Genomic DNA, 502,878 nt, shown 5'->3' on the forward strand with positions numbered 1-502,878 from the left:
CAGATTCTTTACCATCTGGGTCACCAGGGAAGCCCCTGGAGTAGGGTAGGGCACCGAAAGAGGGATCTGGGGGTTTCCTCCTCCAACAGCCTCCACCACCACAGGTTGCACACATCTCATCTCACCACCTCCCTCTCTCCAAGTCTGTCCTGTCTCCTCACCACCTTGACGACCGAGGCCCACCACTGAGCCCAGCGATCGATCGAAGCCCTTTACCATCTAGCCCGAGCTCCCCTTGCTGATTTCATCTTTTATCCCCACCTCCACCCTCTCCTGCTCTAGCCAGGGAAGTAGGGGACTTAACAGTTGGCCACACCTCTGCTCCTTCAGAGCCGCCTGCCTGGGTTGCCAGCCCTTCCCTTGTCTCCCTGACAGACTCCTCCTTAGATGCTAAACCCTGCTCAAGGGCCACCACCTCTGGGTGGTCTTTCACTCTCCTCCCTGCCCACCCCTCCCACCACCCTCGAGTTCCTTGCCTTCAGAGCACTCTAGCTCCCCACCCTAGAGAGGATGACATTGCGGTCTAGAGCATATCTTTGGAATCTCGGCCCGTAGACAATAGTGATTTACAGAGTACAGTTGCCTAGGTGACAGTGTCCTTATGCTTGTCCCATTTAATAGCCCTGTGGATAGGGACAGAGTAAGGGGCAAAGTAGGTGACTAAATAGTTACTCCACTAGGGGATTGTAAGTAAAGAAAAAAGTATGGGAGGCCCCTGGAAATTAACAATCACTCAAGAATGCAGGCTTGCTTAGCCACAAAACCCAACAGTTTGTTTAGCAACAGAACCATGAGTCATGGCCCCAAACAATAAAACAATGGTGGCCTGAGCCCCATATCCTGCCAGGTGAGCTCAGAAAGTTAATGACCCCTAGGACATGCTCTCTGCACACCTAAAACAAACAGTAATTTATGGAAAGGTGACATTTCAAAGTGAAAGGCCATCATTGTATTGAGACCTAAAATAATTTTTCCATAGTGCGGTAAGAGTCCTCCAGGTAGGGCGAGAAAACTCTCCTGCCCAACCTGGAGGAGGAGCTGATGATGGAAACATGACGTCTGCTCAAGAATGAAGAAGGTGGTGGTCTTTTCCCCCCTTCCCACTTTTGATTATAAAACTGTAGCCCTAAGTTCTTGGGGGTGCAGCACCCTCTCAGCTGCCTGAAAAAATCACCTCTTACCTATCACTTTGCCTCTCGCTGAATTCTTTCTATGCTGAGACATAAAGGAGCCCCCTGGAAATTCCACCTAGTGGTTTTACTGTGGGGTGAGGGCTACAGAGATCCCCATCTCGCAGATGAGGGAAATCGAGGTTCAAGGAGATGAAGCAACCCGTCCCCAAGGCACCCAACAGGAAGTGGCCAAGCTTTGCACCTAGATCTGAGTGACCCCAGGTGAGTCCCCTTCACCACTACAAACTAAATGTCCTGTATCACTCTGCAGTAAGGCTAGATCTATCTGACATTCAGCAGCTGTATTCAGAAGGCCCAGGGCCTGTGTGGTGTCAACTGAAAAAAAACACAACCTTGGCATCTCGGTTTTATTGGGACCTTACTGAGGACGATAGCCAGACAGATAGCCCCTCACATAGTTCTGAGGAACTGCTCCAAAGAGGTGGTAGTCAAGCATACATCTTGGTGAAAGTTTATTGTTAATGACAGAAATATAGACATCTCAAGTTAATGATTTTAGTGCTTTTCTATGGATGCGAAGATGCAAAAATCTGGGGTCATTGAAATCTTCCCTTAGTTATGCATCTTAGCTTTCTGGGGGCCATATATCCAAACCCCAGAATGCTCTTTCAACCCTAAATGCTCCGTAGGGTACACTGCAGTGGGTCGTGATTGAACCCTTTGCAGAACTGGAAGATGAGCCAGAGTCTGTTCTTTTTATCGACAGTGGCAGTGTCAGGAACAAAGCAAATGTTTGGGGAAAGTGTGAGCAGAATAGGCTCAAAGGGGAACTTAAAAGAGGAAAGAGAGAGAGAATTAGAGCTTCCAGTCTTTACTGAAGAGGCCCAAAGACTTAGAAGGTGCCTTAAGCATACCGGAGTCTCATCTGCAACCAAGACAAGTTCCCTCTTGATCCTAGCAGCCCTGGGCAGAGTTGTACGACACCTACTTGAACTCCCCCAGGGACAGGGTGCTCATTACCTCCCATGGCAGCCCAGTAATCGGCAAACAGTACCAACTTCGAGGAAGTGTTTTCATTGCCATTGCCAGGAGTTGGCATGGGCATAACCCTTCTAGAAGCGGACTTGCCCATTGATAAATTTAATCTTGAGAGCCTTGAAAACATATGTGCTTTTGTGCCTCCGTTGCTCCTGGAGCTTTTCTGAAGAGGAGACCAGCGCTCTAAGCCTGGGCGTGTTTGCTGTGTCATCTTCATGTTTGTGCAAACATTGAAAATACCCTAAATCTCCATCCGTGGTGGACTAAGGAAACAGTTGATGTATCTCCTGTGAAATACTGTTGTGCGGCCATTTATTTTTATTCATTTATTTAGGTCTCTCTGAGTCTTCACGCTGCACCAGGGCTTTCTCTAGTTGCAGTGCACAGACTTCTCGCTGGGGTGGCTTCTCGTTTCGGAGCGCGGGCTTTAGGCACGTGGGCTTCAGCAGTTGCAGCACAGGGGCTCGTCAGCTGTGGCTTGTGGGCCCTGCAACCCACTGGCTCAGTAGTTGTGGTGCACAGGCTTACCTGCTCCGAGGCGTGTGGAATCTTCCCGGCCAAGGGATGGAACCCATGTTCTCTGCATTGGCAAGTGGATTCTTATCCACTGTACCCCCCAGGGTAGTCCCTGAGGTGGTTTTTCTCCTTTTCCTCCTCTGCTTCCTTCAGAGAGATGAAATCTGCTTTTCTAGATCATGCATATCTTAGAAGTTTTTCTTCTAAGGAGAGTGTCTTTTAAACTCGTGGAAGCAGTTTAGATCGCTATGTGGTATCTGGAAGTCAGGAGAACTCTGAACTAATTGAGGGGAGAAGGGATGAGGCCAGAGATCAAGCCACCCCTAGCTCCTTGATTTCTCCTTGGCTCCTCCCCAGCATCGTACTACAGAACTCCCTCCTGTTCCTGGAGAACATCCAGTTAATCGCCACCAAGATATTCCAGATATATTCTGCTTCATCTCTCTATGGAGGCTTATAACATTTTTGCTTGCTTGCTCAGTTTTTTTTTTAATTTATTTATTTTAATTGGAGGCTAATTACTTTACAATATTGTATTGGTTTTGCCATACATCAACATGAATCCGCCACGGGTGTACACGTGTTCCCAATCCTGAACCCCCCTCCCACCTCCCTCCCCATACCATGCCTCTGGGTCATCCCAGTGCACCAGCCCCAAGCATCCTGTATGCTTGCTTAGTTTTTAAAAATGTTTTATTGTGGACCGTGTTATACTTGCAAAATGAGGCAAAACTTGTTTACAGTTTGTTGTCTGAAATAAAAATGCACAACATAAATGCTGTGTTAGGTTTTATAGGGTTAAGTCCTCACTGAGGACTGTAGCCAGAGAGAGAGCCTCTCAGATAGCTCTGAGGAACTGCTCCAAAGAATTGGGAGGACTCAGAATATATATAAACTCTGTTGTTGTTCAGTGGCTAAGTCGTGTCTGACTCTTTGCGACCTCATGGACTGCAGCAGGCCAGGGTTCCCTATCCTTTACTATCTCCCGGGGTTTGCTCAAACTCATGTCCAAGTCAGTGATGCCATCCAACCATCTTATCCTCTACCACCCCCTTCTCTTCCTGCCCTTAATCTTTCCTAGCATCAGGGTCTTTTCCAATGAGTCGGCTCTTCATATCAGGTGGCCAAAGTACTAGAGCTTCAGCATCAGTCCTTCCAAAGAATATTCAGGGTTAATTTCCTTTAGGATTGACTGGTTTGATCTCTTTGCTGTCCAAGGGACTCTCAAGAGTCTTCTCCAATACCATAGTTTGAAAGAATTAATTCTTCAGCACTCAGCTTTCTTTATGGTCCAATTCTCACATCCACACATGACTACTGGAGAAACCATAGCTTCGACCAAATGCATCTTTGTTGACCAAGTGATATCTCTGCTTTTTAATATGCTGCTTAGGTTTGTCATAGTTTTCTTCTAAGGAGCAAGTGTCTTTTAATTTCATGACAAACAATCACCATCCTCAGAGATGATGATTTTTGGAGCCCAAGAAAGTAAAAATCTGTCACTGTTTCTACTTTTTTCCCATCTATTCACCACGAAGCGATGGGACCAGATGCCATGATCTTAGTTTTTTGAATGTTGGGTTTTAAGCCAGTTTTTTTTTTTTTTTTTTTTCACTCTCACCCCCATCAACAAGCTCTTTAGTCCCTCTTCACTTTCTGCCATTAGAGTGGTATCATCTGCCTATTTGAGGTTGTTGATATTTCTCCCGGTAGTCTTGATTCCAACTTGTGATTCATCCAGCGTGGCATTTCACATGATGCATTCTTTGTATCAGCTAAATAAGCAGGGTGACAATATAAGCCTTGACATACTCTTTTCCTAATTTTGAACCAGTCTATTGTTCCTTGTTGGGTTCTAAATGTTGCTTCTTGACCTGCACACAGGTTTCTCAGGAGACAAGTAAGGTGGGGGCTGAGAAATACAAGTAGTCAAGCATTCATCTTGATAAAAGATTACTGAGAATCACTAAAAGCAGACATCTCAAGTTAATGATTTTAGTGCTTTTCTATGGGTGAGAAGACACAAGAATCTGAGGTCATCGAAATTCTTCCCTAGATATGCATCCATCTCGACCTTGTAGGGGCCATCTATCCAAAAGCACAGAGCGCTCCCTCCTGTCTGTCTGCATCCTGAATTTCCCTCAGGGTGCACTGAAGGTGGCCACTGCAGAGGCTGAGGACGGGATCCTTGTAGAACCGGAATGGCGGCACCATTCTTTCTTAACAAGTTTAAAAATAATGAAATGAACAATGCCCTCCATTCAAGTTAAAAAAACAGACTATCGGTAACCTTGAAAGTGACGTGGAAGTGTTAGTAGTTCGGTTGTGTCCAACTCTTTGTGACCCATGAACTGTAGCTTGCCAGGCTTCTCTGTCCATGGGCTTTCCCAGGCAAGAATACTGGAATGGATTGTCATTTCCTTTTCCGGGGTCCATCTCCTTTTCCAGGGGATCTTCCCGAAGCAGGATTGAACGTAGGTCTCCTGCATTTGCAGGCAGATTCTTTACCATCAGGGAAGCCTCTTCCCTGAAAAGCCGCCAGGGAAGCCCTAGGAGTCCCTGAAATCATCATCAAACTGCTGATTGTAAATCATTCCATCACTATATGTGTAAAACTTTCTTTTGTTCTATAAACATATATATTCACATATATTATGTATATATGTATCCTCTATAAGATAGTATCTATATATAATACATATAATATATACATTATATTATATAATATATAAAATGTTATAATGTATGGTATATATTATATATACTATATAGCTATATAGAATTGATGTATAAAATTATTTTATATACTTTATATATCATATCTATTAATAGATTTATATACCTATTGTATTATATATCTATTTATCTATTTTATATACCTATACATATAGCTTTACCACTGTGTAAGTATTCCTAAGTAGGCTTCCCTTGTAGCTCAGCTGGTAAAGAATCTGCCTGCAATGTGGGAGACCCAGGTTCGATCGTGGATTGGGACAATCCCCTGGAGAAGGGAAAGGCTACCAACTCCAGTATTCTGGCCTGGAGAATTCCATGGACTGTATAGTCCATGGGGTCTCAAAGAGTCAGACATGGCTGAGTGACTTTCACAGGTAAGTATTCCTAAGCAATGACTTGGGCTTCCCTGGTGGCTCAGATGGCAAAGAATCTGCCTGCAATGCAGGAGACCCAGGTTGAATCCCTGGGTCTGAAAGATCCCCTAGATAAGGGAACACAACCCACTCCAGTATTCTTGCCCGGAGAATCCCACAGACAGAGGAGCCTGGTGGGCTATAGTCCATGGTGTTGCAGTCGGACATGACTGAGCGCGGAGCGGCAGAAGCAATGACTTGTTTAGTTTTGCCTGTTTCTGAATTTTATGTAAATCAAAGAGTACTTTATGTGTTCCTCTGTGACTTGCTTCTTTCTTTCATCATCCTGTTTGTGAGCTTCATCCCTGTTGTCTCTGTGCTGGCGGTGGTTTGTGCCTTTTCTGTGCTGTGTAATAATTAGTTCATGGCATGACTGCACGGACGTTGATCTCTCCACTTTTTTCTGTTGATGAATATATGTGTTGTTGCCAGGTTTTTGCTACCAATGGCATCTTTATTACATTTCTTCTGGTGCATTTATAAAATAGTTTTTCTAGGGTATTGTTTTGGTCAGTGTTCAATCAGAGAAACAACCAGTAGGAGATACAAGTTTAAGAGATTTATCACATAAATGTAAGAGTTGATCATCACTAGTTTAAAATATATTTTTTTGTATCAAGAAATGAATTTCCACGACTGGGGGTGGCTAGGCAAGCTCGAAATTCACAGGGTGCCTGGCTGGAAATTCTGGGGCACCAGCCAACCACAGCGGCAACTGCTTCTTCCCGGAAGCCTCAGCTCTGCATTTAAGGCCTTCCAACCAATTGGGCTGGGCTTCCCAGGTGGCACTAGTGGTAAAGAATCCACCTGCCAATGCAGGCAGCACCGGTTTGATCCCTGGGTCAGGAAGATTCCCTGGAGAAGGGAATGATCACCCACTCCAGTATTCTTGCCTGGAGAATCCCATGGACAGAGGAGCCTGGCAGGCTGCAGTCCATGGGGTCACACGAGTCGGACACAACTTAGCGACGAAACCACCAACCAAACAGTTGGATCAGACCCACCCAGAAAATCCAGAATAGCCTCCCTTACATATAGTCAACTGATTACAACTTTAATCACATCTATAAAGTCCTTTCACAGCAACACCCAGCTTAGTGCTTATTCAATAACAGGGGACTGTAGCCCAGCCAGGTTGACACCTAACACTGACCTTCACATTTATAAGGAAGAGTAGTAAGTGTGCATCTTTATACACAATATCCTGTCATTTGTTACAAGTGTCTTCCCTTTCTTATTGGAAGGACAGAAAAGCTTGTTAAAGTCTGAAAATCAATAAAATAATGAACACTGTTCTCTATCTCCTTCTAAGGACCCACTGCAGACTCTATGCAAATACACTCATAGAGGAATTCTAACTTGGATTTCATTCCACTTTTGTAAAAAGTAGCTCATATTATTGATGTTGTTTTGCAACTTGTGTTTTTTAAAAAACTACTACTAATTCGTGGGAACCCCTCATGCTGGTGCATTTAAGTCTCAAATCAGTCACTGTGGGGAATTCTCTGAAGGTCCAGTGGCTGGCTAGGACTCAGTGCTCTCAATGCCGGGGCCTGAGTTCAGTCCTTGGTTGGGGAGCTAGGATCCTGCAAGTCTTGCAGTGTGGCCAAAAAAATATAATCATTTGTTATAATAGATGCTTGATATTCTGTGGGATAAGGGAAGTTGCCATAACTTTGCAAACTTTCCCACACAGGTGGGTACTTGCTTTGCTTCTGGGTTTTGCTCCCGGCAAACAGTGCTCTGTCCACATCCTTGAAGACGTACCTTAAGGCGCAGGTGCTTTCGTTTCTGTGGGACAGAATCCCGAAGTGGAAGGCAGATTAGCAGGTGTGCAGATCTTAAATGTCAACAGCTACAGCGACTCCCTTCTATAAAGAGCGGTAGCAAGTCACACTCCCACAGCAAGGTCCCATCAGGGAGTACCCATTTTCCTGCTTTCTCACCAGTGCTGATTTTTAACAACTGGGTTAACTCTTGAGTAAAAAAAAAAAAAAAGAAAAACTTTCTCATCATTGGTGTGATTTGTACTTTTCCCTGTTGGCAAAGTTGACAAGTTATCATCGGCTTAGTAACTATCTGCATTTTCTTTTCCGTGAACTGTTTGCTCATATTCTTTGAGTATTTTTCTATGGTGCCTAGGCCACTATGGGCTTCCCTGATAGCTCAATTGGTAAAGAATCCACCTGCAATGCAGGAGACCCTGGTTCAATTCCTGGGTCAGGAAGATCCCCTGGAGAATGGATAGGCTACCCACTCCAGTATTCTTGGGCTTCCCTTGTGGTTCAGCTGGTAAAAAAAAAAATCCGCCTGCAATGCGGGAGACCTGGGTTCGATCCCTGGGTTGGGTCACCTGGAGAAGGGAATGACTACCCACTCCAGTATTCTGGCCTGGAGAATTCCATGGACCATATAGTCCATGGGGTCGCCACTGTGTCATTAACAAAATTGTTAGATCAGTGTTGGTTGTACTCTGAACACTAAAGCAGTTCCCATCTGGGGGCCCCTGTATGCAGTGGGTAAGAATAAGGTCTTTGTATCAGCGAGATCTGGGACTCTGCTCACTTGAGTTTGTTCCTGGGGGACGTTACCTCTCTTCTTGGACTCCGTTTTATTTATTTTTTGTCTTTAAAACGGGGTTCTAAGGGTTTCCTGGATCTCTTAGTGTTATTGTGAAGATTTAAGGAGAAAAGGTGTGTCATGTGCCTGGCAAGTGGATGTCAGGTGTTGTTACCAGGGGTTAAGTCTAGGGAACACGACTTGCTCGGTGGTCACATGCAGACACCTGCGGTGCCTGGTCAGCAGTGGCCACAGGCGGTCACATGGCCCATTGGGAGGATCAAAGGCCATGTCCTGGGACAATGCTGTCACAGCAGAAGGGCCTGCTTCATGTTCACTGGGTCATCCCTGGGTGCTCTCTGCCCAGGAGCTCTGTTCTCTTAAATGATGTGAACTTCAAAAACTGGCTGGAACAGGGTAGCCTTTAGATAGGGGCCCTGGTAGGGTGGGGGGAAGGGAAGCGCACAGGCCAAGATCCTGAGGACGTTAAGGTCTGCCCCTTTGCCTGGGGCCCCAAGTCAGCTGAGGGATGCAGGGAGTGGCCTTGGAGGGTGGGATGGGAGAGGCTTCCATGTCTTCTGGGCTTCTATAGTGCCTGGCACTGCACACAGCCCTCTCAACAAGCCCATATGGTGCAAAATGATTATGATACCCTCTTTACTGGAGCTCAGAGAGGTGAGGTCACTTCCCCAAGATCACACAGCCAGCAAATGATGGAGTTGGGATTTGAACCCAAGTCTGTCTGAACCCACAACGCCATGCTCCTTCCTACCCATTACCCCTCAGTGTCTGGCTAATGAGAGAGGGAACTGCCCTTGCTTTCAGAGGGTCAGTCCACAGAGAGCACACAGACCACGTGCCAATGGGAAGTGTCACCCAGAATTCTCCATGGACAAGCAGTGTGCTTAGAAGGCATTAATGCTGAGAGGTAACCTTTACTGAGTGACAGTCTCAGGTGCTGTGCAAGGGTCTTATTTAATCCCCTGCAGCGCTACGAAGTGGTAGGTCCTATTCTTGGCCCCTTTATAGAGATTAACAAACTGAGGCACGGAATGGAGCCATTGCTTTGGACAAGGATCCCCAGGGAATAAGGGTTGGCGTGGGGACACAGGTCGAAGTCTGCCTTTGTATCACTTTTCTGAGGACAGCAGGAAATGGTATTAATCGGAAAAAGTTGGGAATTGGTGGATTGCGCCTCCTGGTGGCAGCCTCGATAGGCAGCGTCTGTAGAGCCGTGGAAAGTGAAAGTGAAGTCGCTCAGTCGTGTCCGACTCTTTGCGACCCCATAGACTGTAGCCTACTAGGCTCCTCTGTCCATGGGATTTTCCAAGCAATAGTACTGGAGTGGATTGCCATTTCCTTCTCCAATAGAGCCGTGGAACTGAACTCAAATCCCTATTTGGACATTTCCTCACGTGACCTGGGGCGTCCCTGGTGGCTCACACAGAAAGTGAAGAAGTGAAGTGAAGTTGCTCTGTCGTGTCCAACTCTTTGCGACCCCATGGGCTGTAGCCTACCAGGCTCCTCGGTCCATGGGATTTTCCAGGGTACTGGAGTGGGTTGCCATATCCGCTTGCAATGTGGGAGACCTGGTTTTGATCCCTGGGTTGGAAAGATTCCCCAGGAGGAGGGCATGGCAACCCACTCCAGTATTTATCCCCGGCTTGGATACAAGGACCATCCCATTACCTCCAGTCACCCTCTCCCCTCCTTCACGGGCCACCTTTCTATTTTTCCAAGACCATAACAGCCAGGACGTGTCAGAGCAGCCTGACAAGTCAGCCTCCCCCATCTGGCTGTGACCACATACCACGTCTTGGTTAATCTCCCCCAAACCCTGCCTTTCTCATGCCCTTCAATTCCCAGCTCAAAACCCATACACGGCTCCCCATAACTCCCCAAATTCACTGCCCACCATCTACCGTCAACCTACCCTTTTGAACTACCTCTTGTTCTCACCCTCCACTCACAGCAAGTCCATAAGGCACACGGTCTCAGAAGTGCTGAGCTCTGAGCCAGGCTGGGGGCAGGGAGAAAGCTGAAGATAGGGCTTGTCGTCAGATCCAGCCAAGCTGCTTTACTCTCTGCCCCAGCCTTGTTCAGGCTGTACCCACCGCTGAGAAAGCCGTCTTTTCTCTTTGATTCTAATGTCACTATCTGAAGTTAGAAACAGCAGAAACCAGCTGCAGGAAACCAGAGTGTGATCAATATAACCTACCACTGCTTAAAGATGTGGATGCAGACTTTGAGATGTGCATAGACATTGGGTATAGACACATAGATATAGAAAGGCATAAGGATAGACAAATGGACACGGTTGTAGACATATAAATAGGCACACACCTATTATGATCCCACCAGCAGTCTGCAAGAATGTCTTCACATCCTTTCCAACGTGTTATTGTCTTTTTTCTTTTTAAAATTATAGCTACCCTCACTAACGTGAAGTGGTATTTCACTGTGATTTTGATTTGCATTTCTGTAATGACTAATGGGGCTTCCCTGACGGCTCAGACAGTGAAGAATCCACCTGCAATGCTCAAGACCTGGGATCGATCCCTGGGTGGGGGAGATCCCCTGGAGAAGGAAACAGCTACCCACTCCAGTATTCTTGCCTGGAGAATTCCATGGACGGAGGATGTTGAGCATCTTATCATGTACTTATTGGGCATTTGTATATCTTCTTTGGAGAAATGTCCATTCAAGTCCCCTGCCCACCTTTTAATTGGGTTTTTGTATTTTTGTGGTTGAATTGTAGAAGTTCTTTATGTGTTCTGGATTTTAAACCCTTATTAGATGTAGTATTTGCAAATATTTTCTCCCATCCTGTGGGTTGTCTTTTTACTCTCTTAATGGTATCCTTTGAGGCACAAAGGTTTTTAATCTTAATGAAGTCTAATTATCTATTTCTTCTGTTGTCTAAGCTTTTGGTGTCACATGTAAGAAACCATTGCCAAATCTAAGGACAGGCAGATTTCCCTCTAGGCTTCCTTCTAACAGCTTTATAGTTTTAGCTCTTAAAATTTATCCACTTTGAGTTAATTTTTGTATATGACATAAGGAAGAGGTGCTTATCAGCACCATTTGTTGAAGAGAACATTTTTTTCTTCATTGAATAATCTTGGCACCCTTGTTGAAAACCAACTGACCATAGAGGTAAGGCTTTATTCCTGGGATTTCAACTCTATTCTATTGGTCTACATGTCTGTTCTTCTGAAAATACCACCCTGTTTTAATTACTTTCACTTTGAACCAAGCTTTGAAATCTGGATTCCTTGAAACCCCATATGGATTTCAGGATGAGTTTTTCCATTTCTGTAAAAGAAATACTATTGGGATTTTGATAGGAATTGCATTGAATCTGTATATGCCATTGGGTAGAATTGTTATCTTAACAACATTAAGTCTCCAAATCTGTGAACATGACTCCATTTATTTTTTTAGAATCCTTTGATTACCATTTTAATGGGGGATTCTTAAAAGTGGTAATGCCTACAGAACTCAAAGACTTGAATCCCTAGTGGTTAAATTTGAGGCCGATGGGAAAGACTCGTTTCTCTGACACAATGTAGAATGCTTTCAGAAATACCACAGGTCAATTCAGTAGGATCTATTCAGTGTCCCTAGCTTGGGGGAAGCCGAATAGAAAGACAAAGGTTGTTTCAGAGCCTCTGGTCCACGATTCCTCCTGTATGTCAACCAGCAGTATGTGAGAATGCCAGCTTGCTGAGACACGCTTTACTGTCTGGATCGTAACTCAAAATGAACCTCCCCAGGTGGAGGTTCATGAACTTACCTGGTGGTCCAGTGGTTAAGACGCCACGCTGCCAATGCAGGGAGCTCAGGACTGATCACCAGTCAGGGAGCTAGACCCACATGCTGCAACTAAAAAAAAAAGAAAGAAAGATCCAAAAAAAAAAAAAAGAAAGATCCAGCATGCCTCAACTAAGACCTGGTGGAGCCAAACAACCACCACCACCACCCTCAACGAACCTTCCTGCCCTGACTGGAGCACTCCAAACCTTCCAGGACTGGCCTGCCTTCTGCACAGGCTAATGTAATTCTCTCGAAGACCACAAGATGGCAGCAAGAGTGGAGCTGCCAAGAGTTCGGGAGTAGAGGCAAAGATTAGGGAAAGAAAAGGGAGCGATGCCAGGGTGAAGGTGTGAGCAGCACGGGGGGAGTGCCACGGAGGGCGCCCCCTCCACCAGTCACACACATGGATACTGGCTGTGAGCGGGAAGCTGCCCGATGCCCATGGGTGGACATGCTCAAAGTCAAAATAGATACGAAATTGTTAGCACACCAGCATTTTCATATTATACATCGGTAATTGATATAAGATTGTACATCAACTATGCTTCCATTTATAGAAAGAAACAGAAGTTTATGTATGGAAAGATGTGTTGTGGCAAATTTTTCAAAAGCAAAGATCTTTTTCAAAAATGTTCAACAAAAATGAAAGACTAGGACATGAATTGCAGCAATATCTTTTTTGATCCACTTTCTAAAGAAATGAAAATGAAAATTTAAAAATGGGATCTAATTAAACTTAAAAGCTTTTGTACAGCAAAGGAAACCATAAACAAGGCAAATATCATATTGTATCACTTATATGTGGAATCTAAAAAAAAAAAAAGTGTACCAATGAACTTATTTACAAAACAGAAGTAGAGTCGCGGATGGAGAAAACAAACTTATGGTAACCAGGGGTTAAGTGGGTGGCTAGGGCTAAATTGGGAGATTTAGATTGACATAAACACACTGCCATATATACAATAGGTAACTAATAAGAACTTGCTATATAGCATAGAAAACTCTATTCAATACTCTGTAATGAGCTATATGGGGAAAGAATCTAAAAATGAAAAAAAGAAAAGAGTGAATATACGTATAACTTATTCACTTTGCTGTACACCTGAAATTAACACACGTTGTAAATTGACTACAGTTCAGTTCAGTTGCTCAGTCGTGTCCGACTCTTTGCGACCCCATGAATCGCAGCATGCCAGGCCTCCCTGTCCATCACCAACTCCCGGAGTTCACTCAGACTCACGTCCATCGAGTCAGTGATGCCATCCAGCCATCTCATCCTCTGTCGTCCCCTTCTCCTCCTGCCCCCAATCCCTCCCAGCATCAGGGTCTTTTCCAATGAGTCAACTCTTCACATGAGGTGGCCAAAGGACTGGAGTTTCAGCTTTAGCATCATTCTTTCCAAAGAAATCCCAGGGCTGGCCTCCTTCAGAATGGACTGGTTGGATCTCCTTGCAGTCCAAGGGACTCTCAAGAGTCTTCTCCAACACCACAGTTCAAAAGCATCAATTCTTCAGCTCTCAGCCTTCTTCACAGTCCAACTCTCACATCCATACATGACCACAGGAAAAACCATAGCCTTGACTAGATGAACCTTTGTTGGCAAAGTAATGTCTCTGCTTTTGAATATGCTATCTAGGTTGGTCATAACTTTCCTTCAAAGGAGTAAGCGTCTTTTAATTTCATGGCTGCAGTCACCATCTGCAGTGATTTTAGAGCCCCCAAAAATAAAGTCTGATACTGTTTCCCCATCTATTTCCCATGCAGTGATGGGACCGGATGCCATGATCTTCGTTTTCTGAGTGTTGAGCTTTAAGCCAACTTTTTCACTCTCCTCTTTCACTTTCATCAAGAGGCTTTTTAGTTCCTCTTCACTTTCTGCCATAAGGGTGGTGTCATCTGCATATCTGAGGTTATTGATATTTCTCCCGGCAATCTTGATTCCAGCTTGTGCTTCTTCCAGCCCACCGTTTCTCATGATGTACTCTGCATATAAGTTAAATAAGCAGGGTGACAATATACAGCCTTGACATATTCCTTTCCCTATTTGGAACCAGTCTGTTGTTCCATATCCAGTTCTAACTGTTGCTTCCTGACCTGCATACAAATTTCTCAAGAGGCAGATCAGGTGGTCTGGTATTCCCATCTTTTTCAGAATTTTCCACAGTTTATTGTGATCCACACAGTCAAAGGCTTTGGCATAGTCAATAAAGCAGAAATATATGTTTTTCTGGAACTCTCTTGCTTTTTCCATGATCCAGCGGATGCTGGCAATTTGATCTCTGGTTCCTCTGCCTTTTCTAAAACCAGCTTGAACATCAGGAAATTCATGGTTCATGTATTGCTGAAGCCTGGCTTGGAGAATTTTGAGCATTACTTTACTAGTGTGTGAGATGAGTGCAATTGTGCGACAGTTTGAGCATTCTTTGGTATTGCCTTTCTTTGGGATTGGAATGAAAACTGACCTTTTCCAGGCCTGTGGCCACTGCTGAGTTTTCAGTTCAAAGTTAAAATAGATACGAAATCGCTCAGTCGTGTCTGACTCTTTGAGACCCCTTGGACCGCAGCACTCCAGGCTTCCCTGTCCATCACCCACTCCCAGAGCTTACTCAAACTCATGTCCATCGAGTTGGTGATGCCATCCAACCATCTTAACCATCAAATCAACTATACACCAATAGAATATTTTTAAAAATCACAAAAGGAAAAAAAATATCCTTGCTCTGGCCATTATAAGTTGTTAGATATCCACACTTGATACTTCTAATAATATTCACTTATCTAAAATTACCCCTTAATTGATAGGGTAAACAAGCAAAAATAAATAAATAAACCCAAAAGAAAATGACTAACTTACATCCCTATGATGGCACACCCATATGATGGGACACAGTGACATCTGAGTGAGGGAATATTACGGTGTTTTCAAAGAACATTGGACGACATGAGAAAATATCCATGATTCCATACTAAGGGGCGAAAGCAAGGCACACTATAATATATGCAAGAGGACTCCATCTTTGTAAATATACATGCGTTTGTATGGATGCATAGCAGAACAGATGGAAGGTTAACTGAGATCATTCCTGGGTGGTAGGGGTTAGGGGTGACTTTTAGAAGCAGATTTCAGGGACTTCCCTGGTGGTCCAGTGGCTCAGACTCCTCCTCCCCAATGCAGGGGGCCCCGGTTTGATTCCTGGACTAGGACCTAGGTCCCAGATGCCAAGACTAGGAGTTTGAATGCAGCAACTAAAAGATTCTACACGCTGCAACTAAGACCTGGTGCAGCCAAATTTAAAAAAAAACAAAGTTTTTTTTAAATGGAAAAATATCAGTTCAAAACGTGGTTTCATTTTTTCAAAATTCTCTAATATGCCTGAATTAAATGCATAATCTGAAAAAAAATACATATACACACGCACATAGATACACGCATATTACACACACATCAGAAAACCAGCATTTTCCTTTAATACTGGGGATGGAGGAAGTGAGGGGAAACTTAGGGATAGTAAAGATCTCTCTTCCCCTCATGCGAAGACACATCAAGAAGGCAGCCACCCTCAAGCCAGGAAGAGGGCCTTCGTCAGCTGTTCGGAGTTGTAGGCTTTTATAATAAACTGGTAATCAGTAAATAAGCTGTTCTCCTGGTTCTGTGAGCCATTCTAGAAAATTACTGAGCCTGAGGAGGGAGTCCTGGGAACCCCCGGTTTATAACTGGTTGGTTAGAAGCACCGGAGCCCTGGGGGCTTCCCTGGTGGCTCAGAGGGTAAGGCATCTGCCTGCAATGCAGGAGACCCGGGTTTGACCCCGGGGTGGGGAAGATCCCTTGGAGAAAGAAATGGCAACCCACTCCAGTACCCTTGTCTGGAGAATCCCATGGACAGAGGAGCCTGGCGGGCTACAGTCCACGGGGTCACAAAGCGTCAGACGTGACTGAATGACTGACACTTTCACACTGGAGGTGGGGACTCTGAAGTGGAGGTGGGGGCAGCCTTGGGGGGACTGAGCCCTCAACCCAGGGGTTCTGATGTGGACTCCAGCAGAGAGGGTAGAACTGAATTGAACTGTGGGACACACAGCTGGTGTCGGGGAGTTGCTCAGTGAGAGCAAGTCCCCCTTGGCCCCAGTCTGGTGTGAAACTTACTGGGAGCTGCCTGGTGGTCCAGAGTTTGCAGCTCTATGCTCTCACTGCCAAGAGTCAGGGTTTCATCCCTGGTCTGGGAACTGGGATCCTACAAGACGCGAAGCACAGCCCCCAAACCCCAACCAACCAACCAACCAGAAAGCAAGGCGACTGGCATCAGGAATACTGAGGGCAGAGGAAGAAAACAGCTTTCCCTCTTGTGTGGGAGTTGTTTCCCCTGGACGCAGGCTGGGCAGGATGGACTAACAGGGCCTGGAGTCGGGAGGCCGATTTTCCTACAGGCCCAGGCCCCGAGCTGCTTACCAGCCCCTGCCCCGTTGAAGCAGCTGCTGCCCGAACAGATTAGCACACATTCAGCGGCTCAGAACCTTGCAAGTGTGTTATCTCACGTTTTGTGGTCAGAGGCCCAGCAGGCCTGGCTGGTTCCCCCATTCTAGGCCCCACAAGGCTGAAATCTAGGTGTTGGCCAGGCGGCATTCCTACCTGGAGGTGCTGGGGTCGCTCCGCCGGTGGGTGAACCTGGTTCCACGTGCTGTTAGGATGGAGGTGCCTGCCTCTTGGCAGGCGGTGAGCCCCCAGAGGCCTCACATTCCCCGAGAGCAGCTCAGACGCCTCGCCTGCCTCCTCTGTAGCTGACCCTCTCTGACCTCAGGTGGAACCACTTCTCTGCCTTTAAAGGCTCGAGTGGGATTCAATTGGACTCACCTGGATCCCATCCCTACCTCAAGATCTTCACCCACATCTTCAGTGTCTCTTTTGCCATGTCAGGCAACATAGTCACAGATTCCAGAGAGTCATCTAATGGTTTTATCCACTGACAGTCTCTGTTTAAACCATCTGTTTCATCAGAGGTTGCAAAAGGGCGGTATTTCTAACTTGTTGTACTTTCAACAAACAGGATTTTCCACTTAAAATTTTGTTTCTTTATCAGTCATGGCCGTTTGTTTATCCCAAAATAAAGTTTGTACGAGAAAGGCTGGGTTTATTTCTTATTCATTGTTCTCTGAGGAAAAAAAAAGGAGGGGGAGAAGGTACCCTGCTGCTGCTGCTGCTACTGAGTCACTTCAGTCGTGTCTGACTCTGTGCGACCCCAGAGACAGCAGCCCACCAGGCTCCCCTGTCCCTGGGATTCTCCAGGCAAGAACACTGGAGTGGGTTGCCATTTCCTTCTACAGTGCATAAAAGTGAAAAGTGAAAGTGAAGTCACTCAGTCGTGCCTGACTCTTAGCGACCCCATGGATTGCAGCCCACCAGACTCCTCCGTCCATGGGATTTTCCAGGCAAGAGTACTGGAGTGGGGTGCCATTGCCTTCTCCAGAAGGTACCCTAGGTACTTTCAATGATGATCTGTGACTACATGTTTCTTTTTTTTTTAATTAAAAAAAATTTTAATTGTAGGAAAATTGCTTTACAATGTTGTATTGGTTTCTGCTGGACAGTAAGCCAAGTCAGTGGTAATTTTATATATACATATATATATATATCCCCTCCCTCTTGAGCCTCCCTTCCCCCCTTCCATCCCCGCCTCTAGGTCATCACAGAGCACCAAGCTGAGCTCGCTATGTCATAAAGCAACGTCTTATTGTCTGTTTTACACATGGTAGATTATATATGTTAATGCTACATTCGTCCCGCTCTCTCCTTCCCCCGCTGAATCCACAAGCCTGTTCTCTACACCTGTGTCTCCATTCCTGTCCTGCAAATACGTTCGTCAATACCATTTTTCTAGATTCTGTATATATGCATTAATACACGGTATTTTTCTCTAACTTACTTCATTCTGCGTAAGAGGCTCTGGATTCATCCACCTCACTACAATTGATTCAGATTCATTCCTTTTTATGGCTGAGTAATATTCCATTATATATATATATATATAATGTACCACGTCTTTATCCATTCATCTGGCAATGGGCATCTAGGTTGCTTCCCTATCTTGGCTACTGCACATAGTACTACAATGAACACCGGAGTACATGCGATGACTGCATGTTTCTTGATCACTGAAACATTTCCTTTTCTTTGCTCTTAACAACCTTAAATGTCTACTGAGTGCTGAGAAGACTAAAATGGTCCCGTTGTGCCTCTCTGAAGGGCTCTGAGTTGCTCACTTCATCCTTGCTGGTCTTCGTCCACTGTACACATATCACTTAGCGCGTGGTGATAAACTGCCCTTCGTTCTTCTATAAGGAATCTGTTCTGGTCCCTTTAAGTACATCACAAACCCTGTAAGAATGTCTCACAGTTTCCTACCTATGGGTCTAGGGCAAGTTCAGGTGTCTAGAGGGGTCTGGTCACTGGTGGACTGAGCAGATGTGAACTTAGGCTGGTCCTTCTTCCATGTCTCAACCTCAGGCCACAGCACTTCCCTTAGTCCTTGTTCTGGGCCAGAATAGTGGTGCATTCCAACATCAGCTCGCTGATACTAACCACGTGTCCTACAACAATTCAATTCAGTTCTGACACTGCCTGGAGATGGTGCAGACCCTACAGGTTAAAGGGCAAAGTCCAAACAGGATTGTTCCCATTCCCTGGTGGCTCAGATGGTAAAGCGTCTGCCCGCAATGAGGGAGACCTGGGTTCAATCCCTGGGTTTGGAAGATCCCCTGAAGAAGGAAATGGCAACCCACTCCAGTATTCTTGCCTGGAAAATCCCATGGACAGAGGACCCTGGTAGGCTACAGTCCATGCAGTCTCAAAGAGTCGGACACGACTGAACAAATGAACTTCCACATCCCAGCTGCAAGTGGGGTCCTCAGACAACTCTGACTTGGCTGCAAATTCAAGGATTTCCATGATCCCCCTTTCAGGTTCAGTAATTCATAGAATGACTCATAGAACTCAGGAAAGGGCTACTTTTACAATCACTGTTCTATATAAAAGATACAAATGAACAGCCAGATGAAGAGATACATAGGGGAGGAGGGCTGGCAGGCTCATGAGCGCAGAAGCTGCCATCCCCCCATCTTTGTGATACATTCATATGCTCATCAGCCAACCAGGAAGCCTTGTTGTCCAGAGTTTTCTTTAGGGTTTCATTACAAAGGTACAGTTGATTAAATCACTGGCCGTGTGCTTGGCTTCGATCTCCAGCCCTCCTGTCCTCTTGGAAGGTTGGTAGTGGGTGGGACTGACCGTTTCAACACTCATCACATGCTTGGCATTTCAGGCATGGCCAATCCATCCTTTGAAACTAAGGACCCACACCTCATTAGCATAATACAGGGAGAGTTGGAAGGGGCTCCTCAGAATACAAAAGACAGCCCAAATCAGAGAGTTCCAAGGGTTTCTGAAGCTCTTTGCCAGGAACTGGCGACAAAGACCAGATCTATTCTTGTTTATCTGACAGTTGGTATATGTGGTAGTACTCAAACATTAAGTGGATATATGAAGTTAACACATTTAGACTTCCAAGTGTCTTGAAAGCCAAAGCCAGAGGAGAAAGCCTTTAGATTTGGCAAGAAGAAGCTCACGGATGTAGGGGAAATGGTAGGCTCAGAAGGAAATGTATGAGTGTTGACTCATACATACATAATACATGTACATGCCTATCTGCTTTAAACAACTGCTGATGTCCATCTAAATATCTGTCTATCTCAACAGTCACAATCCAAGCCTGTGGAGAGTGTGCAGTTGTAAGCAGAGCCCGGCTCACTACTGGCTTAGGAGACCTTGATTTGGCAGGGCCCCATGGGAAGAGACAAGAGGTGAGTGAGGTGGAGGAGTCTGAGAGCAAGATGACCGAATCACAGGAACCGAGGGCCAGGAAAAGGGTTTCATCCCGGGAAGAGACCCCTCCTCTAAGACTTAAAGGAGAAGGAAGGAGTTAATCGGAAAAATACAGAAGGGTTCACAAATATGGCGCACGTAAAGCTGGATGAGAGCAGATATGTTAATAACAGAGGTCACACATGGAACGCGATTTCAGCGAGGTGAGGCGAGACGTTTCAGAGGACGTGGAGGTGATGATTTCAAGTGGAGTTGAAGACGCTTGGGAAGAGGTAATGGGGCCCGTCAAGGGAGGCATGTGTTACTCTTTTATACCATGAACTGATTCTTTAAAAAGCTATTGCGTGATGGCCTCTAGAAGTTTCTCCCAGCATTACTAGTCCAGGAATCTATGACTTCTGAGTAAGTGCATCTCATTGACCATAGAATATATCCCTGCTCCACAACTTCCTGGTGTCTGCACTCTCTTGAAAGAAGGAAGGAAATATATGTGCAGGAATAAAACATATCCAAGCAGTCAGAACCACTGGTGAAAAGACACAGGAAAAAGAAAGAAGGAAGTGTATCTGAGGAGGTGATGATAACCAGGGACAATCTAGGGGTACTTGCTGACAGAGAAACTGATGGGAGAACCAAGTGTACCTGGGGCAGGTATCTTGGAAGCAGGTGGAGCTTTGGACAGGTGTGGCAGGCACTCTGGGTTGACTGACCCAACCCCACCCACGGCTGTCTTCACCGCCCGCCTTTATGGAGTCACTTTTAAGCTGCAAGCAATGCATGACAACGGTTCCAGGTAACGAAACATAAGACGTTGCTGGATGAGGCTTCGAATAAGACGCCCTGTGGGTAGGTGTCCTCCACTTTTCTGTCCCTCCAGCCTGATGATGAGCCCGCCATGCAGAGGTGCAACAGCTACTCTCAGTGGCAGGAAGACTCAGCTAGACAACTCAAGAGGGCGGAGCCAGAAGGAGCTAGGGATGAGCGTGCCCCGGGTGACACTCGGCCATCTCTGGAGACATCTTTTTAAAAGAACTGATTTACTTATTTGGCTGTGACGGGTCTTTCTCTTCATGGCACACGGGCTCTCCAGTTGTGTTGTATGGGCTCCAGAGGGTGTGAGCCTAGTTGTCTCTCAGCACGTGGGATCTTAGTTCCCTGACCAGGGATCGAACCCACATGCCCTGCACTGCAAGGTGGATTCTCAACAGGGAAATCCCTGGAGACGTTTTTGACTATTGCCCTCGGGCGTGGTGCGCACGCATCTCCTGGGTAGGGAACCAAGGGCTGCTGCTCAACGTCTTACACGGCTTACACCGTGAAGAACTATCCAGGCCCGAATACCAACTGTCACGGTGGAGACAATCTGCTCCCGGGGAAGCCTGATGGAGCTGTTGAGTGAGTCCTGTATTGCCCGCCTTAGGATTTCATCAAATGGGACCAAAAAAAACCCAATTGTTTAAGCACCTGACTTGGGCTATCTGTAATGTGTGGCTGAGTGAATCTCAAGTTCCTAGAGCAGAGGAAGCTCTTGGATGGAAGCCCATCCCAGGGTAATCTCCAGACGACACTTCCTTTAGATGACTTTTTTTGGCACGTTCCACGGTTGTATGGGACATCCCGACTTATCTTTGAAGCAGAGAGAAGACAGCCATTCAGTCGCTTCTTTCGCTAGAAGATGCCAGCACCAACGGTGCCCTCCACCCACGTCGCCAGTAGGATCGGCTGGGTCCAAGATCACAGGCCTAAACGAGAGGTTAGGAGTCATTAGAGGCATGCTTTTTCAGAACTGGTGGCCTCAGAATTAGGGGCCCATTCTCTTTTCCATGATAAAACAATGTGTCTTTCTAGCTTAGATGTCAGTCATTCCAATGTACCGAAACAGTTCGAAAGGATTTCCTAGAATTAAATCATATTTGTCAGAAAAGTTTTGAAAGCTATTCGTTATTATGCACGTGAAGGCATGATATAAACATCTCCCCATGCTGGTGCAACTGAAATATGATTTATTTAATCAACTCTATTTCCCAGATGGCTCAGTGATTAAAGAACTTGTCTGCCAACACAGGAGATGCAAGTTTGATCCTTGGGTTGGGAAGATCCCCTGGAGGAGGGAAATGGCAACCTACTCCAGTATTCTTGCCTGAGAAATCTCATGGACAGAGGAACCTGGTGGGCTACAGTCCATGGGGTTGTGAAGAGTCGGACATGACTGAGTGACCGAGCACAGACTGTCAAGTTGGTCACACCCATGGCTGGCAAGCCACGGTATCTTTTTCTCTTTTTTCACCCTCCTTCCTCCATTCTTTCTCAATGTTCCTTTCTTTCCTCTCGCTTCCCTTGTTTTGGTTCCCCGCTGCTGGCGCTGAGTGGATGCACTAAGATTCCTTCCTATTCTTGAGGATAACCGTTTTGTAGGATGGAGATGGGAACCTGATCTAATAAATAACCTGTAGGATCCTTCAGCAGTGAATAATAGCATTAGTTCTCAGGGACACTCTTCCAACTCCCACACCTTTTAGACCTGCTAACGAATCCCTGCTTTTCCTTCTGACCTAGAAAGATGAAAGCAACTCAGGACCTGGTACCCTGGTCCTTCCCTCTCTGTTCCTCCTGGATGACATTTCCCCTGCCTCCCTGGAGACCGTGGGAGGTTCTGACGGTCAGCACAGTTCCCTTCTTAGTTTCATATGAGGAATAATGAATCAGGGTCCCTGGGAGGTGAATTCCGGTCACCAAAATAGTGTTGGAGGGAATAAGGGTAAGAAACGGAGGGGTTTGGGGCACCTGGTTCTCCGGATCTGGCCCAGGAGGAAGTTCCGCAGAATCTCATCATCAAAACTGTAGTTGACCGTCCAGAAGACACAGAGATGCTGATATTGCATGACCAACTCCAGGACCGTCCGGAAACCTTCAGCCATGTCAAAATCCTGTGCCCCGCTCCCCTTCTCCCAGGCATAGATGGTGAGCAGCTCCAATGCGTACTTAGGGGGCAGAGACCCCTTTTGCTTCAGTTTTTTTTCACACTGAGGGGAGAGTGGAAACATCAGACGATACTGGTTAAAGCAGGGAGGTGACATGAGTGTAGCAAGAAGGTACACACGAAGGATGCTGCGGCCACAGCAGGACAACCGAGTCATGAGATACAGCCCTGGGGGGATCGGTCTGCTGGGGGCCTGAGAAGGGCCGCCCTGCAGCTCAAAGGCAGCCAGTCAGGCTTCTTTGTTGAACTTTGCCTTTATGTGCCCTCCCAGAGTTATAACACAATCTTGTCCTGGATTTCAGTGGCTGGGACGGTAGAGAATCTGCCTGCAATGAGGGAGACCTGAGTTCCATCTTTGGGTCGGGAAGATTCCCTGGAGAAGGGCATGGCAACCCACTCCAGTATTCTTGCCTGGGGAATCCCATGGACAAAGCAGCCTGGCGGGCTACAGTCCATGGGGCCGCAAAGAGTTGGACACAACTTAGCCACTAACACTTTCACCACTTCCTAAAGCCCCGCTCTGCTAATTATGTGGCCAGACATTCCACCTCCATCATTCATTCCTGATCCTCCAATGTCCCTACCCAGCAGGCAGAGGTCACCATGATGAAGTCATGGGGAAGCGAAGTGACTTGCCCAAAGTCACCTAGGAGCCCTGAGCACTCTGAGCTCCCCGGGGCTTGGCATAGAGCTGGAAACCACAGATTCAGTCTTTTCCAGCTTCAGGAATCTGGACACAGAAAGGGAACATCTCCCGAAAGAGCAGCTATTGTGTGGGGCTCAGAAAGTGCCCCATGAGCTGATGGAAGTGAAGGGAGGTAAACCAGTATAGAAAATGCAGCCCCTGGTGCCGCCTGTCATTCCAACCTGCCTTCCAAGAGTAGCATCTGTGTGTATCATGGGCACCCATCAGTAGGTAAGCCATGACTTGTAGGCTTGCACATCCCAACTTCATCCTCCCTTCGGCTCCAGAATTATTTGGGTGCCAGAGCAAAGGCAAAATAAGCCACATGTAGCAGCTTTAGGGGTATGAGGGGCTTATATCTGACCCAACTCAATGGGGTTAGTGGTGTAAACGCCACAAAGACACTCAGGTTAAGAGCGGGAAGATTCCTTCATGTGGTTCAGTCTCCACCCAGCTTGGGCAAGTGTGAGCACCAGGTAAGGACTGGTTTCGTGGTCACAGAGTACTGATAAAAATAAAGACCAGGACGGTCCGGTGGCTAAGAATCTGCCTGTCAATGCAAAGGACTCTCATTCAATCCCCGGTCTGGGAAGACCTCACATGCAGCGGGGCAACTGAGCCCCAAGTGCTACTGAGGCCTGCATGCCTAGACCTTGTGCTCCAGCACAAGAGAAGCCCGCACACCGCAACTCGAGAGTAGCACCTGCTCGCTGCAACTGGAGAAAGCCCACGTGCAGCAACAATGCAGCCCACATGCAGCCCACGCCCAGCGCAATCAGAAATCAACACAATAAGGGCTTCCCTGGTGGCTCAGTGGTAAAGAATCTGCCTGCCAATGTAGAAGACACAAGTTTGATCCCTGCTCTGGGAAGATCCCGCATGTGGCGGCGCAACTGAGCCCATACACCACAACTACCGAGCTTGCGCTCTAAAGCCTGGGAGCTGCAGCTGCTGAAGCCTGCGCACCGAGAGCCCGCGCTCCGCGACAAGAGAAGCCACCACAATGAGAAGCCCGTGCACCGCACTGGAGAGTAGCCCCCACTTGCAGCAACTAGAGAAAAGCCCAAGCAGCAACCAAGACCCGGTAAAGCCAAAAATAAGTAAAAGCATTTCAAAAAATACAATAAATAGATCATTAAAAATAACAATAATGAGGTGGCTCTAGGAAAAGAGCCGTCGTACCCCTTTGTACCAGTGCTTCAGCAGGCGGATTAAATCCTTCAGTTTCAGGGGCAGGGAGCGAACAAAATTGCGCTGTAGCTTCGTGAAACACACAGAAAATTCTCCCTCCAGGAAGACATCAGAAGGTTTGTACAAATGGATGAGTTCAGTATAGGTCCTGGGGCTGGGTGTGGAGCCAGACTTCAGTTCACCTAGCATGGGCGAGAAATTTACATTATGCTATAGTCTCTCTAGACAGTAACAGATCTCAAAACACTGTTAATGTAATTTAATCCTGGGAAATTACTTTGAACTCTATTGGTGTATGTAAACTACTGATGTCTAATATCTCCGGAGTAGTGAGTTATTAAAAATTATATGGTTTATATGACTATAGATGGCATTATTAAAGTGTTATCTAGATCTGCACTGTCCTATAGGGTAGTCATCAGCCAGGATGGCTATTTGCATTCAAACTCATTAAAGGAAAATTGAAAAATTTAGTTCCTCAGTAGCACTAGCCATATTTCAAGCTCTCCATAGATACAGAACATAATATAGGACATTTTTGTTATTGCAGAAAGGCTTTCTGGACAGCGCTAACCTGAACTTTGGAAACTATGGCCCCCAGATGACACCTGGCGCCTTTCTTATTTTTATAAATAAAGCTTTATTAGAACACAGTCATGCTCACTTATTAATGTATTGCCTATGACTGCTTTCAAGCTACAAAGGCAGAGTTGAGTAGTTGTGATGGATACATTATGGTCCTTAAAGCTGAAAATATTTGCTCTCTTATCTTTTACAGGGCTTCCCTGGTGGCTCAGATGGTAAGGAACCTGCTTGCAATGCAGGAGACCCAGGCTTGAAAAAGTTAGCTGACCCTCAATCTATATACTCTCATTTCTTCTCTAAAGACACTAAGAACCATTCAGAAGGAAAGTACCAGAGTCTTCTTGATTTTGATTTGGAAAATGCCTGACATAGCCTTGGTTTCTTTTAATACATCATTGTGTATCTGTCACTTACAAATTGAATTTCTAAAGGAAATTTTTGCCTATGATTGAAAGTGAACACCCAGATTTCCTGTTTTTGCCTCAGAATTTCTCCCAAAGTCTATTTTTAAAATTTCCTTCCCTAGTACTTGAGACATTTTATCTATAAATGTGTACTGAATTCCTGTGTACCTCATTCTTTGATCTGAGAAGACAATGGCACCCCACTCCAGTACTCTTGCCTGGAAAATCCCATGGATGGAGGACCCTGGTGCTGTAGTCCCTGGGGTTGCTGTGAGTCGGACACGACTGAGCGCCTTCACTTTCACTTTTCACTTTCATGCATTGGAGAAGGAAATGGCAACCCACTCCAGTGTTCTTGCCTAGAGAATCCCAGGAACGGGGGAGCCTGATGGGCTGCTGTCTATGGGGTCACACAGAGTCGGACATGACTGAAGTGACTTAGCAGCAGCAGCAGCGAGTGATACCCTGGGAATATACGATGCAGGTTCTGGCTGTTGCTGTTGTTGAGTCGCTAAGTCGTGTCTGACTCTGAGACCCCATGGACTGCAGCCTTCCAGGCTCCTCTGTCCATGGGGTTCTCCAGGCAAGAGTACTGGAGTGGGGATCGAACCTGCATCTCCTGCATTGGCAGGCGGATTCTTTACCACTGAACCACCAGGGAAGCTCTCTGGCCTTCATCAGGATACTTAAATGAGAATAAAAATGCACACAGGTGTAAGATGCTGGTGTCATCATATCACCTGTTGGGGCACTGGACCCAAGGCTGATTAGTAAGTCGCATGACTTTCCCTCTACACTGCCCCTGCCTCCATCACACCAGAATCCTTCCTTCTTCCATCACGCCAGAAGCCTCTTCCAGAGGCTCAAGTCTCGGGAGTCTTACCTAGGGCATTAAACGCAGGCAGCACATCAAAGTCAACACTTTCATTGAGGACTTTGGATTTCAGAGTGAAGCTTAGCACCCAGGGAGGCTTCCATTTTGAAATCTCAAACTTCACTTCAAAATCCTTCTCCTGCCGACAGGCTTCCAGCTGCTCATGGATTTCCTTGATGATGTTGTATCTCTCATTTTTTGGGGAGGTGTAGCTTTTCAGCGAGTTTGCGAACACTACGAGGCTGGCATCAGAGCCAGTCTTCAGAGCCGTGCCTTTCACAGTCGACCCCCCCTAGGGAAGAAAGGCAAATCGAGATACAGCGTTTTCTGGAGCTTGAGCCCCTCGCCCCTCGCCCCTCGCCCCTGTGGGCTGGCACCTGTTGGGCTAATTGATGAGGTTGCCAGGGGTAGTCCCAAGTTTGTGTCTCCAATTAGGGCTGAGTCCTAAGCGGAGTGTTTCATTTTCCCAATAGAATCCTCTGATTCCAAAGGTGGTTTGTCTCACACTTTTTGATGTGTGAATTTACCCACAAACAACAGATAGGTTAGTTTTAAATTACCTGCTTCTCAAGTCAACGTCCTAAATACTTCCGGTAAAGACTTCATAGCTTTACAGACTCAGGGACACAGAGAGCAGACTAGTGGTTACAGTGTGGGGAGGGGCGGGGGCAGGGCCCACAGAGGTGGGGTGTAAGAGGTGCAAACTATTAGGGATAAATAAGCTACAGCGACATACTGTATGCCATGGGGAATAAAGCCACTATTTTATAATAACTATAAGTGGAGGGTGCTCAGTTGCTCAGTCTTGTCTGCCTCTTTGCGACTCCATGGACTGTAGCCCTCCAGGCTCCTCCGTCTGTGGAATTCTCCAGGCAAGAATATTGGAGTGGGTTGTCGTCTTCTCCTCCAGGAGATCTTCCCAACCCAGGAATTGAACATATATCTCCTGGGTTGCAGGTGGATTCTTTACCGCTGAGCCACCATTTAAATTACATTGTCTTACAAAATCGTGAATCACTATATCATACACCTTGCGTGTGCATGCTCAGTCGCTCAGTTGTGTCTGACTCTTTGCGACCCCATGGACTATAGCCCACCAGGCTCCTCTTTCCATGGGATTCTCCAGGCAAGAATACTGGAGTGGGGTGCCATCTCCTACTCCAGGGGATCTTCCCGGACACAGGGATCAAACCCGAGCCTCTTGCATCTCTTGCATTGGCAGGTGGATTCTTCACCACTGTGCCACCAGGGAAGCCCAACCGTATGTATACCTTACTGTACCTTGTATGATACTGTACAGCAACTATACTTGAAGTCAATCATTTTAAAAAGAGACCATAGTGAGGAAAAAATATCCTCAACTAATAGTAAAAATCTAAAATTTTCCCACTACAAGAGATACACTACAAGCCAAGGATGGGCAAGGAGGGCCAAGCAGTGATCCTTCACCTCTGGGTCAACCTTGGAGGCTAACGCAGAATCGGAAGTCTGTTGGGAACGGGAACCCCCTGGTGGTCCAGCGGTTAGAACTCCGTGCTCTCAATGCCGTGGGTTCGATACCTGGTGTGGGAATAAAGACCCTGCGAGACACACAACGTGCCCCGCCCCAGAGCCTATCACGAATGACTTCAGCAGTGCCTCAGCACCCTCCGCTGAGAACTGGGGTCCCAGGCGCTGCTCTCCCCAGCTTCCCTCCCACATCCTTTGCCCTCACGTTTCTGGTGGTCACAACTCTTGCCAAGATCCAGGGACTACTTAGTTCCCCGCAAAGAACAAAGAAAAAAGCCAGGGCTCACCTGGATAACTTGAATCTTTGTAGTTGAATGTCGAAAGCAATTTTCTTCAAGGAATGAACAGATGATTTTAAGAGCTTTCTTGATCTGGTCTTGGAAAGTCTGGTTGGGCTGGAGAAAGTCCTTGACGAACTTATCTAGCAGATGGCCTGGGGTTATGTAGAGTGATGCAGGCTGTGGAAGGAGCCAGCTATGAGATGCCCCCTGGCAGCCACCACCCCCCATCCCGCTTCCTCCCCTGCCTTCTCTGTTCCACCAACCCCTCCCTCCTGCTCTCCAACCCTCCTGCTGGTACCTTTGTCATCATGAGTTCTCACATCAACATACCCTAAGAGCATGCCTGAGAGTTCCAGGTGGTGCCCAAGATCCGCCTGAAACAAAAGCTCCCCTCCTTGCTCCTCCTTACCCCCTAGGAGAGATCTGGCTCCTTCTCCCAAACAGGTTTGTGATGCCCTGGGCTCTGAACCACTCTCTCATTTCCACTTTCTGTTCTGGCTTCGTCTGCCAGTTGCCAGTACCTCCTATGAATAGCTTCTCATATTCCTTCCTTATTTTCCCATTGATTGTGGGTATTGTTGACTCCTGATGATCACACTCATTCCTTTTTTCGAGGTTCTGTCAGCCTCTGTCAGACACCCTGTGCCCAGGTGGACTGGGTTTCCAGGCGCTGCTGTAACAAACCACGGTTCTGGAGACTAAACTCCTGAAATCAGAGCATGGGCAGGGCCAGGCTCTCTCCCAAGACTCCGGGGAGAATCCTTCCTCGCATCTTTCAGCTTCTGGCAGTCCTGTAGTCTTCCTTGTCTCGTGGCGGCATCACGCCTGCCCCTGCCTCCGTTGTCACGTGACCTCGTCCACTCTATGTCTGTCCCTGAGTGTCTTCCTATATGACCCAGTCATAGGATCCAGAGCCCATGCTGATCCAGGGTGACCCCTTAACTGATGATACCTGCAAAGACACTGCTTCCAAAGAAGGTCACACGCTGAGGATCTGGGGGGATGTGAATTTCCCGGGACACTATTCGACCCTTCACGGCAGGGGATGTTGTTCCCTCTAAGTGTGTTGAAGAGAGGGATGTCCTGGGGTCGGAGGGGCTGTGTGCTCATTCTGAAGGGGGCAGTTCCCTGCTCTCGAATCAAATGGGGTCGTGGAGGGTGGGACCTGCTCACTCCCTCGCACCTCTGGTTGCTTCTGGAAGGAAACCACATTCTGATGAGTAAAGGGGATCTGACACCCGCCCAGAAGTGTGGTTCTCTCCTCTTCAGTAGAAAACGTCAGATGGCACATGCCCTGTAGACCACAGCTCAAGACACCTCACCCGAGCCTCTTCTCTTTGCTGTTTTGCTCAGGCCTCAGCCTGCAGAGGCAGTTTGCTTCTTGCTCTGGGCAGGGAAAACAGCGGTACCCCTCCTCAATGTCCGAGTCCTGCTCTCTGACTCTGCCTACCTTATGCAAAGATGGGACCTAGCAGATATGATCAGACTTGTGTGGATCGATGTGCTTCTCCTTTGGGGAGGGGAGGGGGAAGTCAATGCATCTGGCTGCGTCATTAGTTCCCATCTCCCGCCTCACTTCTCACTCTCATGCCCCACCCCCATAGTGTGTGAAAGGAGCTCAGGGCCTGATCCAGCATTTGCTGGGGGGCCACCACCCACATCTCCTGGGCTCTGCTCCATTTCACCTGTCACCACCTTCTCACCTGCTTCCTCTCTTGCAGAAACGAACTCTCTTGCAAACTCTCGTTTGCAGATGCCCCCATTCTTCTTTGTTCAACTTTACACTTTACCATCATTTTAATGGAAGGGAAGGCCCCTAAGGGTGTGTGTACAGATTGAACTGTGTCCTCCTAAAAACTGCATTGAAGTCCCGACCTCTAGGCCCTATTCATGTGAGCTTATTTGGAAACAGAGTCTTTGAAAAGAGGTAATCAAGTTAAGGGGCCACCCCTGGTCGTTCAGTGGTAAAGAATCCACCTGCTAATACAGGAGGTGCAGGCTTGATCCTTGGGTGAGGAAGATCCCTTGGAGCCGGAAATGGCAACCCACTCCAGTATTCTTGCCCAGGAAATCCTGTGGACAGAGGAGCCTGGGGGGCTAGTCCATGGGGTCACAAAAAGAGTCGGACAGTGAGCAAACAGTGAAAAGAATCGAGTTAATGAGGTTGTTACTGTGGGTCCCTTATTCTGTATGATTGGGGTCCTTATAAGAAGAGCAGAGAAAAAAAAAAAAAGAAGAGCAGAGAGACGCAGAGACAGACAAGCATGCAGGGAAGACGTTGTGATGACACAAGAGAGGCTCACGCGACAACAGAGGCAGGGACTGGGGTGACGCTGCCACACGCCAAGGATTTCTTGCAACCATCAGAAGCTGGAAGAGGCATGGAAGCACTCTCCCGTGGAGACTTCAGAGGGAGCACAGTCCTGCTGATGCCTTGATCTTGGACTTCTAGTCCCCAGAACTGAGACAGAATATATTTCTGTTGCTTTAAGCCACCAGTGAGTGGTACTCTGTCACAGCAGCTCTGGGCAACCAACTTAGGGTAATCTCAGATAGACTGTCGTCCAAGTGTCAGGCGGGCCCTGTCTGTAGCAGCACACCAGCTGTGCTGGAAAGCTCTCTCACCAGAACATTCCAAGATGGTCCAGGTGACTCGTTCTGCCTGAGAGAACGCAACCAGTTTTGAGCTTCGTGTTTTAGTTGCAGCCAGCAGGTGTTATCCATGCTCACATTATTGGTTGGGTCAGTTGGATCCAAGATCACTGGCCTATAAATTCCATTAGGTCAAAAAATAATAATCAGTTGGGTTGCTTGTGGGAGAAGAAATCAGTTTAAGGGAGAGGGCTGGACTGGGCACCCAGGAATCTGTATTTTACCTCCTGCAGTTCCTCCCAATTGCTGAAGTGCTTTGTCTAAGATGTCTAGCCTCTCTGGTCCTGTTTACTCTGCTTCACGGACATGTTCCATTCATAAGCTAATAAAACGGTCTCCTCTTTTTGCTGACCTGTCTCCTTAGCCCCTCTTTCTATGAGGGGAAGTGCTTGCTTTGTGGACAAAAGATGACAATGGTTTAGAATGTGAGAAATGTTGAAGCATTCCTCTTGCAGACAGACCTCTCTTTGCCTCCTTAACCACTGCAGCTCGTGTTCTTTTGACAGATCCCCTGGCTGCGGAAAGGGGGATGGACCCTCATTCTAAGGGGGCACAGCCTGGCATGCAGATAAAGAGGGAAGGAGAGATGGAATGGGAAGCTTGGTACCTTGGGGCTTGGAGCTGGCTCAGCAGGATGTTGCGGACGGTCTCATCTCCAAAGTTGTAGTTGACTGTCCAATAGACACAGAGCTGCTCCTGCTTCTCAATGAGCCTCAGAACAGTCCTGACACCTTCAGCCATATCAAAGTCCTCCGCTCCACACCCCTGTTCCCAGGCGTAGACTGTAAGCAGCTCCAGTGCATATGGAGGGAGCAGGGAGGGATTGATCAGCTTTTCCTGGCACTGTGAGAGGAGAGAAGCCTGGCAGATAACTTGGGACCCGTGCCAGGGGTCTGAAAGCAAGAAACTAGAAGTCTATAGGAAGTCACCATCCCCTGCTAGTGACAGAAATGATATCGTGGCTAAAATCCCATAGACTGACAATAGCAAGTGTTGGCAAGAATGTGGAGCACCTGAAACTATCATCCACAGCTGATGGGAGTGTGAACTGGTGCAACCATTTGGGAACGCTATTCAGCTGTATTTACTAAAGTTAAATTTATATCTATATAGTTCACAAATTCATTCATATGTGCCATGTGTATATGTATACACATATACATACATATTCAAATATGTAGCTAAGTCGCGTCAGTCATGTCTGACTCTTTGTGACCCCATGGACTGTAGCCTGCCAGGCTCCTCTGTCCATGGGGATTCTCCAGGCAAGCATACTGGAGTGGGTTGCCATGCCCTCCTCATTCATGTATATATATATAATATATGAATATATATTGCATATATAAGGTATATGGACTTCCCAGGTGGAGCAGCAGTAAAAGATTCCACCCCACCAGACAATGCAGGAGATGCAGGAGACATGGGTTTGATCCCTGAGTCAGGAAGATCCCCTGGAGGAAGAAATGGTACCCCACTCCAGTATTCTTGCCTGGGAAATCCCATGGACAGAGGAGCCAGGTGGGCTACAGCCCATGGGGTCGCAAAGACACAACTGAGCAACTGGGTATGCATGCGTGCGTGTGTCACACACACACACACACACACACACACACACACACAGTATACCTTATAGCACAGCAGTTTCACTCCTGCATTTTTACCCAAGAGGAATTGACTGCTTCAAGTCACCAAAAAAAAAAGACATGTAGGGGAATATCCATTGTAGCCTAACTCCTGATAGCCCCAATTTGGGAGTGACCCATTCTCTTCGCAGTGGAACGCATCCAGGTACAGTGTGGTAACGCAATGGAGTAGTATCAAACAATGAAGAGCCTCGACTCCCTGCCACAACATGGAAAAACCTCTCAGGCCTAACACTGAGCGAGAGGCGGCAAACTTAAAGTACATTTAGTAAGATTCCGTTGACATCGAGTTTAAAAACAAACAAAACTAATCTGCGGTGACAGATGTTAGGACAGAGGTTTGTTTGGGAGCAGTATGGACTGGGAGTGGGCAGCCTGCTGGGGTGCAGGCAGTGTGCCCTATTTGGATCTGAGGATTGCCTGCTGCTGCTGCTGCTGCTGCTAAGTTGCTTCAGCTGTGTCCGACCGTGCGACCCCATAGACGGCAGCCCACCAGGCTCCCCCGATAATGCACTGAGCCATATTCCTTTGTGTGTGTGTGTGTTTGTGGCATGTGGGATCTTACTTCCCCTACCAGGGTTCGAACCTGAACCCCTGTATTGGAACGGTGGTATCTTAACCTCTGGACGACCAGTAAAGTCCTGAGCTGTATTCTTGAATGCGAACATGTTCAGTTCAGTTCAGTTCAGTCACTCAGTCGTGTCCGACTCTTTGCGACCCTGTGGACTGTAGCCCACCAGGCTCCTCTGTCCATGGGATTCTCCAACCAAAAATACCAGACTGGGTTTCCTCCTCCAGGGGGTCTTCCTGACCCCAGGGTCTCTTGCATTGCAGGCAGCTTCTTTACTGCCTGTGCCATCATTCTTAACGTTGTTGTATGGACACTTAACCCAAGATGAATCACCTCAGTCAAAGGGAAACAGATGATAGATAGCAATAGACACACAATTTGAAATTTACCTTTTGAAACCAGTGCTTTACCAAGAGGATCAAATCCTTCAGTTTGCTGGGATAGTTGCTAAAAAACTTCTCCTGGAGTTCAGTGAAGCAGACTGAGAACTCACCAGGCCTGGCTTTCACCATATCCAAGGATCTTTTGAGTTCTCGATAGGTCCAGAGGCTAGACTTCTCACTTAAGCCTGGTGTGAAAGAGAAGCAGAACTTCTGATTTTCAGGGACCCTAGCCTCGGTGAGCCCACAAAGAGGCTGGATGCAGCTAGATAGCACACGCTCACTGCTTCATGTATAAGAGGATGGGGTTATTTACATAAAAGGTGAGGGGTGGTCTGTCCTGCTAGATAATAAAATGTAGTTAGGCTAATATTTAGTAAAGAATGTAATTTTAAAATTCCCCTGTAGTTTACTTTTCTCAGAAATGAAATGAAATGAAATGAAATGCCAGTCGCTCAGTCATGACCAACCATCTGAGCTACCCAGGGAAGCCCTGCTTTTCTCAGAAAGCAACCATTATTGTTTCGTCTAGGGGGAAAAAAAAAAAAAATTCAAGTTTGTAATGTGTCACTCTGCCGTCATCTCGTGGAAGCTTCTGGATACTTCATGTGAGGAAGACCTGGTCTTTCGTTCTCACATCATCCTTGCACGACTGGGAGAGCCAGCAGAGGGCGCTCTGGCCTTATCTCCAACCACCCTGCAGTGACCCAACAGACAGCGCTCTGGCCTTATCTCCAACCACTGTGCTCTGAACCAGAGGAGAGAACACAGGATTTCCTACGAATTCTGAGTCACAGTTATTGTTTGGTTTAGGGGGGGAAAAAAAAGAGAGAGAGATTCAAATTTGAAATGTGTAACTCTGCCGCCATCTCGTGGCAGCTCCTGGATACTACATGTGAGGAAGACCTGGTCTTTCCGTTCTTACATCATCCTTGCACGACTGGGAGAGCCAGCAGAGGGCGCTCTGGCCTTATCTCCAACCACCCTGCTGTGACCCAGAGAAGTTCAGTTCAGTTCAGTCGCTCAGTCGTGTCCGACTCTGCGACCCCATGAACCGCAGCACGCCAGGCCTCCCTGTCCATCACCAAACTCCCGGAGTCCACCCAAACCCATGTCCATTGTGTGGGTGATGGCATCCAACCATCTCATCCTCTGTCGTCCCCTTCTCCTGCCTTCAATCTTTCCCAGCATCAGGGTCTTTTTAAATGAGTCAGCTCTCAGAATCAGGTGGCCAAAGTATTGGAGTTTCAGCTTCAACATCAGTCCCTCCAATGAACACCCTGGACTGATCTCCTTTAGGATGGACTGGTTGGATCTCCTTGCAGTCCAAGGGACTCTCAAGAGTCTTCTCCAACACCACAGTTCAAAAGCATCAATTCTTCGTCGCTCAGCTTTCTTTATAGTCCAACTCTCACATCCGTACATGATACTGGAAAAACCAGAGCCTTGACTGGACGGACCTTTGTTGACAAAGTAATGTCTCTGCTTTTGAATATGCTGTCTAGGTTGGTCATAACTTTCCTTCCAAGGAGTAAGCATCTTTTATTTTCATGGCTTCAATCACCATCTGCAGTGATTCTGGAGCCTCCCAAAATAAAGTCAGCCACTGTTTCCACTGTTTCCCCATCTGTTTGCCATGAACCAGAGGAGAGAACATAGGACATCCTACGAATTCTGAGTCACACTGTCTCTTCACCTTGTCTCCAGCCCCTCCTGCTGAAATGGAGCTGGACTCTATGTCCTTGCCTCCTCCCACCCTTACCATGCTCTCTGTCTGCTTTTTGCCTGGGGAAAACTTCAGTCAAAGGATAAGTTTAACCAGAGAGATGAGAACATGCAGAAACAAAGGAAAAGAGTCAAAGGAGACCAAATAATAATAATATGTCTGCCTTTTGCCTGGGGAAAACTTCAGTCAAAGGATAAGTTTAACCAGAGAGAGGAGAACATGCAGAAACAAAGGAAAAGAGTCAAAGGAGACCAAATAATAATAATATAGTCATTAAACATAATTGAGCTACAGTCTATGGGGTTGCAAAGATACAGACTCCACTAAATGACTAACTCAACATTAAGCTTAGTCGAGGACCTCTGAGAGTTTCCTTCTCAAGGGTTATAGATAACATTCTGAGCCATATCCATGAGCTGTCATATAGATACTGAAACTCCAGGTGGAAGAAGTTAGCTACGCGATGACCAGACTGTACCCATGACATGAGCTGCCGCAGTTCTGAGACTGGACCCCAAAGAAAATGGGAACAAACCGACCCTGGAACTGAAGATAAACTGCAGAAGATAAACTGCATCTAAAACAATTGAGATGATGCTGGTCAGATCACTGATGACCAGTTTGAAGATGCCTGTCGGAGCTTACTGTACTTTTTCTTCATGTAGCCCCCTCCCTCGGTCTAAAAAAGCTCGTCTCCACTGACGATCAGCGGGACGAGTTGACCTTTACAGATGTCTGCCCTCCCCTAAAGTTACTGGCATCTGAAATAAAGCTAATTTTCCTTTCCATCAGGTTGGCCTATTTGTTGACTTTTGGACCGTGAGCAGCTGGACCCACACACCTTTCAGTAACACTTTGAGTCAGGCATGTATTCTCAATCCTTACTGTCCGAAAGGCCCTGGAAGTTAGCTTTTTCTAGCTTTGATCTTACAGTTAGACAAAGGTGGGTTAGTAGTAGGATCAGGGTGAGAATTCAGAGTTGCCTAACTCACAAACTGCTGCATTATTTCCTCTGAACTAGGTCACCTTTCTGTGAATGTGAGTCATCAGGTTTTGTGTGTGTGTGTGTGTGTGTGTGTGTCCACCTTGAAGGCACCATGCCTGACTCTTAAAAGACTCGGGCTTTTATTCTAGCTCTGTCAGTAACTGGGTGTGACCCTGGATACAGTCATTTCTTTCTGATTCCATTTGTTTAATGAGGGGTTGGATGTCAACTCTGATAATTAAGTTTGTGATAATATATGTACCTAATGCTTGAGACTAAGCTGTGACTATGGTAAGTCTTATCCACTCAATAAACCAACCATCCATCCACCCAGTCAACCATCCTTTCATCCATCCACCCAGTCAACCATCCATTCATCTATCCAGTCAACCATCCATCCATCCATCCATCCATCCAACCATCCATCCATCTATCCAGTCAACCATCCATCCATCCATCCAGTCAACCATCCATCCATCCATCCTCCAACCATCCATCCATCCATCCATCCAGTCAACCATCCATCCATCCATCCTGCAACCATCCATCCATCCATCCAGTCAACCATCCTTCCATCCAACCATTGATCCTTTTAAACAGTTGCCCATGGAAGATCCTTGCCTTGATGTTGACCTGATTAGAGGGCAACTCCAAACCTGCTCTAGCTGAACTTTTCTCAGATGTTTTCCCCGTCCTCTACCTCTAACCGTTTATTCTAGTTTACATCTTCACTATGGTCTGCAGAAGAGCAGCAACCACCATGAGGCTGGTTGAAAATACAGAATTCTGGACCCCAATCTCTTGAATCAGAGCCATCATTTTAACAGGTTTCTCAGGGGATTTGTGTGCATATCACAGTTTGAGGAATTCTACTCTAGGTTCTAGAATCTAGAACATTTCCTCCAAAGTCAATTAGGAGTTAAAGGAGAGGTTCTAAAGAACAGAGTAAGCTCAAGGTAGAAGAAGTCTTCTCTCTTGAAAGTCTTCCCTGGTGGCTCAAACAGTAAAGAATCTGCCTGCACTGCAGGAGAAGAGGGTTTGATCCCTGGCTGGGGAAGTTCCCTTGGAGAAGAGAATGGCAACCCACTCCAGTATTCTTGCCTGGAGAATTCCATGGACAGAGGAGCCTGGCAGGTTACAGTCCATGGGGCCACAAAGAGTAGGACACACCTGAGTGATTAACACTTTCACTTTCTTTTCACTTTTAGTGGTATTTATTCCATCCCCATGCTGCCCACCACCCCTTTCATTGGCTTTGTTCTCTTGACAAGCCCTTCCAGACCCATACCTCCAACCCTCCCCACCACCCTGCACGCCCAGGAGGGCTCACCCAGAGCATTGAAGGCAGGCAGCACGTTGAAAGTGATGCTCTGCTGTTTTGTGGAAAGCTGGATAGTGACCCTGGAGCTCCTATTGGTGTTCTGGAGCTCCATCTTGGCTGCCAGTTTCCACGTGGACTCACAGTGCTTCATCTGTGCCCAGATTTTGCTGAGGAGTTCATATTGTCTTTTTTCCTGGTCCTGGAATTGCTCAAGGTCCCCGAAGAAGACGACAAGGATACCATCGGAGTTGCCTCTCAAGACCGTTCTCCGGCCATAGGAGCCACCCTACCAGCAACAGAGAAGCAGATGTGAAAGTCTGAACCCTCTGGGGTCACTGGGCACCCCAACAGGCAGAAGTATTTCTCAACTTGAGCAGAAGTTCCACACGTCACCATAGTCTAAGAGTTGAGTGGCCGGTGTTCATCTGTCCACCCAAATAGCTGAATCAGGGCACCCACAGCAGCATTTCCCCTACAAGCCCCAAACAGAAGGCAGCTTGGATGGCCATCAGCAGCAGAGCAGACAAATGTGGTGCGCCCACACAGCGGGATGCATGGCAACAACAAAATGATAACAGCTGCACGCGGCAACGCACGCCTCGTCAACCGGTGGGTTGAGAACAGAGCCCACACGTTACAGCCACACAGCGCACGGTGTCTTTAGACAGGGAGACCAACCTGCTCAGTTTTAGCCCCGAGACGTCCATGTCCCAGAAAACCCTTCAGTCGCAGACAAACCCGGAAGCTTGGTCACTCTATGTGAAGTTTAAAAACAGGCAAAACTAATCTATGTTGTTAGAAGTCAGGAGAGTGGTGGGCTGGGGTTGAGGGTAATGAGTGGATAAGGGGCCCAGGGACTCTTGGGTGGAGGCTGGGACAATTTTATTTCTTGATCTGGGTATAGGTCACATTGGTATGTTGTCTGTGGCAATCCATCAAGCTGTACACAAATCTGTGCACTTGTACATATTTTTTTAATGAGAAAAAAGTTAACAATTTTGAGAGGTAGGACTGCACGGTGGTTAAGGGTGCATGCTCCCAAACAAACTGTTGCCATTGTTCAGTTGTTCAGTCGTGTCCAATTCTGTGACCCCACCCACTGGTGCCCACCAGGCTCCTCTGTCCCTGGGATTTCCCAGGCAAGAATACTGGAGTGGGCTGTCATTTCCTTCTCCAGGGGATCTTCCTGACCCAGGGATCGAACCCACGCTTCCTGTACCTTAGTGTGGATTCTTTACCACGGAGCCACCAGGGAAGCCCTCCCAAATAGATTACCTGAGCTTAAAATCCCAGGTCGAATGCCAACTAATAATAACTTCCCCAAGCTTCATTTTCCTTATCTGGGCCAAGACAGGAGCCATCATGTGTCCAGGTGTCTTTCCTCCTAGGGCCAGTGGGTGTGTGTAAGGGCAGAGGCCAGAAAGCACGTGACTGCAGAGGAGTGTGGTGCTGGAGAGCACAGGGGTGGGGCTGGGCACACGTAATCCCCTCCCCACCCTAGGGTCCTGGCAGCTTCCCAGTATCATTTCTTCCTCAAAATTCCAGAATCTTCAGCCTCCACCCTAGGGTTTGTGCCAGAGCACCCGATGAGGCTTCCCACCTCCTTGGAGTTAAGAAATCATAGAACATTCTTGAATAGTATTATTGAACTCTGGTAGGCTCAGTTACTCGTCTGTAAAATGGGGAGGATAAAAATGCCACAGGTAACCACAGCTGATTTACTGCTGTGGCTTTGTGCCAAGTCCTTGCCAGAACATTATGTGTTTAAGCCTCTTAACACTTGGCACTGAGTATTATTCCCCTCCCATTTTACACATTTGGACACCGAGGCACAGAGAGGTTAAGCAACCTACCCGGGGTCACACAGCAGTAAGGAGCAGAATCCACGCTCTCCCAACCTGTACCCCTAAACTCTACACCCTGGTCCATCATGTCACTCGAGTGTGGGTTTAGACAAGGTGATGTCTTGCATACCCAGGGCCCAGAACACAGCACGTGCTCAGCACCAAGTCCTTCTGCCCCTTGGGTCCCAGAAGCACTGACCCCAGCCATCTACTCACTTTGGCCACCCCTGTCACGGTGAGGGACGGGCAGGGTTCCTGCAGGACTTCACAGATGGTGTCCACTGACTGGTCGATGTCTTTCTGACAGTCTTCAGAAGGCCTCAGGTGGTTCTGGATAAACTCCTCCAATTTCTCAGAAGGCTTTTCATAGAGGTGGGACTCCCTGATGCCCATGGCTCTGACTGGCTGCTGAGATGACAGCTGGTGGCAGAACGGGAGGCTGAGGAGAATAAGGAACTTCTGTGTGCAGGGGGAGGAGAGGGGAGAAAACCGAAACTCACACCAGGGGAAAAGGAAACTCAGAGTCTTCTGGCCCAACCCAGGCCTCGCCCCCAGCCTCTCCGCTGCTCTCAAGGGAGGCTTGTAGTTTAAAACATGACCCCTTGAGACAGATTATGAGGGCTTGATATGGGTTATGTCTGTGTCTTTGAGCACACTGCCAGCCCTTTTTGTGCCTCGATTTCCATCTGTAAAATGGGGGTAACAGTGGTACCTATCTCACAGGCTTAATACAAAGATTAAAATACTTGCAAAGTGCTTTGAACAGGACCTGAAATATGGCTAGTGCTGTAAAGTGTTTGTAAAGCAAATAATTTCATAGGGGGCCAGAGGTTTTCTTTTTTTTTAATAATTGAAGTATAGCTGATTTAAAATATTGTGTTAGTTTTCAGGAGTTTAGCAAACTGATTCAGTTATATTTACATCTAAATATATATATATATATATATACTGTAAAAAATTATTTTCCCAGAGGTCATCTTTTGAGGCTCTTTCCCCTTTTCCCTGTTTCCAATGTTTTTGGGAATTCAGAGTTGATGAGAACAGTGAGGAGAAGAGACCAGAGAGGGCCCTGACTTGTTTCAGGGCACACAGCAAGGCAAGGGTTCAGCCACTTGGGTTTTAGTTCTGCCCCTGAGCAAACACAGGTCCCCAGAGGCCTGCTTCTGTGGGCCCAGTCCCTCAGCGCACATGAACACCTGCCAGGTTTCCTCGGGCATTTAACCACCCCCAGCAAGGAAGGAAAACACGCCCAGTAGCACATAGGCCAGAGAGGAGACAGACGTCAACCCCTGTGTCCAGAACCATGAGAACGAAACTCCTGGGCTCCCTCTGTAACACAGAAGGCAAACATCTCCAAGGTGGGACAGGAACAGACCCCTTTCTCTGCTGTGATGATTGATTTTGTTATTATTCTCTTTTAAATGGTGATTATTTGTTTGTAGCTTTTGGCTGCGTTGTGTCTTCATTGCTATCAGCAGGCATTTCCCAGTTGCAGCGAGTGGAGGCTACTCTCCAGCTGTGGTACACGGGCTGCTTATTACCGTGACTTCTCTTGTTGCAGAGTTTGGGCTCCAGGGTATGCAGGCTCAGTACTTGTGGCACCTAGGGCTTAGTTGCTCTGTGGCATGTGGGATCTTCACAGACCAGGGATTGAACTTCTGTCCTCTGCATTGGCAGGCAGATTCTTAACCACTGGACACCAGGAAAGTCCTGTGATGATTAGTTTTGTATGTCAACTTGACTATGACCATAGTACTCAGATATTTGGTCAAACATTCTTCTAGAATTTTTTTTTTTTGGAATATATTTTTAAGATGAGATCAACATTTGTAAACGTTGGGGAAAGCAGATTATTCACTATAATGTGGATGGGCCTCATCCAATCAGGCGAAGAGATGAAAAAGGTCTGATCTCTCCCTGAGGAGGAGGCAATTCCACAAGCAGATACTTCTTTGGGTTTCCAGCTACCCTGGCTACCCCACCCTGCAGAATTTGGACTCACTGGCCCCTGCAATGGCACAGCCAATTCCTTAAAACGAATTTTTCTCTAAATCTAGATTTATAAAATCAATTGGTTCTATTAACCTCAAAAGTAAAGCAACCATTGTTTTACCAGCAAAATGGGTTTATTTGGGAACAGCAAAGAATTTCAACTTAGGACAAGCAGGCAATAGCAAAAAGCCATAGGCAAGTCCAGCCAACAAAGAAGAGGAATATTACTTTATAGAGAAAAAGGAGGAAGTTAGGAGGGGTTGTTTGAACACGTGTCTGTTGGAGGAAAGCAAGAATTCAGGGTGATGATGGGTTCTCATTGGCTCAGTTGCCAGGGGAGTTGGCTTCCTCCAGGAGACGTGCAATGTACATCTTTACTGTCCTGGCCCGTCATTGACGATATTTCCCTGTTGATAATCTTCCTGTTGGGGGTGTGTTAACTGACTTGTCTTTCCTGGGATTGGCCTCCAGAGGCATTTGAGGTGTGAGAGCTCCCTCTTCTGGTCTTCTGACTCCATGAGGTTTCTGTTTGTGAGTTCATTTTCACAGTTTGGTTTTTCCGGAGAAACTTGATGATTGCTCCTGTCCATAAAGGGCCCTTCCCTGCCCTTTTCTGACTTTTAAAACACCTAGAGGTAGGCTGGGCTTAGGTCATAAGCCTTCTTTTCTATATTCTGAAAATATAGAGGCTCAGAGAGCTGAAAAATATTTGTCCGAGGTCATACAGCTTGTAACTTATCTGGCTAGCTTCTAACTACCTGCTTTCTAAAGTCTGTGCTTTTTTATTTTTTAAAATATTTTATTTTGAAATCATCTGAAACACAAAGAACTCTTTCATATTCTTGATCCTGAATATTTCACCATATTTGCTCCTCGTTCTCTGTGTACATTGTATTATCAGTATTATTATTACTGAGTCATGTGAGTTGTATGTTGCAGGTATTATGTCTCTTTACTCTTTAAAAAAAAAAAAAACATATATATATAAACTTAGTTTATCAGAGTAGTTTTAGGTTCCCAGAAAAACTATGCAGAAGCCAAGAGATTTCCTATATACCCCACTGCCACCACCCCACCACAACCACCATTACGCCAGCCTCCTCCCACTCCAACAACATTCTGCAGTGGTATTTGAGCTGAGCCCCGAAGAATTGATGCTTTTGAACTGTGGTGCTAGAGAAGACTCTTGAGAGTCCCTTGGATTCCCAAGGAGATCAAACCAGTCCATCCTAAAGGAAAACTGTCCTGAATATTCATTGGAAGGACTGATGCTAAAGCTGAAGCTCCAATACTCTGGCCACCTGATGTGAAGAACTGACTCACTGGAAAAGACCCTGATGCTGGGAAAGATTGAAGGCGGGAGGAGAAGGGGATGACAGAGGATGAGGTGGTTGGATGGCATCACCAACTCGATGGACATGAGTTTGAGCAAGCTCCAGGAGTTGATGAAGGACAGGGAAGCCTGGCTTGCTGCAGTCCATGGGGTCGCGAAGAATCGGACACGACTGAGCCACTGAACTGAACTGATTTGAGAAGTGAGAGCACCCCTTTCTGGTCTCCTGGCTTCACTTAAGATGGGGTTTCCCGTTTCCCAGTTCATTTTCAGTTTCACATCAGTATCCCCTAGCAGGGTGGGACACTTGTTACAACTGAGTAGCCCATACAGACACATCATAACCACCCAGGCTCCTTTACTCTTTTTTTTAAAAATAATTTTATCTGTTCATTTGTGTTTGGTCGTGCTGGGTCTTTGTTGCTGCGCAGGCTTCCCTCTGGTCGCGGCGAGCCGGGGCTGCTCTCTAGCTGCGGTGGTGCTGTGGAGTGCGGGCTTCTGGTTGAGATGGCTTCTCTTGTTGCAGAGCACAGGCTCTAGGGTGCGCGCGGACTTCAGCAGCTGCGGCCCGTGGGCGCTAGACAGCAGTCTCAATAGTTGTGGTGCACCGGGGCCTGGCTGACCCGAGGCATGTGAGATCTTCTGGGACCAGGGATCGAACCCGTGTCCCCTGCCTTGGAAGATGGATTCTGAACCACTGGACCACCAGGGAGGTCCCTCGCTAGCATATCCTTTATGGCCTCAGTAGAGCTGTATTCTCTGCTTTTCCACGGGAGATAATTTGGTGGGGTTTTTCTTTTTTCTTTCTGGATTTATACAGCACATCGGCCCCTAGCACATCCACTTCCCTGACCTTTTAATCCCATCTCCCACCATCTCTCGGAGAAGGCATTGGCACCCCACTCCAGTACTCTTGCCTGGAAAACCCCGTGGACAGAGGAGCCTGGTAGGCTGCAGTCCATGGGGTCGCTAAGAGTCAGACACAACTGAGCGACTTCACTTTCACTTTTTACTTTCATGTTTTGGAGAAGGAAATGGCAACCCACTCCAGTGGTCTTGCCTGGAGAATCCCAGGGACAGGGGAGCCTGGTGGGCTGCCGTCTATGGGATCGCACAGAGTCGGACACGACTGAAGCGACTTAGCAGCAGCAGCAGCAGCCCACCGTCTCTCGCGGGAATATCACCTGGCATATGCTCGTACTTTATCCGTTCTAAGAGCCTGGCTAAGAGTGAGTCTGCACCTTCTCCTGGGGTCCTTGCCAGGGTGTGAAGTCCTGAAGTCCAGGAGGGGACTTCCAAATCAATAAGCTCTAGGTCATCTGACCTGACTCCGCAGCCCCTTGATGAAGTGCCCTTGGGGTCCCTCCCCCACACCCACCTGACTTGTGCTGGTACACGCTGCCGGGTCTTCCGGCCGATATGGATACAAGTCTATTCCTCCCTCAGCAGGCCCAGAGTGTCCCCAGGTGGGCTGTGTTGGGACTTGACCATACTTACAGTCCTAGTGGGCAGGAGGGGAGGTGGATACTGGTCCTCGGAGCTGGGGGGTGTCTTATGGATGAGAAGCCTCTGCAAGAGTCTCCTTGCAAGGGGGCAGATGCTAGCTTTTAATAGCAGGGGTGGATGGGATAGTTCTGAACCAGAAACCTTGCTTTACTGTTTCTTGTGGTCATATAAGCAGTACAAATTACAGCCCCAAATTAGTAATAATCTGAAAACTCAGGAAAGTATAAAGATGAGCACCTCTCAGTTGGGTTCAGCTATAGCTTTACTGTTTCTTGTGGTCATATAAGCAGTACAAATTACAGCCCCAAATTAGTAATAATCTGAAAACTCAGGAAAGTATAAAGATGAGCACCTCTCAGTTGGGTTCAGCTACATCTCAAGTACTCAATAGCCATCCGTGACTAATGACTACTGAATTACACAGGGCAGTTCTAAAATTTTTCCTGGGTAAATAATCAGAGATGTGGACAAAGGATGAACCAAAGATGCTTGTCTCAGGATTATCTGTAGTTGAGAATTGAAAGGACCCTCATCTCTCCAATAGTAGAGTATTCCACAAAATATCAGCTCCATGAGGCAGGGATTTTTGTCTGCTTTACTCATTGCTATGCTCCAATACTTTGGCCACCTGATGAGAAGAGCCGAGTCATTGGAAAAGACCCTGATGCTGGGAAATATTAAAAGCAAAAGGAGGCAGAGGATGAGATGGTTGGATGGTATCACCAACTTAATGGACAAGAATCTGAGCAAATTTTGAGAGACAGTGAAGGACATGGAAGCCTGGTGTGCTGCAGTCCATGGGGTCCCAAAGAGTCAGACACAACTCAGCAACTGAGCAACAACAGTGAGCCAGTGACCAGAACAATGCTTGGCACAGAGCAGGTGCCCAATTAATATCTTTAGTTGAATCAATGAATATGCACACACACACATAATATGCAGGTATACTTCTTGGCGCTGTACCTTGAAGCTAATTAACACCCAACAAATGGCATTTGCTACTATTTTTGTTATTATTGACAATAAATTGGACCATCACCTTTCCCCTCAGGTTCACAGAAGAAAGTCAAGGCTGGGATTCCACTCTTTTGCCTGAGTCTCTCCTGGTGGCTCAGAGAGGCTATTGTCAGGCTCCAATGGGGAGCATTGTCTATGAAAGAAAAGACAGCACAGAATAGCAGGAAGGCTGGGGGTCAGGAGACCTGGATTCTGGTCCCAGGTCTGACATCAATTCACAGCTGTCTTTGGATCCAAGCCCCCTATTCCTAGAAGTGAAGAGGGCTGGCCCAGACGGCTCTGGAGACCTTGCCTCCAAGATACTCTGGCATTCAGAGGATGGTACATGTCCAGTTCTCTTCCACCTGGGGAGAGGCTCCTCCGTGGAACTGGATTCCTGGAGAGGGTCTACAGTGCTGTCTAAAATCATAGGCCTGGAACATCAGGTCGCTGTGTTCTTGGGGCTGAAAGGGAGAAGCACATTGTCACACTGGAGAGCTGGGCCTCCCTGCTTGGCACGGGTCTCAGTGAGCATTCACCGTGGACGCTGTGACCTGCCGCCTGGACGCCCTTCAAGGAAGGCCACACCCACTCCTGGGTTGTCCGCATTCAGCGGCTGACCCGTGTTGGGGCTATAAAGGCCTGGCCACCTCGGTCTTCTGTAGGACAACTCTGGAGGCTGTTGGGGCCCCCAGGGCTCCCCGGGGAGATGGACTGAGATGGCCAGCATCCCGGATGTCCCTCTCCTTGTGTTGGTACCCAACTCACTCCCCTCCTTTACACAGGTGTCGTTCCAATGGTCCTCCCCAGAAACATCCTGCACGTGAACTTCATCCCAGAGCCTGTTTCCTGGGAAACCCATCTCTGGCATCATCAGCCCTCTCCACTCCAGCTTGAGAAAGATCCCTAGTCTTGGAGTGGAAAGATGAGGCCCTCAGCCCCGACTTAGTTGTGTGACACACCCACGTCCTCACCTACTCTGAGTCACCCGTTTGTTGTGTGATATGGAGGGGGAAGGGGATACAAGGCAGGCTGTTTAGCTCAGCGGAGTAAGTCCTGGCATTGGAGTCTGCTGAGTGGGATTCCCAGCTCTGCGGCTCCCTAGCTGAGTGGGCTTGAGCAGGTGACTTCACCTCTCTGAGCCTCCTTTTCTCATCTGTAAGATGGGAGTAGAAATCAGGGCTCATGGGGTGTCATGAGGATTTAATGAAACAATGAAATTTAAGGGGCTAAGAACAGAGCCTAACCCCAAAGTAGGTATTCATAAGTGGTGGTGGTTATTCTTTTTCTTCTTAGTGGAATGAGCCAATTGGCGCTGTTAAAAAAGTTACTTCTGGCCAAGGAGGCATTAATTAAAGAATAAGCTCTGGATAGGGATGTGAGAAGTCTAGGAACCCTCTGATTGGGGTCAAGATGACTGTAAAACAGGGAGCACAGCCTGGCATGATATGAATGGGAGTGACCTCTGTGAAACTGAAAGTTGCTCAGTCGTGTCTAACTCTTTGCGACCCCGTGGACTGTAGCCCACCAAGGCTCATCTGTCCATGGGGATTCTCCAGGCAAGAATACTGGAGGGGGTTTCCATTTCCTTCTCCAGGGGATCTTCCTGACCCAGATATTGAACCCAGGTCTCCTGCATAGGCAGGCAGATTCTTTACTGTCTGAGCCACCAGGGAAGCCCTAGTGACCTCTAGCAAGAGGCAATTTCTTTGGAAGGAATGGTCTCTAGCTACACACCCCATATTGTGTGGAAGGGGTAGGGGCAGGGCAGCGGTAAAGAAGCAGAAGGTCTCACCGACACATCCCAGGAGCCCACGGGAGACCCATCCCATTTCTTAAAGCACGGGTAATCCAGCCAGACCAAAGCCGCTTGTGCAAGCTGCTCCCAGCTATTTGCGTCTTTACCAGCAACATTTCCTGTAGGGTCCGCCGGGTCCAGAATCACAGGCCTAAAGGGTAATATTTAGAGAGAGAGAGAGAGATGAGAAGCTGGGTTCTGTCTGGCGGGTGGCCTAGATGCTCCAGGAAGGGCAAAGCAACCAGCCTGGCCCAGGCTCAGACTCAGGCAGCATCAGGGCTCCAGCAGAGCATCACTCCCTGGGTGTGTCCTGGGTGCCCTGCTCCATGGAGGACAGTGAACGGAAGGGGGAGCCTTGCATTTGGGCTTTGATAGACCTGGGCTTGAATATCACCTCTGCTCTTCTGTAGGAGTGTGACCTTGGGTAGATGTCTTGGTCTCTCTAATTCTCAGTATGCTCATCTGTGAAATGGGCAGATTTGAACATCCCTACTTCAAAGGATGTTCTATGAGGATCTAGATAAGCAACATGGAATACTCAGCACAGTAATTGGGCCATCGTAAGGGGTTAGTGCATGACAGTTACAATAATCATAATTTTTACTATACTATTAGAGTGTGTTAGTCTTATAGCAAGCTCTTACTTTCTGGGAGCAATTATTATTGTTGCTGTAGCTGTTGTTATTTTAGTCGAAATTTCAGCTGTTTCGCTCATTTTCTTAGAGTTAGGGTTTGGACAAACTCTTTAGGGTTTGGGTTAGGGTTTGGACAAACTCTTTACTGCTCAGAATCTCGGTTTACTCATCTGTGAAGCAGTTAGCATAGTGCCTGACTCACATGGTTTTTTGCACACTGTTTTTAAAATTAGACGGTACTAGTAAAGTGCCAGCAGCATGGTATCAGAAGATGATCAGTTAATGTGGAACCCTCCCAATTCCTTCATTTCCAGGGTGCTACAGCTGTAAGCAGGGGTTCATTTATGTGGGGAGCTAAGCCTTGAGCGGATAGAGTACCTGGGTTTTGCAAGTTGCTTCGTCAGATATTCTTCAATAATAGGGTTTTCAGAGTTATAGTTCTTTTCCCAGTAGATGCAAAGCTTCTGATACTTTAGGACTAATTTCAAGACAGTCTGAAATCCCTGAGCTGTGATGAATCCTGTTTTATTGCATCCTTGCTCCCAGGCATAGACCGTCAGAAGCTCCAGAGCATATTGTGGGGGCAATGGCTTTCCAAGCTGCTCCTTACACTGAGTAGAGAGAAAACAATCAGAAAAATGGGCTTGTCTAGCATTTGTGTAAAGCTCATTTCTCATGGATCAAATTCAGCCTGTAACTTGTTTTAGGGTATAAAGTTTTCTGAGAGCAAATTCACACCTATCCATTTAGGTATGGTCTATGGTGGCATTCACAGAGCTATTAACTCACCTGTTCAAAGCCAGATGGCTAGGAAGTGAACAGAAGTGTGTGTGTGTGTGTGTGTGTGTGTGTGTGTGTGTGTGTGTGATGTTGGTGGGGGATATAGCACTCATTAATTCACCTAACAATCATTTTTTGAACTTCTTTCATGTGCCAGGCACTGTTCTAGGTTCCTGGGATACAGCAGGGAATCAAACACGTAAATCCTTCTGTTCTTGTACATTTATCGAGGGGAAAGTGAAAGTGAAGTCCCGTCTGACTCTCTGCAACCCCATGGACTGTAGCCCACCAGGCTCCTCAGTCCATGGAATTTTCCAGGCAAGAGTATTGGAATGGGTTGCCATTTCCTTCTCCAGGGGATCTTCCTGACCCAGGGATTGAACCTGGGTCTCCCGCATTGCAGGCAGATGCTTTACCATCTGAGCCACCAGGGAATAGTGGGGAGACAGACAATAAATATGACTACTGGAAAAACCTTAGCTTTGATTATGTGAACAGATGTGAGACTTGCACCATAAAGAGAGCCGAGCACCAAAGAACTGACGCTTTTGAACTGCGGTGCTGGACAAGACTCTTTGAGGGTCCCTTGGACTGAAAGGAGATCAAACCAGTCAATCCTCAAGGAAATCAACCCTGAATATTCATTGGAAGTTCTCATGCTGAAGCTCCAATACTTTGGCCACCTGACGGGAAGAGCCAACTCATTGGAAAAGACCCTGATTTGGGGAAAGATTGAGGGCAAGAGGAGAAGGGGGTGGCAGAGGGTGAGATGGTTAGAAAGCATCACCGACTCAATGGACAGGAATCTGAGCAAACTCTGGGAGAGAGTAGAGGACAGGGGAGCCTGGTGTGCTGCAGTCCCTGGGGTCACAAAAAGTCAGACATGACCTAGTAACTGAACAACAACAACACAATAAATAAACAAATAGGCACATGCAAAGGCCTGGAGGCTGGAGTGTAGAGTTTCTCTCCAGGAGGACTAACGAAGAGAAGAGCGTGGCCTGAGGGTGGTGGTGCGCGGACAGAGATGGGGATTCAGAGAGGTCAAGGGCAGATCCTTTGAGCCTCCCAAGATGATCTGGACTGAGGGGTAACGGAGGTGGTGACCATGGATGAATCATAAATATATTTTAACATAGGACCAACAACATTTGCTGACTAGTTGGATGTGGGTGTCTGTGAAGAAGCCAAGGATGACCCTTGGTTTGGCCGCAGTAACTGGAAGGATGGATTTGTGATTTCCCTTCCCTCCCCTCTGCTCTCCCCCCGCCTCTGTCACCTCTCCCTCTTCCCACTGCCTCATCCTGGCTCCTCCCCACACCTCTCCCTGCTCCTTCCCTCCCTCCACGCCTCTCTCCCTCCTCTCCCGTCCTCACTCTCTCCCTTCCCCTCCTCCTCCTCCTCGGCTCTCTGCCCAGATGGGACCGGCCATACCAGTTGGTACCAGTGCTTCACCAGGCGGATGAGGCTCTTCAGCTTGGTTGGACGATTCTTCAGGAAGTCTCGCTGCAGCTCCGTGAAGCAGGGGGAGAACTCGCCCTCTCTCCTCAGGTTCTCGCACTCTTGGATGAGCCGGACATAGACTCTAGAGTCAGGTCTGTAACCTTTGGTCAACTGACCTGTTGGGAATGAATCCATGTTTCGACGTCAGCTCTTCTCTGAGGTTCTTCCATTCCCTCTGAGACAACAAGCTCACTGGCCGTGGGGGCCAGTGGGGAGGTCAGCAGGCCCAGAGCCAGGGGGCCTGAGGTCCATCCCCGTCCTCCCTTCTCCCGCCTCTACCGCTGTCACCCATCGTCTCTCACCTGGACTCAGCAGAGGTGGCGGCACCCTCCCCCCTGGATCCTCCACAGTCCATATAGAGGCCTTTAAACCTGATCCTTCCACTTCTTGCTTCCCAGGACCTCTGGGTAAAATCCCAAGTCCTCACAGTGGTCCACGCGGATGGTGAGGCCTGTCTCCTCCCTCGTCTTACCTCCTGCCTCAATCCCTTTGCCACTGACTCCCCTGGTTACTTCACCTCTTCAAATATGTCATGTTCATTCCTGTCTTTGCACCTGCTGTTTCCTCTTCCTGGGAGGTCTTCCCATGCTTGACTCTTTCTCATTCTTTGGGCCTCAGGTCAGAGGTCACCTCTCTTGTTAACCTATCTACCCAAGTCCTCTGGTCCCCTTTGCTCTCTTTCGAGTCAACATATTTAGTTTTGGTCACAGCAAGTTATCATTTCTTTCCTGGTGTTCATATGGTCAGGCTCCAGGAGAGAGGTTCTCTGTCTGTATCATTTAGGGCCATGGAACACGCCTTGCACCTCCAGGTCTGTGTTCCTGCTCAGTTGCTCAGTCCTGTCTGACTCTTTGTGACCCCATGGACTCTAGTCTGCCAGGCTCCTCTGTCCATAGAATTTCCCAGGCAAGACTACTGGAGTGGGTTGCCATTTCCTTCTCCAGGGGATCTTCCTGACCCAGAGATCGAACCTGCATCTCCTGCTTGGAAGGTGCATTCTTAACCACTGAGCCACCAGGGAAGCCCCGCATCTAAGGTACACAGTGGAAACTGAGCCTCAAAGAATGAATTGCTTCCTGTCCCAATGTTCCTGCACATTAGCTCTGTATTCCAACCCTCAGTATAAGTTTGATATGGTTGCCTCACATTTTGCATAAAAAAATGAAATTAACATATTGAATTTACCCTAGACCTAGTTTTTAGAATGGAGAAGGCAATGGCACCCCACTCCAGTACTCTTGCCTGGAAACTCCCATAGACGGAGAAGCCTGGTAGGCTACAGTCCATGGGGTTGTGAAGAGTCAGACACGACTGAGTGACTTCACTTTCACTTTTCACTTTTATGCACTGGAGAAGGAAATGGCAACCCACTCCAGTGTTCTTGCCTGGAGAATCCCAGGGACGGGGGAGCCTGGTGGGCTGCCGTCTATGGGGTCGCACAGAGTCGGACACGACTGAAGCGACTTAGCAGAAGCAGCAGCAGCAGCAGTTTTTAGAAAGAAGATCACACAGTTTGCCAAAAGTCAAACTAGTAAGCCTGGCAGGTGTTCTATAAAAATATCTTGACCCCCCAACTGTACCAGTTTGTTGTTTAACGTCACTTCAGTGGCTGAGTGTGACCCTAGGCATTCTTGTCCCAGGAGAGATGCTGGTGTCTCCTCTCACTTGAAGGGATACCTTGGTTAATAAGACATTTTATTTCTGCTCAGAGACAAGAGAGCAGAAGAAGCCCTGACATAGGACAAAGACTGTAAGAACTTGTGGCTGGGAGCACTCACCTAGGGCATCAAAGGCGGGCAGGACATCGAACTCCACCGCCTGGTTGAGCTTGGGGGACCTCAGCACAAAGCTGAGAGCTCGGGGATTCTTCCATTGCCGTTTCTGGACCTCAAACTTCACTTCAAATGTTTCCTCTCTTTGACAGGCTTCCAGCTGTCTCCTGATTTCTTCAATGAATTCTCCTCGGCGCTCAAGCTGTTCCTGAAAACTTGTGAGATTGGTGAGGAAGACGACGAGGTCAGCATCTGATCGTCCCCTGAGGGTCGTGCCTTTGCCTGAGGAGCCGCCCTAAAAAGGTGATAAGAATGAGTATTGACACATTTCATTGAGAAGAGCCTCCCTAAATAAAATGCTGAGAACAATCACTAACATTTTGAATGCTAGCCACTGCTCTGAAGGCATCAGCGGCTGTAACTCCTAGAATGCTCACAAGAACTCTGGGATCTAGCTACTGTTACTATCTGTTGTCATCTTCTGGATGGGGAAACAGATGCTGAGAGATCATGTATCAGTTCAGTCATACAGCTAGTGGGTGGCAGAGATACAATTTACATCCTGGTTGTCTTTTTCCAGGGTCCATATTCTTTACTCCCTGTAATTTATGACCTTATGTGATTAATACTGTAAACTGGCCCATGCTGACTTTACTTGATCTGCAAGCCCTATAAGGTACTGAAATTTATAGATAAGGAAACTGAGGCACAGAGAGGTTAAGTGACTTGCCCAAGACTTCACAGCCAGCAGGTGCTATCTGCTTTTAAAACGTACACTCTTAACCAGCTCGTGACTTTGCAGAAATAGTGAGATCCCAGCCTGGTCAAGATTAGTGAACTGTAGATGCTGCCAGGATTCAGATTGCTTATCTCTATAGCAGTCGTGACCCAGGTGGTTTATACACTTCTCCAGGGAATTTGTTAAAAACTTACAGATGATGCCCTCACCCCAGAAGCTATTTTCACAAATGTGGTTATAGTTCTGGCATGGATAAATCAGAAAGCACCAGCCCCAGAGACCTCAGCCTTCTGCTCTCTGCCTGTCCCTGTGCAAACGCTTGCTCACCAGCCTCTCTTCTCCCCAGCCAGGCCATTCTGGACTCACCTTCACAACTTTGGACACCCGAACTCTGTGAGGGGCACATCGGAAACACCTCTCCTTCAGGAAAGTGCAGATGATGTCGATGGCTTCTTTGACCTGCGTGCTGAACTCCTCGTTTGGCAGGAGGTGGACTTCGATGAACTTGTCTAGAGACCCGGCCGGGGTATATCTGAGCTCCATCACGGTGCTGGGGACTGGAGAGCCAGAGGCGGCAGAGCTGCTGCCTGAATCTGTGAGCTTCTGTCTCTTCTGCTGCCTGGGTTTGGAGGCTGTTAAGTTTCATTTCACTGGCAGGGAGGAGCTACGTCCATAGTCTGGGCTGCTGCTGGTTTCGTTTCCTTGGAAGGGAGGAGCTTTGGCTGGAGTCTTTAATTTCTCCTTTGCTCTGAGTAAATCAAACTCTCCTTTCATCCTGTCAGGTCTCCCAGCACATTCCTCTAGATTCCCAGATTTACTCCTGCCTTGATGCAGGAGACCCATGTTCAATCTCTGGATCAGGAGATCCCCTGGGGAAGGGAATGGCTACCCACTCCAGTATTTTTGCTGGAAACCCATGGACAGAGGAGCCTGGCAGGCTGCTATACAGAGGGCTGCAAAGAGTCAGACAGGACTGAGCAACTAACACTCTCACAGCCTAGAACATCTGGTCTTTCTTCAGAATGTACTCTGAAAAGGTATTTTTAACCCAGGTTGGCATTGCACCCAAGAGTAATCACAAGTAGAAACAGATTTCTGGTTCTTTTTCCTCTCTCTTTTGTTGCAGACAACATTGTTCTATAGTCTCCTATGGTCCTTGCAGCAGTACATGAATATTGCAAACAGAAACAGTCAAAAAATCTGGAAGCATAAATTCCATCCTGATCCTAAGCCTAGAAGTGTAACTACTTTGGTGTAGTCTTGGGAGATATTTTTCTAGGTTAATGCACACATACATACACATATAATTTCTCTTTCTCTCTTTTAATGGCCTAACTCCATACATTTCACTTTTTGATTAATAGACGTTATTTCCTGTCAGGGGAGTATAATCTCCTTGGTTCTCTCTCGTCACAACAAAAATTTGAAGCGATGGACGTTAAAGCCCTTGGCGTGCCACAGCTCTCAGACAGACCGTGTTATAGCTCTCGGACGGATCAGTGTTACAGCTCTGAGTTACAGCTCAGTTTTATTTAGAAAATAAAAGGAAAATACATCCTCGAGGCATGAGGGCATGCCAACCCAAAAGACATGAAGAGAAGAGAGAGCCCAGACCTTTGGCTCCTCTTTGTATGTTTTCCTCCCCCTGGGCCTGCCCTATGTAAACTGGGCTAGCCAGGGGTGCTGTTTGTCCCACCTGAGGTCCTCACTCCAGTCCTCGCACCTTCCTTTGTTCTATTTTTGCGGGCTTTTCCCTTCCTTGTCTTTTAGCCACTGCCATTCTGGACTCCTGTTTCCTATTCTAACTACCTAACATTTCCTAAGGCACTTTTAGGATGGCAGAAAAATTGCAAACTGTCCCTAACTGCGCAGTGTGAACACGAATGTAACCTGGCATGCCTCAGTGCCCCAATCTGTAAAGAGGGCGGCCGATTAAAAAGTATTCATAACATAAAAGTTGAGGGTTATGTTTTATTTGGTGGGAATTTTTAGGACTTGAGGCCGGGGAGACAGCCTCTCAAGGGACCCCGAGAGAACTGCTTCAAGGGTGGCGAGGGGAGGAGCCAGGTTGTATGGAAGTTTCTCAACATAGGTCAGGTAGTCTGGACATTAAAAGCTTTTTTTATGTAAATGAAAGAAAACCAGATAGTCTAAGCTAAGGAATTCAGCACTTTCCGTGTATCTAAGAGTCTGGGCTCAGCGTAGTCGTTCCTTTCTAAAGCATCTCGGCTCTCTGGGGCCGGGGTTCTGTTTTCACGTTCCGATCTTTCCTTCCTCAGGGCCCACAGCAGCGAGTGGCTGCTAGATGGCAGCTAGTATTCCTTCCCGAGTTCCCTCAGGGCTCACCAGCTCACCATCCCTGTTGACTGTGCCATCCTTGTTTACTAATAGGGCAGGCAATATTCCATTTCTCAGAAAAACTTTTCTCTCTCACTCATGGAACTACTCAGAGGATAATCTGAAAGGAGAAACACAAAAGGAGAGATGAAAGATATCAAAGCTGAGCAAAATTAAAGGGCGATTCTGACTTTAAAATTCTTTGGCCTGCTTGCTTCGCTTCAGTTGTGCTGGAATCTTTGCAACCCTATGGACTGTAGCCCACCAGGCTCCTCTGTCCATGGGATTCTCCAGGCAAGAATACTGGCGTGGGTTGCCACGCCCTCCTCCAGGGGAGCTTTCTAACCCAGGGATCGCACCCATGTGTCCTGTGTCTGCTGTGCTGGCAGGCGAGTTCTTTACCACTAGCACCACCTTTAGGACTTCCCTGGTGGCTCAGACAGTGAAGAATCTGCCTGCAATGCACGACACTCAGGTTTGATCCCTGGGTTGGGAAGATACCCTGGAGAAGGGAATGGCAACCCACTCCAGTATTGTTTCCTGGAGAATCCAAATGGACAAAGGAGCCTGGTGGGCTACAGTCCCTGGGCTCACAAAGAGTCAGACACGACTGAGCGGCTACCTTTCACTTTCACTTTTCGGCACCACCTTTGATCTTAAATTGGCTAATTTAAGACCATTAGGTCTCCTGTTCCCCTTTTCCCAATGGTCACCAGGGCAGCTTTTTCACTGGTGGCCACTGTAATCCTCCTTTTTCTGGAGGGTTGAGTAGACAGGGTGCTGGGGGAGCTGGTGAAGAAAGCAATTTGCGTGTGGCTGGGATTTAAGGGAGTAAAGTAGAGGAGCCCAGGAGCTAATGTTCTCTGTGGCACTGTATGAGACATTACACCAAGTTGTGAAAGACCAGGGCTTCCCAGGTGGCACTAGTGATAAAGAATTTGCCTGCCGGTGCAGGAGACGCAAGAGACGCAGGTTTGATCCCTGGGTTGGGAAGATCCCCCGGAGGAGGGCATGGCAACCCACTCCAGTATTCTTGCCTGGAAAATCCCCATGGACAGAGGAGCCTGGCGGGCTACAGTCCACGGGGTCACACAGAGTTGGACACAACTGAAGAGACTTTGCACGTGAAAACCCAGACTCATCGCTGACATGCATATTCTTTTGTGAAGACTTTTTTACTTGAAGAAAGTCTGTAGCCACATCCACACTGGTCTGATTCTCAGCCAGGTTCCCAAGGGAAGCATTGCTGTCTATTATCAGAAACACTGTGGGCCAGGGCATGGGAGGGAGGGCCTACCAGGTTGGAGAGGTTGGTAATAAACACTCTTTCCTGTGAGTAGGACAGTGACGGTAATTAGAGCCTTAATGGCAGATACTATTGAGCACTTCCCATGTAGCAGATCACAGAAAAGTACACCTCTAAAAATAAATAAATAAATAAAGATGCACCACGTCTCAGATCTCTAACTGCAGAAGACAGATCTATGCTGCCCCATTGTTAGAAAAATTAAGTTCACACACTTTGCCATGATTCAAACAAATAAGCCTGGTGGGGTTTTGCCCCCAAATTGAGCCAATTTGCCGTTTCCTGTTGCCTGCTTGGTTTAGGCACGACTGCCCCAGGAGAGATATGATGATCTCTGCTCCACTTTTTAGAGACACCTCATTTTGGTAAGGCTCTCGAACTGTGGGAGACTTCTGCTCAGAAACATGACAGAGAGAGAAAGAAGCCCTGAGACAGGACAGCTCCCATGGAGCTGGGAGCCCGGAAGGCAGGTAGTACAGCAGACTGCACCCCTGGTAGGGCTGGGGCCCCCGACAAGATGCTGAGCCTCCAGGGAGGCTCAGAGAACTCCACCCTCATCTCTCCTGCTTTAATCTCAGTTCTTCCCAGTTTTGTTTCCTCGGCAGGAAGTGGCCCAGAATGAGGACTCAGCTCTGGGCAATGAGGCATTTATGACTTGGGTGTTTCAGATTTCATACGAGTATGTCCATCATCCCTTACACGCTCTCTTCTCTGTTGCTGAGTCTCATGAATTTGTGGTTGAACCAGCAGTTCTGAAGTGCACCACCCTTGAGCTTTGTGTCACCTGCGTCTACCAGCTTGGACCAAATCATCAGAGTTCAGCTGACAAACACTTATCCAAAAAACTTTTGAAAGAAAATGCTTTATTGTTTCTTGTGGTCATACAAGCAATATAGATTTACAGCAAAATACAATAAAACCACAAAATTAAGAAAAGTATAAAGCTCACTCATCATACTGTAATCCACATAGCCACTGAAAACATTGAGGTCTTCATGAAACCAACATTGCAAAGGAAATTAAAGAAAGTACAATAGTATAAAAATGGATATCTAGGAATAATATGACAAAATATATGTACTAACAATGCAGGGAAAAACTATAAAATGTAGTTACAGAGTAATTAAAGAAGAAAATTAATGGAAAGAAGTTCCAAGTTTGTGGACTGGAATTGTCAATATTACATGGATGTCATTTTCCCTCAACTAATTTATGGAATTCTAATCAAATGCCTCCCTGTATTTTGGGTGAAAATTCACAAACTGAGTATAATATTATCATAGAAAAAGCCAAGAGAAAACATTTGTTTGGATAGAACAGAGTTTTCTACAAGACACTGAGAATATCAGGATATCATAATTAGTCAAGGTAGTATTAACTCAAGGACACAAAACCTGACCAATGGAACAACACAGGCTCACACACAGAGGACTCGGGACATATGTCTGAGGTGCTTCTGCAGAACAGTGGGAAGGACGGTCCCTTCAGCAAGAGCTGCTGGAATATTTGGCACCCACATAGACTAACTAGTGCGGGACCCCCAACTCACACCCGTCTGTCTGTGTTTTGATAGGACGTTCATAAAGTCATTGCCAAATCTATGTCATGAAGTTTTCCCCCTGTGTTTTCTTCTAGGAGTTTTACAGTTTCAGCTCCTGTGTTCAGGTCTTTATATGTTCTGAGTTGATGTTTGTGCTGGAAGAAAAGGTGTGATTTTATCCTTTTGCATGTGGATATCCAATGTTCCCAGCTTGATTTATTGAAGAGACCATCCTTTCCTCATTGTATATTCTTGACAACCTTGCCCAAGAGTAGTTGACTGTGTAAGCAAAGCACTGACAATAAAGCAAAAATAGACAAAGGGGAACTAATCCAACTAAAAAGCTTCTGCCCAGCAAATTAAAAAAAAAAAACACAAAAACAAACCCAGTGAAGTCAGAAGGTAACTGATGGAAAAGAATAGATACATGTGTAGCTGAATCACTTTGCTGTGCGTTCAAAGCAACACGCAATGCGAATGAACTACACTCCAAAATTAAAAATGGAAACAGATGTATGAATGAAAGGGAGCAAAGGTAAGGGAAAGGGAGGAAATGATTGCAAAGCACAAATCTCACAAGGGGTTAATTAGCAAAATAATGAGGGCTTTGGACAACTCAATGGCTAAAGGACAAAAATCCTAACTGTATAATGGGCTACAGATTGAATTTTTATTTCTCTAAAGAAGCTTTACAAATGGCCAGCAGGTATATGAAAAGATGCTCATCGTTATTATTTTGGCCACACTGTGTAGCTTGCCTGATCTTGGTTGCCCAACCAGGGATTGAAGCCTGACCCTGACAGTGAGAGCGCCCAGTCCCCACCACTGGACCCTCAGGGAATTCCCATACTCAATATTATGAATCAACTGGGAAATGGAAATCAAAATCATAAGACATCGCTTTGACCTGTTAGCATAGCTGTTACATGTGCTAAAGGACACTCGTGTTGGTGAGCATGTGGAGGGCCTGGAACTCTTGACCACTCTTGCTAAGAATGCAATTTGGTGCCATCACTGTGGAAACAGTAGGAGAGTTCCTCAAGAATTAACAATAGCCCCACCAGAGGATCCATGTGGCTCTTCAACTGAGCAACTGTTTACCAGTTCAGTTCATCTACTAGTGACTGTATCTTTATGTACAATTCTGAAACACTCTCGGAAAACAATACAAGTGGACCACCCACATGGTAATTACATGTGATTCCAGTGTCCTGTCCGCATGAAGAGATACCTGTGCTAAAGATAACACCGTGGTACCAAAACCCCATCTGGGGTAAAATCCCATTTTCAGAAAGACTCGACATAGACATGGAAATTGAGACAGAAAAGAAAAGGTCCCAAATTTTGGAGATACTTTGGACTTCTTCCTCTTTTTTAAAAAACAAAAATATTTCTCACTCTCATGTTTAAATCAGTGACCAAGTATGGTCCTCCCAGGTCCCTAGAAACAGGAGACACAGCCTGTCATCCTGTGTCCAGGCCACACGGGAACCCCCAGGGTCTTCCGTGAGGCAGACCGAGTTAGAGGAAAACAAGGCCAAGACCTTGATGATCATTTCTCTGGGAAAGGCAGGCGAGGCAGGGAAAGCAGTCCTTGGATGGCAAGTATGAATAATGTAAGAGGGCTGTGGAGAGGAAGGGGTTTCCTGAGTCATCTGGTACCTGGTCCCAGCATGAGTGGGGCAGGGTGGGTTGTGGCTCAGACTGGCTCTGAGTCTGGGCAGTGGAGCAGAGAGGAAAGGCTCGACAGGTTTGCGTGGGAAAGGCCAACAGGTGAGCTGCTGGCTGTGTCTAGGAAACAGCCAACCCCAGGAGGGCAGTCTCTCCAGGATCAGCAGGGCCCAGATGTCAAAGCCTCTGAGAACACAAATATACAAAGGATAAACACAGAAGCCCCGGCCAAGGAGCAGGAATGAGCGTTGAGATGGGGTGGGGAGAGGGTGAGACGGTGGCTTCATCTAGGAGCCACCTCGTAGGCAGTGACAAGAGAAGAGGTGATGGCTGAGGATGACCAGGATGGTACCTCGGGTCATCATCACAGCTAGGATTTGCTGAAGAGCCCACACCTACCTTGAGGGTGGTGGCAGAGGTGCTTGTGTGGGTCTGGGTCACTCTAAGGAGCAGATGCCAATGTGACATTAAATGTGGGAGATTGTTCTTTGGGGAAACACCCAGGTGAGAGACAATGATCAGGGATCTTATGGAAGCTGCGAAAGCTGACAACCCTGATCTAATCTGACTCTGGGTGAAGGCAAGAAGGAAGGACAGTTGGCTCTGCAGTCAAGACAATGTCCAGCAAGGTCGTGGAGAGTCCTTTTGCCAGTGTCCCATGTCGGAGCTTCCCCTGCCTGTCAGGAATGGGGCTGCCTGAGTGTCTCTGGCACCCATGGTCATTGTCTGGGAGCTGCAGGTAGGCAGCGTGGCTTGGTGTCAACGTGGAGATGGATCACAGAGGGCAGTAGCTGGGACCCTCAGCCGAGTATGTTCCCTCCACTGAGGCTCTGCTATATCCCTTGTCATGGTCCCCAGATGGGAAACAGAAAAATTCAGTGTATGAAGACACACTGAGAGCAGCAACAAAGAGCAAGAGCTTCATAGCAAGAAGGACCAGGGTTCAACTTCACACTCTCGTCTCTCACTCATCAGGGGACTCTGAGTGAGTGGCCATGTCTCAATGTATTACAATGAGAATCAGAGTAAAACCCATCTCACGGGGATGCTGGAGGCCTCAAAGGAGGAACAGCAATATGGAGAAGCCAAAGACTGTCTTCCAACCACTTAGGTGACCAGTGACTCAGGTGGTAAGAACATCTTGATCTTTTGTGCATCCTTATGGGAGTTTTTCTGGAATGGACTTTTGTCAACGACACGTTGGTTTTGGTACCAAGGCAGGGTGACAGTGTAAGTTGGTAAGCCTGCTGTCTAACCCAGTGATTCATTCTGGGGCAGACACAGGTATAATTCGACATATTCTAGTAACCACAATGAAAGAATACAAAGACCGAGATGAAACTCCATTTGATTTAAGTAGCATTTCTAGAAGTTGTTATCTCAACATGCCATTAGTATCAGGTCACATGAAATCAGGAGTTCTCACCGGCACGTTCCAGGTGCTCACTGGCATCCCATTCAAGTTCCTACAGCATGAATAGCTCAGCCAGTATCTAACCTCGTGTGCCAGCCAGTGCCACCTCTGTGGCTCTCTACCAGCCACATTTCCAGTCGGGTCAGCCGGGTCCAGAATCACAGGCCTGGAAACAACAGTCAGAGAGGACAGGTGAGTACATGGGCTGTGTCTGGGGTGTTCAGAGCTCCCGGCAGGACAAAATACCAGCCTGGGTAGACTGTTTCTGGGGGCAGCTGGAGGGCCCATGGACACCTCTCCCTGGGTTGTGACCTGGGTGCCTTGCCCTACAGTGAGCATTGAACATGAGGTGAAGGAGGCTTGCATTTGGGCCTGGAGAGACCTGGTTTCAATCTCACCTCTGCTCTTTAGTAGTGGTATCTCTTTGGGCAGGTCACCTGAATCTCTAGTCTTCAGTATCCTCATCTGTGAAATGGGCAGATTTGAAAATCCCTGCCTCAAAGGATGTTGTATGAGGATCTAGAGAAGCACATGACATGCTCCCAACAGTAACTGATACATAATGAGGGGTCTATACATGACAGGTTTAATAACCACCATTCCCCTATTCTATCAGAGTGTTTTTGTCTTACAGCAAGCTCTTGCTTCCCGGAAGCAATTTTTATTACTGCTATAGCTATTGGTATTTGAGTCAAATTTTAGCTCTTTCACTCACTCTCTGTAAAGTTTGCACAAGCTCTTCTTTTTCCATACCTCAGCGATCTGTGGTTAGCACAGTGCCTGCCTCACAGGGTTGCAGGTTATTATTTCAATCAGATGGTAGGAGTAAAGTGCCCTGCACAGTGACTGAGAATAGATGATGATCAATAACTGGAAACCTCCCTCTTCCTACGTGTCCAAGGTGCCACAGCTGTAATCAGAGTTGCATTTATGTGGGGATCTAAGCCATGTGAGGATAGAGTACCTGGGTTTTGCAAGCTGTTTCTTCAGGTATTGTCTAATAATAGAGTTTTCAGTGTCATAATACTTTTTCCAGTAGATGCAGAGGTCCTGATACTTCAGGATTAACTCCAAAACAGTCCGAAATCCCTGAGCTGTGCTGAATTCTGGTTTTGCGCTTCCTTGTTCCCAGGCATAGACGGTCAGCAGCTCCAGGGCATACTGTGGGGGCAGGTTATTCTTATGCTTCATCTTACACTGAGAAGAGGGAACAAATTAGAAACATGAGTTTGTTCAGCTTTTGCGTGGAGAAGAGTTGATGCCTATCCTTCTCAAACTATTTCAAAAAAGTGAGGATAAGGAGATGATTCCAAACTCATTTTACACCAAAAGCAGAAAAATGCAGCACAAAAAAGAAAAGAGCAGGCCTGGTGATAGACGGGAAAATCCTCTACAAGATATTAGCAAAGCAAATTCGCCAACGTATTACTAGGTCACACAGCATGATCAAGTTGGATATAGTCCAGTGACGCGAGGATGTCAGAATCCACAAATCAATCAAAGAGATACATTTCTATTAACAAAATAAAGGATAAAAACATGATTATTTCCCACATACAGAAAAAAATTGAGAAAATTCAACAATCACTGTCATACAAACTCTTAACAAGGTGGGTATGGAGAGAACATAACTCAATAAAGGCCACATATGACCAACCCACAGCTGACATCACACTCAGTGGTGAAGGCTGAAAGCTTTTTCTTTAAAATCAAGAACAAGACACATATGCCCACTCTCCTCACACTTATTCAACATAGTATTGGAAGTCCATCCATGGCAATCAGGCGAGAAAAAGAAACAATATCCATGCAAATTAAAAAGGAAGTTTAAACCTATTGCTATTTGCAGATGACATGGCACTATACATAGAAAATGCGAGGCACCTCCAAAAAGCTATTAGAAATAAAAACTGAATTTAGGAAGAGTGCAGGATACAGTAATAATACATAGAAATATGCTGTATTTCTATATATGAGTAACAAACTATCACAATGAGAAATTCATTTATTCATTTTTTAATCTAATCTCAGTTTTATTTATTTATTTACTCTACAATATTGTATTGGTTTTGCCATGAATTGATATGCATCCGCCATGGGTGTACATGTCCTCCCCATCCTGAATCCCCCTCCCACCTCCCTCCCCATCATCCCTCTGGGTCATCCCAGTGCACCAGCCCCGGGCACCCTGTCTCATGCATCGAACCTGGACTGGCAATTCGTTTCACATGTGATAATTTACATGTTTCAATGCCATTCTCCCAAATCATCCCACCCTCGCCCTCTCCCACAGAGTCCAGAAGACTGTTCTAGACATCTGTGTCTCTTTTGCTGTCTCACATATAGGGTTATCATTACCATCTTTCTAAATTCCATATATATGTGTTAGTATAGTGTATTGGTGTTTTTCTTTCTGGCTTACTTCATTCTGTATAATAGGCTCCAGTTTCATCCACCTCATTAGAGAAATTTAAAAGCCATCCCACTTGCAATTACATTTAAAAGATTTTAAAAACTAGGAATAAATTCAACCACTTGAAAGACCTATAACTGACTTTGAGGAGAGCAACTGAAGATGACAAAAATAATGGAAAGAGGTACCATGCTCATGGATTTGAGGGGTTAATACTCTTCAAATATGCATACTACCTGAAGCAGTCTGTTTGCATGGCCTCACGGTATATGATTTAGTGTTGCTGCGCCATGCCACTCTTCAAGGGAGAAAATGGGAAGGACAAGAGGTTAATTCATTTGCCCAGATTCAGACAGCTAGGAAGTGAGCAAAGGGGAGTGGGGGGGAGCACTCATTAGTTCATTGAATACTTACTTACTGAGAAGCTATTATATTCCAGGCACTGTTCTAGGTTCTAGGGCAACAGCAGTGAATAAAACATGCAGTATCATATTATATATTTATACAATACACACAAATAAATTATACAAATGCCTTCTTTTATGTACATTCCCAGAGGGAAGACAGACAATAAACAAACAAATAAGCTCATGCAAAGGCCCTGAGGCTGAAGTAGAGCTTCCTTCTTGGTGGACCAATGAAGAGGAGAGAGCAGCCTGGGAGTAGGGGTGAGCGGGGAGTTGATGATGATATTTAATACAGGACCAAGCCGTTCGTAGATTGGTGGTGTGTGTGTGTGTGTGTGTGGGTATGAAAAAGATAAGAAAGACCCATGGTTTGGTCCGGAGCAACTGAAAGGATGGAGCATTCATTTGCTGATATGGGAGAACCAGGAAGGGTAAGACACCCAAGTCCACTGGCAATGTCCCAGACCCTACCCTTCTGCCCCCTGTTTTTTCCCCTTCTGACCAATGTCTACTCCTCCATGTTCTTCTTCTCATCGTCTCCCTCCAGGCTCCCTTTCCCTCCTCTCCATTCGTCTCCATCCGGCTCCCTCCTGCCTCCCGCATCCTTTCTGATTCCTCCCCTCCTCCCTCTCCTCTCTCTTCTCCTCCCCACACCTCTCCCTGCTCCTTCCCTCCCTCCACGCCTCCCTCCCTCCTCTCTCGTCCTCACTCTCTCCCTTCCCCTCCTCCTCCTCCTCCTCAGCTCTCTGCCCAGATGGGACCGGCCATACCAGTTGGTACCAGTGCTTCACCAGGCGGATGAGGCTCTTCAGCTTGGCCGGACGCTCCTTCAGGAAGTCTCGCTGCAGCTCCGTGAAGCAGGGGGAGAACTCGCCCTCTCTCCTCTGGTTCTCGCACTCTTGGATGAGCTTGACATAGATTTGAGGGTCAGGTCTGTAACCTTTGGTCAACTGACCTGTTGGGAATGAATTCAAGTTTAAATGTCAGCTCTTTTCTGAGTTTCTTTCTGTCACCCTGGGGACACAGACTCACTGGCCGTGGGGGGCAGTGGGGAGGTCAGCAGGCCCAGACCAGGGGGCCTGAGGTCCATCCCCGTCCTCCCTTCTCCCGCCTCTACCGCCATCACCCATCGTCTCTCACCTGGACTCAGCAGAGGTGGCGGCACCCTCCTCCCTGGATCCTCCACAGCCCACACAGAGCCCTTTAAACCTGATCCTTCCACTTCTTGCTTCCCAGGACCTCTGGATAAAATCCCAAGTCCTCACAGTGGCCCACGAGGATGGTGAGACCTGTCTCCTCCTTCATCTTACCTCCTGCCTCAATCCCTTTGCCACTGACTCCCCTGGTTGCTTCACTTCTTCAAATATGCCACGTTCATTCCTGTCTTTGCACCTGCTGTGTCCTCCGCTGGAACCCCCAAATCTTTGAGTGCTTGGCCTCTTCTCATCCCTCAGGTCTCAGGTCAGAGGTCACCTCCCTTGTCACCCTGTCTCCAAAGTCCTCTGATTCCCCATTGCTCTCTTTTGGGTCATCCTATTTAATTTGTGTCGCAGGAAGTTATCATCTCATTCCTGGTTTTCATATGGTCCGGCTCCAGGAGAGAGGTTCTCTGTCTGTCTCATTTAGGCCACAGAATATGCCGTGTGCCTCCAAGTCTGTGCTCCTGCTCAGTCGCTAAAGCCTGTCCGACCCACTGCGACCCTATGGGCTGTAGTCTGCCAGGCTCCTCTGTCCATGGGATTTCCCAGGCAGGAATACTGGAGTGGGTTGCCATTTCCTTCTCTAGGGAATCTTCCTGACCCAGGAATCGAACCTGCATCTCCTGCTTGGCAGGTGGATTCTTAACCACTGAGCCACCAAGGAAGCCCTGCATCTAAGGTACACAGTAGAAATTGAGCCTCAAAAAATATATTGCTTCCTATCCCAATGTTCCTGCACATTATCTCAAAATTCCAACCCTCAGTGTAAGTTTGAATGGTTGCCTCATTTTTGCATAGAAAATGAAATTAACATATTGAGTTTAGCCTAGACCTAGTTTTTAGAAAGAGATCACACAGTTTGCCAAAAGTCAAACTAGTAAGCCTGGCAGGTGTTTTTTTTTTTTTTTTTTTTTTTTTTTTTAGTGTTTCATTTGATATTTATTAGATAAAAATATCTCAGGACTTGGTCTTTTGAGTGTTGAATACAGAAGTCAATTTCTCTTCTCAAACTTTAAGTCAAACAGTAGAGAGGGAGGTTCAAAATACACAGTAATATTCTGGGAAAGCAGCTCTCTGGAAGTAATCCTGCCTTTTAGCAATTGCAGATTTCTCTGGTATAAATACTCCTGCTGCTGCTGCTAAGTTGCATCAGTCGTGTCCGACTCTGTGTGACCCCATAGACAGCAGCCCACCAGGCTCCCCCATCCCTGGGATTCTCCAGGCAAGAACACTGGAGTGGGTTGCCATTTCCTTCTCCATTGCGTGAAAGCGAAAAGTGAAAGTGAAGTCGCTCAGCCGCGTCCGACTCGTAGCGACCCCATGGACTGCAGCCTACCAGGCTCCTCCATCCATGGGATTTTCCAGGCAAGAGTACTGGAGTGGGGTGCCATTGCCTTCTCCATGGCAGGTGTTCTATACAAATATTTTGATCCCCCCAAATGCACCAATTTGTTGTTTAACGTCACTTCAGTGGCTGAGTGTGACCCTAGGCATTCTTGTCCCAGGAAAGATGCTGGGGTCTCCTCCCACTTGAAGGGATACCTTGGTTAATAAGAGTCTCAAAGTGAGAGACATTTCTGCTCAGAGACAAGAAAAGAGAGCGGAAGAAGCCCTGACATAGGACAAAGACTGTAAGAACCTGTGGCTGGGAGCACTCACCCAGGGCATCAAAGGCAGGCAGGACATCGAACTCCACCTCCTGGTCGAGCTTGGGGGACCTCAGCACAAAGCTGAGAGCGCGGGGATTCTTCCATTGCTGTTTCTGGACCTCAAACTTCACTTCAAATGTTTTCTCTCTTTGACAGGCTTCCAGCTGTCTCCTGATTTCTTCGATGAATTCTCCTCGGCGCTCAAGCTGTTCCCGAAAACTTGTGAGATTGGTGAGGAAGACGACAAGGTCAGCATCTGATCGTCCCCTGAGGGTCGTGCCTTTGCCTGAGGAGCCACCCTAAAAAGGTGATAAGAATGAGTATTGACACATTTCATTGAGAAGAGCCTCCCTAAATAAAATGCTGAGAACAATCACTAACATTTTGAGTGCTAGCCACTGCTCTGAAGGCATCAGCGGCTGTAACTCCTAGAATGCTCACAAGAACTCTGGGATCTAGCTACTGTTATTATCTGTTGTCATTTTCCGGATGGGGAAACAGATGCTGAGAGATCATGTATCAGTTCAGTCATACAGCTAGTGGGTGGCAGAGATACAGTTTACATCCTGGTTGTCTTTTTCCAGGGTCCATATTCTTTACTCCCTGTAATTTATGACCTTATGTGATTAATACTGTAAACTGGCCCGTGGCTGACTTTACTTGATCTGCAAGTCCTATAAGGTACTGAAATTTATAGATAAGGAAACTGAGGCACAGAGAGGTTAAGTGACTTGCCCAAGACTTCACCGCCAGCAGGTGCTATCTGCTTTTAAAACGTATACTCTTAACCAGCTTGTGACTTTGCAGAAATAGTGAGATCCCAGCCTGGTCAAGATTAGTGAACTGTAGATGCTGCCAGGATTCAGATTGCTTATCTCTATAGCAGTCGTGACCCAGGTGGTTTATACACTTCTCCAGGGAATTTGTTAAAAACTTACAGATGATGCCCTCACCCCAGAAGCTATTTTCACAAATGTGGTTATAGTTCTGGCATGGATAAATCAGAAAGCACCAGCCCCAGAGACCTCAGCCTTCTGCTCTCTGCCTGTCCCTGTGCAAACGCTTGCTCACCAGCCCCCCTTCTCCCCAGCCAGGCCGTTCTGGACTCACCTTCACAACTTTGGACACTCTGTGAGGGGCACATCGGAAACACCTCTCCTTCAGGAAAGTGCAGATGATGTCGATGGCTTGTTTGACTTGGGTGCGGAACTCCTCGTTTGACAGGAGGTGGTCTTCGATGAACTTGTCTAGAGACTCAGCCGGGGTATCACTGAGCTCCACCATGACGCTGGGGACTGGAGAGCCAGAGGCGGCAGAGCTGCTGCTTGAAACTGTGAGCTTCTGTCTCCTCTGCTGCCTGCATCTAGGGGGCTGTTAAGTTTCATTTCACTGGCAGGGAGGAGCTATGCTGCTGCTGGTTTCGGTTCCTTGAAAGGGAGGAGTTTTGTCCTGAATCTTTGTTTCTAGTTTGTCTCTCTGCAAATGAAACACTCCTGCCAAAGGCTCCTGTGATCCCACAAACCTGTCAGTTCTCTCAGCTTTTTCCTCCAGAACCCCAGAACTACTCCCTGCCTTTACCAGGCAGACTAGCATGTCTGGTCTGTCTTCAGACTGTACTCTGAAAAGCTGCTTTTAAACTGTTAATACTTCACCCAAGACTAATCACAATTACAGATAGATTTCTGGTTTCCTTTTCCTCTTTTCATTGTGGGCGAAATTGTTTTATAGTCTCCTATGATCCTTGCCGGAGAAGACAATGGCGCCCCACTCCAGTACTCTTGCCTGGAAAATCCCATGGGTGGAGGAGCCTGGTAGGCTGTAGTCCATGGGGTCACACAGAGTTGGACACGACTGAAGTGACTTAGCAGCAGTAGCAGCAGCATGATCCTTGCAGCAGTACATGTATATTGCAAACAGAAACAGTCAGAAAAATCCGGAAGCACTGTTTAGTCCACCCCTGATCCTAAACCTCAAAGACTACAACTATAACTACTTTGGTTAGTCTTGTGAGATATTTTTCTAGGTTTACGCACACATATGCACAAACATAATTTCTCTCTCTCTCTTTTTTTATGGCATGAATCTATATGTTTTACTTTTTCATAAACTTTAGTTCTTTAGGTTGACAGAAAAATTGTGAGCTGTCCCTAGCTGTGCAGCTTTGAACACGAATGTAACCGGGCATGCCTCTCTGTCCTAATTTGTAAAGAGGACTTTCGACCTGAAAAGTATTCACAACATAAAAGTTGAGAGTTATGTTTTATTCGATGGGAATTTTTAGCACTTTAAGCCAGGGAGACAGCCTCTCAAGTGACCCTGAGAAGACTGCTCCAAGGAGGCGAGGGGAGGACCCAGGTTGTCTAGAAGTTTTGCAACATAGGTCAGGTAGTCTGAACATCAAAAGTTTTTGGGTAAATTAAAGAAAACCAGATATCCCACTGAGGCAAAAAGGGGAAAAAAAAAAATAGAGGAATGAGCTTTTTTCTTTCCCTTTCCGGAGAACAAAGAAGATAAAGAGAAGAGTGAGCAGGCCTGAACATTCTTAGGTTTTTTACTTTATCAGTTCAGTGCGGCACGCCAGGCTTCCCTGTCTATCACCAACTTCCAGAGCTTGCTCAAACTCATGGCCATCGAGTCGATGATGCTGTCCAACCGTCTCAGCCTCTGTTGTCCCCTTCTCCTCCCGCCTTCAGTCTTTCCCAGCGTCAGGGTCTTTTTTTTTTTTAACTTTAACTGCTCCTAACTCTGTATGTCTGTAAATTTGCTTTTCTGCCTCCTAACTCTGCAGGAGCTACAGCTCACCCCTATTTTCCTTTCTCTGTGTGTGCTCGAGAGTGCTTAGTCAATGCCAGTTCTTTGAGGCCTGCTGGGCTAAATACATCCTGTATCTGGTGTTTACGCTTGCAACATTCTTCCCCTTAAAGTTCTTCTTTTTATATATCGGAAAGATAGCCGCAGAGCCGCCAAACTGCCAGATTCAATTACTGGGTTACTGATGCCAGCCTATGACTGTGTTTAAAACAGTGCAAGAAGAACAAGTCAAGATCCTAACACCTTTGTTCCTCATCACTGATTCCTGACTGGAAGCCCTTATCTTATAAAAGTCCCTGGGGGGCGGGGGGTGCAGTTCTTAAGGCATGAGTTTATGGAGCTCCCCTCTCTGCTGGCTGAGAATTAAAGCCACCTTTCTGTTTTTTCCAAACTCGATCTCTGTATTTTTTATTTGGCTTTGCGGGGCTGAGAAAGCCAAGATTTTGGCCAGCAACAATCTCAATTTAAGGAATAGAGTGCTTTTCTATGTATGGGAAGATGTCAGAGTCGGGGCTCACTGAAATCATTCCTTTGATATGCACCTCAGCTATCTGGGGGTAATGTTAGGAAGATCCCCTGGAGAAGGAAATGGCAACCCACTCCAGTGTTCTTGCCTGGAGGATCCCATGGGCAGAGTAGCCTGGCGGGCTGCAGTCTGTGCTGTGCTTAGTTGCTCAGTCATGTCCAATTCTGTGTGACCCCATGGACTATAGCCCACCAGGCTCCTCTGTCCATGGGGATTCTCCAGGTAAGAATACTGGAGTGGGTTGCCAAGCCCTCCTCCAGGGGAATCTTCCCAACTCAAGGATCGAACCCAGGTCTCCAAAATTTCAGGTGGATTCTTTACCGACTGAGCCACCAGGGAAGCCCAGGTCTGTGGGATCACAAAGAGTCAGACCCAGCTGAGTGACAAGCACACACTTCCTGCTTTCACATTCTGCGCTTCCTTTCCTCAGGGCTCACCTTTCTTCCTGAGTTTTCTTAGGGCTCATCAGCTCACATGAAGGGCTGCAATTGCTGATGACTGTGACAACCTTGTTTACTGACATCAGTTCAGTTGAGTTCAGTCAGTCAGTCGAGTCCGACTCTTTGCAACCCCATGGACTCAACACACCAGGCTTCCCTGTCCATCACCAATTCCCAGAGCTTACTCAAACTCAAGTCCATCAAGTTGATGATGCCATGCAATCATCTCATCCTCTGGTATCCCCTTCTCCTCCTGCCTTCAATCTTTCCCAGCATCAGGGTCTTTTCCAACAAGTCAGTTCTTCGCATCAGGTGGCCAAAATACTGGAGTTTCAGCTTCAACATCAGTCCTTCCAATGAATATTCAGGACTGATTTCCTTTAGGATGGACTGGTTGGATCTCCTTGCAGTTCAAGAGACTCTCAAGAGTCTTCTCCAACACCACAGTTCAAAAGCATCAATTCTGCCATGCTCAGCTTTCTTTATAGTCCAACTCCCACCTCCATACATAACTATTGGAAAAACCATAGCTTTGACTAGACGGACTTTTGTTGGCAAAGTAATGTCTCTGCTTTTTAATATGCTGTCTAGGTTGGTCATAACTTTTCTCCCAAGGAGCAAGTGTCTTTTAATTTCATGTCTGCAGTCACCATCTGCAGTCACCATCTGCAGTGATTTTGGAGCCCCCAAAAATGAAGTCTCTCACTGTTTCCATTGTTTCCCTACCTATTTGCCATGAAGTGATGAGACCAGATGCCATGATCTTAGTTTTCTGAATGTTGAATTTTAAGCCAACTTTTCCACTCTCCTCTTTCACTTTTATCAAGAGGCTCTTTAGTTCTTCCTCACTTTCTGCCATAAGGGTGGTGTCATCTGCATATCTGAGTTTATTGATATTTCTCCCAGCGATCTTGATTCCAGCTTGTGCTTCATCCAGCCCAGCATTTCTCATGATGTACTCTGCATATAAGTTAAATAAGCAGGCTGACAATATACAGCCTTGACATACTCCTGTCCCTATTTGGAACAAACCTGTTGTTCCATGTCCAGTTCTTACTGTTGCTTCTTGACCTGCATACAGATTTCTCAAGAGGCAGGTCAGGTGGTCTGATATTCCCATATCTTTAAGAATTTTCCAGAGTCTGTTGTGATCCACACAGTCAAAGGCTTTGGCATACTCAATAAAGCAGAAGAAGATGTTTTTCTGGAACTCTCTAGCTTTTTCTATGATCCAACAGATGTTGGCAATTTGACCTCTGGTTCCTCTGCCTTTTTTAAATCCAGCTTGAACATCTGGAAGTTCATGGTTCACGTACTGTTGAAGACTGGCTTGGAGAATTTTGAGCATTACTTTGCTAGCGTGTGAGACGAGTGCAATTGTGTGGTAGTTTGAACATTCTTTGGCATCGCCTTTGTTTGGGACTGGAATGAAAACAGACCTTTTCCAGTCCTGTGACCACTGCTGAGTTTTCCAAATTTGCTGGCATATTGAGCTGGCATATCATCTTTTAGGATTTGAAATAGCTCAACTGGAACTCCATCACCTCCACTAGCTTTGTTTGTAGTGATGCTTCTTAGGGTGCGCTTGACTTCTCATTTCAGGATGTCTGGATCTAGGTGAGTGATCACACCATGGTGGTTATCTGGGTCATGAAGATCTTTTTTGTATAGTTCTTCTGTGTATTCTTGTCACCTCTTCTTAGTATCTTCTGCTTCTGTTAGGTCCATACCATTTCTGTCCTTTATTGAGCCCATCTTTGTATGAAATGTTCCCTTGGTATCTCTCATTTTCTTGAAGAGATCTCTAGCCTTTCCCAGTCCATTGTTTTCCTCTATTTATTTGCACTGATCGCTGAAAAAGGCTTTCTTATCTCTCTTTGTTATTCTTTGGAACTCTGCATTCAAATGGGTATATCTTTCCTTTTCTCCTTTGCCTTTAGCTTCTCTTCTTTTCTCAGCTATTTGTAAGGCCTCCTCAGACAACCATTTTTCCTTTTTGTATTTATTTTTCTTAGGGATGGTCTTGATTCCTGCCTCCTGTACAGTGTCACAAACCTCCATCCATAGTTCTTCAGGCACTCTATCAGATCGAATCCCTTGAATCTATTTGTCACTTCCCCTGTATAATCATAAGGGATTTGATTTAGGTCATACCTGAATGGTCTAGTGGTTTTCCCTACTTTCTTCAATTTAAGTCTGAATTTGGCCATAAGGAGTTCATGATCTGAGCCACAGTCAGCTCCCAGCCTTGTTTTTGCTGACTGTACAGAGCTTCTCCACCTTTGGCTGCAAAGAAAATAATCAATCTGATTTTGGTATTGACCACCTGGTGATGTCCATGTGTAGAGTCTTCTCTTGTGGTGTTGGAAGAGGGTGTTTGCCATGACCAGTGAGTTCTCCTGGCAAAATTCTGTTAGCCTTTGACCTGCTTCATTTTGTACTCCAAGGCCAAATTTTCCTGTTTCTCCAGGTATCTCTTGACTTCCTACTTTTGCATTTCAGTCCCCTATAATGAAAAGGACATCTTTTTCGGGTGTTAGTTCTTGAAGGTCTCATAGGTCTCTACTGATACGGCAGGAAATATTCCATTTCTTGGGAGAAACTTTTTTTTATCACTCTGGGAACTATTTCACAGGATAAACTGAAAGAGGAGACACAAAAGGGTATTTGAAAGGTATCAAATACTGAACCAAAATAAAGGGCGATTCTGACTTTAAAAATCTTTTTGGTAGTTTAGTCACTAAGTCATGTCTGACTCTTTGTGACCCCATGGACTGCAGCCCACCAGGCTTCTCTGTCCATGGGATTCTCCAGGCAAGAATCCCACTGGAGTGGGTTGCCATTTCCTTCTCTAGGGGATCTCCTGACCCAGGGATTGGCAGGTAGATTCTTTACCTACCTGAGAAGCCCCTCAAAAAAGTTTTTATTGGATCTTAAATTGCCTAATGGTCTCAGTTCAGTCACTCAGTCATGTCCGACTCTTTGCAACCCCATGGCCTGCATCAAACCAGCCCTCCCTGTCCATTGCCAACTCCCAGAGTTCACTCAAACTCAAGTCCATTGAGTCGGAGATGCCATCCAGCCATTTCATCCTTTGTCGTCTCCTTCTCCTCCTGCCCTCAATCTTTCCCAGAATCAGGGTCTTTTCCAATGAGTCGACTCTTCCCATCAGGTGGCCAAAGTATGGGAGTTTCAGCTTCAGTATCAGTCCTTCCAGTGAATATTCAGAGTTGATTTCCTTAAGGATTGACTGGTTTGATCTCCATGCAGGCAGTCCAAGGGACTCTCAAGAGTCTTCTCCGGCACCACAATTTGAACCAGGCTGGAGAGATCATTACTAAACACTCTTTGCTGTGAGTAAGATAATGATGGTAATTATTTATAATCATAATGGCAGGTATTAATTAAAAACTTCCTATGTATCAAATCCCACAAAAGTACACCTCTAAAAAAAAAGAAAAAGTGTACCTCTCAGGTCCCCAACTGCAGAGGATCAATCTATGCTGCCCCATTGTTAGAAAAATTAAGTTCATACACTTTGCCATAATTCAAACAAGTAAGCCTGGTGGGGGTTCCATAAAGAATGTCTTGTCCCCAAATTGTGCCAATTTACTGTTTCCTGTTGCCTGCTTGGTTTAGGCATGACTGCCCCAGGAGAGATATGATGATCTCTGCTCCACTTTTTAGAGACACTTCATTTTGGTAAGGCTCTCGAACTGTGGGAGACTTCTGCTCAGAAACATGACAGAGAGAGAAAGAAGCCCTGAGACAGGACAGCTCCCATGGAGCTGGGAGCCCGGAAGGCAGGTAGCTCAGAGAACTCCACCCTCATCTCTTCTGCTTTAATCTCAATTCTCCCCAGTTTTGTTTCCTCAGCAGGAAGTGGCCCAGAATGAGGACTCAGCTCTGGGCAATGAGGCATTTATGACTCGGGTGTTTCAGATTTCTTACGAGCATGACCATCATCCCTTACATGCTCTCTTCTCTGTTCTGAGTCTCATGAATTTGAGGTTGAACCAGCAGTTCTGAAGTGCACCACCCTCGAGCTTTGTGTCACCTGCATCTACCAGCTTTGACCAAATCATCAGAGTTCAGCTGACAAACACTTATCCAAAAAACTTTTGAAAGAAAATGCTTTATTGTTTCTTGTGGTCATATAAGCTATATAGATTTACAGCAGAATACAACAAAACCACAAAATTAAGAAAAGTGTAAAGCTCACTCATCATACTATAATCCACATAGCCACTGAAAACATTGAGGTCTTCATGAAACCAACATTACAAAGGAAATTTAGGAACACTTGCTAAGTACACTAATATAAATATGGATATCTAGGAATAATATGAGAAAGCATATGTAATAGCAATGCAGGGAAAAACTATAAACTGTAGTTACAGAGTAATTAAAGAAGAAAATTAATGGAAAGAAGTTCCAAGTTTGTGGACTGGAATTCTCAATATTACATGGATGTCATTTTCCCTGAACTAATTTATGGAATTCTAATCAAATGCCTCCCTGTATTTTGGGTGAAAATTCACAAACTGAGTATAATATTAACATAGAAATAGACAGAGCCAAGAGAAGACATTAGTTTGGATAGAACAGAGTTTTCTACAAGACACTGAGAATTAATACCAGGCTATCATAATTAGTAAAGGTAACATTAAACCAAGGACACAAAAATTGATCAATGATATAACACAGGTTCACACACAGATGACTCTGGACATATGTCTGAAGTGGTTCTGCAGAACAGTGGGGATGGACGGTCCCTTCAGCAAATGCTGCCGGAATACCTGGCATCCACACAGCAGAACTAGTACAGACCACCAACTCACACCCATTTGTCTGTGTTTTGATATGATAGTCATAAAGTCTTGCCAACTTTACGTCTTGAAGCTTTCTCCCTGTGTTTTCTTCTAGGAGTTTTTCAGTTTCGGCTCTTATGTTTAGGCCTTTATCTATTCTGAGTTGATATTTGTGCAAGCTGGAAGAAAAGTTGTGATTTTATCCTTTTGCATGTGGATATCCAATTTTCCCAGCTTGATCTATTGAAGAGACTGTCCTTTCCTCATTGTATATTCTTGACAACTTTGCCAAAGAGTAATTGACTGTGTAAACAAAACACTGACAATAAAACAAAAATAGACAAAGGGGAACTAATCCAACTAAAAAGCTTCTGCCCCGCAAATGAAAAAAACACAATGAAGTGAAAAGGTAATTGATGAAAAAGAATAGATATATGTATAGCTGAATCACTTTGCTGTACATTCAAACTAACAATGTAAATCAACTATACTCCAATATAAAATAAAAATGAAAAACAGGCATAAAATAAAAGGGAGAAAAGGGAATGGAAATAGAGAAAATGATTACAATCCACTATCTGATAAGGGGTTAATGACAAAATAACGAGGGCCTTGGGCTTCCCTGGTGGCTCAGCTGGTAAAGAACCTGCTTGCAATGCGGGAGACCTGGGTTCAATCCCTGGGTTGGGAGACCCCCTGGAGAAGGAAATGGCAACCCACTCCAGTGTTCTTGCCTGGAGAGTCCCAGGGACGGTGGAGCCTGATGGGCTGCCGTCGATGGGGTTGCGCAGAGTTGGACACGACTGAAGCGACTTAGCAGCAGCAGTAGCAGCTACCATATGATCCATGTGGCTCTTCAATTGAGCAACTATTTACCAATTCAGTTAATCTACTAGTGACTGTAGCTTTATATGTAATTCTGAAACACTCTCAGAAAACAATACAAGCAGACCACCCACATGGTAATTACGTGTGATTCCAAAGTATCCTCTACGCATGAAGAGATACATGTGCTAAAGATAACACAGTGGTAACAAAACCCCATGGCGAGTAGAATCCCATTTTCAGAAAGACTCGACATGGACATGGAAATCGAGATACAAGAGACTAGAGAGTAAGGATCCAAGTTTTGAAGACACTTTGGGATTCTTCCTCTTGTTTAAAAACAACCATATTTCTCACTCTCATGTTTAAATCAGTGACCAAGTATGGTCCTCCCAGGTCCCTAGAAACAGGAGACACAGCCTGTCATCCTGTGTCCAGGCCACACGGGAACCCCCAGGGTCTTCCGTGAGGCAGACCGAGTTAGAGAAAAACAAGGCCAAGACCTTGATGGTCATTTCTCTGGGAAAGGCAGGCGAGGCAGGGAAAGCAGTCTTTGGATGGCAAGTATGAATAAAGTAAGAGGGCTGTGGAGAGGAAGGGGTTTCCTGAGTCATCTGGTACCTGGTCCCAGCATGAGTGGGGCAGGGTGGGTTGTGGCTCAGACTGGCTCTGAGTCTGGGCAGTGGAGCAGAGAGGAAAGGCTCGACAGGTTTGCATGGGAAAGGCCAACAGGTGAGCTGCTGGCTGTGTCTAGGAAACAGCCAACCCCAGGAGGGCAGTCTCTCCAGGATCAGCAGGGCCCAGATGTCAAAGCCTCTGAGAACACAAATATACAAAGGATAAACACAGAAGCCCCGGCCAAGGAGCAGGAATGAGGGTTGAGATGGGGTGGGGAGAGGGTGAGACGGTGGCTTCATCTAGGAGCCACCTCGTAGGCAGTGACAAGAGAAGAGGTGATGGCTGAGGATGACCAGGATGGCACCTCGGGTCATCACAGCTAGGATTTGCTGAAGAGCCCACACCTACCTTGAGGGTGGTGGCAGAGGTGCTTGTGTGGGTCTGGGTCACTCTAAGGAGCAGATGCCAATGTGACATTAAATGTGGGAGCTTGTTCTTTGGGGAAACACCCAGGTGAGAGACAGTGATCAGGGATCTTATGGAAGCTGCGAAAGCTGACAACCCTGATCTAATCTGACTCTGGGTGAAGGCAAGAAGGAAGGACAGTTGGCTCTGCCGTCAAGACAAAGTCCAGCAAGGTCGTGGAGAGTCCTTTCACCAGTGTCCCATGTCGGAGCTTCCCCTGCCTCTCAGGAATGGGGCTGCCTGAGTGTCTCTGGCACCCATGGTCATTGTCTGGGAGCTGCAGGTAGGCAGCGTGGCTTGGTGTCAACGTGGAGATGGATCACAGAGGGCAGTAGCTGGGACCCTCAGCCGAGTATGTTCCCTCCACTGAGGCTCTGCTATATCCCTTGTCATGGTCCCCAAATGAGAAACAGAAAAATTCAGTGTATGAAGACACATTGAGAGCGGCAACAAAGAGCAGGAGCTTCATAGCAAGAAGGACCCTAACCCTAACTTCACACTCTCGTCTCTCACTCATCAGGGGACTCTGAGTGAGTGGCCATGTCTCAATGTATTACAATGAGAATCAAAGTAAAACCCATCTCATGGGGATGCTGGAGGCCTCAAAGGAGGAACAGCAATATGGAGAAGCCAAAGACTGTCTTCCAACCACTTAGGTGACCAGTGACTCAGGCAATAAGAACATCTTGATCTTTTGTGTGTCCTTATGGGAGTTTTTCTGGAATGGACTTTTGTCAATGACACGTTGGTTTTGGTACCAAGGCAGGGTGACAGTGTAAGTTGGTAAGCCTGCTGTCTAAGCCAGTGATTCATTCTGGGGCACACACAGGTATAATTCTACATATTCTAGTAACCACAATGAAAGAATACAAAGACTGAGATGAAACTCCATTTGACTAAGTAGCATTTCTAGAAGTTGTTATCTCAACATGCCATCAATATCAGGTCAGATAAGTAATGAGGAGGTGTCACTGGCACGTTCCAGGGGCTCACTGGAGACCCATTCTGATTCTTACAGCACGAATACCTCAGCCAGACTGTAACCTCCTGTGCCAGCAGCTGCCACCTCTGTGGCTCTCTACCAGCCACATTTCCAGTCGGGTCAGCCGGGTCCAGAATCACAGGCCTGGAAACAACAGTCAGAGAGGACAGGTGAGTACATGGGCTGTGTCTGGGGTGTTCAGAGCTCCCGGCAGGGCAAAATACCAGCCTGGGTAGACTGTTTCTGGGGGCAGTTGGAGGGCCCATGGACACCTCTCCCTGGGTTGTGACCTGGGTGCCTTGCCCTACAGTGGGCATTGAACACGAGGTGAAGGAGGCTTGCATTTGGGCCTGGAGAGACCCGGTTTCAATCTCACCTCTGCTCTTTAGTAGTGGTGTCTCTCTGGGCAGGTCACCTGAATCTCTAGTCCTCAGTATCCTCATCTGTGAAATGGGCAGATTTGAAAATCCCTGCCTCAAAGGATGCTGTATGAGGATCTAGAGAAGCACTTGACATGCTCCCAACAGTAACTGAAACATAATGAGGGGTCTATACATGACAGGTTTAATAACCAAAATTCCACTATTCTATCAGAGTGTTTTTGTCTTACAGCAAGCTCTTACTTCCTGGAAGCAATTTTTATTATTGCTGTAGCTATTGTTATGTCAGTAAAATTTCAGTTATTTCACTCATTTTCTGTAAAGGTTTGAACAAGCCCTTCTTTCTCCAAACCTCAGTTAATCTGTGTAATGGTTAGCACAGTGCCAGCCTCACAGGGTTGCAGGTTATTATTTAAATTTATTATTTAAATTGCATGGTAAGAGTAAAGCACTCAGCATGATTGACAATAGCTGATGATCAATAAATGTGGAACCCTATTTTTTCCTGAATTTCCAGGGTTCCACAGCTGTAATCAGCGCTTCATTTTATGGGGATCTAAGCCATGTGAGGATAGAGTACCTGGGTTTTTCAAGTTGTCTTTTCAGGCATTGTGTAATAATAGGGTTTTCAAAGTCATAATACTTTTTCCAGTAGATGCAGAGGTCCTGATGCTTCAGGACTAACTCCAAAACAGTCCGAAATCCTTCAGCTGTCTTGAATTTTGTTTTTGAGCCTTCCTGCTCCCAGGCATAGATAGTCAGCAACTCCAGGGCATACTGTGAGGGCAGTTTTTTCCCATGTCTCTTCTTACACTGAGAAGAGGAAAAAAATTAGAAACATGAATTTTTCAGCTTTTGTATGAACAGTTAATGAGTTAATGCCAATACTTCTCAAACTATTCCAGAAAAGTGAGGATCAAGAGACGATTTCAAACTCCTTTTATACCAAAACCAGACAAATACAGCACAAAAAAGAAAACGATAGGCCTGATTTATCATAGATGTGAAAATCCTCCACAAAATACTAGCAAAGTAAATTCTCCAATATATTATAAGGTCATACAGTATGATCAAGTTAGATATATTCCAGGGATGCAAGGATGCTTCAGTATCACAGATCAATCAATTGATACAGTTGTATTAAGAAAATAAAGGATAAAAAGCGTGTGACCATTTCCCCAGATACAGAAAAAACATTTGAGAAAATTCAACAGTCGTATGTGATACAGACTGTTTCCAAGGTGGGTATGGAGAGAACATAACTCAATATAAGCCGTATATGACCAACACACAGCTAATATCACACTCAGTGGTGAAGGCTGGAAGCTTTTAAGATCGGGAACAAGACATACATGCCCTCTCTCCCCACATTTATCCAATATAGTATTAGAAGTCTGTCCATAGCAATCAGGCAGGAAAAAGAAACAAAATACATCCAGAGCAAAAAGGAGGACGTTATACTATTGCTATTTGCAGATGACATGATATTATACATAGAAAACCCAAAGACACCACCAAAAACTTAAGACAATCGAAGACTGAATGCAGGAATACTGCAGGATACAAAAATAACACATGGAAATCTGTTGTACCTCTATACATGAATAACAGACTACTGGAATGAGAAATTTAAAAACAATCCCATTTATAATTGCATCAAAAAGGATTTAAAAACTAGGAATAAATTTAACCATAGAGGTGAAAGACCTGTACCCTGTAGTGTATAAGACTTTGATGAGAGAAACTGAAGATGACAAAAATAAATGGAAAGATATAGTGATGATGGATTTGAGGAATTAATGTTAAAATGTGCAAATTACCCAAACAAACCATATGCGCATCGTCATGGCATATGATTTAGTGTTGCTGGGCCATGTTACTCTTCACAAGTGACAAAACAAGAGGTTACTTCATGTGCCCAAATTCAGACAGTCAGGAAGTGAATAAAAGAGTGTGGGTTGGGAGGCGGGGAGTAGGGGGTTAGCACTCATTAATTTATTGAATAATTACCCAGTGAGCACGTATTATGTGCCAGGCACTATTCTAGGTTCTGTGGCGACAGCAATGAATAAAATATACAATATTATAATGTATATTTATACAATATATATAAATAAAATATACAAAGCCCTTCTTTTGTGGACATTTTTAGTGGGGAGATAGACAATAAACAAACAAACAAGCTCATGCAAAGGCCCTGAGGCTGGAGTAGAGTTTCCTCCTTGGAGAACTAATGAAGAGGAGAGACCAGCCTGGGAGTGGGGGTGAGAGGGCAGAGAGAGGGGTTCGGAGAGCGTGAGGGCAGATCCTGTGAGCCTCCTGAGATTATGGTGGGGGGGAGGGTATGGGGGTCAGTGGAAGTGACTGAGACGGTAGCAATCGATGATAATGGGTTTATTTTAGATACAGGTCCAAGCCACTTGCAGACTGGTTGGATGGGTGTGTGAGTGGGTATGTGTGTGAAAAAGATAAGAAGGACCCATGGTTCTGCCCAGCGTAGCTGGAAGGATGGAGCTCTCGTTTCGTGATGTGGGAAGACTAGGAAGAATGAGATGTCCACTGGCACCCATCCCAGGCAGGCCCTACTTTTTTTTCTCCCTAACCTTTCCCCCTCCCTACACCCTCTACACCTCCACCTTCTTCCTTTCAGCCTTTCCTTCTTGTTTCCTGCCCTCTCCCCTCCTCCATGCCCTTCCCTCCTCTCCATCCGTCTCCATCCGGCTCCCTCCTGCCTCCCGCATCCTTTCTGATTCCTCCCCTCCTCCCTCTCTTCTTTCTTCTCCTCCCCACACCTCTCCCTGCTCCTTCCCTCCCTCCACGCCTCCCTCCCTCCTCTCCCGTCCTCACTCTCTCCCTTCCCCTCTTCCTCCTCCTCGGCTCTCTGCCCAGATGGGACCGGCCATACCTGTTGGTACCAGTGCTTCACCAGGCGGATGAGGCTCTTCAGCTTGGCCGGACGCTCCGTCAGGAAGGCTCTCTGCAGCTCCGTGAAGCAGGGGGAGAACTCGCCCTCTCTCCTCAGGTTCTCACACTCTTGGATGAGCTGGACGTAGATTTGAGGGTTAGGTTTGTAATCTTCAGTCACCTGAGCTATGGAGGAGGCATCCAGAACTTTAAGGCATCAGCTCTTCTCTTCTCTAGACAAGCTCACTGGCCGTAGGGGCCAGTGGGGAGGTCAGCAGGCCCAGAGCCAGGGGGCCTGAGGTCCATCCCCGGTCCTCCCTTCTCCCGCCTCTACTGCCGTCACCCATCGTCTCTCACCTGGACTCAGCAGAGGTGGCGGCACCCTCCTCCCTGGATCCTCCACAGCCCATACAGAGCCCTTTAAACCTGATCCTTCCACTTCTTGCTTCCTAGGACCTCTGGATAAAATTCCAAGTCCGCAAAGTGGCCCACACGGATGGTGAGACCTATCTCCTCCTTTGTCTTACCTCCTGCCTCAATCCCTTTGCCACTGACTCCCCTGGATGCTTCACTTCTTCAAATATGCCATGTTCATTCCTGTCTTTGCACCTGCTGTTTCCTCCTCTGGAACCCCCAGATCTTTGCGTGCTTGGCCTCTTCTCATCCCTTAGGCCTCAGGTCAGAGGTCACCTCCCTTGTTGCCCTGTCTGTGAAAGTCCTCTGATCCCCACCTCTCTCTTTTGGATCCCCATATTCGGTTTTTGTCAGAGCGAGTCATCATCTCATTCCTGGTGTTCATATGGTCAAGCTCCAGGAAAGAGGTTCTCTGTCTGTCTCATTTAGGCCATGGAATATGCCTTGTGCCTCCAAGGTACACAGCGGAAATTGAACCTCAGAGATGTATTGCTCCCTGTCCCAGTGATCTTGCAGATTGTCTATAGATGCTAATGCTCAGGATAAGTTTGCTGAGGTTCCTCATGCTTTGAAAAATAGATGAAATTAACATTCTGAGTTTACATCAGATCTATGCTGCCTAATTTTGGGGGATGGGATTTATCTATTCTTGGGCTTCCCTGGTGGCTCAGATGATAAAGAATCTGCCTGCAATGCAGGAGACCCAGGTTTGATCCCTGGGTGAGGAAGATCCCCTGGAGAAGGGAACGGCAATCCAGTCCAGTATCCTTGCCCAGAGAATCCCAAGGACAGAGGAGCCTGGCGGGCTACAGTCCATGGGGTCACAAAGAGTTGGACACAGCTGAACGACTTGAAGTTAATTTATTTACAATATTGTGTTGGTTTCAGGTGTCCAGCAATGTGATTCAGTTATAAATAGATAAGATATACTATAAGATACTGAACATAGTTCCCTATTGAAAGTGAAGTCACTCAGTTGTGTTCGACTCTCTGTGACCCCATAGACTAGCCTACCAGGCAACTCCATCCATGGGATTTTCTAGGCAAGAATACTGAAGTGGGTTGCCATGTCCTTTTCCAATAGTTCCCTATGCTATTCAGTATATCCTTGTTGGTGATCTGTTTTATGTGTAACTTCCTCATTTTTAGTAAGGTAAGGTTCACACACTTTGGCATAAGTAGAACTAGTAAGCCTGGCTATAATAAACAAACATACAAAATGTGAGGGAGCACAAAGGGTTAAGGGAAAAAAAATGAGCCAACTGGGAATAATGGAGGATGTCACTGTAGAAAATCTGGACCAGAAAGCCAGTAGTTAGAAAAGACAGATAAATCAAGACATGGTCCTCTCTCCCAAGGAAAGTATTCACATTTCTTAATATATGTGGGGCTAGTGTAGACTGAGTGACCACAAGTAGACCAGATTTCAACCTCTCTTAAAATACTTCTTGTTCCTGCAGAAGGCAGCCTAGCATCCATTGTGCCTTAGAGAAAACAGGGTGTTGTCAGTACCATCCCCCATGAGCTCAATTTTCAATATATTCTTTTGATCCTGAGATGCACAACAGATAAAGCTCTGTAAGAGATCAAGAGGAAGGTAAGTGAGAGGTACCAAGTGAGTCCAACAGGCTATAAACCTGTCACAAGGAGGTTACGGATGGTAAGAGTTTACACACTTATCCCCACTATTCAAAAGTAGAGTGTTCCTGTGAAAGTTTTGTTAAGTCAAAATGGTGTAAAACAAAGTAATTACCTTAGGACACATCTTATTAGGGATGCACAAAAGAAACTGCGATGAAGCACAGATGCTCACAGACACAGTTCAAAGTTTGGCGATACGTGTATGCTTATAGCTGATTCACGTTGTTGCACAGCAGACACTAACACACAGTGTAAAGCAACTACCCTCCAGTTAACAGAAATCCTATGATAAAACATAATGGGAAAGAATGTTTTAAAAAGAATTGTGTGTGTATGTATGTGTGTGTGTGTATATACATAAAACCAAATCACTTTGATGTACAACAGGAATCAACCTTGTCAATCAGCTATATTTCAATATAAATAAATAAATAAGATGAAAAAAAGAAACATCTTACCCCGAATTTGTACCAATTTGCTGTTTAATATTGTCATGGTGGCTGAGTATGACCCTAATTATCTTGCTCTGAGAGAGATACTAAGATCTCCTCCCCGTGTTGACGGGATGTTTTAAAAGGCTCTTGAACTGAGGGAGATTTCTGCTCAAAACCATGAAAAAAAAGAAAGAAAGAATCCCTGACATAGGACAAAGGCTGAAATACCTTGTGACTGGGAGTACTTAGCCAGGGCATCAAAGGCGGGCAGGACATCAAACTTTACCCCCTGGCAGAACCAGGGGGACCTGAGCACGAAGCTGAGAGCACGCCGCTTCCTCTTTCGCTGCTTCAGGACCTCAAACTCCACTTCAAATGTTTTCTGTCTTTGATAGGCTTCCAACCGTCTCCTAATTTCCTTGATGAATCTTACTCGGTGCTCAAAGTTTTCCTGAAAACTTGTGAGATTGGTGAGGAAGACGACAAGGTCAGCATCTGAGAGGTCCTTGAGGGTCGTGCCTTTGCCTGAGGAGCCACCCTAAAACAGGTGATGAGAATGAGAACTGACATTTATCATTTGAGAAGAGCCTCCCTAAATAAAATGCTGAGAACAATCACTAACATTTTGAGCGCTAGCCACTGCTCTGAAGGCATCAAAGGCTGTAACTCCTAGAATGCTCACAAGAACTCTGGGATCTAGCTACTGTTACTATCTGTTGTCATCTTCCGGATGGCGAAACGGATGCTGAGAGAGATCATGTATCAGTCAAGTCACACAGCTAGTAGGTGACAGAGATGCTGTTCACACCCTGGTTGTCTTTTTCTAAAGTCTGTGTTCTTTACGTCTTGTAATTTATGACCTTATGTGATTAATACTGTAAACTGGCCCATGGCTGACTTTACTTGATTTGCTGAAAATTCTGGATAAGGAAACCAAGGTACAGAGAGGTTAAGTGACTTGCCCAAGACCTCACAGCCAGCAGGCGCTATTTGCTTTCAAAACCTATACTCTTAACCAGCTCATGACTCTGCAGAAATGGTGAGACCCCAGCCTGGTCAAAGATTAGTGAACTGTAGATACTGCCAGGATTCAGATTGCCTAGATTCGTGACCTAGGTGGTTTATACACTTCCCCAGGACATTTGTATAAAACTTATAGTTGGATGCCCTCTCCCCAGAAGCTATTTTCACAAGTGTGGTTATAGTTTTGGCATGGATAAATCAGAAACCACCAGCCCTAGAGACCTCAACCTCTTGCTCTCTGTCTGTCTCTGTGGAAACGCTTGCTCACCAGCCCCGCTTCTCCCCAGCCAGGCAGTTCTAGACTCACCTTCACAACTTTGGACACCCGAAAAGGGTGGACGGCCTCTTGGAAGCACGTCTCCTTCAGGAAAGTGCAGATGATGTCAATGGCTTCATTAACCTGCCTTCGGAACTCCTTGTGTGGCAGGAGGTGGTCTTCGATGAACTCATCCAGTTTGTTGGCTTGGGTTTTTCTGAGTTTCTTCATGATGTTCAGGCAGGAAGGGGCAGAAGAACCATTGAAGGGAGGCAGAACTGGTAGCCTAAACCTATTAGCTTCTGTCTTTTCTGCTGCCTGGAACTAGGCTGCCGTGAGTTTCATTTCCTTGAAAAGGCAGAGCCTTGTCAGAATCTGGGCTATCATTTCGTCAGAAGGGAGGAGCCATACCCTTGTTCTTTGCATTGAAGAAATTAAGTGTCTCTTTGATCCTGACCTTTGTCTCCCACCTCTTTCTCTTGTTTTCTGAGACTTTTTGTTTTTAACCAGCCCCTTAGACAGCAGTCCCCAACCTTTTTGGCACCAGGGACTGGTTTCTTGGAAGAAGATATATGAATTCTTGCAGGGGGTTCAGGCAGCAATGTGAGCAATGGGGAGCCCCAATGAAGCTTTGCTTGCTCGCCAGCCAATTGCTTCCTGCTGTGTGGCCTGGTTGGGACCCCTGCCCTAGAGCATTAGGCCTTTCTTGACACTATTCTGAAAATGTTGCTTTTTTAACCCAGGTTAGTACCTCACCCAAGAGAAATTATAAGTAAAAACATTTTGGGAGATTTCTTTTGTCTTTTTTGGTTGCCTACCAAACTGTTTTATAGTCTCCTGTAATCTTTACAGCACTACCTGCATATTTCAAAAAGAAAAATGCCAGGAAAATAAGAGAGTGTAAAGACCATCTAGGATCCCAAACCTCAAGAACTACATCTATAAGCATTCTGGTGTAGATCTTTTCAGATATATATATATATATTCCCCCCCACCACAGGTTAACGGACAAAGTGTCTTTTTTTTTCTAAATGACGTTGTCCTGTACTTTCCCCCCTTTTTGATTAATAGACTTTATTTCCTAAAGAGGCTTCAGGTTTACAGAAAAATTGAGTATAAGTACAGAGTTCACTTGAAGCTGAAACTCCAATATTTTGGCCACCTGATGTGAAGAGCTGACTTATTTGAAAAGACCCTGATGCTGGGAAAGATTGAAGGCAGGAAGAGAAGGGACGACAGAGGATGAGATGGTTGGATGGCATCTCCAACTCAATGGACATAAGTTTGGGTAAACTCCAGGAGTTGGTGATGGACAGGGAGGCCTGGCGTGCTGTGGTTCATGGGGTTGCAAAGAGTCAGACACAACTGAGTGACTGAACTGAACTGGACAGAGTTCACTTATGTCCCCATCATTTCCCCTATTTTTGACTTTGGTGTGGTAAGATGAACTGATATTGACATGTTATTATTAAACAAAGCTCAACGTTTACTCTATGGTTCACTCTACATTGTACATTTTATGACTGCCAAAATCATGTCTTATCTCCACCAATTACGAAATCACCCCAGAATGTTTTCACCTCTTGCTCCACCAGCTCATCTCTGAGTTTAGATATTTCTCCTCTTCTAATATATACATTCAGTGCTAAAAGTTTTCCTCTAAGTGCTGCTTTCATCGCATCTCAAGATCTTAGTTGGTTATTTTTTTTCCTTTCCTTGAGTGCAAAATAATTTTTCCGTCTCTTAGAGTTTTGGACCCATGTGGTAATCTCCAAAGATGCTGGAATTCTCCAAGTATCTTTCTTTTCCTCATTTCTTGTTTAATTCTATACTTTATGCTGTCTGTTCTTTTGAATCTGAGCCCCATCCTGTGGGCTCAACAGTGGTCTTTCTTGGTGAATGTCCCACGTGAGCTGGAGAAACATGTGTATTTGGCTGTTGGGTGAAGTGGTCTGTAAGTGACAGTTAGCTACTTTCTGAATCACCCTTGTCTTAGCCAGCTCATCAATTAATTGACACTCCTCACCTCTTCTGTGTAAATATTGACATGCCTAAGGTATTTGGAACCATAAAAGGGACGGGTATCCAACTATGTGACACTCTATACATCCATTTGGAATAAGTGTTTATCAGAGATTCTGTTTGCTCCCAAATGACTTTGGGGCAATCATACGTATTAATGAAATATATACTTTTGAAAAAGTATATGTAAACAAATCCTTGTTGTTGTTCAGTCGCTAAGTCATGTCTGACTCTTTGCAACCCCAGGGACTGCAGCACGCCAGGCTTCCCTGTCCTTCACTATCTCCTGGAGTTTGCTCAAACTCATATCCATTGAGTCGGTGATGCCCCTAGTGCAAAAGAGATCTGTCCTTAGAAAACCAGCACTGAATTCTTTGGCAAGATGTAATAAAGCCAAGTTCCGTAAAACATCGCATAGAGTTAAGTATGAGTGAGACAACTGTGAAAGAACTGAGGGCATAATTGGAAAAATCCGGAATTAGGCCCTTAAGCCTTTGCAAGTGGCTTTATGTTCTTGTTTCCTTTAAAGAAACAGGCACAGGAAATCATAGATGGCTCATTCTCGTGTGTTTTATGTGAGACAGATTATACGGGATTTTAGTCAGGGGGTCTGCCTTCAATGGTATGGTCTAGGTCTTCTTTGAATGACTGGGAAATGAAGGCACATTGTGGGCCTGGGGAACCCAGTGAGAGAATCAGGACACTCTGATGTCCTGCCTACAGAATTGAAGACCCATAGGAGGAAGAGACTCGCTCAAGCTCAAGAAACAAATTTGGGCCAGAGCCAAGCAAAATATTACACCTGTTACGAGCATGGACAACCATTTCTGTTTCCATGGTGCTTGGATTATTATTATTAATTAACCTTATCAGGAAAGGCCCCTGGCAAGTCTGACTGAGCTGAAGTGGGGCCAGCCCAGGGGGTTTCAGACCCTGGGTGTTTAACCCACTTGGCTTGTGCCCAGCTTTCACCAGGGGCCACCAGCCCCTTGGCCTTCACCTTTGTCAACCCAGAGGGGAGACCAGACCTTGACAACTTGGTCTCACCCATTTGAGGTCTTTATTATTGCCCCCATTTTCCAGATGAGGAAACTGAGACTCAGAAAGTTTAGGTTCCACAGCTAGGAAGTGACAGTCAGGATCTGAATGTTACACTGAAAAGATTAAATAGCTGGTGTGCTTTCCTGGTCAGGTGATTTTCAGGACACAGCATCCCCTCTTTGATATATTTGGTTTCAGTGGGGAAAAAGAAAATTAGCCAAGTTAGGTGTACTGATATATATGAAAACTTTCCTCATATGTATTCATCTCAGCCCATTAAGGGTGTCCTCATGCCCAGGTAAGGAGATGAACCATTTTAGAGGCGGAAATTAGGCTTCTTCTTTTCAGCTGCTCAGGACTGACCGATAGTAGATGCTGGGTGTAGAGTGCTGTGTTGCAGGACATAGATGCTGCTCGTAGGTTCTGTGGGAAGTGAGTCAGTTCAGTCACTCAGTCATGTCTGACTCTTCGCGACCCCATGGACTGCAGCATGCCAGGCTTCCCTGTCCATCAGGAAAGTGGAGCTTGCTCAAACTCACGTCCATCAAGTCGGTGATGCCATCCAACCATCTCATCCTCTGTCGACCCTTCTCCTCCTGCCTTCAATCTTGCTCAGCAGTAGTGTCTAGTGGTGCACCATGAGCACAGGAAAGAGAGTGGTAACTCGGGTCTCCTGCCATTCCTGAGAGAGCTCTGTGGCCCTAAAGGGCACCTCTCTCCACCTGGTGGCAGCTGACGGGATTGGAGGCAAATTGACGGACTTTTAGGGCAGAGGTTTGCAAAGTCATGATGGAGGTGGGAAGACCAAGCCATCAACCAGGAAATGTTTTCAAATATACCTCCCGTCCCCAGGGTGTAGCAGAATGTGAAGGGAGCAGAGAAGGTGGCAGGGCAAACACAGTAGTTTGAAAAAAAAAAAAAAGAATCTCCCCAGGTGATTCTAATATGCCAGCTTCTGTCCCCAACCTCGAAAACCACCCTTTTGGGGATGAGAAAAGGAAACTGCCTCAAACTTGGCATGAAGAGAAGTTTCCCTTGGCTGGAACTGTCAGCTCCTTCTGAGAGGTAACCAACCTTCCTGATGAGTTGCTTAAGCACTCTTGGTGTGAGCTGAAAAATTGCACTTGCAGGGAGTTTCCAAATCCTTCTGAAAAGTTAGTTTACTTACTAGCTCACATTCAGGACCATTGAGAATCTCAACTGAGGGATCCTCTCTGAAAAGGCTCACCACAGGATGGAAAGTGCTAGAATACAAAGGAGGTATTTGGTGAGTTGCCTTTTTGGATTGGTGCGTTAAGAGCAGTGCACGCGGAGTCTACTGATCTAGCTCCTTTCCTGGCATTGCAGCCATGAGACCCTGGGTGTGCCATTCCCTTCTCTGGACTTTGGGTTATTCATCTGTCAGATAAGTGAGTTCACTGAACTAGACTCTGGCTCAACTCTATGGTCTCTTTCAGCCTTGACATTATCTGATTCTACAACCACTAGGGGTTTTTCCCCAAGGCTGGGCTAGGTAGGAGAAGAGGAGGATGTCCCCTTCTTATTGAGTGGACACCAGCAAAAAGCATTCTTCCAGGAGGGTGTGAGCTCAGCCAAGTTGGCTGGAGCCTACCTTTCCAAGATGAAATCCACCAGAAAGCACACTTCATGGGCTCGGGGACCACATCTGCCTTGTTCACTGTTGTAACCCCAGGGGCTGCAACACAGTAGATGCTCATTAAATACTGACTATCTGAGTAGGCATCATGCATGTCGGCAGGAAGAGAAAGCTTCCAGAAACCAGAGAGGACAAAAACCCAGGCCACCGGTTTTCCTGGATATTCCTACTTTATTTTTGGCTACATCATCACAAAGAAAGGCGATGGGTAGTTCTGCATGCACCAGAGGGCGTGTGTGTGTGTGTGTGTGTGTGTGTGTGTGTGTGTGTGTGTGTGTTCAAGGCAGGGAGGTGCTTACATCTGTCAGGGAAGGGGCGCGCCTGGACCGAGGCACTGTGAGCTAGCCGCATGCTGAGTCCAGCGCCAATACCAGCGTTAGGCCTGGGCGACACAGCCAGCATGCTTTCTCCTAAGGGCGAACCGTGAGAAGGAGGTGGGCTGAGAATGGGCACCAAGGGAGCCCCTGGGGAGAGAGAGGGTCAGCAGGGAAGATGGCAGCCAGGAAGCTGCTGGCCATTGTAGAGAAGGCGAGCTGCCTGGCATCTAGAAAATGGTTATTCAAGGCAAGAAATCAATGCCTTCCAATGACTTGTCAAGGGAGCTGGGGGTGGAAGGCCCTGAAAGGGAAGGTTAACAGGTGTGCGTTTGGAGACAGCGAGAGTGTAGTGTCCATCTGGCTACTTCTGTAGATAATGGTGGGGTTTGGGAGAGAATGGGGTGATTTTCATGGAGGAAGACTTACTGGAAATGGGGGGTAAAAATCCAGCCTTTCTCGCAGGGCACTGGAGATGACCTGGACTCAAATCTTATAAAGTTTGACCTCATTGCCTTTTCCTCCTTTAAAACAATTAAAAAAAAATTTTAGAAAGACTTGAACAATCCAGGATGGAACAAAAGCCTTTGGTGTCAGGATCTGTCACTTTCAAACGCTTTATGTGCACGATGGTGTTTTATTCTCCCAACACAATGAACAGGGTGCAAGAGATAAAGAGACAGAGAGAGACAGAGAGACCAGAGACGATTCTGAGTTAGAGACAGGATACAGTCAGAGAGAGAGAGAGAGTGAGGGGAACGGGTCATGTGTTCATTTAACTAAGAGCCAAGGAAGGAGACTGGTGGCTTCTATAGAGAGGCCCCCTGGAAACCAGGGCTCTGGTTTGAACACCTTCTGCACCCACTTGGGGAGGTCAGGGGCTGAGAAAGGCCATCTGAGCGGAGCATCTACACAGCTTGCTGGATGCTGCCATGCACCCGGGGCAGTGCTAGCGAGCGGCCCAAGGTCCAAGTACACCCGGCTCTGCCAAGGGGAGAAGTGGTTACAGAAGCAGGGACCTAAGTGGTAGTTCAGGATTTTGCCAGTTTCTCAGCATTTGCTCGTTAGGCTGGTGAGAGGAGGTGAGGAGGTGAGCCTGTGTTAAGATACACGTTTTTGCTTTTGCTATCCTATCCCCTCAGAGAAGGGGAAAGAAGAAGGGGCGAGAGGTGGGGGCGGAGAGAAGAGATAAGGGGGTGAGAAGATAAAGATGAATGTGGCATCGGGCGAAAGGAAGGAGGAGAAGTGGGAGAGGGGTGGTACAGAATGGGGGCTAGTGTCTGCTAGGAAGCAAATAGGGAACATCTTGAAAGAGGGGACTACCCAGTCCCTTGGAGTATTCTGCAAGGTCATTTCTAGATGCATCTAGAGCTGGGAAGTGTGTTCCTAGTCACCGGAGAGTTTAAACACGGGGGTCTGTTTTGTGGCAATTGAGTGCATGATGTGAAGAGGTGGTGGGGGGGAGCTGGGATGCTCCATTTCTGTCCCAGAGCTCATCCTCATGACCTTGTCTGGCTCTGCTGACAGCTGAAGGTATAGGCGGTTGGATGTTAGGTGTGTCCAAGGCCAGGAGGGTCTAAAAACAGTCCTAAATGATGAAGAGCCTCTGTAAGTCACCCGGGCTGAGAGGTTGTTAAACGAACAACCTCCTTGTGAAACTCTCCTCATCCCTACGGCTCCATCCTGGAGGGATCTGAGACAGGCTGGATTCAGAGCCCGCATCGCAGCATCGCGGAGAGTTGAAGTTATTGGTGGCAATGTCCGTGGTGCAGGGGAGACCTCAAAGGCAGGCTCCAGGAAGGATGGGTGGGGAAGGTGTCGAGAAGAGAGACAAGAATGTAACGGGCAGCTGGGGCAGGCTAGGGGTGGGGGTGAGGGGCACAAGATCGGGGCATGGACCTGGGGACCTGGGCACCACCCTAATCGCTCGACACGTGGTTCTCATTCTGTAGCTGGTGCCAGCGTTCGATCTTCTTGTCCTTGTTTTTCAGACACTCGTACCAGTGTTTTAAGCGCTCTCCCTTGGCCGAGATCCCCAGCTGGCAGCCTCCTGGAGGACAAGAGGGGAAGACAGGGGCAGGTGGTCAGAGTGGAGGAATGCACAGGAATCTCATTCTAGACCCAAGTGTCTAGTTGGGGGAAAACCTGCCACCAAGTAGTGACCACCCACCCAGCCAGCCACTTGGGATCCACCCTTTCTCCTGGAAGTTGTGGTTGTGATGTTATTATTACCACTGGTTTTCTTTGTCTACAGACTCCCTGCTTAAGAACCTGCAATGGCTCCCTACTGTGGCATCAAGTCATAACTACACTGTCTATTTTTCAAGACCTTCTTTATTTTTTTAAAGTCTTCATTGACTATGTTATAATATTGCTCCTGTTTAATGTTTTTAACATGTGGGATCCTAGCTCCCTGACCAGGGATCAAACCCACATTCTCTGCATTGGGAGGTGAATCCAGAGAATTCTTAATCTCTGGACCACCAGGAAAGTCCCTAAAGACCTTTTTAAAATCACCACTCTGCTCACTGAAATTCTCTCTCACTACTTCTGGGGACTCATCATGCATTTCCAAGGAGTCTGTTTCATCACCCTGCTCAATCCCACCTGCACTCCTTTGCTGGAGCTGTATGCATTGTCTGGAATTCCCTCCCTGCTCCACAGGTAATGATGGTGCTTCCTCATTATTTGGAGGGGGACTGGGAACAATAGAACCTTCATCCTGGACTTGCCAATAGCCTAAGGAGATGTCCTCTGCACCCTATATTCTGCGGAGGCCACATACTCCTCTCCTCTGCAATTGTTTATTCCACTGGAGGTGATTTGTTCAGCAAAAAAACAAATCATGATCCAATCTTCCCAGCTTTGTAACCCAAACTGGACCCAAATGAGGACCCTGGGTCCTGACTTTGCATTTGGACAAAGTAATTGCCAGAGTAAAGCAGGGTCCTCAAAACTCTGCATCCCTGGGTAAGGCTCTCTTCTCCTGGGAGGATAGAGGATAGCATTTTGCCTGGGAGCTGGGAGCACTCACCAATGTAATCATTGGACTTGCCGATGTCATAGTCCCAGACTGAGATGTCCAGTGACTTCTTCGCCAGGTCACTGTGTTTGATGTCATAGAAAAATTCCTAGACGCAGCAGAGGAAGGTATGTGAGTGACAGGGTTCTCTGAGTCTTCAGCATCAGGAGCTAAGAGGCTGAGTCCAAGGGTGCATGGACCAAGGGGAGGCCCTTGTATTGGTTATTTGGAATCAAGGGGGTCTTTACCCTAGGCCTGATAATCCCCTTTCAACAAACACTCTGTATAACAAAGCCCCCAGGCCCTATAATTCTCTTTTCAATGATTCTGCTTGAAGTTGGGAAGACTGGTGGGGTTTTTCTAAGAAGGCTGATTCTGGTCACATTTCCTTGAAGGTAGACAGACATGAACTCAGTCCTTACATTCTGATAGCTTCTGAAGTGGTTTTCCTTCTTCTTCATCATTCAGAGATTAAAGGTAGTTGAGGTTTAGGTGTTTATGTTTTCAGATAACCTGATTTTTTCAATAACTCTTCTGCCCAATCATAAAATTCACTCATGTTCACTTTTAAAACAAACACGGAAGCAACCCTGGCCCCCCTACAAAAACCCAAAACCAAACTTGTAATCTATCTACTCAAGAATGACCACAGTCAACATTCCCCATGTGTGACCATATTGGTATATGACTTAAAAAAACAATGTGAATATTAATTTGAATTTTGTATCATATGAAATATTCAAATATTAAATTATAGAAATACCATATGAATATACTGTACTGTGGTTTCCCTTTTCCATTTTATAAGGGATGGTAAAAACCAATTTTGCATGTTAGCAGTTTTTTCTACATCACTACTTTATTCTTTATTTATTAATAATTCTTTTTTTTTCTAAATCACCACTTTAATGGCTTCGTCTACCAGCTACGTGGCTGGCCTGTAACCTAGTGCCCACGAGTTGAGGATTTAGGTCCCTGACAAGTCGCGGTGCGAATACAGAGGAAGGAATGCCTTAAATGGGCATCTGGAGAGTGGCTTTAGCTGGGGCTGGATGCATTGGATGGGTCTGGGAGTTGAGGGAGAGGGCAGTGCCAACCGGGTGGCTGGTATGGGGGACAACTGCTCCTATTTATTTCCTCAAATATCAGTATTATACACAATTAGAGTTGGTAAAGACATTCTCTCTCCAAACACAGCATCTTCCCTTTGACATTCCAAATCTATAGGCTTTGTCTTAGGCTTGATTCCCTCCAGTGATGAAGAACTCATTCTTTCTTCTTTAGATAATTCAAGGTGATCTATGAAAGAAAGCTTTTTCTAAAAAAAATGTGCTTTACAACTTTCTAGCCGGGAATTTGTTCCACCTTCACATATACGAACTATTACAGCATATGACAAAAAATGGGACAACCATACCTCATTAAATTCAGGATTCAAGGTTTTCTTCTTAATTTGAGTCTTGTGTTTGGCTTTCTTTCCCATGTCTGGTTTCAGCCAGCTGAGAGGAGACATAAGAGGCTATTATGAATTAAGTTTAATGAATAGGAATAGCCTCCTGATGACCCTAAATGTCCAACTAGTATCAGGAGAATAATTAATTAACAGATCAGAAAGTGAATCAACATTAATAATGACCAGTGTGCATTAGAGCATTTACCTGGTGCCAGACATTACCTAAGCACCTTATGCACATTTAATCCTCAACAAACCCTAGATGGTACAACCGCCCGTTTACATATAAGGAAACTGAGGGACCAGAGAAGTTGAAACATGTGCCTCCAGTCACACAGCTGGGGGCTCAATCCAGCTGTTGCCTCTGGAGTCTGTGCTCTTAGCCAGGACTTTCTCCCAGTGGATCACTAAGAACCTGGATGACGGTGTCTGGGGCTTCACTACTCATTACCTCTTAAGCTGGGCATCTGTCTCACTGTGTGACCTTGGGCAGGTTCTTTGCCCTCTCGGGGCCTCAGTGTAAAATGATCTTGGGGAAGCTCTCTAGTTCTCCATTTGCAATGGACCCCCTCTCGGCCCCACTGACAGGCCCTGGCATTGACTCACAGCTTGACAAATGGATCTGAGTAGCCATTGGCATCCATGGCCGCCAGGTGCACGCAGCGTATGATGCCCACGATGAGGCCTCCCTGCTGTGTGCTGTACATGAGGGACACCAGGATCTTGCCGCGTTCCTCTATGTCACCAATACGTTCCACCTGCTGCAGTAGGAGAAGAGGGTGTGTGGGTCTAGGACGGACGGGTTCTGGGAACATGGATGGTGATCATTAAGAGACAGTCTGTGGAAAGTAGGAGGACTTGGGCCAGCACAAGTGCAGTTCAGCACCACAAACAGCAGACACTCCCCTCCAACCTCCAGGGAGGAGCAAATGATGAAAGCCAACAGGCCCAGTCCTTGGCACACGGGGGCTGGTGGCTTTATTCTGACTTAGTCACAGGCTAAGTCTGACACTGGTCATAGACTGAGCCTGACCCTGATGCCAGCCCGACTCTGAGCTCAGAACCCCCCATCCAACCAGTCTTCTCAAAAGCAGAGTGCCTGGGGCCAAGGGCATGGCTGTGAAGCCCAACTCGAGCCTCTGCCAGACGCACAGCTTAAAGAACCTGCCCTGCCTTCCCAAGGGGTGTGTGGCATTGCCCTAGTGCAGTGGAATTACTAGAAGAGCTTCTGCAAACAAGGCCAAGGAACACGAGGGTGTCTTCTGCGGGCAAGAGGATGGGCTTCCCCCACCTTGGGGGCTCCAGGTGTGAAGAGCATGCTCCTGGTCTCATGTTCTAATGCCCTGGGCAAAGGCACCTCTCATTATGAACCAACAGGCGGGTGGTTTGGGGAGAAAGAGTGGGAAACGGGCCAGTGAGGGAGAGAAAAGGGAGATGTCAAACCCTGTTTGTGGCTTCAACTATATTTTTCCATTTTACTCAGCACTCACCTCCTCCTCATAGAGGGCCATGCCTCGGGCTGACCCAGTGGTTCCGGCACGCTTCATCTTGAGGAGGGAGATAAAAAAGATAGAAAAGAAAAATAGCACTGTCAATGGGGCTCATCACCCTACTCAAGAAAGACCAGAGACCCCCTTCTCCCCTCCACTAGCATCCAGAGCCATGATGAGAGGTCCTCCAAGCTTCAGTAGCCCTCCAACACTCCCCCTTTCAGCTAATATATATATATATATATATATATATATATATAAAATGCTAACCATTTGAGAGACCATGTTAATGCACAACAGCCTATGATGTAGATTGTATTAATGTCCCCATTTCACAGATGATGACACTGAGGGTCAGAGTGGTCAAACCACTTGCCCCAGTCAGTAAGTGGCAGACTACCGGATCCACAAAACAGATAAGGTGTTGTCTGCTCTGGTTGAAGCAGCACAGGGGCCTTGAGATCTGGTCCACCAGATGCTTCTTCCCCCATGGCTCCTTTGGGGAACAGAATGTGAAAAGCACTGGTTAAATCCAACCTCTCGCCTTTAGAGATGAGGAAACTGAGGTCCAGAGGAAAGGGCACAGTGCTTAGAAGATCCCTGTCCTTGGTGGGACACATGAAGGGAGTCAATGGTGAGAGGGTTAAGAGCAAAGATCAGCAGGGTGCTGGGGCCAGCGCAGGCCTGGCCTGCCACCTCTGTGCCTCCGGGACTGGCTGTGTCCATCAGAGCAAGATGAGCAGACCCAGTAACTGAAGACCCAGATGGGGGCCTGGCCCTGTCCTGACCGACTGGACTCACTGAGGGGAAGGAGATGAAGCCTGAAGAGCCAGCTGTTACCAGGCAAAGACCCAGAGGAAAGGCTTCCTCCTAGCACATCTGGCGATTTATTGGAGCCTGGCATCCGGTGTAAAGTTTTCCTTGTTGCTTTGTCGGTGCTATAGAACATGGTGTGGCACACATGAGAGTCCCTCCTGAGGCTGGCCATCTGGTGGGAGGATGCTGCAGGCATCTCCATGGGGGCACTGGCTCACTGCCCAGTGAGGAGGCACACTGGTCATTGCAGGAAAGCTGGGCTATGGCCAGTGTCTGAGAGCAGAGTCATCAACTCATATCTTAGCAACTCCCTCCTCTTTCTGGGCCCCAGGTAGCTCAGAGTTTAAAAAAAAAAACAAAAACTGGGTGGGTTGGATTATCTGTAAAAATACAGATTGCTAGGTCTCACCCTTCCTCACTAAGTCAGAATATCCAGGGAGATGTCCCATGAAATCTATTTTGTAAAGCTCTGGTTTTAAAATCTCCAGTTGATTCTGAGGTGCAGCCCAATTGAACAGCCTCGGTGTGGTTCTCGTTCTTTCTTAAAAGGTGAGAAATAGCAGTTGTAATGCTTTATATGTACTCTCACCTCAATCCTTAAAAGACCCTATGAAGTTGGTACCATATTTTCTCATTTTGCAGATAAGAAAACTGAAGCAGAGAGGGGTTAAGTCAAGGGATTCAAGCTATACTGCAGGTGGCAGAAACTGGGACTCAAACCCAGTCTGGCTCCAGAGCCCATGCTCTTAAGCACCACGCTATCCTGCCTTCTGTGTATCTCTGCGATGCTTTATGAACTTCTTGACTGACAGGTGGGTAAGGCAGCATTATTTTCTATAAGAACAACAGTTAATTTATGCGTGCTCATTATGTGCAGGGTTGTTTTAGTTATGTCTTTCACACAACCCTCCTACGAGGCAGGTGCTATTGTAATGTCCATTTTATAGACAAGAAAAACTGAGGCCCAGAATAGTTCAGACCCTTGGCGAGGGCCAGGGAGCAGGGACATGGCAGGGCTTTGAACATGGCGGGGCTTTGAACTCAGGCAGACCGCTCTGCCACACCACACTGCCCTTCAGAAGTGATGCTAACCAGGGTTGGAAGAAGGCATAGCCAGCAGGCAACCCTGATGTTCTGAGCTGAAATCTTCACCCTCCTCCCCAAAGCTGCCGCAGCCCCTCTCTGTCTGGCACCTGACAGATCTATCCCATCCTCTCCCTCACTGAACCCTCAGGGCATAGGCACTCACCGGGATCACCCGCTCCAGACAGATATTGAAGTTCTTCCTCTGATTGGGCTTCAGTTTCTTGAGGGAGAATCTGGTCTCACCAATAAACTCATTATGGCCGAATTTGTCCTCATCACAGACAGAGATTCTGTGGTCAATATAAAGGATGGGGATGAAAAAAAAAAAAAGAGCATATACTGAGCACCTACTGTGTACCAAGAGCTGTGTGTGATTGATGATGGTAGGGAAGGTATAATGTGCACAGGAATAATACAACATCCTATTTATTGAACACTAGGCCAGGTATTTTAAATTTCTTCTTGATCACAGTATAACTTAATGAGCAGTAACATGCACAAAACTTAAATTTTTAGCTGCTGATTTTTGAATATGCATACACCCATGTAACCACCACTCAGATCAAGATGTAAAACATTTCAGCTGCCAGAAGACCCTCATGATTCCTCCTAGTCACTAACTTCTTCAAAGATAACCATTTTGTCCCCTTGGCAAGATTCCATGTCTTGTTTTTGACCTGCATATAAATAAAATCAGATGTATAGATTATTTTACATTTGGCTTCTTTTGTTCAGCATTATGTCTGTGAGATTCATCCATGTCTATAGTAATTTGTCCTTGTTTTGGGTGTATAGTATTCCATCATGTAAATATACTCTAATAATGTTGCTACATATGGGCATTTGGTTTCGAGCTATTTCTAGTTGTTATGAATGAAGCTGCGAGGGAATATTCACATTCATGTCTTTTTGTATGCACATGTATGTGTTTCTATTGGGTATTGCTGAGCCAAGCTTCTCCTGAGGTTAACACACAAATTTAACCTCAGTAGAAATGTCTAAACAGTTTTCCAAAGAGGTTCCTTCAATTATATTCCTCCCAGTAGTTTATGCAGGTCCTGGTTGTTCTTCATTCTAATTTCGATTTTGTCAGTTTTAACTGTTGCATTTCTGAGTAGGCCATAGTATCTATCTCCTTGTAGTATTAATTTACATTTCCCTGATGAGTAATGAAGCTCAGCCCCCTTTTCATCTGCTTAATGGCCATTTCGGCAGCATGTTTTGCAAAGTTAGGCTAGGACCTCTTCTCATTTAATTCTTTCCCTTCTCCCAAACCTCTGAGTTTCCCACTTTATAGAGGAAACTGGGGCCCAGAAAGGTTGAATAATTTTTCCCTAGTAAGGGGCAGAGAGGGCAACCCACTCCAGTATCCTTGCCTGGAGAGTCCCACGGATGGAGCAGTCTGGCAGGCTACAGTCCATGGGGTCGTAAAGAGTCAGACACAACTGAGCAACTAAACATCACACAAGGCGCAGCACCAGAATTTGAAGCTCCTGAATCCCAGAACACTGTATTGTCTTTTGCTACCCATTCTGTACAGCAGTAAGTACACTAGAGACACAAAATTGGTGGTCATGAGAAAGGTACCTCAGGAGGCCCAAAGGACAAGTTGAGGCATGATAATTCTTCCTGACATATACTAAGAGGAACGAAGGAATCTCCCCCTCACCAAGGCATGGGAGGCTGATAGGAACTAACAGCACCTTGCTCTCGGCCATCAACATTTGTTGAACGAGTACTCCAGTAAAACAAAAAATTGCTGAACAAGGTTCATAGCTCTAGAGGGTCAGAACACCCTCCTTCTGAGCCCCATGTGTACACACCATGCAGCCAGTAGGGGTGTGAACAACACCATCCTTTCTACAGGACAATATGTCTCCAAAGACTTAAAAATAGTCACCATATTTGACCTAGCAATGCCACTTCTAAGAATTTATCTTGAAGACATAAGTGCAAAAATACATAACTAAAGATCCTTCCTATAGTTTTGTTTGTAATTGTGAAAAAGCAGAAATAATGTAAGTATTCTATAATGGGGAGAGATCTTAAGAAAATTATGAAATAACCCTGGAAACGTTAACAGTACACATTGAAAATAATGTTGTCCTCACTCACCAGGGAAATGCAAAAGCCACAATGTGACACCCCTACACACTCACCAGAATGGCCAACATGGAAAAGTGTTGATGAGGACGCAACTGGAACCCCCAGACACTGCTTGTTGGAGTGTAAAAACCATAAAACTATGGAAAACTGGCAGTCTCTACTAGACCTAGACATGTACATATACTGCGGTTCAGTCATACACTCCCAGGTGTATATACGACAGAAATGCATGCAAGGAACAGCTACTACCATGTTCCAGCAGCACTATTTGTAATAGCCCCGAACAGAAAGTCCACCAAATGCTCATTAACAGTAGAATGAATAAGTGAAACTGTTACATCCACACAACGGAATACTAAATAGCAATGAGAACAACTTACAACTACACACAACTCGGGTGACTGTCACAAACGGATATTAAATGAGAGAAGACAGACATAAAAGAATGATGTGGTGTGGTTTCATTGTATAAAGTACAGAAATAGACTGAGCGAAGCTGTCCTGTTAGCAATGGGGGCGGTGAACGCCCTGCGGGGAAAGGTCCTCACTGAGGGGGGCGGGGCGGGGCGGGGCGGGGCGGGGCGGGGGGGGGTGCTTCCGTGGTCCAGCGCTGTTCTGTTTTCTTAACTCAGTGTGTTCACTCTGTGAAAATGTGTCTATCTGTACACTTTTTCATGTGCACTTTTCTAAATGGATGTTACACTGCTATACAAATGTGTGCTTAAGAAAATTTTGTAGCTGACAGGAATGTACTTGGAACAGCCCCTTTGAAGAGGAGTTTGTATGTCTTGTAAAATTAAAAAGACCCACACCCTATATCCTATGATCCAGCAAATATTCCTCCTTGATTTCTATCCTAAGGAAATACTCATATGAACCCAAGGAAGCATGAAGGATGCTCATTGAAAATTCGTTTATAATAGAGAAAAGCTGGAAGCTGTCTAAACGTCTGTCCACAGGGAACTGGATAAATAAAGTGGTAAACAGTCACATAAAACTTTAAGACATGCCAAACAATATCATATACTGTTTACAGACACATAATTATGCAGCTGAAGCATAGGATACGCTTGGGAATCATACCCATAGAATTCAGAATAGTGGTTAGCCCTGGGGAAGGAAGAAGAAAAGAGGCGGGGGATGGAGTATACAAGAGGAGCTTCAGTTTGCATCTGTAGTGCTTAATTCTTTACAAAAAAAAGAGCAGAAGCAAATACAAAAAATATTAAGGTTTTTGAAAGACTGTTTTTTTTTTATATTCTGTAAAAGTGTTACTTGCTCAGTCATGTCCGACTCTTTCCGACCCCATGGACTGTAGTCCGCCAGGCTCCTCTGTCCATGGAATTTTCCAGGTAAGATACTGGAGTGGGTGGCATTCCCTCCTCCAGAGGATCTTCCCAACTCAGGGATCAAACCCAGGTCTCCCGCGTTGCGGGTGGATTCTTTACCATCTGAGCCACCAGGGAAGCCTGTATATATATTCATGATATTTACTAATAAAGCATTTAAAAATATGTGATAAATCTATGCCGTGGAATACTCTGAAACAGTTAAAAATTAGGTAGATCTAATGTGTAAAATGTGTAAAATAAGTAGCTAATGGGAAGCTGCTGCCCAGCACAGGGAACTCAGCTTTGTGCTCTGTGATGACCTAGAGGGCTGGGATGGGAGAGTGGGAGGGAGACTCAAGAGAGAGGGGATATATGTATACATACAGCTGATTCACACTGTTGTATAGCAGAGACCAACACAACATTGCAAAGCAAATATACTCTAATTAAAAAGTAAAATAAATATCCTGAAAAAAATTAGGTGGCTCTAAATGTCTTCTCATGGCCACAAACCTAAGATATATTTTAAGGAAAAAGGCGAGTTCCAGATATATTCGAAAAGATATTTCTTGTACTGTAAATGATGGTGTTTGCATATATATGTACACTAAATGTATGTATACGGGGCTTCCCAGGTGGCGCCAGGTAAAGACCCTGTCTGCCAGTGCAGGAGACTAAGAGATGTGGGTTCGATCTCTGGGTCAGAAAGATCCCCTGGAGGAGGGCATGGCAACCCACTGCAGTACTCTGGCCTGGAGAATCCCATGGACAGAGGAGCCTGGCAGGCTACAGTCCATGGGGTTGCAAAGAGTTGGACACGACTGAAGCAACTAAACCACCACCACCATGTATGTATATAATGAATATATACACACTCACAGAAGGAGAAAAGAGACCCAGGCAAAGGAAGGGATGAACATTTAAAGGCAGCTTTGTTTTCTCAGTAATTCTTCACAAGAAGAATATACTCATTTATTGAGTGCTAAGTGGCTTCAGTCGTGTCCCACTCTTTGCATCCCCATGGACTGTAGCCTGCCAGGCTCCTCTGTCCATGGGATTTTCCAGGCAAGAATACTGGAATGGGTTGCCATGCCCTCCTCATTAACGCATTTTAATACATTATAGAAGAATATGAAGTGGCATCAGTAAGTGAAGCTGGCTGATTATTCGATAGGATGGTCCATTCTTATAAACATTTTAAAAAATACTTAAACTTTATTTAAAAAAATACTTTTGCGCGCACACACACACAAATACACACGCTAAACCCAGATGTCAAGACACCAAGATGTTAACAGTTTCACTTACCTGTACTTTCAAAAATGTCTACTTGAAATAGGTAACATCTTTTAGAAGTAAAACTACCCTGAGATGTTTTAAGGCATAGCTCCTGGGGATCACGCGTGCTTGTCTGCCCAGCCGTGGCCCGTCTCTGCCCTCCCACCCAGCAGGCACCTGAGGGTCTTCCTTTGCATGTCCTCGTCTGTGATGCCATGGTAGACCAGAGTTTCGTTCCAGATGGGGTTTCTGGTGTTCCGCAGGGTTTTTGTACGAAGCTTGTTGGACTAGAACCCAGAGAGATGGACAGACAGACACCTGCCTCAGTGGGGAGCCAGCCCTGCAGCCACATCCCCTGGGCCCGTATAGTGGCTGGGTGACTTAGGAGGCCACTCCCCTTAGGAGTGTCCAGGGCTCTGTTCTCCCAAGTGCGTGTTCTCAGGGGAGTCGGGGTCAGGCTCTAGGATGCATCGCCAACACTGGACGGTGGGCTACCCCTCCCTCCAGGCCCTCTCATTGACCTTTGCATAAAGGTTAGAAAGCTACAATGTCTTTGAGAAAAATGATTATTTCCAGGACAGGGAGGCAGAAATGAGAGTCACTCACTCCTAGGCAGTGAAGACATAATTTCTGGGGATATTGGGGCAATTCTCTCAACTTCCCCAAATAGAATCCTCCATGCTGGAAATTCCTTGGAGGGGACAAATTTTTTTATTTTACTCTAGGAGTGAAGGCTAGAAATACACCTGGTGACAAACCCAATTCATACTAACATGTATAACTGACTGGATTCTCTAGCAAAGCAGGTTTGGATTTAGGAGCGGGCAAAGGAGAGAGTGTCAAGGAGAAGCAAATGTCACTCGGAATAGAAGGAGTAGTGGCCAGCTAGTTTGGCCATGGCCAGATGGGACTGTCTTTTCTTCACTTGATCTTAGCCTAAAGGCTGAGAAGCAATGGGACTGTCTTTTCTTGATCTAAACACAAAAAAAAGTGAGAAAAAGTGTGTGTGGGGGTGTGTGTGTATGCCTGCACACATGTATGTGTATCCTTTTTTGTCTTATGGGGCATTTGATACTTACAAAAATTTTTGAAAAGGCGTTTTCCTAAGATCACGTGTATAGTATATACCAAGTATATAGTCAGCTTTGTTTTTAGGACATTCATGTCAAGTGAACACAAAGCAAAAAATAAAACTCAAGAAGGCACACTTTCATTTCCAGCCTTGTGTTCTGAGGGGGTCAATCCAAAGAAAGGAGAATTAATCCCACTTTTCCTCCCCAGAGCAAAATAATGATCAGCAGGTGAGGTGGAATGGGAGAGAAAGGTAGGAGGGACGGGGGCCCATTTTCTCTTAATGATAGAATATTTTCTCAAGTTATCTGGAGAGAGTTGTTCATCCCTGTTGAGAGATGTTTGGCTGAGGCACAAAATGGGAGGGGGAGGTGACCATGGTCAGCACTGGGGAGCCACTATAGCTGTTTGAGCAGGTCAGGGCATAATCATGGCATCTGCTTATCTACTGGATCCCTGGTTTCTGAGTTGGAAAAATGAGCAGAGCCCCTGCCTCTTGAAGGAGGATGGCTCTGGCCCATGCCTTACCCCGTGCAAGGACTTTGCCAATCAGGGAAGTGGGGGCTTGGGGGCAGATAGGGCTATTTTAGGCTCTGAGCTGGGAACCTTGGGTGCTTTCCAGAGCCCATGTGCCCGGCTTGCCGAGAGGCCCAGGCCATATGGTACCTTGCTGGCTCCCGGCAGGAGGTGCAGCTTAACGTAGGGATCGGCCAAGCCATTCGAATCCATGGGCTTCAGTCCCTGTAAGAAAGGAAGCAATGGTGTGAGGGCCTGGGGAGGGCTTGGGCACTCAGCTATCAAAGGCAATGTACAGTTATCGATCCACCCTGTGTGCTTCCTCCCCTGAAGAAAGAGAAAGGAAATACAGCACCTCAGAATGAGCACTGGAATCAGGCAGATGAGGTTTAAAGCCTGGTCATGTCACTTACTGGCTGTGTGACCTCAGGCAAGTGTCTTAACCTCTCTGAGTCTCATTTTCCTCACCTGTCAAACGGGATGTGTCATGGGCTGGTAAGATCTAAATGCATTCCCACTTGTAAAGTGTTTGGCAGTGGCTGGCACACTGGAAGTGCTCCATCAAGGTTGGATTGTTATTGCTGAGATGGAAGGACATGTCCCAGAATGGGTGGGAGAGGAGGAAAGGCTAGGGAGAGGAGGCTTGTGTTCGGGCCCTGGCCTCTTCACTCGCTTCTGAGACCTCAGTCTCTCCATCCATGTGATGGAGATCACAGTCTCTGTCTGGTCCCTCTTAGAGCTGACATGGGGCTCAAATCAACCATAGGGAAAGGAGTCTGTCTGGGATAGGAGTTAAGTTGGGCTTGTTAGTATGAGCAATTCCAAAATTCCTGGGGCTCAGATACATTTTGTCTACTCCCTAGGCCCTGGCTGGGGAGGTGTCTTATCTCTGGGCTCCCACGGTCTCCTTTTAGAGCACTAATCTCCAATCCCATGTGTTTCGTCCTGTGATCTCTGGGAACCTCAGTTTCCCCATCTGTTTAATGGGGCTGATCACAGCCAATGCTTCATGGGATTCTTGGAGGAGTAAAGGAGCTCTCACTTGTGAATGTTGAGCTCTGGTCCTGGCTTAAGTTAAGTATGATCAGTGTTTGTTAGTACTATATGGGGACAGGAGGCCACAAAGTAGGGTGCAAGGGGTAAATCTGGCCAGGGAGCCTAGAGGGTAAGAGCACAGGCTTTTGAGTTGGACAACATAGGTTCAAATCCCAGCTCCACTTCTTCCTGGCTCTGTGACCTGAGCAAGTCCCTTAATTTCCCTGTGTCTCAATTTCCCCATCTATAGAATGGGAATGATGATGAAACCTTCCTCATAGGTTTGTTGTGAAGATTAAATGGGACAAAATAATCTGTAGAAAGCCCCAGAGGGTGAATAATACTTGTGTGTGCAGGAGTGCTCAGCAACTCAGTTATGTCCAACTTTTTGCAACGTGGACTGTAGCCCACCAGACTCCTCTGTCTATGGGATTTCCCAGCAAAAATACTTGAGTGGGTTGTCATTTCCTTCTCCACGGGATCTTCCTGACCCAGGGATGGAACCTGGGTTTCCTGTGTCTCCTGCACTGCAGCTGGATTCTTTACTGCTGAGTCAACAAGGAAGCCCGAATAATACTCAGGTGATGGTTTCTTATCCATTTCTAGAACAAAGTTCATGAGAGCACAGCCTATTCTGGCTCATTCTAACATTCTCCAGCATTAGGGTAGTTCCTGGTACACAGTAGCTATTTAATAAACATTTCTGGAATGTCTGCTTGGATTGTGAGTTTGCAAATCAGCAGATGTTGTGGTTTTCAAATTGAAACGGGAACATGTTGGTTTGGTAAACATACCAGTTTACCACAGTTACTACCATTCCCTAACACTTTCCACATGCTTCTTGTCTCTATTACCAACCTAGCCCGTAAGTCATTAAGCCCCTGTCTCAAGGGGGCTGTGATGGTGTGGCTTTCTCCCATTTCTGAAGCTGGAGGCCATTAAATCTGGATTCAAATCCAGCTCTATCCCTTACCAGTTGAGTGGCCTTAGGCTTTAACTTTCTAAGCCTCAGTTTTCCCATCTGTACAATGGGGCTAATAATAATCTCTTCCTCAGAGGTTCCTGTGAAAATTAAAAAAGATAATGTAGGGCCTTACCTCACTGTGTTATTGGGGGTGGGGTGTAAATGCATCTAAACACCTGCTGAAAAGTGACCTGGGTGTGTTGATCTAGAAGTTGTGTTAAGCATCTCACACATCACTGATCATTCAAACTGGGACATTTTGTGAGTGGGAAGGAGAGTTCTTAATTATTTTAGCAAGGCAACAGGCATAATGGGGACCATCTGTGCAAACTGGGATACCCAGCTACCTTCTGTGTAATACTCACCATTGCCCTTATGGGAGAGGCTCTACTATTATCCCCGAGGCACAGAGAGGTTAAGTAACTTCCCCCAAGTCCCACAGCTAGGAGCAGGAGAGCTGGTGTTAGAACTCAGGAAGTCTGGTTCCTGAGCCTTGCTTGTTCTCTATAGACCAGACTTGGGGCAGGGGAGACCCTGGTTAGTTTTTAATACTTCCTTGGGTTGGCACTGGCATCATCCAGCTTTCCTCAGGGCCTAGAGTGGAGTCGGCTCAGTGCCCCTGAAACCTGCAGTGTAGAGATGCTCTTCCAACCTGGGTCTGCCCTTCCCGCCCCCTCAGAAGGCCAGATGACTGTCCTTGTATCTGCAACAACAGGGCTTCCCAGGTGGCTCAGTGGTAAAGTATCTACCTGCCAATGCAGGAGCCACAGGACATGTGGGTTCCATCTCTGGGTTGGGAAGATCCCCTGGAGTAGGAAATGGGAACCTACTCCAGTATTGTTGCCTGGGAAATCCCATGGACAGAGGAGCCTGGTGGGCTATAGTTCATAGGGCTGCAAAGAGTCAGACACTATTGAGGTAATTTAGCGCACCCAATCTGCAACAATAGGCCCCTGACTGTCTGCTACTCCAGCTTGACAGCCGCATCTGTAGAAGGAGCTGTTCAGTGACTTGTCAGCTGTCAAGATCGGCTGTCACTGCCTCCCGGGTGACACCTCTGCAGTGCCCTCCAGCGGCTGTGGATGGGGCAGGTCTCAGCTCTGCCATTGAAGCTTGGTTGCCTTCATTCCCAGGAGGCAGATACAGTTAAGTAAAACCCCTCCCGGGCCATCCCCACAGCAAGTCCTCCCCGAAAGGAATTAGCCGTGGCCAGTTCCTGCGCTTTTCTCATTCCTGTCACTGTCACAGACAGACAAGGCCATGACAGGAGACAGGCCTAATAACCCATGCCCTCCCCAAGTCCCCTGGAAATGCCAGAGCAGACTGAGCGGTCCCCAGCTTGGCCCCTCACCCACCTTGGCCTTTATGATGGTGCAGTGCAGGGAGCTGTTGTCCTGGTCATAGAGAAGGCTGAACTCCAGGGCACCCAGGGTGGCTGAAGAGGACAGAGGCAGGTACCAATAAGACACTCATTCCGTCATTCAACAAACATTTCCTGACCACTTACCATGTGCCCAGTCTGGGATAGGCATTGAGCCTACAGGGCAGAGGAAGACTTATTTGGACTTCTCATCCTCATAGACCCTCCTCTTCCTTGGAGCCCTCGGCACACCTATGATCAGTTAATCATTTGTGCAATTGCCTAGTTAATGACTTCTATCCGCTAGGCTGAGAACCCCATGAGGGTAAGGCTGTGACTGTCTTGTTCACTGCTATGTCCCCACTGGGCACAGTGCAGGGCACACAGTTGGCACTCACTTACTTGCTGAAGGAATAAATGAGTCTTAGCGTTTGCTGTTGCCTGTGTCTAGAATGCACTTCCTCTAGATCCTCCTGTGGCTGATGACTTCTCATTATCCACTTCTCAGTTTAAATTAAATGCTACCTCCTTAGAGAAGCCCTCTCTGATTGCTCCATCTAAAGCAGCTACCTTCTTGGTCATTTCACCCTATTTTACTTCCTTCACCATGCTCTGTTTCTGTTTGAAATCAACTCATTGGTACATTATGTGTCTTTCCACTAGAATGCTATTTCCATTAGATCAGCCATCTTGTCTGTCTTTTTTTTTTTTTTGGCCATGGTATCCTTAGCACTTATAATAGTTTAGGGGCACCTAGTCGGTGCTCAATAAATACTTGTCGATACAGAGATGAGTGAGGGAGGGAGCGAAATACAGAGACAGGCTTGTTATAAATCATCAAGGACATCTCCTATTAGGGACATACATAGGCTGAGAGGGATAGTCTAGGCTTGGCGGGTCAGGAAGAGACACTTCAGGTGGATAGAAGGAGCAGTGGTCACTGCTCTGGGCAGAGGGGCCAGGATTCCGAGAGCCAAAAGGTGGGATAGACATGGCGCCTTTCCAGAGCAGAAGCAGCCTGTGGCCGACAGCTGAGACTCCTTTCCCCCAAGCCTGCAGCCCCGCGGCCCCTGGGGGAGACAGGACAGCTGATATTTCCTCCAGGTCTGGCCTCCGATCTGCTGCAGCATTGAGACTGACCGTCGGCCCCTCCACTCACTGTCCATGTGAACTAGGACAAGCCCTTGAGCCTCTCCGAGACTCCATCTCCCTATCTGTGAAATCGGAAGAAGAAAAGCGACTATTCCTGGACTCACTGGGATGGTTAAAGTGAGCACTGCACGTAGCACACTTAGAAAAGTGCCTGACTATTACTATTATTACTTCTGATGCGCATGTTGCATAATAATACTTCCTCATGGGTGTTCTGTACTATATAAAATGATTTTTGGTTTTTGATGCCCTTTCTCAGGAGGTACCTCAGTTTACCCTGTACTTGTACTTTGTACTATATAAAACGTTTTTTGTGTGTTTTGTACTACATAAAATGATTTCTGGTTTTCGATGCCCTTTCTCAGGAGGTAACTAAGTTTACCCTCCCCTCAGCCCCGCATGGGAAGGCAGTATTTACTCCCCTTTTTACAATGAGGAGAGATAACCTGAAGGGCCAAAGCCATTCCACTGATTACAGCCATTGGTCCATTTCTTTGGAGCAGGTCCAGTCTCCCCATCTGACCAGCAGCTCTTGGAATGTCCCTCCAACCCCACAACGTGAATCAGGTCCAGACACGACCCATCTGTGCTTCCTTCCAGCTCACAAGGGCCACCCCAGCTCTCCCCTGCAGTGCTCAGCCACACCCAAGAGAAGTGCCACTAGGGTGTGTGTGTGTGTGTGTGTGTGTGTGTGTGTGTGTGTGTGTCCCCTTGGGACTCAAGGTCTGAGTGAGAGAAGCACAGAGTCGACACTTTATAAATCACCGTGTGGATGGATGCAAGAGGAAATACCAGAAAATTTTAAATCATGGTTAAAAAAATGACTTTTAGAAGACACACTAAAGAGTGGGAAACTATTAAAACACGTGCCTCTTTGTATACACCTAGGAGTGGAATTGCTGGGTCATATGATAATTCTATGAAATCACCCAGTAGAACACTGTGAATGTAGTTGAATTATACTCATAAAAAACCATGTAAAAGGTAACATTGATGTTATGTATGTTTTACAATGATGAAAAAACCATAAAGCACCTATACTTTAGAAAGCTGATGTCATTTTGTGAATTTAGTAACACAAATTTGTATTTTTATAACTTGGCTAATATGTTTATGGGGGGCTGGGGTATACAGGGCTGTCCCCAGACCCATTCTTGTTTCCCAGGGGGTGAGCACTGAAGCGACTTTTTCAGCCACCCCTCTGTTACGAGTCACCTACTTGCTTCATCCGAATCGTAGCTGTTGGCTTCCTCCTCGTCCTCCTCAGGGGGTGGGGGCTGACGGGCCGGGGCCACCACCGGCTGGGGAGCAGCCGCAGAGGCTTGGGTATAGGAGCCCGGGGGGTGGCCCGCTCGGTCCTCCCTGGTTCCAGCTGCCGAGTAGCCTCCGATTCCCCCGGTTCTCTCCTCCCGGGGTTGGGCGGCGGCCCCTGTATAGTCGGGGTCACTGGGAGCCACCTCTGCAGGGGAGATGGGGAGAGGGTGAGAAAGAGGCAGCTGAGTCCCTGTGTTGGAACTCTAGCAATGACAACTGCTGCAGTGCTGCTGCGAGTGATGAGCACCAACCAGGTGCTTGTCAAGCTTTGCATCAGAATCACCCACTGCTCTGCAATGGGGGGACTGTCACTTCCCTTGGATGGTGGGTGTGGCACACATTGCGCTGCTCCCCAGATCTCAGAATGTCGCCTTTGTCGGAGCCACCCAAGGAAGGTTTGCAAAAATGCAGGTTCCCGGGCCCCAGCTGGAATCTAAAGACCCTGTGATGGGGCCTTGGAATCTGTTTTATAACAAGACCCGTGGGCTGATTCAGATGGAGGCAAAACAGACCTCACTGAGAGCGCTCACTGGTGTGGGCTCTGAAGCCAGGCAGCCTGGGTTTGAATCTCAGCTGTGTGTCCTGGAGCAAGTGACTTGTCTCTGAGCCTTAGTTTCCTCATCCCCAAAATGTGGAATTTTAAGACGTGAACGTGCTCAAATAGTAGTTCAGTTCAGTCACTCATGAACCACAGCACGTCAGGCTTCCCTGTCCATCACCAACCCCTGGAGCTTGCTCAAACTCATGTCCAACAAGTCAGTGATGCCACCCAACGATCTCATTCTCTATCATCCCCTTCTCCTCCCGCCTTCAATCTTTCCCAACATCAGGGTCTTTTCCAATGAGTCAGTTCTTTGCATCAGGTGGCCAAAGTATTGGAGCTTCAGCTTCAGCATCAGTACTTCTGATGAATATTCAGGACTGATATCCTTTAGGATGGACTGGTTGGATCTCCTTGCAGTCCAAGGGACTCTCAAGAGTCTTCTCCAACACCACAGTTCAAAAGCATCAATTCTTCGGTGCTCAACTTTCTTTATAGTCCAACTCTCACATCCATACATGACCACTGGAAAAACCATAGCCTTGACTAGATGGACCTTTGTTGACAAAGTAATAGCTATCATTTAAACATTTTTTCTCTAATATATGCACAGGAGGCTCAGTGGTAAAGAATCCACCTGCCAATGCAGGAGATGCAGGAGACACGGGTTCGATCCCTGGATCAGGAAGATCCCCTGGAGGAGGAAATGGCAACCCATTCCAGGATTCTTGCCTGAGAAACCCAAGGACAGAGGGGCCTGGTGGGCTACAGTCCAGAGGGTCACAAAGAGTCGGATACGACTGAGGAACTGAGCCCATCGCACAGTACCTGGTGCATTAGCAAGCAGTGAACACGTTGTATTGATTGGGGCTGTTACATACATATCATGTAATAATCACTGTCACTTGGAGTGATCTTGGCAAAGAAAGAAAGAAGTCTGGAACAGAGAAGGAGACATCACTTGAGTGTTTGCCCCAAGCGCCGCCCTGCCTCCACTTCACAGGTGTAGACACAGGCCCAGGGGCAGCAGGTGATGGGCAGAGGCCACGTGCTAAGGTTTTCTATGTCTCAGTTTACTTAATCCTCACAACAACTCTATGAGGTAGGTCTTTGTGTTATTCTCATTTTAGAGATGAGGAAACTGAGGCTCAGGGAAGTTAAGTGACTTACCTAGGGTCACACAGTTGGGAAGTGAAGAACAGTGATTTGAATCCAGGCAGCCTGTGCTCTTAACCACTGAATGTATTGTCATTTTCTGTCCATCAAACGTTAGTACGGACTCTCTAGAGTTTTAGAATTCGGAGGATCCCTTAGAGATCATCAGCTAGGTCTCAGGATGCAGTATGGGCCAATGTCTGGTAGCCCCTGCTCTCTCTCTCTCCACCTCTGTCTCTGTCATTCTCTCTCTCTCTCAATTAGTGAAAGAGAGGTGGTCACCCACACAGGCACAAAAAGAAGTGAACACTTGCCTGGTCTCTGATCTGGAAAGCGTCCCGTCGGCCCCGGACTGGGTCTGCTGCCTCCTGGGGGTCCTGAGTGGGGCAAAGACAGAAAGAAGCTTGGAACAGAGAAGGCGGCATCATTTGAGGGTTTGCTCCAAGCCCTCCTCATTTCACGGTGCAGACACAGGCCCAGGGGTGGTGGATGATGTGCAGAGGTATCCAGGGGTGCAGGAACAGTCCCACTGTAGGGATCCTGGGGCTGGACAGGCCTAGCTTCAAGCCCCAGTCCTTCCCTCCTGAATCTCATCTTCCTCCCCGCTTCCTCCCATCACCAGTGGGGCTGGTGATACCTGCTCTTCACGTTTTGCTGGCTGTTATGAGGTCAACGAGCTAATGGAATAAGAATCACTTGCAAGGTAACAGGCGAGTCCATGCTTTGTGTCCACCATTATTACAGGGTCATTACCAGTCCAGAGGATTCTCTACATTTCCAAAGCTTGGGATGTGGGAGAGAGCCACAGGTTTGGGGCATGAAATAATAACATTCAATGACACAGTGAGAAAGCCATTCTGGGCTCCATTGGTTTGATACTGATCCCATCATGGGAAAAATCTTACTGTGGTGCTCTTTTCTTTAACACATCTCTAACCTTTATAAGTGTCCCTTTTGAAAAAGCAAAAGAGGATAGGCCTCAGGCTCCAAACCTTCAGTAGGCCAGTGTACTGAGAATATCACTGCACTCTTTTATCTTCAGTACATTAATCTTTTAAAGATTTGTTTAATTTATAAATTAAATTATAAGTTAATATAGGCTGTGCTAGGTCCTTGTTGCTGTGTGTGAGCTTTCTCTAGTTGTGGTGAGTGGGGTCTACTTCATTGCTGTACGCAGGCTTTTTACTGCTGGGTGTCTCTCGTTGCAGAGCACGGGCTCTAGGCACACAGGCTCAGTAGTTGTGGTACATCGATTTATTTGCCCCATGGCATGTGGGATCTTCCCAGAACAAGGATCAAATCCATGTCCCCCTGCATTGGCAGGCAGACTCCTAACCACTAGACCACCAGAGAAGACCCAGTATACTAATTTTTATAATAGCTTCCACAATAGGTTGAATTGCATTCCCCCAAAGATGTTCAAGTCCAAACTCCCAGTCCCTGTGAATGTGAATATTTAGGAAAAGGGTCTTTGCAGATGACCAAGTTAAGATGCAGTCATTAGGCTGGGCCCTAATCCAATATGACTATTCCCTTATAACGAGGGGAAATTTGGACACACAGGACCCAAGCGTGGAAGGAGGATGATGTGAAGATCCCTCTACAAGCCAAGGAATGCCTGAGGCTCCCAGAAGCGAGGGGAGAGGATGGGACACATTCTCTCTCACAGCTCATGAAAGGAACCAACCCTGGCAACACCTTGATTTTGGACTTTTGGCTTCTAGAACTGGGCCACAATACATTTCCTTTATTCTAAGCCACCCAGCTTGAGATACTTGCTATGACTGCCCTTTGTGCTGTTTAGTCACTAAGTTGTGTCCTATTCTTTGAGACTCCATGGACTGCAGCACTGCAGGCCTCCCTGTACTTCACTATCTCCCGGAGGTCACCCAAACCCACGTCCATTGAGTGGTGATGCCATCCAGCCATCTCATCCTCTGTCGTCCCCTTCTCCTCCTGCCTTCAATCTTTCCCAGCATCAAGGTCTTTTCCAATGAGTTGGCTCCTCACATCTGGTGGCCAAAGTATTGGAGCTCCAGCTGCAGCATCAGTCCTTCCAATGAATATTCATGACTGCCCTAGCAAACTATTAATAATACACTCTCTTTTTTTCTGGTATGGAATGCTGGTTTCCCATTATTGTAGGTTTCTTTTAAAATAACAAAATTTTAAAAATATTTTATTTATTTGGTTGCACCAGGTCTTGGTTGCAGTGTGTGGGATCTAGTTCCCTGACCAGGGATTGAACCCAGCTCCCCTGCATTGGGAGCATGGAGTCTTAGCCATTGGACCACCAGGGAAGTACCTAAAATAACAGCTTTTTAAATGCACCTATTAGGAATTATTTCCATTCTTTTATACAAGCCGTATGTGCTCAAATTTTCTCATGTTACTAATCTCTTGCCACTATTTCTTGCTGAATCTCACATACCTGTCTGAGAACATTTGCCTTTTTGTTAAAGTCCAAGGTCCTTAAATTTTCCTTGAGAGAGAGTTTATGATAACAACTTCTCTCAGTTATGTTTTTAAAGGAGGTCAATTTGAAGAAAATGTTAAGGAAATAAGAGGGCAGATGGTAGACGTATGTGGTGAGAATTGAGAGCAGAGTGACAGTACTGGAAGGTGGGACACCCTGGGGGATGAAATACTGTCACTTCTTGCGTTTAGGTGGATATGATGCTACCCACCCCCTCCCACCCATGCTGGGCTCCCAGCCTCATTCTATTCTAGTAGTACTCATTCTAAGGGTCTTGAAAGAGTTTAGAGTTTGGCAGTGGCTGCAGCTTTTCACAAAGCCCAGCGGATTCTGCAAGCAAAGGTGGGAGGTATTGTGGTCACAGCTGAGTGACGACCTGGGTGGGCAAGTGGGTGGCAGGTACCTGGTTGCCCCGGCTGGGGAGGTGCCGGGCTCTGCATTGAGGCTGGGGCAGGTCTAGAAGCCTGGACTGAGTTGGCCCGTCTCAAACCTGAAGGGGAAAGAAAAGAGCCTGTCATGTTACACACACACACAGACACGTGCACACACATGCAGTCAAAGCAGGAAGAAGCTTGGGATTGGTGAGCTGGCATAAGGTATAGTCCTCTGGGTATGAACTGGAGGCAGCTCCCTGATATTCTCAGCTCTTTCAGACCTTCTACTTCTCCCCTCAGTGTGTTCTATCTTTTCAGTACTTAGATCACCCTGAGCAACTCACAGCAGCAACATGGGTATTGAAAAGCCCAGGTTCTGTGATGTTGCTCCCAACATCTATGACTTTGCACAAATGACCTGTCCTCTCTGGGCCTCAGTCTCCTCATCTGTCAAATGGGATAACAGTACCTAGCTCACAAGGCTGTGGTGGAGACACATAATGATACAATACATGCAAAGTGCTCAGAACAGTGCCTGGCATGTAGTAAACATTCAAAATCTGGTAGATTTTAAAAATCAATTCGGAATTTATTTTGGTACTTATGTCAAGCAGATTTCTTTTTTTTTTTTTTTTCTTGTCGCACCTTGTGGCGTATGGGATCTTAGTTCCCAAACCAGGGATCAAACCCGTGCCCCTCCTACAGTGAAAGCGTTGAGTCTTAACCCCTGGATGGCTAAGTAAGTCCTGAAAGACTGTTCTTACCTTCATGAGGACTTAGTTTTGCATCCCAGATTTTTCTTTTATAAGCTATGTGTCTTTGGGCTGGTCACTCACCCTCACTGAACCTCAGATGCTTCATGCAGGCAATAACTCTACCCACTTGATAACAATGGGCTGATGGCTTATTTATAATAACTTATTTAATTTCACACCCTGTGAGGTAGGTGCTTTATGAGCTCCATTTTACAAATGGGTAAACTGAGGCACAGAAGGGTTAAGGAGCCCACCTAATGTCTCCTGATTAGTTAGCAGCAGAGCCAGGGTTTGAAGTCAGGTGTTTGATCTCTGGAATCTACCTGAGACTTTTAGGTGCTACTGCCTCTTGCTGAGCTGCTGGGGGATCAAATGTGGATGATACCCATAGCAGCTCCTGGTACCCAGAAGCTAAGACATTCCCGGAAGAATGCCTTGTCCTCGCTCACCTCACTGAGCTGGATCCTACCTTTCCTGAATTTACATCTTTAAAAAAAATGTATAACTTTTATTTCCAGAAGTAAAAATGTGTAGGCTTTATAGTAAATCCTCTTTTTTTTTTTTTTTGGCTGCAGCCTGTGGCATGTGGTGGAGAAGGAAATGGCAACCCACTCCAGTACTCTTGCCTGGAGAATCCCATGGATGGAGGAGCCTGGTGGGCTACAGTCCATGGGGTCGCAAAGAGTCAGACACGACTGAGCGACTTCCCTGTGGCATGTGGGATCCTTGTTCTCCAACCCAGGATGAAACCGTGTCTCCTGCATTGAAAGCATGGAGTCTTAAACGCTGGACCACCAGGGAAATCCTGATTATTATTATTATTATTTTTGCCCATGCTGAGTGGCTTGTGGGATCTTAGTTCCCTGACCAGGGATCAAACTCATGCTCCCTGCAATGGAAAGTGTTGAGTCCTAACCTCTGGACCACCAGGTAAGTCCTGAATTGAAACCTTTTTCACAGGAGAGATGCTTGAATGCTCAGAACAGAAAGTACTTGGCCACCTCTGGCTGGAACTAACTAATCCCCAGGTCTTATCTCAGGGTCCTGCATTATTGTTTGCTTGTTCATTTTGATCTTTGTTCATCCATCCATCGACTCACCCAATCATTCAACAAGTGTTCACTGAATGTCTACCAATGGCCAATGAATAAACGGATAAAACACTGTCCTCCCCATTCCTTTTGTTTCTCTTCCTCCAGGAAGCCTGTCCGGCTTTGCCCAACTCTCTCACCTGCTGGGCTCTGGCTGGGGTCCCCAGCAGCCATGCCGTGGCCCTGGTCCCAGCTGTCTGAGTCCCGGCCAGAGGAGCTCATTCGTGCCTCAGAGGCCCTGCGCACAGGAGGCCCGTAGCTTCCTCGCCCAGGAGCAGAAGTCATGTCAGGGCCTGGAAGGAAAGCATGAATTGAATGCAGAAAGGGCACCTGAGGAATGGGGGAAAGGACTCCTGTCCCCAGAATAGAAGACAGAGTCGGCAGAACCCACCTGTCTTCTGACCTGGGCCCCTCCTGTCTTCAGTGTCACCTGCAGAGAGAGAAAAAACTGACCAGGGGTATGTATTTGATGTTTTTGAAGAGGCATCATTTAGGAGCTCACAAAAGGGTCTGTCCACCATTCCTCAGAGCTAAAAAAAAAAAAATTAAAAATTTCCTCTCCCAACTTCCCCTCTAATGTAGAGACTGCCTACAATATCACATTATTTCCTTTGCAAATGAGTTGGGATCATCAGTTCTGTATTCTTTCTAGAATGTGCTTTGTTCACTTACTTTGATTTTCCCCAGGATTCATCAGGCATGCTCCAACCTCAAGCCCTTTGCAAGCGATATTCCCAAAGATTTTATGGGCACTTTTAACCACCTTGGTCAGTTTCCCCCAAGTATCATCTCTTCAGACAGCCCTTCTCTGACCATTCTGCCCAACATGAAGCTTCTATCCCCTCTACCTGTTTCACTTCTCTTCCAGGCACCTATAACTACCTGATATTTATTGTATTTGCATTAGCTGTTTGTTGAGCATCTGTTTGTCCCACTAAACTTTAATTGCATGAAAGCACGGGTTTTATCTGCTTCATTCACTGACTCCCTGGGGCTTAGAACAGAGCCTGGAACTCACTAGGTGTTCAGTAATTGCTTGTTAAAAGAATACTGAAAGCTCATATCATGGGCATAATTCTAAATCTATTATGTATGAAATATCATTATGTCTTAAAAAATGTACATGCCTTAATTTAAAAATATTTCATTGCTTAAAAAATGCCAAAACAATTGCCATGGTAACATCAAAGACCAAAAAATGATCACAAATCATTTTTGTGTGTGTGAAAAACTGCAATTACTGTGAAGTGCAATAAAGCAGGTGCAATAAAACAAGGTGTGCCTGTAGCATCTCATTTAATCTTCAAAATAACCCCTTGAATTATTAACCTCATTTTATAGATGAGGAAAGAGTTTCAGAGAAGTTAGATTACTCATCCAAGCTAACACAACTTGTAGGCTGCAAAGCTGGAATTCAAATTCAGGTATTCCTGGGCTCAGCTACTCAAGATGTTGACAGTTACGCTATGCAGTCTTCTCATCTTAGAGGGAGTAATGCTTAACCAGGGAGAAAGATGCTCTAGTGATGGAAACCCAGGGCTACAGAGTATGTTGACAGTTTGGTGAGTCTCTGCAAAGAGCAGAAATTGCTCATGCCTTGCCAGGATAAAAGTATTTGTTGAGTGCCTTCTGAGTGTCAGACATGTTACTGGGTGCCTTGAGAACCTATGATTGGGCACTTCAATTTTGGCGACCTTCAACTATAACATTCCTTTCAGAAGTACTGCCTGCACTCAACTCTGGAATTGTCGTTCAGACCAGTTTTTATCACTTCATCAAAAGTACTGCAAGAGCTTTATGTGGTCAGTCTTGGTGGTCTTATTAAATTAAAATGTGTTCTATTGAGGTTACATTTTTTTTTTTACTGTTTTGTCACTCTTTTTATTATCATTTTAATAATTAATAAAAATAGATAATAGTGATAATATCCATAGTAGCAGTAATTTTCTTTTTGCTAATTTCCTTTTTATTCATCTTTCACTTTTAATTAGTCCAGTTTTGGATTTGCTGGTGATTGATATAAGAAATATCAGGAGAAAATAAGGCCTTTTCAGCAAGCCTCCGATCCCCTGTCCTCCGGACTCCAGTGTGTGTTTTGGTGCTGGGAGCCTTTCTTAGTTCCTAATTTTGACTTCCATCTCTGCTGTACCTCTAAATACTCCATCAGGGATGACAACAAAGCCTTTTGGGAGCCTGGCATTGCTGGAGAGTTCCCTGTGCTACTCTCTTGATAAGGGTTCATAGTGAGTTGTGAAAGGGACATAGGAGTTCTAGACCGAAGCCCAGAGGCTGGCTGGCTATCCACCAGCTGGGCAGAAACACAGACATGATGTCAGGACACCCTTCAGGTAGACCAGTTAGCCAAGATCTCCCCTTGGTCCTGAAAGAAGCAGCTGTATTTTCCTACCTCGAGTTGGAGCCCGGGCAGGGTGCTTGGGCTCAGGAGTGGGCTGCTCAGGGGCAGCGGGCACAGGCTCACTGACTGGCTGCTGGGGCTTGTTCTTCTTTATGGGCATAGGCTGTGGGAGGACCTGTTTGGGGAAGCCCTTGAAGAACCATGCTCCAGAGCGCTTCCACACCTGGACGAGGAGAGGTAGAAGATGAAGGCATGGCAGCTGAGCACTATTGCTCCTGTCTTGATGAATGCTAATTTTCCACTCTGCTCCCTGTCCTCAGAGCACCGACACAGTAGGCTCCAGGAGCCAAATGGGACCCGTCCACTCACCTCTCTCTGCTCGATGCAGATTTTGCAGAGCCACACAGGGTGTGGGCGGTTGTTGGAGGTCTCCACCCCACACTTGGTGCAGACATTCTGGAGACAAAACACAGCCCAGTGCACACTTAAGATATGTCAGGCTCGGAACTGCTGGCAATCAGAAATGGCTGGGAAGGGTGGCAATGAAGCCCCATTCTCCCTTGTTCCTCACCTGCCTCCCATGACCAAGGCCAGTTAGAATAAAGTTCTAATTTGAGTCTTGATTTCTGATAACAAGAACTGGAGTCATTCCCAAGAGCTCAATGCAGGGATTCTCCAAGAGTCTCTGTGGGGCCTGAGTTTTCAGCATCCACACCAGGGAGATCATTGACATAATTCTTTAAAGAGCGACTATTTATCTGTTTCTTACTTTATTTCTTCTTTCTTTCCCAAATGAACTGGAGACAACCTAGACTATGACTACAGATTCAACTCCTTACAAAGAAGGAAGTTATCTGAGTACATGTTGTGACTATGTGATGGAACATTATACTTTTGGCTGAGTTTCCTGCCAATCAAAACAAACAGGTCACAAAATTCTCACTATCTAGTTGGCTACAGAAGGCAGGTTTTTTGGAGTAGATAACCTTCCCCCAATATTCCATTCTAAATGCTAATTGGGACCCCAAGTAGGAGAAGTCAGGTGATATTATGGATCTCTCCAGCTGGATTGTTCCCTTGAATTCCTTTCCTGGGAATCAGACGGACCCAAGGACAGTTGTGTTTCTGTCCTGGAATGGTCAAGTGCAGACAACCTGAGCAGAGGGTACAAGGTGGAGAGCATACAAGCCCCAAGAGTGAATGCTTGAGGCTTTCCTGCCAGTCCAGTGGCTAGGACCTCATCTTCCAATGCAGGAGGTGCGGGTTTGATCCCTGGTTGGGAAGCTAAGATCCCACATGTCTCATGGCCAAAAAACCAAAACATAAAACAGAAGCAATATTGTAACAAATTTAATAAAGACTTTAAAAATAGTACATGTCAAGAAATCTGAAAAAAAAAAAAAAAGAGTGAATGCTTAAGAAGACCAAAGTCTAACTTGGCCTAACTTGGCTAGAGAGGGGCTTTCTAAAATGGCTTGTACTGTAACCCAGGGTAGAGCTTGCTGTGTATGCTGTCCATGTACACATGTATAGGCATAAGCCCAGCAGTTTTTTGTTTTTTTTGGCCACATGGGATCTTAGTTCCCCAATCAGGGATTGAACCTGCACCCTCCCATGGCAGAATCACTGAGTCTTAACCACTAGACTACCAGGAAGTCCCCCAGTATGCTCTTTAGGATGACCAATATCTTGCTGAGCCAGAATACCTGTAGGTTCAACCATAGTTCATGTTCTGCCTCATTCTCCCAAGGTCATACTGTATGAAGCAGAGCTCCAAGGGTACAGACGGGTCAGCATGACATCTAGGGGAGGAACCATGAACAGGCACAAGAGCATGCTAGAAGGAATCAACCCAAGCTCCATCCCTAAGAGCAAAGGCCCCCAAAAGGCTGGACCCCAGGCTTAGGCCCTCTGCATGGGATGTGCAGGGAAGCAGGGAAGGGGAGGGAGACGGTACCTTCTTACAGTCCTCACACACCACACAGGCAGAGCCCAGCATCCCCAGCTGTTCTCCACACAGGATGCAGCGGTTCACCCCGTCCCCGGCCACGTTCTTCCTCATGTTCTCTAGGCGGTCCACCAGGCGCCTGGAAGCAGAGTCAGAGTTATATGGACCTTACAGGACCAGGGACCACCAGCATCTCCCTCAATACCTGGCTGATGGCTTTAACCTTCTCTGGGGCACATATTCTTGAGTATCTGATGATGACTAATTGGGCCACTCCCCAGAAAAAAGGTACATACATTCTGATATATTTCAGAACATCATGGAACCCCTTTCCTGTACCCAAAAGTCTATCTATTCTACTAACTTCAGATTAGGAACTTTAATCTTTTCTCCTGTCACCTCCTCCAGGGACATTGTCTTCTGAACTCCAGATTGTCTACACGATGTCTTCACTTGGGTCTCAAACTTGCACTTTCATCTCAACTCTTCATCTTGGCTGCTCTTCATTCCATCCCCAGGGAATCTGCTCCCATTCTCAGGAAGCAGTAGGACTATCCACTAACTTGCTCCAACCAGAAACCTAGAGGGTCTTCCTGAGCCCCTACTCTCCAGACCTTCAATGACCCTACCAAATCTTATTGTATCTAACTCCATAACGTTTCCAGAATCCACCCACTTCCCTGTCTTCACCGCAGCCAAGCCACAGACATGTCCCCTCCAGATGACTGCAGGAACCTCTCGGTCTCTGTGTCTTCATTCATCTCCTTCTATTGTCTGTTCTCCCCACCACAGCCATGGAGAAATTCCTAAAACATAAATCTGATCATGGCACTCCCTCTTCCCCCTAAAACCTTTAGCTGGTTCCCATTCCACAAGGTTTCCGTGATCCTATGTGGTCTGGCCCTGGATAAAACCTTAAACTTCTTCTCCCTCTTAGTTTTACTTCAGTGTTATAGTTCAGTGGTTCTTTAAGTCTGATGACCAGACCATTAGCACCAGTGTCTCCTGGAAATTTGTCAGAAATGAAAATTCTTGGGCCCCACTCCAGAATAATCTAGTCAGAGAGTCTGGAGGGCAGGGCCTGGCAATCTGCTTTAGCAACCCCTCCAGGGGATTCTGGCAAAAGTTTCAGAACCACTGCTCTGGTTACCCTGGTCTTCTTTGAGTTATAGTTTTCCTAACTGCCTCAGTGCTTCTGTACATTCTGTTCCTTGTGCCTGAAACATGCCTTTGCCCATTACACATCTTTGTGATCTTTCTCTCTCTCGCACACACACACAATTTTCCTGTCTAGATCCCCCTTATCCTTCATATTCCATATATATTTCATATTCCAATATCCCCTCCCCTTAGAAAACTTCTCTGACTACCCATTTTATTTACTCTAATTGCAACCCTTCTGCATAGCACTTGCCACATGTATAAGTAATTGTGGGATTGTCTACATTAAGTAATTAATTAACTGTGAGTCCATCTCTAGACTATGAACTCCCCTGGGTCAGGGATCTTGTCCTCAGGGCCAGAACAGTGCCTGGTCCACAGTGAGTGTTCACACATGATGGTCAAATGAATGAATGAATGAATGAATGCAGCCCGCCTCCTAAATATGTAATCAGCAAAAGCAAGCTGAATTGAATGTCAAGTGACATATAATAGCAGCTTATACTTACTGAATACATAGTGCTTATTATACGCTTGGCATGGTATGAAGTGCTTTGCCATCCAACCCTAGGAGGTACTATTAATAAGCCATTTTGCAGGTAAAGAAAGTGAGTCACTTTCTTTAAAATTAAATTACTTGCCCAAGGTCACACAGCTAGGAAGTAGCAAAGCTAAAACTGAAACCCATGTATCTTATGTGCTACACTGTGTGTGCGTGAGTGTGTGTCTGTTAGTCATTCCGTCATGTCTGACTCTTTGCAACCCCACGGACTGTAGCCCGCCAGGCTCCTCTGTCTATGAAATTCTCCAGGCAAGAATATTGGAGTGGGTTGCCGTTCCTTTCTCCAGGGGGATCTTCCTGTGCCAGGGACTGAACCCAGGTCTCCTGCATTGCAGGCAGATTCTTTACCTTTTGAATCACCAGGGAAGCCCATGTGTTATGCTAACCCTTCTCAAACTTAATGTGCATACAAGTCACACTGGTATCTTGTTAAAATGCAGATTCCAAGGCATCAGGTCTGGGGTGAGGCCTGAGGTGTGTGTTTCTAGAAAACTCCCAAGTGATTCCACACTATGCTACTGGTCCCAGAACACACTCTGAATAGCACAAGGCTGCACATAATGACTCTATCTGTGGGGGCATCCTGCTTCAATCTCAAGTGGGTTGTTTTTGACACTTCCCACCAGCCTGAGGGGCTTCCCAGGTGGCGTTAGTAGTAACCCACCTGCCATCCCTGCAGGAGATGTAAGAGACACAGATTTGATCCCTGGGTCGGGAAAATCCCCTGGAGAAGGAAATGGCAACCTCCAGTATTCTTGCCTGGAGAATCCCCATGGACAGAGGAGCCTGGAGGGCTATAGTCCATGGGGTGGCAAAGAGTTGAGCATAACTGAAGCAACTTAGTATGCACACATCAGCCTGAAGTCATCTCCTGCTTTTTCCCTCAAACAAAACCTTATTGTTTCGGTTCCAGCCACTGCCAGTGGACTCAGATGAAGTTGGACCCTGTGCACCCCTCCACGTGCTGGCTGTCAGCTGTGGACACCAGAGGCGTGAGAACCACTGGGATGGCACTTGGGCATCACAGGGTCCAGGAGGTCCCTGGCCAGCCCTGCTGGCAGCTACCTGATGCTGATTCTCCCCACAGACATCTCTCCTCGGTCCCGCCATCCGCTCAAAGCGCTCTAGTCGCTGTGTTATAAATAGCAGCTTCTCTGTGTTCCATTCAACAGGGGAGCCCACAGAGGAGCCAAAAGCAGCTTGTGGGCGCTAGAGCCTGCTGTGACCCTGATCAGACAGGGCTGTTTAGGGAGGCAGCATGTGAAAAAGCAAAGACAGCACGCTCTCTTCCTCTGCCTCTGCCCCAACCCTTCCCACATTTTCCCTAGAAATGGTTTTTATAGGATGATGCAATGATGCGAGGTAACCAAATCCAGGGGCTCCTGGTGCTGTCTCAGTACACCAGTAGCCAGTGTCTACTGAGCACTTACAATGTGCCAGGCACAGAGGTGAGCACTCCACGTGGATTTCCTCAACAAATCCTTCCAGCAGCACTGCAAGCTGAAGACTATTCTTTTCCTCATTTTCCAAATGAGAAAAGTGAAGCACAGAGAGGTGAATTGAGGTACTCAAGTCACACAGCAGGGAGGTGGGTAGGGAAAGCCTGAACTCAGATTCAGGCAGTCTGGCAGTGTGGTTTTTGAGTCCCTGTTCTTTTTTTTTTTTCTACATTTAAGTAAATAAAAAATCTTAGTTCCCTGACCAGGCATGGGCCTGTGCACACCTGCAGTGGAATCATAGCATCTTAACCACTGGACCACTAGGGAAGTCCTTCAAGTCCCTGTTCTTATTCAGACCTTGCTGCTGCTACTGCCGAGCAGAGCCATGGGGACCTTCTTGAACAGTCCAGTCTCCCCCTGCTCTGTTCCGTTGCCTTTCTCACATCAGTGGGGCCTCAATCACTGGTAGGTACCAAGTTGCACACATGATTCTGTCTCTTTTGCCTCTGACTTCTCAGAAGTTGGGATAAGACACCCAACAACTGAGCTGCCGTCTTGTTCCCCTAAAGAGTCCCCGATGTAGGATGGAGAAATCTGGATGTTAGCCTTGAATTTTGCCTCTCTGGGATGCAATTTCCTCATCTGTAAAGGAGAAGGTGTTGGGCTAAGTTGGTCATTGTCAAATTGTGTTTTATGGCACCCCAGGGGTTCCTCAGAGACCATCTTGGGGACTCACTGGAGCGGTATAGTGGGAGTAATGCTGAGAGACATTTCATTCAGAGTATATCTGTGCTTATCTCTTTCGTTTGTTTGAGCTTTTGGATTAGATTTCCTTCAGAAAGTTGGTTCCACTATTTAAGGAAACAGTTTGAAGTTCTCTGGAGCAGACAGATTTGAAGATGCTTTTCAATGCCATAGAATTACCAAATGTTACGCGACAATGGTAAGCTAATGGAGGCAGGGGATGGTAATTGCACAGTGTCATATATATATTTTTCTTTTTGGGGGACACATATTTGTTTTCACATTTTTTCCCCTTCATCCACAGCCAGATGAAGTGATTAATCTAGCCAGAAAGTAGTTACATTTTGTTCTTCTCACTCTATCAGTGGTGGTGATGGTGGTAAAGGGGGCAGTCCCAAGGCACAGAGAGCACTAAGCCTGGGCTAGAATCTAGTTCTCTGCGCCAGTAAACCATCTTTGCTTTCCATGAGTTCCCCTCGTGGCCTTCTGCCTCGAGTCAAGCTTTGCCAACCCAGCTCAGGAAGAGAGCATGGGCTAGATGACCCAATTCTAAACTGCAGCATACTTTACTCAGGAAACCTAGAAGGCTCAGCTGCCGCCACTTGCAAACCCACACTCTTGCATCCCTCTCAAGATGCTTGCTCCTTCCATCATTCAGTCCTCAACTCCAAAAGGCCCCATTAACACGCATTGTACTGGGAGTGTCTCATTAGCTTATATCAGTGGCAGCAAACGGCATGGAAAAACAGATTGAAGATCATTATCCAGATCTCTCAGCATAGCGACCCTTGTTATTTGTGAATTCAGTACAGACCAATAAAGAGAGAGGTAGTGGAGTAGGGTTGGGCAGACCTTCCTTCTCTGCTCAAAGACAGGGATGAACAGGGTGGCAGGTGTGGGGATGTTTCCTGTAGCCTGACCATTCGGACAATCTCTCTGCAGCCCCAGATGCTAGGGCCTCAACAGGGAGGGCCTGAATAGCCAAGGAGCATAAATTTGGAAATAAAACTTTGCAGGGAACTAAGTCCAAATTATGTCATGAAGACCATGAGTCATAGATGAGTCTATCCCGGTGATAAAATATTTCAGTTCCTTCACCCCATAAGGAATGTTTCTTGTTACCAGTCTTGGCAGGAAAGTCCTATATGCACTATGAAAGATGCCTGTAACCCTCAATGCATGTTAATGACCCAGAAGAATTAAAAAAAACAACAACAACCAACGCCTGGGGTCCCAGCTCTAAAACTTCTCAGTTATGGATTTGATTACACTCGGAAACCAGTATTTCAGCCTATGGTCCTGTTGACAGCCACCGCATGCGGGTATGTTCTGCAAATGGATGGTCCATCTAGATTACCCTAGAAGAGTGTTCAACATTCAGATTCTATGGGACTGGGATGGGTTCCAAGTGTCTGTAGTTTGGAGTAGCTCCCTATGGGATCCTGGTGCTGGTGAATTTTGGGCCACATTTTGAGAAATGCTTCGGTAGGGAAGGAAGCAGTGGGACAAATCACACAAGAAAATGCTCTCCTCGTTATGTTAAGTGGAGGAAAACCCCCCAAATCCATGCAGAACTGTGATCGTGATACAAGGCTGGGTTTGGAACATGCTCATCTGAATGCATGTGCCTAGTGTGCATCAGGCCAAAAAAAAAATTAGAAAAGAAACACACTGAAATATTCACAATGATCACTTCCAGGTGGTGGGATTATGAGTAACTTTTACTTCCGTCTTTAATACCTGTGCTACCCTCTTCCCTTAAGCACCCAGTTAGCTGGACTCCTCTATACTTTCTTAACTTTCTATGATAAACATGAGCTACTTTATGTTAGACAATAAAATTAGCATTTTTGGAGATAGAGAACATGTAAGCCAAGGGTTAAAACCATGGCCTTAAATCCTACCCCTCATCCAGGCAATGACCTAGAAAAAGCTTTGTGCTCTGCGTGCTTTCACCCAAACAAAATGTGAGCACTTAGATGAGATGCACCTCAAGCTTCCTCCCCTGGGCAACACTCAGGGATTCTCAGATGCTGAGGCTAAAGCATCAAGATTTCTTCTTGTGTTCTGAAACTGAAGGACCTTTACTGACAGAGAAGACCCATCCACATCGGCAGGCTAGCTTTGTTTGCCTGTCTAATGTCTCCACATTAAGCGCCCAATTAGCTGGACACTGTACGTGGCTGTCACTCTCTAGTTATGTCTTTACATGCCCGATTAACTTTATGATTCCTACTCGTGCCTCAGATCCAGGAAACCCATCCATCACCAGGCTGGGTGCTTAAGGGGAGCTGATGGTTATTCAGTGAAGTTGGGTGGGCATCTCCTGTTTCCCAGGATGTTTCTGGAGGCACCAGAAAGGTTAATGGTCTCCTCCTCTGGGCACCAACAGACAACCCCTGGAGGTGGTGGGAAGTGGATTCCCAGGGTGCTCTGACCTTGCTGTCCAAATAGACGCAGATGGGCTATTCATTCATGTGACGAAAATTTATGGAGAAACTATGTGACAGTAGACAGCGAGGACACAACGGGGAGCAGAACAGATGAGGGGCCTGGCGTCGTGGAGCTGGCATTCTAGAGACTCGGACATTTTTACATGATCACATCGATCATCATAATTAAGCTCAGAGAAAGTACTCTGCAGAACAAGCTGTGAGAACTCAGAGGGAGGGACATTAAGTAGGATGGGGCCTCAGAGAAAGTGACCGCTGAAATGAGACCTGAGGATAAAGAGGAGCTGGACCAGTAAAGAGGGTGAGGAAAAGCACTGGAAGAAGAAGGAACAGCAAGTGCAAGGGAGTTGAGAGTTGCTTAACAGGGCTTGGGCGGAACGGCAGAAGATGAGTCTGGAGGGGTGGCCAGGGGCCATTCCCTGCAAAGTCTTGAGTCTAACAGTGATGGGAAAGCATGAAAGGGCTTTCGGTAGAGGAAACCCAACTTCCCCCATTTTGAGACAATGTATGGACATATGAATGGAGCCCCTGGAGTCTTGAAACAGTGAGTTTCAAATGCCAAAGTGGTTCTAGGTAGAATGAGGCAGGCAGGTTACCAGACTTTGTCTACACATGGGAGGGACCAGGTCTCTTGAAACTATAAGATTGTCCCCAGTGGCTCTAATTCAGTGGTGACAGTGTATACTAGCAGGAAGCCTCTGAGATGCCATTGCATGCTAGCTGGCTTAAGGAGCCCCTCTGTGTTAGCTTCTTAGTGCTGCTGTCACAAATTACAGCCTAGTGGCTTATGACAGCACAAAAGTCCTAGAGATTATATACCTGACACAGGTTTCACTTAGTCAAGGCACTGGCAGGCAGGGCTGCGTTCTTTCTGCAAGCTCTAGAACATCTGTTCTTTGCCTTTTCTAATTTCTAGAAGCTGCCCACATTCCTTGGCTTGTGGCTTCTCCCTCCATCTTCAAAGCCAGCAGTGTAGCATTTGCCAATCTTGCTGTTACCCTCCCACCTCTCTCTTATAAGGACCCATGTGATTATATTGGCTATTCCAGGGTAATCTCTGTATCTCCAGATTCTTAATCATGCCTGCAAAGCCTCTTTGGCCATGGGAGGAACATAGCCGCAGGTCCCAGGGGTTAGGATGTGAACATCTTTGCAGGGCAGCATTATTCTACCCACTACACCTATATTCCTGCCCCATCTGACATGCAAGTTCTGTTTCTACCTGGTTCAGGTCAGAATCAGATTCAAGTCCTCTTCTCTGGAGCAAAGTTTGGGCAGTTCCTCCCTGCCTGGCTGTGGATGTCAGAAAAATCAAGTTTTTGGACCCTGTGAGTTTCTGATCACCTTCTCTGGGTACTCGACCCCAGGAAAACATAGTCTCTCCACACATGCACACGCACATGAACACTTGCACACACACACACACACACACTCTTTGAAAATTAAGAAATGTGAGGCACTTATGATGCAGGAGTTGGGGTGTCCATTCTGCAGTGACCTTGCTTGGGTGCACAGTGGACTTTGGGCTTTGGACTTTGGACTTTGCGATTTCCTGGCTCTGAGACTTTAAGAAAGTTACATAACCTTTCTGAGCTTCTGTTTTCCATCTGTAAATGTAATGAAAACAAAGTCCTTGCCACCTGGAATTGATGCAAAGATAAAACGAGAGTGTTTGTAAAATGCCCGGAACACGGTAACTACTCAGTTGTGGCTGCTGCTAATTATTTCTTCTGGAAATTTGTAGCTTTAATAGCTCCCTATGCTCACATTTTTTTTTCTGTGTAACCAGGGTGCTAAAATCTGCACATGAAATCCATCTTTCTAAAGCTTTTAAAGAGGCTGCCGTGACTAGAAACTGACAGAACTCATGTGCCTGTCTCTAACCACACACACAGATGGAACCTACAACCACACAGGAACATGGGTGTGATTGTCACCCGCATACAGAGCATGCTTTCACACACACACAGCTGTACACACTCTGCTTTTGCAAGGAGCCTAGCTCTAGTTGGCTGCCTTCTGCAGACAAGGATACCAGCCAACTGCAGATCTGATACTGCTTTTTGGTTGAGCTCAGGCTTCCTCCAAAAAATCCAAATTGGCCCCAGAAATGTTCAGGCAACTGCTTTAGCACTTTCAAACCAGCATTGCTGCAACATCTTGATGAATGTTGAAGAGAAGCCTAATAGATGTACAATTGCTCCAGAAAGTAGTTTAATGGGGTGAGCTGCAGAGCTGAGAAGAACACCCTGCCTGTGAAGGTGTGTTGGCTGTATGTGCTGGTCCCTGAACTGGTGAGGAAAATGGTGAAAAGCTGGGCCTCCATCACTGATGGTGTGGAGACAGAGAGCTGCCTTTAGAGCCATGATGGAGCGCGACTGCACGATGGTTCGGAAGACGCAGCGGAGTGAGAGTGCATCATGTTGTTTCTCTCTCTCTCTCCCTCACGTGCACACTCCATTAATTCCAGAGTCATGCTGCTTTCCCCATCACCCTAATTGCCAAGTGGGGAGATGCTACCACTAGGTTTATTAGACTTGGCATTTCCTGAAGTCTAGTCTGGGTCATCTAGACTGTGAACATGGCTGCTCTGAAGGGGGCTGGTCTAAGACTCCAACGCCAAGGTCTCTCGGGAACCTGTCCTTAAATGACTAAGTCCTTCCATCATGAAGCCATGCTGCTGGCATGCAGAGTGCATGCAGTTCAGACTCATTAATTTCTACTGCTGTTTATTACCGTCACTAGCTGGGGAGCTGTTGATCCTACTCTGTCTCCTTGATGGATTGGTCAGTGGGATTCCTGTCTGGACCCCAGCACTTTGGGGAAGGGGGTCACCCCAGGTCAGGGTTGGAGCCAAGAGAGAAAGCCCGAGGGCTCCGCTGGGCTAATGTAGTCAGCCAGGCAAGGAACTGGGTCATTTAAACCCAATAATAGCAACAGTTATCTGGTGCTGTGCTAAGCATTCCTTGTGCATTGTTTTCCTTAAGCCATACAACCTGTGAGGTCAGTTCCATTATTCACTCCTATTTTGGGGGGGGGGGGGAAGGAGGCACACAGACAGAAAGTCACTTACCAAGGGTACACAGCCAGCAGGTGGCCGAGACTGGAGGCTGGGTCTAGCTACTTGGATGCTGTTACCCGCTTTGGAAGAATGAAGCCTTTGTTTCTTTTCAGTGCTTACAGTTGGGGCTCCTCCTAACTCCTGCACCTGCCCTTTCTTGTCATGGAAAGTAGGGTTGAGAGAATACACTGCTGAGGCCCACAAGGGACAGTGAAGGGTGAACTGCCCCACTGTAGGAAGAAGTGTGCGACACTCAATCTTTTAACCCGAGTGAATATACAAGACACCCTGTAAATTATTCACTTCCCTGAAGCTCTGAAGTCATTTGTCAATTGCCTTCCCTACTTGCACCTCTGAAAGGCAGTAAGATAATGTGGAAAGACAGATTCAAGTTCAGAGTTTGGTTTGGCCATGAAAAGACTGTGTACCCCTGGGCAACTGCCTTAACCTCTCTGAACTTCAGTCATCTCATCTGTGAAGTAAAGACAGTAGTCTGTCACTCTGAGAGGACATAGTAGGGACTAAAGGTAATGCAATATACTTGAAAGTTCCTAATAGAATGCTTGGCTATAAATGATTATCTCTCTATCAGTCAGTACAGTTCAGTCACTTAGTTGTGTCCAGCTCTTTGCAGTGCTATGGACTGCAGCATGCCAGGCTTCCCTGTCCATCACCAACTCCCAGAGCTTGCTCAAACTCATGGCCATCGAGTCGGTGATGCCATTCAACCATCTCATCCTCTGTCGTCCCCTTCTCCTCCTGCCTTCAATCTTTCCCAGCATCAGGGTCTTTTCCAATGAGTCAGTTCTTCACATCATGCGGCCAAAGTACTGGAGCTTCAGCTTCAGCATCAGTCCTTCCAATGAATATTCAGGACTGATTTCCTTTAGGATTGACTGGTTTGATCTCCTTGCAGTCCAAGGGACTCTCAAGAGTCTTCTCCAACACCACAGTTCAAAAGCATCAATTCTTGGGCACTCAGTTTTCTTTATGGTCCAACTCTCACATCCATACATGACTACTGCAAAAATCATAGCTTAAATCTCTCTATAGAATAGCAGAATAGGCATCTAACTCTGAAGCCAGCCAGTCTGGGTTTGCAATCCCAGTTTGCTTATTAGCTGTGCAACCCTGGGAAGTTGCTTAACCTCTCTGTCCCTCAGTTGCCTCATCTGTAAAATGGGAATGATAATAATATGGCTTAATGCATAAAGCTGTTGTGAGGGTTACATAGATGAATCTGCTTAAAGCTTTGAGTACCCTGCCAACATATGGTGTTTGTAAGGGTGAACTATTATTATTTCCCTAGAAGTTGAGTTATGGTTGCAGAAAAATTCTCATTTGTTTCTTCTTCCTTTTTTGAGTCACTCAGCAAGAAGGCTAGAGCAGTGATTCTCAACAGGGCGTGATTGTGCCCATCAAGGGGGCATTTGGCGATGTTAGGAGACATTTTGGACTGTCACAGCTTGGTAACAGTCCCAGTTACTACAGGCATCCAGTTGGAGGGAGCCAGAGGGAGCTGCTAAAAAATTCAGGGCACAGAACCACACCCACCAGAAAGAATTATCTGTCTCCAGATGTAAATAGTGCCAAGGTTCAAGAACCTTGGGTTAGATGGAGATGGACATAGTCCAACTCCAACTCCCCACTTTATAGATGAGGTCTGGTAAACCTCAAAGTTAAAATTATTCAATGAGAGACTTAGTCAGTTGGGTTTAGAATTATCCAACATGCATTCATTTGCTCTCTCCTTTTTATGCCAGGCACTGGACTGCTTAACGAATTAGGAAGACATCTGTTTTCACTGGGGGCTTCCCATATAGCTCAGCTGGTAAAGAATATGCCTGCAATGCAGGAGACCCCGGTTCGACCCACTCTAGTATTCTTGGGCTTCCCTGGTGGCTCAGCTGGTAAAGAATCCACCTGCAATGCAGCAGACCTGGGTTTGATCCCTGGGTTGGGAAGATCCCCTGGAGAAGGGAACAGCTATCCACTTCAGTATTCTGGCCCAGAGAACTCCATGGACTGTACAGTCCATGGGGTCGCAAATAGTCAGACACGACTGAGCGACTTTCACTCATTCACTCACTGTTTTCATCTTGTGCAAACAGATTCCATATATTATTAAGGATACATGGACATAACAAAGTGTTGATCTGATCCCTTGAAAAACTGAGGTACTACTCAGTGTTTCTCAACATTTGGGGGTTCAGAATCCCCCCAAACCTGATGACATCTATGAATATTTCTTCTTAAAAATGAACACATACACACAGATAACTATGTTTATAATATCAGGATGCCTCAGAACCCCTGAGTTCTATCCACAGAATGTCTAGGACTCCAAGTTAAAAAAAAATGTAGCAGGGTGGCTTGCTGTCAGCTTGTCAAGCCATAGGAAAGATGCCTAGCTAATTAGATGCAGCAAATTCCAAGCAGTATTACTCACTTCTCCCTCTGTCCACACTTTGAGAAAAATTCTAGGCTAAGACTATAGGGGATGGTGGAACTGAGATGGGGAGGTGACAGAAATCCAACAGATTTTGTCAACAACAGTCTCCCAGTGTCTCTTTGACTTCCTCCTCCATCACAGTGTTTGGACACCAAGGTTAATGACAAATCCTAATTACTTCTTCGGATCCATCTGTTGAGGGACATCAACCTCGAATGGAAACCACCAGGCTGCCTGTCCCCTTGCAGACAGAATATATGAGCAAATGCCTTTGAGAGGCTCTGAAAGAAAGAAATATGATAAAGACATGGAGGAACCTACCAGGGAAACAAAACAAAAACAAAACCTGCACACACAAGTTTCCCCAGGCAAATGTTTAATTCCAGATTTAATATGCTTTAAAAGTCCTGTGGGCACCCTCTGGGTGTCTGTTCAATTCACAAAGGACCTTGGCACTCTCTTGAGAAGCACTCAGCATCCTTGTTTGTGTAGCCTGGCACCTCTGGTCATGGCTGATTGGATGAGAGGCAGGCACTTAGGGTGACCTGGACCAGAGTTCCTTTCTTGGGAATTTGGAATTAGGGCTAAGAAGAATTATAGCAATTGAAGAGGTATAGTTTGTGACTATATTTTCTAAGATGTGTATGAGAAGCAGAACTTTCGTGAGTCTAGGCTGTGTCCCTGTCCTTGCAACCCTTGAGATACCTCTGAAACCTTGTATTCAATTCCCCTTTTTGCCTAATGGAGTAGAATCTCCAAAGAAAACTCCCATTTACAGCTTCTTTCCCTGGATGTGTAAGTCATTCTTCCAGGAAGAGGTGGATCTCTTTCTCCTCTCCAGTAGAACCCAGTGGAGTAATGCTCTACCAGTCCCAGACCCAGCTGTTAAGAATCCCGATGACTTCCATCTTTGCTTTCTTTGCCAGGTAAAGGAACTCAGGTCAGACGATTGAGTAAGAAAAGATTTCTTGGAAAGAGAGGGGCCATGCAGAGCACACTGTGTGAAAGGATTGGAGCTTTCCTGGCCCTTCCAGTCCAACCCAGTCACTCACTGAATGCAGTTGAAAGAGTGACCCCTTGCCCATGCTACGCAGAGCAGAAAATCAATCTGTCAGAGTCCTGCCTAAATTCTTAACCCACAGAATCATGAAAAATAGTAAATTGTGGTTGTTGGCAGTCAGTAAGTGTCGGGTGGTATGTGATGCGGTCACAGATAACTCAAACAGTCTACCTGGAATTAATTTCCTTTCTTGCAAGCCAAATGTTCTAACTAGTATAGAAAGTTTACAGCAGTCAGGCCATGCAAAATAAATTCTGAGATCCCATTTAGCCTTGAATAAGGAATGTGGGGAAAAATGAGGCTCTTTAATGAGTTTCCCTTCTGGCTATCATCCTTCCCTCTAGGGATGCTGAAGAGAGCAGAGCTTGATTGTGGGCTGAGTAGTGAGTGAAGTTTTAGACACCCTCTTGGTCAAAAGCAAAGAGGCTCCAAGGCGAGAACCAGCTCTACTCAGCTGCATTGCCTGGGACTCCCTGGGGCATCTAACTCTAGCTAAACCGCCCCAGGGAGGCAGTGCTTCCTGGGACACCTGAGGCTGATTCTCACTTGGAATTCTCCACAGCCTTAGGACCATGGAGACAAGTTCTGACAGCTGTGGAGGTAGAAACAGGTTAGTAAGATCACTGGGAAGGAATCACTGGGCCAGTATAGAAGGGATTCTAGCTTCTAACTCCCCCAAAAGTGAGTGAAGTTGGTCAGTCATGTCCAACTCTTTTTGATCCCATGGACTATAACCTACCAGGCTCCTCTGTTGTGGAATTTTCCAGGCACAAGTACTGGAGTGGGTTGCTATTTCCTTCTCCAATGTCCTCTCCAAACCTAAGCTTTAAACGTTCCTATATTCTGCAGAGTCTAACAATTTTGAGGCCAGGCCTTCAGGAAAGACACCTAATAGGAGCATAATTCTGAGAGTCAGCCAGAGAGGGACATGTCTCTTAGCTCTGCGTGACTTTGGACAAGTGACCTAGATTTTCTAAGCCTCAGTTTCCTCAGCTGCAAAATGAGGATAATAATAGAACCTACTTGATCGGGCTGAGAGGAGCAGTTAATGAGTTAAGCCTATATGAAGTTTTTAGATTCAGTGTTTGGCACTCAGTAAATACTCAGCCTATAAACGGTACCCATTATAATGATTGCTTATTATGTAAACAATGACTTTGCATATCTCTCAGACGGGTGTTAGGTAACCGAAAAGGAAGTTCAGCATCACAGACCTGGTGTCTGGGCCCAGAAGGGGACACAGTTATATCCACAGGTTTAATAGAAAGAGCTCATTTGCTGAGAGGGGCAGCCAATAACATGGTACAGGGTCCTCCACCAGACCTTCCCAAATACTTTACAGTTGGATCAGGAAGGATTCTGAGACCCAGGCTGACCTGCCTTACTGGATGGGTGGGGAACTGAAGCCCCCAAGGCTCATTAACTGAGCCTCAGGTTCTGAAGGGGGAACCCCAATGGCACCCCGTTTTCAGCCTCACTCTGTGCCTGATGTGTTGCTCTCCTTTCATCTGACTCCACTTTGATCCTCTCCCAGGGAAGCGTGGGTTGAACAGGAATGAGGGCAGGTTCGAGCTCATAAGACACAAATAGCATGGCTTTGCCTCTGGCGATGCTACCAGCGAGGGCTGGCAGCTGGAAGGGTGCAGGGAAACAGCGGCAGCCAGAATCCTCCAGGACTGTCCTGCCTCCTGGCAGGATGAGAAAATGTAGTGTTTCAGCAAGGGGACACTCTGTCACCATGGGCTTGGTCCCGGCTTCACTGGAAGGCTCTCAGATCTCCTTCATGGGAAGCCAGGGGCTTGCCAAACCACAGTCTTGGGCATAATTCTAGAACGGAGGCCTTGGTCGGTGTAAAGAAACGCATTTCCTCAGCAAATGCGTTGGTAAATGATCATCACCATTAACTGAGCATGTGCCCTGTGTCAGGCACCATGATAATATTTTGCATGTGAATTAAACATTCCCAGAGAAGTGTGTGCTAAGTTATCCCTGTTCTTGCTGTCCTTCAGTCACTAAGTCGTGTCTGACTCTTTGCGACTGCCTGGAATGCAGCACACCAAACTTCCCTGTCCTTCACTATGTCCTGGAGTTTGCTCCAACTCATGTTCATTGGGTCGATGATGCCATCCAACCATCTCATCTTCTGTCACCCACTTCTCCTCCTGCCTCAATCTTTCCCGGCATCAGGGTCTGCAGAGGCTCAAATCAAAGGCACCTACTTCCTGTGTGTTCATAACATCATTTTCCATCCAGGAATAAAATGATCTGCAGAGCTTCCCCATTTTGCAGATGAGGAAATTGAGGAAGGAAGAGCTCAAGTGGCTTGCGTAAGGTCACACAGGGGATTAGAAATAGGGCTGGAATTTGAACCCAAGTCTCTCTGACTCTGGGGCCTCAGGGGTTAACTGCTGTGCTCTTCCACCACGTCACCAGATCAGGCAATGTAGCAGGACATGGGGGCAAAGCAGGGAGCCCATCTACCCTGTTCTTGAATGTTCAAGCTAGAATCCACTTAATTCACAGAGATCCCCTTAATTTACACCCAAAGGCAGCCCAGTTAACAGGGATAGATTCTGATATAAATCTAAATCAGCAAGTCGCAGTGTCTTCCCTGGAAATGTGGACCCTGGACTACAAAATTCCAAGCTCTCCAGCCTCATGGCCACAGAAGATGCAGAAAGAAACTGACTTGGGTGGGTGGGAGGAGCACTGTCTGCCATGTTCACTCACTCACTCAACAAATACTCTACTGCACACCTACTATGTACTAGGTCTGGGGATTCCATGGTGAACAAAACAGGTAACAATGTCTACACTCAGGAATCGTATCATCTGAAAGGGAGAGACACACAACAGTCAAACTCAGTGTAAAATACAAAGCGTGTTAGCTGGTGGGAAAGTGCTATGTAGGAAAAAGGTTGGAAGTTCTTGCCTCCAAGCAAGAATTTAACATCCATATCCTTCTGCAAGGATATCCTTTCTGCAAGGCTGAGGCCCCTTGTTGGTTGAAGTGAACACACACTCAAGCTCACACCCACACACTCACAAGACCTCCAGCCTGGACAACTCCTCACTCCTGATATATCTATTTAAAAGCAAAATAAAAACTCAGCCATGTAAGCAAGCCCCTCAAGACCTCTCCCCATTAGCAACCTACCCAGGAAGCTGATGGAGGGCGGAACACAAGCTGACTCCGCCTGTGCCAGGTTATCTGCCACTTGCCAACATCACCTCTGATCGCCCCAGCCCACCCTGAACAAAATGGTCTGCAGAGGCTCAAATCAAAGGCGCCCACTTCCTGTGTATTCAGAACATCATTTTCCTCCCAGGAATCTTGTTAACCCCCTGCTGAGTGGATGGGCGGGGAGATGAAAGGACACCCCAGTGCCCAACCAGTTGCAAGCAGTCAGCAAAGGCTGCTCCCCACTCTGCCCCAGGGAAGAAAGGTCTGGGAAGGAGGTGACATCTCGGTGACCCCTCCCACTTCCCATCTGAGGTTCAGTCTTGGAGGACCGATTGGTGGCCTCCCTGAGTCCTGGCAGTGGAAACTTCTACCCATGAACTGCACCCCCCAACCCCCAACACACACATACTCACTCTTCTCTTCTCCCAGGCACGACTCCCCTCTCACTTCCCCATCCATCCCTCCCAAGCCCACCCGCTAGCCCTCCCTCTCTCTCTAACACTGCCCTGGCTCACTGACGCTGTCACTCCCTGACACACACACGCCACACATCCTTCTTCCATCCCTTATGTGTTTTTGTTACCTCTGCCCTCCAAACTCCACTTTCCTCCCCCCCTACCATTCGTTAAATGCAAAGTATGCCCAGGCCACTTGATGCGAAGAACCCACTCATTGGAAAAGAACCTGATACTGGGAAAGACTGAAGGTGGGAAGAGAAGGGGATGACAGAGGATGAGATGGTTGGAATGGCATCACCAACGTGACGGACGTGAGTCTGAGTAAACTTCGGGGGTTGGTGATGGACAGGGAGGCCTGGCGTGCTGCAGTCCATGGTGTCGCAAAGAGTCGGACACGACTGAGCGACTGAACTGAACTGAATGCCCAGCCCTGGGCCAGGAATGACACAAGCATCACCTCACTCCTTACGACCGTCCTATGGGACAGTGATTTTTATTCTCCCCGTTCTAGAGAGAGCAAAGCAAGGCTCAGCGGGTGAAGCAACATGCATGGGAGCTGCAGCTGGGAAGCAGGGAGTGGGGATGCAACCCTGAGTGCTTGGCATCCAGACCCACCAGCTTAATCTCTGAAGCCTCACTCTCACGCTGGCTCCCCTTTAGGAAGGATTTCTCCCGTTCTCTCATATAGTTCATTTCAGGCGTGCGCTCTCTTTCCCGTACTGTGTCTTTGATGTAGACTTGCTCCCCCTTACCTCACCCTCAGCTGTATATTCTAGAACCTGCATGGCGTATGTCACTAGAACACATTTCTGTGCAGCCAAAATGGTGAGACAACTGGGCTCACACACACACACACACCTCCCCAGCCCAGATGCCCCCCTCCCCAGCCAGCCCCCAGCCCGCTCTCTCCTCTGTTCTTTTCTCCTCTCCTGGCTGTCTCATCTCCTGCACCAAGGATTCCGGCTCTGCCTGAGTGGGTGTCTCAGCGCGTCACAGATGACAAATCCCAAAGGCAGCCCTGCCCCGTGCCCTCCCCAAGCACCCCGCCCTGGGCAGCACGGCCCTCCCAGAATGGAGGGAAGCGCAGGGCCTCACCCGATTCGCTCCTGTTCCATCTCTTCCATCTTCTCAGCGCGAGCGATCACCCTGTTGATGATTTCCTTCTCCTCATCTGTCAGCTCTTCCTGTTTCCTCTGTCTGTCCGGCTGACCGCTGGGGTGGACAGACCATCCTGTCTGGAGCCTGAAAGGTAATATGGGAAGGCGTGAGGCTGGAGAGAAAGTAGGCTGTTGTGGTTAGGCTCTAGCCTCTGGAGTCTGGTAAACCTCAGTTCAAATCCCTTCAGGCAAAAGAATCCCAACCTCTCAGAGCCTCAGTTTGCTTATCTCTACAGTGGGACCCGTGGAGGCTTTGCAGGTGGCACAATGGTAAAGAATCCACCTGTCAATGCAGGAGACGCAGGAGATAGGGGTTCAAATCCTGGGTCAGGAATGTTCCTTTGGAGGAGGACATAGCAACCCACTCCAGTATTCTTGCCAGGAAAATCCCATGGACAGAGGAGACCAGTGGGCTGCAGTCCATGGGGTCGCAAAGAGTAGGACGTGACTGAGCAACTGAGCATACACACACACACACACACACAGTGGGGAACATATACATCCTTCATAGGGTTCTGCTGAGTTTATTTTTCTTAAGTGCTTAGCATGTGGCAGACACTCTTGACTTGACATTTGCAGGAAGTTCATGGAAACCTGGGCTTCCCCTGTGGCTCAGACAATAAAGAATCTGCCTGTAACGTGGGAGACCTGGCTTCTATCCCTGGGTTGGGAAGATCCCCTGGAGAAAGGAATGGCTACCCACTCCAGTATTTTGGCCTGAAGAATTCCATGGACAGAGAAGCCTGGCAGGCTACAGTCCATGGGGTTGCAAAGAGTCAGACACAACTGAGCAACTTTCACTTTTCATGGAAACCTGGAGGATAATGGTGTTCTCAGGAAAAGAGTCCAAACAGTAGACTTCTGCAACTGGAGTGGAAAAGATTCTTGGAGAGTGGTCTGAAGCCCTGGATCCCAGGTGGAATCCAACCCCTACCTGGCACAAATATGTTTAGTATGGGCCACAGAATTTTTTTTTTTTTTTCAAATTTAAACTAGTTGCCAACTAGTTTTATAAAAATCTCTCCATTTCACACAAACATCTAGATTTCCTGCCTCCAAAGCTCCTGTAGCATTTCAAGTTCCATCCTGTGCTCTTCTTGGCTTTTTTGTTTCAATAAAAAAGCAAATACTGACATGGACTTCCCAGGTGGTGCTAGTGGTAAAGAACCTGCCTCCCCACGAAGGAAATGTAAGAGATGAGGGTTTGTTTCCTGGGTTAGGAAGATCCCCTGGAGGAGGGCATGGCAACCCACTCAGTTATTCTTGCCTGGAGAATCCCATGGACAGAGGAGCCTGGCAGGCTACAGTCCATGGGGTGGCAAAGAGTTGGACACGACTGAAGCCACTTAGTAGCAGCAAATACTGACATAGTGCCTTCTGGAGGCCCACATTACTTCATTTAATCCTCACAACATTTCTACAAGGCAGGGATGGTTACTGTCTATTTTCTGGTGAGGAGACTCGGCTGTGGAGAAATTAGACAACTTGTCCGAGGTTGCACAGCTGGGAAGTGGCAGAGGTGGAATTCAGACCTGGGCAGCCTGCACACTTAACCTCCCCAATATGAGGTGAAATGAATGCCTATCTGTGTAGCCCCAGGGATGGTGCAGAGGATCAGAGCTGGGTAGAGAGCTAATGCTACAGTCTATGGCAAATTATCATTCTCTCCACTAATAATATCCTCCACCCCCCAGGCGCTGAGGGGCATTACCCAAGTGGAATGCAGGGCTCAACACCACTAGAAATTCTTGTCCCTGTTGGGGGGGAAAAATCAGTAATTACGAATCCCCTGGAGCCAGCACCCCATTAGCTGCCAGCCTCTATTACTTCCACTGCTCTAATCACGTCAGTAGGCATGAAATTGCCTTTTGACACTTAAAGTTGAAAATTAAAAGCCCTGTCTCCCCCTTCCTCCCTCCCCACCTCCTCTCACATCCTCCCACCTAAGATGGTTTGTTCAGAAGAGCAGAGAAGGAAGAGTTTGAAAGCAACTGGAAGCAGACGTCTTGCGAGAAAGAGGACGGAGCGGCTGGGGGAAACCCGGATGGAAACATACCTTGCTTTGGATCAGGGGCCTCTGGGGATGAACAAATGCTAAACATACTCAATGGAAGAAAGATCAATATGGCAGCCAGTCTACCATATGGTTCCCCGGGATATCTGCCTCCTGGTATTCACTCTCCCTGTGTTGTCTTCTTTCACACTGAATCCCAGCTGGTGTGGGTGTGACCGTGGGTGACTTCCTAGGCTAGGTCATGAAAGACATTTCAACTTCTGCCTTGGTCTCTTGGGTCATTCGGTCTAGGGGAAGTCAAATGCCATGTCATGAGGACACTCAAACATCCCTGTGGAAAGGAACTGAGCCCCCGCCCCCACATCCCCACCACCCAACAGCCAGCACCAACTTGCCAGTGACCCTCTAGCCCTTGTCAAATCTTCAGATGGCCTCAGCCTCAGCTGCCATATGACTGCAGCTCTGCCAGGACCACCTAGCCAAGCCACTCTCAAATATCTACCAACAAAATCTGCAAGAGGTAATAAGCAGTAACTGCTGTTTAAGCCACTGCGCTTGATGTGATTTGTTGTATAGCATTGTTGTTTAGCTGCTAAGTCGTGTTTCTTTGTGACCCCATGAACTTCAGTATGCCAGGCTTCCCTGTCCTTCTCTGTCTCCTTGAGTTTGCTCAAATCCATGTCCATTGAGTTGGTGATCCATCCAACCATCACGTCCTCTGTCGTCCCCTTCTCCTCTTGCCCTCAATCTTTCCCAGCATCAGGGTCTCTTCCAATGAGTCGACTCTTCACATCAGGTGGCCAAAATACTGGAGCTTCAGCTTCAGCACCATTAGATAATTGGAAAAATCAACCTAGCAGAGGATATAGACAGGGTGGAACAAAGCCCTACCTACAATGCCTATGTTCATTTTCGATTGTTGCATAACCAGTTATTACAAACTTAGGGGCTTTACACAACACACATTTATTATGTCACAGTTTTCATGTTGGGAGTCCAGGCACAGCTTTGGGTCCTCTGCGCAGCATCTTACAAGGCTGCAATCAGATGTCAGATGGGTCAGATTCCAGATGGCTCCAGATGGCTCACATTTCATCTGGAGGCTTTCTAGGGGAAGAATAAACTTCCAGGTAAATCTAGTTCATTTCCCAGCAACCATGTGACCTAGGACCCCAACTTCTTGTTGGCTGTTGGCAAGAGGTCACCTCCATGTCCTGGAGGCAGGCTGCAATTCCTAACCAAGCGGACTTCAATTTCATCCCATGGGCCACTTCCTTCATCAAGTATGCAAGGTGACTCTGCAGCTCCAGTCAAGTGAGACAGAGTCTTACATAACATGACGTAATCACAGAGCTGAGGTCCCATCCTGTTTGCAGTATTCCATAGGTTAGAAACACAACCCTGGTCCTGCCCACACTCAAGGTGAGGAGGTTACACAAAGACATGAACCCCAGGAGAGGAGGGCCATGGGGGATCACCCGAAAGCCTGTCTTACACCGCCTCCCTAGACGGGTCCTTCCAGCCTTGCTTGAATGCTCCCTGTGATGAAGACCTCACTCTCTCATAAGGAGCCTATGCAATTCTATTGGAAAGATCTTCCTCAAGGTATGCTAATATCCCTCAGCCTGATGTTTCTTCCCATCAGTTGCAAAGCATACATTGGACTCCTGCATGAGGAAGACCACCCATCCTTCCCAAAGAGCCTTAGTTACAACCTCATCCAGCCACCTCCCCAGGTCCCTCTGGTTTTCCATGGAAATGGATGTCTCAACTACCCCTCTTCTTCCTCCTTCATCCCCACTTCTCTTTCTTCATTCTCTTCTGATCCCCCTCCGCATATTAAAAGTGAAGCAAAATTGTTAGTTGCTCAGTCGTGTCTGACTCTTTGTGACCCCCATGGACTGTAGCTCACAAGTCTCCTCTGTCCACGGAATTCTCCAAGCAAGAATACTGGAATAGGTTGCCATTCCCTTCTCCGGGACATCTTCCTGACCCAGGGATCAAACCTGGGTCTTCTGCATTGCAGGCAGATTCTTTACTGTCCAAACCACCAGGGAAGTCTCCATGTATCTCCTGCCTTTAAAAAGCAGCTCAGGGACCAAGACAGAGCATACATGAGATGCTGGGCCATACACCCAGTAGAGACCCTTTCATGGACACATTCCTACAGCTCACAGTCTGGTCATGGGTATGGTCAGACCTGAAGTCAATGCCTCTAACCCCAACACATGACTCGCTGGGATTAGCACGCACAGGAAACACACGACTCCAGAAACACAAGCAGGAATAGGGGTCCCCAAGAGGCCCACCTAAGATAATTGCCTCCTTCTGCAGATGAGCAAAAGGCCTGCTGGAGCTCCCAGCATCCCTCCAGACCTTACCCACTCCCCGTCCTCTGCTCCAAAATACACAGTTGACAAACAACTCATCTAGTGTTTGAAAATGTCACCAATTGGTCCCAGTGGGGATTCGCAAGCCTCCTGTGGATTTTCATGTTTTAATTTCAAAAGCAAACAGAGGGAAACAAACTGGTTTTTCAAACCAAAGCCTTTGCTCTGAAGGGAGAGAATGGCCGTATCTGGGCCTCCTGTGGGCTGGCGAGCATTGTGAACATGGGGACCTTGAAAATACTCTAGTGACAAGAAGGTGGAACCCTCACTAAGGATTCGGGCTCCATGTCCTTAAGACCAAAGTCCAGTGTTGGGATCTCATTAAAGACCAAAAGTGAAAGTGAAAGTTGCTCAGTTGTGTCTGACTCTTTGCAACCCCATGGACTGCAGCTTGCCAGGCTCCTCTGTCCATGGAATTCTCCAGGCCAGAATACTGGAGTGGGTAGCCATTCCCTTTTCCAGGGGATTGTCCTGACCCAGGGATCGAACCCAGGTCTCCCACACTGCAGGCAGATTCTTTACCATCTGAGCCACAAGGGAAGCCAAAAGTGGAGACCAAAGTGTTGCCTCCTTGGACAAGTTCCTCAGAGCATTGTATTCAATCCAGTAAATGCCTAGAGGGCCTACTGCACACCAGCTTGAGTCCTCTTTGACCTAGTGGGGTTTAAGATCCAAATCCTGGGTCTGTTGCTTATTAGCAGTGTGCACTGGGGCCCCAGTCTGAATGTCTGTTTCAGATCTGTTAAGTGAGAAGGATTTCATGTCTGTTTACTGCCAGGACTCTCAGAGGCTACTCCTTTTTAAAAAAAAAAAATCATTTATTTCTTTGGCTGTGCCAGGTCTTAGCTGCATCCAGGACCCTTGATCCTCTATCTTCACTGCAGCATGTGGGATCTTTAGTTGCCAACTCTGTTGTGGCATGTGAGATCTAGTTCCCTGACCAGGGATCAGACCTGGGCCCCCTGCATTGGGAGTGAGAAGTCTTACCCACTTAGTCCCTCAGAGGCTACCCTTGACCCTCAGTGGCTGCATGTGGAAACACCCCTGGCTTAGTGGCTCAGGCAGGTCAGGGCGAAGAGGGCTGACCCATCTCCACTCTTATTCACATACTTAGGACAAGGCTTCCTGGAGAATTATGAAGGGCACCTGCCTCTTATTCCCCCATATAGTCTAAGCTGTTGTAGTTCCCTGAAGGGATCTCAAAGGGTTGCAGGTGAGTGGGCTGTGCAGGGACAGAGTAGACAGGGAACCAAGCCCTCCATCCTCACTTCAGCCCAGATGGCAATGCTGGGTTCCCACTAGCAAAGTAAGGATACCAGTTAAAAATAGAGTGAGCAAAAACAATTTTTAAGAATTTAATATTTAATAAAACCATGAGATCTAGTTTATTGCATTGGGGACCTCAATACTTCACCCTTCTAAGGATCCATGCCCTTTGCCATGTGGATTTCAAATTGCTTTCACCCAAAGGGCAGAGTCTATTTCTCAACCCTTGAATCCATATGGAATTGTGGCTTACTTTGGCCAATGAAACACAGGGGAGAGATGGGCCATCCTGGGGCTAAGCCTGAAAAACCCTTGTACGTTTCTATTTACTTTCATCACTGAAACAAAAAGCTCAGGACAGGATGAGAGGCATGCAGAGCTGAGTCATTCCAGCCACAGCATCTTAGATCAGCCTACAGTTTGATGCACAAGAGAGCCCAGCCAAGATCAGCAGAGCCACCAGCCAGGCCCAGATTCCAGAAAATAAGTCATCATTGTTCTATGCCACTGAGTTTTTTTTTATAATTGTTTATTTTTAATTGGAGGATAATTAATTTACAACATTGTGTTGGTTTCTGCCCTATATCAACATCAATCAGCCATAGGTCTATGTATGTCTCCTCGCTCTTGAATCTTCTTCCCACCTTCTACTCCATCCCACCCCTCTAGGTTGTCACAGAGCATCAGATTTGTTACACAGCAAAAGATAACTGATACACTATTCACTGTGGCGACAACAACAAAGTGAATCTTGCTAAACTCGCTACATTTACTTTATAGTTTGGTATTATTTTAACTTACAGTTGTACCATGATACATTTAATGCTTTTAGCCACTAAAGAACTTTATCCAGCTCCACTCTTTATCTATCTTATATATTTAGCTTCTGAATAAAATTGTATTCACAGAAAGAATTTTGCTGCTAATAAAAGTCTAAAGATCACTGCAGTTGACCTGCTCATTTTCCAGACGCCCAACCCTCAAAGGAGGGAAGGGAATTGCCAAGAGAGCTGTGTGGGGAGGATATGGTCAGAGGCTCAAGAAACCAGCATTCTGGGTGCGCTTCATCTGTGACCTGAATGTAGCTGCTCAGGTGCATCTAGAGACTGTTGGAAGGAACCCTCCCCAACAAACCAGCACCAGTGGCCTCTAATACAAAAGGAAACTAGTCCTGACTCCAGGTGGAAGCCCCTCACAGGTGTTCCCCACCCGCCGAAACACTGCAAAGCGCAGACTCCCAGCTTCTTCCTGCCTCCTACCTTGATTCTTCGTTTCATACACACAATAGTCACGTAATAAATACCCACCAGATGTCTCTATTAATATATTATAACTCCCCAAAGGAGTGGGATGATGGAAATGCTGTCAGGGCATGAAGGCTCTGAAGCATTAAACAGCGGTGGTGTGCAGAAAATTAATCCTTTTTCTTTTCTTTCTTCTTATCCCCTCCCTTCCCCCAGGATGCCGACAGAAGCAGGTGTCAGCAGGAAGTCTCTTTACAGCTCAGAGAATGAGATTTTAATGAATCCTGAAGGGGAGGGTGTGGAAGGAGGGACATCCACAACACAGAACATTTTATCCAAGTCCTGCTGGTATAAAGGCCCTTTTGGATGAGATTTACCCCTACCAGACTCAAGGGGGTGCCACAAGGATGCTGTGGTTCCCTAACTCCCTTCAGAAAGCTAAGGGGATCTCGGGATCCTGGTAATCTTTTAAACCAGCCTGAGTTCCATTCAGCTTTCCTAAAATCCCATGCTCTCTCTCCTATTTAGACTTTGTGTATGCTGTTCCCTTACCTGGAACTCCTCTGTCTCTTCTCTATCTTGTACCTCCTTTACACAATCTCAGCTTACACAATACTTCTTCCAGGAAACTTCCCCATCATTGTACTCCCACAGGACACTGATCTGCTATTATAGCTCCTTGCACAATAAAGTGTATTTGTTGGTGACTATTTGTTTGTAAACCCTTTTGGGGTGTGGACCTACCAGAAGCAGAAGATATTAAGAGGAGGAGGCAAGGATACACAGAAGAACTATACAAAAAAGACCTTAATAACCCAGATAACCATGATGGTGTGATCACTCACCTAGAGCCAGACATACTGGAATGTGAAGTCAAGTGGGGCTTAGGAAGCATCATTATGAACAAAGCTAGTGGAGGTGATGGAATTCCAGCTGAGCTATTTCAAATCCTAAAAGATGATGCTGTGAAAGTGCTGCACTCAATATGCCAGCAAATTTGGAAAATTCAGCAGTGGCCACAGGACTGGAAAAGGCCAGTTTTCATTCTAATCCCAAAGAAAGGCAATGCCAAAGTTTGTTCAAACTACCGCACAATTGCACTCATCTCACATGCTAGCAAAGGAATGCTCAAAATTCTCCAAGTTAGGCTTCAACAGTACGTAAATTGGGAACTTCCAGATGTTCAAGCTGGATTTAGAAAAGGCAGAGGAACCAGAGATCAAATTGCCAACCTCTGCTAGATCACAGAAAAAGCAAAAGAATTCCAGAAAAACATCTACTTCTGTTTCACTGACTGCACTAAAGCCTTTGACTGTGTGGATCACAACAAACTGTGGAAAATTCTGAAAGAGATGGGAATACCAGGCCACCTGACCTGCTCCTGAGAAATCTGTATGTAGATCAAGAAGCAGTTAGAAATGGACATGGAACAATGGACTGGTTCAAAATAGGGAAAGGAGTATGTCAAGGCTGTATATTGTCACCCTGCTTATTTTAACTTAATGCAGAGTACATCATGCGAAATGTAGGGCTGGATGAAGCACAGGCTGGAATCAAAATTGCAGGGAGAAATATCAATAACCTCAGATATGCAGATGACACCACTCTTACGGCAGAAAGCGAAGAGGAACTAAAGAGCCTCTTCATGAAGGCAAAAGAGGAGAGTGAAAAAGCTGACTTAAAACTCAACATTCAAAAGCTAAGATTATGGCCTCTGGTCCCATCATTTTGTGGCAAATAGATGGGGAAACAATGGAAACACTGACAGACCTTATTTTCTTGGGCTCCAAAATCACTGCAAATGGTGACTGTAGCCAAGAAACTAAAAGTCACTTGCTCCCTGGAAGAAAACCTATGACAAACCTAAACAGCATATTAAAAATCAGAGACATTACTTTGCCAACAAAGGTCCATATAGTCAAAGCTATGGTTTTTCCAGTAGTCATGTATGGATGTGAGAGTTGGACCATAAAGGAAGCTGAGTGCCGAAGAACTGATGCTTTTGAGTTGTGGTGTTGGAGAAGACTCTTGAGAGTCCCTTGGACTGCAAGGAGATCAAACCAGTCAATCCTAAAGGAAATCAGTCCTGAATATTCATTGGAAGGACTGATGCTGAAGCTGAAGCTCCAATACTTTGGCCACATGATGTGAAGAACAGACTCATTTGAAAAGACCCTGATGCTGGGAAAGATTGAAGGCAGGAGGAGATGGGGACGACAGGATGAGATGGTTGAATGGCATCACCAACTTGATGGACATGAGTTTCACAAGCTCTGAGAGTTGGTGATGGACAGGGAAGCCTGGGGTGCTGCAGTCCATGGGGGTCACAGAGAGTTGGACTCTACTGAGCAACTGAAATGAACTGAACTGAAACCCTTCTAGACATCCACTCAGACTTTGACTAACCTTGTATTCCTGATGCTTAGCAGAGTATGATACATACTAAGCACTGCTGCTGCTGCTAAGTCACTTCAGTCGTATCCAACTCTGTATGACCCCATAGACAGCAGCCCACCAGGCTCCCCTGTCCCTGGGATTCTCCAGGCAAGAACACTGGAGTGGGTTGCCATTTCCTTCTCCAATGCATGAAAGTGAAAAGTGAAAGTGAAGTCTCTCAGTCGTGTCCAACCCTCAGTGACCCCTTGGACTGCAGCCTTCCAGGCTCCACCGTCCATGGGATTTTCCAGGCAAGAGTACTGGAGTAGGGTGCCATTGCCTTCTCCGATACTAAGCACTGGGTATCTGTTAATGAAAGGAAAAAGGGAAGGGAGGGAGAGGGAGAAGGAGAGGATGGAGAGCATGAAGGAGGGAGGGAAGGAGCATGAATATATATCCTACCTTTCAACTTTCAGCATTCAGGAAGCCTAACGTGCTTAGGACCCTCTAAAGTCATGAACGTCTCTCTTGCAATCTTCGTATTTATAATCAGATATCTCAGCATCTCTACTAGCATGTCTGAATTATATCAGTCCAGTTCAGTTCAGTTCAGTACTCAGTCATGTCCGACTCTTTGCAACCCCATGAGCTGCAGCACTCCAGGCCTCCCTGTCCATCACCAACTCCCGGAGTCCACCAAAACCCATGTCCATTGAGTCAGTGATGCCATCCAACCATCTCATCCTCTGTTGTCCCCTTCTCCTCCAGTCCTCGATCTTTCCGAGCATCAGGGTCTTTTCAAATGAGTCAGCTCTTGTCATCAGGTGGCCAAAGTATTGGAGTTTCAGCTTCAACATCAGTCCTTCCAATGAACACCCAGGACTGGTCTCCTTTAAGATGGACTGGTTGGATGTCCTTGCAGTCCAAGGGACTCTCAAGGGTCTTCTCCAACACCACAGTTCAAAAGCATCAATTCTTCAGTGCTCGGCTTTCTTTACAGTCCAACTCTCACATCCATACATGACCACTGGAAAAACCATAGCCTTGACTAGACGGACCTTTGTTGACAAAGTAATGTCTCTGCTTTTTAATATGCTGTCTAGGTTGGTCATGATTTTCCTTCCAGGGAGTAAGCGTCTTTTAATTTCATGGCTGCAATCACCATCTGCAGTGATTTTGGAGCCCCAAAAAATAAAGTCAGCCATTGTTTCCACTGTTTCCCCATCTATCTGCCATGAAGTGATGGGACCAGAGGCCATGATCTTAGTTTTCTGAATCTTGAGCTTTAAACCAACTTTTTCATTCTCCACTTTCACTATCATCAAGAGACTTTTTAGTTCTTCTTCACTTTCTGCCATAAGGGTGGTGTCATCTGCATATCTGAGGTTATTGATATTTCTCCCAGCAATCTTGATTCCAGCTTGAGCTTCCTCCAACCCAGCGTTTCTCATGATGTACCCTGCACATAAGTTAAATAAGCAGGGTAACAATATACAGCCTTGACACACTCCTTTTCCTGTTGCTTCCTGACCTGCATACAGGTTTCTCAAGAGCCAGGTCAGGCGGTCTGGTATTCCCATCTCTTTCAGATATACTCACAATATTCATAAAAAGATACTGTCTGACCATAAGTTTACCAACCAACAACAGAAAATGTAGAACACAAACACTATATATACACACACACACACACACACACACACACACACACACACACACACACAAGGGTAAGGTTAGATTGTAATCCACCCCTTCCTCTGACTTTGTTTGGTGCTTTACAGAAGTTATGACCAACCTAGACAGCATATTAAAAAGCAGAGACATTACTTTGTCAACAAAGGTCCGTCTACTAGTCAAGGCTATGGTTTTTCCAGTGGTCATGTATGGATGTGAGAGTTGGACTGTAAAGAAAGCCGAGCACTGAAGAATTGATGCTTTTGAACTGTGGTGTTGGAGAAGACTCTTGAGAGTCCCTTGGACTGCAAGGACATCCAACCAATCCATCTTAAAGGAGACCAGTCCTGGGTGTTCATTGGATGGACTGATGTTGAAGCTGAAACTCCAATACTTTGGCCACCTGATGACAAGAGCTGACTCATTTGAAAAGACCCTGATGCTGGAAAAGATTGAGGGCAGGAGGAGAAGGTGATAACAGAGGATGAGATGGTTGGATGGCATCACTGTCTCAATGGACATGGGTTTTGGTGGACTCTGGGAGTTGGTGATGAACAGGGAGGCCTGGCGTGCTGCGGTTCATGGGATTGCAAAGAGTCAGACATGACTGAGTGACTGAACTGAACTGAACTGAACCTTTCCCATGCATCTCATTTGATCGCACCACCTCCCAGTGAAGGTGGAAGGGCAGGATTAACATAGCTAGGAGCTTTGTGCATGCTCAGTCACTAAGTCATGTCCGACTCTTTGCAACCCCATGGTCTGTAGCCCTCCAGACTCTGTCCATGGGATTTTTCAGGCAAGAATACTGGAGTGGTAGCCGTTTCTTCCTCCAGAGAGTCTTCCCAGCCCAGGGATTGAACCTGTGTCTCCTGCTGCATTGGCAGGTAGATTCTTTACCACTGAGCCACCTGGCTTAACATACCCATATTATAAAGGAGATGGCCAGGGTTCAAGGAAGTGACACTGAGTCCCAGAGCAGAACTTAGACCTGGGTGTTCTGAGGCCAGGCTCAGTGCTCTGCTTGTGGATCTGTGATAACTCCCCTACCATGGGGAGAGTAAAATGACCTTCCTTTAGTCTCCCGATGTGTACACACAACCAAAACCCCATCTGCTTTGCAGCCTAACTGTTCATTTATTGGACCCAGCATCCAATCCGTCATGCATATTTAGGAAATGAATCTAATTTAAAACAAAAGTTATGAGCAAAGATGAGACCTCGGAGTCAAAGGCATTTCATTGGGAAATCAGGCTGACCTCCCATGAGATGACAGAGACCATGTGTTTAGCATATAACTTCCCACAAGCTCTGTTCTGTTCTTCGTCATCTTTGATTAATGACAGCACTCATTTGAGTTAATATTTTCTTTACCTAAGAACAGTGTTCCCAGGAAAAATGCAAAAGAAACAGAAGGTGGTTAATAAACTTGCTGAATCCCACAAGCTGCTAACAAAAATTAAATTGAGGGCTCCCCTAAGGAATGTTTTCCATCCTTTTATCAAGAATTTTTTTCTTGAAATTTCATATTTTTTTCTCAAGAGGGGTGTGCTTTTTTTTTTAACAACTTGGATTTTTTTTTTAGATATATAAAACATGTTAGTTCCTTTTTGAACCAACTCTCCTTAGGGGCAAGCCACTTTCATCAGAAAAGAGGTAAAATTCAGTCTGTAGAAAAATAAAAGTATCATAAAATACTCACTGCTCTTTATCACTGAAGGTAGGCAAAGAAAGGAGAGAAAGAAAAAAAATGAATAAAGTTAGGGAGAAAAAACACCTTGTAACAGTATCAGCACCAGATGCAACAACCACACAGTTCAGCTTAAATGACAATGACCTACTTCCATTGTTATCATTATTATCTTATTTTAGCACATCTAAAACATGGTTGCTGTAGGGTTGTATATTCACAGCTTTGATGAACATGACCCATCAGTTCAGTTTATTAATTAACCCATCTGATCATTTATGCATTTGAATAATATTTTTTTGGCACTAAAGAGGAATCATTTAATGATAACAAGGCCACCACCATTCTTGTTTTCTGTTGTTTCAAACACCGAGGGTTAAGGAGCACACTGTTATTGTTTAGTAACTAAGTCGTGTCTGACTCTTTGTGACCCCATGGACTGTAGCCCGCCAGGCTTCCCTGTTCATGGGATTTCCCAGCAAGAATACTGGACTGGGTTGCCATTTCCTTCTCCAGGGGATCTTCCCAACTCAGGGATCGAACCTGCATCTCCTGCATTGGCAGGTGGATTCTTTACCACTGATCTACCAGGGAAGTTCTAAGGAGCATGTTAAGAAAGGGCAAAGAGCCCTGAACAGTGGTTGGATCATCCAAAAGCAGAACTCACAGTGCCCCATTTTGGGGAAGCAAGTCCTTCCATTCTAAAAAGAAGACCAGCCTCTCCATTTACTAGTCATGCTACCACAGACATGTCACATCTTCCCTTTGTGCCTCGGTTTCCACCTCTGGTCTCTGCCACTCTCAGGCTTGCAGACTTGAAAGCCACAGCGAATAATCAACTATCAGAGACAGCATTTCTCCCCATGTATCCCCAACATAGAGAACTGAATCCCTGCTCTACCCATGCAAGAAAGAAATACATTCTCTCCTTTCAAACACAATCACAATTGTCTTCCAAACACCATCGTTGGATTCAAGGAGACTGAGAGAGGAAGGCATTTGAAAATCACAAAGGCAGTAAGTGTATCTGGCTAGCCAGCAGTTAATTAAGACTAGATTTCTTAATTTACTGGAGAAAGACATTAGAGAATCATCTGCATTAGCACATCATCACTGCTGCAGACTAGATAGCATGTGTGATGACTATAATTCACTCATTAACATTTATTGGAAAATAATTTTAATATCTGAAGAAAATGCAGTAGCAATCAAGCCAGCCAGATGCATTAGGAATGCCAAGATGTTTCACAGAAGCCCGGGAGCACTTTAAGGAAATAGCATCCAGACTGCTTGAATAATTCTAATTTAATTGTAAGGCAAATTGTTTGGCTTCATATTGACTAAAGTAAACTGTGATGGATGGGGTTTTAATTAACTGACATTTCTTAAATAAAATAAATACTTTACCCCATCCACCTTCAGGCAACTGTTTATAGAGAGACAGTTTTTGGCTGATAAGATATTCTTTGCCAAATGAGTTTAGTATCAAGAGAACGTTCATGGGAAGGGCTTGGAAACCAGAAGTTTCCTTTCAAAACGGAAACCAACAGAGTTCAATAATGTCTTCAAAACTGTTAAACTCGTAGAACTAGAGGAGGTTTTAGGTGGAAACAGTAAACAGGGACTTTTGCTTCAGAGAATACAAGTGGACTACATATTCTGAAAGACCCTCATCAATATATAATTAGGACCTTGGTAATTAAGGGCAAATCTTATTAACACAGTTCTAGGATTGCTAGCGGAGAAGGCAATGGCACCCCACTCCAGTACTCTTGCCTGGAAAATCCCATGGACGGAGGAGCCCTGGTTGGCTACAGTCCATGGGGTCGCTAAGAGTCAGACATGACTGAGCGACTTCACTTTCACTTTTCACTTTCATGCACTGGAGAAGGAAATGGCAACCCACTCCAGTGTTCTTGCCTGGAGAATCCCAGGGACGACGGAGCCTGGTTGGCTGCTGTCTATGGGGTCGCACAGAGTCGGACACGACTGACACAACTTATCAGCAGTAGCAGCAGCAGGATTGCTAGAAAGTAAAGGAATTCCCCAAAACCCCTCTACCTTTGAAACAAACAGACAAAATAGACTTCATCAAAATAAAAAATGTTTCCTCTTCAAAAGACTATGTTATGAAAAAGAAAATGCGAGTCATAGACTGAGAAAAATATGTGCAAAATGTGTCTCCAACAAATGACTTTTATCTACAGCACATTAAAAAAAATGTTAAAACTTAATAACAAGAAGATAAATGACCTGATTTTTAAGTGGACAAAGTGTTTAAACAGACACTTTAACAAAGAGGTTATATGAATGTCAAACTTACATAGAAAGATGTTCAATATCATTATTCATTAAGGGGAGTGCAAGTTAAAATCACAAAACAAATACCACTATGCACACATAGAATGGTTAAAATGGAAAAGACAAATCGTATCAAGTGTTGGTGAGAAAGGAGACAGACAGAACTCTCATACACTTCTGGTGGAAATTTAAAGTGGTACAAACAATTTGGAAAACAGTTTGCAAGTTTTTTTAGAAGTTAAACATTTACCTACAAAGCCACTGAGACATTTTCCTCCTAGGTATTTCCTTAAGAGAAATACAAGTATATATCTATACAAATTTTACTTGTACTAGCCAAAAAAACTAGAAACAACCCAAATGTCCATCAACAGATGAATGGATAAACAAACTGTGGTACATCCACACAATGAAATATTACTTTTTTAGCAATAAAAGGAATAAAATATTGATATGAAAAACAATATGAATGGATCATGATTTAATTATGCCAAGTGAAAGAAGACATCTTCCCTCAAAGAGATGATTCCATTTACATAATTACTTAGGGATGGGTGGTGACAGGCAGGAGCAAAGGGGAATGAGTATGCATGTAAGTGTAAAAATGATCAAATTGTACTTTAGATGTGTACTGTTGGAGGTACATTAATTATACCTTTAAAAGGCAATTTTTAAAAAAAGAAAAAGAAAACCCAGCAAACTGAATCCAGAACTGGGAGCTCTGAGCAGGAAACCAATGTAAACACCAACATTGTGTCCCAGAGACTGACTCTGAGCTCCTAACTAGATGAAGAAGCTGAATCTGGGACCCCCTAAGGGAGCTCAGATCACATCCTTGGTGAGTAGCACACACTTCCTGGCAGAAGCAAATGCAAATCTCTCTGAAGAAAATATTCTCATGGTAGATCCCCAGGATTCTTACAGGTTGAGCTCACAATAAAACATTACCAAGCAATCATGATAAAGAAGCTGTGGTACATATACACAATGGAATACTATTTGGCCATAAAAAAGAACACATTTGAGTCAGTTCTAATGAGGTGGATGAACCTAGAGCCTATCATACAGAGTGAAGTAAGTCGGAAAGAGAAAAACAAATGTCATATATTAACACATATATGGAATCTGTAAAGATGGTACTGATGAACCTATTTGCAGAGCAGCAGTGGAGACACAGACACAGAGAAGAGACTAATGGGCAAGGGTGGTAGGGAGGGTAAGATAATGGAGAGAGCAGCACGGAAGCATATACACTAGCATATGTAAACTAGACAGCCAAGGGGAATTTGCTGTGTGACCCAGGGAACTCAAACTGGGGCTCTGTAACAATCTAGAGGGGTGGGAAAGGGTTGGAGGTGGGAGGGAAGTTCAAGACGGAGGGGACATATGTACACCTATGGCGAATCCATACTGATGTATGGCAGAAATCAAACCAGTATTGTAAAGCAATTATCCTTCATTAAAAATAAATAAATTTTAAAAATTACCAAGCTTTCAAAAAATAAGACCTTTGAGTGAAAAATCTTCAGTGATGATAAACAATAGACGTAGATTGTCAAGGTCTTTAGGCGGTGGTACGCTGGTGAATGTTTAACAGTTGCACTTCTAGAGCAAAACCCCACTGAGGCTGATTTCGAGTACCTATGTGATATCACTAAATGCAAAGCTGGGAGGAAACATGCAGTACCATACTAAGATACAGTGTTTCACTATACAAGTATCACAGACAACAAGTAACACAGGGAATAGCAAAATGTAGAAAAATAAGTAAGAAATGATTAATGTTGAGTATTCACCACCTTTGTCTAATATAATTATAAAACTATACAACTTAATTTCTAGTAACAGTCATATTTAACAACCAACTTGCAAAATTCCTGCCAATTTAACAACAGCTCTAAGGACCAGCATGATACAGAGCCAATACACCACCGATTCAGGTGTAATAATTACTTAATACAGAATGTGAAGTTATTTTTATGTGAATTTCCCAATTTTTAAATGATCAGGCCAAAACTAAAAAATACATTTCTGCAAGTCACAGTCAGCTGGTGGCCTGTCAGTTTGCAACCTCTGATTGAGTCCAACTTCCTTATTTAATTGATGATAAACTGAGGCCCAAAGAAGGAAAAGAGACTCACCCAGTAAATTAGTTCAGATTTAGGACCAGAATCAAGTCTGATTCTAACCAACAGGTTACTGCTCTTTCCATTTCACGAGACCACCTCTCATTTAGGGCATGGAGCTCAGAGTTTCATCTTGATACTCCAACTTTGCAAAGTAGTAAAATCAGTGGAGGAGTTTCCACATCAGAACTCCCACCAGCTTCTTTTTTCCCCCACCCCAGGGATGGAAGTTCTCTTTTTTCCCCTACTACTCTCCTCCTTCAAGTGTAGATCAGGACCTCATTGCCCCTAAGCAGATGACTTCCAGGAATACCCAGTGACTTACTTTGACTGCAGGGGTCGGTCACTGGGACACATCCAACGGCTTGAGCTGCTGCTGAACACGGTGTCAGTCATGGCTGAAGCCCAGCACTCCTGGAAAACATCAGCCCAGAAAGGTCATCATGCAAATGGTCATTCAATCACTCCTTATCTCTCAGGTCCCTTGTCTATGTCTGAGTGGTATGGGGAAGAAACAGAGCTTCATCCAGCTTCTCCACTTTCCAGATGGGACCTTCAGGACCAAGAGGGAAATTGTCACATCCCCCTTTTGGCAGAAATGGATCAGAATGAAGAACTCTTTCCCTTTAATCTGTATTCCTCCCATTCATTTTTGATGCAAGAGGAAGGGTGCGTATGTGCATGCTAAGTCACTTCGGTTGTGTCCAACTCTCTGCCCCCGCCATGGACTGTGGCCTGCCAGGCTCCTCTGTGGGGATTCTCCAGGCAAGGATACTGGAATATTGCCAAGAATACTGGAGGGTTGCCATGCCCTCCTCCAGGGGATCTTCCCCACCCAGGGATCAAATCTGCATCTCTTTTGCCTCCTGCAGGTGGGCTCTTTAACACTAGAGCCACCTGGGAAGAGCTCTTAACTCCAATCCAGGATATTTCTACTAGAGGATGTCATCTGGCTCATGTACTAGTCATCTTGGCCTTGGGTAGGTAAAAAAAAAAAAAGCAAAACCCATCTCTCAGAGTTTTGAGGTCTCAAATGCTAGAGTCATCCCTGGCTTGCTTTCTTTTTAATACTCTACACCCAAGCCATCAGAAAGTCATGGCTTGATTGTCATAAATAGAGCCAGAATCTTCCCAATATTCTCTGCCCAATTTGCTTCTGTGCTGATCCAAATCTCTGCTGCCCCAGCCCGCCTTACTACAGGAGCTGCTTCACTGTCTCCCTGATTCTGCTCTTGGCCTACCTCAGTCTATGCTCCACACAATGACCAGGGAGATGGTCACAGACATAAACCACAGCTTGTGAAAACCGCATCACCACAGATGGAATCTCCCGCTAAAATGTAAGCTTCTTGCAGAACTCTTCCTGTTTTGTTCTCTGTTTAATCTCCAACACCCAGCATAGCTCCTGGCATGGAGAAGGCATTTAGTAAGTAAGTACTGAATGCGTGAATGAGTCTTCATCAATGCTAAGCAAGTCCAGCTGAACTTAGGCGAACTTGTGTTCTTTCTGGACCTCCACTCCTCCCTGCTCCCCCAGGTATAGCCAAAGAGTAAGGGGAAAGAGACCATGGAGATCACAGTTAATTTATTGTTTTAAAAAGTTTTGGAAGGTAGGTCATGGGGTCCAGTGGGTCCTGATTTCGCTAAAGTTCTTGTTACATCACAGTCCTTTTCCCCAGGAAGCCGAATAGATGAGTAGATGGGAGGGGAACAGGGAGAGAACTATCTTTCCTATTCTGCAACCAGTGCAATTATTAAATATTCACGTGGGTGGGGTTGGGGTGGAGGGCTCTGATGTTTGGACACAGGAGAGGAAAGACCCCTTACAGAAAAGCCATTTCATCTGTTCCCAGGTGGTTAACATAATCTTCCTAGTATAATATGACCGTTTCATTGTTTCCACTCTGAAAATAGAAAAAGGAGCGATGACTCCTGTTGCGAAGGAAATATGTTGAAAAGAACCTTAACTTCTCATTACTGCCTGTGCCAAGAGCTGAATGAGGCTTCCCGGGCCCCCGGGGTCCCCTGGTCCCTGCTGGGGACCCCAGTCCTCAGTCCTCAGTAATGAGCTTCCTTGGCTGCCCTTGACTGGAACAGCCAAGCGCTCATTTGAATGCATCACCTCCTGAAGCAAGATGCAACAGTGCCCTTGGAGGATCCCAGGAGGCGGGGACGAGGGGATGGGACAGGTGATACACAGTCCCCGCCCAGGAACTCTGATCTCCAAATTCTGATGCTCGGAACAGACACCTGCCCACCCAGACCCCTGTCTGAAGATCACATGCTCTGTTAGAGCCAAAGCCAAATCTAGTGAGGCAGCGGCAAGTTCAGAAAGCATAAAATAATTACCTTCCCTGGAAGCCAGGGGCTCAGCTCTCTGCTGGGCACCACAGCAAAGGGTCCACCACAGCCCTGTTGTGAGTGCCAAGGAATGAAAGAAACAACAGCAACAATCACTAGTTCAAATATCAAGGGTTTCGTACCTGCTAACTGCCCTTCAGGTTTTATCTCATTTAATCCTCAAAAGGTCCACTTAGTCGGTTTTTCCAGTAGTCATGTATAGACATGAGAGATGGACCACAAAGAGGGCTGAGTGCCAAAAAATTGATGCTTTTGAATTGTGGTGCTGGAGAAGACTCTTGAGAGTCCCTTGGACAGCAAGATCAAACCAGTCAACCTTAAAGGAAATCAACCCTAAATATTCACTGGAAGGACTGATGCTGAAGCTCCAATACTTTGGCCACCTGGTGCAAAGAGCCGACTCATTGAAAAAGACCCTGATGCTGGGAAAGATTGAAGGTAGGAGGAGAAGGGAATGACAGAGAATGAGATGGATGGATGGTATCACTGACTCAATGGACATGAGTTCAGGCAAACTCTGGGAAATAGTGAAGGAAAGGGAAGCCTGCTGTGCTGCAGTTCATGGGGCCACAAAGAGTTGGACATGACATAGCGACTGAAAATCCTCAAAATAGATTTAGGAGGTAAATGTCCTTATCCCATTTCACAGATGAGTAACTGAGTCACAAAGAGTTCAAGTGGACTTCCCAAGGACCTTCTTGAAGCCCTTCAAGGAAGCAATCTAAATGCCTAATAACAAGCACGGGCTAGCAGGATGCTGGTGCATCTGTATGGTAGAGGGCTTCACAGCTGCAAAGAATAATGAGAATTTATGATGGATATGGATAGGTCAACAAGATTACTTGTCTAGTGGCAAGGCCAAGACATAGAACACTGTTCGAGAACAACACTATTGTGTAGAAAGGAAAGTGGGATAATTGCATGTTTAGGTTGTATATGCATACAGCATCTCTGAAAAGAACACACAAGAAATGGACAATACCGCTGGCCTCTGTAGAGGGAGCCTGGGAGGGTGGGCCTGAGATGGGAAGAACTGTCACGTGATACCCCTTTGTATTTGCAACCAGGAGGACACTTTAGCTATTCAAAAACAAATGTATTTTTTAAAAGATAATTTCAAAATAATAAATTACTTCAATTTATTGGCTGTCCAATGCATGTAAGATTAAGACTCTCTCCGTGACCTCAAAGAACTGTCGTGACCTTCTGCCTGCTACTGTTCCTAGATCTTGGACCATGCTCCAGTCATGCTGGCTTTTCCAGCTGCCAAGTGTTTGCCTTTGCTGTGTCTCTGCCTGGATAGCTTCTTCCTCTTACTTTTGCATAGCTGATTTTACTAATGCTCTGCTGGTCTCTGCTCAAATGTCACCTCCTCCAAGAAGCCTTCACAGACTCCACCCTCTAAGTCACTCCTCTCACTGCTTACTTCTCACTGCTTGTTTCCTCTATGATATTTATCAAGATATGTAATTATTATTATTTTTTAACTTATCCACTGTTTGTTTCCCCACCTATTCCATAAGATCCATGAGAACAGGGCCTGGGTTTGCATTTGTTCAGCAGTGACTTCAGTGCATGTGGAACCAACTTCAGGAAGCTTTGGTCTGTACAGTTGCACAGGGACCCATGTCTGGAAGCACCCTGAACTTAGAATGACCCTGTACTTAGATGAGCCCACACTTGGCTTAATGCTTTGCTGTCATCATCTCAAAGTGTCTTATAGAATTTGAATAAGGGGCCCTACGTTTTCACTTTGCGGAGTGTGGTATACAGTAGATGTTCAGTGAATCTCCACACAGGTCCTAGAGCTCAGTGAGTGCAGCAGGCACTCAGTAAATCTGCATATAAGTGACAGAACCAGGCCTTGTTCCAGATCTGCCCACCTCCACAGCTTGGTGCTAACCTTTAAATCACCTGCATTTTAAAACGACTCAAAGACCCAGTGCCAAGCCCAGAAAAGGTTCCAGAACCCTGCCTTTCTCCCTCTGCATTTTGTTCTACCTACTTCTCCCCTGGCTCCCATCAGCACTGTTTGTTAAGGAACGATGCCTCCATTCCCCAAAATCTCCAAGGTCTTCTGCTGGGTTTAGTTGAACTGAAAAACAACAACAACAACAACCCTGAACATCCATTAAGCTTCAGAGTCACACCAGGTGTCTAAGCATGACGCGGCGGGGCTGGGCTGGGCCGGTGGCGGCCCTGCACGTGGCACTTCAGGGCACTGCAGGGACCCAGCATGGGCTGCAGCTGTCTGTGTGGAGTTCAGTGCCACCGTCAGTCTCCCAGCCCCGAGTTGGAATTAAACCAGATGCTTCGCAGCAGAACCCGCAGCCACCAGCTTGGATGGTGTCAAATCGGTTCCATCTCTGTGTCTCTTTTCCTGCCCTGTTCCTCTCCCCACGAGTCCAGCCTATCTCTACTCAATTAGGAATCTAGGGGTGGGGCCGGGGGGCGGGGGTGGAGCAATCACTCAGACTGCCTGATGGGATGGGATATGCAACTTACACCAAGGGCTCCAAACAGGAGTGAAGTGGGGCTGGGGGGACTTCACAGACAGCATCCAGGCTGCAAGTACGTTTTGTTTGGCCCGTGCAATAGTTTTTAAAAGTAAGAGTAAGCCAGTATTTTAAAGGCACAGGATTTAATTAAAAATACAGATTGCCAGCTTCTCTTGAGAAACAGGAAGAATTAAAAAAAATTTATAGAACATCTATTACTCTGTGGCAGACACTGGTCTAGGTACTATGGATACGGCATTAAAACAAATAAAAAAGAAAAATCTGTCCTCATGGAGCTTCCCTTCTAGTGGGGAAACTGTAAGTCAAATGAAAGCGTGTCAGCTGGTGATTGGGCGCTTTAGAGAAAAACAAAGGAGGGCTGGTGAATGTGAGGGAAGTCTGATTTTAAATAAGTGGTCTAGAGAATTCCCTGGTGGTCCAGTGGTTAGCGCTCTCACTGCCAGGGGCCTGGGTTCGATCCCTAGCTGGGGAACTAAGATTCCACAAGCTGTGTGATGTGGTTAAAAGAAAAAAGTGGAGGCCCACTGAGAAATTATATTTGAGCAAAGACCTGAAGTGGGTAATGGACTGAGCCATGTGGCTGTCTCGTGGCAGAGCATTCTAAGTGGAGGGGGAAAGCAAGTACCAAGGCCCCGGGGTGGGTATGTACCTGGTTAGTTGGAGAAATGATAAGGAGGGCAGAGTGGCTGGAGTGGAATGAGCAAGGGGGAGATGAGTGGGAGCTGAAGTAGCAGTGGAGGTCATGAAGGTCGTGAAGCAGTGGAGGTCAGATCATCAGGACCACTTAAGCTTCTACTCTGAGTGACATACAAGCCACAGAAGGACTTTGAGAAGTGAACTGAATATATCCTATTCTGTCTCAACCATGCATCCAGCTTTGATTATTTGACAGGCACTCATGGTTCCTACGGGAGATGGCAATGGCAACCCACTCCAGTACTCTTGCTTGGAAAATCCCATGGACAGAGGAGCCTGGTGGGCTGCAGTCCATGGGGTCGTGAAGAGTCAGACAGGACTGAGCAACTTCACTTTCACTTTTCACTTTCATGCATTGGAGAAGGAAATGGCAACCCACTCCAGCTTGCCTGGAGAATCCCAGGGACGGAGGAGCCTGGTGGGCTGCTGTCTGTGGGGTCGCACAGAGTCGGACACGACTGAAGCGACTTAGCAGCAGCGGCAGCAGCATGGTTCCTACATACCTTTGCCATGGCAAGGACACTTGGTCCAGTGAGGGAAAGATGGTGGTCTCTTGCCCCACCTACTGTACTTGACAGAGCTGAGCCTGCCTCCACCTGCCTGCAAGCCTTGCCATTTCGTGCTCTCAGAGCCCCAGCATCCTTTACCCCAGTTTCATCCAGGGGGTGCAGGCTGCTGATGGCTTCTCTTTGCTTCCAGAACCAGTTGGGTCATCCCCAGCCTCCCCTGAACCTGGCCAAATCTGGAATGACAAGACTTTGACTCCTTCCATGCTGAGCTGGTTGGTGTCCAAGATGAAGACAGAAACAAGTCTGAGAAATGCTCCAGATGAAGGCATCTCTGTGCTGCCAGCCTTGAAACACAGCAGATTCACTGTCATCTCCCCCAGGGTTCTCCCATCACCATATCGCAATAATAGATGGTTCCATAAGCCCTCAAAAAAATCCCACAGGATTTTATGGGTTTTTAAGGCAGGCACAGAGCTCATCCCCCACTGCTGTACAACTCTGGCAATTTGCAGAGACCACGTTGTAAGGGGCCACAGTTGTCCTAGCCTATGCAGCTGCTCCATCATAAACTGGCCAGTCCCAGCTAACATACCAGCTGACCATAGAAGTGAACAAGCCCAGCCAAGATCATCCAAGTCTGGCCTAGACCAGAATAACCTCCCAGGTGGACTGAACCCAGTTCTGACTCTAAACAATCTTGAGATAAATAAATGGCTGTTGTTCTAATTCACTCATTTGTGGGTTGCTTTGTTATGCAGCAAGATCTGGCTGATGGAGCAGCCCATGTTGTGGAACAATTCCTGGCCTTGGATCCAAAGTCTGGGATCTGACCTTAGCTCTTCTATTCATTTCCTGGCATCTCATTTAGTCATTCTGGGCCTCAGTTTCAGCATCTGGTTAAAATGAGGATGTAAAAATTCCCATCTTTGTCATGCCAACTTCACAGAGTTTTGGGGAAAAGCCAAAGGGTTAATACATATGCAGAGGCCTGGTAATACAAAATACTTTTTAAGGATTAGGCAAAGAGGTCATTGTTAGTGTTATTTGAGGGTGCGGCTGGGGAGAAGAACACGTGTCTAATTTCTAGGTATTTTTTAGGCCTGAGTGAGACACTGCAGTGGATACCTGGGGTAGACATTTCTTGCTTTTTCCTGTCCAGCACCTATCCCTTCTTTTTTTTTTTTTTTTTAAAGTAACAGCACCCCCAATTTTCCTTTGGGAAACCATCCCTCTCTCCTATCAATCTGCGTGGCTCAGATGGAGATTACCCAAACCTGGTTCCTAAAGGTGGACCAAAGATCATCTCTAACCAATCAGTGTATTATATGCCTCATGGACTCAGGGATAGGCACATGTCCCAGTCTGCACCAGTGAAGGTATACCCTAAGACTTGCTGGAACTATGTGGAAAGAAGCATTCTTTTTCCATTGTAATTGCTAAACTGATAGAACAGAAGCCTGGAGCTGCTATTGGTCACTTTTTCGCACCAGATCGGAAAGGTCTGTCAAGGGATGAAAGTGGAGTTGAGAGATGGAGAGTGACTGGTTCCTGATGACGCTGTTGGAATGCTGGATCCAGCCACACCTGAATCCCTCATGGTCTGTTTTGGCTACCATATGTTGAACATATGAACATATATGTTCCCTTTTTTTTTTTTTCTCCTGAAGTCAAATTTGAATTGAATTTCTGTCATTACGACGCTCCTAACCTCTCTCTATGTGTCTTTATAAACCAGCTACCTTGGAGCAAATGGGGATCTCAAAGAAAACCAGAATTGGCTGAAGTCTGGGAGAAAAAAACCATCTTCATCCACCCACCCCAGCCAGAAATGCTCCCCGTTTACTTCAGAGACACTGCCACCCAAGCTGAGGTTATGCAAGAGAACAAGAAACATTTGTAATGCATCCTTACCAAGGCCTGCGGAGACCCTGCACTGACAATTAAAATTCAGTGACAATAAACAGCACTAATTAAAAGCAAAACTAAGTACTTAATAAGACAAATGAGGTGCCAGTATTAAAAGCTAGGATGAGAGAACTGGCATTAATTAAAAACAAAGACTAATTTCTTCCCTCCTCCAAATGGACTGCATTGTGTGTGTGTGTGTGTCTAGAAAATGTTTAGATTTATTAATGTACAAAATGCCATGGAAGCAGACAGGTTATGGGATTAGCTCTGTCTGGGGTTGGGGGTGGGGTGGGTCCTTTCCAAAAGGGGGAAGACTGGGACTGCTCCCTGAAGGATGAGCTGGAGTAAGCAAGACATGAAGATTGGAGGAAAAGATGAGGGAACAGAGTGAGCAAATGTTCAGAGGCTTCAATGGACATGGAATATTTAAGGAATGGAGAAATTCAGGGGGATGGAGCCTGGGGTGATGGTAGGGCTGGGAAAAAGGGAAAACAGAAAAGAGTGAATAGGTCCCAGTGATGAACCCCTGTTTCTGTGGGTCAACAAAGATAGTGCATAGCGTCTCCAGCACTCCCCACCCAGACAACCCCTGCTTCCAGTTAAAGATCCAGAGGCTAAGACCACATATTCTGAGCAGACAGTTCAGCAAGGTGACTTAGGGTACGAGTTGGGGGGGCCAAGTCCATTCTGCCATTTATGAGCCTGATAAGTGGATTCATCTTCCTGAACCTGTTTCCTCTTCTGTAGAGTGGAGACAATAATAGGACCCATCTCAAAATAGAATTGTGAAGATTAAATGAGATGAGGCCTGACACAAGTCATCCTCTTGTAAGTGGGAACTATCATTTATTTATGTTATTATTAATAAAAATATCAGTTATGTTTTCTTAAAGAAATGGGAACCCAACTTTGGCACGAGTAGGAAATGTCTCAGGATTCTTGAAGCCAGATTAGGTATGTGAAGCATGATAATAATGAATGATAGAAATAAAAACAACAACAAAATGCATTCTGTTATTATGATAAGAACAATATAATTGTACTAATGCAAGGATTATTTGAGAGTGCTATGGAGAAGGAAATGGCAACCCACTCCAGTATTCTTGCCTGGAGAACCCCATGGACAGAAGAGCCTGGCAGGCTACAGTCCATGGGGTCGCAAGAGTCGGATACAACTTAGTGACTAGATCATCATGGTTGTCATTAGTGCTGATAACTAAATATTTCTGACTTCTCACAATGCGATAGGATTGCTCTTCCCTCTCCCTGGAAAGCCGGAACACAAACTGTTTTGGCCAAAAAGAAAAAAAATTTCCAGGTGGAAACTCTAAAGCAAGTGCTCACATCACCACTTTCCCCTTTTCCTGTCCTGACAATCGTAGATGTATGAGGATGGAGCTCCCCCCTCAGTCTGGGTCCCTGTGTGAGGACAAATGCAGAGCAGACACCCACTGCTAACCCACCACATCCAGGTTCACGAGTGAGAAACAAATTTCTGTTGTCTCGGTCCTTGCAACATTGAGGATGGCTGTTACCACAGCACAACCTAACCCATCCTTTCTAGACTCACTGTGAGTGGGTAACTGTACTAAGTGTTTCATTTGCCATATCTAGTTGTATCTTCATAAAGATCCTAGAAAAAAGGAGCTTTTGTTACCCACTTTTACATATCAGAAAACTGAAGCCCAGAGAGGTAAGGTCATTTGTCCAAGGACACACAGTCAATAAGCCATAACAGTGCATGCACTCAAAATGAGTCCACAGCAGAAAACACAGGACACACACTGAAAGCAAGGCAGAGCATCCAGAATCGATCTTCCTGGGGGGAAGATGTCTCCTGCTAGAGGGAGGTGCCCCCATCATTTCCCTCTTTCCCTAGGTTATGAATCCCTCTGAACCCTGAGTCTACACACCCAAATACTGAACAATAAAATGCAAAGGCAGACACTATTAACAGAACACTCTTCAGGGCTCCCTGCACAGCCCAGCCAATTACCTGATTGCTTGATAGTGGAAGCTTGCCTTTGTTGTGTTGTTAATCGAGTTTATCTCTGCTCCAACTCCATTGTGGTGAGTAAGGAGAAGAGGAAAAGCTCAGGATTGATTTCTGCACTTGCACAGACACACACAGCCCCAAACAGGAAAATGTGATTAGACAGGTCTGCGTATTAAAACAAGTAATTTAGCTTAATGGCCTCTGGCTGCCACTCAGGCTCAAGTTGCAATACCATTCATTCTGATTAAAACTCAGTTGGAACTGACTTATTTGCAGCCCTAAACTAACTCTCCTCATGTCACAGAGACCACAAGTGTCACCCTAATCCCTCCTCTGCCTCAGGGATGAAATACTCAGAGCAGAGAGGGGCATTTATCCCTTTGAAAAAACCAGCATCCTCTCATCTGAGGGGCACTTTCACAAATCATAGATAGGAGACATAGCACTCCCATTTTACAGATAAGGAAACTGAGGCCCTGGTTTGCCAAGGTCACATGGTAGCAGGTAGAAAATCCAAAGATATTCCTGGATCTGGGTCTTGTATAAATGAGCCTTCTGACCACTCTGTTATCTTGACTATTGTTGCAAATAATACAATATTTGTTCTTTTAAGTGAAAGTCGCTCAGTCATGTCTGACACTTTGCGACCCCATGGACTATACAGTCCATGGAATTCTCCAAGCCAGAATACTGGAGTGTGTAGCCGTTTCCTTCTCCAGGGGATCTTCCCAACCAAGGGATCAAACCCAGGTCTCCTGCATTGCAGGCAATACAAGGGAAGCCCAAGCATACTGGAGTGAGTGGCCTATCCCTTCTCCAGCGATGGTGGAGCCAACCAGGGATAAATCCAGGTGTATCTTCCCTTGATATCAATACTCCTAACCATTACTCTGGACAACCACTCATATGACACAGCTGCCTAGCTAGATCTGGCACCAAGTGAAAGGTACAGTGAGGGAAAGTCTGGCATAAGGTAAAGGACAGCTCTTGGGTATTCCCTGGCAGGCCAGTGGTTAGGACTCAGTGCTTCTACTGCAGGAGATATGGGTTCGAACCCTGGTCAGGGAACTAAGATCCCACAAGCCACACAGTGTGGCCCCAAATCCCCCAAACCCAAACAAACAAAATCCAGCTCTTGTTAGAGCTGATACCATCAGAGGTATCAAAAGGAGGATGTGCTACTTTGAGAAGTAATGAGTTCCCATTCGCTGGAGCTGGTCAAGCACACACAGCAAAACTACTTGTTGGGACTGTTGTAAAGAGGGCTATGAGCTTTTCTGAAATGGCCTCTTTCTGCATTTGAAAAGGAATGGTTCAAGTTCACAGACTTTCCTCTTACGTGCGAGCAAAACTCCTCACATTTCACACGTCTGACTCTCATCAAGCAAGCAAGGCCAGTTTCTGTTTATACGACAGAAAGATTCAGTACTCTGGTCTCAGATGCGCCCTGCCATGGGAAAATGCGTATTTCATTTCATCCTTGGAAGAACAGGCAATCAGGGATCAGGAAGAGCTTTGCTTGCCTCTTCACCTCAACACACACAAACCCACACTCACATTCACTGTCACCCACACCCTCTACTTCAGTTCACCAATACCTACCTACACCCTGCTACAGCCCCTTCCTTCCCCCAGCACATACTTAGACTTGCCCATCCCCATTGACAACATTCTGATGCACTTATGCCCATTCATACTCAAACCATACATCCACACACCTCTACCACACACACTCCACACACTCCTAACCACCCCTCCTCCCACACCCTCAGCACCTTCTCCACCCACAACACACCCACATTTGTGACAGTCACGCCCATACCCAACTGCATCTACACACCAACCATCTTCAGTTCCAACAACCCCCCACCCACACACACACACAACAGTCATTTTCACACATGGTACAAATTCCATGACAGAATCTCCCACCAAGAGCTCAGGCTTTGCAGTCACATGGACCTGGATTCAACCCCCAGCTAAACTTGAGCTGGGTGAGCCTGGAAAAAATTACTGCACATTTCAGAGCCTCAATTTTCTTGAGGCTGTAAAATGGGGGCTGTAACAGCCGTTCCTTCATAGGATTGTTGAGACGCTGGAGTGGAAGACACAGCAGTAGAGAGCATAGGGGCTAGTTCTGGGCAGGGCAAACCCTCACTTGGGTCATCCAGGGGCTCTTGCAGAATTCCCACCCTCCAAACGAACACAGGTTACAGGTTCCCTGGCTGGGAAGGACAGTTTTTGCCTCAGATTGTCCAGCCATGCTATCTCCCTGGGATGTGGATTCTAAGAAATCTGAGACCAGGTCAGAAAGAACAAAAAGCTTCTCTTGGTTCCCATGAATAATAAATCTTGGAGACTTGGCTTCATCCACTCCTCTCTCCTGCTCTCCTGACACCAGATGGGGGAAGGCAACAGAAAAACGAATCTCAGTCAGTGTTGGCTGGAGAACCCAAATGAACCCCAAAGTTCCTGTTCCTCTCCCTATGTCCCCATGAAAACAGCCATCAGAGCAAGAATGGATGGAGCGGTCTGCAATATACAAAGTCCTTGGTCTTCACAATGACCTAGGCAGGTGGGTGTTATGACCTTCATCACTGGAGGCAGAGGAGTGCAGAGGTTGAAAGGTGCTGAGTTGCCACAGTTCAAATTACAACTCTGTCTCTTTCTAGCTGCATGATGTTAGGATAGTTACTAAACCTCTCAGTGCCTTAGTTTCCTCATATGAAAAACTTCATAATAATAGTGATAGTAGTATTATTTTGTAGGGATGTTGAAGGATTAAATGAGCTAATACTTGTAAAGTGTTTAGAATAGTGTCTGGCACATGGTTAGAATTAAATAAGGAGAAGTCTCCATTATATCCTGTCACATCTCCAGGATATAATGGCTGAGAATAACAGCTCTAATGGTATTTACCATTTACAGGGTGCCAGTGACCATGCTCGGAGAAGGCAATGGCACCCCACTCCAGTACTCTTGCCTGGAGAATCCCATGGACGGAGGAGCCTGGTAGGCTGCAGTCCATGAGGTCATTGGGAGTCGGACACAACTAAGCAACTTCTCTTTCACTTTTCACTTTCATGCATTGGAGAAGGAAATGGCAACCTACTCCAGTATTCTTGCCTGGAGAATCCCAGGGATGGGGGAGCCTGGTGGGCTGCCGTCTCTAGGGTAGCACAGAGTCGGACACGACTAAAGCGACTTAGCAGCAGCAGCAGCAGCAGCAGTGACCATGCTAAATGATTTACGTACATTGGCTCATACTGTGCTTGCAAAGAGACATCATTTTATCTATTTTACAGATGGAAAGTTGAGGTTTAATAAAGTTAATTGGCCTTCCCCAAAACTGAATCAGAACCAATAAGAAGTAGGACTTCTTAGAAAAGTTGGGGAGACATGAAGAGAGCTTTGGCCCAAGCTACAGTTCAGGACCCCAGACAGCAGCACACGTTTAATACTTTACTTCTATCATTCTGGAGCTTCCCTGGAGGCTCAGATGGTAAAAAGCGACTACTTGCAATGCAGGAGACCCGGGTTCGATCCCTGGGTTGGGAAGATCTCCTGGAGAAGGAAATGGCAACCCACTCCAGTACTCTTGCCTGGAAAATTCCATGGATGGAGAAGCTTCATAGGCTACAGTCCATGGATGAGGTCACAAAGAGTCAGACACGACTGAGCAACTTCACTTTCACTTTATCTCTCATTTTGGTGACTATATGAAAGTGTGTGTGTGTGTGTACATAGGGGTGAAACTAGTAATTGATGAACTGTCTAAAAGTTGGGATCCACCCTCATTTTATGATGTAATTCACACTTTTCTCCCCGAGGTTCATGCCACAGAAGATACCAGGATGGTAAGATGTTGAGAAGCCTTTTTCATCCTCTGAAATGTTCCTGCTCCTCCACTTAACACCTCAAGTCCCAGTTCAATTCTCACAGTCCCATGATGCTTTCTATAGCCCCTTGAACCCTTTCGTCTCTGAAAATTTAAAGTTCTTAGAATACAGAAACTTAGGGCTTAGCCTCCTATAGTTCACAGAAATCATCCTCCACAAGATGGAATGTTCCATGGGGGGATGGGAAGTGGACAACTGTCCCTCCTTCTCCTGGTATCAGCACTCCAATTTTATTTTAGTGAACCATCCTTTTCCTATCTTACCCATGGTTCTGATGGGAATGACCTCAACTACCAGCCATGGGGCAGTCACATGACTCTGGTCTGGGCAATCAACATATTCTCCTCTTTGATTCAAAGTTGTATTGGTTCCCCAATACAAGCCAATTAGACTCAGTCCTGAAACTTTTGTTGGAATATCTTAGGAAGGAGTTACTCTCTTTTCTTTACTGGACTGAAGATGGGATAAGACAAACTTAACTTGATGAGGTTTGATCAGGTAGAGAAAATCTGCCTGGGTGTGAGGGTAACCCAAAGGGAAGCAGAATGAAGAGACAGTCAGCTCTCACTCCTACAGCTGTTAAGCTATGGGATTCAGTCACTCCTCAGCTGTGTCATGGACTCTTTGATTATGTTGGCCAATAGATGTCATTTAGCATCACTTGAATTAGTTTGAGTTAGGTTTTCCATCAGTGTAGCTCAAACAGACTAAGATGTGTATTAAATAATGTGTCTTTAAACAGAAACACAGAAAGCAAGAATATATACAGATTGGTTGATGCAGTGTGACCAGAAGCATGCAGGAACTTAACCCTGATTTTCTTCTGGGAGCAATGATTTAGTCATGTGTTCATCAGTGACCATGATGATGAACTTTACAGAACATAACCTGATGACTTTACAGAACATAACTAACTGCAAAGAATGATAATCTGCTCCCTCCCTCTCTCTCTCTCCACATACACACACACACACACACACACACACACACACACACAAAGGGCTTACCAGGTGGCTTAGCAGTAAAGAATCTGCTGCAATGCAGGAGACTCAGAAGATGAGGGTTGGATCCTTGTATGTGGGAGGGTGATGATCCCCTGGAGAAGAGCATGGCAGCCCACTCCAGTATTCTTGCCTGAATTTTCCAGGCAGAGGAACCTGGTAGGCTACAGTCAGTCCATGGGGTCGCAGAGAGTCAGACACAACTGAGCGACTGAGCACACACACACACAAACACATACATATACATATATGTATATATAAGATAAATAATATATACATAATATGTAAAGATGTTATATATCATATATACATATGTATCATATGTAAATATATATAGAATACTAATCAGCAAGCACTCCTACCTTTCCACTTTTCCTCTTACAAAGAGGACTATTAAGTGGGACAAATGCTTAGTAGTTTGGTCTGTTTCCTATTTTATTTTTCAGAGTGCGATAGAGGCAAAGGGCTGATAATAAGATAATTGATGCTAAGAGGCAATTTGAGAGGCAAAGTGCCAAGGACCTAAAAGGACTGTCATTGTGGTTAGTTTCCTGGCCAATTTCTCCCATGCAAAACCAAAGGTGCACTTCAAGTCCCATTCCTACACCATCACCTTGCTGGGGGCAGAATGAGGTGAAGAAGAAGAATGGAAACCAGCCAAGAGCGAACATATTGACTTGGGGTTCAACTGGGGATGGAAAGCTTGCAGGAATCATCTAGTACCCAGCCTTTCTGGAGTCTAATCAGATAACAAACCACTGCTGGGAGCAAATGGGTTTTTAAGTATATTTTTAATCTCTAACACCCATGGGGCATGCTCAAAGGCAGAAGGTTTGCAGTAAGCCAGGGGTAGTTGCAAGTAGTTCCTCTCCAGCCAAGCTACCAGCTCAGTTTCTACAATAAAATGGGTTACTTATGAAGGCTGATTTGAGGGAGTAGGATAGTCCTCATCTTTCAAAGCCAAGAACGAGTGTGGATTGAGTCCCCTTGTCCCTGATTCCCAGCTTCTTATTCAGGAAAGAAAGGAAAACTTGAAGGTCATTCCTCTGTAAGACAGGAGTTGAAGTTTTGCAGTTATTCTGAGTTTTTAATCTGGTTTTTGCCTGACCAAGTTGCAAGGAAAATTAAGAAAGGAAACTAAAATGTCCCCAACAATGGGACCTGGCGACAGAGAAGGCCTGAATGAAAAACCAAGCACTTGTGATGTAGAACTGAAACCAGCAGGAGGCACTGGGTTAAGGGTCTGGATTTAGAAGCAAAAGGAAGAGGAAAGTGAAAAATGAAGTCACTTAGTCGTGTCTGACTCTTCACAACCCTATGAACTGTAGCCCACCAGGCTCCTCTGTCCATGGGATTTTCCAGGCAAGAATACTGGAGTGGGTTGCCATTTCCTTCTCCAAAATGAAGAGGAGGTGATGCTCAACTCCTCCCACACTCATTTCACCTGGTGCTTCTTGGGACATCTTCAGACCCTCTCCTCAAGAATTACCTCTCCCAGGAAGCCAAACTGTCTTTAGTTTAGGGACTCACTGCATTTGAAGTACCTAAATCCAGACATGTCACTGAGGCTAGTCCTGGCTCTATCCCCCGCTAGCCTGGAACCTTAAGCAAGTTCCTTGGCTCCTCCCCTTCCTTGTCCAGAAAATGGGGCTTATCACTGTGCCTTCTACTCAGGACTGATGGAAGAATTGGATGAAATCAGACATGCAGCACCCCAAGCACAGTGCTGGCCCACATTAAATACTCAAAAACTGGGAGTTCTCATTTCAAAATAATAGTAACTCTCATACAGAGTCCTCATTGCCAACCACAGACTGTACGACCTGAACTTACACGCAGGTCCTCTTGTTTTCCCTGCCTTCTGTACCTGGTGTTGAGCTTTCCTCTCCCAAGTGCAGTAATCAAACTGAGGAGCCTCGGAGATCTTTTAAAATCTTGGGGGTTGAGGTGAGCATTCTATGGCCCTAGATCCCCAAGAGGATGAGAGGGGTCAATGAGGCAACCAGAAGGAAATGTCAAGAACCATCAAAAGGTATCGACACATCCCAGGAGACCCTCTTCAACTCTCCTACATGCACAGCATTTTAACACCTACAAAGATATCGCAATAGCGTCCTTCTTAATCTTCATTTCCTTGCAAGTCACACAAGATTAGAGTTTCAGGGCTCACTTCAAAGATGCCCAAAATAAGGACACAAGAGGTAAGATGACTCACCAAAGGCACATCACTGGTAAACAGAAGGATTGTCTTAGAACAAAGTGTCACATCCCTGGCTGCACCCTAGAATTGTTGAGGGGGGATGGGAGGACTCAACAATGCTAATTCCAGGATCCCAACCAAACCAACTAAAGAAGATGCTCATGGTGGGTACCCACATCACACTTTTTGAAAGTCCTCCTGATGATGTTACTGTGCAGCTGGGGCTGAGAACCACCAGCTTAGAACCATGTGCCCTGAGCCACACTCTTTCCAGGCTCTCTCTCCTTCAGCCAGTGAACCTTCAACTTGAATGCGCACCAGAGTCAGGAGGGCTCAGGAAACTAGACCAATGCCCACTTCCCAGGCCTGCAGATTCTGATTCAGGAAGTCTGGGACAGAGCCCACCAATTTGCATTTCTAAGTTCCAGAGTGATGCTATGCTGCTGGTCTAGAGACCACACACACTCTAAGGACCACCTCTGCATGTAATGCTAGAAAAATGGAACCCAGGAGACCAAAGTTCCTGGTCCCTAGTTTCCCTTCTGCTGACAGCACTCTCTTCGCTCTGAGTCAGAGCAAATGTTACCAGAAACCAAGGAAGCCCAGGGGGAGGCTGAGGGCTTTAGGGCCTTTTCTTCTCTTGTTTCTCTCCTTTTAAAAATAATCCACCACTTAAGAGACTGTCACTGAGCATTTGCTGCTTGTTCTTCCACACACAGTCCAAATCCTTCTCCTGCAATGCAGGTCTTCTTAAATATTGAATAAGTCTGCTGCTCCACCAATTGCCACAGCCAGAGCTGAGGTAATGTTGATATTGACAAAGGATTAATATCATTAATCAGGTTACAAAGATCAGGCTACTGAGCTGGTTTTATAAAAGACCTTCACTTTCTTCCCATCACCAAAATCTCTGGTGCCTCAGCACCTTCCCTGACTGTCCCTGACCCCTTCTAAGGCATGAGGTTTGCTTTCTCTTTTACTGTTTTTGCCATTTAATGAACCGTAGGACGAGTCAGAGCAGCCTGGGGAGTGGGTCAGGTTTCAAACAAGAGCAAAGAGCATTAGACTGACACTGTCAGTGCCCATTGTTTAACAAATACTACTTACTGAGAACTTACTGTGTTGCCAGACGCTGTGGGATACAGTGTAGTGAGCTTATAGTCATAAATAAAATAGTCAGATATTCCTGCACCAGTGGAGCTGACATTCTAGTGGGGGGAGATAGACAACAAATGAAATAAACAAGTAAAATTGTGTGTCATATGGTGCTAAGTGCTAGGGGGATAATAATAAATAATAAATAAAGAAGGAAGAAGCAAAATTCTGGAGGGGGGTGATATTTTAAATAAGATGATTAGAAAAGAAAGGCCTCACTGAGAAGCTGATGTTTAAGTAAAGTCCAAAAGGAAGCGAGGCAGTGGGCAGAGTGGAAAGGATTAAGAGTACCCCCTCTCAGTTCAGTCAGTTCAGTTCAGTCGCTTAGCCGTGTCCAACTCTTTACGACCCCATGAATTGCAGCACGCCAGGCCTCCCTGTCCATCACCAACTCCCGGAGTTCACCCAAACCCACGTCCATGCAGTCGGTGATGCCATCCAGCCATCTCACCCTCTGTCATCCCCTTCTCCTCCTGCCCCCAATCCCTCCCAGCATCAGGGTCTTTTCCAACGAGTCAACTCTTCGCATGAGGTGGCCAAAGTACTGGAGTTTCAGCTTTAGCATCATTCCTTCCAAAGAACACCTAGGACTGATCTCCTTCAGAATGGACTGGTTGCATCTTTTTGCAGTCCATGGGACTCTCAAGAGTCTTCTCCAACACCACAGTTCAAAAGCATCAATTCTTCGGCGCTCAGCTTTCTTCACAGTCCAACTCTCACATCCATACATGACCACTGGAAAAATCATGGCCTTGACTAGACGGACCTTTGTTGGCAAAGTAATGTCTCTGCTTTTGAATATGCTATCTAGGTTGGTCATAACTTTCCTTCCAAGGAGTAAGCGTCTTTTAATTTCATGGCTGCAATCACCATCTGCAGTGATTTTGGAGCCCCAAAAAATAAAGTCAGCCACTGTTCTCACTGTTTCCCCATCTATTTCCCATGAAGTGATGGGACCAGAGGCCATGATCTTCGTTTTCTGAATGTTGAGCTTTAAGCCAACTTTTTCACTCTCCTCTTTCACTTTCATCAAGTACCCCCTCTAGAATGTCGAACTCTGTAATTTCACCACCATCATCAAAATAACAGTAACTAGTGTTTATCAAGCATCTCTCATGCCTGTTCCAGTGAAAGTCACTCGGTTGTGTCTGACTCTTTGTGATCCCATGGACTATACAGTCCATGGAATTCTCCAGGCCAGAATCCTAGAGTGGGTAGCCTTTCCCTTCTCCAGGGGATCTTCCCAACCCAGGGATTGAACCCAGGTCTCCCACACTACAGGCGGATTCTTTACCAGCTGAGCCACAAGGGAAGCCCCATGCCTGTTCCAAGCAAAGACTAATATATATATATTTGTTCTTATATATATATATATATAATATATATATAATATAATATATATATATATATTCTTCTTAAATTCCCAAGACAATCCCAAGAAGTAGATGTTATTGTCATCCCGACTTTCCAGATGAGGAAACTGAGGTATACGGAGGTTTAGTAACTTGCTCAAAGTCACACAGCAGCAGAAAAGTGAAAGTGTTAGTCACTCAGTCATGTCCGATTCTTTGCGACCCCATGCACTGTAGCCTCGGAGAAGGCAATGGCAACCCACTCCAGTGTTCTTGGCTGGAGAATCCCAGAGACGGGGGAGCCTCATGGGCTGCCATCTGTGGGGTCACACAGAGTCGGACACGACTGAAGCAACTTAGCAGTAGCAGCAGGACTGTAGCCCACTAGGCTCCTCTGTCGATGGAATTCTCCAGACAAGAATACTGGAATGGGTTGCCATGCCCTTCTCCAGGAGATCTTCCCAACCCAGGGATCGAATCCAGGTCTCCCGCATTGCAGGCAGATCGTTTACTGTTTGAACTACCCAGAAAGCCTGCACAGCAGCAGAGCTGGGATTCAAACCCAGGCAGACTGGCAACTATCCCTACCTCCTCCCTCCACTCTCAGCCCCCACATTTTCAGGAATTGGACCCTATACCATGATTAATTGCAGAACACTCCCTCGTTGGGGTCCCACTGTCTTCCTGATTTCTAGGCAGTCAGTGCTATAAAGAGAAGGGGTGTGGGCAGATTGGCCAATACAAGAAACTTTCTCAGTCAGTTTAGAGTATTTCCTCCCCTTATTGTGAATCCTGTGCTGCAACCAGGAAGTCATTTTCAAAACAGATTAGGCTAAGTCATCCTTTTGCTTATAAAATCGCACTGCTCTCAGAATAAAGACGAACTGCCTCATGATGGCCCTGCAGGTACTACCAACCTCAGCTCATACTGAGCTCCCCACCAACCCTATGTTTTGCGTGATGCTGCCTTATTTGACCCTTGGATATCACCACCTCAGGGCCTTGACACACTCTTTTTTCCCTGCCATGAATGTTTTCTCTTCTTACTTGGTTACCTTCTGTTCATCCCTCAGCTCCCAAGTCAAATGCCACTTCCTCCAGGAAGATGAGGTCAGATTTCTTTGTGACATGTGCTCATAAACTTGTGTTCCTCTCTTTAGAACCCTTGCCTCAGGTTCTAATTATACATTCATTTGTATCATCATTGATTTATGTCTACCTCCTCAAGGGAAGGTACCAACTCTAAATTGTTTTCTACTGTATCCGCACAGTGAGCACAGTGCCCGATAAATACTAAAAATGACCAAATAGAACATAAGGACCCCCACCCTCGACCAAATATCCCTAAGACAATGGAAATTTACCTTCTATCCAGGTCCTTAAAGTGTTTTACACTGTCATTATCTCTCTCGATTTACTTGTTTTGAATAACAAAATAGTTAGGAAATTCTTTCTAAACTTTTCAACCATTATGCTCCAAATGATATCTCTTCCTTTTCCCATTCTTTAACAAAAAGTATTTGTAGCAGATGACTTTTTTTAAAAATTATAAAATTGGCCTTACTTTTCTGGTTTGTTGACTGTTTTTAAAATATGTCAGTGGCAGAAAGCAGTTTTTATGGATTACTTGATTATTTTATATAATAAGTATTTTTGTATAATATAGTTGATGAATCAAACACTATAAAGGGACATTTGACCATTTCATCTATATCCCTTAATAGGTTTTGTTTTCTTTCTTTCAGCTCCTAATAGGTTATTTTTTAAAGTCTGGCTAACCATTTTGTGCAAGTCAGGAGGGATTGATTTCACAGGGAAAATGTGGGAATTGAAGGTCCACTTTGTTATCTGGGGACATCTGACCTACATGGTAGTGAAAGTGAAAGCGAAGTTGCGCAGTCGTGTCCGACTCTTCGAGACCCCATGGACTGCAGCCCACCAGGCTCCTCCGTCCATGGGATTTTCCAGGCAAGAGGACTGGAGTGGGGTGCCATTGCCTTCTCCGAGGCTACAGTCCATGGGGTCGCAAAGAATCAGACACGGTAGTAGGTAGTCAATAAATATCTATCAACTGAATAGTGGTAACTATATGTTGAATGAATAAATGATTGTATGTTGGTTGAGAGGACCTCTAAATTCAATGCAGAGCAGATCAGACATTCGTTTTTAATTACCCCCTGACAAAAATGAACTCAGATTTATAGCCTCATACAATTACCATGTTCTGTCTTAGGATTTTCATTTCTTCAGTTTGGCTCTGGAAGGTGAAATGATCAGGAGTGACAGGAATCAGATCTAAGTTAACATCAAGAAGGACAACCACGCTGATCAGACCTGTTCAGCAATGCACAGAATGACTTTGTAGGTGCTGAGCCAACCATCCTAGAGGCATTCAAGCCCACTGCCCTGGGAGTGATGAAGAGAATTCACCCATGGGAAAGAGCATTGTTCCTCCCAGAATGACCCATGGATCAGCTGCTACCGTATCAGTCAGGAAACCCTTTACCTTGCAGGTTCCAGGGTATAACCCAAACCTTCTGAGCCAGAATTTCCAGGGATGGGCCTTGAGAATTTAAAAATACCCCAGGAGATTCTTGCATACACTAAAATTAAATAACCCCTGAAGTTAATGACTGGGCAAAATAAGTTCCCAGACATTAACTGCCTGCTTTTCCCAGCATATTGTCACATTTTGTCGGCTTGATGCCTTGTCACTGGCCTGGTGGACCTGCTGTGCTTTAAAGTTCTGTGGCGTAGCCATTGTCATCCCTAAAGATTGAACTTTTTTCTGGTCCCCAACTTACCTTGCGATCTTAGGGAAAAGGTTTACCTCTATGGGGTTTAGTTCCTTCATCTGTAAATGGAAGGAGTAAATCCCAACTCTCCCCTTCAGAAGTTTATTGTGAAACACCATTGACTCTAAAAGCAATTTTTATTTATGTATTTATTTTTTTTAATTTTTAATTTTTTAAATTTTATTTTATTTTTAAACTTTACAATATTGTATTAGTTTTGCCAAATACCAAAATGAAAGTAATTTTTAAAATGTAAGTCCTATGCAATAATAAACAGCTAGCATTTCTATAGTTGACCATGTACTGGGCACTGTTCTGAGTGCTTCATATGTATATTAACTCATGTAATTTTCATAGCAACTCTACAAGGGAGATGATATTATTATTCCCATCTTATAGATGAGTAAACTGAGGCCAGAGAGGCCAAACAACTTGCCCAAGTTCACAGTCCAGCAAGTAGCACAGCTGAATTCCAAAGAAGTCTAGAGGCAGCAGCTGTGCTTTAACCACTGAGAATACAGCATCCTACTGGTCAGTGAGATCCAGTCCTTTACGAGAGTGATGTTCTTGCTTTGGCTACAAACCAGAAGGAGTTGAAGACTAGACAATCTGTTTCTGTAGAGCTTTACATTGTTAAAAAGTGTTTCTAAATTGCTCGATCTTTGCAACAATTCTGAATAGTAAGGGAAGTGGTAACTGACTATTATCCCATTTTACAGAGCAGAAGAATGAGGCCCTAGGAAGTTTATTTCTTTGCTATGGAAACTTGACTGTAATATCCAAAGATCTGGATTTGAGTTGTTGAATCCACCCTTTACTAAATGAACTGGGGGCAGGGCGGGGAGGGGACTGAGAAAGCTGCCTCTCCAGCTTTCTGTTGCCTCAGAATTCTGTATGCAAAATGGGCATAATACTACTGCCTCTTTCCCAAGGATTTCTGAGGGTTAAAGGCAATCACTCATGTGAATGAAAAGCACAGGGCTAGTCCTTGGGACTGCTCTGTCTATCCCCCAACTCATTTGCTTCCTGTACAAAACTGCAGCTCCAGCATATAATTACCATGTTGCATAGCTGGGACTTGAACCCAATTGGACAGACTTTATCTCAGAGACCTTTCTAGCAAGAGGATGAAGAGCAGGTGGGGAGCTCTCCAGGGCATCAAAGACCACCCTGTAGTAGAGCCCTGAGGCCACCGTTACAGTCTGTGTCAGTGAGAAATGCCCCTGTGCTGCTCCATCGGGATAAAGGTTCCCATTCCAGATCTGCTGCCATGACAACCAGAGGGAGGATTTTCCAGAGCTGAAAGCTGCTCAAGCCCAGGGCCTTGGGGAGGCTCTAGGGAGCCTCTACGGCCACTTGAGGAGGCCAACTACCAGCCTCTGAAGCATTTTACCCTCTGAGCATATTCAGGGGCAGTGCGATCCTTTCTGCTGCCACCAGTGTTTTTCCAGAGGCCACGTTAGAGGAGGAAACCAAGGCTCTGGGGGGTACACAGAGAAGCTTGTGTGGCTGAGTCTGGGACAGGATCCAGGTCTCTCTACGTAGTTGGGGAAATGACTACTCAACAGGTTGTTGAAGGAAATGACTGTCTCAACCTCAGCCATAAAACTGCTCCCCAACACACCGTATACACCCCTCCACACAGGGTAAATTCAGCAGAACATGGAGGGGCCATTAACACCCATTTATCCACATCCCACCCCCAAGTATCATTTAAGACAAAGTTTCCTTACACAAACCACATCATGCATAATATCATTTCACTCTCAAGCAATCTTATAAGAATATTAAGACTATCCCCATTTTATAGAAGACACTGAGACTCAGAGAGAGAAACTCATTTTGCCAAAGGTCACACAGTCAATGAATATCTGAGACAGAATTTAAACCCAGATGTCCCTGGCTCCAGACCCCATCAACTTGACCTCTGCTTTCCTCGACATACCTATGGGGTCTGATATTAGAAGCTATTCCTCAGTGTTTGCTGAGCAAACCATCCAAAGCAAAACAGTAAAGCATCAACCTGCACCTCTCAAATGACATTGCTACATGCTAAGTTGCTTCAGCCGTGTCCAACTCTTTGCGACGCTATGGACTACAGCCCACCAGGTGATTCTCCAGATAAGAATACTGGAGTGGGTAGTCATTCCCTTCTCCAGGGGATCTTCCTGACCTAGGGATTGAACCCAGGTCTCCTGTATTGCAGGTGGATTCTTTACCATCTGAGCCACCAAGGAAGCCCCAAATGACGTTAAAGTTCTATTAAAAATGAATCTCTATGTCTTGAAAGAATCCCAGCTGCCCAGTGCAGGGAAATTTCCAGAAATGATCTGGGTAACTGGAGAGAAACTAATATAAGAAAATGGGTAAAATATAAGGGATTTACACTTTGGAGCACAACAACAATTAAAAGCAAAGGATTAGATGCACATCTCACGATCTCTTAAAAAACAGTGCTGGGTAGGGGGGGAAAGGTGAGAAACAATGAGATCTACAGCACCATACCATTTATGTAAATTAAAAATACATGTTTTGTGAACTTATGGTTGATGGTGGAAAGGACAGTTAGGGAGTTTGGGAAGGTCATATATATAGCAGGTACACACTGCTATATTTAAAATGGATAGCCAACAAAGACCTACTGTACAGCACAGGGAGCTCTGCTAAATGTTATGCGGCAGCTTGGATGGGAGGGGAGTCTGGGGGAGAATGGATACATGTGTATGTATGGCTGACTCCCTTTGCTGTTCACCTGAAAATATCACAACATTGTTAATCGGCTATAGTCCAATACAGAATAAGAAGTTAGGAAAAAAAATACACGTTTTGCAGGTGCATAAACAACAAAAGAGATGATCACTGAACAGAATAGAAGGGTTGCCTATTAGGGGAGGGGTTTGGGGTAGGGGAATAAAAGAGAATAAATAATAAATTAAAAATAAATACATTAATTAAAATTAATTAAATAAATTTTAGAAATAAATAATAAAGAATGAATAACTGAGAAAGAAACCTGCAAGGATAGGTGATGGTCATGGTGGTGTACTAGGATATGAGAAAGAATAAATTCACCCTCGGCACCTTATATCAGAATGAAAATTTAATGCTAATCTGTACAGCAGATGAGTTCTGCGTGGAAAATTGAGAGGCTGTGAATGAGGACAGCTCTCCTTCCACTATAATCACAAGTAAAGCCCCCCACTTGGTAACCAGCATATAAGCACTATTTATTCTTCCCGGAGATTTCTCCCCAAAGTGGCTTATGCGCTGTTGATGCGCCCAGGCCCGTCTTTATTTTTTTTTTTTTAATTTCTTTTTAGCTTTAATATATTTATTTTATTGTATTTTTTAACTTTACAATATTGTATTGGTTTTACCATACATCAACATGAATCCGCCACAGGTATACACTTGTTCCCCATCCTGAACCCTCCTCCCTCCTCCCTCCCCATACCATCCCTCTGGGTCGTCTCAGTGCACCAGCCCCAAGCATCCAGTATCCTGCATAGAACCTGGACTGGCTGATGAACATAGATGCAAAAATCCTTAACAAAATTCTAGCAATCAGAATCCAACAACACATTAAAAAGATCATACACCATGTCGAAGTGGGCTTTATCCCAGAGATGCAAGGATTCTTCAATATCCGCAAATCAATCAATGTAATACACCAGGCTGTCTTTAAAAAACACACAGATAACACGGAGGTCGGCCCTGGCTAGATCAACCCTTCCAAAGTTTAAAAAAAGAGAGAGAGAGAAGGGAAAGCAAACCAAAAGAAACAGCAGCAGATGCCTTTCTGAAAGGCATTGGAGGCCCCTCATCGGTCTGCACGTGGCTTTTCACCCCGCCCAGGGCGGGGCAGGGGTGGGGAGGGGGGCGGAGGTGGGATGAAGGTGCTCCAGCGCTCTTCCTCAGGAGCATGCTCAGTGCCTACGATGCCCTCTGGCCTAGGTTCCCGGCTCAGGTGAGCCACAGGTAGGTCTCTAACGATCAGAGGGGAAGCTGCAGGCGCCAGAAGTGGTTCACCATCCTGTCCAACAACCTTTCCCGCAAGCCCCCACCCCGATCTCCAGAACTTTGGGAGAGAGGCTTGACCCCACGTCCCAGCCTGACACAGCGGCATCGGCCATTTCCAGTGGCTTCCTCGGCTTCGCCAAGTTCGCCGATGTCCTCCTTAATGCTGACAGGTTAATCCAGCCACTACTCATGAGAGAAAGAAAAACTCCAGCTGCTGCCTTTTCCTCTGGGGTGGTGGGGGGCGGAGGGGACGATACACGTTAGCCGGCCTGGCGTCTTAACCCACAGGCCCCACTTTCGGTGCCCGGAATCACAACCAATGAACCACTGCCAAGAATGGACCCCCACACCTAATCCATCAGTAAGAGGTGGCCGAGCTACTGCAGAAGCCACCCCGAATCTGACCACCTTCTTTGCACCCCCTAGTCCCCCAGGCTGTGTCACTGCTCCCCATCACTGGTCTCCTGGCTTCCACCCCTGCCTCCTGCAGTCTGCTCTCCGCTCAGAAAACAAAGTGATCATTACCAAAATTGTAAACTAGGTCATGTCACTTCTGATTCAAACCCTCCCCCCACCCCCTAGTGAAATGAAATCCAGACTCCACGCCTACCCTGGCAGGTCCTGCAGCCCGCAGGCTCCCTCACTTTCCCCTCATCCCACCGCACTGACCTTCTTGCTGTTCCATCAAGACAACATAGTTGTCTCTGCTTTTGCGATTGTCATTCCCCCAGCCTGGCTCCTTCTGGCTCCTTCTAGAGACTCAGCTCTCAATTCAACCATTACCATCTCCCCTGGCCATCCTTTTTGTAACTAATTTTAAAAACTTTTTATTTTGTATGGGAATATAGCTGATTAACTTTGTGATAATTTCAGGTGGACAGCATATAACTAAATTTTAATTACTAAGTTCTCTCTCTCCCTGCACACCATTTATCACTATCTGTCATGTCATGCTGTTTCCTTCATAGCACTTGACATAGTCTAAAACCATCTTGTTTGTGTTTTTCTTTTGTTTCTCACTAGACTGTAAGCTCTAGAAAGGCAGGGAACTCTGTCTCATTCACTGCTGAGTCCCCAGTGCCTGGCACATGGTAGGATACAATAAATATCTGAGAATGAATGAATGAAGGAATAAATGAGGGAATAAATAAATGAAAGGGAATGAGTTTGCAGAAAGCAGTGGATCTCAAAGCGGAATTCCTGGAGCAGCAGCATCCATGTCCCCTGGGAATGATGTGTTAGACATGAAAATTCTTGGGCCCCATCCTAGTCCCACTGAATCAGAAACTCTGTGTTAACAGCCCTCCGAGGAATTCTGACCCAGGTTGAAGTTTGGGAATCTCTGTCATAGGGACCACCTGCAGTCTCTTGCCAGATCCCTCTTGTGACTGAGGAGTGCAGAGCTAACTGGCTGGGTGGTCAGTCTTGTTGGAGGAAGGACGTCAGAAAGGAGGAAGGAGTCAGCCCCATGCCCTTGACTGACCACTGGCCTTTGCATGCCCGGGTAGTCTTCAGAGCCATGCAGAGCTGTGCTGAACACACTGAGGCTGGGGAGGGCTTCAGAAACCACTCTGCTCCTCTCCAGAGCAGAAGGACAGGCAACTTGCCCAAGAAGTTACATCTCTGGCCTTTTGAAAGCTCCACAAAATCCCAAGCACTTGACCTTAGCAGTAAGATGACCAACTGGTCCTGATTTGCTTGAGCTTCTCTCAGTTTTAACACACAAAGTCCTGCCTGCCAAGAATCCCCTCAGTCCCAGGCTAACTGGGAGAGTTGGTTCACGCTACTCAGAGACCCGACTTGGGGTCTCGGGACTTGTAAATGCATTCCCTTCCCAAGTCACTTTGGTATATCTACCTGGGTGAGACTAAAGATGGGATGGGGAAGGGCAGAATTTAGGAGAGGAAGATGGAAAGAGATTGGGAGAAAATGCCAGCCAGAGGGAGAGAGCAGAGATCAGATGAGGGAGAAAGAAGGGGAGGAAAGATGAACTATGAGAAGAAAGAAAGGGAATTTTTAAAGGGTGGAAAAGATGGAGAAGGGGATGCGGTGTGGGTGTGAGAAGGGGAGAGAGAAGAGACAGAGACTTAGAGACCCAGTGCTACTGTGACAGAAGAAACTCACAGGTAGAGGGGATGGGACAGGGGCAGGCTGGGCTTGGGGGAAGAGTGGACCACATAGATGCCTTCTGGCAGCATCTTGAATACAGGGCCTCCTGACAAACTTTGAGAAATCATCTCTTTTCTCAGGAGCCCTAGACACCACCTCGCCATCAATGGCTGGCACCAAACTTGCTTGCCTAATCTCTTCTCTACTGAAAGCTGCTTCCATTCACAAGCTGCTGCTTATCATGGTGTAGATGCATTCGAGAGGAAAGGAAGGAGAGAAAGAAAGAGAGAGAGGAAGAAAGAAGAAAAAGGCAGCTGAATGAACTTAAAAGATTATATTAAGAGATGCGGAGAGTTTTTTTTTCCTCCCGCTCTCCAAATAAATCTTTCACAAGCCAAACATCATTATGACACTGTCAGATTAATTTCCTCTTGTTGATTGATTGCAGAGGGATGGGCAAAGCCCCGAGCTTCCTGAGGCCAGTTATCTTGCTCACTAGCTGCATTCCTAAGCCAGAGTCTGACACAGCTCCATTACAATGAGATTTAAATGTGCATTATGTCTTTAAAAGTAATGACAGCAAGACAATTACTTAGAAGAAACCACAGTGACATTGCATACGCAGTCTGGTGCCTCAGCACTGCACCCCGGTCTCCCACTTTTCCCTGGCCCAAATGGAAAGCTATGTTGGACTAAAAGGAACCAATTCTGTTCCCTGGCCAGGCTGGAGGGGTGATTCTTACCACCTGGACAATGAACCATCCTATAACCTGAGTCCTTGCATCCTGACTGAGAAAGAAGTAGCCTCCTAGAGCACTCAGGTTAGCAGGGGATGCTAGGTCCAGCTTGTGCTCCCATGGGAAATAGAGGGAGCCAGTAGCAGAAAGTTAATGATGTGTCATGGGGAGGCAACGGCCCCAGTTCTCAGCCCCCTGGGGGATGTGGAGGGTGGGGGACCATGGCAAAAAGTCTGACGCTCACAACACACCTAGAACTGTTATAACTGACACCTGTAAAAGTGTTTAGCATTTCAAATAACTCTTTAATCTATAGCATTGGTGGTTTAGGAAAACACAGAGCCCAGGGCCCTGAACTCAGAGTTTCTCGTGGGACAGGTCCAGAATCTAACCCAAGAATTTGCCTTTTCTAACAAGTTCTCAGATGATGCTGATACCGCTGGGGGTGGGGATGGGAGGTGGCGAGGACCGTACTCTGAGAACCACCGAGTCAGATGAACCACCCAGTTCAGGTGAATCAGTCTCTTGAGCACTGAGAGCTTTTTACAGCAGAATGTGAACCCAGCAACGTCTGTCTTTCTCTGCCTTTTGCCCTCCCAGGTAAAGCCGCAAGCTTACTTTGTGCAAATGCCGCTTCTCACTCGCAAAAAGCTTTTCAAAAAGCTCCCCTCACTTTTCAGAAAGGATTTTACAACTCCGCCTCGCTAAAGTGTAAGTGACTAATAAGGAAGGATGCATTATTCCACCCCAAAAGCATCTGCTCTTCATCCAAGAGCAAAGCCTAAAGACAAAGAATGAAACTTTAATGATGGGTTTTCACATATCAGTGAGCTGAGTGTTTTAGGGTGATGAAGGAAGACCTCTTTGTACTAAAACCTGCCCTCTCCCTGAAAAGATCACATTTTGTAGGCAGTCGCTTACTTTATCTAAGTCCCAAAGGGACTGTGTCTTTGTCACTATTACCATTATTTTTTTGGCCAATGCCCACCATAGTGCCAGGCATACGGTAAGTACTCAATAAATGTATGACATATGGATAAATGTCAGCTAACTCTTTGACAGGCGAGAAAGGCCAGTTCTTTGCCTGTAGCAGATCTGAGATGAAAGCCAACCCTTTTTAAACTCTTCACCAATGACTCATCGTAATGAACCAATGCTAATTAAGGACCTACTGCATGCAGGTCACTGGCTGGACCATAAAGGCATCTCTCCAAATTGACCAGTTCACTAGTTAATCAAGGTTTCATTCATTCATTCACTCATGCAAGTCATTGCTGAGCACCTGCCATGCTAACTGTGACTCTAAAAAGGAAGAGGGTACAGCCTTGGCCCTAAGGATCTTGCCTTGTAGCATTTTGGAAGTTGTATATAGAGACACCCACTGTGGCAGGGAAAGCACCAAGGCAGGGAAGGGAGAGAAAGCTCAAGTCTCCTAGGAAAAATCCTTGAGCTCCAAGCTGGTGAGTAGAGATGATTCAGCAAAAGCCTCCTAAGGATTTGGAGGAACAAAAGACACAGAGGGCTTCTCCTCCCGAATGCCTTCCTCCAGGGCCTGCCCACCACACTCATGACCGCCCTTTTTCCTTGGGGCCTCAAAAGACTTAAAGAAAGGTGGTCATTATGCCCATTTCATGGGTGAATAAACTGAGGTCTGCCACCCACCCCCCGCCCCCGGCAACTACACAAAGACCACATACTAAGTAAGTGGAACTGGAAGTCCCCTATCTCCACACCGTGTCCTCTTTATCCTGGGTCCCAGAGATGTGTGCCTGACACAACAGAGGAGTCACCTTTCTCTATCCTAACTCAGTCTTATTTAGGTCAGGGGTGACTGCTGCTACCATCACCAACAGCATCCCCATCACTCACATTTATTGGACACTTACTCCTTGCCAGGCTCAGTGAGAAGCAGTTTGCAAACATTAACTCAAAATGCTCACAGTTCCTTTATTATCCTCATTTTAAAGATGGAGAAACTGAAGCCCAGAGAGGTGACATGACATAACTAGAAAGTGCTAGAACCAGGATTTAAGCTCAGGAGATCTATCTCCAGAGCCTATGCTCTTTACCATCACACTGTGCTCCCTTAGTGCACCTGAGGAAAATGAGGCTCAGAGAGGTTTAGGGTCTCTCCTGAAGTCACACAGCAACCAAGCACTGGAGCCAGGATTCAAACTCAGGTCTGTTTGCTCCCAGCATCTCATACTGCAGCCCCTAGAGGCTAAATAGGCTGGCTTAAAGAAACAGACAGGGGTGGGGAACAGGAAGGAGAGGTGGCTATTTTTGTGGTGCCTCCTTCACTCTTCTAGCACATCAAGGATCTCCATCCTGGGTGGCAGCTGAATAATTTAAGCTCATCACTCCAGCCCACCACTACTGGGTCCCGGATTTATTTTTATCCCAGGTTACAGCCACAGTGCTTAACAGAAATAAACCATGCTGTTTGCTTCTCATCGTCTTTACATCAACTCCTGATTTGTCTGCATTCATGACCAGCTCCCAACTTGAAGGCGATAAAGAGCAGAAGATAAGCCCATATGTCATGGCAGTTTTTATTAGAAAGTGTCAGATTCTCTATGACCCACAGAGAGACAGAGAGAGAGGGTTAAATAAAGAGTAAATATCTCAGCTTACAAATAGACCCCCAGAGCAGCCACTCTGACCAGACCCACAGCCTTAGATAGGCAGCCAGGATGTGTACAGGCAGCAAGAAAACAGAAGGCACAGCAAGCCGGGGAGACTGACTTCCCAGGCCACCATTTCAGACTGCAAGATCTCTGGCCACTGCCTCCCTCCCACCACTGAGAAAGGAGACGTCCGCACTTGTCCTCACAGCTATGCTTCCTGATCACCTCACAGGATAGAAAATTGGAAAGGAGCTGCTGAAGGTCCTCCCCCTGCACCCCGGTTGGGTCAGGGGAGTGGCAGCTGCTGGAGCCAGGAATGAAGGCAGGTATCTTATCTTTGTATGTTGCTGTGCATGACTCACTGTGTGGTCTTGGGCAAGCTGCTTGCCCTTCCTGGTACCCCTGATGACTAGATCAGAGGTTCTGAACTAGGTGCTCCACAGAGGTGCTCAAGTGGGCTATAGGGCATAGGCATCTTTCCAGAGTGGAGGTTCTCAAAGAGATCCTTGGTGTCTTTCTGGGATAAGTCTCTAGAGGGCTTTCAAGTGCTGCCAGATCTGGATGTCTATGCAACTGAAGCCACAAACCAATAAGACCCCTTTCCATCTGAGCACAGGATTCTAGGAACCTAGGAAAGTTCTTACAAGAGCCAGTCTCCATCCTGATTCACCCAAACAAAACCTGCTCAACACATCTGGTAAATTCCCAAACACAGGGCTGACCCTTCCTAGAAGCATGAATGCACACACGCACAAATATACATACTCAATACTCATCACACAGTTATAGAGCCTCAGAGATGGAAGCGGCCTTGGGGTCACCTAGACCAGCTATTTCATAGCACAGATGGGAAAACTGAGGCCCAGAAAGGGGAGGCAGAGCTGGGGCTGGGACCCAGGTCTCCTGATCCAACTCCAAAGCTCTTTCCAGAAGCTTCTGTTTCCCTTACGCTGGTGCACCACAATGCACCAATTCAAGTGTGATGAGGGGGTAGGGAGGGCAGCCTCTTGGATCTTAACCACCCCCAAGGAAATAAGGATGGGAGGTGGTGAGTAGATGTTCAAAAAGCACCCATGGGTGGACAGCCGAGTTCCAGCTACCTCAGGTGGGCTGGCCTGCCCTACATGGCTGAACCAGTGGTTATCACGTGTACGTGTAACTGAATCACTTTGCTGCACCCTTGAAACTAATGCAACATTGCAAGTCAACTCTGGTTTTATTTGTATATGTATATATATATACTCCTACACTGGATGGTTATATTGCATTGGCTGGTTATATTGCCCCAGCCCCCTAAACTTCCCTGTGATCCAGCAATTAAAGAGTTAACACTCAGCGCAGCAGGAGACCCTTGAGATCCCCTACTCCAGGGCCCCAGCCGTGGTCCAGTCTGACCAGTTAGTGCCAAAGTTCAAAATTTTAAATATCACCCATGGGCCGATCTGTGGCTCCTTATTTGACTGTGGCTCCAAATTTCCCCACATTCATCATTCACACTTAGGCTTCCCAAGGAGGAGACAAAGGCAACTTCCTCCCCAAGGTCACCCAGCAAGGAAAACCTGGGATTTTTGAGGACCAACTCTTTGGTACTAACCACCAAGCATCCCTTCCCACTGCCTCACATGTCATGTCCTGCCTGAGCAGTCATATGTCTTGGGATTTTGGTGTCCCCACTTGGCTCTGGGGCTGGAGAAAGTGACTGAGTGGGCCGTGCTTACGCTTGCCAGTCTTGGGGGCTGATGTTTTATTCCTCCCACCTCCAAGAATAAGAACTGGAAAAGGAAATCCTCGGGGAGGGGGTGGCCCCTGAGATAATAGTGAAGATGCTAAAAATAAAGACATTCATTTCCAGTAAGGTAGATATAATCAAACCAGGAAGCAAAGCAAATCCCCTTTTGATGGGTTACAGATTAGCAGCAAAGGCATTTAAAATTAAATGTGAGTTTTGGATTCAGTTACAAGGGACCTCCCCCTCCCACTCACTAACAGGTTGGTGAGGCTGATCCCATCAGAATAAAGAAACTAGAGCAGGGTATGGTCTGTCCTGGAACAGATCTGAAGCTGGAGCCTGGAATCCTTCCCCAGAAGCCGAACAAACCTTATTCGCCCCTTTCCCTACTCTGAGACAGGCTCAAGGATGAAATCCCCTGGGCTTGGTGCACCCTCTGTGTAATCACTTACAGGTTATACCACCTGTGAAAATAAAACCTTGTCTGCTCAGCAGACAGCTGGCTGCTCCCCTCTGACCTGCCTGACCACTCATTCCAAGAAAAATGTGATCCTTTCATGTCTCCCAGATCTCTCATCTCAGGAAACTATGAACAGGTAAGCTTGCACAAAATCACCACAATTAAATTACTCAGCTGTCCCTGGAAGATGGTACAATCTGCACCCGCTCCTAGGCAAGCTTCACTTAGCATGCCTACGTTACCCTAAACAAGGGTTAACTATCCAGCCATAAGTGATCCTCTCTCATCCAGAGTCAGGGTGCCCACCCACTAGATCAGAATACCCAGAGACTGTCCATGCCAGGCTGGCCAGTACCACAAAGGGTTAATTCACTCAGAGAACTGCTGGCTACTTTCAGAAGCTTCTGTTGCAAGGGAGAGGACAAATTGGGCAGAAGCCACAATTTTGATTGCATTGCCTAAAACATGAGCATATTTTACCCCCACCCTGGGCAGTGAGCCGAAATCTCATTTGGCTTTGGGGTGCTGCTTAGGCAATCAAACACTGCAGAATGTGGGCAAATAAATGTGGTCATTCCTCAGCACCCTTTCCCTCCCACCTAACCTCTATCCCACCAGGTCATGTACACACCTCGTTGCAACTGGGACTCCAATACCCCTAGCCCATTTACACAATTGAGAAGAATATCACTTACCAAGACACCAGAGGATTGCAGGGGGAATGGGTGAGCCAAATTCTTGCCAACTCCTCTCTTCCCTGACGGGTGGGAAGATGCTAACTCTGGATGACTTGGTTTGAAAGCTCAGCGGAGGTGCCTGAAAGAAAATTGTTCATTTGACTTTCCTACTCTTCCCAAATAAAATCAAAGCAACTGCACACACACACACACACACACACACACACACACGCACACGCATACACGCACGCACACACACACACACACACACACACACACAGAGCAACTATTCCTAAACCACGAAGATCCAAGATGAAAAGAAATACCACTGCCGGAAGAGGAGAAAACTCAGACCAGTCAGTCGACAAGGTAAAGACAGTGGCTCCCTCAGCCTGCCCTCCACATGGATGAAGGTTTTCACTCTGTGAATCTCTCTTTCTTTCTCTCTCTGTCCTCTCTCCCTTTCTGTCTCTTTCTCTTTCTCTCTGTCGTCCGCGTAGGCAACTCCGGGGCTGCTGGCAGTAGACGAATCAATTGCTTCCCCGGTGCGGGAATCAGTGGCGGCTGCCACCACTGCTGCAAAACCCGATGTGAGCAAGGGAGGGGGCAGCAGTTTCCCGGAGCAGGGGGAGCCAAGTCTGCCTTCCCTCTCCGTAATTTATGTGTGAGGTACCTGGAGAAAGAGGGGTGGGAGCCCGGGAGGTGAGACTGGGCGCACCAGAGATCCTAGCTGGTGGAAATGGCAATCGGGAGATTGGCGATCAGCACCGCGGACAGCGCTAAAATGCGGCGGCGGAGGGATGGGCGGGAAGCGAACCCTCAGGCTGCGAAGTTAAGTAATTGGATGGTTAGAGCAGAAAAGGGGGAGAGTCTAGGGGAGGTGGGGGGGGGAGGGGCGGGGAACGGGACTTCTTGACATCACACAGTGAAGTCAGTGACAGCCTACCTACCACACACTTGTTCTAATCTTGTCGTTCACTCTCGAAGCAAAGAAGCTGTAACTTTACAGCCCCTTTTCCACATACGCCCCCAGACTTTCACTGCTCGCTCAGAAAAGAGTTTGACCCCAGTGTGGGAGTCTCCAAGTGGCTCCTCCCCACCAAGTCAGCCTAGCTGACCTGTCCTCACCCACACTACTGCAGATTTCTGACCTATACCTCAGGTGCCTTGAAAATCAGGGCAGGAAGATGAGGCTTAGGAAATGGAAATTTCTATGGGGCAGGATGGCTTAGTTGAATAAGCGCTTGACAGGTTTCTGGAACCAAGTCGAGCCCCCATACAACCTTGGAAAAGTCACTTAACATCTCCAAGTCTTGCATAAAATGAGCATATGACTATGCAAGAAGTTAGAAGGCAACAATAAGAACATCCAAGTTGTGGGCTGCTATAACCCCATGATCCATAATCTGTCCTGTGATTCAAATGTCTTGACAGAAGGAGAAAAGAATTGACAGCCAATCCAGAATGGTATATGCCAGCCTCACCTTTCAGTTCATGGTTTGAGTGGGATGAAGTTGGGAGATTATAAAAGGTCTAAATCAGACAATTGAGCCATGGCCAAAGACCTAAACCCCAAAGACCCAGATTCATCTTCTGAAGTGAAATCACTATACAGACAAGAAAATAAAATCATTAAAAGGAGAAATACATAAAGAGAAATTGACTGAACTTTCCTGGTAATACAGTGGATAAGAATCTGCCTGTCAATGTAGGGGACACGGGTTCAATCCCTGGTCCAGGAAGATTCCACATGCTGTGGGGCAACTAAGCCCATGCATCACAATTACTGAAGCCCATGTGTGGAGCCTGTGTGATGCAACAAGAGAAGCTACTGCAATGAGAAGCCCGCACACCACAACTAAAGAATAGCCCCCACTCTCTACAACTAGAGAAAGCCCGCGTGGAGCAAAGAAGCACAGCAAAAAATAAATAAGTAAATAAACAAAATATATAATTCCTTAAAAAAGAGAGAAGTTGATTCCCATGGTTTCCAACATTCCAGATCTCAATGAGTCTTATTCCTGCTTGTTGGGAGGAAAGGACAGGAAATCTCAAATAGACCAGGATCTGTTTAGAACTTCTCAGCAAAGTGAATTAGAACCCTCTTTACTGGGGACCTTCCTCTAGACAGTCCCACTGAGAGGGCCCAGAGTGAGCTACCACATTCGTCACCTAATCCCCTCCTTGAAAAGTAGGGCTTAAAATATGAGGATCTTAGAGACCATTTAGAGCTTCACTTTATCGATGATCATGATGATGGTGATGGTGGTGGTGATGATGATGATGGCAGCTGTCATTTTATTGAGAACCAACTACACACAAGCCCTTTGGCTAAGGACTTTACATGTGTCATTTCCTTGAATCTTTACCATGACTTTTTGAGGGAACTATTATTACTCCCATTTTACAGTTGAGGACACCGAGACTCAAGAAGTTAAGTCTCTTGCATAATGTTACACCAGAAATGTCAGACATAGGATTGAAATCCTGCTGCTAAGTCACTTCAGTCGTGTCCAACTCTGTGCAACCCCATAGACGGCAGCCCACCAGGCTCCGCTGTCCCTGGATTCTCCAGGCAAGAACACTGGAGTGGGTTGCCATTTCCTTCTCCAATGCATGAAAGTGAAAAGTGAAAGGGAAGTCGCTCAGTCGTGTTCGACTCTTAGCAACCCAATGGACTGCAGCCTATCAGGCTCCTCGGTCCATAGGATTTGCCAGGCAAGAGTACTGGAGTGGGGTGCCATTATCTTCTCTGAGGATTGAAATCCAGGGTTGTATAATTCCAAAGCCCATGCTTCAGGATGCCTCTCTCAGAGTCAAGTTCAAATGCACTCTACAATTCTTTGGCAGAACTTCATTGAATCTTTTCTAGAAAGATCCTACGACACAGGTTCAATGCCCTCATTTTGCACATGGAGAAACTGAGGAACAGAGAGAGACAGTGTCTTGCCCACAGCCAAAAAGATAGAAAGTAGCAGAGTTGAGTCTGGACCTTAGGCCTTTCAGATGCCAAGGCCTGTGTTCCAGTGCCTAGAACAGTACCAGGTACATGTCTCAGTAGACATCTGAAGACTGATTCAAGAAACCCACATAGGATGCTGATGGTGGAATCAGAATCCAATTAATTCCCAGGTCTTTTGGCTCCCAGTTCCAAGGAATGTCTACCCATCTCCCCCCACCTCACAGCTTCCCTGGCATTAGGCACATGTTCTGGGAAGGTCTGTCATGAATTCAGATCACCCTTAGGGAACAAAAATAGCTACCACCTGCTAAATGTCTAGACATCTGCCACCTGTATTAAGCACTTTATGGTTGCTAACTCCAATCTTTATAACTACAAGGTGGGTGCTATTATTGTCCCATTTTCAGTTGATGAAACTGAGACTCAGGTGAAGTAAAGCCCCAAAGCTCACACAGCCAAGAAGTGGCACAGACAGAAATGCAAATCTTGGGTCTGTCTGATTCCAGGGCCTCTGTTTTTGCTACCTTGCTAGTTTTTTCTCAAACTGGCCCCCTCTCAAGAGGCCCCTATTGGAGTGTAAGTTTGGCCTGAGTTCCACCACCCCCCTCTACCCCTGCTTTCAACCTGAGAAGTTGCACTTTTAAATGTTTTGCATACTGGGCATCTGCCCAAGCCTTCATTGGAACAGAGCTTTGCAGCAAAATTAAAAAATAATAATATGGTTGAAACCAGAGCTCTGCACCTTCCCGTGACCATGCCATCTAGGAACCAGCTCTGCCTTCTCAGATTTTGCCTCCAGCCTCCCTACCTCCTTGGTCACCATCTTCAAATCCTTCTTCCATTCTGAGAGCTTCTGGAGAAAACTCTTCCTTCAGAGAACCAGCTGCGGCTGTAAGCTCTGGCAACTCTGCAGCAGGGAGATGCCTAGACACCAGACACCCCAAGGCTAACTAAGCCCAGACAGACTCTGATCCTCTCGAGGATGGAGCACTGCAAAGGGATTTCTCAGGGCCCTGGATTCAGCAAGCTGTCCTGGCCTGTCCTTGTGCTGCTGAGGCCAGAGGCAGTCCGTTAAGACTCTCCCTCACCTCCAGAATAGACAAACAGTCGTGATGGTGGTGGTGTCTGTAACAAGAGCTGCCCACTGTGTGCTGGGCGACTTGTATGACCATGCTGTTATGTCATCCTCACAACAATCCTGTGTGTTAAGATGGCAATTGTTTTATTTCCATTTTAAAAAATGAGAACACTGAGACTCAGTGGCCTAAAACAACTAGCCCTTTAGTTCATAAATGGTACCACTGGGATTTGGACCGAGGTTTATAACTATTATGCTATATGACATCCTAGTTAAAATTGCTGCTTCCATTTTTTTATGTGCGTATGATTCACCAGCTGACATGTTTTATCACCCCAGCAACATTCATGACTTGTAACAGCAAAATGAGGTTGTACTGCTGCATTATATGCCCATCTTCGAGATGAAGAAACTGGACACAGAGAGCCCAGGTGATATGCCTGAGGTAAGACAGCTAGAAAGAGATGGGGAGGGCAGGATGTGAATCTGAATAGTCAGTCTCAGGGGCCATGTGCTCTTCTGTCTCCCAGAGAAATGGTGCTGAGTTTGTCCAGAAAGAGTAAACGTTCCCATTTCACTTGGCAAGTGGGGTGGAATAACAGCCCTCAAAAATGTCCATGTGCTAATCCTCAGAAGTGGTGAACATGTTACCATATGTGGCAAATGGCACTTAGTAGGTATGATTAAGGATCTTGAGATAAAGAGATTACCCTGAGTTATCTGGGTGGACCCGATGTAATCACTACAGTGTTATAAGGGGAAAGGGAAGCAGGAGGAATAGCGAGGAGAGGTGATAATTGAGTAGAGGGTTGAGAGAGGTGGGGAGAGCAGAGGGAGATGGAGGCAGAGGGAAGGAGGAGAGGGAGACAGAAATAAAGAGAAACAGAGGGAGGGAGGGAGGAAGAGAGAGAGAGAGCTGTGTTATTGGTCTTGAAGATGGAGGCTGCTGCTGCTAAGTCACTTCAGTCGTGTCTGACTCTGTGTGACCCCATGGACAGCAGCCCACCAGGCTCCTCTGTCCACGGGATTCTCCAGGCAAGAATACTGGAGTGGGTTGCCATTTCCTTCTCCAGATGATGGAGGAAGGGGCCACAAAGCAAGGAATCAGGGAAGCCTCTAGAAGCTAGAAAAGGCAAGGAAACAGATTCTCCTTGAGAGGTTCCAGATGGAGCACAGCCCTGCCAACACCTTGATTTTAGCACTCTGACCTCCAAAACTGTAAGACAATAAATCCTTGTTGTTTTAAGCCACCAAGTTTGTTGATATTTGTTACAGCAGCCATAGGAAACCCATACAGCAAGTTTGCTGGAGGACCCTACAATAAGAAACCCATGGCAAATCAGCCTCAGGAATCACACCTGAGCCCCCTCTTGGCCAGAGGACCCAGGGCTTCAGTCATATCATTGCCTGTTCCAAACAATACAGTGTACATATGTGTGCAGGTGTGCATGTGCACACATGACTGTACATGAGTGCACACAGAAGCAGATCCTACAAGAGAGAAGATTCATGCTCAAAGCCACAGCCCAACCATCAAGCTCTGTTGCTGGATGGCACTGGCAGGGCACGACATGCTTTATTCACTCCCTCCTTCTCTTTTTTTATGAGCCTCCAGGGAAATGCTATCAATGGGACCACAAAAGAGAAGAAATGTCACAGGGCAGCTTTCCAGGAGCACAACTCACTACAGGGGATAAGTCAAAGACAAAATAAGTAGACGGAGGAGAGAGACAAGTGAGCAAGAAAAAGAAAAAGAGCTGAAGAGGGAGAGAGAATTGCTGGGTTCTTCCAACAATTGCTTTGTGCCCTGGGAGATCCTGTCCCACCACGAAAGGGACAAATCTTAGGAAAGCCCATTAGCCCTTTGGAGAAAATATGGCTAAGTACAGGGGAGATGCTGCAGGACTTGACAAGATAAACTTAAAACAAATCAACAAGTATTACTTATTAACCAGTCGATTCGGTGTTATCAGGCAAGGCACTTCTAGGGGAAAGAAACTTGGACTTGCCTTCTGGTGCTATGAGCTTGATCCTGGGCTCCCCCCACTCACCAGCTGTGTGACCCTGGGTAGGTCACTTGAACTTTCTGAACCTGTTTCACCAACTGTAAAATGGGACTGCAAGACCCTTCCCACCTACCTGCAAATGTGGCTAGGACATTTCATTGAGCTAATGAATGTGGATGAGTGTTATATACTCTAAAAAAATAGCAGTTACTATTTATTAAGCACCTACTATGTGCTGGGTGCTTAACTAGGCTCATTTTTACCTCAAGGAGTGCAGTTAAACGTCCAGCCTCAAACTACTACTGGTGCTGGAAGACGGCACGTCAGCAGAGACAGTACAATGAAATGGGTAAAAGGCCAGGTTTTAGGGTAAAGTTAGCTTGGCTCCAATCTGGCTTTACCACACACAAACTGTGTGGCCTGGAGGAAGTTACTCAGCCTCTCTGTGTCTCAGTGTTCCCGTGAGTCAGGTGGAGATTGTAACAGTATCTCTTCATATGGCTGTCATTAACTGATGTATGTAAATCCCTTAGCGTGCCTGGCATATAGAAAACCCCATGTGTAACATCTTTGCTTATTATTGTTACTATAGTGATGATGATTATTGTTGAAGAGAGGCGTTTTCCAAAGGGCGATACATGCTGTGCTGAGGTGAAAAGGGTCGTGTTATGTTAGGTGGCCTATAGACACATTTTTTTAAGGTTTAAATGTTATATATTTATTTTAAAGTGCATCAGAAAAAAAATTGTATTTTCATTTCCAGTAGTGACATAATGTTTTCTTCTATGCAAGTACACTTAAGTTGAGGCAATGTAAGGCAAAAATAGGTTTGATTTTCTCTTTTATTTCCAGCACTTCAATTGCATTATCTGCCCTGAATCCATCCTCTAGGCATGCTAGATTTACCTAACTGCCTTGCCCCACTACCTTTAGCAACTGCATCTCTCGTGGGTGGGGGTTGGGAGCCCCAGTTACTCCAGGAAATCCAGAAGCATGATCTAATGACAAGAAAATAAAGAAAGAAGGCGGAATCTTTGCACTCTCAGGCCCCCTCCAGAATATGCTCCTGGTCTATAACAAATCAGTTCAGTCGCTCAGTTGTATCCGACTCTTTGCGACCCCATGGACCCCAGAACTCCAGGCTTCCCTGTCCATCACCAACTCCTGGAGCCTGCTCAGGCTCATGGCCGTTAAGTTGGTGAAGCCATCCAACCATCTCATCTTCTGTCGTTCCCTTCTCCTGCCTATAACAAATAAATAACACTTAGTGAAGCCTAACCATATGTTAGTCCGTCATATGAGCTCCTGAAATACAGCCTACTCCCTGGGTCCAGCATACATTACAACCAATTCTCCCATCAGACTGGCTGCTTCAAGAACACAGTTCAGTCTCGAGTGTCTCAAAGTTCTCGGGCCCAGAGCACTTTGATACTTTGTCAGTTCTGCACGTGGACTTCCCAGGTGGCACTAGTGGTAAAGAACCCGCCTGCCAGTGCAGAAGACATAAGAGAGCAGGTGTGATCCCTGGCTTGGGAAGATCCCCTGGGGAAAGGAATGGCAACCCATTACAGTATTCTTGCCTAGAGAATCCTCATGGACAGAGGAGCCTGGCTTAGAACACATGCAGTGCTGTATAAGTGAGTTATTCTTAGAATGTTTAGTATCTGTATCTTTTATTTTACTGAAATCTCAGAAAGAGGGTGTCTGACCACCTGAAATTGCATGTATAGTTGTAAATGGGATATGGCAGTGGTTCATGGGATTCTGCAAGGGGCCCCGTAACTTCAAGATACAGCTAGCTTTGAACAATTTTAGAAGAACTGGGGCTAGATTATCCTCCAAGATGATCAATACCAGAGTTGCTGGCTATAGGGAGAGAGCAGAACAAGCTAGGAGAGGCCAGGAAACTCGCCTGAGTGAGATTTTAAGCTGGTTAAATTTGGACGAGTGGAAAGAAGAGTTGAGTGAGGAAGAGCAGCTTGAGAAAGAAGTTCAGCTGTCCTGACGCCCACTAAGGCATGGAGGATGGAGGGGACTGACATTTGCTGGGAGAATCCACATTTTCACAAGGAGCTTTAAGCTCTGGGTTTTTTTGTTTTTTGTTTTTTTAAGAGTGAATCCATAATGGAGGGATCCCAGGCACTCTGACTGAAAGTGGGGAGGGCAGGAGAGGCAGGACTGTATCCTGTGAGGTCTTTCAAAGCACACATCCAAGAAGACCCTCTCAAACCCTGGTCTGGCTTTCCTCTTAGATAAACCAGATTCCTCGCTTCTGCTGAGAACAGATATCTGTCGGTATCTTCCATTCACCAGCCAGTATCAGGGAGGAAGCAAAGGGAAAGTTTGGAGTAGGAAATGGCAACCCACTCCAATATTCTTGCCTGGAAAACCCCATGGACAGAGAAGCCTGGCAGGCTACAGTCCATGAGGTTGCAAAGAGTCAGACACGACTGAGCACACACACACTCAAAGGGAAAGTTGGCTCCTCGGGAAGTGACTTAGATACTCACCAAGCACCTAGAAGAATGACTGAAAGGGAATTGGTCTTGGGTCCCACCTTTTCCATTTACTGGCTGTGTGACCTTGAGCAAGTCATTTCATCTCTCTGAGCCTTAGCATCCTTATCTGTAAAATGGGACAGTACTAATACCTACAGCATATGTTTAAGGGAACAATTCAATGAGATAAAATATGTGGCTTGATACAGTCTGTGAAGTACCTGAAAGTGAAAGTGTTAGTTGCTCAGTTGTATCCAACTCTGCAACGCCATGGACTGTAGCCCATCAGGCCCCTCTGTCCATGGAATTCTCCAGGCAAGAGTACTGGAGTGGGTTGCCATGCCCTTCTCCAGGGGATCTTCCTGACCCAGGGACCAAACCCGGCTCTCCTGTATTGCAGGTAGATTCTTTACCAGCTGAGCCACCTGGGAAGCTCCTGATATGATATGACAGTCATTCAGTCTTGTCCAACTCTTTGTGACCCCATGGATTGTAGCCTGTCAGGCTTTTCTGTCCCAGGGAATTCTCCCAGGCAAGAATACTGGAGTGGGTTTCCATTTCCTTCTCCAGGGGATCTTCCCGACCCAGGGGTCGAACCCAGGTCTCCTGTGTCTCCTGCATTGCAGACAGATTCTTTACCACTGAGCCACCAAGGAAGCCCCTGGCACATAGCAAATGCTCAGCACATTAGTTGTTGCTATTGTTATTATTACCCTCATCTTATTTTTTGTTTTATCATTACCTTCTGCCAGATACTGGGGATACTGAAAGGAGTAAGATTCTACCCTTCCATGCTACAGGCCAGCTGGAGAGATAGAAAAATGTCCCCCAAATTACAAAACAGTATATGACAAGCCTATAAAAGAGCTGCGAGATGCATACTACAGAGAGGACGCTTGTTTCTGTTCGTGTGTGCGGTGGAAAGAGGTTGAACAAGGTTACCTCCACGGGAGTCAAGGGAAGCGGACAGGTGGGAAGGAGGGCATGCCACATGACTAACCCCCCAGTGCCCCAAGCGTCCCTCCCTCCCCTCCCCAGTACTTGCGCCAACATCTGGGAGCATCTCTCCTCCAAGGAAATTTCTCAAGATCACACTTACGTAATCCTAACATGACACGACAGATATCTGGAAGGCTTGAAAAAGGAAGAGGCTGGTTCTCTCCAGCAATCCCATTTGGCCAAGCAGGCAAGGCAGTGAAAAGTGCTGTGGAAATGGTGAGAGGCCGTTTTTCTGGGAAGCAGGCTGGCAATCAGATTAGCCGACTGGTACCCAGCAATGTACATGACACAGCCTTCCTGGAGGGTGACCTAGCACTAAAGTGTCCAAAACCTTAAAAATTATATGCACCTACCATTTTGACCCCTGAAAGTCTCTTAAGGAATTTAACCTAAAGAAACAAATAGATGAATATACAGAGATTACAGAGATGCTGAAGCCCTGATACTTTGGCCACTTGATGCGAAGAGCTGACTCACTGGAAAAGACCCCGATGCTGGGAAAGATTGAGGGCAGGAGGAGAAGGGGATGACAGAGGATGAGATGGTTGGATGGCATCATCGACTCAATGGACATGAGTTTGAGTAAACTCTGGGAGATGAAGGACAGAGAAACCTGGTGTGCTGCAGTCTATGGGGTCGCAAAGAGTTTGACACAACTTAGTGACTGAACAATAACAGAGACTATCATCATGACAATGCTTATCATGATGACAAATTGGCAACAACCTAAATATCCAACAGCAGGGGGGTCGTTTAAATAAACTGCAGTATACAGGAGAAGAGCTGACTCATTGGGAAAGACCCTGATGCTGGGAAAGAGTGAAGGCAAAAGGAGAAGGGGGTAGCAGAAGATGAGATGGTTAGACAGCATCACTGACACAATGGACATGAATCTGAGCAAACTCTGGGAAGTAGTGGAGGACAGAAGAGCCTGGAGTGCTTGCAGTCCATAGGGTCACAAAGAGTTGGACACAACTTAGCAACTGAACAATGGCAACAAAAATATTTCATACCAGGGAAGGTGAAGCAGCCCCACACTGATAGTCTTGGTATAACCCCCAAAAGACATAATCTTTATATTTAAAAAAAAAATACAAGGCACTTCTCTAGTAGTACAGTGGTTAAGACTTCATGCTCCCAATGCAAGGGGCACAGGTTCAACCCCTGGTCAGGGAAGTAGATCCCACATGCCACATAGCATGACCAAAAAAATTTTTTTTAAATTTTTAAAATGTACAAAATGGTATATATGGCTTGAAAGTGAAAGTCACTCAGTCACGTCCAACTCTTTGCAACCCCATGGACTATACAGTTCATGGACTTCTTCAGGCCAGAATACTGGAGTGGGTAGCCATAGCCTTCTCTAGGGGATCTTCCCAACCCAGGCATTGAACCCAGGTCTCCCACATTGCAGGCAGATTCTTTACCAGCTGAGCCACCAGGGAAGCCGAAGAATACTGGAGTAGGTAGCCTATCCCTTCTCCAGTGGATCTTCCTGACAGGAATCAAACTGGGATTTCCTGCATTGCAGACAGATTCTTCACCAACTGAGCTACCCCATGAATAACTACAGTCCCTGGGAAGACAGAAATGCTGGAAAGATCCTTCTATGTGCACCTTACATCCCTCCTTCAAAGTTCTGGCCAGTCATTCATTTACTCACTCAACAAACATGCTGAGAGCCAACTTGATTGCCAGGTGCTAGGGATATAGAAGGATGCAAAAGTGTTACTATCCTTGCTGTTGCCAAGCTTACAGACTCAAAGGTCACTTCCTCCAGGGAGACCTCTCTGATAGTTCCTCTTTTCTGATCCCTGGTAGTTCCCCCCCAGAATTTATGAAGGAGGATAATAGCAATTTCCTAAGATTTTAGCTAAGTTCTTTACTTGCAGGATAGAGATTATAGCAACCCTGGAAAATAAGTCCTAGGATTGATCTCCCTTTTTTGGATGAGAAGACTGAGGCTCAGAGAAGCTAATATATTTGTTCAAACTCACAAATTAGCAAGCAATCAAGCAGGGACTCAGCTCATTTCTGTCTGACATCAGAGCCCATGCTCTTAAGTATCATATTTGTGTTGAGCAAACACAGAAGACCCTGGAACTGCTCTCTCCAAGAGCCTTCCCCAACTCCTCCCAACAGGGTTGGACTCTCCTTTTCTCTGTGCCCATTGCACATATCTGGCCACTGTAACAGCTTGTCTCTTTCCACTGTGATCCAAAACACGGGGGAGACAGATATCTGACCAGCCTAAGTTTCAGGCTTAGTTATCATAACTAGAATTTGTCAGTGGTGAAAGGGATTCTGCAAGAAGCCCCATGTCTTCCAGATGCTGTTCTCTGTGGACAAGTTTAGAAGGACCTAGACTAGATCATCATCACCTGGCAAGACCAAGGCCAGAGTTGCTGGCTGCATCCAGATATCTGTTCCTTGAGGACAGGGGACTACATCTGTCTTATGTACCTAACAGGATAAATACTAAATAAATGGCTGAATGAAAGAATGATTGGGGGCATCATTTTTGCCAACCATTTATTTCCTAGATAAAAGTTGCTTCTTCCTCTGGGCTAGATGCCTAAAGCTCACTGAGTCTTCCACCATCATCACCACCCTCAGAAAACTGCAAAGACACTGAGCAGAAAGAAATACAGGCCACCCATCCACCCAGGGTCCCACATGGAGGAGGAGGCTTGGAGGAAAGAAAGGGAGTGATGATTGTGGGGGAGGCCAGCTGCAAGTCTCCTGCCCGAGAGCTGATGCTTCTGAAGCTGCAGTCACGTGGGACATTCCTGCTCACTCAGGCAGCAAACCCAGGAACCTCACACCAGCCCTTTCTAGCACAGGAAACCAAGAGAGAGAGAGATAGAGAGAGAGAGAGAGAGAGAGAGAGAGAGAGAGCCACAGGGAACATGAATCTGGCTGCATTTTGAAAATGCCTACTGGTTTTTAGGGGGAATCACATAATTTCCAGAGGATACTTTTCATAAGAATTTATGTGTCATTCTCAAGTCAACCTTGAGGGGCATCAAAGCACAAAATCATTTCTCCTCATCAGCCCATCCTGATATTGCTACAATTCATTGCAGGGAAAGGGAGAGGTGATTCTGAGCCTCTCCATCCTCACCTGTAAAATGGGGGCAAGCTTATCTACCTTCCTAGTTGTTTATAAGGACCACAGGGGGATTGAAACATATGAAAGAACCCATTAAGAAGCTCAGCAAACAGCAAGTGTTCAAAGAATGCCCGTTCAGTCTGAAGGTGGTAAAAATCACCACTAAACGTCCGTGTTGTGTGCTGTGTGCTTAGTCACTCAGTCACGTCCCCGTGGCCCCGTGGACTATAGCCCGCCAGGCTCCCCTCTCCATGGGATTCTCCAGGCAAGACTACTGGAGTGGGTTGCCATTTCCTACTCCAGGGGATCTTCCTGACCCAGGGATCGAACCCATGTCTTTTGAATCTCTTGCATTGGCAGGCGAATTCTTTACCGCTTAGCGCCACCTAGGAAGCAAAATATCAGTGTTATTCCCTTTCAAATGTATGGAGATTTATTTTTGTAAATAAGTCTTTTTATTTTGCAATGATTTCAGATTTACAGAAGAACTGTGAGTCCCCACAAACCCTTCATGCATCTTTTCCTAATGTTAACATCTTACATTACATGGTACATTTGTCAAAACTAAGAAATTAACATTGGTACAATACTAACTGACTTTTTATGGATTTTACCAATGTCTTTTTTTTGGTTGTTTTAGGATCCAACATTGCATTTAGACATCTCATCTCTTAATCTCTTTGTCCAAACTGGGAATTTCTCAGTCTTTCCTTCTTCCATGACATAAACACCCGATGAGTACTGGTCAGATGTTTTGTGTAACATCTCCCCAGTCTGGGTTTGTTTGATGATTCTCATGATTAGACTGGAGTTATAAACTTAGAGCAGGAATCCCTTCTCATCACGTCCCATCAGGGGACATATGATATCAACATGACTATGTTTCTTTTTCAGACGCTATCCTTAGACTTGCATACAACCCAAATCTTCTTGATCCAGTATTTCTAACTAACTAACCACAGACTCTGTGGTTTTCAGGCTTCCCCAGTAGTTCAGCTGGTAAAGAATCTGCCTGCCATGCGGGAGACCTGGGTTCGATCCCTGGGTTGGGAAGATCCCCTGGAGAAGGGAATAGCTGCCCACTCCAGTATTCTGGCCTGGAGAATTCCATGTATGGTCCATAGGGTCTCAAAGAGTTGGACACGACAGAGCGACTTTCACTAACTAACCACAGACTCTGTGACTTCGGGTTTGTTTGTTTCCTTGTTTTTTTGGGGTGGAATTTAACGTGCAATTTATTTATTATTAAGATTCTTTATTTATTTATTTTTGGCTGCACCACATGGCATATGGGATCTTTGTTCTCTGACCAGGGATCAAACCCATGCTCTCTGCAGTGGAACTGTGGAGTCTTAATCACTGGATTTTTAGTTGGAGTATATTTGCTTTACCAGACTCTGTGGCTTTGGATTTATCTAATCAGCACTGCCCATGGGGCTGGGTGGGGGCAGTCACATAGCACAGAGAGGAAAATCAGAGAGGTGACAGCTTCTTTTAAGAGGATATGTCATCAAGACAGTATGGTACTGGCACAAAGACAGAAATATACATCAACGGAACAAAACAGAAAGCCTAGAGATAAACCCATGCACCTATGGACACCTTATCTTTGACAAAGGAGGCAAGAATATACAATGGAGAAAATACAATCTCTTTAACAAGTGGTGCTGGGAAAACTGGTCAACCACTTGTAAAAGAATGAAACTGGAACACTTTCTAACACCATACACAAAAATAAACTCAAAATGGATTAAAGATCTAAACATAAGACCAGAAACTATAAAACTCTTAGAGGAGAACATAGGCAAAACACTCTCCAACATACATCACAGCAGGATCCTCTATGACCCACCTCCAAGAATATTGGAAATAAAAGCAAAAATAAACAAATGGGATCTAATTAAAATTAAAAGCTTCTGCACAACAAAAGAAACTATAAGCAAGGTGAAAAGACAGCCTTCAGAATGGGAGAAAATAATAGCAAATGAAGCAACTGACAAACAACTAATCTCAAAAATATACAAGCAACTCCTGCAGCTCAATTCCAGAAAAATAAATGACGCAATCAAAAAATGGGCCAAAGAACTAAGTAGACATTTCTCCAAAGAAGACGTACAGATGGCTAACAAACACATGAAAAGATGCTCAACATCACTCATTATCAGATCAGATCAGATCAGTCGCTCAGTCGTGTCCAACTCTTTGCGATCCCATGAATCGCAGCATGCCAGGCCTCCCTGTCCATCACCAACTCCTGGAGTTCACTGAGACTCACATCCATTGGGTCAGCAATGCCATCCAGCCATCTCATCCTCTGTCGTCCCCTTCTTCTCTTGCCCCCAATCCCTCCCAGCATCAGAGTCTTTTCCAATGAGTCAACTCTTATCAGAGAAATGCAAATCAAAACCACAATGAGGTACCATTTCACGCCAGTCAGAATGGCTGCGATCCACAACTCTAAAAGCAATAAATGCTGGAGAGGATGTAGAGAAAAGGGAACCCTCTTACACTGTTGGTGGGAATGCAAACTAGTACAGCCACTATGGAGAACAGTGTGGAGATTCCTTAAAAAACTGGAAATAGAACTGCCTTATGATCCAGCAATCCCACTGCTGGGCATACACACTGAGGAAACCAGAAGGGAAAGAGACACGTGTACCCCAATGTTCATCGCAGCACTGTTTATAATAGCCAGGACATGGAAGCAATCTAGATGCCCATCAGCAGATGAATGGATAAGAAAGCTGTGGTACATATACACAATGGAGTATTACTCAGCCATTAAAAAGAATACATTTGAATCAGTTCTAATGAGGTAGATGAAACTGGAGCCTATTATACAGAGTGAAGTAAGCCAGAAAGAAAAACACCAATACAGTACACTAACGCATATATATGGAATTTAGAAAGATGGTAACGACAACCCTGTATGCGAGACAGCAAAAGAGACACAGATGTATAGAACAGTCTTTTGGACTCTGTGGGGACGGGGGTATGATTTTGGAGAATGGCATTAAAACATGTATAATATCATATAAGAAACGAATCGCCAGTCCAGGTTCGATGCAGGATACAGGAAGCTTGGGGCTGGTGCACTGAGATAACCCAGAGGGATGGTATGGGGAGGGAGGTGGGAGGGGGGTTCAGGATGGGGAACACGTGTACACCCGTTGGCGGATGCATGTTGATGTATGGCAAAACTAATTCAATATTGTAAAGTAAAAAAAAAAAATTAATAATAATAAAAAAATTTAAAAAAAGAGGATATGTCAGTGTCCTAGGGTCACTGTAACAAATTACCACCAACTGGATGGCTAAAACAGCAGATTTATTCTCTCATAGTTCTGGAGGCTAGAAGTCCTAATCGAGGTGCCAATAAGGCCATGCTGTCTCTTGAAGGCTGTAGAGAAGCACCTGTCCATGCCTCTCTCCTCCCTTCCAGTGGCTGCTGACAATCTTTGGCAATCCTTGGCTTGCGGCCATATCACTCTGATTTCTACCTCTGTCACCACGTGGGCTTCTCCTCTCTGTCTCTTCTGTGGCTATGTCCTTATCTCTTCTTCTTACCAGGATACCAATCACATCAGATTTACAGTCCACCCCATTCCAGCATGGCCAGTCTTAACCTAGCTAATTCTATCTGCAAAGACTGTATTTCTAAATAAGGTTCCAGGTGGACATGAGTTTGGGGTATGCTGTTCAACAAGAGTGCAGAGGGGGGATGATAGATAGGGAGGCAGGTCAGGATCTGAGTCCAGCTCTTCACTGACTAGAGGTTTGGACAAATCATGACCTCTCCTGTCTTACCTTCCCCATCTCTAAAATGGGAAAAGGTGATGACGATCATTATCTGTATCATGGGCATTAATTAAGCTAAGACCTATTATAGCACCTTTTAATCTCTGATATACTTTACAAATGTGAGTTATTATCTGTGACAGCCATGAGAACGTGCCTTATGAAGCTCCGGCTACAGGAAGCTTAATTGACTGAGGGCCCCAGCTGCTGCACTCTCAAATCCATTGGTGCAAACGAGGCCACGCTTCCCATGGGCTGTTCCCAGCCAGTAACTGAATGCAGCAGGAATGCTAAAACAGGCCTAATCGGGGAGAGATGGGGCTTCTCTGCCAGAGACTGTCAGGAGAGGACTCCTGACCCTTGCTGAAACTTTCTTGCAATGCCTGGGAGTCCAGGACACTCCTACTGAATCTTCCTTCTCTCTCCCCTTCACTCAGAGTCTGATGGCTCCACAAGCCTTCCCAGCTCCCTTGCTATTTCCTCCCCCAGGTGCTTCCCCTAATTAAATCCTGCAGTATTTAATCCCATCTCAGTGTCTGCTTCCTGAAGGACCCAGACTAGCACATTATCCCAGAAATCACCTGTTACCTTTGCCCGAGCAGCACACAGTTCCCTCCTCCTGACTGTCTTTCAAGTAAATCACTTCTGCCCTATAGTCTGTCCATGAGGTCTGGGTGAAACTGATGTCTCCCTCTACTCCAGAGGTTGGCCCCTGCATAAGCCTGACCAATCTACTGGATTGGCCACAATAGCCAGTGTTTGGTACAGAGAAGGGCATGGGACTCGATGCAAACCAATGAGATCCCCACCTGAAACTTTGCTAGTGCTGTTAGGAAGAAGGCATACTTTTACATTGGATTGCTAAGCTGGTAGAATATAAGTCCGGAGCTGCTGAGGGGCATTTTTGCTTCTCTCCAGCCTGAGACTGAAGTCTACGTAAAAGAGAGAGCGATGTAAGAAACTGGTGCCATTATTTGAGCGCCTGGAACCAGCAGTGTATGAAGCTTCTACATTTGTCGATAATGTAAGCCAATATTCTCCTTTCTTGCTTTCTGCTTTTGGGTTTTGTTTTGTTTTTGCTTTAGCCTATTTGAGTTGAGTGTTCCAACTAAAATATTAAATTTATAATTTTTCCTGACACCACTCTTCCAAGTGAGGGCCAGAGGATGAGACTGGGGCTTCTAGAGAGTGACTACAAAGTCAAGCAAATATCAAGGATGGACAAAATGGATTCTTTTAATTCTATGTGTGAACTACTTTCAAAGTGTCAGAAGGATTAAAGAGAAAAAAGAAACAACCAAAGCAGCATCAGTGGGAGCCAGTTTGGCATTAGGCTGCTTTTTAAAGAAAGCTCTCCACAATTAGGATTTCCAAATATAATCTCTCTCTCGTTCGACAGAGCCCAGTACCTAGACAGCTACTTCTAAAAATAAGAGAAATAAAATCTGTCTGTTTTCTGATGAATCACAAACACATTTCATCTCTGGCTCTTCAGTCTTAGGGTAGAACTCAAAAGAAGGTGTTTCCCTTCTTATAAAAAAATTAAAATTTGTGGAGATTCCTATCGATAAATTTGTTCTGCTCTTCTTCGTAAATGTAGATGCTTTTTTTTTTTTTGCAGATGCTGGTGCCTCCCATTTGGAAAGGAGGCTGATGTTAGGCCCATAATATCAAGCACGTTGAGGTTTATCCCACATGGTGAAAAGCATCTTGGCCATTCTTTGGCAATAAACAAGAGCCCCAACAAAACCAAGACTCAGTGATCCCTATTCTCATAGCTCAACTAGGAGCACCCAGCCTGCTGAGGCATTGTGAGCAGGACTATAGAAGTTAGCAAAAATGCAACCTGGGAGGCATTTCTAACTCAGGGCTCAATCTCCTTCCTTTGCAAATAAAAACAAATAACAAACCATTAACATCTGGCTGTATTATCATTAATTAACATGAGGAGACCAAACCTCACTAAGCAATTAATTCTACTTTCTTGAGTAAATGCAGATGACAAACTAAGGTCTGTCTCATATCAGGACCCTCCTGCCCCTGTTTCAGATGTGTCTCTTTCCCTGGCACAGCTTTGATGGCAAAAAGCAAATGCACCTACTTGTTCTTTAAATAGATCTCTGCCCTGGCTGCCTTGACAGCTAATGGCCAAAGGATGCTAACGCACAGTGGCACCTGTGTTCAAAAAATCAAGGAAGTTTTCCATCAACTGACTTGCTCCTTTATTAAGAGGAAAAGCAATCAGGCATGCAGGAGTAAAGCTCAGCTAGGGGATCTGAACCTCTGAACTGCACTGAACAGATGCCCAGGGATGAGGAGGACTCAGATCAATAATAATAATAACCTTAATTATTCCCACAACAACAGCAGCAGAAACTGCTGTTATTTGCTGAGCACTTCCTGCAAGCCTGGCTCAGAATTACTGCTTTGTATGCAATGATCTCACCGAATTCTCACAGTAACTCTAAGAAGTAGGTGCTAATATTATCCTAGCATAACAAGATGGTTGCAGCAGATTGGCTGCAAAAAAAATGACCCTAATTCTTCCTTCCTTGTACCCACAGTCCTTGCAATGTGACTTCACAATGCAGTGAGATTTTGCAGTTCTGTCCATTAACAGATGGAGTCAATTTCTCTACTCCTGGAATCAGGTTGGCTTGTGTCTTGCTTTGTCCAATAGGATGTCAAGAGCCTAGAGTTCAGAGGGCCTTGCAATTTCTGCTTCCTCTCTTGAACACCTGCCCAATAAGAAGCCCAAAGTGTCCCGCTGGAAGATGAGACATTTAGGCTAGTCTTGACCAGTCAGCTCCCCGAGACCCTTAGCCCCTAAGATAGCACAGAAAAACTAGCCAAGCCCTGCTCCGACTGGCATTTCCACCCAGGCTACCCATAGACTAGTGAGCAGTAATAAATGCTTGCTGTTAGGTGCCCCTGGGGTTTTGTGATTGTTTCTTACATAACATTATTGTAGGAACAGATAACTGATACAACGAGGAACCTAAGTCACGGAGAGATTAAAGCAATCTCCCAGCAAATTTCTTAGCACATAGAAGATATTCAATAAATATTAGTTAAATGAGTGAATGAATGACTGACTAAATGAATTGGAATTCAAGTCCGGGTCTGTCTGACACCATAGTCTGAGCATTCGACTAATAGGCTATGCAAGAATGTACATTTCTATCCTAAACGAGTTTGTTCCCTTTCAAAACCATGCAGCACAGACCTGACTCAATAGATATCCCCTCATTTCTATTCTCTGCCACTCCTGATTTCTCCCTAGCCCATTTAATTCAAACCCTTGTTTATGAAGTCTCTAGAGAAAGTGGGAAATGCAAGTAATGATAAAAGATGTTAGACACGATTATAATCCACCCCTGACGGGAAAAACATATTTCAACTTTTCTCTGTTTTTATGTGTTAGATACACTGGATTACCACTACCTGCCCCCATACTCTCCATCTTGATAGCTCTCTATTTTTTTCATCTGTTTTTTCTGGCTGTGCTGAGTGGCTTGCAGGATCTTGGTTTCCTGACCAAGGACTGAACCTGAGCCACAGCTGTGAAAGCACCAAGTGCTAACTATTGGACCACCATGGAATTGTCTGATCTCTATTTTTTAACTAGTAAGTTTAGACCATTTATATTTATTATGATTACTGAGATTTTTTAATTTAAAAATTTTATGTTATATTGGAATACAGCCTATTAACAACATTATGATAGTTTCAAGTACACAGCAAAGGGACCCAGCCATACATATACATGTATGCAATCTCCCCCAAATTCCCCTCCCATCCAGGCTGCCCCATGACATTGAGCAGAGTTCCCTGTGCTACACAGTAGGTCCTTGCTGGTTATCCATTTTAAATGTGGTAATGCATACAGGTAGACCCCAAACTCCCGCACTGTCCCTTCCCCTCGTCTTTCCCGCTGTAACCATAAATTCTTTCTTGAAGTCTGTGAGTCCATTCTGTTTCAATCATTGAGATATTTGAATTTTGCTCTACCCTCTTATTTTGTGCTTTCTGTTTACCCTGCATTTTGCATGGTCCTCCCCCTGCCCCTCCTGCCAACTGTTTTCCCCACTGCTAATAGGAAAGTTACAGTTTCTTTCTATTCTTTCAGTGGTTACCTTCCACTTTTAATATGCCTGTGGCACTCAATCTAAAATGATAATAACAGCAATCTAAAGATTTATTTTCACAACATGGCTGGTTCCCTTGTTAAGATGTGCTTTGTACATCTTCCTTGTATCCCTTTCCTTCCCTAATGACTTCATTTTTTTTTCTTAATTTTTAAACTTTTGGCTGTGCTGGATCTTCATTGCCAGACAGGCTGTCTCTAGTTGGGCTGAGTGGGGGCTACTCTTCTTTGTGGTGCACAGGCTTCCCATTGCGGTGGCTTCTCTTGCCACAGAGCACAGGCTCTAGAGCGCTTGGGCTCCACTAGTGGTGCGCAGGCTCAGCTGCCCCTGGGCATGTGGAATCTTCCCGGACTAGGGATAGAATCCGTGTGCCCTGCATGGGCAGGTGGAATCGCAACCACCGGACCACCACGGAATTCCCGCCTCATGCCTTTCTTTACAAAGCAGACTTGTTACTTGACTTTCCTTTCCAGCATCCTCAGCCCTCCCTCAATCCCTACTTCTCCTTTCACCATGGCCAGTGGTGATGGGGGCAACAAAATAATTCTATCCACTGACAGCAAGAAATGAAGGAAGATTCTGGAATGCTGAATATCAACATTAATTTTAAAAAGGTGATACACCCCCTCCCCTCTGTAAAGAGCTTTAATCTTTCTCTTCAGAGGATTAAAACATTTGAAAGTAGCAAATGAAAGCTAATTTAATCTCTCCATTCAAATATGTTCCATCAGCCTATAGATCATTTTTCTTAAAAAAGAAAAAGATGACAGTGCTGAAAGTGAGAAAAATAAACTCAATTTGTACTAGCAATCAACATTTCAAAGCTGGGGTCAAGCCTCATAATGGAAAAGAAACAAAAAATCTTTTCCACACCAGGGAACCAATTCCACCATCATTATATTGTACCTCTTTTCGCTTCTGCAAAGCCCCATCCTTCAAAGTGAGGTCTTATTTATTTTCTCCTACCCATTAACTTTCTGTACAAGCCTTGAAGAACAATGTCCCAGTGACAATACTAATAAGAGCTAACATTTATTGAGCATTTATCACGTGTCAATCACTACTTTAGCCACCTGATGTGAAGGGCTGACTCACTGGAAAAGATCCTGATGCTGGGAAAGACTGAGGCAAGAGGAGAAGAGGGTGACAGAGGATGAGATGGTTGGATGGCATCACCGACTTGATGGATATGAGTTTGAAGAAACTCCGGGAGACAGGAAGGACAGGGAAGCCTGGAGTGCTGCAGTCCATGGGGTTGCAAAGAGTCAGACATGACTTAGCAGCTTAACAACAACAAATCACTGGTCTAAGTACTTGATGTGCTGTATAATACATTCAATGGCTCACACAACACCATGTACCGAGCACCATTATTATTCCTACTTCATAGATCAGGAAACTTGAGGCACAGAGAGGCAACTATCTAGGAAGTAGGAGAGGAAAGACCTAAGCCCAGGGGGACACTGCCTCTGGCACCGTGTTCTTAACCACTCTACTCCATGGCCTCTCAATCCACACCACTGCTGTCCCCTAAGATAGATTACTGTCCAGTCACCTGTTTCTCCTTCAGAGTACTCTCCACCCTTGTCCACCCTGCTCTGTAAGGACCAAGCATACAGGAGGCTCAGCTATATAGACTGCATCATTGGACTCCCTTGCTCATTAGGGTTGGCTAATGGGAGGTCTTGGTAGGAGGTCAGAGGATGGGAGGAGAGACAGCTGGTGTATTTATTTCCCTGTGCCCTTCCAGTGGGGTCATCACAGGTTGGCCAAGTACCTTAGCCAAATGCCATCCGGGCCTGCCCATGTCAGGTGGCCCTCTCCACAACTTTCTCTCTCAAGATCCAGGTAACTTTTCCCTCCTCTCATCCCTTAATACCGAGAACTTTAACCTCCTGCTGGTTCAAGTTGTTGCACAACCTTTTGAAGGTTCTCTAAATCTTGCCTTTCATACCCTGCAGACCTCCTGCCTCTGTTCCTGGCTGGTTCCTGACATGGCCTTGGTGGATACACATGCCCGGAACAATTCATCAGAATTTCCTCAGACTATCACTTCACAGACAGCAAAGAGCTTCTCCCCAAAGGAAGCCTCTCCTTGCCGTGGCTTCTCTTGTGGCGGAGCTTGGTCTCTAGGTGCCTGGGCTCCACTAGCTGTGGCTCCCAGGCTCTATGGCACACAGGCTCAAAAGTTGTGGCACACAGGAGCTTAGTTGCTCCTCACAGTATGTGGGATCTTCCCAGATTAGGGATTGAACCCATGTCTCCAGCATTGGCAGGTGGACTCTTTACCACTGAGCCACCAGGAAAGCCCAGGAAGGACTTTAAAGCAAAGGTGATTGAGACTTAATTTATTCAAGTAGAACTCTAGCCAGTTTCCATCACCCCAGAACCAGCAGAAGGACTTTCCACTGGGGATGGTACGAGCTCCTAAGGGGAACTAAGAAAAGTGGAGAAGAGGCATTATTTTAAGTTGCAGTGACCAAGAGGGTGCTCCTGATACTTAGTGTCTGGGGGCAACTATTCTAAATGCCCTGTACTGTACAGGACGGCTCCTCACCAGGAAGACTGATGTGTTCTGAATGTAAATAGCTCCCCTTTGGTGAAACCAACCAGCTCACATCTGACATGAGGTTAGGTAGGGTCAGATGACAGAAGGGAGAGTGAATTTGCATCAGTACATTTTTCTCAAAGGACAGGATGAGAGATGAAAGGGAAAGGGGAGCTGTAAGAAAGAGACGATCTGGGGGATTTTTGTGTGTTTTTTTCTTTTAAATTTTAGAGTGAGAGTTGAAAATAAAAGCTTGGTCCAGAAAGTAACTGCCATCACTGTAGTAATGTTTTTCAAACTCTTTAGACCAAGACCCATAGTAAAAATTATGTTTTACATCACAACCCAGTTCACATACACACACAAATACCCAGATGCATGGCTAAAGCAGAAGTTTGACAAAACAACACTTCACGTTACCATTAACAATGTTTTCTGTTATGTTCTATTCTATCCTATGCTGATTTCTATCTACTAAATTAACTTTCCAAGACATTACTTTGTCGACAAAGGTCCATCTAGTCAAAGCTATGGTTTTTCCAGTAGTCATATATGGATGTGAGAGTTGGACTATAAAGAAAGCTGAGCTTCTAGGAATTGATGCTTTTGAACTGTAGTGTTGGAGAAGACTCTTGAGAGTCCCTTGAACTGCAAGGAGATCAAACCAGTCCATCCTAAAGGAAATCAGTCCTGAATATTCATTGGAAGGACTGATGCTGAAGTTGAAGCTCCAATACTTTGGCCACCTAATACAAAGAACTGATTCATTGGAAAAGACCCTGATGCTGGGAAAGATTGAAGGAAAGAGGAGAAGGGGATGACAGAGGGTGAGATGGTTGGATAGCATCACTGACTCAATGGACATGAGTTTGAGCAAGCTCTGGAGTTGGTGATGGACAGGGAAGCCTGGTGTGCTGCAGTCCATGGGGTTGCAAAGAGTCAGACATGACTGAGCAACTGAACTGAACTGAACTGAAGCAGATCTCACTACTTGGTTGAAAAACATGGCTGAAGACATAACCAGAGTGTATTTTAAACATAAAAGATGTGATACTACATTATGTTGATGAGCATGGGGGGAAATGAACACTCTCATAACTATAAGTGAGAGCAAGAATTAATGAAATTCCATTAGTCAGCCATTTGGCATTCCATATCAATATTTTAAAAGCATATGCCTTTGACTCAGCAATTTCACTTCCAGGAATTTCTTATTTATTCATGTATGTGCCCAAAGATGAATGTAAAAGAATACACACTGTTGCATTGTTTGTAGTGACATAAGATTAGAAACAATACAAATGTTCATCAACAGGACACTGGTAGAGTGAATTACGGGAGTTGTGTCTGACTCTTTGCGACCCCATGGGCTGTAAACCACCAGGCTCCACCCAACCCAGGGATCGAATCCAGGTCTCCCACATTGAAGGTAGATTCTTTACCATCTGAGCCACCAGGGAAGCACCCCTTTATATAGAATCCTAAGCAACCATGAGAATAAATGAGGCAAGTTTACACAAACTGAAATGGAATCAGGTCCAAGACACAATCATATAGTTGAAAAAGCACGGGCGATATGCTGGTAATTGTTCAGCTGAAAGATAAGTACAGAGGGATTTATCATACTGTTCTTCCTACTTCTGTTTATGTTTGAATTTTTTCCATAGTTAAAAAATGAAAAAGACAAGCGTCCGAACTGTGTTCAGTATGGTACCATTTATGTTTAAGCCAATTTGCTTTCATAGACAAGAGGATATAAAAGACTGGAATCAATACATGTCTCTGGCAAGAGAACTAGGGAACAGATGCAGGAGGGAGGGTTTTAATCTCATATCCTTTTCCGTCTTTTAATTTGTAACTATGCATACCTCTTCTCTATGTGTGAATTTATCATTCGAATGGAAATAAAACTGGTTTGCCAACCTCCATAAGGATAAACACAATTTCTATCTGAAGTCAAAAGAATCCAAATAATACCTGAAAACAAACAGACATTAAAAGGACATTAAAAGAATGTCCTCCTAACTTTGACTCTCGCCCACTCCCCACTACACCACTACCTTTGGAGATTTCCTGAGCAACCTAGTAAAAACAGAATAGTGTTTAATTATATTTTGAGGTCAGATTGTTATCTGTTTGAATTGACATAGTACAAATCCTGGGCCCCGTGGATGCCAATTATACCCAGTTATACTGGAAATGATTTCAAGTTTAACCTGTTCAGTTTCCTCACTTTAAGAATAACAGAACTACAATACAGCATTCTATTTCTCAATATCCACCTAAGAGAGGATGTCTGAACAGGATATTTATCACAGCATGGTTTACAATAAGGAAAAACTGAAACCAGCCTAAACATTCATCAATAAGAAAATAACTAAGGGAATACCCTGGTGGTCCAGTGGTTAAGACTATGCTTCCAATGCAGGGGGCCCGGGTTCAATCCCTGGTCGGCAAACGAGATCCTACACGCTGTAACCAAGTGTTCACATGCTGCAACTAAAGATCTTTCATGCTGCAAGGAAGATCGAAGATCCTAGGTGCCACAACTAAAACCTGGGTCAGCCAAATAAAAGAAATAAATAAATTTTTTTAAAAAGAAAATGTTAAGTAGGTAGTGACCTATCCGCAGGATGCAATACTGTTATGGAGTGAATGTCTGTCACCCTCTCGCCTACTGACATGCATTGTTGGCCCCTAACTTCCAGTGTGGTGGAATTAGGAGGTGAGTCCCTGGAGCGGTAACTGAGTTTAGGTGAGGACATGAGGGTGGGCACCCCATGGTGAGATTACTGTATGAGGAAGACACAGCAGAGTTTGCTCTGTCTCTGCCATGTGACGACACAGAGAGAAGGTTAGCTGTGAGCCAAGAAGAGGGTTTCACCAGGAACGAAACCACTTGGCACTTTGATCTTGGACTCCCAGCCCCCAGAACTGTGAGGAATGAATGTCTGTTATTTAAGCCACCCAGTCTGTGACATTTTGTTGTATACCCTGAGCTGACTGGTAGAAATACCATGAAATTATTCAAAAGTATAAAATGCATATATGACTGACATGAAAAGAACTTTAAGACACCCATTGGGTCGAATAAGCCAGTTGTGCACAAGTTACAATCTTAGAGTATTTTTATGTACATGTGATTTATATGAACATGTATAACACATGTTCATATAACAATACTATACATATTAATGCATTCCCAGGTGGTGTAACAGTAAAGAATCTGTCTGCCAATGCAGGAGACACAAGGGACGTCAGTTCGATCCCTGGGTCAGGAAGGAACCCAGGAGGAGGAAATAGCAACACATTCCAGTATTGTTGCCTGGAAAATTCCATGGACAGAGGAGCCTGGCAGGCTACAGTCCATAGGGTCACAAAGAGTCGGACATGACTGAGTACCTACACACACATTAGTGCACAGATGCATAGCAAATTATCTGGAAATATAAACATTTAACATACAGGATTCTTCAAGAACATGGGAGAGTCATGATCAAAGAGGATTCGGGCTTTGGTTTTAAATTTTAATTTTTTATTAAAATACATTTCTCTATTACTTATGTAATTTTAAATTATTTCAGGATGTACCCCTTCCAAAAGGTTCAGAAAAGATAGCCTGACCTCAAGCCATACAGTCAGTCTACTTCAGGGATATTTCTAGAATTAAAATTCTAAAATCTGCATCCCAATTTGAGAGTTCTTCCCACAAGCACTGAATTCTCCATCTTAGTTTCAAAACCAATAAAAATTACACTCTCTTCCTGGAGACAGAATAAGGCAGAACCCACATCCCCCCAGACACCAACAAGGAGATAATGTTTTTATGCACTAAACATAACATGGTTAGATTTAAACAAGGTTAGCTAAGACAATTAATTTCAAAGCCTTCCAACTGACAGCAATACACAAATTAGCTTCCCCATCAGCTTTAGGAAACTAATTTCGCTACGGTGAAGAATTCAGTAGGGGGTTTTGATGCCTTTTTAAAGAAGAAGAGGATTCACTTCAAAGGGAGATGGAACTATTTTCTAGAGCAACTTCATAATTATACCACAAGGACAGTGTTTACCTCTAAAACCAACACCCAGTAGGAATATGCTGGGAGGAAGAAAGAAGCCTCAAAACAGTGGCAGGTTGAAATCTGCAAGAGACATCCATGAGAAGAAAATAAAAAAAAGAGCAGAAGTCTCAGAAAGTTTGTTAGCAATTAAAGTAGGCACTGACATTCATTTATTCAGCCAAGAAAATGATGAGTACTGACAGTGCCAGGTGTGGGGAAAGAGCAGCGAACAAGACACAAAAATCCTGCCCTCTTGACATTCCGGCAAAAAATGTAAGTACTACAATAATCTGAGCAGGTGAACAGGGAGCACTCAGTTCAGGGGTTTCTATTTTAAATACAGTGACTGGTCAGGGAAGGTCCCATTGAGAAGGTGATGTTTGAGTGATCACCTGAAGGAGGCAAAAGAGCAAGCCTGCAGATATCTAAGGGACTTTTTTTTTCCAGGCAAAGGGATGGCAATTGCAAAGGTCCCGAGGTAGGGACATACCTAGGATGTGTTGTGGAGCAGTGAGAGGCTAACATGATCAGAGCAGAGAGACCACAGGAAGAATCCCAGGAGATACTATAAGAGAGGAAGCCAGGAACCCAATGGTGTAGGTTCCTGTAGGTCACTGTAAAGATATGGGTTTTCACTCAGAGCCATAGGAGCCATAAAATAATTTAGAGAGCAGGAGTGACATGAACTCACATACCACTGAGTACTCTGATGGGGAGCAATGGGAGGGGTAGGAAGACTAGTTAGGCATCTTACTAATTGCAATAACCCAGGGGAAGGATGGTTCATCGAGTACTGGCTTGTGCGCTAGGGACTTCACAAGCCATATATTCCTGTCTACTTGTTTGAATTGAGATGTAATCCCCACACCATAAAATTCACTATTTAAAAATGTAAATAGTGACATAGACACAGACATAGAAAACAAACTTATGCATACCAAACAGGAATAGCAGGGGTGAGGAGGGATGAATCAGGAATTCGGGATTGACATATACACATTACTATATATAAAACAGATAAACAAGGAGCTGCTGTATAGTATAGGGAGAGTGAAAGTAATAGTTGCTCAGTTGTGTCCGAATCTTTCAACCCATGGACTAGCCTTCGAGGCTCCTCTGTCCATGGAAGTCTCTAGGCAAGAATACTGGAGTGGAGAGCCATTCCCTTCTCCAACGAGGGGCCTTACTAAGGCCCTTGTTCATGCCACAATTAGGCAATCCAGTTAATGACATGGTCAAATGGTCAACGATGATCCCCTTCTCTAGGGGATCTTCCCAACCCAGGGATCGACCCCAGGCCTCTTGCATTGCAGGCAGATTCTTTATCCACTGAGCCACCAGCGAAGCCCAGGGATACTCAATATTTTGTAATAACCTATAAGTGAAAATAATCTGAAAAGGATATATGACGATACAGATAGATAGATCTGAATCACTTTGCAATATACCTGAAACTAACAGAACATGTAAATCAATCATACTACAATAAAATATAAAATTTTACAGTTCAGTTGTTTTTAAATGTTCACAACGCTGTGCAGTGACTGACATTATCTAATTTCTGCACATTTTCATCATTTCCAAAAGATACCCAGTCACTTCCCATTCTCCCTGCCCCCAGCCTCTGGCAACCACTAGTTACTTTCTGTCTCTACAGATTTGCCTATTCTGAACATAAATGGGATCACACATTATGTGACCTTTCAACTCAGATTTCTTTCACTCAGCATCCTGTTTTCAAGTTCCTCCATGTTGCAGCCTGCATCAGTATTTTGCTCTTTTTTATGGCTGAGGAATATTGTTAATATCTTATCAAATCCCCACAAAAGGCCATGAGGAAGAGCTATCATTACCATGCCCAATTTTTTGGTGAGAAACTGCAGCATTGAAAGGTCAGATAACTAGCCCAAAGACAAACAAGAGATTGGAAGAGCTGGCATTGACCTTGGCAGTCTTACTCCAGTGTTGACCATTTGACCATGTCATTAACTGTCTTGCCTAATGGTGGCATGAATAAGGGCCTTAGCAAGGCCCCTCATTGGGCTGGGGAAGTGGGGACCCTGATTTCATACAGAGCCGAGCAAGGCTATGACTGAAACTCAAACATCATGACATTCTATCCATCTGGGTTCCGCTCTAGCATCTCCTTTAGGCACTGGTGGTTCCTTCTCATTCTGGTGGAGTCAGATGAGATGACTGAAAGGGAAATATACAGGGTGAGATCAAGGAGACGGGCAGTGGGGGTGGGAGCAAAGTATCAACAGCATTACTTCTCCCATGGCTGAACTCAACATCAGTTCAGTTCAACCAACATTTGCTAAGCACTGACTATGTGCTAGATACCTGTGAATAAAAGTCTCAATGAGATGTGGTCCCTGCCCTTGAAAAACTCACATGGGAATTTGGAAAATGGCCATCTCGGTACTATCTCAAAGAAGAGGTTGTGGCACTCGTATCTTTGTCTTGTCTTTGCTATGCTGGGTGCACAGCGTTTGTCCAGGAGACATCTGCTAGGGAACGTCTCTGCACTAGGGATGTCACCCGTCCCCATTAGCTCTGTCTTATTACCCTGCTCCACCTTCAGCCTTCCTTCAAATGGGCCGTTTAATGCCCTATGCAATCCCCCAGCCACACCTGTTTGGGAAACGGCTGGTCACCTCACTCCCACAGTACCAATCAGAGCTCTGTTGCTGAGGATTTCAATTGGGGCTATAAAGAGTGAGCTATTTTGCTCTTGGAAGGAGTGGTTATTGCTGTCAGGGCTCTGTCCAGATTGCCTTAGCTCCCGTTACCATTTTCGTGCACACTGACTGCCTCTTAGTTGACACAGAGAACCCCAAGAGTCTGGGAATTAATTCCCTTAACTAGTGACTAACAGGTTGTTTTTGTTTAGTCGCTGAGTTGTGTCTGACTCTTTTTCGACCCCACGGACTGTAGCCCTCGAGTGTCCTCTGTCCATGGGATTTCCCAGGCAAGAATACTAGAGTGGAGGTGTGGGGATGTAAATACTCCAGCTCCCTCACCTACTTACAGGGACAGTCCCAAGGTCTGACCACACTGTCTCCAGAGCTGCCCCTGCAGGATTAAGTGAAGATCGCTCCCATCACTTCATGACAAGTAGATGGGGGAAAAGTTGAAATAGTGACAGATTTTATTTTCTTGGGCTCCAAAATCACTGTAGATGGTGACTGCAGCCATGAAATTAAAAGATGCTTGCTCCTTAGAAGAAAGGCTATGACAAACCTAGACAGTGTATTAAAAAGCAGAGCCATTGCTTTGCCAACAAAGGTCCATATAGTCAAAGCTACAGTTTTTCCCAGGAGTCATGTGAAAGTCAGAACACAAACAATGCTGCAGTCCATGGGGTCACAAAGAGTCGGACACGACTCAGCGACTGAACAATAACTCCCTTGGAACTGTCCTTGGTAACCCGTTCCTGCATGGCCTCTTTTCCTTCCCTTGAGATCCCTATTTCCCTACCCCCTTCACAGTTTCCCCTGGGAACACTTTTTCAAAAATCCTTTTCATATGAATCCTCATCTCAGTGTCTGCCTCTGGGAAACAAGCATTGCTTGTCCATTCTCTTTTCTGTGAGGCACATCAGGGAGCTGTGGAATCTTCACTTAACTGCGTCTGCGCTTGCTGCTCAGAAATAATCTCACAAGCCACCCCTAACATCTCAGAGTCCAATTTAGGGAAGCTGGCCTTCCTTCCAAAAAACTGGAATTTGGACCTAACAGTAATAACACACATACAGTAGAAACATCACACCCTCCTCTCTACTGTGTCTGTGATAAACATCTTTTGGTTCTCCCACTGATGAGCTCCTCCCTGACCAGCTGGGACCATGCAGAGAAGCAGCAAGGTGTCTGATGAATGGAGAACTTTAAATGAATACAGGGTCTTCAGAAAAGGATGACTTGTCTCTTTCAAACCAGCAGGTGAAACATTCTTCTCAGAACAAACCAAAGTCCCTCATGGATCAGATGACTGTGTAGAGCAGGTGCATTCCCCACGGTTTGAGGGTTCCAAATGAAACCGTCTAATGGGTTGGTACCAATCAGATCCCAGCCAGGAAAACGGGTGCCTCTGTAAGTATTTCAAACAAATGAAACTTAAGGCTGGAAAATGATTGTATGGGGGACAGAAAAGATCAGAAGCCACGATGGGATGGTGAGATGACCAGAGATTAGCCACAGCAAAATGCCACCACTTGTCCCTAGGTCTGGATAGCCAGAGGGAAGAAACGGTATTTACCAGAGCCCATGGGTCAGGGTCGCAAAACAAAAGCTGGAGCTGTAGAGGAGATACAGGCATTGCCAAAGAAGCCTCCCAAGGTAGAAAAGAAAGGGAGGTAGAAAAGAAAGGCTCCAGGTTCTGTGACACCAGTTTTGGCTGATTGATCACCATTATAATAAAGAGTAACGGTCACTAATGGGCTTCCCTGGTGGCTCAGCAGAAAGAATCTGCCTGCCAATCCAGAAGATGCAGGTTCAAGCCCTGGGTCAGGAAGATCCCCTGGAGAAGGAAATGGCAACCCACGGCAGTATTCTTGCTTGGGGAATCCGATGGACAAAGAGTCTGGAGGGCTACAATCCACGAGGTTGCAAAGAGTCAGACATGACTTAGCAACTAAACAACAATAACAATGGTCAGTGAGGAGGCAATGAGAACACCTACATTTAAAATCTAGAGACTGATGTGGGACTTGAGACACCATGTTTCATCTTATTAAATGTGGTGTTTCAGCTCAGAGCCTCTTTGGGGTGGTTGCCAGAGTCTGAAGCAGGCTGCAGTGGCCACTGTGCCGTGAACATCCACACTGCCTGGACTCGGGCTGCCTGGTCCAGCTCAATGTGACTCAGCACCTGGAAACATGTGCTTCTTTAAATAGATCCTGCTCTCAGCTGGGTCTCAGTGGTGATCAATGACTTATCTGTCATCGCAGGGATGTGTCCTGGGGCTTGCTGAGCTGCTGTGGAACAGAGGGACATACAGGGCACTGGAGCAAGGTTGTTTGGTGGCTGTGACCCTGCCAGAGAATGAAGACAATGGCCGAGTGAGATACCGCCCAGAAGCAGGGGGTTTGTCTACACCCCTCCCCCAGACTGGCCTCTTGGGGTTTAGTGCCACTCTCCTTTTCTCCCCAGAGCCCCTGCAGCTTTGGAGAGGAACCAGAAACAAGGTGGGCCAGGATCAGGAGACCTACATTCCAATTCCAACTTTGCCACCAAAGAGCTACACGACCTTGGGCAAGTCCTTCACTTTCCTATCCTCTCATCCATCAAGTGACATGCTAATTATAAAAGCACAACAGGAGGCAGATGACAGCCTGATCGTTCTCAATGGAGGATCGGCCAAATGACTTATGGTCCGTCCATATCATGCAACAAATGCTACTCAGATGAGAGTGGTAATTGACATGGGCTGAAATGAAACCATCTCCAAGTAGGGTGTAGGACACTGAGCTGCCATCTGAGTGTTTTTAAGTGGTTTCCTATATAGACAGGTACTGCAGAATATTCGTACAACATCTCAAAGGACACGTGCACACACATTCTGGTGAATCACATGAGCAGAACTGGGTTAAAAGCCCAGCTGATCATGTAGGTGGGTAATCAACTGAACTTCACAATGCCTCATGCCTCAGCGGATAAAAGGGACAAGAGCAGCTGCCACAGGAAGAATGACAATAGCAAGGACGGTGGCAACAACCATCATCTCTAACCCCATGAGAATAGCATGAGCCAAGCTCACTCTGGCCAGAAAGCAAGATTGATGCATGGTTCATGAAAGGTACATAAACTAGGCCTAATACACCTTCCATCCAGGTGAGAGACCAGACTTGCCACCTTAATATCCACACTGTGATGCCAGTCTGCCATCTGTTCATCTAGTGTATAAAGCACATAGATCCACTCCCAACCACCCATCTCGGAGAATGAATTAGGTCTTCTGGGCTTGGGAAGCATACAATCCCACTCTATTCCACTCCCACCGAAACTACCGCTAAGGACAGAGAGCTCTCTGGATATTCTCAGCCCTTTTCTCCAGAAGGCTACCTACTCGGATCTTGTTACTTCAGCCTCTTGTAGAACTGAAATGCCACCAGGAGTGGCACTTAAACATGAAATCCTAGGCTTTTTATCAAAGGACATGATATATAACCACAACCATGGCAGATCTATTCTCGCTTCTGCAGAGTTTTAATTGGGACATTGAACCCTGATATTTCGTGCCCCCTATTTAAATTCATCTTAATCCATTCATTTGTTTATTCAGCAATTATGTAGTGAGGGAATCAATAAGAAAAAGACAATCTAATAGAAAAATTGTTAAAAGGTAATGAATAGGCAGTTCATAGAAAACACAAATGACTCTAGAGCGTTTGAAAAGATGCTCAATCATACTAAAAAAAAAAGGAGGGGAGGGGAGAGAATTGCAAATTAAAGCTACACTGCGATACCATTTTCCCCATCAGATTGGCAAAAATTCAAAAGGTTAATAACACACTTTGTTGGCAAGGGTGTGAGGATATAGGTATTCTCAAGCACTGTTGGTAGAAGTGTTCCTATGGTGCATAATTGGGCAATATCTATCAAAATTATGAATGCAGATATTCTTTGACACAGCAGTTTCCCTTCTGGGAATTTATCCTGCAGCAATATTTGGATTGGTACGAAATAATGTATGTACAAGGTTATTCACTGCAGAATTGTAAAAGCAAAATACTGGGAACAATCTAGATGCCTTTGAACAGACTAGTTGAATAAACAAGAATATATCCAAACAATGCATTCTATATAATTTTTTTAAAGAATGAGATCTCTTTATTCGCTGATTAGAGAAAGATTTCCATGATACACTGACAAATAACAAGACATAGAGGCATATGGATATGGCATTTCCGCAATAACACTGCCTAACAAACCACCCCAAGACTTTAAGAGTAATCATTCATTCTCATGCGCATGGACCCAAGAGCTGGCTGAAGTTCTGTCGATCTTGACTGGGTTCAGCCGGGTAGCTCTGCCTGGAGCTGCCCTTCAGGTCCTGATTGAACCTATTCCACATTCCTTATTCAAGGGCCAGGGGGAAGGGGCAATAGTTAACCATGGCATGCTCCTCTCTTGGTGTGTCATTGAACACAAGAGAGCAAGACCAGTCACATAAAAACATTTCAAGATTCTCACATCTTGTCAGCTCACACCCCATTGGCCAAAACAAGTTACATGGTCAAGTCCAAAATCAAAGGATGAAGAAAACCCACCATGAGATAACAGCTAGAGTGTGGATGTGTGGGACCACCAGAGGGGAGTGAAGAATGCGACCAACAACTGAATCTAACACTGTATCAACACACACGTATAACATTTAATTTTACTTATCTTTGTGTAAAGATGTCTGACATTCCTGCCTCCCTTGTATGAAAATCCTCTGATTACACTGATCTGCCAAATCCTAGAAAATCCAGGATCATCTTCCCACCTCAAAATCCTTAACTTAATTGTATCTGCAAAAGTCCCTTTTGCCACACAAGATAACATATTCACAGGTTCTGGGAATTAGGACACGGACATTTTTAGAGGGCCATTATTCAGCCAACCAGAGCTGAGATTCAAACCCAGGCCTCTCTGTCCCCTAATCATGTGTTCTTTTCACTGTTCCTTGCTGCCTCGAAGAAATCCGGTGTTTATTTCTGGGAAATCATTAATCCCAGGGTTTTTGTGGGTCTATGAGGAGAAAGAAGCATATTTCTCTGCAGATTGGACAAGACACAATAATAATACACATTCTACCAAAGAGAAATGTCCCCCCATTTCCAACTGCAGTGGGCAGCGTAATTCATAAGGTAGGGCAACAAAAGGTGATCCTCACCACCCCTTGCCGTTTGCCAGGTGAGGCTCCAAGAAGTGGCCAATGTGACTTTTCTGCACTACTCATTTGTTTCCTTGTTTGTTATCTCTTTCACTTGAATGGCAGCCTCAGGAGAGTGAGGACATATCCATCATACCCATCATAGTGCCCCAGAGCCCCAAAGAGCCCAGAACAGAGTTGTCATTTCATTGATAAATGCAAACCCCAAAGGTGCCCTGACCCAATGGATAGAATTTCACTTGGGTATGAAATTTGAAGATGGGGGAGGGGATCAGGTGGGCTCTGCCCAGAATCCCCTACCTTTGGGAAGGGTCGATGTGAAAGCTGAGGTCCCTGGTCAGGATCATAATGATGGGGAAATGTGAGCAAGATAATGTTTGCTTAGCTGTACCCTTCTGAGAACAGAGATTACATCTCTTGAACATTCTACATGAAGCATTCTGAATCGATCGTGCTTAGACATCAATAACAATCCACCTATGAAAAATTCTCCCACAAGGGCACAAAGATAGATGTACAAGGATATTCACTGTACTGTTTGTAGCAGCAAAAATACTGGACACAACCCAAATGTCTATCAATACGGACTTGGGGAAATAAATGACCATACAGTCACAATGATGGAATGCTATGCAGCTATTAAAAGAATGAGACAGATGGGGGAAAATGCCCAAGATATATTGCTAAATAAAAACAGTAAGTTGCAGGAAAGTGTATAAAGTATGGTCCTATGTTTAAAAAAACAATATATATCAAAACTCATCGAACTGTGTACTTTAAGATCTGTGCATTTTACTGTACATAAATTATAACTCGATGCCTTCTAGTTCTTTGATTTTAAGAAGCAATTTTTCACATTGTTTTTGAAATGAAGACTTGCCTTTTCATGTGATGCAGCATTTTATGTTTTGTTGAAAGGCTGTTAAGTCAAAAGAGCAACTTACCGATGATGATGGTTTAGAAGAAGAAATACAAAGGAAATACATTAGAATATACATAGACAGTAAACAAGAGATAAGTATATACGTAGAAAAGCTAAAAATATAAACATTTTGAATTTAGGAGTGAAATAATGGAGAGTAGAAGGTGTGGGAACTAAGTAATATTTTTCTATAATTGAATTTTTCACTAGGGACACACATTCCTTTGGTAATGAGAAATAAATTAAGGTTAAGGAAAAACCCTTTCTGTGACCTATACCTTTTGTGGGGAAGAGTGAAAACCCACTTCGTATTTAGGAAACTCTGGGGCATCAAATCCTGGGGAAGGAAATGGCAACCCACTCCAGCATTTTTGCCTGGGAAATCCCATGGACAGAGGAGCCTGACGGGCTACAGTCCATGGGGTCGCAGAGTTGGACACGACTAAGCGACTAAGCACACAGGGGCATCAAAGGGGCATTTGACAATTTAACAACCAAGGGAACTGAACTTCATTTGTGCTGTTAAAATAGAAAGAACTTTGTTGTTTTCTGCTTATAAAAGTAATATGTATTCATTGCATGATTAAACACCCAAACAACACAGAAAATTGACACTGAAAGTTACCCACCGTCCCACACTCTACCCCCTCAGAGAGAGCGAACCTGAACATTGGGGTGCATACCCCCACTTTCAAAGGCAGCACCAATCTATACATACTGTTTTAAAACCAATTCCATCCCTCTTAATATGTAAAGAACATCTTTGCATGTCATAATACTATAATACATACATACACGGTATCATTTCAATGATCCCAAATATATTCCATCACATTTTTATACTGTAATTGGTATAAAAGAGACCCTGTTGCTGAACATCTACATTGTTCCAAATTTTTTGTCAATGTAAATAAAGGTAAAGAGAAAAATCTCATACATTTATCTTTAAGCATTTATCTGATTATTTACTCCTCAGTAATTCCTAGAAGTTTAACTTGCTGAGTAAAGAATGTTGCACGCTCTAAGGGCTTCTGATCCTTGTGACCATATTTCTTCTCCATAACAGGAGTCGTCATTAGCATTATAAAATGTTGAACATGGACTTCTTGCCAAGTCTTTCGGTCCTCTGAACAATCCCATGAGACTGGTGTTTTTATTATCTCTCATAGGAAACTGAGGTTCGAGAGGTATATAACCTCTTGACATCACACAACTGAAAACTAGCAGAGCCAGAAATAAGAGACAGAACTGTCTTCAAAGGGCAGGCTCACAATCACAGCACTTTGCTGCCTGCATTTGAGCAAGCTCCAGGAGTTGGTGATGGATAGGGAAGCCTGGCGTGCTGCAGTCCTGGGGTCACAAAGCGTCAGACACGATTGAGCGACTGAACTAATCAATTTGCCTCCCAGAATAGTCCTATCATTTCATCATCCAGCCAACAGCGCATGAGAAAGCCCATGTCCTCGCTTTCTCCCGCTTCGTCCAAACTGAGTATTTTCATTTGAATCATGTAAGGAGAATGCAGTTGCAAGCAACAGAAAGCTCAGCTCAAACTGCCTTAAATAATTAAGTGATTCATTGGCTCAAAACAACAAGTCCTACGGAAAGCTAATGTCAAGAACAGCCTGACTGTGCAGCACAATTATAAGACAGAGGTTCAGGTCTTTTTCCTTCCCTCTGTGTCCAGGGTGGCTTCATCTTCCACTTGACTCTCCTTCATGGTCTTGAGACAACTCCCAAGGCTGTGTGTTTAATTCCCCAAGTCCAAACAGGAAAGAGAAGGCTGACTTTGGAAGTCCTCTCAGAAGAGTAGGAAAGATTTTCCAGATCCCTTAGCTTCTCCTGGAGAAGGCAATGGCACCCCACTCCAGTACTCTTGCCTGGAGAGTCCCATGGACGGAGGAGCCTGATGGGCTGCAGTCCATGGGGTCACTGAGAGTTGGACACGACTGAGTGACTTCACTTTCACTTTTCACTTGCATGCACTGGAGAAGGAAATGGCAACCCACTTCAGTGTTCTTGCCTGGAGAATCCCAGGGACGGGGGAGCCTGGTGGGCTGCTATCTATGGGGTTGCACAGAGTCAGACATGACTGAAGTGATGCAGAAGCAGCTTAGCTTCTCCGTGGCTTGAATTGCCCCAGAAGCTCATCTTGAACCAGTAACTGTGGCCAGGGGGTAGGATTGTGATGATGAGTTTATGCCTGAGCTATATATTTGCATTCCTAGATCCCAGAGGAGGGGCTGATTTCTTCCCTGGTGGCTCAGATGGTAAAGAGTCTACCTGTGGTGCAGGAGACCTGGGTTCAATCCCTAAGTTGGGAAGATCCCCTGGAGAAGGAAATGGCAACCCACTCCAGTATTCTTGCCTGGAAAATCCCAAGGGTGGAGTAGCCTGGTGAGCTACAGTCCACAGGGTTGAAAAGAGTTGGACACGACTGAGCAACTAACACACAAAGACAAAAAGGCAAAAGGCTATAGAGAAAATGCGTGGAATGACAATCAGGACACTATCAAGAGGAGAAAGGCTGCTTTGGGGGGTGGTAGAATGCACTTTTGTGCCCCACCATCTCCTCCTGGGCTCTCCATTGTAGTGCACCCTACATGCTAGTCTCTCCTTGCTCATGGCAGCGAGATGTATCAGGGAATTACTATCCCCAGGGAGCAACGTGCAACCAGTAGCGGTAGAGGAGGCGTATAAATAGCCCAGCTCCCTCACCCTTTTAGGTGGGCCATCGTGTTCTACAGTAATCCCTAGAGTTCTCCAGTGGGACTAAGCTCCAGCTGCCCACAGTAATAACTGACTGGTGATTCGGTCTTTTCCGGTCCCTTCTCTTCCATTCTCATATCCCCACTCACCTCCCAGGGTTTCTTGGTTTCTTACAAATCAACTTAACGCCGGACTCCCTGACTTGGGGTCTGTGTATGGAGAATCCAAATAATGACTGTTAATGCAGCGGCAAAGTCCACTACATTGTTCCTTTTGGTCTGTGTCTAATTTAAGCACATTCTGCAAAGATAAAATTGCAGCCTTATGATGGAAGACAGACATTTACGCGGTAGCTCTCCACGCTGATGAAAGAACAGTACCTAGCCCTAAGCTACCTCCTTCACCTTCAGTGTGAAGGAGAAAAGAGGCCCCCTTCCATCAGAAACCACTTTGCATGCACAGCTACCTCAACAGTGACCAGACAAGAATGTATTACTAAGCCCCCCATTGGGAGACTGTCCTGCAGATAGAGACATCTGGGCTCCTTGGCGAGATTCCTTTAGGAAAAAGAGTGAGAACTCTCTCCCACAGTAAATTGGAGTTTTTAATATATCTCTTTCTGGGAGTGCTTGCTATAAACAAGCTATCAATCTGGTTGAGTGATAAAAAGGAAGCCCTTCTTCAAAAGATGCCACAGATTAATTTTTAAGTTCACTCCCAAAAGATGTAATCCCCTCTTTTGCACCTGTTAATGGGATTTGCACAACAATCATTTGTCTATAATTAATTGCCATATAGCTTTGCATGGCTGCATGCAGCATTGGCAAATGGCTGATATCTATCAGAAAAAGATATGTGCGCAGCTTCCTTTTAGGGAATGAGCCATAAACTAAGCAGATTTCTAGCTCAGAAATGGTGCTTTTCAAAGAGGAAAAACCTCTAGACTCTTTTAAATGGGGCCCAATTTCTCAGCCTGAGAGTAGGAAAGGAATTAAAAGATGACTGAATTCAACTGCCTCCTTTTACAGACGAGAGAACTGAAGGCCAGGAAAAAGAAATCTCTAAAATTACTAAGTGAGTTAGTGCAGGGTTAAAACATCCCAACGCCCAGCTCAGTGCTTGTCCCATTAAGCCCTCTGCCCACACCTCCAAGCACTGATGAAACAGACAAAACATATTTCTGTTCCCAGAAGGCAGGGCTGCAGGCTGTTCGATCAAATGGATTGAACGCAGAGGCAGAAAGAATGCCTGGCCTAGAATGACCTTGAAAACACATCACTCTCTCTCTCGCTCCTCAGAGGAGACTAATTCTGGGATGAACTAGAATTCTTGCGATAACATACAGACAGTTACTTAGACCAACAGTATCAAATGCAAATGTCTTTAATCTCCATGTAGGCAAAACATGGGCAGAGAAGGTGGGAGGTGAACCTCAGGAAGTGGTGGGGACTGAGGCAAGTATGAGAGCCCCTGAGCATCTCAACCATCCCAGCACTGACAGATCATCTACATTTTTAAAGAGAGACCGAAAGTCCAAAGTGTGATATGAAAAAGTATTTCATGATATCTTCCAGCTTTTAAATCTTGGTAATTGGCATAATTTCTTAAATAAAAGATTTAATCTCCATACAAGTCAAACAAAATATATCATCTCCCAAAATATCAGTTTGTAACTACTGGCACAGGGTAATAACACCTGGTGACAGAGCTGGTCATTCATTCATTCAAACATGCGTTCATTTGTTCAGGGTTGATAAGAGTGATTCTTAAATCTTTCTACACTTTAGAATCACCATGGAAGCTTAAAAATCCCAGGTCTTACATCATACCAATCACACCAGCATATTCAGGAGTGGGCGATGGGCATCAGGATGTTTCAAATACACCTGGATAATCATCCAGTGTGCAGGAAAGTTTGGAACAGCTGGTCTACAATGAGCCAGGCTATGGGTTAGCTACTAGGGACACAAGGATGACCAGGACAAACATATTCCCCGTCTTCACAGGGCTTAGAGCCCAGTGAGGCATTCAAACAGGTAACCAGATGTAGCCATGGCTGTCAGCTATCCACCAAACCTGTTCTCCTCCCCACCATCTTCCAGGGCACACGCCAGACTGAAGTTTTCCTGGTGTCTTCTGCAGATAGATGGAGCCACACATGGGAATGCTGACCAATAAGCACGTGAGCAGAAGCCATTTGTGCCACTGCCAGAGGTAACTCATGACACATAGCAGGTGTGTGTTTCTTTGCTATTTGATTCCTGCCGCCAGGTTATTCAGGATGGCAGAGCCACTGTCCACCCAGGTCAATGGGTCTGTGACCAATGGTGAGGACCATTTATTGATCTAGACATGTCCCCTCTGAACAGCTGTTGAGATCTTGTTACAGCAGCCCAACCAATGCACTAAACAATTATAATAAAGACTATGACAGCAACAGCATCAGATGCTGGGGGAGCACAGATGGAGATGTGAGGAGGCAATCAGGGAGGGCCTCCCATTTATTCACATGCTCGTTCATCCAACAAATATTTCCTGAGCGCTTGCTATGCACCAGGCGTTGTTCTGGATGCAATTAATGAAATCAGTTAATAAGTTATTATATAAAAATCCTGTTTAAGAGGGATACAGCAATGAAGGAAAGACTCAAAAATCCCTGTCCTCATGGAGTTTAGGCTCTTCAAAGTATAAGGTGGCATTTAAACTGAGACCTGAAGGATAAAAAGGCAGGCAGAAATCTGGGAAGGGAACACAGATATCAGTGCTCCTGGGAAGAAGAAAGACACGTCATGCAACAGCCATGAGAGTGGGAGAATGTGGCACTTTGCAGGAGCTTCAGGGCTTCCCAGGTGGCGCTAGTGGTAAAGAACCCACCTGCCAATGCAGGAGACATGAGAGACACAGGTTCAATCCCTGGGTCGGGAAGATCCCCTGGAGAAAGGAATGGCAACCCACTCCAGTATTCTTGCCTGGAGAACTCCACGGACAGACGAGCCTGGTGAGCTATAGTCCATGAGGTAGCACAGAGTCGGATACAACTGATGTGACCTAGCATGCATGCACGCCAGTAACTGGGCATGACTAAAGCACAGAGCAAGAAGCTGGGGGTGATGAGTGGTAAGACAAGAGACAGAGACTGAGACCGAGAGACGTCCAGATAGAAAAAGAAACTGGCAGAAACACAGAGAGGGAGACAGAGCAAGGCAGAGAAACTGTCAGAGACAGAAAGACAGAACCAGAGAGACATCTGACAGGGACAATGTGACAGGCACCACAGAGCCACCTCCTCCTGATCCCACACCTCTCAGGCCTTCCTTTGACAAGGGAGACGATGTCCACATTGACTTAGGTTTACCTTGCTTTGCTGAGTAGGTAAATATTTGATCTCCTACAACTCCCAGAGATTTCTCCTAGGTGAAAAAAGCATTGTTAATTAGCCGGAGAGCAAGCCCATGACGGGCTGGGACAGAGCTGGGGTGAGGTTTGTAATTCACACACTGGGGCTTGGGTTGAGGAGCCATCACGAGACTTGAGTTCTAGACCCTCCTTGACTCCACGCAGCAGTGGGGCCTGTGCCTCAGTTTCTTCATCTGTAAAATGAGCAGTTTCCTACTCTGACATTCCATGGTAGCACTTACCGAGGTTTGTGATCCTATATTTAATTGTGAAATTGTTTAATGGATGCTTTGAAAGCTTGAGAGAGATGTGTGTGTCTGTCTTATTCACAGATGAGTGCGTAATACATGTTCAAGAGCACTGACTTGTTTAAAAAAAGAAAAAAGGAAAGGAGTGGGAGGAAGAAGGATAGAAGGAAGGAAAGAAGAATGGAGGGAGGAGGAAGGAAGGGAATGATGTTGAAGACATAATGAGTGCTATGGCAAGAAAGCAAGGAAGAACAGGATACAAGGGGACTTAACCTCACCTGGATTAAATCTTTAGGAAGAGAAACCCAGCAGGACGGATCTAAAATGGCTTTGCTGAATTTCCCCAGGGAAGCTCATACATTTTTATACCTCTTGTAGAGGCACCCACACGTTCCACAACCACAGAGGAAGGAGAAACTGGCATATACAGGTGGCCACCACCAGGAAACCAGCAAGTTGGGTGGCCAAGCCCCTCACCAGCCCTCGCCCCCACAGTGCAGGTTGAGTGACAGTGGCATGCTGGGGGAGAACCTGTGTGAGCAGCCTGGCTCCTAGACATTGTGGAACCAGCCCAGGCTTCCCCTGGGGCTTGATGGTGGTTCCATAAAATCCCCAGGTGCTTGTTCCTCTCCCTCCTCCTTCTTAGGGTGGAAGTCTGGGAATTTGCTCCTTTCTAGCTAAAGCTGACTATTTCTAGACAGTGGGAGGACTTGGGATTTTCCAAGGATGAAACAGGAAGTGAGTTGGTAATAGGAACAAATGAGGAAGTGACAGCACGTTTGTGGAAACAACTGCTCAGGAGATCAAATACATAAAGACGGGTGACTCCATGAGCCCCTGACAATAAAGCAAATGTGAACAAATGAATAAATGTGGATAAAGGAAGCTCCTCCTGATCAGAGAATGCAGCAAAGAAATGTAAAGGGAATGATGGAGTTAGAAGTGAAAAGTGAAATACTCAGTCATGTCTGACTCTGAATGATCCCATGGACTATAGCCCACCAGGCTCTTCTGTCCATGGAATTCTCCAGGCAAGAATACTGGAGTGGATTGTCATTTCCTCCTTCAGGGGATCTTCCCAACCCAGGGATTGAACCGAGGTCTCCTTGCAGGCAGAATCTTTACCATCAGAGCCAGCAGGGAAACCCTTCAGAAAACCTTCAGTGGATGCTAAAACTAAAAGCTAAACATTGATGGGTGAAGTGAAGTGAAAGTCGCTTAGTTGTGTCCGACTCTTTGCGACCCCACGGACTATATGGTTTATGGAATTCTCCAGGCCAGAATACTGGAGTGGGTAGCTGTTCCCTCCTCCAGGGGGTCTTTCCAACCCAGGAATTGAACCAAGGTCTCTGATGTTGCAGGCAGATTCTTTACCAGCTGAGTTACTAGGGAAGCCCAACACTGATGAGTAGCAAGAGAGATTTATATACAAAATCCAAAGTAACTCCCCACAACTTCCTTATTAATCACAAAGAGGATGATAGCAGCCTTCAGTGGAGAAACCTGTTGGCCACATAAATCAAGTGATCAAGGTGACCCTCACCAGGAGTAGGACAAGTCGACAGCATGCACTTCCTGATATGATGTACTGAGAATTCAGCATCACATCTGCATTATCCCTGCTGAAAGTACACAGCCTGACTCTGACCACAGTGAAGCACCAGGGAAGCCCAAATTAAGAAATAGTCTACAAAAGAACAGGCTTGAATGGTTCAAAGGTGGCAAGGTCAAGAAATGGAGAAGGGCTGAACAGTTGTTCCAGGACAGGGAAGGCTAAAAAGACATGAGAACTCAATTCAATGCAGAAACTTAGATTGGATTCTGGACAGAGAATGAAAATATATTACTGAGAGAGTTGACAAAATTTGAAAGTGGATGTGGATTCGATAACCATGTTACAGAGATGTTAAACTTCTGATTTTGAAAACTGAATTGTGGTTACATAAGAAAGCATTCTTTTTCCTGGAATACACACTGAGTTATTTAGTGGTTTAAAAAAAAAAAAAAAAACAACTAGAAGAATCTGAATATCAAAGCAGAGGGTAAGGGCTGGTTTTAGGGGTTGGAGGAACTGTTTTCAAATCCCAGGTCTATTATACCCTCACTGTGTGACCTTGGGCAAGCCACCTGCCTCTCTGAGCTTCAGTTTCCCCATCTCTAAAATGAGACTAAATGGTTAAGACTCCACACTTCCAATGTAGGTGTCACAGGTTCGATCCCTGGTTGGGGAGCTAAGATCCCACATGCCTAGTGGCTCAGCCAAAAACAGAAACAAAATGAGGCTGCTGATGGTGCCTGTCTTCACAGGATTTTTGCAAAGATTTGATGAGGTAACCAATTGCAAGTCCTGAGCACAGTCTCTGGTGCATAAGGACATTACAGGCAGCTCTCAAGCTACACGTCTCTGGGTTGGAGGAGGTCCTCAGTCTTTCAGTCTCGCTTTCCTCCCAAGTGAGGGCCTATTAGGAAATGCTGTCTAAGGAAAGAAGCATGATTCTAAATACTGAGGAAAAGACAGAGATGTTAGTGCCGTAGTCTAATCCTTTTGCTTTACAAATGAGGAAAATCTTTGAATCTCCCACAGCGGCTAACATTTTTGGTCTTGCCCATAATAGGTGTTCATTAAAATTTTGGTGAGTCTGACTGAACCTGGTGAAGCCACTTGACCTTGATAGTTCAAGGCTTCAAAGATAGTCAGGATCAAAGACTGAGCATGAAAGCACGTATGTGCCATTACTAGAAAGTGGAGATGAAGGCAAACCAGAAGGAAGTCTCACCCACATCTCCCCATGAAATCTTACCAGTCCTCAAACCTGCATCTTCCTGGATTGTCTGGGTGAGCTCTGAACATAATTACAAGTGGGAGGCAGAGAGAGATTTGACTCCAGTAGAAGGCAGAGAGGAGATGACAGAAGCAAGAGGCTGGAGAGAGATGACTGCTGGCACGGGCTATGATGCAAGGAATATGGGTAGAAGCTGAAAAAGACAAGGAAATGAATTCTTCCCTAGAGCTTACTGCCAACACCTTGATTTTAGCCCCAGGAAACCCATTTTGGACTCCTAGCCTGCATGACTCTAAGATAATAAATACGTATTGTTTCAAGCCATTGAATTTATGATAATTTGTTACAGCAGCCATTAGAAACTAATACCTGTGCACCATGTCATCTCACAACTCCCTTGTTCCTCATAGCACTGTGACATCAGGAGCAATATTTACCCAACAAAGAACCAGACTTTCTCCTTCAGACCTGGAGGGATAATGACCCCCTCCCTATCCACCACACTGATAATAACCCCCATCTAGAATTCCAAATAAGAAATGATAAAGAATACAAAAGCCCTCTGAGAATCCTCAGATATATCCAAGAAGGCATTGGACTCCTCACAATACATAGGATGAGTGTTTGGACCATTTGTATTCTGATTTTGAAGGGACAAGCGATCCCGAAAGTGTGGAGGAACAGGTGACATCCAAATGGTATATGCAGGTGGCACTTTCAGACTTTGAACTTGAGCACTAATGGTCAAGGCCTCCCAATCATAATGCAGAGTAGAGATGTGTCTGAATCTCTGCTGAACCGGGGTGTTAATTACATGTCTGCGAGACAGAGACAGTCGGTGAGAAGGCTAAAATTAGCCAACAATCTGATACGTTGACACTTGGCATCAGTAACTGAAGCTTCTATGAAAGACATATTTATGAGGTGAGCTTATGTTTCATGATGACATGCAGGCTTTCAGAAGCCCCAAGAAATTCTAAAAGTTCAGCATTTTCTCTCCATGCACCTGGCTATAATGGTGAGAAAAGCTGCTGGCTTGCCCCCTCCTTGAGGTTGAAAAGGGAAGAAAATGAGAGGGGCAAAGACATCAGATTAAACGCCAAGTCTTTGTCACTGGAATGTGTTTTTCTGGTGACATTCATTAACGTGCATACCCAGAATCAATGCTTTTCAGAAAAGTAAAGCAGAGTAAGTCTTTGTGGCTAACTATAGAATTAATTGTGCTTCAATTGCTGGAACTCATGCCTAGAGTCTCCAACCTGGGAAAACCATTATTATATGCCAGAAACTGAACCAAAGGTTTAACTAAAATTATCTCATTTAATCCTCACAAACACATCAGGTGATGGGTACTATTATTATTCCCTATTACAGATCAGGAAACCAAGGCTCAGAGAAGTGAAGTAACTTAGGCAGCTAAGGCAGGATTTTCCAAGGATTGAAGTAGTTACAACAGAGAGAATTTAATGCAGGGAATTGATCACATGGACAAGGAGGGAGCAAAGATGGTGAAGCCACCCAGAGATTAGAAATAGCAGAAAGAAGACCTGCACTCAGGCTGCAGGATGGAGGAAGAGTCATATACCTGGGGCCCTAGGAAGAGGTTCACCTGGTGGAAGCTGGAGCCTTGAAGGGAGCAGAGAAGAAAGAGCAGAAATACCCTGGTTCCCTCCCTCTTCCCACTTTCTAGTATAAGGCCAATGCCTCTCACTGGCCAGACCTGGCAAGAAGCCAGCCAACAAAGAAGTCTGAGTTATGCAGCCCACAGGGATTGAAACAGAGCAGGACTCTATGGTCCTTGCCTCACCATGTCCTCTACCTGCCTTCTGTCTGTGCAAAACTTTAGTCAAAGAATAAGTTTAATCAGAGAAGTAAGAAATGCAGAAGCAAAGGAAAACAGTCAAGAGACTAAATAATAATATATTATCAAGCATAGTCAACCCTGAAAATTCATTGGAAGGACTGATGCTCAAGCTGAAGCTCCAATACTCTGGCCATCTGATGCAATGAGCCAACTCATTGGAAAAGACCCTGATGTTGGGGAAGATTGAAGGCAGAAGGAGAAGGGGACGACAGAGGATGAGATGGCTGGATGGCATCACCGACTCAATGGACATGAGTTTGAGCAAGCTCCAGGAGATAGTGAAGGACAGGGAAGCTTGGCGTGCTGCACTCCATGGGGTCGCAGAGTGGGACGCAACTGAGCAACTGAACCACAACAAAGCATAGTCAAAGACCTTTGGTTCTTTCTCAAGGGCTGTAGATAATAATCTGAGCCATATCCTGTGAGCTGTCTTATAGATACTAAAACACCAGGGTGAAGAAGTTTACTACAGATGACCAGACATGAGCTGCCATGACTCTGAGAACTGGCCATGAAGAAATGGGAGCAAATGGACCCTGGAACTGAAGATCAACTGTGCCTAAAACCACCAAGATGATGCAGGTCAGACTACTGATGACCAATTTGAAGACGACTGTTAGAGATAACTGTGCTGTTTCTGCATGTAGCCCCTCTCCCACTTCTATCTATAAAAGCTCTCACCTCCCTGTTTGGGCTGGGTTAGGGGCAGCGGGCGGTGGTGAGGCAGTCTGCCTTTGAACAGACATCCGCCACCCTCTCCTCTGCAGTTGCCAGCATGTGAAATAAAGCAAACTTTCCTTTCCACCAACCTGGCCTGTTTACTGACTTTCGAGCAGCAAGCAGCCAGACCCACCACATGCCTTTTGGTAACAGGATATGCTCCCAGTCCCAGGAGAGCTAGGAAGGGCCTTAGCCAGAATATGACACAGGTCTGCACCATCCCAGTAAATCACAGGTCCTTTCACGGGAGAACACAGAGGCCAAATGTCAACTTCTTCCGGATAGCACCTGCGGTCGCCCACAGACCCTGAAGAGGCTCGGGTAACCCTTCTGGATTCTAGGCAATGCTCCCTGTAGGCAAAAGGGGGGTTGCCCAGAGGACTGAGTCCCAAGCCTGGCTCAGGGAACAGCTCCTTGTGTGACTTTAGACAAATATTTTTACCCTCTCGGAGCCTCAGTCTCCTCCTCCGGTACACGGGTAATAGAAATACACCCCTCGCAAAACTGATTTACAAAGCACCAGGTATTCCAAAAATGGACCAAATTACACCACTGCTACCATCAGTAGTATGTAACCTATTCACAGGATTATCATTTTATTTATAGGCGGTGGGCTCTCATGAGGAGACAAGATCAGGAGAGAAGAAAAATGAGTTTCTCAGTCATGTCTACAGAGCTGTCCTGGGCATTCTCTCAGAGACCCTTCTGCTATCAAGTAAACTTACTCAAGCTGAATAACAGTTATACGACCTGCTTCCAGGAAACAATATCTAGGGATGCCGTAAACTGTTTATTCTGGCTTCTCCTTAATGAGTGCATTTACCTCACGCTGTGACCTTCCTTTACTTTCCTTAGAAAATTATCCTCTAGAAAGTAAAGAGAAAGCCAAATACCTAAAGCAAACAAACCCAACTCCCAGACCCCCGTAGATCTGTTGTGAGCCTTTGCCTTAGAAGGGATCAGGGAAATGCAAGTCACCATTAAGACAATGAAATGTATAAGGTGGGGACATTTAGCACGAAGTTGCCTGAGCTGCTCTGCAATGACTGGATGGGCTTCATTTGTTCTGCATCTGGCCATCCAGTGAGTCACTTGCTGTTTCTGTTTGGGCTGGAGATATGGTGGCTCCCCAAATGTCAACACCACTCACCTTCCAGGGGGACCCTCCTCACTTCCTCCACACCTGCACCCTGGAGGCAAAAGAGGGGAATCATGTAAAACAGGGCTACTCAAAACACAATCTCAAAAATGCTTACTCTCTATACCATATTGAATAGCACTCCCCTCTGCCAAATGAATGTCCTCCTAGAGCTTCTGAATGTAACCTTATTTAGAAACAGAGTCTTGGTAGATGTAATGGGTTAGGATGACATCATATTGGTTTAGAGTGGCCCTAAGCCCAATGACTGGTGTCCTTACAGGAAGAGAACACACACAGTGATGCTCACAAGGAGGAAAGTCATGTGATGATGGAGGCAGAGATGGAAGTGATGCATCTACAAGCCAGGGAATCTTGGTAGAGGCCAGGGAAGCTGCTCAACACCCTACAATGCCCAGGATAGCCCTCATAACAAAGAAATGTCCATCCTAAAATGTGCTAAGGTTGGAAAACCAGGCTAAATAGGCTAAATGAGTCAAAGTCAAGGTGAATTTAAGATGAGTTTTGAAGGATGTGTAGAAGTTTATGAAGTGAAGAGGAGGGGAAAAGGCCTTCTAGGCAGAGAAAACAGCCTATTCAAAAGCAAGAAGGAAACTAAAGGGCAAGGCCTGTTCAGAGAAAGGGGACAGCTCAGTATGAGCAATAAAGCAGAGTAGGGCTGGATCCCAATGGACCCAACTAAGTAGTCTGAATTTCATCCTATTAGCAATGGGGAGCCATTTACAGTACTTGAACAGGGTGGACAATATCATTACTGAATGATAATCTCATATGAAAAATTAAGGGAAGATGAGCAAAGCCAGGGGTAAGAGGCCATGAAGTCAGTCTGGTTCCCCACACCTTCTCTGCCCAGCCTCCAGTTAATCTTACATCTAGGCATCTAATCTCTGGCAGACCTGACTGGAAAGTGGTGTTCTCCATCCCAGACTCTGCCAGGCACACATTCAAACAGCCATGGGCCTTAGTGACACTGCTGGCCCTGCCTGGGAAATCCTGACTCAAACAGGAAAGAGTACAACAGCTTTCCAACCCCTGCCCTCTGGCATTTCCAGCCATTTTCACTTGGAAGAGACTTTGTTTCCTGCTCCCTTAATGAGGGGGAAGGCAGACTAATTTGAGCTCTCCTTAGAGGCCCACACAGAGACACAAAGAAGTTCCTAAGGCTCTGTCCTCAACGCTCTCCATGTCTTCTCCCTTTCTTTCTATCGACCTTGTCTGCAAAATGGTTTTAAGGTCACAGTGGAAAGGCCAAGCCTTACCTCCTGCCAGGGGACACAGAGACACCCCCTAACCTCCCAGCAAATCAGCCACTTGCCATCTTTGCCATGAGCCTGCAGAATCAATATCATGCTCTCAGATCTTGTTTTTTCCTTCAGTGATCTTCCCATCTTTGCCATGAGCCTGCAGAATCAATACCATGCTCTCAGATCTTGTTTTTTCCTTCAGTGATCTTCCCAAGGACTTTATCTCTGCTCTGTGGCAGTCAGGGTCACAAACACTAGTCTCCATTTCAGGAGTGTGGTGGACTCATTCATCATTTGACTTGGACAAGTGACCTCTCCTGTGGGTCTCATGTTCCTCATCTATAGAGTGGGAATAGTAAGTTCTCTAATCAAAGGATTGTGCAGGGATTCATGGAAACCATGCATGTAAATTGCTTAGTACAGTGGTTGGCATGTAAGAAACACCTAACAGATTGTATAGTAATAATATCATGGTTCAGATCAGATCAGATCAGTTGCTCAGTCATGTCCGACTCTTTGTGACCCCATGAACCACAGCACGCCAGGCCTCCCTGTCCATCACCAACTCCCGGAGTTCATCATGGTTACTGAGTCACCTAATGCTGCATGACCTTTCATACTCCCCTATTTCTTGCTACAAGATCCAAAACCACAAAAGAAAAAGGCGGAAGGGGAGGAAAAATTCTCAATGTCCATTTACATGTTTGCCATACCTGCTATGTGCATGCATGCCCTCCTCTAAGCCTCATATGGGGCTTCTCAGGTGGCTCAGTGGTAAAAAGAATCTACCTGCCAATGCATTGAGACATGGGTCTCAACCCATTGAGACATGGGTTCAATCCCTGCATCAGGAAGATGCCCTGGAGGAGGAAATGGCAACCCACTCCAGTATTCTTGCCAGGGAAATCCCACGGACAGAGGAGCCTGGTGGGCTGCAGTCCATGGGGTTGCAAAGAGTCAGACACGACTAAGCGACTGAGTACACACACATGCAAACTTCCCATGGCAGCCTTGGAGATTTTCCTCCAAGAAAGAATTTCCTTTAGCTCTGAGAACCTTCAGGATCAACTACAGCATTCAAGGCGAGGCTGCCTTCTCAGGCAGCCCCAGACAACAAGCATGGCAGGGGTGCCACAGCCTAGCCATTTCTGTCCAACATAGGGTTCTTCTAATAGGCGATCTTTACTCCAGGGGCCCCCATTGGATTGGCCAAGACTTGAGCAGATCTGCATGTTGGCCTGAAGGCTCTCCTTGCCCATTCTGCTTCCTTCCCCCTTTGTCTTTCACTGGCATCAACCTCCCAATAAACCTCTTGCACCCGTAGCTCTGTCTCAGTGTCTACTTCTTGGAGGACCTACTGAAATACCTCAAAACAACTCTAGATGCTGTATCTGTGTGTGTGCCTCTGTGTGTGTGTGTGCAAGTGTTAAGAGTGTGTTTCCTTAGGACTTCCCTGGTGGTCCAGAGGTTAAAAATCTACCTTGCAATGCAGGGGGTGCAGGTTCGATCTCTGGTCAGGGAACTGGATCCCACATGCCACAGTAAAGATCAGTGATCCTGAATGCTGCAACTAAGACCTGGAGCAGCCAAACTAAATGATTATTTTTTTAAAATATAGAGTGTATATGTTTCCTTCCTTGTAGCATGGAGTCATCCTGGTCTACCCATCATGTGAATTAACTCTGCAAAACATAAGACCTTCATTTCGAGTGTAAGATGCTTGTGCAAGCCAGTGGATGGGACCAGCACCCAGCACGGTGCCTGGCACATGGCAGGAGTCACTCAATACCTATTCGTTCCATAAATGACTAATTGACTGTAACATGGTGTTCAGGACACTCCTCTGAACACTGTAGGACAGTGCTCTGCATCTTACAAAAGTGAAAAACATTCAAAAGGAATTGTTTTTAGTCCGGACCCAGTAATAACAAGAGGAGCCAGTCTGTACTGAGAGCTATGGTGGACAAGGGATGCACCCCCTGGCTCCCCTACAAGGAAGGATGTGCCACCCTAGCTGCAGAGCCACCTCGCCTGAGGTCACCAGCACCCCAGCTTGGCCCACACCAGTGACTGATGGGTGTTCAGGACACAGACCCACCGGCTATTCTAGCTCTGGAGCACACTGTGGGCTCAGTTGGAGCAATCATTGGGCCCTCCTCGCAGCTCCAACCTCTCCCTCTGCTCTTTCCTGCTCCCATCCCCTCGTTTTCACTGGTGTTGATCCTGAGAGGTCTCCTTAATAAACATCCTGCCAGCTCAACTCCACTTAACGGTGCTAAGAGCATGCACCTGCATGAACTCACTGCATTCTCACTGCCACCCTAGGGGCAAGAATTATGCATCCCCCTCCATGTTGCAGACAAGAAATCCAAGGCTCACAAGGGTCACACCTCCAGCAAAAAGAGAGCTGAGGTGCAAGCCTCAGAGTGTGGGACTTCAAAGCCCAAGGTGTTACATTTTTGGAAATGAAGGTTGCCATCCTCCACCTCCAAGCTGAGTCTCAAAGGCAAGCCGCAATCTCACAAATAAGCCAAGGCAAGCACCACAGGCAAGTGCCTGACTCCCCAGACCCCTGTTTTCCCTTGAGTGTCCCCGGAGGAGGCTCAGAGGGACCCACCTTGACCCAAGAATGCCAATCAGGTAACACAAAAGGTCATTTTTAAAGGAGTCCCTGCCAAGCTGATAACAAGTTTTAAAGGATATTTAATCAAACCTATTTATCTGATTCAAGCCTGAACCCAAGAAATGAACTTGAGACTTTTCACAGCCCACTGGAAACCTGTCAAAGCAATCAAGTAAACACACAAAATACGTACCTTCTTTATGGATTTTTTTTTCTTCCACTGTCTCACTGGGCAAGAGAATGAGAGAGAAAAAAGTACAAGGGATGCACCAATTTGACTGAAATATTTACTGTCTTTGGAACCAAAAGAAAACCTTTCTCCATAACAAAATGTCATTTTTTTTTTCTAGAAGACTTAATTAGAAAACCTTCAAGGGAGAAAACTCCCAAAAGGGTATGACATGATACCTCTGTCTGAAACTGTTAAATTAAGAGGAAGAGGAGTTGTAAAAAATCCACCTGCCAATGCAGGAGATGCAGGAGACGCGGGTTCGATTGCTGGGTTGGGAAGATCCCCTGGAGTAGGAAATGGCAACCCACTCCAGTATTCTTGCCTGGAAAATTCCATGGACAGAGGAGCCTGGTGGGCTACAGTCCAAGGGGTCGCAAAGAGTTAGACACAACTGAGTGAGGGAGCATGTTCACGCACACATGAGGAGGGAGAGGTCACACAAACCACACCAACAGGCAGAAGCCAGGAGGCTGTCAAGAGCCCCTTCAACAGAGCAGAGATGTGAAGAGGGGAAATTAAGAAATCTTGTCCTGATTCACTGTTTGCTGTGAAGTCTCTGAAACGCATCCACAGATAATTAAGCTTTTAGAAGACAGGCATTTCCTTTAAATTTAATAGAAATAGAGAGCTGGACATTTATTGAAGCTAAAATGCTAAATAATAGGTCATGTATTTTGTACTTGACTGGCAGTTTTCATCATGCATTGGGGGATGGATAAAGTGCCTGTTACTACCTGACTCTGACAACTGAAAGTCTCTCCCTTGAATCTTCAAAAAGATAGTGATGGAAACATGCACATGTATGTATTAACATATTCCTCTCTCTTCGAAATTTCTCCCTCTCTCTCGCTTCCTCTGTCATTCTCTCCCCACCACCTCTTCTCTCCCTCTCTGTCTCCTATACATGTACACCATGAAATGAAATGAACCTGGAGAACTCAGGACTTCCCTTCCCCCTAAGTGAAGAACACCTCACTCTTCCCCATCCTCAATATTTAAACATCTCAAAATACAGCCAGCTTCAACAGAATTCTTACAAATGATTAATGACAGCCCAGGATCAGTCTCAAACCCTGCCCATCTATTTTCTTTTTTTAAAGATTGATCTATTTATTTTTGGCTGTGCAGCATCTTCACCGCTATGTGTAGCCTTTCTCTAGTTGCAGTGACTGGGGGCTACGCTTTGCTACAGTGCATGGGCTTCTCATTGCGCTGACTTCTCTTGTTGCCGAGCATGGACTCTAAGCAAGCATGTGGGCTTCAGTAGTTGTGTCTCAGGGGCTCTAGAGCACTGGCTCAATAGATGTGGCACATGGGTTTAGTTGCTCCTCGGCATGTGAGATCTTCCCTGACCAGGGACTGAACCCATGTCCCCTGCATTGGTAGGTGGATTCTTAACCACGAGACCACCAGGAAAGCTCTCATCTATTTTCTTGTAGGAAATCGCAGAGGATTTCATAGAAATGCAGTCCAAGCTGTCCTCGTTCAGCCTATCACCAGAGGGCATAGGGTGGGGGTACCAGCCTACAGGACATGGTAAACGCACTGAATGGAGACCCCAGATGCCCACTAAACCAGCCCCAGAACAAACAGCCAGCTTCATTCTCTGCTAAATTCTTCAGCTGGGGTTGGAGGACCTTTTCATGGTTCTCACTTCCTTCTCAGGTGGCACAGGGAAGGAAATGGGGCTTCCCAGGTGGCTCAGAGGTAAAGAATTCACCTGCCAATGCAGGAGACACGGGTTTGATCCCTGGGTCGGGAAGATTCCCTGGAGGAGGAAATGGCAACCCACTCCAGTATTCTTGTCTGGAAAATCCCATGGATAGAGGAGCCTGATGGCTTATAGTGGGGTCTCAAAGAGTCGGACACAACTGAGTGACTGACCTCATGCACGCACACAGGGAAGGGAATGCACAGAGATTCAGCTTCCTCAACATCGGCAACGGGCCATGCCAGGGGTTTTCAGGGCTTGCAGATGGGAAAACTGAATCCCCATGTCACAAGTCGAGGTCCCCAAAAGCACACATTGAAGTAGAGTTTGGAGTTCAAGATGTTTACTAGGGATCAAACTTGTCAAAGGAGGAGGGAAGCAAGACTGGACAGAGAGAATTGTCAGCTTCAATGCTGCCTGGACAAAGCCTTGGCCAGCCCCCTGGGGTGTTCTGGGATAAATACTATCCATGGGAGTCACCCTGTATAGGGCTGAAATGGCTGGGTCATTATGCCCACACCTGGCTCAGACACTGAATGTTGACTTCCCAAGGAAAGACATGCCCTCAGGCAAGGCGGCTCTGCAGCTGAGGTGAACCCTGAAGGACTGACCATCTACGGCCACATTCTCTGCAGCTGGACAGCAAATCCAATCATGTATCTTCGTGTCTGCTTCACCCTGTGCATCAGCTTCCTAGGGCTGCCATACTAAGGCACCACAGGTGGGGGCCTTACAACAACAGGGATTTATTGTCTCACAGTCCTGGAGGCTAGACATCCAAGATCAAGGTGTCAGCAAGATTGGTTCCTTCTAAGGGCCAGAAGGGAGAATCTGTCCTGTGTCCTCCCCCTAACTTCTAGTGGTTTGCCAGCTATCTTTGGTGTTTCTCAGTTTCTGCTGTATCACTCCAGTCTGTCTTTGTGTTCACATGTGTGTGTGTGTGGATCTAAATTTTACCTTTCTATAAGGACATTAACCAAATTAAATAAGGGACCCATCCTACTCTAGTGTGACCTAATCTTAACTAATGACGTCTTCAATGACCCTATTTCCAGATAAGGTCCCATTCTGAGGTATTAGGGGTTAGGACTTCAATATATGAGTATGGGAGGCAAGGGGAGACACAATTCAACCCATGATGCACAGAAAGGCTAAAAAACACGCCCACATTCACACAGGATGTGAGCAGCAGAATTGCAGATGAAAGGGAATTCTTTCAACTTTTAAGAGACCACAGCCAACTGAATTACAAGTTATCATAAACTGAGCAGTTCACTGGCCCCCACCCCCGACTCTGTTAATACAGCTAGTCAACACTTGGGATCGCGGTGTGCTCCTCTGCTCCACCCAAAGTGGGTGGGGAATTCTTTTAAGGTTAAATCCTGGGAACAGTCTAACAGTTAATAACCACCTAGAAGGCACTGGGTCTTAAGCTTTTATGGGTCTCAGAACACTTTGGTTTCCTAATCAAAGTTATGACTGCTAGAAAAAAAATTATTTTTTGTGGCATATAGGATCTTAGTTCCCTGACCAGGGATTGAACCTGTGCTCCCTGCAAAGACAGGGCAGAGTGTTAACCACTGGGACTGCCAGGGAAATCCTAGAAAAAATTCTTATATGGAACTTTGCACTCCCAAAATTTTGCACACAAGTTCAGGGCATTCATAATGCTCATCCATGACCATCAGTATATATTACTCCTGCTATAAGGACAAATTGGAAAAAAAAAATAGCTTAAAAAGGGAGTTCAAAAAGTTATGAAAACATGAAGTTAAAAGTTGGGATCTGCCAATTTTGCCCCACAGATGTGGGGGCAGGGTCTTCCACAAGTCTGTTGACTTGGGAACAGATGGAAGCTGGTGCTAAATTTCCCTGCTCCCATAATTTGCCACTTCCAATTTTATGTTACCAGAAGAGAAGGAAAATTCTGCTTTTGGAATAGAAGGAAGATCCCAGCACCCAACCTTCAAGAGGATCTTGCCTGCAGTTGAAAGTAAAGTCACATCAAGACTCCCCCCTTTGAAGATGAACTGAAAGGAAAAGGGGAGTACTTTGGTTTTCCTCTTCCGTAACAGGTCTGCTTTATGTATCTATGTGTTTTCATTTATTGAATTATTGGGCTACGGTCTGGCTTCATAACAAACTATTGTAGGGAAAGAAACCATCATCCCAGGAGAGAAGTTATCTTTCTGAATCAATGAAGCCTTCTTTGGTTTGTAAACAACAGAAAACCCTACTCAAACTGGCTTAAGAAAAATAATAGAATTTTGTTTTTTCATTTAATGTACTGGTATCATGTTCAGGTAAGGTTTGATCCAGCAACCAAAACCAGGTAATCAGGACTCTTACATTTCTTTCTAATCTTTAGAATCTGTCTTTGCTACTTGGCTTTATTCCTTGACTCCATGCATCATTTCCAACATTATCAAGATTCCACTCCCTCTAGGTTCAAAGTCCATGGGAAAGAAACACCTATGGCTCGGTCACTGGTTTTAACTAATTGCAGTAGTCATCTGATGATGAAGCTGAAGCTCCAATACTTTGGCCACCTGATGCAAAGAGCCGACTCACTGGAAAAGACCCTGATGCTGGAAAAGATTGAGGACAGGAGGAGAAGGAGATGACAGAGGATGAGATGGTTGGATACCATCTTTGACTCAATGGACATGAGTTTGAGCAAACTCTGGGAGATAGTGAAGGACAGGGAAGCCTGGTGTGCTGCAGCCCATGGGGTCAAAAAAACTTGAAAGACTGAACAACATCAAGTAGCCATCTAAGAAAATGCCTTTATATTTTAGAAATATGATCTAAAATATGTAGGGGCAAATGGCAAATATGTGAGTTTGCTTTAAGAAACCTCAGCAAAGATAGAGGATTAAGGGATAGGTGAAGCCAGTGTGGCCACACTTGTATAATTGTTGACTCTGAATTACGGGCATGTGAGGATCCTCCATGCTACTATTTCTACTGTGGGTTGATCTACAAATTTTCATAATAAAGATGTATTTCAAGTGTCATCACATCTCAGTGGCTCTGGTTTTATCCCACATCTCTTCCTAAGCCAATTGCTGTGGCCAGAAGAACGCAAACCTCTAACTGGTCACACTGAAAGCAATTTCCCACCCCTGAGCTGTGGATGAAGCCAATGTCACCTGCAGCATCCCTGGGAGGAAACCAAGGGGTCATTACTAAAGGAAGGGTAGAAGGATGCACAACCAACTCAACTCAACTCATGGAGATGTGAGTCTCCATCTCACACTGCCTCAATCAACAATGGTCATGGCCAGAAGAAAGCTGATGCAGGCCTCTTTTTTCCACTCAGCATCATAAAAGCTTTCTCCCATCTTCTCCATCACTTTCCTAAGAAGTGAAGCTGAACTTTTTTTTTTCCTGAATGAGAATTTATTTTTGGCCCACTCTGTATATCTACCTACAGAACAGTTAGGACACTATCTCTGAAGAACTCCACATTCCTTTCCAAAGGAGATGATTCCAGTGACCTCTTTTCAAGTTTTCTGGGTGAGACACAAGAGAAAGGAGAAGAGCTTTCCAGAAAAATCCAAGTCTAATAGGCAAAATCAGCTTCTAATCCATTTCCAAGGCAAGGAGTCTTCCCACCTATAAATGAGGGAGTTGGGGAATGTACAATTTCTCTGGGCTCTTCCAGCCCTGACATTTTATAGCACTTTTATAGAGTCCATTCATCAAATCATCACAGGTGCTGATAGATTTTATCTTGGAAGAGTTTGGAGGAAGGAAGTTTCACTATTTTTAAAAATCCATTTCAACTTTATTGAAAAAAGAGGTTTCTTGGTTTTTTTTTTTTTTTCTTTTGTTAATGGAACTGGGAAATGCATAAAAATTGGAGACATAAACTCGAATAAAAAGTATTAAAAGCTCCACTTCCCAGCTGCCTTATCATCTTCATTTCATTGGTTCATGTGTAACTTGGGATTACAACATCTAAAATGGCCATATCGCAAATGCAATTACTGTGGCAATAGTGGGTTCCATAAGTATGCATTACTGAGATTGGCAGCTCTTGCCCATGAGCTGGAAAATCTAAATAAGGTAGCCTACCACAAGAAAAAAAATCATTATCTAATCTTATTATTCACTGCAAAAGCTATCAAAGCACAGCAGTCTACTTTAGCATTTTTTTAAAAGGATATTATTTTGCTTACAATTGTTAGCCCAACAAGTTTAATATATTTAACTTGAACAAATACATTAATGTTTTCTAATATATTCCTGGAGTGTGGTATAGTCACAATCTGGCCTTCCATCTGTTTGCTTCCCTGAAATATTGCTATCCTAAGTGACTGCTGTTGTTTGTTTTCCTGCTGATCAATTGAAAGCTTAACACTCTTCCTGTTTCCAAGGGTCAGATCTGTTAAGATCATCCATTGTGACCCAAGCCAGGCATCGCTGGAGATTCACAGACTCCTCCAGGCCACTGAAATTCCAGGAAGGGCAATGAAGTATTCATTTTCATGTTGGCAGATAACAAAAGTAGACGTCTAGTTCATATTCACACCCCTAGAGGAGTTTATTCTATCTTTTAGAGCTTTTGTTTCCAGCTACAACTTATTGAGCATTTGTCACATGCCAAAAAAATCTGATAAGTGGCTTATGTGTATCATCTCATTTAATCCTTGAAACATCAAGTTGTGGATATCTTATTATAATTGTCTGTCAGATGGATGAGAAACCTACATTTAAAGAGGTTAAGTCATTTGCTCAAATTGTAATCAGTCAGTGGTGGAATACAGATCGACTTTAATCCAAGTCTGTCTGTCTAATTCTGTAACACTGGCTCTACACACTGAGATTGAATAAACTCTTCACCATTTCCTGGATCCATGCCCTTTGCCATGCACTGCAAAGGTCCCCCTACAAAAAACAGAATGTATTTCCCTGCCCCTTGACTCTGGGCTTGTCCAAGTGAATTGATTTGGTCAACCTGATTCATGCAGATATGACAGAATCACATACTTGGAACATGTCATACAGTTGGGCTTGCCCTCTTGAAATTCTACCATTACTAAGAAAAGACCATGCCTTGGCTGGCTTGCTGGGCCTGGGGGGAGGAGCTATTCCAATCTACCTGCAAATTTGTGAGCAAAAACTAAATGTTTGTCATCTCCCACTGAGATTTTTGAGACCGTTTGTTACACAGCACTAGCTAACTGATACAAAAACTATAGTTTACAGTCTTGTGTATTATAGAACTTTATCACAGCTGGGAGGAAAATCATGTTCTTTTAATTCAGTGTTAGTCACTAACGGTTATGGAAAAAAGAAATTATATAGCCACCAACAAGTGGGAGATATCACCTGCCTGCCACAATCGATATCTTCAGAGCTATTGGCCCCATGTCATTCATCATTATATTCAAATAAATGACTTGATTAAGTCATATGAAACCTATGAGTCTGAAGTTTAACTGTGCACTTCCTCCAAAAATCTTCAAATAGTCTATCAACAGAGGAATAAATAAAGAAGATGGCGGGGGTGGGGGGGTTGTGTGTGTGTATAAAATGGAATATTACTTATGAAAGTGAAAGTCATTCAGTCATGTCCAACTCCTTGCCACCCCTTGGACTATACAGTCCATGGAATTCCCCAGGCCAGAATACTGGAGTGGGTAGCCTTTTCCTTCAGGGGATCTTCCCAACCCAGGGATTGAACCCAGGTATCCTGCATTGCAGGTGGATTCTTTACCAGCTGAGCCACAAGGGAAGCCCATATATGTGTGTATGTGTGTGTGTGTGTGTGTGTGTGTGTGTGTGTGTGGTTTAGTTGCTAAGTCAGGTCTGACTCTTGTAACCCCATGGACTATAGCCTGCCAGGCTCCTCTGTTCATGGGATTCTCCAGGCAAGAATACTGGAATGGGTTGCCATTTCCTTCTCCAGGGGATCTTCCCAACCCAGGAAGCAAACTCAGGTCCCCTGCACTGCAGGCAGATTCTTTACCAACTGAGCTACAAGGAAAGCCCTTATATATGAGCCCTTATATATGAGGGCTTTCCTTGTAGCTGAGTTGGTAAATTATATATATAATGGAATATTGCTCAGCTATAAAAAAAAAAAACAAAACAATGAAATAATGCCATTTGCAGCAACCTGGATGGACCTAGAAATTATTATACTGAGTGAAGTAGGTCAGATACAGAGAAAGACAAATATCATATGATATTGTTCATATGTGGAATCTAAAAATGGGGTACAAATGAACTTATCTACAAAATAGAAATAGAGGTAGAGGTACAGATGTAGAAAATAAATTTATGGTTATCAGGAGGTAAGGGGGCAGGGATAAATTGGGAAATTGGGACTGGCATATCCACAACACTACACATAAAATAGGTAAGTAATAAGGACCTCCTGTATAGCACAAGGAACTCTACTCAATCTGTAATGACCTATATGGGGAATGAACCTAAAGAAAGAGTGATATGTGTTTGTTGTTGTTGTTGCTGTTTAGTCAGTAAGTCTAGTCTGACTCTGTGTGTGCCCATAAACTGTAGCCCACCAGGCTCCTCTGTCCCTGGGATTTCCCAGGCAAGAATACTGGATTGGGTTGCCATTTCCTTCTCCAGGGGATCTTCCCGACCCAGGAATCAAACCCACGTCTCCTGCATTGGCAAGAGGGTTCTTTACCCCTGAGTTACCTGTGAAGCTGACACATGTTTATGTAAAATGAATTCACTTTGCTGTATAGCAGGAACTAGCACAACACTGTAAATTAACTATACTCCAAAAACAGTTTTTTAAAAAATGACGTTGCTATTTTCACTGTAAAAATAAATAAATACAAGGCAAAAATTTTTTAAAAGAAATCTCTAAACATATACACACACATCTCTCTACCATTCAGGAAGATGGTTGTCGATATTAAACTTCAATCTGTCTCTCTGCTATTGCAAAGAGATTCAAGAAACAACCTAAGTACCGAACAAGCCGTTCTGTTGTGGGGACAGTCATTCTGACATTTCTTTCCTTCAGGGTCTTTTGGTGCAATGAGAAGAAAGGGGAAAGGGGAAAAGCAACAGGTTCAAAGAGAAGCTGCTTCAGGGCAGAATGCAGCTGATACATGAGGGGAAAAATAATGAATAAAGAAAGGAAAATAAGGTAGTGGTCCGATTCAGTAAAAAGGATGACAATACATTCCCAGTTCCAGTGGCATGGGGAAAGTACCCAATTCAAGTCACACAGAGGTTGAGTCTGCTGTTTCCTTGAAGTTCTGGAGCAGCATCTGACTTGGCTCCTATTAGTACAAGCTGGACAATTCCTTAATAAAACAATAAAAAGCTTAGATTGGCCAGCTGATGCCATCTTTCCTGTGATAACATCCTACACAATAGTCACTGTGTCCTAGTGCTCTCTTTGCCATCCCTGTACTGAATCACTCTATTGGACAATTTCTTTCTGCCCCATTATGGCCAGTGCGCTGTACTCCCCTCAGGAATACACAATGGCAATAATTCTCAGCTGAAGGAGGGAACACACATTCGCCTGTAAAAAGATCCAAATCCTGGGGGGGAGTATGTGCGCATATGTAATGAACCACCTGCCAGGAATCTTGACAGTCTGGACACCCTCCACTTTGTCCCCCAGTTGGGAATTATTTCTATAGACTGTAGACGTATTTCCTCAGTAAGAAAAAAATGTTCTTTCTGAGAAAATGCAGAAGCATTTGCCCTTTAAGAAAATATGAGAATGTTACTTATGCATGGAGTCCTGGATATATTCGATCTTCTTTAATAATTCCAAAACTGGACCGGGAAGAAACAGAAAATCTTAACAGACTCATCACAAGCACGGAAATTGAAACTGAAATCCAAATTTGTATTTAAGTATATTTTTAACTTAATGTAACCTGAACTATGATTGTTTAATTTGAATAGGTCAACGTACACTGCTGGCTAACTGAAGGTAAATCTTTCTCAAGCTCTGGGCTAGAATAAATTTTCATGGCACTCCTTCCTTGGGAAAGTTAAGAGCTGCATTAGCCAAGCACAAGGGAAAAAAAATTCCCCCTCCCCCGCCCAACCGCCCTGTTACCTGCGTGGATACCAGAAGAGGACAGGCTCAATTTGATATTGAGAATCCAAGCTGGCACAAAATTAAACAGAATGAATTTGCCAGAAGGAGAAATTTATGTTTAAAAGCAGAACCAAAAGAATGAAATAATACCATTTGCAGTAACATGGTTGAATCTAGAGATTGTTATACTGAGTGAAAAAAGTCATACAGAGAAGGACAAATATGATATCGCTTTTATGTGGAATCTAAAAAAAAATGGTACAAATGAACTTATTTACAAAACAGAAATAGCGTTACAGATGTAGAAACAATCTTATAGTTACTGGGGGAAAGGAAGGGAGGAATAAGTTGGGAGACCTGGACTGACATATACACAGCATAAAACAGATAACCAATAAAGGCCTACTATATAGCACAGGGAACTCTACTCAAAACTCTGCAACGACCTATACGGAAAAAGGATCTAAAAAAGAGTGCGTGCGTGCGTGCTTAGTCGCTTCAGTCGTGTCCGACTCTCTGCAACCCCATGGACCGTGGCCCGCCAGGCTCCTCTGTCCATGGGATTCTCCAGGCAAGAATACAGGAGTGGGTTGCCGTTTCCTTCTCCCTGAAATAGAGTGGATGTATGTATATGTATAAACTGAGTAACGTCACTGTACAGCAAAAAATGACACAATATTGTAAATCAACTATAAATCAACTGCCATTTCCTTCTCCAGGGGATCTTCCCGACCCAGGGATTGAACCCGGGTCTCCCGTCTTGCAGGCCAATGCTTTCACCTCTGAGCCACCAGGGAAGCCATAAATCAACTATAGTTGAATACAATTTTTTTTCCAAAAAGTGAGACCAAAATATGTTTTAATCTGATAGCAATACTATCTACCTATTAAGGTAACTTAAAGCAAGAAGAACTCAATGTCAAGAGCCAGCAAAAACACAGAGGGACTGGAACCTTTGTACATGGCTGGGGAAGATGCAAAATGCTACAGTCATCCTAGAGAACAGTTTGGCAATTTCTTGTAAAGTTAAGCAAATATTTACCATTCAAACTAGTGATCCCACCTTTAGATAGCTACCCAAATGAAATGAATATTTTTGTACATTTGCACCAAAATGCCATACAAAAATGTTTAAAGAGTTTAATCACAATTTGTAAAAAACTGGAGGCAACCAAATGTCAGTCAGCTGGAGAATGGATCAAGAAATCGTGATACACCCACACAAAGGAGTACCACTGAACAATAGAAAGGAATGAGCTATTGGCACATGCAATACCGTGGATGAAGCAGAAATGCACTGTTACAATGAAAGGTGCCGACTGGAAACATATATACATATATACATCAGATCAGATCAGATCAGTCGCTCAGTCGTGTCCGACTCTTCGCGACCCCATGAATCGCAGCACGCCAGGCCTCCCTGTCCATCACCAACTCCCAGAGTTCACTGAGACTCACGTCCATCGAGTCAATGATGCCATCCAGCCATCTCATCCTCTGTCGTCCCCTTCTCCTCTTGCCCCCAATGCCTCCCAGCATCAGAGTCTTTTCCAATGAGTCAACTCTTCGCATGAGGTGGCCAAAGTACTGGAGTTTCAGCTTTAACATCATTCCTTCCAAAGAAATCCCAGGGCTGATCTCCTTCAGAATGGACTGGTTGGATCTCCTTGCAGTCCAAGGGACTCTCAAGAGTCTTCTCCAACACCACAGTTCAAAAACATCAATTCTTCAGCGCTCAGCCTTCTTCACAGTCCAACTCTCACATCCATACATGACCACAGGAAAAACCATAGCCTTGACTAGATGAACCTTTGTTGGCAAAGTAATGTCTCTGCTTGTGGGAGAGATATATGCTTTTGAATCTGGCACATTTCATTATATATATATAATTATTCCATTTATATGACTTTCAGGAAAAGGTATAAAGAGCAGGGATAAAAAGCAGATATATGGCTGTCAGGGGTTACGAGTGGGGGGAAATGTTTGACTCCACAGGGGCAGGAGGAGGGAATTTGGGGACGGAGTGGTGGTTCTCTACTTTGACTGAGATAGCGGTTGCATTACTGTATGTTTGTCAAAACTCATAGACTTGTGTACCACAAAGAGTGAATTTTAGGGCTTCCCTAGCGGCTCAGTGGTAAAGAGTCCACCTGCCAATGCAGAAGACATGGGTTCCATCCCTGATCTGGGAAGATCCCACGTGCCACGGAGCAACTAAGCCTGTGCACCACAACTGCTGAGCCTACACTCTAGAGACAGGGAGTCGCACTACTGAGCCTGTGTGTCACAACCACTGAAGCCCACACACCCTAGAGCCTGAGCTCCACAGCAAGAGAAGCCACCGCAATGGGAAACCTGCACGCTACAACTGAAGAGTAGCCCCCACTCACTGCAGCTAGAGAAAGTCCTCGCAGGAACCAAGACCAAGCAGAGCCAAAAATAAATAAATAAAATTATTTTAAGAAGAGTGAATGTTACTGTGTATAAATTTAAAAATAAAAACAAAACAATTTGAAAGTAGCCTCTCAATTGATTACATTATCCACCAACCCAGACTATCTTAGAACACTTCTCTGAGCCTCATCTGGAAAACAGGGCAACTTCATAGGCTGTTATAAGGATTAAATGGGACCAAGAATGCAAAGTGCCCTGCACATAATAAATCTTCAATAATTGATTTTTTCATCATTCGTTTAACAACCCTTACCCTGGGCAAGGCTCCAAGTATTAGATTTACTTGCCTGTCTTATACATTAAGTTGTAGGCTTCTATTGGGCAGGGAACATACATAGTGTTTATCTGCACAAACCACAGTGCCTATTCCCAAGTTTCACACAGGGGAAACAGTAAATTTTTGTCAAATTGTAATGTTGTGGGCAGAAACTTCTAATTGCCCCTCAACATCCATTCTCTATTTAATAATACTCATGAGTTTTAGCTGGAAAGTGACTGCCTAGCTAGAGACTACATTTCCCAGACTCCATTGCAGCAAGGAGGGGGCATGTGACTTGATATGGCCAATGGGATATCAGCAAAAGTAAGGTGTATCCTTCCAATTTGTGGTGCTGGCTGGAGAGCCAAGACTAGAGGCATTGCTTCGATCCCAGAGGCAAAGGGACATATGAAGATGGCAGAGGTATCCAACTTCCTATATCGAGAGACTATTATGTGAGCAACAAATAAACTTATAGCCTCTGTTAAAGCCTAAAGCCTCTGTTAAAGCAGGCTGATGAGACTTTAACCCACACAACTGGATGCCACTGTACAATACTGTTCCTTCATTCAGTCGTTTAAGCACATTTTTTTTTTACCATCCCCTGCAACATGGGAGATCTTAGTTCCCTGCTGCTACTGCTACTGCTAAGTCACTTCAGTTGTGTCCGACTCTGTGTGACCCCATAGACGGCAGCCCACCAGGCTCCTCCGTCCCTGGGATTTTTCAGGCAAGAGTACTGGAGTGGGTTGCCATTGCCTAGTTCCCTGACCAGGGATCAAACCCATGCTCCCTGCAGTGGGATCGCAGAGCCTTAACCACTGGACCACCAGGGAAATCCCTTTGACTACCTTCTACATGTCTGTCACTGTTTTAAATACCAGGAATAAAATAAGGAGGAAGAGTCAGAATTCCTACTCTCTGGGGGCTTACATTCAAGTGAGGAGGGGGCAGGAGAGAAAATAATAGACAAAAAAGCAAATAAATCAACAATAGCAATTAGTGCCTGCTAAGTTGCTTCAGAATAAGTGCCTAGATGAAAATAAAAACAATGTAGTGTGATAGAGAGGAACTTGGGGGTTAATCTATATGAAGGGAAGGGAAGGTTGCCCAAGGTCAGGGAAGGTTGCCCAAGGAAGTAAGACCTTTAAGTTGAGACCTTGATGAGAAGGAGCTAGTCATGTAAAGATTGGGAAAGGATGTTCCAGGTAAAAAGAACACAAAATTCAAAGGCCCTAAGGAAGAGCAATTCAGATATGCTTTTGAAATTCAGAAGAAAGATCAGCGTGGTAAAACAAACAAACAAAAACCAAAAACATATTGAGAAGGGAGAGAGACAGCATTAAAATAATAAGTATTTATTAAAAATACAAACACTAAGAATATGAGTATGGAGGAAACGCTGTGAATTAGATTTCTCAGAGAAGGCTTCCTGGAGGAGATGAAACTCAAGCTGGATAGAGAGGAAGGAAGGAGATTTGGATCAGCAGAAAAGGCAAGGGAAGTCATTTTAGAAAAAAGAAAAAGAAAAGTGGGCAAATTATAGAGGTAAAATGGACCTGCTTTACTCTAAATGGATATATGGATGAAAGATATGCAGCACAGACTCCTTTATTTGCCATTTCTTCACCCATGACAGACATTGCTAATCAACCACAACACTTTTCCTACAGTGCCTGAGCACGGTCATAAATCTTCACCCACATGCCATCAATCCCAACCAGTCAAGTAGTATCTCTGAGCCAGCACTGAATGAATTTAAAGGGTCCCTTTAAAGTTCAAGAAAGTTAGAAGGAGAAAGCCCCATAGTTGAAAATGACATTACAGATTTCTATAGTTTCTTGTCAACTGCTGAGGCAAGAGCCTCTTACTCAGCAATACGAAAATACAGCTCTCCCTTAAGTCCTGCACCACACAGAGACCTGGACCCCAAAGACAAGGTTTTGCCACTCCTGTTCTTGCGTTGGCACTCGGATGGTGATGACTGTGCAAGCTGAATTTGTCTAATTCCAGCGAACTTTAGCTCTGCTTCCCAAATCCTTCCCCATAACAGGAGTGGCTTCTCACATCTCCCTATAAGCATCAGCTCCTTGCCTCATAGATTATGTTCTAAATAGCTTTCTTTGGCATTTAAGGCACTGCATCAAGATGCACTGCAGTGACTACATGATCCCGTTCCAGGTGAAGAGGCCTTCCTGAATGACTGCTCTCAGGAGTCTGAGGTTCCACTGAGGTAGCTTGTGACCTGTCCAGCCATCTGGGCTCCTCAGGGGTGGGCAGAATGGGACAGAATCATAATGTTGATGACATTTAATAGGGGCCAGAACCTGTGCCAAACACTTCACATAGCAACCTCCCTTAATCCTCTTATTAACCCCATAAGACCCTCTTATTATCCCCATTTTGCAGATAAAGAAACTGAGGCACACAGAGAAGCTAGGCAACTTGCCCAAGGTCACTAATAAATGCCAGGAACTGAATCCAGATCTCAGCACTGAACCCAGCTTCCCTGCTTCACTAATTCAATTCCTCTCTTATTTCTCACCCACACCTCCTACTCCATCATGTAATACAGTTTAATTCAAAGCAAAGGACAAAACTGATTTTAACTCGGAGCTACCTTCTGCCATCACTTGAGTTCTCTCAATTGGGGTGCCTCTTTCTTTTAATTTGTTCTTGCAACAAATATTGATTGGACATCTACCATATGCTAGGCACTGCCAGCTGGTGGGACTGTTTTCTGACTTTGTACTGGAATATTCTTTTGCTCTTGCAAAAGCATGATTCCCAAGATGGTGACATACTTCTGTTGTTTAGTATTAAATTGTGTTTTTTGTCTTCAGCAAATCTCATGGAATCTTTCTCAATACAAATATTTTCAGAAAATACAGACTAAAACAAGCTTGGGATGAAGGCTGGGGAAAAGACTGTAAAAATGAAATGTGTTTCTTTTTCCATGCACTGTTGATTTTACTGCAAATCCTTTCAGCTACTTGATTTTTGAAAATAACATTAAGCTAGAGCTACACAGATAGACATGAATGAATTTCAACCATGACTTGAGTGAGGAAAGCAAGTTACAAAAAGGACCTGTGTCCCTAGTTATCATTTAAATAAAGTAAGGTGTAAAACAATACAATATGTTTTGCTTTGGATACGCACTTAAGAGATAAAAATGTAAACACATGTATGGGAATTATAGGGACCAAATTCAGTATGTAGGTTACCTTTGATGGAGAAAGGACATTGGGGAGGAGACTCCAATTGTTTTGGTTAGTGTATTATTTCTTAAACTGGAGAGTGAGTACATGGGTGTCCATTGCATTATTCCTTATACCTCTTTGAATGTCTGAATGTTTTATACACTTAAAATAACTTTAGACATCCAGACTAGTTTATCATGGTTTCTATTAGATTAAACTATAAGAAATCACCACCATTCAACTGTTTTTGACATACAAAGGGTAGTTTCATATTTCAGTATAGAATACAGGTCTGCAATGTATCAATTCACCTAAAATAAACCTTTCTATAATAAAACTCAGTTAAGAATAATTAAGAATAGAAAATGGTGATCTGGGGTGATTTATGTGTGTGTGTTCTTGAACTGCAATTAACTACAGTTTCCAGAGGACAGAACCAAAATTAATCTAAGAGCTAAGATGTGCAGAGAATGGGAAAAGAGATCTTACAGCAGAAAGTGGGAAAATGTAGCATTTGCCTCATCTATCAGTGTGGATTATCACTCCTCTTGTTTGTATTGGTCCATAGGGCCCACCCAATGAAGTGCCTGGAATAACTGCCCTTTCTCAACAACCTGAAGTCCAGTGAGGCAAATTTTTGACCACTAAAACCATGAGGAAGGCTTTATTAGATATATAAAACAAGCCACTCATTTCTAAGGTGTTGAGTATATTTTCATTATCTTATAACCAAAAAAAAAAGAAAGAAAGAAATCTATTTATGTCAAGTAATGGAACTCATTCCAAGACAGAGGAATAATGAGAAAACTACTGCACTGTCATCATTTCACTCACTTCTCAATTCTTTTCAACTGAGAGTTGTCCCCAAAGAGATGTGCTCCTTTATTTCTCTCAAGGCTTTAAAGGAAAAAAAATAATAATTTTTTAAAATAAAGAGTAAGAGGGAGGCTCAAGATTATAGCACTAATGATCGAAGCAAACAAACTATACTTATATAGGGCAGTTGGGGCTTTAAAGCTTGAGTGTACACAAGAAACATTACAGGGAGCTTATTAGAAATGCAAATTCCTGCCCCTGCCCAGGTTCTGATTCAACTGGGTCCAGCCACGAACCCAAGAATTATACAGTTTAAACAAACATCTAGGGCAATTCAGATGGAGGACATTTACAACAGGAAATAAACATGGTGGGAGGATCTGGCCACCCTAAAACTGGTCTGAATTCTGCCAAACACTGTTCTTGATCAAAGAAAGGGTAATGCTGCTCCCTGTTTGGGGTTCATTCTGAACGAAAGAAAGCATTCTAAGATAACTGACTCTAGCTGCCGGCCTACAGAATTGTTCATTCACTTAATTTGTTCAACAAATATTTATTATGCTAGGTGCCTGTGTTACAGTAAGAGATTCATGCTCTTCATAAAAGGAAGGAGGTAGAGAAGGAGGGAGGAAGGTAGGTAAAAGGATGCATTAAAAATAAAAATACAGAACCGCCTTGGTGGTGCAGTGGATAAGAATCTGCCTGCCAATGCAGAGGGCAATGGGTCCAGTCCCAGGTCCAGGAAGATCCCATGTGCCGTGGAGCAGCTGAGCCTGTGTGTCGCAACTACTGAACCTCGAGCCGTAACTGCTGAGCCTGAGTGCTGCAACTACTGGAGCCCACACGCCTAGAGCCTGTGCTCTACAATAAGAGGAGCCGCCGCAGTGCGAAGCCAGTGCAACGCAACGAAGAGTAGCCCCTGCTCTCCCCAACTAGAGAATGCCTGTGCAGCAGCAACCAAGACCCAGTGCAGTCAAAATAAATAAGATTTTAAAAACACAAAAATACAGATCAGCGAAAAGAAAAGGAAAGGAAGAATCTTTAAGAAATTAAAGAAAAAAATCATCAGGCAGCTTACTGTGGAGACATGGCACATAATTTATCATAACTACTTCACATATCTTGCTGCTGAATGTACCTAAGTCCTTTTTATTTTCTCTTCTGGACAACAGGCTCTAGGCAAAACCATCTCTTTTGTTATCTACCACCAGAGACCATGCACACTAGGGAATTCTTGCTTCTAGCTTTGGGGACCTTAAGGATATGTCACAGCATCACAAACATGACTGGGCCTGAAAGGGAAAAGCAGAGGCCAGGGCTGGTGTCTTGGAGTGTTTCGTGACTGCCTGGGGACCTCACAGGGCACAGAAGCAGAATCGTCATTCCTCTTCTCCTATGAATGTAGAACCACCCACTTTCTGTCCTCTTTGCTTTCTCAGCCAATCTTCCATCCCTGAATGACCCACCATCCCTGTTTGTCCAAGAATGACAGGGTTCCTGGGACTTGAAACTTAAAGAGCTAAAACCAAGGGAGTCCCAGGAAAACCAAAACAGGTTGGCCACCCTGCCTATTCCTTTCCCCCAAAGCATCAACTAAAGAACAAGAAAGAAAACCAACCATGAACACAGGGCCTGGGACATAGTAGGTGCTCGATCAATGTTTGTGGAACGAATGAACGGTACACATCCTGGGACCCAACACAGAGTAAAGCTACCAACTTTTACTCTTATTATTAGAACTAACAATGATTAAGCATATGGGACTTCCCTGGAAGTCCAGTGGTTAGGACTTTGCCTTCCAATGCAGGGGGTGCAAATTTCAATCCCTGGTCAGGGAGTTAAGATCCCACATGTCTCATGGCCAAAAAATCAGAATGTAAACAATAGAAGCGGTATTGTAACAAGTTCAATAAAGACTTTAAAATGGTCCACATTAAAAAAAACAAACTTAAATAATAAAAAATAATGATTAAGGACCTACACAACACACTTCTTAAACACCCCATGTAGCAGACATCTTGCAGGGTCCATTTTTAAAACTCAAAATAAAATCTCTGATGTCACCTTTGCCATACATACCCATCCAGGTGGGTTGCAGTTTAAAGAGTTAAGGGTTTGGTTATTTTGTTGTTTGGTTTGGCTTTTTTTAAGGCAGTTGCCATAAAATTCGGAGAGGGCGATGGCACCCCACTCCAGTACTCTTGCCTGGAAAATCCCATGGATGGAGGAGCCTAGTAGGCTGCAGTCCATGGGGTCACTGAGGGTCGGACATGACTGAGCGAATTCACTTTCACTTTTCACCTTCATGCATTGGAGAAGGAAATGGCAACCCACTCCAGTGTTCTTGCCTGGGGAATCCCAGGGACGGGGGAGTCTGGTGGGCTGCCGTCTATGGGGTCGCACAGAGTCAGACATGACTGAAGCGACTTAGCAATAACAGCAGCAGCCATAAAATTAAAGGGAATTGTTTCACAGAAACTTCATATAACTACTCTTCATTTTAATTCTCTTTATCAGGTATTCCTTCAAAGGATGTAAAGGATAGTGAAAATCAACACTGTAGTAGACTTTTTGTTTATTTTCGTATCTGTATGATTCTTCATAGGATCCAGGTCTGGGAGGGAAAGAAAATAAGAAACAAAGGGAAACCAGCTTATTTCTGAGATTTCCTCACTATTCCTGGCACTGCTCACTTTCAGGTAGTTCTGTTTTCACAATCTTGGTCCCTGTGCTGCTTGATAACTCCTTGAAGTTGAAGACTAGACACTTGGAACTCATGCACAGTTGCCCCCAAGCTCCAAAGCAATGACGTTACTCATCACTACCAGTGCTCTTCTTCCCTCCACCTCCCCACGGCCCACTGGGCCTAACACAACACTGGGCACACCATGCACGCCGAAAACATCTGCTGATGGGATAGGTCCCTTTCACCCCCGCTTTGGCATCTCACTGATGACCGTCTGCCATCTTTGACTTCAATTCCGGTACTGGCCCCTTTTCTTTTCTCAACAGCCTTACAGATGCAGTCATCCACCTGGACAACCTGATGAGGTTATATGCCCCATTTCTCCTTGTAGCCCTGGAAGAACTTCACGATTAACACCTTGACTGCTCCCTGAGAGAAAAAAGTAAATGAAATTAAGATGAGCTATACTGCTTGGGTATATAAAACCTCTCTCTGCTATGTGAGGATCCCCAAAGACTCAGTCACATTCTGAAACTGCACATACCCAATCATGTAACCAAGATGAATATGATACTTGCTACAATTTATTAAATGCCTGGCACAGAGCTAAGCAATACACATATATTCTCATTTATCCTGACAACCGCTCTATTAGTGGTTAAAACCACAAGCTCTGACGTCAGATCTTGGTTTAACTTCCAGTTCTGTGGCCTTATTGGGTGGCACTGGACAAGTGACACAAACCTCCTAGGCCCCAATTCCAATATACTTGTAAAGTGGAGGCACAGATAACTGCCTGAAAGGACTGGTGTTGGAGTCAAGGGTGGAATGTGTCTAAATAAATTCTCACAGTCCATGTTTAGGTAAATAGTGCTGATAATGATCAAGAAGAAAGAAGAGGAAGATAAACCAATTCAGAGAGGCTAGTTACCTTACTTAAGGTCTCACAGCTAATCTGTGACAAATATGGAATTCAAAGCCAGGTTTAGCTCATTTTCAAATGACTTTTAGCATCAGAAGACACTCTTCCAACACCTTACTGGGACTTTCCTGGTGGTCCAGTGGTTAAGAATCCGCTTTGTCCATGCAGGGGACGCAGGTTCAATCCCTGGCCAGGGAACTAAAATCCCACATGCTGCAGAGCCACTGAATCAGTGTGCCACAACTAGGGTCTGTGTTCCATGACAAAAGATCCTGTATATCACAGTGAAGATCCCACGCGCTGCAACTAAGACCCGACACAGCCCAATAAACTTTTTTAAAAATCTTATAACTCTGAGCATTTGTGTCCCACCCTCTATTCAGCACTACTCTGCTGCTGCTGCTGCTATGTCGCTTCAGTCGTGTCCGACTCTGTGCAACCCCATAGATGGCAGCCCACCAGGCTCCCCCGTCCCTGGGATTCTCCAGGCAAGAACTCTGGAGTGGGTTGCCATTTCCTTCTCCAATGCATGAAAGTGAAAAGTGAAAGTGCAATCGCTCAGTCATATCCGACTCCCAGCGACCCTCTGAAGGAAGCTAAAAAGATCACTTAGGGTGCTGAGGAGCACCATTTGAAAATGGAAAAATACTGCTTTTAATAATTAATTAATAATTAATTTTATGCAATATCACTTCCTATGTATCTGTTATCTACTGCTGCAATAATGCCAGGTGTAACAAAACACCACAAATAATGAATGTTTATTGCTCACACACCTGCAGTCAGCTGTGATTTGGCTGGTCAAGTTCAGGCTCAAGTCCATCTACCATTTTTCTTGCCTTTACAAGAGAACATGTAGAAACACACAGGTCTCTTGAAGCACAGGCTCAGAACTGGTACCTTGCTCTATTGCTTAAGTGAGTCACACAGCCAAGTCCAGAGTCAGAGTAAAAAAATATTGCACAATTAGATGGAGAGGGAGTGGTACCTTGGAACTCATTGAGTCGTTTCATATTCAAATCTCCAGTGGATGACACATGCCAGAATGTTGTTGAAGCTCCTCGCAGAGTTTGGCAAAGACCCCCATGAGCAGTACACAGCCTCCTTAGCTAACCTCTTCTCCCCTCTCTGCAGTCACCCTCTTTGTTCAACAGTTATTGCTAGCTCTTTAATAAACCCTAGCACCAGGGAAATAGCTCAAAGCCTGGAGACCTGTTCCCTACCAACTGTGTGATCCTGGGCAAGACACTTAGCCTCCCTGAGCCTCATTATCTTCATTATGAAACAGAGACCTTCATCTCTTTGGGGATGATTAAAAACTATCTAGGCAAAAAATGTTTCCTGAATGCTAGAATGATTCCTGAACTCCTGAGCAAATCTTTTGAGGTGTTTCTCTCAGCCCAGCTCCTAATACTGGGTTCTGCCCATACCTAACTCAAAGAGAAGTTGCTGCAAGTATAAGCATCTGGCCAATTCCTTTAACCTTGACACAGGATGGGAAGGGAAGCCGTTTATCTCATTGTTTGCCCAAAGGCAAGTGGGAAGTGGGAAAATGGGAGAGGTTTCCTAGAATATTCTGAAACCTAAGAGAGCCTTAGTGTTGTTGTTGAGTCTCTAAGTTGTGTCCAACCCCATAGACTGTAGCCCACTAGGCTCCTCTGCCCATAGGATTTCCTAGGCAAGAATACTGGAGTGGATTGCCATTTGAGCCTTGGTGTGGCTTCTGCCTATAAAGTAAAAAGGGAAACAAACCCAAGAAATGCTGAAACTGAGCCAATTCATCTGCATCCAATGGCAACTTATGTCCTTCAAACTTTTCCAGACGCACAGGCAGCTTAGTTGATATTCAGGTCATGGCTGTGCTTGTTCAAGCCATCCAGCATTTATCCCAAGTGGAGTCCCCTAACTCCCTTCTGCTTTGTTCTTAATCCTGAAACTGGGGGATAGCAGGGGAGGGTTAGCTCACTTCTGAGGAACAGCATATATACTCTTTACAGGTAACATATTAATACTCAGAGCCCAGATTAGTTGACATCACAAATGCAAGAATGAGGCACCTGACCTAAGTTTCTGGGTGGACACTCTCAAAATAAGTGTAAAGACAGGTTCTTGCATCCTGGTTGTCTTTTCTTCTAACCACATCTCTTCTTTGCTGTATTTCATTCTTGTCTCTTTGCCCTGTGCCTTTAAGCCACAGGTCAGTCAGTCCTTGGACTGGAACCGTTATTAGAACTCACTCAGCTCAACCACAGCATATTAACCTCTCTTTCACTCCTCAGTCCAAAGTTGAAAACAATCCACTAGATTTTCCCCAAGCTCTGCTGAAATACCTCTGGTAAAAGAGAGCTCCTGCCTCCTGAGAAATTTGTATGCAGGTCAAGAAGCAACAGTTAGAACCGGACATGGAACAATGGGCTGGTTATTGGGAAAGGAGTACATTAAATCTATACATTGTCACCCTGCTTATTTAAATTATATGCAGAATACATCATGGGAAATTCCGGGCTGGATGAAGTACCAGCTGGAATCAAGATGGCCGGGAGAAATATCAATAACCTCAGATATGCAGATGATACCACCCTTATGGCAGAAAGCAAAGGGGAACTAAATATCCTCTTGATGAAGGTGAAAGAGGAGAGTGAAGAAGCTGGCTTAAAACTCAACATTAAAAAACAAAGACCAAGGCATTCAGTCCCATCACTTCATGGCAAATAGATGGGGGAAAAAATGGAAACAGTGTCAGATTTTATTTTCTTGGGCTCCAAAATCACTGCAGATGGTGACTGAAGCCATGAAATTAAAAGACACTCACTTGCTTCTTGGAAGAAAAGCTGTGACCAACCTAGACAACATATTGAAAAGCAGAGACTTTGCTGACAAAGGTCCATCTAGTCAAAGCTATGGTTTTTCCAGTAGTCATGTACAGATGTGAGAGTTGGACCATAAAGGTTGAGCACTGAAGGATTGATGCTTTTCAACTGTGGTGTTGGAGAAGACTCTTGAGAGTCCCATGGACAGCAAGGATATCAAATCAGTCAGTCCTAAAGGAAATCAACCCTGAATATTCATTGGAAGGACTGATGCTGACGTTGAAGCACCAACACTTTGGCCACCTGATGCAAAGAGCTAACTCACTGGAAAAGACCCTGATGCTGGGAAAGACTGAAGACAGGAGGAGAGGGCATGACAGAGGATGAGATGGTTGGATGGCATCATTGACTCAATGGACAAGAGTTTGAGCAGTCTCTGGGACGTGGTGAAGGACAGGGAAGCCTGGCATGCTGCAGTCCATGGGGGTCACAAAGAGTTGGACAGGACTGAGCAAATGAACAACAACAGAGAGCTCACTAAATCTTAAAGCAGCAGCATCCATTATAGGAGACCCTCAGAGGGTACCTTAGTTAGGTTAGACTTAATTAGGTTAGGCTTAGTTATGCCTCTCTGGTGACTCAGATGGTAAAGAGTCTGCCTGCAATGCAGGAGACCCAAATTCAATCTCTGGGTCAGAAAGATATTCTGAAGAAGGGAATGGCAACCTAATCCAGTATTCTTGCCTGGAGAATTCCATGGTCAGAGGAGCCTGGTGGGATATGTCCATGGGGTTGCAAAGAGTTGGACATGACTGAGTGACTAACAGTTAGGTTAAACCACAATTCACCTTTTCACAGCTCCTTCAGCCCTGATTCTATTCACTGAGGCTTCTCTCTCCTATAGTTGTCCTTTGGTATATGAAAGCAACTGTCACATCTCCTCACTAAGGAATTTTAGGTTCGATCTTTTTCAGCTTCTTACCCTGTACCTGGTCCCCATCCTCATCCCCATCCATCATCATGCCATTCCTTAACACCTGAAGAGTATGATTGCCTCTTTTTCTGTTTTCAGTCTAACCTTTCCACCTATATTCTTGGCTCCATCTCCTCCTGCCCTCTCCATCACCTTGGTGATTGAACTGGACTTGGGAATCAATAAAAAACAAAAAGGAAGGTCCATACCCAAGTTTATAGCTTGCATGGCTAAATGAATGAGGAAGCCATCAATTACAAGAGGGAAAAGAGAGAAGCAGGTGTGGAAGGAAGATAACAAGGTTGGGGGTCAGAGGCAGGTCGAGTTTGAGGTGTCTGGGGACATCCAAGTGGAAATGTCTAGCAAGTGGCTGGACATAAGTTTCTAAAGCTTGGTAGGTGGGAGGGATTGAGAGACTGGGACTGACACATATACACTATTGATACTGTGTATAAAACAGACAACTAATGAGAATACACAGGATAACACAGGGAACTCTGCTCAATGCACAGTGGTGACCTGAATGTGAAGGAAGTCCAAAAGAGAGGAGATACATGTATATGTTTGCCTGATTCATTTTGTGGTACAGTAGAAACACAACATTGAAAAGCTACTATAACTAAAATAAAAATTAATTTAAAAAACAAAATGAAGTTTGGGAAAGAGGCTTGGAATGGGGATAAAGATCAGGGAATCATCAGCATAAAGAAGGTGGTTGAACAAGAGAAATGATAAGATTACCCAAAGAGGATACCAGGGAGACAAGTACACTATTTGGGGGGGACCTCAACTTTTAAGGGCCTTCCCTGCTGGCTCAGTTGGTAAATAATCCACCTGCAATGCAGGAGACCTGGGTTCAATCCCTGGGTTGGGAAGATCCCCTAGAGAAGGGAAAGGCTACTCACTTCAGTATTCTGGCCTGGAGAATTCCATGGAATTCCATGGACCCCCATGGGGTCGCAAAGAGTTGGACACTACTGAACAACTTTCACTTTTATTTTCACTTCAACTTTTAGGAGGTGAGAAGGAGGATAATGCAGAGATGGAAAAGACACAAGGAAAATCAAGAGAATACAGTGAAAGGAGAGCCAAAGGAGTAGAGAGAAGGGAAGGAGGGGTGATCAGCCATGTCAAAAGAGTCATGCAGTCCAGGTAAAGAATTAATGGAAAATATCCAGCAAATTTGAGTGTTAAAAGATCAGGGGTGAACTCAGAGAATGCAATTCTTATAGACAGATGGAGGCAGAAACCAAACTGCAGTGGGTGAGAAAATGTTGAAAGGAATCCCAACATAGATGTGCCTTTTGAGACAATTACATGAGAATAAGAGGAGTTTCTGATTTCAGAGTTGTATTAGTTTCCTAGCACTGCTGTATGAATTACCACAAACTTGGTGGCCTTCAGTTCAGTTCAGTTCAGTCACTCAGTCGTGTCCGACTCTTTGCGACCCCATGAATTGCAGCATGCCAGGCCTCCCTGTCCATCACCAACTCCCAGAGTTCACTCAAACTCACGTCCATCAAATCGGTGATGCCATCCAGCCATCTCATCCTCTGTCGTCCCCTTCTCCTCCTGTCCCCAATCCCTCCCAGCATCAGAGTCTTTTCCAATGAGTCAACTCTTTGCATGAGGTGGCCAAAGTACTGGAGTTTCAGCTTTAGCATCATTCCTTCCAAAGAAATCCCAGGGCTGATCTCCTTTAGAATGGACTGGTTGGATGTCCTTGCAGTCCAAGGGACTCTCAAGAGTCTTCTCCAACACCACAGTTCAAAAGCATCAATTCTTTGGTGCTCAGCTTTCTTCACAGTCCAACTCTCACATCCATACATGACCACAGGAAAAATCACAGCCTTGACTAGACCTTAATCAACAGAAATTTATTCCTCACAGTTGTGGAGGCCAGACTTCTGAAACCAAGCTGTTGGCAAGAATGATTTCTTCTGGAGGCTCTGAGGAAGAATCCATCTCATGCCTCCCTCCTAGCTTTGTTCACTGTAGGTAATCCTTGATGTTCCTTGGCTTGTAGACACATCACTCCAACCCCAGCCTCTGTCTTTCCATGGTCATCCCCCTCTGTGTCTCTGTGTTTGTGATTTGTGATTCCAGCCTTTTGGATTAAGGACCCACCCCAAATCCAGATCATACAAAATCCTAGGTTGGATGACTCACAAACTGGAATCAAGATTGCTGGGAGAAATACCAACAACCTCAGATATGCAGATGATACCACCTTAATGGCAGAAAGTGAAGAGGAACAAAAGAGCCTCTTGATGAAGGTGAAAGAGGAGAGGTGAAAAAATTGGCTTAAAACTTAACATTCAAAAAACAAAGATCAAGGCATCCAGTCCTATCACTTCATGGCAAACACATGGAGGAAAAGTGGAAACAGTGTCAGATTTCATTTTCTGGGCTCCAAAATCAATGCAGATGGTGACTGTAGCCATGAAATTAAAAGATGCTTGCTCCTTGGAAGAAAAGCTATGACAAACCTAGACAGCATATTCAAAATAGAGACATTACTTTGCCAACAAATGTCTGTCTAGTCAAAGCTATCGTTTTTCCAATAGTCATGTACAGATGTGAGAGAGAAGGCTGACTGCTTAAGAAATGATGCTTTTGAGCTGTGGTGCTGGAGAAGACTCTTTACTGTCCCTTGGACAGCAAGGAAATCGAATCAGTCAGTTCTAAAGGAAATCAACCCTGAATATTTATTGGAGGGACTGGTGCTGAAGCTTAAGCTCCAATACTCTGGCTACCTAACAGGAAGAGCTGACTCACTGGAAAAGACCCTGATGCTGGGAAAGATTTAAGGCAAAAGGAGAAGGGAGTGGCAGAGAATGAGATGGTTGGATGGCGTCACTGACTCAATGGATATGAGTTTCAGCAAATAATAAAGGACAGGGAAGCCTGGTGTGCTGCAGTCCATGGGGTTGCAGAGAGTCGGACACGACTTAGTTACTCAACAACCAAATTCAGAGTGATCTCATCTCAAGATCCTTAATTTAATCACATCTGCAAAGACCTTATTTACAAATAAATTAACATTCACAGATACGAGGAGTCAGGGCTTGAACACATCTTTTGGAGACATTATATTCAATCTACCACAAAGGTCCAAGTATAGATAGAAAACAAGCTTTGACAAAGACTCTCTCCTCCCTCACCAATCTATGATGTCTAAAAAGTAAATCATCTTATTAATATCTCATAAAGATGAATTCATTTAGGTAAATGGAAATTTTAAAAGCAATGGTAATATTCATTCAACAAAGATTTATTGAACTCTTTTGTGCCAAAGCATATTGCTAGGCACTGGGGATAATGAAGCAGACCAGATAGAAAAGTAAAAACTCATTGTTAAATTAATTTCTGGAATTTTTGTAACAAAAAGCCAGAAAACCCATCAACTCCGGAAAGTGTATATAGATTTTCTTTAATGGATACATGATTTTTATTTTTTATCAACTTTATTGAGACATAATTTGCATACAGTAAAATGAACAGACTCTACCTGTAGCAGTTTGATGAGTTTTGACAAGTGTAACCACACCCCTGGGCTTCCCTGGTGGCTCAGAGGGTAAAGCATGTGCCTACAATGCTGGAGACCTCGGTTAGATCCCTGGGTCGGGAAGATCCCCTGGAGAAGGCAATGGCAGCCCACTCCAGTACTCTTGTCTGGAAAATCCTATGGACTGAGAAGCCTGGTAGGCTACAGTCCATAGGGTCACAAAGACTCGGACACGACTGGGCGACTTCACTTTCACTTTCAACCACACCCCCAATCAAATAGAGAACATTTTCATTACCCCCTATAAGTACTCTTGTGTCTCTTTATAGTCAAATCCATTGGGCAGTCACTAGTCTGCTTTCTGTTACTATAGATTAGCATTGCCTTTTCATAAAAATGGAATTGTATTATTTTCTATATGGCTTCTTTTACAGAACACAATGTTTTTGAAATTTATCATGGTGTCGTGTGCCTAAGTAGCTTATTCTTTTTTATCTCTCAGTAGTATTCCATTGTATAAATGTACCCCAATTTGTTTATCCATCTACCTACTGACAGACATTCAGTTCCTTTCTAGTTTGGGATAATTATGAATAAAGCTGATGTGTGAAAAAGTGAAAGCAAAAGTGTTAGTCACTCTATGGTGTCTTACTCTTTGTGACCCCATCGACTGTATTCCACCAGGCTCCTCTGTCCGTGTAATTCTCCAGACAAGAATACTGGAGTGAGTGGCTATTCCCTTTCTCCAGGGGATCTTCCCAACCTAGGGATCGAACTCAGATCTTCTATACTGCAGGTGGATTCTTTACCATCTGAGCCACCAGGGAAGCCCTATATAGGGCTAGTTATTTAAATATATATATATATATATATATATATATATATATATATATATATACACACACACACACACACACATCACTCAGTTCAGTTCAATCACTCAGTCATGTCCGACTCTTTGCGACCCCATGGACTGCAGCATGCCAGGATTCCCTGTCCATCACCAACTCCTGGAGCTTGCTCAAACTCATGCCCATTTAGTCAGTGATGCCATCCAACCATCTCATCCTCTGTCATCCCCTCTCCTCCTGCCTTCAATCTTTCCCAGCATCAGGGTCTCTTCCAATGGGTCAGTTCTTCGCATCAGGTGGCCAAAGTACTGGAGTTTCAGCATCAGTCCTTCCAATGAATATTCAGGACTGATTTCCTTTAAGATTGACTAGTTTGATCTCCTTGCTGTCCAAGAGACTCTCAAGAGTCTTCTCCAACACCACAGTTTAAAAGCATCAATTCTTTGGCGCTCAGCTTTCTTTATAGTCCAACTCTCACATCCATACATGCTGCTGCTGCCAAGTTGTTTCAGTCCTGTCCGACTCTGTGGGACCCCAGAGATGGCAGCCTACCAGGCTCCTCCGTCCTTGGGATTCTCCAGGCAAGAGTATTGGAGTGGGTTGCCATTGCCTTCTCCTCTGTACATGACTACTGGAAAAACCATAGCTTTGACTAGATGGGTTTCTCTTGGATAAATAACCTAGATGTCTGTGGTCATGTGGTAACTCCAAAATCACTGCAGACAGTGACTTGCAGCCTTGAAATCAGAAGACAATTGCTTCTTGACCAGAAAGCGAAGACAAACCTAGACAGTGTGTTGAAAAGCAGAGACATTACTCTTCTGACAAAGGTCCATATAGTCAAGGCTGTGGTCTTCCCAGTGGTCATGTACAGTTGTGAGAGCTCGACTGTAAAGAAGGCAGAATGCCAAAGAACTGATGCCTTCGAACCATGGTGTTGGAAAAGACTCCTGAAAATCCCGTGGAGATCAAGGAGATCAAACCAGACAATCTTAAGGGAGATCAACCCTGAATGTTCACTGGAAGGACTGAAGCTGAAGCTGAAGTTTCAGTATTTTGGTCATCTGATGCGAACAGACGACTCATTGGAAAAGTCCCTGATGCTGGGAAAGATCAAGGGCAGAAGGAGAAGAGGGCATCAGAGGATGAGACAGCTGAATGGCATCTCCAAAGCAATTAACATCAACTTGGGCAAACTCCGGGAGATGCTGAGGGACAGGGAGGCCTGGAGTGCTGCAGTCCATGGGGTCGCAAAGAGTTGGACACAAGTGGATGACTGAACAACAACATGGAAACTATATTTACTTCATAAGACACTGCTACGCCATTTTCTGAGGGGTTGTACCATTCCTATCAGTAACATATGAGTGCTCCAGTAGTTTCATATCATCACCAACTTAGTATTAATAATTTGTTTTAAAAAAGCCATTCTAATTAGTGTGTAGTAGTATCTTATTGTGGTTTTGATTTGCATTTCTCTAATTATTAGTGATGCTGAACATCTTTTCATATGTTTTTGTGACATCCCTTCTTTGAAGAAGCATCCACTGAAATATTTTGTTCACTTTTAATTGGTTTGTTACCTATTATTGTGTAATGGGGTTATATAAATGTATATACATATTTATGTGTGTGTGTGTCTTGCAAAGTATAGAAGTTCTGCATTTTTATGAAGACAAATTTATCAAAGTTTCATGGTTCATGCTTTTTTTGTCCTTCCTAAGAAATCTTTACCCAACTGAAGGTCACAAAGATTTTTCTCCTACATGTTTTGTAAGACGTTTTATAGTTTAGTATTTTAAATTTAGATCTGTGATCCATTTCAAGTCAATATTTGTATATGGTATGATGCAAAGGTGGAGGTTCATTTATTTTCATATGGATATCCAATTGTCCTCGCACAATTTGTTGCAAAGATTATTCTTTCTGTATCAAATTGTCTTGGCACCTTCATTAAAAATTGACCGCACATGTATGGGTCTATTAATCAGCTCTCTGTTCTATTCCATTTGTATCTTTCTATTCTTCTGCCAATATCACATTGTATCGATTACTTTAGCATTTTAGTAAGTCTTAAATCAGGTAGTATGAGTCCCCTGAATCTGTTCTCTTCAAAATTCTTCTAGTTGTTCTGGATTCTTTACACTCCATATAATTTTTAGAATTAGGTTGTCAATTCCTAAAAATAGAAGCCTACTTGGATTTTGAACAAGATTACTTTAAGTCTACAGATCAGTTTGAGGAGATTTAACATCTTAGCAATATTGAGTCTTCAAATCCATGATACAGAATATTCTGCATTTATTTAGGTTTTCCTTCATTTCTCTCAGCAATGATTTCTCATCAGTATAAGTTTTATACATATTTCATTAGGTCTATCCTTAAGCATTTCATGGTTTTGATGTTATTATACATAGTATTGTTTTAAATTTTTTATCTTATAATTATGTATTGTTAGTATATAATAGTACAATTACATTTTTATATTAACCTTGTATCCTGCAACCTTGCTAAATTCTCTTATGTATTCTAATAGTTTTAAAATAGATTCCTTAGGATTTTCTACATACATGAGCATGTTGCCTGAGAATAAAGACAGTTTTATATCTTCCTTTCCAAACTATATGCCTTTTTCTTTGCCTTGCTGCCATGGCTAAGCCCTCATATGATGCTGAATAGAAGTGGTAAAAGAGGATATCCTTACATCCTCCCTATATTAAGGGGAAAGTTTTCAGTCATTCATTAATTATGATGCTAATGATAGATTTTTCATAGATGTAACATTTTTTTAAATCAAATAATATCACTGTTACTATTAATATTATAAAGGATAAGTGTATTTAAAACAGGCAAACAGAACTGAAGGGTATGACATAAAATGTTGTGACCCAGTTCTACCAATCTCCCCCAAAGGTAAATATCAAAATTATTTGGATACTGAAAGAGATAGAGACAGGAAGACTGGGAGGGGGAAGGGGCAAAAAGAGAATACATGTTTATTTAAAAAGAAAAAGAGTAAGTTGCTCTATAGCACAGGGAACTCAGCCTGGTGGTCTGTGATGACCTGAAGGTGTGGCTTGGGGTGGGAGGTTGGAGGGAGATTCAAGAGGGAGAGGACATGTGTACATCTATGGCTGATTCATGTTGATGTATGGCAGAAACCAACAGAACCTTATAAAGCAATTATCCTCCAATCAAAAATACATCAATTTTAACAAAAGAAAAATAATTTCAGTTATCTAGAGCGCACCAAATCTTTTCCATGAGGGAACTCTCCTCTTTCCCTGAAGTTTTACCTGAGCCCAGATCATTCTGATTCAACTGTCTTCTCTGTATACAGAGGACAGGGAACATGCTCCTTGGGATCAGAAGAGTGGGGATGAGAAGAAGCACAGCCTAGCAATTAAGAGCCTGAACTTCCGAGTCAGACCGATCCAAGGTTTTATCCTCATTGCAGTTCTTACTCATGTGTAAGCCTAACCCTCTCTTTGCACATCTGTTTAAAAAAAAAAAAAAGAGCCATGGTATTAGCACAGGTCTTACAGAGTTGTGATATAAAATGTGAGATGTAATACATGGATGTAATATGCTCAGCACTTTGCCTGCACATAACAAATCCACCCTGGATGTGAGCAGTCACTGGGTGTCTTTGGGCCCATTTATTAACCCCTAGGATTCCATCAAATGAGGCTCTGCCCATCTGCTTCCCAAGATTACATGGAAATGAAATGAGAGGATGAACATCAAAGACAGAGCCACACAACCAAGTCTGATCAATGCCTGGAGGTAAAAATCAAAACTTGATTTAAGATCTGTGTTCATGTTTTTCACTCAAAATTGATTTCCTTGCAAAGCTCCAGCACTTGCTCCTTTATTGACCAACTTCTTAGATGACCAATATTATACTGGGTAGGCAGTAGCCTCTATTTTTAAATAAGAATGAATTTGTTTACTCTGAAATGAGCACACTTCATTTTTTTTCCTTCCCGAACTATTACCCTTTCTAATGAAGTGCCAAAAATAGAAGAGTGTCTGGCAAGCCTCCCAGTCCTATAGGTTTGGATAGAATATATATCAGAAACAACACCAATTATCTTAAGAACACATATCCTCAATCCTTGTCTATGGATTAGAATTGCTAAATTTAGTGAATAAAAACACAAGATGCCTAGTTAAAAGTAGACTTCAGATAAACAGTGAATAGGGTGGGATTCTTTTTTTTTTATAAGGATAACCCATATAAAGTTTACACTAAAAAATTATTCATTGTTTATCTGAAATTCAAATGTAACAAGGAGTCCTGTGTTTTATCAAACAACTCCATTATGGATTTCATCCCCAAACTGCATCTCAAACTTTCAACAAGTTAGGGTGTGAGAATTCAGAAGGAAACAGCAGACATGGAGTAACGAAAGGGAATTTCAAAGACGGTGCTAGGTATTTTAGATACTTTTCCTAATTTAATCTTCACTCACACATTCAACAAAAGGCATATGGGTTGGCAGTCTCTCCCGTTTTATGAATGAGGGGATTGAGGCTGAGAAAGTTTGAGTGGTTTATCTTAAATCTAAAGTAATTATCTAGGAGAGTTTCATGGCAGATGAGACCATTTCAAGCAAAAAATGCTTAGAAGGAGAGGATCCAGGAATAAGAACAGCTTGTCATGGGGATACTGAATGTCGGACAAAGGACATTCCCCTGAACCTCACACAGGAATGACTATGAACCTGAGAGCTCATCACAGCCCAGGATACCACCTGGGTCACTTTTACTAGTAATTGCGTCACTGAGCTTCCCTAGATCACTGACTTATGGTATGGTATACTCTCTCTCTCTCTCTCTCTCCCATCTCTTCCTTTCCCTTGTTTCTTCTGCCTGGCCATCTCAGCTTGCTGGTCACCTCACAATAACACTGTCACTTGGAGGAAAGAAGAGGTCCTACTCAGTCCTCACCTTAAGTCACTGGCCTGAAAAACCTACATGGGTGTGGGGCACTTGCCAGCTAATAGCCAAATGAAGCTTCTACTTCCCATTTGTCGCTGTGCCTTGTATGTGTAAAACTGCAGCTAGGAGATGGAGTGGCTGGGCCAAGCAGGATTCAAGCGCTCCCTGGGTCCTCCCACCAAATTCCAGCAAATGCTCAAGGCCCAGCAATAGTAAGTCTGGTCCACGCGGAGATGAGAGTTGGGGAGTTTGGAAGGAAAATGACAAGGAGCCATGGAAGAGCACTGCAGGCAAAGAAGAGCCACTTGAGGTGTCTGAACAAGGCAGCTGCCATGCTAAGAGGGGCCAAGGTGCGAACAACAGCTTGTTGACCAGCTAATGAAACACCTTCAGTCTCAAGAGGAATTTTCCACTAAGAGTGTGCAGGGCAGACTGGATACCAGTTAGGAAGGCCATGCAGGACACCTGACCTTCAGTCAGCAAATATGCATCAGGCATCTTCTAACTAGAGAAGCAAGACAAGCACTGCATCTATTCTAGATGCTGCGGAAATAACATCTAACAATAAAGAGCTGGTTCCTACTCTCCTGGAACTTACATTCTGATGGGGAGACAATTAACAAGTAAGCTAGGGAATAAATAAGCACAATTTTTCAGCTGGCAGGAAGTGTTTTGAAAAAACTAGTTGATGGGATAGTGGGGAGCAGGGGGGGCATCATTGGAAAAGAGAATTGGGGAAGGGAAGGCATCTCTGGCTTCAGTAGAGACTTAAAAGATCAGAAGGAGGCAGCCGTGCATAGATCTGGAGAAGAGAACATTCCAGACAGAGGAAAGAGCAAGCAAAAGAAGTTGAAGCAAGAACAGATAGCCATGTGGCTGGAGCAGAGTGAGTGAAGAGAGAGGGGGAAGGGGTTGAGGTTGGATTGGTGGGGAAAGGCCAAATGACACAGGGCCTTGCAGACCAAGTTAAGAAATGGGAACTTGCCCCAAGTGCAAGGACGAGTTTTTGGCTAACATGATAAATGATGGCAGCAGAGAGGAACACTTCTGAAAATCACTTCAAACCTGGAGAAGCCAGGACTTGAGAGGTGAGAGGTGAGGAACCCAAGAAGGATGCTGATCTCCTTGTGTTTGATTCCAGGACACTGATGAGCCCATGTTTGCTGCTGATGGGCAAGGTTTTCTAGTACATGCAGCTAACCTTGATTCCAACTGGTATTGGGGACAGTCCATGCCCCAAACCAGTACTGCTAAAGAAGCTGAAGTTGAACAGTTCTATGAAAACCTACAAGACCTTCTAGAACTAACACCAAAAAAAAGATGTCCTCTTCATTATAGGGGACTAGAATGCAGAAGTAGGAAGTCAAAAGCTACCCGGAGTGACAGGAAAATTTGGCCTTGGAGTACAAAACGAAGCAGGTCAAAGGCTAACAGAGTTTTGCCAAGAGAATGCACTGGTCATAGCAAACACCCTCTTCTGATAACACAAGAGAAGACTCTACACATAGACATCACCAGGTGGTCAATACTGAAATCACATTGATTATATTCTTTGCAGCCAAAGGTGGAGAAGCACTATACAGTCAGCAAAAACTAGACTGGGAGCTGACTGTGGCTCAGATCATGAACTCCTTATTGCCAAATTCAGACTTAAATTGAAGAAAGTAGGGGAAACCACTAGACCATTCAGGTATGACCTAAAACAAATCCCTTACCATTATACAGTGGAAGTGACAAATAGATTCAAAGGATTAGATCTGATAGACAGAGTGCCTGAAGAACTATGGATGGAGGTTTGTGACATTGTACAGGAGGCAGTGATCAAGACCATCCCCAAGAAAAAGAAATGCAAAAAGGCAAAATGGTTGTCTGAGGAGGCCTTACAAATAGCTGAGAAAAGAAAAGAAGTGAAAGGCAAAGGAGAAAAGGAAAGATATACCCATTTGATTGCAAAGTTCCAAAGAATAGCAAGGAGAGATAAGAAAGCCTTCCTCAGCGATCAATGCAAAGAAATAGAGGGAAAACATAGAATGGGAAGGACTAGAGATCTCTTCAAGAAAATGAGAGATACCAAGGGAACATTTCATGCAAAGTTGAGCACGATAAAGGATAGAAATGGTATGGACATAACAGAAGCAGAAGATATTAAGAAGAGGTGACACAGCAATCAGAGCAGAAAAAGAAATAAAAGGAATCCAAATTGGAAAAGAAGAAGTAAAACTCTCACTGTTTGCAGATGACATGATCCTCTACACAGAAAACCCTAAAGACTCCACCAGAAAATTACTAGAACTAATCAATGATTATAGTAAAGTTGCAGGATATAAAATCAACACACAGAAATCCCTTGCATTCCTATACACTAATAATGAGAAAACAGAAAGAGAAATTAAGAAAACAATTCCATTCACCATTGCAACAAAAAGAATAAAATACTTAGGACTATATCTACATAAAGAAACTAAAGACCTATATATAGAAAACTATAAAACACTGGTGAAAGAAATCAAAGAGGACACTAATAGATGGAGAAATATACCATGTTCATGGATTGGAAGAATCAATATAGTGAAAATGAGTATACTACCCAAAGCAATTTATAGATTCAATGCAATCCCTATCAAGCTACCAACAGTATTCTTCACAGAGCTAGAACAAATAATTTCACAATTTGTATGGAAATACAAAAAACCTCAAATAGCCAAAGCTATCTTGAGAAAGAAGAATGGAACTGGAGGAATCAACCTACCTGACTTCAGGCTCTACTACAAAGCCACAGTCATCAAGACAGTATGGTACTGGCACAAAGACAGAAATATAGATCAATGGAACAAAACAGAAAGCCCAGAGATAAATCCACGCACATATGGACACCTTATCTTTGACAAAGGAGGCAAGAATATACAATGGATTAAAGACAATCTCTTTAACAAGTGGTGCTGGGAAAACTGGTCAACCACTTGTAAAAGAATGAAACTAGAACACTTTCTAACACCATACACAAAAATAAACTCAAAATGGATTAAAGATCTAAATGTAAGACCAGAAACTATAAAACTAGAGGAGAACATATGCAAAACACTCTCTGACATACATCACAGCAGGATCCTCTATGACCCACCTCCCAGAATATTGGAAATAAAAGCAAAAATAAACAAATGGGACCTAACTAAACTTAAAAGCTTTTGCACAACAAAGGAAACTATAAGCAAGGTGAAAAGACAGCCTTCAGAATGGGAGAAAATAATAGCAAATGAAGCAACTGACAAACAACTAATCTCAAAAATATACAAGCAGCTCCTACAGCTCAATTCCAGAAAAAAAAAAATGACCCAATCAAAAAATGGGCCAAAGAACTAGACATTTCTCCAAAGAAGACATACAGATGGCTAACAAACACATGAAAAGAAGCTCAACATCACTCATTATCAGAGAAATGCAAATCAAAACCACTATGAGGTATCATTTCACGCCAGTCAGAATGGCTGCGATCCAAAAGTCTACAAGTAATAAATGCTGGAGAGGATGTGGAGAAAAGGGAACCCTCTTACACTGTTGGTGGGAATGCAAACTAGTACAGCCACTATGGAGAACAGTGTGGAGATTCCTTAAAAAACTGGAAATAGAACTGCCTTATGATCCAGCAATCCCACTGCTGGGCATACACACTGAGGAAACCAGAATTGAAAGAGACATGTGTACCCCAATGTTCATCGCAGCATTGTTTATAATAGCCAGGACATGGAAGCAACCTAGATGTCCATCAGCAGATGAATGGATAAGAAAGCTGTGGTACATATACACAATGGAGTATTACTCAGCCATTAAAAAAAATACATTTGAATCAGTTCTAATGAGGTGGATGAAACTGGAGCCTATTATACAGAGTGAAGTAAGCCAGAAAGAAAAACACCAATACAGTATACTAATGCATATATATGGAATTTAGAAAGATAGTAACGACAACCCTGTATACAAGACAGCAAAAGAGACACTGATGTATAGAACAGTCTTTTGGACTCTGTGGGAGAGGGAGAGGGTGGGATGATTTGGGAGAATGGCATTGAAATATGTATAATATCATATATGAAACGAGTCGCCAGTCCAGGTTCGATGCACGATACTGGATGCTTGGGGCTGGTGCACTGGGACGACCCAGAGGGATGGTATGGGGAGGGAGGTGGGAGGAGGGTTCAGGATGGGGAACACATGTATGCCTGTGGTGGATTCATTTTGATATATGGCAGAACCAATACAATATTGTAAAATTTAAAAATAAAATAAAATTTAAAAAAAAAAGAAGAGGTGACAAGAATACACAGAAGAACTACACAAAAAAGATCTTCATGACCCAGATAACCACGATGCTGTGATCACTCACCTAGAGCCAGACATCCTGGAATGTGAAGTCAAGTGGGCCTTAGGAAGCATCACTACAAACAAAGCTGGTGGAAGTGATGGAATTCCAGCTGAGCTATTTCAAATCCTAAAAGATGATGCTGTGAAAGTGCTGCACTCAATATGCCAGCAAATTTGGAAAACTCAGCAATGGCCACAGGACTGGAAAAGGTCAGTTTTCATTCCAATCCCAAAGAAAGGCAATGCCAAAGAAAGTTCAAACTACCACACAATTGCTCTTATCTCACATGCTAGCAAAGGAATGCTCAAAATTCTCCAAGCCAGGCTTCAACAGTATGTGAACAGCGAACTTCCAGATGTTCAAGCTGGTTTTAGAAAAGGCAGAGGAACCAGAGATCAAATTGCCAACCTCTGCTGGATCATAGAAAAAGCAAGAGAGTTCCAGAAAAACATCTACTTCTGCTTTATTGACTATGCCAAAGCCTTTGACTGTGTGGATCACAACAAACTGTGGGAAATTCTTCAAGAGATGGGAATACCAGACCACCTGACCTGCCTCCTGAGAAATCTATATGCAGGTCAGGAAACAACAGTTGGAGCCAGACATGGAACAACAGACTGGTTCCAAATTGGGAAAGGAGTACGTTAAGGTTGTGTACTGTCACTCTGCTTATTTAACTTATATGCAGAGTACATCATGTGAAATGCCAGGCTGGATGAAGCACAAGCTGGAATCAAGATTGCTGGGAGAAATATCAATAACCTCAGATGACACCACCCTTATGGCAGAAAGCAAAGAAGAACTAAAGAGCCTCTTGATGAAAGTGAAAGACAAGAGTGAAAAGTTGGCTTAAAATTCAACACTCAGAAAACTAAGCTCATGGCATCCAGTCCCATCACTTCATGGCAAATAGATGGGGAAACAATGGAAATAGTGAAAGACATTATTTTGGGGGGCTCAAAAATCAGTGCAGATGGTGACTGCAAACATGAAATTAAAAGACACTTGCTCCTTGGAAGAAAAGCTATGACCAACCTAGACAGCATATTAAAAATCAGAGACATTACTTTGCCAACAAAGGTCCGTCTAGTCAAAGCTATGGTTCTTCCAGTAGTCATGTATGGATGTGAGAGTTGGACTATAAAGAAAGCGGAGTGCCAAAGAACTGACGCTTTTGAACTGTGGTGTTGGAGAAGACTCTTGAGAGTCCCTTGGACTGCAAGGAGATCCAACCAGTTAATCCTAAAGGAAATCAGCCATGAATATTCATTGGAAGGATTGATGCTGAAGCTGAAGCTCCAATACTTTGGCCATGTGATGCGAAGAACTGACTCATTGGAAAAGACTCTGATGCTGGGAAAGATTGAAGGTGGGAGGAGAAGGGGATGACAGAGGATGAGATGGTTAGATGACATCACCGACTCGATGGAGGATGAGATGGTCGGATGGCATCATCGACTCGATGGACATGAGTTTGAGTAGGCTCCAGGAGTTGGTGATGGACAAGAAAGCCTGGTGTGCTGCAGTCCATGGGGTCCCAAAGAGTCAGAGACAACTGAGCAACTGAACTGAACTGAACTGATTGGGGACCTGGTTATCCAGAGAAGTTTTATCACCATAAGGGCCAGTGAGCCTCACAGCGTTTCCCCTGAGAGAAGCAGGACATGGGAACTCCCACATGCCACCTTCCTTTCTTCCCAGCCGTGGAAAAATAGGACAAGAGCAGCAGGGACTGGGGTTTACTAAGTAAGACTCTCACGCCCACTTCTGCTCCCAGAGGCTCACAGGCACAAGGGCACACAGTTAGTTAGAGACAGAGTGAAAAACTGAACACATGTTGACTGACGTGACCTAACCTTGGGGCCTCACGTTGTTGTTATTCAGTTGCTAAGTTGTGTCTAACTCTTTTTGACACCATGGACTGCAGCACGCAGAGCTCCTCTGTCCTCCATTATCTCCCAGAGTTTGCTCAAATTCATGTCCACTGAATTGATGTTGTTATCTAACCATTTCATCTTCTGCCACTCTCTTTTCCTTTTGCCTTTAATCTTTCCCAGCAACAGAGTCTTTTCCAATAAGTCATCTCTTCGAATCAGGTGACCGAAGTATTAGAGCTTCAACTTCAGCATGAGACTTTCTAATGAATATTCAGGGTTAATTTTCTTTAGGACTGGCAGGTTTGAGCTCTTTGCAGTCCAAGGGACTCTCAAGAGTCTTCTCCAGCACCACAGCTTGAAAGCATCAATTCTTCAGTATTCAGACTTCTTGTCCAACTCTCACATCCATACATGACCACTGGAAAAACCATAGCTTTGACTATACAGATCTTTGTCAGTAAAGTGATATCTCTGCTTTTTAATATGCTTTCTAGGTTTGTCATAACTCTCCTTCCAAGAAGCAAGTGTCTTTTAGTTTCATGGCTGCAGTCACTGTCTGCAATAATTTTTGAGCCCAAGAAAGTAAAATCTGTCATTGCTTGCCCTTCATAGATCATAGCCTTGTCATGGTGAAGGGGCTTGCATAACTCAGTAAAGCTATGAGCCATGCTGTGCAGGGCCACCCAAGACAGAGGGGTCATAGTGAAGAGTTCTGACAAAACATGGCCCACTGGAGGAGGAAATGTCAACCCACTCCAGTATTCTTGCTGAGAGAGAGGACAGTATGAAAAAGTTGGGCCTTAGGGCTACCTGATAAATCCCTTAGATCCTCAGATGCAAGCCCAGTCTCTTGGCCCTGAGGCCAATTGGAACCTGCCATCCTTCCCCTCCCAGCGAGGGCATCCTCCTGTCCCAGTGGAGGCAGGTGGTTCTCATAGCCCTTCTCATGGTTAGAAGCTTTGTCTGCACTAGGACATCTAAAGGGTCCTCTTATAAGTTTTGCATTTATAGGGAAGATCTCTTCCCTTTTATTTCCAACCAGAAGTCCTTTCTTGCTTCCTCATCCAAAGCACTGTCATTGCTCTCATTTGTCTGAGCAATGTGGCTTTGTGAGAATAGATAAATGAGGTTCCAATGAGGGCTCTTCTGAGTATTTTTGCCAATGAGAAGAGTGCTCGAGTAGGATACTAAAACCAGAAATTAGAAAGAAAAGTATTTTCAGACTTGAACACTTTTTTTTTCTGTATAGCTTAGACACTGAAAACAAAAGTGGAAGACTAGAGACATATCAGGAGAAAATATTTGCAATGTACATGATAGGAAACAGGTTCGTATCTGTAATATAAAGTGAAAATCAGCAAGAAAAAAGGAGCAACACAACAGATAGAACTGACAAACTCAGGAACAGATGCTCAGCCTCCTTAATAACCAAATAAATAAGAATCAAAATCAGTTTCTTTATCAGATTAGCACAAGATTGATCTTTTGCATAAATGATGAGAGTAATTAGAAATGGACATTCATATTGTTGGTGGGAGTTTAAAATAGAACAATGTTTTGAGAGAGCAGTTTGGAATGTCTATCAAAATTTTAACATCAAGTTGTATAGATTAAATATCCACAGCTTTTTGCATGTCAATCATACCTCAATAAAGCAGTTAAATTTAGAAGGAAGGAAGGGAGGGATGAAAGGGCGAGGGAAAGAGGGAAGAAAGAAAGGGAGATAAATAATGTGCTTACTTCCAAGGGAGTCAGGACACAGTACGTGTTCAAGGAGGAGTGAATGAATGAACTGGGGCTGCCACTGCTGTTAATAACAGATTAACACTTTTTTCCAATCACCTAAACACTACAGGAAGAAAATTTCCACCCTATAGCCGCAGTGATATTTTGCAAATCAAAGCCAGCCATATTATTCAACCACCTAAAACTCTCCAATAACAATTAAGTCCAGGAAATCCCCCTGCGGTCCCGTGGTTAGGACTCAGCACTTCCACTGCCGTGGGCCTGGGTTCAACCTTTGGTTGGTAACTAAGATCCCACAAGCCACAGTGTGGCGAAAGAAAAATAATAATGTCAAAAATTGCCACCTCAGCCTTTGAGGCCCTGCCCACCGCTCCAGCCTCACCTTGTAAAACTCTCCCCAGTTCATGTCACTGAGCCCCAGAGGCACTTATTTCCCATTCTGTGATTTCCCACCTCAGGTCTTTGCACATGCTGTGCCCTCCACGTGGAACATACTTCCCACTGCTGTCCTCGCACCAGGTTTCCCCTGCCCTGCACAGCTTGACTGAAATGTGGCATCCCAGGCTTTCCTGACGGCCCACTCCAAAGCCAGCCACCCAACATCAGTCTCTATCAAGCACCCTTTTCGTTTCCCTCCCAACACTTGGCACACTCAGCACTATGTATATGTTTATTGCGTGGGTTTTTTCCATCCTCTGCCCTCATTGGACTGTGGAGCTTCACAAGGGCATAATCATGCCAGCTTTGCCCCTGCCCTTGAATTCCAAGCACCTGGCACAGCAAGACCTCATTAACCATTTAATGAGCGAAGGGATGCCAGGCTCATTAAAGGACCCTCTCGCCTTAACCCCCTTGTGGCTTCCCCATGAAGCTCTATCTTCCAAGAGACAATGGGCCCTGTCACACCAGGACAAGAGTGTTACAGCCTGAAGGAGAGCCACGCTCCTTGGTGGAAGTTAAATTGGCATTCTGATGCTTGAAAGAAGAGAAGAAATGGCATGAAGTAGCCTGTAGTCTAAGAATATAGAAAACGCAAAAAGCAACAATAGAAGAATGTTGGAGTCCATGGCAACCCCACATGCGGCTCCCCAATGGAAACCAATTCCCATGGGCTGCAGGGTCCTATCTAATCTATCACACAGAACAGAGATTCTGTGTTTTCTGGTCTGCTTCCGAGTAGACTGTCAGCTATCAAAATGGAGACACAAAGATGTTATAGCGATACTGAGTCCCATCACATCTCTTCCATCTGAACACATGCCTGACTTAAGAGTCAGCACCCAATTATTTTCTCTTGAAAAGCTGTTAAGTCCCTCATCTTGTTTCTTCCCTTCTTGCAGCCTGTTCGGCAAAACAGGTGAAAATAACTATGTCCAGACCCTTATAGATTTGAAGAGGAGATGAATCCAAACAGGAAGGCATAAAAGTGTTTTTCTTGATAGAAAATCCGCCACGGCATTGATTTTTGTTGGTGTTGATGATGACTGCATTTATTTTGTTATCTCTGCATTATAGGCTGAGTGAGCAAAGATCTTAGATATCCAAAGCAGATCAAGTTTCAAATATCCTTTCCTCTTGCCTTCATAGCTGCACTTGTATTTCCAATTTCTGGTTCTGGCTTCTGAATTTTAGGGAAAAAAAATAAGAATAGACTTTTTCACTTGGAGAGAAAAACCCATCCTTGGATTTCTTTAATTAATAACAGCATCAATGGTTGCCAAGTATGGCTCATTTGCTGTGTGCCAGGCATTGTAATATGTGCCTTGCAAGCATCACATACCATTGATGCCAGGACTCCCTGAAGTGGGGACTATTCCTGCTCCCATTTTACAGGAGAGAAAACTGAGTCTTGTAGCAGGTATAGAGCCTGTGCAAGATCACACAGGGAGCAAAACAGCAGGCCCCGCAGCCTGTGTAATGATGAAGCCCATGCTCTTGGTTTGCTTTGGTTTTCATTGTTCTCCTTTGACATGAGCCAGGTCCTATCCCCCTTCTCTTGTAAGCCAGGCTCATCCCAGCAAGGAGGCTCTGATAGGTCAGACCTCCAGAAACCATAGAGTTACTTTCCTGGGTGTGATTCTTCTTTTTCCAGTTGCCTGACTTCATGAGCTCTTCATCAGAGTGGAACTGCCTTTTTATGAGCTCATGAAGAAGTTCTATCACAGAAAACCAGATCTCACTGCAGCCAGCTGTAATTACTGAATTGAAGAGCCCCATAAAGAATCCACATGCAATGCAGGAGACTCAGGAGTTTGATCCCTGGATAAGGAAGATCCCCTGAAGAAGGAAATGGCAACCCACTCCAGTATTCTTGCCTGGGAAATTCCATGGGCAGAGGAACCTGGCGGGCTATAGTCCATGGGGTCACAAAGAGTTGGACATGACTGACGCAGCACAGCATACGCAGGGGGAATCCCCAAATCCCAGACTGGTTGGAATGCACTCCACTTTCAGTGGGGCAGAGAGGTTCCTGCCACCTCCCCACCCATTCCTTCTCTTACTCTTTCCCTAACTGTTGCTGTTGTTCAGTCGCTAAGTTGTGTCTGACTCTTTGTGACCCCGTGGACTGCAGCACGCCAGGCTTCCCTGACCTTCACTATCTCCCAGGTTTGCTCAAATTCATGTCCACTGAGTCAGTGATGCCATCCAACCATCTCATCTTCTGTCATTTCCTTCTCCTCCTGCCCTCCGTCTTTCCCAGCATCAGGGTCTTTTCCAATGAGTAGGCTCTTTGCATCAAGTGGCCAAAGTATTGGAGCTTCAACTTCAGCATCAGTCCTCCCAATGAATATGCAGGGTTGATTTCCTTTAGGATTGACTCGTTGGATCTCCTTGCAGTCCAAGGGACTCTCAAGAGTCTTCTCCAGCACTACAATTCCAAGGCATCAATTCTTCAGTGCTCAGCCTTCTTTATGGTCCAACTCCCACATCCTTACATGACTGCTGGAAAAAACCATAGCTTTCCGTAATATTGTCATCTTATTTCCAGCTGCCCCTTTTCTGTCCACCCCAGCCTCTGAGAAAAGCTCATGACAACATCAGAATGTGTCTCCCAACTCTCACACAGAGAAGTTCATTTATCCGAGCCATCACTAATACTTTGATGGTGCGTTCTAAGAAGCCATGCCTGGCCTTCTCCAAGCCATTCAAGCCCCTCAACACTGCTTCCAGGAAAGGGGCCCTTCCCCTGCACAATTTCCTCCCACAACTTCAGATTTCCCCCAGGAGCTTCTGTCAGTCCACAGGAGGGAACATAGCGGCGTTTGAAAAGAAGATCCAGTCTCATTCTTACTGGCATCTGAAGTTACTGTGGGCCCCAGAATCCAATTTTGAAATCAAATGAAGTCACACCAAAATTATGGTTTAGTTTGTGAGTTTAGCCCTGCTGGGGAAAGAAGCCAGGAAGCAGCTTGGTGAGAGAGTTTCAAAGCAGTTTTGATGGGTGGACAGTGGCCGAGATCCCTTGTGCTACAGTGTTGGTGGGTATTAAGGAAAAACCAGAAACAATGCACAACCTGGATAAAGCAAGTCAGGGAAAATGAGTTTGGTTTATGAACATTCAGTGCCAGCCTTGGGCCCCTCTGCCCTCAGACCCATCCTCCCCATCTCTGCCCTGTGTCACACACTACATTTCCCAGGGTCCATTGCTCACTTGAGGAACGCCTGAAACATTCAAGTGGAGATATTTAATAGGTAGTTGGTTACGCGGGCTAGAGCTCAGGCATATGGGGTGGGTATATGGAAGAGCATATAGATGATAGTTGAATCGCAGATTGAGCCCATGAGCAAGTGAGAAGAGTCCTGAGGAATTGTGCTTAGAGGAACACGGGTATTTAGAAGCAGGTGAAGTAAATGAGAAAAAGACTGACAAAGAAGTTGGAGGAGAAATAGGTCTTGGAGTTTTAAGAGTCAAGGAAGGAGAGAATTTCAAAGACAAGAGAAGAATTGGTCAGAGGGAAGGCAGTAGCTTTAGAAACTGGATTTTTTTTAAATGTATTTAAATGCTTCTATGAGAGGAACCAGGAGACGCAGCTTTGATCCCTGGGTCAGGAAGATCCCCTGGAGGAGGAAATGGCAACCCACTCCAGTATTCTTACCTGGGAAATCCTATGGACAGAGGAGCCCGGCGGGCTACAGTCCATGGGGTCGCAAAGAGTCGGACATGACTGAGCGACTGAGCATGAGCACGAGCACTGCTCACGGGCGTCAGGGAGGTTCTGCCAAAGGGAAGCCTGTGTAGAAATCTAAGGGCAGGAGGAACGGGAAAGCAGGGGTGACTCCGCTTCCCTCTTTGCCTCGAGCAGCTTCGCTGGAAGGAGATGCATCTCCTCTGTGAGTCCAGCACCAGCTGGGCACACCTCCCTGACTGCGGCTTCCACCAGGAAGACCTCAGCTCCTTGACTCTACTCACACCCTCCTCTTTCTCTTCCTTCCCATCCTGGGGTAGCAGTGTCCTCCAGCTACTGCTGGTCTCTGATTTCCTCACCACCACCTGTTTAACCAACTCCTGAGCTCTCTCTCTTTTACTTAAACACTCAGAGTCATTTCTGTTCTCCTAAGAGGACACTGGCTGATACAGCCACCAATACTGATTAACACAACCCTGAAAATATAAGATTTATAGGAATGCAATTCTTCACAGAAAGCAATGAATACCTGAGACAAGAGTTCAACCCTACAGATATAGGCAGAGCTGATAATCAAGGCCTCCCAGAGGTCAAGGATTTTTTAAAAAACTAGAATATGAAAACAGAAACAGAAAAACACCTTTCCAATCAAATATGAGTGGGTTTTCATATCAAGCCAACCTGGGCTTGAACCCTAGCTCTGCCTTTACCAGCTGAAGGACTCTGAACAGGTCACTTAAGCTTCTTGAGCCTCAGATTTTTCATCTGTAATAAGGGGAGAACCGTACCTGTACTTTATATGGTTGTCTTGAACATAAAGAGGGCATAGGTCCTGGCATGGAGTTAACTCTTATGTAAATACTGGTTCTCTGGACCTAAAAAAATTTATAGTCACCACAAACATACTCTGGAGGTGACAGATCTACCTATGACACTTGCTCTAACATTTTGGTCTGTTATGAACCTTAAAGAAACATGAAAAAATGCCCTCAGCCTTTCAGAAAAACCCTAGTGTCTCTTGAGAAAATTCCAGAGATAAATCATCAGGAGAGGGAATAAAAAAGTTACTTCCTTTAACAGGCAAGTAGCAAGTTCTGGTGAGGAATAATAAAACTTTTGACACATGAAACTTGTTTTATGTAGTTTTAGCTCTGACAGAGATGAAAGAAAGAGAGATTCAGCTAAGACACTTCTGCAAATGCCATCTCTTTGGAGCCAGAGAGAGATTGCTACTGTTTTACAGGTTTGGAAGCTGCCCTGTGGGACCTTACTGCTCAGAATTCTTTAGTCTGTGGTTGCTGTGACAAAATTGAAAAGCCAGCTCTGACTTTCACTTGTGATGTTTAAAATAAACCAAGGAAGGAAAGCCCCTGAGGAAGGATGTCGATTGGGTCTTTTTTGCTTTTTTGTTTCAAATAAACCCCTGCTTATAACTTTCTGTTGCCCATCAGATGAGGGGCTGTCCTGCTGTTTCTGTATCTCTTTTGCAGGGGCATCTGAAATAAAAGCTCAGATAGCTGATCCTCAGGAATGTGAGATGAAAACTCCAATTCTGGTATCTTGATGGATTCCTGGACGGGGTCAGAGATAGCAAATCTCTACACTCTCTACCTCCAGATGCTCCTGGGGAGGTAGCCTAGGAGGGTTGGCATAGCTCAAAGAGATTTGAAACATTCCCTCGCTCAGCTGTATCAGGGATCCTGTTGGGTAGAAATAAAATCATAGATGGCAGAGCCCAAACCACTGCCATTCAGTGGTGTCTGTTGCAAATCCAACAGAAGAGACTTCCTATGTCACATATGTGTCACATGCCTATATGGCACTTGCCTATGTATGCCAAGTAAGGCCCACATGAACAAAACTCACTAACTGTGCAAGAAGCAAGAAGTGAGAGGAGGGGGTAGTGACACAGGATGCTGGGAGACCTTGACTGACATCTCAGCTGCTCCTCTTCCTCACGCTTCAGTCATCAGCGAGCGACCTGCCTCTCTGTCTCTGAGCTTTTGTTTTCTCAGTTGCCATACAAAAATGATAATACTTCTAACAATAATAAGCTGTGGCCCTCACGGCATTGCTGGGAGGATCTAAGGAGAGAAGGAAGAGGAAAGTGTTCGATAACAATAATCATTCAAATGTATTGTCTGAGACTGTTTTCCCCAGAAGCCGACATGACTGAAGTTTTATCTGGAGAGGGGGTGAAGTGAAACAGGGAAGGAAGGGAGCTAGGAAATGGTGCAGGTCAAGAGCTGTGGGCACTCCTGCTGGGTAAATCTGGGACATGGGATAGGATACACCTCAAAGAAATCCCAACTGAGGGGTACATCAGCTGGGTATTTCCTCACTAACTCCCCATCGTTGCTGCAGGCTGATTTGGGGGATGTTGGTTTCATCACACTTCTGGCTGGCCAGCTGCAAAGTCCACTTGGGGAAATCTGGGTGGCCTGTGGAGAATGTGCCCCCAAGTGAGGATGTTTGGGACAGAAAGGTTTCTTAGAATGCAGGACTTTCAGTGCTAAAACAGGGACAGTCCTGAACTTGGAGAGGGCTGGTCACCCTGGAGCTAATCCACCTGAGAACTACCTCCAGGGATATTAACTCTCTAGCACTTCCAGCCTGCCCTGAGGATGGGCGTGCACAGCCCAGCGTCAGATGAAAGTCCAGAGGGTGAGCCCCAGATGTTTGCAGTAAGCCCACTTCAGGATGTCAAGGGGAGCAATAGCACCGGCCACGACCCATGGGCTGAGCCCAGCACTGAGCTCCCGTGGCATCTCACTGCATCTCACCACAGCCCTGTGAGCTTGCATAGGAGGAGCCAAGGTGCAGAGAACCACACGGTAAGGCAACGGCAGAGCTGGTCTCAAAACCTGGGATGGTTCATCTCTGTGTGCATTTGGCTAGGCTGTTGTCCCCATCTGTGTCATCAAACTCCAGGCTGGACATAGCTGTGAAGGTATTCTTTGGATGTGACTAACATTTTTTAATTTAATTTTATTTATTTTGGCCACACCGCAGGGCACAAGGGATTCTAATTTCCCAGCCAGGGATCGAACCTACACCCCATGTAGAGGAAGCATGGAGTCTTAATCACTGGACGACCAGGGAAGTTCCTAAATGTGGTTAACATTTAAATCAGTAGATTTCTGGGTAAAGCAAGTTACCCTCCATAGTGGGTAAACCTCATCCAGTCTCCCTCTCTCCCTTTGTCTCAGTCTGTCCCTGCCTCAATCTCTGTCTCTCTCATCTCTAACCTGGTCTGACATCCCTTTAGTCTTTCTGTTGCTCATCCCTCCCATCCTATATGTGTTCAAGCATTCATGCTTCTAACAGACTTTATTCCTGGAATGAGGCTATGTACTATCCCTGGTTTGAATTGTTTCTTGAAAGTCTTTTAACAAGATGTTAAAACAAAACTGTGATTCGTTTTCTCTCCCTCAGCCTCTCTATTCCCCATTCTGGGTCTTTCAATGAGTGATTTCTTTCCCCCGATCCTTCCCAATGGGCAGCTCCCATTAACCTCCTACCCTATCTACCTTTGGTTTTTCTTATTGCCATGTGAAATTTTAAAAAGAAAATGTTACATAACCATGAGTAAGACTACCTTAGTTCATTTGGTTGATCCCCCATATCAGTTCCTAATAGTCTCAGACACTTGTGCCGAGTTTTACTTAATCTTAAATATATTTTAATTTTTCATATTAAAAACCTAACGTAAAAAAAAAATCCCTAGAGACAGAGAAACAGAAAGAGAGAGATTGATTCATATTGGGTCTACTTTTTTGGAAAACCTTGACTAGGACAAAGCCTAGTCTAAGTTTAGTTCAGTTCAGTTGCTCAGTTATGTCTGACCCTTTGCGACCCCATGGACTGCAGCATGCCAGGCTTCCCTGTCCATCACCAACTCCCAGAGCTTGCTCAAACTCATGTCTGTCAGCCTCCAAAGACTGCTCTTATACTCTTTGCCACTCTATCATTTGTGAAGTGTAAAGTGCCTCTAACTCCCATGCTCCAGTTCTGCTCTTTAGTTCATCAACTGATAGTTCTTCACAAAGCTCTGCTCTGCCTCTTGAAAATGCAAAAGAGAACACAAACCATGTCCCTTAATATCCATTCATCCCTTCTTCTTTTAGTAATTGAATGGGGTAGGGGGGAGATGCACTGCATGGCTTGAAGGATCCAGTTGGACCCTGATCACTATAGTGCAGAGTTCTAACCACTGGATAGCCTTGGAATTCCCTAAATTCCTTGAATTTTAACTGGGCACATAGTTACCCAAACCAAAGACTATCCTACCCTTGCAACTAGCTGTGGCCATGAGAATAAATCCTGGCCAATGAGACATGAGCAGAAGTGATTCGTGCAACTTCTGAGCAGTTCCTTCAAAGAGAAGAGGCATGCTCCTGTTCTTTGCTTATTGATGGAATGTAGACATAATGGCTGGACCTGGAACAGCCATTTGAGGATATGAAATGATAACCATGAGTTTGAGGATAGCAAAGCAACAAAGCAGAAAGTGCCTGCTGAGGACTCTATGACTGGGAAACAACCACATCAATCTCAGACTGTATTCTCAGACTTTGAAAGAAATGAACATTTATTATCTCATTTCAGGTCTCCTTGTTACAGTAGCAAAATCTACATTCTAATCAATATAAAGACTCAGAGTAGGAATTGACTCCAGCCGATTGCTTCCACGTCTACTTTTCAAAGTCAGACACAGCCACCCACTTCCTTTTAAATCTACTAATCATAAAAATAAATGACTCATGGCTGGTGGCTCAGAAATCAGAGCAGTGTCTTAATGCCAGAACTTTTTTTAACAGTCAAACTTGGACATCTCCCCTATAGTTGATTAATTGCTTCATGATCTCAGTTAATACCCTCCCAATATCCATGTATTTGCCACATGACTTTGCAGATCCTCCCATCAAGAGGTTGGATCTGCCTCCCCAGCTCTTAAATTGAGGCCGGCCTTATGATTTGTTTTGGCCAATAAAATGTAACTGAAGTGATGGTATGCCAATTCCAAGTCTTTGCCTCTAGAGGCTTTGTTTTCTTCTGTTCTTCCTTGAGACATGTCTTCCTGAGAACAAGGTAGAGTTAGACACTAGATAAAGCAGATATAATTCATCCCAGCCAAGTCCATCCCAAATTACCTACCACCTATGTGACCACAGACAGATGAGAACCCAGCCTAGATCAGCTGAGCAGAGCCCAGACCAGAAGAACCACCCATCCAGTCTATTTTAAATTGTCAACACAAAATCACTTACTAAAAAAACAGCTGTTGTTTTAAGCCACTAAATTTTGGGGTGGCTTGCTACAGTGTAATAGCTAACCAGTATACCCTCTTATTGGAGAAGGAAATGGCAACCCACTCCAGTATCCTTGCCTGGGAAATCCCATAGACAGAGGACCCTGGTGGGCTATAGTCCATGGAGTCGCAAAAGAGTTAGACATGACTTAATAACTAAACAACAACAAACAATACCTTCTTATTCCACGTGCCATTCAAGAGCTCAGAAACAGAGACTTCCCTGGTGGTCCAGTGATTAAGAATCTGCCTTCCGATGAAGGGGACTTGGCCTCCATCCTTGGTGAGAGAACTGAAATCCCACGTGCTGAGGGGAAAACTGAGCCTGCACACCACAACTAAAGAGAAGCCCACACACCACAGTGAAGAGCCCGTGTGCCGCAACTAAGACCCAGCACAGCCAAAAATAATAACTAAATGTTTTTAAAAGAGCTGGAAGCTTTTGGTTACCTGCAGGTGGATAAGTAAACAGATAGCGGCTCTTGAGAAGGTTCTTGGCAATATCTAACATTTTAAATGCATGAACCGTCTGATCCAGTAATCCCATTCCTGGAAACAGATCTATGGAAATAGTTGTGCATATTCTGAAATCTAAATACAGTCATCCCTCCGTTTTCACAGGGGATGAGTTCCAGGAACCCTGAGGATACCAAAATCCACAGATGCTCAAGTAGCTTATATAAAATGGCATAATATTTGCATATTACCTACACACATTCTCTCATATACTTTAAATCATCTCTAAATTACTTGTAATACCTAATACAATGTAAATGCTATGGAAATAGTTGTAAATACAATGTAAATGCTATGGAAATTGTTGCTGGCATGCAGCAAATTCAAGTGTTGCTTTTTGCAAGTTTCTGGAATTTTTTTCTGAATATTTTTGATCCAAAGATGCTTGAATCTGTAGAATCATAACTTGCAGATACAGAAGGCCAACTGTGTCAAAGATGAACATAACAGCATTATTTATAATAACTAGACATTAGAAACAATCCAACCATCTGTCAATTGGATAAATTAAATAAATTATGATATAGAATGCAATGGAATACTATACAGCCATGAAAAGGATGAGATAGGTGTGTATGTGCTGACATAGAAAAGTGTACAAGATATATTAAAAGAAAATAAGAACAATATGCTTAGTATTATCTCACTTACATTATTGGTGTCAAATTTATGTGTGTACATTCTAGAAAAATATGTATTCAGAAACATTTTAAAAATCTGGAAGTAGAACAAACTAACACAATAGTAATTGCTTTTATAGAGTTTAAGGGGAGTTGGGAGCTTCACTTTTTCCTCTACTTTGTGATTTGGATTTGTTTATAAAAATGGGTCTTATTTCTGTAATTTAAAAAATCTCAGGGAGGAACTACCATGGTGATCCAATGGTTAAGACTCTGCTCCCAATGCCAAGGGCATGAGTTTGATCCCTAGTCAGGGAACTAAGATACCACATGCAACACAGCACAACCAAAAAAAAAAATCGCAGAGAAAACTTTTAAGCAGCAACGTCTACAATGAGGTGGTGGCAATGCATTTAACAGTATTTTTTGCCAACTTTTTTTTTTTTTTTTTACCACAAGCTTGCTTTGTTCTTAACTGTTATTTTTCAGGGCAACTGCTAGTTCATATAGCCTTTGAGGCAAATTAAGAAAAGGGCCCCTCTTTCTAAGTCCATTCAGGTGATAAACAGATTATGGGCTGGACATCAACTCCCACTCACTTCTCACCCTTGAGCAGTGAGCAACTTGCACAACCACACCCAGCAACTCTGGTTATCAATGATAGATATCACTGTCTTTAGTGGATTTAGATGGAGTCTGGATTTGAAATAGAAAAGGAAAAAGAATCATTTTTCATTGTTCATGAAGCTACTTGGAAGACAAATGTCTGCACATATATCCACATTGTTATTCTGCTCTGAACCCAAAAGAATAAAATCCATAAGGAGTTCTGAGAGGGTGAAATCAGGGCAGCACTGAGAGTGTTGCTCTACTAATTCATTCTCTACCCAAGTGTACCTACAATAAAAAAGGAACCAGTGGGAAATTCAAGTTTACAGAGCAATCAAATTTGGAAGTGCTTTTTCCAAAAGCATCATTGGTCACCCTAAGATATATTTATAGAAAATTACCTACCTGTTAGAGAGGGCCAGTCTTAGAGAAAGCTCATTTATTATTTATTCATTTCACAAAGATTTTGTGTCTGTGGGGGTGGGGAGCACCTGTGTGCCAGGCATTGTGCTGAGTGCAGGGGATAGATTATGAGTAAGACAAATAGCACCACTGCCATTCCAGATCTTACAGCTTGGTCTATGAATTGAGATACTAACAACATAATCACACAGATACATAATTATAACATGTGGTGGGGCTATGAAGGAAACCAAGGAAGTATTTGAGGTGAATGATCTACTCTGGGGGAGTCAGGGAAGGCTTCCTGGAGGAAGGGACATTTGAGCTGAGGTCTGAAGAAAGTATAGGACTTAACTAGGCAAAAGGAGCAGGGGAGGACTTGCCATCCATTCATTCAACAACATTGTTTTAGTTCCTACTCAGGCCAAGCACTGCCCCAATAGGGAGCAAGGGATCAGATGAAACAAGGGAGTATTTATTCCTCACCTTTTCCTTGCAAAGTTTCCTTAGGATAGTTATGTCCCCTGATCTCAGTGGTCACCCAAGGTGACCTGTTCCACACAGTTCCTCCTTCTGAGTTTGAATAGCCTTTCTTTCTTTTCATTCACCTCAGGCTAAGAGACTAACAGATCTTCTGCTTCAAGTCCTGGGTTCCAGCACTATGCCTAGAAGTTCTTTTATTCACATCTTTCTAACTGGTCCCTTTATAAATAACTCCTCCTTAAATTATCCTGATTTGAATATGCCATGTTTTCTGCTGGAGCCTTGACTGACATGGAAAGAAATCACAAATGACACTTGAATTTGCTGCCTGAGCAAATCCTTTTTCAGAGACGAAGATTTGGAGAAGAGAGGGTGCAAGGTGGGAGAAGGAATCCAAAGCTATCTTTGACATATTATATGAGCTTCCTAATAGACATGCAAGTGAAGATTTAGGCTTATATACAGTTCTTTGGTGTGTGTGTGTGTGTATATATATATACACACACAAGTCTGTATTGCAAGGTAGAGGTTGGGACTAGAGAGTCATACCTGGAAAATGTCGCACACATCAACAGCATTTAAAAACTTAAGACTGAATGAGATAATCAAGAAGGGAAGAGCAATAAAGCGAGCTGAAACAGCATGTGCAAATGCCCTGAGGCAGAAGAGAGTGAGGCACTCTACTTTCAAAGAACTTGGAAATGGCTCATGTGACTGGAGTAGAGAACCAGAGAGTGGCTTTGGGATGAGGCTGCAAGGGTCCATGGAGAGGTTTCAGGTCTTCATCTTAAGAGCTTTGAAAGTCATCAAAATGTTTTAGGTAGACAGAAGCAGGTCAGCATTTCTTTTTTTTTTTAAGATTTTTTTGATGTGGACCATTTTTAAAGTCTGTATTAAATTCATTACAATATTTCATCTGTTTTTAAAATATTATTTATTTGTCTGGTTGTACCAGGCCTTAGTTGCTGCACGCAGGACCTTTGATCTTCTTGTATCATGCAGGATCTTTAGTTGCAGCGTGTGAACTCTTAGTTGTGGCATATGGTATCTAGTTTGATGACCAGGGATCAGACTTGCGCCCCCTGCATTAGAATCGTGAAGTCTTAGCCACCGGACCACCAGGGAAGTCCCTGCTTCTGTTTTATGTTTTGATTTTTTGGCCACAAGGCATGTGGGATCTTCACTCAGCAACCAGGAATAGAATCTGCACACCCTGCATTGTAAGGCAAAGTCTTGACCACTAGACTGCCAGGGAAGTCCCAAATCAGCATTTCTTAATGATGATGCCAATTAAGGTGTGGAGGATGGATTCAACTTAAGTCTCTGCTGATGGTCTCTGGTGATGGTTTAGTCGCTAAATTGTGTCCAACTCTTTGCAAGTCCATGGACTGCAACCCACCAGGCTCTTCTGCTCATGGGATTTCCCGGGCAAGAATACTGGAGTGGGTTGCCATTTCCTTCTCTAGGGGATCTTCCCAACCCAGGGATTGCACCTACATCTTCTGCTTAGCAGGTGGATTCTTTACCACTGAACCATCTGGGAAGCCCCTCAGTCAGTTCAGTTGCTCAGTCGTGTCCGACTCTGCAACCCCATGGAGAGCAGCACGCCAGGCTTCCCTGTCCATCACCAACCCCTGGAGCTTGCTCAAACTCATGTGCATTGAGTCAGTGATGCCATCCAACCATCTCATCCTCTGTCATCCCCTTCTCCTCCTGCCTTCAATCTTTCCCAGCATCATGGTCTTTTTCCAATGAGTCAGTTCTTCACATCAGGTGGCCAAAGTATTGGAGCTTCAGCTTCAGCATCAGCCCTTCCAAAGAACATTCAGGACTGATTTCCTTTAGGACTGACTGGTTTGATCTCCTTGCAGTCCAAGGGAAGCCCCTAAACAAAGATAAAACTCAGCTAAACATACTATGACAATGACACTAAGATTTGGGCTCCAGAAATGCGGTTTACACAGTTTCTCAGGACCTTTGCATCAAAATACATGCGTGAGGGGTCAGCACTAGAAAATTTAGGAGCAGAGACCCCTCCCCTTCCCAATGTACCTTCTGGAGCCTGCCACGTGGGTGCCGGCATCATCTCTTGCCCCATAAAACTCCCTGATTCAGACATCTCTTTGCCACTCTACCCACTGTTCTCTCACTCAGTTCACTTAGACCAGACAGGATTTTACATTGGAGGGTAAAAAAAAGCCCCCCTGTCTCTTATTCTCCCAAGTCCCAAGGTGGGGAACTAGAGCAGCCCAATGTTCACACTTTCAACTGCCCAGTTGGACTGTAGCAGTAAAACTGGAGAGGTTTCAGAGGAGGCCCATACCAACTGTAGATGTCAGAACTGGGAGGCTCAGGCTATTCCAAAGGCAGAGAGAGAATTGATGGCAGTGAGGGTTAAAGACTGGCCAGGGAGGAAAACTCAGAATACGGTCACTGATCTAGCGGCCAGGACAGGATCCTAAAAGGCAAGGCTTTCAGACATAATCCCAACACCCCACGTTTCCCCAAGCCATTAAAATGCCCCTGGCACCACACAGCAGAGAAAAAAGACATAAGCTATTAAGTTCTGTTTCCATCTGAACAGCAGCAAGATAATTTCCCATCAGTGACCTACACTGAGTGACGGCAGCCACGGCTGAATCGGCAGAACCTGACTCCCAGCTCAGGTAAATGCAAGAAATTGGAGTCATCTGCTACATCAGTGCTTGTTGCAAGTGAGTAGCAAGGGGGCTGCACTGCCAGTCTTGAACCTCATGCTTCTGACTCTCAATTCACGTAGATTCGCCTGACCAGGCAGTGGCTTCTGTGCTTTTGCAGTCACTGTGCCCCCTACAAGTGAAAAGCCACACTTGGCTCAGGAAGCCTTTGCAGTAGTGAAGAAGCTTTCAGGAAATAGATTTTCTAAATCTGAGTTTACAAAAACAGCGAAGGGTGATTATTTGCATTGCAAGAAAATGTTTCTTCTTTTTCAAATGGATTCACAACTGTGTTCCAATAAATAACTATAATCCCCTTGTGCAAGTAAGCTTTGTTTATAGACCATAAACTCTGAGGATAAAAGAATTTTGAAGACCACTAATAGCCAAAATCAAGCAAACCTTCAAATTCAAATAAAAATAACTAAAACTTTATAGCATATCTAACCTTGTGTCAGGCACTAAGCCCTTTATCTATATTTACTCACTTAACCTTGAAATGGCAACCCACTCCAGTATTCTTGCCTGGAGAATCCCATGGACAGAGGAACCTGGTAGGCTACAGTCCACGGGGTCGTAAAGAGTCGGACACGACTGAGCAACTTCACTTTCACTTACTTTAACCTTTGCAAAGTTTTACCTTTGAGATAGAAAAAATTAATGTCCCCATTTTACAGATGAGGAAACTCTCATCATCAATTTGTCAGTCCCAGAGAAGACTTTGATGGGCTCGGGTTGGTCACATGTCCATCCTTGTAGCTGGGGGTCCAGGTAGTATGGGTCACCATAATTCACAACCCTCAGGACCACAGAGCAGAAGTTGGTCAACTACAGCCCATGGGACAAATGTGGCCTGTCTCCTGTTTTTCTAAGCAAACATTTACTGGAACAGTCAATGCATTCATTTGCCTACTGTCTTTGGTTGCTTTCATGCCATGGCAGAGTTCAGTAGCTGTGAGAGAAACTGTATGGGCTGCAAAGCCTAAAATAATTACTATCAGGACCTGCCACAGACAATAAGACAGGAGTGAGCCCCACTTCATGCTTACAGCAAAACCCAGTACTTCTTCTTATTAGATGTATAACTTTAGGCATATCACAACCTCTCTGACCTTTAGGTTCTTATCTGTAAGATAAAAATAACAGTACTTTCTTTTTTCTTTTCTTGCTTTGTTCTTTTTTTTAATTTGGCTTCTCTGAGTCTTCATTGCAGCACGCGGGATCGAGCTCCTTGACTGGAGACGGAACCCAGGTCCCCTGCATTGGGAGCATGGAGTCTTAGGTGCTGGGCCACCAGGAAAGTCCAAACAATACTTTCTTCACAGGATGAATGAGTAGATGGACGAATGGATGGATGGATGGATGGATGGATGCACCCACGCATGCACAGAGGAGCTCATACTAAAACTTCTTTGTCTAACACTTCAATCCTTTAGAGTTAGATTTCATTATGGAAATGGCTAATCTGGAATGAGTTGAATGGGAGACATGCCAGGGAAATGCTCCTGTACAAAAAGTAAAGAGCTTAGTGTAGAGTCATGCACATAGTAAGCAGTCAAGATATGGTAGACCAAAAAAAAGAAAAGCTAGTGGAAACCCCAGGAAAGTGAAGCGGCATTAATAACTTTGTAAAGGCACAGAATGGCTTAGGGCATTTCATCCTACCTCCTCCCTGCTGAGATCATGACACCATTATGCCTCAATCAAGAGAAAATCAATTTTGTCCCTATTGTTTGGAGATGAGAGGATGGTCCCTATCTTGATGTTTGAACACCTCATAATGTTGAGGTACAGCTGCAAGTGGATGCTGACCTAGAATGCACTGGATTGCTTGTTTTGATGGGGAAGGGTGGGGAGGCAGAGGGGTGTTTGTGTAAAGCTGCTGTGGAAACAACTGTTTTCATTCTAACCAGAAGAAATGCTCCAAGAATAACTCTTCCTTAATTGCTCACACAAGGTAGCACACTCATTTTTTAATGGAACATTAAAGACTGAACAGCACTTACAGACAAAACTATAAGTGCTACAGTGCTACATCTGCTTCCTTTCAAGAGCTTCTTACTCTTTGTTGGACTCAGTTGCCTCATCTGTAAAATGGGAAGACAGCACTTCACTTCCATGAAGATCTTCCAGGGGCCTAGACCAAACTGTGCCTCTAATTACTCTTGCCCTGTTTTGAATGAAACACTATTTTCAGGGACCTAAACAAGAATCCCAGAAGCTCATTTACCAACCACTTACCATTAAGCCAGACTCTCTCCTAGGTAATTTACATATATTGTCCCATGGAATCCACACACCCCCATCTGAGAAAGCAGGTGTTGGAATTATCTCCTCTTTCAGATAAAGAAATTGAGGCTTAGAGAGCTGCCCTGCCCTGCCCAAGGCCACCCATAAACTCGGTGGTAGATCCAAGATCTCAACTGGGGCCTGTCTGATTTAAAATCCCACACTTCAGGCTTTTTACACTAGAGGAAATGGAAGCTTCAAAAGGCAACTTACTGTCAAATGATTCAGCAGGAAAAAAAAATTGGTACTGTACTCCCAAGTTTTCTATAACTTTGTGATTATCTCAAATTAGTTTTCTAAATATATATCAAAGAATATCTATCTACTGTATGAGATTTGAGTGTTAAAAAGAGTCCCAGGTATAAAGAAAGTTTTCAATCAATATTAGCAATTATCATTATCAGCATCTTCTCCTTCCTCCTCTGAACCTGAGAAGATAGACCATAAGGCACCAGCCGGCGAAGGTCAGTTAATCTGACCATCTGGGCACCAGCCCCAAAAGCAACCATCTTCTATCAATAAATGGATCTTGCCCCAATACATCAAACCCTTAGCAGCCATTCCCACAGATGCAGCAAAACATTTGGTTTCTTTAGAGCATTTTATTGACAAATAAGTCACACAATCCACCCACAAGTTCTTTTGGCTCAGCCTGCAACACATCTCCTGAATCCAAACATTTCGTATCACCTCCACAGCTAACAGTCTGGAACATGTCCTCATCTTCTCTCTGCTGGATCATCGTAACTGCTTTCTAAGCGGTCTCCCAGCCTTTGCCCTGGTCCCCCTTGCAAACTGTGTATATGTGTGTGTTAAGTTGCTTCAGTCATGTCCAACTCTGCGACCCATAAACTTCTCCAGGCAAGAACACTGGATTGAGATGCCTTGCCCTCCTCCAGAGTATCTTCCCTTGCAGACTACTCTCAACATAGTAGGTGGCATAAACCCACTTTAAAAAGGAAAGGAAAGGAGGGACTTCCCTGGTGGTCCAGTGGTTAAGAATCCGCCTTCCAATGCAGGGGACACGGGTTTGACCCCTGGTGGGGAACTAAGATCCCACATGCCACAGGGCAACTAAGCCCATGCTTTACAACTACTGAGTCCATGCGCTCTAGAGTTGGTGTGTCAAAACTAGAGACGCCCACTGCCACAACAAAGATACCGAGTGTGACAGCTAAAACTCAATGCAGCCAAATGAATACACAAATAAGCACTAAATAATAATAATAAAATGGGAAATACTTTAAAAAAAAAAAGGAAAGAAACCAGATCTCACTATTCCTCCAGTCAAAATTTTCCAGAGATGCCCTCCTTCACTCAGAAAGGAAGCCAGTGGCCTTACAGGAGTCTCCAGGAGGTCATTCTGCCCTCATGATCCCCCAGCCTCATCTCCTCCTGTTCTCCCCCCTGCTCACTGTCCCCAGGCACGCTCTTCCAGAGCATGGAGGCTCCCACCTCAGGGCCTCTGCACTAGCTGTTCCCTCTGTCTGAAATGCTCTTCCCTTCGTCCACACCTCCACCTCCCACCTCCCCACTTTAGGTCTTTGCTCAAAGGCCACCTTCTCAGTGAGTCTTTCTCTGACCCCCTATTTAAAATAGCAACATCCCTCTTCCCAGCACTCCCTGTCCCATTCCCCTATATTTTTTTCCTCCATAAGTATCTTCACCTCTCTACATTTTCCGGTGTTATCTATTTATGCTGCTTATTGGACTATTTATAATTATCATCATATTAGCTCCTTGAGGGCAGAAGTAGTATTTTCACCAGAATATTTCAGCACCTAAACCTATGCCTGAAACATGGCAAATCAATCAATATACATGTATTGAAATATGAATGAATGAAAGAAGGAAAGGGTGTTTTCATGGGGCAGAGGAAAGAAAGGAGAACAAATGTGCACAGGAGCCACACCTGATGATAGGGGCTCTCCAAGGACAGAGTTTTGTTTTCTCTTGGGTCATTCACCAGCTACCCACCCTCTCTGGCCCTGTGGTTACACACACAAATACAGGAAGTGACTGGTTTTTCAAATGAAGGTTCCAGATTGGTGGTTGCCCAAAACAAGCCACTATATGATCCACTAATTCCACTTCTCAGTACGTATCCTGAAAATTGAAAGCAGGAACTCAAACAGATATTCGTACACTCGTGCTCATGGCATCATTAATCATAATAGCCAAATGGTGGAAACAACCCAGATGTTCACCAACAGATTAACAGATAAACAAAATAAGTTCTAACCACGCAATGAAATACTATTCAGCTTTTAAAGAGGAATAAATTCTGATATATGCTACAACATGGATGAACCTCAAAAACGTTTTGTTTACATAAAATAAGCCAGGGACTTCCCTGGTGGTCCAGTGGTTAAGAGTCATTGGCAGGCAGACCACCAGGGAAGTCCAATGCAGGCAGACTATCTCTCTATCCCTCCTCGGGGAATATCCCCCATGCCCCGGAGCAACTGAGCCCATGTGCCACAACTACTAAGCCCACTTGTGTAGAGCCTGAGCTCTGAAACAAGAAAAGCCTCCGCACCGAGAAGCCCAAGCACCATGGCAAAGAGTAGCCCCAACTCATCACACCTAGAGAAAGCACGAGGACAGCAACAAGGGGCCAGCACAGCCAGAAATAGAATGAATAAATAATGAAATACACAGAACAAGCCAGAAACAAAGGGACAAATATTGTGCGACTCAGCTTCCGTGAGGTCCCTAGAAAAGGCAGGTTCGTAGAGGCAGAAAGCAGAAGAGTGGTTACTAGAAGTTGGGTGGGGGAGGAAATGGGAGCTATCGTATAAGGGCATAGTTTTCTATCTGGGATGGTGGCTGCACAATGCTGTGAATGTACATAACACAACTCAATTATACACTGAAAAATGTTTGGCATGGGAAATTTCATGTTATGTATATCTTACCATAATGAAAAATGAAAGTTCACGATTCCATTACACTGGATGTCTCTGGTATCTAGAGTGACATGGATCTATAGTACTGATATGAGAAAACACCAAGATATAATTAAGTTTAAAAAAAAGTCAGATGGTATTGATAACATGAACTCATTTGTATTTTTAAAAATTAGGAGTTTGGGATTAACACACTGCTATATATAAAACAAATAACTGACAAGGGCCTACTGTATAGCACAGGGAACTATACTCAATATCTTGTAATAACCTACAATGGAAAAGAATCTGAAAAAGAATATGTATATACACACATACATACATATATATATAACTGCATCATTTTGTTGTAGACCTGAAGCTAATACCCACTGTAAAAAATACCCAGATAATTATTGGGCCCTCATGTGTACCTGATCTTGCTACTGGCATTAGGATATAGAACTGGGAAACCAAGACAAAGCTCCTAGCTGTCACAGTGCTGGCGTTCTTGTCCATAGTACCTCTGAGAGTGGGCCTGGAGATAAGCAGGGAGAGGGATTTTTTTCCTTTTTGCCTCTCTGTACTGTTTGAATTATTTTACCATGTGTGTGTTACTAAAAGCTACTTTTTATTAAATATATATATATATAAGGGGATGAGAAAGATTCCACTTTTGGACTCCCTTATCATACAAGAATCTCTTCCTGGCTTCCTCTTTGATGCTGTTCAGTCACTAAATCTGTCCAACTCTTTGTCACCCCATGGACTGCAGCATGCCAGACTTTCCTGTTCTTCACTATCTCCCAGAGTTTGCTTGAATCATGTCCATGGATGCTATCTAACCATCTCATCCTCTACCGTCCCCTTTTCCTCCTGCCTTCAATCTTTCCCAGCATCAGGGTCTTTTCCAATGAGTCAGTTCTTCACATCAGGTGGCCAAAGTATTGGAGCTTCAGCTTCAGCATCAGTCCTTTCAATGAATGTTCAGAGTTGATTTCCTTTAGGATTGACTGATTTGATCTCCTTGCAGTCCCAGGGACTCTCAAGAGTCTTCTACAGCACCACAGTTCGAAAGCAATCAACACTCAGACTTCTCATATCTGTACATGACTACTGGAAAACTTAGCTTTAACTATACTTTGTCAGCAAATTGATGTCTCTGCTTTTTAATACACTGTCTAGGTTTGTCATAGCTTTCCTTCCAAGGAGCCAGTCTGATAAGGAAGCCTTCACTGAATGAAGAAGGGAAGATTTCTAGAAAAAGTGAGGGAGGGACTTCCCTGGCGGTCCAGTGGTTAAGACTTCCGCTTCCAAAACAAGGGGCACAGATTCGATCCCTGGTCGGGGAGCTAAGACCCCACATGCCTCGCAGCCAGAAATCCAAAATATAAAACAGAAGCAATGTTGCAACAAATTCAATAAAGCCTTTAAAAATGGTCCATATCAAAAGATATTTAAATAAAGTAAGGGAGCTTGGCAATGATCAAGCCAAGCTTGTTAATGTGGCAGGAAGGTTAGAAGTTCTGATTCTGACATCAGGGAGACCTGGACTTGAGTCTCAGCTGCTTTAGTTCAACATCCTCAACTCTAGAACAGGGGTAATATTAGAGATGAGGTTATACCAAATGGGACTGCCTTGGCTGCCTGGACCAAACTGGAGACGTCAGCTTTCCCAAACTTCTAAGATGCTCCCTTCATTCATTCAACAGAAGTTTCTTGAGAGTGTATGTGCCAGGAACTAAAGTGATGTGGATCTGTGTGTGTGTGTGTGTGTCCGTTGCTTAGTCATGTCTGACTCCTTGTGATCCCATGGACTGTAGCCTACCAGGCTCTTCTCTCCATGGAGTTCTCCAAGCAAGAATATTGGAGTGGATTAGCCATTCCCTTCTCCAGGGGACCTTCCCAACCCAGGGATCGAACCCGGGTCTCCTGCATTGCAGGCAGATTCTTTACCATCTGATCCACCAGGGAAGCCCCAGTGTGGATCTATTTTCAGTGCTAAATATATGATGACAATGTTGATTCTAAAAGCTGCATATACAACGGCTGAATTTTGTATCTCCTCCCCTGACCCTGTCAAATTCTTATGCTGAAGCCCCATCACCCAGTCAGAATGTAACTGTATTTGGAGAGAAGTCCTTTAAAGAGATGATCAAGTTAAAATGAAGACAACATGTGGGACCCTAACCCAATAGGAAGGTGTCCTTATGAGCAAAGAGAGACAGGTATGCACCAGCACAGAGGAAGGGCCACATGAGGACACAGTGAGAAGACGACCATTCATGCCAAAGAGACAGAGATCTTGAGAAAGCAATCTACTGACACTCTGATCTTGAACTTGCAGCCTCCGGAGCTGTGAGAAAATTAATTCCTTTTGTTACCGCAGTCTCCAGTACTTTGTTATGATAGCCTGAGCAGACTAATATAGTTGTAAATAAAGCAGACAGGATATCTGACCTTAGTGAAGTGAAAGCCACTCAGTTGTGTCCGACTCTTTGCGACCCCATGGACTATGCAGTCCATGGAGTTCTCCAGGCCAGAATACTGGAATGGGTAGCCTTTCCCTTCTCCAGGGGATCTTCCCAACCCAGGGATCAAACCCAGGTCTCCCACATTGCAGGCGGATTCTTTACCAGCTGAGCCACAAGGGAAGCCCATCTGATCTTAAGGAGCTTATTATAGTCTAACGCAGTATTCTTGAAAGGCAGGCACCCAATTGCTCCAAGAACATGGGGTCAATTAATGCAAACAGCACAAGTGCTCAGAACACAGGAGTCCTGCAGTCTTTTCTAAAGGGGGGTACACTGTGACCCAAAGAGAAGGTAGGACTTGCCTTGGGTCACAGATTTTGGCTAGCAGTTTCATCGTTTACCCCATTGCTTTAACTGCTTTAACTGACTGAGTTCTGGGATAACCAAGAGTCATAAAGTCTCCACAAGGCACTGGATAGAGATCTTTTTTTAAGTAATTTAAAATGAAAAGTGCTAGGGGCACTAAACAGCAAATCTCACTACTCTCAGAGATGAATGGACATGAACTTTTCCAACTTGAAAAGGGAATAAAATGCAATGTAGCACTATCTGAAGTCTACCAAGAGGTCTGCTTCACTTCACATCAACGAACCTCCCCCCACAAATAAACCCTGTAGGTTTTCCATTTCTGTAAGTAAAGAATCAACCATCTTGAATTTTGAATCAGCAATTTCATATTTGAAAATGTCAACTAAGGAAATAACCCTAAATATAAAGGAGGAAAAATGTAATGCACATTATGCATGTAGAGAAAAATGAAAATCAGCCTAAATGTCTTTTAACTGGTGACTTGGGTTAACATGCTAGTCAGCAGAACATTGTTCAGCCCTAACAATTCATGTTTGTGGCACATTTGTATCATGGAAAATATTTACATCATCAAGTCAAGTTAAAATATAGAAAGTATACAGTATATGTAGTGATTTGTAATTGTGATAGATGAAAACCTAAGCATATAAAAATACCAGTGGAAAATACACTAAAACATTAACAGTGATTGCTTCCATATGTTCTCTCATCTGTATTTTGCAAATTACTTACAATGATTTTATATATATATATATATATACACAATATATAAAACACATAAAGGAACATATATCCCTTTCAACACAGAAGAAAACTAAATTCATTTTTAATATATTTTGTAACATCAGGAAAATATATAGCCTAGATTTTCCCCCCAGAAAATGAGTTTTCTCTTCTGAAGACTCAATGACAATGCCTTCTCCGAATAATAATAATAGTGACAATAATGAACATTAATGCATTTGCTATTATGCCAGGCGCTGCTCCAAGCACCTGACTTGTGCTAACTCACCTGAGCGTTTGCTCACTCACTCCGTTCTGCCTGCACTGCCCTCCTTTTGCTGCCTTGTGCTGCACTCAGTCGTGCCTGACCTTGGTGGCCCCATGGACGCTAGCCCGCCAGGCTCCTCTGTGCATGCGATTTCCCAGGCAAGAATACTGGAGTGGGTTGCCATTCCCCCTCCAGGGGATCTTCCCCACCCAGGGATCAAACCCGGCTCTCCTGCATTGCAGGCAGATTCTTGATCCCCCGAGCACTACCCTCCTTGCTGTTCCTCAAACTCTGTGCTGCCTCAGGGCCTTTGCACTCGCCATTCCCTCTGCCTGAAACCTGCTCTTCCCCTGCTCTTCCTGCACATCCACATGGGTCATTTTGTCCAGGTCTCTACCCAAAGTCACCTCCTTGGAGAGGCCTTCCCTGACTGCATGACCTAGGACAGTGTACACCCTTCCTCCCTAGTCCCATTACTCTGCTTATTTTTCTTCATGGTACTTATCCACCTGACATATTGTGTTGTTTACTTTTTTTTTTAATGGCTTTTTTTTTTTGTTTTTCGCCATGTCAGGTCTTAGTTGCAACATGTGGGATCTTTGATCTTCATTGTAGCACATGGAATCGTTTAACCGTGGCATGTGAACCAGTTGCAGCACGTGTGATCTAGTTCCCTGACCAGGGATAGAACCCAGGCTCCCCGCATTGGGAGCACTGATTCTTAGCCCCTGGACCACCAGAGAAGTCTCTTGCCATTGACTATGTTTGTTGCCTATTACCCCCATTAGAGCATCTGCCTGTTTTATCCACTGCTGTCTCCAGCACAGAGAATAAGACATAGTAAGACAAGAATAAGACATACCTATCACATAGTAGGTGTTCAATACAAAGTGAGTAAATGCAACAATCCTATGAAGTAGTTACCTTCAATATCCACATTTTACAGATGAAAAACTGAAGGACAGAGGAACTAAGCTACTTGTTCCCAAGGCTGTACGGTCAGTAAGTGTCAGAGGAAGGGTTCAAAATGAACAGTCTTGCACCAGAACTCACTTTCTTGACCAAAAAATGATCTGAAGTGGTGTAATAACAGGGTACTGGTGAAATGGAACAGATTTTCAGGAAAGACAAGTCAAGGACAGCATAACTTCCATTCACTAAGGATGAAATGTGGGTCTTTGAGCCGGGGAGGGCGGAGAAAAATTAGTTTGTGCAAGTGTAACACACTCAGACTCCTTGATTTTTGGTGTATTCTGGGCTCTGAAAGAACCAAAGCTAATCTGTGGCTAAATGCATACTTCAGAGTGGCCTGTGGCCCAAAAGAAGTAGGAGTTTCCCAAATGATAAGATGTGAACCCTCCAGTGTTAGCAAAAGGGATCATGCAGTGAAGACGTGCCCATTTACAAAATGATCTCCACATCCCTCATCAGGACAACCCTGCAAGTCGGGACTCTCCCCAGCCATCAGCAACGTGAAGACAGAGACCTTGCCTGTCTTGTTTCTGCCAAGTCCCAGGCCCCTCAAGTGACATCTGGCAGACAATCAGTAAACAATGAATATCGAAAGTGGAATGAATATTAGGAATGAGAAAACGGAGGCTCAGAGAGGAGACGCCACCTTTTCAAAGTCACTCAACTGGTAGCCAGGTGTTTCATTTGACTCTTCAGTTCTCCAGGGAATATCATTTCTTCTACCAGAACAAGGATAATTCAAACTGTCAGACCTCACTGTGCACTTGCTGGTTTTAAAGCAGAAAAGAGGGAAGCTCCCCTAACGTGTCTTCACTTACAGAAGTTTAAAACCTACAGTGTTTATCTGGAGGGGTCTTTGATGCAGAGTGAACCAGATCTCTTGGTAGACCTGAGGTAGCGTGTGGTGGCCACAAGAAAGCAGAGCTCAGATCTCAGAGAGCAAAGCTGCAGAGTGTGATTGGCTGACTGCCTCCAGAGAACCCGAAGACCCATCTTCCCAGGGTTGCTCCCAACCTCTGACTGAGAATGGCAAAGGCAGGACAGCTGGGCCACTCAGGATAGACACAGGGCTCTTGGGGGTGCATCTCTATTCTGGGGCTCTCCAGAAGCCTGGCTGAGATCTTCTCAGGGCCGCACTGGGGTCTCAGGCTCTTCCAAGGCAACCCTCCTTCCTGCCCCTCCCTTTTCACAGGTGGCAGACCCACCTCACACTCTATTCCTGCTCCCTCTCCTCTTCATCCTTCACAGGCCCTCACCCCCATAACTCTCCTAACATCTGCTTCCTGCAGGACCTGAACAGGCACAGATGGAAACCTGATCCATCCAACAGGCTTTTGAAGGATTCTGGGTAATTGAAGTGGGGTAGATAATGACACTGCTCCCCCCAAGATGTCCACATCCTAATCTGTGGAACCTATGGTCCTGGAGAAGGCAATGGCACCCTACTCCAGTACTCTTGCCTGGAAAATCCCATGGACAGAGGAGCCTGGTGGGCTGCAGTCTATGGGGTCGCTAGGAGTCGGACACGACTGAGCGACTTCACTTTCATGCATTGGAGAAGGAAATGGCAATCCACTCTAGTGTTCTTGCCGGGAGAATCCCAGGGACGGGGGAGCCTGGTGGGCTGCCGTCTATGGGGTCACATAGAGTCGGACATGACTGAAGTGACTTAGCAGCAGCATGGATATGGTACCTTATTTGGCAAAAGAACTTTGCAGAGATGATTAAGTTAAGGATCTTGAGATGGAAAGAAAATCTATTAGTATCTGGACTTTTCAGGTGAATACAATGTAATTACGAAGGCCCTTATAAGAGGGCGGAAGGAGGTGGAGGACTCCCCTGGGGGCCCAGTGGTTGGGACTTGCCAATGCAGAGGATGCAGGTTTGATCCCTGGCCCCAGAAGATCCCACATGCCATGGAGCAAATAAGCCCATGCACCACAAGTACCGAGCCTGTGCTCTAGAGCCTGCAAACCACAAATACTGAGCCCACACGCTGCAACTAATGGAGCCTGGGCACTCTACAGCCTGTGTTCTGAAACAAGAGAAGTCACTGCAATGAGAAGCCAGCGCACTGCAATAGAGTAGCCCCCGCTCACTGTACCTAGAGACAGCCCACGCGCAGCAGTGAAGACCCAGCACAACCAAAAACAAGTAAATAAATAAAAACTCAAATTAAAAAAGAGGGAGGCAGGAAGTCACACAGAAGAGAAGATGCTGTATTGCTGGCTTTGAAGATGGGGGAAGGAGGCAGGAGCAGCCTCTAGCAGCAGGCAGAGGCAAGGAAAGGATTCTTCCCTGAATCCGACAGAAAGAACTGGCCCTGCTGACACCTTGATTTCAGTCTTCAGCATGAAGTCTTTGATTTCATCCTTCTGACCTCCAGAATTTAGGAGAACAAATTTGGGTTGTTTTAAGTGACTAAACTCATGGTCATTTGTTACTGCAGCCATAGGAAAGTCATACAGTGATGAAGTACAAGGGAGTAGCTGGATTAACAAAATGTTAAACCCAAGCTTTTTGATCACACGAGGCTTTGGCATCCTTAAGGCATCTTTAACGAGGCCATATTTCAATGGTCTTGCTGTTGACCAAAACACATGATATTGTGATTAAAGCATTCGATCTGTGTCTGACAGATTAACAATACTCTCCGCAGGATGGATGACACCGTTCATGATTTATTTTGCCTCGGGTTCTTTGAAGCAGTTCAGCCCCCAGAGAATGAATGTATCTGTTGATACTTCCAATGTCAAGGTCATGAGACAGTCCTGGCATCAAATTCCAGTTCTGCCCCTGTTTATTAACTGTGGGAACCTGGGCAAGTCATCTCAAAAGTCATATGGTTTCACTCTATCGTAGTCACAAGCTTGCCCAGATTCAAAGGAAAAGAACATAGACATTGGCACTCAAGGGAAAAGGCATCAAAGCCACACTATAAGAATATGTGGGCTTTCCTGGCAATCCAGTAGTTAAGACTCCCGGTTCTCAGTGCAGGGGGCCTGGGTTCAATTCCTGGTCAAGGAACTAGATCCCACATGACACTCAGTGCAGCCAAAAAGAAGATGTGAGATGGAAGATACTGTTGTGACACTTGAAAAACGCAATCTGCCACAAGATTCTCGGGTAAAGGTGACCCTCTCCCATGGTCATCATTCTGGTTCCATGCCCTTTGCCTGGCTTAGGCATGTGATGTGGTTCTAGCCAGGGAGTTGTGGGGAGAAGCCTGCTGGGGTCTTCAGAGAAGGGTATGTTTTTTTACTTTTAAAAAGAGACACATAAATGAAAAATGGAATTTCTTCCATGACTGGATATTAAACTGCATCTGAAAATGACATCTAGAACTGGAAGAGCCATCTGGTGACCATTAGAGCTGCTGCCATAAGGACATTAAGATATCAGAGGAGACATATGAAAAGAACATCGGTCCTCGGTGAAGTTAACAAGGTACTGAATTAATCCTGGAGTCACTGTTACTTGAGACAATAAAATTTTTCTTATTGTTTAAGTCAGTTGAATCAGGACTTTTTTTTGTCCCAATAAAAGCATCCTGAATGATAAAAATAGCTACCTTTTCATTGAGCATTTACTATGAACCCACAGCACACAGAAACATAATCTCTTCCACTGGGCTAACTATTGTACATTTGTTATCAAATTTAATTTTCACAGCAACCCATGAGGCAGGCACTGTTATCAACCTCATTTTACAAAGGAAGCTGAAGCTCAGAGACAATATGAAAACTGTCCGGTGTCTCCCAGCTAGCGGCAGAGCTAGAATTCAAACTTAGGGTGGGTACTCTTGTATTTTACCAGTCTTCTATAAAACTGCCTCCCTTAACTGTCCACAGGCTGTCTGCTTCTTCCATTCAAAACCCCACTCCTATTTACAAACTGATTGAGAGAGCAGCTGTTGCAGCCACAAACTTATGAATCAGATCTACTGGAAGCAATTGCAATCTTCGAACAATTCCACGAAGATACTGAAGAGCCATACTACGAAATCTAAACCAGATGTGATTTACCCCCAAGGATGTCAATTCAAGCTCCAGCTGGAGGGGAAAGATGAAATTTGCGGAGCAGAGCTCTCTCTGCTTTGAAACATCCTACACCTGCCTCGTCAAAAGTGAGATCCCAATTTAGTTCCAGCACTGCTTGCAGAATTTGTTTTCAGTTGTGATAACAGTCTTAAAACATAGTTCAAGTGCTTTGCTCAAGCGTTTAAAAGCACACCTTTCAGAGAACAATAAGGCTCTCTGGCAATAAACCGAGTAGACCCATGATGTGCTCGGATGATCTATATCCAGAGAATCAGGAAAAGCTGCATAGATAAGAACGTCATTTGGCAAAACCAAAGAAAGTTGCAGACATTTAATGAAATCAAGTGAACTAACTTCAAACGAGGCAGAAACATACATAATAATACTAGACAATATGACCCTTTGTTATGGAACCAAAACAATCAAATTGTGTGTGTGTGCCCAGTCATGTCTGACTCTTTGCACCCCCATGAACTGTAGCTCACCAGGCTCCTCTGTCCATGTGATTTCCCAAGCAAGAATACTGAGTGGGTTGCCACTTCCTTCTCCAGGGGATCTTCCCAACCCAGGGATCAAATCTGGGTCTCCTGCATTGCAGGTGGATTTTTTTTACCACTGAGCCACATCAAGGGTGACATTAAAATTAGTGATGCCTAGTGGTTTAATTCAGTAACAGTCATTTCAAACTCTGAGCCTTGTAAGCCTCACTTCTGTAACTCTCACAATATCTCCATGTTTGACTTACGGGTCAGAACACTTTAGGTTAAATCTGAACAAACCTCTCACCCTCCCCGCCTAAAACAATGGAAATTTATTGTTTCTGGAAAATAAAATGACCAGGAGTCTTTTGCTTCAGGTAAAGCTGGATTCAGGCACTCAAATGAGATGGTCAAGACTTGCTCTCTCCCCAGATCATGATTCTGCTTTTCTCTGTGTTGACTTTCTTTTCAACCAGGGTCCCTCTTTGAGGTAAGTCCCCCCAGTTACTTAGAGTAGCATCAGACTTTTACCTATCTATTCTAAAGAGTGAGTCTTTTCCCCACTCATGCAAGTTTTTTGTGGATATTCACTTCACCTACACAGCAACTAAAGCTGAGGATGAGTAAGGATTGAGAAAAAGCTGTTGGAGATGGTGGTTTGAGGATCTTTGATGGACTTTAGAAGACTGAGCTAATGTTGGAAAGTCCCTGGTATGTAGGAGATGCTCAATCAATGTCTGTTGCCCACTGCATACAGTAGGTGCTCAATCAATGTCTATTGCCCCACTGCAAACAGTAAGTGCTCAATCAGTGTCTGTTGCCCACTGTAGCAGAGACTGCAGTGCTCATCCATATCCCCTAGAGACTCATCAGATGGTGTACCCTTGTGACTTTGCACCAGAGGCTTTCTCCTGGCCCACTTACAGGACAAGTCAGAAGTGAAAGGGAGTTAAATGTGTCAAGAGTAGCCCACTCAGTCAACAAGAGCTTGTGCTGGAGGGTAAATACCGCAACTGCCTTGTCCCCTCAGATGGAACAACTCTGAGGCTTGCTTTCCACGCTGTTTCCCAGAGTTCCCAGCCGAACTGAGCTCTAAGCTCAAATCACCTACAGTGGTATCAGGTTTAATACTGAATGAGTAGGACTGTCAAACAAAATACAGGACACCAGTTAAATTAGATTTTAGATAAACAACAAATAATTCCTTAGTATAAATATACCCCAAAATATTTCATGGAATATACCTAATACTTATACCTAATACCAATACCAATACCTAATACCTAATACCAATATACCTAATACCTAGTACTTAAAAATGATCTATTGTTAGAAATTCAAGTCTTGGGACTTTCCTGGTGGTCCAGTGGCTAAGACTCTGGGCTCCCAGTGCAGGGGCCTGGGTTCAATCCCTGGTCAGGGAACTAGATCCCACATGCTACAACTGAGACCCTGGTGCAGCCAATAAATAAATAAATATATCTTTTAAAAAAAGAAATTCAAGTTGAACCCAGTAGCCTGTGTTTTTATTTGCTAAAGCTGGCACATCTCTAAATGTATGACTTTGGACAATTTAACCTCTCTGAGCTTCAGTTTCCTCATCTGCTGGATAGAGATAAAAATTCCGACCTTATCAGGTTATTATAAGAAATAGAAAAACATACTAAATGTATGCTGTGCTGTGCTTAGTCGCTCAGTCATGTCTGACTCTTTGTGATCCCATGGACTGTAGCCCACGAGACTCCTCTGTCCATGGGGATTGTCCAGGCAAGAATACTGTAGTGGGTTGCCATACCCTTTCTCCAGGGGATCTTCTCAACCCGGGGATTGAACCAGGGTCTCTTGCATTGCAGGTGGATTCTTTACCAGCTGAGCTACCAGGGAAGCCCAGTAAATATGTAGTACCTATCATACAGTAGGCACAAAACAAATGATATTATATAGATAGCTATATATTATAAATATATGCCTAAATGTAAATATATTATAAATATTTACTGGAATTATATATTCAGGGATTTAAATGCTGTGTTTGTGATTTATGAAAAGAAAGTGAGATCCTTGAGAGCAAACGCTGTCTGTCTCATTCATTACTTCCTCTCCTACATTAAGCAACCAGCAGGGAAGAGCGTGTGCATGCAAGCCAAATACCCTGGGTTTGAGACTCAGCTCCATCATCTACTGGCTGTGCAACCTTGAGCAAGGCACTTAATCTCTCTTTGCCTCCATTTCCTCACCTGGAAAATAGTAATAATATCAAACCTATGTGTAGGTTCTGTAATCATGTATGAAGTGAGAGTTGGACGATAAAGAAAGCTGAGTGTCAAAGAACTTGATGCTTTTGAACTGTGGTGCTGGAGAAGACTCTTGAGAGTCCCTTGGTCTGTAAGGAGATCCAACCAGTCAATCCTAAAGGAAATCAGCCCTTAATATTCATTGGAAGGACTGGTGCTGAAGCTGAAGCTCCAATACTTTAGCCACCCGATGCGAAGAACTGACTCTTTGGAAAAGACCCTGATGCTGGGAAAGATTGAAGGCAGGAGGAGAAGGGGACACCAGAGAATGAGATGGTTGGATAGCATCACCGACTCGATGGTCATGAGTTTGAGCAAACTCCAGGGGTTGGTGATGGACAGGGAAGCCTGGTGTGCTGCAGTTCATGGGGTCACAAAGAGTCAGATATGACTGAATGAGTGAACTGAACTGATGTGTAGGTTATTGCAAAGGTTAACTGACTTAATAATAAAAGTAGACTGCTTAGTGCCTGGCTGTGTTATGTGCTCACCTAATCCTGGTTGAAAGAATGAGTGAATTAATGAAGGCAGCTGTACTTTGTCACATCTCAGTCCACACAAAAATCCACTTATCTGTCTCAACAGTATAATCACAGAGCTCCACAATCTCTAGCCTTTCTCTGGCGTTAAGGTTTTAAACTCCATATTCAAATGCATCTAACACACCCCTCTGTGATCCAGGTCACTTAAAGCCTGCTGTTTCAAGCAGCAGCTAGAATCCTGAAAGAGGTTCACCAGAGTAAACAAGCAAGCAGTAAATTTACTTGTAGCTTTGAATTTAATAGAGCTGAGATGCAGGCTGGCTGCAAGAGGCAAAAATTAAATGGTGACCTTTTCAAAATTTGCTTTCTCTGATGCAAATGCTAGCCCATGGCTGCAACCAGACATTTATCATGTCTGGTTAGTAGATTTATAATCAGACAGTTCTAAATGTACAGAAAACAGAAACGTGCTCTAATTTAACTGTACTCAGACCTCTTTCTTAACCAAGCTTCTCAACGTTTGACTGTTCGATATAAGTCAGCCACTTTCCATGCCCCAGACACACAAATACCCCATTAAGAATGACTGCATTTATGCTATAGTTACTTTTTTCCACCACCTCTGCTGGAAAGCTAGGGGGAGGGAGGATGCTAAAGAGGAGAAACCGGCAAAGAAAAGCAGAGAAAATCTGGAGCACTCAGAAGGAGATATCAGCGACTAAAGGGGTCCCACTTGTCCTATTCATCATTCTTCATGCTCCCGCACTCCATGCCTGTTAGAATATTTTAGGAGGGTATTGAGATTTGCAAAGGGTATTAAGTTCCATGGCCACAATCCCCTATCTCCGCAAAACTTGCACGCATTCAGATTTCTGTGACAGTTGATTCAATCAAAATTTAGTGAACTAAGCATCTATAACTCCAAACTAGGATGCTATTCAATTCAAATAATATGTATTGGGCATTGAGTGTCCCATGATAACTATCATGAGAAGAGAGAGGGAAGAGTGAAAGGGAGGGGAGGTGAGATAGGAGGGCAGGTGAAAAAAGAGAAAAGGGAAAGAAAGAGAGACAGTTAATGAGCATCTGTGTCCTGTGTCATGTGTAATGAGGCTGTGTGGTGCAGTGGTTAAAGTCACAGCCTTCAGCCAGAGTCTGACTTTGAGCCCCTGTTCCACTGTTCTCCAGCTGTGTGACCCCTGATGTATTACCAAACCTCTCTGAGCTTCCATTTCCTCAAATGTAAAATGGAGGAAATTGCCCAGAGTTGTTTGAGCCACTGTGAGGACTCACAAGTCAGTACCCAACCAGCGGCAGATGTTATCACTGTCAGCAGGTGTCATGCTGAGTGCTTCTGGGTTCTGTCTTCACCTAACCCTGCAGCACAGGGTCAACACAATGTGTGTGGATCTGGTTGTGGATCTGGTTATGGAGCTGATCCTCAGGACTTAGCTCTTCTGTGTGCTCCAGCCATTTCCAGCTGCCAACGTCTGCATCTTTGGGGGCTTTTGACAGAACCACTGAAGCCTCTCTGGCCAGCAAGCAGAGTGGATGTACCCGGGTGTCAGTCCCACCCCCACCTAGAAGGTAGCCTTCTGGAGACCAGCTTAATGCTGCCCCCGTATTGGCTAACTTCCCTTCCCAGTATCACTCCTGTACTCTTCTGGCACCACTTGCACAGAAATTCTTGCCTTGGGATCAGTTTCTTAACAGAGGCTCAGAGAGGTTAGGGCAATTGCCTGAGGACACATAGCTATTAATACGGGTGGGGGTGGGAGGAGGGGAGGGTGGTTAAACTAGAAGAGTCTCATTCCCTAAAGGCTGTGATCATTTACCATCTGGTCTTCTTAAAACTAACAATATGCCAGTGCTTAGGGATGGTGGCACCCATTAAGAGGAGTTTTCCTGCAATGAACAGAAAAGGCTGCCAGCCCCACCCATATTCTCCTTGATCCACTGATGACACATGGCACTTTCTCTAACATCGCAAGTCTCCTCATCTCAGCTTCATAGGCAGTATGGCAATGTGTGGCATTCTCTCTCTGGGATATTTGAATAGAGGATTCAGGGAGCATTTCCAGACACCCAATTCCCAAAACACTGAGATGTGGTGTTTAAAAGAAGAGTCCTGGGGATAAAATTCAGTGGGGCAATTCTGGATTTGCTAACCTCCTCCTGGAGCTTCACAACACCATTAATGTATTAAACACTATGAGAAATTCTGCAGTAAACCACCTTGCTTAACCCATTGTTTTCCAGGCTTATTTTGACTATGAAATCTTTTGGGTTATCAATTATCAAGATCTCAGTAGAGTCTCTTCAACAAGTGGTGCTCGGAAAACTGGACAGCAACATATAAATCAATGAATTTAGAACATTCTATAATACCATATACAAAAATAAATTGAAAATGGATTAAAGAGCTAAATATAAGACCATATACCATAAAACTCCCAGAAGAAAACATAGGCAGAACTTTCTTTGACACAATTCATAGAAATATTTTTTTGATATATGTCCTGAAGCAAAGAACATAAAAGCAAAAATAAACAAATGGGACCTAATTAAACTTAAAAACTTTTGCACAGCAAAGGAAACCATTGACAAAATGAAAAAACAACCTACCGAATGGAGAAGATATTTACAAATAATATGACCCATAAGGGATTAATATCCAACATATAAAAACAGTTCATGCAACTCAACATCAAAAGCCAAACAACCCAACTAAAAAATGGGTAAAAGAACTGAATAGACATTTTTCCAAAGAGGAAGTGTAGATACTCAACCCTGCTATTCACCAGGGAAATGCAAATCAAAACCACAATGGGATATCACCTCATACCTATCAGAATGGCTACCATCAAAAAGAACACAAATAGCAAATATCAGTGAGGGTGTGGAGAAGAGAACCCTCATACACTGCTGGTGTGAGCGTAAATTGATGCAGCCACTGTGGAAAACAGTACAGAGGTTTCTAAAAAAGACTGAAAACAGAACTACCATAGGACCCAGCAATTCCACTCCTGGGTGTATATTTTAAAAAATACTAATTTGAAAAGATACATGCACCCCAATGTTCATAGCATCATTATTTGCAATTACCAGATGTGGAAGCAACCTAAGTGCCTATTAACATATATTGGAGTACTACTCAGCCATTAAAAAGAGGGGAACTTTGCCATTCACAGCAACATGAATGGACTTGGAAGGCATTATACTCAGTGAAATATGTCAGATAGAGAAAGACAAATATTGTATGATATCACTTACATGTGGAATCTGAAAAATACAACAAACTAGTGAATATAAGAAGAAAAAAGCAGATTCACAGATACAGAGAACAAACAAGTAGTTTCCAGTAGGGAGAGGAGGAGGGGAAGGGCAATATAAGGGTACGGGAGCAAGAAGTGCTATTAGGTATAAAACAAGCTACAAGGATATACTGTATAACATGGGGTTGTACAGTCAGTATTTTATAATAATTGCAAATGGAGTGTAACTTTTAAAAATTATGAATCACTATATATACACTTATAACATGCAAAATTGTTTACCAGCTATACCTCAATTTAAAAAGATAAGAGGAAAAAATAAATACATAAAAACAAAAATTTTTAAAGATTCCTACAGAAACTAGTGTTCCACAGAACATATTTTGGCAAATAGTAGATTATGGATTGATCATAGATATATAGAAGCCTTCATCTTGCTTGTTAAGCAGGATCTAATTAGCGTGAAAAGTGAAAGTGAAAGTCACTCAGTGTGTCCAACTCTTTGCAACCCAATGGACTATACAGTCCATGGAATTCTCCAGGCCAGAATACTGAAGCGCGTAGCCTTTCCTTTCTCCAGGGGATCTTCCCAACCCAGGGATCGAAACCCGGTCTATCCAATTACGTGGATGGCTATTAATCAGCATATGTAGATCTGGCCACTGGGATAAGATGTGAATAGGTTTATGGTGCCAATCAGCCAACGCCAACTAGATCCATCAAGGATTATCACGGTGCCAGTTAGCAGGTACTTACTGTCTATATCATAAGATGCCAAGAATTTGAAAGGCTGTAAGAGAACCAAGTAAACCCCTGGAAAGGATCATCAACAACTGTCTTCAGGTCCATTTCATCACCACCCTTGCTATTGATCATGGTTGTGTGATAATGGTGAGGTGGTTGAATAGAAAGGAAAATGGAATTTATTTACAGGGCAACAATGGAGAAACATAGAGAACAGACTTATGGACACGGGGAGAGGACAGGAGAGGGTGAGATGTATGGAAAGAGTAACATGGAAACTTACATTACCATATGTAAAATAGATAGCCAACGGGAATTTGCTGTATGGCTCAGGAAACTCAAACAGGGGCTCTGGATCAACCTAGAGGGGTTGGATGGGCAGGGAAATAGGAGGGAGCTTCAAAAGGGAGGGGATATATGCATACCTATGGCTGATTCATGTTGAGGTTTGACAGAAAACAGCAAAATTCTGTAAAGCAATTATCCTTAAATAAAAAATTAATTTTTAAAAAAGAAAGGAAAACGCAAAAACTAATGTAAAATGAAAGAGGTCTGGCTAGATTAACTACGGCCCTTAATAGAAAACATCTGCTGATCCCTGATCTACTCTGTCATATATTTTTTCTCCAACTCATTGCACTCAAGTAAAGTTATCATAAGGAAGGATTTCCACTATCACCCCCTCCACCACAAAGAAAGATGGTATATCATGACCGTAAGTGGAAAATCAACACTCACCAAAAGGCAAGGAAGAAAAAAATGTAAAAACAATGGAAACAACATGATATTAAGCTCTAGCCAAGCTCTGTTACTTGCCCAGGCTCCGAGTCCGAGCCCCGCTGCCTGTTTGCTAAAGACAAGGATTAGAGACAGTGTTGGGAGCCGACGGCACCCAACTGAGATTTTCTCCATGACCAGAGGACTAAAAGTGATTTGGAAAGAGAGCATACATTTCTCTATGTGAATCAAGAAGTTATGCAACATGATGGCCCAGATCATCTCACACCCCATCAGAAATCATCTCATATACCAGGGAGCATATATGACACATGGGGAGATACTCAACCAATTCATCATGTGAATCCCAAAGCAAACAGTGGCTGACATGGATGCCATCCACTCAAACTGGTGACCCGTTTATTTTTTTAATTGGCCTCAAGTATGTACATCACTGCTACTCTGAGAAGCATGTGCTTTGGGCAAATCACACTTACTTCCTGTTTTGACTTGAACACCATCTCACACACAGAAAATCAGAGAGCACAGGAACACCTGCAGCGTGAGCCTTGAGGAAGAGGACAATTAGATCTCAAACAACTTGCCGAGGGCCACCTGGCTGAACCAAGATGTGGACCCGAGGTGCCCACCCCGGATTTGAGATATTCATAAATTCTGAACGTTGAGAAATACTGTCTCCAAGCTCAAAATCATAAGGAAAGATGTGCTTTCAACAAAAACATGACTCCTTATGAAACAGTAAACACAACTAACAATCACTATTTTGAAGGTAATTCATATAGATTGTTTCTTTTTTTTTTAATTTATTTACTTGCTTGGCTGCTCTGCATGGCATGTGGGAGCTAGATCCCCAGCCAGGGATGGAACCTGTGCCCCCACCTGCCGTGGAAGGGCGGAGTCTTAACCACTGGACCACCAGGAAGTCCCTAGATCACATTTTTTTAAACATCAGCTCCTTACTATGGCCTACAAGGCCCCACATGATCTGGCCCTGCCTCCCTCTCAGACTTCAGCTCTCCCCTCTCCCCTGGTCCAAATGTTCTAGCCACACTGGCTGACAGTTATAGGGGGCTGTCCTGTGTATTGTAGGGTCCCTAGCAGCATCTCTAGCTTCTACCTACTAGATGCCAATAGCACCAGCCTCCTCAGTTATGACACTCAAAAACGTCCCCAGGGACTTCCCTGGTGGTCCAGTAGGGACTTCCCTGGTGGTCCAGTGGTTAGGACTTCACCTTCCGATGCCAGGGATGCAGGTTTGATACCTGGTCAGGGAACTTAGATCCCACAAGTCCTGCAGCCAAAAAACCAAAACGTAAAACAGAAGCAATACTGTACCAAATTCAACAAAGACTTTAAAAATGGTCCACACGAAAAAAACTTAAAAAAATCTCCAGATATTGCCAAATGTCCCCCAGAGCAGAGGGAGCACCAGTAGACCCAGCGTTGTATAGTTTTTTGGTTTGGATATGTAAGCGGCACTAGCAGTAAAGAACCCACACGCCAGCGCAGGAGCCACAAGAGGTTTGATCCCTGGGTTGGGAAGATCCCCTGGAGTATTCTTGCCTGGAGAATTCCACGGACAGAGGAGCCTGGCAGGCTACAGTCCATGGGGTCGCAAAGAGTCAGTCATGACTAAAGCAACTTAGCACACACACGTAAGTTTCTAAGCCACACTGGGAGTGGAATTCTAAACACATCCTACCGTCCAAGGAGGGTGGGCTCTACCACTTGGAGGATTCCATGTGGTTTATTCACTGTGATGGATTCTGGGCATGCAAGCTTGAGCCTGGGCTGAGGCAGAGTGAAAGAGCTTGCCATAAAAAAGGATAAGGAGATTTTGAGAAAGAGCTGGAGGAGTCAAAAGCCTGAATCCCTAAACCCATTGAAAAAAGAGAAAATCAACGCAGCTAGTCCCAACAAGGGCATCATTCCTCATTCTGAGGAGGAGAACAGAAATATCCAGCGGCAATCTTTCGAGTTGCATGATACAAGCTCCATCTGCATTTCACTATGAAATCTCCAGCAAAGCCCACAGTGCTCAATGCTTTCGTGTGACTTTGGAGCTTCCCTGGGGGACCCTGAAGAGGTGTAGAGTTTTGTATCCAGGTTGCCACAAGGTTAAAACAGAAACAACATGAGCGGAGGCAGAAGTTAGACTAACAACATGAGCAGAAGCAGAAGTTAGACTACAAGGGGCCTCAGTCATCTGAGTTACCCACTGCTACTGCTGCTACTGCTAAGTCACTTCAGTCGTGTCCGACTCTGTGCGACCCCAGAGACGGCAGCCCACCAGGCTCCCCCGTCCCTGGGACTCTCCAGGCAAGAACACTGGAGTGGGTTGCCATTCCTTCTCCAATGCATGAAAGTGAAAAGTGAAAGTGAAGTCGCTCAGTCCTGGCTGACTCTTAGTGATCCCATGGACTGCAGCCCACCAGGTTCCTCCATCCATGGGATTTTAAAAACACCTGTAAACACTGAACAGAGGCAGGCTGGGGATGCGGCAGCCCCCACATCACCCCATCTCCTCCACCCTCCCCCTACTTCACACCTGCTCACCTGCCACTTCATCAGGCTAGTCTGGTGTCAGCTCAGCCATAACCTCTCACCCAGGGACTGAAAAGTGAAAGTCGCTCAGTCATGTTCAACTCTCTGTGACCCCATGGACTATACAGTCTATGGACTTCTCTAGGCCAGAATACTGGATATTCTGAAGGGAAAGAATACTTTCCCTTCTCCAGGAGATCTTCCCAACCCAGGAATCAAACCCTGGTCTCCTGCACTGCAGGCGGATTCTTTACCAGCTGAGCCACAAGGGAGGGACTGAACCCACTATATTATAATCACCTACTGAATGTCTGTCTCTTCCACCCACCTCCCAAACTGAGAACTAATGATGGCAGGGACTGTATCTGTCCTACCCCAACATAGCCGGTGCCTGGAATAGTGCCTGGCTGCCCAGAAGGAGTCACCAACAATTGTTTATAGAGTAGATGCATGCAAAACGGACCTGCACAGCAGGAGATAAAGGGCAGTGGATGCTGTTGGCCACTTGATGTGAAGAGCCAACTCACTGGAAAAGACCCTGATGCTGGGAAAGATTGAAGGCTGAAGGAAAAGAGGGCAACAAAGGATGAGATGGTTGAATGACACCACCGATGCACTGAACACGAACTTGGGCAAACTCCGGGAGATGGTGAGAGACAGGGAAGCCTGGTGTGCTGCAGTTCACGGGGTCAAGAAGAGTCGGACGTAACTTGATGACTAAACAACAAACAAAATGCTATTGGTGCCTTGCCCAGAAGCTTTTTACCAGGTGGGGGCACACATTCCCCATCTCCTGCAGGTGTTGGTTGCTTAGGGCTCACAGCTGTATCCTTCTCCAAAGAATGTCCTCCAGATGGGGACCACCTTGCCCAGGAGGCTACACCCCAGCCCACCCCTGGGCAGCCCACAGCCAATAACTGGCTAGCATTGTAGTACAGAAAGCCAGTACCCTCGTCTCAATATGGCACCAACTCCATGGTGTGATGTAGGTTCCAGAGTTCCCTGCAGGATCAGGCTGAAGTTGTCTCCACCTTAAGACCATGTCCCTGCTGAGCTTTTCCCCTGCCCTCTCTGGTTTTTCTCACACCCCTTCTTCAGAGAACTCTCCTTTAATAATCACCTGAATAAGAATCCCCATCTCAGAGAATCATAAAATAGGACTAAATCATTGAAAGCATTAGGGAGGAGATGAAATCTGGGCAAAGCAGCATGGTATCACTAACACTCTAGCATATATAGAACTCAATAAATATTCATGAAATGACTGGATGGATGAATAGACAGACAGAAGGGTCCATTAACCTATAAGAGCAAAAAATAAAACATACTGACATCACACCTCAAGGAAATGGTAAAAGATCACCAGATGGACCTGAGTCTGAATCTTTCTCTACCTCTTGCTAGCTGTGTGACCTTGGGCAAACTACAGTACATCTCTGAGCCTTAGTTTGCTCATCTGTAGCATGGCAGATAGTCATGGTAACCACTTCATAGGGCTGTTGAAATGTGTGCCCAGGATTTCAGAGAGAGAGAGCTCTTAGCAAAGAGCCTGACATATAAGTGCTTATAAACAACACCTATTATTATTATCAAGATTTTTATGATTACTATTGACCCAATTAAAAGGCAAGTACAAAGGGCATTCCCCTATTGTGTCACAATATAGATAAACAAGTAAAGCTAGTTTAAAAACATTTTTTTAAGCAATTGCCAGGAGCTAATTTTTCAAAAGGGAGAGATTAGGTTCAGGGAAGTGAGCTTTTCCTTGTTGCGATAAAATTAAACCCAACACAGAAAACAGGTTAATTTCTTAGGGAAAGAAAGTAATGACCTCACACAGGAAGCTGCCCTACATGAGTTCTGTGAGTCTGAGTCCTCCAGAGAAGCATTTATCAATAAGTATTTTAACAGCCTGGCCTTCTCATCTAGAGCCAATCAGTAAGTATCTCCAGGTCCCTCTCCAGTTTTTGATTAGTTGTTTTCATTATTTATATTTGGCTACATGCAGATGGGAAAATGTTTTCACATTATCCCTAAACACCAGGAATTAATAGTATAGGAAGTTCTGAAAGTATGAGGCATTGGGCCAAGCCTGATGGGTCAAGGAGGAATAAATAATATACTGTTTATCTCTTTGACCTCAACACCCCGCCACCACCCCAGCACTGACACATTCCTGGTTCAAGGCACCATCAGGAGTATCCTCCTGGGTCTCCCTGTCTCCTTCCTCACCCCACTTCTGTCGATTCCCCCCACAGCATCTCCAGAAATCCTGTTAAAATGTAAGTCAGGCCTGCTCTAAAGCCTTCTTGGGTTCCCCATGTTAATCAGTGTCAGTTGCTCAGTTGTGTGACCCCATGGACTGTAGCCCACCAGTCTCCTCTGTCCATGGAGTTTTCCAGGCAAGAATATTGGAATGGGTTGCCATTCCCTTCTCTAGGAGATCTTCCCGACCCAGGGATGGAACCCAGGTCTTCTGCATTGCAGGCAGATTCTTTACTGTCTAAGCCACCAGGGAAGCCACATGCTAATCAGAATGATAGTCAACATCCTACAGCGGTCCCAAGGCTCTGCCAAATCCGCACCCCCCTCCATTACCTCACTGGATTTGCTTCTTATGACTCTCCCCCTTGATTGTTCCACCTCCAGCAAGACCAGCCTCCTTGTTTTGCCTACACATTCCAGGCACGCTTCAACCCCAGAACTTCTGCACTTGCTGTCCTCTCTGCCTGGGATACTCTTTCTCAGTTATTAACAGGCCTCACCCTCCCACTTCCTTCAGGTCTCTTCTCAAATGTCACTTTGTCAGTGAAGGTCCCCTGACTTCCCTATCTCAAGTGGAAGAGACTCCCACCCCCTTCCCCTACTCAATTTCTCCATCAGAACAGGCTGGTGGAGGGCAAGAGAGGACTGGCAGTGGGCTGGCCCCAGGAGATAGCTGTGAAGTACAAGAATAAGTATAAGAATAAGAAGTGCTCAATTCTGGAAATGGCTTGAAGGTGGAGCAGACAGGATTGGTTGATGGACCAGCTGTAGGACTAGTGAGAGGAGGAGAGGAATCCAAGAAGAAGCCAGGTTAGGGACCTGTGCCAGAGGAAGGGTGGAGTTGCCGATTAGTGGCACTGGAGAGATTATGGAAGGAGTACGGTTTTGTTTGGAGACTGAGTTTGATTTTGAACATGTTAAGTTTGATGTTCTTATGAGACATCCTAAGACATCCTAGAGGAAGCATTGCATAGGCATTTGGCCATGCAAGTCTAATAATCAGGGGAACCACCGAGCTGAAGACAATAAATTTAGAAGTCATACACGCTGAGATGGTACTTAAAATCAAATTTAGATGGAGAATAGAAGATGTCCAAATAAAGACCAACCCTGGAATACTAGTATTGTTGAAAGGTGGAGGAACCAGCAAAGAAGACTGATAAGAAGCAGCCAGGGAGGAAGAAGGAAAACAAGGAGAATGTGGTCCTGGAAATGACAACTCAGTAAATGTAATGGGATTTGTAATCTGCTTCCTCACCATCCATCCCCCTTCTAGCGGTTGCCCTCAATTTTCACTGAGAAATATACTTCTGTTCTAAGACCATATGACCTGGGTGGGTCTTTACTCCCAGCTCCAAGCATAGAGCATCATGACCTTGCTGTCGTTTAGTTGCTAAGTTGTATCCAACCCTTTGGAACCCATTGGACTGTAGCATGCCAGGCTTCCTTATCCTTCACCATCTCTCAGAGTTTGTTTAAACTCATGTTCATTGAGTTGGCACTGCCATTCAACCATCTCATCCTCTGTGGTGCTGGAGAAGACTCTAGAGAGTCCCACAGACAGCAAGGAGACAAAACCAGTCAATCCTAAAGGAAATGAACCCTGAATATTCACAGGAAGGACTGATGATGAAGCTGAAGCTCCAATACTTTGACCACCTACCTGATGCAAAGAGTCAACTCATTGAAAAAGACCCTGATGCTGGGAGAGATTGAAGGCATGAGGAGAAGGGGATGATAGAGCACCATGACCCAGAGCTAATCAATAAAACCGTGCTTCACAACACTGGCTGGCAGTTAGCTTAGGGGTGAACATGTGGCTTCAGCCAAGCCAATTAGAGTGAATATCAGGACTCCTGCAGAAAGCTACTGGGAAATGATTTTCAGCAGGATTTTTAACTTTGCAGGAAAGCAGCCACCCTGAGGGCAGTTTATCTGTGAAAGAAGCCCACAAAGTACGGTGGTGGAGAAAGTGGATCCTAGTGACTTCATTTGTCACCTGGATTAAGCCACACCTGAAGTCTTAAGTGCTCAACTTTTCAGTTATGTGAGTCTTTGTGCATGCCACTTTGAGTTGGATTGTTTTGTAACTTGGAAAAAATCATGGGAAATGGATAAAATCATTAGGGGGTATCCATACTGTAGAATATCATTATATTGATAAAAGCAAGTTAGAACTCTACCTGTTGACCTGGAAACATGTCCATAATCATTAATAAATGGAAAAAAGCATACGGTACTTCATATCCACTAAGATGGCTTAATCCAAAAGACAGTAAGTATTGACAAGGATGTGGAGAAACTGAAACTATCATACATTTCTGGTGGGTGGGATTGTAAAATGGTATAGCCACTTTGAAAAACAATTCGGCAGTTCCTCAAAATGTTAAACACAGGATTACCATAAGACCAAGCAATTAAAAAATTATTCCACTCCTAGGTATGTGTATACATTTATTTATGTATATATATTTGGGGCTTTCCTAGGCGGCTCAGTGGTAAAGAATCCTCCTGCCAAGCAGGAGATGGTGTGATCCCTGTGTCAGGAAGATCCCCTGGAGAAGGAAATGGCAACCTACTCCAGTATTCTTGCCTGGGAAATCCCATGGACAGAGGAGCCTGGCGGGCTATATAGTCCATGGAGTCACAAAGGGTCAGACACGACTTAGTGACTAAACCACTAACACCACCACAAGTGTGTGTGTGTGTGTGTGTGTGTGTGTGTGTGTGTGTGTGTGTGTGTGTGTTTATTCCCAGGAGAGTTGAAAATATATGCCCACACAAAAATTTGGACACAAATGTTCCTAGCAGTATTATTCATAATATCCTAAAGATATAAAAACCCCGAATGGCCACCAACTGACAAATGGATAAGTAAATTGTGGTCTATCCATATAATACAATATTATTCAACCATAAAGAAAAGAATAAGTACTGATTCATGCTTCAACACAAATGAACCCTAAAAATGTTACGGTAAGTGAAGCCAGACACAGAAGGACAGATTTTGTCTGTGAAGGGGAGCAGAATATAAAATCTCAAAATCCGCCTCTTTGGCATAAGGATTATTTCAGGCTGATTATTTAAAAAAAAAAAAACAAAACAAAACAAAATCAGCAGATATACGGAAAGCTCTGAAAACTGAGTAGAAGTTACCCTTTCGTTAAGAGACATTTATCTTGTTTAAGAGAAATCTGCATTTGAGGGGGATGGCTCTAAATCCCTAGAAAGCTTTATCGCTGGAGAAGGGAATGACTTACAGCCGTATAACAACCTTACTCTTCTTTACCATGCTTTTCCTAGTAATGTCCCTGACTCACCGCTTTCCTCACCAACATCTTCTTTGGTTGTTAGGTGGAGAAATTTAAATTTCTTAATTTTTCTGGGTCTCTCCCACATATAGTCAAAGCTATGATTTTTCCAGGAGTCATGTACAGATGTGAGAGTTGGACCATAAAGAAGGCTGAGAGCCGAAGAACCCATGCTTTCAAACTGTGATGCTGGAGAAGACCCTTGAGAGTCCCTTGGACTGCAAGGAGACCAAACCAGTCAGTCCTAAGGGAAATTAACCCTGAATATTCATTGGAAGGACTGATGCTGAAGCTGAAGCTTCAAGACTTTGGCCACCCAATGCAAAAAGCTGAGTCAATGGAAAAGATCCTGATACTAGGAAAGACTGAAGGCAGGAGAAGGGGGTGACAGAGGATGAGATGTTGGACAGCATCACTAACTCAGTGGACATGAGTTTCAGCAAACTCCTAGGTGGAGTTTTCAGCAAACTCCAGTGGAGCCTGGCATGCTGCAGTCCATGGGGTCACAAAAAGTCAGAAATGACTTAATGACTGAACAACAACTCCCACATATACAGGAGGTATTCATGTTATTAAACTTTTGTTTGCTTTTCTCCTGTTAATCTGTTTTTTATTACAGGAGGTATCTCAGTCAAGAACCTAGAAGTGTAGAGTGAAAATTCTTTTTCCTCCCCCATATATGATTCCATTTATATGAACTGAGATGGGCAAACCCATAAAAACAGAAAATAAATTAGGGGTTACCAGGGGCTGAGGAAGGGTGAGGGAAATGGGGAGTTACTGCTAGGGGTTAAGGGATGAAAATATCCTAAATTTAAACTGTGATAATCTAGATTAAGATTGTACAACTCTGTGAATACACAAGAAACATTGAACTGTACACTTTAAATGGGTAAAATGTGTGGTATGTGACATATCTCAATAAAGCGGTTTTTAAAAAGCAAACAACTCAGGTTGTTTCCCCAGGATAAAATGGGCTAACATATCCCAGGTCAAGGCCAGAGAATCGTACACCAGAGACAAGCTGACTCCTGAAGCTGTAACTAGGAAACAGAAACATCAGAAGATGATGATTAACCCCAGTCTCTGTGTTCTTCCCCTTAAAAAAAGAAAATCCTACCTCAAAGACCACTTTGGCAGTGGAGCTGAGACTTGTCTCCCACTCTCGTCCTTGGCACCTGCAATAAACGCTGTACTTCCCATCACCACAAGCTGTGGTCAGCTGGGTGGCTTTGCTGTGCATCCAGCAAGCAGACCCCAGTTCGGTTCAGTAACCGTGACACCTGATATCAATATTGATATATGTACACAATACAGGCTTCCTTGGTGGCTCACACGGTGAAGAATCTGCCTGCAATGCAGGAGACCCAAGTTTGATCCTTGGGTTGAGAAGACCCCCTGAAGAAGAGAATGGCAACCCACTCCAGTATTCTTGCCTGGAGAATTCCCTGGACAGAGGAACCTGGTGGGCTACAGCCCAGGGGTCGCAAAGAGTTGGACATGACTGAGTGATTTTCACATTCACATATGCAAGTACAGGAAGACCTTGAAAAGGATAAATGCCACACCAGTAACAGTGGTTCCCTGGAGATGGGATTGAGATCCAGGAACAAGAAAACTTCCGTATGCTTCTTTTACGTAGTTCTGGTTTGTTTGAATTTGTCTTGACAAGCATGAACGATCTTGTCATTCTGAAAAAGTGAGGGAAAAAAAGCCAACTCAAGTGCTACCTCCTCCAGGAAGCCTCAGGGGCTGATGTAAGGAAGGATCCTCTCCCTAACACTGCATGTAAATGTTGTTCCTTCTGCTACTTCAGCACTTGCCACTTGAGGAGAATTAACCGTTCTGGTGAGATAGGAGGGAAGTGGGCAAGGCACAGCCTTCAAAAGAATGACATAGCCATTGAGGATATGACAAAAACTGGCTAGAACCTACCAGACCCAAGACAGCAGATGATTCGACTTCCAGTGGACTTCCAGCCTCATCATTTGTTCATTGTAATACATTGCTGCTGCTTCCCACAGGCACCGTGACAGTTCTGCGACAGTGTGTGCTCAGTCTGTCTGACTCTTAGTGACCCAGTGGACTGTACCCCACCAGACTCCTCTGTCCATGGAATTTTCCAGGCAAGAATACTGGAGTGGGTTGCCATTTTCTACTCTAGGGGACCTGCCCCACCCGGGGATGGAATCTGCATCCCTTGCTTCTCATGCATTGGCAGGCAGATTCTTTACCCACTGCGCCACATGGGAAGCCCAACAATACTGAGACTGACCATAAAAGTAAAAAAGTGGGCAGTAGCCCAAATTCCAGGAAATCTCTGTCCTTCCCCAAAATAGTTGAAATATTCCTCTCATTGGTTAGTCAATGAAATTATCCAGCCCAGAAAAACTAACCACCCCATTTTTCAGGGTGCTCTCGCCTTTTGAGAGGGACCAAATTCTGTCTATGGAAGGTGTGTCCGTTCCAGCAAACATGCTCTCACTTTACTGTGGCTTGCTCTTGAATTCTTCCCTGCACAAAGCCAAGGAACTTCACTAGGCTGCCCGTCCCAAGAACTTGCGTAAGACCTGCGACATTACTACGCGACATTCTCACACCTCATTTTCCTGCAACCTCTTTCCAAAGGATGTTAATAAATCTATTTCTTGCCTATTTTGCCTCTCACTGAGTTCCTTCTGCACCGAGATATGAAGAACCTGAGTTTCACTGAATCCTGAGACAGCTATACAGTTTCAGTCAGAAGATTGTGGGTTCAAGTCCCATTCGAAAAAGGGCAGTTTGCTCTAGAGGGCAGAGGTTGTTCATTTTGTCTGTCTGATACTGATCTATAAAGGGAACTTAGTAATAACTGTCTGGGGAATGAATGGACAGAGAGTGAGTGAGTAAATGAATGAGTTCACTATGGCCACAAGTGTCTCTGAATCCCTCCTGCCCATGCCCAGGCACACCCTACGGAGACTGGCTAAATGACAAGAGTAGCCATTTGGGGATGCTGGGTGCCTGGGATTAATGTTGCCAACACCTGAGCAACACGGATTTGCAAGTCTTAATTGCATGCAGGGACCAGCAGGAACAGCTCATTTGATAACTCGAGCCCAGAGACTCAGTGCTTTTCTTTGTCCCTTCTCTCTCGTTTTTCTGACACCTCCAGCTCCTTAGAGAAAGTAGGGAGAAGGGGAGGCAAAGATGGAAAAGAGATGGTGCTCTTCAAACGGGGAGGGAGAAGAGAGGGCTCGTGCTGCGGGAGCTCAGCTTCAGCTTCAGACCTCAGGGCCTGAGAGGGGGAAAAACAGCTTCCTGTAATTTAAGGAAATGGCTCAGCCAGAGGTGATGGTGGGAAGCTGGGTCCTTGCCCAGAGTCAGATCTGCATTACAAATGCCTCTCAAATCCCCCTCAGGGAAGCCGGGAAGTTGTTGATAAGATCTGTTCTCCCAGCTGAGCTGAGAGGCAAGGAAGCTACCGTGTTTGTCTCTGCCAACCTTCCAAATTTCAGCTACTGGATCAGCATTCTACCTCTGGTTTCAGAGCATCTGACAGATCATCTCTTCTGTGCATCTCTATGGGTGAACAAGTAAGAAACCAACTGAGGAAAAACAGGAGGGTGCTGCATGAGCTCAACTGAAAAGCAGACAGAGGTTCAAATCCCAGCTTCACCACTGAGCAGCTGTGTGGCCCGGAGCGAGTTGATTGACTTCTCTGAGCTTCAGTGATATCATCTCTCTCTTATTTTTAAAACCTCTCACTGCCTGATGCCGGGCAACTTTTACCCTCTCAAGATTTTGCCTTCAAATTAAAGCATTATCATCACTGTGTGTTAGTCGCTCAGCCGTGTCCAACTCTTTGCAACCCAATGGACTGTACCCTGCCAGGCTCCTCTGTCCATGGAATTCTCCAGGAAAGATATTGGAGTGGGTTGTCATTCCCTTCTCCAGTGGATCTTCCTGACCCAAGGATCAAACCCAGATCTCCTGCATTGCAGGTATCATCACTGAGAATACCCTCTTTAAACACACACACACACACACACACACACACACACATTTGGCTGTGCTGGGTCTTAGTTGTGGCATGCAGGATCTTAACTTGCAGCATGCAAACTCTTAATTGCAGCATGTGGGATCTAGTTCCCTGACTAGGGATCAAACCCAGGCCCCCTGCATTGGGAGCAGAGTCTTAGTCACTGGACCACCAGGGAAGGCTCAGGAACACTCTTCTAAAACGCAAAAAAACCCTTTAAAAGTCTCCAACTCAGCCTTGAACATTTGAGAATGGATCTATTTGTCAGAGGCTAACAATCTGATATTTAGGAGGGCCCTGATGACAGGAGACGAGAGACAGGGAAGATTTAATTGGGAGAAAGAGAAGTTACTCCCAGAGAAAGAGAAAATAGGATTGCTGACCATGAGGATTCTAGGGAACAGGACCCAGGCCTCAGTTTCCCCATTTCAAGCAGATACTATAGAGGAAATTTTAATAAGCATTTACTAGCTTTCAGGCATCATGCTAAGGGCACCACAGATTCTCTATTCATGTTTACAAAAATCCCATTTTACAGATGATGAAACCAAGGCCCAGGGAGGTTAGGTAGCTTACTCAAGGTCACACTACCAGTATATGAGGGAGCCAGCTTGAAATCCCAGAGATTTTACTTGGCAACAGTGGGTAACTTCAGGTTCTTTGGAAGCATTGGGATCCTTATACAAGGATGGGGAAAGGATGTGACAAAAGGAGGGTGTAAGGAAAGGAAAGAAGTCACTGAAAGATAAGCCCCAACCACTCCTCAATTGCTACACGATCTGCCACCCTCTAAGGCTGAGATCTCCACTGGAGACAAAGCAAACTGGCTTAAGCGTGTCCCCAGGAAGCACTGGCTGGCATGGGCACCCTTCCCTCCTTCATTTCCTCTGGCTTCGGTTGGCCGAATGCCCCTGAAACTGTTACCATGGAGACTTCCTCTTCAGTGGCCAGAGCAGAGAAGGACTGGCACTGGGTTGGGAGAGTGAGTGCTGGTGGCCCTGGGGAGGTGGTGCCAGGGTTTGCCAGATGGCTGAGGGCAGAAGGCAAGCCCATCTCCATAAGGCAGGCCCCCAGTTACGCTAGGGTCTGCCAGACTCCTCAAAGCTACTAGGAAAAAAAAGACAACAAAAGCAAAGAAACACCGATTTCTAGCTGTCAATAATTATGCCTTAAATATTTGTGCAGTACCTACTGTGTACCAGGTACTATGCAGGCTCCTGGGATATGATTACAGAAATCCACAGATCCTCTGAGCTCATCCATGAGTCCTCTAATATAGAATGAGTCCCTCAGTATTAAATAGTGCAATATTTTATCCAATAGACAGGATATCCAATATCTAATATCCAATAGACAGGATATGAATTAGCCCAATACAAAGTTGCTCCTGAGTTGATTTTTATTTTCAGGTTCTTTGATTGGCATGCTTATCTTCATATTAGCATTAATAATAATAGTAGTGGTAATAGTAGTCATCATGGTCATTGTTCATTCACTCAGTCGTGTCCAACTCATTGCAACCCCATGGACTGCAGAACCCAGGGCTTCCCTGTCCTTCACTATCTCCCAGAGTTTGCTCAAATTCATTTCCATTGAGTCAGTGATGCCATCCAACCATCTCATCCTCTGTCACTCCCTTCTCCTCTTGCCCTCAATCTTTCCCAGCATTGGAGTCTTAGCTAACATTTAATCAACACGTACTATGTGCCAACCATAAAGGAACTTTCGTGCATCAACTCCTTTCATTTTCAGCATCAGGCTATGATGCAGGCATTGTTAGTATTATGCCCATTTCACAGATAATGAAATTGAGACTCAGAGAGGATCATTCATAAGCCCAAAGACAAACATCCTGGTGTATTAGTTCTCCATTGCCACTATACCATAAATTTAGGTGCTTAGAACAACACAGATTTATTCTCTTGCAGTTCTGGAAGTCAAAAGCCAGAAATCAGGCTCCCAGGGCTAAAATCAAGGTGTCAGGAGAACTGGTTCCCTCTAGAGGCTTTGAGGGGAGGATCTATTTCCCTGCCTTTTCCAGCTTCTAGTAGCTGCCTGCATTCCATCCCTGGCTTATGGCCCCTTCCTCCATCTCTTAAGGACATCACTCCAATCTCTGCTCCCTGTTGTTATAGACAGGGATGTTTGTGCCCTTCCAAACTCCTATGTTGACAACTGATTCCCAGTGTGGTGGTGATTGAAGATGGAACCTTTAGGAGGTGACTAGGTCATAAGGGTAGACCCGTCATGAATGAGATTAGTGCCCTTATAAAAGAGACCCCAATGAGTCCCTCATCCCTTTTACCCTGTGAGAACGCAGCGAGAAGACAGCTACTGATGAGCCAGGAATTGGGCTCTCACTACATACCAAATCTTCCAGCATCTTGATCGTGGACTTGCAGCCTCCAGAATTGTGAGAAATAAATGTGGTTGATAAGCCTCCCAGTCTGTGGTATTTTGTTGTAGTGGCCCAAACAGATGAAAACAGTTGTTATATTCCTTCTCTTAACTCTGAGCCTCCTGCCTCTCTCTTATACAGATCTTCATAATTACATTGGGTCCCCAGGTAATCCAGGATAATCTCCCCATCTTAATCACATCTACAAAGTCCCTTTTGCCATGTAACATTCACAGGGATTAAGACATGAACATATTTGGGGGCCATTATTAAGCCTACCATAACAAGAAGTGGCGAAGCCAGGGTTCAAACCCCCAGATCTGCCTGACAGCAAAGACTATCCTGTGAATCACCAGGCCAGCAAGAGTACCCATGACACCTCATTTCCAGAGAAGAGGATGCCTGGGCCCTCCAACCAGCAGGCCAGTGGATTCTCATAAAGCCAGGCCCTAACCTAACTCAGGTGGTAGCCAATCTCCTGGATTACCACCCTCATGCTTCAGTCTGGAGCATCTATTTAGCAGAACAAGGAAGACTGTGGGCTTTGAAGTCAGTTCTAGGTTTCACTCTGCATAATGACCTCTACCAGCTCTGTGACCTTGGGCATGCACTTAGCTCTCTGAGTCTTAGTTTCTCCATCTGTAAGTGGGCATAATTAGACCCACCTCACAGGGCTGTTGTGCCCGTTAAATGAGGTTAGGAGAGAATGGTCTTAACACAGACCTAGCAGAGTCTGAGTTCAATAAATAGGAATAATAATAATATATAATAATAATTTACTATTATTATTGAATAAGTACACAAATTTGAGCAAACTCCGGCAGACAGTGGAGGACAAAGAAGCCTGGAATGCTGCAGTCCATAGGGTTGCAAAGAGTCAGACACAGCTTAGGGGCTGAACAACAACAAGAAAGAACTTGGTCACCAGCCAGCCCACCTTGAATAACCTTGTTTACACCCAGATGCTCTCCTTGGATTTCACCTGGAAGTTAGAAGTTAAAAAGTAAAACTCTCTGAGGGAACCCCAAGGGCAGACAAAAGAACCCCAGTCATGGGTGAAAAGTTTAACAGAACAATAATGAAGTGCTAACAACTTCCTGAGAAGAAAACAATGACAAGATTTCCCAGCCCCATTAAAGGGGTGTGCATTCTAAGAACTGGGGTAACAACATGTTTAACTTTAATCAAACCAACAGCCTTTTAAGATCTAGATATGCAATAGGAAATAAAACAGAAGTCAGCAGATTTGTTTCAGCCCCGAAAATGCACCAAAGGCTGCAAATTAAGAGGCTCCTGGAGCAGTTCCAAATGAATAGCCCACCCCTCCCCCCCAAAAAAATATATTTTGACAGGCGGGGTTGAATTATTCAAAAGACATTGCTCTTTATTTAAAGAAGAGCGTGGGTTTGCAAGAGGTTGCTTTGTTTTCACTTTATTTCTTCTCTGGAATCTTTATAGTCTGGATTTCATTAATGACCCAAAAATGCCACACTGCAGAGCATGGGGAAATGCGATGGCAACAGTTAAGATTCTGGCCGATGTACCTGTATCTGACAAATGCTTCAGCCACTAGCCATATGTACATCCATTTCAATTAAGGAGTAGGAAGGACAGTTATCCTGCTGCAGGCTGCTAATTTCATTGAGGGAACTCTCATTATTTTTTCCTTTTTATCTTCCTTCCTGACTAGAACAATTATGTAAGAGTATTCCTATTTGCCAGAACTACACACTGAAGTAAGAAGTAATGACCATGATTTCTCTAAGATGCTCTGAATAGGATGAGTAAGGATCCAGGCAGGGTTAAAACATTCCCAGAAGAATGGTAGGAACTCCCTGGGGCAGAATTCTTACACCTTTCCTGGGGAAGTAAAAAGAATGTTCAGCTGACCATCTCCAATTGCAGTCGTGGTTACAGGACTACATTCATTTTTCTAAACTCATAAAACCACGGGACCATGAACCAGTTCTATTATATAAAAATGAAAAGACATCATTACCACTGGTCAATAAAATTGGTTAACAAACAAAAAAGTAAGAAAGAAAGAATGTTTGGAATCTGCCTAAACTGATCCCTGGAAGTATTTTTGCTTGCTGAAAAGCTTAATTGCACATCCAATCCAATTGCACATCCATTGAACAAGTATATATTGAGTACCTAGAGAAGACGCTTGAGAGTCAGTTGGAGAGCAAGATCAAATCAGTCAGTCCTAAAGGAAATCAACCCTGAATATACATTGGAAGGACTGATGCCAAAGCTGAAGCTCCAATACTTGGCCACCTGATGCGAAGAGCCGACTCATTGGAAAAGACCCTGTTGCTGGGAAAGATTGAGGGCAGAAGGAGAAGGGGATGACAGAGGATGAGATGGCTGGATGACATCACTGACTCAGTGGATTTAAGTTTGAGCAAACTCTGGGAGATAGTGAAGGACAGGAAGCCTGACACCCTATAGTCCATGGGGTCACAAAGAGTTGGACATGACTTAGGGACTGAACAAGATTCAAGGCACTGTTCTAGGCACTAGGGAAGCAGCCATGCTCCCATCCATGAATCAGATGACAAGGGATGTACATTCAAGCAGGAAGAGGCTAACTCTAAACAGAAAAACTATATACATAGAACAATCTCAGACAAGTCTAAGTACCATCAGTTCAGTTCAGTTCAGTTCAGTCACTCAGTCGTGTCCAACTCTTTGCGACCCCATGAATTGCAGCACACCAGGCCTCCCTGTCCATCACCAACTCCTGGAGTTCACCCAAACTCTTGTCCATCGAGTCTGTGATGCCATCCAGCCATCTCATCCTCTGTCGTCCCCTTCTCCTCCTGCCCCCAATGCCTCCCAGCATCAGAGTCTTTTCCAATAAGTCAACTCTTCGCATGAGGTGGCCAAAGTATTGGAGTTTCAGCTTTAGCATCATTCCTTCCAAAGAACACCCAGGACTGATCTCCTTTAGAATGGACTGGTTGGATCTCCTTGCAGTCCAAGGGACTCTCAAGAGTCTTCTCTAGCACCACAGTTCAAAAGCATCAATTCTTTGGCGCTCAGCCTTCTTCACAGTCCAACTCTCACATCCATACATGACCACTGGAAAAACCATAGCCTTGACTAGATGGACCTTTGTTGGCAAAGTAATGTCTCTGGTTTTGAATATGCTATCTAGGTTGGTCATAACTTTCCTTCCAAGGAGTAAGCGTCTTTTAATTTCATGGCTGCAATCACCATCTGCAGTGATTTTAGAGCACAAAAAATAAAGTACCATAAAGACAACAAAATTAGATAAGGAAATGCAGAGGGACTGGGCAAGGGGCTACTTTAGGTAAATCAGAGAGGGCTTATCAGAGGGAAAGCCATTTGAGACTAGAACAAGAAGAAAAGCCAGAAAGAACAGCAAGTGCAAAGGTCCTGAGGTAGAAACAGAGTGATGATGGGTATAGTGTGGCTGAAGTCAAATGATCCAGGGAAGGGGTTTGCTGCAGAAGGAGGGTGGGGGAAGAAGGGACAGTGTGGTGGGCAGGGTCAGATCACTCAGTACTTTGCAGGCTGTAGGGAGAGCCTGAGTTTTATTCTAAATGTGCTGGGAAGCCAGTAGTGAGTTTCAAACGAGGGTGCAAACGTAGAACAATTACTCCATTGGCTCAAGGCACACACTGGGAGGTGTGCTGGCTATTCTGTCACCATGGGCACCAAGACCACTGGCCCACTACGTGTTAGACTTGGATTGGGGGTGATTTTCCAGAAGTTAGTATTGGATTTGCTTTCCATCACCTAGATGCTTCTGAGGAGTAGGATACAAGCTGGCACACTGGTTTGAGAAGAAAGTTCTATAATCTATTCAATACGTATAACCAGGTACCTATTCTAGACATCGTTCTAGAGGCTGGGGAATATAGCAGTGAAGAAGGCACAACTAGTCCATAACCACACAGAGTTCTGTCACTGATGCCAGAAGGTGGCAGGGAAGGGAAGTACCAGAGATGTCAGAGCATTGACGAGGAGCCCCTAATGCAGACTCAAGGGGATCTGAGGAGGCTTCTCAGAGAAAGTAAACTGAAGGATAAGCAGGAAGTGGAAGGGGGGAAAGGAATGGCATCCCGGACAGATTATCATGTGCAAAGGCCCAGAGGTCACAGAGGAAACTGAAGGGACAGCATTATAGCTTGACTGGACCAGAAAATATGAGGGTGAAGCAGTAGGCAAAGCCTCATAAATCACATTGGAACTGAAAATATGAGGGTGGAGCAGTAGGCAAAGCCTCATAAATCACCTTGAGGAGCTTAGAATGTATCTGAGGGGACACAGAGAGCCATGGAAAAGATGCAAGCCACAGGAGAAGGAGAGAGTGGTCAGATCTGCATGTTAGGAAGATCGAGCTGTCTTCAGATAGAGAAGAGAGTAGCAGAAGGTGGAGTGACCACAGGAAGAAGGGACTCCAGTAAGAAGCCTGTTACAGTCATTTCAAGTGAGAGACAGTAGGAGCCTCACCCAGAGAAGTGTCACTGCAGACTGGAGAGAGGAGGATGGATCAGTGAGCCATGGATGAGGTGGCTTCAATAGGACTCCTGACTGGTGGAACGCTGGAAAGGGGAGAAGAAGAAGTCGAGGATAATATCCCTGAACTCCTAACATACAGATATGGTGGTACCACTGGAAAAGAAACAGTCCTTGAGGGTTTGGGGAAGATGATACTCATGAAACATCCAGATCTGCACTGTCCCAATATACTAACTACAAGCCACATGTGGCTACTGAGTATTCAAAATGTGGCTAGAGTGACTGAAATGTGGATTTTTAATGAATTTTAAAACCAAGATCTGATCCAGTTATGAGAAAAATTTTAAGTATGCTCAAGACTTAGTTATATGACTCTACTTTGCCAACTGTAAATTTTATGAAATCTAAATCAAATACTTCAGATGGAAATTTAGCATCCTAATTGCGGTATGCTGTAAGTGTAAAATACATACCACGTTTCAAATGCATAGTACAAAAAAAAAGTGTGCTTCTGTTTCATGTTCTCTTTTCAAAGTTTGTGTGCTTAGTCGCTCAGTCGTGTTTGACTCTTGGCAACACTTTGGATTGTAGCCCACCAGGCTGCTCTCCCCATGAAGTTTTCCAGGCAAGAATACTGGAGTAGGTTGCCATTTCCTTCTCCAGGGGATCTTCCTGAACCAAGGATCAAACCAGCATCTCTTGTGTTTACTGCATTGCAGAAAGATTCTTCACCCACTGAGCCATCAGGGAAGCCCTTTTCAAAGTTTCATTTCAGTTCAGTCGCTCAATCGTGTTCAACTCTTTGCGACCCCATGAATCACAGCACGCCAGGCCTCTCTGTCCATCACCAACTCCCGGAGTTCACTCAGACTCACGTCCATCGAGTCAGTGATGCCATCCAGCCATCTCATCCTCTGTCGTCCCCTTCTCCTCCTGCCCCCAATGCCTCCCAGCATCAAGGTCTTTTCCAATGACTCAACTCTTCGCATGAGGTGGCCAAAGTATTGGAGTTTCAGCTTCAGCATCAGTCCTTCCAAAGAAATCCCAGGGCTGATCTCCTTCAGAATGGACTGGTTGGATCTCCTTGCAGTCCAAGGGACTCTCAAGAGTCTTCTCCAACACCACAGTTCAAAAGCATCAATGCTTCGGTGCTCAGCCTTCTTCACAGTCCAACTCTCACATCCATACATGACCACTGGAAAAACCATAGCCTTGACTAGATGGACCTTTGTTGGCAAAGTAATATCTCTGCTTTTCAATATACTATCTAGGTTGGTCATAACTTTCCTTCCAAGGAGTAAGCGTCTTTTAATTTCATGGCTGCAATCACCATCTGCAGTGATTTTGGAGCCCAAAAAAATAAACCCTGACAGTTTCCACTGTTTCCCCATCTGTTTCCCATGAAGTGACGGGACCAGATGCCATGATCTTGGTTTTCTGAACATTGAGCTTTAAGCCAAGTTTTTTACTCTCCTCTTGCACTTTCAACAAGAGGCTCTTTAGTTCCTCTTCACTTTCTGCCATAAGGGTGGTGTCATCTGCATATCTGAGGTTATTGATATTTCTCCCGGCAATCTTGATTCCAGCTTGTGCTTCTTCCAGCCCAGTGTTTCTCATGATGTACTCTGCATAGAAGTTAAATAAGCAGGGTGACAATATACAGCCTTGACGTACTCCTTTTCCTATTTGGAACCAGTTTGTTGTTCCATGTCCAGTTCTCACTGTTGCTTCCTGACCTGCATATAGGTTTCTTAAGAGGCAGGTCAGGTGGTCTGGTATTCCCATCTATTTCAGAATTTTCCACAGTTTATTGTGATCCACACAGTCAAAGGCTTTGTCATAGTCAATAAAGCAGAAATAGATGTTTTTCTGGAACTCTCTTGCTTTTCCGATGATCCAGCAGAGGTTGGCAATTTGATCTCTGGTTCCTCTGCCTTTTCTAAAACCAGCTTGAACATCTGGAAGTTCACGGTTCACATACTGCTGAAGCCTGGCTTTGAGATTGTCAAAGCTTACTGCATGTTTAATATAGAGGCTCAAGCCCTTGGAAATTAACCACTGCTTGCTTTTCACAAGCAGATTTGCATGTGCCAAGTCTTGAGTCCTACCACCTTAGAAGTCAATTTCCCCAAATATCCTAATGAGTTAACATCTCAATTGAAAGAAGTCCTTAATTAATGAAATAAATAAACTAACCTTGAGAACAAAAGTGTTCCCCAAAGCACAATACAGGAATTTGCTAATTTAATGCAATAAATATTTACTAAGAACCTACCGTGGGCAGGACAGTAGTTAAAAGGGTATATTCAGTAACTGCTGCTTTGTGACAAACCACCCCAAATCTCTAGTTTCAGCCAATGATGGCAGTAGTGGTAAAGAAACCACCTGCCAGTGCAGAAGACATAGAGACATGGGTTCAAGGCCCGGGTCAGGAAGATTTCTGGAGGAGGGATTTTTGCCTGGAGAATAACATGGACAGGGGAGCCTAGCCGGCTACAGTCCTGGGGGTCGCAAAGAGTCGGGCACAACTGAAGTGACTTAGCGCGCACGCACACACATGCAGGTCACCTTATCAAGGATGGGCTCTCCTGGCGGCTCTGCTCCACGTCTCTCAGCCTCTTTGGCCGAGTGGCACCATCACTTCCTTCTCACTCTGTGCCAAAGTGAAATATCTAACTGAACCCAAAGACCAGAGGTGGGGAAATACAGGATATACCAAAAAATTTAGGGCAATTTTAAGCTTTAATGACTTTGGGAGTATAAATGTTACCAACTTATAGAATACAACATGTGAATGTTTAACTTTCTTTTACACTTATTTAGGGTTAAAAACTCCAAATATAGTACTTTTACTTTTTTGTTTACATCCCTCTCATTGAAGACGGCAAATGCTAACCAAAACAAATCTTGGCTGCAGGAAAGAACAAAGAATTAAAGTCCATGATACAATTCTACCAGCCAGTGATAGAGATGAGTTTGCAAGGAGCTAGCACTCTGGCTGGAGTGGTGGATGGAGGACAGTGGGCATTGACTGTGGTGCGTGCTTCCAAAAAGTAGGAAGAAACAAATGTAAAATACATTATTATACATTCCATTTCTAAAAATAAACATGAACCAGGCAGTACACTGTCTCATAGGCATCATTTCCTTTACTCCCCACAACAACACAAAGAAGTAAATATCATTAACCCCATTTTACAGACAATAAGTGTAAAAATTAGAGAGGGGAAGTGACTTTGCCAAGGTAGCACGGTAAGTGACGGAAACCACATTCATTCCCAGGTCTGTCAGATTACCAAGCTTGTGCTCGGAACCACTTATGTAGATACTGAATTCCTGAAATTAAATGTAACAGTGACTCAAAGAACAGAGAAGGAATTGAAAGTCTTCTTGGAAGAGACATCCTTTGCCTCTGGGTCCTGGTAATCTGAGTGTGATGGTGATAGGTAGAAAAATAGGAAAGGGAAGAAGAGCACAGAAGTTGGAGGGAAGAGAATGAATCATAAGAGGGCAAATTTTTAAATCCCAGGGCATGTGTGGGAAGAAGCAAGTCCACTGCTTTGGCTTCCCAGGAAAGTTAAGATTCTGGGCTGAGCAGTTGGTATTCAATGCAGTGGGCAATAGGGAAGCACTGAAGGTTTTAGAGCAGGAGGGTGACTTCAGATCAAACTGCCTTTCTGTTAGCCATAAAATGAAGCACGTGCTGAGCAAAGAATAGTGTATTTAAGAGACAAGAGATCAAGCCAAAATCACAGCCAGGCATTTGTGGGGGAGAAGAAATTAGAAAGAGGATTCAGAAAGAATAGTTTGCTGGTGTTTGCAGAGCCCTGCTTGGAATCCGTTATTCATCAACTCTAGTGAGGACAGGGAAAGCTTCACTCAGGGGGCTGCAGAAATTCCTGCAAACCCATCAGACACTCACATTTAGGTAGATGATTAAAAAGCACTTTTTCTAACTGAGTGCCTCTCTTTCTTTTTCTTATGCTATTTAGTATGTCTTCCAATTAACATAAAACTGCATTAGCCAGTTTCTTGAGCCAATAGGAGGGGAAACAAATCACTGCTAGCTTTTCAATATGCCCTCCTAGACTGCAAAGGAAAAGAAAAGGTAATTATGTACATAAGTATGTTGCTCAATCCCCGCATGTAAAAAAACATTCTGAACAACCCCTCTGGCTTCTATTAATTCTGTGCAACTATTATCTAAAATTACTCCAGCAAGCAAAGGCAAGCAGGATATAATGAATATATTTTTTTAAGTAAATAGTATGGGTGTGCTGTATAGACAATTTCAAGGTGTTAATTGTTAAGAGATGGAAGGAACCTCGGGAATTATGCAATTGAACCCACTCATTTTAGAAGTGAAGGTAGTTTGAGAGGCCAAGGAATTTCTCCAAGTCACGCAGCAAGCTGAGATCTTGGTATACAGAGAAGTGACTTTATCAGAGCAAGTGTGTTTAGAAATGTAAGGTGCCTTTGAGTGTTGACTATCTTGCAGTCGCTGAGCTAAGCATCTTTATGTATCATCTAATCCTTGTAACAGTCCAATGAAGTAGGTATTGCTTTTAATCCACATTTTACAGATGAGAAAACCAAGATTCAAAGAAATAAAGTTACTTGCCTGAGGACCGTTTCTAGTAAATAGTAAAGCTGGAATCTGAACCCAAGTTTAACACAAACCTATGCTCTTTCCACAAGAGTAAATGCAAATTAGAATATTCACTCTGAAATGGATCAGAATACCACCTACAAATATGCCACTTTGACATAAGAATTATCTCAAGCTGAATGCAACTGAGGAAATAGCACACACAGGAAGAGCTCTCTACCCTCTTCTGTCTAAAAATAAGGCATAAATTTTCCTTGTAAAAGTGAGATGTTTCCACATATAGAAGTGTCCTCTTCTCCCCTACCAAGTAAAGAACCACTTTTATCATTAGAGATTACTTGAGTCTAGTCTGTATATTGCCTATCACCTTCCTCAAATTTACCACCCTTATGGAGCCCAAATCCCCTTTTTCTTTGACTAGTCACTTCTCCACAATTTATCACTCTTTGCTAAGATGGCATATAAACCTCTGAATTTAATCTTTTCTTTAGGCTTTCATTTCTGCGAAGCCCTCATGCACATAAAAATATAGTATGAATAAAATGGGTTTGTCTTTTCTTCCGTTATCTGGTGCTTGTATTTAATTGCAGTCCTGCAAGACATAACTTAAGAGAGTAGAAGAAAAGTTTTCCCTCCCCTTACAGTTCCAAGACCACAAACTCCTATGGCTCTGCCTATTGTAACTAGTAGAAAGACAGAGGAGTGGCCTGTAGGCAAGAAGGAGTCAGTGCCAAGCAGGTGCCAAGAGAACAAAGGTACGTAGGTAAGTGGCGGCTCAACATAGCTTATCCAGAAGATCGCATCACTTGCCTCCATCTTATTAACGGGTTTTTTGTGAGAATCAGGTGATATGCTGTGTATAAATGACCTTTGAAAACTCTGAAGAGTTATACAAACGATAAATTAAACAGACCCTTATAATTATCATTATTTCATCCAAAACTTACCCACAACTTCAATGATCTGCAAGACGAAGAATCCGGAATAGATGAAGAAAGCTTTCAGAGCACTCCAAAATGTTATAAATGCCACCTGATGACAAAGAAACCCCAAATAGTCACTCAGAGTCTACTGACTCTTGATGGACACACAACTAAAAGTTACCAGGTTTCCCAATTTCACAGGAGATTCAAAATTCCAATTTAGAATAAGAAGGATGTTGCTTAGATGTGATAGATGATAGAGAGATAGAAAGGGGAAAGCTTTAAAAGCAAATAAAGAGGTTTGCAGTCTGGGGCAAATAAGCATAAGGGCAAACAGCTCTCCATTCCTCAGTCAGGGAGAAATCACAGGACAGTGAAAAGAAAAAGAGTGTGGAACCATCTAGAACTATGGTTGCATCTAACCTCTACCACTTACAAAGCCTATGAACTTCAAGGGTTCATAGGTGCAAGTTGACGGCACCTCCCTGAGTTGGTAGTTCTAAAAAAAAGTACAAATTCTTTAATATTTCCACCTTCAAGAGGTGTAGAGCCTAATTCTCCTCTCCTTCGAACAAACAGAATTAAGCATTGCTTAATTGACAGAATTGCCAATGTTCACCTACAGAGACTAAGTCTTAAAAGGTATTACGGCTTCCATTGTGATCTCTGTCTCTCCTGGATCATTCCATGCTGTGAAGTCATGTAGGTAGCTTATGGAAAGATCCATGAGGCAAGGAACTGAGGCTTCTGGCCAAAAACCATGTGAATGGAAGTAAATTTTTCAGCCCCGTCACATCTTCAGAGATTACAGTCCATGCCACCCTCTGACTGCAACCTCATGAAATTCTCGGCCAGAACCACCCAAGCTGCTCCTGAAACACTGATTGCTCAGAAACTATGGAAGATCATAAATGTTTGTTGTTTAAAGCTGTTCATTTGTTATACAGTGATCAATAATGAATACACACTGAGCCACAGTTTCTCCATCTATCAAATGGGAATAATAACAGATAATAGGGAACATAAATAGGAATCTGCACGATATCTAGCAGATGCCTGGCATGTGGTCATTGGTGAATACGTGTTAGCTTCTTTCCCACCTGCCCCTCAAACACACCTGAGAGCATAACTTTGGAAAGGATGCAAACAATTTTATATCATAGGAAAAAAGTTAAATTGTTTCCCTACCCTCTTTTAGAAAGCAAAACAGTTTTCAAAACGGGGGTGATTCTTGGAGTGAAAGTGAAGTCCCTCAGTCGTGTCCAACTCTTCGCAACCACATGGACTGTAGCCTACCAGGCTCCTCCATCCATGGGATTTTCCAGGCAAGAGTACTGAGGTGGGTTGCCATTTCCTCCTCCAGGGGATCTTCCCAACCCAGGGATTGAACCTGGGTCGCCCACATCGCAGACAGACGCTTTACTGTCTGAGCCACCAGGGAAGCGTTTCTTGGAATGACTGTCATTAAAATTACCCTCAGTAAGATAGGAAAGTTTTAACGACACATGAGCAAATAGAAACACAGTCCTTGATCTACCAGATACCAGCTTGGCCACTTTACCAGCTGTGTTCCCTTGGAAAAATCACTTAACCTCTCTGAACTTTGTGTTCTGCATATAAATATAGATGACCTCAGGGGTGTATGTTTCAGCCACCTGGAAAATGTACTTATTTATTGATAGAACTTCTCCTACCTTGGGGTTCCAGATTAAAGGGTCAGCTATGGAGAAGGCCAGAGCTGATGACCTGGCAAATGTTGCTCCTTCAGTCATCCACAACCAACAGACACACACACACATACACAACTAGGCAGCATGCTGGAGAGTGAGCAGCATACTGCATTCTCTTCACTTCAAGACTGCTTTCGGTACGCATTTTAATAAAACTTCTCTTACAAAGAAGTTGGGATGGGAATAGAAGAGCCTTACATATGGTGACTTGTCTCAGTCATGCCAGATAAGGTTGGTCCCATTTCTGCAGTAGTAAGTATGCTGCTGCTGCTGCTAAGTCGCTTCAGTCGTGTCCGACTCTGTGCGACCCCATAGACGGCAGCCCACCAGGCTCCCTCGTCCCTGGGATTCTCCAGGCAAGAACACTGGAGTGAGTTGCCATTTCCTTCTCCAATGCATGAAAGTGAAAAGTGAAAGTGAAGTCACTCAGTCGTGTCCGACTCTTAGAGACCTCATGGACTGCAGCCTACCAGGCTCCTCCGTCCATGGGATTTTTCAGGCAAGAGTACTGGAGTGGAGTGCCATTGCCTTCTCTGAGTAGCCTCCTGCCATCTCTTCCACACACCCACCCCAAAAAGAGCCAACGGATATCTGGGAGTGTTTGGAACTGAACAGAATGAAGCCATGGAGGTGAACGATAATTAAAACACAGGTGGAGAAAGCAAAAAAAGTGCTCCTTTAACATGAAAATTGAGAACCTGGCTGCCAGGAAGCTCCGTTTTGAGCCAGGTAGGCTGGGGGTTTTGTTAGTGAGACACTAAGAAGACATGGAGGTGGGTGGAGAGAAGCTTTGGGCTCAGGAAGATTAAAGAATCTTTAATAGTTTGTGGGGGTGGCAGAATCTCAAGAATACCGAGGGGGTCCCTAAATTCCTTTCCCCATGGCTGGGGTGCAATTTTTTAAAATTACTGTTACCCACTTGAGCTGTATGTTCAAGGTGTGAAATGAAAATATCTCCTGCCATATCAATAAACAAGAAATGTCACAGCCATCAAATGCAAATTTGTTGTTCAGTCACCCAGTCAGGTCTGACTCTTTGTGACCCCATGGACTGCAGCATGCCAGGCCTCCCTGTCCTTCACCATCTCCCAGAGTTTGCCCAAGTTCACATTCATTGCATCAGTGATATCGTCCAGCCATCTCAACCTCTGATGCCCTCTTCTCCTTCTGCCCTCAATCTTTCCCAGCATCAGGGATTTTTCCAATGAGTCATCTGTTCACATCAGATGACCAAAATACTGGAGCTTCAGCTTCAGCATCAGTCCTTCCAGTGAACATTCAGCGTTGGTTTCCCTTAAGATTGTCTGGTTTGATCTCCTTGCTGTCCACGGGACTTTCGGGAGTCTTCTCCAACATCAGAGTTCGAAGGCATCAATTCTTGGGCATTCCACCTTCTTTACAGTCCAGCTCTCACAACTGTAAGTGACCGCTAAGAAAACCATAGCCTTGACTGTACGGACCTTTGTCGGCAGAATAATATCTCTGCTTTTCAGCACACTGACTAGGTTTGTCATGGCTTTCCTGCCAAGAAGCAATTGTCTTCTGATTTCATGACTGCAGTCACTGTCCACAGTGATTTTGGAGCCCGAGAAGAGGAAATCTGTCACTGCTTTCAACTTTTCCCCTTCTATTTGCCAAATGTGAATGAGGGCTCTCAAAACTTCAATCCAGTGGATGCTGCCAGCCTCCACGGTGACTGCTGAGGAACTGGGAGAATTCGAGAAGCAAGGGAAACAAGGAAACAGGATGGGCCGCAGATAGCTGAGGCGCATATGAAGGGAATGAGTTCAGTGAGCCTAGAGGCTTGCATCTTCCTATACACAGAACGCTAAATTCCTGAACTGATACCTGATCTTCAATGTTCAACTGCCTGCTCCCTTTGTTGCAAACTGTACAGAGCCTGACTTTCCCTCCTGCCTCCTTGGAGCAGTTTTCTAAGAGCTACTGAGATGGTGTCTCCCAGGTTCGGAGTCCTAAACATTCCCACCAAATAAAATAACTCGCTACTTTCAGCTTGTGACTATATTTTTTATTCGACAAAGGACATAAAAGATAATAAATGCCTCCAATAGCAGATTAAGAAATAAGCATCCTGGGCTCCCTAGTGGCTTAGTGGTAAAGAATCTGCCTGCCAGTGCAGGAGACACAGGTTCGATTTCTGGTCCGGGAAGATCTCACATGCTTTGCAGGAACTAAGCCCATGCACCACGACTACTGAGCCTGTGCTCTAGAACCTGGAAGCTGCTGCTACTGAGCCCACGTGCCTTGGAGCCTGTGCTCTGCAACAAGAGAAGCCACCGCAATGAGAAGCCCACGCACCACAACTAGAGAAAAGCCTGCACGGCAATGAAGACACAACACAGCCAGAAATAAATATTTTTAAAAAAAAGAAATAAACCTCCCAGGATATCTGAAGGCTCTTGTGTGCCCCCTCCCCAGTCATAGCCCCCACCACATCCACTGAGGGAATCTCTGCTGTGAAGTTGGTGTTTTCGGTCTCATGTGTCTCTATACTTTTACTGCCCATGTGTGTAATGTGTATCCCTGACTTTATTCAATTGCTTTGTGTAGTTTTAAACTTTATAGAAATAATATTCCACATGCATTTAGGGGCAACTTGCTTTTATTGCTCTCGACATCATGTTTTTTGGAGGATTCACTCACACTGATTCACAAAGCCCGAGCTCATTCATTTTCAGTGGCATGAATCTAATGTATACACCCACTTTCCTGTTGATAAGGGGCTAATTTACATCCCCACTCCCAAATACACTGTGAAGAAAAGATTATAAAGGGAAACGGATTTAAACATTGAAGGCGTCCGTTTGTCAGAGTGTTGCCATGTGAAACGAGCCAAACGCTTTTCATATCTACCTCAGAGGGCTTCCATCAGGATTGAGGAACATGATGATAACAACAGAAGTGAACATTGATCAAGCGCTTATGGTGTGCCCGGCTTCAGGCAAAAAAGTTTTGCATCTATAGTGCATTTAACCTTCAGCACAACTTTGTTGATGGAGCAGCTCCTGTCATCCCATTTTACAGATGAGGACACTGAGGCTCAGAGAAAAGGGAAGTGACTTTGCCTGAAGACAAATTGCTTGGAGGAGGCAAGAGTGGCACTTGAACTAAGGTTTCTATGAGAATGCTTCACTCTAGACCCCATGCTAGAAAAGAGCTCAGGGCAGAGTCTGGCACAGAACAAGCCATTCAATCAATGGTAGTTGCTGTTATTAGTAATAATGAACCATTTTTGAGCCAGGCAGGATTCTCAGAACTGGCATTAATTATTCAGCTCACCTGGGGAGAGTGACTTGCAGTGGAGCCTGTATTTAAACTAGGAGGAGGGAAATAGATGGCAGAGCGGATCTACCATTCCCATAATCTGATTCTAATTATACCCCCAGGGAGTGCCCTAAATCCATAAACACTGGGAAGCTGCACCACTGTGATTCAAAATCTGTGTTATGCAATCTTTTTCTCTAGGTTTACAGCTCAGGGTGAAGAAATTATGCACTTATTGGAGCCACAAGGTATAATTCTGAATCCTCCAAGTGTATTAACTCACTCAGGCCTCACAGCAATGAAGGAAACAACTTTTGTCATCCCATGGGACACCCAGAAGCTAAGGATCAGGAGATCAAGCCATAACCTAAAGCCACTGAGTTAGTGACTGTGGTATAATAGCAAATATATGTTTGGTCTCTGTCCTTGGTTGCTTACACAGAGCTCCTAGAACTCTTGTCATTTCCTAAATGACAGGATGCTGTGTGCTTAGTCGCTCAGTTGTGTCTGACACTCTGCGACTCCATGGACTGTGGCTCGCCAGGCTCCTCTGTCCATGGGATTTTCCAGGCAAAAATACTGTAGTGGGTTGCCATTACCTCCTCCAGGGGATCTTCCCGACCCAGGAATTGAACCTGTGCCAACTGTGTCTCCTGCATTGCAGGCAATTCTTTACTCACTGAGCCATCTAGGAAACCCCCAACAAAGTGCTAGGAGCATCTTTTGTTACAGTAGTTGGTCTTAGTCCCCTGTTCTTGACACAAGAGCTTCTAAGACCCTTGGATCTCTGGAGTGATGTGTATTTTAATGCTGATGAGATGACAAGTTGATGAGAGCCCCTATAGAGTTTCAGGATTGAAGCTGGTTATGGAAAGATGGAGACATAATTAGAGGGTTGGAACTTGAAGCCCCAAACCCCTCCCAACCTCCAGGAAGGGAATAAGGGCTAGAGTTGTCAGTTAATCATCAAAAGCCAATGATTTAATCAATCATGTCTGTGATGTGGACTGCGGACTACGTTAGTCACTCAGCTGCGTCCTAGTCTTTGCGACCCCACGAACTGTAGCCTGCCAGGCTTCTCTGTCCATGGAATTCTCCAGGATTCTGGAGCAGATTGCCATTCCCTTCTCCAGAGGAACTTCCCAACCCAGGGATCAAACCCTGGTCTCCTGCCTCTTTACTGTTTGAACTACAGGGAAGTCTGTGATGGGATCTCCATAAAAACCCTAAACAGTGGGGTTCAGAGAGGTTCCCCTTCCCATGCTAGAGGGGGCACACCCCAACTCCCCTGGGGCAGACGCCTCTTCAACTGGCTGTTCCATCAACTAGTTGAGGTATATTACAATGGGTACAGTGTTTCACGAAAGGAAACATGTATCAGTTTCAATTACACAAAGCAGAACTCCTAGAACCAGAGATAAGGTGGTTACCAGGGGCTGGGGTGGAGGGTGGGGGTGGGGAATGAGTTATTAGTCAAAGGATATAAAGTTTCAGTTATAAGATGAGTAAGTTCTGGGGATCTAATATACAGCATGATGATTTTAATTAATACTACATTGTTTGCTAAAAGAGTAGATCTTTTACTTAAGAATTTTTATTTTATTTTATTTATTTATTTTCTGGCCTCCTGTGAGGCACGCAGGATCTTAGTTCCCTGACCAGGGAACAAACCCACATCCCTGTGGTGGAAGTACAAAGTCTTAACCACTGGACCCCCAGGAAAGTCCCAAGAGTAGATCTGAAGTGTTTTCATTACCAACAACAGCAACAACAATAAAAAGGTACTATATGAGTTTGTGGATGTGTTAATTACTCTGATTGCTACTAGTAATCATTTCACAGTGTATACACATATTAAATCATCACATAGTAGACCTTAAAATCACATTGAACAACCAAAGTATATACAATTTTTACTATACAATGTAGACAAAATACACATTTTTTGTATATACAATGAATATATAGTATATATAATGTATACAAAATATACAATATAACTCAGTAAAGCTAGATGGAAAATAAAATTCAATTTTTTCTTTAATTATATGATTTTCTTTTCATATTTCAGAGGCCACTTTATTTTTTCAGTGTGCAAATATTACTACAGGCCTTTGTAAGACTCATAAGCTCCTAGCACTGATATCACAGTACCAGATGGATAAACCAGATCTCATCTCAGATACATGAAAAGAAAGTCAACTTTCTCTTGTTACACAGATACCATGACTCGCTCGTGCCTTCCTCCATGTTGGCCCTTCCAGTGTGGCAGGCGATATGGAAAGATGCTGACAGCAGAGCACCAGGAAGACAGAGGATTAACCACTGCCCCACCCCCCTCCCTGGAAAAGAGAGGCCAATTGCTGGCATCTAAAACATCTGATGGGAAGATGTTACACATCTGTATTACCAACTAACCTCACCTCGAAGAATCTGTCATCACTGCAAATACTAGAAAATGACTACCATCCTAATTACAAGGACTGTACAAGAGGCCAGGGTTAGGCAAGGAGGTTTCTGGCTTCTCCTCCTGGTTAGTTTCCTATTCTGTCTGGCATCCTTGCAACACGTTACACTTGGGGTCCACTTCCTCCTTAAAGCTTTCCCCAGAAACCGCTGCTGCCACTAATGTAAATCATTTTTATTGAGCACTTATTATATGCCAGGCACCACACCAAGTACATTCTCCTCCTCCTCCCACCCACTTCGCTTATTCATGGTCCCTGGCTGGTAAGATCTTTTAAGTTTCTAAACTCGATCTAGGTTTCTCTACGGAATTCAATTCTGGCCATGTACTCCCCCAGAGGAGCTGTCTCTCTTGACTCACACCATCCAAACTCACAAAAGACCGATGTATAAATCAGAGGGCCAATGTACTGACTGCTGTTGAGACTCAGAAGTGCTCAGGGAAGAAAAGCTCATTTTCTTCACCAAGCACATTTTCTTCCTGTTACAAACCTGTACCAGAAAACATAGTATACACTACTTCTGTCCCTCTCACTATCCCTTGCACACTGATGTGACAACTTCTGTCAATACCTATGATTCTTTACCAGGTCTTTCTCTGGCTGCTGAAGCCTGCTAAGCCAGTGTGTAGAGTGCATCAGGAGTAGCCCTTCAGTGATGACTGGTGTGAGTGAAGGACATGTTCTTCCTCACCCACACAGCTTTGCACACCATGAGCAACTGTGAAGCACGTGCTACACAGCCTCCCAGTTGCCCTCAGCAAGATGCTACTGCTTACTGCCCTTCTCTGTCTCAGTTCCCTGCCCGACTAGTGCTTCTGGGAATCACCTGTCAGATAAACTCCTTGCACTGAAACCCTGTCTCAGGGTCTGCTTTTGGGGGGACCCAGCTTCCCAGGTGCTAGCAGTAAAGAATCCACCTGCCAATGCAGGAGACGCAAGAGACACGGGTTTGATCCCTGGGTCAGGAAGATCCCCTGGAGGAGGAAATGGCAACCCACTCCAGTATTCTTGCCTGGAAAATTCCATAGGGAGAGGAGCCTGGTGGGCTACAGTCCGTGGGCAAAGAGCCAGACATCACTGAACAACTAAGCACAACTCTGCACAAGCCTCATAACCTTGAGGCCCTGCATTCTAGGCATTTGCCAATGTATAAACAGGTTCTTTTGCTTACTAGTCTAGGAACACCTTTGTGGACAGTTCTGGGCACATAGACTGACCTGTCTGGAGGCCCTGAACTCAATTCTATAGATCCTCAGTTAACACAGCCTCTCTTCAGAAGACAACCCAGTTGATCAGCTTTTTGTGCTTTTAATCACAATCCCCATTCAGGCACCTTCTGACATAGGTAGGAAGGGTTCTAGGCTCTCCTAACTCATCAATCACACACATACCCCCATCCGAGCTTCCCTGATAGCTCAGTTGGTAAAGAATCCGCCTGCAGTGCGGGAGACCTGGATTTGATCCCTGGGTTGGGAAGATCCCCTGGAGAAGGGAAAGGCTACCCTCTCCAGTACTCCAGCCTGGAGAATTTCATGGACTGTACAGTCCATAGGGTGGCAAAGAGTCAGACACAACTGAGCAATTTCAAAGCTTTAGGATGGTCATTTACTTTTTTCTTATAACAGATTCTTAAATACATTAAAAAACAGTTTCATTCTTATAGGAATTAAAACATGACAAATAAGGTAAAGACCCTCTTGAACACCACCTTTCTTCAGGAATCTCAGTCCCCTTTTCCTCTCCCCTGTAGTCAGTTTGGTATATACATTTCCAGTCTTTTCCTATGAGTTTACACAGATATATTAAGTCATGGAAATATATATATAGGTGAGGTTAACATAAATGGTTGAACTGTTCCAATATCTGAGCAAGCATAGTTGGCTTGCTCAGATACTGGGGCAAAGAGGGAAAGGGGAAGGAGAAAGCTGTTGGTGGTCAAACATCAAATACAGACTCCAACTCTTTATTATACTTGATTTATGTCAACTTGGGTAAGCACTTCGCTGCATAAACCATATATCCTCTAGATCAATAGACAGTCACTAATCAATTTACCTTCGACTCTGACTTTAGCAGATCATATCAGGTTAAACTTGTTGCTGCTCCTGACTCCATTCCCCCATATGAAAAACTGTTAAAGAAACCCACCTAGCGAGAGATACATGTAAGCTAATCACTCATCTTTTGTTGAGCAATTATTTATATAGGAACTATTCCGAGAACTTTTGCCTTAGTTAACTCTGCCACATAACAATTCTCTGAACTAATGGTTTTTATTATCCCTATTCTATTGGAGAGGAAACTGACATATAGAGAGGTGAAATGATTTGATTTGCATAGCCAGTAAGTGGCAGACATAGGACTCAAAGCCAGGCTGTTCAGATCTAGAGCCCAAGCCCCTAACCACTATGCGGAAATGTGGACTCCTTCAGCAGAGTGGCAAATACATGGTCCCAAGACTACACAGAATGCAGTGTGAATGATATCCTGGAGTTGTGAAACAAATTGGGTCTGTGTGCACCTAAGAATGCCTGGCATATAGTAAGTGCTCAATAAACACCAGTGACTTAATTAATAACTTTACGTATAACAATAAAAACAAAGAAGCATTTTATTATCCATGAGGATATAAAAACCAATACAATAAACTCAGCTAAAGAGCTCCAGCTCACACATTGAACATTATCTCAACATCCATGTCAACAGCCACTGAGGAGAAATTGCCCTCTACTCATCAGAATGAGAGCACCAGGAAGGCAGAAACTGGATGAATAAATGGATGGGTAGGTGGACGGATGGATGAATGAATGGATGGATGAATGTTTGTGGATTATTGGATGGATGGTAGGGTATATGGATGGATGAATGATTGCATGAATTAATGGATGGATGACAACAGAATAAACAGATAGGTGGGTGGGTAGGTAGATAGGTGACATGAGCAGTTAAAATCATGAACTCTTTAGTTAGACTGCTTGGGTTCAGAGCCTAACTCTGTAAATTATTCCAAGAATAAATATGGAATTAAAAAGCCTGGAAAGCAACCCAAAATTAGACTCCAAGAAGGAATAGACCATGTGAATGAAATAATAATCAAACATCAGAGCCAAAAGGAACTGATTTAATCAAACATCTTCCTTGTCCTACTGGAAACACTGGGATTCGGAGAGAGAAAACTACTTGTCCAAGATGACACAGTTGATTAGTGGCAGTAAGGACACAAGTTCAAACTTTCTGACTCTCTTTTATTCAACAAACATACATTGAGTACCTACTACGCTCTAGGCAGTGTACTAGATGCTGGAGATATCACACTGAGCAAAATAGACACAGGAACTGTCCTTAGGGCAGTTAAAGTCTAATGGGAAGTTATGTGGGATAATGTTATATGGGAGGAGTACCAGGATTTAGGGGATCATATAACAGTGAGAGGAGAAGGCAATGGCACCCCACTCCAGTGCTCTTGCTTGGAAAATCCCATGGACGGAGGAGCCTGTTAGGCTGAAATCCATGGGGTCGCTAAGATTCAGACACGACTGAGTGACTTCACTTTCACTTTTCACTTTCATGCATTGGAGAAGGAAATGGCAGCCCACTCCAGTGTTCTTGCCTGGAGAATCCCAGGGACGGGGGAGCCTGGTGGGCTGCCGTCTATGGGGTCGCACAGAGTTGGACACAACTGAAGCAACTTAGCAGCAGCAGCAGCAGCAGCATAACAGTGAGAAGCACTCTAACCTGGTGATCAGGGAAGACTTCCTTGAGGAGGCATTATAGTTAAGACCTAGAGACAATTGAAAAGATGGATAGGAAGCATTCTGGAAGAACTATGTATTAAATAGCTCTATGACCCTGAGCAAACTACCTAATTTCCCTGGACCTCGTTTTCCTCATTTTTAAATGTGGAAAATAAATGACAAAATAGATAGCACTCAATAAATGTTAGTTCTCAACCACCAGAGAAGTTCCCTCACTCATTATTTCTAATAGAGAATGTATCAGTCAGCTTAGGCTAGGTTATGGTGCAGTAACAAATACACTAAAACCGCAGTGCTTTAATACAATAAAAATTTACTCTCCCCTAGCACAGAGTCTTCTGTGGTTCCAGGTAACTCAGAAATCCAGTGAAAATAGTACTCTGATTCCACATTTTCAACATGAAGCCTTCACAATTCACACAGCAGGAAAAAAGTGCCCAGAGCACTCATAACCATTCCTATGCCTAAGCCTGGAGGTGACGCACACTCTCTGCTCATAGACCATCGGCCAGAACTAGTCTCAAGGCTCCACTTAAGTGCAAAGGGACCAAGAATGCAGCCGAGAACATGGACTGTCTGATGAGCATTACTATCTCGCCACAGTGGGGATACACACAAGGACATAATTACAATTCCCATATGTGCCAGCAAGGGTCTGACTGTGGATGGGCTGGCCACGGCTCCTGAATTAAGACTTCAGAAGTCAGCAGACACATGTATAAAACCATAGAGAAAAAAGAAATAAATGACTGTCCATCATAGAACTGTTCTCAAAACCAGGGTAGGAGTCTTGAGAGTTATCCATCCCTACAGCCTGGCCACAACCAAGCAATGATTTCATTTCTAAGCACAAATCACTAAAAAACAATGCAGAGCACAGAAATTCAGCCACACAATTCCCACAACACCTGTAAAAACAGCCTGACATGGCACAATGCCCAGGATTTATTTACTGGGTCCTGTTCTGAGTAAAAAGCTCAGCACATCATGGCCTGTGCCTGACCAGTACCTGGGTTCAGCTCAGATCCAATAAGAATCAACAGAGGTCTCAAAGGAGAAAGATGGTCTCACAGGACTGAGACCAATAGGAGACATTGACCGATTTAAAGGGGCAGTTGCTCCTCAACACCACCTAGGCATTAGTACTTGGGATTATTTTTAAATTTCTAAGAGAAGTTGGAGATCTGGATTTTTCTGTGAGATCTCTTTGATTTTTGTAAAGTGGGAATTAAATAAAGTTATTAAAAATATTCTTTAAGTTGAACAAAACACATCTGCTGTCCAGATTCATCCAGTGGGGCTACCATGGAACAGGCCTGCTGTGAAGCCAGACTCCAATTCTCTCTATTCAGACTCTGAAAAAAATGTAGCCCAGAGCCTTCAGAAAATGAGTCATCCCACCATCAGTAGCGTTAAAAGAGAAAAGCTGCCATCAACCAGTATGACACCAGTTAGGGAGTGGTTATGTAAATTAAGTTGCCCAATAAAATATTACACACCCATTAAAGATGTTGTTCATGAAGACAGGAAGGACAGACAGACATGCATAGGGAGAAAATGCCAACAGAAAAGCATACAAATCTGTTCTTATGTACAATAAAAATAATCTGCATATCAAAACTGTATAGCAAAAAAAGATGAAAAGAAATGCACCAAAATGTTCATGGCAGTCCTTTTGGTGTTAGAATTATGGAGAGTTTTCATTTGTTCTTTTTACTTCTCCCCAAATCATTTAATGAGTTTGTCCTTTTCATAACAGGAGGGAAATACATATTAAAAATTAAGCAGTTGTTGGTGTGTGCATGAAAGAATTTTAGACCTCGGAAAAAATGTTAGTGGTCATCAAGTTCAAAACTTCTGACTCAACAGAAGAGGAAATTGAAGCCCAGAGAGGTTGAATACCTTTCCCATGGTCACACAGCAGCAAAGCCAGAATGAACTCAGCTCTCTTGATGTCAGTCTGGGTTCAGGTATAACAGGCTACTGACCCAGACATAACATAGAGGAAAGGAAAATCAAAAAGGAAAAGGAAGGCAGGAGGAAGGGAGGAGGGGAGGAAAAATCTCAAAACTTCCCAAGCTACCTATCTTTTTTTTCCTAAACATTTCACATTATCTCTAGACCTGCCCGTTTCCATAAAGGCTGACGATCTTAATTTTGCCAAGACTCTGCAAAACATTTCCTCTCTGTAATATTCCCCAAGGGAGGAAAACTTGCAGGAAGTAACCAAAGAACAATTTTTACCTTCTAACTTAATTACTGCTACTTTCTTCAATTAGGGCGCTCACCAAGAGCTGAGATTTAAATGTTCCCCCCTCTAAGCTGGTGTGTAATGAGTGGACACAGAATTAAGAAAAGTTAATTTTGAATGTCAGTGTAATTCCTATGGGAGAATATTACCTCCCTGATCCATTAGTGCTTTGACGGTTTTAGGAATTTAATATTTTAGTCACATCTCACATCTTGCAAACCAATCTGCACAAATTTACTAATAAAAAGACTATCTTGCTAAAAGTTAGCAAGCCAGCTAACTTCCCCCTGCCGCTGTGACATACAAAATACAAAAATTATGTTAGCTAAGCTCTGGATTAGGGCTTCCCTGTGCTCAGTTGGTAAAGAATCCGCCTGCAATGCAGGTGACCCCATTTTGATTCCCAGGTCTGGAAGATCCCCCGGAGAAGGGATAGGCTATCCCTTGGAGAAGGCATATCCCCTGGAAAAGGGAGAGCCATGAAATTAAAAGATGCTTACTCCTTGGAAGAAAAGCTATGACCAACCTAGACAGCATATTAAAAAGCAGAGACATTATTTTGCCGACAAAGGTCCATCTAGTCAAAGCTATGGTTCTTCTAGTAGTCATGTATGGATGTGAGAGTTGGACTATAAAGAAAGCTGAGCACCGAAGAATTGATGCTTTTGAACTGTGGTGTTGGAGAAGACCCTTGAGAGTCCCTTGGACTGCAAGGAGATCCAACTAGTCTATCCTAAAGGAATTCAGTCCTGAATACCCAGTGGAAGGGCTGATACTAAAGCCGAAACTGCAATATTTTGACCACCTGACATGAAGAACTGACTCATTGGAAAAGACCCTGATGCTGGGAAAGATTGAAGGCAGGAGGAAAAAGGGACGACAGAGGATGAGATGGTGACATCGCATCACTGACTCGATGGACATGAGTTTGAGCAAGCTCCAGGAGTTGGTGATGGACAGGGAAGCCTAGCATGCCGCAGTCCATGGTGGGGGTCACAAAGAGTCGGACACAACTGAGTGACTGAACTGAACTGAAGCCCTTGATTAAAAATGGCCTCAAATGGAGGAGACTCTTCCTAAAGTCATAGCTTGTTAAAAAAAAAGTCAGGGGGGCGGCTAACAGGAAAGATGGGGTGTTAGGTAGGGATGGGGTAAGGAAGCAAGGGGAGACAGAAAGAGGCAGAGAGATACCCTGGTGGTCCAGTGGTTAGGACTAGATGCTTTCAGTGCTGGGGCCATGGGTTTGATCCCTAGCAGAGGAACTAAGATCCCACAGGTTGTGGGGTGTGGTCAAAAAAAAGAGGAGAGACAGAAAGAGAGTTTAATATAAAGTCCATAGAGAGAAATGGAGAGATGAGGAGAGAAAGACAGACAAAAGAGTGAGACAATATATAGACACAAAGAGAGATTGAGAGGCAGACAGACAGAGGCAGAGACAGGAAGACAAAGAAACTGACAGAGAGCAATAGAGTAAGAGGGGAAGTGAGAAGTGGGTGCCGATCTTCCTTCAGCCTTAAAGCCCTCATCACGTCATCATCATCACAGCAGCAAACCATAATCACTCTGTCACCCGGGTTCAGGGTGTCCACTGAGATTGAGAGCAAAGTCAAAATAAAGTGGGTTGTTAGGATCCCAGGCAAGACAGGAAGAGAAGGACCAACACAGCTCTCTGGCAGAAAGTTAGACTCTCAGGACTCTGAGCCTTGGACGTGGAGGCAAGTCTTCTGGTGCTTTCTAGGAAAGCTGGTCCCCAAAGCATCCATTTTCTGCTCCCTGCCCAGACAGTACTAACAGGGAATGAGGGTGAAGCTTCACGTGGCTCTGAAGCACTTCCTATTACATGGACTAACGCCTGCAGGCCAGGGAAATGCCAGGCTCAAAACCTGTGTGCTCTTTCTCTCCACTGTGGCCTGAATGCATCACACATGTTCGTCAGCACAAACTAAAGCTTTTTTGTCCCCCAGACTTCATTGGTCTTCACAAACTTGGAATTTGGCCTAGATTTTCTCTTTCAGCTGATATTTACACAGAAAAAAAAAAAAGAGCGATAATATTATCAGCAGGCAGTTTTTGACCACTGATTGTGTGACAGGCATTGGGCCACATTTTACAAGAATTATGTCATGTCGTGCTCACCACAAAACTCTTTACATTTCAGTAACGGTATTTTTTAGGCAAGAAAAGTGTGGCTCAGAGTTATGTTTTGTTTAAGAGCACATTGCTAATGGGTCAGGTAGAAAAGATTTGAACCCATGAACCAGCTCTTCACCACACAGCCTCTAAGTCTCTGCTGTGAAGGTTCATTTAGCTAAAGAATGCAGTTCCAGGGAATTCCCTGATGGTTCAGTGGTTAGGACTCTGCATTTCCACTGCAGGGGAGCATGGATATGATCCCTGGACCAAAAACTAAGTTCCCACAAGCCACACAGCCAGAAAAAAAAAAAAAGAGAATATGATTCTAAGTAGCCAAGAAAATGGTTCCTGAAATTGCCATGCTCCCTTCCTCAACAGGGCTTTGCATAAGTAATTTAATTAATAAATTACTTAATTATTAAGACAGTGAATGAAATAACTAGAAATATATGTTAAAATCAAAATTAGAGGTATGAAGATGGGGAAATGCCGTAAGAATCAGCTAAGGGAGTTGAAAGTAGTTGCCTCTAAGGATGGACTAGGAAAGAAGTGGGAAATATGATTATTCTGTTATAAATATGTGATAATTGACTTCTCAGCTATATGCATGTATTATGTCAATAAGTTAAATCATAAAAATTAAAAGCAATGACTTTATTGGAATTTTTTTAAATATAAGAAGGAAGATGAAAGGGAAGGAGAGGGGAGTTTTTCAAATGGGAAGAGAATGGAGTGGTGAGGGAGGGGAGGATGTCGGGGAGGGAAGACACATCCCAGAAAGCAATCCATGCAGTTCAAAGGGTCTGGGCTTGTGCTTAGTCACTCAGTTGTGTCCGATTCTTTGAGACCGCACGGACTGCAGCCCATCAGGCTTCTCTGTCCATGGGATTTTTCAGGCTAGAATATTGGAGGGGGTTGCCATTCCCTCCTCCAGGAGATCTTCCCAACCCAGGGATCAACCCGTGACTCCTGCACCTTCTGCACTGCAGGCATATTCTTTACTGCTGAGCCAACAGGGAAGCCCTGGGTACCCACAATCAAATTCTCAGAATGAGGAGTCACTGCCAACCTTGAGCTACACAGTGGAATGGAAGGAGGCCTCTATGAAATTGTATACAAAATGAAGTTAAATGTGAATTTTCCAGGTTCTGTGTTTTTGACCAGATTATCAAAGGAAGCTGTGATGAAAGGTTCAGTTCAGTTAGGAACTAGTAAATAAACAAGGTAAAAAAATTTTTTTATATTTTTAAAAATGGAAAGGGTTCATGTAAAGTTCTAGATTTCCGACACTGTCCGCCAAAATACAGTAATGCTGAGCCTGTAGTTTCTCATGGTAATGATTGCCCAGAGCTGAGTTGCAGCTGCTCCCTGTGTAACAGGGAAGAGCAAATCTGACTTGATATTGGCTCTATTGGTATTTCTTTAACTCCTGTATTCTATTGCTTTTGCTACAGATTAAGAATGTTGCCTATAGCCTGAAATATACTGGATAGCCCATTTCCAAGGCTCTGTCCTTTAAAGGTATAACACGTTTCCATCATATAGAGATAAAAAAACTGCAAAACAGAGAGTAACATTTCTCATGTTGGAAGTTTACAGGAATATGGTGACCTGACCTATATGGACAACTGCAAAAACAAAGGATTCTCACAGGGTGAAGTTTGTAACAATCAACCACCAGCTTTTGAACACAGAAGAAGCCTGAATTCTAACTTGGGTAAGATGTTGTTGTTTTTCCCCCTAGGAAGAATTTTATTGTCAAGTAATTCCCTTAGGGAACAAAGCCTTCTGAGAAGTCTGAAACACATTTCCCTTTCCTTCTGTGATTGAAGATGATTCTTTAGGACAGTAGACTACCATCTTCTCGGTCTGCTGGCTTTCCAAATAAAGTCACTATTCCTTTTGCCCCAACAACTCATCTGCCAATTTATTGGCCTGTCATGCAAGAAGCAGAATGAGCTTGAACTCACTAACATCTATAGATGGAGCATGTATTCTCCAACTCACCACATCCTACCATTCTTGTACTTTCCTGACCCAGCCTTCTTTACTTGTTGACATTTTATGCCTGAACCCTGTAAGCAGTTGAGTTTGCAACTCTTAGCTGTCACAAAGTGGCTAGTTCAGACTAAAATGTGAGTGGCTGATATGTTTGCAGGGTTCTGTGGTTTCTTTTAAAGAGAAACTTATTGAACCCATCAAAATTCTTAATGATGAAATTCATAGGCGATCTATTTCTGAGTCCCTCAGACATGTTTATACGTCTCATTCTTTCTCGCATTCAGATTAGACCAACAGAAATCCAGCTCCAAGCATTCTCCCTCCAAAAAACTTGTGTAGACCTTCCCAGATTTCTCCACAATCTATTTTTATTGTTAATTTAGTTTGGATTGGCTGATTTTGGCTTGTTTGATTTTGGAGTCTTTGATTGGGTAGTTGTCTTTTTGTTGTTGTTATTTTCCACGGGGTTTTTTTAGTTTGGTTTTTCCTATTTTAAGACAAATTATTAGCTGCTGGCAATCATAATTTTGCCTGTCGAAAGAATCTTGGCCTCCAGGAAAATGGGAAATCAGTAGCTCCCTTTGATTGACACATACTTTTGAAAGCTTCTGTTTGCTTCCCTAGCTCTGAGGTAACTATCACAGATAGCCACTATTGCTGGGGCCACACTGAGAAAAGCCCTGTTACCTTTCCATAATAAAATGCTGCGCAGTTTGAAACCGTCTCATGCTAGGCCCATTTTCCTAACTGTTTGGCACCTGCAAATGGACAAAATGACTTTGAATTGAGGGGTAGTGGTGAGAAAAACAAAGGGGAGCAAAGTCAGAGACTGTGATGTTCTTTATATCAGAAGTGTGAGAACAGTGACTTCTATTGCAACTCAAAAGGAGAGAGAGATTCCTTGCCTGAGGCTGGTGTCTAAGAGACTGAATCTCTACTTCACTTGAGTCAATTACACTTGATTCAGTACTTCCTGAGCATCATTATGTGAAATGTAGTATGTCTGACTGGTGAGGATGCAAAGATGAGGAAGACAGAGCCACAGTTCTCAAGGAACTTGAAGTCTAATAGGAGAGATCAGACAAAAAGTCTAAGTGATAAATAATTAAATATGGTTTCCAATTACATAATCTTTCTACTCTTTCCTAACAAATGTTTATTCCCACTATTCTTGGTAACCACTACCATGTTCCCAATTTCAAGCTACTTGGTCCAGGAGAGCCCTCCTGAGAGAAAGATAATTTCAACTATACTGGTTGAGCCCCTGGATCAAGCCATACCTGAAACTTTCCCCCTTAGTCCTTTCTGAGCCTTCAAGCTGTAAAATCCCTGTTTGTTTTGCATAAGCAGGTTTAAGTTATCTTTTTAACTGAAAGAATCCAGACTAATAAAAACATATACAAATACTCTTACTTACATTATCTCATTTCATCTTCAAAGCAATTCTGTAAGATTTACAAGAAGGAACTGCTCAGAGACCTGTAAAGAGTTAAGACTGGTGTGAACAATGCCAGTTCTACTTTGTAACCTAATCAAACCTTCCTAAAGGAAATGCTTACTCCACCAAATTATCTTGGGCCAGACCAGAGCTTTGGGGTATCAAAGGCAAGAAATTCAACTCTAAGATCAATAGAAGATCATGAATCTAGAGACATGAAGAACTATCTGGAAGGGGACTAACATAACTTGTCCAGGCAAAAAAGGCCGAGAGCAGTGTCTCTCAAACTTTGATATGTATATAGATCAACTGGGGATCTCATTAAAATCCAGGGTCTAATTCAGTTGGACACGACTGAGCGACTTCCCTTTCACTTTTCACCTTCATGCATTGGAGAAGGAAATGGCAACCCACTCCAGTGTTCTTGCCTGGAGAATCCCAGGGACGGGGGAGCTGGTGGGCGGCCGTCTATGAGGTCACACAGAGTCGGACACAACTGAAGTGACTTAGCAGCAGCAGCAGGGTGGGGCCTGAGATTCAACATTTATAACCAGCTTCCAAAAGATACTGATACAGATGCTGCTAAACTAGGACCATACTTTGAAGAGCCAGGGCTCAGATCAGGGCAGTGACCACCCAGACATGTTTAGGACATGTTTTGGCTCACACAGTAATTAAAAAAAAAAAAAGTTACTATATCAGTTTCTCTATTTTGTGTGTTTGAAACTTTTCATTATAAAAAGTGTTTTAAAATTTAAGTCAATTGTCAAAATCTAAAGATGACTTTACAAAAATGTCCCACTTTCTTCTTCTCAAGAAATCAGATGATCTGGCCACACTGGGCTCACAATCCTGCCTGGAAACATGAATCTCTCTGGTGGGGCTCCAAGTTGATCCCATAGTCCATCTGCTCAGCACAGCACAATGGTTAAAAGTCTGGAATCCGGACCCACCCTGCCCATCTGGTCTTGACCTGGTACTTCTTACCCATGTGATTGTGGGCAAGTAACTCACCAGCTTTCCTATCTGTGAAATGGGAATGATAACAAGTAGCAACCTTGAGGTAGGGTGAGGATTAAGTAAATGGATACGTGTAAAGCTCTCCAGAGAGTACATAGTATCCAGTTGGGACCAGGCAAGGATTGGGATCATTATTTATCTCCTGGTCCTTGTATGCACCTGAGTTTGCCATCCCTGGTTTAGAAGATGAAATTTCAAGAATATTGTCGGTGGGTGAGGCCAGGAAGACCCTCCTCTGAGTATGGAAACCACTATCCCTGGGGTGAGAAGTGAAGACCAGGGTAACAATCTGATGCACACAGGCTGATGTTCACTGGTTCTTAAGAGTCCAGATAACAGCACTTTCTGCATCTCCCCTTTCCCCTCACTTTGAAAGACCGCTGACTAAGGCCCAAGGAAGGAGAGGTGTCCCAGTTGATGCCAGGCAACCCCGGGACCTCTGGAGAAGGCGCACATCCAACACAGGAAGCTACCGAGGCCAGGTGTTAACCCCCTGCCCACCTAGGGAAGAGGGACACCGCTGGAGACACAGGCCACTGAGCCCCAGGGACCAGTTGCGCTGGCGACCACCTGTTTTCTGCGCGCAGACGCCGCCACTAGCACACCCTTTCGGGGACCCGCCCCCCAAATTCCGGTCGGATCCCGCCGTCCAATACCGTAGTCGCCCCACCCTCAGTTCTAGCGCATCCTCCAGCTCCAGCTGGCCCCGGGGACATCGTCCTGGGTCCCCCTCCCCACCCCAAATAACACCCACTATCCCGGACTCAGCGCTAGAGGAGGTAGGACCTGCGGTGGCCAGTCCCCTTCCCCTGAGCAAACCCCTTCCCCGCCAGCCCACCTTACCCTTCCGCAGCGACGGAAAGCCCGCCGTCCCTCGTCCTCCTCCTCCTCCAGCCTTGTCGCCTCTGCCACTGCCGCCGCCACCGCTGCAAAGCCACCTGCGCGTGACCCTCGATCACCAACACCCTCCCCCACCAACCCCGCCGCGTACACACCCGCGTTTGCGCTCAGACCTTAGATGTGGAGAGTGGACGAGGGGAAGCTCAGAAAAGCTTAACGAGCCAAGCTCAAAGATCAGGAAGACCACCTCCCTCCTCCACCCTCTCTCCACCACCGCCTATAAGTTGTCTCTGCAGTTGGGCTTCTTGGCTGGCAGAATCCATTCACCCACTCCTCCTTCCTCCATTCAGTCATTCACTCATGTTCCTTGTCCCCAAATACACAGTGGTCTACCGCCACTGGTGGAAGGCACGCAGGGAAGGCGGGAGTCATGGGGGGGGGGGGGGGGGGTGTCACTTGCTGTCCCTCTAGGAGCACTTTCTCCCCCTCCTGCTGCTGCTAAGTCGTTTCAGTCGTGTCCGACTCTGTGCGACCCCAGAGACGGCAGCCCACTAGGCTCCCCCGTTCCTGGGATTCTCCTGGCAAGAACACTGGAGTGGGTTGCCATTTCCTTCTCCAATGCATGAAAGCGAAAAGTGAAAATGAAGTTGTTTGGTCCTGCCCGACTCTTAGCGACCCCATGGACTGCAGCCTGCCAGGCTCCTCTGTCCATGGGATTTTCCAGGCAAGAGTACTGGAGTGGGGTGCCATTGCCTTCTCCGTCTCCCCCTCCTAAAGGTCCTCAAAGAGAAAACCAGGAAAGGTGGGGTTGGGCTGGGGTGGAGGAGTCAACTTTCATTTCTACTCTCAAAAGGAACTGCTGGCTAGAATGAGCAAGATTTTTAATCAGTGACTTAAAGGGTGCCTAAAGTGGACTTCCAGCCAGTTTATTTAACCCCTCTGGGACCAAATGAAGTAGAGTGGATGTTGGAAGTATTAAATGCATCGTTCTATGTAAGTCTTAATAGTGTCTGGCACACAGTAGGCACTCAATCATGATAGCTATTATTATTGCCCACTGTGTTCAGCAAGACACCTATTCCCAAAGCTGGAATGGAAGAGAACATCCTGCTAGTGAGGAAATCATCTCATTCTCTTCCTCTTTAAGCCAAGTGATATAAACCAGAGGCGTGTGGCCAAGGGTGGCCTGCAAAATACCTTCTGTTTGGTTTAGTCAGTCTGTTTTAAGTGAACTAATTGCCAACACTTACAAACTGAGACACCTACGCTGAAACTAAAGCTCCAGTACTTCGGCCACCTGATGCAAAGAGCCAGCTCATTAGAAAAGACCCTGATGCTGGGAAAGAGTGAAGGCAGAAGAAGGGGACAAAAGAGGATGCAATGGTGGGATGGCGTCACTGACTCGATGGACATGAACTTGAGCGAGCTCAGGGAGATAGTGAAGGACAGGGAAGCCTGGCATGCTGCAGTCCATGGCACTGCAGAGTCAGACACGACTGAGCGACTGAGAAACAAAAACAGAGAGGGCACGTAAATATGGGGATTTTCAGTACCTCTTTGATAAATAAAAACTTCCTGAAGGCAGGAAGTTCAAGAGCAGTGGGTCCTTTAAAAAAGTGATTTTTCCAGCATTTCTTTTAAATTTTCTTTTGGTCACACTGTGTGGCATGTGGGATCTTAGTTCCCTGACCAAGAATCAAACCTGCGCCTGCTGCATGAAGCATGGCATCTTAACCACTGGACTGCCAGGGAAGTCACGGGTGTTTCTTCTGATTAGTCAGTTTCCACTAGGCCCACTTCCCTCCTTTACAAGGTCTTCTTGGCCCCTGTGAACCTTTATATTTATTAATTTATTTGGCTTCATCAGATATTCATTGTGGCTTGCAGGATCTTCGTTGGGCTTATTCTGGCTATTTACAGGACAGGCTAGAGCTAGGCTAGTGTCAGGAGTTAGCTCCCCTCCCTTCTCCCGGAGCATGTCTCAACCAGTGACTGGCCAAAGGTGGGGGTGGAGGATAAGCATCAGGTCTCAGATCCCTCACTCCTTGGTGGAGGATACATTGAATGTGGATTTGGGCTCTGGTGCCCCAGTGGCAGTCTGTATTTGCGTCTGTATTTGCTTCCTTCCTTTGCTTTCCCCTCTCCTCCACTGATGCTTCCTGAGGTCGCCTCCCCCAGTAATTGATTTGCACTCACATCTTTGTCTCAGGATCAGCTCTTGAAGGTGGAGAAGGAAATGGCAACCCACTCCAGTACTCTTGCCTGGAAAATCTAATGGACAGAAGAGCCTGGTAGGCTACAGTCTATGGGGTTGCAAAGAGTCAGACATGACTAAGCGACTTCACTTCAGCTGTTGAAGGAGGTCATCAAGAGGATGTGACTACTGTTTGGCCCTTGAGGTGGCCCTGGGTAATCAGAGGCTCTTCATCTCCCCTCTTCTGATCTAGGAATGTACATTCTGCCCACTGTTCCTGCAGTGAGAAGCATTTTCCAGGACAGCCTTGGGAGAGTAAGGTGCAGTTGAGACCATCTGGATGGTATATATAATTGAGCCCAGTTATGGCGTCTCTGTAAACTTTTCAGACCAGCAGGCCGGTGTGGAGTAGGCTGGTGTGGAGATATCCCTGTCTTGTCGGCCCAAGACAAGCCTTGGAAGTAAGTTCCCTTACTTACTGAAACTGCCATCTACCAGCCTAGGGTGGCTGTCCCTTTCTCTGGTCTCTCCCTGCTCTGTGTGTGTGAACCAGTATCTGCTGCTGGAGGAATACAAATGAGGACGCTCCACACTGCACTTACCATCCCATCCCAATGCACTCTCTGTCCACACCACAGGCGTGGCCTGGCCCCTGCCTCGGCCTACTCCAGTACTTCAGTGAGCCAGGCTTCCGCCTCCCCAGACACCTGAGATGAGGCGGCCTCAGGGCCTTTCTACAGGCCCTCTCTCCTTTTCACTTGTGGGCCATCTCCCCAGAAGAGCTTTCTCTCACTCCTCATCCTAAATTCAGCACCCCTCAGCCTGCTCCCGGTTATTTTCATTCGAGCCTGTATCACCACTTGGAATGACGTATTTGTCTGCTTATTTAATGCCTACCTCCCTTCCCAAATTGTGGGCCTCTCTGTGGATAACCATGTCTGTCTTATTCACCATTGTAAACCCAAAGCCTGCTTCACAGAGGTGCTCAATACGTATTTATTAAACAAATGAACAAAGTGTGATTATTATTATGCCCATTTCACAGAGTGATTGAATCATTTGTTCAAGTTAACACATTTGGAAAGTGAAGGTCTGGATTTAAACCTGGCTCAGTAAAATGTCTGCTGAGTCATATGAGGTGAAGTGAAGTTGCTCAGTCGTGTCTGACTCTTTGCGACCCCATGGACTGTAGCCTACCAGGCTCCTCAGTCCATGGAATTTTCCAGGCAAGAATACTGGAGTGGGTTGCAATTTCCTTCTCCAGGGGATCTTCCCAACCCAGGGATCAAACCCGAGTCTCCCGCATTGCAGGCAGACGCTTTACTGTCTGAGCCACCAGGGAAGCCTGAGTCATATGGTGTCTCTCTAACTTTATAGGAGACAGCAAACTATTTTCCAAAGTTGTTGTGCCATTTTGCATTGCCACCAACAACGTATAAACGTTCTAGATGCTCCATATTTTTGTCAATACTCGATGTTATCAGCTTTATTAATTTTAACCATTCTACCGGGAGTGTTGATCTATCTCACTGTGGCTTTAATTTTGCATTTCCCTAATGACTAAGACAGGCCTCTCAGGTGGTGCTAGTGGTAAAGAATCTGCCTGCCAACGCAGGAGATGCAAGAGGTGCAGGTTCAATCCCTGGATTGGGAAGATCCCCTGGAGAAGGAAATGGCAACCCGCTCCAGTTTTCTTGCCTGGAAAATTCCATGGACAGGGGAGCCTGGTGGGCTACAGTCTGTGGGGGTCGCAAAGAGTCAGACACGACTGAGCACACAGCACAATAATTAATAACACTGAACATCTTTTCATGGGCTTATTGGCCATTTGTATATCTTCTTTTGTGAAATATCTTTTTTATTTCACAAAATAAAATAACGATGGGATGATAATGACCCAATCATGGAACAGGGTTGAAGCAAAGTATGAGATGGGAGAGAAGAAACCAGGTCAACTTGGCAGGTGGGAAGACAGAGTGGAGTTGTGAAATTAAAACGTTAAAAATTGGAGAGGGAAAAGGTAAGGACTATTACAGCAGGAAGATTTGCCCACTGCTGTATCTCCAGCACTGACTTTGCCTGCCAGGTAGTAAGTACCCACTAAATATTTGCTGAATGAATAATAGCAGCCATATGATATTTTTACTATTTGTCCCATGACTGCCCTCCCTTCCCTCCACCTTTCTTTCCTTCAATATTAGAGAGTATATTCACATTCTGTGGAACTGACTGGAAGCTTGAGTAGGGTGGCAGGATGAGTCAGGGGCAAGTACTTTGTACTGAATGCTGCATCCTCCCCAAATTCATATATTGAAATCTTAATCCAAGATGTGATGGTATTTGGAGGTGGGGATGTAGGCCTTTGGGAGGCGATTATGTTAGTGGGGACTTCGTGACAGGATTAGCGTCCTTACAAGGAGAGGGAGAGATAGGAGATCTCTCTCTTTCCTTCTCTCTCTCAGCACACACCCAGGAAAGACCACGAAGACAGAAGCTGGGACAGAGCCCTCAAGAAGAACTCCACCATGCTAGGACTTCCCTGGTGGTCCAGTGGTTAAGACTCCAAGCTTTCACTGCAGGGGGTGTGAGTTCAATCCCTGGTTGGGGAACTAAGATCCTACATGCCCCCACAGCACAGCCAAAAAAATAAAAATAAAAGAATTCCACCATTCTGGAACCTTGATCTCAGACTTCCAGCCTCCAGATGGAGAAATAAATGTTATTTAAGCAGCCTAGAGAGCTGAAGCATTTAGAAGGCATAAATTTGTCCTCCAGGAAATCACAGTCCTATTCACCTCCAAGAACTAAGATAATGGCTGTAAAAAGACCTGGATCAAGAGACAGTGGTATCTATCTATAAAGTAGAATATTATTCAACCATAAAAAGGAAAGAAGCACTGATTCATGGTGCAACATGGATGACTCTTGAAAATATTATGCTCACTGAAAGAAGCCAGTCACCAAAAAAAACACATATTGTAAGACCCCATTTTTATGAAATGTCCAGAATACATAAATCCATCAAGACAGAAAGATGAGTGGTTGCCAGAGTGTAGGAGGAGGAAAGGGAGTGGAAAGTGACTGTTAACTGGGTACACATTTCCTTTTTGGGTGATAAAAAGGTTTAGAACTAGATAGTGATGATGGTTGCACAACACTGTGAATGTCACTGACTTGAACCTCTTAAAATGGTTAATTTTATGCAAGATGAATTGAAAAAAAAGGCCTGTGAACATAAAAATGGGAATTTTTCTGAAAAATCCCTCATAGGGATTATTCTAGCTAATGCCAGAGACTTTGCTGCTGGTGCCTAGTTCCATGTCTCATGTGGGGCTGCCACACTGCCCAGTTCCAGGGGCAGCATTTACACAGTATTCATTCTACATGAGTGGCACCCCCTAGAGTTGTGAGACATGGCTGCTGCTGCTGCTGCTACTGCTAAGTCGCTTCAGTCGTGTCCGACTCTGTGCGACCCCAGAGACGGCAGCCCACCAGGCTCCCCTGTCCCTGGGATTCTCCAGGCAAGAACACTGGAGTGGGTTGCCATTTCCTTCTCCAATGCATGAAAGTGAAAAGTGAAAGTGAAGTCGCTCAGTCATGTCCGACTCTGAGTGACCCCATGGATTGCAGCCCACCAGGCTCCTCCGTCCATGGGATTTGCCAAGCAAGAGTACTGGAGTGGGGTGCCATTGCCTTCTCTGGTGAGACATGGCAGCTCCACTTTTAGGGTCAGAAACAGATCTGACTGGCTGGAATGCCACTGCCTCCCCAAGTTTGTCTTTCTCCTCTCCCCCAAAAGGCTCAGGGATGTATCTCTGACAATCCTGACTCCAATTAGAAAAGCAGTGTTAGAGGCTGGATCACAGGTGCCTGCAGGTGGCTGGTGAGAGTCCCCAGACAGCCCTGGAAGGATGGCTTCTTCACTCTTTACAGAAACTCTATCCCAGGGTTGTTAGGCTGGTTCAAAGGGCAGAGTGAGGAGTGCTCAGTAATTGCACTGAGCTGGGGAGCTTGCTTCCCAATTACTGGGCATTTGAAGTTATTTGATGTGGGAAAAGTGACTGCACTGCTAAACTTCCTCTAAGCTGCTGTGGGAACAGCGAGAGAGCACCAGCTCCACGCTGAGATGGACCAGATGCCAACCAGAGATGCCTATTTTGGTGTTAGCCATTCCCTTCTGGGCAGAGCTGGGCCAAGATGGGCACTTAAAAATAATCATCCTTATCACACTGTCATTGATGTGCCATAACACTAAAAAAAGAAACAACTTTATGGAGGTATGATTTCCTTACAACAATGCACCCATTAAGTGGACAGTTTGGTGCATTCTGGGGCTACCTTGGTGGCTCAGCAGTAAAGAATATTCCTACAGCGCAGGAGATAGCCTGCAATGCAGGAGACATGGGTTCAATCCCTGGGCATCTGCATAACCACCACTCCAGTAAAGATACAGAACCTTTCCATCGCCCCAGAAACGTTCCTCATATTCCTTTGCTCTTAATCACCACCCCCTCAATCCTAGACGGCCATAGACATGTGAAAGAGCTCTAGAATTTCAAATAAATAAAATCATACAATATGCACATTTTTCTATCTGGCTTTTTTTTGCTTAGCAGAATGTTTTTGTATTTGTCCACATTGTTGACTGTATCAGTAGTTCACTCCCTTTTCATCACTAACAAGTATTCCATTATATGGATATACCAGAATTTGTTTATCTATGCACACATCGATGGGTGTTTGGGTCACATCCATTTTGGAGCTATTATGAATTGCACTGCTGTGTGCAAATCTTTGTATAAGCATATGCTTTCATTTCTCTTGGGTAAATGCCCAGGAGTGGAACTACTGGGTCATATGATAAAGTGTACGCTGAACTTTATAAGAAATTGCCAAACTATTTTCCCAAAGTAATTGTACCATTTTGTGTTCCCATCAGCAGCTCATGAATGTTGCAGTTGCTCCACACCCTCATAGACACTTAATACTGTCAGTCTTACTAGTGTGAGCCACCTGGTAGATGTATAGTGGTTGTCTCACTGAGGTGTTAATTTGTATTTCTCTAACGATTAATACTGTTGAACACTTTTCATGTGTTTATTGGCCACTTACATACATTCTTTTGTGAACTGTCAAGTATTTTGATCACATTTTGATTGAGTCATTTGCTCAGTGTTGAATTATAAGATGATACATTCCATAGGCAAGGGGTAAAGGTATTCAAGGTTCTCAGCGTGATGGGAGGGGCTCCTAGTCTCCGTTTCTCTCTGGGGTCTGGCCAGGATGACTGAGAAGGGAGTCTTTGGCAGTATAACCTGAGGTGCAGAAAGATTAAAAGCATAAATCCTTATAGCATAGAGCACACAGGAGGACGTTAACCTCAAACTTTAGTATTCATGAGAATCACCTAGAAGACTTGCTGAACCAGAGATTCCCCGGGAGACAAACCCCAGGTGTTTGACTCGGTAGCTCTAAGGCAGAGCCCAGGAATCTGCCTTTCTAACACACTCCCAGCTGATGCTGAAGCTGCTGGTCTGGGAACCACTGTGTGAGTTACACCTTAAAGGTGCTTGATGCTGAAGATGGACTACAGTGAGGACCCCTTACTCCTCCCTCTTGTCCAACCTGTCATCTCTGAAGCCCTCCCCTCTTCCTCCACCCACCCACCCATCCCGCGCTCAGAGTAACTGGACAGAATGGAATGAGTGACAGACCACATTATCAACATAGAGAGGCCCAACATGGTCCAGAGGCTCAAGGAGACTGCTTTCCCCATGACCTCACAGGGATAGGTGCACCTTAAGGAGTGCCCTAAAAGTCAAGAACAGAAGTCACAAACTAGCTGAGTCAGGCCTTGATATGAGTCTCTTTTTTTGTGGGCAAGGGGGATGTCTACACAGTATTCAGGATTCTTCTGAATTAGTCATCAATATGTATACAAAACTGACAATAAATCCAATGTCATTTTTTTTAGAGCCAATGGTTGCAGCCAAACTTTTTTAATTTGCTTTTATATTTAACTTTCTATTTTTAAATTTTAAATTGGTTTTTACTGTTGTTATTTTTAAATCATTTTTTCTTTTTTTCAAACCCTTGTGTCAAGGGATGACTTTCAATAGGTTGAAGCGAGGGAGCTGCTTTGCTACAAATGAAACCCGAACCCAGAAGCAGGTTGTCTACGAATCAAACTCTTCTTAAACTTTCGTGTGAAAGGTAGAATTATGCTTATTAAAAATAACTCTTAGTGACTTTGGCATCTGAGTTTAGGACCTAGAAATACATCTGGGGGCAAAGATACCTGGAGAGACAGCAAAAGCTTGTTAGAAGTGTGAATGCATATAGATAGGCGTGTATGTGCACAGCACACATTTTTTTCCCTTTTCTTTTTTTGGCAGCACAGCGCAGCATGGGGATCTTAGTTTCCCCACCAGGGATCAAAACTGGCCCCTACACTGGGTGCTCAAAGTCTTAACCACTGGACCACCAGGAAAAAACACATCTTTTTCTTATATGTGTTTATTGAGCTAGAGACCCGGGTTCGATCCTTGGGTCGGGAAGATTCCCTGGAGAAGTAAACGGCAACCCACTCCAGTACTCTTGCCTAGAAAATCCCATGGACGGAGGAGCTTGGTGCAGGCTACTGTCCAGGCGACTGTCCATGGGGTCGCAAAGAGTCGGGCACGACTGAGCAACTTCACTTCACTTTACTTCATTGAGCTAGAAGACTGCACAACCCTAATTGAAAACTTAACAGGAAAGACTTTGATTTTGCAAATTTATAAACTACAGAGTCAAATATAAATAAAGAAAGCAAAAAAAAGAAGAAATGGAAAGGAAAGAATACCCACGGTTGCCAGTAACTAGGAGCAGATGAAATAAACATTTTCAATCTTAGCTAAAACTTTAGAAATTTTCCAAAGTGCTTAAATGGGGAGGGGGGGAAGTAGAGTGAATAGGGGAGAGGGTACTACCAATTCGGATGAAGCTAAAATTTAAATTTTTGTTAAACAATCCTAACAAATTGGCATTCAAAAGATGCTATTAATAAAAATGCTCTGTTCAAAAAGATGGTTTGGTGTAAAGTACTTTTTCCCCTTTATACTTTCCCTTACCCCTCAGGCATTTGGGATATAAAGACTGGATTTGAATTTCAGTTTTGCTGTTTATTAGCTGTGTGACTTTGGACAACTAGACCTTTCTGATCCTCAGTTTCCTTACTTGTAAATTGGGAATAGTGAAAATTACTTCTCAGGGGAACTGTAAAAAACTCAGCAGTAGACCTTAGGCAGAACTCAAAAGGTCCACAAGGGACCTCCCTGGTGGCCCAGTGGCTAAGACTCCACTTTCCCAATGCAAGGGGCCAGGGTTCAAACCCTGCTCAGGGAACTAGATCCCGCATACTGCAACTAAAGATCCTGCATGATGAAATGAAGGTAGAAGACTCCACATGCCACAACTAAGACCCAGCACAGCCAAATAAGTAAATATGTATTTAATACTAAACACTAGATTTATTACTAAGCTCATATTTATTTTTTAAATAAAAAAAAAAAAAGAACCTTGCCTATGAATATTAGGTGCAGCTGGCTGCTGAAAGTTTTCAGGTCTGTGTGCCCAGAAATGGAGTGTGCCAAGCGGATATGAGCAGGGCACACACAACATCTGTTATAAGGAGTCACTGAAGGATTCTAAGCAGAGTGATTTCCAAAGCTCACACTGGTCTTTGGGAGGATAACAGGCTGCAGGTGACACCAGTGGAAACACGAGTGTAGCGTGGATCTGCTGGCAGTAACTCAGGAAGGAGATGGCCGTAGCTTGGACCAGTAAGGCGGATGGGGTGGAGAGAGTGGGAAGGTTTGAGATACATTCAAAGTAGGAACTGCAGGGCTTGACGATGGATAGGATGTGGGCCTGAGAGAGAGTGGGGCATCAAGGGAGCTCCTAAGTTTCTGGCTTTGTTAACTAGGTGAATGAAGATGCTATTCTCTGAGAAGGAACTGGAGAAGAAAATGTTGCTATTATTGTGGAATCTGATTAAATTAAGGAGACCGCACCTAGTCTGGGGCCTTCCCTATGCTAGGCTCTCAGTAAGGTTCTGTGTTTTACCTTCCACTTTCATGTTCTTTGGAGACAATATCAAAGCCTGCTGGGACCCACAAAGAGTGAAACATTTAATCTCTGGGAAATAACAGACAATAGAAACAAACTTCCCAGCCCACCTTGGCAGGTTTACTGAAATTCCATGTGATATCCCTGGTGACCCAGATAGTAAAGAATCTGCCTGCAATGCAGGAGACCCAGATTCAATCCCTATGTCAGGAAGATCCCCTGCAGAAGGGGATGGCAACCCAGTACAATATTCTTGTCTGGAGAATTCCACGGACAGAGGAGCCTGGCAGGCCTGTCCATGGGGTCACAAAAAGTCAGATATGACTGAATGACTAACACACATGTGACATCCCAACCCAATTCTGGAAGCAAATTCCAGAAATTACCTTTGGTCCTGATACACCAGGGGCAGATCTTTTTTTTTTTTTTTTGATTGGCATCAATTATAAGCTGAGGGTTAGAACAATGTGGTCATTTTCAGCTGGTGATGTGCTTTTAGTTCAGTATTTTCAAATGGCTCAGAGTTTTCCTCTTAACACATGGTCCAAAAATAAACATGGAAGAGCAAACATTTGGGATTGCTCCAGAAGATCTGAATCAATCATTCACATATTCAACAAACATGAGCATCGAGTGTTTTCAAGGGAACTGGTAGAGAGAGGAGCTTTCTCGAGGAGCTAAATCATATGAGCAGAGATGAAACTGTTCACAGCCAAGAAAGAAAGTATACTGGGCGGGGGTCAGAAAAGGGGGTGATTATTATCCACAAGTGTCTTTACAGGGAATACAGGGACATGGAATGCTGCAATAGACTTAGAGACGGAAAGACATGCAGAGTTACCAGGAGTGCAAATTGGTACAACCACTTTGGAAAACTGGCGATATCTATTAAAATTAAAGGCAATGGCAACCTACTCCAGTTCTCTTGCCTGGAAAATCCCATGGATGGAGGAGCCTGGTAGGCTGTAGTCCATGGGGTCGCTAAGAGTCAGACATGACTGAGAGACTTCACTTTCACTTTTCACTTTCATGCATTGGAGAAGGAAATGGCAACCCACTCCAGTGTTCTTGCCTGGAGAATCCCAGGGACGGGGGAGCCTGGTGGGCTGCCGTCTATGGGGTCGCACAGAGTCAGACACGACTGAAGCGACTTAGCAACAGCAACAGCAAAACACTGTAATCTAGCAATTCCATTCCTAGGCATATTCCAAAGAGAAATGCATTCATTTGTTCACTAAAAGACTTGTGCTAGAGAGTTCAAGGTCATGCTATTCATAAGAGCAAAAAAATCAAAACAAAGAAACTGGAAACAACACAAGTGCTGACCAACAGTAGTATGAATGAACAACCTGTGGTATATTTACACAATGGAGTATCGTGATACACTGTACAGCAATGTGAATAGTTTACAAGAACATGCAATAACATGGATTATTCCCACACAGTTATAATTCTAATAATAATACTTTACAGCTGGACATACTGTTAAATAATTCAAGAAATACTGAGAAGTAATTGCTAGAATGGGCTTCCCTGGTTCTAGGACTCAGTGGTAAAGAATCCGTCTGCCAGTGCAAGAGATGGGGGTTTAATCCCTGGGTGGGGAAGATCCCCTGGAAGAGATCTATTCTTGCCTAGGAAATTCCGTGGACAGAGGAGCCTGGTGGGCTACAGTCCCTGGAGTCATGACTGAGCAACTGAGCACAATACACACATACACAATTCCTAGAATAGACACTGTCCGAGGAACTGGAGATGTGACAGTAAACAAGATCTTGAAAAACCCTTGCCTTCATGTATCTTACATTCTAGCTAAGGGAACAGATAGAAAGTAATATATCTGAAATCTCTGAACGTGTTTTAGTATGGTTTTGGCTTTTTAATGGAATTAAATAACTTAATGGCCAGGATTGAATTAAATGAACATTATCCCCTAAACCTGGAGTTGAGGAACATCTGTGGAGAGGGGTGACCCTTGATGGATATCAAGGTCATGGATGGATATCAGAATTATATGTAAAATGTTGTATGTCTGGGGCTTTTTCTGGGGAGATGGTCCAAGGCATTCTCAGATTCTTAAAAAGGTTGCTGACCCAAAGGGAGTTCCAAATCTCCAGATTCTCCCCAGTGCTGCTCAGGGAGCAAACACACAATCCCAGAACACTGGCCTATAATTATGGGAACAACTGTATTTTGCTCAATTTGCTCAACATTATTTCTCTGAACCAGGAAATGTATAGCCCTGTCCTACGTGTCATTCATAAATGCTACAAAAGATCTTGCTGCTTCATACTCTGATCGCTTTGCAGAACTACTCCCTGCCTGTCTGTCAGGCATGGGGTTGTTTCCCCTGTCTTACCATCCCACAAAGGTTGCTGTGAGAGCTTTGGGAAGATTGTTCCTTTTAAAGTTTTGTCTTGAAGTGTTTTCAAAAACTGCAAGAAGTGGGTCAAGTAGTACCAACGGTTTAATACTCCAGAATGGCTTTTGACCACATTTTCAATACAGCAAGAATAGCTATTAAAAATCACCTACAGGATATGACAAAGGGATGGTTTTAGCTTTAATTCATCATTGATCTTCCTCTCCCCCCAACAATAGTAGTCTTTTATCTGTGATAAAATAGCAGAATGAAACATACTTATTACAATAATGGAAAAATACGTATTTTCTGGCAAGATATTTCATGCTTCTATGCCCTTGGACGTTCCTCTCAAATTTTTTTCATTCACCATAACTAATGTGTCAGTTTCAGGGTAAACAGGCAAGATGGAGTGGGGGGTAAGGGGGGGGTTGAAGGGTGGAATGTTGCCATGGTAACAAAGGATTTCAGTGATGAGTATCCATGGTGATTGTTGCTAAATTCTGAGAGGCTTTAAATGCTTTATTTAAAATACATAACAACTGTGCAGCTGCTGAGGATGTTGTGAGAGGAAGAGAGGAATGAACTGTTTGTTCCTTTATGGATCCATGCTTGGTGCGGTTCAGAAGGAAAAAAATAAGGCAGTTTAAGGACAGACGGGCTCCCTGTGTGATGCTATTTAGCAGCTATCAAGGTCTGCTCTCCCTCTAACACAGGATGCTCTCACAGTTCTGGGTCCCAGTTTTACCTTGATCGCCTACTTGACAGGGTAAGCCCTGAGATAAACTCCAGCAGGAGCCAGTTTCCATCCTGCTCCTTCCTTGGGCACCCTGCCCACATTACTGCCTCAGAACAGAAACACCCAGCACCCTGAGCAGAACTGAGAATTCCCAAGGGACGAACCCCAGTGGAAGCTTAAAATGAAGGCTGAGGATTGTGAAGCAGGGACTATTTTTTTCACCCCCAAATTTGAATGGAAGATGAATTGGAGGAGTGGGACTAGAATCCAGGTGGTCTAATTAATAACAGAGTTCTCCTTTTGTATTAGAATGAACTTTCGCTATGAACAGCAAAGATCCAACAGAAACTTAAAAAAAAAAAAAAAAGCTCATTTCTCTTTTATAAATCCAATCAATTCATTAAGTAATAAATCCAGAGGCTCAGAGGGCCAGGGTCCCCTTATTGCTCCACTAGACTCCATATTCATGGTCCCTTCTTTGTCCACCATGGCTGCCTAATTCTAACCATCACATCTAATTCCAACCAACAGGGAAGAGAAAGCGATGAAGAAATAAAAGCAATGGTCCAAATAAATGTCTTTTTAAAGAAGGTTCCTAAAAACTGCTCCCTGACACTTTACTTTATACCTCATCTAGTTACCAAACACAAGTCCGTGTGCCGATACACAGTGAGGCCAAACAATACCACAATGTTGGAGTTTGGAGCAGAGAAAGGCTTATTGCAGGGCCATCCAAAGAAACGGATGACTCGTGCCTTAAAAACCCTGAACTTCCTGAAAGCTTTTGGCAAAGCTCTTTTATAGGAAAGGTGAGGGAGGGGCATGGTTAGTTGTTGCAAACATCTAGGCGTCAGATCCTTTGTTCATAAGGTCAGGACATGATCAGGTTATGATATATAGACCTATAAACCTACAAACCTATAAACCTCCACCAAAACAAATGTTAGTCTCTGTTCTGATGATAAAGTCTCTGTTCTTGGGAGAAAGGTCCCAAGGTTTAACTTTTGCCCTCTAGGGCCCCTATGCCAGCCAGTTACTCTGCCCAGGAGCATTTGTCCAGCATCCAGTCTGGGTCCTTCTGCCTGTGCCCAGATCCTGCTGAAGAGGCAGCTCTCAGCTGGTGGTGCCCTTGGGGCCAGGTCCCCAGACCTGCCCCGTCATCATCATTGAGGGAGCCAGGCATCCAGGACCATGCCGCTCTCAGGCTTTTCATTTAGACAGGAGAGAATAGTTGTATAGGATCAATAGAATACATGTCATAGCAAGTATCAGGTTAATTCCCAGCTCATCACAATTGCCCTTCTTTGAGAACAGCCCCAACTGTTACGGAAATCACTGACCAAAACTGCCCACCCTCGCCAGGCAAAATAGTAACCACTTGCATGAGTTATCAAACAGGAGGTCCTGGTAAGGAACATGGAACTGACAAGCTACTACCAGCCAGAATCAAAAAAAAAATCAAAAGGAAAGAGGTGAGACGCCAGTCCATATGTTCTGCCACCTTCCCAGAGTCCTTCTCACCGGACTCCATCTTGGCTGAGCAATGCACGCACCACCAGGAAGGGCCCTGAGTCGGAATGATTGGCCAAAGACAACCCGGAAGCTAACCCCATAAAACCTGAGACTGCGAGCTGCGAGGCAGAGCAGTTCTCCTGGGTTCCCTTACCCTGCTGCTCGCCGCCCAGGGCGCCCCTCCCCAATAAAGTCTCTTGCTTCGTCAGCACGGGTGTATCCTCGAACAATTCCTTTCTGAGTGCTAGACCAGAGCCCAGCCTCCGGGCCCTGGAAGGGGTCTGCTTTCCTCCAACACAACCACAGAGGTGGACTTGAGGTAATAATGTGCAACGTCCTTCCAACTTAACCCTGGCCTCTAGTTACCTTCTAGACGTATACAACTGATCCAAACTGGACCAAGTTGTGAAACTTGAACAGAGAGACCGAAGCTGATGGAAACTATTTCTTTAAGGGCAGCATCCACGTACGTCGTCCTCTGCGGACATCAGGACGTTCGGAGACGGCAGCCATTAGGTGGAGGAGGCGGAGATCAGGGAGAGGGTCGCCTCCGCCTGAAGGCCAAGACGAGGGCTCTGGAGCTCTGGAGCTCTGGAGCTCTGCGAGCAAGACACAGCCCTCAGCCTGTGCCTGGGCCCCTGGTTCACCTGCCAGCCCTGAGCTGGAGGGCCCCTGAGAGAAGGCTGAGCTCCACCTCTGGGCACACTCACCTCTGAGAGGGCCACCCGCTGCCAGGGTGACCGCTGGAGGAGCGAGACCTCCAGGCTCCGCAAACTCTGGATCTCGTTCCAACGGTCTCGCGGTAACATGCCTCGCACCCCCACCCCCCAGGACTGTAGGTGCTGCTGCTGCTGCCAAGTCACTTCAGTTGTGTCTGACTCTTTGCGACCCCATAGACGGCAGCCCACCAGGCTCCCCCGTCCCTGGGATTCTCCAGGCAAGAACACTGGAGTGGGTTGCCATTTCCTTCTCCAATGCATGAAAGGGAAAAGTGAAAGTGAAGTCTCTCAGTCATGTCCGACTCTTAGCGACCCCATGGATCGCAGCCCACCAGGCTCCTCCGTTCAATGGGATTTTCCAGGCAAGAGTACTGGAGTGGGGTGCCATTGCCTGAGACAATCCTAAATGGTACATTGGGCTTCCCTGGTGGCTCAGACTGTAAAGAATTTGCCTGCAGTGCAGGAGACTGGGGTTCGATCCCTAGGTCAGGAAGATCCCCTGGAAAAGGGAATGGCAACCCACTCCATTCTTTCCTGGAGAATTCCATGGACAGAGGAACCTGGCAGGAGCAACTAACACATAATCTTTACCTTGGGAGAAATTCGTCCCTTTTTTCATTCCCTTCCAATCCTGAGCGCGACAAGGAGAAAGTCTCAAGTTGGTAACCACGGGTCCCCAATGCTGTCCTCAAACTTGCTATTGCCTCCTTTTAACAGAGAGGAAGTCTCAGCCCAGAATTCTTTTTTAATATTTTTAAATTTTATTTGGCTGCTCTGGGCCTTAGTTGTGGCATGCGGGATCTGGTTTCCTGACCAGTGAACCCCAGATATCTGCATTGGGAGCTCAGAGTCTTAGCCACTGGACCACCAGGGAAGTCCCAGCCCAGAGTTCTAAGTAGCCCTAAATATCCCTAAATACTAAACCCGATGAGCAGAGCAGATGCTAGCTTTTGTTGTACATGAGTCATTGTCTTAACAATCACAGTTGCCTAGTACAGCTTCATACATGGATTTACTTGCCTTGTATAATTATCATTTATTTTCTATTTTTGTAAGTAATAAGATTTTCCATTTACACTTGGGCAGTTATTTCCTTTTAAATAAACACCTTTATGTTTTTTAAAGAGAATTGATTTAAAAGGAAAAACTTACGTGTACAATAGTACCAGGGGCACATGAGTATCTTACAAGTGTGACTGAACTATGGGAACACAAAATTTTCATGGAAAATACAACTACTGAGGCTGGAAGGGGCCTCATTCTAATCCCAGTTATGCCACTGATTTGCTGTGGACAAGTCCCTTTACCTCTCTGGGCTCCCATTTCTTTACCTGTAAAATAAAGAAAACTGAACTCCTGTAAAATGAAGAACCACTGAACAGTGGTTGCTAAGATCCCTCCTCTAAGTAATAGGAATTCTGGGGTCTACAGAGAACCCCAAAATATAACTTCCAAGGACCCAGACATTATTCCTCTAGTGATACCAGCTTTGCCTCCATGAGCCTTTGAGAGCACGTGTTCTCTCATGCATGCTAAGTCACGTCCAACTCTGTGTGACCCTTTGGACTGTAGCCTGCCAGGCTCTTCTGTCCATGGGATTCTCCAGGCAAGAATACTGGAGTGGGTTGCCACGCCATCTTCCAGGGAATCTTCCTGACCTAGGAATCGAACCCGTGTCTCTTATATCTTCTGCAATAGCAGGTGGGTTCTTTATGACTAGCACCACCACCTGAGAAGCCCCAGTTGAGAGCACATCAAGCAGCAAAGTTTAGTTTAGCGATGGAGATTAATCTGTATTCAGAACATTGCAAATAAATAAAGATTTTTAAGCCAGTGGAGAGCCATCTCCCAAACATGCAAAATTAGAGTTAATTATTTTTAAAACAATACATCTCTTAATTTGCAAATGAGCAGAACCGGCATGCTAAGCAGGGTTTTATTTTGGATGCTAACTACAGTAGCTTTTTCAATGGAAGATTTTCATACTCCTCTTCACACTTCCCCTCAACTGTTTATTAATAACTCTGCCTTTTCCTTGGGTTTAAATTATCCCTAAATATTAAAGCCAGTGTGCAGAGCAGATGCTAACTTTTGTTTTACGTAAGTCACTTGTCTTATTATAACCCGAAACAAAGACCCATATCAAGAAATCCCGAGAGATGATCTACTTCGGAGCTCTGGACTTGAACAAAATTGGGGGGGAATCTGGGGGGACACAGCTCCACTTGTCCCTCAGAAATATTGACATCTGAGTTCCCAGGCATATCAAGAAATGCGTGGGAAAACCACTATTTTACACCCAAGCACTGGAGAAAATTGAAGTGTCTGACTATAGCAAGTGTTGTCAAGGATGAGGAATTCTTATAGACAGGAAGCCAGTCAAGGGAGGCCCCATGCCTGCAGTGGACAGAAGGATGGCTTTGGAGTTATTCACTCAACAAATATATATTGAGCACCTACTGTGTGCCAGGCACTGCTCTTGATGCTGGGGAAGCAGCAGAGGGCATGACAAAGCACCTTGCTTTCATGGAGCTGATCTTTTTGAGGGGAAGAGTGAACAACAAACAAAAATAAATAAGTGATAGAGTGTGTTAGATAATGAGAAGTGCCAGGGAGGAAAATAAGGAAAGAGGGAGAAATCGGGGGTAGTGGGGAAAATTTGCAATTTTTAAAAGGGTTGTCAGAGAAGAGGTGACATTTGAGCACACACTTGAAACAAGTTTATGCAACTATTTGGGGAAGAGTATTCTAGGCAGAAGGAACAGCCTGTGCAAAGGCCCTGAGGTAGGAGTGTGCCTGGATGATTAACAAAGAGGTGGGGAGAGAGGACATAATCAGGGAGACCAGGGAAGAGGCTACTGAGATGTGAGAGTGGCTGGCCCAGGTGATAGCAGTGGGGTTGAGGAAAAGTGGGCAGGTACATATTTAATAGAGACAAAAGATTGTGCTGAATCTAGTTAGAGCTGAGTTCAAATTCCAGTTCATCCATTTTCTCAGATATGTCACTTTTCCTCTCCGAGCCTCAGTTTCTTCATCTGTAAAATGGGGATAATCGTTCCATTGGCAGCTGTGGTGGGGAGTCAGTGACATAGCTGGTGCACAGTAACTCAAAGCTATTATTATTATCTCTTCCAGCCAATGTCCACCTCCTCAGGGCTCCATTGACCACCTTAGAAAGACAGAGTGCCCTGGGGGTGGCGGGTTATCACAGAGCCATGTTCTGATATGGAAAAGGGAAATGAATCTGACCAGAGTGGACCCTAAGAAGCTGATGTCACCGGCCACAAAGAAACAGGATGGGCCACGGGCACAGGAGGAGACTGACCACCACCACACGACCTGTCCTCAGCTAGAAGCCAGGAAAACCTCCTTCCATCCTCCGCCTCTCTCTCTGCTTCTGCCAGTCTCGTTTCATCTCTCCATTAACTGTAGCCCCTTGTTCTTGATGGCGAGTTCTGGCCGCCTCTGATGGCCTTTCTGCACACTGAAGATGTGGGAAAAACAAAATAATTAAACCCTGCCTTTCTTGGTATCTTTCAGCTGGGAACCCAAAGTGCTTTTCCAACATTAATGAGACTGCTGAGGCTTCCAGCAGCTGAGCACGGAGGGCAGGTCACTGACACAGCATGGACCCGACTGTCATGGTCTTTCTGCTGCCTTAAGAGCCCTCCAGGAGGAATAGCAGCTAATTCAGAGAAATGTCCATGCAGTTCTATAAGGATGGATGACTCTGCCCTTTGGGTTACCTCTTTTAAAAACAGTAAAATTCAACACAGAAAAAGGAAGCCAGAAAACCCTAAAATGTTTATGGAAGAACTCTTATGTAATTCGCGGCTGCTGCTAAGTCGCTTCAGTCGTGTCCGACTCTGTGCGACCCCATAGACGGCAGCCCACCAGGTTCCCCTGTCCCTGGGATTCTCCAGGCAAGAGCACTGGAGTGGGTTGCCATTTCCTTCTCCAGCTGATTACCAATAATCAGCTTATCCACTTCTGCTATAATCAAGCTAGAAATCAGCATAATGTCATTATGTCAATCAATAAACATTCTCTGTCATTTCACATGTCACTCAGACGTGTTTTTCTGATCTCTGTATTTAAAACAGCATCCCACTACCCCCATCTCTATCATTCTTTGTTCTTTTATCCTATTTTATTTGTCTTATTTCTTCTATTATTGTATGAAATTGTGATTATTTATCTATTTTCTTATTTACTATTTTCTCCTCCAGCTGGAAATAAACCTCATGTCTGCTTATTTGTTGCTCTGTGCCAGCACCTATCACAGTGACCATCACGTAGTACACCCTCAATAAATACTGAATGAGTGGATGAATGAAAGAGGGAACAACCCTTCGGGGTAGGTGGGACTCATATATCTTTGCCATTTAACAGATGAAGAAACTGAGGCTTATCCAGATTGAAACAAATAGCTCAAGGAGGGGTACAGGACAGAGCCAAGGGTTAGAAGAGAAAGAAGGGTGGGCCATGAGGTCTCCTGAGTCATCACATTCTGGACCATGACTGAGGAATCCAACATTCTAAATTCAAATTGATAAGTGTGTCAAGATAGGAAGATAACTCACATTTCATTTATTTGCTTGATGTATAATTTTCAAATTCACAAACAAAAGATACCCTGGCCTCCCTCTGCACTCTTGCCTTGGGGCCTGCAAATGTTAGAGGTGCCCCCATCACCCCGAGCCAAGAAGTGAGCCTGGAACCCATGCTGGGCTGATTGTATGTCCCCCCTCCCACCGTCTAACTCCTACACCTTCTGATTAATGTCTTTGACTTAACTGAGCCCAAATTGGTGTCTGTTGCTTCCAACCTAAGAACCCGCCAGGTATTCCCAACCCCAAATTCATTGTTCCTTCCATTAGAAAAGGAGGAAAATACACATCAGGTCTGCATCCCCAGAAGACATACAAGACACAGAGAGGGAGAAAGGGGAGGGTAGGATGGAACCTCAGGTACATCTCACAAGAGATATCCAGAGACTGCATTGGATCCTCCATCCCCAGTTCCCCCCACCTCAACTGACTCAGGGCAAATAGAGTCTTAAAATTCACTAAATCTCATAAAAGAGATTATACCTTCAGCTGCAACCTCCACCCTCATATGTATAGAACAAAAAAAAAGCAAAACCATTAAAAATCATTTTAATTTTTGCTAGAAATCATTAAAGCCTTCACACTTGATGCTCTGTCTTTTGTAAATATTTCTATCGCATCCCCTAAAAAGTGATCTCACTGAATGGATGAATAATAATCTAAAGAGAGGACAGGAGGAAATTTACATCATTTAAATGAGAGCCTCTATTATGCAAAATTATTATTCAAATCATGCAAATATCACCCTCTCAACTGGATGAACTTGCCAGGGGAGGGGGGAGGGAGCAGAGGCAGACCACTCCATGGAGCGGAGGGAGGGAAGAAGCAAGATAAGCAGGATCCTAGAATAGCATCTGGAGGGTACTAAAACCTGCAATGGTCCACGGCGGGATGGGTCTTTGTATGTTAGATTTGTTTGTGCATCACTCTACCCTAAAAATATGCAAAAATCTGATTCATTTCCTGTGATTCCTGCAAATTGCAAGAAATGAACCCCTCAGATGTTGTGGCTCTACATCAAGAATACTTGTAGCGACAGAAGGATGGAATTCTCTCCCAGCAGGGTGTCTAGTAAAGATGAGACAACCTGAAAAAAAGTTAGCTTTCAGGATAAGTGGAGAAAGGACAGAATGTTTGCTACAACAGAGACCAATCCCCATTATTAGTACCATGGATGCTGATACTGCTGCTAAGAAGCCCCTTCCTTTGCCAGAGAGGTTTTTTTTTTTTTCTTTCTTCCTTCCTTTTTCTTTCTTTCTCTCTTTCTTCTTTTTCTTTCTTTCTTCTCTCTTCCTTTCTTTCTCTCTCTCTTTTTTTTTAAAGGAGATTGGATGGTGCTGTTCCCCTGTTTAAAGCCTCTTAGGAGCTTCACATTCACTGATGACAGGAAGGCTACACATCCTCCCATCCACCTAGGAGTAAGTGTGATTATCATCCAGTGTCCCAAGCTGGAATCCACAGGAAACCCACCTGGAGACAGAGCTTAGCATATGGGCTATTTACTAAGGAGGGCCCTTGGGATGGATCCCTGTGGAAGGCTGGGGAAGGAAGTAGAGTGGGTAGAGGGGGAAATTGAGCTTGTGATGCAGGTTCAACCACATCCTCAGCCTGCCCAATGGGGAGGCCTGGTGCTAATTTGGTGATGTTCAAAAGTTGGGTCTTGATGGCAAGGCCTTCATACTCCACCTTGAGCTGTGGGCTGACCCAGAAAGGGAAAAGGTCAAGGTGGCTCTGCAGCTGAGGGAACCTTGAAGGGATTAACACCTGAGGGCTATCTGCTGTCAGCATCCCCCTGACAAGCCCTCCACCAAAAGGGAATCTGAGTGGCACATGGAACTGAGACTTGAGGAGTTTTTGCAACCTGCTGAACATCTCATAAGTACAACACAGACAAACAGCAGAGCCAAGATTTGAACCCAGATCTGTCCGATGCCAACATTTTCCCCACCAGCATGTACTTTTCTTAACTGCTAATCTACATTGGTTAGTAAAAAGCAAAGAAGTTCATAATGACTTGGATAAAGGGAATAAAACAGAAAAGACTGAAAGAACAATCTGTGGTTTGCCAGCCTGGGAGCCTGAGTATGTGATGGCATCTTTGACAAGTGGGAAAGTTGGGATGTGGAGCCAGCGGAGAGAGGGGAGGTGACAGGTTCTAATCTGACCAAGTGGCCTGTGGCAGAGGTTGCTAGAAGGAAAATTTGCATTCAGGGATAGATACGAAAAAAATCACCATTTTTTGAACTCTCTGAGTTGGCAAAGGGCCAGGAAGATAACCCAGCATTTGTCTGGAGCATTGCATGATGGGAAATGCCATTAACACTTGGAAAAGATGAAATGCAGCCGAGGAGATTAAAAAACAACACTGCACTTTCTTCCAGAAACTGTGAGGACTTGGGTTTCTCCCCAGAGAGAGGTAGCAACTGAAGACAGTTTCATAGATGATGACAAAATGGAACAAATACACAGTGAGGAAGCAGGGGGCCTGAAGTTCAGCAACAAAACCGCCTTGACACGTGTGCTGTGCGTCCTGGAGCAAGCCACTCGCCCTCTCTGAGCTTCGAGGTGAGTGAGCACAGAGAATTCTGCCTCAACAGAAGCCAGATATAACACAAAGCAAAATCAGATAGATTTGTTTCCTAACGATGTCTTAGTATTCTTCTGTCCCCGTCACACTTCGTTTGCACATTAAAGCTTTGCCAAGAGCGCTATTTCCACAAAAGAAAACATTCCTTCTTCATCTGCTTCTGAGGAAAAGCCCTCTCCATCTACCCTTTGTCCTTTCTCTCCAAGGGGCATTAAGTAAAAGGAATGTTTTGGTTTCCTCTTTACTGTAACAACATCTATGTGCTGATACACAGCAATGAGTGACACTCCAGCTGCAAGTTCAGAGGCACTAGAAAGTGATCTGGGATGTGCAAAGAAGGAGGAGGGAGGGGGCTTCCTTCTGGGCCCTCCCCGCTCTGACCACCTACCTTCTGACCTACAGAGGCGGCCCCTCCTGCACAGCCCCGCCTGTCCTTCTCCACCCCTCACCCCACCCTGCCTCCAACCCCGATCCTTCCCTTTGCCCTGGAGGTGGTAATGATTCTCTCTCTGCCAGCCCTAACACCTCAGTATGCCCTGTAGTCCCCTTGTTCACAACCATATCTTTATACTGGGTCACAGTTACATAACTATATAACTATACAGCTATAGTCTTTTTTTTACCAAACTCTCCTCGATTATCCAGTTGAAGTGTGCCTTCTCTTTCCCGCTGGAACCCTAGCTGATACAATAGGTGCTCAATAAATATGGATTAAAAAAAATAAATGAACGATTATTTGAATAATTGAGTGGATGAAAATGGTAACTGTGTGAGGTGATGAATGCATTAATTAACTTGATTGTGGTCATGATTTCATAATATATATGTATATTCCCTAGTAGCTTCCCTAGTAGCTCGGATGGTAAAGAATCTGCCTGCAGTGCAAGAGACCCAGATTCAATACCTGGGTCAAGAAGATTCCCTGGAGAAGGGAATGGCTACCTACTCCAGTATTCTTACCTGGAGAATTCTATGGACAGAGGAGCCTAGTGGGCTGCAGTCCACAGGGTCAAAAAGAGTTGGACGCGACTGAACAACTAACAGACACATAGGAAGTCTTCACAGTGGAGACCTTAAATGTATGCAATACCAGTTATACCTTAGTAAATCCGGAGGGGGAATGAATGGATGAATGAGGTGGATAAAGGGGAGAAGCAGAGGATTGGGGTTGAGGTTAGTTAAGAGTTAGAGTAAGGTAAGTGTTAGGGTTAGAACTGGGGTTAGGATTAGTGCTAGGGTTTGTCTTCAAAGTAGAGGGAGAAGGGATGTCAGCAAGGCAAGCAGAGCCACCCGCAGCCATCTCTGGTGCTGTGTGCAGGCTCCTCCATCCCATCTCTGCTGCCCAAGGGGCCGTGAGATGACTGTACTGTGCAAAAAGCCCATTAATTACTTTGGCTGAAGGTCAGTTGACACACCCCACAGACAGTACATTAAAACACCTATCACATGGTGGTCCTTCTGGGGGCGGCCAGCACCTCCACGAAAGGACGCTAACCTCAGCCTCCAGCAAGGTCAGATTGAAGGAGTCCGCATGCCTGACGCCCTTAGTGGAAGTCACCAGGCTCTATGGCTACGAGAGGAAGACATTTCTCATTTTAGACAAGCAATTTTGTGAGCTCCAGAGCTATGGCTTAGAATACACTCAGGAGCCCCCATCTGGCATCTTCCCTGATGCAGGCATTTTCCTTTTTTATGGAATTCTAGGTTTCTAGAGTGTTCAGCATTTCCTAAGTTTCAGTGATTCAAAGCCATGGTCACAATCTTGCTGTACCCTTGTCATGCATGCTTTATTATCTGTTTAATATTTTTCTTTATATTAACTCTCACCTCCTTTTTTTGTTCTTGTTTTTTGGTAAATCTATTTTAAAAAGGAAACATTATGTCATGCATCAGCAAAGTAGGATGGTTAAGGGCACAGGCTCTGAAGGCAGAATTCCTGGGTTCAAATCCCCCTTCTGGTATGTACTAGCTGTGTGACCTTGGGCAAGTGCATCAACCTCTCTGTGATTTTATTTTCTCATTTCTAAAGTGGGGATAAAAATAGTATCCTGTCTTGTAAGAGAAGGGAATGAGTTATGCGTGTAAAATCTTGAGAAAAGTTCCTGGATTTAGTAAGCACTATGTTGATGTTGGTAGTGGTGGTTGCTGGATTATAAATAAATGAAAAACTAGTTTTCACTGGCTACACAGAGAGAAGAGAAAGGAAAAACACAAATAGAAAATAAAAACAATGTTTTTTTATGGATATATATCTGAAGAAAATAAAAATACTCATTCAAAAAATACATGTATCCCAATGTTCATAACAGCATTATTTGCCATAGCCAAGATTTGGAAGCAAGCCAAGTGCCCATCAACAGATAAATGGATGAAGAAGATGTGGTAAAAAAAAAAAAACAAAATTTTGCCATAAAAAAGAATGAAATTATGCCAGGGACAGACTTGAATGGTATTGTGCTCAGTAAAATAAATCAGATAAAGAAAGACAGATACTGTATGATATCACTTACATGTGGAATCTAAAAATACAACAAACTAGTGATATAACAAAAAAGAAATAAACTCAGAGGTATCGAGAACAAACTAGTGATCATCAGAAGAGGGAAGAGGAGGAGCAATATAAGGGTAGAGGATTAAGAGTACAAACTATTATGTATAAAATAAATAAGCTCTGGGGGTACATTATACAGCACAGGTAACATGCCTCCCTGGTGGCTCAGACGGTAAAGCGTCTATCTGCAATGCGGGAGATCTAGATTCCATCTCTGGGTCTGGAAGATCCCCTGGAGAAGGAAATGGCAACCCACTGCAGTACTTTCGCCTGGAAAATTCCATGAACGGAGGAGCCTGGTAGGCTACAGTCCATGGGGTCTCAAAAAGTCGGACATGACTGAGCGACTTTACTAACTCACTAACAGGGAATATAGCCATTTGTTTTATAATAACTATAAATGGAGTATAGCCTTTAAAAATTGTGAATCACTATGTTGTACCCCTGAAGTTTATATAATATTGTAACTCAACTATCCCTCAACTTAAAAAGATAAAATTTTTAAAAAGGCAATGTTATTAAATTTTCTTTGTTAGAAAGAGATATTAGCCAATGCAGGTATTAAGTGCATTTTTCTTCATGGAAAAGACAAATGGAATTGATCAAGGAAAGGAATTCCCCAGTGGTTCAGTGCTTAGGATTCAGAGCTTCCACTGCAGAGGCCCTGGATTTGACTCCCGGTTGAGGAACTAAGATCCCGCAAGCCTCTTGAGAGAAGCCCAAAAAAAGAGAGAATTGAACAAAAAACACTTTAACCAGATAATATTTAAAGCTCCATCCTTGTATCAACTAAAATTTATATCATACGCTATCGTCCACTCTGGTTTTACCCTCCAGGATAGGGGCAAACAGAGGTCCCAGCGCTGGCCTGCCCAAGGGCACAGGCAGTTTAATACAGATGTCATTCTCAGCCAAGCTGGAAGTTCTTTGGACATCAGAATTCCTAAAATCTCTTCTACACAAGGATAACCAAGAGCCCCAGTTCAGCTCTGTTCAGTAGGTTTATATTTTCAGGCACCATACCTGGAAAGAACTGAAATGTAAAAGAAATCTTTAATAAAATTCCATAAAAACTTGAGAAGCAGTCAATGGCCATGACACAAAATGACTTGCAGAAGCTTCGAATATTTTCATCTTCTCCAAACTGCCTTTATGAAAAAGACAGCTATAAAAGTGAAGATTTTAGCAGCCCTCTCAGGGCTTTTGAACACACAGGCGGATTGCAATCAGTGTTGCAGTTAGCCTCAGGAAACGCAATTTTTTTGGCCACTGAAAATGCCTGTGATATTCTTCTTTGGTTTTCAAAATAAATGCAAATACACATCCCTCAAGACAAAAGGAAAGTAAGGAATAAAATAAAAAATAAAAATGTCAGGTTTGGGGGGATGAAACCAGGAGATAGAGTTGGTCGCTGTGGGAAGTGGACCAATTATTTTACCTCGTTCAGGGCCTGAGTTCTTCACCTTAAAAAATAGGTAATTGAAACTAATGGTCTCTATGTAGATGTGGTTGCCAAGGGGGAAGGAGGAGAGGGAGGGGAGTAGACTGGTAGTTTGGGGTTAATAAATGCAAACTACTAAGTTTAAAATGGATAAACAACCAAGTCCTACTGTATACAACAGGGAACTATTGATATATCAAATTTCCTGGGATAAACCATAATGGAAAAGAATATAAAACAAGAATGTATATATGTGTATAACTGAATGACTTTGCTGTACAGCAGAACTTAGTGCAACATTGTAAATCAAGTATACTTCAATTAAAAAACAACTAATGGTCTCTAATGACGGCCACTTACATCTCTTACACACACACACACACACACACAGACCTCTAACAGAGAAAACTAGCTGCTCCTCCACCCACCCACTCAGCCCTTCCCCACATTATTCTTAGTTGAAGGTTGGCCATCCTCCTAGGAACCAGGACTCCAGACTTGAGGCCTCTAAGCACCTTATCTCCATCATATCCATCCACATAGCATGCCAAATCTTGCTAACTCTCCTTTTATTATTTATTTTTGCTTTTATTTATACAATGCTTATTATATTCCAGGGGGGAAAATGGGTTTAAATCTTTCCGACAGTCAGTAATAAGCACTATTATTTTGCTACCCAGCACCCATACCCCTTCTTCTGGTAATGGCACCCTGTTTTCTTTTGAGGACCATCCCCCACTCTTAATCCATGAGGCTTGGGAAATGCCAACGCACACTCCCTTCCAATGACCCAGGCCTTACAATGCGTGTGTGTATTCCATCCCTCTGGCTATAAGGATTCACTCAGGAATGGGCATGTGAGCTGTGGTGATCCAATTACCAACCCCACAATTTTTATCAGAACTATTAATAAAGAGGTAATCTCTTTAGATAGAATTTGTTGAGGGAGTGTGACTTAGGTCTGGATGTATTGGCAGCCACCTTGCCACCATGAGGAAAGAAACAGCCTAAATAAAGCCAACACTTAATCAAGAGATAAATCCCTAGTAACTTTACTAAAGCCTCTGGATCCAGCCATACCTGAAATTGGAGCCGTCTTTAGTGAGCACACAACACAAGTAGTTACCTTAGTGGGAGAATGAAAGCAGAATATCTCAGGTAGAACACTGAGGCATATGCAAAGGCCCTGAGGCAGAAACAGAAAGGAAATATTTTTTTTTTGTGAAACAGAAAGAAAATCATTGTGTCTGGGGTGCAGAGACCAGGGACAGGCAAGAGTGGAAGAAAATACGTTCTGAGAGAAAGGTAAGGGTCAGACCATCAAGGACAGACCAGAGTATGTATTTAGGTATTTATTCTAAAGTCAATAGGCAAAATAATAATAATAAGTAAAGGCAATAGGCAAAATTTTAAGAAGGAGAGGGTTAACAGTCTGATTTGAATTTTGAGAAATTTACTGGGGTTGTTTGAAGGAGAATGGACTGGGAAGGCAGATTTTGGAGGGACAATTCGGGGACTATTGTAATCATCAGGGGAGAGAAGGTGGCCTGGAACACGGTGGCATGTGTCCAAACAGCTGCCCTTGGAAAGGCCACAGAGAGGAGGAGAGGCCGGCCACGTGCTCTATCTTAGTAGCTACATGAAATGAAAACTAATGCAACAACCAAGGCAAGATTTGCTGCCCCCAGCAGCCCACCCAAACCACCGAATCGTGGAGAGCTAACACAATCAATAAATCCACAGTTGCTGGGCAAGAGCGCTGCTCTGCATATATATCGGCACGAAGTAAGGGACCAGGAGCTATGCACCAGTTACATCCAGTCACCCCTAAGGCTTGCAAGAACCTGGAAGCTGGGCGAACTGTCTGCCAGACAGGACCCCTTATACCTGTTTGTCTTTTCCTGTTTACACTCCTGAGTGATTTCTCCTGAATATTTCCCTTGAATTAAAAAATGGCAGATGTTCATCATGAAGGGGAATGATTCCTGTACAGGGGAGAAATTAGACAATATCACCTTGGCCACGTGATCAAGGTTAACATCATCAATAACAGGACAAATGACACCTCATGCCTCCTGATGGGACACATCAAGAAGGACACAACGATGCCCACACTGTGTTTTTGCCAAAAAATGTTTAACCCCAACCTAATCATAAGAAACAATCAAATTCAGATCAATGGACTTTGCACAAGACAAAGGCCTGTGCTTCTTTACACAGCATCATAATTATGAAGGATGAGAATGCTTTTAGTATTTGCACCCTGCAGTATTAAAGGATGAAGTGTCATGCTGTCTGTACTTGAGTCTAAGGAAAAGTAATGATATTGATAGACAAAGAAAGTATGTAGGGAGGTGGGTAAATAGGTAGGTGGGTAGATAAGATAGGTAGGTAGAAAGATAGGTAGGGTAGGTAGGACTGATGCTGAAGCTGAAGCTCCAATAGTTTGCCCAAAGAGCTGACTCACTGAAAAAGACCCTGATGATGGGAAAGATTGAGGGCAGGAGGAGAAGGGGATGACAGACGATGAGATGGTTGGATGACATCACCAACTCAAAGGACATGAGTTTGACCAAACATTGGGAGATAGTGAAGGACAGGGAAGCCTGGTGTGTTGCAGTCCATGGGGTCACGAAAAGTCAGACACGATTTAGCGACTGAACAACAACAAGAATAAGATAGATAGGCAGGTATATAATGTAGATAGATAGATAAGATAGGTAGACAGATAAAGATAGGTAGATTAAGTGGGTAGACAAATAAGACAGATAGATGGGTAGATAGATAAAATAGGTAGATAAAGACAGGTAGGTAAGTAGGTAGGTAGATAGGTAGAGAGAGGTAGGTAGACAGAGATGACATAAATGTGGCACCTGTCAAAAATGGCGCTATCAAGGTAACAATTATGTAAGTGTTCATTGCACTAATCCATTATTCTTGCATTTCTTTTGCACTCTTGAAATTTCCCAAGTTATAAATTGTGGGGAAAAATCAGTAACTTCTTTCAATGCTCACACATACAGCACACAGCCAGTGTCCTGCCGTCACTGTAGTGAAGAATCACCTCCCTGATTGGCAATGTTACCAGGCATCCTAGTTTGCCCAAGACAGAGAGCATTATTCACAGTGCCCCCTGAAAACCAAGATGGCTGCCCAAAGTGGAGAGAAAATATCACCACCATCTGACTTCTGAAATAGCAGCATGTAACACTCACACTTGTCAGGTGTACGATGGGCACGTAATGGTGTGCCGAGTATGCAAAGCTGAACACGGTCAGGCAGTTTCCTGACCTCATGGAACTGATGGTCCAGAGACAGAGAGTGAATATTTTATGCTGTGTCTGATGCTGTGTTCACACTCGAGAAATTTAACATTGACACATCACTGTCTAATATATAGTCAATATTTTTATTTCCCCATTGTCTCCCAAATGTCTTGCTTTTTTGGGAACCAGGATCCAGTTAGAGATCACACATGCCATTTAGTAGTCCTTTTGATTCAGTCTCCCGGAATTTAGAGCAGTTCCCTTCTCTCTTTACATTCTAAAATGCTTGGAAAAAATCCAAAGGAAAAAAAAATTGTGATATATGGAAATTAAATGAAATTCAAACCTCAATGTCCATCAATAAAGTTTTATTGGCACACAGCCCCATCATCCAGGTACACATTATCTCTGTTGTGTCCCAACAGCAGAGTCATGATAGTGACAGTCTGGCCTGTCAGCATAAAATATTCACTCTCTGACCCTTTATAAAAAAAAATTTCGCCGACCTCTGGTCAACAGTTGTATTTGCAGTTGATTTCCTAGGGTCACCAAAAGATGAAGTAAGATAAGGCAAGTGTAACAGAAGCACCTGGCACTTAATAAATTCTCAGACAATGTGATTTGGTTTACTGTCTCAATTTATTCATCTGACAAGTGAAGGTTACTGCACCTACAGAGACTTTCCTAGCAGTTCAGTGGTTAAGACTCCGCATTTCCACTGCAGGGGTGTGGGTTTGATCCCTGGTTGGGGAACTAAGATTCCACATGTTCTGTGGTACAGCTAACATTTTTTTTAAAAAGGAAAAGAAAGAAATCACCAAAGCTCATATAGATAATCTCTGCCACAAGTTATCATCTGAGAAGGCAGTTGTGGTGTAGTGAAGAAAAAGCATTGCAGCTACAGGGTGTGTGGTTGTGTGGAGGTAGTCAGAGAATGCAGGTCAAGCCCTTGGCAGTGCCTGCACCTGGAAATCAGTCAACAAACAGCAAGTCCTGGCTGTTAACACAAGCTGACTTGAGCAGTGCACTATTCACAAGGTGCTTGTCACATTTATTAGCATCGTCTTTTTAATGTTTCATCCTGAAATATTTCAAATGTTCAAAAGAATATACAGAACATATAATCTTATAATATGAACATATTATAAAATGTTATAAAATCCATAAAAACATGAAATATATCATCTTATAATGCAAATACCTTATAAAATGTCACAAAATCTAAAATTATATGGAACTTATGCTCTTATAATGTAAATAGATGATAAGACATAAAAACGATAACGTGAATAAACAGCTCCAGTAAGCATCGTGGAAGCCATGGGAAGCCCACTGGCCCCTCTCTCTTTTCCAGCCTCATCTCTTCCTAATGTGGAAACAACTACTAGAAAATGGGGGTTATCGTCCCTGTATTTTCCTTTAGAGTTTGACTATGAACAATTTTCTTCTCTAAACATGATTATTTGTTTTTGCATGTGGCTGGGCAAGCAGAATAAATGATCTCACTGTGTTCATCTTCTCCCAAGATTTCCTTGTCCCTTCATGTGAAGGATTCATTCATATTGACAGGATCCACTCCTTCCCTTTGCTGTATCACACATGAGTCCGTGTATGGAAAACACCACAACTGATCCCATCCATTCTTCTGCAGAGGGACGTTTGAGGGATCTTTTATTGCTTTGCTCCTACAAAGAATCATTCTTGTGTATTCTGTTAGCTCATTTTATCTGCACAGGCATTGTGATCGTCACCCCATTCTCCATGAGGTTCTGAAAGCTTAAATTACTTCCCAGAGTCACGTGAGCAAAATTTATGACCCAGTCTTTACCGTCAGCTCATCCCCATTCTCAGCTCTTTCAGATCACGCTTCCCAAAGTGAAGCAATTTCCCACTCGTTGATTGTAATAAAGTAAAAGGTATTTGCTCAACCATTACCTTTTGGAAGCACTATGTAAACTCTAAAGCAACCCATGAATTTCATTCATATCCTCCCTGCTATGTGCCATTAGCTAGTAAATTCATATAACACAGAAACAAGCTATGTCAAGGGTCTGCAAGATATTTCCAAGTCCTGTAGGAAAAACATAGATGTTTATTGAGCACCTACTATGTGCCGAGTTATCCACCACCATTAAACTTTTCAACAATCCTTCACAACAAGGTAGATTTCCCAAAGAGAAATCTGTGGATCAAAGGCCTGAACTGACTTGTCTAAGCTCTTATAGCCAGTAGGTGACAAAACCAGGAAACAAGATCAAGATTGTAGGGTTTCAAAGCCCTGATTTTTCCCACTAAATTAACACGCCTAGCACAGAATGTTCCATCTCCTCCTGGAGTCTAAAACTCCAACATAATTAACACCTTGTACCAAAACATTTATTTTAACTTCCCCTTAGCAGAAACTTGATGGTTTATTCTTATATCTCATGAGAGGAATTAGGACTTACTTGTTGGTGACTCCACACCTCCACTGCAGAGGGCATGGGTTTGATCCCTGGTTGGGGAACTAAGATCCTGCATGGCTCACAGTGTGTTCAAAATATAAAAAATAAAGAGAGGACTTATGTGTCCCCAACGAGGATCTTGGGGCTTCCAAGGTGGCACTAGAGGTAAAAAATCTGCCTGACAAGCAGGTGATGTAAGAGTGTTGTAGCCACGCGTTCTGGGAAACAAATTCACTCAGGAGGACAATGCAGATAGTGGAGGGCAGTTTGTTTCACGGAACGCATGGCTACAACATTTGGTGCATTGGCCGGGAAACTCCTCACTTTGAGGAGACGAGTCCCATTTGGGACTACTCCGAGGCCTTGCAGCTCAAATATTCTAGAGGGGGAAGGTGCCTCGCCCTTCTGGAAGGATTCTGCTTCTCAATGCCTGGACCTTTCACATCAGCAGGTAGTGGACAGCAGCAGGGGAACTGAGCGCTCAGGTGAGGAGGAACCCACCCAGTAGGGTGGAAGAAGGGGGCCTGATCACCCCCCTGGGAGGGATTAGAAGGGGCACAGACCCACAGGAGCCTATTAGAATAGGCAGGTGGCAACGATTACTTGGTACACAGGTTGATGAGTGTGTTAGGGCTTAGGAAGGAAATTTGTGAAGGTCATTTAGGAGGGGAAAATTATTACCAAGCAGTTGTCAGGGGATTTTTAGAAGAAACTTGGCTTTTTTTGTTCATATTCTGCCCAACCCAAGGAGGTGTCCCATCTGCTATGAAATTCTTGAACCCCTCGGAATTGTCAGGCTAGAAGGAGGGGGATACATGCTGCTGCTAAGTCACTTCAGTCATGTCTGATTCTGTGCGACCCCATAGACGGCAGCCCACCAGGCTCCCCTGTCCCTGGGATTCTCCAGGCAAGAACACTGGAGTGGGTTGCCATTTCCTTCTCCAATGCATGAAAGGGAAAAGTGAAAGTGAAGTAGCTCAGTCGTGTCCAACTCTTAGCAACCGCATGGACTGCAGCCCACCAGGCTTCTCCATCCATGGGATTTTCCAGGCAAGAGTACTGGAGTGGGGTGCGGGGGATACATAAGTGAGTACGAATTGGCTTTTCCAGAGACAGCCTGGGACATGGGATATTTAACCCATCTGTATTTTCATCCACACCTGATCAAGCCCACCAAGGAAGAATGGACTTTAAATGTTAAGGGAGAAACAGTCTTGCATCATGTGATGTTCTGGTTCGGCTGTGCTGACCATCAGGTGAAGACATGCTGATCCCCCTTTTCCCTCTGGGATCTGGCAGGTAAGGTTTTTCTCACCCCAATTAGGAAGGAGGCAGAATGGCAATTTACGTGTTGTTGCAGCCATGAAATTAAAAGACGCGTACTCCTTGGAAGGAAAGTTATGACCAACCTAGATAGCATATTCAAAAGCAGAGACATTACTTTGCCAACAAGGGTCCGTCTAGTCAAGGCTATGGTTTTTCCTTTGGTCATGTATGGATGTGAGAGTTGGACTGTGAAGAAGGCTGAGTGCCAAAGAATTGATGCTTTTGAACTGTGGTGTTGGAGAAGACTCTTGAGAGTCCCTTGGACTGCAAGGAGATCCAACCAGTCCATTTTAAGGAGATCAGCCCTGGGATTTCTTTGGAAGGAATGATGCTAAAGCTGAAACTCCAGTACTTTGGTCACCTCATGCGAAGAGTTGACTCATTGGAAAAGACTCTGATGCTGGGAGGGATTGGGGGCAGGAGGAGAAGGGGACGACAGAGGATGAGATGGCTGGATGGCATCACTGACTCGATGGACGTGAATCTGAGTGAACTCCTGGAGTTGGTGATGGACAGGGAGGCCTGGCGTGCTGTGATTCATGGGGTCGCAAAGAGTCAGACATGACTGAGCAACTGAATTGAACTGAACTGATGGGGTGAAGATGAAGCCTAACTGCCTCCACATATTCTGTGAGGTTGAATGGCCCCCTATGGGAGTAGGATGGCCACCAGAGAACACCATGAACTTAAAAATAATGGAAGCAGTCTGTACAGTAGTCACAGGAGAGCCAAGACACCTGGATCAATATCCGTATATTGACTCATGGCTAGGGTTAGCTTAAGACCCTCTTACTTGGACAAGGTTCTGTATCCAGAAGGGAAAGGGGAAAATATTAATGGCACAAAAATTGACTGATGATAAAAAAGGAAATTCTACAGGATTTGGACAGGGATGACCTGACCCCTCCCCCATACTGGATAATGACGCGCCTGCCTCCCAGTGCTCCACCAGGACCGGAGGCCACCTTAATGCCCCATCCAGGGCCAGGTGAAGCTCCTGCAGCAGGCACTGCTCTTCCACCAGCTCTCCCGGAGTTCGTAGAGCCGCCGTTTCGGCAGGCTCCAATCCCAGCAATGGAGACCTCTGGTCAACGCCCCCAGAATTCCACTTCAGCTGGACCTCCTAGATTGTAACCATCTCTCCTGGTGAGTACTGTTGGGAAGGGGGAAGAAAACACAGCAATTAGACAGAGGCTGCACTCTGCCAAGGAACAGGGGGAAAGAACGCCACTACAGATGCCCCTCAGAGAGCTACAACAGCCTCCGGTTTGGGATGCATGGGGCTCTACCATCAGCCCCCTGTAGCCTATTATTACCAGCCATTTTCCTCTACAGATATATTAAACTGGCAGAGACACGCTCCACCCTATTCGGAGCCACAAGCCATGATTAGGCTAATGGAGACTATTTTTCGAACCCACTGCCCTGCATGGGATGACATAATCCAACTACTCGTCTCCCTCTTCAGCACTAAGGAGAGACACAGGATCCTAACTGAGGCCAGAGAATGGTTAAGAGCAATGGCACCTGAGGGTACTGCAAACCCTCAGCAGTGGGAAGAACCAGCCACCCTGACGAGAGGCCCAGTGGGGACTGTAACACAGAGGAGGGAGGGGCCACCTCGAGACATACCAGGTGGCTATTTCACAAGGTCTCAAGAGGGGGGCTCGAAAAGCTATAAGTATCACAAAACCCTCCAAAGTGATTCAAAGGGAAAGTGAATCACCCTCTGAGTTCTGTGAAAGTCTGTGCGAGGCCTATAGACTTTATATGCCAATAGACCCAGCCAGAGGCTGCTGGGTCTCAGATGGTGATAAATGCAGCCTTTGTGTCTCAAGCCTACCCTGAAAATGTCAGATGGGGGGGCACCAAGTGACTCAGGAATTTTTAAACATCTCTGAATGCCCAGTACCTTTGTTAGGAAGAGACTTGCTGTCTAAATTGAGGGCACAAGTGACCTTTCCCCCCACGAAAGGCCCACTGTTCGAGTGGGCTCCACCACCTATTCACTCTTCCTCTCGGTAATCCCTCAAGATGAATGGAGGTTGCACGATCTCCCGGAAGTGAAACCGGACGGGCTAAACAGTCAAGAGAGAGAGTTAACTCAACAATTCCCTGAGGTCTGGGCAAAAGACAACCCCGCCTCCACCCACCACCCCAGGCTTGCAAAACAAGTCCCACTGGTAATAGAACTCAAACCCGGTACAATGATGTCCGCACCCATCGTGGGCCTGCCAGACCTTGCTAAGCCATTTACTCTTCACGTGACTGAAAAGGACAAGGTGGCTATGGGAGTGATGTCCCAGACTATGGGGACATGGGACAGACCCGTGGTTTATCTCTAATCAGCTGGACAATGTTGCCACTGGGTGGCTGGGATGCTTATGGGTAGTTGCTGCGGTTGCCTTACTGGTCTGGGAGGCAACTAAGCTGACTTTGGGCCAAGATTTGTTCGTAAAAGTCCCGCATGGGGTCAACACTCTCCTGCGAGGGGACCCCCATAAATGGCTGTCGACATCCCGGATTACTCAATACCAGGGACTGTTATGTGAGAACCCCCATGTTACTACTGAGCCTTGTCAGGCCCTGAATCCGGCCACTCTCCTTCCTGTGGGAGAAGGTGGGCCCTCACATGATTGCGAGGAAATATGCCAGCAGACCTGACTTAGACACCAGCCAATCCCGGACCCAGATTGGGTCCTGTACACCAAGGGCACCAGCCTGGTGAGACAAGGACAATGACGGGATATGCAGTCGTCATGGAAGAAACCATCGCTGAGGCTCGCTCTCTGCCATCACACTGGTCCCCTCAACAGGCCGAACTATATGCTCTAATCCAGGCCCTCCAGCTGTCAAAAGGGAAGAAGACAAACATTGACAGACTCCAGTATGCTTTTGCCACACGACAGGGCTCTGTATAAGGAGAGAGGCCTTTGACAGCTAGTGGAAAAGATATTAAAAATAAGGAAGAAATTAAGACCCTATTAGATGCTGCCTGGGAACCAGAAAGGGTGGCAGTCATACACTGCTGAGGACGTCAAAAAGAGGATACCCCCCGGGCTCAGGGAACAGACTGGCAGATAAGACCACTAAACAAGCAGCCGAAGGCTTGGGGGTGACAAGTGAAGCCCCTATTAAAGCTCTCATTTTGGCAGAGCTGCCTGAGCTAACGCTGGACTCTCCAAAATACAATGAAGCCCAAAACCAATTAGCCAAAGCAGAAGGGGCCATCAAGACTGAAAACGGATTGTGGGAATTGCCAGGTGGCAAATTATTGGTACCGGAGGAGCTGGCACCCACTCTGGTAAGCCAAACACACCAAGCTACCCATCTAGGCCATAATAAACTGGAAGAGCTAGTTCGAAAATATTTCTTGGTTCCCCGCCTCTCTTCCCTAATGCAGGACAGAACCTCAGAACTGTACTGCCTGCTCACAGGTCAATGCTGCCTCTCGGCATGGACAGAAACCTCCAGGGATTCAGCTAAAAGGCATGCTGCCCTTTGAACACCTGGAAGCAGACTTCACTGAAATGAAACCTCACCAACACTACCATTACCTGCTGGTCATGGTATGTACGTTCTCCGATGTGTAGAAGCTTTTCCTACCCGGACTGAAACAGCATCAGAAGTAGCCTGGTGCCCGCTCAGGGAGATAGTTCCCAGCTTTGGATCTCCTACCAGCATTGGACCGGACAACAGCCCTGCTTTTGTAGCTGATTTAGTATAACAAGTAAGCAAAACTTTAAACATCTAGTGGAAATTACATAAAGCATATAGGCCCCAGAGTTCTGGGATGGAGGAAGGAACCAACCAGACACTTAAAGAGACACTCTCCAAGTGGATCTTAGAGACTGACTGTTCCTGGGTGGACTTGTTTCCGATGGCTCTGCTCACTCAGGATGACCCTACAGTCCCGTGGCTCTTCTCCGTACAAAACTGTGTATGGGAGACCCCCTCCCATAATAAAACAGGTGTCAACAAATTTGCCTCAGGTAAGGGGAGATGAGATTTCACAGCAGATGGAACAACTGGGTAAGGTAATAAACCAGGTAACTAAGTTTGTACAAGAAAGTGTGCCGTTCCCCCTTGGGGAACAGATTCACGAATTTGTGCCCAGGGATCAGGTGTCAAGGATGGAAAACAGGACTCCTTGGCCCCACATTGGAAGGGTCCATACACTGTTGCTCTAACCAGCCCTACGGCAGTTAAAGTTGCAGATGTCACTCCCTGGATCCACCACATGAGGGTGAAGAGAGCATACCACGGGACCCGGAGGATGCTGAGCGGACTACACAACAGGACCCCACTGATCCCTGTGAAACCAAGATCATCTTAAAGAAGAAACAGAGATGAAGCTCTACGATCAACTGCTGCTACAAGGACTTGCTGGTATCATCTTGAGACTAACCTTAGTTTCAGTACAAAGAGGGACCTGTGCTATAATTAAAGTCGAATGTTGTGTATATATTCCTGATTTATCTGGCTATAAATCAGCCACCCTAGATGACATGAAAGGTCAGGTAAAAGTTATGTCTGATGATAATCTTCCTTTTTGGACTTCAGTCCTATCCTGGGTGAAGGGTGATTGGTGGAAAACTATATTTACCATTGTTATAGTTGCCTTGATAGTTCTGCTTTGTGGACCCTTTATTTTACAATGTATTATGAACTTTGTAACCCAAAGGTTGATGTCATTCTCCCAAATTGGAGGTCGGAGAGTCAGGGTGCAATATATCCCTATGAATGATGCTCATACTATGAGATAAGAGCATCAAGATGGGGGAATGAAGGAGGAAAGAGACAGAACAGGCTCCATCTTGAAAGCAGGACTCCATCTTGGGGCGGACTGTGGACTTTGAGCTATATGCCCAGGATCTATGGAAACGACATACCAACTGGAAAACCAGGCCCCCTGGATGGAAGAGCCCCAGGGCTTGTACCTAGACTCTCTGTTGCCTAAAAGAATACCCTAATTATCTGTGTAACTGAATAGAATCATAAATTCTATCATGCTTATTGGGGTATGACCACAGGCCCATTGATAATTGTCCACTGTTAACTACCTAGGCTTAAGACATATGAATCACAGGTTAACTTTGATTGTATCTTTCTTTTCCTTTGTTCAGACTAGTTTCAGAGAATTTGGGGAGGTGGGTTTGGGCACGTACACTTAGGGTATATAAGGTTTTCAGAAAAACTGGTCAGGGTCCTTGGCTAAGAGGAGACTCCGCCTTGGGCCCGCCAGTGGAATAAACTGCACTCCACTATCTGCATCGTCCTTCTGAGTGAGTTTGTTTCCCAGAATGCGTGGCTACAACAAGAGATACGGGTTCGATCCCTGGGTTGGAAAGATCCCCTGGAGAAGGGAATGGCAGCCCACCCCAGCATTCTTGCCTGGAAAACTGCACGGACAAGGGAGCCTGGTGGGCTGCAGTTAATGGGGTCACAAAGAGTCGGACATGACTAAGCATACACACACAAACAAGGATCTTAGTCCATTTTCAAAGGTGGAGAACATATTGAACACAATAAATCAATTCACAGTGGGGCACTGCTAGAAGCTTATTTGTATGACGGAAGCTTAGGCATTTTTCTGTCCATAACTCAAACCTTTGTTAGACATTTTCTAAAGCCTTCATAGAAGGTAACACTTGAGAGAATCCACCCTTTAGAAAGAAGGAAATTGATTTTCGTATGAGAAAAAATATAACGGTAAAAGGGGAAGCAACCGTCAAACATGTATGAATGAAGATGAAAAAAAAACTACTTCTTACAAGCCGAGAAATCTATCAGGACCCAGACATCTGTCACCTCCCAAACAGACTTTAATTTTAGAGTTTGCTTCCTCTACATTTTTTTCCCCTTCTCTTCCCATAGTTAGATGGATTTAACATATGCTTGGGATTTCACAAACTTGGTTTTGGTAGGTGTGATGTCTAAGAATATCTAAAGCTGTTTTTGAGGCCTTATGGGATGACGCTTGTCTTGTTCTTTGAGATTCAGTCTTTGGATTTTTCTTATTCTTCGTGGGTACTCTTGTGATGTCAAGTGATTCCCAAATCCCCATCTGCAGATGTGAACTGAACCAAGCACGGGGTCTAATTTCCAACAACCTTTCTCTCCAATGCAGCTCATTTCGAATGCACCCACACAGCCCCTGGTAATCTTGTTTAAAAAAAAAAATACAGTTTGTGATTCAACCCCTGGTGGTTCAGACAGTAAAGAATCTGCCTGCAATGCAGGAGACTCGGGTTCAATTCCTGGGTCAGGAAGATCCCCTGGAGAAGGAAATGGCTACCCACTCCAGTATTCTTGTCTGGGAAATCCCATGGGCAGAGAAGCATGATGGGCTACAGTCAAATAGAGTCACACACAACTAAGCGATTAACACTTTCACTTTTCTGACTCAGTAAGGGTGAAGGAGGGCCTGAGACACTACCTTTTCTTAACTTCCAGGAACACCACTACCTGTCTCCTTGACCTTCGGATGGCAGTAATAGATGCAACAGACCAGAGCTAGATATACTTTAGGAGAGTGAATAGAACTGGCCGGAGGGATGGACAGGCACCGGCGTGGTCCCAGATGATCCCTACATTTCTGCTTGAAACAACAGAGCGGTGGTGATACTGAGGCCTGCACCAGTGGAGGAGGTGCTGAGTGCTGGCCCAGAGCTTCAAGGGGCTTCCACAGGGGCTGGGCATGACTGTTCAGAGTTCACAGCTGCCCCAGGAATCAGAGGGAGGCTGCCTCCACCTGAGTCCTGCTTATCCTGCACTCCTAGGCTCAACAGACCCTAATTCCCCACTTACTGAGCGAGTGGAACCTCAGATAAGTCAGTTTGTGTCCCTGAATCTCAGTTTGCATGCATGCTAAGTTGTCTCAGTCGTATCCGACTCTGTGCAACCCCATGGACTGTAGCCCACCAGTCTCTGTCCATGGAATTTCCCAGGCGAGAATACTGGAGTGGGTTGCCATTTCCTCCTCCAGGAGATCTTCCTGACCCTGGGATCAAACCCGAGTCTCCTGCTTCTCCTGCATTGTACACGGATTCTTTACTGCCGAGCCACTGGGGAAGACCGGACCTCAGTTTACTCATCTGTAAAATGGAGATGAGCCATTTATCCATAACTACTGAGCCACCCAGGTACCATGCTAGCTAGGCACAGGTACATGGTGGTGAGCAAAACAGACAGGGGAGAGTACCTGCTTTGCCACGGGAGGGTACCTTTCAGTTTTTGAAATCATCTCTGATAGTCTTTCCATAGCTGCTTTATTTTCCATCTTTTATTTAGCCTGTGTGTGTCTGCTTTCCCTAAATGGGGCATCAAGTCTTTTAAGACAGGGGTCAAGATGTTTTGTATCCCTCATAGTAGCTAGCCATACTCATTAAAAAGGGGTTGAATGGATGCATGAATGCATACTGCTTGTTGCTTTTGAATCTGAAAGAAAACCTGAAGAAATTCTAAACTCACTGCTGCTGCTGCTGCTAAGTCGCTTCAGTCATGTCCAACTCTGTGCAACCCCATGGACTGCAGCCTACCAGGCTCCTCCATCCATGGGATTTGCCAGGCAAGAGTACTGGAGTGGGTTGCCATTGCCTTCTCTAAACTCACTAGCCAGGATAATTAAGACTGGTCTCACATGGTAGCTGGTAGAGAGCTTCAGCATCCTGGCAATGCCAAGAATGCTTTCCTTCATCCTGAGGAAGGAAAAAACTGAGAATGACAATCACAGCAAGGCCCAAACCATACTGCACAGACAGGTATATTCCATATGCACCTAAAGAGCATTTACAGAAATTGATTGGTGATTCAGTAATTCCAGACAAGTCAGCCAGTCAGAGAGAATTGAATATCTTTAGTCCTAAACTCCGGAGAAGGCAATGGCACCCCACTCCAGTACTCTTGCCTGGAAAATCCCATGGATGGAGGAGCCTGGTAGGCTGCAGTCCATGGGGTCGCTAAGAGTCCGACACGACTGAGCGACTTCACTTTCTCTTTTCACTCTCATGCACTGGAGAAGGAGGTGGCAACTCACTCCAGCGTTCTTGCCTGGAGAATCCCAGGGATGGAGGAGGCTGGTGGGCTGCCGTCTATGGGGTTGCGCAGAGTTGGACACGACTGAAGCGACTTAGCAGCAGCAGCAACAGTCCTAAACTCAAAACAGGACAGATCCAGAACTGAAAAGGAAAGAAAAAAACAAAAAGGCAAGTGACATAAAGAATTCACAGAAAGGGATACACAAAGCATTTGAAAAGATGCTTGAGAGAAGCAGATTAAGTTACATTGAACCATCAGTGTTCATCTATCAGAGGGATGAGGGCTAGTGTTTGACCACAAGGTAAAGATATGAGGGGAAAGAGGCTGGTCAGGCTATAACCAGTGGCAGCCACACTGGGGGACATTTCAGCATTCTACATCCAAGAAACAAATGCAAACTCTTGGAACCAGCACTTTGTTGTTGCTGTTGTTCCATCGCTCAGTCGTTTCCAACTCTTTGCAAACCCATGGACTGCAGCACACCAGGCTTCCCTGTCCATCACCAACTCCCGGAGCTTACTCAAACCCGTTCCATGGAGCTGGTGATGCCATCCAACCATCTCATCCTCTGTCGTCCCCTTCTCCTCCTGCCCTCAGTCTTTCCCAGCATCAGGGTCTTTCCCAATGAGTTGGCTCTTCGCATCATATGGCCAAAGTTCTGGAGCTTCAGCTTCAGCATCAGTCCTTCTGATGAATAGTCAGGACTGATTTCCTTTAAGATCGATTGGTTTGATCTCCTCCCAGTCCAAGGGACTCTCAAGAGTCTTTTCCAACACCATATCCAAGTAACAAATGTAAACTCTTGGAACCAGCACTTACAGTGGGACATATGTTCAAAGTTGCTCTCAGTCCTTGGGGATAATGAGAAACACTGTTCACAGGAGATAGGTGTGAAGAGATTCCCCACCGTATGCTCTTTTGACTGATGCTATAGCTGAAGTTCCAATACTTTGGCCGCCTGATGCAAAGAGCCAAGTCATTGGAAAAGCTCCTGATGCTGGGAAAGATTGAGGGCAGGAGGCGAAGGAGGTGACAGAGGATGAGATGGTTAGATGGCATCACCGACTCAGTGGACATGAGTTTGAGCAAACTCTGGGAGACAGTGAAGGGCAGGGAAGCCTGGCATGCTGCAGTCCATGGGTTCACAAAGAGTCAGACACGACAGCAACTGAACAACAAAAAATGCTCTTTTGAATATTTTACACTTTGTTCTAAGTGAATTTATTATGGATTCAAAAACAAACACAATTTTTTAAGCCTAAGGGAGGGAAATTTTGTAAAAACAGACATATTGGTTAATGGGTCCAGAATTTCAGTGGTGATACAGTTCTGGAAATATCGTGGTTAATGTTGCACAATAATGTGAATTCCTCATACCATACACTTTAAAGTGGTATAAATGTTCAATTTTGTGTTATTCATATTTCACAATTGAAAACATTCTTTTAAACAAACTAAAGACACACACACAAGAACTCATGAATCATGAGATCACATTCAAATACCACTACTTGGGAATCCCCTGGTGACCAGACGGTTGATGGCATCATCAACTCAATGGACCAATGGACATGAATTTGAGCAAACTCCGGGAGACCATGAAGGACGGGGAAGCCTGGTGTGCTGCAGTCCACGGGGTCACAAAGAGTCAGACACAACTGAGTGATTGAATGACAACCAGTGGCTAGGATTCTGAGCTTTCACTGCCAAGGGCCCAGGCTGGATCTCTGGTTGGGGAACTAGATCCCAGAAGCCACAGAGCCAAAAAAAAAAAGAAAATACCAGCACTTGGAAGATATATTCTGCCAAGCTGTTAAAACTCAGAGGCCTACACTACATACATTCTCTAGGGTAGTCCTGAATTAATAAATAAAGGAACATTTATTAATTGTAAAACGAAATTGCATGTAACCCTGTGAATTTATATGAAAACATTTACAATGTAGGAAAAAAAATCCTTCACCTTTGGACGTGAACTTGATTTTTCCCTTGAAAAATGTGGTCTCAACAGTGATTACATTCAGAATGAAATGGCTCATTCCAAACCACAGTTATACTCTAAATTATACTAGGAAGTCCTAACAAAACTAGCCTAGATTATCCAAATAGTGACTTTATATTTCACCAAGAACAGAATGGTTAAAAATGTGCTGAACAGGTGCATGGATAGAGGATAAAGACACTGATAAAATATGTACTATGTTTTGCTGCAAAATGTGTCCAGAAGAGTCCTAGAACTGCCATTGGTACAGATCATGACAAACAGAATTATTCTCCTTTGTTCAAAGATGAATAGAGAAGAGTTGAAAGAGAAGAAGGGAAATAGCTATTTGCCTTGCATGTTCATTTCTAGAAAGAGAAGCAAAGAAACTGACCCTAACTGAACCCACAAGAAAATGAAAGGACAATTTTCCTATTTCTCTACACACACACACACTCTTCCCCTCTTTCTCTGTACATACGCACACAAACACACAGAGAGGCTCCCCCATGGTCAAGAATAAGCTTAAGGGACCCCCAACATTGAATTCTAACTCCCCTATAATTTACTCGTCTATGTAACCATTCAGTTAATACGCTTATTGTCTACTCCAATCAAATTACTACCTGTATATAGATCTGTCTCCTTGACTACATTGAACATGTCAAAACAGGAACTTTTATTCATCTATTCCCCAGTGTCTAGCCTCTAGCAGGGATTTAATTTTTGCTGAATGGAAGAGAGTTTGTACCCAAAACACTCTACAGTCTTATCAGGTAGAGACAAGTCTGAGTAACACATGAATTTTTTTGTCCATAAAAATGTTTATAAGATTCTTTCTTATAAACTCTTGTTTGAGTAGCTGTGTTTTATATCAGGATGCTATTTGGAGATTTAAATCATCTAACCTGAAATGACAAGACTATCAGCTCACTAACTGTGGCTATTGATAAAATAGCAAATCACTCTTCTTGGCTCAAATTCAGTGTTTGGAAGTTCACTTAGTTCCTAGGGGGAAAAAACAGCACCCGCAATAAAACCATTTACTCCAGGGACCATACCCCCCTTTTTTCTCAACTGCTTCTTGTATGGACCTCCCTGGTAGCTCAGCTGGTGAAGAATCAGTCAAAGCAAATGGGTGGATACAAAAGCATGCACATGACCCAATAACTAGGTGCTTTCTTCAAAGCTTTTCATTTACAAGATGATCAAGCTTGGCAGGCTACAGCCCAGGCCACTGGGTTGAAAATAGTTGGACACAACTGAATAACTAACACAACAGCAAGCTAAATAAACCCTTAGCGCTCCATTCACAATTAACTGGTTATGGGGATTCCTGCTTTGCCCTTTAATCTACGCATTCTCTTAGGGACTTTTCTTATGTGTAGGAACTATAGAACTAGAAAGTTCTTTCATGACAAGTCAAAGATATTGCTGTTGCCGTCTAATGTACAGAAATTCCTTGGTGGCTTAAACAGTAAAGAATCCACCTGTGATGCAGGAGACCTGGGTTTGATCCCTGGGTCCGGAAAATCCTTTGGAGAAGGAAATGACAACCCACTCCAGTATTCATGCCTGGAAAATTCTATGGACAGAGGAGCCTGGTGGGCTACAATCCAAGGGGTTGCAAACAGTCAGACACGAGCGAGCAACTAATATCTAATGTACAACTCAGGATCTCTGGCAGGCTGAAGGGGAACGAGAGTTTCCAGGCCAGCAGTGTATACTTTTCTGAAACCCCAGAGGGTACACAACAAAGTTGTTGCTGTTCAGTCACTACACACCAAAGTACCATGCTATGAAAACCCAGCAGAGGTTCCCCCTCTCGTGAAAATTCGCTTGATAGATACCCTCAGTTCCTCTTCACAACTCCCATACCATTTGAAACTCACTGTCTAATTCCCATTTTTCCTGCTTGTCTTATTGTCCTGCATCTTCAGTAGTGCTTATCCCAAGTACAGCTAACTGCTTTCCTTTTTTTTTTTTTTTTTTTTTTGCTGTACCATGCGGCTTGTGGGATTTTTTTTTTTTTTGACTGCACCCCACAGCCTGTGGGACCCTAGTTCCCTGACCAGGGGTCGAACTCAAGCCCCTTGCATTGGAAGGTGAAGTCTTAACCACTGGACTCCCAGGGAAGTCCCTTGTGGGATTTTAGTTCCTCAACCAGGATCAGGACCAGGGATCGAACCTGGGCCCTTAGCATTGAGAGCACTGGCCCACCAGGGAATCCCCAGTTAACTACCTTCTGACCTGTACCAGGCCTAGCTCCCGTGTTAGAGCACCACCACGGTGACGAAGGCCACCACATCTGTTCTGCTCGCTGCTCAGGCCCAGTGACCTAATGCAGACAGACGCAGCACTTGGCATTTCGCAGGGGCTCTATATTTCTTGAACGGATACATGACCAGACCACCTGCATCCAAATACAGGCAACTCGGCTGAGACCAAGAGGAGGGCAACAGTATTTTACAAAAGTGTAAGTAAGTAAATAATACAGATCATTCCTTGGATTTATAATACAGAAGGAACACCTGTTTTGTTATTTATAAAAAAGGATTTCTTTCTGTGTAGCCATGTCAGAAGCAGCAGATGCCCTGTTGGTATGAGACCTAAAGCTACTCATAAGGGGAGAGCTGACGTCCTATGCCACGTTGATTTACTCCTCCTGCAAGCCTCCTTTATCATATCTTTACTTCAGAGCCCCACTCAATACTATTTACATTCAGTTCTATATGTTTTCTGTATATATTACACAGACATATTTTTTATTTGCTACTTACTCATAAGTTCTTTCGAATAAAATCGCCTTTGTGTCTCCCAGAGCTACTCAAGAAGTAGGTACTGAGTAAGTGCTTGAGGAACTGATTCATTCATTCTGTATTCCAAGTTCCCTTCTAGGTAAGAGTTGCTAAATGTCAGCATCTGGCCAGTATAGAGGTTCAGGGACATATAAATCCAGTTTTTCTGGACTTTTTTTTGGGGGGGGAGTATAGTTGCTTTGCAATGTTGTTTCTGGACATTTTTGATGAAGTAAATGACAAATACTGTAATATAAGAAAATGGTTTTATTCCTAATTTTTAGTTCCCATACAGTTTACAAATACACTTTTACTCTGATAATGCAGCTCTGCGACTAGCAAAGCAGTTAAAACTAATACCCATAAATACAGGTGGGGAGACAATTAACAACCACTAACGTTCCTCTACATAAACTATTCTTTTAATGTCATTTTTTAAAAACAATTGCAAGTAGACTACATAATATACGTGGGCAAAAAGGCAATTAACTGAATCTCTTGAAACACTAAATGTATAATAAACAGTGCATATTATCAACATTTACATGATTCACATCAAAATGATGACATCCTAAAACGTATTCCTTTTAAAGGATAGATTTATCAATAAAATATTACATATCTTTTAATACTCTGGTACAATACTTCATATACTGCAGGAAAATTAACTGTAGGTCTAGTCATCAACTTAATAAAGGATCCTTTTCCATTAGCTTTTATTAATAAAAGAATCACAATTAGGTCATAAATAAACAGGCAAATTATTAATTACATGATTTGAGGTTTAGGATGAAAACTTGTAAAAATTAGTTTGATATACAGTAAAGTTATACAACACACTAAAACCAACTGTTTAATATTTTTGCCTTGTGTGAACTGCCCGTAATGAAAAAGGAACAAACTTTTTAAGGATGGAAGATACAATAAACTATATTTTGGAACTTACTTTTCAAGAGGAAGAGGAAAAAAGATTTTAAAGAAATAAAGGGCTAATACAGATCCTAATAAAGGCATATTGAAATCAGGGAGGCCATGTGCTTGCCATATAAAACTTTATTCCCCCAACAACATACAGAAAACAAGAACTGCACTGGGTCTGTACTTATGTCTACAGCCTAAGTTTCCCTTGTGGATTAATAAGCTACAACAAAGCACTTCACAACTGCATACCTTTGTCCACATTCCGCTGCACTAGAAAGAACCCAGGACATTGTATTAGTTCTTAAAAACCCCAGTAAACCCTTAATAACCCCTTAATAACACCTAAAAATAATCTTGATGACTTTCTTGGGTGTTTCAAAGCAACTGGGCTTTGTAAAGGATGCACAAACACCAAGAAAATCACACATGTACTTGCTCATCCCTGTTCAGCCACATTTAAAAAGTCACTGAGTCACTGATTTCAAAGGGAGAGATGACCAGAATTTTCAGGAGGGCCACACACTGAATACAAGGTGTCTTTTTGCTTTTTTTTTTTCCTTTTTAAAAAAGTTTTATTAAGACTCTGAAATTTGGCTTCTTTTTAAAAAAACCCCAATACCACGTGCCAGGTAATTTCTTCACCCCAAATATAAAATCCTATGCTTATAATTTTAAAATACTTAGCCAGCTACGGGATATTGTGCAAATTTAATGTCTACCAGCAACCCGGAAGCAGACTGTAGACGTGTAGCTATCACACCTATTTCCCAGGTAACCTGATTCAACTATTACTGACTGCTCTGGCCCCAGGCCCTCTGACTTCCTCAGAAACCACCTCTTTGGAACTTCCATTTCCACTGTATTTCTACCTGCACCTTGAGCCCCCGCCCCCCGCCCCCACCCATCTTCACAGTCCCTCCACCTGAATCCATCCCATGTAACGTTACCCAAGAACCTACAATCACCTTTACCAAACACATGGCAAACCTTAGCACCCTAGGGACTATTACAACCTTGTCTTGGCATCAGTTTATAGCACATGATAGTTTGCTGACTTTATGGAGGGAAATCTAAATGAAATCAATGTCCCTTTACAAAGCTGGCCAAGATCAGGTGGTTTCCAAGTGCAAAACCAACTGATCTTAAGCTACAGGCAGAAACGTTACTGCAGCAGATATACTGTACAATCAAACCCTTGTTTGCTGGTGAAAGACCTTGCCCCCAAAGTCCACAGTCAAAAATTTACCGCAAAAATGAGACCCGTTCAATGTGACAATGTAAGAAAAAATAACAGGACGCAAGATCCTTGTTGCAAATACTTAACTGGAATCTCTTTCCTTACAGGTTTGACAAGAAGACAGCAGTCATTTACATTCCTCTTACAAGGTAATTACCTTCAGATCAGACCTGCGTTCTGAAGCACTGAAGGCACTGCTTCAATGCTGAAGTTCAATGGCTAGGCGGGATGGGAGGTGGGGTAGGGGGGAAATCAATGTACTTTTTTTTTCCAATGTACATTTTTGTCTTCTGAAAATGGCAGCCAGGCTCTTCTCAAACAAATCTCCTCAGGATTTTAAAGGAGGTAAAGCCCTCAGGAAGGAACTACTACCAGGGCTGGATCTAGTCCTTCCTTTTCAGGAGACAAAGCAAAAAGAATTCGATGAAGGAGCCCATGACTTAACAGCAAAGTTGCCACGGCATTTTATTATCTTTACCATGTCCACCAATGACGCTTTAATTGAAATACACTCACCGACTGATGATTCAACACACAGGGCAAAGAGGGATGTCTTTGGAGAAGGCACTTCAGGTAGGACGTTAGCAAATCTTACTGCTCAGTTAAAACAAAAATGAGCTACTGCTAATTCAGTCAGATTAGTGACCTCAGGAGAACTGCTCCTCCTCACTCAGCCAATGGCAAGCATGGGCATGGGATATGACTAAAACCAGGGGCGTGAAGAAAGCACTCCATACACCTCTCTCTTGTAGGGGCTAGGGCAGCGAGCTGGTTCTGCTTTCAAACGCTCTGCCCTCACAAACACATCCATCCTAAGAGGTCAGGTGCCCAAAGTGATGGTTCAGAAAATATGCTAAGAGCCAGCAGAAGTGGTTCAAGAAGATTGCTGAAGGCCCTGTTTCTGCCTGACTCCCAACTTACACGAGTTATCATAACCAGCTTCAGCTTTCCAAGGTCACTAGCGGCTCCTACTTTTGCTATTTTTTTTTAGCTGTTTTTCCACGGCACTGGTCCTGACTGTTACGCTGGGGGTCTCCAAGGAACCTTACCTCCAGTTCACGCCCTCATGCAGTCCCCTCTTCCCAAATTGGGCCTGGGCCTGACTTTAACCAACACGGGGCAGTAGAAATGATGTGGTGACAGTTCTGGGTTGAAGTCTTCAGTGCATGCAGCCGCTACTACTTTATATCCTTGGGGCCTCAGAGCTGCCATGAATGTGGTCCAGCTACCCTGCTGGCGAATGAGAGACCTGAGGACCACACGCAGACAGAGAAGCCAAGCCATCCTGCCCACCACATGAGTGACACCAGCAAGACAAGGAGAGGAACCACCCAGCTGAGCCCAGCCCAGTTTGAAGAAGGTGAGGAAAAGCAAGCTGTTGTTTTAAGCCACTCGGTTTTGAGGTGGTTTGTCAGCAACAAATGATAACCAAAAACTGGTTATCTGAAGATGCAATTTTTTTTCCAAACACAATTACTCAAATGAAAAGAAAAGATGGCAAATGTTTTCCCACCACCACGTTTTCAGTCAACAGGCTGAATGGTAACTGGTCAACTGCAAAGAAGAAAGCATGCCTTTTATCCTAAGTTCCCGTGATCTTTCCCCTCCGTGATTTTTTAATGTCAATGTAAAGGTAGACAGTCTGGGGCATTGGCTTAATTGTTCTTGAGCCAAAATAAGAGGCCATCAAAATGAATTATCCACTACTGGATAAGTGATGATAAATAAAACTGTTCTCTCTTCTACAGGATGTTGTCACTTAATTTTTCCAAATCATTTTTCCTCTTACAAGTGCCCTAGCATCCCCCACAAAGAGGGGAGAGGAAACTCAATCTGTTGAGGTTATCAAAAGAAAAAAAATGCCAATAACTAGAATTTGAGTCACCATCATGTGTAAAATATACAACACAATTTAACTGCTTCCTCAATTTAAAATAAAAGTCCATAAAACATAACACTGTCTACATCATAGAGATGATTTCTTCTTATCTGAGGACATGAGTAACTGGAAATCAGGTATCATCGAGTTAAAATACAGTGGTCTTTAAATGGTTTCAAATTTTGCTCATCAAAAGGTAGCCAACCACAGTGCAAGTATTCCAAATTCAAGTTCATTCTTCATGTAACCTTGCTTGCATCTATTCTTGATCTTTTCAGGGAGAGGGTGAAAGTTCACATCTAGCAAAGAAAGAAATTAGAATTTTTAACGAGCATACATTGAAAAGTCTGGCAAGGCAGTAAACCATTTTAAAGCAGAGTTAAAGCTTTTAAATATACTACTCATCAGAAATGAGAACTTCAACATGAAATACTAAAAACTGTGAGCTTCTAAATTCTCTTGGGTTACATCCATCACATACTTGGGTCACTCTCTAAAAAGGTGATTGATAGGGAGGAGATGTACAAGGGAGATAATTCCCAGCATCAGAGCTGGAAGGTGTGGAGTTGAGCCAGTCAGAGAGAGGCCCAGGAGGTCCAGGGCCCTTTGTCACACAGGCAGGCAATCAGAGGCCCACTAAGGTGAAAACTCAGGCATCCTGACTCCAATCATCCAGGACCATGTCCCCATACTTTCTAGATCCCTAGAGATCCTCTCCCAGCACAGCCTGGGTCAACCATTTCTCAGTAAGTGCTAACCCTGGCCTTAACAGAATTAATTTTGCATTTGATTTCAATACTTAAATGAATCCAGCTTGGAAAAAGAAATACAGGCAAAAGAAAAAGAAGGCTGATTTCTAAAAAGAAGGGGGTTTGTTTTGTTATAACAGTCACAGATTATCTGCCAGCTCCAAAACGCCACAAATTCACCAGACCCTGATGCTGGGAAAGACTGAAGGCAGGAGAAGGGGACGATAAGAGGATAAGATGGTTGGATGGCATCACCGACTTGATGGACGTTAGTTTGAGTAAGCTCCAGGAGTTGGTCATGGACAGGGAAGCCTGGCATGCTGCAGTCCATGGGGTCACAAAAAGTTGGACACGACTGAGCGACTGAACTGAATTGATATGAACGATGAACCCAAGACCACTTCCACTGAAATACCTATTTCTGTGCTTGACGTCTTGGCAGGGCTTCTCATCTGAAACTTTTCTGCTGCTGCATCAGGCCCACATTTTCATAGACTCTGGCATTATCTTCTCTCATTCTGAAAAGAAAAGAAAGAAGACGACACTAACAAAAACACAGACAGACTGTTTAACCTTATGTGATAGTTTTAACCCATCTACTTCATTCTCTGGGACTGAGTATGGCACAGATATAGCTGTTGCCCCAAGGAGCTGACATTCTAGGAGGGCATTTGACACAGAAACACATATCAAAATCATTGTGAAGAGCCTTGAGTTCCTGTACTCTCAAGGGTTTGGCACAAGGAGAGTTGTTTCCCAGGAGGGTGGAGTAAGGGAGGCCCGTGTAACGAGGTCCTGGTTAGACCATGAAGGAAGCTGGGGCATGTGCACAGAGAAAAAAATGGTATTCACTGCGAGGAGAGGGATCTGATGGCCAGAGGTCCATGAAGGCAAAATGTAGGAATAGTCAGACAGTGACTCTAGATCCATTCAGTCCCTATCCAGTCAGGTGAAGGTGAACATGAAGCTGATTGGTGGTTTAGGGCCCCTGGTGGGCAGGGAAGCATCAGAGTCCAGACTCTATGGTGACCAGAACAGCCCAGGAGGATGAGGAAACCAGCAGCAGAGGGCTGGCCAGAGAGGAACAAGTTGAAACAAGCAGCAGGGGCTGGGGTCTCCTGGGTCTGCACCCTATGAGAGGGATGATGGGAAAGGCAGAGAACCTGTCAGTCACAGGCGACCACTGGTATCAGGGGAGTCGTCAGAGCTAATTCTGTTGAGCCAACATGTGGGGAAAGCTTTCTGGCAAGAAATCGGAGCCCTGACGCACTGGTTCCACTGCAGATCACAATTCAAAGTATCAACTTTCCCCATCAGCCCACTGGGAAAGAAAAAAGCAGCCAGAAGGAAGAGGGAGCTTGGCGGAAAGCATACTTTTGCTGCATCATTTCATCTCAATGTTAAATAGAAAGCAAATGTAAATACGAACCTCATATATGTTATCCAAAACGTTTATATAGAGTATTAAAGCCAGCAGGGGTTTAAAAATCCACATCAGAAACAAACAGACATAAGACTCGCAGGGGAAAATAAAAAGTAAATGTTATACCAGAGAGTGACTGCAGGATATACAGAAAAATCATAACTTATAATTACTATTCACATCATTGATTTAACAAATATTTTCCTATCACATGTTTTAGTTTAAAAAAGGAGTTGGCAAAGTTTTTCTGTGCAGAACCAGACCGAAAATTATGTAGTCTCTGCGGGCCATATGCGGTCTCTGTCATGTATTATTCTTTGTGTGTGTTTTTTTAAATAACCCTTTAAAAACCATCCACGAGCTATACAAAAACAAGCTGCGGCCCAGATTTGGCCTGGGGGCTATAGTTCGCTAACCGCGGGCTTAAATGGCCACAGTGGATTTCTGCTGACCACGGAAAATGAGAACACAGCTGTGGGGGCCACTGTGTGCTTAGTCACTCAGCAAGTCCAGCTCTTTGTGCCCGGACGGACTATAGCCTGCCAGGCTCCTCTGTCCACAGGATTCTTCAGGCAAGAATACTGGAGGAAGCTGCCATTCCCTTCACTACAGGGTCTTCTCGACATAGGGATCAAACCCGGGTCTCCTGCACTGTAGCAGATTCTTTACCACCTGAGCCACCGGGGACCATTAGACCATTATTTTATGTAGCAAAGAATCTTGACTCATCAAAAGGGATATTACCTACTTCTGCAACAATCCCCCACCCCATTGAAATAAAAATAAAATTCTTCTTGGAGAAACAGCATTTGATATATTTATAATCCCCTAGGTTCCTAGCCAGTGGAGCAAGCAGCCTTCAGTTTAGGTGAATTACAATTTAGCTTAGCTAGCCACGCTCACAAACCAGTTAGGCAACAATAATGTGCACCAAGGAAAGGCATGTGCCGCAAAGATGTGTCATTTTTTAAGCTTTTCTAAAGGATTGTGTTCAGGCAAAAAGAATTTCCTTCATTTCTACTTACTCTGCACAGGATGGTGTTGGGGTACAAGGTGGCAGGGGACTCTGATCTCCACTTGCCTGGTCCGTCAGGGAATACTTAATATTTGTGTATTCGTGTCCTTTCCTCTTGCTTTTCTGAAAAGCAAAAGTTGAATATATGAAGTCCTATGACTTTTTTGAAGGATTGAAGAAGTTAAAAAGGCATTTCACAGGAAAGAAAAAAGGAGAGAGAGAGAGACAGAGCTGGACAGATAGATAAGTTGAACCCTGAATACTGGTATGCTGGCCAAATGCCAGAGAATTCACCTCCTCCATGTAAATCCATCCTATGAGTGAAAGGGACTTTTGAATCATACAATTCAAAAACAGAGAGAATCATGCATTAACAACTTACTGTATTAAATGAAATGTACCTGCTTCTGAGCTAAGAGAGAATTCACACTTTCTCTGCCACATTAGCATCTAATCATTTCGTAGTTCACTTGCAACACATTTAATGATTTTCAAGTAAACAGGTAGGAAAAGAGTTCCAGAAATAAATGCACTCCAAGTAGAAATGGCCCACGGGTACAAAAGATGTCAGCACTCTTATCAGGATCATACATTTTATCACATCGTCCCTATCCCACCCTTACACCAGAAAAAAAACCCTAGCACATTTAATACTTTATTTTCAGCCCAATGATAAACTCTGGAGGAAAAAAAGGCAAAGAAATCAGTAGAATGCAATCTCATCTCAGATACAGAATGAACTGCATTCGGTAGGACTCCTGGTTAGATGATTTATCACTCTTTCCTCCTAAATTCACCCAGAAACAACCAATTCCAAAAATCTAATCCATAAAGTTCTCATCATTATACAATGCTGCTTTCATTTCAGGATTATTCAAGACACAGCAAACATTAGAAAGGGTATGCATATCAAATACTGACATACAGCAGTGACTTTCGTTCACTGCTGGTGGGAGGGTAGACTATGCCATCACTTTGGTGCACAATTCGTCAGAACAGATAGTACTAACACTAGTTAGTATCTGGTAATGATAAAAAGTAGAGCTACCAAGGGAACATTTCATGCAAAGATGGGGTCGATAAAGGACAGAAATGGTATGGACCTTACAGAAGCAGAAGATATTAAGAAGAGGTGGCAAGAATACACAGAAGAACTGTACAAAAAAGAGCTTCACGACCCAGATAACCACGATGGTGTGATCACTTACCTGGAGCCAGACATCCTGGAATGCGAAGTCAAGTGGGCCTTGGAAAGCATCACTACGAACAAAGCTAGTGGAGGTGATGGAATTCCACTTGAGCTATTTCAAATCCTGAAAGATGATGCTGTGAAAGTGCTGCACTCAATATGCCAGCAAATTTAGAAAACTCAGCAGTGGCCACAAGACTGGAAAAGGTCAGTTTTCATTCCAATCCCAAACAAAGGAAATGCCAAAGAATGCTCAAACTACCGCACAATTGCACTCATCTCACACACTAGTAAAGTAATGCACAAAATTCTCCAAGCCAGGCTTCAGCAATACGTGAATCGTGAACTTCCAGATGTTCAAGCTGGATTTAGAAAAGGCAAAGGAACCAGAGATCAAACTGCCAATATCCACTGGATCGTCAAAAAAGCAAGAGAGTTCCAGAAAAACATCTATTTTTGCTTTATTGACTATGACAAAGCCTTTGACTGTGTGGATCACAATAAACTGTGGGAAATTCTGAGAAGGGAATACCAGACCACCTGACCTGCCTCTTGAGAAACCTATATGCAGGTCAGGAAGCAACAGTTAGAACTGGACATGGAACAACAGACTGGTTCCAAATAGGAAAAGAAGTACGTCAAGGCTGTATATTGTCACCCTGCTTATTTAACTTATATGCAGAGTACATCATGAGAAATGCTGGGCTGGAAGAAGCACAAGCTGGAATCAAGATTGCCGGGAGAAATATCAATAACCTCAGATATGCAGATGACACCACCCTTATGGCAGAAAGTGAAAAGGAACTAAAAAGCCTCTTGATGAAAGTGAAAGAGGAGAGTGAAAAAGTTGGCTTAAAGCTCAACATTCAGATAACGAAGATCATGGCATCTGGTCCCATCACTTCATGGCAAATAGATGGGGAAACAGTGGAAACAGTGTCAGACTTTATTTTTGGGGGCTCCAAAATCACCGCAGATGGTGACTGCAGCCATGGAATTAAAAGATGCTTACTCCTTGGAAGGGAAGTTATGACCAACCTAGATAGCATATTCAAAACCAGAGACATTACTTTGCCAACAAAGGTCCGTCTAGTCAAGGCTATGGTTTTTCCTGTGGTCATGTATGGATATGAGAGTTGGACTGTGAAGAAGGCTGAGCGCCGAAGAATTGATGCTTTTGAACTGTGGTGTTGGAGAAGACTCTTGAGAGTCCCTTGGACTGCAAGGAGATCCAACCAGTCCATTCTGAAGGAGGTCAGCCCTGGGATTTCTTTGGAAGGTATGATGCTAAAGCTGAAACTCCAATACTTTGGTCACCTCATGCGAAAAGTTGCCTCATTGGAAAAGACTCTGATGCTGGGAGGGATTGGGGGCAGGAGGAGAAGGGGACGACAGAGGATGAGGTGGCTGGATGGCATCGCTGACTCGATGGACTGAGTCTGAGTGAACTCCGGGAGTTGGTGATGGACAGGGAGGCCTGATGTGCTGCGATTCATGGGGTCGCAAAGAGTCGGACACAACTGAGCGACTGAACTGAACTGAACTGAATGATGAAAAGGGATGTATGTACTACAACTTTAAACATTTTCTTCTTCAGAAGCTCATGCACACAAGCCTAGAAGAGCTGACAAGGATGTCCAGTGACGTGCTATTTCCAACAACATTCACCAAAAAAACAAATGAATGTGATGTATTCATATCACAAAATAAGAGGAAATGTACATATGTATGTGTGCACACCAAAACAGATTTCATACACAATGTTAGATACAAAAATACAAACTGCAAAATAATGAAACAGTGCAATAGTATGCTATCACCTTGCTGAACATTCTAAGGGAATTCCATTACGCTGTTTCTGGGTATTTTTTTAAAATGTCTTTTTAATACTGTAAATGAAAGTTAACAAAAGAAATCGACTTCCAAGTAAACAGCAGAGTGTGAGATTGGTATATACAGACTGGAAAATTTTTTCAGTCTCGCTCATTTGCATTTCCCCTAGATTCCCACCTGTTTTGCATTTCCTCCTTCCAATGCTGCCTTGGTTTCTCTTCTTCCCTTACCCTGCTCTCCACCTCTGACTGTCATTTTCTTTTTTTCCATTTATTCCTCTGTAGCACAGTCTTTTACTCCCAAAGGTCCTTAATGCTTCATATTAATAATTTTGGAAATGCCTGGATTTCAGAATAATTAATTATGCTGAATGAGCTTTGTTCATTTGCTTAATCTAAAAATCAGGTGGGTGTAATATTTTTAAGTCTGCCACTGAAACCTACTAAATTAAAGTACTTCTTACTCTAGTCCCAAGTCAAGTAGCAAGATCCTACATTGAATCAAACAGTACAATGAAGCAAACAACATACCACAAAATCTATTTTATTTCTTTTTATTAGTGGATTTTTTAAAAAATTTATTTTTTTGCCCCCCTCTGTGGCATGCGGGATCTTAGTTCCCTGACCAGGGAATCAAGGCTGTAACCCTCATGTTGGGAGCACGGGGTCTTAACAACTGGGATCACCAGGGAAATCCCCACAAAATCTAATTTTAAAAAACAATGTAAGCCTACATATTTTTCTTTTAAATCCAAGGGTTCATATACCAAATAGCTAATGCGCTGACACATAATGGCACTGAAAAGTATTGGCTGAATGGACGAATACACACACTCGTTTGGTACTCTTGGGATGGGATTACTGGGGACATCCAATTTCTATAGTCTACATTCTGTAATATTTAAGTGATTCTACCTCCTCTACCCCTCATCCCCAATAAAAGGGCAGCAATAAAGGCATTTTGGTTTTAACTAGTTCCTAAATCCAAATTACAACTTCAGATTTAGGGTCAGAGAGACCATATATGGTAAGTAATAGGAAGATGTGAAGTGCCAAATAAGCTGGGAGGGAAAGTCCCTAAATTCTCCAAAACCAGAAGAAAAACCAAAGCTTCTGAATGAAATAGAGAGCTTTTCCCCCAGCTTTTCTAAGCAAGACTACCTTATGGTCTTCAAGATATTCCCAAGTAATTTCCCATTTGTACCAGTGGGACTGCACTCTACTTATTAGAAGTCCTTCTTTTGAGGCAACTTCATGCTTTAAGTAAGTACTCCTGGCCCAAATCAATGTAACTGGAAGGTGAATATGAAATAGCCTACAGTAACCATCTAAAGGCTTCCTGGTGGCTCAGACGGTAAAGAATCTGCTTGCAATGCATAAGATCTGGGTTCGATCCTTAGGTCGGGAAGATCCCCTGGAGAAGAGATGGCTACCCGTTCCAGTATTCTTGCCTGAGAATTCCATGGGCAGAGGAGTCTGGCGAGCTACAGTCCATGGTGTTGCAAAGAGTCAGACATGACTGAGAGATTAACACTTCTACTTCTAAGTTCATAGCACTTACATTAAGACAACGACTTAAAGCGGTAAAGTTCAAAACCAGAACAGAGCTTGTTAATCATTTGACCATGCCTTCCTATATCCACACTGTTTCTGAAGACATTTTTGTACAAGGAAACAACCTAGTGAGTATTTCTGCATGGACTGAGAACCTGCTAAACTAACTAACTTGGGCTAACCACACTTTGATAACGTGGCCGCTGCACTGCTAGGCTAGAAGCCTTTCAATCAGGTTGCAGGTCCCATTTTTGAGAAGCTGAGTTTTCCAGAAGGTGATAAACAGGGTACAGAAGGCAAATACCACTGATGTTTAGACATCACATCTATCCAGTGAGCAGCATGATGATGGGGCTGGGGTTGGGGTTGGGGAGTGAGCTAAGGATAGCTCCCAAAAGAGCAGTCTCCTCAGGCCTCATGAACTCAGCTTTGTGTATTATAAAGAGCTTCCAATGGAAAGGCTCCAGTGCCACACTGTTCATTATGTATGGTTTATTAAAAATGGAAATGTTTCTGTTTCCAACTTGACCACATTGGTGGTTCCAATCCTCATGTGCTATAAAGGGTGAGGCATTCATTTAAGAGATGGAATCAGGATGAGTAAGGCCTGGATCAAAACTGGAACAGGCTGGAAACTTTGAGGCTTGGAGTTCTAAGCCTGCCAGGTGAGCCTGGGAAAATCCCAAACCCATCTGTCAGGCCTGTTGCCCCTCCCTGAGCTACTCCATAGTGAAAAATCAGAGTTGTGTGGTAGGGAATAATTCATTTCCAGAGAGGTCCTTCCTGGTTGGGAACTTGTTTCTCCTTTTCAGATAAAGACAGTTATCTAGCAAAGCCTGTATTCTCGCTCAGAAGGAGAGCATATCCAAGCCAAACTGCCCAGAAAAAAAAAACACCAAAAATCTACATGTCAGCCGTGCAGGCTTGGTACCTGCTCTTCTTCAATCCTGCGCTGTAGTGTTTCAATATAATGCTGGACGGCCATATAGATGAATCGGTACTGTGCTTCTGTCTGGACCATCCCTGACCTCTGTGACCGCACCATCTGAATGGTTTTGGGAACGTCGATGTCACAGTCAACACCTACAAAGCAAAGCACCATGGAGCATCAGGAGAAACTGCAGAGACAAGGGGCAGCGGTTCAAAGCACAACTTTGAGCAGAGATAAAGCAAATTTACACGTTCATGTTTTAACCAAACCTGTTCCAAGGGCTACGGCACTGGCCTTCTGACCAACACCAATGATCCTAGAAGATTATAGGGTCAGGGGTCAGCGGAGAGGAGCCCCGCAGGTTACAACACCGCCCTGTACCATCAGCAAGGAGTGAGCAGATGGACAGAGACCACCACTGCTCCTAGGCTCAAACAGCATCACTCCTGTTCTTGAGCAAACATACTGAAAGTTGAAGTCTCTGGCCTAGATTTTTGTGAAAATACTTTAACATTCAATTTTCTTCCGCAGGCTATTTTCACTAGCACTTTCCTTCCATAGACTGAAAACAGGAATCGTAGCTTCTTGCCCTCCGAATGACCTACCTTTCTCTCTGATGATGTCAATAAGAATATCAATCACAATGAACGTCCCTGTCCGGCCAATTCCAGCACTGTGGGCAGAAGGACGAAGAGCGAGGACAATGGAGTCATTCATGAGGGTTTTATACTCAAAACCAAGCTATTAATATTAACAATGTCTGCTCTCGGGAGTATTTATAAGATTGTCTATTTATATTTGCAAACATATTAGCAAAGAGCCCAGGGCTTTGGACTCAGTCCATCCTGCACTTGGAGCCCAGCTTCTCCAACATAGTGTACCTGAGGCAAATCCCTTAACCTCTCTGACCCTCAGTTTCTTCATCTGTGAAATGGGCTACTATGAGTATCAACTATCAGTAACGGGTGAAAAACAATGAATGCAGATGCTGGTATGGAGCAAGGGCTCAATAAAAGGGAGTTTTTATAGAACTGAATAAATAATGTTTCACAGGCATCTACTTGCCAAACATATGAAAGATTTAGGAAACCCAACTTTCCCCAGTATAATCATGAAGCCTAAACTTGGGAACTGGCACCTACAAACTCTGGTGCGGAGGCCATGGGCCTGGCTTCTAGAAGCCTGAATGGGGAGTGGTCCAAATATTCTGAAACAAACAGGTATGTTGTCAGGGGGAAAAAAATACATCATATTTCCATGGAAAACAACAACAGGATCACAATCAAAGAGATTAATCCTAAAATAACTGCAGAACAGAGAAAACCAATCAAACATTACCAGACTAAGGGTGCCTTAAGAATAAGGACTGTGTTCACCACCTCCTGCCCCACCACCCCAGTACCTGGTGGTCCCACAGGATCTAGAAGAAATGTACTTTGGGGTCAAAGTGTCCCTTAATGCCACAAACAGGCATTAAATTTTTCTCACAGTTCAGGAGCTGTGGCTGGGGCTGGGCAAATACAAATAAGCACCCTGGGCATGAGAGATGATGGGACAGGTGACATCTCAGAGGTGGGGGGGCTGGTCACCTGCAGTGAACCACCACGGGCCCCGCGTCCACAATGCTCTCCTGCTTGTGGTGAACCTCCTCCAGGAAGTCCAGCACGCCCCCCGGGTCACTGGGCACACCGTGGTCCGGCCAGGTCCGAAAGTGGTATTGCCAGACCGTTCTCTCCGTATTCCCCTGGAGTAGAGCCAAGAAAAACCAGAAAAGAATTAAATAAACCAAGGGGTTGAGGCATCGTCCAAGTCCCATCTTTCCCAGATCCTCTATGAGCCAGGAAGGTCAGGCTGGCACCACCTCCTCACGCTCCATTCACAGGTCCCCTCCACAAGTTCCCCAGATCTCTCCTCCTCCTGGGTCTGGCTGAGCAATTCTGGAGGCTGGAACCCCTTGCCTCTGTCCAAAGAAACAAGATGTCTCATATGGCAGTTTGTTCTTGAGGAAACGACAACTGGCATCCGTGTCTGTACCGTTAGCCAGTGGCAGATGAGGTCCCCGTTCCCACTCCTCCAAGCGCAGCTCCACGTGGGAGACCACTGAGCCCTCTGGGACTCGGGGGCTCTCCTCCCACCACCTGAGACAGCGGGAATTCCCTCCAGACATCTGCTCATCTGTCTTTTGTACCTGACCCTCCTCCCCTCCTACAACATGCACTTTTATTATAATTATTTCAACTTTTACTTTGGTGCAGACAGGGTAAGACAGGCTTTGCAATCAGGTGGGTGGATTCAGGCCCCAACCCCAGCATTCACACTCACTGTGGTCCGTGGATATCTCTAAGCCTCAAACCCCTCATGTGCTGATGGGCATAAGACTCTCTACCACAATTATCACTGTGAGGACTAAACAAGACCAGTTAAACACAGAGCCACTGCGAAGCAGAGAGGAAGAGACTCAGCACACGGGCACTCTTCTGAGGACTGACAGTAAAGGTCAACAAGGGTACCGAGACTACAAAAAACCAAAAAAGCATCGTGTTCTGGGTCCACCCAATTAGGTCACTATTTGTCACTGCATCTTCTTCCTACATTATCTGGAGACTACATACGCTAAGTAACATTTTTAAAGGGGATTTTGAAAAAAAAAAAAAGAGAGAGAGAGAGAATAACCAGACCAGTATCCACCACCTGTGACCTTCAGAATATCCAAGGAATCTGAACCACGGTCAAGATCTTCTCGTGAATTATGTGCATTTAGTTTGCTGAGTCATGAAAAAGGATTTTTCTGGAGGTTACCAGTGAGCTAAAACTCAGGGGGTTCCCAGGGTCACAGAAAGGACAGGGAATGAGAGATACCCAGCTGCCCTGAGCATCCTTGTTCTTCCTCCTATATAAATGGCCACTGAGGTCTCTGGTCCCACTCCTGGTTCCCAGGCGATTAGGAGGCTAAAATGAGATCATGTGATAGTACTTTAAAAAAAAATGGAACATGCTATACAAAAAGCAGATAATCCGTGACCAGCAATCTTGGAGAAATGATCGGTCTCGTGTCAGCACCTGCATCCTAAAGTGCAACACACAAACCCAAACACCAACATTTCCCATGCCTGACACTCCCAAATCTCTGCTAACAAGAAGATGGATGGTTTATCAAAAAAAAAAACCTGAACAAAAATCCACCTGCTACTGAGAAACACCTGATAACGAGAAGACGGATAGTTTATCACTACAGCTGAAGAAAAACCTATCTGAAATCTTTGTCCGATGTCCTCTAAATCTCTGTCTCATTTCTGCTTGACAGACCTCGCACAGTCTTGCAATCGACTGAACTTCCACCCTCTTCCTGCCAGCAACAGAACTGCACATCAGAAGTTCTGACATCTCACCCTGGACCACAGCCGCTGAGGCTCCCGGCTCACTCGGGTCCCTAGACCACATCATGGAACTCATCAGAGGACAGTCCCTCCTCCGTCCTCCGCCTGCCTCCTGCCCCCGCCTGCCCAGCTAGGACTCCGTGCACTCTCTCCATCACAGATCTGCATTCCCCCCACCCTCTCTCCACCCACTGCTGAGGAATCTCAGCACCTCAGGTGGGTGTGACAGCAGGTGTCTGCTCAATGGCATAGGGACTTGTACCGTGGCTTCTCGTGGCAACATGACTGCAATTCCTTAAGGACAAAGGCTGTTTCGTTCACCTCTGTGTCCCCAGAGGCCCCTGAATAAGCCCGTCTCACCATGAAATCATGCTGAATCCAAATCACGCTGGATGCAAAGTTAGTCACCCCAGATGTATACGTATGGGTGACTCCCTTTGCTGTCCACCTGAAACTATCGTCTATACTTCAATATACCATAAAAAGTTAAAAAAAAAAAAAAGAAACAAACATAGTCATCCCAGGGACAAACCTGAACTACGTACAATTAGAAGCTGACACATGGAATACGAGCACTAAAATAGGCCTCAGGCCCTTTGCACTTGCTGCTCCTTTTGCTTGGAGCTCTCCTCTCCTGAGCCTCAGATGCTGCTCCACCTTCAGGTCTCAGCTTGCCTGGCACCCCCTCAAAGAGGTCCTCCCTGCTTACTCCATTTCATTCTCTAACATACCACACTGTGGCGTTCACAGCCCCAGCACAACTGGAAAGCTTGGCTGGTTATCTACTCCTTAGCCTCCCACCTCCCTAGGCTCTGTGGGGGAAGGGACTGTGCAGGTCTGGTTTGCCGTACACCAGTCCAGTACCTTGCAGCTTCCCAAGTGGCTCAGACGGTAAAGAATCTGCCTGCAATGCAGGAGACCTGGGTTCAATCCCTGGGTCAGGAAGATCTCCTGGAGAAGGGAATGGCAACCCACCCCAGTATTCTTGCCTGGTGAATTCCAAGGGCAGAGGAGCCTGGCGGGCTACAGTCACAAATAGTCAGACACGACTGAATGACTAACACAACAACAAAACAAGTACCTCGCTGGTACCTGGCACACAGAGGGTGCCCATAAATGGATGTTACTCAGTGAGTGAGCGAATGCCTGAAGGTATGCAGCAGGAGTGACCGCACGACCCTGGATTAGCGCACCCTCCGTGCAGTTACCAGAGTCTCTAAAGTACGACAGTATACTCACTTGTCCAACCTTCGAGAGTTTAAGTTCTCTTAACGTATAGTCGTGAGCGGCACTTTCCTTGACGTTCCTAACGCGCATGACTCCGTATTCTTTTAGTGCATACTCGTCAGGCCAGTATTTGACACATTTACTCTGGAAGGGGTCCAAGAAAAGAGTTAATCTCTGTGAACTGTGAAATGAAAGCCTCAACCAGCAGAAGAGCAACATTCAAGTGTTGACTACTAACATGGAAAAGGGCCTGCCTGGTGTCTAACTGTTGGATTTTCAAAGAAAAGGAAAGAAGAGTTCAAACTAAAGAAGCAGATGCAGGGAGAACCAAGGAGAAGTGGGAAGAGAAAGCCAGTGTAGCAGAGTGGTTCATCTAAGTCATGGGTCTAAGGAGACTCAGTGCTTATTTATTTCTCTCTAAAGAACCAAGGAGGGATTTCTCTGACAATCCCGTGGCTAAGACTCCATGCTCCCAATGCAGGGGGCCTGGGTTCGATCCCTGGTCAGGGAACTGGATCCCACATGCCACAGGTGACCATTTGCATGCCTCAACCAAAGATCCCACATGCCACAACCAAGACCCAGCAGAGCCAAATAAATAAATATATTTTTTAAGAAAGGACTTGAACTTTCTTTCTAAAAAAGAACTAAAGAGCAGAGAGCGGGGGACTACGGGGTGTGCAGGTTGCTGTCTAGCAACAGCTGAGCACTGAATTCCGGAGATCTGCCAGTCACTCTGCAGGGAAGACAGGCAGGGGCTCTGGAGGTGGATGGGCTGCCCAATGAGCCAGACTGTCTGGTTCATTTCCGCGCCCGTGTAGGAGGGCTCCGCGCCTTATCTAACCCAAGTGTGAACAACTCCAGCACAGAAAGGCAGCTGATGGAGTTTTGAACCAGCTGCTTTTTCTATATCCAGATCCACTTGATACCTGCTGCACACGTCACCCTCGCTTAACCGGGCGCCTGGGAACGCCAAGCCTGCAATAGCTGCTGGCTTCGTGTTGGAAAATATGGCACTAGGGGAATCAGTCTTGCTGCCAAAGAGGAAGATACTTTGTTCAATGAGACATGAGTCTGCAGAGATCTGCTGATGGAGAATGTTTTTGTGTCTTGCTTTTTTCCTCAGGAGCAGTCACCCACACCACTCACTTTCCACAGCCCCCAAGACACATCTACCAGCAAGAGAAATCTACCTGGTACATTAGGAAGATACAGCAATTCATTGTTAAAAAACAAGAAATCAGAAAACAGCTGCAGACACCCCGCCAGTCAATGATTAATCGAAAGGAAACAAAATATGGTAGAAGGAAAGATCAACAGAAGAATTAATGGATAGCACTACTTTTTTGCTTGACATGCTTTATGTGGCCTTTTATTTATTATTCTGAATTTGGCTTTCCCTCCAGTATTTTGTAGATCCAAGTACCTTTTTGACAGATGATACAATTTTTATTATCCCCAAATGAACACTTTGACTATTAAATGTATGCAATGCTCTCGCTGGTCAATCAATTCTGAGGACTGCTGGTCACCCAAGAGAACACAAATCACAACTCCTAACACTGTAGCTGACTCTACATGTCTGCGAATGACTGCGCCCTCCTCTCAGTTTCCCAAACTCTGATGTAAACCTTGGCAAACAAATTCAAAAACGTGAGCACTGATACTTTAGCTTTTAAATTAAAAGCCCAGGAATCCAGAGGCTGGTTTTTCTTCTATGCACTGGGGGTGGATACCAAGCAAACACAAGTTATTGGAAAGACCTGTCGGGAGACCGAGAGTACATCACACCCTCTGCTCCAGCTGAAGAGTGAAGAGGGAGAATGGGAACACAGGCGCAGGCCAGGAGGAGGTAAGGAGTGGGGCAGGGTGACTGGTCCCAATGTCTGTCTGTTCTGGGAGCTTCTGGCAGCTCTTCTGAGAGGGACCAATCCTAATCCCTCTGAAGTAACCCAAGAACCCTCTCTTCCCAGCCCCAGGTCAGCCACCTACAACTGCAACCAGAGAATGAGAATGGGCGGCCTCTTATAACTGCAACCAGGCAACTGGTAGGACGGAGGGTTCAGTTTTCCTTTCTACACTCAGATTAGGTGATCCTCCCCTGAAGCAGAAATTATAAAAATGTTTTAACTTGTCCATTAATTCAAGAACATCTAATGCTACTGCGGGCGGCTGCTGGAGGAAGCCTTTGTCTCACCATGACCATAACTGGCCCCAAAGGTACTCAGACGTGTTAACAACTAGCAGTGCAACAACGAGAATCCTACAAGGGAGCTCCTTGGTGGTCCAGTGGTTAGACTCCATACTTTCACTGAGGAGGGCTGGGTTTTGATCCCTGCCCAGGAAACTAGGTATAGAACACTATACCACGCAGTGTAGAAAACTATACCAGATTTCCTCCACTCCCCTTTTTCCAGAGGGTCAGTTAGAACAAGCTTAACATGTTTATTCAGTTCTTAACATGGTCAACCCAACACGTCCAATACTTCAAGAAACTATAGTACACAGTCTACCTTCCCTCTCTCCACTTCTTTCGTTGTCATGACAATCACTCGGGAGTTCTCTTGGAACACCATCCTCCAGAAGTCATTCACGGTGTTCTGCAGGCAGCCTTGTGTGGCAATGTAACTCTTTTTGGGCTTTGAGTTGTTGCATTTGGTTTCAAATTCAGGCTAGAGATTGAGAAAGAAAACAACTTCAAACGTTCGAAAATTGCTTTCATGCCATGTGGAAGGATTTAAAATACAAAAACTGGCTAGCAATATATAGTCAGAAGACACCATGAAAGCAGTTTACCATGATAATGTTTGCGTTGATGTAATCCGAAACGGGCTCATTGGGATCACCGTCATGGAGGACGACCCTGGTGTGATCGACTGGAAGAAGAAGAGACCACGGTCACAGTGTACTCAGACCCCTTCAGGACAAATCAGGTCAAATCAGCTCATCCTCAGGGAGTCCCAGTTTTATTCATTTCATGATAAAATGGTATTAAAAACTAAATCCAATGTGAGCATGATAATCTGAATATGATGCCCCCAAATGCTTTCCTTAAGGAGTATAAGGTAGCAATGTTAATTCCCTGGTTTTAATAGTGTATTGTTGATATAGAGGATATTATCTGGAGAAGCTGGGGAAAACAACGGTACACGGGAACCCTCTACGTATTTTTGCAACTTCTTGTGAGTCTAAAATTATTTCAAAACTAAAGGTTTTTTGCTTTCTTGTTGCTGTTTTTTTTTTTTTTAAAGGAAAAGTATAGGTAGACAACGTATGTCTGAGATTTGCTTCACAATAATTCAGGGAAAGAAGAGACATGTACCAGAATACAGATAAACTGGGACTTCCCTGGTGGTCCAGTGGCTAACACTCCATGCTCCCAATGCAGGGGGCCAGGTTCAATCCCTGGTCAGGGAGCTAGATCCCACATGCCACATCTAAGAGGTTGTATGCCGCAACTAAAGATCCCACGTGCTGCAACTAAGACCCGTCGCAGCCAAAATAAATAAATATTAAAAAAAAAAAGAATAGAAATGAATCAAGATTAGGCACAAGCTGACAATTGGTAGAGCTGGGTGCTAGGCATGTGTGGGTTGTGTATATTATTTTGACTACTTTCAAATATACTTTAAACTTTCTGTAATAAAAAGGATTTTTAAAAAGTGAAGTAGAATTAAATACAGTCTCCAGGCAACAAGATTCTGACAACAGTATCTACTGACCAAATTCTGTATAAAAGTACATTACTGATATAAAAATCTGAGTGTGCTTCCTAAGCAACACATTTTACACTGGGAATTAGTAATAAAGTCATATGTCTTAATACTGTTCTTTTGTTTCAGATTGCCCATCTTTAAAGAAAATGATGCTAATCAGAAGAAACATCTGCTTGGGATTTTTATGGGAGGAAAGGACAGTAATATTCTGTTTAGTACTGCATACCACTGTTCCCGTCATCTTTCCCTACATGCCCACATCTTACTAATGAGCACCATTCAGACCTCCTGAGCAGAAATGAAAACTTAAGACGTAAAGAGGATAATGCTTCCCCAAGGTCATTAGGACCATGCTGTGGCTCAGAATGATTCCCTGCAAATTCCTCTTTTTCTCTCCTCGATATTAGAAGAGCTTCCACTGTCTCCCATCCTCACTTACACATATCTATATGGATGTGATGTTCATATACACCATGTATGTGCCCATATGAACACAGAAAGAGGAAGACTATGCTCCACACACACGGGATGGGTTTACAATATATAACAAAGCAGCTCTGACCCGATGAGACATTAGAGCAAGGCTCTCCAATCTGATCATGTTCCCCAATAAACTTTAATAATAAAGTTTTTGGACATTGAAATGTATACATATTGGATGGGTCAAAAAGTTCATTCGGGTTCTTCTGTATGCTCACTATGTGGGAAAGCCAAACAAACTTTCTGGCCAATCCAATCCAATTATAGATACAAACAAGGCTTATTAAATACATTATACACATTCTGGTATCAAGCTGCATATCAGATTTTTTTTTCTTTTCTTCCTTTTTTTTTTTTGGATAAAAAATATAAATCAAGAGAAGTTCTAAATGTTTCTTCCTGGCCCACTCTGGAGACCCTGCATTAGAGCCTGGAGCTAAGAGTAGTGACTCTGGGGGTTCCAGTACCGGTTTTCCCACGCAGACCCAAGAGCCAGGGACTGCAAAGCAGGGGCACAAGCCTGGGACCCCTGAGGCTGACGATGAGACCCTGGGAGAGAGCAAGCCTTGACATGATCTCTCCTGGGCAGTCTAAATTAACAGAAGGAAACAACCACACTCTAAGCCTCCTAGTGGCAATTTCACTCTGTAAGAAGCAGCATCACAGGAACTCGATGAACGAGGCCATCAGTCTCCACCACAGCTGACTACTTTGGAAACTACTTACAATTAAAAGAAGCTAAGGCCTTGGATCTGCTGAAAAAGCACATGCCCCACCTCCCCAGAGAAGTGACAGAGACTGAGGATCAAAACCTCCAAGAGTGACTATTACAGAGATTGGTACTTACAGGGCAGGATGTTCTTATATCTATTTTTGTTTTTATTTTCTTGCCTCTGACCCTCTTTTCGGCTATAGAGAAGTTTACACTCCTGTTGTTGTAGTGTCTGGAGAGAAACAGAAGTAAATATTATTATGAATCAAAAGCTTCCCAAAAAAAGCCTGACTGAGCAGTTCTGCTTTAGGGGATTTATCCCAGGAAACGTTTAAGAGTCGTGGGCGACAGCTGTAAGAATGCTCACCTTAATGCTACATCAAGAGGGGCAGAGACACTGAAAGAGCTGCCGAAAGAAACACTTTCATTCATTCAAACAAAGGATGTTCTACAGACATTTAAGAGACAGCCTAGGAGAATATCTAATGCCTTGGAAAGATGATCAGAGTGAGTGTTAACTAAAAAGAAGGTCAAATTTTCCAAACAGTGCCTTACACAAACCCTTATGTCTGTGTGCACCTATGTATGTAAGAAATGGCAGAAGTCTGTACACCAAAAAAGTATGGGGCTTTTTTATTTTCAGCAGTAAGATTATGTTTTGTTTTGCTCGTTTTTTGCCTAAATTTTCTACAATAAATATTTATAAGAAGAGAAACTTTGGGAATTTCCTGTCAGCGCAGTGGTTAGGACTCCTCGCTCTCATTGCTGAGGGCCTGGGTTCATTCCCTGGTCGAGGAGCTAAGATAAGATCCCCCAAGTCGCCCAGTGTGCCCCCACCCTGAAAAGAGAGAGACCTTTAAAAATAAGTTATTAAGAATGAAAGCCAGTGAACGTTGGTATACAGTACCCAAATAGGAGATGTGATCCATGTTCTTGAGGACTTTGTAATCTGCCTACTTTAACCATTGATGAATTCAAAGCAACCTGAAAGTCAGTTCTCAAATCTGGATTCTGGTGGACGGTAGAAGTGGTTTATTGTGGACATGCAATCTTTGTTAGCAAAGCTTTAGAGTCCTCCTGTGCCCCAAACCTACATCAGTGCCCTGGGCAGCCAAGCCGTGTCTGCACAGACGCCCACTCCCCTGCACTCTGAGGGGAGGGGGCGCCCCTCCGTCTCCGCAGATAGAGATGGAGGAGGAGAATGCTCAGGCTCCTGAAGCGAGTGGTCAGGAAGGACACCTCTGAAGGGAAAGGAGATGGGGAGCGGAACCAGGGAAAGAAGAGCCTAAACAAAGCAGGCAACCACAGCAGAGCTGGCCCCAGGGAAGAAGGGACAACGTAAGGAAGTGGAGAGGACCAGCTGTAGAAACAGACAGGAAGGTGGACCAGCCAGGCTGAATGAAGCATTTTCAAGGATGTAGGCTTCATTTTCAGAATCACCAAAAGTGCCTCTTCAAGGAACCAATGGTTTCAGACAAGTCTCGTTTGAACAGGAAATCACAAATGGGCAAATCAAGAAAGTGAAAGGCAAACTAAAAAGAAAAAAAAAAAGTGTTACATACTAAAAATATATTTATATATGCCAAAATGATGATCCCTTAAAAGATTTCTCTACAAGGGAAGGCAGAGCCAGTATTTCCTAACACAGTGGCCCTATTATATTTCCATTTCATTTATCTGCATTTCGCAGACAGGTATGAAAGTCAGGAGTTTAAATTGCTGTTTGACTCTAGGTTTCAAAATGCAATAATTCAGCCTTGACACACAGCTCAAAACCAAAATGTTTAGCCAGCTGAAACCTGGACAGAAATAAAATACAACATACACAGAACTCTGACAATCAAACGGTCACTCAAAATTCTTCAGTGAGTTCACATACAGTAATTAGAGCCATCTGCATTCTCGGTGCTGGCATATCCTCTGATACTGCTGTTAGGAAGAAAGTTCGATCTTGATTTTTAGATAGTAAGGTGAGGTTCAAACCCTATGAACTGAATCAATCACTTAAACATCAACCAAGTGAAGAGAAACAACATCAACAAAAGCTACACGCTAGGAAATAACTAGGGGCTTGATTCAAAACAAACTTGACAGCAACGCATTCAAGTGCTCGCTTATGAACAAACCTCAAGTGACGCTTCACTTGGGAGGGCACACTGCCAGAGCAAGCTCTAGAAGCAGCAAATCGCACCCATCCCTCCCTGTTTAATCACGTCCAATTTCTCCCCCTGCCTTCGAGACGAGTGCAAGCTTCTCAGAACAACTCAGGAGACCTTCTCTTCTCTGAGTGGATGGAGGCCTGCCTCTAACCTCAGCTTCTGATTGTCCAGTCACGATCCTGACTGTCCTTCAGTGTCCTCCGGTATAAAGCAGGGTGAACCCTGACTACCTACACCACAGAGTTGGTATAGGAGTTAAGGCGCACTGTGTACACTCCAGCCACACCAAGCGTCTTGAACCCACCGTATTTCTTCAGGCCTTCATGTTCTTGCTCATGGCCTCTGCCTAGAATTCCTTTTCTCTGCCTTGAGTACCTCTGAATGTTACTTTTTGGTCATTCATTAGGACCCACCCCAAAGGCCGCCGCCTCTGGGAAGCTCTCCTAACCCATTCAGCACGACCTCCCTGTGTCTCATGATACCAGCCACGATCTGAAGCACCGCCCTCCGTGAGTGCTCCTGTCACACTGAATACAGCTACATCTTTACAACCTGTCTTTTCTATTAAAGAGCATGGACCACCCCTGTTTGCCTGTAACCAGCTCAGCATCCAGCACAAAGCAGGCCCTCAAAATGTATCTGCTGGATGGACAAATAAATACAGGAAGGGGTTGGGGGGTGGGAGGGAGACAGACAAACCACAGACCATCACTGGTGATGGCCATGAACTGCAGGCCCCACACTCAGCATCCCATGCTGACACTGTTGACCTGGCCTTCAACGTAAAGGAAAGCCACTGTAGGCAAAATATGAGATCAGCATTTCCCAATCTTTAATCATCTGAAAAGCCTATTTAAGGGAATTCCCTGACGGTCCAGTAGTTAGGACTCCAAGCTTTCACTGCCGAGGGTGCTGATTCAATCCCTCGTCAAAGAACTAAGTATCCCACAAGCTGCACAGCACAGCCAAAAACAAAAAGATAAATGAAAACAAAGAAAGGAAAGCATCTTCAAGATGCTGTCTCATCTTGGCACACTGCCTATTATATGAGTTGTTTTCTTAAACTAACCTCCACTTTTTCCCCTTTGGAAGATGTATTTCAAAAGAAAACTGCATATTACTAGCACATAAGAAAACCAGTATCACTTGCCATATATAGAAGGTAACCAGAAGAAGGAATATACTAAAAATGAAATATTGGCAAATCTTACCTAGATATTATAGCATGCCTTAAAGTGAAAGTTGCTCAGTCGTGTCCGACTCTTTACTGTCTGTGGAACTCTCCAGGCCAGAATACTGGAGTGGGTAGCCTATCCCTTCTCCAGCAGATCTTCCCTACCCAGGAATCGAACCAGAGTCTCCTGCATTGCAGGCCAATTCTTTACCAGCTGAGCTACCAGGGAAGCCCTGGTATGCCTGAGGCTTTATTTAAAAAAAAAAAAAAAGGCATACTGGCAAGTGTTAAGAAATAGATGTTGCTGCTGTGCACTAAGTCACATCTGACTCTTTTGTGACTCCATGGACTGTAGCCTGCCAGGCTCCTCTGTTCATGCGATTTCCAGGCAAGGATACTGGAGCCACTTCTTTCTACAGGGGATCGTCCTGACCCAGAGATCAAACCTGCATCTCCTGCAATGGCAGGTAGATTCTTTACCACTAAGCCACCAGGGAAGCCCAGAGCTAGATGTAAGAGGCATATTAAAACTGTACTCAGACCTTCTCCTAAGCCATGACCAAAGAAATGGATAAGGGTTAAAGTGAAAAAAAAGAGAAAACCTTCTTCATTCACTAGTTCAACCTTACTATAACAGGGCCGCTGAAAATCACCTCACACACCAAGAACACTTTGCTAGAATAACCCAGACTTCCAGGCCGAGGAAAGCCTCACCAATACCCAGCACGTGCTGGCTGGACCATCTACTCGGCTCTGGCTTCCCTCATCCTGCATTAAGTTACCAACCATCTCTTCCATGCGGATGTGAGGTTTAAACAGAACGCAAGCTGAGACAGTTTGGGCCCTGGAGTCTTCCAGAAAGGACAGGCCCAGGGGCCTTGTGTCCCTGGCTTTGCTGGGTGCTGACTGCCGGCGGCTGGCAGCTGTCATGGATTAGAACTGAGTAACTGTCATGGATTAGAACTGAGTAACCATGTGTCTCCCACTCCAGCCCTGCCCACTCCTCAGACCCCATCAGCCCATTCTCAACTATGCCTGGGGCCCACTGGCCTGAACACAATTCATTTCTCACAGTGGATGGTTGCCATCCCTCTAGAGTGAGGCTGAAAATAAAAAGAACTCAGAAGTTGTGACTTTCTGTGCTCTGCCAGCAGAGGCTCCCCAACTGCACCTGAGATTATCAGCTACCACCTGCTAAGGGGTGCTTTCTCCCCGGCACCAGGCTGGTGGACCAGGCATTGCAACCAAGCCCTGCCCCCAGGAGGTTACAATCCGTTCCAAGTTGATCTTCCATGAACTCCCTCTCAGCCGCCCCCAGGTCATCAAAAGCTGTGAATGACCTGCAGCTGACTGTCACTGTTTCTGTCCCCATTATCCACTGGGCCAGGCAGGATATCAGTGATAAGGCGTGGGACAGGCAGCTAAAAGGACAGTACAAAACTGGAGAGAAGCCCATGTGCAACCAACAACGACAAAAAACACTACAAAGCTGGGGCGCAGGCTGTAAGATATCCCATTTTCCCAAGCAATACAACCAAAGATTTGCACCCAAGGATGAACCCTCCAAAAGAACCAGAGGCTAGCTACAGTCACCTGATTACATGAGCCAAAGCTGATCAACAAAGGGATTATATCAAATGGCTAAGCCTTTATAAAAGCCATGAAGAGAAAGATAATCCCCTGATCCACACTATACATTAGGAGTGCCCAGCAGCACAACCAGTGTGGACAGAACAGGTGTTCACAGTACGGAACCATCCCTTACATGTATGGCGGTTGAACATCCATGCTCCCCACACCTGGAGCCCTGCCAGTCTCCAGCCCAAAAGCCAGGAGCAGCATTCTCAGTCTCTGTGATGATCGAAAGAGACCTCCCGAAACACCCCCTCACAGACTTCCAAAGCCCTCTGATTAAAGACCACTGGAACTGGCTCTTGAACAGAATGTCATGAATGCAAGTGGAAAAACAGGATCAAGGAAAGACACACACACGACAAATGAATGGGCAGAGCCAGGCAGCCCCACGCGCCAGGACAAGGCCTGAGAACCATTTGTCCTCACTGCTCTGAGCAACCGGGACTAATTGCTAAGGGGGAAAAAAAAATAATGCCATTAACCATTAGGGACAGACCAAGTTGTACAGTTACTTTATTTTTTTAATTCTAATTATTGTTTATTATTATTATTTTTTGGCTGCACTGAGTCTTCGTTGCAGCATGCAGGCTTTCTCCAGTTGTGGAGTATGGGCTCTTGAGCACGCGGGATCAGCAGTCCTGATGCACGAGCTCTCTGGTTGTGGCATGCAGACTTCTCTAGCTGCAATGCATGGGCTTAGTTGCTGTGAGACATGTGGGCTGTGGCATCTCAGTTCCCTGACCAGGGATCAAACCTGCATCCCCTGCATTGGAAGGTGGATTCTTAACCACTGGACCACCAGGGAAGTCCCAGCAGTTACTTTATTTTTAAAAACAAAGCTACCAGGGGAGGAAACAAGAATAACAAAGTATTGCTAAGTGTTACTGCTGAATGTTGGGAAAAAGAAGGTTCATCATCCTATTTTCTCAACTTCGGGGTGTGCGAAAACATCAATAATAAAAGAAGGTTTTTATAAATTGTAAAAAAGAAAAACAGAAATGTAAAAGTTGCTATTAACTCTCCTGCTACCTATGCACGGCTGGCCTCCTGAAGGAAAGAGAGAAGGCTGAGAAGGGCTGCTGGGCTGCTGGCCTCTCTGATTTGGGGCCACAAATAATAAGACAGTGGTAACCATGTGGGCAGGCTCCACATGGGCAGGTCTTCTTTCCTGTCTGAATGAACTTCTGTTTCCCTTTGGCATCTGCCCTCTGCAAAGAGGAACACTGGAATTCTCACTCTGTCCTCTTTACTGCAAACTCTGCAATGTTACCAGGCACCACTAGCGGGTAAAAGCCCCCACTTCCAGATGCTACGCGGCCTGGCCTTTTACCACTTCCTCACAGTGGAGTCTAGCGGTTAGTCCCAAATGAGTCCACGGCAACCTCGAGAAATGAAGGGGCTGATGGGGCTGATGGAGTCTCTCATGGTCAGAGAAGGTCCGCACTGATGGACAAGCTCTGACAAAGCACCATGAATAGACAAAACCAACCTAAGATCTGGTTCCTTTGCAGGTGCATGTTGTAAGTCAAGTCATCACCTTCCTCCAACAAGGGGAAGAATAAGTGGAAAAACACATTTAGAAGACACAGTTCCCAGATGAGAACAGGACCTGACACAGGAAATAGCAGCCCACAGCACAAGACAAATCCATCTTTAATAATCTGTCATTCAGTGTGCAATGAATTAGGTGATGTGGAACTTTGGGAGTGAGATTCATGAAAATGAAGGGAAGGTGGTTTCTGAGAGGAGCTGAGGCTTGAGGTAAGTGAGGGGTGAGGCAGAGGCAGAGCACAAGGAAGAAGAGAAGATCTCCCAGCAAGGTAGGGATGTGAGCAAAGGTGGCTAAGAGGCCAGAGCTAGTGACCTTAGAGTTGGGGGGAAGGAAACTGGTCAGAGTCTGAAGTTGTGCTGTCAGGGGTGGAGAATGAGGTCAGGCGGGGAGCTAGGGGGCTTTGGGAACTGGGCAGGAGATCTTCAACAGCTGAGCAGCACAGTGCAGTGGACTTGGAGTCAGAAGTTCTGGAAGTTCAAACCACAGCCAGCTATTTGCCCACCACATCCTTGGGGACAGCTTTCTCCCTTTCTTCCAGGTGCTTCGTCTTCAGAATGAAAATGCTATACCTCTGGTGGGACATCGGGAGCCACTGCAGGTATGTAAGCAGAAGAGTGATGGGAGAAATGCTGGGAGCAGATGAGCACGAAGGGTGAATGGAAGGGCAGAGGTCAAGGGTAAAAGAGCAGCTGGGGTCCTGTGGGGCGATGAGCACCTACAGCCCTAGCATCAGGTGAGACTCCTATCTCTGCCGCTGCCCGCCTGGGTGGTCCTGGAGAGTTGCCCTGATCACAGAGCATCCAGGGACACAAGATCTACCTCCCTCAAAAGATCTGGGGACACAATGAGATGACTTCCTTAGCCCACAGCGCAGCACTAAACAGACCATAAATGCTGGCTTGCTTCCTTCCTTCCTCTAAAAACAGAAAGACAACTAGGAAAGGAAAATCAACCGGACCTGGTGCATGACAATGAGAGAAAGAGGAGAAAGACGAGTTAAGGGATGCTCCGAAGATTCTAGCATACAGGGTCAGAGAATATACAGGACAACCACCAGAGATGGAGATGTAAAAACGGATAGTTGGTTTGAAGGCAAAAATCAAATAAAAGGTCTGGTTGTGAATGCTTGAATCTGAAGAGACGTGAAAGCCAAGAAGTGTGGAAGGCACAAATCAAAAGGTAAAACCAGAGACTGGAAGCCACTTGGGGTAATCAGGCTGGGGTGAAAATGGACATGCTCTCAGTGAAGAGAGAAGCCAGAAGAGCAGAGGGCTCAGGACACGTCTTGGAGAACTAGCAGAGTTAACTGGTCAGGAGAAGAGAGAGCAGTGAACACCAAGAAGGGCACACGGGATGGGAAGAAGGAATAAAGCAGGCACATGCTGCTATCAGAGAAATGAGAAGATGGTGGGAAAGAGAGGCTGGACAGCTGTTCCAAGACTGGCTCATGGGTGAAAAAGGCCAGAGAAAAGACTATTTTTTTAATCACAATTAAGAAAACCTTTGGTGGGACCTCCCTGGTGGTCCAGTGGTTAAGAATCTGCCTTCCAATGTGGGGGACACGGGTTCAATCCCTGGCTGGGAAACTAAGATCCCATGTGCTACAAGGCAGCCAAGCCTGCATGTTGCAACTGGAGAGACTATGCACCACAATGACTGAGCCGTGTGTCACAATGAAGCCCAAGCACAGCCCCCCAAAAAAGAAAGAAAGCAAGCCACTGGTGTCTTCTGAAAGTGTTATTTCAATATACTGGGGACGGTCACATTCCAAGGTTAAGGAAGAAAGGGGCTAAGAAGGAATGGAGCCCACAACACAGGCCCACTAGATGGAGAAGACAGAAGGACAACCACAGGTGTAGAAAGCACCAAGGGTGTTCAAAAGCAAAGGGGAAGGTTAAGCAGAGATGTCAAAGTACCTGGAAGTACCTCAGGTTCTTCAATTCTCTGTAAAGATGTCAGACAGCTCCAGCAAATGAAAACATTCCTAAAGAGAAAAACCTGGCACTGGAGAGGCGCAGAACAAAAGCAGGAGGGGAGGGAGGATGAAAGAGAAAGAGTTCAAAGGAAACAAAGGAATTTCTCCAGAATGAAGCTTGTGGAATAGACCCCCCTAGCCACTGTGATGCTCTGCCTGCAGGAAGATAGCAGCTGGGAGCTCGGGCCTGGATGGAAAACCCTGATGACAGCTGCAAGGCTGCCATCCTAGGGCATTTTTAAGCACGAGGCTGGAGCCCTGGTTGGGGGCTGTTGTTCAACACGGGTTTGCTTAGTCACCCAGCAGAAGATTTCCGCTAGAGATCACCAGCAAGAATCATTATTTGAGGCACAGCTTTGGGGTGCAGTTAAAAGTCTTGTCTCCATAAAAACCTAACCACCTCCAAGGAGAATTTATAGCTCCCCTGAGCGGATGTAATCACTTTAAAGAAATCAAACCAGACTGTGGGTTTGAAGATAGGCACGAGCTCCTTCCGGAGACACGCTGGCTGGCAGAGCTTCTGGCAGAATCCAGGACATCTGTGTGGCTGTCAGCGAACTGCCTGCAATGCCCATGCAAACGGAGAACAGTTTCAGACCATGACAGGGAAGAGAGGCTTGTGTATAATGGAAGAAGGATGGGTTTTGAAGAAAAACCAAAATACTGAGGAAAACAAGCTTTAAAGTGCTTTGGAAAACAGAACCCCAGTGAAGAAGATGTGCCGGGTTTATCCGTGTGTATTTTTTTTTAAGTCAGAAAGTTCATAACTGAAATCTCTGAAATTCATTACTGCGATCCTGAATGACATCGTTTTAACCAAGTTTGTAGAGAGGCTGCAGGGACTAAAATGTGCATTCACCAAGCCTCCAACAGGGACTCCAAATGAAAAGTGCATAAGAATAAAGAGGGACATGTCAAAGCAAAGCCTGGAACATTCCTCCATACTTTTTAAGTGTCAGAGAGCTGTTCCCTATTGAATATAAGCAAAGGGTCCAAAGCCAATACAGTGTCTCTTGCTACTGAAAACAGCTCACACTTGACACAACACAAAACATACGTTGTACCTACTGTGTGCCAGGCGCTTTGCTGGATTCTGGGGCTACAGTGAACAAAACAAAACAAAACAAAAAGGACTACCTGTCTTTGCAGGGCCACAGACTCACCTGGACTATTTTCTTAGATAATATGCATACAGCAGACATAAAACAGCAGGGTTGAAGTGTATCTATTTGTTCACCAACACTTTCATTTGAACAAAACCATAACGGATAATGGGCTTCCCAGGTGGTGCTAGTGGTAAAGAACCCACCTACCAATGCAGGGTTCATGCTTCTGAGCTGTTGTGCTGGAGAAGACCCTTGAGAATCCCTTGGACTGCAAGGAGATCAAATCAGTCAATCCTAAAGGAAATCAGTCCTGAATGTTCATTGGAAGGACTGATGCTGAAGCTGAAACTCCAATACTTTGGCCACCTGATGCGAAGAACTGACTCACTGGAAAAGACCCTGATGCTGGGCAAGACTGAAGGCAGGACGAGAAAGGGACAACAGAGGATAAGATGGTTGGATGGTACCACTGACTCGATGGAAATGAGTTTGAACAAGCTCTGGGAGCTGGTGATGGGACAGGGAAGCCTGGTGTGCTGCAGTCCACGGGGTCACAAAGAGTCAGACACAACTGAGCAACTAATGTGAACTGAACCAATGAAGGAGATGTAAGAGAAGCAGGTTTGATCCCTGGGTCAGGAAGATCCCCTGGAGGAGGAAATGGCAACCCATTTCCCAACCCATTCTTGCCTGGAGAATCCCATGGACAGAGGAGCCTGGCCGGCTACAGTCTACGGGGTCACAAAGAGTCAGACACGACTGAAGCAACTTAGCATGCACGATGCACAAGTGGTGAATTCAGGTTTCAGGTCACTTGCACATCACAGGGACAAAACAGCAGGATCATAACCTACCTGTTCATTTATTTAGTGTCAGTCTCATTTTAATAGAACTTTAGTTCATTTCACCGAATCTAGAAATATTGGTCCACCTCTTCGCAGTCATGACCAGAGATATGCAAGAGACACAAAATGTTTACAGAAAAGGGCAATCTCATTTTATCACAGTAAATGTGGTTAAAAAAAAAAAAGTGGGGGAGAAAGAAAAAAAGACAGAGAATCTACAGGGAAAAAAATCAAAGCTTGGGTTTGCAACATTTTGATCACACCACATGACCTAGAAGAAAACCATCAATCTGAATTTATTTCAGGAGCAAAGGAGGAAAGAACCAAAGAGTTTCAGAAGAGACTTTGTATATTTTAAGATGCATCAAAATCGGAAGTAATTTGTAAGTGTCTTCTGGGGAGAAATAGCTGAAAGAACACGCAGAATTTTACAGAAAACCAGAAGCCTGGCATACAGACAAACAAAATGTACCTATCGGAGCTAAATTCTCAATGGCACTGCAATTTAGAGCTCTGGTTGACTTTAAAGACCATAGAACACACAGTAAGAAGGAACTGATCCCAAATTTATCATCTTCTGGGGAAAAAACTAAGATACAACCACTAAAATAATAACGCCTTGCTGTTGGATCAAGCTTTTCCTTCAGAGGACTTAGATTTTAATGAGTCTCTGCTTCCACAGACCTAAGTTCTTCTATAATGGTTCGCTCTGTTCCCAGCCTTATTCCCCTGGCCCCAACTTTAAAGGGCATTAAAAAAAAAAAAAAATTGACTGGATTCAAGCAGCAGGTACATAAGAGATCTAGAAAGCAGGCCACCAGCTGTTTGGATCTAGCTTCAGTTTAAATGAAACGATAATGCCCTGACTGCCTGACAATTCATCACCCCAGCCTGACCTCTGAAGAGGATATAGGAGAGTTCAGACATGATCTTGTTTCTCTCCCACTTCCCCTGAAAGCCAGCTCAGTTCTGCCTCATTTTGCTGTTAATAATGTATACAAGATGAACTGAATTTGACATGTCACGGAGTGAAACCATCCGGTGAGCATCTAGAGTCAACCTTCTTTCCATGGCCAGAAAAGTCAGGTTAGGCACTTTCCTTCTAAGTTCTTATCTTGACCCTACCAATGGGATCATGAAAAACTCCCTACTGCCACAAGCGGCAGGAAGGACTTAGTTTCTTTAAGTACTGCCTAAGTGAACTTAACGAATCCACCACTGCACCAGATACCCAATTGGCTGCTATAATTTCTTAAAAGTTCATAGTCACTTTACAGTTTCCCTGGTGGCTCAGTGGTAAGAATCTGCCTGCCAGTGTAGAAGACACAAGAGACACAGGTTTGACCCCTGAGGTAGGAAGATTCCCTGGAGAAGGAAATGGCAACCCACTCCAGCATTCTTACCTGGAAAATCCCATGGACAGAGGAGCCTGGCGGGGTAGAGTCCATGGGCTCGCAAAAAGTCAGACACGACTGAGAGACTAAGCACGCACACACGGTCACATTTTATAGGAAAAGTGGTTGATGCAAATGACTGCCCCAGTTATTTTAAAAGGTAACATAAAAATGGGTCTAGATTACAAAATTACTCACCATTTACTTCTTATAATTATTTCTTATATTTACCAAAAAGATTTGATATTTTAAAATTTTAATTAAAAACAGTACTTTTCAGACTGTAAATATGCTAACCAAAATCATGCAGGATAGATAATAAAGATTAAAGATGAGTAGGGAGTTTCCTAGGAGTCTAGTGCTTAGGTTTCAGAGCTTTCATTGCTGTGGCCCAGTTCAATCCCTGATCAGGGACCTGAGATCTAGCAAGCCATGTGGCACGGCCAAAAAAGAATAAAGATGAGTAACAACCATCACTTTTTTTTTAAATACAGAACACCAAAAAAAAAAAAAAAAAGTTAATATTAACAATAATCCGCGAAAATAGAGAAACAAGCATGCACAAGGCTATCCATTGTATCTTCTTTCATTTGCAAACTATCCAAATGCTGATCAATAAGCTGAATAAACTATGGTACATCCCCACAATGGAGTAGTATGCAGTAAAAATGAATGAAGATTATCTGTAGACACTACTGTCCGATGGGTCTCCAGTGTAACAAAAAGACAATGCTGGAAAAAAAGGGTGTAAAATATTGCTACTATTTATCCATGAAAGGATGGGTTATGAAATTACAGATACATATTTGCTTATGCTTTTTGAAAGGCAATGATAAGCTATAATTTTTTTAAAGGGCTATACATATAAGGAGGAAAAGATGGGAATAGAAGGTAGACTTCTTTGAATGTATTTTTTTATATCTGACTTTAGAATCAAAGGTAATATTTTATATAATTATAAATAAAATTTTATAGAAAGAAATTTCTGAAATTCAAATATAAAGTGAAACAACCTAACTGTATATCCAGTTAGAAAATAACCATATACAAAAGAGACACTGATGTATAGAACAGTCTTATGGACTCTGTTGGAGAGGGAGAGGGTGGGAAGATTTGGGAGAATGCATTGCAACATGTATAATATCATGTATGAAAGGAGTTGCCAGTCCAGGTTCGATGCACGATACTGGATGCTTGGGGCTGGTGCACTGGGACGACCCAGAGGGATGGTATGGGGAGGGAGGAGGGAGGAGGGTTCAGGATGGGGAACACATGTATACCTGTGGTGGATTCATTTCAATATTAGGCAAAACTAATACAATATTGTAAAGTTTAAAAATAAAATAAAATTAAAAAAAAAAGAAAATAACCATATAGAGAAGAACTATTACAAATGAATTGAAAGGACAGTAACTTGACTCTATTTCTCTGAAGGAACTACCGTAAGGATTGAAAAATAAAAGCTAGGAAAACAAACTGTTTTCAGTAATCATATTATTACAGGCAGTGGAAGTCTTATAATTCTGAGCCCTAAATTTGAATTGGAAATTTCATCTGGACTTAAAATAAGTTATTTCAAGAAAATAACTTTTTCTAGCTCCACCCATTGAGAAGGCAATAACCAACCTTATAGCAATAAGCACTTCTGGCTCCTGGACTATAGTCTCTAAATACCACTTCCCAAGAAAGGAAGGACGAGAAGGAAGGGAAAAAAGGGAGGAAAGAGAGAAGCTAATTCACTCCTCAGAGAAATGACTGATTCCAGTTCTGACATGGGAAATGTATTACCCTGTAACAATTTATTAAACCAGAAAGTAAGGAATCTAGAAAAAATTACTAGAGTTGTACAGGAAGGCATAGAAGCCACTTGTAGAAGCTCCCAGTGCCCAAAGCTAAAATAATTTGAGCAGCAGAAATGATAATACTGTAAGCAGACGCACTCTGAATGTGTTAAAATTCATGAGTAGGGCTCCTCTGGTAGTCCAGTGGTTAAGAACCCGCTTTGTGATGCAGTGGACACCAGTTCGATCCCTGGTCTGGGAGGATCTCACATGCTGCGGAGTGATTAGGCCCATATGCCCACAACCACTAAGCCCCCAGCCTGTGAGCCATGACTACTGAAGTCTGTGTACCTGGAGCCCATGCTGCATGATGAGAGAAGCCACTACACTGAGAAGCCTGCACACCGCAACTGGAGAGCAGCCTCTGCTCGTCACAACTAGAGAAAGACCGTGCACAGCAATGGAAGACCCAGCACAGACATGATAAATAAATAATAGAAATCAAAATGTAAGGTACCAATGCAAAAATAAAGTAAAAACAAAGAAGTACAAAATGTGTTTAAAAATCCATGAGCACATATTGATAACAAAATTTTTTTTGGAGAATGCTATTTTGAAAACTACTTAGTAAAAAGGAAGAGAATCAAATATCTTGTCTTTGGTGACAAGCACCTCCTGACACACCAACATATATGCAGTCCTGCTGAAGAAAAACTGGATCTGACAAACCTTCTAGAGAGACCAACCTAAAAAAAATACAGGGAACTTCCCTGGGGGTCCAGTGGTTAAGACTCTGTGCTCCCAGTGCAGGGTGCATGGGTTGGATCCCTGCTTGGGGAGTGAAGATCCCACATGCCACGCAGCGCAGCCAAGAAAGAAAGAAGGTGGGGTGGGGGTGCTAGCCTGTTCTTAGAGCCTCCCACAGGAGAACATTCAGAGGCTTAGGATTTTAAATCAGAGATCCAGGGGGAACTTATTTGAAAAATGATCCAACAGCAACAACAAGAGACAACTAGTATAATGAGAACAATAACTACTATTTGATGAATCTTCATTATAAGTGGAGTGGAGTGTAAAAAGACTGTCCAGCTAACAATGATTGTTAATGTTGGGGACAGGTATATACTGCTACAATCAGATGATTCTCTCTGCATTTGTATATATTCGAAATTTTACATAATAAAAAGTTTTTTTTGAAAAATAGGTTTTTCACTCAAACTCTGATGTAAGATTTCTGAACTTTCTGTACTTATCCATCTCTCAACTCAAAGCTCCTTAAAGACAAAACCCTGTCCATCTTGAGGGTGTCCTTGGTGACTAACCCAATGCTGGTATAAAGGAATAAACATGAGGTCAAGTCCCTGGTCAGGAACACTGAGCAAAGACCATGACTGTTCTATTCTGTACCCATCCTCAGTGCTGCATTCAATCAATATTCGTGGTACAGAAAGTTGGACAATTTACTCAGCCTCTCTGAGCCTGAAGGCTCCTCCCTCATCTGTAAAATGGAAATAATATCCCGCCAAGGTGATCTGACATATGGCGGTTAAAAAGGACTCCATGTGGCCATTTACTCGTTCATTCATTCCACAAATATTTATGAATCCTGAAGTCCTACAAAAAGTATGGAATGATCATTCCCATAAACAGAATAACAATAATATAATAACATAAATATTAGCTACATGTAAATACTCATTCAACAAACATTTATGGAGCTGCTGCTGGTTACTAGGCATGCTGCTTAAAGGTAACTATGAAGATGGATACAGCACACACACACAAAATTGTTTTTAAGGGCGTTTTCTGTCAAAGGGATGAAAAGGGAGAGAACCAGGTTACAATGGTGACACATTTCACTGCAACAGGAACACAGCCCACTGTGGACATTCTCCTACCCAAGCTGGTTTCAGGAAAGAAATCAGTTAATCTCTGAAAAGGTATAAACTTCCAGATTATACCTTATAAAAGGTAGAAGCTCCCAGACTAAAGCTACCTTGAGCTGTCTTTTACTTATTCGCTGCAGTAAAGCTATATATTCTTCCTAAAGACCCCAGCCAATGCTGGAAATCTTCCAAAGAATTAGGTACTTTTGTGTTTCTGGGATTTTGCCAGCGGTCCAAACCAAAAGAGCCAATCCATGAGCCAAATGGCTCATTCATTTAATATTAACTGCCAACTCCTTTCTCCTAGAACATAACGCCAACTCTTTTGAAAAAGCCCCCTCAGCAACTTGCTCCATGTCAATCAACGACCAAATTAAGAAGAGCTGCAGATCCAAGTGAGTCTTTTGGAGATCTAATCCCAAACATAAGACTTCCCTTCCACTAAGAACAGGACTTAATAAATCATGTAAAAAAATTTTTTTTCATAACTTACCTCAAATTCTTCCCAAAAGCCTTGTTTGACTTTATCTGTGGTCTCAGCTAATTTGCTTAGTTCTCGAACCCGACTTTCTATTTCAGCAGCATTGATACGAGTTGTGTTGAGGGGCTAATCAAATTCAGCAGTCAGTGCAAAAACAAGAAAGTATTACAGAAAAAAGTGTCAATGCAAAAAAAAAAAAAAGACTTCTCTGTTGGCATTCATAAAAGCAAGGACAGGAAGTTCACAGTATTCACAATAAAAGTTTTCAAATAGAGTTTCACTTTCCTTTCTGTTCGGTCAGGAATCTTCACATACTTTACTCTGCTGATATAAATTCGAAGCTATTTTTCTTTATAAATAGACCACATGTTAGAGATGATGTCATTTGCCACTAAGTAATGAGTGAGTTTTAAAATAGCAATAACTCCCAAGTGAAAAGCAATGATCACCTAAAGATAACCAAAGCTGGATTTACAATGAAAACTTTATCAAAACTTTGCTTTAAAACTCCATAAGGCCTTTTGAATTATATATGAAGACAGTCATGAAAATGATGTACTGTCTAGAATTTGTTTACAAATACTAAGGAAGAAGGTAGTGAGTGGACTAATAAATGAAACAAGACTTGATGAGTTGATATAATTGAAGCTGGGTGATGGGTATGTGGAGGTTTATGATACTATTCTACTTCCATCTGGAATATTTTATGTTGGGACTTCTTTAATTGTATAAGGAGGTGGAGTTTAGCTGTCCAATAAGCTTACCTGCTTGAGTTGTAGTACTGTGCCCAATGTTTCTACCATAGGATTCTTCTTGTAATGCTCCACGAGGTCTGTCAAAGAATCAAACCGCTCTCCTCCACCAACATCATATTTCAGTTCCTTTCATGACGAAAAACAAAAAAAAATTACGCTCATGACCTTTATGTTAAATGACTGCTTTTCCCAACTCAAGTACAGAGACTAACCCTCCCCCGACTTGGTAGCCTTGAAAACCAATAGCTTCATAACCGCAGTAGCTGGGCAAACAAAGCAGCTTAGCACAACTGGAGTAGACAAGATGAAACTGGAACACTGTCCAGACCAATCCCCAGAGAATTATCACTATCTGATCTGTTTAGCAGCGCCCTGTTTTCAGAGCTTGTCTTTGAACCTGACTTAGAGCCTATTTAGCCCTGCCTTCAGGGGATCTCCCCAAAACAATCGGCAGCAACTGTTTAGTATCACAGCTGCCTAAGGCAGCAATACCAGTCAGTGTTTTATAAGAGACTGAGCAAAAACTTAAAAGGAAAATCCAGGCAACGTCCATAGCGGGCTCTGAAAACCTCCAACACACTCTTGAGAATCTAGAAGGACATGTGCATGTGCAGGGCTATGTGAAGTTCAGGAAAGATCCAAAAAGGCCCTAATCTTTACCTCTGGCTGATTCTGAGGTTGTGTGCAACCAGGAAGTGAAGGCTAAGGCTGAGTTTTAAGGTACCAGAACACTAAAGGCAGACATGCCCCAACACACACACAAACACACACACAGAGCCATGCTGGCAAAGTCTGGGAGATTTAATGTTTCAAGGCATTTAAGGAAATCTGTGTCCACCCATCAGGTGATCACTATGCTACCCAAGCAGAGATATCAGTGGCCACACATGACAAAGAATACAGGAAAGTCAATAAACATACAAACAGCATCAACTATAGGAACGATAAAAAGCAGCAACAACAAACCCTGGGAAAGGAGGACATCAGATTTCCAGAGCTGCCACATAATATTGCTTTAACTGTCTAGTTTTCAGGAATTTCCTGGTAGTTCAGTGGTTAGGACTCCAAGTTTCCACTGTAGAGGGCCCAGATTCAATCCCTGGTTGGGAAACTCAGATACCACAAGCCATATGGTGTAGGGGAAATTTTTTTAATAAGTAAAATACTTTGCTGTCCACCTGAAACTATCACAACATTGTTAAATGGCCATACTCCAATGCAAAATAAAACTTGAAAAAAATAAAATGCCTAGTTTCCAACAAAAACTCATGAGCCATGCAAAGAAACAGGAAAGTATGGACCATATTTTGGGACTGGGAGGGAAACATTCAGTGGAAACTGTCCTTGAGAAAGTATAGACAAAACTTTAAACCAGCTAGTATAATAAAGGAAACTATACAAATTAAAAGAAAATATGAACATCACGTCTCATCAAATAGAGAATATCATGAAAACTTTTACATAAATGCAGTATTCATGATAGCCAAAATGCCCATCAATTGTTTAATGGATAAACAAAATGTGGTATATATCCATACAACAGAAAGTTTGACAATAGAAAGAGTTTACTGACACATGGTACAACATGGATAAGTCTTGAGAAACATGCTAAGTAAAAGAAGTCTGTCACAAAAGGCCACATATTACCTGAGCCCATCTATACAAAATACCCCAAACAGGCAAATCCACTGAAATGAAGAGATTAGTGGTTGCCAAGAGTTGGGGGGAGGAGGAAAGGTAGGGAGTGACTGGTAAAGAACACAGGGTTTCTTTTTGGGGTGATGAGAATATTTTGGAATTAGTGTTATTGGCTGCATAATTTGTAAATATAGTAAAAAAAAAACAAAACCACCGAACTGTCCACCCTAAAAAGAGTGAATTTCATGGTGTGTGAATTATATCTCAATAAAGCTGGTTGTTTTAATCTTATTAAAAAACCGAAGCAATAAGTGAATACACAGTTACTATTTAAGAAACTATGTCAATGTATATTATCATATGTGAAATAGATCACCAGTCCAGGTTTGATGCATGAGACAGGGTGCTCAGGGCTGGTGCACTGGGATGACCCTGAGGGATGGGATGGGGAGGGAAGTGGGAGGAAGGGTCAGGATGGGGAACACATGTACACCCATGGCTGATTCATATGAATGTATGGCAAAAACAGCCACAATATTGTAAAGTAATAAGCCTCCAATTAAAATAAATTAAAAAAAAGACACTATGTCAAAACAAAGTTTGATGTAGTTGACCAAAAACCCAACCTCCTTGGTCTAGCCACCACATTAAAAACAAGAAATGGTGAGTTCAATTCTCCCAGCCTTAAGATATGAAATCACATGCAGTCACAGGCTATACTGTGCCAACCCAAGGGAGGAGCTGAGGCCATCGCTTTAGAAATTCAGACAGAGGCAGATTCCAGCTGCAACCATGTACAAGTAGATTGAGATACTGTGGGGCTGGGAATTCCCTGGCAGTCCAGTGGTTACGACTCCATACTTTCACCACCAAGGACCAGGCTTCAAGATTCTGCAAGCCACGCGGTGCATCCAGAAAAAAATTTAAAAAGATACCACAGGGCAGAAGGTGACTTGCTAGAGACACACAGGAAATAAGTAATATAATAAAGCCATGAAATGATGAAACAGTTATAATTAACAAGGTACTCAAAGTATAGAAGCCCTCGCCTAAAGGAACAAAGAAAACCTGACTTTGAAAGAAATGGTGTTGGTCTTCTCCCAACAGAAAAACCACCCAAAGATGACATTTCAGAAGACTCACGGTTCAGCTGGGGCTTTACCTGACAGCGAATCATGACGTGGGTCACTTTAGACTTGGCATCATTGCTCTCCCCTTTGTCATCTCCAGTTCGGACAGAGAGAACAAAATCTCCAGGGTGGCTCTGGCTCTCGCGCACAAGAAAGCTACCATGTTTTCCTTTTTCAGTTAATAATTTTTCTGCTTCTTTCCCAGAGAGGTGTCCATGAAACCACCTAGTTTTTTTTTAAAATGACAATCAATTGAGTTCTACAATGAGTTCACAATATCCTTTTATAAAACTACCATCCATAGTCATATCTCAAAACAATTTAAAACAGACACATTCGTCCAAGAGACTGATCCATCCTATTCAAGACTGAACCTGCATCCCCAGCATGCAGGAAAAATGATAAAGATGTTATGAGTAACCATTAAATTCCTTAAATGAGCCCACAGTCATTTGAACACAAATATCCTCAATCTTTCTTATTTTCTTTTAAATCCCTCATCTTTTAAAAAGGCAGTCTGCCATTTCTCCACTGCCCAACCCTAAAATGACCAACTATTTAATCACAGTCATTTAAAGCAATTATAATAGAGAGTTATGGTAGTGACAGAGAATCATCTGAATGTTTGCCCTTGCTTTGGCATGCAAACACTCCATAAAAAAGGGATCTTTTGTTAGAAATGAATTCAAATATTCCAAGCTTTCCCAGATTTTCAACTTATACTTCAAGAGCCTCCAAGTTTGCTGTCCACATGTTTGGACTATCCGCTGGGTTATCATTTCAAATTTTAATGCACATGAGACCTGGAGTAGAGGCAAAGGATTGGGCTAATGATGTGAACTCTCATACCTTACAATCAGAGATACCAATACACTAGGTCAGAATGGGGCCCAGCAATCTGCATTTTTAACTAGCACATTAGAGTAGGTGGTCTGAAATCAGACTTTGAGAAAATACTACTCTAAGTTACTATAGAAAATAAATTAATATAGTCATATTAATAATGTGGCTTTTTCCCTCAGGAGCTTGGTGAGGAAGATCACTACATTATCCACATGTAGTGCTAACTGCTCATCACTGAAGGTATATATATCAAGATATTTTTCATCCACTCTCAGCCAAAGATAGCAAAATTAAGAAATAAACTGCAAAAAAAAAAAAAAAGAAATAAACTGCAGAGAGTTGGCTGACAGTCTTTTGCTTAATAATCTGGCTGGCAAACAAAGGATCAGCATAAAATAACAATGACATGAAGGTATAAAGAGAAGAAACCTATCTGAAGATGGAAAATATACAAACCTAATTAGGAGACCCTGATTTGGTACTGAGTCAGAAAGGAGACAGAGAATGGAGAAGAAAACCAATAAAATCAATACAAATAAGTCAAGCCCCAGCTTTCATCAGCTTAGTTCCAAAATAAGGGAAAGATCTCAGAAATAATACAATTCCCTCTAAGCAAGGTCATTCCCACACATTCGTGGATATAACATCAAAGAACTTATGAACAATCTGAACCCTCTGAGTTCTCTGCTTTCCCACTTCTGAGCTTAAACTGACATCTGTTGGTGACATTGCTGAATAGCTGGTCAGGAGCTACAGGGAACTACTACCGTTTTGGTGTTTCCATTAGCGTTCATTTTCCTCTCCTAACTCTCAAAGTTCAGTAACATTCAAATTCAATAATCTTAAAATTATTCATGTACCAAGTATAATCTATACAGGAACTGTCTGAGACTTCTATGAGTTCTAAGTAATAGTGACTGAAGCTTTTGCAAGAAAAGGCCACTCTGAGAGTAAACTGATTCTATCACTGTTACTTTAGTAAAACTTTTAAGATTATGAGATTTTTAAGATTTTAAGATTAATAAACAGATAGAAGCCAAACCCCCATGATGCATTCACATCACACCTATGACACGGGAGAGACGCAGGCTCCACAGTTACGGAAACAGAACTGACCTTTCAGAGGTAGGATCGGCACAGTTCAGAGGATATTTGAGCTCAATAACATCTCCATTCTTTTCTTTTAGTTGCCCGTGATGTTCCATGTAATACTGGACCAATTCAGCCAAAGTGGCAAATTTCTCTCCTCCGTACAGGTCATAGTAATCACCAGTGTTCTGAATCTTGATGTGGGTGACAGCTCCATTTCTTCTAAAATAGTCCATTAGAAAGGTGGGGGGGAAGACAAATGAAGAGCTATACTAGTAAACATGGATCTCACATTCATTATCAGATTTCACCTAACTGAAACAAACCCAAAGAAGGTACAAATTTAGGCTTTTTTTAAACAAATGCATTGAGTGAAAAATAATCACACAGTCAACCATTTCAACACAAAGGGTTCTGTGTATATTAAGGGGCAATCATTTTTCTCATCACTAATTAATCAAATGAATATCATTAGAATAAAACATACATTTACCTGATAATTCAGTAAACCCACTCTTAAGTATTTTGCCCTCCAAAAATGACGCTTCATGGCTACCAAAGATTGGTTCAAGAATATTCATTGTGGCCTCGTTGTAGTAGAAGAAAAATGAAAAATCAAATATTTGTCGCCAAAATGTATACAAATACTCATACAATGGAATATCATATAGGAATTTACAAAGAGAGACACAGAACCATTGATATACACAAACAACATAGGTGAATCTCTAAAACATTAGGTTATGACAGTGAAGCCAGTGCTCACTTTGGCAGCATATATACTAAAGTTGGAATGGTACAGAGAAGATTAGCATGGCCCCTGCGCAAAGATGACATGCAAATTGGTGAAGCGTTTCATAATTTAAAAAAAAAAGAGAAGAAGAAGTCAGGCACAAAAGAAAATATATTGTATGACTTCATTTATATACTGCTGTCAAATAAGTTAGTCAATGGGGATAGAAAAAAGAATATTAATATTGCTGACCTCGTAGCAGGAGGAAGATTAGAAAGGAGCATAAAGGGACTTTTGAGGGTGAAAGAAACAGTCAAGATTTTGATTGTGGAGTTTTGGTTGCATTAATAAGTACACTTGTCAAAACTCGTCTCACTATACACTTTAAGATACTATACATAACTGTATCTTTAAAAATCATTTTAAAGACATATAACTGACAGACTTTCCAAAATGAGATGGCTAATATGTCAACCCACTGAACTGACGTAACACACTGGCCAAAAGTTTCTAAAACTTGGTTAGCCTAGGCAGTCTGATGATTTTCCGTTTGGTTTTCCAAACTACTAAATATACCTCGTTACTCATAATCATCTTTGTGGACCCAAGAAATCTGGCAATCCCAAAATGAAAGCCACTAACCTATATTTCTTAGTCTGACCCTACACCATTATCGATGAGGCCTCTGTTTATATATATAAACACTACTATCTTTATCCAAAGATAAAGGAAAATGGGAACAAAGTACGAAAAAGTACTCTACAATGTTAACAACAATATCTACTTCTAATTTGTGGTAACAATCTTTTCCCTGTAAAAAAGGTACTTCAAGTAAGTCTCTCCTCCAGCTACACCTGATTCTATTTTAGCACATGAGCTCTCTATCTCTAACCTTAAGAACATAACACAAAAACAGATATTTCAGTTATGGACTAGATCAATACAAAGCAACATAGGTGGAGCTCAAAAATACGATATTAGGAATTCCCTGATGGTACAATGGTTAGGACTTGGTGCTTTAACTCCTGGGGCCCAGGTTCGATACTTGGTCAGGGAACCAAGTTCTGGCAAGGCTTGCTGTGCAGCCAAAAAAAAATGTACATATACATAAATATACACGATAGAGCATGAAAGAAGCACAATGCAGAACAATGTGCTCAGCACATACCATTTATGAAAATTTCAGAATGTACACAAGTCATACCATGCCTTATTCATGACACAGACCACAGACATATATATAATTATGTTTACATTTTATTATTTTTATGTTCCATTGTTTATTATATGTACCCTTTTTAAAATGAACTAGAAAGAATTATACCAAACTCAGAAAGTAGTTATTTCTGAGAAAGAAAAGAACAGTAGAAAGTGTGGTGAAAAAGAGGAAACTTTGCTTTACTTTATATTTTACTTTGAAGAAAAAAATGACTGGCAATAAACACAACATGGGTAATTGTACATAAATTTATGTATTTTTCTGTATTTTTTTTCCTCAAAGTTAAAACAGGGTATCTTCCTTGACTAACTAGCATGGGTGCATAACAAAAAGTTTAGATCACCCGCAGAAAACTAGAACAATAAACATGTCATACACACACATATACACATATCTCAGTGTCTATTATATCATATACACAATAAAACATTTATCATATACATAAAAAAATGAGTACATAACCAAAAATGAATACAGAAAGAAATGAATCTGACTTTGTAGTAAGTTCATAACTACACAGAAAATTAATTTCTGTAGCTTCTGAAAACAGTACTAACAGTACACCCTTATTGGGATATATTCTAAGAACAAAAAAGACTCCAGGGAAATCATGAACTTTACTTAATTAGAAATGTTTGTAATTAGAAATGATAGTGGTATAGTCATTTTGAAGCTATTTTCCTATTATAGGATTGGGCAAATGAGGTCATACACTGATGCGGCTATAAAACGGTTTTCTCTATAAGTGAACGGAAATGCAAATATGGAATGAGAAGAGGTGAAGAAGCTGGTGTTGAATTGGAACTATCAAACTTGGTTTGATATATATTCATGTATTTATTGATATTGATATATTTAAAATTTGCTTTCAAATATATATTTACTCCCCAGCTCTGTCTACTACAAGGGCCTAGAAGCAGTAACACTCCAGGAGTACAAACACCAAAAGATAAGACAAACAGATATTCTGTGCTTTCTGATGTGACATAATGGGATGGCTTCAAAAGCCACGATTGAAATGACGAGAGAAATTTGAACAGGGACTGTACATTAGATAATATTGAATCAATGTTAAAATTTCTCATATATAATATTAATGATATTGTAATTATACAGGATGTCCTTGTTCGTAGGACATGCACACTGAACTAACAATATTGAGAGGTTAAAAATAAGCATCCTGACATTTGCAACTTATTTTCAAAAGGTTTGGTAGAAGGAGTATACAAACACACAGTCCTAAAAAGAAAGAGCAAACACAGTGAAATGTTATAATAACAGGTAAAGAGAATGTGGGTGTTCACTGTATTCATTTTTTGACTTTCCAATAGACCTGAAATTGCTCAGAATAAAAAGCTGAGGAAAAATAAATTAAAAAAAAAACCTCACCAGTTCTGTAGTCCTGGCTCTGCTGCCTACTAGGTACGAGACTGGCTTCCTAACTTGACCTTTGAGCTTCAGCTTACTTACCTCAAAGCTGGAGATAGTGGTATTTATTCTTAGGACTTAGGACTTAATAAAGTGGTATTTATTCTTAGGTTACTGGAGAGATGAAATAAAATGAAATACGGTGAGTGTTTAGCAAGATGGCCTGCAATGTGTTGAGTCCTCAGTAATGTCTGCTATCATCCTCCTCTTCCTCCTCCTCCTCATCGTTACTATTATATAATCTTGTAAGTCAAATGTCACTCAACTGTAGGTTAGAGGTCTGTGCTAGGACAAGGCCCAAAAACTCACGAAGGCTTCTGCCCACTCCTGGTAGCAAAACAGAAGTAAAAGCTAACGATGACATGGGCTCCTAGAGAAACTAATACCCATCGAAAAGGGACTTCTCAAGTCCCAAAAGGGTCCTAGATAAATCCTCAGAGCACATTTTCCTTACTTTTTTATTTAAAAATAATAACAACAAAAGAAAATTCATAGAGCAGTTCATATCTAGCTCCTGGAATGAGCTAGAGCAAGGAGAATATAAGAGTATATAAGTATATAAGAGAAACTCAATTTCAAGAAAAAACTCTCCCACGTGGGCTCAAAGAGACATGCAACAGGGTGCGATGGCCATACTGTTCAAAACAATTTTAAACATAGTAAAGATAACTTAGTGTCCAACAATAGGGGATGGGATAAATTGTGGTATATTCACACCATTCAAGTATTATACAGCCATTAAAATTGATAATTAGATCTATATGTCCCAGCACAGAATTAAAAAAAAAAAAAAATTTCAAGGAAGTCGCAGAATACATACGTTATAAAGCCAGGGATATGAATTCTAAAAACACACAAACCAACTTCATATCATTCACACATAGGACAAATGCAGTACAAGTATAAAAACATGTTCAGGAAGGAGATATGCCAGCCTCTTGATGGTGGTTTCCTCTGAGGAAGGAGCGAGGGGAATGGGACTGGACAGGGGAACAAACGGCACCACAACTTCCTCAGTGATGCTTTATTTTTTGAAAAAGAAAAGTGATCTCAAGAAACTCTTCTCTTTCTTTCTCTTTTTACTTGAAGTATAGCTGATTCATGGTGCTGTGTTAGTTTCAGGTGTACAGCAAAGCGGTTCAGTTATGTACACACCTTTTTTTCAGATTCTTTTCCCTTATAGAACATTACAAGATACTGAGTACAGTTTCCCGGGCTATACAGCAGGTCTTTGATACCTACTTTATATATAATACAGTGTGTATCTGTTAATCCCAGACCCCCACCACCACCATTTCCCCCTTTGGTAACCTTAAGTTTGTTTTCTATGTCTGTGAGTCTATTTGAAGAAATACTTCAAGAGTATTTTTTCCCATTCAGTAGTCACCAGAAGAGAAAGGGAACCAGATTCAGGATGAGTGAAACCAGAACTGTGCCTTGTTTGGGATTACACTGGGATTGAATCAGGCTCAATTTAAGAACTTCTTATTCTCTGCTCCAACTCATCCTTATGTGGTCCCTCAAGAGAGAAGAAAAGCCCACCTTTCAGGCCCCTTCTGCTGACTCCCTAATCCGCTCACTCTCAGGAGGCTATGTTCTGAAACCCCACAAGCAAGCCTGAATCCCCCCTAATCTGGGGACCAGGGCACTGGCAAGGCCTCACTCACAGGGCTGCAGACAGGTCTTCAGACTCTAAATGAGGGTAGCAGGTTGTCCAAATGTGGTCTTAACATTTCCCACCTGGCAGGCACTCTCAGGATGTGCTCTTGTTCTTCCAGCTTACCTAACGGAAAGTGTGAAGTCTCCAGGGTTGCTTTTACTGGGCCTCGCCAAGAAACTGCCGTCAACTCCTCTTGTCAACAGTAGGTTTTCTGCCTCCACGCCAGTGATATTTGGGTGAAACCATCTTGAGAGGGAGAGAAAAAGAGCAATGAAAAACAAAGCACTGCTTTCCACACCATTGCAGCTAAAATGCCTATGAGAAGAGTAGCAGATAAAAATATCAACACAACCTTTCCCCAACTCTCTTTGATCACCGCCTCCTTCTTGTCTTCCCTAAGGTAGGGACCTGGCGTCCCACTGGCACAGTAGGTGGGGCTGGGAGCACGGTTAAGGGGACTGGGGCTGAAATGGATGCTATTTATTCAGGGTGGTTGGGGATGGCCTCAGCCATAAGGGAATATCTGATCAGATCTGAAAGAAGCAAGGCAGTAACATGCAGCCATATAAGACAGGAGCACAGCAGGCAAAGAGAGGAACAAGAAAAGGGCACAGGGGCAGACTGTTTTTGACCTGTTCAGCTTGGGACAGAACAGACAAGGGTCAGAGGGGAAGGAGATGAGGCCAGTGAGGTAATGAAAAGCCAGATGAGGGAGGGCCTTGGAGGACACTGTAAAAACTTCAGCTTTTATTTTTTGTGAACTGGAAAAGACCTACAGGGTTTTTAGGCAGAAGAGCAACATGATCTAACTTACTTTGTTTTTTTTTAACTTATTTATTTGGCGTGCAGGGTCTTAGTTGCAGCATGAGGAATCTTCAACATTCATTGTGACATGCAGGCTCTTTAGTTGTGGCACACAGAATTTTTAGTTGCAGCATGTGGGATCTAGTTCCCTGACCAGGGATTGAACCCAGGCCCCCTGCATTGGGAGCAGAGTCTTGGCCACTGGACTACCAAGGAAGTCCCTGACTTATATTTTAAAATCATCCCTCAAGCTATCATGCAAGGACAGAAGCACACAGATCAGTTAAATAAGCTACTGTGATAATCCACACAAGAGATGATGATACCAAGGACCAAGGTGGCAGAAGGAGCAGTGATAGACAGTCCAACTGGGAATACGCTAAAGGTAGCCAACAGGATTTCCTTATTAACAAATGAGATGGGAAAAAAAGAAAAGAGTAAGAAAGATGCCTGGGTTTCAGGTCTGGGTAAGTAGCAGGTTGGAGGTACTGTGTACAAAACAGGGGAAAAGGGTGGGGAGAGGAAACTCAGGTGTTGGATTTGGCATATGCTAAATACGAGATGCTTAGTCATCTGAGAGTGCATATATATTATGCACTAAGGTTTATTATTGACAATCATAATAATAAATGTAAGACTGTTCTGACAAGGAATAATCAGAAAAGGCAAGAATTCAGACATAGCCTACCAACATTCCTGTTATTTACATTAACTGAAATTTATTTTCTTTTTAATTTTTCCTATTGTATCTTCCGAGCATTTGGGGGGAAGTCTAAACATCACTCTGATTGTCCCAGAGAAAAATCACAGGGCTCAGGTGAAAAAAATACACATATATTAGTTGGCTTTTTACTCCCTCTGAGAGCCTGTCAAAAGATCAAGATGGAATTTTACCCCAGGAAAACAACCTCAAGTTATATATACCTTTCATCCCAACATCCCATACTTTAGCATACAGCATGATTACTAAACTCTTTTTTTCCTTTTTAACCTTGCTCACGATTTCTTTGATCTGTGGTTCCCACCTGAGTCCCCACAGCCCTAGGGAATCAAAAAGCAGTAACAGAGGGTTTCCAATTACTTATAACTTTTCAAAAAGTACAGTGAAAATCTTACATTAACATTCAATTTGTCTACCTATATAAGCCAGTTAGAATGTCAAATCTCTTTTGCTTTTGGCTACAAAACAACGTATTACTTGATGTGGTAGTCTGAAGCTGAGTGGGTGAACACACATATAACCGAGAAAAAAAAAAACACATGCAATAGAACAGAACTAATATTTAAAACTAAATTGAGGGCCTTCCATGGTGGCATAGTGGTAAAGAATCCTCCTGCCAATGCAGGAGACATGGGTTTGATCCCTGATCAGGAAAATCCTACATGCTGCAGAGCAGCTAGGACCATGTATCACAACTATTGAGCCTGAGCTCTAAAGCCACAGCTACTGAGCCCATGTGTTGCAATACTGAAGTCCGTGTGTGCTAGAGAGCATGCTCTGTAACAAGAGAAGCCATCACAATGAGAAGTCCAGGAACCGCAACTGGAGAATAGCCCCAGCTCACTGCAACTAGAGAAAAGCCTGCAAAGCAACAAAGACCCGGCACAGCCAAAAATAAATAACTAAATACATTAAATTTTTAAAAAATAAATTGAGACAATGAATAAGATGTGAATATATACACTGAAAAGTTTCACCAGGTACTTAGGAAAACTAGCCCAGAACAATCACTCTGACACTTGTTCTAATGAAATTATTATACTTTAAAGACAAATGGGAAATGCCTGCAGGAAAATCAAATAACTTGCTACAGGAAACAAATGAGACCAGCACCCGACTTTTCAAAGTCAACATATATAGCAAGTTGACAAATGAACAAGAATGTTTTTTAAACTCAATGAAAGAAAAGTGTAAAACAAGAATTTTATATCCAGCCAAGTTATCCTTCAACCATCAAAGCTATAGAAAAAAACAAGTTTCAACATACAAGAACTAAGGGAATGCTGCACATATCAGTCTTTCCTGATGAATCTCCTAGAGGATAAACTTCATCTAAGCAAATAGTAACAAGCAACACTGACAAAATAACTGACTGTGGGCATTTAATGATCTGTAAGTGTGCATGGACAATGAAACAAAGATGGGAATGAGAGTGGAGGACTGATGCACAGTAGTTACACATTGTCACACAGGAGAAATACTACAACCAGAAAATGGGAAAGGGAAAACAATAAAAACCTCATTGCTGGGGAACTAGGATCCCACATGAGCCCTCTTGATCTCCACAGCGAAAGAGTCTGTGTGTTGCCAGGAAAGATTCCCCAGTGCCACAACTAAGACCCAACACCGCCAAAATAAAAACCTCATTGCTGTATAGTGAGAGTGAAAGTCACTCAGTCATGTCCAACTCTTTTGTGACTCCAGGGACTGTAGCCTTCCTGGCTCCTCTGTCCATGGAATTCTCTGGGCAAGAATACTGGAGTGAGTAGCCTATTCCTTCTCCCGCAGACCTTCCCAATGCAGGAATCAAACTAGAGTCTCCTGCATTGCAGGCAGATTCTTTACCAGCTGAGCTACCAGGGAAGCCCCATTGCTATACAGGCAATAGGCAACAGATGGGTATTTAAAGATAATGAAAAAATCTAATAAGCCTGATAATGAAAGTTAAATAACCAAACAGAGGGGTATAAGTACTAGAATTAAGAAAAAAGACACAAACCTTCCAAAAAACTATTTTCAACAAAAAACTTTTAAATACACATCTTAGAAAAAAATTATACACACACACACACATCTTGAGACAAAAAATGCAAGGAAACACTACATATACACCAGACCCGTGAAAAACTTGGGGGTTAGAGGCACTGATCCTTACATAGTTGAAAATCCATATTTAACTTTATAGACAGCCTCCATATCCACTGTTCTGCTTCCAACCACATGATTTCAACCAGCTGCAGATTGTGCTGTACTGTAGCACATACTTATTGAGGAAAATCTGTGTTTATGTAGACCTGTGCAATTCAAACTTGTGTTGTTCAAGGGTCAACTGCAAGTATAAAATATTATGATAGAATTGATACCAAACCTATCAATCATAACAATAAATGTAGATGAGGTTCTATCTGTTTATGTACAATCACCTTTATGGAGCAAAAACTATAGGAGATGCAAGGAAACACACTAATAATAGGAGATTTTAATAGTCCACATCCAATACAAAATAAAATAGACTAAGAAAATAGGTAAAAGATAGAAAATCTAAACAACATAAACAATATGGTAGATATATTGTGCATATGTTGAATTCCACATCTTGATAATAGTCACATATTCTTCCCTAGTGACCAGAGAATTTTCAGAAAAACTGATCAGATATATTAGGTCACAAAGAAAAGAAAATAGTAACTCCTATAAAGTAGAAGTATTACAACTTAATACCATTATATCATGATTGGTCAACAGAAAATAATAGAATTCTGTATCACCAAAACTCCCATTTAACAGAAAAACCTGTGATCACTTTTTAAAATCCAGATGCACATCAGAATTATCTTAGAATTTTTTGAAAAATACAAATGCCCAGGTATAGCGTTTTTTCTCCAGATGTGTTTCTAATGAGCAGCCATGTTTCAAAGCAACTGGACTATATGATTATCTTTTACTTTTATCTAGTTTGTTTCATTTTATCTATTTCATAGTCAGTGTTCCCATTTTATTTAGTCTATGTTTTCCATTTTTTAATATATAGCCATATATGTATTATACACATATTACATGTCTATATAATAGAGTTTTGCCAAGAAAATGTACTGGTCATAGCAAACACCCTCTTCCAACAACACAAGAGAAGATTCTACACATGGACATCACCAGATGGTCAACATCGAAATCAGACTGATTATATTCTTTGCAGCCAAAGATGGAGAAGCTCTATACAGTCAACAAAAACAAGACCAGGAGCAGACTGTGGCTCCTGAACTCCTTATTACCAAATTCAGACTTAAATTGAAGAAAGTAGGGAAAACCACTAGACCATTCAGGTATGACCTAAATCAAATCCCTTATGATTATACAGTCGAAGTGAGAAATAGATTTAAGGGCCTAGATCTGATAGATAGAGTGCCTGATGAACTATGGACTGAGGTTCATGACATTGTACAGGAGATAGGGATCAAGACCATCCCCATGGAAAAGAAATGCAAAAAAGCAAAATGGCTGTCTGGGGAGGCCTTACAAATAGCTGTGATAAGAAGAGAAGTGAAAAGCAAAGGAGAAAAGGAAAAATATAAACAACTGAATGCAGAGTTCCAAAGAATAGCAAGGAGAGATAAGAAAGCCTTCCTCAGTGATCAATGCAAAGAAATAGAGGAAAACAACAGAATGGGAAAGACTAGAGATCTCTTCAAGAAAATTAGAGATACCAAGGGGACATTTCATGCAAAGATGGGCTCGATAAAGGACAGAAATGGTATGGACCTAACAGAAGCAGAAGATATTAAGAAGAGGTGGCAAAAAAAAAAAAAAAAAAAAGAAGAGGTGGCAAGAATACACAGAAGAACTGTACAAAAAAGATCTTCACGACCCAGAGAATCACGATGGTGTGATCACTCACCTAGAGCCAGACATCCTGGAATGTGAAGTCAAGTGGGCCTTAGAAAGCGTCAGTACGAACAAAGCTAGTGGAGGTGATGGAATTCCAGTTGAGCTATTCCAAATCCTGAAAGATGATGCTGTGAAAGTGCTGCACTCAATATGCCAGCAAATTTGGAAAACTCAGCAGTGGCCACAGGACTGGAAAAGGTCCGTCTTCATTCCAATCCCAAAGAAAGGCAATGCCAAAGAATGCTCAAACTACCACACAACTGCACTCATCTCACATGCTAGTAAAGTAATGCTCAAAATTCTCCAAGCCAGGCTTCAGCAATACGTGAACTGTGAACTTCTGGATGTTCAAGCTGGTTTTAGAAAAGGCAGAGGAACCAGAGATCAAATTACCAACATCTGCTGGATCATGGAAAAAGCAAGAGAGTTCCAGAAAAACATCTATTTCTGCTTTATTGACTATGACAAAGCCTTTGACTGTGTGGATCACAATAAACTGTGGAAAATTCTGAAAGAGATGGGAATACCAGACCACCTGACCTGCCTCTTGAGAAATCTGTATGCAGGTCAGGAAGCAACAGTTAGAACTGGACATGGAACAACAGACTGTTGTTCCACATAGGAAAAGGACAGACTGTTCTTCCAAATAGGTTCCAAATAGGAAAAGGAGTACGTCAAGGCTGTATATTATCACCCTGCTTATTTAACTTATATGCAGAGTACATCATGAGAAACGCTGGACTGGAAGAAGCACAAGCTGGAATCAAGATTGCCAGGAGAAATATCAATAACCTCAGATATGCAGATGACACCACCCTTATGGCAGAAAGTGAAGAAGAACTAAAAAGCCTCTTGATGAAAGTGAAAGTGGAGAGTGAAAAAGCTGGCTTAAAGCTCAACATTCAGAAAATGAAGATCATGGCATCTAGTCCCATCACTTCATGGGAAATAGATGGGGAAACGGTGTCAGACTTTATTTTGGTGGGCTCCAAAATCACTGCAGATGGTGACTGCAGCCATGAAATTAAAAGACGCTTACTCTTTGGAAGGAAAGTTATGACCAACCTAGATAGCATATTGAAAAGCAGAGACATTACTTTGCGACAAAGGTCCATCTAGTCAAGGCTATGGTTTTTCCTGTGGTCATGTATGGATGTGAGAGTTGGACTGTGAAGAAGGCTGAGTGCCGAAGAATTGATGCTTTTGAACTGTGGTGTTGGAGAAGACTCTTGAGAGTCCCTTGGACTGCAAGGAGATCCAACCAGTCCATTCTGAAGGAGATCAGCCCTGGGATTTCTTTGGACGGAATGATGCTGAAGCTGAAACTCCAGTACTTTGGCCACCTCATGCGAAGAGTTGCCTCATTGGAAAAGACTCTGATGCTGGGAGGGATTGGGGGCAGGAGAAGAAGTGGACGACAGAGGATGAGATGGCTGGATGGCATCACTGACTTGATGGAAGTGGGTCTGGGTGAACTCCGGGAGTTGGTGATGGACAGGGAGGCCTGGCGTGCTGTGATTCATGGGGTCGTGAAGAGTCGGACATGACTGAGCGACTGAACTGAACTGATATACATGTATAATATATGTATTTTAGAAAACTTATAAATTTTTGCCTAGCTAAAAAATTTATGACATTTTGATACTACTTGTTTGATGTAGTATGAATAGAATGCTAGATGTCTAATAAAAAAATAAAATGCAACACACAACAAAAGTTAACTGTATAGCACAGGGAACTATAGTCAATATCTTATAAAAACCTATAATGGAAAAGAATCTGAAAAATAATACATATCTCAGATCACATCAGATCAGTCGCTCAGTTGTATCCAACTCTTTGTGACCCCATGAATCGCAGCATGCCAGGCCTCCCTGTCCATCACCAACTCCCGGAGTTCACTCAGACTCATGTCCATCGAGTCAGTGATGCCATCCAGCCATCTCATCCTCTGTCGTCCCCTTCTCCTCCTGCCCCCAATCCCTCCCAGCATCAGGGTCTTTTCCAATGAGTCAACTCCTTGCATGAGATGGCCAAAGTACTGGAGTTTCAGCTTCAGCATCATTCCGTCCAAAGAAATCCCAGGGCTGATCTCCTTCAGAATGGACTGATTGGATCTCCTTGCAGTCCAAGGGACTCTCAAGAGTCTTCTCCAACACCACAGTTCAAAACCATCAATTCTTCGGCGCTCAGCCTTCTTCACAGTCCAACTTTCACATCCATACATGACCACAAGAAAAACAATAGCCTTGACTAGACAAACCTTTGTTGGCAAAGTAATGTCTCTGCTTTGAATATGCTATCTAGCTTGGTCATAACTTTCCTTCCAAAGAGTAAGCGTCTTTTAATTTCATGGCTGCAGTCACCATCTGCAGTGATTTTGGAGCCCATTCTTGCCTGGAGAATCCCATGGACAGAGGAGCCTAGCGGGCTATAGTCCACAGGGTCGCAAAGAGTCATTTCCACTGTTTCCCCATCTATTTCCCATGAAGTGATGGGACCGGATACCATGATCTTCGTTTTCCGCATGTTGAGCTTTAAGCCAACTTTTTCACTCTCCACTTTCACCTTCATCAAGAGGCTTTTTAGTTCCTCTTCACTTTCTGCCATAAGGGTGGTGTCATCTGCATATCTGAGGTTATTGATGTTTCTCCCGGCAATCTTGGTTCCAGCTTGTGTTTCTTCCAGCCCAGCGTTTCTCATGATGTACTCTGCATATAAGTTATATAAGCAGAGTGATAATATGCAGCCTTGACTACTCCTTTTCCTATTTGGAACCAGTCTGTTGTTCCATGTCCAGTTCTAACTGTTGCTTCCTGACCTGCATACAAATTTCTCAAGAGGCAGGTCAGGTGGTCTGGTATTCCCATCTCTTTCAGAATTTTCCACAGTTTATTGTGATCCACACAGTCAAAGGCTTTGGCATAGTCAATAATGCAGAAATAGATGTTTTTCTGGAACTCTCTTGCTTTTTCGACGATCCAGTAGACATTGGCAGTTTAATCTCTGGTTCCTTTGCCTCTTCTAAAACCAGCTTGAACATCTGGAAGTTCACAGTTCACATATTGCTGAAGCCTGGCTTGGAGAATTTTAAGCATTACTTTACTAGCGTGTGAGATGAGTGCAATTGTGCGGTAGTTTGAGCATTCTTTGGCATTGCCTTTCTTTGGGATTGGAATGAAGACGGACCTTTTCCAGTCCTGTGGCCACTGCTGAGTTTTCCAAATTTGCTGGCATATTGAGTGCAGCACTTTCACAGCATCATCTTTCAGGATTTGGAATAGCTCAACTGGAATTCCATCACCTCCACTAGCTTTGTTCGTACTGACGCTTTCTAAGGCCCACTTGACTTCACATTCCAGGATGTCTGGCTCTAGGTGAGTGATCACACCATCGTGATTCTCTGGGTCGTGAAGATCTTTTTTGTACAGTTCTTCTGTGTATTCTTGCCACCTCTTATTAATATCTTCTGCTTCTGTTAGGTCCATACCATTTCTGTCCTTTATCGAGCCTATCTTTGCATGAAATGTTCCTTTGGTATCTCTGATTTTCTTGAAGAGATCTCTAGTCTTTCCCATTCTGTTGTTTTCCTCTATTTCTTTGCATTGATCTCTGAAGAAGGCTTTCTTATCTCTCCTTGCTATTCTTTGGAACTCTGCATTCAGATGTTTATATCTTTGCTTTTCTCCTTTGCTTTTCGCTTCTCTTCTTTTCACAGCTATTTGTAAGGCCTCCCTAGACAGCCATTTTGCTTTTTTGCATTTCTTTCCCATGGTGATGGTCTTGATCCCTGTCTCCTGTACAGTGTCACAAACCTCATTCCATAGCTCATCAGGCACTCTATCAGATCTAGGCCCTTAAATCTATTTCTCACTTCCACTGTATAATCATAAGGGATTTGATTTAGGTCATGCCCAAATGGTCTAGTGGTTTTCTTCAATTTAAGTCTGAATTTGGCAATAAGGAGTTCATGACCTGAGCCACAGTCAGCTCCTGGTCTTGTTTTTGCTGACTGTATAGAATATATATGTATATATACATAAATGAATCACCTTGCTGTGCACCTAAAGCACTGTAAGTCAACTATACTTCACTAATATATATAGTGTAAGAGAAAAAAGTATTACCAAATACACTATCATAAGGCAATAAAACCGAATTCTACTAACAAAAGCAAAAAACTGAAAGGCCCTGGTACCTGGAAATTTTAAAACCTTCCATTAAACAACTGTTAGGTAAAGGGGGAAATATAAGCTCAAATTACACAATTTTTAAAAAATAATGGCCACAAAAACACTATGTATCAATATTTATAGCATACAGCTAATAGAGTGATCAGTGGAAAATTCACTACACAAACACTAACAATAATAAAAAAATAAATAAATAAATAAAGTCCCACCCCTGCCAAACAAAAGCCAAAGTATACCACAAGGAAGGAAACATATTTTATAAAGATAAAAGCAAAAATCAAAGAAAAAAAGGTAGCAGATGTAATTAATAAAAATCCTGCTTCTTAAAATTAGCAAAATAGATAAACCACTAGTTAACTCAATCAGGAATACACAAATAAGAAAAAAAAAATCACAAATACATAAAATAAGAAATGACAAGGGGGAAATAACCATAACCACTCAAACAGAAGAAGAAGAATTTTTTAAGAAACTACTTTGCAAACTGGTGTACCAATAAATTAGAAAATCCAGATGAAGTGAATAATTTTCTAAGGAAATACAGACTGCCCAAACTGGTCCATTCAAGAGAAAATGCAGGCAAACCAATTTCTATATAAAAACAGAGCAATTTTAAAATTACCCCACAGAAAAGCACCAAGCTTTTTATTTGTTTGGTTTCAAAATGGAATTCTATCAAACTTTCAAAGACCATACCATTCCATGCTCTATAAATTATTCCAGAGAAGCAAAAGGAAAAGAAAATGCACCACTTCCTTTCATGAAGCAAATATAACACTGATATCTATCCCAGAAAAAGACAGCTACTTCAGTGATATGGACAGCAGATACCTTGTTCCTGATTCAAAGATTCTAATTATTTTTAAATTATAACGATGGTTATATCACAGTGTTTAAAAAATCCTTAAGCCTACAATTCTCAGGTTACTTGAAGTGAACTGACGCATACTTCAAGCTCAGCGGTTGCTTCAGGTACACTGGTCACCCAGCCTGGCCCCCACCACCTATGGGAGATCTGATCCCTTACTGTCACCTCTGTTATCTCCTCTTTGTTTTTCAAAAACAGGTTCTTAGAAGAATTTCTCAGGTTTGCCCCCAACCTCACCATGGGGAGGGCTCCCTCAAAAGCACTGTTTACTGCTTCTAGCAAGATCTTTTTATTTGGTTATCCTGTTTTTCATTCCTGTTTCATCTTTCCTTATCTCAGCCAGCTACTTTAGGCGGCTCTAGTTTTGTATAGTCGATGCCCTCTAGGATCCTGCTGAGCACACACACTTAAAACTTTCTAAAACCTTTTAAAATTTATCTATTAAAACAGCACGATAGGCATGAAATTTCAGAGAAAAAGCCCAAGGTTCCATAGACTCCCAGCTGTATTCGTCAAAAGTAACTACAGTTAGCAAGTTTCCTGTAACACTGAGAAACGTCTCATGCATATATACACACACACACACACACACATCAGATCAGATCAGTCGCTCTGTCGTGTCCGACTCTTTGCGACCCCATGAATTGCAGCACGCCACACACACATACTTACCTACATGTGCACGGGTGCATACTCCATGCCAGGCTATGTGGAACACACACACAAATGGAAGCCTGATCTACACCCCGATTTTTCACTTACTCCAACACAAAGATCTTTCTATATGATCTTTCTATTCTTTTTAATGGCTATACATTATTCCATTATAAGAATGTACTATTCATAATTTAATCCCTATTAAAGGACATTTATATTATTCCTAGATTTTTGTTAATACAAATAATGCAGCATATCATACCCTTTATAATTATCTCTATACAAGTTTACAAGCATGGTTGTAAATTAAAATTTTAGAAACAAAACTGTTTTGACAAGAGTGTTTTTTTAACTCTGATAAATCTGCCAAACTGCACTCAAAAGAAGGTAACAGTTTCAACTCCCATGAAATGAGTGTGAAAGTCCCTGTTTTCTCCCAGTTTTGCCAATACCACATATATTACCAAACTTTTTCATCTGAGTCATGGAAAATGGTACCATTCTACTTTGCATTTCTGTGTGAGACTGAGCGATTTTTCAAGTTTTCAGACCATTTTTCCCCCCCCTTTTCTGTGAGTTGTCAGCTTGCCATTGTTCATTTTCTATTGGATTTTTTTTCTTACTCATTTAAAGGGGCTCTTGATAGAACCAGAAAAATGATCCTTTATTATATGTGTGACAACATTTGTCTTAGCATTTTTCCTTTTTTACTCACTTGTGGTTAATTTTTTTGCCCCCAAAGAAATTCATCTTGGCATGATTAAATTTATCAGCTTGTTCCTTTATGGTTTCTGGGTTTCTTGCTATGTTTAGAAAACTTGACTCACAGCAAGTTGTTGTGAGCTTGAAGTCAATTAATAACACATAAAATGCTTAGCACAGAAAAAACTCTAAGGACTTTCACCTTAGGAACTAGGAATTTTGTTTTAGGTCAGAATAAAATATTTACAATAAAGGCACAGATTTTAACAGGGCCCTTCACAATAGGTACTAAAAAGATGGGGTGACTGGAAGAAGAAAGTAAATAAGACAGAGATGAGAATTTACATCAGGAAAAGAGTATGAAGACAGAGAAGGCATAATTATATTTTTCCCACTAATAATATTTTTTAATTGGTGGAAAATTGCTTTATAATATTGTGCTTTTATTCTGAGGTACAATAACACAAATCAAGTCATGAAAAGCGTTAGTCACTCAGTCATGTCCAACTCTTCACACCTCATGGACTGTAGCCCACCAGGCTCCTCTGTCCATGAGATTTCCGAGGCAAGAATACTGGAGTGGGTTGCCATTTCCTTCTCCAGGGAATATTCCTGACCCAGGGATCGAACCTGGGTCTCCTTCATTGCAGGTGGATTCTATATTGTCTGAGTCGCCAGGGAAGCCATAATTTTATATATACATATATATATATCTCCCCTCCCTTTTGAGTCTCTCTCCCCTACAAATATTTCAGATTTAAATAAAAAGTTGCAAATTATAAAACAGAAAAGACTTCTCCATACTCATATTATTACATACATTTTTTTCTCCTCAATTATGAACTTGCTCTGACAGCAAGGAAAAAAATAATTTACTGGCTATTATTTATTATGGCTAGTTAAAACTGCGACCACAGGGCTTCCCTGGTGGTCCAGTGGTTAAGAATCCACCTTGCAATGTAGGGGACATGGGTTCGATCTCTGATCCAGGAAGGTCCCACATGCCATGGAGGCAACCAAGCCCATGCATCCTAGGGCCCGTGCTCCGAAATAAGAGAAGCCACCACAATGAGAAGCCCGCGCACCGCATCAGGAGAGTGGCCCCCCTCTCCGCCACTAGAGAAAGCCCACACGCAGCAACAAAGACCCAGCAGCCAAAAATAAAAATAAATAATAAATACATTATTTTTTTAAAACTGTGGCCACATTTACTGACTGTTTTCCATGGGGCCAGCATACAATGCAGACTCCAAAAATCAAATTTTTAGCCTTTACACTGTTATTTATTTCTAAAAATTTCTAGAGCAGGACTCTGAGTCTAGATGGTCTTCATTCATAACCATGTGTTCCCACCTTTGTGTATTTTAAAAACACAACATTTACGTAGAGTATCCTGCTAAGGCTTAGAGACATTATAAAAGTGACTGCTAAAAAAAAAAAAAGTGACTGCTGAAGGTGGGCTAGGTAACCACCACGAACACCCATCAGGCAGACTGGCACAGGGGAAAAAGCACGTGGTCTCTTTACCCTTATATTAAACAAACTATCACTGCTTCATTGCCAGGTTCTAATTATGCCTATCATGTTATTAAGAGGGAACAGAGGAGAGTAATGTTTATGGGGGAAACTCAGTAACCAGCATTTAGCACAAAGGCTAGACAGAGTAAGAGCTTAACAAACATTGGTTATCGCTGTTGTTATCATTATTATTATTGGTGGAAGATATGCAGATAGATTCTTCTCTTGCATAATTATGTTAGTTTCACATGGCCCATTTTGACATATGAATCATTTATGTTACACTGTCTTTGCAAAAACTGAACTTCAGGGCTCAGGGGCTGTCCCCACGTTATTTCGAACGGTGTATAATTAGAAATTGAAAGTTCTACAACATAATCCACCCACTTGAGTTTTGATATATTGTAAACTCTCTTTCCTGAGCTATGCTTTTCAAAAAGTTCTTTATATTTACCAGAAACTTTTTCCCAATTGCATGTTTAATATTTGTAGTTCAACGACTAGTAGTTTTGTGATTCGCAAAATGCTCACCTCTAACACAGAGCAGTTAAGAGTTCATTCAATCCCTGAGATCTTAGTGAGGGAGGGTAAAGGATATGCGTGTGCTAAGTCGCTTCAGTCGTGTCTGACTCTGTGCGACCCTATGGACTAGCCCACCAGGCTCCTCTGTCCATGGGGATTCTCCAGGCAATACTGGAGTGGGTTGCCATGTCTTTCTCCAGGGCATCTTCCCAACCCAGGGACTGAACCTATGTCCCTTACATCTCTTGCGCTGGTAGGCGGGTTCTTTACCACTGAGCCACAAGGGAAGCCAAAGGGTTGTGAAGTTAACAGGTTTAATATTAGATTATAGAGCCGGCCTCAAGGATGACAGAAACACTTGTAATAGTAGGTACTGAGGCCACACATCTCTAAATCCTGCCCCCATCTTCTGCTTCATGTGAATTCAAACAGCAGAGGTTAGTCTCCCCAAATCATGTAAATGTATCTATGTTACCTCAAAGGAGGGGAAAAGGGCATTTGGGTTTATCAACAAGGTAGGTCCATAAAAGATGAGAAGAAACAGATAAATGTCAGTCTGCCTAACGTCTACCATAGGCACTTGGTGAAGGACGGATGCCTGAGTTAATTTTGGGGAATGAAGAAAAATCAGGGAGGAGAAAAGCCAGAAAGGAAGGGCACAGGGAAAAAAATCACATGCAGAAGAGGGGAAGAGAGTTCTCTTATGTATTTTTTTTTTTCAGTGCCCTGCCACAAGGCATGCTGGATCTTAGTTCCCTGACCAGGGATCAAACCGGTGCCCCCTGCAGTGCAAGTACAGAGTCTTAACCACTGGGCCACCAGGGAATATGAGCGTTCTCCTCTTGTACACTGTAACTCTCACAAACCTCCAGGTGCTTGACAACCCCTTCTAATCGGTCATCCTCTGGCACTGCCTATTTTTTAAAAAAACTTTTTTTTTACTTTTATATTGGGTACAGCCAATTAACAATGTTGTGATAGTTTCAGGTGGACAGCAAAGGGACTAAATACATATACATGCATCCATTCTGCCCCGAACTCCCCTCCCGTCTAGGCTGCCACATAACACTGTGCAGGGTCCCCTGTGCTGTGCAGTAGGTCCTTGTTGGTTACTCACTTTAAATATAACGGTGTGTACATGACAATCTCGAACACCCTCACTACCCCTTCCCCAGCCCCCCCTGTTAAGTCTGTTCTCTGAGTCTGCAGCACTATTACTTATTAAGACTCTCAGGTCACAACACGGCCCAGGTGGGTGCCACCCATCTCGCAGAAAGAGCTGAAAACACATGCACACTCTCACAACCCCAATGCTTGTGGAAAAAAGAGCCTCCAACCAATGTGTGAAACAAATCAGTCCTGTGCTGAGTGGGCCTGAAGAAAGGAAAGACAGAATCCCCCACCTCCAAGAGAGTTTACTAACCCAAACTACTTGCCGGGAAATCATACCAAAAATGTAAATCTCTCATTACTGAGCACAGATTCTACAAAGCCCTAGCTCACTGAGACCAGGCTCTTCTTTATGTCAAGTGAGTTTAAAAAAGAAAATGCTGATGAACCAAAAAGAAAATACAATGATGCTGATTATTTTATCCATGCGTCCCCTTCCCCCCAGTGATGTGGGGAAACAGTCGAGCAGGCTGTTAATTTCAGGAACTTATTCTCAAGGCTGCTATGCTAAGAAGGGAGTTTAAACTAGGGATCCAAAGTCTAATTTCAGTTTCTTGCCTAAATATAAAGTGATACTGGGTATGGCTTTCTTACCCGCTGCGCTACAAAAATGATTATCTTTGTCCTTGGGGAGAAAGCTTAAAGTGGTACTTTCTGCAGATTACAAGAATATTCCTCTTTTCCAATTAAATGCTAATTTTCAATGGGGAGAAGGATGAGTCATGAGGGAGGGGTAGTTGATAGGGAAAAGGATTCTAGGTAACAGAGGCTAGAAAAAAAGTGAAGGCAGTTTTTTAATGGTAGTATAGAGCTATGGCTTAATTGATCATTATCTTTTCACGGAGTTTCATTGGTCAGTATCTCTGCTCTGATGACAAGGCATTGGAAACTGCCTGCAAAAATCTTTCCACAAATGGCTTCTATCCTGTTTGAAGTCTCTCTCTTGTTTGTCTGCTCTCCCAGGGTCCACTCGAACCTCTTAACAACCCTCCCTTCAGAGCAGCTAGAGGGATATTTTTAAATAGATCATCTCATGCCACTCCCCGATTACATCCTTCTATGGGTTTGAGCTGCTCTTAAAATACAATCCAAACTCTTCTCTGTGGTCCACGTGATGCTGAGGACCTTAATAATCCCTGCGTGGTCTCGTCCCCACCTACAGCCCCAGTGTCAGCTCCACCACGTGCTCCTGTCTGTCCTTCAAGCACTCTGAGAACTCCGCACCTCAGCACTTTCACACTCACTGTTTCCTTAAAACCTGGACACTCAACGCCTAGTACAGTGCCCCCCATACGTAGTAATCCCCTGATAACCAAGTTAAATCCCACATTCGTGAATGAATAAGTCAAGGTTCCATTAGAGTGGGTCAGTGGAGTGACAAAGGCTTGGATCTATAGTCTACTGTTTTTAAAATAAACATATTGCATGTGGGTATAGGTATGTGTATATAACAGACACACACAGTGTGTGTGAAGTGCACATCAGCGCACAAGTATGTGTGTGCTCTAAACAGTACGCTCTGTACTGACAAAGTTCAGTTTCAGTTTGATACTTTCATCAAACTCGTTCGATGCTGGCCCACAAGTCTGTCTCCCTCTAAAGTCAATGCTACTTGAAAACACGAACTGTGTCTTTCATATTTCAGCACTGCTAAGAGTTTGCTGAATGCACATCACCCTCCAAAACTCAGTAGTGAACTGGGCTGCAATTTTAGGGAGCTTGAATCCACTTCGGGGGGGCGGGGGCGGTTCTCAAACCCTTGGGTGCAGTCCACAACTGCCACAGAACCTACCAAACATCAGTATTTGTCTTCCCCTTCCTTAAAAAGGGCAGCATCGGAAGGCAAGTGCTATCTGTGTTTCCCAAAGGGAAAAAGGAATAAGCACAGTGTCTTCTATTGTTCTGCTGCTGCCTAACAAAGTACACCAAGGCCCACTAGTAACAATTACAAACAAGGGTTGGCTCTGCTTTTCCAGATCTCGTGTGACTCTCTAACAGTCACCACATTGACCACGTGCAAGAGGAGTAAGTAATCTTAGCAGTGGGCCTTGCATTTGAGCAGCTCTGGACAAAAACCCGAGTTCTGGATAGGACGTTAGCAAAGACAACAAGTTTCAACTGGAAAGACACAGAGCTGTTATTTTTCAGTAAGGCAAGTTTATTGACTCCCACAGGAGATAAACAAACATGGCCACCAGGGAGAGCCTGGGACAAAATGTACTTGACCTGCAACAGATAAACCAAAAGCCTTGAGTTAGAGAACAAGCTAAATTTTCTGCCCCTCTCAGTACACGTCATCAGACAGTCTCTCCCAGAGGAAAAAAAGCAAATGCCAAAGATGTACCAGATGCTGAAAGATATAACCTGTTTGGTCAGCCGGGCGAGGCAGAGTAGAGCAGCCAAGCAATCTCAAAATCTAAACACAGAACTGCCATCACTCTATTACCTGGGGTGGTGGTTGTTTAGTGGCTAAGCCATGTCTGACTCTTTGCGACCCCACTGACTGCCAGGCACCTCTGTCCATAGGATTTCCCAGGCAAGCATACTGCAGTGGGTTACCATTTCCTTCTCCAGGGGATCTTCCCAACCCAGGGATCCAATCTCCTACATTGGCAGGTGGATACTTTACTGCCTAGCCACCAGGGAAGCCCATGGCAGAGGGGTGTGTGGGGGTGGGGCTTGTCATTTAATTGCACATCCTTTCCCTACCTGTGATGCTGAGAGGCATCAGCATACTGAATATGACATTTTAATTACTGAACACATAAAGACTCTAAACCCATGAACCAAAAAAGATTAGTTTGATAATTAAGCTACACAAAATTCAGAATATTAGTCACTGAGGAGTCAGCTCCTATGATCACCTCCTCAGAGACTTTTCCTAAACCCATTATCAAAACTAACCACATTCTCCACATTTGCTTTTTTCGGCCTCCCAGAAGTTATTACTACCTGAAATAGTCTTATTTATTCATGGGTTTGTTCACGTTCTCTCTCAGTCATGAGAACAGCAATCTTTGCCTACTTTATTGCCTCATCCTGCCTGGTTCAGTAACTACTTGGTGAATGTATTAATTTTGAGGTTAAATGTCATTTGAAAAAGAGCAGTTTGAAGACTGAAGACACTATCCGATTTCAAGACTTGTTATAAAGCTACAATGATCAAGATCGTGCAGTACTGACATAAAGACAAATAGATCAGTAGAACAGAAGAGAGTCCAGAAATAGACCCATGTACAAATGGACAACTGATCTTCAAAAAAGGTGTGAGTTCAGTAAAGATGGACAGTCTTTCCAGCAAGCGGTGCTAGAACAACTGAACACTCATATGCAAAGAAGAGAAGATACATCCACAGCCCATACCACATACAAAAGTTAACTCAAAGTGGATCACAAACCTAAAACTATAAAACTTGGAGAAAACACTTGAGACTTAGATTAAGCAAAGATTTCTTAAGAATAACACCAAAAGCATGATCCACTTTTTTTAACTGATAAATTCGACTTCATCAAAATTAAAACCCTCTGCTTAAGACACTGTTTAATAAAATGAAAAGACAAGCTACAGACTAAAAGAAAATGCTTGCAATTCCGATCAAAGACTTGTATCCAGAATAAAAAAGCTCTCAAATTTCAATAAGAAAACAAAGAAGTAAATTTTATTTTTTACACATAAATTTTAAAAGGGAAAATATTTAATCAATAGATGTGCCACCAAAGAAGAGATACAGATGGCAAACAAACACATGAAAAAATGATCAACATTATTAGTCACCAGGGAAAATACAAATTAAAATTACAATAAATAAATATCAAATCAGTATGCTGTACAGCTGAAACTAATATAATGTTACATGTCAATTATACCTCTATTAAAATAAGTAAATTAAATTTAACAGTACTGATATAGGAAAAAACTACAATGACACACCTTTACATGACTGAAATTTAAAAACTGACCACACCAAGTGTTGGCCAAGATGTGGAGAAACTGAATTCTTAATACACTGCCAGTGGGAACATTTTGAAAAAGTTTGGTAGTTTCTGAAAAAATTAAATATACATCTGCTCAAACAGGGGCTCTGTATCAACCTAGAGGGGTGGGATGGGGAGGGAGATGGGAAAGAGGTTCAAGAGGGAGGGGACATATGTATACCCATGGCTGATTCACGTTGAGGTTTGACAGAAAACAACAAAATTCTGTAAAGCAATTATCCTTCAATTAAAAAATAAATAACTTTTTAAAGTAAAAAAAAATTATAAACTATACTCCAATAAAATTTTTTAAAATTATATCTCCTAAATATATATATACACATCTGCTATGTGATCCAGCCATACCACTGATAAGGATTTATCAAAGAAGAATGAAAGTATACATCCATATAAACACATGAACACGGACATTCAGAGCAGTTTTATTTGTGAAGCCAAACTCTGAAACAACCCAAATGTCCACCAACAACTGGATGGAAAAATGAATGGTGGTAAAGCCATACAGTAGAATATCACTGATCAATAAAAAGGAACTATTTGCCATACACAACAACATAGATGAACCTCGATATAATTTTGCTGAGCATAAGAAGCCACACACAAAAGTCCACTTGTATAAAATCCTAGGAAATGCAAACTAAGGTATAGTGACAGAAAGCAGAAAAGTGTCTGCCTGGCAACAAGGAAGGGATTATAAAGGGTTCCAGGAGCCATCACAGGGGTGATGGGTATATTCATTATCTTGATTTGTGTTGCTGGTTTCTTGAGTGTATACATGTGTGGAAACTTATCAAATTGTATGCTTAAATATATGCAATTTGTGGCATGTCACTTATACCTCAATAAAGCTGGTTTAAAAATAATAAAAGACCTATGATCTGAAAACTAATAATAAATAATCCCCAATTGTGTGCGTTGTTGTCGTTGTTATCGTTTAGTTGCTAAATCATCTCTGCCTCTTTTGCAACCCCATGGACTGCAGACAGCCAGGCTCCTCTGTCCAAAGGATTTCCCAGGCAAGAATACTGGAGAGGGTTGCCATTTCCTTCTCCAAGGACTCTTCCCCACCCAGGGATCCAACCCGAGTCTCCTGCATTGGCAGGTGAATTCTTAACCACTGAGCCACCTGGGAAGTCGTGCATTACAATAATCTGACTTTTTAGGGGGCACATATTTTTCTTCCATAACAAGTATGGGAGGGCTGGAGGAGGAGAGGAGGAATTACTTCATTTCAAACTGTCATCTTTACCACTTGCTGCTTTGGCTCTTCTCACACTTCCTGGCTCCTAAATTAACAAGTTGGACAATGTAGGGTCTATTACTACCCAGCCCCTACCCCACCCCCAGTCCCCAGACTTTTTGTCTCCTAAAAGAAGCAGATCCTTACTTGTCTGGAAAAGCAGACACAAGGAACAAAAGGCTCAATGACTATTTGACAGATTAAAGAATAGAAAACTGTTTTTATTTAAATGCTCTCTAAAGAATTAGAACATTTGAGGCTATACACTGTTCTGCTGAAATGCAATTATATATTACCCAGATCTGTAAGCACTTGCCAGAAGACCTGTCCAAATCACTCACTGCTTAAGTTTTCAGTTTTCTCCTTTCTCTCATTTCATCCCATCAATGAATAATGTGCAGGTGTATTTCTGAGAAGACATTCCTAATGTTTTGAAAAGTCTCTCAGTCAATAACCCCAACAGCTTGAAACAGTTTTTCAAATGTCTAAGACAGTGTGAATCCTATACAGAATGACAATACAATAGCAGGATCATTATTTGAAAACAATTGATGATACTAATATTTAACAACAAAATTAAGGCTTACAAATGATTGGCAACAGTTGTAATAGCAGACTAGTAATTAACAGTGGGGTTCTGTCTCCACCACTTACTGATCGAGTGACCTTAGCCAAGAGTCGGACACAACTGAGCGACTAACACTAGAACTAGCACTACTACTAGGCAAGTTGCTTAACTTCTGAAATTCATTTACTCTCTTTAGAGCGGGATAACAGTACCTACCTGATAGGGTTATAATAAGGATTAAATATGTTTGGCATACGGTAAGAGCTAAATAAATGTTAGCAATTAGTAGTATGGTTACTCTGAACTTTCCAAGGATCTCATTAACTCACTCATCTTCCTTCTGACTCTTAGGTTCAAACCCTGTCATTTACCAGTATGTTTCTTCTGAGCCTCAGTTTCCACATCCGTAAAACGGAGGTGATTAATGTTACCTGACTTTTAAGGTTGCGGTGAAGGATTAAAATAACTAAAGATACGATCCCTTCCCTCCCACCTCCCAAAGCGAAGATCGCAGAGGAAGGAAATACTTCTAATAGCTGCAGATACAGTCAGTTTTTCCATTTCTGGCACGTGAGGGGTGGGGGGGGGGTGGGGAGGAAGAAGAGGCAGAGAGGCATACAAAGTGGTCAAGGACCCTGAGTAAAGCCCCCAAATGCGCGCAAGACGCAGAGTGACCCAAAGAGGCTAGACTATTGGCCTGGCCTCGCGCAACTCTCTCCTCTCCCCTCCCGCGTCCCGGGCCGAGGAGCCTCCCCTAAGTGAGCGGGGTTATTTCGGAATCACCATGAGGCAATTCTCATGAGGCAATGGGTCAGGAATGCGGTGCGCCGAGCCGGGCCGCTAGCGTCCGCGGTTCCCCGGGCGGCTCTACCTGACCCCATCCTGACGGGCATCCCCAGGGCTGCGGGAGCCGGAACTCCGCGGAGGCAGGAAATGAATGAGGACCCGAGGGGTTGGGGGCGCGCTAGGGCCGGGCCCCGGGGCCCGGGAGGGCTTAGGGAGCTGGAACGGAGCCTGCCCCGCGACCCCGGGCGGGAGTCCGAAGCCCAGCCGGGCCGCCCCCTCCCGGGCGGAGCTGACTGAAAGCGGCGGGGGCCGGGCCGAGGCCCGGGCTAGGCCCTCGGGGCTCCTCACCTCCGCGATGTCATGTTCCTCCCGCCCTCCGGCTCCGCGACGAACCGGCTCCTTACTCAGGCTCCGCTGGGCCCGGTCACATCGGGCTGGCCAGAGGGAGGCCCGCTCCGGACCGGACGGAGCGGGGGACAGAGCCAGCCGGCCGCGCGCAGACCCCCCTCAAGGCCCGAGGAGCCCGGAGACTATACAGCCGCCCCCCAAGCCCGGTTCGCTCCTCCTCCTTCTCCTCCTCCTCCCCCGCCCTTCCCCGCCGGCTCCTCCATGACGTCACTCCCACGCGACGCCCGCCACTACTTCCTGCTTCCATTCTGTGCTGAAGCTGGTCATGGCAGTAGTGGCTCTGTGGAGCCTCCGCCGCGCTTTTCCCAAAGGACCTTCTCATTCTCCTTTAGATCTTGGCGTTAAACCGTGCGTTGTGTGCTCAAAGTTACACTCAGTCGCGTAAATTGATCCTATCTGCTCCCACAGCGTCAATTTCCATCCCTGTGCTGTGAAGTCGAATTTCATTCATTTCATTCCTCAAATAGTTGTTCCACTTACTGCTGTGTAACCTTAGGAAAGAGATTGGGGTCGGAAAGAGTCGGACACGACTGAGCGACTGAACTGAACTGAACCTTAGGAAAGTAGCTTGATTTCTCTGAGCCTCCATTCCTTGATTTCTGTAAAAAGAGAATAGTAATTGTATTTTCTTCTTGGATTATGAGGACGATTAAATATGTAAAATGTTTAGAACTAGGCCTGGTCTGTTTAATAAGTTCTCAGTTGGTAAAGAATCCGCCTGCAGTGCAGGAGACCCTGGTTCGATTCCTGGGTCGGGAAGATCCCCTGAAAAAGGGAAAGGCTACCCACTCCAGTATTCTGGCCTGGAGAATGCCAAGAACTGTATAGTCCATGAGGTCGCAAAGAGTCGGACACGACTGAGCGACTTTTACTCACTCTCTCCTATAGTTATTGGGGCTTCCCTGGTGGCTCAGATGGTAAAGAATCTGCCTGCAATGCAGGAGATCCCAGTTCAATCCCTAGGTCGGGAGTATCCCTTGGAGAAGGGAATAGCTACCCAATCCAGTATTCTTGCCAGTAGAATTCCATAGACAGAGAAGCCTGTCAGGCTACGGTCCATGGAGTCACAAAGAGTTGGATACAACTGAGCAACTAACGCTTTCACTTTTTCACTTTTTGTGTGTGTAATTATTAGCTCTATTATCATTAGAAGGAAACGTGAGCGTTTTCTGTCTGCTAGGCACTGATTTTCCACTATAGAGATAAAGGAGTGAACTGAAAAGACAAAAATCCCTGATATTCTCACGGGAGGAGCTACAGTAATCAAGATAAATAAAAGAATTGAGATAATACCCCCCATACTCATCTCCCTTCTTTTCTCCATTGCCCTTTGTATTACTTTAAATGGGGTATTTAGGGAAAGCTTCACTAAGGATGATATTTGAATCAAGGAGCAATCTAGTAGTGAAGTTGCTCAGTTGTCTCTGACTCTTTGCGACCCAATGCACTGTAGCCTACCAGGCTCCTCCATCCATGGAATTTTCCAGGCAAGAGTACTGGAGTGGGTTGCCATTTCCTTCTCCAGGGGATCTTCCGGCTCAAGGGATCAAACCCAGGTCTCCCACATTACAGGCAGACACTTCACCATTTGAGCCACCAGGGAAGCCCTGAGCAGTCAGTGGAAATTTAGAAAAAGAGCATTTCAAGCACAGGAGGAGGCCAGTGCAAAGGCTCTGAGGCTAGAGGCTGACTTCTGTATTTGAAGAAAAAGGGAGAACATTGCAGGCAAATTCTTCATGAGTCTGAACCGCCAGAGAAGTTGGAGCACAGCAGGAGGTGGGGGATGGGGGGTGATATAGGAGATGCAGGGAGAGTAGTAGGACATGAGATGAGGAAGGGGTAGAGATGATATAGGGTCCAAGAGCCTACTGAAATAAATAGTAGGGACTTCCCTGGCAGTCCAGTGGTTAATTCTCTGTGCTTCCAATGCAAAGGGCTTGGGTTCCATCCCTGATTGAAGAACTAAGATCCCATAGGCCAAAAAAAAATTTTTTTAATCCAGTAAAAAAAAAAAAAAAAAACAGAAAAAGATAAATGAACAGTAAAATGGAGAGTCATTAAAAGATTTTAAGCAGAGAAGAATATAATCTATGCTTTAAAAGTATTACTTTGGGTACTTTGAGTAACTGAATGAAGAGGGCAAGGCTGGAAACAGAGACCAGTTCAGAATACTGTAACACTGGAGATGATGAAGATGAGGTAGCTCAGACCAGAGTGAGAAGGTAGAGCTTTTTATTTGAGAAAAATCTGCCCCTGTGACTCATGAAGGCCCACAGATCTAGTAAATGGCAGAACCAAAATTCAAACCCACGACTATAGAGCTCCAAAATCTTCATTTTTTTTCCCTCCCAGTGTTCCCCACATCATTCCCATACAAAGAATTCTCATACAGTATGCTAACTGCTTCAGCACTGATGCTACCCAAAAATTCTTACCAAAATTGTCTTTAATATATGCCAATTTAAGTCATAGACTTTGAACAAGCAGTTGTCCAGCCTATTTCTTTTCATTCCCCTGAATCTGGCCACCCAGATGACAAGCAACATCGTATCTGATCTTAACCCTGAAGGCTTGTTCTCTCCAACTATTCACCACATAATAGCCATGGTAATCTAAACTGAAAAATTAGTCACTCTTTCAGTTGAACACTTCAATGTCTTCTCATTGCTTTTAAGATACAGTCAAAAATTTTTTTCTGGACTTTCCTAGTGGCCCAGTAGTTAAGACTCCATTTTTCCAATGAAGAGGGCACGGTTCAATTCCTGGTTGGGAAACTAAGATCCCTCATGATGCAGCATGGCCAAAAAAAAAAATGAAAACATATATAAAATGCACAGTATGCAGCTTGAGTTTTTAAAAGCATTTGACAACCATCTGGTCTGGTCTCTGCTCACTTTACCAGCCCCTTTTCTCCCCACCACTCTATGATCCAGCCATGCTGAATGACTTTCAGTTCCTTTCAATAGCCATGTTCTCTTCCAGCTCAGGGCCTTTAAACAATCTGCTCCCTTTCCTTTAGAGGATTCTGACCCTCCCCATGAACTCTAGTCTATGTCTCTGATCTCAGGCTAGAAGTCATCTCCTCTGGAATAGAAAGAATCACCTCATTCTTCCAACCCCGTTTAGATGGTCCCCAAGATACCTGGTGGCTCAGATGGTAAAGAATCTGCCTGCAATGCAGGAGACCCAGGTTCTATCCCTAAGTCAGGAAGATCCCCTGGAGAAGGGAATGGCAAACCACTCTAGTATTCTTGCCTGGAGAATCCCAAGGACAGAATAGCCTGGCAGGCTACAGTCCATGGGGTCACAAAGCATCAGACAGAACTAACTGATCAATACTAAGACACCTATTGTAGCTTAGAACCGAACACACTCCATTATAAATCTAAGACACAATATCATATGAGGATTAAGTTGTTAATCTCCAAAGTTTAGCCTGCCTGGGTGTCCCCAGGCAAGTCACTTGGGTCCTCTGTTTCTGTTTGCTGCTGCTGCTGCTAAGTCACTTCAGTTGTGTCCGACTCTGTGTGACCCCATAGACGACAGCCCACCAGGCTCCCCCGTCCCTGGGATTCTCCAGGCAAGAACACTGGAGTGGGTTGCCATTTCCTTCTCCAATGCATGAAAGTGAAAAGTGAAAGTGAAGTCGCTCAGTCGTATCCCACTTTTAGTGACCCCATGGACTTCAGCCCACCAGGCTCCTCCATCCATGGGATTTTCCAGGCAAGAGTACTGGAGTGGGGTGCCATTGCCTTCTCCAGTTTCTCAGTTTACTTCTCTGTAAAATGGAGAGATCAAAATACTACCTACCATCAGTTCAGTTCAGTCACTCAGTCGTGTCTAGCTCTTTACAACCCCATGGACTGCAGCATGCCAGGCCTCCCTGTCCATCACCACCTCCCAGAGTTTACTCAAACTCATGTCCATTGAGTCAGTGATGCCATTCAACCATCTCATCCTCTATCGTCCCCTTCTCCTTCCGCCTTCAATCTTTCTCACCATCAGGGTCTTTTCCAATGAGTCAATTCTTCACATCAGGTGGCCAAAGTATTGGAGTTTCAGCTTCATCAGTCCTTCCAATGAATATTCAGGACTGATTTCGTTTAGGATTGACTGCTTTGATTTTCTTGCAGTCCAAGGGACTCTGGAGAGTCTTCTCCAGCACTACAGTTCAAAAGTATCAATTCTTTGGCACTCAGCTTTCTTTATAGTCCAACTCTCACATCCATACATGACTACTGGAAAAACCATAGCTTTGACTAGACGGGCCTTCGTCAGCAAAGTAATGTCTCTGCTTTTTAATAAGCTGTCTCGGTTGGTCATAACTTTTCTTCCAAGGAGGAAGCATATTTAAATTTCATGGCTGCAGTCACCATCTGCAGTGATTTTGGAGCCCCAGAAAATAAAGTCTGTCACTGTTTCCAGTGTTTCCCCATCTATTCGCCATGAAGTGATGGGACCAGATGCCACGATCTTAGTTTTCTGAATGTTGAGCTTTAAGCAGATTTTTTCATTCTCCTCTTTCACTTTCATCAAGAGGCTCTTTAGTTCTTCACTTTCTGTCATAAGGATGGTGTCATCTGCATATCTAAGGTTATTGATATTTCTCCTGGCAATCTTGATTCCAGATTGTGCTTCATCCAGTCCAGCACCTGCCATGGGGTAAGTTATAAAAAATAAAAGTTAATATTGTGAAGTACTTAGAACAGTGCCTGGCAAAGTCAGCATGTGATAAATGCTGGTTATCATTAGTCTCTTTTCCAAAGTAAACTGTAAGCTTTTTTTTTTCTTTTGGATGCACTACATGGCTTGGAGGATCTTAATTCCCTGAACAGGGCTTGAACACAGGCCACAGCAATGAATGTGCCAAGTCACCACTGGACCACCAGAGAATTCCCAAACTGTAAGCTGTTTGAGTGAAGAAGCCATTGCTACCCCAGTATCTTCTATGTTCTATACACTCATCAGCTAGAATGATCTTTCTACAATACAAATCTAGTCATGTCCTTTCTATGAAAGAAGTTCAAAGCCTTTACTACGAGTGAAAATTCTTCCATGAGGCCCTTCTAAACATGAACTATGCCTACCTGTTCAGTTTCATTTACCTCAACTTCTTCACATAATCTGGTAGTTTCCAAAGGCCTCTGGCTCTTTCTTGTATCCTTGTCTTTCAGAATTTAATCCTCCTTTATTATATATCCTTTAGGGGACTTCCCTGGTGGTTCAGTGGCTAAGATTCCACACTCCCAATGCAAGGGGCCCTGTTTCGATCCCTGGTCAGGGAACCAGGTCCCACATAGCACAATTAAAAGATCCTGCCTGCAGCAACTAAGACCCAGTACAGTCAAATAAATTTTAAAAATTAATTAAATACCCTTTAAGTTCATCTCCATCTGGGAAACTGAACGTCATGCAAGATTCAGCTCCAACTCAATCAGCTCCTCTAGGAAACATTCACTGTACACATCCCTTGACTACTTCCTGAAAATAAAATAGAAACCTCTCCCTGGAAATTCCCTGGCAGTCCAGTGGTTAGGGGGGCTTCCCAGGTGGTTCAGTGTGGAAAGGTATCCACTTTCCAGTGCTGGAGGCTCAGGAGATACAGCTTTGATCCCTGGATCGGGAAGATCCTTTGGAGTAGGAAATGGCAACCCACTCCAGTATTCTTGCCTGAAGACTCCCGTGGGCAGAGGAGCCTGGCGGGCTACAAGTCCGTGGGGTTACAAAGGAGTTAGACATGACTGATCAACTGAGCATGCCCAGTGGTTAGGGCTCAGCGCTTTCATTACCATGGGCCCAGGGTGAATCCCTGGTTGGTGAACTAATGTGAACAGAAAGCAAAAACAAAAAAAACCTCTCCCTAAACTTTGGGATTTGCCTGTTCATGCCTTTGTCAGTCCCTAACATTGTTGGTTGATTTTCTGTCTCTTCCCCTAGATCAGGAGCTCTTCTTAAACTCATTGTCTTCATCTTTTTATGCCCAAAGGCTAGCACAGGCATTAACAAGCTTAATAAATATTCCTTTTTCAGTTCAATTCAGTTCAGTCGCTCAGTTGTGTCCGACTCTTTGCGACCCCATGAATCGCATGACGCAAGGCCTCCCTGTGCATCACCAACTCCCGGAGTTTACCCAAACTCATGTCCATTGAGTCGGTGATGCCATCCAACCATCTCATCCTCTGTTGTCCCCTTCTCCTCCTGCCCCCAATTCCTCCCAGCATCAGGGTCTTCTCCAATCACTCAGTCAACTCTTCGCATCAGGTGGCCAAAGTATTGGAGTTTCAGCTTCAGCATCAGTCCTTCCAATGAACACCCAGGACTGATCTCCTTTAGGATGGACTGGTTAGATCTCCTTGCAGTCCAAGGAACTTTCAAGAGTCTTCTCCAACACCACAGTTCAAAAGCATCAATTCTTCGGCGCTCTGCTTTCTTTATAGTCCAACTCTCACATCCATACATGACCACAGGAAAAACCATAGCCTTGACTAGACGGACCTTTGTTGACAAAGTAATGTCTCTGCTTTTTAATATGCTGTTTAGGTTGGTCATAACTTTCCTTCCAAGGAGTAAGCATCTTTTAATTTCATGGCTGCAATCACCATCTGCAGTGATTTTGGAGCCCACCAAAATAAAGTCTGTCACTGTTTCATTTTTTCCCCATCTATTTGCCATGAAGTGATGGGACCAGATGCCATGATCTTCGTTTTCTGAATGTTAAACTTTAAGCCAACTTTTCCACTCTCCTCTTTCACTTTCATCAAGAGGCTTTTTAGTTCCTCTTCACTTTCTGCCATAAGGGTGGTGTCATCTGCATAGCTGAGGTTATTGATATTTCTCCCGGCAATCCTGATTCCAGCTTGTGCTTCTTCCAGCCCAGCGTTTCTCATGATGTACTCTGCATATAAGTTAAATAAGCAGGGTGACAATATACAGCCTTGACGTACTCCTTTTCCTATTTGGAACCAAATATTCCTTTAGATATACTTTATTTTAATTTCTTCCTCATCTACAAAAACAATACAAGTTCCTTGAAATAGATCGAATAAAACAGTGATTTTTCCCTGCTCTACAATGTATACACCCTCCCTTCCCAAACCCCTACCAGAGTTAGTGGTTTGGTGTGTATCCTTCCATATTTTTTTCTATACCTATACAAACACACATATCCCACAACCACACTCACTCACACATATAACATATATAGGGATTTTTTAAAATAGAGTCTTAGTGTGCATATATATTTATGGGTTCATAATATGTATCACCGTGGATGATGACTGCAGCCGTGAAATTAAAAGATGCTTGCTCCTTGGAAGGAGAGCTATGACAAACCTAGAGAGTGCCTTAAAAAGTAAAGACACCACTTTGCTGACAAGGGTCTATATAGTCAAAGCTATGGTTTTTCCAGTAGTCATGTTGAAGTTGGACCATAAAGAAGATTGAGCACTGAAGAATTGATGCTTTCAAACTGTGGTGCTGGAGAAGACTCTTGAGAGTCCCTTGGACACAGCAAAGAGATCAAACCAGTCAATTCTAAAGGAAATCAACCCTGAATATTCATTAGAAGGAAGGACTGATGCTGAAGCTGAAGCTCCAATACTTTGGCCACTGGATGGGAAGAGGCGACTCATTGGAAAAGACACTGATGATGGGAAAGACTGAAGGCAAAAGGAGAAGAGGGTGGCAGAGGATGAGGTGATTAGACAGCATCAGTGACTCAATGGACATGAATTTGAGCAATCTCCTGGAGATAGTGAAGGACAGGGAAGCCTGGCATGCTTCAGTCCATAGGGTCACAAAAAGTCAGACATGACTTAGCAACTGAACAGCAACAGTGATAGGTATGTATTTGAACACACACATACATTTGTATATATATGTGTATAAATATAAAAATAAAACTCTGATATTTTTTCCTCTTAAAATATAAGAGGAAATATTATAACAGAAGCAGAAGATATTAAGAAGAGGTGGCAAGAATACACAGAAGAACTGTACAAAAAAGACCTTCACAACCCAGTTAATCACGATGGTGTAATCACTCACCTAGAGCCAGACATCCTGGAATGTTAAGTCAAGTGGGCCTTAGAAAGCACCACTACGAACAAAGCTAGTGGAGGTGATGGAATTCCAGTTGAGCTATTTCAAATCCTAAAAGATGATGTTGTGAAAGTGCTGCACTCAATATGTCAGCAAATTTGGAAAACTCAGTAATGGCCACAAGACTGGAAAAGATCAGTTTTCATTTCAATCCCAAAGAAAGGCAATGCCAAAGAATGCTCAAACTACCACACAATTGCACTCATCTCACACGCTAGTAAAGTAATACTCAAAATTCTCCAAGCCAGGCTTCAGCAATACATGAACTGTAAATTCCCAGATGTTCAAGCTGGTTTTAGAAAAGGTAGAGGAACCAGAGATCAAATGGCTAACATCCACTGGATCATCGAAAAAGCAAGAGAGTTCCAGAAAAACATCTATTTCTGCATTATTGACTATGCCAAAGCCTTTGACTGTGTGGATCACAATAAACTGTGGGAAATTCTGAAAGAGATGGGAATACCAGACCACCTGATCTGCCTCTTGAGAAATTTGTATGCAGGTCAGGAAGCAACAGTTAGAACTGGACATGGAACAACAGACTGGTTCCAAATAGGAAAAGGAGTACGTCAAGGCTGTATATTGTCACCCTGTTTATTTAACTTCTGTGCAGAGTACATCATGAGAAACGCTGGACTGGAAGAAACACAAGCTGGAATCAAGATTGCCGGGAGAAATATCAATAACCTCAGATATGCAGATGACACCACCCTTATGGCAAAAGTGAAGAGGAACTAAAAAGCCTCTTGATGAAAGTGAAAGAGGAGAGTGAAAAAGTTGGCTTAAAGCTCAACATTCAGAAAACGAAGATCATGGCATCTGGTCCCATCAGTTCAGTTCAGTTCAGTTCATTTCAGTCGCTCAGTCATGTCCGACTCTTTGCGACCCCATGAACCTCAGCACGCCAGGCCTCCCTGTCCATCACCAACTCCCAGAGTCCACCCAAACCCTGGTACCATCACCTCATGGCAAACAGATGGGGAAACAGTGGAAACAGTGACAGACTTTATTTTGGTGGGCTCCAAAATCACTGCAGATGGTGATTGCAGCCATGAAATTAAAAGATGCTTACTCCTTGGAAGGAAAGTTATGACCAACCTAAACAGCATATTAAAAAGCAGAGACATTACTTTGTCAACAAAGGTCCGTCTAGTCAAGGCTATGGTTTTTCCTGTGGTCATGTATGGATGTGAGAGTTGGACTATAAAGAAAGCAGAGTGCCAAAGAATTGATGCTTTTGAACTGTGGTGTTGGAGAAGACTCTTGAGAGTCCCTTGGACTGCAAGGAGATCCAACCAGTCCATCCTAAAGGAGATCAGTCCTGGGTGTTCATTGGAAGGACTGATGCTGAAGCTGAAACTCCAATACTTTGGCCACCTGATGCGAAGAGCTGACTCACTGGAAAAGACCCTGATGCTGGGAAAGACTGGGGGCAGGAGGAGAAGGGATCAACAGAGGATGAGATGGCTGGATGGCATTACCGACTCAATGGACATGAGTCTGGGTGGGCTCCGGGAGTTGGTGTTGGACAGGGAGGCCTGGCGTGCTGTGGTTCATGGAGTCGCAAAGAATTGGACACGACTGAGCAACTGAACTGAACTAAACTGAACTGTAGGCCAGCACTGATTGTCCAATACAAATGAAACGTCAGCCATATATATGTGATTTTATCTATTTGTTTCTTTGGAATATAGTTGCTTTATCATGTTGTGTTAGTTTCTGCTGTACAGAAAAGTGAATCACCTTTACATATACATATATTCCCCTCTTTATTAGACTTCTTTCCCATTTAGAGAACTGCTCTGTGGTGACAGAGCACTGAATAGGGTTCCCTATGCTATATAGTCAGTTCTCATTAGTTATCTATTTTATACATAGTCTATGGGGTCGCACAGAGTCGGACACGACTGAAGCGACTTAGCAGCAGTAGCAGCAGCAGCATACCATATATGTAATTTTAAAACTTCTAGTGAAAGAAAGTGAAAGTTAAGTCGCTCAGTCGTGTCCGACTCTGCGACCCCATGGACTGGAGCCTGCCAGGCTCCTCTGTCCATGAGATTTTCCAGGGAAGAGTACTGGAGTGGGTTGCCATTTCCTTCTCCAGGGGATCTTCCTGACTTAGGGATCAAACTCTGGTCTCTCGCATTGCAGGCAGACTCTTTACCATCTGAGCCACCAGTGAATCCCCAAAACTTCAGGTATTCACACTTAAAAAGGTAAAGAAACAGGTAAAATAAATTTGTAAAAATATGCTTATTTAACCCAAAATAATATCAAAATAAATATAAAAACTATTTTACATTATTCTATTTTACATTATTTTATTTTACTTATTAAACCTTTGAAGTCCAGTGTGTATTTTACACTTACAGACAATGTGTGAAAGCTCAGTGTGAACTGGCTGCATTTCCAGTGCTTAATAACCACATTTGGCTGATGCAACCATACTGGACACTTATTCCTTGGAAGAAAAGCTATGACCAACCTAGACAGCATATTAAAAAGCAGAGACATTACTTTGCTGATGAAGATCTGTCTAGTCAAAGCTATGGTTTTTCCAGTAGTCATGTATGGATGTGAGTTGGACTATAAAGTTGAGCTCTGAAGAATGATGCTTTTGAACTGTAGTCTTGGAGAAGACTCTTGAGAGTCCCTTGGACTGCAAGGAGATCAAAGCAGTCAATCCTAAAGGAAATCAGTCCTGAATATTCATTGGAAGGACTGATACTGAAGCTCCAATACTTTGGCCACCTGATGTGAAGAACTGACTCATTGGAAAAGACCCTGATGCTGGGAAAGATTGAAGGCAGGAAGAGAAGGGGACGACAGAGGATGAGATGGTTGGATGGCATCACCAACTGGATGCACATGAATCTGAGTAAGCTCTGGGAGTTGGTGATGGACAGGGAAGCCTGGCGTGCTGCAGTCCATTGGGCTGCAGAGTCAGACATGACCGAGCGACTGAACTGAACTGGACTGAACCACACTGAAGCACAGTGAGATGTAACTCACGCTTTTCCATATCTGCATAACATAACATCCACAGTGTGGATGTTCAGTATTTAGTCAATTACTGTGTAGGTAGACAATTTATTTACAGGGTGTTGTGTTTTAATGGTGCTTGCATGAACTTCCTTACGAGAAAATTGAGTGAGGGAGTGAACCACTATTAACCTTAACATTAACATTAAGGGAGTTATTATTAATATTGTCAATATCATCCTCCATTTTAAAAATAACATAACTCACATGCAGAGATTTATCACAAGGTCAGAGAACAAATGATCCCTGGCTAGAAGAGTAGTACCCTTTCTGTAGCACAACTACCAACTGGTTTCCTGTTTTCCAGTAGCTCAAAGAGATAGGATTCAATGTAAATGTATGTGTGACCTTGGATAAGCCATTTATTGTAATCAAGCTTAGTTCTTTCATGTTAAAGTCCTACATCCTGTTAAAGTCTTCATTAAGGCTTAAAATATTTACATTGTAATTAATAAACTGCTGAACATATTTATGACCTCTTTATAGATGGCAAAACCAGGTGCTCAATCATACTGTTTACTCTATAACAGAATGATGATATTAATATTTTGCCCAACTAAGGGCTTCCCTGGTGGCTCAGGCCAAATTTGCCTGTCACTCCAGGTATTTCTTGACTTCCTACTTTTGCATTCCAGTCCCCTATAATGAAAAAGACATCTTTTTTGGGTGTTAGTTCTAAAAGGTCTTGTAGGTCTTCATAGAACCGTTCAACTTCAGCTTCTTCAGCGTTACTGGTTGGCGCATAGACTTGGATTAATGTGATATTGAATGGTTTGCCATGGAAATGAACAGAGATCATTCTGTCGTTTTTGAGATTGCATCCAAGTACTGCAATTCGGACTCTTTTGTTGACCATGATGGCTACTCCATTTCTTCTGAGGGATTCCTGCCCGCAGTAGTAGATATAATGGTCATCTGAGTTAAATTCACCCATTCCAGTCCATTTCAGTTCGCTGATTTCTAGAATGTCGACATTCACTCTTGCCATCTCTTGTTTGACCACTTCCAATTTGCCTTGATTCATGGACCTGACATTCCAGGTTCCTATGCAATATTGCTCTTTACAGCATCGGACCTTGCTTCTATCACCAGTCATATCCACAGCTGGGTATTCTTGTTGCTTTGGCTCCATCCCTTCATTCTTTCTGGAGTTATTTCTCCACTAATCTCCAGTAGCATATTGGGCACCTACTGACCTGGGGAGTTTCTCTTTCAGTATCCTATCATTTTGCCTTTTCATACTGTTCATGGGGTTCTCAAGGCAAGAATACTGAAGTGGTTTGCCATTCCCTTCTCCAGTGGACCACATTCTGTCAGATCTCTCCACCATGACCCGCCCATCTTGGGTTGCCCCACGGGCATGGCTTAGTTTCATTGAGTTAGACAAGGCTGTGGTCCTAGTGTGACCAGATTGACTAGTTTTCTGTGAGTATGGTTTCTGCCCTCTGATGCCCTCTTGCAACACCTACTGTGTTACTTGGGTTTCTCTTACCTTGGGCGTGGGGTATCTCTTCATGGCTGCTCCAGCAAAGCTCAGCCAATGCTCCTTACCTTGGACGAGGGGTATCTCCTCACCGCCGCCCTTCCTGACCTTCAACGTGGTATAGCTCCTCTAGGCCCTCCTGTGCCCGCGCAGCCACGGCGTGGGGTTGGTCCTCCCGGCTGCTGCCCCTGGCCTTGGGCTTAGGGGGGGTGGGGTAGCTCCTCCCGGCCACCGCCCCTGACCTTGGACGCTGGGTATCTCCTCTCGGCCACCACCCCCTGACCTCAGACGTGGGGTAGCTCCTCTTGGCCTCCGCCCTTCAAGCGTGGGGTCCTCCCGGCTTCTGCCCCTGACCTCGGACGTGGGGTAGCTCCTCTCGGCCGGGCCCGTCGCAGCCTTGGAATACGGAATGAAGCAGGGCAAAGACTAATAAGAGTTTTGCCAAGAAAATGCACTGGTCATAATGTTAGGTAGGTAGAATAGGGAAAAGGAGTCCAAAATGGCGGTGGCTAAAAGACAACAAAGGTCCGAGGACCAGAGTGAAGACTTCAGGCAGAACAGAACAAACAGAACAAACAGCACTCCTGGCTAAGCCCAATTTGCATAGGGCAGGCCCAGGTGGAGGAAAAAAACATATAAAGGGAGGAGCCAAAGCGCTTTCTCTCGAACTCTCTCTCCAGTGTGTGTGTGCTCTTTTCTTTATCTCTCTCTCTCTCTCTCTCTCTCTCTCTCCCCCTCTCCCTCTTGCTATCTTCTAAATAAAATGGAAGGTGTGAACCATCAGGGCAAGGGCTTCAGCCATGGTATTAGGCCTGGCTAGGTTTTGTGAGGGGATGGAATTAATATGCTAATGAGTGAGAAGATCATCCCAGCCATTGGGGAACCACCCACTCCTCCCTCTTCTGACCTTGTGCCTTGGAGCTGTCCTGCCACCTCTGGGTGTGTCTGTTGGCTTATAGATTGGGGATTAAGGTTTACTTGAATTTGACTTGTCATCTTGGACCCAATTGATTTTAATTGGTTTACGTTATACCCTTGTGCTATGTCATTCTTTCAAAGGTTGTGCTCTGCCCCCTTCCCTCCTGTTTCATGCTCTTTTCCTGAGCCCCATCCAGACCCACAAGGCTGCCTCTACAATCTTCTGGAGAGACAACCAGAAAATAGTTGGCCTTGGGAGGGAAATACTCTATAATATTCAACCCCCTAATCCTACCCAATACTGGTCACACTGGAGATCTTGGGGACGCCCAAACTCCAGTCTGGGGGATCCCAGGAGGTCATCACGCCTTGACCTGCCTAGGGATCGGTCTTCGAAAGGTTGTCATGCCTCAACCTGTTCGGGGAATCTTCTAGTCCCAGGGGTCCCAGGAGGTCATCACGCTTCAACCTGCCCAGGGACCCAATCCTCGGGAGGCCGTCACGCCTCGACCTGCCTGGGGATTTGATCTCTAGGAGGCTATCACGCCTCAGTCTGCCTGGGGATCTGCACCCTGACCCGGGGACGCCTGGCTCTCAGGTTGCAACAGTTCTGGGTAGGATAAACTTCAGAAAGACTCACCCTTAAGGAAATCGAAAGAGGTCTTTTTCTTTTCTCCCTGTCATGACTGTCTTTCAGATGGGAAATAACAAATCCACTTCCCGGCAGACGCCCTTGAAATGTATCCTTGATAACTGGAAGCTGTTCGATCCTCTAGCTCTAAGGAGAAGTCGTTTGAAATTCTTTTGTGCCACTGCGTGGCCACAGTATCCACTGGGGGACGAGGAACACTGGCCTGAGGATGGAACTTTAAATTACAATACCATCCCACAATTAGAATTATTCTGCAAAAGACAAGGGAAATGGACAGAGATCCCCTATGCCCAAATTTTCTTCCGACTAAGAGATATGAAAGAACTCTGTCTTAAGTATGGGATTGTAGTACGCCCTAAAAGTGAGCCCACTAGGCAAATGGTGTTAGGCACAGGCAACCAAGAAAAGGAACCCCCTCGTGAAAGCTCACCTCCCACAGCTCCCAAGTTGCCTGGTGCTCCTTCCTCGTACCCAAACGTGCCCCCATATCCGGGAGCACCTCCTCCACAAAAGCCAGCTCGAGTATGTCCCTTAGTTGAAACTGGAGGAGAATTCGGACCAATCCGGGTCCATAAGCCCTTCTCCCTCTTAGAACTAAGGCAGATCAAACAAGACCTGGGAAGTTATACAGATGACCCAGGCAAATATATAGATACATTCCAACATATTACCTTGGCCTTTGACTTGACGTGGAAAGACATCATGGTCATATTTAGTCAAACTTTATCTGATCCTGAACATACCAGGGTCTTAAATGAAGCCTGGAGGTATGCAACAGGGCTCCACATGTCCAGTGATAGATACCCAGTAGGGGAAACTGCAGTCCCCTCCTCCGATCCTAATTGGAATTATAATGACCCTGAGCACATCTGGGAAAGAGATAATTTTCTAATCTGTGTGAAGGCAGGACTGAAAGCAGCCCAACAAAAAGTAATTAGCTATGCCCGGGTCTCAGCAATAACTCAGGAGCCCAATGAGAACCCCATGCCTTTCTGGAGAGGCTAAAAGAGGCACTCCAAAAGTTTACCAATCTGGACTTAGACTCTTACGAGGGAAGGGTGATTTTAAAGGACAAATTCCTGTCTCAATGTGCATCAGATATCAGAATTAAGTTACAGCAGCTACAACAGCAGGACCCTGCTGTCTCTTTAGATGAGATGGTCCAGACAGCCACCAATACCTTTTATAACAGAGAACAGGAGAAGGAGGCCAAGGCCCAGGAGAAGGAGAGAAAGAGACAAGGCATGCCCAGATGCTGGCCGCCCTCCAGAGAAGCCCTATGGCAAACCCCGAGTCCTTGAGGGACAAGGCACGAGACAGATGCCTGATCTGTAGACAGGCGGGGCATTGGGCAAAAGAGTGTCCAAACCGTGACAAGTCTCCTAGAACGGCTTGCCACAAATGCCATCAACTGGGACATTGGGCGGCACTCTGCCCTTGGGACCCAAGAGCCTCAAGGTCAAGCGCCAAGCCTACCCTCACGATGGTTCAAGAGGACTGAAGCGGCCCGCTCCAGCCAGCCCACCTGTCACAGATAACCATCAAGGGGCTGGAGCCAAGGGTGCAATTGGATGTGGCAGGTAGGTCCAAGAATTTCTTGGTTGACACAGGGGCTACCTACTCTGTCTTGATCTCCTACTCCAGAGCCTTCTCCTCCCAAACCTGTACCATTTTGGGTGCTACAGGAAAAGCAACTACTAAAAGATTCACCCGAGCACTTCTTTGTTGCTGGGATGGACAAATATTTCCCCACCAGTTTCTGGTGGTCCCTGAGTGTCCTACCCCCTTATTGGGAAGAGATATACTCACTAAACTGGGGACCACCCTTGTGATGGGAAGCTTTTCAGCCCCTAGAGCTCTACAGCTCCTGGTTACTACTGAAGAACCCATTACACCTTCAATAGAGAGGGACCAAAAACTTTGGGAAGACAAAATTAACCCCCAGGTGTGGGACCAGGGGATTCCTGGGTGAGCCCACCAAGCTGAACCAGTCATCATTGTCCTCCAAGATCCCACTCGGTTTCCTAACCGGAAACAATATCCTCTCAAAAGAGAGGCTCGGGAGGGACCACAGCCTTTAATAAATAAATTCCTTGCTTGTGGGCTATTGGTCCCTACCAGTTCGCCATGTAACACCCCAATGCTGTCAGTAAAGAAAAAAGACGGAACCTGGCGAATGGTTCAAGATCTCCAGATTATAAATGAAGCTGTAGTCCCCCTCCATCCCACAGTACCCAATCCCTATGTAATCTTGGGAGAAATCCCACCCAGTGCCAAGTGGTTTACAGTCTTGGATCTCAAAGATGCATTTTTTTTGCATACCACTGGCTAAAGAATCCCAATACCTTTTTGCCTTTGAGTGGGAAGCTCCAGGAGAAAAACACCAACAGATGACTTGGACAGTATTACCTCAGGGGTTCAGAGATAGCCCCCACCTGTTTGGACAGGCCCTTAGCCAGGACCTCCTAGATCTGGACCTGGGACCTAATAGGAAAATATTACAATACGTAGATGACCTACTAATCTGCTCTCCAAATGAGAAAAGTGCCCAACAACATGCAATTCAGGTTCTAAACCTCTTGGCAGAAAGGGGATATAAAGTCTCCCGTGCTAAGGCACAGATGGTCGAGACAAAGGTCACTTACCTGGGAGTTCAGATTACACACGGGTCCAGGAAGCTGTCCTCTGATCGGGTACAAGGAATTCTCCAGTTGCCCTCCCCCACGACTCGAACACAATTGTGAGCTTTCCTGGGGCTAACTGGTTATTGTAGAATCTGGATACCCAACTATGGTCTAATTGCCCAGTCCTTATACAAAAGCTTAAAGGGACGAGATGATTCAATCCCACTGATGTGGGGAACTCCTCAAAAGGAGGCAGAGGCTACACTAAAACAGGCCTTAACTCAGGCACCTGCCTTGAGGTTGCCAGACCCAGAAAAAGCATTCCAACTTTATGTCCATGAAAGAGAGGGAATAGCCTTGGGAGTGTTAACTCAAAGGTTGGGATCTGAGCCCCAGCCTGTAGCTTACTTATCCAAGAGGCTCGATCCAACTTCCCGAGGTTGGCCCCCCTGCCTTCGAAATCTTGCAGCTATTGCAATCACGATAGAAGATGCTTTAAAACTCTCCTTTGGGAGCAAACTAACTATTTTTACCAGCCACCAAGTAAAACAACTCCTAAATGGGAGAGGCCATTTATGGATGTCTGATCAAAGAATCCTCAGATATCAAGTAATGCTGATGGAAAATCCAGGCCTCACTATATCCCCCTGTGAGGTTCTTAACCCAGCCACCCTCCTACCTACCCCCGAGGGCTCTCTCCTGTTTCACTCTTGTCTAGAAACCTTGGACCACTGGACAAAACCCTGAGAGGGCTTGTCAGAAGAGCCTTTGACCAATTCTGAGGAAATCTGGTACACTGATGGAAGCAGCTTTGACTTGGATGGAAAAAGAAGAGCCGGGCATGGAGCAGTCTCCAATTTTGAGACCATAGAGGCTAAGCCTCTGCCACCAGGTACTTCAGCCCAATTAGCTGAGCTCATAGCCCTGACTCGAGCTTTAGAGCTGGGAAAAGGAAAAAGAATAGCCATTTACACTGACTCCAAGTATGCCTTTCTTGTGCTACATGCACATGTGGCTGTTTGGAAAGAAAGGGGCCACTTGACCACCCGAGGGTCCCCAATCAAATATGGTGATCAGATTCTTCGACTCTTGGAGGCAGTCCATCTGCCCACTGAGATTTCAGTCTCCCACTGTAAAGGACACCAAAAAGGGAACATGGAAGTGGCACGAGGTAACCAAGCAGCTGATCAGGCAGCTAGGAGAGCAGCATTACAGAACCATGACCTAATAGGGATTGCCACTTAGTTCCACAGACTAATTTGCCAGAAACTCCTTCATATACTGAAGGTGAGACTCTTAAAGCTAAGAGCGAGGGCTTTCAAGAAGATCATATGGGGTGGTTCCAAAAGGAGGGACTCCTTTTTCTGCCTGGAAACCTTCAATGGAAGTTGGTTAACTCCTTACATGCCACTACTCATTTAGGAGAAAAGGCCCTCCAAAGATTACTAGAAAGGTCCTTCAGAGGAACAGGCTTCCAAACAACTATAAGACAGGTGGTCTCCTCTTGTCCCACTTGCCAATTAAACAACCCCCAAGGAGCTCGAAGACCCCAGCTGGCCCAGCCCATCCAACCCTGGGCCTACCCAGGAGAGGACTGGCAGATGGACTTCACCCAGATGCCAGTTTCTCAAGGGTATAAATACCTATTAGT

At 44.5% G+C, this 502,878-nt stretch overlaps 6 protein-coding genes and 1 non-coding gene across 22 annotated transcripts; 1 reads left to right on the forward strand and 6 right to left on the reverse strand.

The window, feature by feature from the left end:
- Window positions 1–17,917: 17,917 nt before the first annotated feature.
- OAS2 (2'-5'-oligoadenylate synthetase 2) lies at window positions 17,918–40,511 on the reverse strand. 6 transcript variants are annotated; one of them, XM_070769643.1, is made up of 12 exons: window positions 39,932–40,064; window positions 39,147–39,255; window positions 38,550–38,626; window positions 37,881–38,157; window positions 33,849–34,027; window positions 31,853–32,088; window positions 31,219–31,360; window positions 28,600–28,770; window positions 26,813–27,095; window positions 24,932–25,122; window positions 22,869–23,107; window positions 17,918–21,826 (listed from the first exon to the last, which is right to left on the reverse strand). In XM_070769643.1, the coding sequence occupies exons 4-12, from the start codon at window positions 38,020–38,022 to the stop codon at window positions 21,658–21,660; spliced, it is 1,752 nt and encodes a 583-aa protein (XP_070625744.1). In that variant the 5' UTR covers window positions 38,023–38,157; window positions 38,550–38,626; window positions 39,147–39,255; window positions 39,932–40,064; the 3' UTR covers window positions 17,918–21,657. The 6 variants fall into 6 exon arrangements, with proteins under 6 accessions (XP_070625744.1, XP_070625742.1, XP_070625743.1 ...); XM_070769641.1 differs by having other exon boundaries at window positions 39,147–40,074; XM_070769642.1 differs by lacking the exon at window positions 39,147–39,255 and having other exon boundaries at window positions 39,932–40,071.
- A 4,900-nt stretch (window positions 40,512–45,411) lies between these two features.
- Window positions 45,412–53,422, reverse strand: LOC109571284 (2'-5'-oligoadenylate synthase 1). The gene is made up of 6 exons (XM_019977646.2): window positions 53,136–53,422; window positions 52,037–52,325; window positions 50,190–50,374; window positions 48,354–48,586; window positions 47,338–47,491; window positions 45,412–46,006 (listed from the first exon to the last, which is right to left on the reverse strand). The coding sequence occupies exons 1-6, from the start codon at window positions 53,310–53,312 to the stop codon at window positions 45,875–45,877; spliced, it is 1,170 nt and encodes a 389-aa protein (XP_019833205.2). The 5' UTR covers window positions 53,313–53,422; the 3' UTR covers window positions 45,412–45,874.
- Window positions 53,423–55,200: 1,778 nt separating this feature from the next.
- On the reverse strand, window positions 55,201–68,088 carry LOC109570926 (2'-5'-oligoadenylate synthase 1). Of its 2 annotated transcripts, XM_070769647.1 has the most exons (6): window positions 67,816–68,088; window positions 66,716–67,004; window positions 64,628–64,812; window positions 62,002–62,234; window positions 61,050–61,203; window positions 55,201–55,227 (listed from the first exon to the last, which is right to left on the reverse strand). In XM_070769647.1, exons 1-6 carry the CDS (start codon window positions 67,987–67,989, stop codon window positions 55,216–55,218), a joined length of 1,047 nt encoding a protein of 348 aa, XP_070625748.1. In that variant the 5' UTR covers window positions 67,990–68,088; the 3' UTR covers window positions 55,201–55,215. The 2 variants fall into 2 exon arrangements, with proteins under 2 accessions (XP_070625748.1, XP_070625747.1); XM_070769646.1 differs by lacking the exon at window positions 55,201–55,227 and having other exon boundaries at window positions 57,256–61,203; window positions 67,816–68,004.
- Window positions 68,089–74,598: 6,510 nt separating this feature from the next.
- On the reverse strand, window positions 74,599–85,573 carry LOC139176751 (2'-5'-oligoadenylate synthase 1-like). The gene is made up of 5 exons (XM_070769648.1): window positions 85,287–85,573; window positions 84,185–84,494; window positions 81,469–81,653; window positions 79,144–79,376; window positions 74,599–78,327 (listed from the first exon to the last, which is right to left on the reverse strand). The coding sequence occupies exons 1-5, from the start codon at window positions 85,464–85,466 to the stop codon at window positions 78,126–78,128; spliced, it is 1,110 nt and encodes a 369-aa protein (XP_070625749.1). The 5' UTR covers window positions 85,467–85,573; the 3' UTR covers window positions 74,599–78,125.
- Window positions 85,574–90,106: 4,533 nt separating this feature from the next.
- RPH3A (rabphilin 3A) lies at window positions 90,107–367,064 on the reverse strand. 7 transcript variants are annotated; one of them, XM_070769651.1, is made up of 21 exons: window positions 366,970–367,064; window positions 190,540–190,660; window positions 156,097–156,185; window positions 138,629–138,775; window positions 120,969–121,098; window positions 119,381–119,467; window positions 119,063–119,234; window positions 117,047–117,103; window positions 116,796–116,948; window positions 114,839–114,925; window positions 112,274–112,336; window positions 110,169–110,408; window positions 107,793–107,872; window positions 104,589–104,663; window positions 103,029–103,138; window positions 98,300–98,426; window positions 96,235–96,291; window positions 95,351–95,505; window positions 94,709–94,790; window positions 93,304–93,400; window positions 90,107–92,319 (listed from the first exon to the last, which is right to left on the reverse strand). In XM_070769651.1, exons 3-21 carry the CDS (start codon window positions 156,165–156,167, stop codon window positions 92,189–92,191), a joined length of 2,121 nt encoding a protein of 706 aa, XP_070625752.1. In that variant the 5' UTR covers window positions 156,168–156,185; window positions 190,540–190,660; window positions 366,970–367,064; the 3' UTR covers window positions 90,107–92,188. The 7 variants fall into 7 exon arrangements, with proteins under 7 accessions (XP_070625752.1, XP_070625753.1, XP_070625751.1 ...); XM_070769652.1 differs by lacking the exon at window positions 366,970–367,064 and adding an exon at window positions 239,404–239,427; XM_070769650.1 differs by lacking the exon at window positions 366,970–367,064 and adding an exon at window positions 191,195–191,346.
- A 46,828-nt stretch (window positions 367,065–413,892) lies between these two features.
- PTPN11 (protein tyrosine phosphatase non-receptor type 11) lies at window positions 413,893–484,576 on the reverse strand. Of its 4 annotated transcripts, none has more exons than XM_070769656.1 (16): window positions 484,349–484,576; window positions 462,494–462,616; window positions 457,358–457,549; window positions 455,431–455,623; window positions 452,640–452,756; window positions 451,888–452,001; window positions 436,023–436,119; window positions 433,776–433,855; window positions 433,493–433,651; window positions 430,991–431,123; window positions 427,965–428,130; window positions 426,981–427,048; window positions 426,376–426,527; window positions 420,880–420,992; window positions 418,847–418,949; window positions 413,893–417,981 (listed from the first exon to the last, which is right to left on the reverse strand). In XM_070769656.1, exons 1-15 carry the CDS (start codon window positions 484,360–484,362, stop codon window positions 418,880–418,882), a joined length of 1,791 nt encoding a protein of 596 aa, XP_070625757.1. In that variant the 5' UTR covers window positions 484,363–484,576; the 3' UTR covers window positions 413,893–417,981; window positions 418,847–418,879. The 4 variants fall into 4 exon arrangements, with proteins under 4 accessions (XP_070625757.1, XP_070625759.1, XP_070625756.1 ...); XM_070769658.1 differs by having other exon boundaries at window positions 427,965–428,119; window positions 430,992–431,123; window positions 484,349–484,575; XM_070769655.1 differs by having other exon boundaries at window positions 457,358–457,552; window positions 484,349–484,575.
- Window positions 458,089–458,195, forward strand: LOC139176887 (U6 spliceosomal RNA). The gene has a single exon (XR_011561357.1). It is a non-coding gene; the product is annotated as a U6 spliceosomal RNA (small nuclear RNA).
- Window positions 484,577–502,878: the final 18,302 nt, after the last annotated feature.

The sequence above is a fragment of the Bos indicus genome, chromosome 17, assembly GCF_029378745.1.
Source record: "Bos indicus isolate NIAB-ARS_2022 breed Sahiwal x Tharparkar chromosome 17, NIAB-ARS_B.indTharparkar_mat_pri_1.0, whole genome shotgun sequence".
Classification (NCBI taxonomy): Eukaryota; Metazoa; Chordata; class Mammalia; order Artiodactyla; family Bovidae; genus Bos; species Bos indicus.

Excerpts from the sequence above, each read along its gene's own strand:
- OAS2 (XM_019977644.2), bottom strand. The coding sequence starts at position 40,108 with ATGGGCATCAGGGAGTCCCACCTCTATGAAAAGCCTTCTGAGAAATTG. Across the intron at positions 32,089-33,848 it reads TAAAGCACTGGTTTCAAAAG|TGCCAGGAAAAGCTGATCAA; the intron begins GTAAATTTCAAA and ends CTCCTCTCACAG. Across the intron at positions 27,096-28,599 it reads CAAAGATTCAAGTTATCCAG|GGGGGGTCGACTGTGAAAGG; the intron begins GTGAGCCCTGGC and ends TTTCTTCCCTAG.
- LOC109571284 (XM_019977646.2), bottom strand. The coding sequence starts at position 53,312 with ATGGAGCTCAGATATACCCCGGCCGGGTCTCTAGACAAGTTCATCGAA. Across the intron at positions 52,326-53,135 it reads GGGTGTCCAAAGTTGTGAAG|GGCGGCTCCTCAGGCAAAGG; the intron begins GTGAGTCCAGAA and ends TCACCTTTTTAG. Across the intron at positions 46,007-47,337 it reads TGGGCTCCTGGGATGTGTCG|CCCCAAGAACACAGCGACCT; the intron begins GTGAGACCTTCT and ends TCTCCCTTTCAG.
- LOC109570926 (XM_070769646.1), bottom strand. The coding sequence starts at position 67,989 with ATGGTGGAGCTCAGTGATACCCCGGCTGAGTCTCTAGACAAGTTCATC. Across the intron at positions 64,813-66,715 it reads GCCTGCCTTTGATGCCCTGG|GTCAGTTGACCAAAGGTTAC; the intron begins GTGAGTGCTCCC and ends CATTCCCAACAG. Across the intron at positions 61,204-62,001 it reads AAACAGCTTGCAAAACCCAG|GCCTGTGATTCTGGACCCGG; the intron begins GTACTCTATCCT and ends TGTTGTTTCCAG.
- LOC139176751 (XM_070769648.1), bottom strand. The coding sequence starts at position 85,466 with ATGAAGAAACTCAGAAAAACCCAAGCCAACAAACTGGATGAGTTCATC. Across the intron at positions 79,377-81,468 it reads TGAAGCACTGGTACCAACAG|TGTAAGAAGAGACATGGGAA; the intron begins GTATGGCCGGTC and ends TCCTCTTCTCAG. Across the intron at positions 78,328-79,143 it reads AGACAACTTGAAAAACCCAG|GCCTGTGATTCTGGACCCGG; the intron begins GTACTCTATCCT and ends TGTTGTTTCCAG.
- RPH3A (XM_070769651.1), bottom strand. The coding sequence starts at position 156,167 with ATGACTGACACCGTGTTCAGCAGCAGCTCAAGCCGTTGGATGTGTCCC. Across the intron at positions 95,506-96,234 it reads TGGCCCTCTATGAGGAGGAG|CAGGTGGAACGTATTGGTGA; the intron begins GTGAGTGCTGAG and ends CTCCTACTGCAG. Across the intron at positions 92,320-93,303 it reads CAAGTCCAATGATTACATTG|GAGGCTGCCAGCTGGGGATC; the intron begins GTGAGTGCTCCC and ends CTTGTCCTCCAG.
- PTPN11 (XM_070769655.1), bottom strand. Across the intron at positions 426,528-426,980 it reads TGACATCATCAGAGAGAAAG|GTGTTGACTGTGACATCGAC; the intron begins GTAGGTCATTCG and ends TTTGCTTTGTAG. Across the intron at positions 418,950-420,879 it reads CCAACACCATCCTGTGCAGA|AATGAGAGAAGATAATGCCA; the intron begins GTAAGTAGAAAT and ends TTTTCTTTTCAG.